At 36.2% G+C, this 576716-nt stretch overlaps 1 non-coding gene and 1 pseudogene across 1 annotated transcript; both read left to right on the top strand.

Moving 5' to 3' along the window:
- Positions 1-311055: 311055 nt before the first annotated feature.
- LOC122492489 lies at positions 311056-311160 on the top strand. Its single transcript, XR_006299669.1, has one exon. It is a non-coding gene; the product is annotated as a U6 spliceosomal RNA (small nuclear RNA).
- Positions 311161-311435: 275 nt separating this feature from the next.
- On the top strand, positions 311436-311724 carry LOC122491024 (annotated as a pseudogene).
- Positions 311725-576716: the final 264992 nt, after the last annotated feature.

Raw genomic sequence — 576716 nt, forward strand, 5'->3', positions numbered from 1 at the left:
TCTGTTTTACATTGGCGATGTCAAGTAGTAATAAACATGTCTTAAAATAACATCATGCCTTCCGAAAGGTTCTTAATGTGCCCTTTGTCACACAGTTAAATAAATCCTGTAGGGGCACTCACTCCATAATGTGCTGAAAGGCAGCCGTTTCTGGGAAAGAGAAAGAACCATTAACTCAAAGTAATAGCAATGAGTAGAAAATGTATCTCTTGTGACCCTTCTTAGTTTCAGGCTTCCCTTTCTCATTAATGCCTGTTGCCTGCTTCTCACTCTCTCTCTTACCGCCCCCCACCCCCCACACACACCCTTAAACCTTTAGTAAACTGGAACAGTAGGAGATAACATAAGCCTACCGTGCCCACTCTCAATGCACCCCCCTCATATCCACCTCTAGAATATATGAAAAGCTATTATATTAGTTCAAAATTTTATCCTGTTCAGTATTTCTTCTCTGACAGGGACAGTCAGTCCAGTTTACTTTCTGACAGGTTAATATTACGACATATAATGTAAATTTCTAAATATATCATAGTACTTGAATGACTTGCCATGGATAATCAACGCTAAACTACTAAGCTTTTCTTGTATCTATTTTGTAATTAACATTAATTTTTGAATAGATTATATACATGATGTAAAATCTAAAGTGTATAAAATTATATGCCTTTCTCGCATAGGCACTCAGTTCTCTTCCCTGAAGGCAATCAGTGTTACTTATGTTGTGTATAATTTTCCAGAGATTAAAAACAGAAACCTATACATACATATACCTATATATAAACATTTATGGAAAAATGTGTACGAATATATGTATACTTTTTTACAAAATCCTTTGCTCAAACTATATTAATAGAATTGTTTTAACAAATACACATTTGCACAGTAGGATATATCTTAATTGATTTAGCTACTCCACAATTTATGAACTGTAGTTTAACTCTTTAGCTATTATAAATATTGATGCAATAAGTACCAAAAATCAGTTTTTTTAAATCTATTTTTTAAGGGGCGCCTGGGTGGCTCAGTCGGCTAAGCGTCCGACTTCAGCTCAGGTCACGATCTCACAGTTCGTGGGTTCGAGCCCCGCGTCGGGCTCTGTGCTGACAGCTCAGAGCCTGGAGCCTGTTTCAGATTCTGTGTCTCCCTCTCCCTCTGACCCTCCCCCGTTCATGCTCTATCTCTCTCTGTCTCAAAAATATATAAACGTTAAAAAAAAATTTTTAAAAAATCTATTTTTTAAGTTTATTTATTTTGAGAGAGAGAGAGAGAGAGAGAGAGAGAGAGAGAGAGAAGGGGAGGGACAGAGAGGGGGGGAGAGAGAGAGAGAGAGAGAGAGAGAGAGAGAGAGAGAGAGAATCCCAAGGAGGCTTCTGTCACTGCATAGCCTGACACAGGACTTGAGCTCATGAACCATGAGATCATGACCTGAGACAAGACCAAGAGTTTAACCCTTAACAGACGGAGCCACCCAGGCACCCTGATCCCTTATGATTTTCTACATAGAAAATTACGTCATTTGTGAACAGTTTTACCTCTTCCTTTCCAATATATATGTCTTTAATTTTTTTTCAAATGTTTGTTTATTTTTGAGAGAGACAGAGACAGAATGTGAGTGGGTTGGGGCAGAGAGAGAGGGAGGCACAGAATCTGAAGCAGGCTCCAGGCTCCGAGCTGTCAGCACAGATCCTGATGTGGGGCTCAAACTCATGAGCTGTGAGATCATGACTGGAGCCAAAGTCAGACGCTCAACCAACTGAGCCACCCAGGTGCCCCAATTTTTTTTTCTTGAATTTTACTTGACTGAACCTAGAGTACAATGGTGAAAAAATGCGGTAAGAGTAGACATCCTTGCTTTGTTTCTGATCTAGTTAGAAAATATTCAGCTTATCACAATGAACTAAGATGTTAGTTGTGGGTGCTTTGTAGATGTTTCTTGTTTTAATTTTTTTAAGTTAAAAAAGTTTAAATCTTATTTTATTTTTTTATTTTATTTTTTATTTTTATTTTTATTTTTATTTTTGATCTTGACAAAAACAATTTTATTTATTTATTTATTTTATATATGAAATTTATTGTCAAATTGGTTTCCATACAACACCCAGTGCTCATCCCAAAAGGTGCCCTCCTCAATACCCATCACCCACCCTCTCCTCCCTCCCACCCCCCATCAACCCTCAGTTTGTTCTCAGTTTTTAACAGTCTCTTATGCTTTGGCTCTCTCCCACTCTAACCTCTTTTTTTTTTTCCTTCCCCTCCCCCATGGGTTCCTGTTAAGTTACTCAGGATCCACATAAGAGTGAAACCATATGGTATCTGTCTTTCTCTGTATGGCTTATTTCACTTAGCATCACATTCTCCAGTTCCATCCACATTGCTACAAAAGGCCATATTTCATTTTTTCTCATTGCCACGTAGTATTCCATTGTGTATATAAACCACAATTTCTTTATCCATTCATCAGTTGATGGACATTTAGGCTCTTTCCATAATTTGGCTATTGTTGAGAGTGCTGCTATGAACATTGGGGTATAAGTGGCCCTATGCATCAGTACTCCTGTATCCCTTGGATAAATTCCTAGCAGTGCTATTGCTGGGTCATAGGGTAGGTCTATTTTTAATTTTCTGAGGAACCTCCACACTGCTTTCCAGAGCGGCTGCACCAATTTGCATTCCCACCAACAATGCAAGAGGGTTCCCGTTTCTCCACATCCTCTCCAGCATCTATAGTCTCCTGATTTGTTCATTTTGGCCACTCTGACTGGCGTGAGGTGATACGTGAGTGTGGTTTTGATTTGTATTTCCCTGATGAGGAGCGACGTTGAGCATCTTTTCATGTGCCATCCTGTTGGCCATCCGGATGTCTTCTTTAGAGAAGTGTCTATTCATGTTTTCTGCCCATTTCTTCACTGGGTTATTTGTTTTTCGGGTGTGGAGTTTGGTGAGCTCTTTATAGATTTTGGATACTAGCCCTTTGTCCGATATGTTATTTGCAAATATCTTTTCCCATTCTGTTGGTTGCCTTTTAGTTTTGTTGGTTGTTTCCTTTGCTGTGCAGAAGCTTTTTATCTTCATAAGGTCCCAGTAATTCACTTTTGCTTTTAATTCCCTTGCCTTTGGGGATGTGTCGAGTAAGAGATTGCTATGGCTGAGGTCAGAGAGGTCTTTTCCTGCTTTCTCCTCTGAGGTTTTGATGGTTTCCTGTCTCACATTCAGGCCCTTTATCCATTTTGAGTTTATTTTTGTGAATGGTGTGAGAAAGTGGTCTAGTTTCAACCTTCTGCATGTTGCTGTCCAGTTCTCCCAGCACCATTTGTTAAAGAGGCTGTCTTTTTTCCATTGGATGTTCTTTCCTGCTTTGTCAAAGATGAGTTGGCCATACGTTTGTGGGTCTAGTTCTGGGGTTTCTATTCTATTCCATTGGTCTATGTGTCTGTTTTTGTGCCAATACCATGCTGTCTTGATGACGACAGCTTTGTAGTAGAGGCTAATGTCTGGGATTGTGATGCCTCCTGCTTTGGTCTTCTTCTTCAAAATTCCTTTGGCTATTCGGGGCCTTTTGTGGTTCCATATGAATTTTAGGATTGCTTGTTCTAGTTTCGAGAAGAATGCTGGTGCGATTTTGATTGGGATTGCATTGAATGTGTAGATAGCTTTGGGTAGTATTGACATTTTGACAATATTTATTCTTCCAATCCATGAGCAGGGAATGTCTTTCCATTTCTTTAAATCTTCTTCAATTACCTTCATAAGCTTTCTATAGTTTTCAGCATACAGATCCTTTACATCTTTGGTTAGATTTATTCCTAGGTATTTTATGCTTCTTGGTGCAATTGTGAATGGGATCAGTTTCTTTATTTGTCTTTCTGTTGCTTCATTGTTAGTGTATAAGAATGCAACTGATTTCTGTACATTGATTTTGTATCCTGCAACTTTGCTGAATTCCTGTATCAGTTCTAGCAGACTTTTGGTGGAGTCTATCGGATTTTCCATGTATAATATCATGTCATCTGCAAAAAGCGAAAGCTTGACTTCATCTTTGCCAATTTTGATGCCTTTGATTTCCTTTTGTTGTCTGATTGCTGATGCTAGAACTTCCAGCACTATGTTAAACAACAGCGGTGAGAGTGGACATCCCTGTCGTGTTCCTGATCTCAGTGGAAAGCTCTCAGTTTTTCCCCATTGAGGATGATATTAGCTGTGGGCTTTTCATAAATGGCTTTTATGATCTTTAAGTATGTTCCTTCTATCCCGACTTTCTCAAGGGTTTTTATTAAGAAAGGGTGCTGGATTTTGTCAAAGGCCTTTTCTGCATCGATTGACAGGATCATATGGTTCTTCTCTTTTTTTTTTGTTAATATGATGTATCACGTTGATTGATTTGCGAATGTTGAACCAGCCCTGCATCCCAGGAATGAATCCCACTTGATCATGGTGAATAATTCTTTTTATATGCCATTGAATTCGTATTGCTAGTATCTTATTGAGAATTTTTGCATCCATATTCATCAGGGATATTGGCCTGTAGTTCTCTTTTTTGACTGGGTCTCTGTCTGGTTTAGGAATCAAAGTAATACTGGCTTCATAGAATGAGTCTGGAAGTTTTCCTTCCCTTTCTATTTCTTGGAATAGCTTGAGAAGGATAGGTATTATCTCTGCTTTAAACGTCTGGTAGAACTCCCCTGGGAAGCCATCTGGTTATTTTATTTTTTAAAAGTAAGCTCACACCCAGTGTAGAGCCCAATGCAGATCTTGAACTCATAACCCTGAGATCAAGACCTGAGCAGAGATAAAGAGTCAGGTGCTTAAACACCTAGGCACCCCTATAGATGTTTCTTTAAGGTTGAGTTTCTGTTCTTAGTTTACTGACAGTTTTTATTATGAGTGAGTATTAAATTTGGTATATATATATATATATATATATATATATATATATATATACATATATATATATAGGTTAATATATTTGGTTAATATATATATTATAATATATTATATTATATATATGTCTGTTAAATGATGAATAACATTGATTGACTTTTGAAAATTAACCCAACAGTACATTCCCAAGATAAAAACCAATTCAACATAATGAATTATTTCTTGTATATAGTTTTGGATTCTAATTGCTTTAACTTTTTAAGGAATTTTTGGTTTATATTCATGAGTGGTACTTGCCCATAGTTTTCTTTTTTTGTAATGTTTATCTGCATTTGGTATCAGAATAGTGTTGGCCTCATAAAATGGAATAAGGTAGTGTTTGCTCATCTTCTGTTTTCTGGAAGATTCAATGTAGACTTGGCATTAGTCTTAAGTGTTTGGGAAACTTTATCTGTTAAATCATCTGGGCCTAGATTTAGCTTTGTGGGAAGTTTTTAAAATTTGAATTCAATTTTTTAAATAGATATGAGGTTATTCAGGTTATGTATTTGTTCTTGAATGAGCTTTGACAGTTTTTGTCTTTCAAGCCACTTTCAAATGGTCAAATATATTAGAATAGAGTTTTTCATAATGTTGTGTTATTATCATTTTGCTGTTTGTAAGATTTCTATAGTGATGCCTGTCTTTAATTTCTGATGTTAGAAATTTGTGTCTTTTCTCATATGTAATCAGTCTGGCTAGTGGTTTATGAATTTTATGGACCTTTTTAAAGATCCAGATTTTGGTTTCATTGCTTTTCCTCATTCTTCCTTTTCTATTTTTTATTTTATTGACTTATTCTCTTGTATTGTGATATCCTTCCTTCTACTTTTATTGGGTTTAATTTACTCTTCTTCCTCTGGCTTCATAAGGTAAAAGTGTAGGTCATTTATTTCAATGGTTTCTTTTTTTTAAATACAAATATTCAGTGATAAATTTTCCTCAAATCACTGCTTTTGCTTAACTCCACAAATTTTGACATGTTAAGTTTTCATTTTCATTCAGTATCAAATATTTTTCATTTTTTTTAATGAATTCCTTGACTCTTGGGTTGTTTAGAAGTATCTTGTTTAAGATCCACATATTTAGGGGATTTTCCAAATGCCTTCATATTAATTATCATTTTAGTTTAATTCTGTTATGGTCAAAGATTGTGTTTTGCATGATTTCTATACTCTTAAATTAATTAAGATAATGATTTAAGTAAATTAAGTATTAATTGTAATTATCACCAAGAATAGTTTTTTTCTTTCTTTGTGAATGTTTTATATGCACTTGGAAGGCATATGTATTCTACAGTTGTTGGATTGATTGTTCTGTTACTATCAATTAATTCAAGTTGGTTGATAATAATTTTGAAGTCTTCTGTATCTTTGTTCATCTTCAGCCGGCAGTCTGATAATCTTACCCTTTTAATTAGAGTTTTTATACCATTTACATTTAAAATAATTAATACTGTTCTATTTAAATCCACCTTTTTACTGTCTATCTGATATAATGTACTTAACATATTATTATAGCTATGCTGTCTTTCTTTCAATTAGTACTTTTATGGTATATCTTTTTTCATCCTTTAACTTTTAGCCTGTGTCTTTATAATTATAGTGACCTATTGTAAACAGTGTATATTTGAGTCTTTAAAAAAAAGTCTGAAAAATCTATGCCTTTTAATTGGAATATTAAACCATCCACATTTAATGCAATTTTCACTCTCATTGGTTTTAAATCTGTTTTGCTATTATTTTTTCTCTTTGTCCCATCTTCTCTTTGCTCAGTTTTTTTCCTTCCTTATTTTCCATTATTCTATGAAGAATTTTTTCTTTTTTTAAAATTCTATTTTATCATGACTATTTTCTTATTACTTATATGTACTGAAAAAAAAAGTTTAGACCTAAGCCCTAGGCTTTAGAATATAAATCTTTAATTTATACCTATTTACCTTCAAATCATATTATACCACTTTGCATAAACCGTAAGAGCTTTAAAACAATATACTTTATACCCCTCCTGTTCTCTGTGCTTCTGTTGTGATACATTTTTCTTCTCAAATCCTATAAACCTCACAACTCATTTATGTTATTTCTGCTTGAAACAGCCAATAATATTTAAAGAGATTATTAAATGAGGTAAAAAACTTTTATATGTGGCCACATATTTGCCATATATTTTGGTTTATAGCACCCTTTATGACCTTTTGTAGACAGGATTTCATCTGGTATAATTCATCTGGTATGAATTTTAGGTTTTTGTCTTTAAAACTTTTTTTATATTTCTTCTCACAGTTCTTTCCTCTTCTTCTGGGATTCTAATCACACTGTTTGATATTTTTTCCATAGGTTACCAGTAAATATTTTTTTCATTTTTTTCTCTCTGTGCTTCAGTTTGAATAGTTTTATCCATATACCTTCAAGCTCTTTTTTTCCTGTCTTGTCTAATGTGCTATTTATTCCAATTCTGTGTATTTCCTTTCAGATAATGCATTTTCATCTCTAGACAATCTATTTGGTCTTTTTTTTAATTTTCTATTTCTTTCATCATCATGTTATATTTTTCATTGCCTTCTTAAAAATATGGTGTATATATGTAATGGTCACTTTAACATCTGTATCTCCTAATTCTGTCTTCTTTATCACTTCTTGTTCTATTTTATAGATTGATTTTTTTAAATATTAGATATGGTTCATATTTTCCAGCTTCTGTTTATGCTTGGTAATTTTTTAGTAGATGCTGAGTATTATGAATATTATATTTTTGAGTACTAGATTTTTCTCCTATTCCTTTAAATTGTATTGGATTTGGCTCAGTGGGGCACTTTAAATTAGTTGAAATCGGTTGGATCTTTTCAAGACTTGCTTTTTAAGCTTTGTTAATGTAGTTCCAAATTAGCATTAATCTATAACTAATTTAATCCTACTGCTAGGTCTACATCCTTTTTACTAGTCTACCTGATGCCTCGCGTATAAAAAGTCTTCCTCACTCTGGCCAGTGGAACACATCTTATTCACAGCCCTTGTCATCTCCAGCAATTGTTCTGCCTACTGGTTTTCATTGATTCTGACTTTAGTCCCAGATAGTTTCCTCTCATGCATATGCAGAGCAATACTTAGCTATAGACTTAAGAAAATCTTTTATAAATCTCCAGTGTTCTCTATATAGATCCCACTTCTTTAATATTCTGCTTTTCCCCTAGTTCTACTGAGATATAATTGGCAAACATTACTGTATAAGTTTAAGGTATACAGAATAATAGTTTGACTTCACATATGTTGTGAAATAATTCTCACAGCAAGTTTCGATAGCATTGGTCACCTCATCTAGAAACAATAAAAACAAAAGAAAAAAATTCTTTCTGTGTGATGAGAACTCTTAAGATTTACTCTCTTAACAACTTTCATATATATCATGCAGCAGATTTAAATAAAGTCATCATGTTGTAGATGATGTTCCTGGTTCTTATTTATCTTATAACTGGAAATGGATAGCTTTTGAAAATTACAGGTGCATCAGTCTCCCCAAACTCTCATTTTGGTCTTGTCAACTAGGTGAAATGACCAGGAGGTAAAAATAATTGAACTACTCATTTGTAAGTAAGTTCTACAAAAGTGATTAAAGTATTTTTCCTTCTTAAGTAGGTTATTGTTACTCAGAAGTTTGGTTTTTAAATTACCTTCATTTTCAAAATGACATTTTTTATAGGACAAAACTAAACTTCAAAACAATCCTAATGTTATCAATGGTTATGTATCTGACCTTATAAATGGTTTAAATAAAGGAAAATAATGGGGCTAAATGGCACAAATCTATAACTATACAGTTAGTCTTTCATTCTGCGGTAATACAATCTACCTGCTGTTTTTTGGTTGGTATATCAGTAAAGATGATAAAAATATTTTAACCCCAACAAGTTCTGAGAATAGTGAAAATACTCATTATGATAGACTGCATTACTGGCCCCAATTCTCTCCTCTCTCTGAGTCCATAGCCTTTGTCATGAAGTTTTACGGTACTCTCCCACTTGGAATCAGCCCAGCAATGTTATTTTTTTTTTAATTTTAATTTTTGTTTGCCAATAGATGTTAGAAGGTTTGATACCACAGAGAGTTGAATGGAATGTTGTCATTTCCACTTTTGGCCTTTGCTACAAGAAAATGCTAGGCTAGCCTTATGGAGGATCAGAAACATGTGGAATAAGCCCACTTATAAATAGGTAAATAAGGCAAAGTGACCCAGGTCAAGGCCACCTAGAGCACCTGGTTAAGGTAGTCAGCAAATCCCAGGTGAATAAGTGCGTGATGCATGTAGGTCAGCAGGCTACCTAATGACCACCTCAGATGTATTAGCCAGAAGTATTTGTTGGATGTCACTCAGGTTTCCTTGTTGCTTGCTATGTAGTATTATTGTGGTGATAGGTAACTGTCATGCCTATTAAACAAACAAGTATTGTTTGAATTCTTGCATTGTTTCACACATATATTTATGCTCTTTCTAAGTAGGTAGAGGGAGCTTTAGGTCAAAAAGTCTGCTTCTTGATACATCTCATCCTGCCTTGATCTTCCTACTGCATGCCCTATGCTGATAGATTTTCAGCAAAACTGTCACCTCCATCTGTCAGACTTTTAAATTTGTATATTCTAAACTTGTGGTATTGGGGTGCCTGGTGGCTCAGTCGGTTAAGCGTCTGACTTTGGCTCAGGTCATGATCTCGTAGTTCGAGCCCCATGTTGGGCTCTGTGCTGACAGCTCAGAGCCTGGAGCCTGCTTCGGATTCTGTGTCTCCCTCTCTCTCTGCCCCTCCCCCATTCACACTCTGTCTCCCTCTGCCTTTCAAAAATGAATAAATGATAAATAAATAAATAATTAAATAAATAAATAAATAAACTTGTGGTATTAAATTTTAATAGCTTCTGAATGATTCTTTTTGGAGCTCTTGAATCAACAACGATTCATCATTGTTGTACCTTTTTGAACTAACTGTTATCAGTTAAAAAATGAAATTATATCTTCTTTAACATTTCTATTTAGTCAACAGAATTTGACAAATTGCTTTAAAGTTATTTAAGTTACTTTATAACGGAAATTGGTATCAAATAGATATATACCCATGCAAACACAAAACACATGCATATTTATATAGACAATTAAAATCTTAACCTGATTTTATACTTTTTCCCATAAAAACTTATGGGTTTTGCCACTTATGGAGTATGAATCCTTCAACTAATAAAGAAATCGACCTTTGCTAAGAGAATCCAGCCTTGCATTTTCTTTTTTCCCTCTTTAATTCCAAATATGCAGTCCCAACATTATATTAGCATAGATTTTTGCATTTAATATGTAATAAAGTGAGTTGGTAAACATTAAGTTGTAACAGTGATAAGCTTTTAATGTAGTTAAATATGGCAAAACAAATCAGTACAGGTTCTTAATTGATTTTGATTGTATTGTGTAGACAATCTCATTGGATTATATGTTCATTATGGAAAAGAAAGCAAAATCCAAACAAGCAAACCAGCCCTCTAGCATTTTCAGCCCTTGTGTCTATCCACATGTACTCTCCAGTGTGAATATTAAAGGGAATTAATTTTGAGCCACTGACACTAATAGATGTCATTTCCTTAAGAATCTGTTTAGTTGCCCTGAAATGTAGAAATAATTTGAAAATATTCTGATGCGGGTCAACTAATTGCCAAAGGAGATGCCCTGGTGTTTTCAAAATTATGATTCAAAGGCATAATTCAGATACCAAGACAATATGGAAATACAGATAACTGTTCAGATGTTGAATAGCTTAACATATAGCCATATATACTTTACCTTCCATATATATTTGTATTATCTTAAAAACTAAGCATCAAACAAAAATGGAAATTCTAAGATATCAGCTCAAAATAATGTAGTAACTTTGTTGGCCCTAAGGGGATTTAAAGGAGATACATTTTCATTCTAAATAAAAACTTGTTTGTTTTTTTTTCTGAAAAACTGGGAAAGTCAGTGAGTAGTATCTAATTTGATATTTGTGATTCCGAAATATGCATAAGATGTAATTTCACTGAAGCAAAAGTAAAAGTATACAAAAATTAGAAATTAGCTGAGTCACTTTATAGCTTATGATTTTATATGCTGAAATATCAAGTTGATTGTTGTGGGGTTGGTTTCCCTAGACCAGAACCTAAGTTAGAGATTCCTGAGCAAATTTTTTTTTTTTTTGGTTTGTTTTTGAGGGCATGCTCTCAGAAAAAATGGCAAGGAAGTGACAGAAGCCAAATAGAATAGATGAAGAAGCTAAAAATGGATGTGCTTTAAAATTTTTTTTAATTATTTATTTGTGAGACAGAGCATGAGTGGGGGAGGGAAAATTTTTTTTTAAATTATTTATTTCTGAGACAGAGAATGAGTGGGGGAGGGGCAGAGAGTGAGAGGGAGACACAGAGTCCGAAGCAGGCTCCAGGCTCTGAGCTGTCAGCACAGAGCCCGACGCAGGGCTTGAACTCACAAACCGTGAGATCATGGCCTGAGCCGACGTTACAAACCGTGAGATCATGGCCTGAGCCGAAGTTGGTCGCTCAACCAACTGAGCCACCCAGGCGCCCCAAAATGGATGTGCTTTTAGAAGAAGGCTAGGCGCAGCCTGATCCCAGATGGACCTTCAGAGAGATGAATGGCACCCTGAAGTTGTCCCATTGAGACAAGTTGGATTTTGAACATTTGTTATCAATTACTGGCTGTGGGCTAAGCTCCTTCATGGGATGGGTGGAAGCTTCCATAACCACAAAGACATTTCTGGGAGAGGTATCTCCCCTTGCTCTGGGACAATTATCTAGAGAACAGAGCAGCTGTGAGCCATTGTAGCTAAAATTTATCATGGCTGGGAAATGGGTACACTTGTAAGTAAGGGGGTCTGGGAAGGGAATTAACAGCGTTTACTACAGTTGCTGTGTGGATTCAAACACTTTGTCAATTAAATTATTGTTTACATTTCCAGTGCTCTTTTAGCTCTCTGTTGTTCATATTCTTACTGCTTATGATATTCCCTATTTGTTTCTTGTTTCAAACTATTTCTAATCTCTGTTAAAAGATGTCTACATTTTGAGAAAACTATACCGTGTTTTTGGATATTCACTTTTAGCACAATGTCGATCAATTCATTAATCACCTACTATTGCTTAATAAAGAGTTTTATCAATGACATTTGTTAATTCATCAAAGATGTATGGTGAGAGAACCCTTAAATGTTTCTAAGAAAATTTTTCTAAATGTAGCTTTATCTGTGAGGGCAGAGTTTCCCTTAAAATAGAACTTTGGAATAAGTAGAGATGATCTTTTTCATAGAGGATGCACAATGGGCTATATTTGCTCAGAGAACCAGCATATTTTGTGACATATTCTTTTTTATTTCCTTATACAGAAAACCAGTCATTTAAAACTACTGTGAACTGATGGTCACATTGAATTTTTATGGAAACAAGCATTCTGGTTTTTGTAAAAGCCTTTTTTCTTCTTTTCACATTGCAATTTATGTTTATTCTAGAAGATATAGGGGGGAAATCTAGTCTTTAATGTTCAGGGACTATCAGAAAAAGTGACCTTGATTTGGACAGTTTTATTGGTCAGTTTCCTTTCTCTGGAGATATTTGGAAATCCTAAAATTATTAAAGTGAAATTAAACCCTTTACACTTAAGGGTTGCGTGAAATCATACACTGGTCTGATGACTTCCAAATTCACGTTGTCGACACTGGGAGTTAAGCCCATTGAACCTTTTCCTGATTTTTCCAGAATAAGATTATAAAAGCTCCGTCTTCTTTTAATAGTTAGATTTCTCCCTATATTTTTGTCTTTACTTCTTTGTAAGAAAAAGAAACCTTAGCCAAAAATGAGGGGAAAATAGGGCATTATAATAGACTGTACTACCATTCCTTGATGAATTCAAATTATAAAATAAGAACCATGTATCTTATGAATAAATATATGGTTACATTACTGAGCCAAGTATTTCCATGCTGTTGTGTATCATGGTAACCCATATCCTTCACACTGAATTATGCCATAATTCCAAAGAAAAGCATCAATGTGCCGCTGCTGGTGTAGTCAACACTGCACTCCAGACCTCACTCTGGGACCTCAGCATCAGGTGCAGGGACAGGGGGCAGTGTTCCTATCCTGCCCTGGTTGAATGATAAGATGGAAAGAAGGGCCTCATTGAGGCTGTGAGGATGAGCTTCTTGGCACTTGTATGCATTTCTTTTTCTCATAGATAGGAATATCATTGTTCTTGAAGGTAGTACAGTGTCATTATTATAGCATATATGTATCTTCCTGCCAAGCAACTATTGTGATTTCAAAGCCCATGTTCTACTACATTTATTGTGCTCATCGTGCATATATTCTTCCAAGTACTATGGGGAGACTTTGTCTAATCACATTTATGTCATCACATTTATGATGAAAGACGTTTTTCATTAGAAGTGACAAAGGAAGGAGCCAACATTGGGAATGCAGCAATTCACCATGTAAAACTTTTGTCATTTGGCAATTGCAGATAAACTTTGTTGGCACATGATAACAATGCATGAAGTTTCTGAGATGTAATCTTAATTTTATAAATACTAGTGTATATTACCCTGAATGCAAACTAACTTTTGATAAAATAAAACCAAATAATTTTTTTCTAGTATTTATCTGTTTGACTATTTGAACATTTGTTCTTTAGGGACAGCCATAACGATGAACTTGAGGTGACATTCATTTCGAGCTCCTTGGCAAAGCAGCAAACTGTTTGTACCCTATTACTTACGAGTTCCTTATTTGATATTGCCAATTCAAAAAACTATAAACATTTCAGCATAGGGGCCTAGTCTTTTATTTTCTGTGTCTCCACTCCAGCATCTAGTCTGCTGTTAGCTATGTTCACACCAGCTTTTGGTAGAACTGAATTGATTTTGAGAGAAATGGGTTTTATTGCTATATTATTGTGTTTGCATGATCAGGGTCTTGTAATAAGTTAGTTGACGTGTATTGTGTTCAAAGGCAGAACGTAAAGGTCAAAAAATGCAAACACTTTGGTAAAGCTGATGGAAAGAAACACTTTGATTTCAAATGCACCCTCTACAACAGTGCCTTCTGATGGTGGACTGACACCATGGCATTATGTAACAAGTGACTTCTTATTAATGTATCTATTAATGTTAGCCATGGTGTGGCCTTTCTCAGGCTCATAATTTATATTTATGTCTAAAAGTGGCATATCCTCTTTACCAGTATGCTTGTATATGAATGCAGAAATGTCTACTGGTAAGTAAATAGTAACACCTAAACTTTAAATAGTATTGAATTAAAACACTTCAAAGAAATTTTGTAAACTGTTGTGGATTAGAATTAGCACTTCTTTCAAAAGGAAAGCCTCATTCAAATTTCTGAACAGAGTGGTAATTTTCACACCAAAGAATAAGACAGAATGGATGAATTTAATTTTGTCCTCTTGAGGTTAACACCATAATTTTGTTGAACAGTTCTTGACATTCTGGCATTTCTACACTCCTGTGGTAGAGAGAAAAGGAAATAACTAATGAATTAATTCATAAATGTCACTATTTTTAGACAAAACAGATATTTAATGCATTTTTCCCCAAAGGCATGCCCTCACCAGTTTCTTCTGAGGAGTGGGAACCCTATACTCTATCTCTGTAAATAATGCTGAAATCAATAGTTTATCAGTCTAAGAGTCCAGGCTTATATTAATGTAACCTGACTAGCCTGGCAATAGTTTCAGAAATAATACTTGTTTTATTTAAATTAATTTAAAGTTGGTTTTCAATATTTTATCATTTTTATAGAATTAGTTTTTAATGACTTTAGTTATGATAGTAATTGTCCATTTGAATGATGAACTTTAAAGGATACCAGACCTTTTTATTTAAAAACATTTGCTATTGTGATTATGTTAAGTGGTGACATCTGGAAACTATGAACGCATAATTGTGTGATCAGGTCAGTGCAAAATTGGCCAAAGGTTTTTGAAGTTAGAGAAAATTGCCTCCAATAGGCTGGGGGTAATAGCTGACAAAGGAACTGAACCAAGTAACCGATCTCATGCTTATGTCTAGTTACAAGTTCATTCAATTCCTCCATTCTGGTGCTTCATATGTCAATGGTGTTTTATCATTGGTTTGCTCACTGAGCTCAGTAGCATGATCCACTTCTCAGCTACTCACAAACTTGGAGGTTTTTTTTTTCCTTCACATGTGTGTTTATATGGTCTCTATGTTGAGGGCATATACTGAGCTTAGTTTCATGTATCTTTTAACTTTCTATTTTGGAATAATTGTAGGTTCACAGTAAGTGGCAAAAATGTATAGGGGGGTACCATATCCCTTTCAACCAATTTCCCCCAATGGTTACATCATTTATAACTATAGTATGATATCAAAACCAGGAAATTAACATTGATACAATCCACAGAGTTTATTCAGATTTCATCAGTTTGATACACGTGTGTGTGTGTGTGTGTGTGTGTGTGTGTGTGTATAGTTCTATGTAATTTTATCACTTCTGCAGATTTGTGTAACTCTCATGACAACCAAGATACAAAAGTGTTCCATCACCAAAAGGCTTGTTCATGCTACCATTTATAGGCATCTCTCTCTCTTTCCTCCCCATGCCTAACAAGTACTAATCCATTCTACATGTCTATAATTATGCTATTTCAGGAATGATATAAATGGAATTATATGGCATGTCACTTTGTGAAAAATTTTTTTTCATTCTGTGTAATTCCCTTGAGGTCAATCCATGTTGTTAGTGTTTCAGTGATGAGTTCTTTTTTATTGTTTGAGTAGCTATCCATGATATGAAGATACTGCAGTTTGTTTAACTATTTACCCGTTCAAGGATATCTTGGGTTGTTTCCCATTTTTGGCTATTACAAATAAAGCTGATTCCAACATTCATGCACAAGTTTTTGTGTGAACTTAAATTTCCATTTTTACAGGATAAATGTCCAACAGCAAAATTGCTAGATTGAACAGTAAGTGCCTGTCATTTGACAAGAGACTTACAAATTATTTTTCAGAGTGGCTATACCATCATTTAAAATATATTTTTTTTAATGTTTATTATTTTACTTTCGGGAGAGAGAAAGAAAGAATGTGAGCAGGGGAGGGTCAGAGAGAGGGAGACACAGAATCCAAAGCAGGCTCCAGGCTCTGAGCTGTCAGCACAGAGCCCGATGCGGGGCTTGAACCCACAAACTTTGAAATCATGACCTGAGCCAAAGTCTGACGCTCAACCGACTGAGCCACCCCAGAGCCCCAATAATATTTTCTTCTAAATTTTTGTTTCCAGGAGTGCCTGGGTGGCTCAGTCGGTTGAGTGTCTAACTTTTGATTTTGGTTTAGGGCATGATCCCAGTATGGTGGGATTGAGCCCTGTGTTAGGCTCTGTGCTGAGCATAAAGTCTGCTTAAGATTCTCTCTCTCTTTCCCTCTGCCCCTTCCCCCACTCATGCTCTCTCTCTCTCTCTCTAAAAAAATAAAATAAATATAAAAATAAATAAATTGTGGTTTCCTTTAGGTGTGTTGTTGCTATATGGAAAAGGGAGTATTTTTTGTTTGTTTATCTTGTATCTTGCAACCTAGTTGAATTAACTTGTTAAGTCTAGAAGTTTTTTGTATAGTCTTTGGTCTTTGTATAGTCTTTGTATAGTCTTTGGGATGTCCTATGAAGAAAATCATGTCATCTTCAAATTGGAGAGTCTTAATTTTGGAGCTTATATACCTGTATTATTACATTTACAGCAAATACTTATTCTTTTTGAAATTATTCTCCATTATATGTTATTTTCTATAACTTTGAGCATATAAATGATTTTCTGAAATAACTCTTAGATCAATCATTCTTAAAGTGGTTAGGCAGTCCCAGGAGTCCTTTGAAACACTGTCTTTGAGTCCACAGAGTCAAAATTTTGTTCAAAATAATGGCAAGATATTATTTGCCATTTTCACTTTTATTCTCTCATGAACACATAGTAGGATTTTCCAGAAGCCACATGATGTATGACATCACACAGATTTAGGAATCTAGCAGTCTTTTATTATGTCACATACTGAAGACATTTTCAAAAGTGCAAAATAATGCCCACTAATTTTTTGTTTTGAAAAATATAGTTATTTTTCAGAAAAATATTTCATGTATGTTAACATACAATGCATTTTTTAAAAAATGAATTATTAAATATATATTTTAAAGTTTTCTCAAGTATTAAAACAATTTTTAATATAAAAATATTGGTCAATGTAACTACCACAAAGAAAAACTCTTTAAGGGCTTTAAGAATTTTTAAGGTTTAAAGGGGTTCTAAAATGAAAAAGTTTGAGAATTTCTAACTTAGACCAATCTTATTTAAATGAATTCTTGAGTTACCAATTTATCATCTAGCACATGGCCTGATGTAAATAAATATAGGTTAATTTTATAAAAATATCTTTTTATCTTGTTACTTTATGGCAGAGGAGAAAGTTTCTCTCAGATTTACAACTCCTACTTTAAATGAAATAATCTATGAAAGTCCAGTATTTAAGAGTGAGAACAACGAAGATAGGCTTGGAGTTTATGCTGTTTGAATTTCCGTTCTCACACCACAGTGTCACAGTAGGACAAATCATAGGGATTCTTTGAGTGTAATATGAAAATAATAATTATAGAGAATTAATTGCATAACTACATAAATAAGGTATGGTTGCTATGTGTTATCAGCACTGGACATTTAAATCCAGAAACTTGTTTAGTGGCTGACACAGAGTAGGATTGACTACTAGAATATGGACATAACCTCAGATCATTTTTTTTTTTTAAAGAAAGGCAGACTGCCACATGCAGTGCCTCATTTGGATGTGTCTGGAGTCTTGGAAGCTTGATTACCCTATGTTGTCCTACAAATGGACCTTGAGAGCTTGTTTCCAGGTTCTAGCAGGGGAACACAGCTACTTGTTGTATACCCTTGACCAAAGATGGTCCTCCTCTATTGACACAGCTTTGGGAGCGATGTACATGGAAAGGTGAAGGAGGAAGGGGACACCCGCCTAGCCAGCCAGATCAACCAAATCAATCCTGGTGATCAGTGGGGTGACAGATGTCACAGCCAGATAGCCCTCACATCCCAGATCATTTTTAAAATAGCAGTCATTGGGGCCACCTGTGTGGCTCAGTTGGTAAGCGTCGTACTTTGGCTCAGGTCATGATCTTACAATTGTCAGGTTCTATGTTGACAGATCAGAGCTGGAGCTGGCTTGAGATTCAGTGTCTCCCTCTCTTTCTGCCCCTCCCCTGCTTGGGCTCTGTCTTTCTCTGTCTCTCAAAAATAAGTGAACATTAAAAAAATTAAAAAAAAATAAATAGCAGTCATTGAAGTAAACTTTTATCAACAGAAAAAAAACAAGCTTTCTTTCCATGGGGGCATACTTACTTAATGTATTTAATATCTAAGTATATTCAAACAAATATCTGAGTTCCACATAACTGAAAAGTGAATTATTTAAGCAAGAAATTACTGACAATGCTGTGTTTCTGAGGAAAAGAAGAATATATGAAAGGTAAGAGGAAGGCTTCTTTAATTATAGGAAGTAAGGAAAATGACCAGTTAAGAGCAGTTTTTAACAACATTTTTTAATTGCTTGAATTATGCCAAATTATTATCACTTTAAATTTTCTCACTCACATAATTAAGCACTTGCAAGTACTTCGTGATGATGTTTGCAGAGTAAGGAAGTGTTATAAACATATAAGACTCATCTACCAGACTAGGTTATCACTGGAAGAAACAACATGTGTTTTCCCTGAGGCTATTCCAAAAATGAAAAAGAAAAAGATGATTATATTAACAAATGCACAACAACAACAACAAAACCACAACAACTTGATGGGATATTTTAAGATAGTTGCTTATTAAGCCAAGAAGCCTTCTGCACAGTCTGACTTGCCACATTGTGTATTCTTGCGGGATTCCATGTGCTGTGACATTGGCCCTGGCTGGCTGCAGCAGGAGTCATTTCCAGCTTCTTTCCTTATCTCAAGAAAAGGCAAAATGCAAACAAATGAAAGCCAGTATGTCACCTAGGACCTTGTTTCTCACAGTCAGCAGGAAACACATTCTTCATACAACTGCTATTTTTATTTACAAAAAAATGTGGGACTGTTTGTTGTATCATCATTAAAACCGTCAGAGGATAAGGAAAAGTTGATGGATAACTTCCTGATGTAAATGAGTATCTTTTTTTTAAGCTCCCCTAAGTGTAGAGGTCAGTAAAATACTCCAGTGCAGTAACATATCTTTTAGTACTTACAAGAAGAATCCTTGACAGTAATGTTCCAAGCTTGGTTAAGAGCAAGGCAAAGCAAAAGAAGAAGGATTGAGGAAAAGTGAAGTAAAGTTCTTTCACCCAGTGATGAACTACATGTATTCATTAATATGTGTGGCCTATTAGTAGAGTTGGTCTTTGTGTTGGCAGTAATTCCAGAAGAGGTTTCCCCACGCCAGGACTTCTTAGCCTCAGAACAAGAGAGCCTCCAACTGGCTGTAGATTTCCATGCCTACTTGCCCTACCATGTACATGGTATGTTATTATCTGATTATTTTCTGTTTCCTGTAACTAGAAGACAAGGTTGATAAAAGCAAAGATTTTGTCTGCTTTCTTTACTACTGTAAACCCAGTGCACAAAACAGACATTCAATATTTGTTGGATGTATGTATATCTATGTAAAGTTTCCAAAAGTTAATTTTTATTGTTGTTGTGTTGCTCTTTATTAGATGAAAGAGAAGGTTCCTTGTCAACCACATAGATTTTCACAGAAAATTTAACAAGAAGCATACAAAAAATTCCCTGTAACTGACTTACACACACACTTACAGAAATTGTGCCACTAGTAACATTCTTACATGCAGGACAAATACCAGACATTAAAACCAACTCTAGTAGAGTATAAAGATCTCTGTGAACCTATAGCAAAAGTTCTCAAACTTTTTAGTCTCAAGACTACTTTGCACTTTTAAAGTTTATTGAGGACTCTCAAAGAGTTTTGTGTTTATGTGTGGTATACCTATAGATATGTAGCATACTAAATATTACTCTGATAAAATTTAAAACATTTTTATCAATTCATCTTTAAAAAACATAGCATGTTTTTATAAGCAATTACCATAGTTTCCAAAAAGTGTAAGAGTGGCTTTTTTTAAATACAATTTTTCAAATCTTTTTAATGCCTGACTTTGTAGAAGCCTGCTACTATATTCATATATTCAATCTGCAGCAATATCTCATATAATGAGATTGAAAAAGACAAATTTTTTTTTGTTCATGTAAGAATATCCACACAATACCAGTACTTAACATTATAGTTGATGGTTTAAGACTGAATACTTTCCCTCACTAAGATCGGGAACAAGGAAAACATATCCACTCACACCTCTCTTATTCAACATAGTGTTGAAAGTGCTAGCCAGCACTATAAAGAAAGAAAAAGTAGTAAAAGGCATACATATTGGAAAGCAAAAAATTTTTCATATTTGCAGATGACATAATTGTCTACATAGAAAATCCCAAGGAATCTACAAGCCAAAACCAAAACCAACCAAACAAACAAAAAAATCCTCAAAATTGCTAGGTCTAATAAGTGAGTTCAGCAAGGTCATGGAATACAAGATTAACACCTTAAAAAATCATAGTTCTACGTTCTAGTAATAAAAATGTGGATATAGAAATTAAAGATACAATATGATTTACAGTTACTCAAAAATAAAATAAAATACTTGGTGTAAATCTAACAAAGCATATAATACAGAACTTGTAGTCTTAAAATTATAACATAGTGAAAAAAAAAGACATAAATAAATGTTCATGGATTGGAAGACTCAACATAATTCTCCCCAAACTGATATAACACAACTGATCAAATGCAATTCCTATCAAAATACCAGCAAGACAGCAAAGGAAACAATCAACAAAACTAAAAGGCAACCAATGGAAGGGGAGGAGATATCAGATAAAGGGTTAGTATCAAAAATCTATAAAGAACTTACCAAACTCAACACTCAAAAAACAAACAATCCAGTGAAGAAGTGGGCAGAAGACATGAATAGACACTTTTCCAAAGAAGAGATCCAGATAGTTAACAGACACATGAAAAGATGCTCAGTATCGCTCATCATCAGGGAAATACAAATCAAAACCACAATGAGATACCACCTCACACTGTTCAGAGTGGCTAAAATTAATAACTCAGGAAACAACAGATGTTGGTGAGGATGTTGAGAAAGTGGGAATGCAAGCTGGTGCAGCCACTCTGAAAAACAATGTTTTGTGGGGGTTCCTAAAAAAAATTAAAAATAGAACTACCCTTTTACCCAGCAATTGCACTACTAGGAATTTATCCAAAGGATATAAAAATGCTTATTTGAAGGGGCACAGGCACCCCAATGTTTATATTAGCACTATCAACAATAAGTAAATTATGGAAAAGCCCAAATGTGCATCAACTGATGAATAGATTAAGAAGATGTGTATCTGTATGTGTGTGTGTATACACACACACACACACACACACACACACACACACACATATACATACAGTGGAATACTACTCAGTGATGAAAAAGAATGAAATCTTGCCATCTGTGATAACATGGATGGAACTGGAGGGTATTATTGTAAGCAAAATAAGAGAAATACAGAAACCACATGACTTTAGTCATATGTGGAATTTGAGAAAGTTAACAGATGCTCATAGGAGAAGGGAAGAAAAAATAAGATAAAAACAGAGGGAGGCAAACCATGAGACTCAAATACAGAGAACAAAGTGAGAGTTGATGGGGTGGGGAAAATTGGTGGTGGGTTTTAAGGAGGGCACTTGTTGGGATGAGCACTAGATGTTATGGGTAAGTGATGAATCACTGGATTCTACTTCTGAAGCCACGACTTCACTATGTGTTAAATAACTTGAAAAAAAATACCAACAAGGTTTTTTTTCCAGATATAGACAAAATTATTCCAAAATTCATGTAGACTTGAAAAGGACTTACAATAGCTAAAAAAATTGAAATAGAAGGAAAAATGTGGAAGGAATCTTACTACATAGGTCCAGTAATCAAGATCGTATGGTGTTGGCAGAAGGATAGATTATTGGAACAAAATAGAAAGCCTAGAAATAGACCCACACAAATATGTCCAAGTGATATTTGACAAAGGTGAAAAATCAATTTACTAAAGAAAGGACAGCTTTTTTGACAAATAGTTCTGGAGCAGTTGAACATCCACAGGCAAAAAAAAAAAAAAATTGAACCTCAAACGCTTTACATATTACATAAATTAAATTAAATTGAACCATGAAGTTAAATGTAAAATTATAAAAATTTTAGGGAAAAATATGAGATAATCTTCAAGTTTTAGAGCTAGGCCAATAGTTCCTAGACCTAACATCGAAAACACAACACATAAAAGGAAAAATAAAAAACTCAACCTCATCAAAACAAAAAACTTTTACTCTGTGGAAGAATCTGTTAAGAGGATGAGAAGACAAGCAATGTAGTTGGAGAAAATATTTGCAAGTCACATCTGACAAAAGACTCTGTCTTGACTCCGTAAAGAAACCTCAACAATAAAAAAAGAAACAATTAAGTTAGAAAATGGGAAAAAGACATAAAGAGACACTTTACCAAAGAGGATATACACATGGAAAATAAACACATGGAAAGTTATTCAATATCATCATCTATCAGAGAAATGCAAATTTAAGCCACAATGATCCATCACTATACAGTTACCAGAATGGCTAAAATGAAAAATAGTGACACTACCAAACTCTGGTGAAGATTTGGAGAAACTGTTCCCTTACTTACATATTGTTGGTAGGAATATAAAATGGTCCGGCCACTCTGGTAGACAGTTTAAGTTTCTTAAAAACTAAACAAGCAACTATCATATGACTGAGTAACGGCGCTCTTGGACATTTATCTCAGAGAAATGAAGACGGGTTCACACAAAAGCCTGTACACTAATGTTTATAGTAACTTTGTTCATAATAGTCAAAAACTGGAATCAGTCCAGGTGTCCTTCAACAAGTGAATGTCTAAACACACTGTGGTGCATCCATACCGTGGAATATCAGGGAGAGCCAATAATTCGCGTGGATATCCAAATACCAAAATTCATATGTTGAAATCCTAACCTACGGTATAATGGTAATATATGATGAGACCTGGTGAAGGTCTTAGGTCATAAGGGTGGAGCCCTCATGAATGGAATTAGTGCCATTAGGCATGACAAAGATGATCTCTGCTCTCTGCCATGTGAGGATAGAATGAGAAGACAGCTGTCTACAATCCAGAAAAGTGTTCTCACTGGACACTAAATATGCTGGCACCTTAATCTTGGATTTCCTAGCCTTCTGAACTGTAAAAAATAAATATTTGTCTTTTAAGCCATCCAGTTGATGGTATTTTGTTATACCAATCCACGCCTACTAAAACAGATGTTATCATGATACTTTAAGAATTCATAAGGATGACTATATGAAAGGGTGAAAAATTGGAGTTACCATGGAAACCCATCTTGCAGAGCCGAGGTCCAGGTGGCATATTGCTGCCCAGAAAAAACACACTGGGCAGAGAGGGCCTGTCTACTGCTTTGGCTTTTCAGACACCATGAATGTCAGTAAAATGATTCCTTTTAGCATCTCAGTATCCACTATGAGTTTGGGAGGTAGCCGGAGTGGATAAAAGAACTGATTATTTTCCAAAGGGCCTTGAAGAGATGGGGAGAAAAGGATAATAGATTTTTCAGGGGGGTCCATTAGTTAAGCTATTGAATCTATAAACCTCTTGAGCATGGGAAAACACAATGTTGTTCTTATCTGCCTCTGTAGACACCCCAGTTAGAATTCATTGAAACGACATTGTTTTGATAAAAATGCTAAGAGCCTGTGTATCACTTTTAATCAAATACGAAAAGTTATTTATGCCAAGAACAACAATATAGACATTAGCATATTATAAAAATAATATTTCCTCAGCAGTCACTGAGTCTAATCTCCTCATTTTGTACATGCAGGAAATTAAGGTTCTGTAAACTAAATGGATTTCTTCGCGTCCAAAAGCTAATTAGTGGCAGAATAAGCTAAAGACTTCTAGGTCTTCAACTTGAGTTCTTTGACTTCAAGTTCATTGGTTGTTAATTGTGCTACTTTACTAACAAGGAAGGTATATTCTAGTTGCAAATTGTTTTTGTCTCTCTTTTCCGAAAAATATAGAATGCGTAGTTTATATTTTACAATGTTTGTGGCAGATATTTAGAATGGTCTAACTTTTGTATATTGTGGGTCCTGTCTAGTATTCTTACTGTTTTGCAGAGGCTCGGAAGCAAAAAGCTGCATTTCCAAGATTCCCTTGTGGGTCAATTTCTGGATGTGTTTTGGTTCTGCCTATCACGTGTATTCTGGCAAGACTTGGATTTGGATCTGAGTTATGAAGGGAGGAAAAGCGAGGGGCAGGGCTTTACTTCCTGGCACGGTCGTGGTGGAGGCAGCTGGTCTCTGCAGTTGTGGCTTTGTGCTGCACTGGGGCCTCTTTCCCATTCACAGGCGGCCCAGCAAATTATACATAATTAGAAATAAAAGTGTCAAAATGCAAATGTCGGTTGAGTTGATGTGCAAAATTCATCAATAGCAAAGGGCAATCGGTTAATTAAATTAGAGCTAATGACAGTTTCAGGGCCCTTATTGTTTCGGCGATGGAACTGATTAACATTTATAGAGGACCTACTATGAACCTGGCACAAAGCTTCATGTTTTTACACACTCCATTTCATTTGGGGTCTCTACAACTCTATAGTTTGATACAGTATTTTTATTCCCATTTTCCACATATAGAGACCGATATTCAGAATGATTAAAAACACTTGCCCTGAGTCATGAACACAAAGCCTGGGACAGAGACTTCTCCAATTTCATAATTTTGAATTGGGTCTGGTATATTTGCTTTTACACGGTTAGGGATAAATTGAAACTGTGCTCAGATACAGTTTTCTCATGGGAAGGCAGGCAGGAAGTTGTGTTTTACATGATTTATGGCTTTTTCCCTTTAAGATGGCTAACTTTTTTATGAAGGGTTTATTTGGCCCAGAGGATTCATTAATAATAACAACCAACAAATAACAACAAACAGCATTTGTATCAGTTTACAGTCTATTTTCTTGCAACGCATTTTCTTCTGTGTTGTCTCATTTTATCTTAACAACTACCCAGCAGAGATAGGTACTATTCCTTACTAATTTTAAGATATAAATTGAGTCACAAAAGTTGAAGTTATTGCCTCAAATCATACAGTAAGTAGAGATTCTGGATCCCAAATGCAAGAATTTGGTCTCCAAACTTCACTAGAATCTATTATTGCTGATGAGAGATAAGCGCTGACCTGGAGATGCTCAAAGACATCCCAAGCCACACTAAGGACCAAGGCTATAGAAAAAAATGGTTCTGTTTAATAGTTTATCCATTTCGTTCCCATCAGTCACTTATGTTATTGCTTGCAGTGTGTGTTAACTGATCATATTTGTCTTCTTAGTATTCTGTACAGAGCTGACTATGAAGACTAGCATTTTGCCTTATTCCCTTTAATACTTTAAGCACCTACTACAATGCCTTACATAGAGTAGGGATTCAGTCTATGCTAGTGCATGAGTGCCTTCAATAGATTAACTTTAAAAGCAGAATAAAAACAATAAATTTTTTTACTCTAATGGTTTAGCTGATATTTTCCCCTTTATCACCATAATAGATTTGGTGTATGGTGACCAGGATGATGCATAACAAATATTGGTACTGAAGTAATTCGTGTATGTTAGAAACACCCCATTATTACTACCAGCTATATCTGGCCTAATATTCACCAAATACCTTACTACTAAATTTAAAAATGTTGATATAGAAGCACCTTCTCTAGAAGAGTACACTATTGTGATTTTCACCCTTCACACATCAGAATAAGACAAATCACATTGGATTAGCAACTTCTTTTTTGGGCCGAAACCAAATGTCAGCTGTACCTGCCTTTGGAATCATGATAAATGACGCTTTCCCAAAGTGAAATTCAATCCAGGCCTTGAGTCATATTGCCAAGCACTGGTCAATGAAAACAACCACTAAGGGAAAGGATCCTGATTTATTTCTTCAATTTTCTCATGCAGACAGAGCGTTTGTGGTCAGATGGCACCTAAATTGAATAAAAACATTCCAACTTTAAGTCTTTATTTTTCTGACCTTTGTATATGATGGAAGACTGTTTCAAATCTGCTCTGGAAATATCCCAGGTTTGAATGAATGTGTGCAATGGAGAATGTCCTAGCTTTTGTTGTGTGCCCTTAAGGTGGTGGTACCGTATGTTGCTTTTTAATTTATTTTTTAAGTTTTTATTTTATTAACCACAGGAAAAATCTAGTTCTATTGATAATGTCCATCCAGTTTTCAGGTCATTTTGCAGCCCCCGGATACACAAATGCCTGAGAGTTGTTGACTCTTAGATGCAGGTGTGGCCTATAGAATTTACAATGTGTGAAAAGCCGAAAGAAATAGAGCAGAAGTCTGATCACCCTGAACCATTCGAAATCACCTTGCTGCCTGGAAATTTGCTTTTCTTGTCAATTGTTGATCATACCAAATAACATTAGCCTCTGTTTGGAGATACTTATTTCAATGAATTCTGAATTTATTTGCATACAATGGATTTATTTAGGACTCAATAACTAGGAATTACAGAGATAATGACCTCTGAAGAATAAGAAGAATTTCATAGGATAAGAATATGAAATGAAAATAGATTCAGAATTGGGTTATGTCAACAAACTTTCCATTTCATACATTGATTCTAGAACTATTCACATTGTGCTAGAGTTAACCATTTCTTTGTCTGATTACTATCTTATCAATGTTAGAGGCTGAATTTTATTTATTTTTGTGAAATCAGAATGTTACCTGTGTAATCTCACACCATCATCAAACCAGTGCATAATACATAATAGATACTCAATAAATAGTTGCTGACTCCTTAAATACTCTCTCTGTATGTTATATAAATACAGCCCTTTAGTTGTATTCTATGATGAACACATATCAATTACATTTATTCATTTTAATATGAAATAAATTCTATAATATAACATTTCAGATTATAGAATGTATTTGAACTGGATTAATGCCACTAAAATTTTAAATGTTTTCTTGTCATGTTCAGAGAGTGAGAACTTATTGGAATCAGTTATGCAAATAACTTAATTTGGTGCATCATAATTTTTTAAATGTTTGTTTTTGAGAGAGAGAGAGAGCTAGCAGGAAGGGACAGAGAGAGAGAGAGAGAGAGAGAGGGAGAGAGAGAGAGAGAGAGGGAGACAGAGGATCTGAAGCCAGCTCCACACTGTAAGTGCAGAGCCCGACTTGGAATTGACTCAGAGCTCAAACTCATGATCCGCAAGATCATGACCTGAGCCAAAGTCTGACGCTTAACCGACTGAGCTACCCAGGTGCCCCGGTGCATTATGATTTTTTATAACTTGCACAGAAATGTAATATATGCTTTTTGTTCCTCTAAAAATACAGTGAAGTAGAAACATTAGGTATATTGTTTTTATTATTATTTTATTAACTACACTTTGGAAACCTTATAAAAGTTAAGTGATTTCTCTTAATTTTTTTACCTAATAATTATTGGGCAAAGGGTTGGAACAGATATTTTACTTCGAACACTGATTTTTTTTCTGCTATATGTGGAATTTTAACCTACATTGGTTGGAGTTAAAGTGTGTTGACTTGAAGTAGTTGGTAGTTAAACTTAGAAAATTAGGTGTTCTTTTTTTTAATTTTAATTTTAATTTTTTTAAGTTTACATCCAAATTAGTTAGCAGATAGTGCAATAATGATTTCAGGAGTAGATTCCTTAGGGGCCCTTACCCATTTAGCCCATCCCCCCTCCCACAGCCCCTCCAGTAACCCTCAGTTTGTTCTCCATATTTATGAGTCTCTTCTGTTTTGTCCCCCTCCCTGTTTTATTATTTTTGTTTCCCTTCCCTTATGTCCATCTGTTTTGTCTCTTAAAGTCCTTATATGAGTGACGTCCTATGATTTTTGTCTTTCTGTGGCTAATTTCACTTAGCATAATACCCTCCAGTTCCATCCATGTAGTTGCAAATGGCAAGATTTCATTCTTTTTGATTGCTGAGTAATACTCCATTGTGTATATATATATATATATATATATGTATATATATATATATATACATATATATATATATATGTATATATATATATATATACATATATATATATATACCACATTTTCTTTATCCATTCACCCATCAATGGACATTTGGGCTCTTTCCATACTTTGGCTATTGTTGATAGTGCTGCTCTAAACATGGGGGTGCATGTGTCCCTTTGAAACAGCACACCTGTATCCCATGGATAAATGCCTAGTAGTGCAATTGCTGGGTCATAGGGTAGTTCTATTTTTAGTTTTTTGAGGAACCTCCATACTGCTTTCCAGAGTGCCTGCACCAGCTTGCATTGCCACCAACAATGCAAAAGAGATCCTCTTTCTCTGCATCCTCGCCAACATCTGTTGTTGCCTGAGTTGTTAATGTTAGCCATTCTGACAGGTGTGAGGTGGTATCTCATTGTGGTTTTGATTTGTGTTTCCCTGATGATTAGTGATGTTGAGCATTTTTTCATTTGTCGGTTATTGGTCATCTGGATGTCTTCTTTGGAGAAGTGTCTATTCCTGTCTTTTGTCCATTTCTTCACTGGATTATTTGTCTTTTGGGTGTTGAGTTTGATAAGTTCTTTATAGATTTTGGATACTAACCCTTTATCTGATATGTCATTTGCAAATATCTTCTCCCATTCTGTCAGTTGCCTTTTAGTTTTGCCGATTGTTTCCTTCACTGTGCAGAAGCTTTTTATTTTGATGAGGTCCCAGTAGTTCATTTTTGTTTTTGTTTCTCTTGCCTCCGGAGATGTGTTGAGTAGGAAGTTCCTATGACCAAGGTCAAAGAGGTTTTTGCCTGCTTTCTCCTTGAGGATTTTGATGGCTTCCTGTCTTACATTTAGGTCTTTCATCCATTTTGAGTTTATTTTTGTGTATGGTGTAAGAAAATGGTCCTGGTTCATTCTTCTGCATGTCGCTGTCCAGTTTTCCCAGCACCACTTGCTGGAGAGACTGTCTTTATTCCATTGGATATTCTTTCCTGCTTTGTCAAAGATTAGTTGGCCATAGGTTTGTAGGTCCATTTCTGGGTTCTCTATTCTGTTCCAATGATCTGAGTGTCTGTTCTTGTGCCAGTACCATACTGTCTTGATGATTACTGCTTTGTAGTATAGCTTGAAGTCTGGGATTGTGATGCCTCCTGCTTTGGTTTTCTTTTTCAAGATTGCTTTGGCTATTTGGGGTCTTTTGTGGTTCCATACAAATTTTAGGATTATTTGTTCTAGCCTTGTGAAGAATGCTGGTGTTATTTTGATAGGGATTGCATTGAATATGTAGATTGCTTTGGGTGGTATTGACATTTTAACACTATTTGCTCTTCCTATCCAGGAGCATGGAATCTTTTTCCATTTTTTTTTTTTTTGTGTGTGTGTGTGTCTTCTTCAATTTCTTTCATAAGCTTTCTGTAGTTTTCAGTGTATAGGGTTTTCATCTATTTGGTTAGATTTATTCCTAGGTATTTTATGTTTGTGTGTGTGTGTGTGTGTGTGTGTGTGTGTGTGTGTGTGTGCAACTGTAAATGGGATCGATTCCTTGATTTCTCTTTCTGTCACTTCATTGTTGGTGTATAGGAATGTAACTGATTTCTGTGCGTTGATTTTATATCCTGCAACTTTGCTGAATTTATGGATCAGTTCTAGAAGGTTTTTGGTGGAATCTTTTGGGTTTTCCATATACAGTATCATGTCATCTGCGAAGAGTGAAAGTTTGACCTCCTCCTGGCCTATTTTGATGCCTTTTATTTCTTTGTGTTGTCTGATTGCGGAGGCTAAGACTTCCAATCCTATGTTGAATAACAGTGGTGCGTGTGGACATCCCTGTCTTGTTTGTAACCCTAGGGAGAAAGCTCTCAGTTTTTCCCCATTAAGGATGATATTAGCGTTGGGTCATTCATATATGGCTTTTAAGATCTCGAGATATGCTCCTTCTATCCCTACTTTCTTGAGGGTTTGTATCAAGAAAGGATGCTGTATTTTGTCAAATGCTTTCTCTGCATCTATTGAGGTTCTTGTCCTTTCTTTTATTGATGTGATGAATCACATTAATTGTTTTGCAGATATTTTGCCAGCCTGCATCCCAGGTATAAATCCCACTTGGTCGTGGTGAATATTTTTTTAATGTATTGTTGGATCCAGTTGGCTAATATCTTGTTGAGGATTTTTGCATCTATGTTCATCAAATTGGTCTATACTTCTCCTTTTTAGTGGGGTCTCTGTCTGGTTTTGGAATCAAGGTAATGCTGGCTTCATAGAAAGAGTTTGGAAGTTTTTCTTCCATTTCTATTTTGGAACACCTTCAAGAGAATAGGTGGTAACTCTTCCTTAAATGTTTGGTAGAATTCCCCTGGAAAGCCATCTGGCCCTGGACTCGTGTTTTTTGGGTGATTTTTGATTACTAATTCAATTTCCTTACTGATGATGGGTCTATTCAAATTTTGTATTTCTTCCTGTTTCAGTTTTGGTAGTGTATATGTTTCCAGGAATTTGTCCATTTCTTCCAGATTGCCCATTTTATTGGTGTATAATTGCTCATGATATTCTCTAATTATTGTTTTTATTCTGCTGTGTTGGTTGTGATCTCTCCTCTTTCATTCTCGATTTCATTTATTTTGGTCTTTTCCTTTTTCTTTTGGATCAAACTGGCTAGTGGTTTATCAATTTTGTTAATTCCTTCAAAGAACCAGCTTCCGGTTTCATTGGTTCTACTGTTTTTTGTTTTTGTTTGTTTTGTTTTTTGGTTTCAATAGCATTAATTTCTGCTCTAATCTTTTATTATTTCCTGCTTTCTTCTGTTTTTGGGTTTTATTTGCTGTTCTTTTTCCAGCTCCTTAAGGCGTAAGGTTTGGTTGTGTATCTGAGATCTTTCTTATTTCTTAGGAAGACCTGGATTGCTATACACTTTCCTCTTATGACTGCCTTTGCTGTGTCCCAGAGGTTTTGGGTTGTGGTGTTATCATTTTTATTGACTTCCATATACTTTTTACTTTACTCTTTAACTTCTTGGTTAGCCCATGCATTCTTTAGTAGGATGTTCTTCAGTCTCCAAGTATTTGTTATGTTTCCAAATTTTTTCTTGTGGTTGATTTTGAGTTTCATAGGGTTATGGTCTGAAAATATGCACACTATTATCTCTATCTTTTTGTACTTACTTAGGGCTGATTTGTGTCCCAGTATATGGCCTATTCTGGAGATCGTTCCATGTGTACTGGAGAAGAATGTATATTCTGTTGCTTTAGGATGAAATGTTCTGAATATATCTATGTCCATCTGGTCCAGTGTGTCATTCAAAACTATTGTTTCCTTGTTGATTTTTTGATTAGATGATCTGGCCATTGCTGTGAGTGGGGTGTTGAAGTCTCCTTACTACTATGGTATTACTAATTGATGAGTTTCTTTATGTTTGTGATTAATTGATTTATATATTTGGGTGCTCTCACATTTGGCGCATAAATGTTTACAACTGTTAGGTCTTATTGGTGGGTAGACCCCTTGATTATGGTATAATGCCCTTCTGCATCTCTTGATACAGTCTTTATTTTAAAGTCTAGATTGTCTGATATAAGTATGGCTACTCCAGCTTTCTTTTGTTGACCATTAGCATGATAGATGGTTCTCCATACCCTTATTTTCAATCTGTAGGTGTCTTTAGGTCTAAAGTGGGTCTCTTGTAAACAGCATATAGATGGATCTTGTTTTCTTATCCATTCTGTTATCCTATGTCTTTTGATTGTCCATTGACGTTTAGAGTGAGTACTGAAAGATATGAGTTTATTGCCATTATCATGTTTGTAGAGTTGGAGTTTTTGGTGGTGTTCTCTGGTCCTTTCTAATCTTTGCTGCTTTTGGTGTGTGTGTGTGTGTGTGTGTGTGTGTATATATATATTTTTTTTCATCTTTTCTCCCCTCAGAGAGTCCCCCTTAGAATTTCTTGCAGAGCTGGTTTAGTGGTCACAAACTCCTTTAATTTTTGTTGTATGGGAAACTTTTTATCTCTCCTTCTATTTTGAATGACAACCTTGCAGGATAAAGAATTCTTGGCTGCATATTTTTCTGATTCAGCACATTGAATATGTCCTGCCATTCCCTTCTGACCTGCCAAGTTTCTGTGGATAGGTCTGCTGAAACCTGACCTGTCTTCCCTTGTAGGTTAGGGACTTTTTTTCCCTTGCTGCTTTCATGATGCTCTCCTTGCCTGAGTATTTTGTGAATTTGACTATGATATGCCTTGTTGATGGTCTGTTTTTGTTGAATCTAATGGGGGTCGTGTGTGCTTCTTGGATTTTGACGTCTGTGTCTTTCCCCAAGTTAGGAAGGTTTTCTGCTATGATTTGCTCACATAACCCTTCTACCCCTGTTTCTCTCTCTTCGTCTTCTGGGACCCCTATGATTCTGATGTTGTTCCTTTTTAATGAGTCACTGATTTCTCTAATTCTTAAATAGGGCTCTTTTGCCTTAATCTCCCTCTTTTTTTCTGCTTCATTATTCTCTAAGTTTGTCCTCTATATCACTAATTCTCTGTTCTGCCTCATCCATTCTTGTTGCCGCAGCATCCATCAGTGATTGCAGCTCAGTTATAGCATTTTTAATTTCATTCTATTTTTTTACTTCTTTTATCTCTGCAGAAAGGGATTCTAATCTATTTTTGACTCCAGCTAGTATTCTTATTATTGTAATTTTAAATTCTGGTTCAGACATCTTGCTTGTATCTGTGTTTGTTAAATCCCTGCTGTCATTTCTTCATGCTCTTTCTTTGGGTGAATTCCTTCATTTTGTTATTTTGAAGGGAGAAAAGGAATTAATGAGGTAGAAAAATTAAAATTAAAAAAATTAAAATTAAAAAAATATTAAAATTAAAATACACACACACACACACACACACACAAAATCAAATAAGTGATGCTAGATCTTAGGTGTGTTTTGGTTTGGGTGTTGAAAGTGGTTTGACAGATTAGAGAAAAAAAGGTGGGGGCAGGAAATCGTTTGAGAATTTGAAAAAATGAATACACTGAAGTAGACTAAAATGAGATGATGGGAGCAAGATAGAATTTGAAAAAAAATTACACAAAAGTAAAGAATATAGTAGAAAAAAATTAAAGAAATATTATTTTTAATAAAAATTAAAAATAAAAATGAATTTTTTCTTTCTGTATTTAAGAAAAAGAAAAGAAATGGAAAAGAGAAAAGGAAAAAAAAAGGAAATGGTTTGAAAATTTGAAAAAGTGAATACACTGTAGTAGACTAAAATAAAATGATGGAAGTAAAATAGAATTGGAAAAAAATTTACATAAAAGCCAAAAATATAGTAAAAAAAAATATTTTTAATAAAAATTGAAAATAAAAATGAAGTTTTTCTCTTTCTTTCAAGAAAAAGAAAAGAAATGAAAAATAAAAAAGAAAAAGAAAGAAAAAAAGAAATTGTTTGAAATTTGAAAAAGGAATACACTGAAGTAGACTAAAATAAGATGATGGGAGTAAAATAAAATTAGAAAAAATTAACATAACAGTAAAAAATATGGTAAAAAATTAAATAAAAATATTTTTAATAAAATTGAAAATAAAAATGAATTTTTTCTCTTTCTGTATTCAAGAAAAAGAAAAGAATTGAAACAGAGAAAAGAAAAAGAAAGAAAATTGAATAGATAGACCTGCTAACAGATTGAAATAGGACTGAAATTACTTTGTTTTCCCCCAGAAGTCAGACTACGAAGCGCTTTATAGTCCATAAACTAAGCAGGTGGTGAGACTTGTGTTCTTGAAGAGTGAGGTTGGCCCAGTTGGGTGGGGCTCAGTGTAACAGCTCGGTTCTCCACAAGATGGTGCTGCTAGCCTACTGGGGTGAGTGTTGTGGCGCTCGTAGGTGCCTGTGCATATGTGCATGCGCGGGAGCAGTGAAAATGGCGTCACCCAGCTGCCCAGTCTCTAGTATCGGAACTCTGTTCCCCCCCCATCAGCAATCGCGCACCTGTCCTGTGTCTTCAGCTTTCGTCCACTCCTCACTTTTTCACTGTCTGTGACCAGGCCCCAGGCAGTACCTCTCTCCCGAGTTTTGTCTCAGATATGGCTGTTTTCCCTGGCCCCTTACTTCTGAAGGACTGCGGCTTTGACCCTTTCTACCCCTCTGCGGGAGGGTCTCACCGAGCAATGGCCGAATGTCAGCTGCACCCACGAACGCTTGCTGGACCCTGGGTGCCCCGAGACTGCAGCCAGATGCCAGCCTGCCCCACAAAAAGTTTGCAAGATAGTGTAGCAGTAGCATTTCAGGGATTATGGAAAATCACAACACACATCTGGCACCAGGCTTCACCCTTGTTCCAGCACTAGCAAATGTGGCCAGTTTCTGGGGTCTGCTGGGACCAGGTGGCTTCAACAGTCTCTACCAAATGTCCTTCCAGCAGTGGAACCACTTTTCCCCATGTGGCCTGAGAACCTCCCAGACCCCACTCTGTTCCCGGGGATTCACCCTTCCCACCAGAGCACTGCCAGGTATCAAGCTGCGGAGTTGCAGCCTTTGTGCTCCCCTTGTTTACAGTCTTAATGGAATTTAAACCCTCTCCTTTCTCTTTTCTCCATTTTTAGTTTAGTCCCTGTGGCTGTTTCCAACTTTGCACTTTCTCTCCAGCTGCTTTTTGGGAGGGGTGCTTTTCTTGTATTCTCCCCCCCCCCCCGCCCCTGTCTCCATCCTCCCTGCCTGCAAAAGCACCTCCCTTCCCGCAGCTTCTTGCTCCCCAAGTTCACCTCTCCGTGCCGCGTACCTGCTGAATTCTGTGGTTCAGTTTGTGCAGATTGTTGTGTTAATCCTCCAATCCTTTTTCTAGGTGTTCAGGATGGTTTAGTGTTGGTCTGGCTGTGTTTCATGGATGTGAGACACACAAAAAACTTCCATGCTGTTCCTCCATCTTGGCTCCTGCAAAATTAGGTGTTTTTCTGAGAAGGTTTATTCCATAAATGTGAAACCAAATTTGAAAGAGGTATGGTGAAAAGTACCTGGATTTGAAGTCAGGTTTGAATCTCAGCTGTGTCACATAGATGTGACTTTAATTACAAATCCCTATAGAATTCTTGAGTAGAATACAAATAAACAGAATAAATAAGAAAGGACAAGTGGGATTTTTTTTTTCCAGAAAAATCTGTGGGAATTTAAAATATTTCTTAACTATTTGGTAACACAGGTTTCTTATCTGTGAGATAGAAATGATTATAGCACAGGGTTGGGTAGAGGATAAGCTGAAAAGCATCCATCGCTTGAACCTGAATATTATATTGACTATAATAATGCAACTATGGTAAATCCTGCCAGAAAGGCAGATGATTCATTTGGCCTCCTGTATTTTATGTGAATATGCCTATGTTTAAAACCATACTGTCATTTCAAAATAAATGATAAAGTTTCTCATTTATATTGCCATCCATTCTAAAAATATGTATTTGCAATCTCTCTGTGTTGTTACTTTTGTAGTTCTATATTCCAGGTAGATTTTTGGAAAACATAGTATCAACCAATTTTGTAAAATCTTAGGCCTATTGATTGAAATACATAGCTATTCTTGCTATTGGCAATTGCTTAGGATTTAAAAATTTTTTCCCATTGAAAAACGTGTATGAAAAATATGACTAACATGATACATCTCATTCTTCAAAGCTGATCAGGATGTTCTTTCTGGTTTCATTCATAAATAAGACTAATGTGTGTGAGGAAGTAATCTTTTATTTGATCTATTTGACAATTTATTTATTTGACAATTTTCAGTATAAATAGCAATTTATTTTCTCACTCAGTGAACTTTGTTCTCTTTCTGGAAATCGTAACTAAAATTTACAAAAATGAAGTCTTTTACATATAATATGTTTGACATTAATTAGCTTCGTTTCTTGGATACTGGTGTGAAGGACATAAATTCACTTTTGGACTCAGGAGACCACACTTAATAAATGGATGAATATTTAGGAAAAAAAAACAACACCATTGCATGTGAAATGCGCCTAAGTAGGGGCCTATGATAAAAGACTGGAAAGCAGTCTTTCCTATGTAACAGATATACAGAATCAAGATTTAGACAATGTCAAATGATCTGCTATTAATAACATTCTTCCCATTTGGCCACTTTACTTTAATGTCTTTATTATATATAAATAATAATCATATATATTTATGACCACATATGTAATCACCAAGAATGAACGACAATCATCTCTTAAAATTCAAATTATTAAATAGGAAAATTTTAATACCTGGTAGGAGACCCTTATTATATATAGAAGATGCTTCACATCTGTTAGAGATGCTTAAAACAGTTCCATAAATAGATACTTCCACTTACTTTCTGTATATCACATTTTTTTTTAAGTTTTTTGAACACTCCTAAAAGATTTATCTTACTCAATGGCCCTGTCCCTCAAAAGAATGCAGGTATGACACTTCTCAAGAATTCCAGTGTTATGGTAATTTGTAGAGAACAGCATATTACAATACAAATGGCTGGGGCCAAGTGATTCAATTAGATGGCAGGTTAACGATCACACAGCAGCTCTGGGAATCATTGTGAAGCTAAAATAAAGATTTTGCCAGCCATGAGTCAAAAAAAAAAAAAAAGGAAGAAAATATTGTCTTTTTTTAAAGAGATTTGCCCTTCCAAATTCAGACAGTTTATGGCCAGTTTGAAAATTATGGAGGTGGTAGGTAGCAGTTATTTTTTTTTTAAGGTGATTATTTGGCAAAATAAGAGTTACCCTTGGCCCATCTATCCTTCCAATTGAAAAAAAAAACAAAAAAAACCTAGTGTTTGAAATCTTGAAATCTAACCGCCTGTTAAGCTCTGTTAAGAAGTTGAGTTATACACACTAGCCTTCCTAAGTGGGTGGCTACATTTGTGGCTCAGCAAAACAAAACACAACACTTTACATAGCCCTTAAAGATCACTTTCACTAGTCAAGAAATGTGTGAACCCAAAGTGTCTACTGTTTTTATATAAAAACTGGTTGCTTTTTTAGGTTTGTCTATTGAAATGCTATCATGTTTTTGTTTTGTTGTTGTTGTTGTTGTTGTTGTTGTTAGACCATTGTCTAGATTATATGTTGTCTGGAGACACACTTTACATTTAAAGACAGAAATAAATTGAAAGTAAAATAATGAAAAAAAGTTATATTATTTAAACAGTAACATTAAAAAATATAGCATGGTTATATTAATATCAGGTGAAATATACTATAATACAAATATAACTGGAGATAAAGAAGGAACTTTCATCATGACAAAAGGTTTGATCCATCAGGAACATGTAGCATTTAGAAACATATATGCACCTCACAACAGAACCCCGAAATACTCGAAGCAAAACTGGCTGAATTGAAAGGAGACATAGATGATTCAGCAATAAGAGTTGAGAGACTTCAGCACCTTACTTTCAATAATGGACAATATGACTAGGCAACAGATTGGGAAATATATGACTTGGACAACACTATAAACCAACTAGACCTAACATATTGAAAGACAGCAGACTACACATTCTTCTCAAGGGCACATGGGAAATTCTCCAGAATACAATATGCTAGGCCACAAAATTAGCCCCAATAAATTTTAGATGATTGAAATCATACTGAGTATATTTTATGATCATAATTGAATGAAGTTAGAAATTAATAACAGGGATATTTTGGACATTAACAAATATGTGAAAATTGACCAACATACTCCTAAGTAACCAATGGGTTAAGGGTAGGATAGAAAGGAAATTAGAAAATACTTTTACTTAAATGAAAAGGAAGACAGAACGTATTGAAACTTAAGAGATGAAATGAAAGAAGTTTTTGGAGAGAAATAGAGTTATAAACATTAAGTAAAAAAGAAGAAAGATATAAAACAATCTAACTTTCTACCTTAAGACACTGGGAAAAGAGAAAACTAAATCTAATAGAGTAGAAGCAAAGGAATAATGAAGTAGAAAAGTAATGAAATGGAGACTGGAAAAACAAAAAATAAAAGCAAAAGTTGATTCTTTGTAAAGATCAACAAAATGGACAAACTTTTAGCTGAACTGATGAGAGAAAAAAAAATAGAGGAGACTCAAATTACCAAAACCATGAATGAGAGTGGGAAACTTACTTTAAATTTTACAGTTACAAAATGATTATAATGGAATACTATAAAAAACTATATGGTAACAAATTAGATAATTTAGTTGAAATGGACAAATTCCTAGAAAGATAGAATTACTGAAACTTACTCAAAAAGAAATAGAACACCTGAGTAGACCTACAAGTAAAGAAATTGAATTGGCAATTTAAAACTTCCCCCAAAGAAAAACCCAGAATCAGATAACTTTATTTGTAAATTCTACCATATATTTAAAAAATAAGAATGATACCAATTTCTGACAAACTCTTCCAAAAATAAAAAAAAGGAGAGACCGTTTTCTAACTCATCCTATGATGCCAAGTTTACCCTACTACCAAACCAGACAAAGGAAATCCAAGATAAGAAAATGACAAACTGTTATCTTTTATGAATATAGAGACACAACAATCTCCAGAAAAATACTAGCAAACAGAATCCAGAAACATATGAAAAGGATTGTATACTATGATCAAGTAGGACTTATTCAAGGAATAAGTGAATTCCTTATTCAAGGAATGCACAGTTGGTTCATCTTATGAAATCAACAAGACTAATACATTATATCAATAAAATATTTTATGGTTAATTGATTTTCAGCAATGATCTGAACACAATTCAGTGAAAGAAAGAATAATTATTTCAATAAATGGAGCTGGGACAACTGGACATCCACATGCAAAAGAATGATGTTGGATCCATCTTTACATCATACAAAAAAAACGTAACGTGTGCACAACAACCTCTCTCTTAGAAGAAAATGTAGGAATATATTTTCATCATCTTGAGATAGGCAAAATTTTCTAAGATATGAAACCAAAATCTTAAGCAATGAAAGAAAAAATAGATAAAAAATAGGACACCATCAAGATTAAAAATTTCTGTACTTCAAAGGATTCCATCAAGTGAAAGGACAACCTATAGAATCAGAGAGAATATTGTATATATAAGATACTTGAATGTAGAATGTTTAAAAAACTCTTGCCGCTAAATAATATAAATAATCTGATTTAAAATAAAGGAATTGAATAGTCATTTCTCCAAAAATAGCCTGTGTAAGCACATTAAAAGATGCTTGACATAATTAGTCATCAAGGATATGCATATCAAAACTACAATGCATTGCAACTTTGCAACCACCAGGATAACTGTAATTTTAAAAAATGAGGACAGATTACTGGTTTCTAGTGTTAGGGATGTGGGTTTCTAGGTGTTAGGGACGTGGGGGATGGGGTGGGTGTGGTTACCAAGGGGGAACAGGAGGCTTCCTTGTGGTGATGGAATTGTTTTGTATTTTGACTGATTGTATCAATGTCAATATTCTGGGTATTCCCTTGCACTGTAGTTTTACAAGATATTACTGAGTGAGGGAAATGGGGTGAAAGATACATGGACTCTCTAAATTATTTCTTATAACTGCATATGAATATGCATTTATCTCAAAACAAAAGTTTATTTAAAAAAGTATAAGGGACCTTTTCTTCATTGACAACTTGAGAGGCTGACATGACTTAGCAAAATAACACCCTTTAGTATTGGCTGCCTTGAATGTCAGAGACCCTACTTTTATCAAGTTGTGGCACAGTAGAAAATGGTAAGTAATTCTGAGATGACTCAGCTCCAGCTCCATCTGGCTGCCCCAAAGGCTGAGGATATAATAATATTGGGACACCTTGATCACACAGTTGGCACACCAGCTTGCTATAGTGCCCCAGTTAAGAAGCTGTATCCTGGAAAGCCTAAAATGTCTTTGAGAGGATTCCTAAATCCACCATCTGAGTATAGCACGTGTCAGGCACAAAAATTACTATGAAAGAGCAAATAAATATACTGTATTTATCATACTTGCTTCAACCAGTATTACTTGGCTGAGTAGATGACTTCATGTTGAATTGGAAGGAAAAATAACACAAATGTCAAATGCCATGATAAACATTTCTTTATTAATCATTGTCAGCCTAGGAGTACTTCCTTCCTTAAACAAGGAATCAGAGGAAGGAATCTTTTGTATTTACTACCATAAATAGTTGAAAATGGTGCATCTTGAAAATGTTCCCTGTATTATTCAAATAACCAATATTGTCTTCATGACTGTTGTCACCCTGCTAATTCTAACAATCATTGCACTCTTCTAATTGTTATTATAAGCTCTAATTGCCCTGTTCTTTGATCTATCTTATGTTGTCCCTCAGGCACTACTTGTCACTTCATGATTTGTTTTGGGAATTGACTTGCATACTTAGATAGTCCGGTGATGGTCTAGTGGACAAAAAAAAAAAAATGAAATTCTGTGCATGTGAGACAATGAACACATGATTCCTCACAAAGAATATCAGTTTTGAAGAAATAATAGCTACCATATATAAATATGAATTCAGTGGTGTAAATATTTCTTAAAAAGGACAACAGCACTGGTATCTGAAGAATCATAAAGGCTGCTTTTTTATATCAAAAAATAAATATTACCTTTTTGTATAGATGTGAAAAGAATCCATTTATTTCTTAAATTTATGTCCCAGTTCCCTCAATATGATACTTTATAAATAATTTATCTTTGTAATGTATTGTATATTAATATTTAATTTTCTTCTGGTTCTAATATTATCATATTCAGGCACCAGAAAAATATATGTGCACATATATTTTTATGGAACTTACTGAAATCTTCAGATGTGTACTTAAGTTTTATGTAGATACTTCTTATGTAATATGAAGGTTATTTGCACCTTCACCCATTTGCTACTAATTTTAATTGTCCCCAAGAACAGATTTACGTGTTCAATATCAATTATTTTTGAAATGTGCCTAAAATATTACCATTAAATCATACATCGGGGATTCTAAATTCCTCAAATAAATAATGTCCAAACACCCAAATATCAAGCCATTTCTTTGTGACTAGAAGAAAACAACTATTTAATCTGTAAGATATTTGAGAAACCACTTTTTAAAAATAATAAGGAAATGGACACAGCTAATATTTCTAACTGTCGAAGTATAACAGTTATGAAACTCCAAAAATGTTTTAAGATATGCTATGAAGCACAACTTTATTTCCTTCCTACTTAAAACATTTTAACTAAGTTTATTATAAAGGTTAACCAACTTGACAGGCCCAAATAACAGAAGTACAGTAACACAAGCACTCCTTCAATTATCCCCCAAAACAAGGATAAAGCAATATAATCCTATCTCAAGATATTCCCAAATTTAACAGAGTGGTCATCTTTGAAAGCTAGTTTTCTTTTGAAGAGTTTATTTTCAGATAACTGAAAATGTTAAATGCTAATGACCACTGAAAAGACATTTAATGAGCAATAAAATATAACAACAAAAATGTTAAAGCTTGTTCCTCTTTCTTAAATATGTATGGTATTTTAGTGAGCTTTTGATCTGTTGGCTGTATTCCCTCATCCTTGAAACTAGGATAAGAAAGGCCTAGATGCCTTGCAGTTTCTCAGGAAGTTCAAGTTGTTTTGCATGCTAGTTTTCTAGCTGTCCCAGGTCTCTAATCCATTAACATGAAAGTGCCTTGAGTCTTCACCAATCTTATGATTTTTTCTTAAATGTAAATAATAATAGTACTTATCTGATAATATTGCTCTGGAGATAAAATGAATTAATTCATATATATAGATATAAATATATATGATGTATTTATATATATTTATATATATAGATATAAATATATATTTAATATTATTTATTTTTGAGAGATAGAGCAGGAGCAGCAGTGGGGCAGAAAGAGAAGGAGACACAGAATCTGAAGCAGGTTCCAGGTTTTGAATGTCAGCACAGAGCCCAACTTGGGGCTTTAACTCACAAAGTGTGAGATCATGACCTGAGCCGAAGTTGGACGCTTAACCTACTGAGACACCCAGGTGCCCCATGAGTTAATTTGCTTAAAATGCCTAGAACAGTCCTGAAACATGGTAAAAACTCAAAAAAAAAAAAAAAAAAAAGAAAGAAAAGAAAAAAAAGAAGTTAGTTGCTCTGATTATTATTGCTCCTGCTAAGCTTGAAAATTAAAGAATACTCATGTAATTAAGCAGTATTTGCCTAAAAGCACATATTCTAAAATATTACTCAGGCAAAAATTTATTAAGTGGCTTCTATCTCATCTTGATTCTAATCTCAAAATAGATTACTATTTATATACTATGTGCTTTAATTTTGGTTTCCAGGAAAGACTTTGAATCAGAACAATCTGTTTTGAATCTTGTCACTTCTATTTACTAGTTACATGACCCTAGTAAAGTTAATCTTTCTAAGCTTCCCTTCATTTGGCTGTAAAGTAAGGATAATTCTCTTGGGGTTTTGGGTAAAAATCAAAGAACATAATATGTATAAATATCTAACATATAACTTGGCCCACAATAGTACTCAATACCTGTTCTTTTCCACTCCTATTTTATAGTTTTCAAAGTTATGATCTGAAAATAATGATTATGATGCATAAAGCCAATTTTAGCTCAATGCAACATGCTAATTTAAATCTATTCTCCATTGCTTAAACCAAGGAAGATTTTATAGTTAAGAATCAACTACTCTGATTTTTCTATTGGTTCAGAGAGAATTAAGCATGAAATTATAAAAATAAGGAGGAGCTGTTACCTTTTTACTAAATTTCTTCTCTAATATATACATGACAAACTTGTCCTAATCCTTTTCAGATAATTTGGCAATAAAAAACTGGTCTCGCCATTTCCCTATGTAACCCTTTGGATGGTCTTTACCTAGGTCAGGGAAACATTATATATAAAATACCAACAAACATTTAGATTTGTCCAGGTAATAATTCTTAAATTTGTTTAACTCCTTTTTTTTATGTTATCAAGCAAATGAATACATATGTGACTATGACTGAGAAATGTAGAAAAATGTAGTGACATAAAAATGATCACTCATAATCTCACACTCAAAAAGAACCATTATCTAACATTTTTTTCATTTTTTTTATTTTTCTTCCTTTATTTTTGCAGAAAATCCAATTCATTTTTTTAAAGCTTATTTATTTTGAGAGAGAGAGAGACAGTGTACCTGTGTGTGCCGGGGAGGGGCAGAGAGAGAAGGAGAGAAAGAATCCCAAGCAGACTCTGCACTGTCAGCAGAGTGCCCCCAAGGGGATTCATCTCATGAGCCATGAGATGATGACATGAGCCAAAATCAAGAGTCAGACACTTAACTGAGTCACCCTGGTGCCCATTTTTAAATATTTCATAAACTTATTTTACATTGGAAAGACACTGGAAACTTCACAAAGGCGAAGCTTTTGGGAGTGAGCCAGTACGAGTAGCATGGACTTTTCAAGGAGGGATGGGGGTCGGCTCCTCAGAACCATCTCAGGCAGCAGAGCCACCTGGAGTCCTCAGTGTGCTGGACAGGGAGGAAATGAAATTACATGAAGGAGCCCATCACTTTATTGGGTTGAATTCTTCTGGGTACAAGGGAAGATCACATGTAGTCAAAGTTAGCCTTGAACATTTCTTCATTTACAGCGAGGTCTCACTAATAGGGGCAGGACTGAGCAGAGTAAACCCTTGCTTTCCATCTTCTTTCTCACACCAATATCAGGTACTCACTCTTTGAGGGAGAAAAGCAGATAAAACCTCTGAACTATGCAACTTGAAATCATTCTCACACTTTTATTCTTCCTCCCTCTTTTGTGTAGACCATAGAGTTGAATCCTGAGAAGTTAAATGTTCATAAAAAATACTTTTATTACTTTGCACTTATTTTTCTTATAGCTTTACACATATCCAGTATATGTAAGGGAGCTTACATTTAGAATGAAGCCAGACTGAATGGTTATATTACTTGTGTAATATACTTATATATGTAATAAAATTATGTATTGTATTAATATATTATGTATAATTACTTGATTATATATGATCATATATCAATTCAGGAAACTTCTCCTCCAACCTTCCATTGGTGGACCATTTGGAAAAAAATACTCAAGTTTCCTCTATTTGTTGGGCCTCTTCTATCATAAGGACTTCCAGAGTTACTATTAGTTTAGGAGATGTTGCTGGATCATCTAAACAATGAGCCTTTCAACACTCAGCACAAGTAGGGAGTCCAATAGGGAGGGCATAAAACATCCTGGGAATTATAAAAGCACAAGTGGCCTTGAATTCATACAAATTCTACAGTACTAATATGGATCCTGAAAGAGTTAGAGGCCTTCTTCAGGTACTGCAGGATGACCTGAAATTCTTCCCATAGCACCCTTCTCCCGCTTTTCTAGTATGTAAGAGACTTGGTGGACCAGAGAGAGGTGTTCTGAATATCATGTTCTGAGAGGTTTTCTGAGTACCATTTGCCTAGATGGCTTAGAAAGAAATATCTCCATTAAATCTAGAAACACTGTGCAATAAAACTCAGGGTAGGAGAGGAGCATAACAAGGCTAGAGGTTTGTTTTATGTGGAATAAGATCAAGATCATCAGTAATTAAAAAAAAAGACAAGTTTAATTTGAGGCTAAAGATGCTCTTTGGAGGAAATTGATCCCCCTGGTGACAAGCTGTGTTTTATTTCAGATATTTTTATAAGAAAATTAGCCCTAGTGTGAGTGAAAGCATCCACCATATATCTCCTCCCGTGTTCCCTAGCTCACTCGTCTCCTGTGAAATAGAGAACTACAGACATCTGGAAAACACCTCAGGTGGAAACATATTTGTAAGACCCACATCAGCACTGGAGGATGGATGTTCTCTGTGCTGTGGGAAAGGGTGGTTCATCAAGAGATGGAAACGGCTAGGAAGGGCTTCAGGGGTAGAATTTTGGAGAGGGAGGAAATAAAGAAATTATGGAACCAGGGAGAACACTTGGGCTAAGCAAGCAGGCCATGATTCTTCCGGATATCAAAGGAGTTTATTGGCTAAACTAGGGAGGTGTTCTTCCCTCCATCAAACTCTACATTCTTGCTAGAATATTTTAGTTAAGAATAGCTTAAATCTCCCTTGGGTCTAGGGTGTTATGATGTAGATAAGGAGCTGTAAAGCAGAGTTAGGGACAGAGGAAGAGTTTTTTTGTCCTGGTACCAGTAAGTTTCTTATTTGGAGCAAAAGCAGATTCCTGTTTGTATGTGCGTGTGTCTGTATGTGAACTCTTCTTTGGAGAATAGCCAGTTGTAATTCCTTTTGAGCAAACTCTTAGCTCTTTTAAGATACACCCGAGACAGTTTAGTAATAAGCCTAAGATTCAAAATGCTTTTTGTTCCATTAGATGATGATTTCAAGCTGCACTGGTGCTTTCTAATGGACCCATTTTGAGTTCTGATCAAGTTTGGTTTTTAATATCGGTGCAAACAGAATCATCAAAGCAGCTGCCTCCATAGAGTGGGATGGGATATAGACGGTTTGTTGAGAGTCTAGTTGGACCTTTGCTTACATTTATTTCAAGATTTTGATAAACAAATTCCAAGATGGATATCATCTTTTCACACCTAAGAGAACACTTTGATGCACTTGTAAATATTAACATATTCTAGCATATGTAATATGGCATATGTAATAAATATAATTGAATAGTGACTCTTGATAATATAGCTTGGAAGCCTCAGTATAATACAACCCAAATTTGGTACTTTTTTTTTTTTTTTTTTTTTTTTTTTTACTATACACCGGCCCCATTGGTTTATTTGGACTGGTAAAATGGAGGCAAAGGGGTAAATACTCATGCATTTAATGATCATATTTTTATTGGCGCTTGCTTGCTTTTGTTTGTTTTGTTTCATTTTGTTTTGTTTTTAAAGCTGCCACAATGTCTTCCACTAGTACATATAATGATCTGTGCAAATTAGAAAAGACATCCCTTCTGGGTTGACCTGTTATAAAAGGACAACCTCTTTATTTGTACCCCTGATCGGCATTTATCATACCCTCCTGCTCTCTAATCTTTGACCCGGCTTTTTCAAGCTGGCTCTACAGATGTGCTTGCTCACTTCTGTTCCTTTGAGTTAGCAGTGTTTGCTTCATTTTACTGATGAGGAAACTGAAGCTCGGTGAATAACTCGCCCAAGGACACACTTTTGTAGTTAGTGTACCAGGGACTGGACAATAAGCATGCCTCGCATCAGAGTCTGAGCTAGGAAATACTGTCTTTTAGGGAGCTGACACATGAATTTAGTGCAATTTTATGGCTGCAACTGAGATAATTGGAAAATTAATATTCACTGTCATTTTCATAATCATTATGTCTTGTGACAGTAAATGAAGGTTTTCCTGGGACCTCACTGGAAAGATGATGGGATTACTTCAAATGCAGGTTCAATAAACATTTGTTGAGTGCAAATGTAGCAAGTGCTAATTGATATGACAGATAAAAAGGGAGCACAGCCAAGGAAGTCTCCTTCATCAAGCAAGTTCCACTCATATATCCAGTGGACACAGACATAAAAGACTGAGCCCATTTGTGGCAGATTTCATTTCCCAAACTTGGCCCCACCATATCTTCTGCTCTTTTTTTTTTTTAACGTTTATTTATTTTTGAGACAGAGAGAAACAGAGCATGAACAGGGGAGGAGCATAGAGAGAGAGGGAGACACAGAATCCAGAACAGGCTCCAGGCTCTGAGCGGTCAGCACAGAGCCCAACGCGGGGCTCAAACTCACAGACCGTGAGATCATGACCTGAGCCAAAGTCGGACGCTTAACCGACCGAGCCACCCAGGCGCCCCATATCTTCTGCTCTTTTACACGCTGTTTTACAGTGTAGGCATGCCACTCCTGCATCAAAGGCAGAATCTTACTCCCTTTCCCTTGAGTCAGGATGGGCTTTGAATCTGCTGTGACTGATAAAATACAGAAGTGATGCTGTGTGACTTCTGAGGTTGTGTCATAAAAGACTAAACAGTCTTAACTTTGTTTGCTGGAACACTATCTCTTGGAGCCATGAGCCAAGAGCATCTCTGGTAGGTAAGAGATACGGCAACCACCATGGTAAGGTGGCCATGTGATGAAGAAATGAAGCCATGTGGGAGAGACCTCATGGAAACACTCTGTAAATCATCCCGACTCAGGCACCAGCCATGTTGAGACAAGAAACCTCTACATGATTTCAGACTTCAGCTGTCTTGATTATCTAGCCTTGAATTCTCAGAGCCCTGAATGTGGAGCAGAGATAAGCCATCCCTGAGATGCCCTGCCCCATTCCTACAAGATCCATGAGCAGATAAGATAATTGTTACTTTAGACTATGAAATTTGGAGTCATTTTTCAAAAAAAATTTTTAATGCAGCAATAGTAACAGGCAGGGGAATACTCTTAGGATCTGCACACAGATGCACATTTTTCCCCTCTCTAGCTTTATCTGGCACTTTTTATAAAGGGGAAGCAAAAAGATGTTGGAAGATAAGTAAACCAATATACCTAAAGATCATATTTCCTAAGTGATTTCTAATTTTAGAAATACTATAACAGCACTTTTTCAAATTAAACCAAAATATACATAAAATGTTCTAAAGGAAGGAGTACATAGGTTTTAACACAAATGAACACTAAAAAAATTCCCAGGACACTGTCTCCTTTATGCTGTTTCAAACACTAACAGGAGATGAGGAAGTACTGTCATTACTTTTATTATATATTATTTGGTGCCTGAGTTATATTTTATCCAAAATAGAGAAATCTCTATTTCTACCCTCTGGGTATACAATTTAAATCAGAGAGACGTTATAAGTGTCTCTGACAGAACCCAGAGTGTTCTGATTTCTTTATGCTGATTTGGAAGTTTTCAAACAACCTAATCACCAGAATGTAAAGATATCAAGTGAAATGGAAAGCAATGACAGAACACTCTTTCGAGTCTCAAGTCTTTATTTCAACAGGGTAACTCTCGATTTTCAGTTCTTCATAAAAGAAGCCAATTGCATGCTCCATAATAGTTATAAGAATTACAAGATGCTGAGTTCAGTGATGTGCAAAGAATAGTTTAAATGAATGTTAAAAAAAAAAAAAGACACATCTTTGGAATTTGGCTGTACATATGTTGGAAAAAATAAAAACAATAAAATCTACTAATTAGATCCAAGGACTATCTGAATTAGTAATAAGTCTGAATCACACATTAGGATAAGGAACTGTGATTTTATTACTTTACAATGAAATAAAATAACTTCTGCAGTTAGAAAGACCTTTTTCAGGACAAGTTCTACATGACTGTTTCTTTTACTAAATGGATAATTTATAACTTGCATCACTGATCAACTGACCCTCCCTCCCCAGCCCTGCATTTGTTGAGAACTTGCGTTTTCTAAGAACTCAACAAACATGTAGCGAATATTAGTCTCATGCCTAGTACTAGTGTACAAGATGTGGAGAGTTCTAGTGAAAACAAATTATTTTCCTTGTTCTCCATGAACTTAAATTTTGATTGGGAAGTTATTTTTAAGAAAAAAATTAGCCAACTTTTTTGTATTCAGAATACAAAGTGATTTATAATTCTATTTTGTAATACAGGAATTCTTAGAGAATTCAGATCCAAAGAATTGCTAAAGGCTTCTTAGACAACATTGCCTTGACAACAGTAGAAGATCAGAAATTATCTAAATCTCTGAGGAAATGGAACTCTATTTGGACAATAAGACTTGTAAGTCTTACTTAATTTATCTTCTGTATTGTAATAGTTTGGTTGAGAAACTCTTTTCAGTTACGTATTTCTTTCTTTTCAGGTAAATCTGGGTCCAGACTAGCATCTAGATACTAGATGATTTTATTGAAGCTATCTGAATTAATGGAACTTAAAAAATTTTAACCTTTAAAATAATCACGTACTCTATATAATACAAATGGCTAAAGTATCAGTGTTAAGTATCATGGATTATTGATTATTGGAGTGACTTGAATTATTGTTGAATTTGGTGGTTTTCTCTGAGACCTGATACCGGAGAGAAACAACAGGTTAGTGTCAGAAGACAGGAATTTTCAGCCTTTATCTTATCTTATCTTATCTTATCTTATCTTATCTTATCTTATCTTATCTTCATTTTATTTTATTTTGAGAGAGGGAGAGGGAGCTCATGCAGGCAGGCACACAAGCAGGAGAGGGGCAGAGGGAGAGGACGAGTATCTTAAGCCAGCTCCATAACCAGCACAGAGCCCTACACAGCACCATGTCAGGACTCTGGGATCATGATGTGAGCTGAAATCAAGTCAGAGGCTTAAACGACTGAGCCCCCCAGGTGCCCCTGAATTTGGCGTCCTAATGCTACTCTGTGAATCAATCTGAGTTAGTAATGAGTCTCAGTCACACATTAAGATAGGGAAAGGCATTTTTTAAACAATAACTTAAACCATTACAAAATGGTTTCCAAGTACAAGTTGGAAGACCACTAAAATAAAATTTTCTCATCTACTTAACAGATCTGATAATACCATCTCATGGAGTTTTTGTGAGGATTAAATGAGATAGAGTGAATGAAAAAAAAATTTTAAGAGGAAATTTGATACACAAATTATAGACATTATTATGATCCTCTAATTTTTTTCCAGAAGCTTTTAGAAAAACCAGCTTTATTCTGGAAACAAGGGTTCTATCATAGAAATAGTATCAAACCAATAGAGATTTATTGGTCATCTGCAATGCTGCCCTCTTTTCTTATTTTGGTGAGCTCAGTGAGGACAATAGCATACCTTGATTCATGATGTTAAAAAATAATTCAACAATATTGAGCAGTTGACTTAAAAGGGTCTTTAATTCAGAATAAAATGTAGACTAATTGTTTGCTTATCTAACATGACTCCTAACCATTTAACTTAGCAGTCCTTTTTTCAAAGAAGTAGTAAAAAAATTAGTTTCCAATCTGCTTGCTAGTGTGTGTATGGGAAGGGAAAAAAAGCAAAGGGCAAACAATACTTAAGGAAAAGTCAGTCGCTTTTTTAGGAGCATTTGCAGAAGTAAAGTGACTAAGTTTCCTCCAGGGCCTTCAGGCTCAGTGGAGTCAAATAGTTTACTTTGGCCTCTATCATGATAATTGGCTTGTAACTCCCTCTGTACTTGCCTTTGTACCCTCTGTAAGCCCCAGGAGGGGACACACCTCACTCTGGGGGCTGTTTTGTTTTTCTAAGTTGCTTTGAAGCCAACTCTGTGCAAAAACTAAGAAACTTCCAATGTGGCCTTGGGTTTCCTTACTGATATTCACAGCAGGATTTTACCCAGGATGTTCCAAAAATTGCAAGGTGTTAGGGCACCTGGGTGACTCAGTCTGTTAAGTGTCTGACTTTTGATTCTGGCTCAGGTTGTGATCTCACAGTATGGGATGGAGCCCCACAAAGGGCTCTGTGCTGACATCTCTGCAGAGCCCACTTGGGATTCTCTCTCTCCCTTTCTCTCAGCCCCTCTCTACTCACACTCTCTCAAAATATATAAATAAACACTAATTTTTTTTAATTACAAGGAGTTTTCGGGTTCTTCCTCAGCTCTTGCCTCACACAAATCCTCTACAATCCTGAAGAGTAAATTTAACGTTCTTACTTAGCTATCTTCCCAATTCATACAGGAGAAAGTTCAATCTGCTTTATAACCTGGGCCCAATCTACCTTTTAGTATTCTTTCTTGCCACTCTCTCATACCCACTCAACAATTTCTGCGCACAGAATTGTCTGTTTTGGCTTACTTTTGCCATGCTCTCACTTTCATGCCTTCATGGTTGGCTCAGGATAAGCTCTCTACCTGGAAAGCGTTTTTTTTTTCCCTCTCTCTTTTCTGCAGAGCAATGGTCTGTTCATCTTCTCTGTTCTAAAGCTGCCTTTCACTCACACTTATAAGTTCTTCTTCGCCTACCGTAAAGCAATATTAGTTATATGCATGCCATAGAACATTGTATAAGCCTCTGCTAGAGTAATTATCACAGTATCTATTATTATGTGTTATTTTTCCTGTTTTAAACAACAGAATGTAAGCATCCTGAACACAGAACTCTGTTCCATAAATTCTTATCTCTTTTCCTTTAGGGACTGGCTTGGCACCAGTTATATGCCAAGTATTTCCTAAATACAAAATGGAGATGTTTTCAAATTTATACTGAATTTTTCAAGAAGAGAAAATATACTCTCTTTTTACTAGTAAAACAACGGAACTATACTTCCCCTGTGTATGAACAGATTTTGAAACTCATAAGGCATTGCACAAATGTCGGTGTTCTGGTCGTCTTGATCCATTTATTCCTGTAGCAGTGGTGGAGCTTAGTGGTTGAGAGCATGGAACTCTGCTGACCAACTGGGTTGGAATCCTGGCTGTACCACCTACTGGCTATTTACTCTTGGGCAAGATAGTTAAAATTTCTATGCCTCAGTTTTCTTGACTGTAAAACAGGATTAGTTTCCTTGCTAGTTGCTAGTGTGGATGTGAAAAAAAAATGACAACAAAACTTAGTGCTTAAAGTGCAGCCGTATTTCATAGTGTTGTTATGAGGATTTTGATGGGCTAATCCATGTGAAAAACAAACAAACAAAAACTCAAACAGGCCTTGGCACATAACAATGTGAGGGTAGGCAATTGGCAATTCATCGAAGATATGGAGTGTTCATTAACAAAAATATTCGTTGAGTGTCCAGTAGGTAATAGGCACTATTCTATGTGGAACAAACCAATAAACAAAGAAAATATGACTGATGTGTCATGGAGAAAATTAGAGCAGAGGAAGGGGAGAGAAAGGGAGGGATTGGTATTTTAAACAGGGTGGTCAGGGAAAACTTCTACGGAAAATGAAATGTGTAGCTGAGGAGAGATTGTTCTAGGTGGGGGAATAGCAAGTGCTCAGGCCCCGGGCAGGAACGTGGGTGGAATATTTGAGGAATGGTTATGGCCAGTGTGGCCAGGTAGAAATGAGCCAGGAGGGGAGTAATCAGCGATTTGGTAACAGAGGGCCAGAAGCTGGATCCTGAAGGGCATGGATGACCTTGGATTTTATGCTGGCTGGTAGTTTTTGAGTAGAGGAGTGATGTGATCTCTTACCTTTAAAAGGCCCCACAACAGACTAAGGACTGGTGGTTGGCTATTGACAGTGGAAGAATAGATATGAGGCTATTACAACAATCCAGACTCTGGTGCTAATAATTATTTTCTGCTGCTTTAAAACAAAAATATCTAATGAACAAATATCGTATGTGCATTTATTACTTTTAACAGTTTTTCACTATTTTCTCACTGGAGACAATATATCAGAATCTAATTTTGTTATTAAAATCCTCATTGATTTTATTTCTAGTCTTAAAGTTTAAGAGTTGTTCCATGGTCTTACTTTCACATTTTCTGATACCTTGCTATAATATTCTGCATGGAATGTGAACAAGAAACCAAATGCTGTTAGTAATTGTATTTTAGCACAATCACTGCCCCCCAAGTGCTTACCTCTGCATTCAGTAACCAAATACTAGGAATATTCTGAATGGCCTGGGGTAACTTCAGATTTTATTATAAATTTAGGTTTAAATAGAAATATGTTTTTATATCATTTATATTCCTTTTGTTTTTTCCATTTTATTATTTCCGTCGATGAGGTAATTCATTTCTAGTTCTACAGTAATGCTACTGCCCTTTAATATCTCTTATTCACCTTTCTCTTTCTACCTGCTCTCTTCACACTCTCTTGCTACCTGCTTCAGTCTTTACTTTCTTCTCCCTCCCCATGAACATAACTATTGATTTCTATTTCAATTTTTCTTCCATGTTTTTCATAAATTTCCACATTGACATGTTATCATTCTTTATATTCACTTTTTATTTTTGTATTTCCTAAAAGCAGCTTAGATGTTCAGTGCCAACATAATTTCTTGATAAGCTCTGTATAAATACCACAAGTAGGTTTTTATGTCATCCTCAGTGCATATTGTTCAGTAACCACAAATATGACAGTCACTCTGCTGAAGCGTTGACCTTACAAATGATTGGTGACAAATAACTCTCAATGAACTTTGTACATCACTGTTTATTTGGACTGTGAATTCTAGTTTAATCATGAGAAATGTTTATTTTCCCACCATGTGGTGTATATAGTTATGCTAAAATACTTCATTACTATTTTTTTTTTAAAAACAACCTAACCTGCTGGTGAGAGAAAAAACGCGGGGGTGTGGGGTGGGAAAAGGTGTAAAATTAGTGTAAAGCCTCTGGAAAAGTGACAAGATAAAGATTTAAAAAAAAAAAAGAACGTCAATATCTGTTAACCCAATTTTATGAACTTTATGAGATTGAGAGATCACAGATGACTAATTTTGGGGACAGAATTTACAAAAGCCAGTTGGGGTTGGATTAAATATCTAAGCGAAATGCAAGAAGGTTGCCCAGGACATTTTACTGACCTCATCCCCTATTGCCATAGACAGCAGCATCTCAAGTAGCTGTATAGAATGGGGCTGGTTTCTGATGCCTACCATTCTGATTAGCAATTACAACTGAAATAAAGAAAGTGCCATCATAGAATGGTCTCCTTGATTACACAGAGAATCCTGTAGGTGCCCAGTTATGTACATGATGTTTGGTGAAGAAGATGAAGGATGAAAATAGAAGAATGAACAGGCTAATGTAGAACCACTCACTCAGCGTCATCAAGATGTACTCAGGTCATCCGTGTTTCCAAATAGATGAGCACTTGTTTACTTGCTTTTCTACCATAGTTCCTTGAGAAAATCTTGTTTCATATACAACATATCCTTCCAACTGAGGGAAAATTACTTTCATTTTTAATTTTCCAATTCAAAAAACTGTTCTAAAGTGAAGGATTTGACAAAAGTGCTTCAATTACTCTTGATTTTGTGGGTTTCAAGACATTTGAAGAAATGTTATCAAAATATTAAGCATAGAGGTAGGACATTTGAAACCATTTGGGTTAATATTGGTTGCATTTGTTTTCACAGCACAGATACAATAATCCCAATAGCTCAGTTATGTTCTAGTGCTATTTCTGATTCTCATCACTTTAGATAAAGAAGTGGCCAAATTTCAGTAAGGTTATTGGGTGACTTCGGGCAAGCATTTTTCATCAAAATAGTCAGTATCCGTATGTTTGGGAGTGGGTGGGTAGGTGGGTGGGCAGTGGTCAAGTCTGCTAAAACCCAAACCAAACGAATAAAGAAACAACCCCCCCAAAGCAATAAAACCCCAAAGTACTGATATTTCTTTGTATACCATGTGGAACATTTTCTCTGAATAAGAAAGGCAGACATTTTTACTTTATACTAGAGAATATCATCTTTTCTAACATCCAGAATTACTGATATGGGACCTTGGCAATTACAAAACATTTACACATCTATATCATTAGCTCAGACTTCTTTCCCTTCACTCCAGAGGCTTAGTTCTACCTTCCCTGAAACTTCTTCCCATGGGTATCCCACAAACAATCCAAACTCAGTCTGACAAAAATGAGACCATTCTTTTATGCCTCAAATCAGATTCTCCTTTATTTCTTCTCTCAGTTATAGTTCTACCACTCACCCAGGCCGGAATATTTAGCATCTTTGATTCATACTCTTATATCAATCTCTGCATTTGATCACTAAATCCTGAATACACTCACTTTTACCATCTCTAAAAGCTACCCATTCCTCTGCATGTCCTTATTTTCCTGTTCACAGTGTTTAAATATTGACAGGTATTTTTTGAGTACTTTCTATATGTCAGACGGGGATACAAGGTGAAGACAAAGTCTAGATTTACCCTACCTGAGTAAAAATACATTTTAATCTTCCCCCTTCTGAATAGTCTTCCTCATATTTACCATGGAGATCACTCTAAAATATGGATTCAGTATTCTGTCTTGAAATTGGCTCCTTATCATCTCTAAAATAAAACCCCGTCTCAATCCAAAGCTCTATAAGACCAGATTCTTGTCTACATTTCTAGTCTAGTCTCCTTTCATTGCCCTCTCCTCCTCTCTCCCAATTTATGTTCCAACCGTATTGAAATGGCTTCATACTTTCCGTGCATCCATGCCTTTTTACAATGCTTCCCATGTGTCTGGAATATCCTTTCTTAATACCTTCATTTAAAACTCCAGTCATGCTGCCTTGGATCTACTGTACAGTGAGGAATAAAAAGGGTGTCTTCCTTTTCCTTACTTTTAAAGAGGATTCCACTATTTAATCAGCAAGCATAAGATTGGGGTAGTTGCCTTTTTAATTCTTGCTTGCTGATTATTAAACGATGTATAGATGCTGAATTTTATTAAATGTTTTTTCTGAATCTATTGAAGTTATCACCTTTTCCTACTAATGTGATGACTTCTGTTAATCACCTTTTAAATGATAATTCCATCTTTCTATTCCTGGGAGGAACCTAATTGGGTTGTCATGTATTAGACATGCTAATATTAGATCTAGGATACTTGCATCCTTGTTAATTTGTTAGATTGGTCTATTCATTTTTCATCCTATAGTTATGTGGTTGGGTATCAAGATTATAGCAACTTCATAAAATGATTGAAGAATATTTTCTATATTTCAGTTAACTGGAATTAGTTGATAGAATTATCTATCCCTTCAATGTCTGGAAGAACTCACCTACAAATCTAGGCATAAAGTTTTCTTTTTGGATGAGGTTTTTAACTACTGATTTAGTTCTCAAATGCCATATGGAGTATAAATGTTAAATTGTATTTTTCTAGGAAATTTGTCATTAATCTAAGTTTTTATTGAACTATAATTGACATTTGTTTCAGATGTAAAACAAATGATTTGATATAGTACATATTGCAAAATGATCATCACAAGTTTAGTTACATCCATCACCACACGTAGTTACAATTTTTTTCTTATGATGAACTTATTATTATTACCAGTCAATGCTTGTATGCTTTCTCCATACATTTGTGTATTCCTTTATCTAAAGGAACCCTACTTAATTTGACTGGCCTATGCTTATGGATTCTTAAGAAAGCCCTTTTTTCAGACCCTGGAGCCTAGGTTAAGAAAAACAAGCTCCCTTTTCACCTCTCTTTCATCTCATTTTCTTCCTTCCTTCCTTCCTCCCTCCCTCTCTCCCTTCCTTCCTTCCTTCCTTCCTTCCTTCCTTCCTTCCTTCCTTCCTTCCTTCCTTTTTAATTTGTTTTTTGTTTTCACTGACTGAATGGCTCACTGAGAGTCCTAGCTTTTGAGGGAGTTTTGCTCCAGATCTCTGAAAAGGCTCCATTCCTGCTCTAAGCCTCTTTTTTGCTGAGATTAGTCGCTATACCCAGCATATTCCCAGAATAAGTTTGTTCTCATCTCTCTGGAATTTATTTTCCTCCTTGATATCAACCCCTAAGGATTTCCCTTATTTTCTTACAGATCAATCATTCCTTTAACAGGGATTATTTTATTTTTCCAGAAAATTTGTTTCATTGTTTGAAGGTTTTCAAATTATTCAGTCTACCCTGTTGCCATAAACAGAAGTTACAATCTTTTCATTTCTTTTTCTCCTCCTCCTATCCTCCTTCTCCTTCTCATCTACAACGTGGTCCTCTCTGTAGTCTAGGGACGATTTGAAGATGCAAAAGTATTTGACAAATATATGTAACCATATTAATTAATGGAGGCAGGTAACTTTACTGTTATATGAAATTGTCCTTGACTGAAAAGGTATATATCCCAGCTTACTGTATCCATTAATGCTCTATGATTTAAAGTGTGCAATGATAATGCGTTTCAAAATTGATTTTGCCTGTTTTTCTTATTCTTTCTTCCTCTTTAATTTCCAGTGCCTACCACAGTTTCTGGTATGGAATTGGTATTAATTTTGGTGAAGTAATGCATAAATAAATACACACCTAATATAAATGCATAACTCACATACACTGTACTAAGGAAGTAAGGAAGAAAGGGGATGAAATTTTGGGTTTTGTTTTCTATCCTAATATTGGAGTGGAAAATTGTTTAAATAAATTGTAAATCACTCAAGTTGTATGTAGTTCAAATATAATAATGCATAGAACATTGCATCTATTGTGAGTCAGATCTCAGGATTGAGATATCAAAATATCAGAAACTTGAGAATTTTATTTCCTTTATTAATTCATTTTTAAACTTCAGGCCTTAGGATTTTTCACTAACTTAGCTCTGATTAAAATAGTAAACTAGGAGAAATAACTCATTGTGAACTTGACTGGTTCACATTTTGTTAACTGATATCCTTTAACAGAATATTGTATTTCAAATAATTAAAAAATATATCAGAAACTGTCTTGTATAGGTGGGTAATAAATGAATGTTTATTAAATTTGATCATTTAAAGAGATAAATGTGAGAAGGTAATTATTCTGATTGTAACCAAAGAGGGCTATATGTTGTAAAAACACATTTTAGAGAAACTGTGCTAAAATTAAAACTGAGACTTCTCTAAGGTAGCATTTTAAGAACATTTAAATTTAATTCCTACTCTTAATGCTTGGTATTAAAATGTGCTATGCATGTGACATAGACAAAGCTTCCAGAACTTCAGGGACAAAGGCCAGATACTGAAATGTAAATACACTTATAAGGGAGGGAGTTTGGTAGAAAGCTTAATGTGGTGGTCAGTGGAGGTTTGCCTTTTTAATCACAATTCCTACAGGAAAAGACAGAATGTATGTCAATCCTATTGGAAATATTTTTATTTCAAGCATAGGAATAAAAGATTGCATTGTATTCAGAAAATTAAATGCAGTTTTCTCTATAGCAATATTTATTTCAGCAATTTATTATTTAATGTAAGAGCTATTTACAAAATAAAGATCCTGACAGGGCACCTGGCTGGCTCAGTCAGTTGAGCATCCAACTTCGGCTCAGGTCAGTGGTTCATGGGTTCTAGCCCTGTGTTGGGCTCTGTGCTGACAGCTCAGAGCCTGGAGCCTTCTTCAGCTTCTGTGTCTCTCTTTCTCTCTGCCACTCCCCTGCTCTCACACTCTGTTTCTCTCTCCCTCAAAATAAACACTAAAATAAATAAATAAATAAATAAATAAATAAATAAATAAATAAATGTCTTGAAACTTATTAATACTTAAAATAGAACAAGAAGTAAATTTCATAACAGGATATGTATGTCAAATGTGATTAGAATAAATGCAATTTAAATAAAAATTCCAATGTGAAAAATGTGTCACTATTCCATGTTCTCTTTAAAAATTCATTCATAGTAACTTACATGGACAGTCATTGTCAATTGTCATGATGAAACATAACCTCAATTTTGTTTTTAATTTTTTTTAATGTTTATTATTTTTGAAGAGAGAGAGAGAGACAGAGCGTGAGTGGGGGAGGGGGAGAGAGAGAGGAGACACAGAATCTGAAGCAGGCTCCAGGCTCTGAGCTGTCAGCATAGAGCCCGAGGCGGGGCTCAAACCCACCAGCCCTGAGATCATGACCTGAGCTGACGTCGGACGCTTAACCAACTGAGCCACCCAGGTGCCCCAACCTCAACTTCATTTTTTTGTTTGTTTTTTACTAAGAGCCTTTGATATGATATGAAACCAGTTGTTTTTGAGACTAAAAAAACCTAGCCACATTAAGTACTTCAACATACAACTTTACCATGTACAAAGCTCTTTTTCTATAGAGAAGAGATTCTTCCTCTGATTCCTCATTAAAATCACCAGAAAATCATTTTTAAGTCACCAGAAGGACTTCAAAATGCCAGTTCCACGGCCCAACCTTGGTCCAATTAAATTGATTTTTATTCTTATTTATTCTCATTCTTATTTTATTCTTTTGTTCTGTTGATAATGTACACTGAGTTGGCAAGACATTTTATAACAATAAATATATAAATATCTGAAAAAATGAAGTGAAACATTTAACCTAAGTCAGATGTGTCTACTGTAACCATGCTAGTTCTGAGCATGATGCCTGGTGCAGGTAGAGGCAATTTGCCTGCACAGAATAAGTAAAGGGGAGATAATGATGAGGTCCTTACTTATAATTTTGATGGAAGTTTAGGAAGCAGACTGTGCTTGGGCCTGTGTATGTCCTGGTCCTTTAAAAAATAGCAATTCATTATCAAAGTAGTTTGACTTATTAACAGTTTTTGTCTCCCCCCCTCCCCACTTTTTGATTAAAAAGGGAACATATTGATGTATGGGTTTTCTAAACTGTGACAGCCAGTGGGCCATAGTGGATTTGTTAGAGTTGTTAGAAGGTTTATGGTTTGTTTTGCCTTTTTATGGAGAGAAAAACATTTTTGATTAAAAATAGGAAAGCACAGGAAGATAGTCTACATAAGGTACTGTCAGTTTCTGGATAGATAAAAGAAACAAAGAGAAAACATGTAATATAGTGAGCATTTTTAGATGCAGGAAGAAATTAATATTTAAGATGAAATATATAATGAAAGAATAAGATTTTATAAAGATAAAATAGAGGAAATTGCTTAGCACTTAACATTTTGTTCTTTCTGCATTTGAAAGTGTATTGCTCACATTATTGGGTTGTTCCTGGATATGACCATTCAAATTCTGGGAAATAATAGGCATGTTTATTCATTGTATTTGCCTTCTACAATGTTTCCTAGCTTTTTCCCTGAGAAAATCCTCATATTAGAATGTTTATAATGGACCTGAGATGTAGACTTATGAGAACTTCTGTTTTTCCATTTTCCCCTGAGCTTTATGTGATGAAAGGGACATAAAACATAGACTCCCTCTTCTTCAAATGTGGATCAGTAAGTCAGGTTTTTGGTAATGACTCAACACACGACTTCACCAGGATTGATTTTCCATCTAAGACCTTGCACAAATGTGTGTATTTATGTCCTTGGCTTCCTTTAATCTCAGAAAGGATGAGAAGCTATGGACTGTGATCATGTATGTAAAGTCAGCATGATACTATTGTTATTAAATATCCAAATATAATTTGTTGTATTGTTAAGGAGGTTGATCCCTTTAAACATAATTAAAAAAATTTAAAAAAAAAATTTTTTTTTCAACGTTTATTTATTTTTGGGACAGAGAGAGACAGAGCATGAATGGGAGAGGGGCAGAGAGAGAGGGAGACACAGAATCGGAAACAGGCTCCAGGCTCTGAGCCATCAGCCCAGAGCCCGACGCGGGGCTCGAACTCACGGACCGCGATATCGTGACCTGGCTGAAGTCGGACGCTTAACCGACTGCGCCACCCAGGCGCCCCAAAATTTTTTAATGTTTATTTATTTTTGAGAGACAGAGAGGCAGAGCATGAGCGGGGGAGGGGCAGAGAGAGAGGGAGACACAGAACTGGAAGCGGGCTCCAGGCTCTGAGCTGTCAGCACAGAGCCTGACGCGGGGCTCGAACTCACGAACCGCGAGATCACGACCTGAGCCGAAGCCGGATGCTTAACCGACTGAGCCACCCAGTTGCCCCTAAACATAATTTTTAATAGAAAACCCATTTGGTAAATTGTAGTTTATTAGAAAAATCCATTCCTACCATCTGTCTGTACATTACTCTCTAGTGGTTGCTTCTTCATATTACAAGTATGGTCTCAAATACAGAAGGCATATTTCACTGATTCCATTGCTTCTACTGATGGCAAAAATCACTGTCTTCATGATCCAGAGCAAGACCAGCTGAGAGTCATTTTTTCCTTCTTAGTAACTGGCTCCAAAGGTCAAAGTGTGAGTTTTCTATGCGTCAATTTTCATGTTGGAATGGACTTTCAAGTGAGGTGAGGAGTCAGGAAATGTTTTCTAGCAAGCGCTGTGCTAGATATCTAGATGTCTAAGGCACAGTTCCCAGGGAGCTCATGGTCCAGCGACTGAGCCAGTGAAAAGTACTGATAAATCAGTGTGCTTTGATGTGAATGCTGAGGAAGCAGCCTCAGTTTGGGACTGTGAGGAAGATGTCCCAAAGGAGGTGATATTTAAACTCCATCTTAAGGGCTGAGGTTTTGAGGTGGTTAAGGGAGTGAAGAACATTCCATGTAAAAGAGAGAGTCTGGGGCATTCTGCAATAATGGGAAGTTGCAATACAGGAATCCATAGAGCAGGAGAGGTGATGTAGCCAGAAGTAAAGCATGACAGGAGTTTGTATTTTTTTTTTCCTTGGAGGTAACTGGTAGGATAATACCATCACATTTTGCCATTAAAAAATTAGCTCTAATGGACTGATGATGTGAGAGAATAGTTAGGCAGCCATTGCTATGATCTTAGATAAAGATGATAAGGATGTGACCTAAAGCAGTTGCCATGAGAATACTAGAAGAGATAGGACTCGGGATACTGGTGAATAATGGTATGTGGGCAGTAGCAGTATAAAAGGAAACTCAAATATGTTTGTTTTAGTTAAATGAGTGAGTAGTGATTTCCTGATTAAAATAGAGAATATGTGAGCAGGAGCAGATTTGGATCAAGCAGAAAGATGTTTGTCTGTTCGTTTGGGTCATTTTGGGGTTTAATGAAGGCAATTTCTTATCTTTCCAACTGAAAGAGGATGGGCCCTCAAGTCAGGACCTCTTCCAAGAGCTTGCCTTCAAGTAAATTTCTTCATTTTATCCCGAGACAAGAAATGAAAGTGACACTTAAAAAGACATGAAGACGGGCACCTATGTGGCTCAGTCAGTTAAGTGTCTGACTTCAGCTCAGGCCATGATCTCATGGTTTGTGAGTTTGAGCCCCGTAGGGGGCTCTCTGCTATCAGCACAGAGCCCACTTTGGATCCTCTGCTCCTCTCTCTCTCTTCCCCTCTCCAATTCATGCACTCTCTCTCTGTCTCTCATTCTCTCTCTCAAAAATAAACATTAAAATGGGGCGCCTGGGTGGCGCAGTCGGTTAAGCGTCCGACTTCAGCCAGGTCACGATCTCGTGGTCCGTGAGTTCGAGCCCCGCGTCGGGCTCTGGGCTGATGGCTCGGAGCCTGGAGCCTGTTTCCGATTCTGTGTCTCCCTCTCTCTCTGCCCCTCCCCCGTTCATGCTCTGTCTCTCTCTGTCCCAAAAATAAATAAAAAACGTTGAAAAAAAATAAAAATAAATAAAAATAAATAAATAAACATTAAAAAATAAATAAAAAAACATACAAAGACATAAAAAGAAAAGACAGGTTCAATTTTATTCATTCCTATTCTGAGTATCCAGTGGTTTGGCAAGGGTGGGAGAGATAACACTGTCTGATAAGAGAACAGTTTTCATTAAAAGTCCACAAGTATAAATAAAATGTTGTAGATATTTATTGAAGAGAGTACTCTTCCCTGGAATCCTGTGTTACTTTATAAATACCTAATATAGTCTTAATCATATAGTTATAGTTATGGCTATTGAGGACATGGCCTGGGTTTTCTAAATCTTTGTATTTCTAGGACCCAATTATATGGTTCTACACCTACCATGTAATTAGAACATAATTGGGCTCCCAAAATATTTTATGAATTGAAGTACCCATTAAGTAATTTCTGTAGTAATTATAAATGATTTAATCAGCTTCTTTAAAGGAGATCTTTATTTCTCAATTTAAAAAATATTACATTGTCACCTTGTAAAATAAATATTTACGTCACACCTGAGATAAAATAGCATATATATTATAAACATTTCCGAACTGTTCATATGGATCTTTCTTTTTTTTTTAAATGTTTGTTTATTTTAGAGAGAGACAGAGTGTGAGCAGGGGAGGGGCAGGGAGAGAGACAGACAGACAGACAGACAGAATCCGAAGCAGGCTCCAGCCTCCAAGAGCTGTGAGCACAGAGCCTGACACAAGGCCGGAACCCACAAACTAGGAGATCATGACCTGAGCCGAAGTTGGACACTTAACCGACTGAGCCACCCAGGCGTCCTTCAGATGAAACTTTCAGACATGTAATTGCTATACATTACTGAGTTACTGTGTCACATCATGCTATGTTGTTTATCATGCTTTTTGTAACCTGATTATTTTGATTATTTCTTTTTTTGATGTATATTGTATCATTAAAAGGTAGGCTACACCAGAGAAGGGAGTCCATCTATCGAATTTCCATTTGTACCCTCAGTGTGCAGGATAGAATGTGGCTCATAATTAGTGCTCAGTATACTTCTGTTGAATGGAAAAGTTAATACTTTTTAAAAAATCAAATTATATCGCTCTGTTAGGAAGAAATAGTGGAGGCCTTATTTGTAAGAGTAATATATAGATACATTGTAAATTTGTAATAAATAAAGCTTTATCTATTTCCTACTACCTGTAGCAATAGCTTTAGTATTTAGAATACCATGGTTGCCAGGCACTGTATGAAATCCTTTAGTTCCATTTAATTTTGGTAATTTTGCAAATAGTTTCTAACATTAGCAATATTTTATAGATGAAGAGCATGAGACTCAGAATGTTTACATAACTTGCCCAAAGTCACACAGTTGAGTCAGGATTTGAATTCGTGTGTAAAATGGCAAACCTGTTAAATTCTTCATTGCAATTAAATTTAGTTTTTTTTTTCCCCAAAGATCTAACGTGTCACAAAATTCAAAAGCTATTTTAAGAAAAAAATATAAATAATTTTAATGAAAATTAGAAAATGAAGATATTCTTACTTGTCCTCAGAACAGATGTGTCAAATGATAGGATTTCCATTGCACAGGTATTTCGTCAAGTGTCTCAGGCTGACGTGTCTCTTAAATCTGTATTGCTACACCTTACAGTAAACTATGCCCGACCACAGCAAGAAGGGATATGCCCGACCACAGCAAGAAGGGATAACGTGTCAATTATGAAAATAAGGAAAAATACTACATTTTTCCTCCACTATATCCCCCTTATTAGACCCAAAGCATTGTGATAGATTTTTCTTTTGAGATACAAAGAGAATAATAAAACAAAATATTTTCTTTTTTGTTTTCTACGGAAACTTAACCTTCTCGTTCCTATGTGTACACAGAGGAATAAATGTCACATTACCAGAATTATTCCAAAGATTTATAATATACTTCATACTTCAAATAAAAACATCTCCCTCCAGGCCAGTTTGTATGAGTTTTTCCAGTGAGCATAAGAAAAAGACAACTAAAATTAAAGTCAAAATTACCTTGCTGAGAAATATATGTGCTAAAAAATGCTCCTTTTCTATAAAGCCTGTAGAAATATCAAGCTTTTCATAAATGGATAAAATGATCTTGAATTTTGTATAGAATAATTAAGTCATCAATAGCCAAGAAACTTGTAGAAAATGATGAAAAATATATACCACATCTTCTGTATTCATTCATCTATTGATGGACACTTAGGTTGTATCCCTATCTTGGCTACTGTGAATAATGCTGTAGGAAACATAGGGGTGCATATATATTTTCAAATTAATGTTTTCATTTTCTTTGGGTAAATACCCAGTAGTGGAATTATTGGATCATATGATCCAATATTTTTAATTTTTTGAGGAATGAATACATCATGGATACAGCATACAAAGATACAGCATAGGGAACATAGTCAATAATATTATGGTAGTGTTGTTTGATGGCAGATGGCAGCTACACATATGGTGAGCATAGTATGACATATAGACGTGTTGAATTACTATGCTGTACACCTGGAACTAATGTAACATTGTGTGTCAGCTATATGCAAATAAAAATTGTTTTAAAGATGAAGAATAGGGGAGGCGTGCTTTATAGATCCAGGGCATATAATTAAGCTATTATAATCAAATGAGTGGTAGTCCATGGGAATAAGCGAATAGACCAGTGGAATGAAATAAAGAAACCAGAAATAGATCCAGGCATAAATGAAAATTCAAATCTGACAAAGGTAGACTTTCCACTGAATGGAATGGCACAAGGACAAATGATGTGGCAAAAGTGGCTTCCGTATGAAAAAAAAAAAAAAGTAAAATTTTGTCCACTGCACATAATTGCCAAAATCATATTCCAAATTGATTCATATTTAAATGTATAAGTTAAACAATAAATATCTTAGAAAAAGTCTAGGAGGCTATATATACAATTTTGAAGCTGGATCTTTTTAACAAAGACTAGAAATTTGAAAACCATTTAAAAAGGTATAGAAATGATTGACAGTATTTAAAATAACACAGTTGAAAGGTGAAACGTTAGCAAAGTCAATTGATAAATGGTAGCCTTGGGGGGCAAGAGATGACAAAGGATTAGAATTTATACAACATGATTTTAAACATTCTATATACAAACCAATAGGAAATTTACCAAAGAACAGGAAGAGGCAATTCAGAGAGGAGCAAATCTAAATGGACACCAAACATGAAAAGATGGTTAACTTCACTAGTAATGCAGGAAGTACAAATTAAATTGATAATGAGATCTTGAATGCTTATCAGACTGGAAACATTTTAAAGCTGTATAATACCTAGTGCTCACAATAATGGTGAAACAATGTCAAATTGTGAAACTTTCTAGGTTTTGCGGGGAAAGCAATTTGGCAATATATATAAAAAATGAAAAATACACGTTGATGAATTTTATTAAATAACTCTTTGACCAAGAACGCAGTCTTCATCGTGAGCATCTATCCACAGAGATAGAAAAAGCAAACGTAAGAATATGTAGGTTCAAAGATGGGTGCTTCAGCATTGTTAATAGTGGCAAAATCTAGAAGATGAAGTCAATTCTCAGAACAAAGCAAGAAACAAAACTTTCTGCAAAAATAAGGAAAAATGCATGTGTATATCTGTATCTGTGGGAAGGTATTTGTATATATTCAAATGTATGCAAATTTTCACATACATCTGTGTATACATGTTTATATGAACATAGATAAAAGTAAAAACACAAAAGAACGTACACACAGCATCAACATTTTTGTTTTGAATGGGATAGGTTGTGTTTGATAAAATGAGGAGGTGAAAAGGAGGCAAAAACACAACAATATATTTAGTTTTTCATTTAGAATGCCTCAATCTTTTGATATCCTACCATTTGAGTAAAATTACATATGGAAAAAGGGTCATTTTTATTCCTCAGAGTCCAAAACAAAATCCTCTCCTATTTCAGGTATACAGAAGTTTATTATAGCTGCTCTTTGTGTCACCTTGTTTAACTGAATTCCACTTGGAGAGAGATCTAAGAAAGGTCCTTCAGAGGCAGATAAGACATGTCTTGAACAGAAAAGAGAGACTAGGCAACTCATCTATGATTATAGCAAGATTTTGTGCCAATGTTAATATTGATGGGCAGAATTTTATTATAGCGATCATGTCCTGCTTACCTTTTTTCCTGAATCATGTTATAGAAATGATAAATTCTGGCTTTTAGCAAAATCAGTGCAACTTCTAAGCTGATGGAAGATTAATGAAATAGTATCAGCGTCAAATGAGTTTGGATTCTGGTCAGTGTTGCAGAAGAATCCAGACTTTTAAAGTAATCAGCCCAAGTTACACTAACCTTTAAGACTATATAACTTTGAACTTCACTGTGTAGCTTTGATGCCTAATTTTACTTTGAACCCTGATCTTGACTCATGAAGTTCTATTGCATAACATGGAAGGAATTGACAAAATGCCCCTAAAAGCTGCCTAGTTTTCCATAATTCATTTCCTCCTTTTTTAACAGATATTCCCAAGGTAATAATTTTTGTAAATTGTGTAATCCCATGGGCAAGACCATAATCTTGGTCACTTCAACAATGAACTTATGTAGTCCTTAAAAACCATTCATCAAGATATTATTTTCTCATAAACAAAGAGCAGAAAACAAATTTAAGTTTCTAACACTGGGAATTATTTTCATTGGACTTCCCCAAGGAAATGCCACCAATATCCTGAAAATATATTTCCTTTGATTTCTTCTGACTGATTGACCTGTAACTCTGAGCAGAGTAGTAGCATTGTGGAATGTTAGAAAGGAAGGTCCCTGATGTTGTTTAATTCAGCATATCTCTTTAACAATGCCGATACTGAGATCAAGAGAAACCGAGAGGTTTGCTAAAGCAGGGACTGAGCTGCACCTAGAGCAAGAGCTTAATTCCCGGGAAAAGGATTTTTATTTTAATTTTTTTTATTATTTATTTATTTATCTTTGAGAGAGAGAGAACACAAGCAGGGGAGGGGCAGAGAGAGAGGGAGACAGAGAATCCGAAGCAGGCTCAAGGGTGTCAGCGCAGAGCCTGACGTGGGTCTGCAACTCACAACTGTGAGACCATGACCTGAGCTGAAGTTGGATGCTAAACTGACTGAGCCACCCAGGTGCCCTGGGAAAGGATTTTTAGATGACACCATGTTCCTTTCCTTGATAAATATTATTAAAATATTGTTTAACTAAATGTATTCCGGGAAATTTTTTTCTTGTTCATTTTGTATCAGCCAATGCAAATATGTGTAATTGTTCAGAGGTTGGAAGCATCTTATGTTCTTGTTTTTACTGCAGGATCTTCTAAAATGTTCATATGTAGGAGCTCCTGGGTGGCTCAGTGGTTAAGCATCTGACTTTGGATCAGGTCATGATCTCCTGGTTCCTGAGTTCAAGCGCCATGTAGGGCTCTGTGCTGACACCTCAGAGCCTAGAACCTACTTTGGATTCTGTGTCTCCCTCTCTCTTCTCCTCCTCAACTTGTGCTCTGTCTCTTTCTCAAAAATAAACAACACACACACACACACACACACACACACATACATATATATGTTAAACATATATATGTACATATATATGTTAAACATGTATATATACATATATATGTTTACCATATATATGTTAAACATATATATGTATATATATGTTTATATATGTTTATTTTAACATATATATGTTAAACATATATATACATATATATATGTTTAACATATATATGTTAAACATATATATACACACATATATATTAAACATATATATAAAATGTTACTCTTATCATACATGATTTGCAAAAATCTTGGAGGAAAATCTTTAAAAACTACAGTAAATTTCAAAGATGGAGGCAAATTTCTTAAAAGACATGAACTTTAGAAGCCACAACACAAAACATAAAAATTTTGGACAATATGAAGAAAATATGGGTTGCAAGTCATTATTTAAATAATAGACTTGGAAAATTTTTGTAATATTAACTGCTGATATTATATCTGGTCCAGTCAGGACCTGATATGGGTTACATCTTTGGTAAGATGTTTCTCTTCTTGGGGTTCCTTGCGGCAGGGAGGGGGCTGGAATACCCAGGCTGGTCCAGCAAAGTCACTTCCAGCCTCATAGTCTATTTACCCCATGATGTAAAAATATATATTTACTCCTAAGTCTGTTTATCCCATGATGACATACAAATGAGTGCCATGGAGTAGAAAACATTGGGAATTCCTAATCTTTAATATACAAAGAACTTTTGTGAACTATCATGAAAAGCCAGATAGCCCAATAGGAATATGGATATGAAAGACAGTTCACAGAAATGCATATCCAAATTGCCATTGTAAGAAGACTCTGTATTTGTTTAGTAACCATGGAGATGCAGATTGAAGTAAAAGCTAGATATCTCTTTACATCTATAAAGACAGCAAAAATTAAAAAGTACAGTGAAATCTGGTTCTAGGGGTACAAAGAGAAGAATACTTCCATTCACTGCTGGTGGTTAGGTAAAAAATTTCAGCCCTTTTGGAAAAATGATCTGGCAATGTCTGTGTAGCTTTAAACTGTAATATTTTGGGGGCGCCTGGGTGGCTCTGTCAGTTAAGCTTTGACTTCAGCTCAGGTCATGATCTCACAGTTCATGGGTTTGAGCCCATATCAGGCTCTGTGCTGCTGACAGCTCAAAGCCTGGAGCCTGCTTCAGATTCTGTCTCCCTCTCTCTCTGCCCCTCCCCTGCTCGTTGTCTGTTGCACTGTCTCTCAAAAATAAATAAACATTAAAAATTTTTTTTAAAGTGTATATATTTTGGACACAATAATTCCACTTTTAGAAATATATTCCATAAAACAGAGTCATCTGCATTGATTTGTACACCCAGACACGTACACATTCAAGGATGCTTATTGCATTATTGTGTATTATTTTTCATAACAGTATAAATCAGGAACCAATATAAACAAGTATTAATAGAGAAGTGCTATTATATTCAATGTAATGATAACTTGAAATATAATAAGCCTTTCTGTAAGAGAGAAATAGCTAAGAAAAGACTCTTTTAGAATGAGAAATCAGAGCTTATATAAAATGCTAGCAATAAATTACAATAATACTGATTTTCTTGTGTCTAATATTGATTTTTTTGTATTTATAGGGATAACTTTCAGATATAATATTTAATTTTCAGTCATAACATTTTCATCTAGATAATTATATTTTGGGAGATGGCATAATGTGTCTTCTTTTTCATTTAAAGACAGTATATTTTTATCTTTGCCCAGGTCACCTGGCTGAAGCAGGAACCACCATGGACCTATCTGGCGGGGGGGGGGGGGGGGGGGGGGGGGGGGGGGGGGTGAGGGTAGGGAGGGGGGTGGGGGTGGGGCAACTCTTGTGGGAAATGCCACTCAAGACAAAGAGAGGTGGGGATGAAGTTTCCTGGATTTTCCTTTCATCACCCTTTTGATAGCTCTCATATGCTAATCCCAGTTGGAAACATAGCCTATGGGAATCCCTGCCTTCGGTATAAAGCAGACTAGAGTAAGGGCAAGCAATGGATCTGAGGGAAAATTGTCCCAGCACCGGCACACTTTTCCTTTGGAAAAATGATATATTTGACAGTTTTCTTCAACTCTGTCATCATCTCCAAGATTTTTTCAGATGATCTCCAGATTTAGGTTTGTTATTTTATAAAACTTTCTTTTCTTTAGAGAATTTTTTGGGAAAATTTTGTCCTGTGACTAGTCTAAGAGGAATCTTAAATCTGTATAAAATTTCATTAATTTTATTACCATAATATTCATACCACTTCTTTGCCATTCTCAGGCATTTTTATTGCAGTTCTTTTTTTTTTTTCTTTTCTCACCTACAAACGATCCCTTAGGTAGGTGGCACAGCCTTAAGACATTGCTCTATTCTTTCTTAGCATTTTGTCTTGTATGTAAGGAAGATAATTCCAAACACAAATGGATTATTTGCTTTTAAGTCCTACTTTTTCTGCTTGGAAGTGTGTAGATTTTATTTTTAAATATTGTATTGAAATTTAAAACAAACAAATGAAAACTTTAGCCTGTCACTTAAAGAACTTTTTTGATTTGAAGCTTCAATTCTGTCTTTGGTGTAGAGATATTTTTCTTCTTTGATTATTGCTTTTTACCTTGATTCCTTTTATGACTATATTAAATATCCTATCTATTCACATATTTTTAACCACAGATGAAATTAACAACTACCTTATCTTGACTTGCTTGAAATATTTTTAACAGAAAGGGCCTGAAATTGCGGGCATGTATATGATTCCATTTTGCTTGTGTCTAGGATTTATATAGACTTTTTCTAGATAATTTTTGTGTTTGTCATTCCCGTGGGTACTTGGAAGAGGAAGAATTAAACATCTTCACTCAAATCACCATTCTAAACAAGAAGTATATCTTAATTAAATTTATGTATTAATCAACATACAGTTTTCTCCAAATACTACCAGAGCACATGGCTAATTGAGTAAATTAGAAAGTATCCTCTTACTTCAAGGAGTTTCTAAGTTGTTGAAGAGGGGGAAAAGACCTTCTTTCAAAAATTGAGGGAACTGAGAATTTTGATTCATCTCTAGGACTGTTTGGTATCACAGGTTCGCAGGCTTATTATTGGTGTGAGCCATCCCTATCCATCTACTCATCCTAATTTCAGTGTCCCATTGGTATACTATGATGTCAGGTTTAGAGAACATGGCACAGTGGAATAGCTTTGGAGACCAACAGATTCCTGACTCTTGAAGCAAGCGCTCTGATTCCAGTTTCCTCATATCTAAAATGAGGCTAATCCTACTTGTGTACATTGCTAATTTATTTGAGACACTTTTATTAAGTGGTTACAATGTGCTATATCATGTATTAGGATTCTGGAGTTGTGAAGATGAATAATATCCAGTATCTACCTTCAAGGATTAAAAAGACTGAGAATTATGTGAGACTGATGTCTTCATTTATTTAAGAAATATTTGTAGAGAACATAATTGTTGTTAGGAACTCCCCTAGGCACTAAGATATTGAGATGAATATTGAGATGAATAAAGCAAACTTATTAGGCAGTGGTGATGACATTTTAGCAGAAGACAAAGATAAGATGATTAAAAATTATAAAAAATCATGTCACATATAGAGAAGTTCTGTGAAGACAAATAAAGCAAGATTGGGAATAGAGAATATATGGGACTGAAGAGTGGGAAAGGGAGCTACTTGAGATAGGATAGTCTGGGTGGTCTTCCTGGAAAATGGGAGAAGGAGAAGCAGATTTGGAGTGTTTCAGAAACACAGAATCAAGGAGGGGTGCCTGGATGGCTCAGTTGGTTAAGCATCTGACTCTTGATTTCCACTCAGGTCATGATCCCAGGGTAGTGGGATCAAGCCCGCGTGGGGCCCCACACTCAGCATGGAGCCTGCTTAAGATTTTCTCTCTCTCCTTCTTTTCCTCTCCCCAACTCATGCATGCTGTCTCTGTCTAACATAAAATAAAATAAAATGAAAAATAAAAAGAAAGAAAGAAACAGCAACAAGGCAAGAGTGGCAGAGCTGAGAATGGAGTGGGATTTCCTAGGCTTTGTTGCATGGTAAGGACTTGAGATTTTATTCTAAGTGTTACAATGAGGAAATCATTGAGGAATTTATACAGAGGACATGATTTGATTTGTGCTTTGCAAAGATAAGTCTTGCTGTTGAGCCGGGATAGCTTGTAGAAGGGCTGGGGTAGAAGCAAGGGAAAGGAGAGGTGGGGTGGCAGTGAGGGGGAGGCTGACATTGGGGTGCAGGAGACAAAGCTGTGACTTTGACTTGGAGGTAGTGATGGAGTGAATGAGATATCATCAGATAATATGGTATTTGGTAGGGGTGGTTTTTTGTTAAATAATTCCATTATTATCATCAAGTCTGTATTAAGCAGCAAAAAGAAGCCATATATTCAGTCATGAGTCAAGTAGGATAAAAAGTAAAAACATTTTTTCTCCTAAATCTTATAAGAGAAATTAGATGGTATTAAAAATAGTCATGTAAGAGTTTTCGTGATGAGGCCATGGAAGAATTTCTACAACTTTGTAAGAAAAAAAAATACCAATGGAAAAGAGAGAAAAGAAACTAAAAGGAAGAATGTATGGCTAATAAACTTATGAAAATATGCTCAACTCTATTGTGTAATCAAGAAAATTCAAATTAAAATATAAGGAGATTATATCACACCCATGTTTTTGCCAAAATTAAACACTAACCGGTATTGACAAAGATATGGAAAAATAAAAACATTTATACAAACTGTTGGTAGAAGTTTATATTGATATAAACATGCTGGACAACAACATTGCAGTATATAATAAATTTGAAATTGCTATTTCTCTATGACTCAGCAATTCTACTCCTAGCTGTATACTCTAAAGCAGATGTTCTCAAAGTTTCTTCTTGGACCTGTAGCACCTGTGTCACCTAGGAACTTGTTAGATATGCAAAATCTTAGGCCCTGTAATGGTTAATTGTATATGTGAATCTAACTGAGCTAAGGGATGTCCAGACAGTTGGTAAAACATTATTTGTGAGGGTGTTTCTAGAGATAAGCATTTGAATCAGTAGACTGAAAAGATCTCCGTTACCAATGTGGGTGGGCATTCCCTTGAGGGCCTGAATAGAACAAAGAGGTGGAGGAAGGGCAAATTTCCTCTCTCTATTCTTCAGCTGGGACATTCATCTTTTCCTGCTTTCAGATATCAGATTATGAGAACCTCTGATTATGAGGTCTTTGGACTCTGGGTCTTACCCCAGTTTGCCCCCTTCATCCCTCTCAGGCCTTCCACTTTGGATTGGATTATCTTGGTTCTCCAGCAGAGAATTAATAATTAATTATTTAATAGTGCAGATATGTTCTGCAGCAGATCATGGGACTTCTCTGCCTCCATAACTGTGTGAGCCAATTCCTATATCTTTTCTGATATATATCTATATCTATTTTTTTAACTGGTTTCATTTCTCTGGATAACCTTAATACAGGCCCCATCCCTAACCTACTGAATTAGAAACATTGAGGTTGAGGCCCAACTCTCATGTTTTAATAAGCACTCTAGGTGATTATAGAGCTAAAATGTGAGAACTACTGCATTAAAGAAAGATTTGCACATGTGTACCAGAAACATGTACAAATAGGTTAAAGCATCTCTTTAAAATAGCAAAATACTGAAAATAACCCATGTGTCTGTTAATAGTATAAATTATAAATGAATACTGTATAACAGTGAAATGAATGAACTATAGCTGAATACAACATACATAAATCCCAGAAATATAATAGTCAAAAAAACAAGGCAGAAATTGCAAGTGAAAACATAATAAATACACATATTCCAAAAAATGAAGAGCATCTTATTGAGGGAAATAAATATATGTGGCAAAAATGGTAAAGTGATGTGGAAGAAAGAAGGGAATAATAAACTAAAATTTCAGGAAAGTGGTTATTTATGAAGGAGCAGAAAATTGGGTAAGATCAGGGAGGAGCCCTTAGTAGTCTCCAAAATGATGAATAAAATTTCATTTCCTAAACTGGGTAAGGTGTGAATATTCATTGTATATGGTGCTTTATAACCTACAATATTTTATAAATACTTGGTTTTTGTTTCCTCAATATTTGGCAACAATAGTAATAATAAATGCAACACTATTAGTGGAAATAAAGCAAACAAACAAAAAGAGATCATGGAGAACAAAGTGGACTACTTTCTCTGAGGTATCCACACTGTTAGGAAGAATATAAAAAAAGTTCAAGAATAACACAATATTTGCATTCACATCCATTCTCCTTTTCTCATCATTGTTCCTTTTCCTCCATGCACAAGTTCAGTCATGAAAATTTATCCTTACTTTAAGTTCAAAGTCAAACTTGTTTTTTAAAAGTGGATCATATAGGAAGATGCACAGATAACTAAGAAAAATAAGCCTGGAAATGCAGAAAATAAATCCTAAAAATTTTAAGTGCAAATATCCTGATTCAATTAAAAATGCTAAGCTCCAGTGAGTGACTAAATATTACATCAGCATGTTCCCTGGTTTTAATGAGGCAAGGAAGAACTGTAATCCTTGCAAGAAGGGCAAGTGACAGAGGACATTATGTGAACAACATGTTCTCTACTCGGTAACACTATAGAAATACTGCCTCCTTGTCATCGACTCTCAGTTGCTGTTTATACAGGAAATAGGATTAAAATGCATGCTGGCCATCCACACTGCACATGTAAATTCACTTCAATCAAGTTAACTAATTATTACAATAAAATATTATTCTGTATATAAGCAGAGGAAATTCCTTTCCTTCCATAATTACATTTAGGCACTTAAGGATGACAAGTTTCAATTATAAAAGGAAGAGTTAACCATTTCTGTCCTTCTTGGAAGCATGCTATCATTTGAGTAGTATTTTATTTTGGCAACTAAACAAGTGAAGACAGGTGCATGTGCATGGAGACAGATTCTATGTGTAATATTTCAAAGAGTACTTTTGAGACAGGAGTTATTGTGCTAACTGCATAATGTGCTGTTTTGCCACAGAGTAAGATAGTTATCTTCCCCACAGGATGCCAGTTAGGGACAATAGAAACTTTACATTGCTTTGAATTATGTGTTGAAAAATAGTTTTTTTTAAATAAGTAGGTATAACCCAAATGAATAAAAAATATTATTAAAAAGCATATAAATAATAGTGTTTCAGTTTCAACACTGCTGGAGTAGAATAGTTGTTTTTGATATAATTTCTGTTGGTTTTTGCAGTTGGAAGCATAGACTACAAAGGTTTTCATTTAAACTGTTTAAATTTTTTAAAGACTTTAATTGAACAACTGAAATGCAATACGAGTTTAAGAAGCTGGACTCTTTGAGATGTCTCACTAAGGGCAGTCAATGAACTTGTGAGCAAATTCTAGAAAGGGCATTGAAACTATGTCTTACGGAAGTGCATTATCAAATGACTAGGCTTTTTATCAAAGCTTTGCTTTGTTTTTTTCTTTTTTTAATGTTTATATTTGAGAGAGAGACAGAGTGCAAGAGAGGGAAGAGCAGAAAGAGAGGGAGACACAGAATCCAAAGCAGGCTCCAGACTCTAAGCTGTCAGCACAGAGCCTGACACAGGGCTTGAATTCACCAGCCCTGAGATCATGATCTGAGCCGAAGTTGGATGCTAACTTACTGAGCCACCCAGGCACCCCATCAAAGCTTTGCTTTAATATGAAGTAGTTTCTCAAGCTAAGTAATGAATAGTACTGATATCTAACTATATTTTATTCCCAAATTAGCAAATATTAAATATAAACCTAAATGCTTTTAAAGACAGTTTTCTAATGAAGCCATCATGTATTAGTAAAACACAAAAACAAGACACTGACATCTAACTATATTTCAGTATCAAGTTAACAATTAATAAAAATAATTTTGGAGCGGGAGTGATCAAGATTGGTACTCTCATTTGTTGCTGATAATTACGTAAACAATACAAAATTTATCAAAGTCAGTTTAGTAACAGAAAATAATAGCCTTAAGAATATTTCTACCCCGAGTTGCCTGGCATGCACTGGGGAGACCAAGAACATGGTTCTCCCAGTGATGTAGCAGCAAAGGAAAAGAAAGGGATGAAGCTCTGCCACTTAGTTGACAGCCAGCCCAAGTAGAAGTCACACATTAAAGTGTGACAGGGGCACTTCTGAGAAGATGACTTAATAGGAGGATCAACTTGTCTTATGGACATACCAAGATAACAGGCACATTAGTGCCACTAATTCAGAAGATGACCCAAACAGACTTTCCGTAGTTAAGGTGACTACAATGGCCCATGAAGACATAGCTGGGAACCAAACCCCTGGTGAAACTAACCACAAGCAGGAAGGACATCACAAACATGGATCTAGAGACTTCCCAAGAACAAAAAAAGCTGACAGGCACCATCTCTCCCCACCCCTATTCCCCCCAGCCTGGATAGTTGGCAAAAGCCAATGTGAACATTATCCTTCTATCTTGCTAACATTGTGCACCCAGCCCCTACATTCTCCTGTGGATTGGCCCATCCAACTCACCCCACTTGGCAGGTGTCTTTCCAAAGTGGTTTCTTCTTCTATACATCCTGCAAATAGTCCTAGCAGAGACTGGCACTCTCCAAAGTGACTTCTGCCCTGTGGAGAGGGGAATATAACCACACATACCAGTGTGCCTATGGTTACACCAGCCAGACCTTATAGTTGGCAGTACAGAAAGAGTATCTTGTTGATCAGTGCTACTGAAGTTCCAGCAGATGGACTGGGGTCAGACATTGTATCTGACTGCTGGCCCCACTCACCAATAGAAACTTCTCAGAGAATGGCACAGGTTGAGAGTCCTGCAATTCTGTGCCACTGCAGCCTTGGCAGATGGGTTGAGGGCAAGCATCTGTTCTGATGATTGACACTGCCCAACTACAAGCCTACAGTGGGCCCAAACTGGCCCCTTAGGAGCACAAGGACCAAACCCTGCCCAATGTGCCCACAACAAGCAAAGTGGGTCATTGCAGCTAACGTTCTGAACTGAAGACAAATGTGTCTCAGCCACAACAGTAGGGCACACACAACCTACATAGGAGACACCTCTGAAGTTCCAGGTTCTGTTGAGCAGGGAGCATTGACACCACAGGACCTGTTCTTAATAAAAATGCTACTTTCAAGGTCAGGAGACATTGCTGGCTTTACTAATACATAAAAACAAACACGGAGAGTTAGATAAAATAAGGATACAAATGAAGATGTCTCAAATGAAAGCACAGGACAAAACCACAGCAGAAGAGCTAAATAAAAAGGAGATAAACAATATGCCTGATGAAGAACTCAAAGTAATGATCATAAAGAGACTCACTGGACTTGAGAAAAGAGTGGAGGATGTCAGTGAGACCTTCAATAAAGAGAAAATATAAAACAGAACCAATCAGAGATGAGAAACTCAGTCACTAAAATAAAAACTAGAGGGAATCAATAGCAGATTAGTGGAGGCCGAGGAACACTTCTGTAACCTGGAAGATTGGTTAATGGAAAACAACCAATCTGAACGGCACAAAGAAAAAGGAATAATGAAAATGAGAATAGATTAAGGGAATTTAATGACATCATCAAGAATAACATTTGCACTATAGGGATCCGAGAAGGAAAAGAGACAGAGAAAGGGGCAGAAAATTTATTTGAAGAAATAACAACTGAATACTCATAATTTGGGGAAGGAAACAGACATCTAGATCCAGGAAGCCCAGAGAATGAAGGAGGTCCACACTAAGACACATAATAATTAAAATGTCAAAAAGTAGTAATAAAAAGAGAATTTTAAAAGCAGCAAGAGAAAAGAAAATAGGTATATACCAGGGAAACTCCATAAGGCTATCAGCTGATTTTTTAGCTGAAATTCTGCAGGCCAAAAGGGAGTGGCATGATATGCATAAAGTACTGAAAGGAAAAACAAAAACCAAACCCTGCAGAATAGTCTACCTAGCAAAATTATCATTCAGAATAGAAGGACAGAGAAAGAGTTTCTAGACAATCAGAAGTTAGAGTTCATGACTGCTAAACCAGCCTTACCAGAAACATTAAAGGAAATTCTTTGAATAGAAAGAAAAAGGAGTTTCTTATTAGAAGTAAGAAATTTATGAGGGGAAAAATTCACAGGTAAATGCAAACATATAATAAATGTGGTAGATTAATCACTTCTAAAACCAGCAATCAGACAATGAAAAGAAAGAAAAAGCATCCAAATTGGTAACAAAGAAATAAATTTTTTAATCTTTGCAGATGACATGATATTTAAACATAGGAATCCCTAAGAACTCCTTCAAAAAACTACCAGAACTGATAAATGAATTCAGTAAAGTTACAGGCTATAAAATGAATATACAGAAATCTGTTGCATTTCTGTATACTAATAATGAAGTAGCAGAGAGATTAAGAAAACAGTCTTATTTACAATTATATCAAAAATAGTAAGATAGCTAGGAATAAACTTAATTAAAGAGGTGAAAAACCTGTACTCTGAAAATTATAAAACATTGATGAAAAATTAAAGATGATACAAAGAAATGGAAAGATACTGTGTGCTTATGGGTTAGAAGAACAAATATTATTAAAGTGTCCATACTACCTAAAGCAATCTGCAGATTTAATGCAATCCCTATTAAAATGTCAACAGCATTTTTACAGAGCTAGAACAAATAATTCTATTGTATGGAGGCACAAAAGATCCCGAATAGTGAAGGCAATTTTGAAAAAGAAATATTATAAACCCTGATTTCAAGGTATGTTACCAAGCTATAGTAATCAAAATAGTTTGAGACTGGCACAAAAATCGATGCATAGATCATTAGAACAGAATAGAGAATACACAAATAAACCCACAATTTTATGGACAATTAGTGTATGACAAAGAAGTTGCAATATGCAATGAGGGAAAGACACTCTCTTGAACACATGGTGCTAGGAACACTGGACCTGCAAAAGAATGAAACTGGACCACTTTCTTATGCCACACACAAAAATAAATTCAAAATGTATTAAAAACCCAAATGTGAGACCTAAAACCATAAAACTCCTAGAAAAAGAAAAAAAACCACAGGCAGTAGTTTCTTTGACATCAGCCACAGAAACATTTTTCTAGATACGTCTCCTCAGGCAAGGGAAACAAAACAAAATTAAGCTATTGAGATGACACCAAAATGAAAAGCTTTTGCACATCAAAGGAAACCATCAACAAAACAAAAAGAGAACCTACTGAATGGAGGATATATTTGTAAATGATATATTCAATAAAGGATTATTATCCAACATATATAAAGAGCTTATACAACCCAACACTAAGACACCAAACCAATTTTAGAAATGGCAGAGGACCTGATAGACATTTTTTTGAAAGAATATATATAAATGGCTAACAGACACATGAAATCGTGCTCATCATCACTCATCATCAGGGAAATGCAAATCAAAACCACAATGAGGTATCGCCTTATACCTGTCAGAATGGCTAAAATCAAAAGCACAAGAAATAACAAGTGTTGGTAAGGATGTAGAGAAAAAGGAACCCTAGTGCACTGTTGGTGGGAATGAAAATTGGTGCAGCCACTGTGGAAAACAGTATGGAGGTTCTTCAAAAACCTAAAAATAGAACTACCGTATGATCCAATAATTCTATTACTGGGTATTAACTCAATGAAAACAAAACACTAGTTTGCACCCCTATGTTCATTACAGCATTATTTACAATAGACAAGAAAGCAATCCAAATGTTCATCAGTAGATGAATGGATAATGAAAATGTGGTATATATAAACAATGGAATATTACTCAGCCATAAAAAAGAAAGATCTTGCCATTTGCAACAACATGGATGGACCTAGAGGGTATAATGCCAAGTGAAATAAGTCAGAGAAAGGTAAATAGCATACAAAATAACTAATATGTGGAACTTAAGAAACAAAACAAACAAATAATCAAAGAAAAAAAGAGACAAACAGAAAAACAGACTATAATAGAACAAACTAGTGGTTGCCAGAGGGGTGGTGGGTGGGGAGATGGGTGACATAGGTGAAGGGGATTAAAAGTACACTTAACTTTTTGAATCATTATATTGCACATCTGAAACTAATAATAACACCGTGTGTTAATTATACTTCAATAAGAAAAAAGTTAAAGAGAATATTTGTACCCTTTCATTTATTTATTATACATCTAAAAATCTATCAAAAGGAAAGGAAAAACCATAAATATAAAAAAACTTTTAAGTCATAAAGAGGACAAGAGAAATAAATTAAGAATTTAAACGTAGGGAAATGCCTAAGCAAACTGTTACATAGCTAATTTGTGATGAAATATGAAGACATATAATGGAACTTTATGAAAAACTATATATTAACATGGAAAAATTTAAGTGATAAAAATAGCATTAAAAGATTTAATCAATACAATTGTAATTATGCAATAAACTCCCACGTTCCCCCCAAAATAATAAATAGGAAAGAATATCAATACAAATGGACATAATAATTAGTGTCTCTAGACAGTTTTTAACTCTTCTGTATGTCTATAATGGGATTGTACTACTTATATAACATAACAAATCTTTTTGAAAGAAAAATCCAAATCAACACTATGTTAAAATGGTGTAGAAATTCTCCAAAATTTTTGATGTTGTATGGGGTATAATATGGTTTTAAAATGCTAAACTACTGAGTATATTCAAAAGACAATATTTATTTTCCATATTCTGATAATACTATTTTTCTCTATTGGGCATCAAACTATTTTTTTTCTGATACCAGTTAGTAACGCATTTTTCAGAAATGCAAAAAGGATTAATGGTGGTCCTGTGTACAAACCTTCCAGTTGATTCAGAATATACTAGAAACTTAAGAGCCCCTTGATTTCAGAATCCATCAACTTACTTGTTTATAAGTTCTGGTTGTATTTTATAAAGTGGATTTTTATAATCCACTTTATAAATGTTCTGGGATAGGTTTCAGATATTAGATTTTTCTTACAGGTATAAGTGGCAACTCAAATGCAAGTTAAGTAATTGTTCTTTTATAGGTTCCAGATGACACTAAATATCATTCTGAGTGAACATGGTGATCTGCTTGTATCTGTAGTTCTTGAAAGCCTCACATCTTTGTTCTTATTCTGATATTTCCTGTGTAAACTGGCAAATGCTACTAGATTTGATAAATTGTCTTTAAACTCTTTAAGGGAACAACAGGAAAAACAAGAAGTAGTTGTTTATGGAGCAAGAAGGGGAAGTTACTTTAGTAAGTACATTGCAGTAAAAGATAAAGGATCACTTTCAAATTATATGTAAGTGGCAGACATTTCTTCTTAGCTTGGTGGAAGGGAGGGCAGGTAAACTCAATTTTAGATTAAATAACGATATTAATATCAAGTGGCAATGTGTTTGAAGAAGGAACAATAAAATTCATTTGAACTAAATTAAATTTGACTCTGGGATGGATTAAGGAAGTATATATTGTTTTTGATAAACAGTTTTGTGAGTTAACCATATGTGTGGTGCCACAGTTAACAAATATTAATAGTATTTAACTAAAGTTAATATTGAGATGAACTTCAAAATCATGAAACCCTATCAAATAACCAGTGTTGGAAGGAGGCCGGTTAAAAATTATAGAATTATTGGGGCGCCTGGGTGGCTCAGTCGGTTAAGCGTCGACTCTTGATTTCCGCTCAGGTCATGATCTCACGGTTTGTGGGATCGAGCCCCACATTAGGCTCTGCTGACTGCATGGAGAATGCTTCAGATTCTCTCTCTCCTCTTCTCTCTGTCCCTCCCTGGCTCATGTTCTCTCTCAAAAATAAATAAACTTAAAAAAATTTAGTTAAAAAGAATTATAGAATTATAGAGAAATCCATTTGTGATTTTCAGGGCACCTGGGTAGCTCAGTCGGTTGATCATATGACTTTGGCTCAGGTTAAGATGAGCATCTGACTTCAGCTCAGGCATGATCTCACAGTTCATGGGTTCTAGCCCTGTTTCAGGCTCTGTGCTGACAGTGCAGAGCCTGGAGCCTGCTTTGGATTCTGTATCTCCCTGTCTCTGCCCCTCCCTCACTTGTGCTCTGTTTCCCTCTCTCAAAAATGAATAAGCATTATTATTTTTTTTAATTTGAAAGCAACTGACAGTTGGAGGGGATTTTTTCCAAGGGTGATCCTAGACATAGTGCAGTTGGCAGCAGTAAAGAGTTCCCTAGGTTTCTACTTACCGTGTTTAAGTCTGAACCTATGAAAATGTTTTGGGGCATTATTTTTCTTGGTCTTCTTTTTCTTTTAGCATTCAACAACACCTTACTTTCTAAGCTCTGTTTTACCTGAATGTGTCCCTAAAATGCAATTTATTTAATATATGGATGGATTGATCTAAGGTCCATTTGAAAGGCTTTTAAACTCTCTTACATTGGCCACCAGAAATTTCCCAGTTTGTAATGGCACTTTGCTTAAAAGTGTGTTAGAATAATTTTAGTTAGATAAATCTTTCTTAAAAAGGTAGATATAGTTGAATGTTATTGCTCACATGTAGTTTGGGTAAATTTGTTAAATCAGACAATTTCCAGTTTTCAGAACTTTTAAAATTGATGGTTAATAAATATGCATTGAAGTTCAAAGGTCTTGGGGCCCTTGGGTGGCTTAGTCAGTTGAGCATCCAATTCTTGATTTAGGCTCAGGTCATGATACCAGAGTTGTGATGTTCAGTCCCCCAACCCCCACCGCCACCATCAGGCTCCACTGAGTGTGGAGCCTGCTTAAGATTCTCTCTCTGTCTCTCTTTCTCTGTCTCTCTCTCCCTCCCTCTCTCTCCCTCCCTCTGCCTTTCTCCCCTACTCATGCTCTCTCTCTTTCAAAAAAAAATTGCAAAGATCTTAAGTGTTCATAGTTTGGTGATCTTTTTCAAAGTGAATGCATGCATTTTTTAAGGCTATTTATTTTCCTCTAAGTACTGCTTTGGCTGCTTTCCATAATTTTTATTTGTTGTGTTTTCATTATTTATTTTAAAATATTTTATAATTCTCACTACTTTTTTGACCCAAGATTATATGTGTTCTGCTTACTTTCCCAACATTTTGAGAATATTTTAGTTACCTTTTTCTTGTTTATTTCTGCATCACATCTATTATAGCCAGAGAATATACTGCATATGATTTCAGTGTTTTGAAGTTTGTTGAGACTTTATGGTCTAGAAAATTATTGCGTTTAGTGAATGTTTCATGTGCACTGAAAAGAATGTGTGTGCTTTAGTTTTGGTAATCATGGTACTAAAACATATATTCTTACTGATTTTCTGTTCCCTTTTTGTGACAATGATTTTGTAACATCATTTTCCACTGGGATAACATAAAATAATTTAGTGTTTCCTTTAACATGATTGATTTATAAACCTTCCTCATTTAGTATTAAAGAGATTTAAAATACTTATGTTTGAAAAACAAAGCAGAACACATCTGACTGGGCATAAATAGATTAATATCTCATTATGTCCACATCTGCATCTTTAAGGTAGGCATTCAGCTATCTGAATGCACACTTCTGGTGCCTGCAAAGCATTTTCTTGTTAAATACAAAATGAGTAGCATATGCTGTTGAAATTATATGCTCATCTCCCTAGCATCTTACCATTATAGTATATTTCATTGTGACTTCTAACTGTCTGATGACTTTCACTGATTTCTAGAGACTCCTCTACTCACTTTCAAATCAGGCCAGAATTTCTTGGAATTAATGACTCCCAGGAAAACTTTTAACTGATGACTGGTAGGAATTCTATAAATACCTCAGTGTGTTTTTCCCTGAGTGAGATAATTCAGAGCTGTTGTGTCCTATTGGATCTCAGAGTCTTCTAGCATTCCAGTGATTCCCTTAGTGGTAAATGACTTGGCAACAGACACTATTTGTTGCCCTTCCTTCCTTGTCTTCATCCCTCTGTACCTGCTAGTATTTCCTAGGGTCAATTCCAAAATAAATTCCTTACATTAGATTCCTTGTTACAGAATCTCCTTATGGCAAAATCTAGACTAAGATATTTTGTTAAAGAAGGGGTAAAAGGAATGAGATTCTTAGAATGGAATTTGGGATTAAGTACTTGCCAACCACATGGCAAAAAGGAACCCATTGTTGGTGATGAAGAATGGTGTTAAACCCTGGCATATTAAAACATCACAACTACTAAGTAATTGTGACAATTGCTAAATATCATGAGATATTAAGTTGAGGTATGGGAGAAGGGAGATATATTGGCTTGTGTAATATCTTTAGCAGTTAAGTGACATGGGCAATGTGATTAAGGACGGTGGAGTGAATTTATTGTTAAATGCATCAGTGTCTTGAGGAAGAAAATGAGAAGCTCAGATCAAGGCCTGGTATCCCTGCTACTAAAGAGCAGGATATACCGAAAATTAGTGATTGTGACAGTGTTAGAGTGACAAAGAAAGGTGAATTTCCAGTCCTACCATTGCCTATGTGAAGTCAGAGAACATTAAGTAGAATGGGGACCCCATGACCAGAGATGGGGTCATTAGTGGAGGAGCTTGAGGTAGACTATGTACTTTGGCAGAGGGTCCTAGCAGCCACAGAAATTTCTCTTTCTAGAAGATAACAGCTTTCCCCTGCTTCAAAACCATGCCAAAAGGCCATACCTGAGGTGAATACACTGCAAAGTCATGCTGTAAACAGCAAATGAGGAACTGAGGGCTTCCAACAATCATGTGAGTGAGCTTGGAAATGAATCCTTTGCATCCAGTTAAAACCCCAGATCTCTGAATTTCTGGCCAATGCCTTAATCTGCAACACTGTGAGACACCCTGAGCCAGAACTACCCATCGTGATGTTTCAGATAAGACATTGGCCAGAGATTCAGAGACAACCTACACTCATATTCCTTACCCACAGTAACTGTGAGATTACAAATGTTTGTTCTTTTAAGCCACCACTTTGTGGGTAATTTGTTACACAGCAATAGATAACAAACAGTGGGAGAGCAAAATGCTGTAATGGGAAAATTATAATCCATCGCACAATTTTCAGATCTGAGCCCAGGGCTAATCATCTGAGAGGAAGGTCAGTTCTCCGTGTAAAGACACAGCAAGGCTCCTCAGTTCTATAAAGATATTTATGGACTTTTACCAAAGCAGCTGTTCACTGTGGAAAGAGAAATATATAGATTTTTAAAGAGCTGTTGAACTGACATGAGTAGATCCAAAATGCCACAGTAATCTCGTTAGAGTGAGGAAGTCTGAAAGCCCAGCGATAAAGACTCAAGTCTGTTTCAAAATGCACCCAACATGACTCTATGGACTTATAGTATGGTTATTTCCTTACTACTTAAGTGCCTAATTGAGGTGGATTATACTTAGTGGCTGGAAAAACCTCTTATTCTGTTTGCCTCTTCTACCCCAAACCAAGATAGTATATTGTAAGCAATCCTGAGTGCATATGGAGTGGAATGGCAGAGATTAGTGCCAGGCTCAATGACTTGAAGGATGCAGAGGTGGTGATCCTATTGTATCTCTGCTTAATGAACCTGTATAAGTCTCTGAAAAATGAAACAAAACAAAACAAAACACCCCAGATCCTATGGTAGATAATGGTAGACATTGGTAGCTCCAATTATAGCTTCTGTGTAGGGTGCAGATCTTTACTAGACAAATCGACACAGCCTGTGCCAGTGGGTATGTACCTATTCATCCTATCAATACATGCTTTCAATCCCCATAAGAAACTTCTGTTTCAGAAGCAGTTTACATTCACATTTAAAGAACAGCATTACATATTCTTGATCTTGCCTCAGGTCTGTGTTAATTGTCCTGCTCTCTTTCACAGTATAGTCTGAAGAGATCTTGATCATCTGGACATTCTATATAATATTATACTGGCCCGGTATATTGATGACAACAGTGAGGAAAATGGATGTCCTTCGGATTACTGGGGCAAACAGAGCTACTTGCCTCTAATTTGGGTAGCCTGAGACTCAGACATTTTATAACTAATACCTTAGTGAGTACTCAGTATGCTCTGGGCACTGTTCCAAGTGCTTTACATAAGTTAGTCCATTTAATCTTTAGCAATCCTATAAAGTAATACGAGGTATCTATGGGATAAAGTGAGGATACTGAGAGCTTAAGTACATTGACCAAAGTCACAGTTTGGAAGTGGCAAATCTTTTTGAATTATTCTTTTTCTCTCTCAATGTCGAGTCCATTGCTATCCTTTCTTGATGCTAAATAAATCAATCCTTGACCATACCTCTTATCTTCTCTTTTTCTACTCTTTTATCTTTACCCTTTCTAATATACTAAGTCTGACAGACCACGTAATTAAGCTTATGAGAACTCTGTATGAAATCAGAGTAAATGGGATCATCAAGTGATCACTCAACTTTGTAACATCTGTTTAGATTCTTCAGATACTTTCTCAGGTGTATTTTTCTAGTTGAGGTTGTTGAATAAGTTGATTCATAGAAAAGTGAAGTTGAATATACTTCCAGGGTGAAGTTCCATTTGAACCAGAACCCCTATTGAGTGAAGTTGCCTCTTCCTGTTTCTGTTTTTATGTTTTTCTGTATATTAAAGCCAGTTCAGTTCTTTCAAATTTGTTAGAGTTATATTATCAATTTAAATCAAATGTTTTGGGTATATGTAGATAAATCCATACTATTGCTCAGTGCTCCAAAAATTAGGATAACTAGAATGTATACATATTTAGTGGAGGAGCAGAATTTGAAACTATAAACTAAATTACTGTTAATAGTGACCTATTCCTTTAAAACAGTAAATATCTTAGAAGCATACATTTAAAGCAGTTAACCAGAACTTTAAGCACCGTATTATATTTTAAACACAAAACCCTACTTTGAGGGGCGCCTGGGTGGCTCAGTTAGGTGCCCGACTACAGTTCAGGTCATGACCTTGCAGTTGGTGAATTTATGCCCACGTTGGGCTCTGTGCTGACAGCTCAGAGCCTGGAGCCTGCTTCAGATTCTGTGTCTCCCTCTCTGCTCCTCCCCACTTGTGCTCTGTCTCTGTCTCTCAAAAATAAATAAACATTAAAAATTTTTTTTAATTTAAAACATTACTTTGAAATGTTTTGCAAGAAGAGGAAAAGAAAAATGATTAAGGAGATAAATAATTGTACCCCTAAAATCAGACCCTTTCGAATGACTTCTAGGTATACTTGTCAGTTGAATTTCAAATAAGTTATGGGAATATGGTTTTCCTTCATGTGGTTGTGGCCTTTCCAGTTTTTTTTCTTTATTAGTTTCATATTTTACATACCAGATTTGCTATTTGATATATAGTGCCATGAAAATGTGTCAGCTGACTAAATGCTTACTTTATAAGTTAAGTGTGATAGAATTAAGATGATTAATTGAGAAAGCTGCTGCTTAGAAGGGAATATATTAAACATTTAATGTATTTAGCTGGATAACTACATCATTAACTTCATATTCTTGTACATTCTTTCATATTCCTTCTGAAGAGAGTCAGTAGCTTGAGACTTGACCCAACAACTACTAACAAGGGAGTTGTCTGCAAAGATAAAAGCTTTGAAAATCACTACAAATAAAGCATCTTGTTTTCCATTAAGTTACATTCAAATACCCATGTACTATAGCCTGTAATTAAGTCAAATATCAATTTTAATCACTGCATCCTTACTTAGTACATAATTTCTGTAATGCAATTCCAGCAGTATAATATCAAGCAGCTAAAATGCCCTAGTTAAATGGAATTTTAACTGCTGCAAATTGAGACATAGAGAAAATCACCATACCTGTATTCAAGCAGTTAAGCTGAGAGATTTATGTTTGGGAAAGTAAGGGAATAAAGACTGGTTTAGTCCATATATTTAACAAACACGTTGTTAGGCTGATTTACAACGTCCCTCTTGGTTTTGAAATAAGGCTACTGGCTGTGACTTGATTTTAAAGAGTGAATAGAAAAAAATCTTTAAAGATAGGATTCCCATTCCATTGGCTAAAAAATTGAGCCTAAAATTACATTTTGAAGATTGACATCCAGAAGATAGCAGAGGTTAATTTGGGGGGGCAATAAATGCCTTCACTCTGCTAGCTTTCCAAGAAAGGAGTTTGTGCATGGAAAAGCTTTATTATTTAAACTACAACTTGCAGTTCTTCAATTAGAAGCAATTTCACATGTCAGATTTCAAGTCTATACAACATCTCACATAAATGTAGCAATTGCCTTGTATATCACTTGGCAACAGCTCAACTCTGTTTAAGTCTGTAGGAAAATATTTTGAGGAGAAATAGAGACTGCAAAATAATTACTAATGTCACCATGCTTTCTTTACATTGACATATCCTCATATTAGAAAAAATTGTCTGGTCATATCCTGGATGTTGGTAGGATTAAAAACTCTCGCTCCTTTCTTTAAGGAGTTGGCCCAACATCCATACTGATGTTGTTCCAAGAAATGGAAATCATCTATGAGATGTCATGTAGCTAATGGTTCTAGAGCCTTGATAGAAAATTTACAATTAAAAAAAAAAGAAAGGTTTGGAAATTATGAATAATTCATCTGACCATTCAGCACAAAATGTTCAGCTGAAATATCTCGGTGTTTTGTATACAAGTGTATACAAGCTAAAGCTACTCCTTTTTCTCTGAAGAAAAGGGAAAAGTTTTTTGGTCACACCTTTCTTTCAGCATCCAACTTTGAAACCCCCATTTGGATGAGGTTCATGTTCATAGTTTTTGAATTATTGATTACTTGAAGGCCAAGCTATCCCAATCTGTGTCATAGATGCATAATTTATCATGATATTTAAAAGCATGTGTAACTGAAAGGCTTCTGGAACTTTAATCCGATGCCTAATGACAACACATTTTGAGCTTTTTTTTTTTTTTTTTTTTTTTTATATTTTCAAAGTCTTGGCAGAAAGACAGGGCTTTCTGGTGCAGTGGCCTCACGTGAAAGCTCAGTATCTTTTAATGTTCCCTTTCTCTCTTTGAATTTTATACTTTTCCTTTCCTTTTTGATTTGGTTCTTTTTTTTTTTTTCCCTGAGTCCTTCATGACGCTAATTCTTTCTTTGGTCGTCTTTGTATTTTTTTAAGACTCTTATTTCACAGACCTCTCCATGGTGCCTCGCATTTATTCTTTGTATCTCTCTTCTTTATGTTCTTCTTTTGTGCATTCTGCCTTCTTGGATTTCTAATGCTTGAGAAAACCCTTTCAGCCATTTATTTCCTATTTATTATCTTATTTTTCTTTGTAGTGAGAGCCTAGTTAATTTATTACTGGTCTGAATTTTGTCTCTGATGCTTCTAATATTTGCTGCACCACAGTGGAGAAAAGAGGTGGATAATGACAAACTTCCTTTAACTGCTGTTGTTGGAATGGTAAAGTTGAGTGGGGTGATTTCAAAGCCAGGGGTGATTCAGGCCTTCCATTTTCCCAGAGGTCAAGTCAGCCAACACTACAATGAGGCCGCAACCTTCCCACTTCCTTGCTTCTAACCCTGGCAATGGCAACTCCACACTTAAGTTGCAACTGACAGAAAATTCCAACTCAGCAGAGGGTCAGAAAAGAAAAAGGGGCCAAGAATTGTGGGTGAGATGGAAGGGGATATGTAAGCTCCTTCAAGGCTCAAAGGGCAGCCACACGCTTCAATAAAAACTTGGGGGAAAAACCACCCCATGTTTCTATTTTAAGTGGCTTTTTAGTTTTTGTCTCAGTTGTTTTGAACTCTTCTTTCAAAGCATGGCTTGAGTAATCTTTCTTAGAATATAATCATTCTTACCTTTTGGTTCCTGGATTATGTAAATTTATCATAAAGAGCTGTTGTTTTACGTATGTGATACAAATCAGAATCCACATTTCACTTGCCCCACTGTTTTCAGGAACTTGACTCTTGGCTAGAATAAGATTCTCAAAAAAGGATAGTATCTACAGAGATACATGTGATGGCCAATTTAGGACTTTATGCATAATTTTTTAGATAGAGTTAAATACGTTTATTGTGAGGACACACTAGGAGATGTATTTAGAAGTAAAATTTACAATTTGATTCAGCATTCCTGGACTTTATGTAACCTGCTTGTAAAAGGATCCTAAGATTGGTGAAGATCACTTGATATGTTAGCAATATTTTGCCTTTTCTTGAAATTTCTATATGTAGCTGTTTTATTTCAGAAGATGGAATTCAACCCTTGGTGTATAAAAATCCACCTAATGCAGGTCTTTACTTCTCATAACAGGGAAAAATTACCTATAGTCAGGGCATTCCATTTCATTACCCTATTACGTGACCTCTAGGCTTCCAGAATTTGTTATCTTTAGATAATATGGTATTGACTTCTTATATTGCTCTTCATGTGCCAAGACAAGGGATGGTTTTTTTTCCTCTACATTAATGCAAAGCTTCTTCAAGATCCATGCACCAAAGTTACACTTCACACCTTTGAACTAAGGTGCCTGGGAGGGCTTTCAATTCCCAGTATAGACAACTGGCTGAGCTCTCAACTCCTCTGTTAGGAGGGCTTACATGTGAGCTCTTCCATGAGGCCTTTCACTGCAAACTTCTAACTAGGTAGCCACTCATTTATTTGGTTCTCTCTGTAATGTGTTCATTTCTCAGTCATAGCCCCTAGAACATATTATACACCCAAGATTGTGCTTGATATAAAATAAGCATTTAGTATTTGTTGACTGGCTGATGGGTGAACTGTCTGGATGGGTACTTGATCATGTGCTGTTCCTTCATCAGGCTGGCATGCTGGTCAATTCATTCCTCTGGGTTTTTGCTGATGCATTCCTTCTGAATGGTCAGTGCTCTGACTAGCTGAATAAGGTTAGAAGAAGAAGAGGACAGGAATAAATAGCCAACATTATTTAAGGGCCAGCTGAGCCAGGCAATGTTCTGAGTACTTTACATCTATTTGTTCATTTTACCTCACAACTACCCTGTGAGGCAGGTACTAGTATTATCCCCATTTGACAATATAATAAAACTAAGACTCTGAGAGATTAATGAACCTTCTATGATTTTAGAACTAGTGTGGAAATTGATTCAGTCCTGTGCATTTGACTGAAGACGTCAAGCATATCACCTTCTTCTGTCCTGTCTTACTTAAATAGTGAATGCAAACTTATTTTTCAAAATCTTTATGGGGTTAAAAGATAAACCGAGGCATATTAAAAACTTTTCAAGGGTTTATTTGGGAAAAAAATTGATTTGAATCTGCCAAACTGGAAGTAATAGGAGCAGGAGAAAGACTTATATACCAACAGCCAGGGGAAAGACTTATATAGAGAAAGTACAGAAACAAAGAAAAGAAATTATTTGATTGGCTATAACTTAAAGCCTAGCTGGCTATTGTGATTGGCGTCCCTCTTACGTTTCTGTTGTGTAACCTGGAAGCATTTACAGGCCTAGAGTTTGGTTTGCTTATACAGGTGCCACGGCATTAGATCGACCTCAGCTTAATGGCTTCTTTGTTCAATTAATTTAACAATTGCCAATTATTCCTCCATGGAGCATTTTTTGCCATCATAGAAATTTCAGTTTTTTCTCCTTTGGATAGAGTTAGATGAAATTATCACGTTTATTTTATGGGACTATTTAAAATGTGTTTCTCCTGTTCCTTGAGGTCTGGATGGTACTTACCATCTTATTTCTAGTGCCTGCACATTTCCTGAGCCATAGCTGAATAAACAAGTGAATGTCCTTACTATAAAAATCTTTATAACACATGTTTTACAGTTATTTATCTTATCATCTCTTAGCCTCTCTCCTAGACTTGCCTCTAAAAATGTGTAAAATCATCAGTTGGACGAAGGGAAGAATAAATATGTGAAGGTGTGAATACATGCAGGTGACTGCAGGGTGAGAGGTTTGTTCCTAAATTGGATTTGTCAGGCTATCCAAAATTTATTTGCCCTTTTCTTGTTTGTCTGAAAAATTCCAACTCCAATTTGAAGACTTGAGGTATGCATCTTTCATCAGGAGAACTCCCATCCCCCAATATTTACATCCAATATTTACACCTACTCCAGTCTGGCAGAGGGGATATGGCTCCTTGCTCTAGCCTCAATGCCCAGACCTTATCTCCATGATAGCACTTCCCACCTTGTGGTACCATTGTTTATTCAAAGGTCTGAGTCTCCCAGTAGACTTAAGACCTGAAGACCAGTGTCTTATTTAACTGTACATCTTTAGTGTGTAGCATATTTCTTAGTCTGCAGTCAACAGTCAATAGTTATTTATTGAATAAATTGGTTATTCTATATATCAGTAAATTGGGGACATCCTGAAAATTAATAGAGAGAAGGGAAAGTTAAAGCTATTCTTTTTTTTTCCCCCTCAGTTTGTGTAACTTGGGTAGGCAGATTACAGCTGCAAGTAATCTCCTTCACTTTGAAAACAGTCACTTAGTGCTGTTTAAAAATATACAATAGGGGCACCTGGATGGCTCAGTAAGTTAAGAATCCAACTTTGGCTCAGGTCATGATCTCACGGTTTGTGAGTTTGAGCCCCGTATCAGGGTATCAGCAGAGTCTACTTCAGATCCTCTGTCTCCCTCTTTCTGCCCTTCCCCTGCTTATGCTCGTTCTCTCTCTCTTAAAAATAAATTAACATTAAAAAAAATAAATAAGTAAGTAAGTAAATAAATAAATAAATAAATACAAGAAAAATCACTTTAGGTCAATAACTGTAAATATGCAACCTAGGGCTTCCAAAACTTTCCATAATAAAAAGTAAAAATCAAACACTTATTTTTAAAAAATTAATCAATATTTGTCCATGGTAGAAGGGTTATAAGGATTTTTAATTTTTCATAATGGGTGATTTTATATCTATATCTATATCTATATCTATATCTATATCTATATCTATATCTATATAGATATATAGATATATAGATATATAGATATATAGATATATAGATATGTAGATATATATCTATATATATATATTCTCTATTTGCTATTCAGGATTGGTGGGGCAACATTCTTCCCCACATCTGCACCTATCAAGACACTACTATATGGTTAAATAGGACTCCAAATTATTTTTATTTTTATTTATTTATTTTTGAAATTTTTTAAAAGTTTTTTTATTTTCAGAGAGAGAGAGAGGGCACAAGCTGGGGAGGGGCAAAGGGAGAGGGAGAGACAGAATCCCAAGCAGGCTCCACACGATCAGTACTGAGCCCAAAACATGGCTTGAACCCACGAACTGTGAGATCATGACCTCAGCTGAGTTCAAGAGACCGACACTGAATGGACTAAACCACCCAGACACCCCTATTTTTAAATAAATTAACATATGTTTCTGGGAGTTGAGTCTGTGTTTGCCTGTATTACCTTGAGATCAAATTCTGACAGAATATGGGACATTTCCCCCTTGCTTTAGTTTGACCTCATATTTCCTAGTCCTAAATTGAAATGTGTGTTATTTCCTGGGCAGGGAAATAGGTAAAAGTCGATGAGGGCAGTGAGTTTTAAGAAAGACTCCCCAATGTGTGAGTATTGTGTAAGTAAGCAAGTTTTTGGCTTGGATTATTTATTAATGCTTCCTAAAGTTGAGCAATTTCCCATAAAACTATGGAATAACTTATTATATATATATATATATACACACATACATATATATATACATATATATACATATATATATAAAATTCATTTTCTTCTTAAGTCTTTGTATTATTTTCATGCTTATTTCCAGTTGGTAGATGAAGACAGAGGGACAAATTCATATACAAGCAAGATTCTAGGCAAAGATTTTTTTTTAATATAATTTATTGTCAACCTGGGTAACATATGGTGTGTAAAGTGCGCTCTTAGTTTTTGGGGTAGAGTCCCGTGGTTCATCGCTTGCATACAACACCCAGTAGTCATCCCAACAAGTGCTCTCCTCAATGCCCATTACCCATTTTCCCCTCTCCCCCAATACCCCATCCATCCTCAGTTTGTTCTCTGTATTTAAGAATCTCTTATGGTTTGCCTCCTTCCCTCTCTGTTTGTAACTATTTTTTCCCCTTCCCTTACCCCATGGTCTTCTGTTAAGTTTACAAAGATTTTAATATGAGATTAAAAAAAAGATACATTGGGGTGCCTAGGTGTCTCACTTGGTTAAGCATCCGACTTCAGCTCAGGTCATGATCTCACAGTTCGTGGGATCAAGCCCCACATTGGGCTCTGTGCTGACAGCTCAGAACCTGGAACCTACTTTGGATTCTGTGTCTTCCTCTCTCTTTGCTCCTCTCCCACTCATGATCTGTCTGTTTCTCAAAAATAAATAAACGTTAAAAAAATTTAAAAAAAGGATTCACTCAAACAAGTCATTTACTTTAGCACTATTTTTTGTTTAGGAAGAAAGATTCATAAAAGTTGAATACGTTTTTAAAATTTAATGTTTTCAAAGATTTTATTTTTATTTTTTATTATTATTTTCTTAAGTAGGCTCCACACCCAGTACGGAGCTCAGCATGGGACTTGAACTCACAACCCTGAGATCAAGACCAGAGCAGAGATCAAGAGCTCAACCAACTGAGCCTCCCTGCGCATCTAGTGTTTTATTTTTTTTTTTTTAAATTTTTTTTTTCAACGTTTATATATTTTTTTTATTTTTGGGACAGAGAGAGACAGAGCATGAACGGGGGAGGGGCAGAGAGAGAGGGAGACACAGAATTGGAAACAGGCTCCAGGCTCCGAGCCATCAGCCCAGAGCCTGACGCGGGGCTCGAACTCACGGACCGCAAGATCGTGACCTGGCTGAAGTCGGACGCCTAACCGACTGCGCCACCCAGGCGCCCCCCTAGTGTTTTATTTTTAAGAGTATTAATTTTACACAGGCTACATGAATGTATACGTAGCTTTTAACATATTCTGGGGGCATATTTATATGTATGTAAATGTATGTATATGTTTTTATAATCTACACAGCTCTGAAATTAGTTTTGAAATGTATGGGAAAACAGGATTTGTTACATGTGCTCCTTCTTAAGTCTCTGAATAGCTATGTACGCTATATTTTATTGTACAAAATGATTGGATGTTATACAGAATTATTTTCTAACTGGTGTCATGAGGGACAATTTTTTTTGCAAAGAATTCTTTTACTATTTTAGAGTGTCTTTTTAAAATAATGACAATTTTAATATAAAATTAATGTCCGTAGACTTTTAAGAACACAGCAAGTATTACAAAAAGAATTTGCGAGACCTGATTTAGAATATATTGACTAAAATAAAATTTATTCATATTAATTTAGATCATAACTGCTTTTGAACATCATGAAACATATGAATGACTTTATTCCAAGTGAAGATCATTCAGTAGACTCAAACTATAGTGCTTTCCAAAGGAATTTCCTTTTAATGGCTTGCAGATGGTGTTGTGTTCAATGCCAGTGAAAAAAATGAATTCAGCTTTAAGACATAAAAGTTTACATGAAATTAATCCCCTGCGTGGATTAAGTATTTCCACTATCATGGAAAGAAATTTGGAAAAGAGTAATAACAGATATTTTAAAAATGTATTACTGAAAATGTTTGCTAAATATTTTAATGATATTCCTAAAGGCAATCCCTTAAATTGAAAGCCCCCAAAATAAGTAATTTTCTTTCAGAGAGAGGAAGTCTCTTTAGAGATAGAGGAAGAAAATCTTAACATTTCAATATCCTATATTTATTTTTTTTCAATCAGCATTTTAAAATGCTAAATATAATATATGAAAAACGAAGTTTCTAAAAAATAAACATTCCTTTTAAAGGCAAAATGTATCTGTAACCTGTTTCAAATGTGTAAACCAGTGCTTCACAAAAGTGGTCCTATAAGTATAAGCATCACCACCAGCTTGAGGACTCTTATTAAAATGACGGGGGTGGAACTGGGGGATATATGGCCTAAGGTGTCTTGTCATGGGAACACAACACAGTATCCCCAGTTTCCCAGCCCAGTTTCACAGTGGCTGAAAGACCATCTAGGATCTTACTCTCCTTGAGTCTCCCCACTAAGCCCCAAATAGCCATGTAGTGAGGGTAAAGGAAGCTAATTGTAAGCTGCTACTAAAAGAACTGAATTTCATGGCTTAAACTGAGCTGGTTGAGAATAGATTCTCAGCTCTTAACTTTTAAAATCGGCTGTAGAAAATGAAGATGCCTAGACCCCATCCCAGCTCTTATATTAGAATGTGACTTGGTCCCACCCCTCTGGAACCTTACCTCCAGTACTCACCCAATGTGTTCAGTGCTCTGAATTTTAGGTGGGCTGAATTTTCAGCTCTTCCTGGGTATCAGCTTGACTCTTGGTTCTAGGCCTCAGCACATAATGTCATTTCTGTCTCAGATACTCTTCACTGCCTCCTCTCCTCTCCTTGTGCCTCTTTCATCACCTTGGTCAACCAGGACTCTTTCTGCAGGCAAGGTGCCTGGATATGTGCTTCCATAGAACTTGGCCTTTCCCCTCTCAAACAAATGCCTCTTTATTTGTTTATCTTCCCTGATGGATTGTGAGTTTCCTGAGGTTAGGAAGCATGCTTCTTCGCTCACTACTCTATTTCAGTGTCTAGAACACTTTTGTGCCCTCAAGAAATATTTACTGAAAGATCTATTCTTTTTTTTTATTTCCTAAGGGTGCTAGAATTCTGATAAACCATTCAGAAGTAGTAGCATCCCAATATTAGCATTTCTTTAGTCATCTATCAAGTCTTTTTTTCCCCCCATAAAATGAGGACCTCTGGATAAAATCTTGGAGATCTGCATTTTTTTTTTCCTTTTAAAGGGGCTGAGCATACTCATTATACCAAGTTGCCCTATGCATTTTAAACATGCTATTAGCTTTAGAATTAAGACATAATCTAAAGGAAGTGCTAGGAACCAGTCCAAAATCCAAACAGCAAGTAAAGAAAGCAGTTGAGAGGGAAGCTAATAGTCATCTGGACTCCTCTCTATCTCAAGCATCCTTTCCTTACACCCATCCCAACTATGGGGTCAGTTCTGCCCGAACATCTGGGAGCAGTTCTAACTTCAATACAGGGGACTTTAAGTATTTTTAACTGAATACTTGAGGACACGCACAGGTGAATCTACTTTCCTCTGGTTTTACTCTCATCTTTTGTTTCATTTCTAGAAAATTCAGTGCCTGTCTTGTTAGGAGATCACTTCCTCCACTTATACTGCCCTTGGGGAAACTGAGTGCAGAACAGCATGTCAGTAGTTTCTCATGACCCACGGGGGCTTACTAGTTTGACCCTAAGTGGTCGTTCCTGTTCATGTTCAAACAATCAACAACACACCCAACCCTTGAGAAATGTGAGCACATACTACTCACCCTCCTTCTCCAAACGCTCCCTCAGAAATAAAACATACCCCTGGGTAGCTCTTTCTCCCTCATCACTTTCGCCAGATGTCGATTGCCGAATTCCTCAGTTCTTTTATTACCAACAATCATTCCAGAAGATGTGTTGTTACTCTCTCTCCAGAACATGAAGTACTCATATCTATTTTGCTCATGACATCTACTTCATTTGCACGTGGTCCAAGATGAAAACTATAAGCGGTAGACTTGTACATATTGGCATTTCAGTCCTATGATTCCCGATGTTCTCCCTAAAGTTAGGAGGTGATTCAATTTGCAGTGATTTCTGTGCATGTAATGATTACTGTGTAACACAATATTTTAAGGGTACATTAACTCGTGCCTTATGAGATGACGTATGGCACAGCTATACAAATAGCAGCAGCTTGGATGATCTAGAGTTCAAAAAAGAATGGAAGAATGGTATTATCCTTCAATCATGACTGTGTCTGAGATCCATATGCCAAGTCTTGTCAGGCTCATGCCTGTGGGTGCCTGCGTTCTGTGTCATATTTACTCTCTGTATACCAGATAACAGAAAAACAAACAAACAAACGTGAAGTTCAGAGTGCAGATCTCTTTCAGAAAAAGCACGTAATGTGTATAGTAAAATTGCTTAGGCTAAGAAAAAGATTGTGCCAGTTTATAATAAAAATGAGGCTTTAAATAGTTTATAAGTGGAATATTTAAAAAATCCTCTTTGGCTTTTGTGACCTTCAAAAATAGCCCTGATTATCAAAGCAGAAATAAATCAGATGTGTGAATCAAATTTTCCCCTACAAATAAACACTCGCGACATCGCGTTAAAATAAATTCCATAGGATTTATGGGTAAATGAGACTCCAGTGCCAGCAGTGTTGCCTGTCTGATCAACTTCTAAAAGGCAAAAATTTTTGGCAATAGACTCTTCCTTGCCATAATGCAGATTGCATTTTTAATTTTGCAAATGTCTATTGATTGACCATTGTGTCCTTGACATTGTACTAGGTACCAGGCACTCAGCGATTAAGCCTGCCTATGGAGGAATTACAAGTGTTTTACTTGCAGTCAACCGATGTTCTCCCTTAACTCTGATCGTTGTCGGAAACTAAATCTGGGTTACGAGGAACAGAAAAGAAAAATAAATGAGAAAAGCATTTTTCATGAAGAACTATTCTGCAAAGAATACCTTATTTTTTTCTTTTCTCTCTTTGTCCCAAATGTAATCTTTTCATCTGACGTTGACATTTATTCTTTGCCAAATGTTTAGTCTTGCTATTGATTTATTCTTTGCCAAATGTTACTATTTTGTTGACATCATCTATAATTTATTTACCCCATATTTTTTTTACTGTAATCTATGTATGCATGGAGCAAGATAGATTGGGGAGTGAGACTCTCAGAGTATGGTTTTAGACCTCTTAAGAAAAATTTCCTTTAGTTCTCTCCTCTGCTCACTGCTCTGAAGATCGAGTCAGTATTGTGAGGCAGATGTGAATTAGGTAAACCCATTTCTGCAGGCCTATTAGATTTTTATGATTAAGATATATAATATTATATATATATATATATGTATATATATATATATATAAGCTGTAGCTAGTATCTTACAAAGTTTTCTTACTCTGAATATACTAAAAATGATTGTCGTAGTTGGAAGAAGGAACTACAAGGTCAAAGTGTTAAGACAAACATTTGTCAGTTGATAGCCAAATTGGGAAAACATTATAAGAGATTATAATGAAATTCACTTTATATGTCTATTATCAATACTAATATTTTTATCTGTGAAAAGAGATTCATTATTTCAACTTTTTAATTATGAGAACTCAACTTTTTCCACTTCATATGAAGAATCCAGGCTCCATAGATGTTTTGCAAGATTACTTTTCTTTAAATAAACATGTATATGTATATATGTGTATATATACATATACATGTATATGTATATATGTGTATATATATATACATATATATATATACGTATAACATATATACACACACACACACAGATGAATAGCTTTTTAAATATGAGCGTACAGGGACAACTAATGAATCTCTTTATTTCTTAATTGTTCTTTCCTCCTGTGGACTTTGGACAGTGCTTTTTTATTTTAGGTAACAGGTAATTCAGTTACATGAATTGGTTATTTTCAGCAAACAGATCCTTCTCGGCCTCCCACTGGGTCTGAGGCACTGAGTCAGGAGTTGGAATTAATCACCAGGTCAGGGAAAATTCCAAACAATCATTAGTGTCTGGAATCATATGAGACATTTCCTCATGATAACATCATAAGATTGAGAAGGAAAAATTGCCTTCCTGAATTACAAACTGCAGAATTGAGAAGGTAGCATCAATTACAAATTTATCCACTTATTAGGGAATTTAAAACTTTATCATTTTGTAGAGAAAGAGCCCATATTGTTATTCTATGTGCCGTTTATACAGCTTTAAAAACCCCCAAAGATTTACTGACAAAGATGCTAAACTTCTGCTTTTAGAAATTACCTGAACAGTGCCAGAGACAAATTTGTTTGAGTATAAAGCCACTATTTCCAATAAATCAATTTATTGGGGGTAAAGATTTCAACCATCAACTTTCTCTGTGATGATTTTACATTTTTTATTATGTTATGAGATTATGCCGTAGCCTATGCCAGAAGCCTGTTGCTGTGAGCTAGAAAGATGAGAATTTAATGAGGTATAAAACATATACACAAATTGCAACGTCAATGATGATGTCTTAATAGCTTAAGAGGCTTGCATAACTGCATTATAAACTGGAACATAAAAAGATACAGCATGTTGACATCAAGCTTGTAAATCAGCAACCCAAAGGCCTAAGAGCTTCACAATCTAGAGCAGAGGCAATTTGCTTCAGTATTCTTAACAACAACAAAAAGCAGAGTGCACAACATCCATAGAGAACTGTTTTCTTATTCCAAAAGTAAGAAATCCTGCCATTTGCAACAATGTGGATGGAACTGGAGGGGATTATGCTAAGTGAAATAAATCAATCAGAGGAAGACAGATATCATATGTTTTCACTCATTTGTGGAACTTGAGAAACTTAACAGAAGACCATGGGGAGGGGAAAGAATAGTTTCAGAGAGGGAGGCAAACCATAAGAGATTAAATACAGAGAACGATTGAGGGTTGATGGGAGCGCAGGGGAGAGGGGAAAATGGATGATGGGCATTGAGGAAGGCACCTACTGGGATGAACACTGGTGTTGTATGTAAACGATGAATCACGGGAATCTACCCCCCAAGCCAAGAGCACACTGTATACACTGTATGTTAGAGAACTTGACAATAAGTTATATAACAAAAATAAATAAATAAAAATAAAAGTGGCTGGATTTACTTCTTTGTTAAAATAAAACAACCTAAGTCTTAGAGAAAGAGCGAAGTTAATTTTTTAAAATCATTTCTTCCCCTGTAAATCAGATGACAGAATAAGAAGCCATTTCATTTTTATTACAACTAAAAGCCGAAGCAAAGGAATGTGAAAGGCAGAATGGATGTGGAAAGGAAAGGTGATCCTTTTCATGTATTGGGATCACCACCAATCTAGTCTCTGCTTCCTCAGTTTATTAAACAGATCTCTGAAAAGTAACCCAGACAGATTCATTTGTTTTACAACTCAAAGATTTCCTGAGAATATCTTCCTAAACCTTTAGTTCTGGAAGTCAGTTCTCTTTGCTGTCATGCCATGCTTTCCTTACTTCCCTAGGTTTAAAACCAGCAGCTGCAGCAGGAGCAACAACTTGCTGAACGTCACGGACAACCTCTGATAACGTCAGGGCCCCACAGCCGTGCCAGAGAGCTTTCAATATTTCTAGATTTTTTATTCCTGAATTGGGAAAAAAAAGTCTGTTGGATTATGAGGGATACCAACTTGGTTGTTATATTTTATTAATATATTTAGGAGAAGGATAAAAAGTGAAGGAGCAGTATATCAGAGAGATAAAGATCCAGCTTTCTTTTTTAAATTGGCCAGACCTCATAGGTTCGATTTCCAGATCTGCTAATTAATAATTTAATAAATGTGTGATCTTGGGTAAATTCCTTATTCTCACTATATTTCTATCTCCACGTCTGTAAAATGGGAATTACAATGATGATAATAATAATAATAGCTACCTTGAGGTTGCCTTTTTAGTTAGAACACAACCTGGTGCACAGTAACACTCTATATAGAATTAAATGTTGGACAGCTCAGTCCTTTTCTTCAAGACTTTCCCTAATTAATCAGGGACACTGGCATACCTCTGTTGCTGTTTCATATGGATTCAAAACATCTTTATAATTATTTTTGAAGCTTGACACTTTCATACAGATTAAGGAAAATCTAGAGAAAAACTTGCTTTGAAGGCAAAATGTTAATATCTAAGTCAATAGTATTCCTCTTAGAATGTGTTTTCTGTTGAAAACTTTTCCTTTTGTTAAAAGGAAAGCACATTCACATTCTCAGCATTTACAGCTAAGTGAAAAACTGGAAAACATTTGACTGTCAAAAGTTTTATTACATGTCAAAACTTGAATTTTTATTAGAATATGATGGAAAAAATTTCAAGTTGATTTTTTCTCACTTAAACAAATAGGCAGAAATTTTGTATTTTAATTAGCTTTGGAAGTTGTCACTATCTTTTATTGAGAAAAAATAGATTTTTCTATATATGAAAATAGAACTAAATAGTGTTTAATTTAAAAATCCATATATGCATTCCAGTATTTTCCAAAAAAGTCTGATTTAAGCATCACTCAGGGTCCTTCTTGATAATGCAGATTCCCAGGGTTCATTCCAGAGCTATCAAATCAGAAGCTCCAGGAGAGTTTGTAATAATGTGCTAGGTGATTCCTCTGATCAGATAAGTATGTAAAGAACTAACTTAAGCAAATGTTTCTCTGAATTAAACATGTCTTTGAGATATTTAATCATTAAAAGACAACATGGACTTTCTAAGAGAGAGGCTTCTATTGATAAAAATAGCACAAGTTTGAAGGGCAATAAAGTTTATATTTTATCAACACAACTAATTTATTACCTTAATTCCTTTTAACCATCTCACACTATTCACACTAGTTATATCTAAATTTGTAATTTCCTCAGAATCACAAAATGTTTTGACTCTCTGACAGTCAAAACTAAGAAGTGCAGATCATACCTAAGGAGCTTTGTAAGTGCAGACCTACTGTTGCTGGTTTAATTTGTGAAGGGATTTTAAATATTGATTTTTTTTCTTTAACAAATGACTTAAACTATCTGCATGTTGGTGCCTGCCAAGGTATTGTGTGAAATTTTACCAGCTGGGAATTATTCCCTCATTCTCTGGTGTGATTAACACTTCCAGCTGTAGAATAATTAAAATGTCAATCAGTTCTGAAACAGAGCAAAACAGTTTCTCATTTGATCCGTCAGTTGGAAGGCTAAATGGGGAACACGTCAGGTGTCTGGCCCTCATCACAACCAGAGTTCACATCCCGCCCCTCCGTTCTCCCCCCCCCCCCACCTCCCCCTCTTCTGCCTTTGAGTACACACACACTCTGGAGGCGGAGGGCACGTTCTGCGCAAGTGTGGTTCTTCAATATGCCATTGGTTTTTGAAAATGTGTTTTGTTGATTATCCTTAAGGAATTGGAGGAAAAGGAGGTCAGAAGTTTAAGTGATTGTTGGATATATGTGTTTTCTGCATGGTACATGTTTCTCGGACCATGTTAACATACATTCCATTAACTTTTCCCCTGCTTTCTTGAGATATAATTGACATATAACCTTGCATAAATTTAAGGTGTACAACGTGTTGATCTGATACACTTCTGTATCATAAAATGATTACCATAATAGCCTTGGCCAGTACCTTCACCACCTCACATAATTACCATTGTGTGTGTGTGTGTGTGTGTGTGTGTGTGTGTGTGTGTTCAGAACATTCAAGAGCTACTCTTTTGGCAACTTGCAAGTATATAATACAGTATTACTAACCATAATCACCATACTGTACATTAGATTCCCAGAATTTAATCATCTTATAACTGGAAGTTTGTTTAGTTTTGAAACTTCTTCCTTTCTGACCTGTGGGCATTGACCTGATGTATGCCTCCCATATATAATCTTCCATAATGATCAGGCTTCTAGGTCTAGGAGAAAAAATCCACACCATGCCGTATGCAAGGCATGTTGTTCAATGATTAATGCTACATAACGTACTAGAGTCTTTAGTCTTGTGCCAATATGGTGGCTGGAAAATGCAGGGTGAAACAGAAATTTAGATTCATGCATCTCTGAATGTTCCAGCCCCATCTCTGCTTCTTAGATATTCTTTTATAGGTCTTGATGCCTGGAGTCAGCAGTGGCTGTGTGGCTTTTATGTTTTCCTGTTAGAGTTCTTTTTAACTTAATTAAGGCCTTAATAGGAGTTTTATTTCCCTTAGAGGGTTATTGTGAAGTTTAAAGTGGCCTCAGACACAAGTACCCAAAATACCTGTTCCATCAAATATCTTTCTGAACTTCCAATTTTACTCAGAGGAATATTGCTAATCAGGTATGTGAACTGTTTTGGATGAATCTGATATTCTAGGTAACAGTCTGTCTGACTTCTATAGTGATTATTTTGGTGTTTTTTTTTAAGCCTTTTAAGAGGTAGTAGCAAAATGTGAGTTTCTGAAAAGGGTGCCAAATTGGTGGAAGCTAAAAAAGTTGGGTTTCTGAGAAAGGTCCTCTCATCTGAAGGAACCCTGAGGATCTCGTAAGCTAGTGCCTACTTTGCTGACAGACTGAAGCCCAGGTAACATGGTAATGCCTCTGTGATTTATATTTTCACATACACCATTTGTAGCACATTTGCTAGAGCACATTTATAGACTTAACTCTTTAAAGCTCCTTTCTTGGGGCGCCTGGGTGGCTCAGTCGGTTGAGCGTCCAACTTCGGCTCAGGTCATGATCTCGCAGTCCGTGGGTTCGAGCCCTGCATCGGGCTCTGTGCTGACAGCTCAGAGCCTGGAGCCTGTTTCAGATTCTGTCTCCCTCTCTCTCTGCCCCTCCCCCACTTGCACTCTGTCTCTCTCTGTCTCAAAAATTAAACATTAAAAAAATTAAAAAAAAAATAAAGCTCCTTTCTTACCATTTTTCTCCTTCTAAAATAGTTGTGCACACATGTGTTTTTTGAATTTTTGTTACTGCTAAAAAATTTACTCTTTTTACTATTTTTTTCCTCTTTCTTCAACACCAAACATCTTTGTTCCAAAAGAGGAGTTAAGACAGCTGTAATCTTGGTTTACTTTTATGGGCAAAAGAATTATTTTACTGATTTCTTGAGTCATTATTCTTATACATTAAAGGTAATCTTTTCCTCTGATGACCATGCTTTTATTGTGTGGCTAAGATTATATCAACAAGGGCTAGTCCACTGATCTCTTAAGATTCACACTTGAAAAGGAAATTTGGGATCCAATAAGGGAGGTGAGACTACAGTTCAACTAAAGAAATTGCCTTTTAAAAAGGACAGTGAAATTCCTTCAAGTACGAGGTGTGCACTTTGAGCTGTTAAAAACTGTAGTTATTGTTGGAATTTTACTCTGGGTAGCAGATATTTTAATGTTGATGAGTCCCGAGTGCAATACTCTTGGCTATTTTTGAAGACTGTAGTGCGTTAGAAAGCAAAAAAATAGAAAGTTACCCCAAAAATGTCAACATTGCATCTGAATGGGTTCAGAGCAAAATCAGTCCATGCCCTGATGCCTTGTGCTTTCTCTGAGAATACAATAACTACAAATGGCGCCAGAGGGAAAAGGGAAAGGGCTTCTGTTGACTTCAAATAAAGGCGATATCTGACAAAAGGGAAGCAAATGGTACCTGGATACGCTATTAACAAAAGCCTTGTATATCTACAGCTGCACTCTATGAGCACTTTGGAAATTAAAGAATTGCCAGCTTTTCCACTTTGGGACAAAAAACATTTGTGCTAAACAGCCGGTAAGTAAGTGCAGTAAACATATTTTTACAGTGAATAGAATTGTTTTATATTTTGGGGACTGATTGTGAATTTCTACTGCTTCTTGATTAGCAAACATTTGGCAGTTCTCGAGTCTTTAGACATTAAAATGCCAAAACAGATTTTTATTCTCAGACTGAGCTCCTATATTTTTTTTCATCCCTCTAACAATTATCCTCAAAACATTTGAAAGCACTAAAATAAAACGTGTTCTGAAAACACATTAGGAAACGTTTTACCTGTGTGACTTTAATAAGCATGTAAATAAAAAAGTACTGGGTTGCTGTTGAACTTCCTTAGGGCAGAGATGAGAACACAGTACATGCGTAATGGCTGTTTAAACTGTTGGTGGGCACTTCCTAAGGTCTTGCCTTGGGACAACCAAGGGTTTTACTGCTGTACAAGAAGGCTAGTAAAAACAGATGTTTGTGCAAAGCTTCTTGGGTTTCTCTTTCAGTAGTGAGATTCCTGCTCATTTTTTGAAACCAAGAAATTTCTAAGAGATTTGTAAGTTTTCAACAATGACTTTTACTCACTTTGATTTTTAAGGGTCACGTCCTTATGAAATCTTTTGTTATTATATTGTAATTACCTCCTTTGGAAGATTTTCTTTTAAATGATAATTTTGAGTATCTGACATTTTTACCTTAACAATGCCTTTAAGATCAGGAGATTGACTATATTTGTTTTGCATCCATACTGTCAATATTATTTTTCATTATAGTTAGATTAGCTAATTAAATAGAAGGCAGCTTTTTAATTATCAGCTTTTACAAAGTTTGAAAATGCAAAGACAACTTGTGAGTAAAATAGTTTAATTTTGCAATGGCTTACATCTTGGTTGCAATGCAGGATTTTGCAAATCTGTGATTGTATGAGTGTGTTGTAGATGTATTTGTGCATGTGTGTATGTGTGTGTGTGTACAAGGGGGAGTCATGGCTTTGTCATTATAGCTAAACATTTTAATTATAACATGATGGTGGTGTATTCGTTTGCCCTGGAACAAATTATCACAACGCGGCTTAAGACAACACACTTTTATCGTCTTTCAGTTCTGGAGGTGAGCAATCTGAAATGGGTTTCACTGGGGTTAAAATCAGAGTGTCAGCAGGATTACCTCTTCTGGAGGTCTAAGGGAGAGTCTTCTTTTTTTTTTCTTTTTTTTCTTTTCTATTTTCTAAAGGCTGCTTGCATTCCTTGGCTCCTGGCTGCCTCCTCTATTTTTGGAGCCAGCAGTGGCATCACTCTGACCTATTTCCATCAGCGCCTGTCCTTTTCTGACTCTGATTCTTCTGCCTCCCTCTTCTAAGGACCTTTGCGATTATATTGGTTTCACGTGGATGATCCGGGATAAGTTCATTATCTCCAGCTCAGAATTCTTAGTTTAACCAGAGCAGCAGTCACTTATGCCATGTAAGAGAATATACTTAAAGGTTCTTGGCATTAGGACACAGACATCTTTGGCAGGGAGCATCATTCTGCCTACTATATGCCTTTTAAGGGGCACGAAATTCTCTCCTAATAAAATTCTCACCACTCACCTCTCCCTTCAGCAACACTGCCCACGATTTCTTACCTCTCCTGAATTCCCGCATTTCTATCATCCGACTAGTTCACCTATTATCTCAGGTAACCATCCTTGAGTGTACATGAAATTAATGTTGATGCAACTTGCCCAACCTCCCCCCAGTACACCTACTTCAGAAACTCTGGACTTTTCCTGACTTCTCCCTCATGTGGGGTGGAAACATTACTTCTAGAACAGAATTCTTCAACCTGCATTTCTTTTCTCAGTGCTGCTTCAGTTCCCTGAAACTGAAGCATACCTTTCTTCCAGAGGTGCCATTTCTATCAGATCTTACACTGGAAGTAAATTCTTTTTCTACTTCTCATACTCAAAATGCATCCGGCCCCTTATTCCTTGAAGGCTCTTCCAGACCATTATTCCACCACCATCATTTCACAATCCCTCCTCCCTTGAAGTTGTGTTCTCTCCATACTTCAGCCTCTCCTGTGTATCTTCGTTAATATTCTAGAGCAGTCCTTGCAAAACTATCTGTGAGGTAAAAGACCAGGTTTTTTTTTCCCAACCTGTTGTCAACTAATACTTTAGTAAAAATATAATAAATATGAGTTATTTGGGGATTAAAAGTAAAAAAAAAAGACATTACTAAATACAAAGCAAAATTTTATAAGATTCAATCTAAAATATTTCAATAAATATAATCAAAACAAATAAAATAGGATACAATAATAAGAATCATAAAAATTAAACATAATGCATTGAAAAATGTGCTTGTGAATGGTTAATATAGGGTATAGTCATATTGTTGATAGCAGTGTGTTTTTCTGCATCATAACTAAACACGAACAAAGAGTTTTAAGTGAAATAACAACTTTCCATATTTTCCCCTATGTACTCTGAATAAACACCATAAATACATAAATTGTTTGTCTTTGAAAAATAGGCTTGCTTATTGCCTAATTTATCTAAAATAGAGGGTCTGATAACTATGTACTTGCAGAAGATAATGCAAATCTAAATTTTTTTTTCTATATTATCCTTTCATACAGGAAGCTTAGGGTATTTGTTCTTAACTTTAATCCAAAATGAAATAAGCGATGCTCTTTTTTTCAAAATATGTTCAGTCTTTTATCAGTACCTGATTTTAATAATTTATCCAGTAAGGTGCAATTCAATCTAAATTATACTTAGATGAAAGAAATGGATTCTAAAGCCGTGAAATTCCCATGTATGGAAATTTCTGTGTACTCTTCTTTTGATGGAAAAGTAAATTCTCAATATTCTGTCAAATGCATGAGGTATTTGGTTATAACTTTCCAAACGTAGGCAGTGTCAACACAATCACCCTTTCAGTGATGATTATTGTTAAACCTTGGAACTTATCACAAGCTGTAGAAATTTTGTTATTTCATGCTTTTAAATTTCATTTTTTCCATTTAATTTATCAGATTTAATTTATCAGCCAATTTACCCATTCCTTCCCTGGATGGAAGTATTAAGATAACTAAAAATGCCAAATGTATCATGCCAAGTAAGCAAGCCTGGCTGTAAAATCACATCTTTAGAAAACTGAGACCAAACTAGAAATGGATTGGATTTATTTCCTAGTTTAAATATTTTCAATAAAACTTTTGCCTTAATAAATGTCATGCCTCATTCATGCAACAATTTTTAAATAATAAACTTTTCATATTTTTAAAATAGATAATAATATCAAAATTAATATATTAGCCTTTACGTAACCACAGTTTTCACTATGACACCAAGCTTTCTGTTTAGTTCCACTGAAAACATTTTATAGGAAGACTCTCTTGATGAAGGAAGCGCCATGTTGATTTATACTTTTTGCTCAAGCTCGGATATCTGGGCGATAACCCAGAATGTTTCCCTGTTTTTGCACCTGTGAAATGTGCCATCAGAAAATACTTCTACACCAAGCTTAAACTCCAAACCGTATTTACTAACTACTTTTATACATTCTAGAGCTAGTTGTGTTCATTGGCACGGAAGCTAGAAGAAAGGGTGGGGGGAGAAAGAAATGAAACCTCTCTTCATACCAGCTTCATGTTTGGATTGCAGTTATACTAAAAGAAATGTCGTAGTAGCAATATCTGTGCATTCAAAAAATTGCAGTTAAAAATGTGTCATTAGCTTTATCTAGTCTATGCATCTGTCCTTCTTATCATTAGCCACTTCCTAATTTTTGAGCTATGGTGTCATTGGAAAGTGATACTTGAACTACACACTTTGCCACAGATACACCCAACATTTTCAAATAAACATCTTTGACGTAATTTTTTACTTCCATCTTGGGAAGTAATATATAGATTTTTATTCATAGTAAACCAAGCTGCTACTCTGTAAGAAGTCTCCAAGCTAAAATGCTTAAGTGAGGATTATTGAATGTCTACTCTACCAGCTTTTGAATTCGAAGCACTTTTAACAAATTATTTTGAGTCACTAGTCTCACCCTGAAACAGAAAAAGAAAATTTGATTTTAACTTATGTTATTTATGTTATTTCTTTATGGTTTTTATCCTTCACTAGCCAGTACATTTCCAAAATAGTATACCTTGGTTTTAGCACTTCCTCATCCCTTGTGACTAAAAGATCAAATTCAATATATAAGGAATTATATATAATTTGTGGTAAAACCATTATGTATTCTACTGATCTTCATTTTTTGGAGAAACTCCCACTATCATCATTTGGTTTGCTATTATGGCTGCGTATACAGTATACAAGAGCTATGTCTTGGCAAAAAGGTCTAGTGATGCTTATTTCACCTGTTGTAAATTAGGGAAAAGTAAATTCAAATTTTATTTTCCTAATTAATAATGTTAAGAATGTTATTGTTTTAAGTTTATTTATTTTGAGAGAGAGAGAAAAAAAGAGAGAAAGAAAGAAAGCAGGACAGGGACCGAGGGAGGGAGAGAGAGAGAATCCCAAGCAGGCTCTGTGACAGTGCAGAGCCCTATGTGGAGCTCAAACTCTTCAACTACGAGATTATGACCTGAGACAAAGTCAGATACTTAACTGAATGAGCCACCCAGGCGCCCCTAGACTATAATTTTAAAACAAGCTTGATTAAAAATTAAAATTATTTTAAAATAATAAGAGAGAAGAATATAAATAATTGTTTTTCTCATACTTCTGTATGTTTTTGGATTATGGTTAATGAATTAATCTTAAAATGTCACAGATTGTAACACTGTGCCATATACGAGTTTTAAAATACCCAATCTGGTATATACACTGCCAATGAGATGAGATTGCTGATTCTGTGCTTGGATGTCACAGCAATGTTGAATTGTTATAAACATTTCTAAACATTTATTTTCAATTTCTGAAAATAGTTCAATTTTCCAGACAAGTAACAGAGGGATCTGCACCAGTTCAGTTACCATACTTTGGCCTCAAAATTATAGGCTATAAAAATATCTCGTGAAGTTAATTAAAATGCAGATTCAGAGTCAATAGATCTGAAGTGGAGTCCAAGAGTATGAGTTTTTTTTAAACCCCCTTAGGTGTCTCTTATAGGGAGTATTTAGACTACAGCTTTGTGATGCAGTCTCCAAGAAAGCTATATTCTCTTGATCTTATGCTGATCTTACTTTACTAATCCTTGGAATAAAATTTCTGAAAATGTTGAGCAGGAATCACCTGGAGTGCTTATCGACAAAGTAGATTGGTAATTCTCACTGCAGAATCTCCAAGAGTGGGCCCTGGGAATCTGCATTTTTAAGAAGCTTTTCCAGGCTCCTTATGTACATGTAAGTCTAGAACCCACTAGCCTGCATGCTATGTGTCATCTGCTTTCTTCCATTTTCTCCTGTATTTCTAATCATTTTTATTCAAATACAGCATGACATTTATTCTGCTTTTAGCTTTCTCATTGTTTTCCTTTCTACTTTACTGGCTTCTGTTTCCTTCCTACCAAGGTTTTCTCTTCTTTTCTGAGGTAACCCAGTCTCATGACTTTACCATGTAACCTCTGTGGATAAATCATATTTCTAATTTGGACTTCCATCTTTTATCCTATCTTATATTTTCAATTCCTCTGGGCAACTCTTATATTTTTGGCATTTCAATAAAAGTTTGAACAGAACTGAATTTATCTGCTCTCCCAAACTCTTTTATATGTTGATTTTTTGGGGTATCATTTTACAAATGCCACCATTTTCCCAGTCTCTAGGATCAAGTCTTTAGATTTGTGCTTATTTCTTGCTTGATAGGCAAGATTCTAAAATGACTCCTGTGATTTGTACTCCTTGAAATACATTCCTTTTTGTAATCCTCTCCTTTTTAGTGAAGGCAGAACTGTGATTCACTTCTAACTATTAGAATGTGGCAACAGTGAAAGAATTGCTTAGATGTAGCTAATGTCTCTAACCCCTTAACTTTAAGTTCGTTAAATGGGAGATTATCCTGGGTAGACCTGTCTTAATCATGTAAGTCCTCTGTAAGAGGAAACAGCAGACACTCTATTCCACACTGGCTTTTAAGACACAAGCTGCCATGAATTCTATAGCATCAAGGAATGAATCCTGCCAACAACCTGAAGAAATTTGGAAATGGATTCTTCCCTAGTCAAGCCTCTAAATTAAATGCAGCCCCACTACCATTTTGATATCAGCTTTGTGAACCTTGAGCTGAATACCCACCAAGGCCACGTCCACACTTCTGACTTAAAGAAGATAATAAATGTTTGTTGTTTAAGCCACTAGAATTGAGTAACTTGTTATGCAGCAACAGAAGAAGACTAATACACTTCTTTTCCTTCAATTTCCAGTTTCTCTTCAAATGAGGCAGAATTTACTATTCTGCCTATACATTATTTCTTACTCCCATCTTTCACCTTCTGTTGGTGCCACTTTGATTCCGAATCTCATTTATTCCCTTTTTATCACTGAATTGTCTTTTTAAATGCTCTTTTGTTTTCTATATCTCATCCTAAGAACCACTACAGGCACTAATCATGTCTCTCTAGCTGGAAAGAGAGAGGGTCAGTGTGGTTATATAGTGTAATGTTTGATCTGTGATTTTGCTGTAGAGAAGTTAGAGGACAATCATGTCCATGGCAGAGCTACCAGAATGGGTGGCTGAGATGGAGAGAGAAGGACCCTAGAGATAGGTTAAGGTTAACAGAAATCACAATCACTATGTTGTATATGCTATCCAGGTGGACATTGAAAGTATAAAATATGCTGGTTATTTTAATGTAATATTAATATAAGAACTGAATATAAATGGGGCACCTGGGTGGCTCAGTCGGTTAAGCGTCCGACTTCGGCTCAGGTAGTGATCTCGTGGTCCATGAGTTCGAGCCCCACGTCGGGCTCTGTGCTGACAGCTCAGACCCTCCCCCGTTCATGCTGTGTCTCTCTCTGTCTCGAAAATAAATAAACGTTAAAAAAAAAACCAAGAACTGAATATAAATGGAATGACCCATTTTATATTGTTTCTCATGCCTATCTTCATAGAAACATAGTAATAGTGCCCCTTGACTTTTTGAGAAAAAATAAAAGAAAATATGAATGTTATCTAACTCTTTACACCTTGTAACAAAAGTCATGTGTTTCAAAGTCCAGACAAAAAAATTTGATGCCATGCAAGAAAAAAACAAAACAAAACAAAACAAAAAAACCCTTATGATTGTCAAACCTGCTAACAAAAGGTGACTCACTTAAGCTCTTTCATACAGTGGCTGCTTTCCACTAGGAAAAACAAATGCCAGTGTTAATCAAACCAGCATGGAAGTTAATTAGAACCCCAAGAACAAGCAGATGGGCTTTGCACCTTGGACACATGAGTACCCTATTTCTAAAGATGACCTCAAAAGATTGCATAACAATCAAGCTCGGCACAAGTCAAAAATAACTAATTAACTTTTCATTTTTCCCATAGTAATTTAGTCTTGCTCTTTGAAAATATTTTTAAACTGAGAAATCCCCATTAATTTCTGTATATTGGTTGTTCAAAGGAGGGTAATGACCCTTTACTTGATTGTACATACCCATCATTTAATTTATTTTTATGTGTGCCTTAAAAACAACTCTCAAACATGAGGCATCTTTAGTTAATGGCCTCATTAAATTTGAACACAGAGACAGGATTCTAGAGATTAGAAAACTTCCGAACACTATATGGAAAATATTTCCTTATCTACCTAAGAGTTAAGACAGAGATGGCCATAACCTGTCCCAGAGGCACTAGTGGAGGGACTCTTCCACTATCCCAGACCCCTGGAGGCTCAGAGTGGAAACGTTGGGAAGATAGTGCATCGAGGAAGGCTTTCTTCCCAACAGTTCCTTCGATGTTTTAGATGCTGCTCTCGCCTCCTTCAGGAGTGGAATCTGCCCACTCATTGGTTGCCCAGACCCAGCACTGATAAGATCAGGGGTCACCTGCCTTGTCACTGGGACAGGTTTTGTTTTGTTATGCTAGTTTTTTTCTATAATCAATCTACTGAGGCCCCACAATTATATTAACTGAGCCGGATGAGCTTAACTCTGTCCTTCCCTTTCACTTTTGTATAGAATCCTGACAACTGGCCTAGATTTTCTCTAACTCATGTCCCCCATGCTCTGAGGTTGCTTATGACCTTTGGATACCCGCCTTGGTTTTGTGGAGCATCTTCCCTTCCTGACCCTAGAGGACAGTTCCCCACACGGGAACTGCTTTACAAATAAATGTCTTATTTGTGAATTGTGATTTCAGCTGTTGACCACTCACCATGTTAACCCATTACTTCCCTACATTTGCTCATAAACAAAAAAAAGTGCATTTTTTGCAATGTGCAAACTATTGGGGATACAGAAATAAATAAGGTGTCTGCGCTTGAGTGACTGGTAAAGGAAACAAATATGGGGGAAAAAGAAGAGAAGGTTCCTGCCACTGTAGAAAGAGATCTCGTGCGGAAGATGACTGCTATAAGCCCCACGAAGCAGGATTACATAGCATGCGTGTAGCAAGAGATTGCCTCATATGTAGGTAGGCCCTTGTAGGGGATGTGGGCCCTCCCCCAGCCTAGTGACAAAAGGCAGTGAGTCCTGGCTCTGGGCTGTTCTGGCAGGATTGGCACTCTCCCTTGTAGCTGACCAGACTTTGGACACCCACCATGAGGGACCAGAGACTCCTGGAGAGCTATGTTCCCTTTCCCATGTGCATTAATTATTTGCATTGTTGGTTTATGAGTTTCCTCAAAGCCAATTGGATGCCAATAATGCCAAGTCCAAATCATCTTGCTTGTCGATGTTGGAATCCTAATCAGACTTTGTGGTGGTGTCTGTCCACCCACCTTCCCCCTTATTATTGACAGAAAAGTCACTGGGCCTTGCCCAGGACCATTGGGACCAGCAGAGTGATATCAGAGAGGCTCAAGACCATGCATCCTGAGCTGTCCTGCAGGCTTCTAAGCAACCCCTGGCTACCCTCTCCTCCTCTTCCCACTCCTCTGAGCTCTAGATAACAAAACCGATGGAGAAAGGCTCTAGGGAGAGAGCAGTGCTGAAACAGAGGTTCCCCGAAGAGCATTGCTACCTGTTGGGGTCAGCTTATGTGACAGAGGAAAGAGGATCAAGTCCAGAATGTGGGTCCTGAGCCACGGCCCTGGGCTGCAATCCTCCGACCATAACGAAATCAGGAGCAGCCCATGCTGCTCAACCCTGTCCACATGACCAGCCAAGATACTGGACACCTGCAGGTGAAGATGTGCTCACTGCCAAAAGGGGTCAGACATTTGAAGGACACATAAAGGAGAGTAAATACAATGATAAAAGAAAGTAAATAAATGAGCAAGCAAGACTAGATGAAATAGGCAGATCAAGTTTTTTAAATAAAATAATATCCTGGGGCGCCTGAGTGGCTCAGTCGTTTAAGCCTCTGACTTCTGCTCAGGACATGATCTCATGGTTCGTGGGTTCAAGCTGTGCTGATAGCTCAGGGCCTGGAGCCTGCTTCAAATTCTGTGTCTCCCTTTCTCTCTGCCCCTCCCTGCTCACATTCATTCTCTCTCTCTCTCTCTCTCTCTCTCTCTCTCTCTCTCAGAAATATATAAACATTAAAAATTTTTTTTAAATAAAATAGTATCCTCTAATACATGGTAAAATAAGGAAAAAGCAGGCCATTCTAAAAAAAACAGTGGAAATTTTGAGTGTTAAAAGATAATAATTAGAATTAAATAATAGATGGGATAAAAACATGGAAAGAATTAGGAAGATAAAGAGAGAGAAACTATAAAAGAAAAGTTAGGATCTGTAGAATTTGGTAGGATTGGATGGAGAGGAAATTATTGAGGAATCATGCATAATTTTTTAGAACTAAAGCAAGGTTAAAGTAAATAATGTTGAAAAGATTCTTAGGATACTAAATAGAATAAATAAAGAAAAAAATCACATAGATACATTATGGTGAAATTTAAGAACATCAACAATATTGAGAAAATCCCAAAAGTTTTCACAAAGGAAAAAAGACTAGATGGGACTTAGACATCTCTGTAAGTAACACTGGAAGCGACAATGAGGTATGGAATTTTATTCTGATTACTATTATTAAGTACTTGTGACATACAAAAAAGAAATAATAAAATAAACACCATACATCTATTATCCAGGTTAAGGAATAATACATTAACTACATTTCTCGTGTAAGTACTATGCTTGCCCGAATCAGATTCCTTCCCACTATGCTGAATTTGGTGGGCATCATTACATGCATGTCTTCATGATTTTAGTACTTGTGGGCACATTTGTAGACAATGTTATTTTGTGTTGTGTTTTTTTAAATACGGAAGCCAGATATTTTACTATCGCTATTAAACTGTCACTTATCTTGGTGTAGCAGTGTTTCTTCATTTGTATAAATGACAGGAGCCAAAGAGATACATGGACAAATTAAGATAATATTGCATATCAGCTAATGCATGCAGCTAAACAAATTTGATTTCCACTTTAGTTATTTCTAGAGGCACTTACTTAATATCAATGAGTTCTGACAGGAACTCATTGATAGATAATGTAGACTAGTTACATCATTCAGGGCCTTTTTACGGAATAATGTCAGCCTTAAAATATATGTTCTTTGAACTACTCCTCACCAGATAGATACTATGAGAAACTCTGAACATTTTAGCTAGAATCCAGTTTGAAAATCACCAATGGATTGTGCAAAAAGTAGAAATTATGTTTATTTGTAATCATTGATACGTTCATGGAACTTTCCTTCAAATATCATAGTTATAAAAACAGTATCTATTTTGCCATGGATATTACTAAAATATTCTATTTCATATCTTCTCTTCTCATTAATTTAAGACTTATATGCTGAGACTAAGTTGTTTTATAATGATATTATTGGGGATTCTGTTTTTACTCCTTAAAGAGTTTTGATATATTTCCTTTGTGTAGTCATCTTGCTTAATTGGTTCATAACATCATGTGCTGACACGTCCTGTATCTTCAGCAAGAGGTTAACCTCTGCTACTTTCCCTGATAGAAAAGAGTTCACTAGGAGCTTTCTTACTTTCCAAAGCATAGAATTAATCTTGTTTGTTCAATTTTGTCCCTACTTCTAGAAGCCCGGAATAAATGGCATCCCACAAAACCATCCAAGATTGTTGATTCCCAATGTCTGGCTACAATTTGTCTATGCTATTCATTCATTTTAAACATTTTTTTTAAGTTTTAAATAATTATAGATTTTCAGGAGATTGTAAACAAATGTGCAGGAAAGTCCCGTGCAGCCTTCCCCCAGGCTCATCCTGTCTTACACAACAACTATGCTACAATATCAAAACCAAGAAATTGACATTGGTGCAACTCATGGAGTTTATTTAAATTTCATAATGTATGCGTGTACTCATTTGTGTGTGTATAGCTGTATGCAACTTTATCTCATGTGTACACTTTGCATAACCAACACCACAATCAAGATACTCACTCACCTGTAACACCACCACAAAATTCATTCAGGCTTCCTTTTTATAGCCACACCTACATTCTTCCCCCAGCCCCACACCCTGGCAACCACTTGTCTGTTCTCCATCTTTGTGTTATTTTTATGACTATTACATAAATGGAATCACACAGTATGTATCCTTTGAAAATTGTCTCTTTTCACTCAGCATAATTTTCTTCAAGTTCATCCAAGTTGTTGCCTGGTATCAGTATTTTTTTTTTCTTTTTTTTATTGCTGAGTAGTAGTCCATACTATGGCTGAACACAGTGGGCCTTACCATTTACCTGCTGAAAAACATCTGAGTTATTCATAGTTGCTTTCAAGCTATTACAAATAAAGTTGCTATGCACACTTGTGGACAGGCTTTTATGTAGACATAATTTTCATTTCTCTCAGAGAAATGCCTAAGAGTGCAATAAGTAGGTGGCATATAGTATGACCATGGTAATTTTGAAAGGAACTGCTTGAGTATTTTTCAGAATAGTTTTATTATTTTACATTCCCACCAACATTTTTTTCACCAAATCTAGGAAGTTTTTCAGTCGTTATTGTAATTTTTTAAAATATTCTTTTAGTCTCCTTCTCTGCTTCTGGGACTCTGGTGATGTGAATATTAAATCTTCTGCTGTTGTGTTCCACTGATCCCTGAGGTTTTGCTCATTTTTTTTCTATTTTCTTCTGTTTTTCAGATTGAGTTTAAGCTTACTGATTTTTATCCTCTGTTATCTGCATGTTTTTCATTTTATTTATTGTATTTTTCAGTTATGCAATTTTCATTTGTTGTTTTGTTTTTGTTTTTTTTTAATGTTTGTTTATTTTTGAGAGAGAGACAGACGGAGTGTGAGCAGGGGAGGGGCAGAGAGAGAGAGGGAGACACAGAATCAGAAGCAGGCTGCAGGTTCCGAGCTGTCAGCACAGAGCCCGACACGGGTCTGGAACTCACTAACTGAGATCATGTCCTGAGCTGAAGTAGGTCACTTGCCGTCTGAGCCACCCAGGTACCCCATTCATTTGTTTTTTTATCACTCATATTTATTTGCTGAGATTTTCTAGGTTTATTTGTTTTTAAAAATTGCAATTGATTGTTGAGGCATTTTTAGGATAGGTAAAACCCTTGTCAAATAGTTCTAACATCTAATTCATCTCAGTTGATTGTCTTTTTTCATTCCAGTTGTGATTGTTCTGTTTTTGGTTGTTTTGTTTTGTTTTGTTCTGTTTTGTTTGAATTTTGGTTTTTGGCATGACAGGTGGTTTTCAACTGTATCATAGACATTATGGTATGATGTTTGGAGACCTTCAATCTTATCTAATCCTTCCATTTTAGTTGGTACTTGCTCAGTGTAGATTTAATGTCTGGGTTCTGGTCTACTTTGGTGGCTTTAGTTCCCATGACAGTTTAGTTTTCAAAGCTCTTGCAATGCTATTTCAGTGTGCTTCATTCTTCAGGTACTCCTGGGCATCCCCTTCAGTCCCTGCTGGTGGCCTCTCTGGGGTGAATGGTGCTGCGTGCCATTTGGCCACCTTTTGCTCTGATGGGTGGGACTTGGGCCTGGGTCTCCTTATATTACTGGGAGACTCAGGAGCAGCTTACGCTGGCCTTGGGGGCAGCTGTGGCCACCCACTAGTGTCCCAGTAGTGAACCCAGGACCAGGAGTGCCTGAGGCTTCACTGTTGCCACTGCTGCTGGTGGAGAAGGTTACAGATAGGACCTGCATTGCAAAGCAGGGGTTTGGGCTCACCGCGGGTCTGTCCTGGGCTCCCTTGAACTGGTTCTTTGGTCAGGGTGATATATGTGTATGAGTATTTGTGTATGTGTACATACGTTGGGGATTCCTAGTTATAGGTTTACTGGCATCCTTTTTGCCAGCATATTGTTGATTAAAATAAAACCCAGAATCTGGACACATTATTATTCCTCAAGTGTTGAAGTTCCTAGCCAGTCTTTCCTCTTTCCTGCTTTCAGAGTCATTTTATCATTGTCTGATGGGTATTTTTCAGGGTATTTGGCTGTATTTAGAAGGTAGAAAGGGAAAAGTGAGTCTGTGCTGTCTCATTCCAGAACCAGAACTATTTATTCATTTTTTATTGTAAATGTATGACTCCATTGTGGTGGTGATGACCATAGAGGAGGTAGGGAAGTGATTACCCACAGACTGGAAGTTCTCATTCGGTGATTTTTGCATGTCTTTGAACTTTATGTAAATGAGATCATACTTTATACATTTGTCTTTGAAAATTGAGATTTTTTTTTTTAATTTTTTTTTTCAACGTTTATTTATTTTTGGGACAGAGAGAGACAGAGCATGAACGGGGGAGGGGCAGAGAGAGGGAGACACAGAATCGGAAGCAGGCTCCAGGCTCTGAGCCGTCAGCCCAGAGCCTGATGCGGGGCTCGAACTCACGGACCGTGAGATCGTGACCTGGCTGAAGTCGGACGCTTAACCGACTGTGCCACCCAGGCGCCCCGAAAATTGAGATTTTTGTTCAACTATCTATGAGATTCGTCTGTTTAGGTGCATAGTTCAAATTCATCCATTTTCATGACTGTCTAGTATATCTCAAATTATTCACTCATTAATATTGGTGAATATTTAGGTTTTTAATCCATCTTTTTTTAAATGCCACAGAGTAATTTATTTTATACCTGTATCCCTATATTTTACTCTGCATCTGATAGTAAATGAGTAATGAAATATACTTAACTCAAAAAACAAAACAAAACAAAACCAAAGCTATGTAGATATCAATAAAATAAAAAGAAGAAACAACAGAATAATCAGCAAAACCAAGTTTTTCTTTAAAAATATTAGTAGGCTAGAAAACCTTCTAGGTAAGATGATCAATTAAAAGAGAATATGCAGGGGTGTTTGGGTGGCTCAGTTGGTTAAGCACCTGACTCTCGATTTTGGCTTTCATCATGATCTCAAGGTTTGTGAGATGGGGTTCCGGGTCCAACTCAGGCTCTGCCCCTGACAGTGCACAGCCTGCCTGGGAGCCTCTCTCTCCCTCTCTTTCTCCCTCTCTTTCTCCCCCTCCCCCACATGTGCATGCTCCCGTGCTTGCTCTCTTTCTCTCTCAAAATAAATAAATAACCTTAAAAAAAAGTAGAATATGAAAGTAATCAAAATGCAGAAGGATATATGGGAATAAGCTATTGACACAAGTGATATAATTATCAATAACTATATATTCATTAAATTAATAATTTGAAGAAGATTTGTTTATCTATGTAAATAGATAAAAATGTAAAAGGCCAAACTTAGGGTAAGAAAAATAACCAAAAACCTAAATAAATAATCAATTAAAAAATTGAAACAATATTAAAAGACCTTCCCCCTTCAAAAAGCCCTGACATGTTTGGGCTTAATAGGTACATTTTACCAAACTTTCAAAGAATAGATATTCCAGCTTTTAAATTGCCACATAAAATAATAAATGTGGGAGAACTACCTAACAAATTTTGTGAAGTTACTCTAATCTCGATTGCAAAGCTAGGTAAGAGAATAAATAAGATAAAATTATGAATTCATTTAGCTATGAATATAGTTGCAAAACACCAAAGATATTAGCTAACCAAATTAAACATATATTTAAATATATATATATATATATATATATATATATATATATATATATACATGACCATCAACTAGGGTTTAATATGGAGTTAAGGATGGTTCAAAATCAGAAAATTCTGGCAATGTAATTTATCGCATTAATGGAACAAATTGAAAAAAATCATTAAATGGAAGCATCACATAATGTTCAATAATTCTTTGTTACAAAAATAAGCAGAATACTGGGTTTTGAAGGTAACTTATTAACTTGAAGATATATGTGGAAAATTATTAAAAACACAGTCTTTAGTGGAGAAACCTATTCATACTCCCATCAAGACGAAGAATAAGACAAAATGCCAATTTTTACTCCCACTGATTTAATATTATTAGACTTTCTGGACAATGTTATAAGGGGGAAAAAGCATGGCAACTGTTAAGGATTAAATAAATGAAATGAAAGTATCATTGTTGGTAGGTGATATCCTCTAAATAATACATAAAAACACATTGTGAAAAACTGCCAGTACTGATAAGAATCTAAAAAAGTAGCTTAAGGACTTCTGGTTTTCAACTTAAAAAATTAAACTTAAGGACTTCTGGTTTTCAGTTTCATCTAAGGAGCTTGGAAGTTGTCACCCTGTCATAACAGCAAGGAAAAAGCTGAACAGACTGAAAAATTAATAACTCTTCTTGAATCCATAAGAGAAGTGAGAACACAGAGCCAATCACTCCTTTAAGATTGGAGAGATAGGCAGGTAAAAAAAAAGGAGTCATAGCTTACCAAAGCACAGACTCACAAGCAGAAAGCATGGAGACACCCACACAAGAGTAGGAAAACCTGAACTAATTAATTGATAAATTGGTGGAGGCTGAGTGTGGACGACTTAGAGAAGTTAAAAAAAAAAAAAAAATCCAGGTGGATGCCCCGCCTCCCCCTTCCGCCGCCACAATCACAGGGAACCTGCCCAATTTTGAGAGATTTACCTCTAGAAACTCAACTAGTCTCTCACAGTAAGTACTGGATAAAAATCCCCTTGAGCTACTACTGGAATGAGAGGGGCGGGGGTTGGGGGGGGGGGAGCAAAAACAAAAACACAACATTTTGAAATACACCAGAGCATAAGAGAGCATAAGGCCTGCCTTCAAGGGAAATTACTTAACCAGAGCCTAACCTGTTGGATGGTATTAGAGCCTACTGACTTGGGAGAAGTACCCAATTCCAGTTCACCCTAGGCATTCTCTTCCATCTACTATTCAAAAAGGTCCATTAGGTGGACAATCAGCCATAATCTTTGCAGGAGAAGCTGTGACAGGTGGAGCCTGGATTTCAGTGGGATGAATTGAATGGCGGAAGATGGCGGGTGGGGGGGGGCGCCTGGGTGGCTCAGTCGGTTGAGTGTCCCGACTTCGGCTCAGGTCATGATCTCTCGGTGTGTGAGTTCGAGCCCCGCGTTGGGCCCTGTGCTGACAGCTCAGAGCCTGGAGCCTGCTTCAGATTCTGTGTCTTCCTCTCTCTCTGCCCCTCCCCTGCTCATGCTCTGTCTCTCTCTGTCTCAAAAATAAATAAAAACATTAAAAAAAGAATGGCGGAAGGTGGGGTGATGGCAAGAGCAAGTTTAGACCACAACCAAGATGTTTAAGAGAGAAAAGGCAAAGAGCGAATAGTAATAAGCAAGTATTGAGATCAAGGAAACAATTTTCTCCCTTCCTCTTCATCACTTTCCCTCTCTTACCCCAATTCTGGTATAATTGTGAATTCTGTAAAATTGAAATCTAGTCAACATTTCTGTCTTTATGTAAGAATTTTTTTTTTAATTTTTCAGATGAGAAAGACTTGGGTGAATTAATAGGCTGAAGATAGGAGATTGATAGGCAGAAGATAAAAGAGGGAGAAAATTGGTTTAGTGAGGCTGTAACTCAAGAATGAAGAAATGGAAGGAGAATTAAGATCCAAAGTTAGACCTGACCAAGAGCAGGATTGTCATCAACTGAAACATGATAAGAAAGGATAAATTAGGAGAGGCAGAGGAAGAGAATATTTGTGTGTGGTAGGGATGGAAGTTGAAGGAATTCACAGGGTAGAATTGCCTTTATTTCTCTGTGAATCTAGAGAGGCAAAATTATCTATTGACGGTAAGGTGTCAGGTCAGGAGCAGACAAAAATAAAAGTCTGAAATTGGAAAGAAAATGGCATTTTCCTCTTTATTGGAATGGAACCATCTTCAGGATGCTTAGTATACGGCACATCTCAACTACCTGAACTGCCTGCTCTGTTGTAAATCTTTTCTTACAAGTAGAAAGCCATGGCAAGCAACCTGTCACAGAGTTCCAACTGCGTGCTAAATGCGTGTTTTTCTTTAAAACCTTCTCAACGATCACTAAACAGATGGCCTTCCACAGTTAACTTCACCAGAACATCTTGTCAGGCCAAGCCTGTTTAGCTTTGAAGATGGCATTAGTTTCCACTGGCCTGACTGTATTACACTGCAGGGCTGTTTACCTACTAATTATTTACACAAGCCTAATAGTTTTTATAAAAGCGAAGTTCAGGAAAAGATATGACTGTCATTTTCTTTTCTTTTTTTTCTAATATATTGCTTTATTAAAAAGTTTCATTCTACAATTAAGTCTAATCATTCCTTTGTTTAGAATAGGTCATAGGCCCCATATTCTAAATTAGAATAAAACTATTATTTTCTTTTTGTTTTTAATGTTTATTTATTTATTTTGAGAGGGAGAGAGTGAGTGTGTGAGTGAGGAAGGGGCAGGGAGAGAGGGAGAGAGAGAATCCCAAGAAGGCTTGGTGCTATCCGTGCAGAGCCCAGTGCAGGGCTCAAACTCACAAACCATGAGATCATGACCTGAGCTGAAACCAAGAGTCTGGAGCTTAACCCACTGAGCCACCCAGGTGCCCCCGAAGTATTATTTCAACTGTAGCTCTCAAGTGTGACTCCGTGACTTGGACCCATCAGTCTCATCGCTTGTTACCCCCCACAGCCACTTCCTATGATGGAGAGTCTTTTTCCTGGTTTTCTCTCTGAGCCTTCACACAGGCTCTTCTCTGTAAGTGCATCATGCACCTCCTTGTACTATCTCATGTAATATATACTCAGGCTTCATGTCTCAGCTTAGATATCACTCCTTCCGAGAATGTTCTCTAACCTTCCAGGGGTTAAATACTCCTACCATGTGCTCCTCTGTTTCTGCTTTACAATTGACTTGTTATCTTTTCATCTCCATCTGTATTTTTAGCCAGGTAAGGTCAGATACCATATCTGAAAGTATGCTTTTCTTTTTATGGTACCTTATATATAGTTCCTGACACATAGTAGGAACTCAGAAAACATTTGTTAGATTAAACCATGGTTTTAGTATGTTATGACTTTGAGAAGAGAATGTATAAAAACAGCAAGATTGGAGTTTGGAGAAATGATCCAGTTCCTGGTGACACATTTTACTAGCTATAGGACTTTGTAACATTATTTCAACTTATTTGATCATTATTTTTCTTAATTGTAAAATGGAGTTCAGTCTATCTACCTACCTCCTAGTAAGAAGTAAATAAAACAGTGTACAGTTAGCACAATGAATAGCACACAAAAAAGGGTAACCTAAAGAATGGATCTATCTTGCACTACTTTTTTCACTTAAAACACCAATACCAACGTTCTCTAATTGTTTTCCCTCCTTTTCTTTTCCTTTTACTCATTGTATCAGGATGGCAGCAGGAAGTACATTTGAAAAGAGCTATTTATACAGTAGTTGAGATACCAATAGCAACTGAAAATAGCTCACATTTATTAAGCAATTACTCTGTGTCTGGCATTGAGCTAACTAGTTTATATGTACAATATTCCTAGCACTTATTTTTATCGTTCTATTCATGATATTCAGTGTCACAGAGGATGAATTCACTTGCTCTTCCTGCCGTCTGTGGTGACAGTGGAAGACAAGACAGAATCCCACTTTTCTTGATAGTTCGGGTGGACACAGTGTATGCCTAATTTCTTTTCTATTCTCTCACCTTTTCACAGCAGTAGCGCAGTAGGAAGAGAGGAGATACATGAGAGGAAATATACTCCGAGTTGCTCCTCTCCTGAAGCTTCTGTCCACAAAATTTGCCTCTCTACAGCTACACAGATGAGTCCCTTTCTTTTCAAATGGTCACTGATTTCTGGGCCATCCTCTTCTTCGAACTCCAGTGAACATCCTACACACTTAATGTCACTGAAACCTCACGTTGTTAGTGGTGTTTGTGGTGGCGGCATGTGTGTGTATTTTATATAATCGCCTTCTTATGGCCATATTCTTCCGTTTCCCCTGTGGGTTTTTCAGCTTCTTAAAGGCAGGAACTGGTTCTTACTTTCCTTAAGACCCCCAGAACCTGCACTACCAGCCATATAGTAAGCTCCCCAAATTCTTGTTGAGTGAATACATTTTAAATAAATCACACCCCCCCGACCCGACACATGTACATACACACACCCACGTACGAATATTTGCTAGGTAATTGATACGGCTGTCACAATTGTGTTAAGATGTGTACTGAAAGGGTATGTTTATCTTGCAGAGCTTGATTTGGGCTAAGTAAAAGATACTGTATGAGCAGTGCTGGCCGCCATAGAAAGTTGGGGCTCTGGGAAAGAACAATGGGGAGAAGGCGGGTGTGCAAAATGAATAGGTTGTGCTTCTCTGTTAAAAGTAGGAATGATGAGAAAAGCACTAAGTGTGCTAACATGACCTTGGACATTATTCTGGACTCTGAGCTAACCTTATTCTGCCACCTCAGTCAAAATAATTTTCTCAATTAAGGTCTGTGTTCTCATCTGTCAAATAAACGTGCTAAAAATGACCTTCACAGGATAGTCCTCAGGAAAAGCTAATAAATGATTGCAAAAATCTGAGAGAAGGAAAAGCACTGTGTAAATCTTGAATAATAAATCAGGACCTTTCTGTACGAAGTCAAGCTAGGAGGCATTTAATTTGGAGTCTTCCAGCGTTTGGCTATCTGCTGAAGGAAAAAGGATGACAATAAATGTATATATAAAAGAAGAGCTGACAGTTGAAAAACTAAAATGAAAAGTAACGACATAAACAATGTTAGGAGATGCCTTCAAGGAGACGAGTTCTCAGAAAGTTGAGATCTCAATTTAGAACATTTCTTTCTCTCTAATTGTTGTTCTGTGTGCTGCTGCAATATGATGAAATGGCCATAAACTTAGTGTGATAGGCTTGCAGAATAATTTAATTATAATTTAACATTTACTTTTATGCTATGCAATTACTTACATTGCTTTTTGCTGAAGACAATACATTTAAGCAGCTGCACACAATGAAAAAATAGCTGACAGGGTCAATTCTAAAGTTATACTAAGGTTTAGTTACATTCCTTTTTCACCCAGTGGACTTAACAAATTAGGCAGCATGAGACTGGTTGAAAGAAAATCAGACAAGTAATCAGGAATCCTTGATTCTCCTCTAAACTTTTGTAAGGTCTAGCTCTATGAATTTTATAGATTCCTTAACTTTTAGTGGGTAAGTGACCATTTTCTTATGATAAACATTGTCACGGGATGGTCAATATTTCTTTCATTCACTAACATTCTGTGAGAATGATACCAATGTTGCTTACAGAATCAAAGAAAGGCTGTGTCATTTCTGAGACTAAATTGATCCCCAAAGCCACAGTCATTGACACATGCTGGGTATCTATGCTACAGTATTGTGCAAGACTGATTCATGATGTTAGGCTTTCGTTCTCTCCTCTAGATTCCTTTATAGTTTTCCTCTTCCTGAAAGTTTACATAAGTAATTTTCACATGAGCAGTTTAGTGCAAAATATTTGTTGCCTGGGTTTCATAAATTGCCTTTATGAAAATATCACTTAAAATATTTTTGTGTTAAGTACCATTTCCCGTTCTCTCTTTGTGACTTGAATATTAAACAATCTATGTTAATTTTTAGATTAACAGTGTTACCTTTTACTACCAACACATCCATTTGACTTCTATAGTTTAGAATTTGGGGTGATTCTTATAGTAAACAGGCTCTGTTAGAATTAGAAGTCCCAAGTTAAGGGCATAACTTAGAGGCCTATAGTTTTGAAAGGGTGCAGGAAACACAGAAATTATTTTATATATAAATATATATCTTATTTTAATTATTTAGTATATATATTTTAGTCTATTTATATATTAAAAATAGATATGTATTTAAACAATTTTATTGACATATAATCAACATAAAAAATTCACCCATTTAAAATATACAATTCAGTGTTTGAAAATTCACATGGTTGAGCAGCCATCACTATGGTCTAATTTCAGAACATTTTTACCCCCATATCATCTGTCTTAAGTAATCTATCTCTATCTCCCCTCACCACTCCTATCTCCACTTCCAAACAACCACTAATTTACTTTCCACCTCTATGGATTTAATTTTTCTGGATATATCAAAGAAATCAAACCACATAATATATGTATTTTGTGATTTGATTCTTTTACTTAGAAAAATAGTTTCAAGGCTCACCAGTGTGGTAGCATGTATCAGTACTTCATTTTATTTCTAAATATACGTTCTGTGGATAAACCACCTTTTATTTGTATATTCATCAGTTGCTTAACAATGTAGTGGTTATTAATTCTTTTTTAATGCTAGGAAAACTGCTGGGAACATTTGTTTGTAATTTTTTGTATGGACATACATTTTTAAGTTTATTTATTTGAGAGAGAGAGAGAGCTCACACAGGGGAGAGACAGAGAGAGAGACAGAGAGAGAGAGAGAGAGAGAGAGAGAGAGAATCTCAAGCAGGTGCTTGGAACTGTCAGGGAGGAGGCTGATATGGCATGAGATCATAACCTGGGCCACTCAGGCACCTATTTATGGACATATGTTTTCATTTCTCTTGGGTGTATATCTGACAGTAAAATCACCGTATCATATTGGTAACTAACATTTTGAAGAACAGTCACCTGTTTTTCAAAAATGTTGCACAATTTTACATTCCTGCTAACAGTCCATGAGGGTTTCAATTTGTCTGCACTCTCACCAACACTTGTTATTATATTTTTGATTATACACATTCAGTGTGTACAAAGTGATATTTCCTTGTGGCTTTGATTTGCTTTTCCCTAGTGACTAATGATATTGAACATCTTTTCATGCACTCGTTGGTCGTTTGTATATCTTCTTTAGAGAAATATCTATTCAAGTCCTTTGCCCATTTTTTTAATTAGGGCAAAGCGTTATCTTTTGATTACTTAGAACTTTTTTATTATTTAGAATATATAAAGAACTTTTACAATTAAAGTTTCTTCATATATTACATTTGTTATCTTCCAGTTTTAATGATAATCATCCTGGTAGATTTGATGTGATGTCGAGAACCTTTTCGTGTGTTTACTTCACCATTTGTATATCTTTGGAGAGATGTCTGTTCAAGGCTTTTGCCAATTTTTGGATTGGGTCGTTTGGTTTTTTATTATTGAGTTTTAGGAGTTCTCATATATTTTACATATTAAATCACTATCACTATGATTTGAAAAAACGTTTCTCTCATTTTGTAAGTTGTATTTTCATTTACTTAATAATGCCTTTTGATGAACAAATGTTTTTAATTTTAGTGAAATCCAACTTACTTATTTTGTCTTTTATTGCTTGTACTTTTAGTATCATATATCTAAGAATTCTTGTCAAATCCAAGTTTATGAAGATTTACCCACAAGTTTTATTCTAAGAGTTTTATGGTTTTAGCTTTTATATTTAGCTTGTTGGTTGATTTATTTATTTTTTTGAATGTTTTAAATGTTTTTATTTATTTTTGAGACAGAGAGAGACAGAGCATGAGCAGGGGAGGGGCAGAGAAAGAGGGAGACACAGAAACCAAAGCAGGCTCTGAGCTGTCAGCACAGAGCCTGACACAGGGCTTGAACCCACGGAGTATGAGACCATGACCTGAGCTGAAGTCGGACACTTAACCAACTGAGCCACCCAGGCACCCCAACTTATTTTAACTTTATTAACTTTAACTTTATTATTTTATTAACTTTAACTTTACTTTTATTAACTTTATTATTTTAACTTACGTTACTTTATTTTAAGTTAATTTTCATATGTGTTGTGGGGAAAGGGTCCAACATCATCCTTTTACGTGTAGAAATCCAGTTGTTTCAGTATAAACTGTTGAAGAGATTTGTTTTTTCCTATTGAATGGACTTAGTGCTTTTGTCAAAATCAGTTCGTCATAGAGGTTTGGATTTATTTCTGGACTCATAATTTTATTCCATTGATACAGTACCACCCTCTTTTGAATACTGTATTTTAGTAGTTTGGATCACTTGCATTTCATGTCAACTTTAGGTTCCATTTTTCTATTTTTGCAAAAAAGGCGATTGGAATTTAATAGGAATTGTGTTAAAACTGTAGGTTGTTTTGTGTAGTATTGAAATTTTAACAATATTAAATGTTCCTGTCTGTGAACTTGGGATGTATTGCCATTTACTTAATTCTTTCAGCAATATTTATAGTTTGTGGTGTACAAGATTTTCACCTCTTTGGTTAAATTTATTCCTAGGTATTTTATTCTTTTAGATATTTTTGTAAATGGAATTACTTTCTTAATTTACTTTTCCTATTGGTCAGTGTTAGTGTGTAGAAATACAACTGATTTTTGTGTGTTGACTTTATATTCTGAAACTGAAAAATTCATTTATTATCCTAGTAGTTCTAGGGCCTTTGGGAATTTCCATGCATAGGATTATTTCATCTGTGAATAGAAATAATTTTATTTATCGTCTAATTGCTCTGGCTAGACCTTCCAGTACAATGTTGAATAACAGTGGTAAAGCAGGCATCTATTTCTTGTTCTTGATCTTAAGGTGGAAGCTTTCAGTCTTTCACCATTGAGTATGATGTAAGCTGTGAGTTTTTCATAAAAGCTCTTTCTCATGTTGAATAACTTCCCTTCTATTTCTAGTAATGTTATAATATTTACTTTCGACAACCACATATTTTGAAGAACTTAAGAGAAGAAAAATAGGCATTTATATTTACACTGATATTCACCATTTCTGTTGTTCTTCCTTCATTTCTAGTTACCACTGTCACCCTATTATCATGTCCCTTGTGTCCGAAGATTTTCCTTTAGAATAGATGTGCTGGTAATAAATTCTGTTACATTTCCTTTGCCTCAGAATGAGCTTATCTTACTTTCATTCCTGAATGATATTTTTTTTTCTGTATATTGGATTCTGGTTTGACAGTTCTTCGCTCTCAGCACTTTAAAAATGTTGTTCTAGTACCAATGGTTTCTGATGAGAAATCCATTATCATTTAGACTGTGGTCTCCTATAGATAATATATCATCCATTTCTGTTTGCTTTTAAGATTTTTTTTAATCTATAATTTCCAAAAAGTTGACAATGATATTTCTAGGCATGGATTTCTTTGTGTTTATTCTATTTAGGATTGGCTGAGCTTCTTGAATCTGGATGTTTATGTATTTAACCAATTCGTTAAGTTTCCAGCCATTATTTCTTCAAAAATTTTCAAACACATTGTTTAATCCTTTTTTCTGGAGCCCTGATCATGCAAATATTAGACCTGTTAATGTTGTCTGATGGATCCATGAAGTTCTGTTTAATTTTTTCAGTCTTTTCTTCTTCTTGTGCTGATTGGATAATTACTATTGAACTAGCTTCAGTTTACTGACTCTTTCCTCTGTCTTCTCTATTTGGTTATTAAGTCCTTCTGGGGAATTTTTGTTTGTTTGTTTCAGTTATTGTGCATTTTAGCTTTAAAGTTTTTATTTTGTTCTTTTTTATATCATTTATTTCTTCGCCAATAGTTTCTCTATTTCCATTCTTTTAAAAAGTGTTCACCTTTACTTTTGGAAGTTTGATTATAATAATAATTTTGTCAGGTAGTTCATTCAATATCTGCATCATCTCAGAATTGACATCTGTTGCTTTTCTCTTCTTTTTAGGTTATTGATTTTTTTTTCCTGGATTTTCATATGCTGACTAATTTTGGATTGTATCCTGGACATTTGGTATATTGTTTCAGGAAATTCTGAGTCCTGTTTAATGCTTAGAGATTGTCAATTTTGTGTGGGGGTGTGGGGATGTGGGTGTGGTGTGTTTTATCAGTTAACAGACCTGGCTAGGTGTAGGCTGGAAGTTCTAAACTACCTTCTGTGGGTTATGGTTCCAAGTTGGTTCACTTTTAAAGGAGTTTGTAGTGTTAACTGGCATCCAGAGGCCACTTTGAGACCTTCAGGATAATAGTTCCATTCTCAGAGCCTTTGGTGTGCTATTGAGGATCACATTCATGAATCTGTAGCTTAGGTTATACAGAATTTTATGGGACCACTTTCTTAAATTCCTTCTTCTTTGCAGTCTCCTTGACACTTTCTGGCTCTCAGAGGCATCCACTCTTTTCTTCGGTCTAGAAAGTTAGGGCTCTAGTTTCCTCACCTGGCTGTGTACTTCACACAAATCTGTCTGTCTCTGGGTTCAAGTAACAGGATGAGAGAGAGAGAGAGAGAGAAAGAGAGAGAGAGAGAGAGAGAGAGAGAGAGAGAGAGAGAGAGAATTGGGATACTCCTTCACATTCTCAGGACCACAGTTTGTCTTGTTAGAGGAAAGGGTTCTTTTCCCTCAGAGTTTGAGTCCCTGCCCAGCTGCTACCCAGCGCTGACACCACTGCCGTGGGTTTGCCTGGGACTAGAATGGAGAAAGTGATGGGGGAGTGAATTTTCCCACTCTCTCTGACCTGGGGGATCTCTTCCCTGATGTTCAGACCAGAAGCAAAGGTCTTCTCTTGGAACCCTTTCTGCCTGCAACCAAAGTTTAATTCTGGCCTTTGGATTGTTTTTCAGCCCAATCTGGGGGGGGGGGGGGGGCTAGAGGGGAAAAATACAAGAAATTCACTCGTATATTGGCCTTACTTTGAGTTCTGGTTTCCTTTACCAATCTATCTGCTGCCAGGTAACTTTTCAGAGTCTTAAGATAGCTGCTCAATGCATCTGTCTAGGTTTTTAGTTGTATTCAGTAAGAGAGACAGGATAAAGTATGTTTGCTTTTATCTGAACTGGCACCAGAACCTTAAATGCATATTGAAAAGATTATATTAAAGTAGATTATTCCTTATTTCTGTCCGTCTCATTTACTTGTTTTCCCTCTATGTATTTTTAGGTTTATATTTTCAAAACCACTCTAGGCAAATGGCACAAATTTTTTTTGGAAAACAAACAAACAAACAAAAAAACTATAGAACAACATTTCAGACCCTCTATTGGTATTTAGACCCATGTTTTTATTACCTTATCACCAAGGATTCCTTCCTGACATTATTCCACTAATTTTAAGTTCATTTTCTTTAGTATTGCTGTGGCAAATCATATCATTTTCTATGTAAGAAGTTGTTAGGTAAATACTTAGAGGAATTTTGAATTTTAATTGTATCTATTTAAATAAAAGTTCTTATAGGTACATATGCATATTTAAGAATAATGACACAGTAACAAGAAAATTTCAGTCAGTCTGCCTCCCATTAAAGGAGCAGAGGAGATCTCCACCTGTCGGATATAAATACACAATTCAGAGAGTTTGCTGAATATATGCTTCAAAGTGAGATACAGATGTAGAATGCTGATTTTTAGGCAAATTCTTACTTCTTATTGACTTGACATATAACCTAGAAAGGATGTTCTCTCTAATTTTATGGTCATCACAGCGCATTATATAATTTTCACTGAATAATTACAGGTGTACTAAATATTTTGTGGTGCTTAGTAAGAAGAAGAATCCAAGTCCAGGTTCAAGTGGTTGAGTAAGCGAAGACCCCTTGAGTGGGAATAGAAGTGCTGGATGTGACCCCAGCATTGAAAAGAATTCCACGTGCCTGACCTTGTGGGAATTTAAGGAACAAAATTGATTTATAACTAAGCTAGTAAGGGTAGAGGTAAAGATTTTTCAGAATCCATAGTGAAAAGAACAAAAAAGTGTTATGTTTCCCTAAGGTGTATCTTTTTGTGGTAGACTATAACAAAGCAATAAAGGAATCGGCAATACTTGCATACCCAGTGGACTATTTAAATATTACTGTGACTGAGAACAAAAGACTTCAAAATTTCCCTAGCTCTCTTGTTTAAATCTATATGGGAATACAGATTTAGAGCTAAATGGAGCACAATCACACTGGGAGCCTCTGGAGGCTACAAGGACTATGAATATTGATGGCAATTCACTTCTGTGTTGTGCTCTGAACAAATGACAACAGAGTAGTAAACAACTATTTCCTTGGAGATGCAAATAGATTCCATAGGCTGTGAACTGAGACTCTTTCCCACTCAGATCTTATTCAAAGCAGTGTATTTAGAAGGGTACACATACCCTAACAATTAGACTGGGTTTGGCAAACTAGAGACAAAGAAACAGAATTAGTTCCAACTCATTATAACTGTAAACAAGACTTTTTTTCCCCTCTCTTGCTCACCAAGTAGGCTAGAGATGACATTATTTTTATTTCACATAACACACACTTTTAGAAATAAATGAATTCATTCTAGGAAAGTTGCCTTTAAGTATTTAACAAGATTTTGCTGGATCTGAATTCTGCCAGTGCTACCTTTCAGAGGTATAGTATTTTCTGGAATATTGTTCCTAATATCATTTTTACTCACTGAAAAGCTCTATTTTCCAAATAGGAGAATTTCTGTCTGGAGTCTGCAGAGGTTCATAGGTGACCTTCCACATGACAAAATGCCACCAGGACCTAAGGGGAAGGTAAAACATTAGAATAGCTGGTGTAAAATCTGAAAATCATATTCTGAAGAGAAAAATAGAATCCTTTCTCTTGGAGGAGAGAAGCAGCTGGCACTGTTGGATTGAAATTTAGAAAAGGAAAATACACTCAACCCAAAGACAGATGAGCAAATTGTCAGAAATAGTGGGGTTGAATGGTAAAAACTGTCCTCATAGAATTTAGCATGTTTATAAATATATCTTAAAGCATTAGCATTAAGAACAACAGTTTTTTAAAGGCAGGCAAATTTAGATTATTTATAAAAACAAACGAAGTAAATTTGTGTATTGTTTTTTATTTCTATAAGGAAAAATAGTCACTAAATTGAATTTGGAATCCCATTGAATTTTCTGAGAACAAGGGACATGTTATTCTTCTTTGTGTTTCTGGGACCCAAGTTGAACTCTAAATACAGAGATAAACCAAAAGCCTGTCTACATAGTGAGTGCTAAGATACCAATCTATAGATATCACTAGAAATGCTGTAGGATGGTGGGGGGGGGGGAGGGGAAGTATTTTCCTGGCTTCCTCTTAGGAAGACCATTGCATTCTGTTAGGAGGGATTCTTTGACACGCCCTTGTGTTTGGCAAGCTAGACCTTAATGAGTATGCTCAAGCAATAATAGATGACTAATAAATTGCCTTCTAAGGAGCATGATTTTTTTTTCAGTCATAGGGCTTTGGAGTTCTCTAGTGCAAAGTACAAGTTCATCAAAGAGCAGAGAGACAGAAGAGCAAAAAGCAAGATGAGAGAGGAGTTAGTTTTCCTTTGGTCTTTCTGACAAGAGACCCGCAGTGTCTTTTCTAAATAAATACTTAAAGCATTTATACAACAACTATTAAAAAGAGGCAGCAAATTGTTAGCCTTCTTGGGGTACCCACATGACAGAGTCTGGATCTGCTTATACATCTCACCATCCTTAGAGGTGCTGTATTCATGCTGAATGCTATTTGGTTCCTTTCCTGTTAGAGGATATTTCTGATAACAGGAAGTAGGAAAGTCAGTCTGAGGGTTAGGGACTAGATCTTGCAGATTCTGTTAGAGGCTGTCAATCATGTCAACCTTTCTTGAAACATTACTCTCTACTTTTGCGCCATAAACTGGGCTGTCTCCGCTGCCCAAGCTTCCCCATTCCTGTGCTTCTAGTAGATTTTCCATGCAGAGCTGCTGTCAAATATGCACACGCTCTCACATCTCACATTTTAAGAGTCTTTCCAAGATGTAGCTGAGTCCTGATGAGCTGAGGGTGTAGGTCAGTTCTTATCTTGACACATTTGCAGCAAGCTGATCCAACCCCGGCCCTATTTTCTCCAACCATCATTAAAGATGTTAAGCCCCTGAGATCATCTATTTTCTCTTTAGGTTTCTCAGCACACTACCGCTCTGTCTGGTCAACTCCAAAATTTTCCAATGTACTGTCTGAGAAACTTCTGTTCTTTGATTATTAGACTCCCATTCATCCTTAAGCACCTCACTGATCCTTCCTAACAATGTCTGCCTTTTAGTGAGCTCTGGCTCTTGTGGAAATCATATTGTAGCTTACCTCAGCTTGCAGTGGAAGGAAGGTTGTCATTCTCCCAAACCCTGTATGTATTTTGGTCTGGGTTTTGGTCCATGGCCAGAGGCTGCTGGTTGTCCCTGGTTATTCATTCACCTTTCTTTTATTGTAATGGAAGTTCCAGTTTTTAGCTGAGTCATAGTCATCTCAAATAAGGATATTTCCCAGAATCCCTTACAATGGGGTGGCATGTGACTAAGTTCTGGTTAATGGGATATCAGCAGGAGGAGTGTATAAACTTCCTCAAATGTGTTTAAAGGGAGGGGACAAATCTTTCTTTTCGTTCTTCCCTCCTATTAGATGAAGGGGATGTGATGCTGGAGCTGGAACAGCTGTGGCTTGTGGGATGTTGGCCACAAATGGCAGAGCCACAGGAAGAAGTCTTGGTGTCTGATGTGTTGAGTATTCAAACTACATTGGCTTATTTTTGGATGCTATTTAAGAGATAAGTAAATATTAAATATATTAAAAAGATAAATAACAAACCTCACCCCCCCCCCAACTTACTGCCAAACTTAATCGTAATGGAGATAGGACACTCCTCTTCAGTGCTGGCTCTACTCTGTTATTAAAGCCAGTCATCCTTTAAGATTCATGCCCTTTGCCTAAACCATTTCCCACCACTCCCATTGTTGCCATCTCCTGACCTCACTCTCTTCCTCTTATCCACTGAAGACTTCAGCAGCTAGTCTCAGGGGTTGTTTCCACTCCATATTCTAGAAGAGTGACTTCATGCTCCCTGTGTAAAATACAGTCACCACACGGGCATCTTAGTTTCTGGTCCTTCTCAATTCCTCATTTATATCAACCAGGATAGGATATGTTATGTGCCAATAACAGACAACTCTCAAATCTCAATAGTTTACAGTAACAAGGGTTTATCTCTTATTCGTGTTGCAGGTCCATTATGTATCATCTTCACTCTAGTATCCCTGCTGGCCTAAAACCTCTAACTTAGCCATTGCCCCTCTTATGGGAGAGGTAAAAAGACATGATGATCCATGTGCTGGCTTTTACAGCATCTGCTCAAAAGTGACACACGTCAATCACATTTGAAGTTCATTGGCTAAAGTAATTCACATGGCCAAATGTAGAATCAATAGAGTGAAAGGTGGACAAATATTTGGAAAAATAGTATACTATACCACACTAATGCCTATTGCTAAGGATATAACATATACAGTAAGTATTTATAGACCAATTGAAATATAAAATCTTTGTTTTCATTTAAAAATAATGTAATTTTTATTTTGAAGGAACAAAGATCATCTAATTCAATTTTTTATCCAATTCTGAAACAACTTTTTTTTTAATGTTTATTATTTGAGAAAGAGACAGAGAGCAAGCAGGGGAAGGGGCAGAGAGAGAGGGAGACACAGAATCGGAAGCAGCATCCAGGCTCTGAGCTGCCAGCACAGAGCCCGACGTCGGGCTCGAACCCACAGACCACGAGATCATGACCTGAGCTGAAGTCAGCCGCCTAACCCACTGAGCCACCCAGGCGCCCCATGAAATAACTTTTTATAGCATCCTGACAAGGGTTTGCTATTCTTCCTTTAAAAACTGCTTAGCAAGGAGCTTACTACCTTATAACAGAATTCACTGATATTTGGTTTTATATAGATATAGTTATTTCAGTGGCACTTTGAAAGGATAGAGGTAAACATATGGGATCAAATCCCATCTTGGATCATAAAGTCCTATAAATTTTGAATGTCTCTTGATGTTAACACTTCTTTATAATAAATTGAGATTTGTCTTCTCGTAATGTCTGTCTTTTGGCTCTTAGCTGAGTTTGGAGATGATGAATATAGGGCTAGTGAAGAGAACTTGTCTGGAAAATTGAGCAGCACCTGTCCTCTCTGAAGGAGGTAATTTTTACTCAGCTCCAAACAACTGTATAATCAAGAAAATTGCTCTTTTATCCTGCCCATAGATTCATTTACCCTCCATTGTAGAAATGGATTTCAATTAAAAACAAAGCATATTAACACTAATAGGCAAACCACAAAACATCTGCATGTTATATCTGGCCTTAGGGTCTGTAGAACGTGACCTCTCTGTAAGACTGACTGACATAGCTTAAGAATAAAACCATTCCCCTCTGGACCTTTTATGTATCAGTAGCTCAGCTATGCCTTATAGTTCAAAAGCTGAAAGGAAACCAAGTTTGGAAAACAGGAGAGCCAAGAACTGGCGAGTACCCTAAATTCTCTTAGTTGCCTTGCGATCTATGAGTTTCATAAAACTGGGGCCAGAGACAGCAAAACTGCATGTATGACATGGAAAATTCCATCCCAGCACGGCTGGGCATCACAAGAAAGGTAATTGATGTCTCTCATGTACATGGTTTCTATCTTTATATGGCTGTAATCATTGATAGAACTTTTTAAAAAGGCAGAGGGAGTGCCTGGGTGGGTCAGTCAGTTAAGTGTCCTACTCTGGATTTTGGCTAAGGTCATGATCTTGTGGTTCATTGGATCAAGCCCCATGTTGGGCTCTGCACTGACCACGTAGAGCCTGCTTGGGGGTTCTCCCTTTCCCTCTCTCTCTGCTCCTCCCTGTCCCTCTCTGTCTCTCTCTTAAAATAAATAAATAAAATTTAAAAGAATAAAAGAAAAAGGGAATCAGAAGCAGCATGAGTAGTGTGCAAGCCTGTGAGAACTCCCTTCTGGTAAGTACAATAATGATTCCTGTCTGGTTTTGGTCATTCAGGCACCCATGAATCACTGTTACTTCTGTTATTCTGCGTAGGTTTTTCTTATGTTTATAAAGATATCTTGAGATAGTATGAATTTTTTTTTACTAAAATTCACTTATGTAATATTTCTTCTGTTTGCTTCAAGTGTTTGCTTCCTTAAGAAAAACAATTTCCTGAAGAGTACACAGCTTTGTATTCAATGCTTCACTCTAGAATGATGCTATGAATCAATCTCTAAATTGGTAGTCAGCAATTTCTGGAATCTATTCTTTTTTCTCATGTTAAAAGTTAGAATATTTCTTTATTCTGTATTTCTGGGATTTGTCATATTTGTCACAATTCTTCAATAATTACTAACAGTTGGTCCTGTGATCATATCTGTAGATGTTGTTTCCTGGGGTATAATTAGTCAGAATCCAGGATCTTGAAGTCATTTAAAATAGCTCAGTGGTCTTGTACTATTTTGATTTTTGTTTGTTTTTTCACCAAATATTTATTTAAGCCCAACATGTTTGGGTTAGGACTTGGGGATGGAGCTATAATAACTAGATACAGATTTTGCTTTCTAAGACCTCAAGTATCATCATAGTAATAGTTAAAGGGATTGAGTGTTGCATGTGTCTAAGGAATACATTTCAGACATTTGCTTACTAGATGCTCATTTTTTTTCCTCATAATATCATGGAGAAGAAGCCATTCATTTTATATACGAGAAAGCTGCTGAATAGAGGGTTCTGATGAGTTACTGAAGAACTCACAACTCATAAGTAGAAGTATCAGTATTTAAATCAAAAGTTTATATACACACCAAGTTACAACTCTGGCCCTATGCAACTTGAAATTCTGCCTCTCATTAATCCAGTTTACTGTGGTTGGTTTGGCTTTAAGGCCATTCTTAAGAGAGAATCCAGGAATGAAATAAGGTTCAGGGTAATACTTATTTTCTGTCTCCCACAGATGTTTCCTAATTCCATCAGTGGACATATAGGATTGTGCAAAACTAATAGAAGCATAATATTACAATACTGGAGAATGTCCTTCTCTTCATCCTTTTCCTAGCTTTAAACACTGTTGTAAATACCCTTTACATTGTTGTTTGTCCTAAAACGTGTTCACAACTATCCTTTCTATCCATTTCCAACATCTCTATCATGTTTTTTTTTTCTTTTTCCTTTCCTTTTTTTATGTGTTTCTTCTTTCATTTACCCATATGTCCTTTACCTGGAATCATTAAAGACATCCCTGGGAGCTGTATTTTAAATGACATTACACTATTGAAATAAGTCAGACACAGAAAGGAAAAAAACTGCATGATCTCACTAACATGTGGAATCTAAAAGAGTCAAATATATAGAGTCAGAGAATGGAATGGTTACCAGGGATGGGGAGGTGGGACAAATGGAGAGATGTTGGTCAAGTGTACAAAGATGTAGTTATGAGGGATGAGTAAGTCTGGTCCTCTAAAGTACGGCATAATTAATAATCCTGTATTGAAGACTGAAAATCTGCTAAGGGAGTAGATTTCAGGTACTCTCTTCACACACAAAAGAAAGGTAACTTTGTGAAGAGATGATATGTAAAATAGCTTGACTCTAGTAATCATTTCACTATGCATATGTATATCAAATCATCATTTGCACACCTGAAATATGTACAACTTTTATTTAAAAAAATTTTTTAAAGGATAAATGCGTTCTTCCCCCATGGTTTATTCTTCTTAGGATCATACACAGCTATTACATTTTCTCTTTAATGGAAATATCTTCCCTCCGAATATATTTGGTAATAGTAGTAATCCTTCCCATCCCCTAAATTTCTGGAAATCAATTTTCTTAAGTCTTTTTCTGTGATAGCATATCCAAAAGTAAAGTTCATCCTCTTTTGTAACATTCAATTCCGTATTCTAAGCACAGTGGTACAGGTTGTGCTCTGCACAAAGGTACCCTGCTAAGGAAACATGTTGGGGGTGGCGGGGACCTGAAATCAGCCTGAGTTTAGTTCTCTAAGTCATGGGGCTGTGGCACGAAACCTGTACCTCCCCACCCCCAGCATCCTGCCCTGTAAGATGGGATTCCTGTGAGACTAGATTCCTTGGCTAATAGGACAAGATCTTTTTCTTCTAAGCTTCCTGCCACTTTCATTTCATCAATAGATTCTTTTTGGTAATAATTAAGTCTAGAACAGCAGTACTCTCTGTTACTTCCACTCTTCTTTGGACATGAAAAATCAAATGTTGATTTTTCAACAAGATAACCTAAAAGAAATTGCTCTGCTTTGATCAATATGAGTTCTCATCAAATCTAAATAGGAGAAATTTGTCAACTCTTGGTTGGCATCTTTGCTAAGAAAAAGACAAATTGTATTAGAAAACATATTTAATTTGCTCAGTCTGGTCAATGGTCTGTAGCAGCCAAAGATATTTTTGATGAAATAGATATTGTTTTCAATTTAAAGTTAGAAGACCAGTGTTTCAGTCTTTGTATCAATTTCCTCTTACTGGGACCATCACCTTTTAAAAGTAACTAGTCTTCTCTGCATGTTTTAACCTATAAAATGAGATCAAATGGAATGATGTGAATGATGAATTCTTTTAGTATTCTAGAAATTAGTATAACAACATAATCTCTTGTGTTTTCACCTCCTGTATCCTCACTTAAATGGACTTCTGCCAGGCTAAAATCAGATGGAACTTAGGTAATGAGATCTTTGTTATTTTATCAAAAGTCTGAGTCAAAATATGTTGGTGTGTACTTTTAACTATTACAACTTAAAACTATTACTTTTAACTAATACACCGTATTTCACTAATTGAAAGATTACTTAATGCCTTAGTGGTATTATTAGTAATTGTCATGACGAATCTATTCCCTTAAGACTCCATCATATATATAGAACTCTGTAGTTGTATAAAAGTCTTTCAAATATTTATATAAAAGAAGATAATTTATAACATCATATACCTTGACATCAGACTAAACTGTGCTTTGGCTCTAAAAAAATGCTGGCTATATGATCTTAGGAAAGAAGTAAACTCAATTCTCTAAGGCTCAGTTAATTCATCTAAAAAGTAGCGATAACAATCTTGCTAACTGTGAAGAATGAGACATTGTAAGATACCGTGTCAGAAAAGTACACTACCACCTTTATTTTTTTTTTAATTTTTAAAAATGTTTATTTACTTTTGAGAGAAAGAGACAGAGCATGAGCAGGGGAGGGGAATAGAGAGAAGGAGGCACAGAAACCGAAATAGGCTCCAGGCTCCAAGCTGTCAGCACAGAGCCCAACGTGGGCCTCGAACCACGGACCATGAGATCATGACCCAAGCTGAAGTCTGATGCTTAAACAACTGAGCCACCCAGGCACCCCCATTACCACCTTTAAATTGATGTAGTTATTCTTCAAAAACATGCCACCATACACCATTACAAAATTAGGAGTTCATCTAAGATTATATAATAGTGTTGCCCAACTCCAGGGGATTTCATGAGCACTGGCATGCCCTGCAGTTGGGCAAAGCCTTAGCCTTGAACTCAAGTAGCTTACTCCATAGTCTCTGAGTTCCAATAACTCAACAAACAAATACTCAGTATCTAGTAGAAGGCTGGCTGTGTGCTACGTGACAAAGACAGGTAAGACATGATTCCTTTTTAGTAGAGCATAAAACTTAATAAAAATTTTGGATAGAGAATAATGGCTAGAAATAAAAAGTAGCGAGGGGCTTTTGCTTTCACATACTTAATGCACATTAGGAAAAGGCTCCTTCTCTGGATGGAAAAGTTAGAAAAAACTGTTCCTTATAGGGGGGCCTGCAGGGGAGAGCAAGCTTCATGCCACAGCCTCATGACTTGGAGAGCTCAGCTCAGCCTGATTTCAGTCTCCAAGCACGTTTCTTAGCAAGGAATCTTTGTTCAGAGCACAACCCGCACGACTGTACTCAGATACCCTGAAGTGAAGGTTATAAAAGAGGATGCACTTTACTTTTGGTTACGCTATAACAGAAGACCTAGCGATGCTAGCGAACCTCAAAATTTTGCGTTATTTGTATAAAGCCAAGTTACCAGGCCATTGTTGCATTCAATGAAATATGAATCTGGCATTTACAATAATTGAGCAGCAATTTAAATTTCTTACTGTAGTGCTTAGAGAAAATGCCAAAAGGGATTGCATTCACAAAATAGAACTTTTTTTTTCTTTACATCTTTCTTTCTCTTTCAATATCTCATACCAATGGGTGGGTGGGGGTAGAAGTATGTTTCTCTCTGTCCCACTGGTTTAAGACATCAGATTTTTATAGGAATTGTCTTTACAGGTAGAATAAAGATGAGAAATGTTGTAATATAGTGTGGTACTTGAGAAAATAATCCATTTGCAGACATCATTAAAGTCCAGAGAGTTGGCTAGCTAAGCCAGAAATTTTTTTTTTTTTGCTAATTTTTTTTAAATGTTTATTTATTTTTGAGAGACAGAGACAGTGCGAGAAGGGGAGGGGCAGAGAGAGAGAGAGAGAGAGAGAGAGAGAGAGAGAGAGAGAGAGATACAGAATCGGAAGCAGACTCCAGGCTCCGAGCTGTTAGCACAGAGCCTGACGGAACTCGAGCCCACGATCCGTGAGATCATGACCTGAACCGAAGTCGGACGCTTAATCGACTGAGCCACCCAGGTGCCCCCAGAATATTTTTTTTTAATGTTTATTTATTTTTGAGACAGAGAGAGACAGAGCATGAACAGGGGAGGGTCAGAGAGAGGGAGACACAGAATCTGAAGCAGGCTCCAGGCTCTGAGCTGTCAGCACAGAGCCTGACGCGGGGCTTGAACTCACAGACCGTGAGATCATGACCTGAGCCGAAGTCGGATGCTTAACTGACCTAGCCACCCAGGTGCCCCCAGAATATTGTTTTTAATTCAATACTTGCTAAAGTTAGTGGTGGTGTGTTGTAAATTACCTGTCTCCCTGAAGTCGTGTAAAATACACCACAAACTAACATTTAAATAAAACCAATTTCTGTCCCTCCTTTCAACTCCTAACCCTAAAAGCTTATGAAAAAATATATATACTTTGGGATAGGGAACAGATAATTAATGGTTGCCTGTAATTCTGAAGCTGAGCATGTTCAATCTGGGTAATTACACCAAATCAGGCAGAAACACTATTATCAGCTGTTAAATGCTATTGTACCACTACGCTTTTTACCTTTGTTTTTCCACTTGAGATGAGACATGACACCTTAATTGAATATATCCTCAAGTTGATGACAAATTTTAAAACATACAAAAGTACTTTCCCCCTACTGAGTACTCAAGAACAGTTCTAAAAGTAGCTGAAACTGATCTCACAAGTCTACAGATAACAATGTATTTTACCTGATCATTCTGAAGTCTCTTCCGGAAGGGCACCAAATACCTCTATATTTATAATTCATGTTTTAAACTTTAAGCATGTGATTTTCAAATCAATTTTTAATTGTATTCATACTTATTCACTGCTCTGTTTCAAGGAGATCAGACTGAGAACAGGATTGAGAAACATATCATTCCAGAATTTGTAAGTACCTGAGGTATTTTGCTCAATACCCTGGCTTGTAGATGAGAATAATAAAATTCAAGGAATTTATTACTTATTTTAAAGTCATTAAACTTGCCTGTGGCCTATATCAAGAACTAATACCCGATCCCCATCCAGTAGCATGCTTTCAACTCTAAAATTGGGGTTCAGAGCTCAAACTGATGCCAGCATTTGGACAAGAATTGAGACAGTGAACACCACTCAAACTATATTTTATAACTTTATGTCCATCACTTCAGCTTTAATGTTGTTCAATATTCATAGTAACATTGAAAATAAACAAAGCAATCATTGAGATAATATAGTGAGAGAGAACAATAGAATATAGTATCAGTATCTTTCAAAAGTATTTTCTTGACTAATATTTTTTGACTAATGTATTCTCCCTTATGTTTAACTTTCAAGGTAGGTATAGAAGAGAAAATACAAACTTTTCACCCAATTACTCTCTTTGCTGATTTAATAGTTTTAAAATCCTTATGTTTTAAGAATTTTTGACTGAGATTAGATAGTTTTGTCTTCAACATTCTTCACTCAAAAGACTTGGGGTAATTTATTTAGAATAGAGCACAACATAAAAAATAATGCATTTGTTGTTTCACCCACCGATGTTTATTTTAAGAACACAAAGGACTAAGTTATGGAAGGGAGAGGAAGAAGCTATAGATGAATTGCAGAACCATATAGGGTGTTCCAGATACAATACCATTTGGGAAAAATTTATTGTTTCAGATTTTATAACTATTTAACTTGCAGTGACACTGAGACATCTAATTGGAATGGACTAATGAGCAAGGGAGAGATCTGACTCATCTCATAAATCTGAGTTAGTCATTTCAATTGTGCAAATTTCCCAAGGGACAGTTAAGCAAAAGAAGGACAAAGGGTCAAGAACTAGACAGAGGATTCTCATGTTTTAAAATGAGATTTAAAAACTGAGAAATCGGAAAAGAGAAGTCAAAACAAGAAGCAGGAGAGTTGAAAGGGAAGAAAGAAATGAAGGCGTCTTGATTTAGTGTTCCAAAAGCCAATGCCGAACGGCAGTCTTGGAGAGGTCTGAAATACTGGTGATGTGTGGTCTGTCGTGAAGTCAGTTCATCCAGTGTATGTGAGAGTCACCTAGACCTCCACCATGGTTTTCTCTCGCACCTTCCTGTGAGACTTAATGATTGTCACCTGCTGTCTGGTCTGAACCACCCCCCGCCCCCCACCCCAATCTTCAAAGTTCTGGACTTATTCAGGGCTGAAATGAAGGATCACAAATATGTCTTTAAAAGTGGTTTACCTCAATGGTTGTAGATAGCTATACCAGGATCAATATTGAGCCTTAAAATAATTGTAGACTGTTATAGATATTTTATTTTTGCTGTTTACCCCTCCTCTGGACTCATCGTTTTCTTGATTGATATGCTGACTTTTCCGGCCTGATTTCTTCTTTCATTGTCTACCACCGTAGTGTCATGAAGATTGTGTGCAGATTTTTATCCTAGATTTTTAGAACTCTGGTATCTTCGGTATCATCCCATTTAGCCTCATTTCATGGGAAAGAAGCAGATACAAAACAGGCTTAGTGCTTTGCCAAAAAATACAGCAAACTGGCTTCAGAGACTGGTCTAAAGTTTCCAGATTGACATTATGAGTTAACTGTGATTTCTCTTTATTTTTAGTGCATATTTACATCAAGGACAGAGATGTTTTAATAGAAGATGATAATGGCTTGATCTTAGCTTTACTGTTGCTGTGTGACCTTAGATAAATTACTTTACTTTTCAGCACCTCATTTTTCGCACATTTCAAATAAGCATAGCAATGATAATTTTTTTATAACATTGTTGTAAAGACCCAATAGGCAAGCAAATACATGTAAATCTTTAGCACAATATCTTGTAAGTGGCAACCAGTCAATGTTTGTTAGCTATGTTGTTATTGTTACTGTTATTATTACTATTCTTATTCCTTGGTATAAACAAATTTTAGGCCTCTTCTCAAGGAATTCATACTGTTGTGTGTAATTAATTTAACAAAATTAAACTTATGCTATGTTCCTGAGAAATTTATGGACTTGGGAGATTTCAGTTTGATTCCAAGTCTGCTATTTTTTTTTAATAGCAGAGGGAGGAGCAGAGGGAGAGAGAGAGAATCTTAAGCAGGCTCCATGCTCACGTTGTGGGGCTCGATCCCCAACCCTGGATCATAACCTGAGCCGAAATCAAAGAGTCAGACGCTCAACCGACTGAGCCACCCAGGCGCCCCTAACTCTGCTATTTATTATCCAGGTACACTTGGGACAGTAATTTAAACTATCTGACCTCAGTTTCTTCTTTTGCAAAAGAGGGCAGGAATGATTCCTGACTCCTGGGATTACTGTGAAGATCACACCAATAATGCCCATGCAAGTACTGTGTAAATTATAAAATGCTATATATGTGCAAGACTATTTTTTTTTCTTTCATGGGACACCAAATCCAGTGGAATCCTGTTCTGTGAAATTGTGCTTAAATAGAATATGAAGGCAGGTTGTATGACACCATTTATTTTCTCTTGTTTATACATAACTTCCTTCTTTTCTCCTCCCTCCCCTCCACCTCCTTCCCCTTTCCTCCTTTCATCCCCTTCCTTCCTTCTTTCCTTCCTTCCTTCCTTCCTTCCTTCCTTCCTTCCTTCCTTCCTTCCTTCCTATAATTGTTTTTTAATGCCACTGTGTGCCAGGGCCTGTGCTATCTATTGCAAATAATAAAATCCACTTTTACCTCAAGGAATCTCATTGTCTAGAAAGGGACGCAAACACACACACAAGAAATAAATTATATGATGTGATAAGCTCGATAGTAAATGTATGAACTGGATAGCAGGTTTAGTTATACAATTATCGAATTGGGTCTTTGGAGCATTTCTTTTTTTTTCATTTTTTTTAATGTTTATTCATTTTTGAGAGCCAGAGAGACAAAGTGCAAGCAGGGGAGGGGAAGAGAGAGAGGGAGACACAGAATCCGAAGCAGGCTCCAGGTTCTGAGCTGTCTGCACAGAGCCTGACGCGGGGCTCGAACTCATGTACTGTGAGATCATGACCTGAGCCAAAGTTGGACGCTTAACCGACGCAGTCACCCAGGTGCCCTTGGAATATTTCTTTATCCATTTGTAGTCTGTTTGTATTACAAAATCTTTAAACCGAGAAAACAAAAGTTAAGTCTTAGACATGGAGTTATAAGTACCTTGGCAGACAGAGTTCATATATGCAGGGTGCTCAAGAATTATTTGTGCACTAATTAATTTGCAAATATATAAAGATAAAATTTTAAATATTTAGGTGAGAAAAGTCTTATTAGGAGTCTAATAATTTTATAAGGTGACTGAAATTTTCTGAAATCTTAAGTTAATATTCTATATATAACTGACTGTTACTGTTAAAATATGACTATCTGCTATGAACAATGAAAGGCAGTCTCTAAAATATGCAGGTATCTTTATTAATATCCAGATTCCAAATAACTTATCTTTCCTTTTGAATCCAACTTAGATAACCCACAGTGATAAAAAAATTCTGATCAATATTTGAAGCATGTCCCTTAATGACACGTAACAGCATTGTAAATTCACATCAGCCTGGAGAAACACTGAAGCAGAAGATACAATTTTAGCCCTTTATACACTAATCCAATGAAAAAGAAGCAAAAAAAATCCCCCACGTTCCTATATATTTGTACTGAAATACATGAACACAAGTGAAGAACTGTCAGATCAATTGAGATAATTATAGTCGGTGACTTAGTCTGAGGAGGACGGCCAAAGGAATTCTAGCAAAGATCCCAATGAGCCTGTAATCTCTCCTTTTGCATTTTATTCTTCTCACAGTTTTTATTTCTTCGGTTATTTGTGGTAATTGGGTCATCTCCTAACCTTTTCCCCCTTCTTAGCTGCGTCATCACTGAACATCTTTCTGTGTGCCCCGGTCTTTTCATCCACCCATCTGTCTAACTGCTCCATTCGCCTCCTGCCGCGTCTCATGCCAGTCGGCTCCCAGCTCAGCTTCGCTTCCACCCACCTCTTCCTTTTATGCTCCAGTGCACAGTGAGCTCAAAATGGCATCCAACTGATCTCCCTCTACTTGAAGGATCACAACACCATTGCCGCAAAATACAGAAAGTTTCTAAGTTAACTCAGCTTTCTTGTCTTTCTGTCTGCTAGTTAAATGCCATTTTTAAAAAGAATTCAAATCGCTTAATCCAGGTTGTATCAAATCGGGCGACTCTTCCTTTGTGGCACTGGAAAATTTGTTTCCAGTTCTTCCCAGACTGAATATTATATTATGTTCTGTTATACAAACATTATTAATGAGGTTTCCTTAAAGCATATTTTCATAGTTGGTGAACTTGCAAAATACACATTACTATAAACAGTGAAAATATTTGTAGCAAATAGAATCAGAATTCCACTGAAAAACTCTAAAAGTATATTTTCTCTGTAAAAGTCCTTAGCCCAACACAATAGCCATTAATTTATTTATTATATCTGACCACATTGACTAAAGTCTAGGGGAAGTGAGGAGAACAATAATGAAGAATTGGATAATGAAAAGGTTCCTCTGGTCATGGAGATATATTGTCCATAATAGTAGCTAACATAATGGAGCCCTATATGCCATGCACTGTTTTAAGTGCTTTACATGTACCTGTTCTCTGAGGCATGCACCATCGTTATCCTCATCTTACAGCTGAGAGAACTGAGGCCATAGGTTATAAGTAGCATGTCTGAGTGACCTAGCCAATATGAGGCTGACCTAGAGTTTGAGCTCAGTCACTCAGATTTCCTGAGACCTCTCTCTTAACCTGCTGTCTACTCAGTAATAATTTCAAGCCTTAATTTAATTTTAATTACCTTGAATATATTTTACATAGAGCTTAGTAGGTGAGCTCAGCCAGAGGCAATCAATATATTTCACGCCTGAAATATATATATTTTATATGAAAACTCACAAACATCAGACTAAAGTTCAACAGACTTGGATGATGAGCTAGAATGACCTTAAGTCATTCTGAGTAGGCTATATAACTTTTTTAAACCTCTGTTTTCTCAAGTGTATAACGAGGGAAGTAATAGCCCTCTCTTATTGGGGTATTCTGCAAATTAAATGAAGTACTAACAGTGGGCACACAGGAAGTGCCCAGTAAATAGTAAGTAGCTGTGACTTTGTGCGCGCGCGTGTTATTATCTCATGCTAAATGGCTCCATTTTAAATGGCAGTCTTTTATTTATTTTTTTTTTTAATTTTTTTTTCAACGTTTATTTATTTTTGGGACAGAGAGAGACAGAGCATGAACGGGGGAGGGTCAGAGAGAGAGGGAGACACAGAATCAGAAACAGGCTCCAGGCTCTGAGCCATCAGCCCAGAGCCCGACGCGGGGCTCGAACTCACGGACGGCGAGATCGTGACCTGGCTGAAGTCGGACGCTTAACCGACTGCGCCACCCAGGCGCCCCTAAATGGCAGTCTTTTGAATTCATCTACTCTATTTTGAAATTTCAGTTTCATTTAGTTCCTTGCAGTGAAGATATGGAATGGAGAAAGCCCATCGGCTTTCAAGAACAGTTCTTCCTAAAAAAACATCTATTTCTAAATTTGCAAATGTGGGAATGTTTGTAGAGGTTTCAGCTTTTTCAAATCCTTTTGTAAAAAGTCATGTGTTTCCTGTGCATATTCTCATACACAAAATTACTTTTCATTTCTTTATAACTGACACTTCTATCTTTATTCGTGGACACTTTTCTCAAAGGACGAAATAGTTACTCCATAAGTGTTACTGTCACAAGATGAGTAGAAAAACCATAAAATTACACTGAGATGCAGATACCAAGGATTTGTTTTCTGACTTATATCTGTGCCTTAGCAAAGCTAATATAGCAAGACATGACTTTTCAGGTTAGTGGGAAAAAGTAGGCATTCAAGAGTGTTAAATCTTCAACTACCACAAACCTAGAGAACTTTCTATAAGTTTAGTGCTATTAAAATAATGGTAACCCTAGTGTATGATTGTAGTTTTAGCACAGCACTATTATTCAAAGTAAATAACATTCTATTTTTTTTTTTCAACGTTTATTTATTTTTGGGACAGAGAGAGACAGAGCATGAACGGGGGAGGGGCAGAGAGAGAGGGAGACACAGAATCGGAAACAGGCTCCAGGCTCTGAGCCATCAGCCCAGAGCCCGACGCGGGGCTCAAACTCACGGACCGCGAGATCGTGACCTGGCTGAAGTCGGACGCCTAACCGACTGCGCCACCCAGGCGCCCCAATAACATTCTATTTTTAAGTAGAGATGATATATGTGATCTATTTCTAAAACTTTTTTTCAGAGTGTTACGTGTAACAGAACCTGAAAGGCATTTTGCCAATATTTTCCCTAAAAGACAATGTCTTTATAAAGGAAATAAAATATATATGATTATAATTAATTAATGCACAGCTCCTAAAAAAGTTACTTCTGGCACTAACTACCTGTTATTCAAGAAATCCTTTGGCTTTTTAGTTTTCCTCTTAAACAGGAAGTCATATTTTCATAATGATAAACAAGTACAATTCCCCAAAGATTTAAAGCCAGTTCAAAAAGGTCAGATGGGTTCTAATATTGGCAAAATCATATTTTCCAGATGCAGTTTCACAAATTTAATGGTTGCCTTTTTTCTTTTTTTTTCTTTTTTATAAATAGAAATCCCTTCGCCTATCAGTATCCAAATAAGTGATATTATAGTAAGCAATTTAAATATCTAGTTTTAATGGTATAGTATTAACCCCATTAGAAAAATGCTATGCATAGAGCCATCTCAGTGATCTATTTGGAAAGCTTAAGTTAAAAAAAAAAAAAAAAGAAAAAATCCAGGTTTTTCTTATGCTTTCAAATTTGCTTGTGCAAACTTTCCTAAATTCTCTGTTAATATATTAGGTCTTTATTTCACTTTTTCCTTAATCATTTTGGTGACTGGTTTTTTTGTCCTGTCACTCTAGGATGTGAGATGAATTAGAAATAAATATGTCGTGTGAAAGCTTTAGATTATGAGGTGTAGTTTCATGTTATTTCTCAAACTTGGCATTATATATTACGTGTTGTATTACATTGATTTAAAATATAAACTTGCCTTTGTTTGATCTACCCATGTTTCATGTAATTCTTATGGATGTGCCACAAAAAATGGTCTACAACATATTCATTAAAATTTTTGACATGTTTTTATTAGGAAAATAGTTATTTTTCCTGAACATTCATGAGAGTGTGCCTTTTTTATTTGGGCAAGGAGAAAATTATTCTCAGCATTGCATCAAGGTTGTGTTGAATAATTTGCTGGGCATTTAAATTTCCCTTTACTTCTTTAGCTCCTGTTTAGTCCTTAACCTCTTGAAATGTAGCCATTTCCCTTTTGCAGCGCAGCTGCTCTTACTGAGATCACCTGTGATGTCCTGCTTGCCACAGTCCATAGTCTTCGTCTTTCCCTACTTCCGGCCAGTAATTGCCCTTACCAATTCCTCTTTCTTTTCTGAAGAAGAAAATAAATGCGTCTTCCTATTTTTTATCCTACTCTTATGGCTATTGCTTCCCAATTTGATCCATTGGATTGTCTTCCTCTGCAGCCTGCTGAATGCTCATTTTGCATAGAATTTTCTTCAGCACTATTTTTTTTTTTTTTTTTTTTTTTGGCCAGGGTGTGAGGGCTTCTTTTTTAAACTTAAGCAAACTCAACTTTATTATTTTTCTAGGGTATAAGTGACCACATACATTCCCATGACTCCCAGTTTTGATCTTCATCTTACATTTCTATCTTTAACTCTAATTTTATATGCCAAACTGTTAGTTGGAATTCACTAACTAGAATGTGCTTCAAGATTCAACAAATCTAAAATAAATTTAGCACCATGCTTCCCAAACCTAACTGTCCTCCCTGACTCTCAATCTCAGTTAATAACCCCACCCAGTCGCTTAAGTGAGAAACTGGAAATCATACTAGACTCATTCTTCCCCAGGGATGATATCCAGTCGCTCATCATATCCTGTTGATCCTACCTATATTTTCTTACCCTTTGCTGCACCTCTGCTGGCCTTCTGTCACCATCTTCATTAAGAAGTGCATCACCAATTGTCTAGACCATTACAATACCTTGTTTCTGGTCTTTCTCACTCTAGTCTTTCCCTTTTCCATTGTTTTCCTTTAAAGACCTTCTTCATTCGGTCCTCACCTCTGTTTGGCATCAACTCCTTTCTATTTCTACTTTGAACTCTCCAAATATTAGATTTCAAGTACTCTTCCCAAGGGGCCATGGTCTGTTAACCACTTTTGCATTGGCACAAGCTCTTTTGCTTCTACTTTTCTGTTCTGTTTCCAGTGCCTACTCACTATTACCTATCTAGCTAGCTTCTGAAAGGGAGCCAATTCACTTCTTTTTCAAGCTGCTCTTATCTTAGGTTTATCTATTGATCTATTGATCAGTCTCTGTAATCTGCTTATTATATGTTGTGTCTAAAGTGGTCTTATGCATCCATTAGAATTTTGTTTAATAAATGTAGTTTTTTTTGGTGCCTACTGTGTGTCTAACAATGTGCTAGGATATTACTAATAGAAATAAATGAATAAGTAGGATTCCTGACCTCAAAAGCTCAGTTTTGTAGGTACATCTTAACTTAATGCACTTAAGGTGCATTATTGTCTCTTCTCCGAAGATTTTTCTAACCTCCTCTTCTCTAACAGCCCAGACTTAGGCAGTTGTCATCATGCATTCAGCAGCTTTGTGGAATTATATTATTCTATTATAATTACATAATATCTTTGCATTAGACTCTAGGTCACTTAGGTTCAGGGACTGTGTCCTTCATCACTCCATTCCTGGCATAAGGGAGCAACTCAGTAGGTAAGGTTTCTTAATGAACAAATTAGTGAAAAACTTTAGAAATGTCTACAGAACTTTCTGAGCCATTTAAATTTATTATATTAAGATATTAATTTTTGATTATGCATACCTTTGTTTTTCCATTTAACATTTTTTTCTTTTAAAGATGCCAATTTAAAATGTACCTAGGGGCGCCGGGGTGGCTCAGTCGGTTGAGCGTCCCACTTTGGCTCAGGTCATGATCTCGCAGTTGGTGATTTCGAGCCCCAAGTCGGGCTCTGGTGCTGACAGCTCAGAGCCTGGAGCCTGCTTCAGATTCTGTGTCCGCCTTTCTCTCCGCCCCACCCCTGCTTGTGCTCTGTCTCTCTCTGTCTTGAAAAATGAATAAACATTAAAAAAAAGTTAAATGTATCTAAATACAATTAGCATTTATTTTCTTTGAAATTGCTCAGTTATGTATTGGAAATGAGCAGTATAATACAGGCAGTCAGTGGAAAGCATGGCCATTTTCTTAAGAAGCTCAGATTCTAATAAAGAAAACAAAGCAACTCTTTACATTATGAATCCGTTAAAATTTCACTTAACTTTTGAGGAATACCTACTATCTGTTAGACACTGTGCTAGAAATTATGGATTTTTAAAGGGTAAGATGGGGTTCCAGACCTTAAGAACTCTATCTTACAAATAAAGAACTAATGCCGCTTATATCCACAATAGAAGGAAAACACCAATTAACAGAATCATTAATTGTTCTTTGTGAACACCTCAATTGTAATACATCTATTTTAATTAAGGCTTTCTACCTAGATCAAAGGTGTTAACATGGCTTCCTGGTGTGAAATGTAAGACTTGTGAAATACTAACCCCTTGCCTTTACTCAAGTCCTATAATTAGAGGAGGACTTCTTACTTAAACAAATAATTAACTTTGATAATGGCAGTGTCAAAACAAATGCTGTGGACACTAGTAATGCTATAATCTTTAATTACATACATACTCAAAACAAATAAAATTTATAGCAAATTATTATCTATAATTATGGAGGGACTTATGCGTGTGTATGTCTGTCTGTCTGTATGTATGTATGTTTGTATATGTATTAAGTAAAATGGCAGACAGGCAGAGTAATGCTGAGTACACAGAATAAATAACTAGAATAATTAGTGACTAGAGTTAAAAAATTCCAGACTGATAAGATTTTAAGTAACCAATGGAATGATCAGAAAACAATTACCAAGGGGCACCTGGGTGGCTCAGTCGGTGGAGCCTCCAACTTTGGCTCAGGTCATGATCTCATGGTTCATGAGTTTGAGCCCCGTGTTGGGCTCTGTGCTGACATCTCAGTCCCTGGAGCCTACTTCAGATTCTGTCTCTCTCTCTTTCTCTGATCCTCCTCTGCTCCCACTTTGTGTCTCACTCTCTCAAAAATAAATAAAAGTAAAAAAAAAATTTAAAGAAAACAATTATCAAGAAAAGAAGGTGGGGGAGGAAGGTAGGGGAATGGATTAAGTAGGTGACAACGTTTAAGAAGTGCACTTGTGGGGCACCTGGGTGGCGCAGTCGGTTAAGCGTCCGACTTCAGCCAGGTCACGATCTCGCGGTCCGTGAGTTCGAGCCCCGCGTCGGGCTCTGGGCTGATGGCTCAGAGCCTGGAGCCTGTTTCTGATTCTGTGTCTCCTTCTCTCTCTGCCCCTCCCCCGTTCATGCTCTGTCTCTCTCTGTCCCAAAAATAAATAAACGTTGAAAAAAAAAATTTTTAAAAAAGAAGTGCACTTGTGAGCTCCTGGGTGGCTCAGTAGGCTAAGCATCTGACTTCGGCTCAGGTCATTATCTCCTGGTTTGTGAGTTCAATCCCTGCATCAGGCTCTGTGCTGACAGCTCAGAGCCTGGAGACTTCTTTGGATTCTGCATGTGTCTCTCTCTCTGCCCCTCCCAAGCTCACACTCTGTCTCTCAAAAATAAATTAAACATTTTAAAAACACCCCTTAAAAAAAAGAAGTGTACTTGTGATGAGCACTGGGTGAAGCATGGAATTGTTGAATCACTATATTGTTACACCTGAAACTAATAAAACATTGTATGTCAACTAACTGGAATTAAAATAAAAACTTAAAAAAAAAAGAAGAGTGCTTACCAGGTAGGAGAGCAATATAAATATACATTTAGAAGTATGGAAATATAGCAAGTACAACTTTGGAGAAAGAAATTACTTGATATATATTCTTGAGACTTGCTGTTCTGTAAGAAATATAACTATGAATGAAGCTTTTATATTAAGTATGTCGGTGCTCATTTGCTTTTAGGTTGGAAAGCAAAGCAAAAAGCCTTAATTTCAGAGAAAATTTATGTTATGATATAGCATGCATGGCTATCAAACCCATTAAAATTTTCTGCCAGAGTATTTTTGTTCATAATTGTAGATATACTAGGAAAAATGCAAGGTGTGTCACAAACTTTAATATCTATCATTGAAAAATGGACAGCCATTCGGGTAGTGAAATATTAGATGTGTGTGTGATGAGTAGAATGCAGAACCTGAAAAAAATAGATAAAAGGTTAATATTTATAACAACACTGTGTAACATTCTTGTAAATTTGATGTTCCTTGAGAAACCATTTTTTTAAAGGGGGAAGTTTTATTAAATAGATGAAAATACCTTTTTAAAAATAGACTTAGATAAAGACTGAGGTAACTCATTTTATGAAGGAATATTACAAAAGCCAAATTCTCTGTTTGTTTTTTTTTTATTTCTGGTATTAAAACTACAATAAGAAGTGTGGCAGTGGTTATAGTCCTGTTTCTACTGTTACAAATCCAGTGCAATTTGGAGTACCTCTAGCTAACTGACGAAGTTAAAGTGATATTCAATATTTCCTGTGGATTCATGTTAATTTGTAGTTTCAATTTGTTACCATTCACAGCAGAACAATTTCCTCACCAGGTTTCCTCATTGAAAACAATTCTCAATTTGCCAGAGCTCCTACCACACAATCTTTAGAAGTACAGAGGCAGAATTGATTTTCAATAAAAGAAGCAGATTACATCCTTGTACAATGCCCATTATCTCTAAAAAAATCTTTAGCTTATGATAATATGGGTTCTAATTACCTCATTACTCTTAGTTGCAATTGTTTACCATGAAGTACCTAGATATTTCTCCTCTTGTCCAAGAGAACAGAGAGCTCATCTGATACTTGTTTTCCTGACCACAGTTCAGCTCCTGGAAACTGACTGTTAGAAAACTAAAATGGTGACCAAAACAGATAAGAATAAGTGAAACTTAAAAAAAAAAAATGGAGTGAAAGATATTGCCTTAGAACTTCATTTACTGACTTTTAGAATCTGTCCAAATGATTAAAAAAGGTGGAATTGGGGGAATGAAATATCAGCAATGAAAAAAGGAATAGTAGCAACAATTCAGCTGGTTGCTACTATTTCCTATTAAACATCAAAGCATGTTGTTGTTTTTTTCAGATATTTATATCAAATATAAAGATGACTTTGGGAACTGACAACTTCTTTTCTTAAGGTGTCAGCACTTTGTTATGATAAATAAGTAGATAAAATTCCATCAAATATCAATAAATGCTCTTATTTTTCATAGGAAAAAATGGAAACTCATTTCTCACTGCAGATCAATAGCATTCTTTATCTAGTAGGACTGGATTCTTCCTTGAATCTGACCATGTCTCATTGTTTCCTGGAAGATACTGTTATTTTTTTGATCCCCTTGCCCGGGGGAAGGCAAACAAACAAGTCAATAATGCTTTTTGCCCGACACTGACTTTGTTTAGAGTGCTATATATCAAATTTCTTAAATGTGTTGTGTGTCTTAAACATAGAGATGGAAAAAAAAAGGCAAACTCGAGTAAAGTCACAGATGTGTATCTGTGCCTTCCACACTATCTGAAGAGCCCTCAAATTTATGGACCCGAGACACAAAAAACTTCCATGCTGTTCCGCCATCTTGGCTCCTCCTGCAGAGCCCTCAAATTTAATTACCTCTGTAGAAAATGATGCACAACAATCATTGGTCATTTGGGTCACTATCTTCCCTTCAGAGCTGCTCCTGGAGTGGCTGAACCACTTTGGAAGAACGGAGAGAGTTGAACAGGAACCAGCAATTGAACTACCCTACTGTCTGTTAGGCTTCTAGTTATAATCTCTGGAGAGCTATCTTTTTGTACTTGTAGTCAGTTGCATTTTATAGCAGAAAAGATTGAATTTGGGTAATTTTTACAGATAAACTAAGTGTTTAAACGGGTTTACTTATTAGAAGGACCATCTGTGCCCACTTTACATGCACGCAAACACACACACACACACACACATATACGTGTATATATACATACATATTTTTTCTATAAACTATATACCTCTTCCTATCCCCAAAAGTGAGTGGCAAATTAAAGCTTTTTTAGGGATTCTTCTGGCAGCCTACATATTCCAAGATGTAATCTCTATCTGTAATTGTAAAATGTTCAGCAAGTTATTATTCAGAAATCAGCAGTTATCAGTCTTGCTTTACCACTTTTGCTAAACTTGTTTATACTGTGGCTTAGATTTTCAAGACATTTCCAATTCGAGTAAAAATCCCATATTTTGTGTGTATTGTGCAAACTTTGTGAAAGATGATGGTCAATATTATGTGTAAGTTGGGTACAGTTTTTCAGGAAGGAGATATTCCAAGATCCCACCACATTTGCTACAACTGGGAAATAATGTAGAAGATGTGAAAATGACCTGTCTGAAGCCACTTTTTATAGCAATGTAACAGACAAGTTGAGAATCACCATAGAAAACCTTAGACCATAAATCTTATATTCTATCAAATGCATTGCCAAAATGCAATGCAGGAGAGCAATCTAAAGTTGAAGTGTACTTCCCAACAGTCACAAAATCCTCTTTTCTCTCTTTAGGCTGGGTAGGATCTTGCTCTAAAAGTTTCAACAAATACAGAGAAAAGGCAGAGACAAAAACTCCTGAACTCCTACAACCACAAATGACCTCCTACAAATTTATTAATTAGTATTATTAATAATATGAAACAGTATCATGCTTAAATTACACCCCCCCCAAAAGCATAAAATTTAATGATAAATGAAACAAAAGAAAAATAAGCAAACAAATGAACAAAAAACTTTGGACCTGACCTATTAAGGTAGATAGAACTAGACATGAGATATTTTTCTTGTTACTGTAATTTTCAAAATGATAACGAGCTATATAATTACAGAACAAGACATGAGTTGAAAAATATTGAATTATAATTATTTATATATATATAATTACATACCAAGAAAACCAAACTACTAGAATTAAAATGAGTTCATTAAATAAACTGATACAAAATAAATATATTAAACTTCCTTAATAAGTCCCTTGAAAGCTAGCATAATCAGTTTTAAAATACAATTAAATAAAATTTAAATCAAAGCATATATACTTACCAAGAAATGTGCAGAACATACATGAAAAGAAAATTCTACTGAGGAATATAAAAAGAAGACACTAGAAAAGCATTATGTGGCCTTGGGATATTTGTAAATTTTCTTCAAATTAAGCTGTGTATTTTATGCAATAGCAATCAAAATTGCAAAGTTTTTTTTTCTTGAAAAATTTGTGAAATATACTTAGAAAAATAAGTGGATAAAAATACCCAGTAAAATTCTGAAAAATATAATGAAGGCACTAACCTTATCAAATATTAAATTATAATTTCAGCTACATTGATTGACAATGTGGTAAGACTCCAAGAATAGACTAATCAATGAAACAGAACAGTCTCCATAAATTGATAGGAAAATTAGTATCTGACAAAAGTAGCTTTCTGAATCATTGGGCAAAGTTTTGGTTATTAAAAAAAAAAGAAGTGAAAAGCAATTGGATATCTAGTTGAGAACCAAAATAAATAAAACAAATAGAGCTCTAAGTCATACCTTAGATCAACATGAATTCTAAATGTATTAAAGAAGTAATATAAGTACTAGAAGAAATATTAGGTAAGTATTTTAACAACTTTGGCATTACAAAGCCCTCTAAGCACATATCAATGGTAGATTACGTAGAATATATAGTCATATATTCAATTAAATAAAAATTAAAACATAGTATGTTATAAATACACTATGAAGAATTAGAGAAATGTGGTTAGAGATATATATTTGTAAGACATCAATACTTTAATGTTCTTAGTTACAAACAACAGAAAATGACTGATTAACATAAGCAGAAAAGTAATTTGGGGAGCTGCTCAAAGAACCAATAGGAAGGCTTGAGAGGTAGGTTTGAATCAGTAAGCAGCAAGGTAGGACAGGTATAGCCAAGGTCCTATACAGGAGCAGCATCTTATCAGCAAGTGGTCATTGTGAAACTTTGAGACCTTTTACTCTACCAATGTCATCTCATATTATCTCTTACAGACTCTGTCTTTCATCACTTCCTCTAGATTCAACATTCCCAGCAAAAGTATCTGATTGGCCATCCTTAGATCATGTGCCTCTGTTCTACTTGCCAGAAGATGGAGAGAGAAAATGTTATTTCCCATTTAACTTCCAGAGTGCAAAGCAGAACGGAATTCTCCCAATTAGAAAGGGAATTTCTTTGCTGGGCAGTCCAATTATTTTCTACTAAAACATAAAATCCTTTACATTTAAATACCTTTTAAGAATTAAGTAAGAAAAGAACAAATACTCCAACAACAAAAATGAGCAAATAACATTAAAGTGCAATGTGGAAGTAGAAATACTTCTACTTCTCAATCCAATAATGCAAATTATTGAAACAAGTAAAATATGCAAAGAAATTATCAACCAAAATTATAAAAGTTTAGAAATATCCAGTGCTGGTGAGAATGTGAGGCTATGGACACTTTGATATGGTTGTGTTACTGGCAATATAAATTAATATAACTTTCTATAGAATATTCTCAACTATATTTCCAGCAGAATGTAAGCTCCATGAGTGCTGCCATTCTCTTCTGTTTTGTTTACTGCCATGTTCACAAGGCCTATAATAGTGCTTGGCACATTGTAATTTCCATAAATTAGTTCTATAAATGCTGTTCAATAAATTAATATCAACATTTAACTTCCACATAGTCTTTTGCTATACAGTTCCACCTCTGAATATTTACCCTAAGGATGTAAATATCTGAATGTTCAACAATCACTTACTGGCTAAATATACTATGGTCTTGGGGTGTCTGGGTGGCTCAGTCGGTTAAGCATCCTACTCAATTTCGGCTCAGGTCATGATCTCACAGTTCGTGAGTTCAGGCCCCACATCAGGCTCTGTGTTGATAGTGTGGAGCCTGCTTGGGATTCTCTCCCTCTTTCTCTGCCTCTCCCCTGTTATCTCTCTCTCTCTCTCTCTCTCTCTCTCTCTCTCTCAAAAGAAAATAAAAACATTGTAAAAAATTTAACAAATCTATACGGTCTTCACATACAATGGAATATTAAATATTAGTTTTAAAAATACACATGTATGTGTATTAACATGAAATCATGTTCATGACCCGTTACTGAGTGCAAAAAAAGCAGTTTGCAAAATGATATCTTATTTGTTCAAATTTTTAATTTTTTCAAAAGGAAAGGCCATCTCTATAGGTGATACCTGTGTGGACAAAAGCTTGCTAATTATATACCAAAATGGTAACAGTGGCTCATCCTTTATCCCTTCCCTTCTCGTCTTTTTTTGGAATAATTCAGTCCAAAAGCCTTTGGGTGGGACCTCCATGAGAGGGAGGGGTTGCCATGGACATTGTCATTTTCAGTAGTTGCATCCTCCATGATTAGACTTTACCACAAACCAGTACTTTTGATTTTTCCAGGGTCATTCACCCTAGTTCCCTGATCTAAAAATTCCTTGTGATGTACAATGTAATTACTGTTCTAGTTGTTACTGCCTGACACCTCCCCGTCCCCCCACCCCCAGATATGCCGACTTTGTTCCCTATCAGCTTAAATACCATGGTCAGTTGTTTAATCACTCCCTCACATACATCCTCAGTTCTCTCCTGTCATCCTCTCTTGGAACTCATCCTTTTGTTGGAGTCACTAGTAAAATACTAAATAAATGAACTATATTATGTTAAGTAATGTTAGCAGCTATGGAGAAACATAAAACATAAAAGAGGAACACTCTATTCCTAGGGTGTTGCATGCCTAGAATGTTCAAGGGCCAGGGAGGACAACAGTGTGGCTATATCAGAGTAATGGGATGACCTCAAAGAGGTACAGATAGCCACATATGTAAGGCCTAAATTTAACACCTAAAATCTTAACCACTTTTAATTTTTTGGCATATTTTCATCTAGTTTTGTTCCCTACATAAATTATCTTCCATAGTTAGGATTAACGCCACATATTTAAATTTTTTTGCATTAGGCCTTTTTAATATTTTCCTTTTAGCATGAACATTTTCCAATGGCATGACCATTCCAACACATTTTAAGTTACACCATAATATACTATTATATACTACATTTACTACCTTCCAAAAGATAGTGGATAAGGAAGCACAGGCTGATGATTCTGCAACTCAGCATTGGTTTTTTTATTCCTGATTCTCACAACTCATGGAACAGTGCTTGCCTCATTTCCACGACTGCACCTCTTCCCTATTCCTTTTAGTTTACCTAGCCCATACCAGAGTCTGTATCTTGATAAGGTTCCTCTTTTCCTATTTTTTGGGCCCCAAACCTCTGGAGTTCTCAGCTTTGTGGTTTTAAAAAAAACAAAACAAAGCAAAACAACAAAACATAAAACAAAAAATATCCACTATCTTCAGACCTATTTCTTACAGGTAACATAAAGGATTCATATTTTTAAAATGGTTTCATATTAATACTTCACAAGTCTATGATAAATAGTACATCAGCACATAGCCAAACTTTAATTTCCCAATTGCAGAATGGCAACATAAGACATTTGGAGCAAAACAAAAAAATGTATGGTTTCTATTAGTGCGTTTGACACACAATTTGCAAATAACTCAACTCACCTAAACAGGGAAACATAGGCCATACTGAAGACCTTATTAGTTCATTATGACTCTACTATCTCAGAAGGAATGCATGACGTCCTCTGGCCCACGCAGCAGCTATATGGCTAGAAACTCTCTGAATAGTGGGGAACCCAGAAAGAGAAACATAAAAGAAAGATTGATAGGAAATACGCTAATCAGATGTTTTATCTCTTTTGGGGAGAATTCTAGAGATTATCCCAATTTGAGCCATGGGTGGTGGAGGTAGAAAAGGTAATTTGGATCATCCTGGGGTAGATGTGAAACTCCAAGTATTTAGCACAAGGCTCTGTCAAGAACATCAAATACTGGCTTTCTAGCATAAAGACCCTTGTAGGCCAGCATTTTCCACACACTGCTTTGTTGAATCAGGATTTAAGGACACAACTTGGATGGATATTCTTCCCAAAAGTGACCAAAAGATCTGCATAATCCAATCAGCTTTTATTAAATATTAGCTATATATATGTTGTGACGCTGGAAAAACTTCTCTCCAGTTCCCAAGAACCTGTTTTAACGAAATAACACAATTACTACTACCTGATTTAAAATGGCCATGGATATTAGTTCTATATGTGCCATTATTTAAATAGTGTAACAAAGATCATTGAATTTTCCCAAACCATCACCTGCTTCCTGCCATCTTTATTATTGTGGTTATATATGTGTGTGTGGGCAGGGGGTACGAATTGCTTGAAAAGTAAAATACCATGAATGTAGTCTTTTTCACTACAAATTTCTGTTCAGAAAATGAAATCTCAGGAAGAAACATTTTTATACTGAAACCCAGATAAATTGCATTTTGTCTTTCAAGCTCATAGAAGTGTCTTCCTTAAATCTTCCTCAGCACATCCAGATTATGGCTTCCGGTGGAGCCACCTAATCACACAGTGGGAAGGATACATTAATGGAAGTCAGAAGTATGGCAGTGAATAGACTAATGGAAGCTTTTTAAGAATTCCAAGTACTCTTCATATTAGAACCTTTGTCATAAAGGTGACAATATTAACAATAATAATCCTCTCTAACAAAGGACTAATATCAGATCTGACTCAGTAAGAGCCACTGGTTCCACTCTGTTCTGTCCACGGATGCCCTGATTTCCATTTCTAGCCCTGAGTACATATTGTTCAATTCAATAACCTAAATTTTCACTGGTAAAACAGAACGTCAAAATGAATTCAGTAATTAGCTTCCCTGTTAGGGGGCTCATTTAATTTCAAAGCTAATGCTATCCACATTTCCGTTTCTAATTAATCCAAATATAGAAATGCTATAGTAACCAGACAGTATGTTCTTCGAAGAGCTGAACTCATGACATTGTCATGGCGTCAACAAATGTTCATTAGAGTGGTGATTATAACACACTATTCCAAACAAGTAAGACTATTTCTCATCTTTTTTCTTGAATTTTTTTTTTGCAATTTTAAAACATTTGAGAAATGTGCAACTTCTCCCAGTCTGATTCCTTGAGAAAACTTTTAACCAGTTTGTAAACAGGATAAATGTTTTTATAAGATTCAGAATAGAATATGGGTGGAGATTATTTTCAGATCAGATCCCAGAAATCTAAAGCAGTTATGGAAGGTTTCCTTGAGAAATATTTTAAAAAGGACATGCCTACCTGGTGGGGTAGGATTCCATCCCAGTAACAGCTTTGGCATATGTGAAATTATCTAGTGTTATAAACATTCCTTTAGTTCTTTCTGGGGATGTATATCTATATTCTAACCTTCCAAGTAGTCCAATGTCTGTGGAAGTAGGTAAAGGAAAAAAGGAAAACACTGAAATTTGAAACAGTATCTAATTATTCTCCAGTAGAAAAAAAAAATTGTTAAATGGAATATGGCATTGGCTTGCTCTCTCTCCAGCAGTAAGGAGGATTATTTAAATGTGGAACTCTGCCTAAAGTCACATTTTCAAATAATGTTACCTGCTTTTCCCCAGATGAAGGTGGAGGTTAGAGATTTGTCATTGGGTAAATATATAAATATACAATGATGTGGATATTACATATGTTCATACTTATTAGGAAGCGAATAAAACAAAGATTAATTTATTGATTGCTTGAAGGAGAGTCAAAGTCTTTCTCAACATTCGGGTGAACCTGGAAGACTTCATCTGGAAAACGTCTGATCAATTCACAGAAACAGTAGGCTTGAGACAACCCAAAGAAAAGCGTTAACAGCTACCAGATCAAAAGGAATCACGAACATAGAAAAATGAGAAGAACCAATCAGTGCGATACAGTCTATCTTCTTCCATCAAAATGAGTACTGTTGAGTACAAGGAGATAGGTTGGATCCTCCTGGAGTGGTTGGACTTATGATTAGAAAAACTTTGTAAGAATGATTTTTAAGTGGCTACAATGAGGTTTTCAAGCAAGAATTATACATTAACAGTTTTTTAAAACTTCCAAAACATTGGTCAAGCAATAAGGATGTTTGACCTCTGCTTTCTTGGAAGCAAATCAAAGACAGGCTGTTTCATAAGAACAGAGCACCACCTTGTGTTGGTAAGTCATTACACCTTCCTGGGACACCTAGGGAGGCCCTTGGCATTGTAGTAAATGAGAGCTCTGTCGGTAATGAATGCTACTGAGTAAAATAGGCAGGTGTAACAGCTCCTCAGTTTAAACTCTTACCTAGCCTTATGTATTTAGCTGTGTTTACGTTCTAAGAAAGATAAAGAAAACAAAATAAAAAGATGATGATTTTGACCAAACAAAAACTATTTTTCACCTTTTAAATATAAATGTTTTATTAGGAAAGAATTTTGTTAGCTAAATTCATAGCTGGGAACCTAAGTTGATTTTGCATTTAAAACATTATACTCATTTTTTTTAAACTTGAGCCAGGTTTAATATCAAATCTCAATAAAACAATTTTTTGAGTTTGAAATGACTCAGAAGTGCATTGTTTCCCAAGTAAGTAGTCAACAAATAAGTTATTTAGAAATCATCAAATATTAACTATGTTAAGTTGAAAATAAATCCACCTTAACTATTTCTGATAAAACCATAAGAGAATTTATCAGGTAAGAAAAAACATTAGTCAAGTAGCATTGCAAACCTTCACTTTCCTTGAGTCACTGCTCTAAGGTGAGAAATAGAAGGTGAGAAATTTTTTTTTTATAGAAGGTGAGAAATTTTTGAGTACTGCCACCGATGCCGATGTAAGTTTGCTCATTGTTCAAAATTAAACTGAAATATTAACATAAATTTGTCTGTGGTCGCCCGGTCCTCAGTATTCCTGGGCGGTTGGTTTTGTAAAGTTACAACAGTTTAGTAGCCAAACGATTTTTGCGCATGCGTCGTCGCATTCGGCATGTCTTCAGTTCTTTGGCTACAGGGTCCTGGTCTCAACCCCTTTTAATGTCCCCCAACTGTCTAGAAGACCTCTCATGCTACAGGACTTTCTGCAGTGGTACAAATGGTTTTTGCAGTAATATAAGGTCCACCAGCCACATACGGTCCTTGAGCAATTGAAATGTGGCTAGAGTGACTAAGAGACGAAATTTTAACTTGCATTTAGTTTTACTTAATATCAACTTAAATTTCATAGTCACACATGACTAGTGGCTACTGTATAAACAGGGTAGGTCTACACAAATGCCTTAGGAAAAAACTAGCTGTTGGGGGAATAAATGACAAATTATTCATACATGACATATTAAATGATTTCTACATTTTAAGTGTAGGAAATAATTAAAATTCTAATATTCATATTTTATGCCTTTCCTCAAATATAAGCTGAGAACCCAACTCATCCTTGTGAGAATTTTTTATGGTCTAAACTATTGGGCTAATTTTGTTTCTTTCCTATACTCACCTTCTGCCTTGCATTCTCATATAGTTTTTAAAAAAAAACATTTTGTTTTCTACATCCTGGGCAAAAAAAAAACCATTTTGTTTTATGCATCCTGGATGAGTTCTGAAAGCAATAAATTTAATTATTTGTTTAGAACAACATACTATGTTACCCACCTATGTAAGTAGATTTGGAATTTATGTGAGTAGACTTCAAACTCAATACAATCTTGTCCAAATTTCTAAAATATAGTATGAAGCCCTTATCTCATTAGTTCTTTCTCTCCCTCCATCCTGACCAAGTACTTAAAATAATGCGGTATCTTGAAAACCTTTTTTTTTCTCGATGAAATCCTGCAAGAATATAGGCATACCTTAATATGTTGCATTCAATTCCCAATTTCATTTGCATTTATTCAACAAATATTTATTAAATCTATATTATATGTCAGGCACTCTTCTAGGTACTGGGACAGATATAAAAAATAAACTCTTTTTTATCCTTAAGGTTTGCAGTTTTAGGGCCAGAAAGTAGCTAATTTTAATAGTTATTGAGTATGTAATTCTTCCCACAGCTCTGTGAGGTGCTATTATTCACTTCATTATACAAATGATAAAAATAAGGTTTGAAGATATAAAGTAACTTTTTAAAAGTATTTTAATTGCCAAATGGAAAAGTCAGGATTTGAACTCGTATCCTCTTACTTGCAAGCCAGAAACTGATAAAAGCCATGTTACACTGAATTTTCTATAGATAGTTATTTTAAACAAAACATTATAAGTGCCATAAAAGTTTTGGGGAAATACTGTGAGAGCTCAGATGAGGAAGTCACTAAAGAGAAGACATTTCTCAACCATTCAAGTATACCGAGTATATACTTCTTTGATATATAGAAAAGTGGATTCGAGCATAAGTGAAACAGAATTTTATCTCATAATCAGATCAGTATTTTTCAAGCAATATCTAATTTAACTTAGAGACAAAACAGATCCCCTGATTACACAGAGTAGTATTTGATGCTGTGCAGGAATCCCGGATCATGCCTTTTTATTTTACCTACGGGCTTCTCTGAATCACTAGTTGAATAAATATCCCGAAACATCATCGGTCCTTTGTGTTTAATTGCTAAATATGAAATGAGAGACACTTGCATTATTCTAAGAGAATGGGAATGGGTCATCTCACAGTGACTTTTATATGGGAAGGCGGATGTTTTTATATCTTATTTAAGATGAAACGTATTCTCTTTACCTTTTAGAAACTGAAAAATTCTACACTTTTTAAAAATCTACTTTTTTTTTCTTTTGGTTTTTTTCTAAATATGTAAACAGAGAGCCTTGATATCCAGTTTTTGAGTTGTGATTGTAGAGATGATAACCACCCTTTGTAGGGAAGCCATCTTATTTTCAAACAACTGTATACCTGTGGTCAAATAGGAGAATTCAAAATTGGGTTAGTATGGCTTCATGTCAAAATAGCTAATGTTTATTAAGTTAATGTTTATTGAACCTATTTCTTCTTATGCTTTTTCTGTGAATATTTTCCTTCTTCCTGGATATCTGGGTATTAAAATTTAGGAGATATTAACATTTCATTTTTGTGGGGAGGTTAGTTATGTAGATTGAACCTTAGTATCTCAATGACAGTCCGTGTGGTCAAATTATGTGTGAAAAGAGTGGTGTCCTGGGAAAAACAGCCTAGTTGTGACCTTTAATGGATTTCTTTAGGGGACATTACTAACTCCCTGAGAGTCTTTTAACATCCCAAGAAAGCTCCTCCCTCCCACACCTCAGCAAATGACTGAGACTAGAATTCCATCCCACTGTAGAAGCTTATAACTGAGTCACATGCTATCTACTTTCCCAAGTTAAAAATTAAAAATACATGCACCCCAATGTTTATAGTGGCCCTCTTAACAATAGCCAAATTATGGAAAGAGCCCAAATGTCCACCAACTGATGAATGGATAAAGAAGATGTGTTATGTATATATAATGGAATACTACTCAGCAATGAAAAAGAATGAAATCTTGCCATTGCAACAATGTTGATGGATCTAGAGGGTATGATGCTAAGTGAAATAAGTCAGTCAGAGAAAGACAGATATCATATGATTTTACTCATATGTGGAACTTGAGAAACACATCAGGAGTGCCTGGGTGGCTGAGTTGGTTAAGCATCCGACTTTGGCTCAGGTCATAATCTCGTGGTTCGTGAGTTTGAGCCATTGTTCTGGCTCCATGCTGACAGCTCAGAGCCTGGAGCCTGCTTTGGATTCTGTGTTTCCTCTCTCTGTGCCTCCTTCCCTGCTCGCACTCTATGTCTCTCCCTCTCTATCTCTCTCAAAAATAAACATTAATTTTTTTTTAAAGCACAACAGATGAACATGGGGGAAGGGAAGGAAAAATAAGGTAAAAATGGAGAGGGAGGCAAACCATAAGAGACTCTTAAATACAGAGAACAAACTGAGGGTTGGGATGAGCACTCAGTGTCATACGGAAATGATCAGTCGCTGGGTTCTACTCTCAAAGCCAAAACTACACTATGCCAACTAACTTGAATTTAAGTAAAAAAATAAATAAAAAGAAAGAGATAAAATTAAGGATTGTATAACAACAACAACAAAAAGATACAATGTCCTATACATTGAATCCTGTAAAGCAAAATCATACTGGCCTCTTAGTGAATTAAGCAGCTATCTTTTTGTTGTTTGTTTTGAAATATAATTGAATATATAATATAATTGAATATGATTGAATATAATTTGCAATATAATTTTTTTGAAATATCATTGTATTAGTTTAGGGTGTAACACAGTGATTTTGTAATGATTAGTTAATGTCCATCAATATACATAGTTACAATTTTTTTCCTTGTGATGAGAACTTGTAAAACGAACTCTCTTAACAACTTTCAAATATGCAGTATATTGTTATTGTCAACTATAGTCACCATGCTGTACATCACATCACCAATGTATTTCTTTTATAACTGGAAATTTTTACCTTTTGACCACCTTCACTCATTTTGCACCTCCCACCCCCCCTCCATCTCTTGTCTCCAGCAATCACCAATCTGTTTTCTATAGCTACAAGTTCATTTTTGTTTTTGTTTCTTTTTAAATTTCTGGTAAAATATTCTATTTTGTTTAAACTATTTTATTTCTCTTAGCTTTTATGTTTTGTCATATCAGATTTCATGGCTAGCCGATTATGCTTATGAAGAAGCAGTTTTATACTGTATCTGAAACATCCAAATCACTTCTTCAGCTATCTTTTTTTATTTATTTGTAGTCATCTATGTACTTAATCAGTTTACAAGCTTATACTTCTTGAGCATTTACAGTGTGTCCAGCATTGCGGCAGGACACACAGAAGACATGAGAAACATTGTTTATGTCTGATAGAATTTGCAAGTTTGCTTGGGTGCCACAGTTAACAAATATCATCAATATTGTCAGATAAAATAAAGATAAAAATAGCATTAAGCCAATAAATGTAAGGGGCATTAGAAACATTAGTGTGGGCTCAATATTCTCTTCATAATTTCCTTGTGACATAGGAATTATTTCACTTCATTTTATAGATGAGGAAAGTGAATAGCAGGGAAGCAAAGTGGCTTTTGGGAATTTGACTCCAGCGCTGTTGTTCTTTCCACTGTGTTACCATGTTAGGGATCGCTGGAGGTAGTACTCAAGCGGAATCTCAAAAATGTGTTGGGCTGAAATAAACAGAGGGCAGGAGGGCAGCAATGGAAGCCGAGGATGGAGGGGCACCTGGGTGGCTCAGTCAGTTAAGCGTCTGACTTTGACTCAGGTCATGATCTCGCACTTTGTGGGTTCAAGCCCCATGTCAGGCCCTGTTGCTGACAGCTCAGAGCCTGGAGCCTGCTTCATATTCTGTGTCTCCCTCTCTCTCTGCCCCTCCCCCACTCATATTCTGTCTCTCTTTCTCTCAAAAAAATGAATAAACATTAAAAAAAAAAGAAGCTGGGGATAGGAATGAACATGGCAGATGTGGAGGCTTGCCAGATGAGCCACCGCTTTGTGTTGTGTAGGAAAATGAGTAGGACTTTGAGCCAGAAGCAGAAGGTCTTAGAAGCCATGCATGCTAAGGAGCTGATTCTTTTGTGGTAGGTTACAGAGCAGGGCAATTGCATATTCAAATGACATTTTAGGAAGATTTCTCTTTCTTAGAAATATTTATTTATTTATTTTGAGAGAGAGAGAGAGAGAGAGAGAGAGAGAGAGAGAGAGAGAGAGAGTGAATGGGAGAGGGGCGGGGGAATCTCAAGCAGGTTGTGCCCTGTCAGCACAGAGCCCAACATAGGGCTTGAAGTCATGAACCGTGAGATCATAGTCTGAGCCGAAATCAAGAGTCAGATGCTTAACAGACTGAGTCACCCTGGCGCCCTTAGGAAGATTTCTTTAGTAAGTGAGGCTGGAAGAGAATGGGGAGAAATAGTTGCAATCAGAAGCACAGCTTGTCTAGAAGTTGTAAAGAAAATATTGTAGTGGATACAGGGTAAGACAAGAAACTTCTTTTTATGCTTCTAAACTTTGAGCTTCTGGAATGAGTGGTGTATGTTCACTGTTTATATTTATGCATCCCCGTTTCCTCTCAGTCAGCTCAATGTGGCTTCCATAATCACCATTTCCAATTATTTTTCTCAACAGTAGAGTAGTTTTCAAGTTGTGTTTTTAGTTGTTTAAGTCTTCTCCATCAATATATAAGTGTCATGATGGAAGGAAATTTATCTTCATCTCAGTATTCCTAGAACCTCAAATATATCCTGACACATAGTAGGTGCTCTAGAAGTATGCTTTTGAATTTTTACGTCATTGGCTTTTGTTCAAATCATTATAACATCCTTCAGACGTAATGTGTGGACATATTTGCATAGCAGGATTGGAAATATATATTATATGATACTTAGCAAAGTTGCTCATGAGAGAATTGCATACTGGAATATAACTATGTTTAAAATGATGGTGGCCTAATTCCAATTACTCAGAAGCTGATTAGTCTGCGAATTGTCCACAGGCCCCCTGCTTCTCTTCCTTCTAACTGCTGCCAACTTTTGGCTAATTTTGTGCTCATTAGCACTTCCTCTAGAGCTTGGGCAAGGCAAGGGTGTGACCTTTGAGTCTGTCCATTTTGCTGCTTATTAACAGTTTTGGGGAGGATATGGTGCTATAGAGATTGAACTATTGGCAAATATGAATAAATATATTATTTTGTGTAGATTTTATTTATTCATGTTATTATTCCTACTTTATCCATGACTTATTTGAAAGGTAAATGTGTAATATGAATATAATATACATAATGGTCTCTCTGATCGTGAACATTTGTTGACACATCCATACATATGGATTATAATGGGAATAGATCTTTGAATTCAAAGGTTAAATTCAAGACAGTTGTCATGCCAAAGTTATTCAGTGTGCTAGGGTGTATCTTCTATGTCTCTTAATGTTCAAGGACTTAGACAACCTTGTATCTTCATAATTTTGTTTTCATTTTAATTAATAAGAGTCATCTATATTTTAAGAACCACATATCATATTTTAATGACTTAATTTGAGCACAAACCCATATATCAAAGACCTGTATGGTAATGAAAACATCAAGTGCTGTGATGAATTATAATGAATTGCAAAATACTGTGGAATTAGAAATATCAACAGGATTAGATATTATAGTATTAGACATGAAAAAACAACAAAAAAATAAATTATAGCCATAAATTCAGATTCATTAAGATAAAGTGGAAATATCAATGAAAGACCGTAATATTAATAACATAGATAATATGCTGCAGGACTCATGAGCTTAAAATATACCAAATAGTTACATTTTCTGAAGAAAGACCATAAAAATAGTCAGTTATATGAACATACCAAATTGATAAAATCTGTTCCTCATATAGTACAAATTACTACTGTGTGATCTGGAGTTAGTTTGAATTCGGCACATAAAAAAAAATCCCATTGTTTTAATTAATGCAAGTGTTTGTGTGATGAATACAGAGGTCCAGTAGTATATAGGTACAGAGATCAAGCTGTACTCTTTCACTTTTATCTTTGGGAAGAACACAGATGGAAGTAAAAACACAGGCAATGGTATTATTTACCTTCTTTGAAAAATTAAATTCAAAATGGGTTTAGTCTCAAAATTTTGTTAGATATATGCTAGAGGTACAGCAACATAATGTAAATGAAAATAAAGAGGATAGGAGCTCCTGGGTGGTTCAGTTGGTTGAGGGTCTGACTCTTGATTTTGGCTCAGGTCATGATCTTGACTCAGGTCATCATCTCACAGTTTGTGGGTTCGAGCCCTGTGTTGGGCTCTGTGCAGACAGTGCAGAGTCGGCTTGGGATTCTCTGTCCCCCTCTGTCTCTACCCCTCCCCCACTCACACTCTCTCTCTTTCTCTCTCAGAATAAATAAACATAAAAAAGAGTATAGTTTGACCGAATGGTGAAAATTATAGACTGTTTCTAAAGATGTTTTACTGACTTTGCGAAACTTCCTTTGAATTAATTTCAAATGGGCACTAATAAGTAAAATTAGATCATCTATCAATGTAGTACCTAATAGTGTATTTCCCGGTATAACACAAGTGTACTTGTCTCAAGCTATGTCATGTTTTACTCATAATGTTTTCAAGAATTATTCTTATTAATCAGATTTTATAGTCTCCAAAGTTTATTTAAAGCACAGTAAGATATAAATAAATGTATATACAAATAAATAAGTTTAGCAATACTAAAATTCCAAATTTTAAGTGCATCATTACTGCTGTATTTCTCTCAGCTGCTGCCACTGTGTTGCCATCATATATTCTATTTGTATTAGAAATTCTGGGGGAAGAAACAAGTAATCCAGAAATATATATATATATATATATACATATATATATATGTATGTATATATATATAAGCAATATATATATATGTATATATATATATACATACATATATATATATACATATATATATATATATTTTTTTTTGGCCATGTCTTTTGGCCATTTAAGAACCTGCCAGAGAAGCATTTATGTACCAGTCACTGATTGATGCAGATTTTTATATTTTGTTTTTGTATTTAGTATTCAGAGATGGTTGTAAATAGGACTGGTATTTGAATGCTACCCATCAGTACTAGTTGTTTTTGGATGGCATCTGTTCTGAAGGGTCAATGTCAAATACATACTAGTTGTTAAATATTTTGAATATCATCCTGGTTGCAACTACAGTTTTCCTGGCTTGTGTGCATGAAAGCAGGAATTTTGTCAGTTGATTACTAGCCCTAGAAAACAAACTATTTAAAAAAAAAATCACTGTATGTTCAGTTTACTTAGAAAATAAACCATTGTTTGTATTTTATATATTTCACAAGAACGAGTTTATGATTGACAGAAGGACACCAACATATGCTTTCCAGAGACATACAATTTCTCCAGTAATACAAGATGAAGATACTTTTGCAGAGATTAAGTAGAGCGGGCGTTAACACAGCATGCTCCCAGAGACAAGAGCTGCTTCAGGGGCCCTCAGAGATCCCACAGGGAGTCAGCTCTTAAGGAAACTACCTGTGTGGGGTGAGGCAGCCAGCAGGGGCTAGAAACTCTCCCTGTCTCATTTTTGTCACAGATTTTATATCCTCCTGAGAACTCCCAACTGCAAGGGACTAGCAAAATGCCTGCCTGCCACTGAGTACAAGAGCAAAAGCAACCTTAGCACATTCCTTAGATATTTCTAGGGCCATGTGTAAAATGAGGTCATTTTTCCAGGAGCAGCCTTCAACTGGCCCGAGCTATAAGCCTGTGTGACTCCTCTTGGATTAATATAATATAATATAATATAATATAATATAATATAATATGACATAATAGTATAATAATTTTTATTAGTCAACCTGAATTTTATATTTTGATGATGATTCACTTATTACTCAATTACCTACTTTTCTCAGCTTCTGACCATTGGAAGCTACCAAGTCCTCCTTGATTCCTCTCAGCATCCAAGACAATGACAGATATTTACTCTCCCTGAGCCAATAGCTCCACTTTCTACATATAGAAGACACAACTTTAATTGGTGTATATCACACTCTTTGCTTCAGTTTTGTGTAGCTATTTAGGATTCGATGAACTATTTTTATTTTTTTAATATGAAATTTATTGTCAAATTGGTTTCCATAGAACATCCAGTGCTCATCCCCAACAGGTGCCCTCCTCAATGCCCATCCCCCACCCTCCCCTCCCTCCCACCCCCCAACAACCCTCAGTTTATTCTCAGTTTTTCAGAGTCTCTTATGGTTTGGCTCTCTCACTCTCTAACTTTTTTTTTCCTTCCCCTCCCCCATGGTCTTCTGTTAAGTTACTCGGGATCCACATAAGAGTGAAAACATGGTATCTGTCTTTCTCTGTATGACTTATTTCACTTAGCATAACACTCTCCAGTTCCATCCACGTTGCTACGAAAGGCCATATTTCATTCTTTCTCATTGCCACGTAGTACTCCATTGTGTGTATAAACCACAATTTCTTTATCCATTCATCAGTTGATGGACATTTAGGCTCTTTCCATAATTTGGCTATTGTTGAGAGTGCTGCTATAAACATTGGGGTACAAGTGCCCCTATGCGTCAGCACTCCTGTATCCCTTGGATAAATTCCTAGCAGTGCTATTGCTGGGTCATAGGGTAGATCTATTTTTAATTTTTTGAGGAACCTCCACACTATTTTCCAGAGCGGCTGCACCAGTTTGCATTCCCACCAACAGTGCAAGAGGGTTCCCATTTCTCCACATCCTCTCCAGCGTCTATAGTCTCCTGATTTGTTCATTTTAGCCACTCTGACTAGCATGAGGTGGTTTCTCAGTGTGGTTTTGATTTGTATTTCCCTGATGATGAGTGATGTGGACCAGTTTTTCGTGTGTTGGTTGGCCATCTGGATGTCTTCTTTGGAGAAGTGTCTATTCATGTCTTTTGCCCATTTGTCCACTGGATTATTTATTTTTTGGGAATTGAGTTTGATAAGTTCTTTACAGACTTTGGATACTAACCCTTTACCTGATATGTCATTTGCAAATATATTCCCCATTCTGTTGGTTGCCTTTTAGTTTTGCTCATTGTTTCCTTTGCTGTGCAGAAGATTTTATTTTGATGAGGTCCCAGAAGTTCATTTTTGCTTTTGTTTCCCTTGCCTCCAGAGATATGTTGAGTAAGAAGTTGCTGCGGCCAAGATCAAAGAGGTTTTTGCCTGCTTTCTCCTTGAGGATTTTGATGGCTTCCTGTCTTACATTTGGGTCTTTCATCCATTTTGAGTTTATTTTTGTATATGGTGTAAGAAGGTGGTCTAGTTTCATCCTTCTGCATGTTGCTGTCCGGTTCTCCCAGCACCATTTGTTAAAGAGACTGTCTTTTTTCCATTGGATATTCTTTCCTGCTTTGTCAAAGATGAGTTGGCCATACTTTTGTGGGTCTAGTTCTGGGGTTTCTATTCTATTCCATTGGTCTATGTGTCTGTTTTTGTGCCAATACCATGCTGTCTTGATTACAGCTTTGTAGTAGAGGCTAAACTCTGGGATTGTGATGCCTCCCGCTTTGGTCTTCTTCTTCAATATTACTTTGGCTATTCGGGGCCTTTTGTGGTTCCATACAAATTTGAGGATTCCTTGTTCTAGGTTCGAGAAGAATGCTGGTGCAATTTTGATTGGGATTGCATTGAATGCGTAGATTGCTTTGGGTAGTATTGACATTTTAACAATATTTATTCTTCCAACCCATGAGCATGGAATGTTTTTCCATTTCTTTGTATCTTCTTCAATTTCCTTCATAAGCTTTCTATAGTTTTCAGCATACAGATCTTTTATATCTTTGGTTAGGTTTATTCCTAGGTATTTTATGCTTCTTGGTGCAATTGTGAATGGGATCAGTTTCTTTATTTGCCTTTCTGTTGCTTCATTATTAGTGTATAAGAATGTAACTGATTTCCGTACATTGATTTTGTATCCTGCGACTTTGCTGAATTCCTGTATCAATTCTAGCAGACTTTTGGTGGAGTCTATTGGGTTTTCCATGTATAATATCATGTCATCTGCAAAAAGTGAAAGCTTGACTTCATCTTTGCCAATTTTGATGCCTTTGATTTCCTTTTGTTGTCTGATTGCTGATGCTAGCACTTCCAACACTATGTTAAACAACAGCAGTGAGAGTGGGCATCCCTGTCGTGTTCCTGATCTCAGGCAGAAAGCTCTCAGTTTTTCCCCATTGAGGATGATATTAGCTGTGGGCTTTTCATAAATGGCTTTTATGATGTTTAAGTATGTTCCTTCTATCCCGACTTTCTTGAGGGTTTTTATTAAGAAAGAATGCTGAATTTTGTCAAATGCTTTTTCTGCATCGATTGACAGGATCATATGGTTCTTTTCTTTTCTTTTATTAATGTGATGTATCACATTGATTGATTTTCAAATGTTGAACCAGCCCTATAGCCCAGGAATAAATCCCACTTGATCATGGTGAATAATTCTTTTTATATGCTGTTGAATTTGATTTGCTAGTATCTTATTGAGAATTTTTGTATCCATATTCATCAGGGATATTGGCCTGTAGTTCTCTTTTTTTGCTGGGTCTGTGTCTGGTTTAGGAATCAGAGTAATGCTGGCTTCATAGAATGACTCTGGAAGTTTTCCTTTTCTTTCTATTTTTGGAACAGCTTGACAAGGATAGGTATTATCTCTGCTTTAAATGTCTGGTAGAGGGGCACCTGGGTGGCTCAGTCATTTGCACGTCTGACTTCAGCTCAGGTCATGATCTCATAGCTTGTGAGTTCAAGTCCCACGTTGGGCTTGTGCTGACAGGTTGGAGCCTGGAGCCTGCTTTGGATCCTGTGCCTCCCTCTCTCTCTGCCCCTAACCCACTAGCATTCTGTCTCTGTGTCTCTCAAAAATAAATAAACATTAAAAAAATTTTTTTTAAATGTCTGGTAGAATTCCCCAGGGAAGATATCTGGTCCTGGACTCTTATTTGTTGGGAGATTTTTGATAACTGATTCAATTTCTTCATTGGTTATGGGTCTGTTCAAGTTTTCTATTTCTTTCTGTTTGAGTTTTGGAAGTGTTGTGTGGGTGCTTAGGAATTTGTCCATTTTTTCCAGGTTGTCCAATTTCTTGGCATATAGTTTTTCATAGTATTCCCTGATAATTGCTTGTATTTCTGAGGGATTGGTTGTAATAATTCCATTTTCATTCATGATTTTATCTCTTTGGGTCATCTCCCTTTTCTTTTTGAGAAGCCTGGCTAGAGGTTTACCAATTTGGTTTATTTATTCAAAAAACCAACTCTTGGTTTCATTGATCTGCTCTACAGTTTTTTTAGATTCTATATTGTTTATTTCTGCTCTGGTCTTTATTATTTCTCTTCTTCTGCTGGGTTTGGGGTGTCTTTACTGTTCTGCTTCAATTTCCTTTAGATGTGCTGTTAGATTTTGTATTTGGGATTTTTCTTGTTTCTTGAGATAGGCCTGGATTGCATTGTATTTTCCTCTCAGGACTGCCTTTGCTGCATCCCAAAGCTTTTGGATTGTTGTATTTTCATTTTTGTATGTTTCCGTATATTTTTAAATTTCTTCTCTAATTGCCTGGTTGACCCATTCATTCTTTAGTAGGGTGTTCTTTAACCTCCATGCTTTTGGAGGTTTTCCAGACTTTTTCCTGTGGTTGATGTCAATTTTCATAGCATTGTGGTCTGAAAGTGTGCATGGTATGATCTCAATTCTTGTATACTTATGAAGGGCTGTTTTGTGACCCATTATGTGATCTATCTTGGAGAATGTTCCATGTGCACTTGAGAAGAAACTATATGCTGTTGCTTTGGGAGGCAGAGTTCTAAATATATCTGTCCATCTGATCCAATGTATCATTCAGGGCCCTTGTTTCTTTATTGATCCTGTGTGTGATCCTTTATTGATCCATTGTTGTAAGTGGGGTATTAAAGTCCCCTGCAATTACCACATTCTTATCAATAAGGTTGCTTACGTTTGTGATTAATTGTTTTATATATTTGGGGGCTTCTGTATTCGGTGCATAGACATTTATAATTGTTAGCTCTTCCTGATGGATAGACCCTGTAATTATTATATAATGCCCTTCTTCATCTCTTGTTACAGCCTTTAAAGTCTCATTTGTCTGATACAAGTATGGCCACTCCAGCTTTATTTTGACTTCCAGTAGCATGATAGATAGTTCTCCATCCCTTCACTTTCAATCTGAAGGTGTCCTCAGGCCTAAAATTGGTTGGAGCATTTAGTCCATTTACATTCAGTATTATTATTGAAAGATATGGGTTTAGAGTCATTGTGATGTCTGTAGGTTTCATGCTTGTAGTGATGTCTCTGGTACTTTGTGGTCCTTGCAACATTTCACTCACAGAATCCCCCTTAGGATCTCTTGTAGGGCTGGTTTAGTGGTGATGAATTCCTTCTGCTTTTGTTTGGGAAGACCTTTATCTCTCCTGTTCTGAATGACAGACTTGCTGGATAAAGGATTCTCGGCTGCGTGTTTTTTCTGTTGATCACATTGAAGATTTACTGCCATTCCTTTCTGGCCTGCCAAGTTTCAGTAGATAGGTCTTCCGCTAGTCTTATCGGTCTCCCTTTATATGTTAGAGCGTGTTTATCTCTAGCTGCTTTCAGAATTTTCTCTTTATCCTTGTATTTTGCCAGTTTCACTATGATATGTAGTGCAGAAGATCGATTCCAGTTACGTCTGAAGGGAGTTCTCTGTGCCTCTTGTATTTCAATGCCTTTTTCCTTCCCCAGATCAGGGAGGTTCTCAGCTATGATTTGTTCAAGTACACCTTCAGCCCCTTTCTCCCTCTCTTCCTCTTCTGGAATTCCTATTATATGGATATTGTTCCCTTTGATTGCATCACTTAGTTCTCTAATTCTCCCCTCATACTCCTGGATTTTTTTTATCTCTCTTTTTCTCAGCTTCCTCTTTTTCCATAATTTTATCTTCTAATTCACCTATTCTCTCCTCTGCCTCTTCAATCCGTGCTATGGCCACCTCCATTTTATTTTGCACCTCATTTATAGCATTTTTTAGCTCCTCATGACTATTCTTAGTCCCTTGATCCCTGTAGCAATAGATTCTCTGCTGTCCTCTATGCTTTTTTCAAGCCCAGCGATTAATTTTATGACTATTATTCTAAATTCTTGTTCTATTATATTGCTTAAATCATTTTTGATCAAATAGTTAGCTGTCGCTACTTCCTGGAGTTTCTTTTGAGGAGAGTTCTTCCATTTTGTCATTTTGGGTAGTCCCTATAGTGGCTCCAAACTGCAGGGCACTTCCCCTGTGCTGTCTGGAGTAACTTGTGTTGGTGGGCAGGCCGCAGTCAGACCCGATGGATGTCTGCCCCCAGCCCACCACTGGGGCCACAGTCAGACTGGTGTGTACCTTATCTTCCCCTCTTCCAGGGGCAGGACTCACTGTGGAGTGGTGTGGTCCCTGTCTGGGCTACTTTCACACTTCCAGGCTTGTGGTGCTGCTTCGATGGGATCTGGCATATTTGCCAGGGTGGATCCACAAGGTGCAAAAAGTCCAGAGGGGAAGGCTTAGCTCGCTTTGCCATTGGCAGTCCCCTGTGGGAGGTCCCTGCATCACTGGGAGGGAGGCAGGCCCATCAGAGGGATGGATCCACAGAAGCACAGCATTGGGCATTTGCACAGTGTAAGCAAGTTCGGTGACTGGAGCTTGTTCCCTTTGGAATTTCGGCTGAGGGATGGGAGAGGGAGATGGCACCTGCCAGCGCCTTTGTTCCCTGCCAAGCTGATCTCTGTCTTCTGAGACTCAACAACTCTCCCTCCCAGCGTCCTCTCACCCTCATGCTCTCTAAGCAGAGCTGTTGACTTTTAACGTTCCAGATGTTAATTAAGTCCTGCTGGCTTTCAGAACTGATGGAGTCTGGCCCCTCTGGTTTTGGAAGCCAGACTTCGGGGGCTCTGCCTTATCCGGCAGGCTGCCCCTCCACTGCCCCGGCTCCCTCCCGCCAGTCTGTGTAGTGCACACCGCCTCTCCTCCCTTCCTACCCTCTTCCGTGGGCCTCTTGTCTACGCTTGGCTCCAGAGAGTCCATTCCGCTAGTCTTCTGGCAGGTTTCTGGGTTATTTAGGCAGATGTGGGTGGAATCTAAGCAATCAACAGGACGAGGTAAGCCCAGCATCCTCCTACACTGCCATCTTCTTCAAATGAACCTTTTTTTATTTGTGATATGAACTGTGGTGAAGACAGTGATTCTCATTGCCACAGGAGCTGTCTGTTCTGTAGTCTTATAGGATGGGAGACTTTATCATGTTGACCAACCTAGGAAAAACACACCACAAGATACTCGCTCACTCACTCACTCAGTCACACATCTCTAGGTATAATAGCATCCACAGAAATCATCTTCTAGTTATGAAGCATTCTCCATTCCTGATAATTTTCTTTAAAAACTAATACCCCATATATGGCCATTCAGTAACTTCTGTCTGCCTTATGCTTAGCATGAAGTTGTGAAGAGATAAAAAAGCATTCACAACCTTTCTCAGAGTACTAACACAACACAAAGGCAAATAAGCCCAGGCTATATAATGGATCCATTATACATAGGATATTCAGTAATCCAATTTAAGGACATATATTAACCCAATACGCCAAAATACCTGCTTCTTCTTCACTCTGAAGAGCACAAGTGTTGTTTGCACATACAGTTGGAAGGAGACTGGTTGTTTTCTGCTGCATTCATCTTTACAAGGCACACAGAGAAAAAGATTTATAGTTCCAAGATGTAAATACTTTGATTTTTCTTTTTCAAATATTAACCTGGGATAAGAAGAATCTGCAAAAGCTAGAATAAATACAGCATATTAAATAAACTTGCTTTTAAAATGTATATCAAGTTACTCTATGTTTTTTTTGAGTTTTGTGCTTGTGTGTGTGTGTGTGTGTGTTTAATTACAAAGCAATGCATGCTTAGGGATATAAGAGAGAGGGGAAAAAATCACGAATCATCCCAGCCTGTCCCATTAGCCCCTAAATCCCACCCTCAAATATAACTAACCTTAATGTTGTCCTTCCACATCATTGTCTAAGCTTATACAAGCTTTATTCATATATATATATATATATATATATATATATATATATATATTTTCTTTTTCATCTTCTTTTGTTAGGCAAATATAAGATTCTATTAGAGAAATTACTATGAAACTACCTTTTTATTTAATATAATAAATAGGTATTTATTTATCACCCTTGCAAGTCATTATCAGAGCACTGACTTCCTTTCAAACAGCTATATAATATTCCATGCATGACCTGGAAGATATTCAACCATTTTCCTATAAGTGCACATAATGGCTTTTGTGGTTATTGTTATTTTCCAGTATTTATGACACTCAAGCAAAACTACAATAAATAACGGCCTCCATATATCCTTGGGCATGGCAGCACTGCTGTTTCTAGAATAGATTCCCACAAGTGCAACTACTGGGTCAAAGCATGCATATATATGTCTTGTTTTCCTTTATAATGCTATATTGTTTTATAAAGAGGTTTTGTTTGTTTTTTATGAACTCATACTAGATATTATAGTTCTTTTAATTTTCGTTAATTCAATAGGTGAAAAAATGGTACAGTGTATTTTTTAAATCTGTATTTTCCTGATTGCTAGTGAGATTGAGACAGCATTATTTTATGCTGACCGTCCATGTGCATTTCTTCTTCTGTGAATGGTTTCCTTATCAATCTGTAAGCACTTGTGTAACTCTATAGCTATTAACCTTTTGTTATATGTGTTTCAGATATTTTATTTATGGCTTTGTGATTTGTACTTTTTAATTCTTATATAGTCATATATATTCTTCATACTTTTATTTTTAAGTTTCATCATTTGCTTTAAGGTTTTCTTTATTCTGAGTTAAAAAAATACTTCCTAATACTTTTCTAATATTCTTTTTTTAATTCTCTGTTAGAACATTTTATTGAAAACTGAAAAGAGAGAGAGTGAGTAGGGGAGTGAGTACAGAAACAGAGGGAGAGAGAGAATCCTAAGCAGGACCCATGTGACCAGTGTCTTGAAATACGATTAGTATGTGCCACCAAGCATCACATGATCACACCTGAGCCAGTGGTTCTTCTCTCTCTCTCTTTCTCCCTGCAGGATTGTGGATGATCAGTCTCCCATGCTCTGATGCTTGGTCTCAGTCGGTGGTGTTTGGCAGAAATCAGTGATTTTTCAGAATGTTGGAATGTGCCCATAACTGGCACTAGTGTATTTTTTGTCACTTCAAAGCACCTATGGACAGTCCTTTGCTCTTCCATACAAGAGTAAGCTTAGGAAGGCTGTTGCTACATTCTAGGTGATTAGATAGGTTCCTTGTTAAAGTTGCATGAAAAGAAAAAGATTCCATCGAGCCAATAGATAGTGATTCTGTTAGTGATAGTGAAAGTTGTCTTACACAACAACCCTCCTTTCTCTTGTCTCTCTCACAGAACCATTTTCACAGGTAAATGCAGGTTAATTTCTTTTCCTTTGTATTTTGTATTTTCCTTATTTTTTTGTATTATATTGTGGTATTGTAATCATTTTTATATGAATATTTTTGGGCTGTGGGATGAATCATCTGAGTTGCCATTATTTCTTAGAGGGAAATTTTTTTTGATAGACAAGTGCTTTAGATTACAAGCATGTTTCTGGAACGAATTATGCTGCATACCAAGGTTTTACTGTATTTTTATTTTTCTGTGTGAATTTTAGTATAATTCTGTCAACTTTAATGTAATTTTATTTGGAATTATACTATACCAATGGTTACACACACACACATATACACATATCTTAAATTCTTTACATGCTTATATTTTTAAGTGAAATTTTATGTTTTTTTTCTCATAGGTCCTATACCTTATTTTTATGAAATTTTCCCTGAACTTTTTGATATTTTTGTTTGCTTGTATAAATAGAGTTCTATTCCCATTTCCTAGGTGTGATGTTTTATTTTAAGTTGGTCTCAGAGCAGTTTGCACCAGCTTGTAAGTTTATTGAACACAGCAATATCGGTGTGCTGCATCTGCTTGGATGCAATGCCCGTGGGCTCTACTACAGGGGCTAGTCACATAGCATTGATGTGCCTGCCTGATCAGTGAAGTAAGTATAAGACGAGCTGAGATTGCATTTTGAGCTCCTGATTTCAAGGTGTTCCATACACATGTGGGAGGTTCTTGATCCAAGAGAGAAAGCACATCCAGGATGGCCCTGCAGACGAAGGACCATTGGGGCCTGTACTAGACCTCTCTGGACCCCTTGCTGTGAGGCAGTCTTTGGCTCTGATGCATATCCTTAAATAGTGATATTACACTTATATGCTTTTCCTGCAATAAAGTGCAGATTTGTAAACATTGTGGTTGAGTCCTGTGAGTCTTCTTAGTGCCTTCTTTGGTTTTCTTTGGTATCTGATTACCTTAAGCATATTTTTGTACTGGTTTGAAAATACACTTATACATACATATGCACATCACTAGCTTCTTTACTGGCTAAGTTACTTATCTTCTTACTCCATTATATGCTGACTTCTGCTCTTTCATATTCTTGAAATACACTATGGTTGTGACAAGAACCAAGGGTTAAAAAGGCTGTTGCCAAGATAAAATATCAAAGTATCTTTCTGAAGTTGGGAAGATAAATTTGTGTTTAATATACCGTAACACCGTGTACTACTAGGGTAATACCACTAGTCCATTTTGGAAATGGCTTTTGTAGTGACAAGGTCAAAGAACATATTTCTGGAGACTCAGAGAGATGCACTGGTGTTCTACCCCCTACCAGGCAGTTCTCCAGTGAAGTTCTCCATGAACAAAGTCTTCTTGCTCTGGTCATTAAAACAGTGCCAAAGTACTAACACATATGAGGCTGTTGGCTAATATTTCAGTTATTTTCTTTCTGAGTAACATTCCTCATCATTTGAAACTTAGATACAGTCATGTGATTGATTTGTTTTCTCCAACGAAATATAGGGCATTATTTTCCAAGTTTCCTCTGAAGATAATAGAAGCACATGACTAGATGAAATCTCTTTGGGCCTGAGTTCCTGAGTAATTGTAGTAAACAGTAGTCCTCAAGTGATTGCTGGACATGAAACGTAAGCAAGAAATAAACTTTGTATGTTAAGCCACAGACAGGTGTTTGTTACTGCAGCATAACCCAGCCTATCTAGCTAATCTAGGGTATTCCTGTCTCATATCTGCCTTTTAGTATATACTGAACTTCTGGGCTCTGCTTTATATAAATTCTAGGAGAGATTATTTGTTGAAAGATTCTTTTATAAACACTCCTCTTTGCTTTTCTTTTACCATTTCTTTTTTTACTCTTGGATTTGAAACATCATTGCAAATTGTGTTTTATCTGTTTTTTATATTGTGTAACTAGAAAAGATTCTTCCCTAAAACCCGTGTATTGTATTCTAAGGTTAGAATGGAATATATATTCCTTCAAGGAGCCATTTATTTCTTGATTTTTCTGCAGTGATGTGGTAACTATGTTTTCAATCAATGCCCTACTTCAGTGGTTACTGGTTACACCCATTTTTGCACGATTACAAGAGGAACACAAGCAACAATAATTTTGAAATTCATTACAATGCCAGGGTTTATATGCTCTCATTAAGCATTAATTGGTAGTTGATGGCTATTGCTATTTTTAACACCATTAGTTCATAGCAATATAATTAGTAACGCTAAGTACAGGAACCACATTAATAGCATTACTAATTGTAAATCTGGAGATAGAAACACAACATGACTGGTTAATTTCCAGGCAATATCTCATGATAATTAGCTGTAGGACATTTGTGCTGAACTAGAAAGGTAAATAATTTAAATTTTTTTTACATTTTTTTGTGGTTTGCAATAGTAATACCACCCTTTAATGCATAGATCTCAATCCTACCTTCTAATGTTAACATTTTTTTTCCTTTTGAGCTCCCTTTTGATGTATAGTAACTAATGATCCATTTATTGCTCACACAAAAAAATTTACTGTCATTTGTTGAACAAATTTTGTTGTTCCATACTCAAGTTACAAAAATAAAATATATTAAATGACTTACTACTTGTATTACATTATAATTGGCTTCTAAATTTAGTGCAAACCTCTTGATAGTCTTTCATAGGTACCCTTTCTCCCCTCATTTTTCTAGCAGCAGACTGGTCAACTTCCTAAGTCTACTATTAGGTTTCATGATAGTAGAATTAAGGAGGAAATGTTCTTAAGCTATAATAAGTGATTTTTAAAAAAAAAAACATACTAGATATTCTATATTTACTTTTGTGCGTCTTTAACATGTACTGATTCCTTCTGCAGTCACATTCTATGGGTTTTAACAGTCTTTAGTACCTACAGCACTGGAGGACACATTCTTTAATTGCCCTTTTATGTGCTTGCTAAAGGACAGGGTTTAGAAAGAGATTGTCTGTTTTTTTTTTTTTTTCCTTTTCCTATTCTTTGCAGAATTTTAGTGGACTATATGTGAGGAAATTGGGAATAATAAAACACTGCTATAGTCAAAAATATTTGAGTCACTGTATAAGAAATCATAAAGTAGACTATTAATTTTGCATTAATCCTTCCAAAAGTATTTTTCCGTTTAGCTGTGAAGTTCTTCAGAGACAATATTGGTAACATGCCATTTCAGGCATGTCTTTGTGTTTTTCTTTGGCTTTTTGAACAGACTAGATTACATCTGAAAACACCGTTTTTTCTCTCTTGACTTGGTTTTCCTTATTCTTTTCGCATCTGACAGTCACCATGCGTGTCTTGCTGCTCCATTGGTAACAGGGGGAATGGCCAAAATGATGATTTCAGCATGTTGAAGCTGTGAATGTCAGTAGATTCTATGATTTATGATTGGATAAAATTGGTAAAAATGAGTTGATTGCTTAGCGAATTAGTTTGGAATGTTAATACAAATCCAAATGCTTTTTATTCAATGAGAAACAAGAGAGAAAAAGAAAGACACATGGTTGGTGAAACCCTCGGAGAGTTTTATTTCCCATATTGGCATTTGAGGATTCTGCGAGTGGAGTAGCTTTATTATTCTCTTTCTTGAGCTTTCAACTCTTAACAGAATGTGCGTTAACCTGTCAAAATGTGCAATGCTGTTATTTAGTTGTAATTAGTTAATGATTATGTCGTTTCTTTTGGCAGGGAACGCTTTAACTGATGAAACAATCTTCTACTCACTTTAAAAATATACATATATAAACAATAGAGAAAAAGGAGCACTGGGGAAACACGTGATGATTCTTTATTTTCCATCACATTAGCACATTAATGTGCGGTGAGTTTAAAGAAGTGGCATGAATAAGCCGCTACACTGTACTGTTGGTAATATTGACTTTTATGGGCAATTTAATTCTAAGTCTACAATATATGGTTTAAAGCAGTTCTGCTTTTCCAAAGATGGAGTATGAAGGTGATCCTTATTTCAATGGACCACCAAAAGAAAATAAACTATTTCATCCTTCTGGCCGTGGCTGAGGTTGGTAGAAATAATACTACCAGTTGCTCCACTTTCACCAGCTAATCATTTTTAAAGTGAAAGGTGACAATTAATTAGCTGCAGCTAATTATTACTAGAAAACCTTGTGGCTGAATCGAAGAGGAGCGTTGCCAACTTAACGATAAAATTATCAAGATGCTTTCTCCCCGTTCATGAAACAAGTAGAGGCCTGGATTTTAAGATACTTATCACATGACTGCATTTACTTTACTTTTGTTTTTGCAACTTGCGAGCTGAAAGAGTGGCCTTTCCCCTCCTCTTGCCTGCTTCAGAGGAGCATGCTGCTCTGGAAACCGACAGGTAACGGAGCAGGTGGCCCGCTTGTTGGGGAGAGTGTGAGCTCCGAGTGCTGCAATTTCCTTGCCATCTGCCTGGAGCGCATGAGCTTCCAGAAAGCCTGAAGTCTTCAGGATAATATATGGTCAGTCTGGAAAAAAAAATTAAATACATGTGTGAATCTGTTGTGGGAACAAGACACATGTGTAACAAAGGCAAGTTTTATGTGTCCCGAGAATGACTGGACCGTGAAATGATAGAATATTTAGAATTTTAACAGCCATGCACTATCTGAAGCAGATGCGTAGGAGAGGAGCCTGCCGCCTGAGAGTGATGCCCTGGCAAACCCTTAGGAGAAGCCAGTGTTTTATTGTGCCAGACCTTTATTTATTCACCAGCAGATGTCCCTATAAGGCAATAATATCTTACAGCTAGAACAGCTGATTATGAAAATCAGAAACTGAACCACTCATCATATTTCCAAAGATTAATGGGATTAAATCCACCATGTACTTCAAAATGTTTCCAGAGATAGATAAAATGCAGTGCAGTGCAGAAGTAAATTCAGTGTATTTCAGAAAACCACATGGAACAAAATTCCTTTTTATTTATTTATTTTTATTCTAAGAATCCCCAACCTTTATCAGCGCTAAAATTACTTTCTAAAAATAAAATAAAAGAAAAGAAAAGAAAACAAAAGAAAACAAAAGAAAACAAAATAAGTTTTTGTTTGTGTCGGTATTATCAGTATACTCTAAAGTATGCATTGAGCAAGGAAAATACTCAAGGTCCAAAAATTAATCTGAATTCAGTAAAATGTTTAACTGAATTTGTATGTATAACTGGGTTAATATCTTCATACATTTGAGAAATAATGTAAGACATGTTAGTTTTTGTTTCCGTGAGACACGTTACTCAGCTTACAATTTTATTTTTTTTATTTTTTATGTTAAAAAATTTTTAATGTTTATTTATTTTTGAGAGAAAGACAGAGGGTGAGTGGGGATGGGGAGCAGAGAGAGAGGGAGACAGAAAATCCGAAGCAGGCTCCAGGCTCTGAGCTGTCAGCACAGAGCCCGCCCTGGGGCTCCAACCCCTGCCCTGAACCATGAGATCATGACCTGAACTGAAGTCAGACACTTAATCGACTGTGCCACCCAGGCATCCCCAGACAATTTTAGATGCACAGGTAGATTTAAGGAGTCTGAGAACCACTCAGGCTGCCCAGAGGATCTGTAGCTCCAACCACTGAAACAATAGTGTCTTCCATTACATGTTTTCATTCTTTAGCGATATGCTACTTCTTGATGGATGGAAAACAGCGTAGAGGAAAATGGTCGCTAGGAAGTAACAATTGGCCGACAGAGTGATTCCTTCATTGATAAAACATGCTGAAATTCAGTTAGTTAAATTTGATAAAGTTCAAAGTTAATATCAATACTGATTAGCATTGCTATTTTTAGAAGTAATAGGCCCATTTGTTTTTCTCCCCTTATGAGAGACAAATGCTATTAAGGCCAAAGTGCCAACCGAGGTGTGATAAAAAAAATAAGGATTTTGAAACAAAGCAACTCACACTTCTCACTATCGTTGCCACTTTCTAGCAGTGTGAGTTGGGGCAAGTTACTCAGTTTTTAGCTTATGTTTTCTCAATGGAGAAAAACAGTAAAAGTCTCATGGAATTGGTGCAGGCATGAAGATAATTTATAAGCATGCTGGTGTGTTATGCAAATCAATAGGTGCTTAGTTCCCTTCATTTCCTCAATCAGTTATTTTATGATTTCAGTGAATATCAATTCCTTTACTTTTCAGAAGAAGGTGAAAATTATCTCCCATTGTGGGAATTAGAAAACAGGTCATGGAAGGGCATAAAAGTCGGGGGGGGGGGGGGCGGAATAAGATAAAGTCAGAAATAAAGCGAATGTAGAAAATGCAAACCTCAAAGTTCTGTACGTATTATATCAATCAACTGGAAGTTTTATCCTGAGCTTTCTGGTGGGCAGTGCAAAGAAGGATATGTTCATCTCTTGTCCATTTATGCATTCAGCAAGTATCAGAGCACCTCCTCTGTGGCAGGCACCCATTCTGGGAGTTGTGGATAGATCAGTGAACAAAACAGAACATTCTCCCATTCAATGAAAGCAGACGGACAATGAGCAAAAGAAATAAACTATAGCGTACTCTAGATTTGAAAAGTGTTTTGAGGGAAAGTAAAGCAAGGAAGAGAAACTGGGTGTTGTACAATTTTAAAACTGGAGCGGCCTCCCTGAGAAAGTGGTAGCTGAGGTGAGCCCTCAAGGAAATGGGGGTTTCAGCCCAGCAGATCTCTGAAGGAACACAAAGGCAGGCAGCAGAATTAGTAAGTGGGAATGTGCCTGACATAGGTTTCCTGGTAGTAAGACAAAAAAGAATTTCTGAAGCTGAATGAGGTGTGAATCCGTGGACACCTTCTCAACTATATTTATTCATTTACTACAATCATGAGTTTCTCAGGTGTCATTCTTAAGATGTTCTCATTGAGCCTATGGCCTTAACATTAGGAGGTGGCTCAGTAAAGTCAGTTCTAGAATCACACAGACGAGTCTGTTCAGGGACAAGATTTCTAAGCGGCTGTCCTAATCCAACTTGTAATTTAGCTCATCTGCAAAAGAAGTGTCTGACGTTGTGTCAGGGAATCCACATACCCAGATTTGTATGTGTATGTAATTGTGTTCATTTTTCTGAGGAAATCTTCCTGGTGTTCAAGATTCTCAAAGGGGTCCGTGACTGCAAAAGGATTAATAATCACAGTTTGAGAATGAAAGAACAAAATCCTTCAGACAATCTCTTTTTCAATCGTTCTTTTTCCTTTTGAATCACTATTGAATTTGTTAGAAGAGGATAGCAGGTTACATTCTGCACCTGAGTAAGGGCAGACTCGTGGTTTAATAAAATGCTCCAAAAGGGTCAAAGAGAGGTAAATAAAAGGTATTAACAATGAAAATGAAAATGAAAAGCACGAGAAAAACACAAAACATGAAGCTCCCTATGTTGGCCAGTGAGCGTGGAGGGCTTGGTCAGCAGAGATAAGTGTCAGTGCGAGCAAGAGAATGTGGGAGGCCAGTGGCTGCAAGATGCATGTAGGCTATAGCAGGATAAAGCCAATTTTCTTAGGAAGGCTTTCTCATTGGTTTTTAATCTAGGCAATTTACATGAAAAGTTTTGTCATACCGAGTATAACTCTAATATTTAACATTTCTAGGAAGAAATCAACCAGACATCTACTTTGATTTCTAAATTCAAAAAAGAAAAGAAAAAGTATTGCTAAAAGTTCTGAAATGGATGCTATCTTGCTGCCAACACAAACAGGAAGTAACACTGTAAATGAGAAATAAGATAATAAATGAGGTAAAGGGAGAAAGAAACAAAAATGGTTTGTGTAAAACAAAAAGAATGGAAAAAAGAAAACGTTTCTCAAAGTCTGCCTAAGTGATGACTTCCACTCGTATTTTACAGTATATCTTTAGAAATTAAACTGGTCATCACAAACAGTTTATCATTAATAGCACAAAAGGAGTGGATGATAAACCCTGAGCTATGGAGGTGACATGAGAAAAATAAATTCTGGAGATCAGTCGGTAGATACTGGAACAGCCTGCCATGAAGGCTGCGGGTCTCCTACTAAGATGGACATTTAAAGAGGACGAAGCCCTATCACTCTAGGACCCTTTTTATAGCTTCCCATCTCTTTCTTGCCCTTGCCTCTCCTATCCTCACCAAGCCAAAGGGGTGGAAATGAATAAATCACCTTGGTAGCCTCCTTCCATCTAGAGATTTTATGATTCCTAGTTCCCATCCACCCTCAAAAGGCATAGATATTTACTCAACATTCTTTTTTTTTTTCCAGGGACTCCTCTGCCTTTCAGGCATTACCAAACATATAATTAAGGAATGCTTTAAAGCTTGAGCAGGCTCAGTTTTTAGCACACACCCCTTCCATTTGAAATGCAAAATGGAAATGCTAATGAGAGTTTCCTTGTCTATCACCATTCCCCAAGCTGAGAAATGCTAGATCTCAAATATCTTCAGATTATCTCATGGAATAGGTAATGAAAAACACTGAATGTACAATCCATAAGGTAATTGTACTCATTAATTACAGGCCCCAAATTTTCACAATGAAAATAGATTCGTTATTTTTACAGTGAGGTGGTGATTACTGAGCAAATGCCAAGCCTCATTTATGGGATAGAAGGAATGATCCAAATCTATTCTTTGAAGTTTTTCCCCTCACCTCTACCAATGCTCCAAACAAAACTCCTGAGCGTCCCCTCTAGGAACGAACAGTTTTCTTAGAAGTATGATTGGAGAGCAAGAAAGAGCAACTTCATGTCGTAGAATGGGTCATAAAGGCAGCAAATTTCCTGAAGAAGGAAATTGTTTTGTGATTTCATTTCTAACTGCTTGTTCAACATGTCAACCTTGATGCCCACAGGAATCTCAAAGTCTGTATATCCCAAACCTAAAGTGTCTACCTTTTGTTTTCTCTTATTCCCCTTCTCCTAGTTACTCAGGATAAAAACCTCAATATATATGCTATACGTTACAGTACAGTAAAGTATAGCATTACTTTAAGAAAATGAAATGCTGGGGCGCCTGGGTGGCTCAGTTGGTTGAGCCTCTGACTTCAACTCAGGTCATGATCTTACGGTTCCATGAGTTCAAGCCCCTCATCGGGCTCTGTGCTGACTGCTCAGAGCCTGGAGCCTGCTTCAGATTCCGTCCCTCCCTCCCTCTCTCTCTGTCCCTTCCTCATTTGCTCTATCTTTCTCTCTCTCTTATAAATAAATAAACATTAAAAAAATAAAAAATAAATAACCTCAATGTATCTCAGGTTTACTTTCTTGCTTTCCTCCCATTTCCAATCAGGCTTCTTTCTCTTCTGCAATATTTTATTAGTTGTATGTTTCACCAGTGTCTCTGCTTTTGTTCAGGTCTCCATCTCTTTAGGCTTTACATTTTCTAACTGGTCTCTCAGCCAATAGTCTCTTCCCTCTTCAGTGTATCTTAGCATTTTGATTTTTTTTATGTTTATTTATTTTTGAGAGAGAATGCAAGCAAGGGAGGGGCAGAAAGAGAGAGAGACAGAGAGAGAGAGAGAGAGAGAGAGAGAGAGAGAGAGAGAGAGAGAGAGAATCAAAAGCAGGCTCCACACTGTCAGCACAAAGCCTGATGTGGGGCTCAAACACACACACCGTGAGATCATGACCTGAGCTTAAGTCAGACGCTCAACCAACTGACCCACCCAGGCACCCCAGCATTTCAATTTTCTTAAAGTAATGCTTTGCTCAAAAACCTTTACTGCTACTCCTCCAGCCACAAGGTAGAGCTTAATCCATCCCATCTCTCTCTATGCCTCTCACACTCACATACACACACACACACACACACACACACACACACCTCTTAACTCATTTCTAAAGAACAGAGCATAGAAATAAGAAAAATACTAACTTTGCTGTGGAGTAATCTGGCAGACACTGACATAACCATGTGATGAAGATTAAACATCACCAGGGATAAGTTATGTTGATATCAAGTGCCTCTCTTATGATGTGATGAAAAAGGCACTTCACTTCCATGGTCATCTCCAAAACCCATAAACCCGGTCTAAATAGAAGAAGACATCACAGAAATCTGTATTGAGAACAGTTAACAAAATAGCTGGCCAGCACTTCTCAAAATTCTCAGTCATAAAAGTAAGGAAAGCCTGAGAAACTGCCATAGATCTGAGAAGACTAAGGACATGATGATTAAAGCACTATCCCACTTATGTGGGATTCTAGAATTTTTCCTTTAAAGGACATTAATGGGAAAAGTGGTAAAAGCTGAACAGTCTGATGATTAGTTAATGGTACTTTACCCATGTTAATTTCTTGGTTTTGAGAAATGTACCATGGTTATTATATGTTAATTAGTGAAACAATGATGAGTGTGTGGGAATTCTGCAAAAGTTTTGCAACTTTTCTGTCATCTAAAGTTACTGCAATTTTTTTTAAAGTGTACTAAAAAATAACTTCATTTATTTTCAATTCCCAAATACAGTTGTATATAAGAACTACTACAAAACCTTTTTCAAAATATATATTTCAGGGGCGCTTGGGTGGCTCAGTCGGTTGAGCATCTGACTTCGGCTTAGGTCATGATCTCACATTTTGTGAGTTCAAGCCCCACATCAGGCTGTGCTTACATCTCAGAGCCTGGAGCCTGCTTCAGACTCTGTCTCCTTCTCTCTCTGGCCCTCCCCTGCTCACACTCCATCTCTCTCTCTCTCTCTCTCTCTCTCTCTCTCTCTCTCTCAAAATAAAGATTAATATATATGTATATATGAAATATATATATGTATTTCAGCACCACATCCTTGGACATACTGATGCTATAGATTTGGGTGGGGTTCAAGAAACTGTATTTTTAAGAAGTTCTTGAAAAGATTCTGGTATGCTGCAGGTTTGGGAATGACTGGCTATGGAATTAGACGGTACATTGCATTCAAGCCCAGGAACTGGGGCAACTTGAGCTGTTAAATGTTTACATTCTTCCTTTACAACCAGAAAATAATTTCATTTTGGCTTAGCTCACGTGGCTTTCTAAGAGGATCAGATTTGCATCAGGTGTTTTGATTCTCTCTCCCTCTCCCTCCCGCCACACTCCCATCTTTTGTCCTCTCCCCTCTCCTCTCTCTTTGTCCAAGGAAACAGGTTAAAATGTAAAGTTCCCTGAGCGGTGTAGTGTAAGTCTAATCCTAAACTTAGCATTTCCTTAATGAGAAATGAGCATATCTAAGGACAGCCTAGGTTAAACAGAGTAGTTCTTTAAAAATTGACTTTTTTTTTAAGTTCTTAGTTCATGGATTAATCACTACCATAGCATTGATAAGTATTCTCTATCTGACTGCTATAATGAATAGATAAAACCAAAGTTAGCTGCTCTTTTTATTTTAAAGATTGTAGTTTTAAGTAATCTCTCCACCTAACATGGGGCTGCAAACTTAGAGCCCCAAGATCAAGAGTCTCATGCTGTACCAAATGAGCCAGCCAGGTGCCCCTAGAGTTAGGAAATATAAGGTGCTTGAGATTTAAGACAATTTGTAGTCCCTCCATAGATTATATAGTGTCTAGTTAAAAAATAAATAAATAAAATAGCAAAAGCTCTCTATGTATCTTTTTAGAATTTAATCCTCAGAATAATCTCGTGAAAGTAGATGGTTTTTTACTCCATTTCACAGATGAGATACTTTAGGCAGAGAGAGCTTAAGCTATTTTCCCAGGGTCATCTAGCCAGTAAGTGGTGGAACCAGGTTTACAACCTGGGATATCTGTCACCCAGTATGATGTGCTGCTGACCTATTGAAATATGTTTGACAAAACTATAAAGTAGTAAATCAGAATTTGGCATTTCACCTGTGTCCAGACTATATGTGAGGCTAAAAAGGTAATAGTTTTTCGCAAAGGATGACCAATGTGTGTGTGTGTGTGTGTGTGCATATGTGATTTTCCTGTCAAGCTTTTAGTATGCCAAATTTTGATTCGTACTCACTAGACAATTTTCCTGGATCTGAGAAATTCCCCAAGGATAGAAAAATCTGGGATCCAAAGCAGGATGCTTCAAATGTCAGGATAGGTGTGGGGTGGTAGAAAAGCAACATGAGAAAAGAGCAGACACTTTCTTTTGAATCGTGAAGAAGGATAGGGAGAAAATTCCAGTCTGACCTCATCTAATCCCATGACTGGATATGTTTGCTTATAACGTGTTCTCAGGAAATTTCACCAAACAAGTAAATGAAACAAGCCTGTGTTGTCATTCCTGAAAATCTCCAGTCTATTACAATGAAGAGAACACTTGTTTTAGAATAGTCTGGGTGATAAATCACAGAAGGTTGCATTAATCAAGGCAGCCTAAAGCTGATAAGTGCAATTATGGGTTTGTCACCCTAGGGAACAATCTTGATCAGGGCTCCTCAGACCCAGTATAAACCCTCAAATTTTTGCCCAAAGACTTCTGTACCTAATGTGGGGACTTAGCACTTCTTTTTCCTTAGGGTATTGAAGGCCTTCTGGCAGCGCCTTATCCAATATCCACAGTAATGAAACCTTGTTCTGGTGAGATCTATTAATGGCGTGATGATGGACTACCTTTGCTGCCAATTGGCAGCCGTCCTCACACATCACAAGTAAAACAAAACAAAAACAAAAAACCGAACTTGAGTCCTGGTCTCTCCGATTCCCATGTGTTACAGAATTTTAAAAAGAATGAGTGGAAACGAGTTGTATCTAACCATTCAGAGAGATGACTATCCTTGCTTAGGTTGATTTTTAAATGTTAATGGAATAGATTTTTAAGGCAATATTATCGTAATTCAAAAAAGCATGAACAAATGTATTTATTTAGGACTAAAATGTAATAATTAAGTCATTGTTGAATATCATTTTAAAATTATGCATTTATTGGTAATTGACATCACTTATTAGCTATGATCTTATTATAAAAAATATTTTCTTATTTTTCCTATATCAACAAAATGAGAGAAATCTCTTTGGATGCTAAAATACCCAGAGCTCCTAAATGTTGGTATTAATCATCTAATTTCATTTCAAGGGCAATGTCAGTCCCGCTTGCTCCAAAGTTTATTCTGCTCATTACACCCTGCTCTGTGTTCACTCCTTCTGATAGGAGACCATATATTACCAACAGCTTCTCCCACATTTCTGTCTTGCCATCATCCCGCCCGATATTGTTGATTAACACTGTGTATGCATATAGTGTCATCCCATTAGCCTCTAATAGCTGATAAGTCCCTATGGGACAGGAGTTACCACCCTCTTTTGTATTTTCATACTTCTTTTTCATTCCATGTTATACTTATTTTATGTTTGATAATGACAAAGTCTAAAAGAAAATTCGTACCAATTGTGCTTTTGAGATACTAAGGAATCCTAAATTACAAAATTCCATAAAGAGATGCCAATGTGGTTAAAAATGTAGTGTAAAACACACTTGTGTAAAACACAAGTTAAAACTTCAATTTGGTGGGAAGGAATGGTACATTTCATAAACAATGACAGCAACTTACTATACAACTAGAAAAAAAGTAAAACTTGTTCCCTGTGGTACACAATTTGTTAAAATTCTAAAGTTTAAGATCTAAAAGTAAAAAATAAGGCAACCATAATCTTAAAATACTATCTAGATGATAATACTCACAACATAGGAGCAGAGAAAACTTTTTAACCAAGGTGGAAGACACAGAAACTTTAAAAAGAAAAAAACAGACTTATTTGGCTAAATTAAATTTTGAATTTTTTCCAGACTCCTCAAAAATAGTGGAAAAGTGATAGGTTTTTGTAAAAAACAAAAGAAAACAAAAACACATATGTTTATTAAACAAAGGGTTGGTCTCTAGAATGTGCAAAAATCCTTTTAAAGCAAGACAAAGAGCAATTTCATAGAAGATGAACAAAGACTAAATCCATGTGGCCAAAATCTTATGAAAAGATGTGCAAATACACTCATAGCAAGGAACATGAAAATTAAGGTAACAGATATCACTTTATTCTCATCCACCTGGCAAAACTTAAATATTGCTGCCAGGAATGCAGAGAAAAGGGTACTTTCATACATTGTAGCTGGTTACGTAAAGGTTACAGCCTTCTTGGAAAACAATCTGACAACATCTATAAAAATTACTACTACACAGACTGTATCTTAGAAGTTTAGTACCTGGAATCGCTTTCATAGAAATAAAAACAGCAGCAAATGAAAATGCACATACATAGATGGTTGTTACTGCATTGGTAAATATCATGAAACCAACAAAAAATAATGAATCAGAGAGCAGCTAGTTAATTTGGGGGGGTTTGCCCTAGGGATTATTGAGTGAGAAAATCAAGATGGAGAAAAGGTAGGCATGATATGATCCAATATTTGTAAAAGAAGGACATGCCTTCCTGTCTTTTTAAGTATTATACATAATGGTACATAAGAATATTCATGCCTGTGTGCATTTCACATAGTTACATGAACACAAAAAGAAAAAAACTGTAGAAGGATATTTACCAGGTTGTTTACATGGGACATTGTTCCCTGGGGACCTTCTCATCTTCTGATGAGAAGGAAAAGAGGGAGAGTGGAATTATCAAAAGAAATGGTGTACCTCAAAAAGCAAAACATACTCCCAGGCAATGGAGAGTGAACGTGGAGTTTGCTGGTAAAGATAGGTGTCTTGTAGTGCTTAAATGAGAAGATTTCATGTGTAAAATTATGCATAGATGGATATTTGTAGACTTTTTTTTTAATGTGATGAAATAGAGTGACTTTTGTCATTCCATAAAGCATCTCCATAGTATCTCCATTGACTCAACAGTGTTTCATTAACTGGTCATACCGGGATCATGATCATTAGTCCATCCATCTCTTGAGTTCAGCCTAATAATATATAAAAGGAAAGGTATCTTGAAAAGAAACTCCCTGGAGACAGCTTGATACAGTGGAAATACACTAGACTTTGAAGTTAGATTTACTGAGACTGTAAACCCAGCCTCATCATTAATTAGTTGTATGACGTTGGACAAGTTGCTCGATGTTTATTGCCCTCAGTTTGTTCATCTATAAAATGGGAGGAGGAAACCCATGCTAGAGACTGAATTATATAATGTTTGTGAGCATGCTTAGCAAAGTGCTTGGCGCATTGCAAGACTCAGTAGGTTACATGAAAAATAAATCAACATAAACTAAAGGCTTGGATAGATTGGGAGCCAGAAAAATCACGTAGTGCTGACTTTAATGGATATTTTTGATGTGGAAGCCATTTGAAACATGATTATGCACAATTAGTCGTCTTCATTCCCTGCAACACCAAGGTGCAGTAAATAATCTTGGAATTGTCTGCACGGGATTCGGGTTTGCACAGTGGGATCTCTGCTTGCCTTGGCTGGCTTGCATGGCCTGTTCTGAGTTGTTTTTATATATTGTACAGATGGATCATGCTTTCAGATACACCAAGTTGTCCTCTACAAAGGAAGAATTTATGAAGTCCTGTGGTTTTCATTTCATGAAAAGTGGATGTAATTTTTTTTTTAGATCATTCAGCTAAGATTATAGGTACTTTTCCCTAATAGAATTTTCTTCTTATGTATTGGCCTCATTTTTAAGAAAATAGGTTTACTTGTACACTAAATCCATCCAAACTGGAGGTCTGGCTAGGTAAGAACCAGATAAATAAGACAACACTGAATTCAGTAGAATATTTTTGATATAGCAAGCTCTGTGGAACGTGATTATGCACAATTCACTTTTGAAAGAAAACTTTCATATTGAAGTAAGCTGTAAACTATGAAAACTGACATTTGGGGACATTTAAAAACCTTATTTTGAGGTTTTGTGAACACTGGAAGAAAATTGATGGAGTTTTATGTATGTGGTTCATTTGATTTTAATTTATCCTAATATATTTAAAGATCTTGCTATAACTCATAATCCAGAAATCTTTCTGGTGTTCAATTTTCCCGCTTACAAAATACAACCCACTTATGAATCTTTTAAATGAATTTTAACAGTGATCCTCTAGCGTCTTTTGAATTAGTCTGTCATAAATCATCAGTTAATCCAGGATCTTTGGTTTTTCTACTGGCAAATATAATTTTCCTCCTCTGTTAGAATTTCCCATCTGGAAAAGCTCCTTTTTCATAGGTTTCTAATAACATTACATTCTTTTAAAAATCTTTAAGCATCTCCTATAGAGCAACATTTACTGGACTAGTTACCTTATGAGGCAAAATCTAAAACAAATACCTTTTATCCAAACTAACCCTGTCAATTCATTAACTCATTCTTTAATGATTTTTCTCCGGTCATTGTGCCATTTTTGGTAAAAATGGTCTACTCTGAATGTCCCTATGTGGATAACACAGGCTTATATTAACTCAAATTGCTACTTAGGTGAAGATGTTATTGCTTGCTAGAAACAAAAGAGCTCATATTTATTCCTATACCATATATGCTTGTTTTGTACATCATTCTCCTGACAGGTGTTAGGTTCTTCTAATTGGCTCCCATATTCATTTTTAAAAAGCAGCTCTAGGGACACCTGGGTGGCTCAATTGGTTGAGTGTCCAACTCTCTTGATTTTGGCTCAGGTCATGATCTTATGGTTTGTGAGGTTGAGCCGTGTGTTGGGTTCTGTGGTGACAGAACTTGATTTTCTTTCTCTCTCTCTCTCTCTCTCTGTGTTCCTCCCCAGCATATGCGCTCTCTCTCTCTCTCAAAATAAATAAATAAACATTAAAAAATTTAAGAAATAAAATAAAAAGCAGCTCTAAAATTCTGACTTTAAGAAGAGGATTCAAGTGTGGCTATATCTTTTTTCATTTGTATGAATGACTTCATATGTTCTTCAACTGACAACACAAATACTTCCCTATTGTAACTGGTAAAACAATGTACAACAAAGATGTGATAAAAAAAAAAAGATTTGATAAAAAAAACGATGTGTTAAAATTATCATACATTCTTTTCACTCCTGTTCTCCTAAGTTGCTAATTTTGCTTTTCTATTTGTTCACACAATTGAATACAAGCACATAAATGCAAAAAAAAAAAAAAAACAACTGTAGTTTTGGTTGGTTGATTATTTTATTATCAGAGTAGTAGCATAATATGTGCATTTCCTTTCAACTTGCTTTTGCTTTTGTTCACTTAATACATCATCAATAACCCTATACATGAATAGATATCCATCTCTGGGTTTTTTCTTCCTTGATACACACAGATTTGTACAGAAACAGGAATAAATAATACAAGCTGGTTTGATACTTTTTATAATAGCATTTTCTTCTTTTTGTGTTTAGATGTATGTCTCTTACCTTGTCAATTCACCTAACAGATCCTTCTTTCTTGATCTTTAAACAAATCCTGCCTCTGGATTTTTTGATCCCTATCTTCTGGGACTGATGAGTATACCTCATATTTACGCAGGCACAACAAAGATTCCTTACCAATTTTAACAATTCTTCATTGCCTAAATTCCCAATTAAACACCAGATGGTAATTACATCGCCCAAGAAATGGAATCATCCCCCTCAGATTTTAATACAACCAGCCTATTATTCTTCAGATTATCTAGGTGCTTAATGAAAATCTCAGAGATGAAACCTGAGTGAGCTATTAAGATAACAAGAAGGTTTGATAGCTTGAATCCCCATATACTGCTCAGGCTGCTTGATGTGGCGGCCACGGTCTATGATTTTTCTCCAAGGAATGTCATGCTTGTGAATTATACATAGGGTCAGCTCAGATCAGTGAAAGGTTAACCTATGGGAATACCAACCCTAAGAAAATGGTTCATCTCACAAAATATTTATATTCTCTTTGGGTGTTCTAAACATTTTTTTCTCAGGTCTTGTCTCTCATCTCCACATATGCTAAATCTAGGCATCTATGAAATGAGGATACTGTGATGTGCTGCTCAGATGCCCCTTCAGAAAAGGCCTTGTTATCCCAGCTGCCAGGAGTACTGCCAGCAGTCAGCCTTCTTCAGGAATTGTCTCAGCCAAGACAGCCACCTTGCCCCATGGTCACACCTCTTATAGATTTAAAGGTCCAGCCTTCTCACCCAGACTCAGGACAGTTATGAGGGGGAATCCATTCTTCAGAACTTCCTTGGGTCATCTGGAGCTTCCAGTTAGACTACCTTGCACCTCAACCTCTCAAGCTGCCCAATCTGGCTTCCTTCCTGAACTTCCACCTGAAAAGTACTCTTCTATAAAACTGACTTCATCTCATTCCCTAAACTTCCTCTTCCTTAATCTTCCAAGAGAGATGCAATTTATTTAAACTTGAAATTTCTTAATTACCTTCAAGATTGTCCTTTACTCCACACTCAGTTAACAAGTTATTCTTGTATTTTCCTTCACAGTGTCTCTCATGGTTGTGTTTCCTTTCTAGTCCTCACTGTAGATTTTCATTGCTACACTACACAATTGTGGTAACCAACTTCCTATCTCCAGCTCTGCCCTTTCCATCTATTTTGTACTCCACAACCAAGAGTTCTTCCTAAACAAATTTCTAATTACACAACAGAATGAGCAAAGCCATCAGACTAGTTATTAGTGCTTTTCACCATTATTTCCAGTTCTCCAGAGAGTAGGATTGCCATTCTCTACTTTTGTGAAATTAGACATGACCACGTAACTTGTTTTGGCCAATGAAATGTTGGTAGAAGAGATGTCACTTCTAGGAGGAAGCTGTTGAGCCTATGTGTGCATAGCTCTTTCTTGTCCCCTTTCCATGTGGCATTTTAGATGGTAGAAATCGTTCAAATGGTTAACACTTACCTCTGGACAAAGAAACATAAAGAAAACCCCTCATCAGCTCGAGGTGCACATGTAGCAGGAACCAGAGTTAAGCTTTTTCACCTACACAATTTTTGTTGTCAACCTCAGCACAATTTACTACATCCTCTGTCATTCAAGTTTCTAACTGGGGATCAGCATAAAATTGAATTTCTTGAGCCTTTCCTTTAAAACCCTCCTCTACCAGGTCCTAACCCAACTTTCCAAGCCTGTCTCCCACTCTTTTCTTAAGTGAGCCTTCAGCTCTGGCTAACCTGATCTCCTTGTTTCTCTCTATAATTTATTCCAGAGTTAGTTTTGATCATGTTGTTCTACTGCTTAGAATTCCCAACCCATTTTCCTTTCCAATTCAAATTGTTGGCTGGTCCAAGCCAAGCTTAATCCTGACTTTTCCATGAAGCTTTCCCTGACTATCTCAAGGTCATGCAGCCTTTTGAAGCCATGTGACATCATGTGAACTGTTCATGTTACTAAATGCTTGTCTCTAACTGGAGGATAAAACATGACTCACCCTCCCCGTGCCTTCAAAAAACACTATTAGTATATTCTGAAATATTGTTTTAGAAATATCTAAATCATTATATTATCATTCACTAGGAAATGATCTATCTCAGAGTATCTCATGAGAGACAGTAAATGACCACAACATAAATGCATTATATCAGTAACGTTAGCTAAATGATGTGTAATTATTGTGATACAGGTGGTACATTTTTAGTATTTACTTAAGGTAGCAAATTACGTTTCTTTGGAATAACAAGTCTGTTTCTTACTTTTTATTAATTTTTTTCTACTCTATGTCATCTAATAATTTTTAGCCCATGTATGTGGGCAGTCATATTGATTTTTTATTTTCTGTGTGTAGGCAAAATCTTACATAATCTCACAGCACTTGAATTTCAAAAACTTACGTATCTGATTTCAATCAGCTTTCATTGAAACAAGGAAGGCATTATGAATATGTTCTGATAAAATACAGTTTGTTAAATATTTTTTAATGTTTATTTTTGAGAAAGAGAGAGACAGGCAGACAGACAGACAGCCCGAGCAGAGAAGGAGCAGAGAGAGAAGGAGACACAGAATCTGAAGCAGGCTCCAAGCTCTGAGCTGTCAGCACAGAGCCTGATGAAGGCTCACCAACTGTGAGATCATGGCCTAAGGCGAAGTTGGATGCTTAACCAACTGAGCAACCGAGGTGCCCCAGTTTGTTAAATAATTGTAAAATCACTATATATAATACCTTTATATATTAAATAATATCCTTTGATTCAGGTTTGTTTGTTTGTGTGTGTATGAGAGAGAGAGAGAAGAAGAAAGCAATGACTTCTGTTTTCTGCTCTACGTGTTTTTCTTCATTAATACACTTGGAATAAATTCTTATGGTCATTAATTTTAATTGAAAATAATACATATTTAGTTTTTATTCTCAGATATTGACATTGTTTTGTTTTAATTTTTCCTTAAATTGTTAAATGTAATTTGATTTAGACCATTCTAATATTCATTCAGCAAACATTTTGAGCACTAATTAATGCCAACTTCTGTGCAAATCACTATCTGAGTAATGATGAACAAAATAGTCTTTGGCTTCACTCACAAGCTAATGAGATCATTAGTGACTGTAGTAATTGTACCCTTTGCTCCAAGCATCACGTGACTTCAGGAGTGCTTTCTAAGCTTAGGAAGTCTCCTGTAAATTCTGTCTTTGAAGGACAACTCTACCTTTGCCCCCAATAGACAACTGTGGCATAATACAAGCAGTACTGAATTTGGAATGAAGAAATTTAAATTTGCATTCTGGTTTAGCTACTTCCTATCATGTCTACTTTACAAAGCAATTAAACTATTTGAGTAATTTTCACTCCTAAAATCAGTGTGATATTTATCTCATAGGCTATATAGAAGTTAAGAGTTATGAAATAACATATATGTATACTTTCTAAGTTTCTGATAACCTCCATGTTAAGTGGCTTCTTTTTTTTCTTGAGTTATATAGAGGAATAATCAGCCTAGGTCGATGTCACTGCCTGAGCTTCGTAGCTGAAATTTATCAGCTTTATCATCATCATTACCATCATCATCCTAGTTACAATTTTGGCATGCATTCTCTGTACCATGTGGTGGGCTAGACTGTATGTTTAGTGCTTCTCAACATTGACTTTATATTAGAATCACAGGGATAGTTTTAAAAAAATGTGCAGGTTCTATTCCAGACTAATTACATCAGAATCTCTGGGGGAGGGACTCAGGCACCAGTACTTTCTAAAGCTCTCCAGGTGATTCCAATTAGGTTGAGAACAACTACTTTGATTAATTATCTCATTAAATCTTTATAAAACTCCTAAAAGTAGAGATGTTCATTTCCATTTTATACAGAGGAAACTTAGGCTAGGCAAAACTAAAGACTTTATTCATTGTATATACCCAGTCAGTGGCAGATTTTGGATTCAAACCCAGATCTGTTTGGTTTGAGAGTCCATGTTCTTTTTCCTAAGCTCTTATTTATATAATGTCAACTCTGTTTTGCCCACACATTAAAATGGAAGATCAAAGATAAGAAGATTCTGAGCTCAGCTTTTTTCCACTTTTTTAGGATTCACCCTTCTTACTACAATATGTGTTCTATAGATAGGGATTAACAATTTAACTCAATTGAGGTGTTAGGAAAATTTAGGAATGAAAATGTTCCTATTCCAGCTAACAAAGCAAGGAGCTTTATTATTTGGAATAAAAAATGGGTATGATAATTAAACCCAGTGTACAGAAATGTGGGCAGAGGTGAGAATAAATGGGGCACAAGTTTAATAATTGCTTTTAGATACCAAGTAAAAATGCTGAGATTTTAGTTACAATTTTCCGGTAATATATTTTTTCTATTTCTTTATCTTCAAACTTTATATGTTATTCTGTGTTTGATTGGAATCTTGTAAATAGAATAGCATATGGTTGAATTTTTAAAAATTCTATCTGTGAGTCTTGGACATTTTTTTGAGTCTTAGTCTTTTAATAGCTAAGTTTAACCCAGTCATATTTATTGTGCTTACTAATATATTTGGGTGTATTTCTGACATACTACTTTGTGTTTTCTAATTATTATTCCCCATATTTCTATTATGTTTTGTTTTTTTCTACCTTCTTTTATATTTTTTAAGTTTTCTTTCTTCCGTACATTTTTATTTTTACAGTTTGGGAAAGTACACTAGTTATCATCCTTATATGCAGAGAGAGCAGAAACAAACTCTACTTGATCTAAGCAGAATATTCACTAATAAAAAATATTGAGTATCTAATGAATTTAGCTGACAGGATTGTGTACAGTGAGGTAAACTGTTGAAGCAGTTTCTTTCTAATTGCCTGTAAGCTTAAAGTAATTGACAAGGGTCAAAATACACATAATAAAATCCATTCTAATGAATTGTCTGTAAGAGTGGCATGTGTTTCATGTTTATGACTGCCCACCCAGATTAATTAGTAATAGTGCCTGAATTTATTATATCAATTTTATTACATAAAAAATAATGAATAGGACTCAGGATGATTGTTATCTCATTTGAGGTGATGGGTTGTTGGTAAAGAGTACTGTAAAGTTAGATGTAGGTTATGTAGGTCATAGCTTTTGTTTTGGAGTGGTGGGTTTTCATGTGGTTACTATGTTGCCAAAAGAATAAGTAGACAAAAGGAAGAAATAGGACATGTTATAGTTAAGTATGAATCAAGGATCATGAGTAATCCAATTTTTTGTATTTGCAGTTTAAGAAGAAAATTAAAGTTAAACCAACAAGAAACTAGTGTCTCTGGACTATAAGAGGAACACAAAGTATGAGTAATTTATTACTTAATTCAAATTAAATCGACTTTCTTTTGACAATAATTAGGTAATTCAGAGTTTTTGAGAAAATCAGACCTCAGTAGTTTACCCCATTGTAGATAGTCAATCTTGTCAAGTAATTTATCCCGCTGTGTTTGGATCAGAAAACATGCCCATTGTAACTACATTTAACAAAAGCTTAGTTTAGTGCTGAGTTTCAACATTTATGCCATTATAGAGTTTTCTAGAGTTGAACACTGCCTGGGTCTTGACACGACTATTGCCTCACCAGGCCTCCTGAGCTGCATATAATTCCTGTGTTTTTCTGGCTGGATTTCACTCCAAAGTCTGACTGACACTCTATGCTTTCTCTCTCACACTTGCCCGACTAAGTCCTTTGTATCCTGTCATTTTCAACTTAGATGTCACCTGGGAAGCCTTTCCTGACCTCCCTGCCACCCACCTCTGCTTGGGCTAAATTTATCTCTCTGTGCTCCAATATCTCTATGTTGTAGAATCCAGAGGATTAAATGTTTGAGGGAGCTGCCTCCGTTCGACTCTGAGCTCTGAAAGGGGAAAAACTTGCTTTATTCGCTTTCATATGTTTGTAATTTGCTCCATTCTTTGTGTGCAACTTATGAGTCAAGTAGAAACAACATCCTGGTTCCTTATGGTTTTGTGCAACTACATTTTACAAACTAAAAAATATTCAGTTATGTTTATTGGATGGATGTTAAGTAAGTGCCGTAATTCACTGATGTTTCAGCAGATGACTGTGAAACCCACCTTACTCAGAATCACAGATGCTAGAGCTATGGCTACTATTTTATTTGACAACAGTGCTACCCATCTTACTGGAAAAGACCTCATTTTCCAATCAGACGTAATGAACACTTAAGGAAGTGCTACACTTGGAAGGAAACATTGCTTCATGGATTTTATGCCAACCCTCTGACCATATGTAAATAGACTATGTGAATAGACACTTTCTGTCTCTGTTGTCAATGAGTGGGCTTTTGCTTTATATTTCCAGAACTGCACTTTAGAATGGCTTTAAATATTAGCTACAAAACGCACCCTATTGTTAATACATCATATAATCAATCTGCTAAAAACAGCCAAAACTCCCAGAGAGAGTTGCTGTACCATGAGAAGTGATTGGTGATGGCATTCGTTTCTCTTTTGTATTAGCACTGACTGCGAATGACGACAGTGTAAGAAATCTAGCAAATCAAGGACGCTCTTTAAGAAAATTCTTAAGCCTATTCCCTCTATTCTCTCAAGACAAAGCTTATTCTCTGTTCATCAATATGCAGTGGAAAGATGTGTAGTTAGTGGAAAGGGAATGGGATTTAAATTAAATGAGTTTAAATCCTGGCTCCAGCTTCTCATTTGATCAAATTACTTAACCTTTATGAGCCTCAGTTTCCCTATCTGTAAAATGGAGATAATGGTACACTGAAGATTATTGTGAGGACAAAATAATGCACTAGATGCACTGAATATAGAATTAATACTCACAGATTAGTTGCCATTAGACACAGTAGGAAGAGAAAACCAATGACCTAAGTCATTACATTTTTTCTCTTTTCCTTTCTTCATTGGATGAATTTTGGTTTTAGAGCTGAATATACATCTCATTTCACAGTGAGTACTTGTGAGTATTCACGAAGCTATTGGTAGACCATCACTCTCAAATAGTGAAAATAGCCTTTGTGTGACATGAGTGTTTGCTGATTTCCTCTGATAGCTGGGTTTTATAACTGTTCTGATTCTAAGAAGTCTGCTTATTTTGTGTAGAAGATTACACAACCAGTAAAAACAAAGTGATCTGAGAGTAAAGACGTTCCTTAATACCTTAAATATATAGGTTGTCAAGTGAAAGAAATCCCTGCTGATTTATTCAGAATCGGGCCCATCAAAACACTATACACAACAAACAATTCTAGATTCAATCTACATTTTTTGCACTGCTTTAGATATACATCTTTATTTCTGAGGCTAGTGGTGAAACTTCTGATCTGTGCTCACTGTGCATATGATAGAGGCAGTGATGGGAAACAGTGGCTGCTGTTGTGTGCCTTACCCTGGTCCAGGAGATGTGTTTGTTTCTTTATGCAGATCGGTACCCTTTCCCCACGGCTAGAATTTCCAACCAAAAATAATCCTTTAGGTAGGTTTTGTTTAGCTCCAATCTAATTACTTCAAATATGTAGGTGTTTTTTGTTTTTTTTTTTTAACTTCCTTCCTGATTCTGAATGAGGATTTAGTTAAATGCCTGTTTAAGAATTGATGAGTAATTTAAAGGATTTAGGAGAACATTCTGTGCTATTATATGCAAATACATGCCATGCATGGCTCCCTATGTCATTAACCTGGCAGTCATTTCATGCATGACTCCCCATCTTATTAAGCTAGCAGTATGGAATATTTGATTTACTAAACTGGTATGAACTACTTAGTGTGCTAATATAGGAATATAACTTTTAAATTTCTTTGGAATAACTATCTTCGAAACAGATTCTTGAAGGCGATAACATTATTTTGACAGCTGTGCTCAGTTTCTAAAAGTCTATTTTAGGAAGCTTCTTATAACTGTTGGAAATGTACCTGTGTGATTTGAATGAACCATACAATAATTGAAAATGAAAACCATCATAGCAATAAGAGCCCTTAGAATTCTGTAGCAAGTGATTCGACAACACAGGTAAATAAATTTGGTGGACGCGTTTGCTTCTAGACAGGATGTTTAACAATGTATGGTTGCCTGAGAGTCTGCCACTAGGCTCCCAGTTACCATGATGCTCTAAAAACTCTTTTTATAGCCAAGGCCCCCCTGGCTTTCCCGGCTTTCGTTGCCATAGCAGCATTCATTGGCCATGGGATTTACAGAAAAAAAAAAAAGAGGGGGGAGGGGGATTGCATATTTGTAAAGTTGGTGCAATGCCAAATGTAGCAGGAATTATAAATGCAGGATGCTGGATTCTTCCTTTAGTGTCCATTTCAGCTGGCGCCTAATGTCACCCACATAATCACAAACCACTCTGTCATCATTCAGACCAGCTGCATGAAATGAGACAAAGGGAAATTTAGCAGCAACGGAGGGAATGGTAATTTAAAAGGCTTTTAAATGATGTTTTCTATGTTCCTCAATCAACAATATTTTAAAGCCTTTAATTTTTTTTTCCCTACAATAGGATTTCCTTGTTTTTGCTGGCTTGACTGATAACACGTTAGTACTAAGTTGGCCAAAAAAATGTCAGAGACTAGAAAGGAGGTCAAATAGATAAATCCAAAAAGGAATCGAAAGGAAATACTTACAGAAACCTTCATTTCTGGTAGAGTTTTTACATTTAAATTATATAAGTACATTTGCCTTTACTCTCTGCTTAAGGTATAATTTTTGAACCACAAATGTTCAATGTTTATCAGATATGCCTTTCAATAAACACTTCCAGATTTGTAATATTATGTCGATCGTTTCTTCAGTCGTGACACGTATTTCAGAGTTCACAGGCAACAGGGAAAAAAAATGTTCATGGGGGAAGAAAACCAAGTGAATAATCCAGGGAAGTTGGTGAACTGTGACATGTGCAGGGCTCATGTGAGCCATGAATATGTAAGGGGGACTGGCTAGGCCAGGGGTGGGGGTAGGGGCAGGGGGAGAGGATGTTAGGTGGGGAATTTGTCCAAGAGAGAGGGAATATACAATGTGTGTTTGCTTGAAGCTATTCCAGGATTCTGGCAAGTGCACTAGGACATACAAATGGATGAAGTGATCTCTTAAAATGGGAGTAGCTTATTGGTAGATGGCTGGAAATAGAGAAATGAGCTATGAGAGGACCATTAATGTTTGGCTGAGTCTTTTCTTAGTTAAATTATTTTTTTCTTTTTTATGGACTTTTCATCTCAAACTGTAAATAGTGCCTACATATAAGGATAAATAATTTCATAAATCGAATAGAGATCTCAGACATCGACTCACCATCATCTGGGAAATTGGTAAACCACAAAGATGGCATTACAGATCAATGGGAAAAAGGAAAGAGTGTTCAATGATCAGTTTGGGGGCAATATGGTTATCTATGTGGAAAAAATTAAAAGGAGATTCATAGATCATAGGAAAGAAATAGAATTGACTAAAGACAAATTTGAGTAAAAGAATCTAAAATCTTTAAGAAAAATATAGGAGACTTTTTTATAGTTTTAAGGAAGGTAATGATTTATTAAACAAGCTATGAAAGTACAAATTTTAAAGGAGAAATAACAGTTTGACAAGAAAAAAAACCAGCATAAGCACAGTGAGATGACAAAGTCTAGGAGAAGATATTTTCAATTCAATAGCTGAGGATTGTTTTGCAGAATAAAGCATTCCGATAAATTAATAAAGGAAAAGACTTTTTTTTGTTTTTATTTTTTTAATTTTTTTTTTCAACGTTTATTTATTTTTGGGACAGAGAGAGACAGAGCATGAATGGGGGAGGGGCAGAGAGAGAGGGAGACACAGAATCGGAAACAGGCTCCAGGCTCTGAGCCATCAGCCCAGAGCCTGATGCGGGGCTCGAACTCACGGACCGCGAGATCGTGACCTGGCTGAAGTCGGATGCTTAACCGACTGTGCCACCCAGGCGCCCCAAGACTTTTTTTTTTTAAATCTCAGTCGGCAAAAACAGCTAAACAATATGGAGAAGTCACTCACAGAAGAACCCTGAACTGCCAACAAACATATCAAGGTGATCAAATTCATTAATAAGAGAATGCAAAGGAAATGAAAAATGATAAAGCATTTTATAGATATCAGATCAACAAAAATTGAAAGTCTGACAAGGCCAAGTATTAGCGCAGGTTTGGGAGAACAGTGCCTGTGAGAGCTTAAATTTGTATGAGGACTTTGGAAAGCAATTTGACAAGGTATGGTGAAGTTTGAAACATGCCTCCTGTAGGACCGAGCAATCCTTTATCTAGGTGAACACATGTGCACACCAAATATTACAGCATGAACTAAAAGTTGGAAACCAACATATCATGGCATATTCATATTCTGGGATACTATATGCCTACTAAAATGAATGAAATAAGTTTTCATAGATGAGGGAAAAACATTGAAAAAAGTAAGTTTCTGTATCAAACATAAAATATAGTACCATTTGTGATAACATAAATATGCTATTAAGTTAATATATTTAAAAAAATTTTTAACGTTGATTTATTTATTTTGAGAGAGACAGAGACAGCGTGAAACTGTCAGTGCAGAGCCTGACGCGGGGCTCAAACCCACGAAGCTGTGAGATCATGACCTGAGCCAAAACTCAGAATCTGATGCTTAATTGACTAAGTCACCCAGATGCCCCAACGTTTATGTTAATATGAAATAAGCTCTTTATGGATGCATGTCTATATAGTAAAAGCATAAAAACATGAGTAGAAGGAATATACTTCTGTTAAAGAAAAAATGGTCAAGGAATTAAGCAAAGGCAAAAAGAACACAGGAGGTGCTGGTTGATGGGAGGGCATATTTACAGTGGTGTTGCCAAACAAAAAAATCCAGACTGGAGTCTGATGAAGGCTTGAGATCCAACAAACTTATACAGAGGGCAGAGGAACATTTCAGACCTCATGATGGGGGTGTAATTAGTGAAATTCACACTATAGAAAACTCTATAGATAACTAACTCCATTTCTTCAACAACAACAAAAAATTGCAAGCCAAATTGTAAGCCAAAGAGAAAATAATAAAAAGATACAAGGGAAATTTGAAAAGAGACATAAAATTCCTATCAAGCAATGTCAGTGTAAGGGCCTCATTTGGATCATGATTCAACAAACTGTAAAGTTACATTCATGAAACAATTGGAAATGCAGATAATGACTGGATATTTAAGTTATTTTAGGTGTGGTGTTGGTAATACAACCTACTTAGGACTATATAGCAAATAATTAAAGAAAACAGTGCAGAGATGAGCAGGGCAATCCTAGTTCTTATTTTACTACAAATTAAGAGTAGGGAGCAATTAGTTCTGAACATGTCTCTGGAATGGTCAGAAAAGACTCATTCATTTATTTGCTTGTTTAACAAATATGTAGAGAAGCTATCATATATCAGATAAGATACTCTTATGCACTGGAGATGTTAGTGAAATTAGAAGAATGTTTCTGACCTCCTAGAGTTCACACCCTATGAGGTTAAAGATGGACAGTAAACAAACATGCAAGTAAATATATCATTGGTAATAAGTGGTAGATAGAAAAATAAACCAGGCAAGGGGGATGGCAAAGGGGAGGGTTATTATTTTATGCTGTCAGGGAAAGCCTCACTAGTAAGATGCTATTTAAATGGAAATTTCTGAAGTATAAACATGCCAATAGCTGGACAGCGTCATGGAAGTGGAAACTTCTAGGCGCAAGACACAGCAGATGTGAAGGATGCGAGATAAGAGTCTAGCTGGGATGATCTGGAAAGAGTCAGGAGGTCAAGTGCAGCAGAAGTGTAGCAAGTGACATGAAGAGTCAGAGATCACAGGGAGACAGGTCACGTGGAGCCCTGCAGGCCAAAGTAAAAAAAACTATATTTTACTCTGAATGAGGTAGAGGGTCCATAGCTCAGGGGTTAGAGCACTGGTCTTGTGAATGAAGTAGGGATGTAGTGGGGATTTTCAGTGGAAGTGTGAACACTTGGACTTAAATTTATAAGATTTACTCTTGGCTTTGTTGACATTAGGCTTTAAGGCAAGGGCAGAAGCAGGAAAACTGGTCAGTTACAACAATCCATATGCCTGTTTCACTTCAATCTCGCAATGTCATAACCAAACTTCTGATTTTCTCTCCAGATGTTCAACTCCTGGAGTCTTCCCATTTATTTTACTGGACCAAATCCAGGCCTCGTTTTCTTTCATACCCACATAAAATTCTGCAGATTTGGGCTCTGTCTTCAAAGTATATGGAAAATGCAACATGTTCTTTATTATGGTAAAATACACACAACATAAAATTTTCCATTTAGCCATTTTTAAGTGCATTTTCTATGGCATTAAGTATATTAATGTTGTGTGAAACCTTCACTACCATCCGTCTCCAAAATGTTTTCATCATCCCCAACCTAAACTCTGTACCTACTAAACACTAACTCCTCATTCCCTTTCTCTCCCCAACCCTTGGCAACTTCTATGGTACTTTCTGTTTCTATGAATTTGACCATCTAGGTACCATTGTAAATGGAATCATACAATAATTGTCTTTTGTGCCTGGCTTATTTCACTCAGCATATGTCCTCAAAGTTTATCCATATCATAGTATGTGTCAGAATATCCTGGCTTTCTAAGACCGAATAATACTCCATTTTATGCACATACCATGTTTTGTTTATCCATTCATCAGTCATTGGACACTTGCTTTGCTCCCACCTTTTGGCTATTGTAAATAATGTTACTATGAACATGGGTGTACAAATATCTGTGTGACTCTGCTTTCAGTTCTTTTGGGTATATGTTCAGAAATGGAATTGCTCGATCATATGGTAATTCTATATTTAATAATGAAATGCCATGAAAATGAAGGGGTAGATGATTAGAAGAGAACCAAGAAAGAGTCCTAAGAGTGAAGTGAAGAAATGCTTCAAGAAAATAGAAAATGATAAACAGTACTACTAAAAGATCAGCTAAATAAGAACCAAGTACTTTTTTTTTTGGATTTATAGATGTGGGTGTCATTTGTGACTTTGACAAGAGGTATATTGGTGGAGTAGTAGGAGCAAAATCCAGACTGGCATGGCTTCAAGTGACCAGGAAGTATAGATTGGTAATAATGGGACCAGACAACTTATTTTATTTTTTTATTAATTTTTAAAAATTTTATTATTTATTTTTGAGACAGAGCATGAGCAGGGGAGGGGCAGAGAGAGAGGGAGACACAGAATCTGAAGCAGGCTCCAAGCTCTGAGCTGTCAGCACAGAGCCCGATGCAGGGCTTGAACTCACAGACCGTGAGATCATGACCTGAGCTGAAGTCAGACTTTTAACCGACTGAGCCACCCAGGTGCCCCAAAGACAACTTATTTTAAAGGGAAACAGATATACGGGGACGACCTAGATCTCGACTATGGAATAGGAGTTTTTAAGTGGTAATAGTTTAAGCAGGGAGGAAGGTAAGAGTGGACATTGATATGTGATAAACCACTAGTCTGGGGACTAGAATAGGACAAAAAGATGGAAGAAGGGCAAGTTTGCTCTTTTTCTTGAGCTGGAACATCCATCTTCTCCTGCCCTTGGACATCAGCATTACTGGTTTTCAGGCCTTCAGATTTTGGGTAGGCCTTACACCATTGGCCCTTTAATTCCCAGGTTTTTGGACTGGGACTAAATTGTACCACTGGCTTTCCTGGGTATCCAGTTTGCAGATGATAAACTGTGGGCCTTCTTGGCTTCCATAATCATGGGAACATATTCTTATAATAAATCTCCTCTTGGGGCACCTGAGTGGCTCAGTGGGTTAAGCATCTGACTTTTTGGTTCAGTTTATGAGTTCGAGCCCCACGTCAGGCTCTGTGTTGACAGCTCAGAGCCTGGAGCCTGCTTCAGATTCTGTGTCTCTGTCTCTCTCTGCCCTTCCTTTGCTCGTATTCTATTTCTCTCTCTCAAGAATAAACATTAAATAAAAATTTTAAAAAATAATAAATCTTTAAATTTTTTTTAAAAATTAAAACAATCTCATTTTATATGTACCTATATATGTAAATTATTGGTTCTTTTTCTCTGTAGAGCCCAGAATAAAACACTTAACTTTCAAAGCTAAGGCTGACATGTGAATTCACTACTTCATATATATAAAAAAACAAATTATGGTTTATTGTTATTATTAATTATTTTCTACGCATAAGACCATGCACTATCTATAAGAGTACCTGTGAAAGATCAGTTACTGTTTTCAATAGATAAGTTTAGTTTGGGACATGAAAATAGTTGGGAGATAATGCCCAAGTAAATGACTTAACATTACTGTTATATCCTAGGACAGAGATGGGGCAGGCTTAGGGAAGAGCAACCTGACACATAGACTTACTATGTATGGCAGTAATTAGCACTGTTTGCCAAATATTTTTGGTTATCCATAATCCAGGCTCATGGTAGGAACATAATTTCTTACTTTGTGATTGGATGGAATCATGATACTAATTCTGGTCAATGAATTGTGAGAAGATATATATGTGCCAGAGCATTTAATGTATTCAATGCTGCTGTGAGACCCTCAAGAGCTCTCTGTTCCCTCTGATGTGGGAAATTGCACAATACTGGTTACTCAGTCTGAGACCCTGAGAAACAAAACTAAGCAAAGTCTCCCTGATCATCTGAGATGAACGTGCCACGAAAGAAGGAATATATGATGTTTTATTTTTTTAAGCCACTGAGATTTGGGTATTGTTTGTCATTGCCTATATTGACTGATGCTGTTGCTAAAGCTTGTGTTACTTACGTTTTGGGAGAGGATAGGAATTGGCAGAGCAGGGTAAAGTTGTGTATTTTATGCTGCATAGGACACCTGCTTGAAGGAGTAGAGGTTGAGATCCTTCCCGTAGCCTATGGGAAATCTTCATCAGCGTAGAAGAGGAAACTTTTACTATTCATCCACTCACAGAATTACCTTTTCTAATTCATTCTAAGTCATTTTCTGTGCTAATGGTCACCTTGTATGTGAAGAATATCAAAATGACTGATTTTGCTACAATCATGTTATAGTGTTTGGGAATAAGCTGGAGTCTCAAGCACGGGTGGGAGGGTGCTTAAAGAAGGAATGGAAATAGCGAAGAGGCAACACTGGAACTGTGTTGCTTCTGTGCTGAACACTACATATTTTAACTCATTTAACCCTCAAAAACAAAACGAAGCAAAACAAACAAACTTGAAGTAGTACTATTGTTCTAATTCCTAATTTGCACGTGAAAAAACTGAGGGTAAAAGGTTTAGATGATTTGCCCAAAGTGTTTGTTAATAAATGCCAGGGTAGAATTTAAACCAAGGTGGTCTAAACTTCAGAGACTGAACTCATAGCCTCTATGCTATGCTGCCTCACAGTTAGTGAATGCTAGACTAAGGGCATGCTAGGTGACCCTTCCATTTATTCACTCATTGAAGCAATATTATTGAGCCCTGTTATGGGTCAGACATTGTTCTATGCACTAGAGAGATAGCAGAGAGCAAACCAATTTCTGCTTTCATAGATTACATTCTAAAATATAACTGACAGTAAAAAAAAAATCAAGATGTAACATGTTGGGTTGTGTTAAGTGCTGTGAAGAAAAAGGATGTGGAGGGATGGAGGGGTAGAGGAGAGTCTGATAAGAGTGTTTGGGTGACATCTGAGTAGAGTTGAATGAAAGGAGAGAATGAACACCGTGAAGATTTTGCTTGCTCTTAGCTAAGAGCAAACAAGTGTGAAGTCCCTGAATGTGCAACAGGGAGTCATTATGGAGTAGAGTGGCTACAGGGAGACCTGGAGGAGATGAGTTCACAGATAGTTGAGGTGGGGAGAGGCAGGACACAACTGTAAGATCAAGTAGATGGTGAAGGACTATACCATCATACAAATAATGAGCTTAAGAAAAATTATTCTGGTTGCTCTGTGTAGTTTGGATTTAAGCAAAAATATTTTGGAGGAGGTAGGTACACTACTCAAGGGAAAAGTGGTTGGAGTCTTACTATTACGGAACCAGGCTGGAATGCTGGTGGAAAAACCAAGCGGCACTCAGAGATCTTGGTGGATTGGAGATCTATTTAACACAGGCAGGCTCAGAGGAGACCATTTCTCCAAAGATCTGAGCCCCAAATGCCAGTGGGGAGGGTAATTTATAGTCGTCAGCTTCCATGTCTGTGGGGGTTTTTGCTCATGCAGCAAGCGAAGGAAGAAGAACCCGGAGGAGGGGTCTCTAAGCTAGAGACCAGAGTTCGTTTTAGCCCCATCGGCCATCTTTGGCGTACTTTATTCACTTCTCCAACATTACCAGGATGGAGAAAGGAAATAGATTTCATTCCAGTTTTTCTCCCCCAAATCTCTGTGCCCCAGTTACAGAGCTGTCTTTCAAGTTCTTGGCAGGTCGTGCCACTTCCTGCCTTGGACAAGGCCTCATTCCATGCTATTCCCTTTTCCTTCATTTTTTCTTCTTCACTTCCTTTAATCTGCCTTCTGGATTTCCAAGACTAAGTGGGGCATTGCCAATTATAGTATTACATAGTGTGGGGGCACCCTTATTACTTCTCAGTTGGACTCATCACAATTATGATTAATTATCTAATAATATCTTTCCCCCTACTGGACCATGAGATCTTTAAGCGAGAGGGACTATGTAAGTCCTGTTACCCCCCCAGGCCCCAAACTTATTACATGTATAAAAAGTAGAATTAGATTTCTTCTTTATTTCCCAGTATGTATATTACTGTAGTTGAAGGGAAGAAATGATCATTCCATTTGGGGCCCTAAGTACTTATCAAAATTTAAAATTGTTTTAAAAGCCAAATACTTTATACTGTGCTTACTTAGTAAGTTGGTAATAATTCTACATGAAACCTCAACAATCATTAGGTTGACTGATATAAGAATGTAGATTATCTCATATTTTATAAAAAAAAGTAAAATGACTACACAATGTCCCCACATTATACTGTTTACAAATGCTAAGCAGGTAGAAAAGGGCGCAATTTAAAAATGCGTTTTTCGGGTCGCCTGGGAGGCTCAGTTAGTTAAGCTTCTGACTATTGCTTGCCTTTGGCTCAGGTCATGATCTAGTGGTTTCATGAGTCTGAGCCCTGCATCTGGCTTTGCGCTAGTAATTAATTTCTGCTCGTAATTCTCTCTCTCCCTCTCTTTCTGCCCTTCGTCCACTTGTGCTCTGTCAAAATAAATAAACTTAAAATTTTTTAAATGTGTTTTTCAAGGAAAACAAGGTCAATTCATTGAAGGCTGCTGCTTTATTTTTATGATTCCAAATTTGTGAAAAGCTTATATTCCTAAAATTAGTAACATTATATACTTAACTTAGTGGCATTCTGTGTTTCAATAAAGATTGGTGTGTTACTAAATTATAGCGCATCTTTTTGGCTTCTTCAATCTCAGTATTGAAATGTTAAAAAAAAATTCTAATCACTTTGGTCAAAACAAATTCACAACATCTTTACTATTCTGCATGGAAGGGCTAACTGGGAACATTCATTAATCTAGCACTTTAAGATTTTAATTTCCAGATGGGATGATTAGCATTTCTGAGCTTTTTATATTCAAACCACAAAAATAAGTCCTTCTCAAGGGTCACTGGAGGCAAATAATTTAGACCCAATTTTGCTAAGTTAACTACTGTGCTCTATCTATCATTTAGCTCATTTAGAATATTCACTCTGATCGCTTCTCGGCCTTTTGGCTAAGATCAAGTGTAGAATATTCACTCTGAGTCCATATTCGTGTTTTTCAGATTTTGCTTACAATACAAACCAACTTATTTGGACTAATACTATCAGTATGACACATGCTGGAGAATTCCTTTGTTTATTTTAATTTTTTTTTATGTATATGACTCCTGTGTTTTTCTATTTTTTATTATTTTGCAGATTGATTTATATGAAAATACTGGGCACTACTGTGAGAACTGAATTGAAGTTCATGGCTGCAGTTATAATTCAGGTAATTATATTACTTTGTTAGTTATTTTATCCCCTTCTTTCCAGAAAGTAGTTTGAGGAGAGATGAAATCAGATACGCTGTCATTAATTAAAGAAATTCTTAATATATTTTACAAATGTTAGGTGGATAAAAGCAGAAAGCAGTAAGGATGACTTGGTATAGAATACCCTCATTTTGTAATCAGGGGACGCATTCACGGAAACTTGAGCATTATTGAATCAATCATTCATGCGTTCTTGAACCAAAGTCCTTATGAAGATTATTTGTCACTAATATTATGAAGTCATGACTTGCTTTGGTTAGTCCTTACTGACTACAGTGATATTTATGGTGCTCTTTATGACATCAAAGTAATTCCACCAATCTCAGTAAAAATATATCATTAAAAGTATATATGATATAAATGTATATTCCAAAATAATAACCACAAGGTAAGTGAATACCCAAGTATATACCCAACTGAAGAAAGAATTGATACCTCCCACAAGCTCTTTTCCATTATGTCTCCATTTCTCCCACTTACATGGAACTAGTTTTAATTTTGTATGCATCATTCATTTGCTTTTTTTAGTGGTGTAACCATATATAAATGTATTCCTAAAGTCGCTATTGCTTAGCTTTTTCCTTTTTGAACACTTATAATGGATCATACTGTATTTCTTGTCTGCAACCTGCTTTCCTCACACAATATTTATTGATAATACACAGCTGTCGAGTATTCTGTTGTATGCATCTACTACCATTCATTTATCCATTCTAGTTTCTAGCTTTTTTGCTACTGTGAACAATGTGGCTAAGAATGTCTTCTGATATGCCAGCTCTCTAGGATATATACTTGAGAGTTATAGATTATTAAATTATAGAGTATGGAATTGCCAAGTTATAGATTATGTGCCAGTTTAACTTTATTTAAGTGATGAGAAGATATTATCTAAAGTCATATCAGTTTCCATTTTTATCACTTTCATTTCTGCAAATTCTTGCCAACATTTAGTATTGTCAGACTTTACTTTTTTTTTAATCTAGCAAGTATAAAATTGACTTTAATTTGCATTTCCTTTAACTAAGGTGGTTAAACGCCTCTTAATAGGTTTGTTGACTGTTTTTATTCTGTACATTTCTATCATGACTTTGACAGGCAGAGCCTAAGATGACCTTTAGCCATCCTTGTCTCCTGGTTTTTGTGCCCTTGTATAATATCCTCTAAATGAGTGAGGGCTAGACCTTGTGATTTGCTTGTAACAAACAAAATGTGGCAAAAGCTAATGGGATGTCAATTCTGAGATTAGGTTCCATGGATTCTGTGGCTTCGGTCTTGCTTGCTCTCTCTCATTCTTTTGCTCTCTCTCACGCTGAGTGAAGTCAGGAGGTGTGTTGGGAGCTACCCAAGGAGAGTCCCGCATGTTAAGGAACTGAGGGAGGCCCCTAGTTAACAGCTGCAACAAATTGAGGCCCTCAGTCCAACACACTGCCAAGAACTGAATCTTGTCAACAACCAAAAACCGTGGCAGTGAGCATGCAAGGAGTTCCTCCCCTCGCAGAGCCTTCAGATGAAACTGTGGTTCCACCTGACATTTGGTTGCAGCCTCATGAGAGGCCTGGGTGAGAGGCCCTGAGCCACACCTCACCAGGATCCTGACCCACAGAAACAGTGAGATGACAAATGTTTGTTGTTTGGTAACTGCTGAGTTTTAGGGTAATATTGTTATGCAACAAATTAACACAATGACTGGGACTGACATTTTCTTATGGCTCATGGGATTTTTTTTTTAACGTTTATTCATTTTTGAGAGACAGAGAGACAGAGTGCTAGTAGGGGGAGGGGCAGAGAAAGAAGGAGACACAGAATCCAAAGCAGGCTTCAGGCTCTGAGCTGTCAGCACAAAGCCCGATGTGGGGCTTGAACTCATGGACTGCAAGATCATGACCTGGCTGAAGTCAGATACTCAGCTGACTGAGCCACCCAGCTGCCCCCATAGGAATTCTTTATATATTCTGAATATAATCATTGTCAATTCTATATGTTGCATTAAGTTTCTATAAAATTGTAAATTCTTTTTTCTGTTGTGTCTTTTGAAGAAAGATTTCTGATATAAGTCTCTTGTTCTGTCCGTATCTATATATCCTTTTTATCCTTTGTACTTTTGGGATAATAAGAAATCCTTTCCTAACTTGAAGTCTTGAAGATCCTCTTCTATATTCTCTTTTTAAAACTGTATAGATTTTCCTTTAATATTTAAGTTCTTTAGTTCATTTGAAATTGGTTTTCATGTATTATGTGATATAGGAAACATTTTAATTGTTCTTCCATTTGGGAAACTTCCACCCCTCTCTTATTGAATAGGTCATCCTTCCTCACTAATCCGCAGTTTCATATTTATCCTTTTTTATACAGGCACAGGCTCATTTTGAGTCCTATATTCTGTTCCTTGCTTTTTTTTTTTCCTGTTTCTGTGTCAACATCACAGAGTTTCAATTAGTATAATAACTTTATAGTAGGTCTTGATAGCTATTGGGGCAACTCCCCCTATCTAGTACTTCAGGAATGCTTTGGCTAAACCTATCTCTTTGCAGGGTGCCTGGGTGGCTCAGTCAGTTAAGCATCCAACTTCAGCTCAGGTCATGATCTTGTGGTTTGTGGGTTCAAGCCCTGCATGGGGCTCTGTGCTGACAGCTCAGAGCCTGGAGACTGCTTTGGATTCTGTGTCTTCCTCTCTATCTCTGCCCCTCCCCCCCCTCTTAAAAATAAACATTAAAAAAATTAAACCTATCTCTTTGCTTAATCATATACAATTAACAGCAACTTGTCAGATTACATAAACAAAACATTTTTTGTGTGATTTTTATTGAAATGCCACTGACTCTATCAATCAACTTGGAGAAAATTAAAATATTTGTGATATTAAGAACTCTTGCTCATGAATATAATATAGCTCTGCATTTAGTTAAGTTTTTTTCTTCAGAAAAGGCACATTTTTCTATAAATCATGCATAATTCTAAAGTATACTTTCTAACCACTTCTTGCTGCATGGAACGTAAGTAGCTTTTGCACATCCAACAACTTTTCTAAACTCTTTAACTTAATCTAACAGTTTATCTGTAGAGTCTTGATTTTCAGACAATCATTACATCTCTTAATAATGGCAGTTTTGTTTCTTTCAATGTTTGTAATTTGATTTTGTATTGTTTTATTGCATTTATATTAAGTATAGTGATGAATAGAAATAGAGATAACAGCTATTCTTGACTTCTTCCTGATTTCTGAAAAGAAACTTTTTTTTTTAATATTTCACTACTAGGTATGATGTTTACTATAGGGTTTGAAGTTACTTTGTTACGTTAAGTTGGTAGGTACTTTTATATAAAGTTTATTAAGAATTTTTATCATAAATAATTGTTGAATTCTATCAATTTTTTAAGACTGTATTGAGATAATCATATGCATTTTTGTCTTTAATATATAATTCCTTTGAATTGAATTAATACCTTATGTAATGTATACATTTAATCTTATCTTTACCTGTATCAAGACTTATTTGCATTGTGTTGAACAGGAATCATTTGCATTATTATGGATAGCAAACACCTAATAGCCATCAGCCCTATATAAGTTAAATTTCTACAGAGAACAAATAATGTAAAGATAATCAAACATGCACACCATCATGAGATTGGACAATAAATGTCCAGCATCCTATTGAAAGGACACTTAGTAGTCACTTTTGTATATTAAAAGTAATCCACAATTCCTTGTAGCAGTCACTAACCGCCTTGTCATCATAAATAATCTCTCTCTCAAAAAGGCTTGTCCCATTTAAGTTTGCAGTGATTATTCACATAAATGCAGCCCGAGTAATAATAAACCGTGTAGGCCTCTTTGAGTTGCATTGCAAATATTGGGCCATGCAGTATTGAGCAACTATTAAAGCTGCAGAATTAACATCTGGAAGTTTTCTGGAAGTTTTCATAAGACATCTCAGATTGGACAAAATCTCTCTCGACTAGATTTCACTTATCGTATCTAGAAACTTAAGGGAATTTCTTTTATTGAAGTTCCCCCAATTTTCCAAGACTGCTAGCTTGACAGAAGCTGGCCTTTTTTACTACCTATAAGACTGGGAACCCATTAGGCAGGAACCTTGTCAGTACTCCTGGGACTTCAGTGGCTTGTTGTAACTGACTAAATGAGAATCAGTCTCAAATATGCCATTGAAGGTAAGGTTTTGGTTGGGTAATTAATTTGTGCAATTATTGCCTGATAAAAAGGAGGACAGATTCTACTTGAAACTATGCAAATGACTCTATTGCCATAAAAAGAAAGGACACCAGTAAGAGTTGCTGAATCTGGAATTTCACTGAGAAGCAGATATCACTATTAAATGTTTCATTTTAGTTTATGAAAGCATCTATTTAATTAAGAGTTAGAACTAGTTTAAGAAGAGAAAGGAGTTCCTCATATAGTCATAAAAAAAGAGCACTAAAATAACATTGACAATATTCTAAGCAAATAACGATGACAAAGTTTTTCTAATCAATTCAATGAGTGCTACTTAATTAATTCTTATCTGCTGAATTTGGGTCTGCTATCTGGTTTCACGAATACTTTTACCTCTGTACTAAAAAGAGTTGTGGAAGTCTTGACTCTGCCTAATGCTCTGATCTGAAAGTTATTTAAAAAATGTCATCTGACGAGCTTGTAACTAAAAGTTTATTCTTTCAGGTGTCAGTTATTTAGAGTATCTAGTATGGTTCTTTCCAAGAGGCTCTCAGACTGCCCTGCCTTTTTTTCCCCTTTATTCAAGTTTTTATTTAAATTCCAGTTAGTTAACATACAGTGTAGCATTAGTTTCAGGTGAGAACTTAGTGATTCATCACTTACATACAACGCCAAGTACTCATCACAAGTGCCCTCAATACTCATCACCCATTTAACCTATCCCCCCACTCCTCTTCCAGCAACCCTCAGCTTGTTCTCTATAGTCAAGAGTCTGTTTTCTGGTTTGCCTGTCTTTTTCCCCCTATGTCCATCTGTTTTTTTCTTAAATAACACCCATGAGTGAAATCATATGGTATTTGTCTTTCTCTGACTGACTTCTTTTGTGTAGCATAGTAACTCTCTAGCCCCATCCATGTTATTGTAAATGGCAAGATTTCATTCTTCTTTTGTGGCTGAATAGTATTCCTTTGTGTGTGTGTGTGTGTGTGTGTGTGTGTGTGTATACCATTTCTTTATCCATTCATCAGTCAGTGCACATTTGGGCTCTTTCTATAATTTGTCTGCTGTACATATCAGATTGATAAAGCTGCTATAAACATTGGGTTCATGTGTCTTCTCAAATCGACATTTTTGTACCCTTTGGCTAAATACCTAGTAGTGCTTGCTGGATTGTAGGGTAGTTCTATTTTTAACTTTTTGAGGAAATTCCATACTGTTGTCCAGAGTGGCTGCACCAGTTTGCATTCCCACTAACATGTGTAAGAGGGTTCCCCTTTATCCACATCCTTGCCAACATCTGTAGTTTCCTGTGCTGTTAATTTTAGCCATTCTGACAGGTATGATATGATATTTCATTGTAGTTTTGATTTGTATTTCCCTGATGATGAGTGATGTTGAGCATCTTTTCATGTGTCTGTTAGCCATCTGTATGTCTTCTTTGGAAAAGTGTCTACTCGTGTCTTCTGCCCATTTTTTAACTGAATTATTTGGGGGTTTTTTGGGGGGGAGTGCTATTAAGTGTGATAAGTTCTTTGTAGGTTTTGAATACTAACCCTTTATCAGATATGTCATTTTGAAATATCTTCTCCATTCTGAAGGTTGCCTTTTAGTTTTATTGATTGTTTCCTTCACTTTTCAAAAACTTTTTACCTTGACAAAGTCCCAATAGTTCATTTTTGCTTTTGGTTCTTTTGCCTCTGGAGACATATCTAGTAAGAAGTTGCTATGACTGATGTCAAAGAGGTTACTGCCTGTGTTCTCCTCTAGTATTCTAATGGTTTCCTGTCTCATATTTACGTCTTTCATCCATTTTGAGTTTATTTTTGTGTACGGTGTAAGAAAGTGGTCCAGTTTTATTCTTTTGCATGTTGCTGTCCAGTTTTCCAACACCATTTGTTGAAGAGACTGTCAGACTGTCCTTTTGGAAGCATAAATTCAGGTCTTTAATTTACAGAAGAGCCTTCAGGCAGCATTGAGGAATATCAAAAACTGTGGATGTAAACATTTAATGACTGTGGTTCTTTTATAACTACAGCTAGTAATATAATACAGGAAAGTAATATCCTCTAATTGGGTATAATAAATGTCCATTTCATAACGATTTTGATCAGTCTTTCCTCTGAAGATAAAAACATAATGGTCAGAAAGAGCTTTGAGAAAGAACCTGTGCTTTCTTGTACAGCATGAAAACTTAACCTAAGAGTGTTCCTTTTGATTTAATAAGTCTTCCCATGTAGCTTTTACATTGTGTATCTAATTAAGAAATGTGGTCTAAATTTAGGTTTGATCTTGGGAAAGCAAGTGAAAGTTATCATAGGATATATGAGCATTTGATTAAGATGGATAGGATCATAACTATCAGAACAACAACACTTAGTTATTGATATAATCAATGTGACAAAACACCTAAAAATTAATATAGAAGGAGGGAACACTGCTATAAGGAATCTTAGCTCTTTCATCAAAAAGTAAACTTTCTTGTTAATGGTCAAGGACATAATAAAGATAATATATAAAATTCATAAAATGCTTCTCATAAGATACAAAATCCCAGCTATGTGTATTACATAGAAGGGAAAGAATAATATTTCATATTTAAGGTAAGAGTCATCAAACATTTTCTGTAAGTGGCAAGATAGTGAATATCGTAGGATTTGCAGACCCTGTAGTCTCTCTTGCAGCTACCCAACTCTGTTGTTATAGCATGAAAGCATTCGTAGACAATGTAAATGAATGAGTTTGGCTGTGTTCAAATAAAACTTTATTTACAAAACAGGTCACTGGCCAGATATGGCCCATGGTACATCATTTTCTAACCTTTGTTTTAGGTGAAGGCATTAATCAGAAAACTAAGAAGGCAAGTTTTCAAAATAAGATGTGAATTATAGTACATTCCATAGCTTCTTTTCACTCTCAAGTATTATAAAATATAAATCAATAAATTCATACCTCAAAGATACAAACTTTCTGTGGCATATAAAAATAAGAAGCAAAAGTATTTAAAAATAGATTTGTTTTGATCAGTTTTTCAGTATTCCATCTCATTTAGAGAATATCTATATGTGCAAGAAGTACCTATTAATTTGTTCAATTTAACATTAATCAGTGTTTTAGAGATTATATTTAAGTTAACACACTAAAAATTACTATTGACATATAAAGTTCATTAGCATGATTATTTAATTTAATTCAATACAAACATATTTTATAATTTTCATATCATGTAGGAGTGTTGTCACTTTATTGATCTATAAAACTGTATGAGTTTAGAATTTCCACATTAAATTATCTATACGATAAAAACCCAAATAAAACAAAATGTAAGTTTGTACAATATTTGGCACTGATAAATCAGGGGAAAATATAGCTATTTTTCTATTTATTATTTTTTAAAGAGGTCAAAGAGCTAGCTAGCTCTCTCTTTCTTTTTTTAATGTTTATTTATTTTTGAGAGAGAAAAGAGTGGGAGACAGAGAGGGGCAGAGAGAAAGGGAGACACAGAATCTGAAGCAGGCTCCAGGCTCTGAGCTGTCAGTGCAGAGCCCAACTCAGAGATCGAACTCAGGAACTGTGAGATCGTGACCTGCTCTGAAGCCGGACACTTAACCAACTGAGCCATCCAGGTGCCCCATATAACTATTTATTTTTAAATCAAATTTTAAACTAGTCTCATTTCCAAAATGTTTCTGTGCTGACAATTTCTGTAAGAAGGATTTTTTTTTAAGTCCAGCTTCTTTAAATCATTAAAAGTTTAATTCTCTTATTTTCTGGGAATTTTAGAAATGTTTTATTTATAAAAAGGCTTATTTATCTCTATAAACAAATCCTAACAATTATTTTAATTTAAGAAATAAGTAATATAATTCTTTGAAAGCTTCCAGAAGTAGAAAAACAATGACATGTAAAAGCATATAAGCATAGACAAAGAGGCACATAGAATGCCATAATTCATCAGTTATACAACTTCAGCTACAGGTCAAAAGTAAGTACGAACATAAAGACACATTATTCCACACATCAAAATGCTATTATTCCTAATGAGTACATAACTTTTAAATTAATTTGAACTCAAAATAGAAAATTAATCAAAAAGACTAACAAATTGGATTTTCCCTTCTTTGATCTAACACAGAAAATAGATGTTTATCATCATTGAACAGTAATCACCAAATGGTTAGATCAGAGGTTGGCAAATCAGTCTGTGGGCCAAATTCGCTAATTGCCTATTTTGAAAGACCCACAGAATAGATTTACATTTTTAAGTGGTTGAAAAAAAATCAAAATAATATTTTTGACACATGAAAATTATAAGAAACTAAAATTGTAATGCCTGTACATAAAGTTTTATTTAACCCAGTCATGCTTATTCCTTTACATAATGTCTGTGGTTGCTTTTACAGTACAATGTCAGGGTTGAGTAGTTGCAAAATAGGCTATATGACTCTCAAAACAAAAAGTATTTACCATCCAGCCTTTTGCACAATTAGTTTGCTGACACTTTTATAAAACTATAGAATAAGTCATTGCCACCACCAGAGGAGAATAACTTACCAGTTTATGCAAATCAGAAACAAAACCAAGACAAATTCAATGCAGGAATAGAACACAAAAACAAACAGTTAAAACTTTTAGTGCCACTTGGGATTCACTCTGAGAGTCAAGAAACAAACATGTTCTATGGCATAAATAGCCTATGAAGTTCACTTTTCTGGTAAATTCTGGTAAGTTCACTTTTCTCTGTTAGGTAAATTACTTGGGTGTCTCTGTAGATGACCTCCACACTGTTAGATGATAATTTTTAAAAAATAGAATGGATTTAAATATGTTTCAAAAATTTTATTGAACTCAACCAGTAAGACATAAAAAACAATTCCCTAAAAGATCATTTTACATTTAAATTCCATGAGATTGATCTATAGCTACCTGTGTGTGTGTGTGTGTGTGTGTGTGTGTGTGTGTGTGTGTGTGTGAAATCTTTATCAGATTTAGATAATAATGTTATAATTGGTTCATGAAAATTCAGAAGTTTTCCTTTGTGCTCTTAAACAATTCAAAATCAATATTTGTATTAACATTAACAATATTAGTATTACCTAGTCTTTAAAGGTTGTAGAATTCCCCACATGATACTATTTGGGCTTGGTGCCTTTAATGTAAAAAGTGCTTTAATAACTTTTTTCATTAATGTCCGTGGAAATTGGTCTATTTAAGCTTTCTATTTCTACTGTGGTCAATTTTATGGAGTTCCATTTTATTTATTTATTTTTTTTATTAAATTTTTTTTTAACGTTTATTTATTTTTGAGACAGAGAGAGACAGAGCATGAATGGGGGAGGGGCAGAGAGAGAGGGAGACACAGAATCGGAAGCAGGTTCCAGGCTCTGAGCCATCAGCCCAGAGCCCGACGCGGGGCTCAAACTCGTGGACCGCAAGATCGTGACCTGAGCTGAAGTCAGACACTTAACCGACTGAGCCACCCAGGAGCCCCTATGGAGTTCCATTTTATAGAAAATTATCCATTATTTCATTTTGAGTTTCAAATTTTTCAATTATTTCAAATTTATTTGCACTGAGTTATAGACATTAATCTACATAAATTAATTAGTATGTATATGTATATACATAAAACTCATATATGTGTACGTGTGTGTATGTGTATATATATATGTATATGTATATATATACATATACATATATATATATATATACACCTGTTCTGTTTCAAAGGTTATTTTCCACTTGTTACTCTTACTCTGTGTATTTGTACTTGCTCTCATCTTTTAAAAATTAGGTTAGCTACTGACTTGTTTATTTTGTTAGATATTTTCAAAAAGCATCATTGTTATTTCTATCCTTTTCCTGATTTCTCCCTTGTGAATCTCTGTTTTTATCTTTATAGTTTGTGCTTTTGTGTTTTATTTTGCATATCTTTGTGTTCTTCTTCAAAATTTTGAGTTAGAAAACATTATTATATCATTTTTATTGGCACATTTATGTAAGGTTGTGGATTTTCTTCAGATCACTACTTTAAAAAAATTTTTTATTAAATTTATTTATTTTTGAGAGACAGAGAAAGACAGAGCATGAGCAGGGGAGGGGCAGAGAGAGAGGGAGACACAGAATCAGAAGGAGGCTCCAGGCTCCGAGCTGTTAGCACAGAGTATGACACGGGGCTTGATCCCACGACCTGTGAGATGACCTGAGCCGAAGTTGGACACTTAACTGACTGAGCCACCCAGGCGCCCTGATCACTACTTTTATTATATCATAGATTTTGATATGTAGCATTTCCATTATATGGAAATTATATGTGTTCTATATGTATACATATATGTATTCTAGGAAGTCTGTAATTTAAGGGTTTTTTTTCTTTTTTATCCAAGAGTTGTTTCATGGAGAGTTTGTTTTTGTTTTTTAATCTGATTTCTATTTTGTTACATTGTAAGGAAAGAATCTAATTTGTATTATTTATATTTTATGGAGATCTCAGAAGTCATGAAGCAGAGAATGCAAACCGTGGTCACTATGCCATATCTGAATTCCTGATTCACAGAATTCAGGAGCACAATAAAAGTTATTTTACACTAATATGTTAATGGAGTGGTTTGTTACTCCATAAAAGGTAATTGGAACATGGTAGAATGTCAAAAGTTGGTACTTTCTGATTTCAAATAGTAAAAGAAATTCATCATTGCATGTGACACTGTAGATCATAAAATCCAATCAACCTTTGGAATTTCTTTTAAACAAAATTGTCATTTTTATTCAGATCCTATTTAGACATCTCCAGTTACTGGGAGTTTACTGATTATAAGACTTTTTAAAATCAAGTTAGAATTATTTTTTTCGCTGGCTTTAGCTAGTAGGATATGATATAAAAGAAAAGAAAAGCAGAGAGACTGAGAACTCACCTGTTGGTACAGACCAGAACAAGACCCAGTTTTTCTAAAAGATATAGTGTATATAATTGTTTCTCTGGTTTAATTTTTCTGATCCTTAATAGTGACAGAGTAGGAATAACAGCTTTTATAATTCCTGATTTTATCTTCTGTTCTCTATGAAACAACGAAAATTTTTAAACAGTACTTTGTTTAGTAGTAAATTTATTACATATCTGGTAGTCAAACATGGCAGGTCAGAGATGATTGATGTTTTTCACTGTTACAGAAGAATTTTTTGACAGGAAAATATATTAGAACTTATATGATGACTGTTCTTTTGCTTTTAATGAAGTACAAAAGTGCCATCTGCTACTATTTTATGTGCCCATGGCTGGCTACTGACCTCAATGTCCAGAATATAAAATCTGTGAGCCATAGTTGTGCCTCTATGGAGTTTATCATTTATTCAGTATGAAGCTGTCTTTCCCTTTGCCATCTGACCTCAGGATAAGAAACCATTTTCAAATGTCCATCATTTAAAAATCTTGGTTGTTGTTGTGTTGTGGGCTGTTATAGCTCCAAATATCCTGAAGGCTTTGGGATCAGTCCCTGATTTCATTTCAATTCTTCATTTCCACATCATTTATAACAATGATTAGAATGTACCCACAAAGAGTTTATGAACTTAAGGTCCTTGGAATCACTCTCAAATTCTCCTGAAATGGACCCAAACATAATGATTAAGTTAGATCTGATTCTATGGACTGTGATGAATCTTTGTTTTGCCAGAATTCTAATGCTATCCTGGATCAGAGATTTCTGTGAATCTGTATTCTTTGAGGACTGACCAAAACTGAAATGACATCTTGGGCTTGGAAGCATTCAACTTGTATAATTTGATATGGATAAATAAATTTTGAAGAATACATATTTTAAAAATGTAATGGTTAATACCATTATTATTTAACAATTTATTGCTGGTTTTGTCAGTGTAGAAAGAAAGGAAACAGAAATAAGAATGTAATCATTGGGAAGGTGAAAAAAATTTTTTGCACATTTTATCTAGAAAATCCAAAAGAAACTGAAATCTCTTAAAGTAAATAAGTTGAGTTTTAAAACTTTTCTTTTTAAAACTTTCAAAATATATGCTATTTTTTTATTTTGTAATTTACATTACATGCATGGGAATATGATCAAAAGGAAACATAAGAATTTAACATTGGTTTTCTCTGAGTTTTATATTATTGCAATTTTTCCCTCAAGGTTTTCCACATTTTCAAAAAAATTTTAGTAGGCATATATTTTATAATTTGAATATTTCAAATCGTTAAAAATAGTCTCAAGATTTACTGAAATATGTTTAAAATTTTGGAAAAATTGATTCCAATTAGTGAATAAAGTTGTGACCATCTTCTAAATACTATGACTGATTATTCATATATCCATATGATTTTAAGAATTAGAAATGACTGTTCCCCTTACCTCAGTTCTGTATTATTTTGAAGCAAATCCAATATATCATATTACTGCAGCCTCAAATATTTCAGAATATGTTTCTAGAGCATAAGGAATCTTTTTTAAAATAAAACCACAAAATCACAATATCATCATAGCTGAAAATTTAATAATAATTTCTTAATATTGAATATCTAGTCAGTATTCAAATTCACTAATTATCTAATAATTTTCTTTAATATTTGAGTCAAAATTCAAATAAAGTACATACATTTCAGTATTTGATATGACTCTTCACTCTCTTTTAGTCTATAGGCTTCTCAATCTTTTTTTTCTGGACTCGAATTTTATTTGCTACACAAACTGGGTCTTTTATTTTTAGACTTTTCCATGATCTGGGTTGATTGAATTTTGCTCATTAAATTCTTGTGTGTCATTTAACATATTCATTGTGTTTTCTATAAATTTCTAATTAGATCTAGAGGCTTTATCAGTTTCACATTGGTTTTCATTTTTCTTCTTTTCTTTCCTTCCTTCCTTCCTTCCTTCCTTCCTTCCTTCCTTCCTTCCTTCCTTCCTTTTTTCTCTCTCTTGCTCTGTCTCTTTCATTTTTCTTTCTGATGTTGGTGACCATTTGTAGATATTTTAAAATGTTAATTTATTTTAAACTCCCACCTTTAAGTTGTTGGGTACATGTGCTTTATCCATGAATCTTAGCTTTCTTTAGTGATTTTTTTTTATAACCAATAGAATGTGGTGGAAATAATGTCATGAGACTTTAAAGCTAGGTCAGAAGAAAGTCATGCAGTTTCCACTTGGCTTATTTTGGATGCTTACTCTAGGGCAATAATTCCCTACCAGAGATGATCTAAGGTCTCTTTCCTGCTCTCCAGGGGACACTTGGTAATGTCTGGAGATATTTTGGGTTGTCACAACTGAAAGGGTACTATTGTCATCAAGTATAGGACCGAGATGCTGATAAACATCCTACAAAGCACAGGACAGTCCCTGTAACAAAGAATCGTCCAGTCTGAAATGGTTAAGAAATCCTGCTCTAGGGAGAGCCAGCTGCCATACACCAGGTCCAATAACTTTGAGAGTTCCACACTGAAGAATCCACTTGTTGATAACTTCTCTCAGGTCCCAGTTAGAGCTCTCACTGACCATCATTCTTTAGCTACAAGAGTGAATTATCTTGGATAATTTGGTCCAGCTGAGTTTTCATATCACTGTAGCCTCAGCCACCCATTACCTTCAACTGTATGAGAGACCCTGAGTGAGAAATGCTCAGCCAAGTCCTTCCTGAATTTATGACTTATAATATATGAGCAAGACAAAAGGTTATTTTAGTCCACAAAAAATTGGGGTAATTTGTTAAACAGATAGTAGAAGGAACTGCTTAAATCCATTCATAGATTAGGAGTTACAAAATGGATATAATTTAATTCTATCATTCTTTCTTCATTTATTAATTGGAATAGCTATATAAAGAAAAACTTACTCTATTAGATTATCATAATGTACAGTTTGTATAAGAAAACCAGTATGAATGCTTAACTACAACCTAGTAAAACTGCAAATACATGCATACAAACATGCATACATACATAAGAATGGGAGAAATTCTTGAAAGGAATGGGGTTGATAGAGTATTTTAAAAGGGAATAGTTAAATTGACATCCCACGGCTCAACAGTCACAATGGAAGGCAGATATCAGTGGATGGTGGTTTCAGTTTGCTAACAGGAAATATTCTACCATGAAATATACCAGGAAATATTCTACCATGCTAGAATTCTATAGCCAGTGAAAAGATTCTCCAAGATTAAATGTTAAATAATGATCACATTTAAATTAGCAATCACCATAAAAAATTAAGAGCATTTATAGCCATTACAATGCTCTGTATTTACTGTTATTTTATCTTTCTAGTCAGATAAAATGATAGTTGTTCCCATTTTCTCTGACATCTAGGTGGGACCAGGTGACTGAGTTATGGCCAAAAAGAAGAGGACACAAATAATGCACTAATCCTAGGCCTATCCCTAAAGTATTTTGTGGGATCTTTTATGCTCCGTTTTTCTCTTATGTGACTGGGAGAAAAGGACTAACCCTTAGTCCTAAATTTGCCTTACTTAGAAGTATGATTTACTTAGTTAAATTTCTAAGAAACCTTTAAAGTACCTCTTTTAAGAGTCGTGCTTCTGAAATTTTGGGAAATGTTTGTTAATGAAGCAAACATTAATTTCCCAGATTAATACAGGCATTGACATCTGATGAGACAGAAGGCCATAATCTGGAAAGATAGAAATTCTTTGTGTGTGTGTGTGTGTGTGTGTGTGTGTGTGTGTGTGTGTGACACTCCATTTGGCAAACTGTTACCTGGAGTATCTTGAAAGGCAAAGTTTATATCTACTAAGAAAGAAGCTCTTGGCAATATTATTAGGTAAAAAACGCCCATAGTGCATGTTGGTTGTTATCCATAGTTTTTATGAGGTATTAGAAGAAAGAAATAAGCTTAAGAAAGAATTGACAGGGGACACCTGGATGGTTCAGTCACTTAAGCATCTAATCTTGATCTCAGCTCAGATCATGATCTCATGGTTTGTGAGTTCAAGCCCCATGTTGGGATCTGTGCTGATAGTGTGGAGCCTGCTTGGGATTCTCTCTCTCCCTCTCTCTGCTTCTCCCATGCTCGTGCTGTCTCTGTCTCTGCTTCTGTCTCTCTCTCTGTATCTCTTTCAAGATAAATAAACTTTTTTAAAAAAAGAAAGAATTGGCAGGTTTTACTACCATAAATAAGAGGTATCCTAAAAAGTCCAGAAATTCAAGGTCAACAGGTTGAAAAAGCTGTTTTTAGATATCAATGGTGAGAGTTGGGATTTTAAAAGGCCACAGGAAAAATAAAGCCGAATCAAACTTCTTCGTTTGATAAAGTAATTGAGAGCACAGATCAGATGAAGATATGGCTTTCCCACCTTTATGTTTCAGATGACCTCATGGTCACCATAATTACATTGAGGATGGAAGTCATGGAGTTTAGGAAACAAAACAAACCAAGGTCAAAACAACTTAAATTGTTACTGGTTTATGAAACTGGAAACAAATAAAAGTAAGTTTTTGAAAATATTGTGTTACCAAAGAAATCTTAAGCCTCTTGACATTTTGGGGCCAAAAATACATTTGCTAATTACCCCTTGCATAAGTAGAAAATGGATAGCTCGAAAGGAGGACATACTTTCTAACATCCATTTCAGATATGTCAAACGAGATGGATGAAAATGAAGAACCTCGCAGAGGGAAAGACAGGGGCCATAATGGATGGTGGATAAGGGTTTGCCACCCAGAGAACAGACTCTGGCCTAATTATGAAAATTCCCAACACAGGATGATAGACTTCCCTGATGCCTGATCCTGTAGGATACTTGCATTGTTATGGGTGACTATTAGTGTTTCTTTGTTTCCTTGTCTAAATGATAATCCTTTTTATAATTATGCTCTCCCTGTTATCTCATTGTATATTGAGTATATGATGGGAGGGCAGACAACTGTTCTTTCAGACCATAGGCTCTAGGAGAAAGACAATCTACAACAAGCCTGATAGAGAAGATCGTACATAACCCAGATCACGCACACAAAAGAACCCTTATGATCATTGTCCGCCTAAGATGTGGCTGTTGAGAGTAGCACTTTCCATGCAGTTTTGAGCTAGGCATATTTCCTAACCTTACAGATGAGGAAACTGATCTAGTAAGTACCTTGTTATTGATTTTTTCAAAGACTTTTTTTCCATAATACATGATCACAGAGTATTCTTGTTGAATTATAGTTGAATAATGGAAAATTTTGAGGGCATACATGTTGATGCAGTTTGATATCAATAAATATTAAATTACTTGGTTTAAAAATGACTGGTGAGAAATTGAGCTCAATTATCAGTAAGATAGTTGAAGTTTTCTGTTTTTACTTTGTAGCCTTTTGTGCTACCAGTAGACAATTGTCAGCAAGCCATCATAAGCGAAGCAAAGTAGACTGCAGGTGTTGATAACGATCACTTATAAATTTTCACACTGTTCCAAAGCTCCACTTTGTTACTTATTCCAGACTTAGCTATTTTTATTTTAATTGGTACTTTCTGAGATTTGGTACCTAACCAGCTGGCGTGGTCCAGCAGGTGAGGCAGAGAAGTAGTATTTTTGTCATGGTAAAAACAAAAGCAAATGTATTAATGTCTATCAATGATACTTGAAATAGGCTACTGTTTCTCTGTTGACATGTATTCGTAAGATGATGGCTGGGGGTACTGTCCTTTGGGAGGGCATGTATCTTTGCCACATAAAGAGATACTGGAAAACACCCCACAAGATAGCATTAGGAGCAAATAGGAAGGTCTATATAGATGATTTTGATGTTCTACCCATCACTAATGAAATTAGCATTTATTGGTCAAATAAATAAAACAATGCTTAAGGCTTAAATGACAACATAGAAGTAATGTACTTATTTCCTGGTCATTGAAGAAATTTGCACGTTTACTTTTTATTTTCCGTCCCCCCACTCACCCATACACAAGCTCTTAACACAGGCTATATACTTAAAATAAGTATAATGTTTTACATAAGAACTTGACACATTGATTGTACTTGACAAATAAACACATATTTGTTAATGATGAAGAACCTTTAATTTATAAGTAGCTAATTTGTTATATTTTGCATTTTTAAAAGATTTTTAATGTTTATTTATTTTTGAAAGAGAGAGAGAGAGAGAGAGAGAGAGAGAGAGAGAGAGAGAGAACATGAGCAGGGGAGGGACAGAGAGACAGAGACAGAGACACAGAATCTGAAGCAGGCTCCAGGCTCTGAGCTGTCAGCACAGAGCCCGATGCAGGGCTTGAACTCAAGAACCATGAGATCATGACCTGAGCCAAAGTAGGACGCTTAACCGACTGAGCCACCCAGGCATCCCAATATATTTTCATTTTTATAGTACACACACATACACTACATTCCACACTGCATTTTTAGGTCATTTTAACCATGCATTTTGAGAGTCCTCTTCCTCAGTTGTTTTATTTTTCTATTGGATATACTAGAATAGTGGTATTCCCAGATTTCTTAGTTTACTACAAAATTTTAATATTTTACTGCAGGTGAATTTTTTGACTTGTTCCATATTCGATCAGTTTTAAATGTTTGATTTTTTTAAACTAGCAATTTCTACAATTATAAGAAGGTACTATTACTAGTGAAAATGAGCTCCATACATTTTTTTTAATTTATTGTTATTTGAAAATTGTGTTAAGAGATTATTCTTGTTGAGGTACTTTGTTGCTGTTTGGATAAGAAGCTTGGGCCCTTTTCTGCCTGTTATGCATTGAATATTTCTGTTCCCCCAAAATTCGTATGTTGAAATCTAATCCCCAATGTGGACGATTGATATTCAACACTTTAGTACATTTGAGGTGGAGTCTTTTGGAGATAATTAGGTCATGAGGGTGAATCCCTCATCAATGGGATTAGCAAAAGAGACCCTGGAGAGCTTGTTGGCCCTCTTCATGGTATGTGAACCCGAGGATGGGAAATGACTTTCTCAGAGTAAGCCAGCCACACCCTGGCAGAGTCCTGCGTTGCATTCCCCATTCCCTGTGCTAGAAGCCTATCAGTCCATCATTTGTATACCTTTTTGTGGTCTGGGATTACTATATTAATTTGACTTGGTTAATTACAGATCTATAGAAAGAAGCTGGCAGTCTGCAACTCAGAGAGCTCTCACCAGAACAACCTGATCATGCTGACACCATAATCTTAGACTTCCAGCCTCTAGAACTGTAAGAAATAGATTTCTGTTGTTTATAAGGCATCTAGGTATGGTACTTTGCTATAGCAGCCAGAGTTAAGACGTGGCCTTTTACTAGATTATATAATCAGGATTACAACTGGATTTCTAAAAGATAAATTATTATATGGAATTAAGGGAAGCAAGCCAGGGTTGAAAAAATGAAGATCAGAATTTGAGATGATGCAAAGGGATAGTTAGAGAAATCTATGTAAACATGTCTCTGTCTACCTGTCTATATATCCATCTATCTATCACATATCTATATGTTTGGACATACAAATACATAAATTGAAATATATATGATATTTATATAACAACGAATATTAAATTCAATATATAATTAATGGCCACATATTCGTAGTGTTATGGGTTGAATTGTGTCGCCCACAAAGATATGTTGAAGTCCTACCCCCAGTCCTTGTGAAGTACTTATTTGGAAATAAGGTCTTTGAGACTAACCAAGTGAAAATGAAGTCATTGGGGTGGGTCCATCATCTATTATGATGGGTGTCCCTCTAAGAGGAGGGCAGAGACACAGGAGGACATCCTTGTGAGAATGGAGACAGAGACTGAAGTGGTACAATTGCAAGCCCAGAAAAACCAGCGATTGCTGGCAAACTACCAGAAGGAGAAAGAATCAAGGAAGGATTCTTCTCTATAAGTTTCAGAGGGAGTATAACCATGCAGACATCTTGATTTTAAACTTCTAGACTCCAGAACTATGATAATATTATGAAATAAATGTGTATTATTTTAAGCCATGCAGTGTGATACTTTATTACAGGAGCCCTGGGAAATTCACATATCTAGCTATCAAATATCTGAAAAAGAAAACTAAGCTCATATAGTTGTTTACTTAAAAGTGTGAAACAAGTTCACTTTGATAGCACTTTTTTGTTCCAAACACATGCCAAAAATGAGTAAAATAGGGGTGCCTGGGTGGCTCAGTCAGTTAAGAGTCCAACTTTGGCTCAGGCCATGATCTCATGGTTTGTGAGTTCAAGCCCCACATCAGGCTCTGTGCTAACAGCTCAGAGCCTGAAGCCTGCTTCAGACTCTGTGTTCTTCCCTCTCTCACTCCCCCTCCCCTGCTTGCACTCTGTCTCTCTCAAAAATAAATAAACATTAAAAAATATTGGGCAAAATATAAAATAACAACATCAGGAAGACATAGCCTTTCTCAAATAAAAAGGCAACATATTCTCAAACAAAAAGGCCAGAAATGTAAAAGAAATGCAAAATTGTTAGGAGAGCAGATGACAGGGTCTTTCTGACTTAAGGTACTGAATAGGCAAAAGTTTCCAGGATCTAAAGTACATCCTCAAGAAAGACAATCACAGTGAGGTTTGCTACTTGATGCCTTGAGCTTCTTATGGCTCCTGGTGAGATACAGGATGCATACAGTATAGCCTCATGCATCATACAGCCTCATGATCAGAAGATGAGCAAAGCCACACAAAAAAAGAAAAAAAAAACCACTAAAATGAAAACTCCTTTAACACATTCCAAAACTCACTCTTGATAAATAATCACAAATATACTATCAATAGAAAAGAATTACCCTAATCTGATTGAAGCCATCTGTCAAAAACCTACCAGAAAATGTTGAGGATTTCTATTAAGTTAGGGACAAGAAAGGGATGCCTACAGCCGTGGCTTATATTCAACAGTAAAATGTAAGTAATGGTAAATGCAATGATTAAAAATAATCATAGGGAGAAAGAAAATGAAAGAAATTAGAGAAATAATAATTACAAAAGAAGAGATAAAACTCTCATCATGTGTCTATTATGTGATTACCTACATTGAGAATTCAAGAGAATCTATGGACAAATTACTAGAATAACCAACATACAGAGTCAATATCATTCTTAATAATAAATATATTAATAATAATTAACAAAAAGATCAATCAATATAAAAGACCTTATTTAAAGAAGAAAAATTTGTATGGTGTAAGACCGATAGAGTAAAATCAGGGATCATGAAAAAAACTGAATGAATGAAAAGTTATGTTTGTATGTTTATTTTGAGGAAGGAAGATGAAACACTCCTAATTAATCTCTAAATCTAATATAATTGCAATATTAATCTTTTGGGTTTTGCATGGAGTTTAAGAAGTACAACTGCAAAAGCACATTGCCAAGAATAAGACAAATTGAAGAAGAACTGGGATAGTAGATTTGACCTACCAGATATTAGGAATTTTAAAAAGTGAACAAAAAAAGATATTGACACAAGACAGACTAATGGCACATAAAGACCCTAGTAATTCACACACTCATATATAACAATAATAGATGAGAGATGTGACATTATAAGTGAATGGGGGAAAAGATGGTGAAGGGTAGCAGAATATGCCACCCCCAAATATGCCACTTTGGCATCAGGATCGTTAAGAAGCAGATATAAGACAAGTTCTCTGTCCTCCCCACATTTTCTTATAAGCAGGACATAACTTTGTGAAGATATGTCTCCTTTCCTGTCTACCAAGAAGTACAGAAATTAATCATTAGAGACAACTCTAGACCCTTCCCAGCTCAGAGATGGTACCGGAGGAAACATGACAAATTTCACTAACCAGCCTTTACCTACCATTAGTTTCTCCATATTTTTGTCTTCCCATAATTTGCTACCCGCAGAAGCTCAAAATCCTTTTCTTTGTTCTTGTCACTTCTCTGCAAAATCATTATTCTTTGCTAAGATGCTACCATCCCTTTCAGTTACTCATCCATGAGTATTCCCATGTGGATGTGTGATGCACATTCTCTTGTTAATCTGCCTTTTGTTCACTGAATTTAAAGGGCTCCAATTGGAAAACCTAAGGTGAGTAGAGGAAAAAGATGTTTTTTTCTTCCTCTGCCATGGGCTATTAGATAAATGGTGATGGACAATTGTTTATCCATGTGCAAAGTTAAATTAGATACTTTAAAACTTTTCAAGGAAATAATAGAATAATATCTTTATGACCTCTGGCTAAGGAAGGAGACACAAAAAACACAAATCATAAAAGAAAATTCTGATATATTTACTGCATTCTAACTAAAACTTTTTGCACAAAAATAAACTATAAGCAAAGTGGAAAAGCTAGTCATATACTGAAAGAAGATATGTGTATAACACGAATAACAAACAGAAGTACAACTATAAGATAAAATACAGAGAACCAAAATTAGAATTTTTAAAAGTATCATTAATTTACTTTTAGAAAAACATTTAGAGTTACCATTTATCAGAAGGGAGATAAAATCTTATTAATTAAATGAGGCAGAATAAGGAAGAACATAAGTATAATGACAAAGAGAAATCTACAAATAATCCAAACCAATTTTTCCAAATCCTCTCTAATGACTTTGTTAAAATTGCTAACAAGACACAGCATATCATCTTTTGGGTTTCTTTTTACTTCTTATACCCACCATTCAAAAGGGGCTAATTAACAGTGAAGTGACCAAAACTCAGGAGCTAGAGGGAATGAGAGACCAAAACCATCTCTAGATAATTTACAAACAAGATAATCAACTCTAAACTAATCAGAATTTGACTTTAGTAAATACAGGTTCACACAATAAAACTAAATCAAATATGGAAAACTGCTCTGGGGCTGTTCCTTTTAATCAATTTGTCCTCTTTGAATGGCAGATATCCCCACCACTGTCATTATCAGGACTTGGGACAGGAACTTAGCTGTTATTTGCCTATCTTCCAGCTTTTCAATACAATAAGTACATATTTTATCTATTTTTATTACTTCAATTTGGATACCTGTCTTAGGACACTATAATTATGGTTTTCCACAAAGTACAGGAGTTGTATGTATGTTTAGCATCTTCTTTTTAGAATCCTAGGAGTCCACGTATGAAACAAATCTCTCTCTCAGCCTAAAAAATACATAGAGCAAAATAAACTATGTCAATAGTTTTTCTTTATTATCTTCTCCAATTATGTTATTAAGAAACTTTGGAATGAGCTATTTTAATCATTAAACATTTTAAGCAGGGTTTACTATAGAAAATAAAAAAGAATTATACTAAAAACAATCACCTATTACTGTTGCTCGAGTTCAAGCTATATTTCTACATATAAGTGTGCATTTTACAAGACAGAATGAATTTATATTGTTGTTGTTTGGGGGCATTTACAAGGGAGCAGCTCACGTACGGTTATAGATTTGTGTCTGATAATTATAGAGTACTTTACAGTTTTAAAATTTCTTTTTATTTAATGCACACTTATTATATCATTGGACTCTTAAAATAATTCTGTAAGGTTGCATGGAGTATTTCCATTTTACAGATGAGGAAATTGAGGCCTCAAAAGGCTATGAGACATGATAAGATCATCTAACTAGTGGGTTGCAGAGCCTATTCAACTTTAGGTCTTCTGATTATAAATGCAGGGCTTCTTTTATATGCTTGGATTCCTTGTTTTATTATAGGAAGCATAAACAGAAAACTTGATGTTACATATTCATTTTTAAAAATGTCTTTGATAGATTTCATCACTACATTCAGGAAAGAACTGGAATAGAATTATACTCCAGAGTTTGAGAAGAAGTTAATGAAGTAATGCAAGTAGAAAGTTCTAGAACATAGTAGAAATGCAATAAATGTGTGGCAGGGGCTACACATTCCATTGCCTCACCAGTTCAGTGGGATCTTTCAAGCTAGTTCTTTTAGATTCATTCTGGTCCAGGGCTAGGATTCCCCTATTTACCCATCCCTTGCCATGGAATATCAAAGTCTTTTTCTCGCTGAAGGATTATACAATGAATCTTAGGCTGCTGTGTATGAATATGTTGTTATTGGGATGGGGTTGGAGTGTGGACAGGGAAACTGGATAGAGTCTCAAGGAACAGATACTAACAGGCCAGAATGTGTGGTTGTTAGAAACAGGCTGTCTTTGGGTTCAGGCTGTCCCAGCTTCTTTCTTTCCATCAGGAGGTTCAGTACAGAATTCTTGCTCTGGCACTTTTTCCCCCCACACTCTCTGCATAATTTCTAACTCTATTCTGCCCCTGACCATGGCATCTTTTGATCTAGTCTTTGGGAGCAGAGGAAAAATTGTGCAAGAAACTCGATCTCTTTAGATACTGGGACTAGTGAATTCTGAGCATAGAAACAACTAATAATAGCTAATATTTGATATTTATTATGTGACAGACGCTATTCTAAGCAATATGGACATAATCTCACTTATACAATGGCCCTATTTTGAATATGAGGGAAGTAAGGCACATAGAGGTTAAATAAGTTGCTTGAAATCAATTGATTATTAACTTACAAGCTGGCATTTAACCTTAGAGGCTGGCTCAAGAGTCTGCACTCAAGCACTTGTCCATGATCCTTTTAATAAAACAGGTTAGCAGGAGACCCTGGCAAGTCCTTCAAGTCTAGCTGTTATGGGTGGTGGTGAGGAGGTGGTTAAAAGATACTTTCAGGATGAAAACGAAGGAGTCTCTGAGTACGGAATAGGAGAAGGCACGCCAGTTCATATCTCCACGTAGTATCTTCCTACAAATAGATATCAACATTAAGCAATAATAGACCATATAGAGAATAGTCTCTCCTACTAATGTGATGTCTCCATAAGTTTATCGAACAGGTAAATAAATTTTTTTGTGTTATGATTTTTAAGAGCTTTTATTTAAACCACAGATGGCTTTTATATTGTGCAGTATTTGGACAACAAGTTCTCTAAGTTAATGTCAAAATCAATTAATCAATTTTAGAAAAATAATCACATCTTGATTTATATCATTTGAATAGTATATTAGCTCTTGTTAATACTCAGATTCAGAGTGCAGCTCTTCCCCTTCTCTTTTATGTGATATCCCAACAGCCATTTAAGAATATTGATTTCCATCTTTTTTTTTGGAGGATAAATATTCAATTAACTCTGGTTCTTTCTGTTAAATATTTTCCAATTTTTGAAACGTTAACTTGCAATTATGTGTGCAGCTAGATGTTCTTTCCAAGCTAAATTTTGAACTCTCAGTTGAATTTTAGATTATACTCCTGTGATAGGCTATGAATTTTAAAGTATCCTAGAGATAGCACATAAATCAATTTGGTAATAGTCTATTGCTTAGGGGATAATTGCATTACTGTTTTGGTGTCGAGTTGTCCTGATGAACAAGAGTCATCTTGTTAGTCATCTATATATTTCAAGCATTAGTAAATGAATGACACAGTGTGGAGTGTAAATTAGAAATGGATGAATTGGTTGCACCAGATTAGTATTCCACTTTTACTACTCTGGCATATGAAATGGTATTTCATAATTCAGAATCACTCTTCAGAACACTTCTCCTTGCCACTTTGGCTTACCACTTTTAGTCCTTTAAATTATTTTTGAATATTGATGTTTCAAAGAGGAAACTATAGCATGCTCCTTGAAGTCATTTTTATGTCTTATTGGCCTTTTCAAGACTTCCTCCTTGTTGATATTTTAAGATTGTTTCTTCTTTTTCTCCAATTCCAAATTTACTCATACATCTTCAGGCAAGAAAATCTCAGGCAGTGAGGGTGAGCAAGTTTTCCAATGCTCCGCTGAATAAATGCAGTTTGGAAATTTAAAGCACTTTTTTTGATCATGTGTGGCCATATCTAATTGCATAATTATTTAACTTATTATCCTACTATTTAAACAAACTCAATACATGATAATCATGTTATTAAATATCAATGTGCAGCAAGTTGTCACTTAAACAACATACCCTCATCGGCTGCTAAAGTATGACTTGATTAAAAAAAGACATGCTTGTATTTTTGAGTCAACTTCAACAGAGCAAAGAAATATCTTTGTTTATCATAAAAGATGACTCTGATACTAACACTTTCCGATAATTTGGGTTTACTGGGAAAACTTTGTAGTCTATTACTGGAACAGAGATATGATTATATCATGAATGCTACCAAGATGTTGGCTAAAAAATAGTGATATAACATTAATATTCACCCAAACTTTAGGCCATTCATTTTAATGTAGACTCAGTTTTAGAGGCTTATTAATATTTAATGCATTTTAGAGTTTATTCAATATTTGCCTTGAGCTCACAGTTTATAAACAAGTACACAGTAATAAAGCAATGAGATAAATTCTGATGTCTACATATTATTTTAAAAATTGTAACATAAATGAGGAGAATGTTTCTGTGTACTGAGTGAAACAAAATCCCCTCCATCTTGAGAGAGTGGTGTCATATTGGGACATTTAATGCGGTGTATTGTGGCAGGACTAGAGGCAGTTCCATGAAAGAAATGAGTGTAGCTAAAACCCCAAAGGATGAACTGATATCCTATGTGTCTTTTTTATATCTCTATTTTATAGCCACAGCAATTCTGTGGGTGAAGGGAACAACAAACAAAGTGATAGGAAGGAAAACTTAAAGTACTTATGTTTCTAAAAACATCATTTAATAAATTATAAGACGAAAAGGAAGTCAAGTGACCGAGTGAGGAGGTGTGGGTTATTCCCCAGATAGCCCTTAAAAGATGGGGTGGAGAGAAAGCTGAGTGTTGACTGTGGATAAAATATTTACAGAACAAACCCCATGGGCAATAATAATTGAATATTTCATATTTTGACTTTTTCAACTTTTATGATATAATTTTTTTCTGCATTGAGTTTAATTAAGCTTTCCCCAGGGTCCCAAGCCTTGAAAACTTGGAAAAAATAAAGCATTTTGTTTAGCAGGCAGATTCCATAGCCCTCTTTTAACTGAAATATGTATTTCGTTAAAATCTTTTTCCAAGGACTAATGTTCAGCATTTTTAAGGTGGATGATGCTCCATTTACAAAAAAAAGTCCTAATAGTTTGGCAAAGACAATGACTTCTGGGTGGAAATGTTTCTCTAAAGTGTTTTACACAATGCTGATATTTTTTAACTAATATGAATAACATCTTCAATACTTATATGTAGGAAATATAATAATATTCTTGTAAATATGTTCCACTGCAAAGTAACTAGATGTATGTGCTTACTATGGGAAAGTATTATGCAACTGTGATTCAGATATATAATCTAAATATATATATATATTTAGATTATTATATACATTTAGATATGTATATATATACAAATAATTCAAATTATTCCTTCCCTCATTTATTTATTCCAGTTAGTGATTAATTCATTTGTCTATATATCCATCCATCCATTCATTCATTCATTCATTCATTCACATACAACTTGCCATGTGCCACTTTCGATGCTAGGAGATACTAGTAAAGGAAATAGCAAAAAAGAGAGAAAGAAAGAGAGGGAGGGAGGGAGGGAGGAAGGAAGGAAGGAAGGAAGGAAAGAAAGGAAAGGAGTTAATGTTTCCTACACCTTTCTCTTTAGAGTGAACTCCTTCCTGCTTCTCCATGATCTAATTTAAGAATCAGTTGCCTGATTTCTTTTTTTAAAAAAAATTTTTTTCAACATTTTTTATTTATTTTTGGGACAGAGAGAGACAGAGCATGAACGGGGGAGGGGCAGAGAGAGAGGGAGACACAGAATCGGAAACAGGCTCCAGGCTCTGAGCCATCAGCCCAGAGCCTGATGCGGGGCTCGAACTCACGGACCGCGAGATCGTGACCTGGCTGAAGTCGGACGCTTAACCGACTGCGCCACCCAGGCGCCCCAGTTGCCTGATTTCTTAATGGATCCAGACTGGATCTCTCACAGACATGCAGAAGTAGAAGGAAAGACACTACTTTCCAGCTCTTTACCCCCAGAATCCAAATATCTAGGTCTAGAAATTCAGTGACTAGGTAAGTCTCCCCTGATTACCATTGGAAAGAAGTGTAGTGGGGTGTTGGAGAGCAGGTAAAGAGAGAAAGTTGTTATTCTTAATTTAAAAAAAGGTCATATTTATACCATCTATATAAGATACTATAGTAGTTCTTCTGGAACAAAGTGCTTAGATCAAAAGGACATTATTGGAGGATCAGCATTTATGCATTTATTTAACTTTCTTGTTAGGAAACATCACCTCCATCAAGAACAATATTTTCTCTGTCACCTTTGGTGCTGCCCAAAAGTGTTTTTAAAAAGCAAGGTGATATCCACATTTATTTTAATGATATTGATGAGTTTTGCTGTAAGTAGGGAGATAAAACATGGCTTATAAAAAATAAGTCATAGAGGGCTTAATACACAGAAGAGTGAGCTGTGATGAGCAAACTGAATATGATGCTTCTGTCAGTTACATGTACTTTAGGTGTCTCTATATGCATCAAGACGTCAAAGAATTAAAAGTTCTGTTAGTGCTGGTTAGATTTTTTTTTAACTGAATTGACTATCTTTTTTGCCCCTTCATAACTTCTGTAAAAAACTCAACCTTTTTACGTGGGGTCAAAAGTATTGAATAACAGGAATAGAATCCGGTTTTCTGGGTAATTTAAAATATATATTTGACACTATTATTTATTAAAAGATCTCCAATGTCTTTTTTTTTAAGTATTTATTCAACCAATGGTTGCTGACTGCAAGTTCTGCATATGGTAGTTTACCACTTACTAAGGTGACCTCAGTAGTGGTGAGGATAAGATCACTGAGTTTTGCCTTCACGGTTATCCATACACTCACATATTTGACTCTATAATTCCAATTCTGTCCATTGTTGCTATTGTAGAGAAACACGCCAACGCATATTTGTTTTTGATGAATGCTCATGTTTCTTTCTGATGTAAGGAGATGGAAGTAATAGAACTAGCATTCACAGGAGCAGGTGGTAAACTGTCAGTTTAACAATCAAAAAGTTATCTATCTGGCATACATTATATATATATATATATATATATATATATATATATACACACACATATATATATACATACTATATAAAAGCATCTAAATAGAAGTATATACTGATACATATGTATGTGAATGTATATATATGAAAGAAGCATTTGTAAAACTGTTATCATCACTGGTTTTCCACCAATAACCATGGCAGGAAATGTTAAATTTTTGCAGTGAACTACTTGTTTTATTCTTCTGTATTTGAGTGAAGTGTTTCAGACAGTTTATTTTTCTCACCCCTCCCCCATCCATCAATGTCTTTTCATTAAAAAAAAAAGAAGGCATTTACTGTTCAAATTATACAAGTTAATCTCTGAATAAAGATAGTTTTCTGGGATACATGAGCTTTAACACATTGGCATTGTCAGAACAATTAACACAAGAGGTTAACCTTTTACATACATACACAAAATCACACACACACACACACACACACACACACACACACACACACACATACACACACACACATACCAGAAACACTTGTGTGTGAAATATACATATATTTTACACAAGCATTCTCTGTTGTTCTTCTGACACTCCTGGCGTATCCTGTAACTTCCTCATTGGACTCTGAAAATAAAGTACTATAAATCAAACAACATAGACTTGGGACTTGATTTCTTTTTTTTTCTTGTGAGACAGCCAGCCTCCCTCTATGGAGGCTGTTCTAAGGTCTTGTACTATAGCTCTGTTGAAAAATTGCGCTGGCTCGCCAAATATCTTAATGACTTTTCTCTCAGCAGTTGGTAATGGTGAAATGTTATTCTAGTAACCATAATGTCTCTCATAAAACAATTGCATACAATATGTACTGTACTTCTATTTTAGTGAGCTCTTCTGTCAGAATAGCGGTGCCAGTAACCATTTAGCATTTCATAGCAAAGTGCTTACCAGTCCTTCAAGTGTAATATTGCAGAAAGAGTGAAGAAATGCGTGATTAAAAACATTCACTGAGAGTGGACCATTTAACGCAACCCGACGCTGCAAAATAAACCAGCCTTCACATATGTAGGCGCTCATCATATAAATGACAGTTCTATGTGGTCATTTAATTTTACGATCTCAATTCTCGCATATATTGCTCACATAAATATAGTGTTCTCCTGCAGGGAGGTCTGCTGGGTGTTATAAAATCAGTGAGACCTCAATGGGTTCAAATGGACATCTTTTATAATTATTGCTATAAAATTTCTTGACAATGCATTTTGTTGTCCAATGGCTAAAGAAAATGATTTTCCAAAAGAATGGGTTTCAACAAAGAGAGTAACAGAGCCTGGGAATTTGTTCCTGTATTCACCCATATTTAAATTACCTTAGTTACTCTCACCTATTGGAGGCCCTCTTGCTCTTCGGAATAAGGTCTTAACATGTGAATTCCAGTTCTAAGTGGGCCAGGTTTGAATTGTTTTCTGGTGTCATGAGGTTTCATGAAATATCTAAAGGGAAGGATTGATTTGCTGTTGAGTGCAATTAAAATCTATTTACAGGGAATTCTTTCAAGCACATGTAAAGATAAGGAAAGGATAGAGAGAAGAGTTCCATAAACTCAAGATTAGCAATAGTTTGGAGAAAAGACACATTGGCCCTGAAAAATGGTTCCAATAGCACTAAACATTGCTTGAAGGACTCTATTACTTGTTCTAATTTCTTCAGGGTCATATAAAGAAATGAATACAATAGATTTTCTCTGCAATGTATTGGGATATTTTGATTACCTCATGATTTTTGTATTTCCTCTAGGATAATAAAGTGTAATTATTATTGTTGCCTTGTGTGACAGGTGTCTAATAGCATACTAGTTGGATTTGGGTATTTGTTTCTTATGATTGGCCTGTAACTACTATAGCAAACTTATTGCTCAAATGCCTATTTAGAAATCCAAAGAAATGTTTTCTATTTATTGTGGATAAAGGAAATGAATTGCTTAGTATGTTTTTAAATGTTAAAACATGAATGAGTTGTCACATTTGTTGAACTCTAAGGGAGAGAAGTGAGCTATGAGCCATGGTTTCGCCTTTATGGAGAAAGCCAAGGTGCAGAATAGTAGCACAGGTGGAGACAGTATATCCTAAGCATCCTCAGGTTCATTTGTCTAGAGGTCATCTCTTTGACCACCTGTAGGGTCCAGTCGTCTATTGCCTCTACTGCTTTCAGGGCTGGTCTGGCAGCAGCACTAATGTTGGCCTAGAGATTTAGCTCTCTCTCACTCTCACTTCTGAAGTTATAGGCATGCAGGGGTTACATTCCTCTCATCTGAGAGGTTGTTTCAGACAGACAGGACACATGACCAAGTTCAGTTATGAAAATCCCAGGCCAGTGAATTTAAGATCTTTTATAAGACCACCAGGAAAACAAAATAAAACTAAAACAAAGAAAGGAGAGCTGGTTTGGAAACTGACCTTAGAGCTGTGAGGGTGGAGAGCTGTGTTCCTCCCATATTACCACCCAGTGGCACCAGAGACTGAAGTTTCCACATGGAAAAGAATAGTAATAAACCAGAGACAATGAGAGGCCAGAGCCTGGATCACTATCTGAACCCTCCAGATAAGCTTCTTCACCAAAATAAACTTACTCCAGAAGATTTTAACTAATGAAAGTTGAGCTGAGTTTCCTGAAATTTGCTAGTGAGAGAGCCCTAAGTAATCCATATGTTTCTTTCTTTAATTTTCTTGTGAAATCAATAATCATCATCCTTTTATTTTTTTGCCCCAAATAATTCAAGTTCAATATTTGTCATTTGAATGCAACCTAATATGAATAAACTCTTCTCTGCTGGAAGCAAATTCTACTCTCTTGATCTTTACTTCTCTTGTGTCAAAGCTATCAACTTATTCTTTCATTCAATTAATAGTACTGATACAGTTGATATTTGAGTATCTTCCATGTGTTGGACATTATTGGTGCAACAATAAAAAGCATATAGTCTCTGTTTTCTTAAGGTAGAAAGTCTAATGATAGAGAACATCATTAAATACAGTTATAATAACAGTATGAGAGGAAAAGTACCCCAAGTTTTTATAAAGACTTAAAGGAAAACCAAGCCTTCATGTGGGAAGTCCAGGAAAGTCTCCTGAATGAGGAAGCATCAAACCTGAGGTTTGAGAGATAAGCTAAATAAATCCAGAAAGGTTGGGGGCAAGACAAGGAGAGGGAGTCCTGAGAAGTCCACACTCCAGAGAAGTCATGATGCCCATTTCTTAAAGAAAGGGGCACAACAAGGCAGGCGGCTTTGTAAAAGGAACAGAAAAAATTTCACTTATTTATTTTTTAATTTTTTTAACAAGTTTATTTTTTAATTTTTATTTATTTTTGAGAGATACAGAGACAGAGCTCCAGCAGGGGAGAGGCAGAGAGAGAGGGAGACACAGAATCTGAAGCAGGGTCCAGGTTCTGAGCTGTCAGCATAGAGCCCGATGCAGGACTCGAACATGACCTGAGCCGAAGTCAGACACTCAACTGACTGAGCCACCCAGGTGCCCTCAAAATTTTAGAATTATCGTTATAGGATAAACTAGCCTGGGAAGGACTTGTGAACAAGGAGAATTAAGGCTTTATCTCAAAAACAGTGAAATGCTAATAAGGTTTTAAGTAGGGGAGTGGAATGATCAGATTTCGGTTTGTCTAATAAAAACAAATCCAGATGTAGATAAGGAGAGACTTAATATTAAAAAGTCCTGTTGCAACAAAAGAAGCTAATACAATACAGGGAGGAGAATTATTGCAATAGGAAGAATGCCCCAACCATGACATCTGCAAGTATCTCAAAAGTCAGGTAGAAAAGGAGATTTCTTTTATAGTGAGGAGTGAACAAGGCTAGAAGAAATCAGGCATGGTGAAGTAAGATGAATGGATGAAAATGGCATGCTTAGTTAAAAGATCAGAGAATGTTTACCCTGAGGTCAGCCTATTCCTAGAAGGGGTCATTAAGAAGGGGTTGTATATTGGCGTATGTTGAAGACGGGTCAAAATTCAAGGACCATATATTTCATCCAGATTTTTATCCAGGTATTTTATCCAGATTTAGCAGTGGGTATGAAAAATTCAGCTAATTGTTTATGAAACAAAGAATGGAAAATTGAAGAGTCTGTGTTTGGCTTTGTCATATGTAAAGAAGGAAGGCACCTGTTTCTTTCTTTCTTTCTTTCTTTCTTTCTTTCTTTCTTTCTTTCTTTCTTTCTTTCTTTCTTTCTTTCTTTCTTTCTATGTTTACTTCTGTATTTTGAGACAGAGAGAGAGAACAAGCTGAGGAAGGGCAGAGAGAGAGGGAGAGAAAGAGAATCACAAGCAGGCTCCATACTGTCATTGCAGAGCCCAACCTCACAAACTGTGAGATCATGACCTGAGCCAAAATCAAGTGCTGGATGCTTAACCAACTGAACCACTCAGGTACCCCAAGAAGGAAGACATCTGTAAGTTTTATCTAGGTCATATGGGGAAGAGTGGTTCATTGTAGTAAGCCATATCCTAGAAAACAAAACGGTTGGGGAACTTCTTACTCATTGCTGTTTTCTAGAATCACAGGGCTCAGGTAAAGTTTAATATGGTCAGGTTTTAGGAAGACCACTTTGACTACACCAAGGAGAAGAATTTGAGGGGGCAAGACGCCAGTGAAAACAAGATACATTACTTCAAATGCAATTGCTCTAGACCAAGGTAGAGGTACTAGGCTCTTGGAGAGGCAAATAGATTGCAAAGATTTTCAAAATATGGAAAGAAATTGGTCTTAGTATTTGATTGGATCTGGGTGGTGAGCAGAGCACTTAACTCTTAAGTCACAAGTGCATTCAGAAGTTAATGCTTTTTGCTGAAATTTCCCTCTTAAATTCTTCAATGGTCTTTTTGATTTTTCATTCTGCAAGAGGTCTTTTGAACCCCTCGTTTCCAAAGAGGTTTTAGTCTATGAATGTAATTGTTTTTATTTTCAGAAAATTTGTCTTCTATGTTATCTTCAAATATTTTTGTCTAATTTTGTTCTTTTTTTCAGTGCAGAAATGATACATGCACTGAGTCTTCTTTGACTCTCATAGTTATTTAGTCTCTGGTATTTTCAATTTTGTCCCTTTCCTTTTTATAGATCTTTCTTTGTTTCACTTCATGTGTGTGCTTCAGCATGCTTATCCTTTCTGACTCAGGAGCAGGGTGATGGTGAGGTCTGGATTTGGGTTTAGTAGGGGAGGAACTTCTCTAGAACCTTGAGTCTAGGACAGATGCTACAAGTACTGCCAGCCAATTTTATCATCTAGAGTAGCATAAGCTTCTACAAAGAAGTTCCTTGTGTGTACAGGTGCCTCAAGAAATGCATGAATGAAGAGCGACTAATAGTGAGGCTTCTAACCAGGCACTAGCTAATGCGGCCTAATTCTCACCATTATTTTTATGTCCAACATGCTGGTCCAACACAGAAAAGTGCTTTATAACAAATCTTAGAAACATATTATGTCAATAATTAATACCAAAAGCTTCTGCCTCATCAACAATTATCCAAATCATTAATTTCCCTGATTTGACAAAAGAATAAGATGTAAATCAGATGTTTAACTAAAGCATGCCTTTTTTTCCATAACAGAACTCTCCTACTATGAATGCATCTAATATTTCCCTTTCCTTAGGTCATTTCAGTGAAGATTACACTAATCTCTTCCCATTGCATTAAGACTGAATTGCTCTAAACACTGGAAATTGGGTCCTACATGATTAATTATAGAATTTTATGTTCTTTCTATATTTAAGAATAGAATTAATTTTTTTCATTTCACTAAGAAAAATCATTTTTTTCCTGGTACATATTCTTCAATTGATTTTTACATGGGTTGATAATCCTCCTATGCTTCTGCAAGATTGGCTTAGGTTGGCTTCCCCAGAAACAGGCCCTGAGACTACAATTTGAGTGAAAGTAATCAGTTTGGCAAATGATCCAAGAAAACACTGGTAGGAAAGTAGGGAAGTGAGTCCATGAGGGGTAGAAAGCCAATAAACGTACAAGAGTGAGCAGATTGCTACTGTTGTCAAATAAAGTTCAGTCCTGATGGGGGCCTCTAAGGGACTGTGCAATTCATCCCTGAGAGTTGTCCTATCAGAGTTACCAGAAAGCTGGAATATTAATCCTTCAACTGGTATCTATTACTAGTTGAAGACCATTCCTGGGGGATTAATTTTCCAGCATTTCCCGTCTTTTCTATGTTGTAGCTGAGTATGCTCCTCAGTACTGACTCAGTTTGGGCTCTTGCATTAAGAAGCTGTATGAAGGGGCACCTGGGTGGCTCAGTTGGTTAAGCGTCCAACTCTTAATTTCACCTCAGGTCATGATCTCAGATCAAACCCTGTGTTGGGCTCTGTGCTGAGTGTGGAGCCTGCTTGAGATTCTCTTTCTTCTCCTCCCCCACTTGTGCCTTCTCTCTCTCTTTCTCTCAAAATAAATAAATAAACATTAAAAGAAGAAGAAGAAGCTGTATGAGAACATTAAGTGCTGAGGGGGAATGACAGTACAATGACAGCATGTGCTATGGGCCACCCCTTGTACAGATTCACTCAGGCTCCACTTTAATTTCACTATATTTGGTCACTGATTCTTTAAGATGATGGCCAGTTGTTGCTCAAAAATAACATACTCTTTAAAATGATAGAAAATGAAGACAAAAGTGGGGTTGTGGTTTCGCTTACTGTTATAGTTGGTTTCTAGGTCATAATTTGTAAACCATATCCTTTATCTCATACTTTTACAGTCTCCTATCTTTATTGCCCTCACTCTCAGCCAGCACTTCTGCTGGTCTAGGTTGCTTGCCCAGTGGGTAAGCCAGACCTTCATTCCTTAGGTATATACTGGTTACATTCCCATGTTAAACCATGACTACTATAATTATTAATTTACCATTATTACCAGGCACTGGAACACAAAAAGCTATGTCAGTGAATCCTCTAAATTCTAAACATATGCCTTCTTGCCCCCTTTATGTAGGACCAAACTGTTTCCTCATGATAGAGTCAATCACCCTTATAATACAATAATATTTTTTTTGCCTCCTGGTCTACCAGCATGAGGACCCTAAAATGACCAAATGAGGAGCATAGCTTTACATTAGAGGAACTCTAATGTATCTCCTGGGGGAAAAAATTCCCACTCTGGGAACCAGGAATTCTAATCCCTCAGTACCTAAAATTTTAGGGACAGGAAGTACATTTTAGCCAAAATAGTCACTGAGGGTGATGGCAAGAAGTACCACTGCTACTTTCACTCTTTGGTTCTCATATCACTGTATTTTAATTGTCTGGGGCACAACACCATATAATGGCCATTAATTAGTTGGAAGCCTATATCATACTTTGAAAAATAGCATTCCAAACTTGCAGATGCCTCAACTGAGACTTTAAGAAGCTATCACGATGTGGTATATGATTGAGTCAATGGGTCCTGTGGCCCTTTACCCAATACCTTATCCTTGATCCAAGGCTATCTCATTGAAGGTCTCATGGTAGTAGATCAGACACTCTGTGAGATATCAGATATGATGCTAGGGAGTAAGGGAAGGTAAACCCATAGCCAAAACACATATCTGTCCTAGTAACGATGAAACACTATTACCTCTTGAGGGGAGGGAGTCAAATGTAATCAATTTGCTATCAAATGACTACTTGGTCTCTTCAGAGAAACTCACGTTTTGGTAGGCATTTAGTACTCTGTGTTGATCACTAATGCTTACAGATCAAATATTTGCCAACCACAGTAGCTACATTAGCCTTGGTGAAAGGAAGCTTAGGATATGGGACTGATGACAACCCCCCTTCTTATCAGCATGCCTCCTCTGTTCTTAAGCCCAATGAACAGGAGCTGGAATGACCAAGAACCAAGTCTGGCTCATATCAGTCTATCCTCATAGCTTTAAGTGCTTCCTTTGTTGTGGATGCTCTCTAAGACATAAAGTCTATATACTTAGTGCCCACTCCATTAGGTTCTATCACATGCCTCTTTCTCTGATCCTTTGGTCTCCAATAATCCCAGCTCCATCTGTATAGGTCCCTGACCAACAAATCAAACCATTTTCTATTTCCCTGGAATCCATAGACATCCTGATGTCAGGCCACTTCTTCCCAAAAGAGTTTATTATCAAGTGTATTACTAGAGGATTTCCCTCACCACTCTGCATTAGGGCCACTTATATGTGAGGCTATAGTTGACAGATACCCATTTTTAGCTTCTATGAATATACTGAGCTTACTCATCTGTGAACCAGAACAAGGTTTGTCTTTGTGTCTTCTGCCAGTCGGTCATAGGTAATCCTCCCTACCATGAGGTCATAGGGGTGCTCTGAAGGAGAGGAATTAGAGATACGGAGGTAAGTGGCAGGAGATATTGGTCACTTGTTCATGTAACTTATGCTCCATAGACCTGCTAGGGTCTGACGCCATCCTCCCATAGCAAGAACAGTGCTTCACCACTTGGGCCAATCTGTGACCTGATGTTGTTAACTCTTCCACTGTCATTCTGAAAATGTGTTATTACCACAGACCCCATGCTGCCTAGTGGAGCCTAGTAAATGCAATTACTGCAGATGCTGTGGGGGTGGCAGCAAGAACCATGAGCCCTTTTTATGGTCACACACCTTCCTACTATCTCTCTCTGCTCCCTGAACTCTCCCTAGCTGCCTACAGCATGAGAGAATTCTGACTGGGGTATACCAAGGCAGCTTCCCTTCCTACTCTCCTGGCATTCTCCTTACCTTTTTCTTAAGGAGGATCCTGATCCAAGGCCCAATTTTGTAAGCAGGAGAATGTATATGCCTAGGTAGAGAGAAAGACCAAGACTGGGAGAACTGGACCTCATCTCCAAGTGAATTACAGAGACTCAGCCCTCCCTTCTCCCATTAAGGAAGCCAGTCCTGTTAAGTGACTCCAGGACCTGGTTCCCAAAGAAGGGATGAGAATGAGGGAAAGGTGCATGGACAGAGTCCCTGTTGCACTTGCCAGAGTGTCTATGCCCGTGTCTCCCTGTGGGGGTCATTTGTGCATCACCTCTCTTCCTGAAAGCCCATTTTATGTAATAAAATTATATTTTTATTAATATAAACAATGATCTGTCATGAAGTAAAATACATTTTTTTGCAGTTTGTAACTTTATATTGTTATTCATCTATCATTATTATCCCATTACCTAAGTAAAAACTATTTTTAAAGGAAAACTTTATGTTTTAGTACCTTTAATGGCACATTTTTTTTCCTGCTCTTTGAACAAGGGGCCCACATTTTCATTTAGCACAGATCTCTGAAAATTGTGAGTGAGAACTTCTTGATAGAATTAAAAGAGCCAGGGCACCTGGGTGGCTCAGTCAGTTAAGCATCTGACTTCAGCTCAGGTCATGATCTCATGGTTCATGGGTTCAATCCCTGCATCGGGCTCTGCGCTCACATAGCGGAGCCTGCCTCAGAGTCTGTCTCCCTCTTTCTCTGCCCCTCTCCCACTCATGCTCTCAATCTCTCTCTATTTCAAGAAATAGATAAACGTTAAAAAAATAAAGAGTTTAAAAAGGCAGAGAGGGAGGGAGGAGCTGGGGGAGAAGGAAGGAGTAGAAGGGGAGCAAGAGGAGAAGAAGCCTCAAATTAATGACCAACGTAATTGTAAAAGTATTTATCATGTATAAAGGTTTTTATGACACTTGTGAAACAAGTTAATCACAATGTCAGAGTTAATTATGGCTAATGACAGTGGCCATCACTTTGTGGCCTTTGAGATTGATTCTGTTAAATATCAAAGGCACTCTGTGGGTTTGCCCATTTGTATTCAACGGAGGTTTGATTTTGATACCATTTATCTGACACTTTTATTAATTGCTTAACTTTCCAGAAGTCAGAGCCAAATATATTTGCCTTGAAAGCAATTGAAACAAAGTGTTCAGTAACCATAGAAAATATGCATCGTGCTCCGCATTGCGTTAGGGCTACCAAGGAAGAAAGCTTTATTTATGCAAGAATATAGTTGGAAGAAAAGTGAAAGTCAATTGCCTTTTTTTTAAATGGAAACAAGCCAAGTGTAATCAATTATACTTGGACATTTTGTAAAAGCAATTCTTTCCATTGTATTAATAATAGGTGTACTACAGGAAAAGGACTGCCAGTCAAGGAGATTTAGAAAATGCGGTGAGTAAGCTGAAGGGAATGTTGTGAGCTGCGCAGTGGCTAAGTGGGCAGTGTGGGTGTTAACTCTTTAATAATCTTCGAAGAAGGGGAAGAAGGGTGGCGTGGCGGAGAGTAAGATCAATCAACAGCTCTTTAAAATGTCAATAAGTTAGAATGAGTTCCAGCTCTTTGAGGGACAGGATAGAGTTTACGTTTTTTATCCTTGTGGTTCAAAATACAGAAGCCAGAACTTGTAAAGCAAAGTGTTTACTCTTTTTCACTTCCTATGATTTTCACTCCCTGAATTCCTTTCACATTTTTATTAGGCAGGAATGTCCTGCCAGCATGTCTCATTTTCCTTGTTCCTTCTGCCCAACTGGCTTCCATATTTCTTTTGAAAGTCTTGTTGTGGAATTTGATCTGTTGTCAATACTGTCAGAGGAGAACTCTCTCTTTACCACAGGTTCAAATGGTTGGGGACCTGCAGTTAACTAGCAACCGATTAACAAGAGAAAAGACAAAATGTTTTCATGCACATATGAATGCACAAAAGCAGTAGCCCCCTGAATGGCTAGAGATAGGGATTTATATACTCAGTTCATAGAGGAAAGGGAGCAGAGAGACAAGTCTTCTGTATGAAGAACAGACAAGCTTAATGGGGAAAAGACAAATGAGTTTTCAGGGAAACAGAAAGTAATAATGTTTATTTGAAATTTCTCACCTCAGTGCCAGTGGTCCCACTCTTTCCTGGCTGTGACACTGCTCCGGAAAGAGGACTTACTGCAGCCTCATGCTCTAAAGATTTTCCCTTTAGTCAGATAAAAGAAGTTCCAAAAAGACTTCTTTTTGCATCTATTGCATCTCAAATGTCTTCCATTTAAAACCTTCTTCATACCAACACTGAGGGTTCTGAGTGGATCCCCACACTACCAAAGACAAAGAAAGAGCATAACACAGAAGGAAATGGGAGAATGCCCTGACCAAGGATCGTGTTGACTTGAGTTTTCAGGTAAGAGTTGAGTTTTCAGATAAGAGTTTAGGGGTTTTCAGATACTGGAGGGCAGCAGAATATGACACCCCAAATATGCCAGTTTGATATATTGGTTATTCTGATGTATAGTCAAAAACAGCTTCAAAAACAGCAAATGCAAGGAGAGGCTTTCTCTGAACCTCCCCTATCTGCCTAAAGACAGGGGCTCCAAAAGGAACTCAGTTGTCATAGATCCCGTCCAAAGGGATTCATCAACCAGAGAGGATTGACTCCTATCACAGGAGAGGAAAGCCAGACAAACTTTGTCACAAACTATCATATCTCCTGTCTGTTCTTCTAAGAACTCATCCATCTTTCCTAAGGTCACTTTACTGTGTTTTAAGAGGCCCACATCCCTCCCTCCACTTTCCCTGTTAAAATGGTGTTTCATTGTGAATTCTAAGCCACATTGGAGAGTTATTCGTTTTTCCCTGGGTATCTCCCATGTATACATAGGTATACATGTTAAAATTCAGTTTGTCTTTCTCTTGTTAATCTTTGATTGCAGGCATCTCAGCTAAGAATTAAGAAGAGTGGAGGGAAATGTATTTTTCCTCCCCTACAATGTGTTGGGGCAGTAAAGAGAGAACTAAACTTGAATGGAGAGAAGTGTTTTAGAAAAAAAGAATTATCCAATAAACCACATACACAAACAAACAAACAAAAGCAAGACTCTCCCCTAATAAAAGTACAGATCTTTCTCAACTTATGATGAGTTACACCCAGATAAACTCATCAGAAGTTAAAAATATCTTAAGTCAAAAATGCATTTAATACATCTAACCAACCAAACAACATAGCTTATCCTAGCCAATATTGAATGTATTCAGAATAGTTACATTAGCTTACAGTTAGGCAAAATCGTCTAATACAAAGCTTATTTTACAATAAGGTGTTGATTATCTCCTATAATTCATTAGACACTGTAGTGAAAGGAAATCACAGAATGGTTGTACATGGGTACAGAATGTCTGTTAAGTGTAGTGGGTGTTCACCCTCATGATCACATTGTAGACTAGGAGTTGCAGCTCACTGCCCAGCATCACGGAACTGTATGGGTATCAGTGGCTTAGGAAAAGATCAAAATTGAAAATTCGAAGAACGGTTTCTACTGAATGCATGTCGCTTTCACACCATCATAAAATCAAAGAATTGTGGGTCCTGGATTGCCCTTATTTGTGTCATTTCCTCTCTTTCTGTCTTGCATATCCATAGGAGAACACTATCCAGATAAAACAGGTAAATCTGCCTTCATAGATCGAAGAAATACAATTCAGACCTACTGAATAATTTGTGTCATTTCACCTTTTATTGTTTCCAGTGTGAAAACAGATGGCTAATTAGCGTATTGACAAATGCTACAAACCAACCTTGTAAATAGTGTTTCTTCCAGTTGCCCCAGGTATAAAGTTATGCAAGGTGAGAATTCAAGAGCCTAGGCTGTCCTGATTTGCCTACACTCAAGGGAGGTTGATATTATGTGTTGAATTGCATCCTCCCAAAAGATGCGTTGAATCATAACCATCAGTACCTGTGAATGTGACTTTATTTGGAAATAGGGTCTTTGCAAATATAATCGAAGTAAGATGAGGTCATAGTGGATTAGGGTGGGCCCTAACTCAATATGACAGGTGTCCTTGTAAGAAGAGACGAGACACTGGAGAGCTCTGGCCATGTGAAGATGGAGGCCACATGTCACATGTTAAGGAATGCCTGGGACTAACAGAAGCTGCAAGAGGCGAGGAAGGAGCCTCTCCTAGAGACTTCAGAGGGAGCATAGCCCTGCCAACACGTTGAGTTCAGACTTCTAGCCTCCAGAAGCCTGAGACTAACTTCGTGTTATTTTAAGCCACCTGATTTGTGATACTTTGTTATCGCGGCCCTGGGAATCTACAGGTGATAAAACAGTTTTATTTTTTAGGGGACAGTATCTGTTTCACCTGGCTGAAGCTTCTTTGCTTTCAGGAATCTCAGTGAGTTTCTCAACTTTTCTTTCCAAAACGGAGTTCCTCACACTTGAATGCACTGTTGGTTCTTTTATAGACCTGGGTGAGATGTATTTTAATTTAGATATGAGTCCCCTGTTGTTCTTTCTCAGCTGGTATAAAAAGTCAATTATGCTGTGTGTGCTAAGTATTTCACAAATGGATGTCTGAATAAAATCTAATCCAGAAAAGACTGGAAGAGAAGTGACACATAAATTCAAATTCACTTAGTTCAGTTCCACTTTAGACTTACTGATACAACTTTAAACACTTATTTGCACTTTGGTTTTAGCAAAATAAGTATTGATACTTTTTTAGGATTAAGGTAATAATGTGAGAGGTAAATGGGTTTTATTTTAAAATACTGTACAATACCTGCTCCATAGTACATGCTCTATTTTGTTAACGGGAAAATGAGATAAAACTGAAGTTTTGTCTATTTGTACATAAATGCAAGGTATTGTCTAAAAGCATTCCATCATATGCTTGAGAAGGCATGGTCCTTTTGCTGATGAACACAGAATACAAGTATAAAATAGTGAATTTTAAAATAGAATCTCTGTTGGGATAAGGAAATTATTTTAGCATAGCTCAGGCCCCTAGTATTTTCCTATTCCTATCCAATTTTTCCAACATAAAGTAAGGAAACATATTAAATAGCACCACAGGGATGGAACTAGCAAAACTTTAGACTATAGGACATTTTATAGAATAAATGATCTACCTCTTTAAATGAATAAATTTCATTCACATGTGCAAATACACACACACGAGAGAGAGAGGGAGAGAGAGAGTTGGAAGTAGAGGTATAATTTATTAATATAAGTATTATATTAATTAATTTAAGAATATTAAGAGACATAACAGGTCGCCTGGGTCGGTTACGCAACTGACTTTGGCTCGGGTCAGGATCTCACGTTCCGTGGGTTCAAGCAAGCCCTGAGTCCAGAGCCCAGAGCCTTCAGATTCTGTGTCTCCCTCTCTCTCTGCCCCTCCCCCACTCATAATCTGTCTCTCTCTGTCTCTCAAATATAAACAGAAAAAAAAAATTAGCAAATATTAAGAGACATATCAACCAATACCAAAGTGTAGATATTATTTGGATCCTGGTTTGAACACATAAATCTGTAAAAAAAGTATTTGTGAGAGTATAATATATTTAATATTAAGAAATTAATGTCAATTTTTGGGCCTTGCTATAGTATTATAGCTATATATTTTTAAAAACTGGTTCTCTTTTAAATACATATGCTTAAGTAATAGAGGAAATTATATGATATCTAGTATTTAATTCCAAATACCAGTGGAGGCAGGGGAGATATAGATTATTATATAGATGAAACAAAATTGGTAATAAATTGCTAATTGTTGAAGTGAGGTTTTGAGAATATGGTTGTTTAACATTTTTCTACTTTTATATATACTTTAAAATATTTCCATGATAAATGCTGAAAATTAAAAAAAAATGTAATTAGATTTATTCCTTGGCTTTAAGGGCTTTGAAATCTACTTACCTGTGTGAATACATAAAATCAGCCACAGAGACTAAGATTAACTATCAGTTAAACAATGCAAAACTAGTGTTATACAAAGTTAAATCATAATCACAGGTGAAGCTTGTTAGGAAAATAGAATATTTCTTTTTTTTAAGTTTATTTTATTTATTTATTTTGAGAGACAGAGAGAGCATGTGTGTGAGCAGGAAAGGGGCAGAGAGGGAATTTCAAGCAGGGTCTGTGCTTTACAATGAACCCATGAGATCATGACCTGAGCTGAAATCAAGAGTCAGATGCTTAACCAAGTGAGCCACTGAGGCACTCTGGAAAAGGGAGTATTTCTGACCTGGATGTAGAAAAATGGACAAGACGAAAAAGACAAAAGGATGAAAGAAGAGTAAATTATTTGACACCTCAAGCTATACTCTGGATTATACTCCCCTGTTTAGGGAAAGAGTCTCTGTTTTCCTTTACTCTTACACTGAATACTTCTGACACCAGATACTGATCAATTCTCCAGCTCCAGCAAGATGTCCTACAAACCAATTCAGTTTTGACATTATCTACCTGGAGTTAGAGTGAGATCCCACAGGTTAAGGACTCAGTCCTACAAGACTGCCCCGACTCCTATACCAATCTCATACCCCAGGTTGTTACCTGTACTTCTGACTGGCTATGAATCAGGGTTTCCTGGACTTCCTTCTTGGGTTTAACAATTTGTTATAATGGCTCACAGTTTTCAGGGAAACACAATTAGCAGTTTCTTATGAAAAGATATAATAAAGGATATAAATGAACAGCCAGATGAAAAAATACATTGGGCAAGGTCCAGAAGAGTTCTGAGTCCAGAAGCTTCTATCCCTATTGAGCTGCAGTGTGCCACCCTCCCAGCACATACACGTTCAATAGCCTAGAAGCTCTCCAAACACTTTACAGGTTTTTGTGAAGGCTTCATCACATAGACATGATAGACATGACATATTATTAACTCATTTTTTAGACCCTGCCCCCCCTCTCCGGAGGTTAGAAGGTAGGGCTTAAAGTTCCAAGCTTCTAATCATGGCTTAGGCTTTCTAGTGATCAGCACACATCTAGCAGTCCACCAAAAGTTGTTTAATTAGAACAAAGACACTCCTATCACTCAAGGGTTTTGGGAGCTCAAAGGGGATCAAATATCAGATATTAGCAGGAACTGAGGACAGAGACTAATATGTATCTATTTCTTGTTTCACACACCCCAATCTTATTACTCCTCAATCTCATTGAATTGTACTACCTTTCAGCCTATTCCTTAGTCCACAACCTAGACATGCTTATTTCTTTTTTCCCTGAAGTTTCATATTCAATCAATCATCAAATCCTGTTGACCCCACCTATGAAGTACATCTGCAATCTGACAATGTTTCATTATTTTATCCACTACCACCCTAGGCAAAGCCACCAACATCTCTTGCCTGGGCTAATATAACAGGCTTCTAACTAGTCTCCGTATGTCTTCTCTTGATCTACCCTTACTCCAGGATAATCTCCACATTACAACTATGATAAGCATTTAAAAAGTGTAAATCCAATTACAACCTCCCCTTGTTAAAATCCTACAACTTGTGATCATAGACCTCCCTGATCAGCCCTTACGTGTCTCAGACCTCATCATATGACTCTATCCCTTGCTTCCTGCACTTCAGTCATAGGTCAAGATTTTCCTTGCTGTGGAATCTTTGTACTTTTTGCCTCTACATAGAACCACTTTGCCTTAGCTATTTATAAGGCTTTCTTAAAAAAAATCATTTATCAAGTCTCTGTACTTTCCTGATCACCCTCTCACCCATCCTATAACCATTCTCTATATTTAAAAAAATTTTTAATAACAGTGAAGAATGATCTATTTGTTTAAACCTGGCTATTGACTCTACCACTATGAATTCAGTTCCAAAAGATAAGGACTTTGTCTTTTTAATCACAGTATTCCTATGTCCTGAAACAGTGTCTGGCATGTAATTATAAATCAATATTGAATTAGTAAATGATCAATAAAACTAAAATATCTAAGACATTGGGTGGGGCTGAGGTCAGTGATTAAGGACAATTGATTTGGCTGAATTGGAATTTAATGTAGGAAATTAATCAGTAAGTTTGCAACACTAATTAAAAACTAGATTCTTTTCTTTCAGGAATAGAATTTAATGATTCATCACTTACATATAACACCCAGTGCTCCTCCCAAGTGCCTTTCTTAATGTCCATTGTCTATTTAGCCCATTACCCCAACAAGTAGATTTTTATAGGACTAAAACACTAGATTGTATTTAAATGTTTTTGTACATTTTTACCTGGCAATTTTGTACATAATTACCTGGCAATCTAAAAAGCAGTAGAGAAAAGTAGAATGGATACTATGACCCACTGGAAGGCTGCTGAAATAAGGGACTTATTTTTTATTCCAGTGAATTTTAATCAATAACTATGAAAGACTGATTAAAAACTAACAATGAATAGTGGTTCAGCTCTCATTTACTCACTCCTAGAGACTGGGTACTCTACGACGAACTTTATAACATTTGGTTAATTTAAATCTCATAACTACACAGTGAGGTACATATTATTTTTCCCATTTAGAATATAAAGAAACTGAGATTCAGAGAAATTAGATATCACCCCCCGTCCTAACACTGTAAATGACAGAGCTCAAATTTAAACTATTTTGTAAAATAAGCTTATTGATTGAATTCAATATACATAAAGTATGCAAATATAAATGTATGGCTCAATGAATTCTCACAAAGTTAACATACCCGTTTATACATAATATTACTTATACTGAAAAAACTCCTTTTTTTTAAAACTTTTATCATGACCCAAATCCTTTGGCGTTATATGGTGGCCAAGGCTTCCTCTATCCTTACCTATGTAAAAGGAAGATTGCGCTGGACCAATTAAACAGGTAAGGAAGATTTTACTCAAGGAAGACTTACTCAAAATTACATTAGGGGTGAGAAATTGAACTCCAATCCATTAAAACAAAGGGCCAAAGGGCTGGAGAGTTTTTGAGCACTGAGGTGAGCTAGTGGAAAACTACTAGAGGCTACTGGGAGGAGGTTGGCCAAAGTGATGAGGCCATCTGTTTGCTAATTTAATTGGGTCTTAGTGAAGTTAGGCTCCTACACTCCCATAGAAACTGAAAGAGATTTCTTTTTTTTTTTTTCAAATTACATTTCAAAAGGATGGCTCCCACATCTTTTCAAAAGACATTCTTGGGTTGTAAAAGAATTATATCTCAAAAGCCCAGAGAAGGAATTTAGAATTACAAGTTTTCTAAAGTAAATGCTCTATAGTCAGAAAGAAACCCATTTAAAATTTACTCAAGCTGAGAGGAACATTTAAGGTTGTCTTGGTCACCTACTATCACTAATATTATCACATATTCATTTCCATTCTGAAGATGACCAAATTTAGGGGATAGTTTTGCACAATACCAGAAAGGAGACACTATATCATTACTTGGATAAATAGAAGTGTAGTCACTCTTGTTCTTCAGAGGGCTGGAATTGAGACCACAGTATTACGAGTGATAGGAAATTTGCAGGGCATGCATGGTCTTTGCAGTGAGGTTAAAGGAACATTATTTGCCCAATTCTGTTTAGAGAATAAACTGTACAAATGATCATGACAGAGCATAGATACTTGGGAGGTAATAACACCTAACAGGAAAAAAGAATCCTTTAAAGTTGTTAAGGCTAGTGTAACAAGGTATAACAACCTGAAACTAGACCATTAAGTTAGACATTAGGAAAGTATTTTTAAATGTGGGGCTGATTAGATTTAGGAATAATTTGCTGAGAAAAGGCCGCTAAGGTCTCATCACTAGGAATACTCAAGAGTAGATTAGATAAAATACAGATTGCTATTTATGGCCACAGTGGCAAGGTCAAACCCACAGTAATACAGAGGAACAAACTCTGTGACCCTGGACATGTTTTTCCCCTCTATGATAAGATCTACTTGATTTTACAAAACAACAAAAATAAAAGCATCATAATTTGTAATATTAAGTCACAGCTGAGGATTCCCACAACAAAAATGCATTTCTCTTGACCCTGTTTTCCTTTAAGCCAGCTTTTAGAGGGTAGATGTTTGCATCAGTAAAGAGAATGAAAATGGTGCCCATTTTACATTATAAGGAATTAATTTGCAGCCAATGTGCTTATATTAACAAATTGTTATTTGGTTAGAAAATAGCCTGAGCTGTACTTTGTCTCCTTAATGGCCCTACTTAACAACTCAGTTTAGCTGTTTTTGCTTAATTTTCATGCTAATTTTAAGCTATTCCCATTCTTTGAAGTTTAACAGTATTTTAAATTTAACAGTGTATTGATGTTTGCATTTAATTTTTATTTGATTTAGTTTATTTCATTCAGAATGGTTTGATTGGCACTTGATTGTTTTGCAAATGATGCAGAGTATTGGATGAAATTCCTACGAAGGAGTTTGATTTCCTGTTTTAAATAAATGTTAGGGCAGGCCCTCCTTACTACCATGTACATTCTCTAGAGTAATTTTGAATATCTCAGAGTACCACCTTTCTTGTCCAAATAGGGGAGATGCCATAGATAAGGATTCTTTGCAGACTTTTCTCAGGTGTGTTAATTTGCTACCTTATCTCCTCTAGCTCTTTCCTGATATAATACATGTAGCCATTTAACAAATATTAAAGAGCACTCCTGTATGCCAGGAACTGTTCTAGATTATGAATGCCTACCATGCATAAAGTGCTTATTTTCACATCTTAAAACCAGAAGAAACAGTGATCATTGTAGTTTTCCTCCTTATATGAGAACTGAGGACTAGAAAGAGAGTTTTCCAAGTCAGAGACAAATTGTAATAATAACTAATGCATTATTTACCTATTTTTTTAAGTTTATTTATTTTGAGAGAGAGAGCTTGCATGAGCGGAGGAGGGGCAGAGAGAGGGAGTGAGCAAATCCCAAGAAGACTCCATGCTGTTAGTGTGGAGACTGACACAGGCTTTCATTTCATGAACTGTGAGATCATGACGTGAGCCGAAATCAAGAGTCAGATGCTTAACCGACTGAGCCATCCAGGTGCCCCATCACTGGTGCTTTAGTACTGATGAGGTTTTGAGGTGATGGTGGGGTTCAGAGTTGATGCCCAAGAAAGAGTTCTTGAAGATGTCTTTGGTGCAAGAAGGCATTTTTATTAAAGCATGGTGACAGGACCCATGGGCAGAAAGAGCTGCACTGGGGTTGTGAAGAATGACTGGTTATATACTATGGAGCTGGGGGAGGTAGAATCAAGGGCAAGTTTCTAATGGGATTTTCATATGCTAAAGAAGACATACAGGATACTGGAAGCCTAGCTATTGTCAAGCTAAGGTTGTTTTTCCCTCTAGCAAAGCATTAACCTTAAAACAGTAGGGAGTTTCTGGAGAAATGTTTTACTCTGCTTGCCTCAAATGTTTGTCAATGGGCTGCAGGTTATAAGGAAATTTAATTTTACCTGCCATTCCCTTCTTGCCTTTTGTTCCCTACATCACTATGGAGGAATAATGTTGGTGCTGCAGGAAACAGAGTCTACAGGTTTCTGGAGATTAGCTACTGATAGATTACCTCTTTCTTATAATTTACGAAGATATTTATAAACTGATGGAGACTGATGTCCTTTATGACTGTGATCTCTATCAGTTAACCACTTGTTTTCTTTCTTTTCCCTTGCTCTTGGGCAACCAGGAGTGCCTGAGGAATATCACACATATCCGACCTGGGAGGGGGGGTGCTAGCTTGTGCTTGGCTCTCAGCTTGTCTTATGCCCTCTCATCAGTACTACCTGAGTTATATGCTTACATTGGGTATGGTGAATGTAGCAAATACTTGGCCACTCCTTCCCCTCCCCAGTTCCATTGCACTGCTCATGAATTACAATACTTTTTACTGCTGTCCCAAGAGGGAGCCAGAAAATCCTTCTCAACAATGTTCAGGCATCCACTACAAACTGACATGCAGATTGATGCCTATATATTTACTGGTTTCTACACAGTAACATGTTCAGAAGGAGTCATGATGTAGCACAAAGAAAGACACAGGCACACACACACACACACACACACACACACACACACACACACACAGGACTTGGAGTTAGAAGACTAACGATGAAGTTGTATTCCAGCCTCTTTTCATGTCACCCTTGACAAATCATCTCACTACTTTGTAGCTCAATTTGATTATATGTGGAACTTAAGTTTTTTATCAGCTTTGAAGTTTTATGAAGTTTGAAATTTCCAAGTGAACTATTTCAAAAGAGTCCTCTTGATCTAAGAACATTAGAGACACTCTTGCTGAAAATCTGGATTTATGAAATACCATTAGCTGTATAAGTGATGAGATTTGGGGGTGATGGTAGGGTTTGGAGCTGACAGCCAAGAAAGAGTTCTTAAAGATGTCTTTGGTGCAAAAAAATGATTTTATTAAAGCACAGGGACAGGACAGAAAGAGCTGCACTGGGGTTGTGAAGAATGACTGGTTATATACTATGGAATTGAGGAGGTAATGGCAAATGAGAAGTTTACAAAGAGATTTTCAGACTCTAAAGAAAATTCACAGGATACTGGAGGCCTAGCCATTGTCAAGCTAAGGTTGTTTCTCCCTCAAGCAAAGCATTAACCTTAAGAGAGTAGGAAGTTCCTGGAGAAACGTTTTGCTTTGCCTGCCTCAAGTGTTTGTCAATGGGCTGCAGATTATAAGAAATTTAATTTTACCTGCCATTTCCTTCTTGCCTTTGTTCCCCACATCACCATGGAGGTGAGGGTGATGTTAGGGGCTCCAGGAAACTGAGTCTACAGGTTTCTGGGGATTAGGATATCGATGATTGCCTTTTTGTTATAATTTACTAAGATATTTATAAACTGATGGAGACCCATGTCTTGTATGACTGTGATCTCTATCAGTTAACCATTTGTTTTCTTTCCTTTCCTTTGTTCTTGGGCAGCTAGGAGTGCCTGAGGAATATCACACATATCCCACCTGGGAGGGGGTGTGCTAGCTTGTGCTTGGCCCCCAGTCTGGCTTATGCTCCCTCGTCATAAGGACCATTTGGGTAATTACAGTTAGGTAGCTTCAATGCTAATTTTTATTTCTGATTTGAATTGGATTTAGAGGGTCATAAGTCAAAAATGAGACACTGATTTTTAATTAGCTCAAAACAGTATATATTTTATGTCTGAGGAGTACAAATCAGCCTTCTTGAAAAACAGAAGCAATGAAACATTTATTTAGACATCCCTAAGTTACTTAAAGGAAAGGATTTTTATATTTGTATTAAAATATCAAGCAACTGTGAAATGTAAGTATCTATTTGATACTTGGCTATCTGTTGAAATAACAAATGATAGAAGTTCATTTGGGTATTTCTATATGATGTCAAAATAGTCAATTTAGTAAATAAAATTTCATCAAATTAGTTGGTGAGTGTGTTGTGAAGAATGTAACTTAACCAAACAGGGACTTGGTCTCTGCCTTAGGGGTCTGGGAGATAATGTCTAAGCTCTAGGAATGTCCCAACTCCTAGGAGTATCTTAATTTGCTTGGAGACCTTGGGCCAGCCATCTAGTAACAAGATCATGTAGGGTGGGGGCTCTGAGCCAACCTTACAATGTGATGTAGGGTGGGTTGGTCATGAGGTATCAATTGACCACTAGAGGGGTTGAAGACTGAAATCAACCATGTGGGCAATTTATCACGCCTATGTGATAGCTCCAGTAAAACATAAGGACATTGAGGCTTAGTTGAGCTTCCCTGGGTGGCAATACCCAATGTGTATTGTCACACATGGATTTCAGGAAATCAATGCTTTTCACAACTTCACAGGGAAAAGATAATGGAAACTCCATATTTAGTACTTCCGCAGACCCTGCTCTATGCATTTCTTCCCTTGCCTGATACAAATCTCTATCCTTTCTCTGTAATAAACCATAACCATGACTATAACAAAGTTCAGTGAGTTCTTTGAGTCTTTTTGGTGAATTATTACCAAGTGTGATCTTGACGATTCCCAAACTTTCTGTTGGCATCAGAAGTTAAAAGGAGCATAGTCCGTATAAGACCGCTTTCATAGTTCTCTAACCCTCACAGACAGAAAGTATTGATCATCCACATATGGTAGGCCATTAACCACACATGACTGTTGAGCATTTTAAATATAGATAGTGCCACTAGACAAGTGAATTTCTAATTTTATTTATTTTTAATCAACTTGAATTTAAAAATGAAAGCAATGTAAAGTCTTTTACCTTAATTACAGGCTGAAATAATTTATTTTGTATCCAGAGGGCTAAATAAAATATATTATGAAAATTAGGTTCATTTGTTTCTGTGGTAGAGTGAACAAAGACCTCCAAAGATGTCCACATCCAAATCCCAGGGACCTGTGAATGTTACCTTAGATGGCAAAAGGGACTTTATCAATGTGATTAAGGATCTTCAGATAAGGAGATCATCCTGGATTATCCTAGTAGGTCTGATGTAATTGCAAGTATCCCTTATAAGAAAGCAATAGGAGATCACAGTGAGGAGCAGGACGTGTGATTGTGGAAGAAGTTGGACGGATACAAGGAAGGGGCCAAGAGCCAAGGAATGCAAGGGGCATGTAGAGAGTGAAAAAGCAAAGAAACATATTCTCCCCTCAGAGCTTCCATAAGGATCCAGCCCTGTAAACATCTTGATTTTAGCCCTGTAAGATTCCTTTCAGATTTCTGACCTCCAGAACTATAGGAGAATATACTTCTGTTGTTTTAAGGCACTAGGTTTGTGCTAATGTGTTACAGCAGCAACAGGAAACTAATACAACTTCTGCTTACTTTTTAAGGTTTGATTACTATAAATGTTAAATTATATATAGATTTCATATTTCTATTAGACAGCTTTGGCCTAAATATTTATTTTTATTGCATTCTAATAGTATTTTTAATTTTCTAAGATTAATTACATATTTCAGTCTAAATCTTTCACTTATTGTTACCATAGGAAGTTTTTATTATTGACTATTAATCATTTGATGATTTTCAAATGGTCAGAATTTTTCTCGGTGATGTTAGAGGTAAAGAAGTATTGGAGATACTGAAGTTCTTGATATAATGAGGTAATGATGGATACATTTTCAATGGTGGATGGAGCTTTTGAGTAAAAAGTATAGAGAGTAAAGATAAAGAGAACTATGAACAGAAGTACAAAGGAGACAGAAAGTTAAAACAGCATAGACAAAATTGCAAAATTGCAGAGCTTAGCTTGACGAGATTGAAAATAAGGAGCTATTGAAGGTTTATGAGGGAGGCAATGATGTAATTAAATGATGTCTTAGGGAGATTTTTACAAAAATATTTTGCATACTGGTTTAAAGGAAGGTGAGCTGAAGAGAATAATCAATGAACAAGGATGAGTTAGCTATATTCTAGGTAGGGACTAAAGAAGGCTGGCTGAGGAGAGTGGTTAAAGGGGGGCTAGATTACCTCAACTAGATGACCCCAAACCACTAATATTTTTTACATGTTTTATTTATTTATTTTGAGAGAGAGAGAGAGAGAGAGAGAGAGAGAGAGAGAGAGAGCGCAAAGGAGGGACAGAGAGAGAGAGGGAGAGAGAGAGAATCCCAAGCATGCTCCACCCTGAGAGCGCAGAACTTGGCAGGGTGCTTGAACTCACAAACTGTGACATCATGACCTGAGCTGAAATCAAGAGTTGGACACTTAACCACTGAGCCACCTAAGTACCCCCTAATATTTTTTAAACACTGTTGTTTATTTAATGGAAACCTTTAATATGGCATTCTAAAAATTATTTAATTGACCCAGCTAGCTTCAGCACCATTATTAATATTACAATTGTAGCCATACTTGAATATTTCCTTGTATTTCTAGGAGTTGATAAAGTATAGTATAAAGGACCAGCTATCGAATCAACATGGTTTGAATTCTAACTGGGCCACTTACCTGCAAGTTACATAACTTCTGTTAGCCTCAATTTCCTCATCTTAAGATGGAGTCATTAGTCATTTCACAAATGTATCTTGAAAATTAAAGGGGAAATAATGTACTTAAATTTTTTTAATGTTTATTTATTTTTGAGAGAAAGAGACAGAGTGTGAGCAGGAGAGGAGCAGAGAGAGAGGGAGACACAGAATCTGAAGCAGGCTCCAGGCCTTGAGCTGTCAGCACAGAGCCAGATGCAGGGCTCAAATTCATGGACTGTGAAATCACGACCTAAGCTGAAGTCAGACGCTTAACCGACTGAGCCACCCAGGTGCCCCGTATACTTAAATATTCAGTGTAGCACAGTAAGGTTCATGACAATGCAATAGTATTCTAATATTCTATTCATTTGAATTCCATGAATTCAATCATATCAGCTCTACAAAAAACAGAAAGAGAATTTTTCCCAGTTCAAGTCAAACTGATCTCCATTATCCCTCAGGAGACAAAAACTAAAATGCAAAGGGAAACAGAAATAATTTTTGCCTTTCACTTTATAAGGGTTTAAATCCTAAAAGTTTAAAGGCAGCACAATAGATGTTGACTGGTAGTTTTGAGTCTGCAAAATTTTTGTCTTACTTGCTGACTTTAGAACCCACTCCCTGTTTAAATGTAACTTCACTGAAAATGTGTTCCAGAAGTTCAAATATTCCATAGAGTGTCCACTCAAGGAAAGAGATTAAATCCTATTATAGTTAATATCAATATAATCTCTGGATATGCCTACATTTGACTATCAGCACCCTGAATTGCAGCATTCCCCTGCCCCAATGTTGGCAATAAGAGATGTACTTTTTGATTCTTGCATCCATCTAATTAGAGAGAACCCACCTTGCAGATGAGTGTGGTAATGCTTTTCTCTGTTCTGTGCCAACATATTTGTAACATCCTTCTAGTTCTTTTGTTACAAAGACTGTGATCACTAGATGACTTATTATATTGAATTGAACTAGGAAGATTTTCCCCCCCAAAGGTGAATAAATACCTAATATTTGCAAGCCAATTCTTTATGATTAGGGATAAAATTGGCTCTGTCTGGCTAGATACACCACTGCATTATCTGATGTCATTTTATTTTTCTTCATACTTTTATTGTGTTCTATACACAGATAATATATGTATCTGTTGATTTGCTTTGTTAGAGACTGTAAATGCAACTTCACAAAACCATCTTGAAAATCATGTAGTGAAATAAGAGTTGGAAACATTTTTTTTCTCCTTATCATCAATGTTGCTTTCAGTTGAATAAATGTACATTTCTTGCTGACTGCAAAAAAAGCCATTAAAAAGCTGTTGCCAGCTAAAAGGTTTCAACAGATAGGGAATTATATCACTTGCTTTATTTTCCCCCCTTAGCAGAGACAGACATGGTTATAACAGCCAAATCAAAGAACATTTGTTGGAATGATCTGTAATCAGCACTGCTGCTGTCCATGGAAGTTGTGAACAGTTCTACTCCCTTAAAAACTTGTACTTGGAAACCAGTGTTGCTTTCAATTGAAGCACAATTATTTTAATGCTAATATTAAAATAAAATAATGGATACATATCATATCATTAAGTCTGTCAACTGAATGCAATATGATGATTGAAAATGCAATCTGAACAACAAATATCAATATAAATGGTAGAAGAGAAACAAACAAAACAATTATTAAGTTCAGTGGAGAACTCAAATTAGTGACATTATCATATGATTTTTCCCCTCTGAACTGCACAGTTTCCTGATAGAAAATTCAGGTTCATGTTTCTATTTCTAACACACTGCTTAAACTCCAATTTTAAAATAATGAAAGAATTTTATAACTGGTGTATTTCTAATTGTGATTCAGTTACTCAACTTAAGAAAAAATTTAACTTGGGTTGTCAAGCAATTGATCTATTTTTACTCTGCTCCAGATACTGTACTCATGTAAGTTATTCAGAAAGAACAATAGTATTTGCATGGCACTTTAGAGTTTACAAAATGCTTTCACCTAAATTCTCATTTTATCTTCGCAATAATCTTGTGAAGTCGTCAGGGAGGTGGTCAGAGCCATGGCTTTCAGGAGGATAATATGTAATTGATTTATCATCATATACTCTGTTTCTCTGCCAACTTGACTTCTTTGAGCCATTCTTTTTCCTAAAAGGTGGAGACTTTCCTGGAAATGAACATTCATCCATCGGGACAGTTTCCCCTTAGGTTACTTCTCAGTGTGCAGTAACATTGATATATACATTTCTCTTAAAATACAATATGAGCAAAAAAAAACCTGTAAGCCAGATCTCTGGGAAAAGTTGAATAGCACAAGCACAAGAAATACCTCAGTTGTGTAGATTTGACAGGAAATAGGATATGTTTCTATTGAAGAAATTTTCTAAATTAACACCTTCTAGTTATCAGATATTATGGTGCCATTGAATTTAGGAATGGTAAGGGAGAAGAACTCAGTATTCTCAATCCATTACAAAACATATTTATTCTGTTATTTGAATGTTTTTTAAATTAAAGTGAAATTTGTACTAAGAAAATAAGCAATTATTTAGAGTAAGAGCTACAGTGCTATGGCTGGATGCCTTATTTTTCATCGTGAACTCAGAATGCTGACCACAATACTTCCCACTCTAGAAAAATAAAATCAAAAGAAGGTTAGCTGGTTGAGTTTCATAGAGATTAGTGTGGGTGGAAATGAATGGTTTGGAATTCAGTTTAGGTTTAGGTAAGCAAAACAGCTTATCTTAAGTCTCAGGAGTCGGCTAAACTTGGTTTTCTTTAGCTCCAATTCCATTTGGAATCAGGAAATTTAGAAATAAACGTTTGTATAATCACACACAAACATACATTTAAATTAATTACAAAGGGGAGGCAATATTTTATGAATCTTAAAAGTGGAACTTGAAAGTTTCAGTTTATTCTAGCTTTATTCAAAACTGCTTCCATAGCACGATGAAGAAAAAATAACAAAACCAGTTTACAATTAATCACATTTGTCAAAACATAAACAGTATTATTTTTTCTTTTTACAAAAACAATACATTATTTTGTGAATATTTCAGGGAATATGAAATAAATGTAAGCAAGGTAAGTATATAAAAGTGTAAAGAAGAAGTAAATCACCAATAATCCCACAATGTAGGAATAACTTCTCGTAACATTTTATTACAGTTCTTCCAACATTTCTGGGGCTCCCACACATTGTAGTTGTCTCACTGAATCACAAGCGTTAATATTCACAAAGCAGTAGAGGACAATAAGAAATAGAAATGGAAGAAGCAGAAGGGAGGCCAGAAGTAGCAGCATTTAAAGCCAAGACAAGTTTATGTTATAAATCAAGCAAGGGTTTAGAAGCAGTTGAAGGTATGGTACCATCTGCTCTTATTCCAGATGTAGGCAGGTAAGAAACAAGAAGTTCTACCTTGTGAATGTGAAATGTCTGAGAGCACATAAAGCTTAAGTCAGAGAAAATCTCCAGCCTCACAACATTTTAAACAGGGGGGATATACCATTCTATTCCTGCGCATTTTAAAATTCACAAACCACAGACTTGGTAAAGCATTACCTAATTTTATTTTCCAAAAAACTACCTAAGCTTAGGGTTTGTCAATGTATGTAGGTGGAAGCACATGTTCCAGAAAGACAGACAGTAGTCTCCTACCTTATGGTAAACTAAGCAAGTGTTTAACTAGATGGCTTTATTCTCAAAGTTTTCATTTTCCCTATGATAGTCAGCTAGTCCTTTGCTAACTTGTAGTTGGTTTTATCACTTTCTGGGCACTATACCACCCCCCAGAGTGCCTCAGAGAGGAATTTTCCCTTCTTCATGATGCTCCAGCTGCCTTCACCTGCTCCTCCTTCAGTCATATTGGCAAGTGAACTAACTCTTCCCACTAAATGGGGGTGTGTTAATTACTTGAGTTGAAATTGTCAATTAGCTATCCCCTTCACTTTCTACATAGTATTTTGTGTATGCTAGAGAGGAATAATAGCATAGTGTGGTCACATGGTTTTTCCCATATTTGGTGTCACAACTGGGCAGATCATTAGCTGATATAGAGTATGAGGTCAAATATTGATCCTTGAGGATTACAAAGGATGAATGGACTATCACAAAAGAAAGAGCCTCAGGGAATAGCAGGATGTGGTGGCTAGTTTTGTAATCAGAGACAATTTAAAATGTAGGAAGTCATAGGACTCTTATCAGTCATTGGTGAAGGTTTTTTTTCAGGGCCAACCATAGAGTCTTTTGGACTTGGTTTATAACTGGAATTGTGGAAGGAGATACCCTGAATTATTTTACTAGTAATTCCTTGACTCAGATATGTAGCAAAAGTAATAATATTATAAATGCAAATGGCACTAATAGAATGGAAAATCACCATTCTATTATCAAGAAGTCATCTTTTGCCATTGGCACTTTTCAAACTATTATTTACTGATATGTCTGAGAGGAGAATGGACCAACTGAAGGATGCTGTCAGTTTTAAATTCTACAGGTTACAATGTAGTCCATCCCTTTTACCCATTAAAAATACTGTTAGCTCCATTTGTGAAGGATGACTTAGTCACAGAAAATGCCTCTGCTCTCTGAATACAATGTGCCCCTCCTCCTTTTTGAAATGAATCCCTCACCTGCACTTTTATTCCAATACCGCGTACATCCTTAAAGATTTTATTCCATGATTGTGCACTTCATTTTGTATCTTTAACCTTTTCCTCTTCACAGGTCCCATTTACTGTATCTGTAAATATGTCAGGTTTCCCTTTCCCTAACAAGCCTTTTTCCATAGTTCTCTTGAGGTACTATCTTATGTCTCATCGTGTATTCACCATGCTTCTAAGCAGAATGCTTCACAGTCATTGCTTGGTTCTTGGTCTCCCTTGTGGCTGATGAATTCTTGCTGGTTTTGAGACCTGGCACGGCACTGGATTTGCTCCTCTGAAGGTCACTTATGACTGTTGAACACCAAATTTAAGACTGTACTTGCTCCTCACCCTCTGTGAACTGCTTGTGGTATTTGACACTTCAACTAACCCCTGCTTTTCTTCTCCCTTGGCTTTCATGAACTCGCACCTTTGAGTTCTCCTCCTGTCTCCTTGGTTAGTCCTCTTCTCTATTACTGATTTCTCTGCCAATCCCATACTTGTAAACCTGTAAGAAATCATCACTTGACTCACCTTTATCTTCTGGCTCTCTCGTCTTCCTGGGATACCTTGGACAAAGGATTTTCACCTTTAGCCTTATGTAGATGGCTTCCAAGTCAATAAGTTTAGTTTCATTCTGAACTAGATATGCATGTATGTGTACATACATGTGTGTGTACAAACATGCCTGCACACACACATACATACACTTCCAACTTTTGGCTACAGTACAGATGTATTATTTTCCAGCTCCTCAGGTCAGCTCACTCTTTCTCTAGGTTCCTAGTCCATCTGTGTTAGTGGCTCCTCTGTCACTCCAATAGCCCACACTTAAAAATTAGGAACTTAAAAATTAGGAACCATTCACTATTATGTAGGCCCCTAAGTCCAACCAAGACTAAATCCTGACAAGATTCCCTTTCTCTTCTCCTTCCTTTCCATCTCTGTTATAATGCCCTTGTGAAGTCCCTCAGTACTCCTTACGTGACCTAAATATTCTGTCAACCACCTAATCAGTCTTTAGGCCACTTTCTTGACCTTTGCTAGTTGGTCCCAAATACCACTAGTAGATCAAGATCTTAAGTGTGACTGGGCTCCCTTCATTTTCCTACTCAAAAATTTTCAACTGTCCTCCATATCTACTGAGTTCTTTAAAATCCTCTCATTTCATGTTATTTACCTCTTCTAACGTTCCCCCTACCTCTTCTGACATTTCATTTGCTGATGAGACTCCTATGACAAATATCTCTTTTTACCATGTGTTATAACTATCTATATCTGTGTCTTATTTTTCCTACTAGAATGGAAGTTCCTTAAGGAAAAAGATCAGGATTTTTAAGCTTTTTGATCCCTGACTGTACCTAGCACCATTCCTTATTCAAAGCAAACATTCAATAAATGAGAGATATGTATGAAGAATATTTTACACACCTAGAGAGTGGAAAGTGGACCATAGGCTAGAGAGCCTTTAAGTATGTTCTTTGTCTTATTCATGTCTGAATAAACTTTGACAAATGGAAAGCAAGTGTATTTTCTGATCTACCTCATTCTATTTATTCTATACCTGATGCCTGAAAATAAGTTCAATTTTTTTCACAATAAAAAAGCAGATTAAAAGGAGATACTTAAAATTTGTTTTTAATGTTTATTTATTTTTTTTTAAATTTTTTTTTTCAACGTTTTAATTTATTTTTTGGGACAGAGAGAGACAGAGCATGAACGGGAGAGGGGCAGAGAGAGGGAGACACAGAATCGGAAACAGGCTCCAGGCTCTGAGCCATCAGCCCAGAGCCTGACGCGGGGCTCGAACTCACGGACCGCGAGATCGTGACCTGGCTGAAGTCGGACGCCTAACCGACTGCGCCACCCAGGCGCCCCTAATGTTTATTTATTTTTGAGAGAAAGAGAGAGAGAGAGTGAGCATGATCAGGGGAGGGGGAGAGAGAGACACACACACACAGAATCTGAAGCAGGCTCCAGGCTCCAAGCTGTCAGCACAGAGCCTAATGAAGGGCTTGAACTCATGAACCATGAGATAATGGCCTGAGCCAAAGTCAGCTGCTTAACCTACTGAGCCATCTAGGCGCCCCACAAAATATTTTTAATTAGAAAAATTAGAAATAGATAATCCCAGATATTGATGATGATTTCAGAATATGACTACTTTGTTAAAGTATTGATGGGGAAATGCTTTGGTGTAAATTTCTTGTGTAAATTTATAACAATATATTTGAAAAGCTTTAAATATAAACTCTCTGCTTGACACAGAAAATTCACTTCTATGAATGTGTCCTATGAAAAAAAGATTGTGTTCAAGCATTTACCTTTCAAAATGTTTGGCATAACAATGTCAATAACATAAAATTATAAAGGAAAAATGAGAGGCATAAGGATTGAAAGGGAAGAGATAAAATTGTCATTATTTGCTGGTGACATGATCAGCTATGTAGATAAACTTTTAGTTCCAGTGAAAAAATTGACCAAGCTTACTTAATATAAGATCAGGTAATGAAAATCAATGGCCTTCTTCTCTGGCAATAGTAAAAATCACAACTAGCTAGAAAATATGGTAGACAATGCAATGTCATTAACAACAGCAAGATAAACTGCAACAAAATAATGAGTCAAATGTTTATGGGAGAATTATTTGAAGAAATATAAATGTATTATGACTCACCCTCAGATAATAAAGGACTCTACAGTTGTAGTACAGGCACAATACTGGAGAGAATAGACCAAGAAGCAAAACAGAGGATTCAGAAATAGACCCATTTACATGGGAAGTGCTTACTTGTAAAGGTGGCAAGACAACCATAAGGAAAGAAATTATTTAGAAGTTAGTATTGGAAAAGCTGGCAGGGAAAGTTTGAATCCCTTTCTTGTATCATATACAACTGTGTACTTCACATGTTTTAAAGACCTAAGTGTTAAAGAAGAAAATTATGAAATTAAAAGAAGACAATATGGGAGAATATGCTAGCAACCTTGAAGTGAAAAATGATTTCTTAGAAAAGAGTGCAAAATTACACATGTTAAAGAGAAAAAACTAGTTGATTTAGCTATATCAAATTAAATATCTCTATTCAATGAAAGACACCTGACACAAAATTAGTAGATGGTTATAAATAAGGAAAAGTTATTAGTAATGTCTAAGAACAACAAAAGGTAACTACATAAAATACACAAAGAATTGTCTACGAATCAAGAAGATAGTAAACTCAGTCAAAAATAGAGAAAGGATATGAATTGGCCATTCACAAAAGGAAGATACTAACTGGCTAAGAAGAATGTGAAGACATGTTTAGATTCACCAATAATCAAAACATACAAATTATAGTAATGGTGAAACACCACTTTGTACCTATCAAATTGTAAAACTTTGAAAAATGGACAAAATGAAGAATTATCAAGTATATTTTGAAATAGAGACCTTCCTATACCACTGGCTGTATCGTTCTGGAGCACAATCTGGATAGATTTTGTGGTATTGCAATAATCTGTGATCTACAATACGTATCAGAGACTCTTGCATAAATCCTTAATGGATATATAAAGATATGTTCAGCCTGAAATGTTTGTGGAAGCAGGTAATTAGAGGTAACCTAGATTATCCATGACTCCAGGAATAGATAACTAAATAGATGTGGATGGACACTATGGAATACTACAAAGTGAAATTAGAAGGCATTAACTAGAAACACCTACAGTCATATACACAGCTGTAAAACAATGATGTTTGAGTAAAGTTTGAGAACAGATTCTTTAACACCATACCACCTATATAAATTAATCACTATATATTTTATAATGATGAAGATATATCTTAAGATATATAGTAAACAGAGTGAGTACAATGGGAAAATGGGAATAAAAATTGAATTAAGTATAAAATAAATTTTTTTCATTTCCTTTTTTAAATGTTCATTTATTTTTGAGAGAGAGAGAGAGAGAGAGAGAGAGAGAGAGAGAGAGAGAGAGAGAAAGAGAGCGCATGTGAGTGGGGAGGGGCAAAGGGGAGAGAGAGAGGCAGAGAATCCGAAACAGGCTCCACACTGTCAGCACAGAGCCTGATGTGGGGCTCGAACTCACGAACTGTGAGATTATGACCTGAGCCGAAACCAAGAATCAGATGCCTAACCGACTAAACCACTCAGGTGCTCCTAAAATATTTTTTTTTTGAGAAAGAGGAGTTTTGCATGCATTGGTTAGAGCTATGAATGGAGTGTGATAAACTCAATTTTCTAGTTGATGTGCTATGTAATAGAAAATTCAGCTGGCTGTTGCCCCTGGCTTTTGGAAGGTGGACTCCAAATTCTTAGGATTTCCAGAGTGACAGGAGTGTTTGTTATTCATGGTGGGACCCTAGATAGTTTATGCTAATCAGTTGTCAGTAAGATCAGTCATGTGTTTACAGGGTTAGGACTTTGAGCTTTGTGACATGACCTCAACCTCTTGGGTGAGAAGTGGGCTGGAGATGGAGTGTAACACCATAGCCATTCATTCAAGCAATCATGCCTATCGAATGAAATCCTGATAAAACTCAGGTGGGCTTCCTGGTCAGCAGTATTCTGTATATTGTCCACACTGATATGTCAGGAAGGTCATATGTCCCTGAGGATGACAGAATCTTTGGAGTACTCCCAAATTTTGCTCTATGTGTCTCTCCCTTTGGTTGGTTCTGATTTGTATCCTCTTGTTATAACAAAACTGTAACACTAAGTATGGTGCTTTATGGAGTTCTAGACATCATTAGAGGTGATTATGAAACCTGAGGGGACATTGGGAACTCCTAATCTTGTAGCCTGCTGGTCAGAAGTGAAAGTGGCCTGGAGAGCCCAAACTTGCAGCTGGTGCCTGAAATGAGGGCAGTCTCGTGAAGGACTCAGCGCTTCTCCTGTGAAGTTTGGCCTAACTTGGGTTGTTGGTGTCAGAAATCATCACAGACATAGACAACAAGCATGCAACCTCCTATTGATTAACAATAGGGTCTTGTTGAAATAGACAGAATATCTTCTTTTGTTCAGAATTAAGATGATATGTAATATTATAGAAGAATCATACCCTTTTTTTTCCAGCTTCACTGAGATAATATGACACTACATATGTAAGTTTAAGTGTACAACATAATGATCTAATGCACATATATATTGCAAAATGATTACCACAATAGGGTTAGTTAACATCTCTATCCTCTCGTGTAATTATAATTTATCTTTTGTGGTCACAGCGTTTAAGATTTACTCTCAACACATTTTAAGCATATAATAAAGTATTGTTTTTTTAATTTTTTTTATTTAAAAAATCTTTTCAAATGTTTATTTATTTTTGAGAGAGACACAGACAGACTGTGAGCGGGTTAGGGGCAGAGAGAGAGGGAGATACAGAATCGAAAGCAGGCTCCAGGCTCTGAGCTGTCAGCACAGAGCCCGATGCGGGGCTTGAACTCACGAGCTGTGAGATCATGACCTGAGCCGAAGTCGGACGCTCAACCGACTGAGCCACCCAGGAACCCCCAGCATTGTTAATTATAGTCACCATGCTGTACACTAGATCCCCAGATCATAATCATCTTTTAGCTAGAAGTTTGTAATCTTTGACCAACTTCTCCCCATTTCTTTCACTTCCAGTCCCTGATAACTACCATTCTACTCTCTATTTCTTTGAGTTTGTCTTTTTAAGATTCCACACATTAGTATCATATAGTATTTGTCTTTTTCTGTCTGACTTATTTTACTTAGCATAATGCCCTCAAGGTCCATCCATATTGTGGCAAAAGACAAGATTTTCTTTTTTTTTTTTTTATATATCTGAATGATATCCCATTATGTTAGTGTGTGTGTGTGTGTGTGTGTGTGTGTGTGTGTAAAATCACACTTTCTTTATACATTCATCCCCACTGATGGATACCTATGTTGTTTCCATGTCTTGGCTATTGTGAGTAATGCTGTAATGAACATGGGGGTGCAGATAACTCTTTGAAATAGTGATTTACTCCCTTTGGATGCACCCCTAGAAGTGGGATTGCTGTATCATATGGTAGTTCTAGTTCTAGTTTTTCTGAGGAAACTCTGTATCTTTTTCCATAGTGGTTGCACCAATTATATTCCCATTAACGCAGGGTACCCTTTTCTCCACATCCTCGCCAACACTTGTTGTCTCTCGTCTTTTTGACAATAGCTATTTTAACAAGTGTGAGGTGACATCTCATTGTGGTTTGGATTTTCATTTCCCTGATGATTAATGATGTTGAGCATCTTTCCATGTACCTATTGGCTAGTTGTATGTCTTCTTTGAAAAAATGTCGATTCAAGTCCTTTGTCCCCTTTTCAGTCAGATTTTGTTTTTGTTATGGGTTTGTATGAGTTACTTATATATTTTGGATATTAGCCCCTTATCAAATAGTTGGTTTGCAAATATTTTTTTTTCCATTCTGTGTGTTGCCCTTTAAATAAGTATAAGAATGATACGTTAGCATGCCATTCTAAATATACTAAGGGACAAAAACAATGAACTATTTCTGTTGATTCTATTTTATTAAAAAATACATATGTATCTCTTGTGGTAGTTTGTGAAATTATTTTTCCTTCTTTTTGTTATGTTCTAGTTTTTCCTCATTAATCTTGTACTTTTCTAGGAAGAATAAAATTCAAATCTCTGAATTTTTAGAAGTACATTGTTATAAGAAAACCCTTCATTGTGTTCCTAATTTTATAACACGTTTCTTTTCCCATATACTGACTATTACTAACATAAGGTCTAACAACACCCTTTGTTGAGCTCTAGGCCCCACCAAAATGTTGCCTGATTGCAGTGCTCAGCCTCAGACCCTTGCTTACTTGTCTGCTGTCAAGCAATTTGGGCTTGTGGCATGATCCATTGGATTTGACCTTTACTCTTTCTGTTTTTTGGGGGACTTGGCTGTCAGCTCTCAGAGCTCCTGCTCAAGATGCACTCTGCCAGTGTGACTGATCTTATTGTTCAGGTGGTGGGAGCCCTCAACAAAAAGGGCAATGGATTCATCTCCGACTGCCCACACCTGTAAGGCAGAACTTGACCCCACAGAATCTAGAAAAGGGCTACCATATAACCCAGTGTGAAAGGAATAGTCAAGGGCATGGAAATTCAGGCCTGAATACACCTTGTGACATCATTCCAAGTGACATAAATCCACCTGGGGAAGAGTGGGGCTATGGCCCCATTTTGTTCTATTATTGGTATGCTATTCCCATTTAGACAATACTGCTCTGTGTAAATAACAAAAACAACCTAAAATTTAAGGCATCAAATATGACGTCACTTTTTTCCCTCCATTTTTTATCTTAAAGACAAACTTGGCTATTAAGGAATCATCTTCACATAGAACCATGTGTAGGCTAATTCTTCTGATTTTGTGAAAATTTTCATTGCCTGATACTAATAAACTTTTACAGTTTCTTAAACAATGACATTCTGTGGTCCATAAACTATCAGGTTTAAAATATTAGCCAGCAGGTAATTATTTTGAATAGCAATGTGGGAAAGGATTCCATAGAACTTCTGTATATGGTGCTTACGTCATAGAATTCAATAGGACAAATATATGTATTTCATTTTCTTATTTTTAAAATATCACTTTCTAAAGATACTGTGTAAGAAAACAAAGTCCAGAGGTGTGAGCTTGTGCTGTAATTGGTAATTTCAGACCCATTTCTGGCCCTTGTTGTAACAAAGTGCAGCAGGGGCACTTTTTTTTTTTTTTTAAGAAAATGATCTTGGCAAAACTTTTCCTCTCTGTGTTCTGCCCTTTCTTGGTTAATAAGCTATTAATGATAATGAGCACTGTACTAGGTGCTGTGGAGAGTCACAAGAAAGAAAGACTCACTGCCCACCCAGAAGGGGCAATGGTCATGATTTAAATTCTGCCTGAGACAAACAGGCCTTCTTATGTCTCTACAGGATGAACTGTTTTAGTCTGAGTCCATGGATATTCAAGAACTCTTTTTAATGGGAGATCTTTTTCCTTCTATGTTTCTTTCTTTTATGCACATCATCCCCCACCTCCAATCCATTCACATTTCTTTTTTCTTATTCATTTCACTCTGCTGCAGGAAGGGATGCATAGAAAAAGAGGAAGGAGGTTTGAAAAAGATGAAGGAACTCATAAAGAAGTATACAAAGTTGTACTCTCATTTTGATATTCCTAAATCAGGATTTGACTACAAATATTAAGTCAATACTGTAGCTATCTATGCATTTTTTTGGTTGATATGGGTTTCATTCTTTAATACCACCAGGACCTCCAATTCATTGACTCCTCCACATTTTCACTGTCATGTATCACCTTATCAATCTTGGATTCTATAGTTCACTATTATAAAGATTTCTTTGAATGAACTCTCTTGCTAGTAGTTTCTTCCCAAACAATATCTGCCCAGCAAAATCCCAACTCTAGTTAAATCCAATTCTTAAACTACTTAGTCTTGTGTCTACATGGCTGATGTTGCTACAGAGAAACATAATATTACTGACCATCTTACATTAAACTCTTGATCTTAAGTGGGACCTTAGTACTTGGTGCCTGAGAGACAATCCCATTGAACATTTCCAGACATCTCATTTTCCCTTGTCCCTTAGACAATAATTTCACATCTCTTCCTTTCTCTTCAAACTTTTAACACTTCCTACTTCTTGACAGTATCAGACAATGACATATTTCTTGCTTCATTCAGAAAATGAGAGTAACAGGAAAATCTACCTGCTGCTATCATTTTGTTTGCCAAATGTCCAGCATCTATACCTGCAAATACCCTCACTCTTGTTATATGTATGAACTATTAGGCTTCTTATCAAAAGCCAATTCCACTCCTGTTTTCCTCTTACTTATTCAAAGATTTCATGTCTGCACTGTCCCTCCTCCCTCTGAAGTCATTGATTTTCCTTCAATACAGGGTAAGTCCCATCATCTTGCAAACATGTGCCATTATCTTTCATTGTACTCACGTCTTTTTCCATCCATTGCCCTGTTAGTCCTCCTCCACCTCTATGGAAAAAATTCTTGGAAAGATTGTCTAAATCCTAGGTCTTATACCTTTATTCAATCTTAAAAGTTATTTTATTGTGAAACATAGCACACATGTAAAACACTGCAGAAAACATAGTACAAATGAATAATGTATATGAACAGGTATAAGAGAACTACTCCTGTAATCAACACCTAAGATAAGAAATAGAGGAGCACCTGAGTGGCTCAACTGGTTAAGCATCCAACTCTTGATTTCAGCTCAGGTCATGATCTCTCGGTTTGTGAGATTGAGCCCCAGGTCAGGCTCTGTGCTGACAGTGGGAGCCTGTTTGAGATACTCTCCCTCCCTCTCTCTCTGCCCCTCCACTGCTCATTCTCTCTCTCTCCCCCTCTCCCTTTCTCTCTCTCTCAAAATAAATAAGTAAAGTATTACAAAAAAAGAAAGAAATAGAACATTGTTAGAATCCTGGCAGCTCCTATGTATCCTTCCTTTGTCACTTTCCTTTTCTTCCTCCCAAGAATCACTATATTGACTTTTATGGTAATAATTTTCTTGCTCTTATTTATAGTTTGACTATAATATAGGCATTCATAAATGGTATTATTCTTCATAGCTTTGAACATTTAAAACATTGAAATCATGTGATACATACTCTTGTCTTGCTTTTTTTTCCTCAGTATTATAATTAAAAGATCGATCTGTATTCTTGTTTATACCTCTAGTTTGTTCATTTGTATTCCTGTGTAATATCTTACTATCTGGCAATATCCAACTTACTCTTTTTTTTTTTAGTTAAAAAATTTTTTAACATTTATTCATTTTTGAGAGACACAGACAGGGCATGAGCAAAGAAGGGACAGAGAGAGAGGGAGACACAGAATCTGAAACAGGCTCCAGGCCCTGAGCTGTCAGCACAGAGCCCGACATGGGGCTTGAACTCATGAACCAGGAGATCATGACCTGAGCCAAAGTCAGACACTTAACCAATTGAGCCGCCCAGGCGCCCCTCCCCCCAGCTTATTCAATCTGCAATTTATATTTCTGTTGTTTGCTGTTTCTCTTTATGCAGCTGCATCCATCTGGCTGTAGTCTTCATTTTGGCCCCAAACTGCTCTGTTTAAAGTTTCAGGTTTCCAAAGTCAATGATCAATTTCCAACCTGATTTTACTGGACATTTGGGGTAAGATTTGATATGATTTATTAACCTCCCTCTTGAAACAGTGTCTTCTCTTGGCTTCTGGGATATCACTCTGTCAATTTTTCTTCTGTGGCTGCTGTTTATCAGTGCCTTTACCAGTGCTGGCTCCTTCTTATATTCTACATCTTTAAGTGCTGGAATGCCCCAGGAATCAATCCTAGGACACTTCTTTCCTTCTCTTTACACTCATGCTTAAGTAATCTCATAATCTCATGTAGTCTATGACTTTGAATATCAAATATATGATCACCTCCAAATTTATTTCTCCAGCCTGAGTCTCTCACCTGAATATGTGACCTTGCCAATTAAATGACTCTATTATAGAAATTTGTATAGAAGTTTCTAAAATCAGACTCTCCTGGGGCGCCTAGGTGGCGCAGTCGGTTAAGCGTCCGACTTCAGCCAGGTCACGATCTCGCGGTCCGTGAGTTCGAGCCCCGCATCAGGCTCTGGGCTGATGGCTTGGAGCCTGGAGCCTGTTTCCGATTCTGTGTCTCCCTCTCTCTCTGTCCCTCCCCCATTCATGCTCTGTCTCTCTCTGTCCCAAAAATAAATAAAAAACGTTGAAAAAAAAATTTAAAAAAAATTAAAAAAAATAAAATAAAATAAAATAAAATCAGACTCTCCATTCTTACCCTCTACCTCACTCTGCTCCAGTGAGACACTTCCTTAACTCTGAAAATGGTAACAAAATTCTTCTGAATGTTCAGACAATAACCATGATTATCCTTGACTTTTGTCTTTCTCTTACTTATGTTGAAGCATGATTTTTCAAAGTAATAGGCATGACTTTCATGTAAGCATATAATGAACATGTATAAAAGACATATTGATGAAGGAAGCAGTAAGATATAATCTATAAGCATAGTAAATAATAAATATTAGAAAAAGATTGCCATGTTAGATATAAAAGTAATTAATATCCCACAGAGCATAAACTATAACTTTTGGGGTTATGTTTTCCACTAGAAAGGAATTATTTGTATCTTTTCTGGACAGAAGTCTACAAATTTAACATGTAACTTCACTAAGCCTAGTACCTTTGATCCAAACAAAGCACATACACCTACCTAGGTAACAGTTATGTGGGTCTTTGTCCTCATAAAATACATGCCATCTACTTTTTGCCTTATTTACAAGTTTAAAATTTTTTTCTTAATATGCAACTGACAATTCATCAATAAATCCTGCTGGCTGTAAAATATTGTCAGGATTCAAACACTTCTTACTATTTCTTTAGCTACTGTACTGGTCTAGGTCATCATCATCTCTTGCCTGGATTTTTGCCGTTGCTCCCTAACTGGTCTTTCTCTTCTGCCCTTGCCAGTTTCTCTCTCGCTCTTCTCTCTCTCTCTCTCTCTCTCTCTCTCTCTCTCTCTGCTCTCTCTCTCTCTCTCTCCTCTGTCTCTCTTTCTCCATCTCTGTATGCCAAAGGCAGCATGATCCCAATCTGTTCAAATCATTCCAATGGTTTCCTATCTCACTCACAACAAAATTCAAAGTGTTTGCCTTGGTCTACAAGACATGATGCTCTTTTTCTGGCTAATTCCCTAGTTCTATCTCTTCCATTTTAGCCTTCTTGCTTATTCTCTAGGAAACAATTATCCTGCCTTGGGGATATTCTTATTTAGACAACTATATTCCTAGTTTTCTGACTCTCTTCTTCACTTCATTTGGGTTTCTCCCAAATGTTACCTTATAAACTAAGCTTTCTCTGGTTTGCTGCTTAGTGCACTCCCACTCATGCCCTGATTTATTATTCTTTTTTTTTTTTAATTTTTTTTTCAACGTTTATTTATTTTTGGGACAGAGAGACACAGAGCATGAACGAGGGAGGGGCAGAGAGAGAGGGAGACACAGAATCAGAAACAGGCTCCAGGCTCTGAGCCATCAGCCCAGAGCCCGACGCGGGGCTCGAACTCACGGACCGCGAGATCGTGACCTGGCTGAAGTCGGACGCTTAACCGACTGCGCCACCCAGGCGCCCTGATTTATTATTCTTCACAGCATTTATCACTACCAACATATTCTAAAGTTATGTTTGTTTATTGCCCATTCCTCCTTTCTAGAATGTAGATTTCATGGGAGCAGTGACTATGTTTTGATAACTGTTATAAAACCTATAAAACAGGTCTTCATAAATATCTGTCAAATCAATCAATCAATCAATCTATGAATTCTTCCTTGGAAATAATCTCATGGGGAGGCTTTCATGCCTTCAATCACCAAACCATTGATTACCTATTTTATCCCTTCCCTGAACACACATAATCCCACTTTTGCAACTGTATACCTGTGGATCATAACTATAAAAGCCACCCCTTCCCAAGTAAGTCTCAAAAGAGCCATAGCTTTGGTTTGGGCATAACTCTTAAAGAGGCATTAAAGTCTGGAAAGAAGTAAAAATAATAGTGCTTAGTGTTGAGAAGGGAAAATTTTCCTCTACCCTTTGAAATTCTTCTGGCTAGTCTAAGAATTAAATTGACACGAGACAGATTAACAGGAGGAAAAACCCCCACAAAGTTTAATTATGTGTGGACAGAGGCTCAATAATAGAGCTAAGACCTAAAGAAATGACCAAGACAGGCAGCTTTTATGCTTTTTAGACAAAGAAACAATAGATCTATGAGGAATTGACAAGACAAAGAAAATTTATGTTTGGGAGCTTCAATTAGTAAGGATTTCCAAACAGAATTTGGGTGGAGTTAGTATTTTAATAGAAGCAATGAGGTGTGTCTATAAAGACTTCTTGACTCTGAATTTCTTGTCTCTAGTGATAAGGATGTCTCTTTACCTCCTGGTATGAAGGGGAGTCCTTTTCACATGGGAGATTTATTCCCTGCTTTTTGGAGACAAAGGAATTAGAGTCTTCTTATGCTGGCTGTTTCTTAAGTAACTTTAATTCAGTATAATTAATATAGTGGCACATTTGGGGTGGCCTGCTCTTGGCCCGCACGCAAAGAAGCAGGGGAGATGACTCCCCTAGTACTTACCAAGATTTCATTAGTCCAAGTATCACCAGCCTGCACTTAAGGAAGTTCCCAGCCCCTTGCTGATGAACCTCTATTTCCTCTTCTCCAGCGACATTACTGAGACCAGTGGTTCATAAAGTGCAGTTCAGAGCCTGCAGCATCTGCATCTCCTGAAATCCTGTTAGAAATGCAAATTTTCTGCCTCAACCCAAATTTAGTAAGTCAGAAATTCAGGGGATTCAGCTCTTCCATCTGTTTTTTTAACAACCCTTCCAGGTGATTCTCTTGCTCACTTACAATGAGAACTACTGCCTCAGGTAGTTGGCTTCTATATCTTATGAGGCAGTGGTAAAGTTAACTGGCTTGAGTCAACTGCCTCAAATCAAATCTTGGTTTTACTGCTTCCTGGCTGTGTGACTTAAGCTAAGTTACTTAATTTCTCTGTGTCTCATTTTCTTTGTGCGTGAAGCAGAGATGTTATCAGTACTGTCCTTGTAAGTATGTTGTGAGGATTAAATTAATACACCCAAGCAATATAGGACAATGCATGGCACATAATAGGAATCAACTACGAAGTAGGTAAGCATATGTCACTATATTCATTAGTTATCTCTATTACTGACTGCTTTTGGTTATGTTTTCTCTATTAGCTTATAAACTCTTTGAGGGAAAAAATTCTATTTCTATATCCTCATAGAATTGAGCATATAGTTATCAATATTACAATTACTGAGTGCCTACTATGTGCCATGGAATGTGCTAAGAGCTGTAATTTCATTTAGTTCTTGGAACTCTACTAATTAGATGTCATTATCATTTTATAATAAATATATTTAACTGGTTGTTTGAAGTATTCTGCTGCTTAACTGAACAAAAAATCTGGATTAAATTGTCCTCTGCAATTATTTTTTCATCACTTCAGAAACTTCATAAATAACATAACTGCTAATGAGTCTCAATAGTTACTCTTATAAAGATAAACAAGTTACACAAACTATAGATCTTTTGTAACCTAATAATTTGATTATATAGAATTTCTGTGCACCCATTTATATATCTTTGTTACAAAGAGCAAAAAATTATAAATGTTAAGTCAAATTGTCTGTAAATGACTTAAGGAATATGTTAATGATCTTTCTCCAAATGAATAATTATAAAGCAGGTGCACTTGAGATATGATCATTTAACTGACAGCAAACAGCTTCTAATGGCTTCAATAACCAAGATAATGGTGATATCAGAGAAATCTGTTAAGCTCATCGTTCATACCATCCATTTAATACACAAGAGAACTTCAGCTGGAATCTCCCTGTAGACCCATTGTCCTGCTTATTTAAATAGCAGTTAATTTAAACACACACACAAAAGCCAAACTCCATTATTTCTAACACACCTCTTCCTAATAAACTATATTCCCTGTCATAAAATCCTGGCTGAAAGAGACACTTCTATATATTTCTATGGGCATTCATTGTCTTTTGCTGTTGAAATTTATTCCCCAAATTTACAATACCATTAGTGGTGAAAGGCACAGGAAATGTGGAAGCCTGGAAGTACAGGTTTCTGACCAAGGCCCTAAGAGGTTGCTGTTACCATGTCCTCCGGGTTCAAAAGAAAAAGAAGCTAGTGGATGTCAGCAAAGTTGACAAAATTTGATTTGCTGTGTCTAGGATGCTTAGTTGAGATAAACATGACTCACATTCTAAAAACAAACTAAATCTAGAACCAATGCTTACAAACATAAATATAGGGGGAAAATTGATGTTGGTTTCTAGCTCATTTCATTTGAACCTCAAACTTTGTGTTCTCAGCAGGACCCTACCTACGACTGAGAGGAATCAAACTCCAAATAGTGAAGCAGAAATGGAAATTTATTGACTCAAATATCTGAAAAGTCCAGATTGTTTCTCTTCCAGACAGGCTTTCTCATAAATGGGGCAAGATAACTAAAGTGCACCCATCCCATCACCCCAAAGTCCCACATCAAGCCAGCTTAACAAGCTCAGTTGAAATATGGTTTCTTCTCTTGTTTGATCTGGCAAACGATTCCTGGTGGAGAATCTGATGGCCTAAATTTGGTTGTGAGCCTCTCTCTAATGCAAGAGGGCAGGAAGATAGGATGATCCCTTTTGAGCACAAACATGGAATTAGTACCCCACATGAAAGCAGGATTTTGTTTACCAAAATAAGTGGAAAGTGTTGCTGGGAACCTCATAACAGAGATTCCCTTACATTTCATTGTGTCCAGGATATATGCACCCCCTACCTTTTTTTTTTATATACATACTTTAACAAACATAATACACAACAACTGCCATATAGATTTTGAAATATACACACCCCTTGTCTGGTGTCCAAATTCTACATCTATTTCCAACTTTGAGATTTCTCTAGTTTATCTTCATTTGTCCCCTGGTCAGAACATGGCTCTTCATGGTATGGTCAACCATGACTAACGACCCAGTCCTCATTTTAGTCTGTTACTGGCAACACAACATTCATGACATCAGAATTCCTAATTGTAGGTGTCATGTCCAGTCCACGAGTATGCTATCTTTGTCTTTAAAGAATGTCATCAGGGCTCCATCTTTTTGACAGATTCTCCCAGGTTGGTGGGCTGTTGATCCCCCAAATATTACATTGTAATAGCTTCTCAGCCTCAATGGAAAAGGAGTTGAAGATTAAGTGAGATTATGCACACAAGGAGCTGATCACAGTGTCCAGCAGATAGAAAGTACTCAATAAGGGATGGCCTCTTATATATGCAACTCTTATTATTATTCTGTCACCATCATTATAATCATTTCCTGATAGCTTCTGGTAGGTATGTCTTGGGATTGACTTGACCTAGGTCATGTGATCATCCTTGTAGTACAAACGGCAGGAAGATGGAGTCACACTCTCTCTCAAACCTAGAGAATGGGTTACCCCAAGCTTACTGGGCTTTATTTCCAGAAGAAGGAACAATGCCAGGCAAGCAAGAACAACATTTATTCACTACAGTTCCCTTATCAACCATCTGGCCCACTCCTTGATTTTTTTTTTTTTTAAGATCCTTAAACTTGTGCAAACTTGTAAATGTTTTCTGATGTCAAAATTTAAACTGTGGATTACTGATCTCAGCTGGGTCATTTTAAGACATGACTACTTAAAGATATTAATGATATGCATAGCGATATAAATATAATAGTGATATTCTATTCAGAGACATAGTAGGATTAAAGTGTATGTTTCCAAGTTTGCAAGCTTCAACTAAATTACATGTCAAAGTATTTTTTGTTATTTAAAAGCAGATTTAGAAGTCATTTCAGATATGGGGTGCCTGGATGGCTCAGTTGGTTAGGTGACTGACTTTGGCTCAGGTCATGATCTTGCGGTCCATGGGTTCAATTCCTGCTTCGGGCTCTGTGCTGACAGCTCAGAGCCTGGAGCCTGCTTTGGATTCTGTGTCTCCCTTGTTTTACTGCCCCTTCCCCACTCATGTTCTGTCTCACTCTGTCTCTCAAAAATAAATAAATGTTCATTCTTTTAAATAAAAAAAAAGAAGTCATTTCGGATAGAGGCATTGGTTTAACTTATTTAAAATTTAATACTATTTTTACAGTTAAGATGAATAGAGGTAATATATATATACACATATCCCACTGTCTGTTTTCAGTATTTTCTTTTAAGAGTTACTTAAACTATTATACTGCAAGAAAGGGGCGGGGGGAAGCCAGTGTTGTGAAGATATCTGCTCTAAGCATAATAAAACAGGTGTACCTTAATAGGTCTACCAGGAATGTTTTAGCTGTTAGCATCTTTTAAATGCTTCTGCTGAGAAACCATGTTTTCATAACAAGGTTGGTGAGTATTAAACCTGCGATAGTTCTTTCTGGGATTACTATAATTTACAAAAACAATAAAAACCTGCTAAAAACATTGATGTATTTTTAAATGTTGTAATCTAGGGATCCCACTGATATTTGTGGTGCAAGATTTGCCCAAGGCTACATAACCCTGCTTGTACATTGCCAGGACTGCAATCTGTTTTATGACAAAACAGATTCATTTATCTCCAAATAAATAAATTACTTTTGTGAACATTTAGAAACATTTGCATAATTAGGCCGTAAGATCTTAGCAGTCTTTTTCATAATAATTAAACTAATCTAATCTTGGACAGGGTAAACAGACTTACTAGGATGAGAGCAGCCTTCAGGCAAGGAACTTACCGCATTCTGCAGGAACTGTAAGGCTGATGATGTTTGTTAATTATGCAGAGCTTTTACTCCCTAGTAATAGCAGCGTTTGTATTGCCTGAAGCTCAGATAGCTACTCCCAGGCACATAAAATTAGACTCTGCTTTTTTGACATTCTCTCTTAAAAAAAAAAAAAACAAAGAAGATACTTCAAAATGATTATATGCTTTCAACAAGGAGGGCATTAGCTTTCCACTGATGGATCCTGGATCTGCACACAATTGGCCCATTCTTCAGTCATGTGATCTTGATTATCTTTAGATCTGGAACCTTTCAGACTGTATACAGATACCCGGAGCTGAGGCTTAATAAAAGAACAGCAAAATCAATGACTGTATTTCAGTCTTCAGGAGTTCCTGGAATCCCAAGTTTGAAAAAAGACACCTTAGCAAGTAACTCATTAATAAGAAGGCTTATTTTGTTTATAATTATCAAAAGGGAATATTGAAAAAAGTAAAATAAAAATGAATGCCTTTTGAAATTTCAGTGCTATTTCTAAATAGTTTATCAGACAGGTTGGCTCATGTAGTGGTTTTAATGGTGACTTAGCTAGAGGGAACCACTGTTTTACTTTCTGGTGTAACTAGTATATTTAAAATATAAATGCAAAGCTTAAAAAATGATCTAAAAGATAAGAGATGAATTTCACCAAAGTAATTGACAAAATTTTAATGTAATACTTTTTATAGCTCCTATTGCAAAAGAAACATATTTCTGTACAGATTTTTCAAAAGAAATCTAAATAACTGATGTTTCCAAAACCCAGCCCCTAGAACATTAGCAAATTAAGAATATATAAGTGGAATTCATTGGAGCCACAGGTAACAAAGTAACATTTAATGCATTTATTCTTGTTCATATGAAATGTTAAATAAATGTAGTTGCAATAACGCGAGCTCTCAGAAAAGTGATGATATTATCCATCCTTTACATGTTATCTCTCATTTTTGTCTATAATTTACTTTGTATATAATTTATTCATTTATGCACAATATGTTTTATTTTCACTTGTATTTAGATGGGCTCCTAGAATGATCATTTATTCTCGAAATGTTCAAACCTCAGTGCATTTAATTAAGACATCACAAGCCACTGTCTCCATGGGAAGAGATTTGGGATGTCACAAGCATCGGGCATATGAGACTGACAATCAGAAACTAGAAATTAAGGATGGAAAAAAGTGCCATGGCAATTCTAATGTTTTGGGAGGAGAGTGGGAGCGACAAGGCAAAAGAAAACAGTCCATCAGTCTTTCCTAAAGCAACTATCCTACAGCAAAAGTGGAAACTATGATTTTTTTGCTCAATCTTTTATAAATTACATTTTTGATAGCTTGGAAGTTCATGAAATATTCACTAAGTTTTTGGTTTATATTCACATTTAGTCATGAAGCATACTTTTAACTGAAATATCCTTTTACTATTCTATGAAATTTGTATTTCCCCTTTGCCACCTTCAGAATTTCCTTTTTCTACTTTTAGAAATCACAGGCATGAGGTTCAGTAGGTTGAGCATCTGACTCTTGATTTAGACTCAGGTCATGATCACATGGTTCATGGGTCCAAGCCCTGCATTGGTCGCTGTGCAGTGTGGAGCCTGCTTGAGATTCTGTCTCTCTCTCTCTCTCTCTCTCTCTCTCTCTCTCTCTCTCTCTGCCCCCCCCCCACTGGCACACGTGCATACGCTCTCTCTCTCAAAATAAATTTAAAAAAACTTAAAAAAAATCACAGACATAACAAAGTGTATAACCTCTGTTCTCTTTTAGTTTAATTAAATCGATATTCATATAAAATTAAGATTAACATGGCAACTAACCTTTTTCTAATAATTTTTTTTCTGTCTACAATTGCAATTTTGTTGTACTCTTAAAAATACTAATTTTCGACCTTATTTTTACAGCACTAGGAGGTATCTTTTATTTTTTAAAAAAATTGATATATTTTTCCAGAAGTTAAGGGTAACTGAGACATACAGAAATTCGTTTGCCTGCCTTTGTTTCAGAGAACTGGGAATGCGACCCAGATCTACTTGATTCCACAGCCTAGGTTCCCTCTTTCACTGTCCTTCTCCTTGATGGAGGCCTTGGCCATTTTCTTCTGAATTGTTTTGCAGCCTAATAGTTGGTTACAATAATAGCAATATGCAAACTTTTATAATTCTTAAACTTATAAAAGGCTCTTCTTTCCAATTAATACATCCCTAACATATATAGTTATACTTATCTTTAAATTAGCTGCATGGACTGCTATCACTAAATATGATTAATAATACTTCACTTTAAGAATTTGAATTTTAAGAGCAAAAAGAGAGACAAGGAATCAATCTAATAACAGTTTTGCTCTCACTCTTTCCATTCTCCCCCACCCCCAAATATGAATTTATATATCTGGGCTACTTGAGTGTTGGGAGATAGACCATTCTCTTTGGATCTCCCATGTTTCTGCACATTGTATGAGCACAGGCACTGGCTATCTTTTGTCCAAGATTATCTTTTCAAGGATGTTTGTATAGTGAATCACCTTGGAGTGTTTCTTTCTGGAGCAGAGAGCAAGTGTTTCTGGAGCAGAGAGAAAGTGTTTCTTTCTGGAGCAGAGAGCAAGTTTGTTGCTATCCAGTATAATAAAGGTAATATCTACCTCCAGGACAAAGGTGAAGCAATTTTGCTCATAGTCCATTATAAAAGACTGGGGTTTCCCAAGCACACATACAGAACCACTGAATATGCACCCTCTCCTTGGACTATTCATCCTTGTCCCAGCGGCACTTGGGGAGGAAGGGGGTACTGATTCAAACATGAAGCTTATGCTTGTGTGCTGCACCTTAAGTAATAAAGTCCTTTTTCTTTGAGCCAGGAGTCTCATGTCTTCTGCTAACTTTTATAAAACTTTTACAGGCTAATTTTTTAGGGGACAAGTGTAGTAGCACCTCAGACTCTTCTCAATTTTGGACATTGACCCAAGAACCAATGAAGTTTTACAGTGCTAGTTAATTTGGCTGGAAGATTGATAGTTACAGTCCACAGGAAGTGGTCCACACCTGGGAGTCTAGTGTGTACGGAAATACTCATCGATCCTTATAAAATGTCATCCTTATAAATAACATCAATCCTTATAAAAAGACATTAAAAGCATTTAAGAGAATAGAGAAGAAAATTGGTGGGATATAGGACACAATACAGTGTAAATCTGAAAATTGAGTCCCAATTAGAAAGGTGGGTCTGGTTGTTTACGTTAATAACAGATTTTTAGTCTAAGTTGTTCTAAAATATGGGTTTTCTTTTCTTTTCTTTTCTTTTCTTTTCTTTTCTTTTCTTTTCTTTTCTTTTATGTTTATTTAGTTTTGAGAGAGAAAGAGAGAGGGAGAGAGAGAGAGAGTGAGTGGGCGAGGGGCAGAGAGAGAGGGAGATACAGAATCCTAAGCAGGCTCCAGGCTCTCAGCTATCAGCACAGCCGACGTGGGGCTCGAGCTCACCAACCACGAGATCATGACCTGAGCCAGAGTCAGAGACTTAACTTACTGAGCCACCTAGGAGCCATGAAATATGAGTTTTCTTTTAAATTAAATACCTTGAAGTAAATCTTAGTTTGCAATTTTATCATAAGCTATTAAATTTTAGCACTGTTTAAAAATAAAATTTTGGGGGCTCTGAGCTCCATGCTGATAGTATGGAGCCTACTTGGGATTCTCTCCCTCTCTCTCTGTCCTTCTCTCTCTCTCTCTCTCTCTCTCTCTCTCTCTCTCTCTCTCTCTCTCTCAAAATAAATAAATAAAGTTTAAAAAGAAAATGAACATTTCTGGGTAAATAAACTTTATTATAAGAAAAAAAACCTCTTTTCACATATACTATTAAATATAGTTCATAATATCTCACTCTAACCAGGACTTATTAGCCAGTACCAAAATATCTCTATATCTGTCATCTATCTATCTATCTATCTATCTATAGAATATATAGAGAATATATATATCTAGTATATATTAATATGTATATTAGAAACAAAATTCTTAAAAGAGAGATTAGAATTTTTGTTAAGCAAAATATGTAAGGGTTAAGATCTATCTCTACAATACCAAAATTTGCTAATTTGAAAGGTAAGATATGAACCTAAGGAAAAATTAATTTTTATGAATAATTTAAGTGAATTTATATTTCAAATAGTCTTTTATATAATTTTGAAATTTGGGGCCATTTTTTTTTGGTCCATTCTGATTAACTTGTTATGGTTTACCTCATAAAATGGTTGCTGTTGGCTTTCATTAGCTCTATTTCCTATTATTTACCTGTGTTCACATTATTAGAATTATTGTCAATCTTTTTAATTCAGTATCCACTGTATGTGGGTAAGTATAGTCAAAATTAGTAACTGCAACTCATAAATCCAGATACTCAGGCAAAACCCTTGTAGAATTGTGCAGTATGTTAAAAACAGACAAAGAATAAGGCCCCCCACCGCACGTGAACCTACCCTGGGTATTCTGTTTGCTTCACACTCATTTATCACATTACGTAAAGGACACATACCCATCTGACGTAGAAACTAAGCGACAATGTGAAGATCAAGTCAACTCTTAAATAATAATAAGGTTTGATTTCTTTCTTATCTTAGATAAAAATGAGTAATAAAAGAATGTTTCATATTTTCTTCCTGCAAACCAATAATCAATTTTATATACCTTGCATCTTATTTGGAAACCACTAAAATTCTGCCAGTTTATTTTTTAATTTTTTTAATGTTTTTATTTTTGAGAGAGAGGAACAGAGTGAGAGTAGGTGATGGGCAAAGAGAGAGGGAGACACAGAATCTGAAGCAGGGTCCAGGCTCTGAGCTGTCAGCACAGAGCCTGAGGTGAGGCTCAAACTCAGGAACCATGAGATCATGACTTGAGCCAAAGTGGGATGTTTAGCGAACTGAGCCACCCAGATGCCCGTCTGACAATTTCTTACCTGCCCTTTCTTTCATTTCTTTATCACACTGAAATTTATTTCCAAGGCCCTTTACTCCTTCCGAGGGTCCTAGACTTACAAGATAGTCCTGACCATGGGAGGGTGAGAGAAGTCCTTCTTTTGCTGTTCCTAAAAGGACTAATTTTTCTCTGTGCCTGTAGATCCTATTGGAAAGCTTCTATCTCCCTTGTTCTGTCATCTAGCAGGGAGGATCTCCTACTTCCAGAATGCACACTCATTCATTAGTCTGCTTCAGGATTCTGGATTTCCTCCTTTTGTCCCCCAGTCTTAGTACTTGTACTGACTTTTTGGTACTACTAATCTCTGGGTTGATTTTCAGCCTACCTTAACAATCTTTCATGTTAAAGTACTTCTTTATAAGATTTAGAGCCATTTCTGTTTTTCTGACCAGTCCTTGAGTGATAAAAAGGGTATATTAATTGAGGGTTATTCTACATCTAGCAGATCTGTTCATCTAACATGGAAAGTCCATGAAGAGAACATGACCATCTGAGTTGAAGTTGAAAATGTTTAAATATATTCAACTGAGTGTATTCAGATAACCAAATTGCTTAACTGGGTAACCAGAAGATTTAAACAGTGATCCCCATTAAGATGAAATCTTGCTCTGATACCAAACCAGGAAAGGCGTCCAAAATCTCTCCACTATGAAACCATAGTTCCCAAAGATGAAATAATGTCAAGTTTGCCCTCCACTTCCCCAAACTGGAGAGGTCTTAAACTGAATAAAGACAGGCCCCTTCTGTAACAGGAGGCATCAATATCGATCATTTCATCTCGGTGAATTAAAGAAAGTGAACCAGGTGCCGGGTAAAATTCGAAAATAATGGAGAAACATGTCCCCATATTCCTGAAGGATAAATGAAAATTATAATTATAGGTAAACCAAATAGCTGTGCCTTATCTGTTTTAAAAGGTATAGTATTTAAATCTAAAAAGATTTCAGTCAGAGAACCACCAAACTCTATGGATGTCATAAACAGAGGTCTGTCGTTGATTTATACCTGTTTAATTTCTTCCTAGAAACTTGGTCAAGTCAATCAGCTATTTATGGTCATGTGACAAATATCTCTTGTGACCTTCCTTAAAATGAGGATAAGGGAGGAATGGCATTTGAATGCGTGGTGAACAACTTTGCTCTGATATCCTGGTAATGCGCTTTAGTACATTCACCCTCACATTTTATTTGAAGGTCTTCTATATGCGAGTCAGTGTCCTATGTGCTGGAAATATAAAGAGGAAGGAAACAGAATCCTGACTGTTAAGATTCCAGTATGGCGAGGAAGATTCATAGTCTAGTAAATATACGTTGAATTATTCAGTCGGTAACCAAATTTCTTTTTGCGATAGAAATATTCTCCAATCATGAGACTTACTTGCCATAGAGGATATGTTTTATTCTCTAAAAAGAAACAGTGTTCTACCAGTGTAAAATTACCTTGTAATTTGCGTCTTGCTTTTGTGTCGGCAGGATCTCTGAACATGCCAATATTCCCATTTTTTGGAAGATACAATATTGTGTCTTGTAGCTATCTGACAAAGTTTTATACACATTTGTTTCAGTATTGATTTTATTCTAGAGCTTTTATAGAAATACTGAAGATATTTTCAAATTATCCCTGGCTTTTACCAATATAAAAATTATTCTGTCCTATGGACAAAGATCCCAAAAGAAATTTTGTTCTACTGTATCTGATGTTTGATTTTCTTGGAGAATATCCTAGCAAATTGGCAGTCTAGTTCAATGTTCTCTATTCCCCATAAAAAACTTATTAACCAATGCCTCTGCATTTTAATGTTATTCTCAAGATGTCCCTGCATTTCTGCCCCTACTAATCGAATGTGAGTCCTGTATGTATGTTTCCAGCCCGTATATGTCTGTTATGCTCTTACAATAATTGCAAAATATAACTACACATTATATAAATGAAGCATTATATCAAAAAACTTGTTGTTTCTATGAAAACTAATTAGAATGCCCTGGAAAGATTTCATAAATAGAATGACTAAAAGGTTTTTGTGGGGTTTTTTGTTTGTTTGTTTGTTTGTTTTTGAATAAGAGATATTGAAGACAAGATTGTTTTGTTGAGGGGAGGGTACAGGATTAGAAAAATCTAAAAGGATTCCTTGCTCAGATTTCTTTACAAGCATTTTTAAGTATTTACTTTAAAGCTGTTAAAGAAAACATTAGTCTGATCACCAGATTTAACTCAGAGGAAAGACCTTGGTTCTAAATTAAAAGATTGGTAAATAAAGGTATATCTATGACTTTTTTAATTAATAAGTTTCAAATAAACAAGTAACCACAGGGCTAAATTTTGTGGGATAAGTGGGCTTTTGCTGTAGCTGTCAAAACTAACGCATTTTCTTTTTGTGTCCCACACAATTCTATGCTTTTTGTGTTCTCTTATCTTGGAATCAGTACTTTGCATGTAATGCTTATTTAATAAATGTCTGGTGAATGAATGGACAACTAGTTTCAACCTATCATTTTTAGAGAGTTTAAGAAAGCTTGCTTTTGGCAAACTAACTTAGCATTGTTTTGTGTGAAGTTTGCACTCATCGGTTGACATATTATTAATTGCCTTCAATTCACTTTCTCTCCTCTGTCATTTTCCTTAGATGAATGTCCTCATCTTTGTCCTAAATTAAAAGTTAAAGTAGGGGCGCCTGGGTGGCGCAGTCGGTTAAGCGTCCGACTTCAGCCAGGTCACGATCTCGCGGTCCGTGAGTTCGAGCCCCGCGTCAGGCTCTGGGCTGATGGCTCAGAGCCTGGAGCCTGTTTCCGATTCTGTGTCTCCCTCTCTCTGCCCCTCCCCCGTTCATGCTCTGTCTCTCTATGTCCCAAAAATAAATAAACGTTGAAAAAAAAAATTAAAAGTTAAAGTAGAAATGAAGTCTTTGAAGATGAACATTGCCAAGCATAGAAATATTAGTACTTATCAAAGATTTTTTATACAAAAAATCAGGGGTAATTTTACATATTCCAACACCTGCCATCACTCCTCGTGGAATTAGCAAATGAACTTCCTAAAAAAATCTAGGTTTTTGCAAGATTCCTCCATACCAATTCACTTAAAAAAAAAAATGAAAGCCTCAGAAAGCAAGTCCATGAATACAGCAAACTAATCAAAATGCACTTCTTGGCACTCTTCCTGTGGTCACCCAAGGGAAAATATGTCTGCCACTCCACAGCAAGCATAAAATTTCATCCCGACTTTCAGGCAAAACACCAATGTAATTGACATGTACTACTAATCAGATGAGTATAACACATGATAATATCTTTTTCCTCTGTGACTAAGAGTGATATGCTTCAGTGGTTATGGCAGCATGCATGAAGCAACTCTCTTTATATGCACATAGGTGTTCAAGTAATGCATTCTGAAAACCAGCACGCGGCACTCTATCCATATGTGGTTAAATAATTGAAGCAATTGCGACGTGAGTTGCTGGCCACCACATCTGTATATTTCTGTGGGCTGCAAACAGCACCAGATGTTCTACCAGATGATGGTTTATGACACCACAAGGTATTTCTGACAATCCTAGTGGGGATGCAGGCCCTGTGTTAATGTTGGCCTGCAGTATGACAGTGAGAGCCAAGAGGACACAACCTGGTGACCAACGAGACACTTGCCTAAAGAGCACCACCCATCCTTGCTACTTTGATGCATAGGGAGAAGTGCACCTTCTGTCCACAACCATAGCAGTTGCCAGACTTAATAAAATTCTCTAAGAACATAACATTCTTCAATTTTTAATAATTGAACTGCCAATTACATTAGCCACTGTTGAATATCCTAAAAATTTTGCTTAAACATGTTATTTTACTTATGTGCTAACATCCTAATTTTATAAAGAATATTTGATTTATTGCAGAGTCACTGTAGTTGTCATTCAGAATACATTTCTACAATTTTATTAAATCTTATGTCTACATTTTTAAAGTAAATATATGGCCTGTCTGTTGATATCACTCCAAGTAACTTCCTTTTGAAAAATAGTTTTGGGGCACCTGAGTGGCCCAGATGATTAAACACCTGACTCTTGACTTCAGCTCAGGTCATGGTCTCACAGTTGTGAAATCGGACCCCGCATTGGGCTCGGCGCTGAGTGTGGAGCCTGCTTAAGATTCTCACTCTCCCACTCTCTCTGCCCCTTCCCTGCTTGCTCTCCCTCTCTAGAAAAAAAAAAAGAAAAAAGAAAAGAAGGAAAGAAAAAGAAAAATAGTTTCTTTTAATGATTAAAAGAATGTTTTATAAATATTTGTTGGGTACTCTAATATAGCAGATACTGTCCTAGGCATTGAGAATACAATAATAAATAAAACAGATGAAGTCTTTGTCCTCATATAGTTAATTTTAAAGCAAAAGAGAGGGGTGACTCAGTTGGTTAAACATCTGACTCCTGATTTCAGCTCAGGTCATGATCTTATGGTTAATGGGATTGAGCCCCATGTGGGGCTCTGTGCTGATGCCTGCTTGGGATTTTCTCTCTCCCTCTCTCTACCCCTCCCCTGCTTACATGCATGCGCGCTCTCTCTCTCTCTGCCTCAAAAAATAAATAAATAAACTGAAAATAAATAAAGCAAAAGAGCTCACATTCTCCTGGGAGAGCTTATAATCTATCGAGAAAATGCATTCTAATGATGTATTATGACATTAGCAGCTATGTATCATTGAAGAGTACCAAGATGATGAAATATGACCAAGGCAGGTGACAAGGGCTCCTCTCTGTACAGGAGGAGGACCTGCCTCTTTAAGACAGTGGCTTCAGAAGCCAGAATGACATTGGGAGCAGGTGCCGTTGGCCTGTTGGCTTACTCCCAGTGGTAAAGGAAAGGCAGAGCTGCTGTACTTGGGGAGACGGCCTCTGCTCTGAACCTTCCCTTTCGAGGAGTCTAAGTCTCCATACAGGCCAGAGTCCCTGGAGGCTAGAGACATGTGTGGGCCTTAGTAACGTAACCTTGAGCAGCTCCTACCTGGGATAACTCTAGTTAGTGAGCATGCCCCTGATAGCCTCCTAAGTTTATAAGTAGAGCCTTTCTTAATACATCTCCTGTCTCTAGAATCCAAATGAAATTGACTAAACTGACTTAGACATTGAGTAGACATACCAGTTCTCCCCTTGTCCAAGTCCAGTAAGTTTTCTGGCTCCAGTTCCTTTGTGCCCAGCAAGAACTTGGCCCTCGAATCCCAGATTAGGGAAGCTCCTGGTTCACCAGAGGCCTCAAGCCTGCCTGGCTTGGGATATCCAGGGAAAGCAGGAAACAGGAGAGGTCAGTAATCAGCTGGGCTTGGAATGCCTTTCCACACCTGGGGTGCAAGGCGTGTACCAGGCCTGATTGTTGGCTGGGCCTTCAGTGACACGCTCTGGTGGGCCCTGCTATGGTTCTGTTGAAGATAAGTCATGAGACTACATGAATGTTCCTCAAGGTTTTAGAGTTGTAGTATCTAATTGAGAGGAACCCCAAGAAAGTCACCAGAGCTGTATCCTCGAGGAAGAAGTACTTCTCTAAATAGGAAAGAAGTTACAAAGCATTCCTCAAAGGGTTCTAGAGAATTGGCTAATAATGAGTGAAATTAGTCATATGGTTTTAGGGTTAAGGTGGAGAAAGATCTCAGCTGCTTAACCCAAATTATAGCATGCAGAGCATGCAAAGAACCCCATTCCTAGGTTAAAGGAGTTCATGGTTCTCAGTTCTTCCATACATTACAGTCCTCAGCCTAATGAGCAGTCATGGGGAATAGATGACTTCCTCACATGCTTTACCCCTCAGAATGGGTTCCCTCCTTTTTGAAGCATTAATTCATTTATTTATTACCTATTGCTGGGAACATCTGGCATAAGGAATGAGATTCAGGTAATTAGGGGCTGCTTCTCCCTGTAACAGAGCCTGGAGCCATGGGCTGTCTGAGACCCAGGACCAGGGGGTTGAAGCATCTATTTTCCTTCTTTAAGCAGAGTAGCAAGCTGGAGAGAAAAGGCCTTGCTCTGGGTTTGCATTTTACTAATCCAACCAGTTCAGGGCTCAATCATGTTAACCTGCCCAAGTTCACAGCAAAATTCCTGGGTCAGCAAGGAGTTACTATAGCCTCTTCCTTGATCTCCATCAAACCTGTTAATATTTTAACATCCTTCCTGCCTTTCTTCTCTGTATATTTTCATGGTTTAATATTAATAAATATATAATTCCACAGTCTATTTTTTCTACTTGCCATTATCCCTTAAGTATTTGCTCTCCTTACTAAAAGCATTGCATATCCAACATTTTCATAATTGCATTATATTCCCTGTGCCAAGATTTACTTAGTAATTCACCCATTGTTAGAAATTTAGATTGTTTCCAATTTCTATTCTGAATGATATTTTAAGGAGCATTCTTGTATTTCAGTTATTTCCAAGATATGTATATCTCCAGAAGTGAATTATTACATGAAATAATTTCCCAAGAATAGTCTGTGGTAATTCATTTTTCAAGGAAGTTATTCAAACTCTAGATATTATTGTTATAAAATAACTATGCCAAATGTTAAAATGAAAAAGTATCTTATTTCATCATACATTTATTTAGTTGGTAGTGAAGGTATAGCATTCCAAAATTTCATTAGAGATTTGTACTTCTTATTTTGTTAATTGCTATATAAGCTATGCATCAAAGGTAGATAACAGGATGGACTCTGAGACAAAACTGGTTGGATTTGCATGTTAGCTCCTCTACTTACTACCTGTACAACCTCAGTCTCCTCATCTGCAAAATGGGGGTTCTTATAATAATACAACTGCTACTTCACAGAGTTGTATTAAATGGGTTAATATCTGCAAAGTGCTTAGGACACATGCATATATACATAGTAGGCATTCTGATAGTATCACATCTAGTGATTTTTAGAGCATATATGTTAGCTTTTGCTGTATAACCAACCCCAATACTAAGCAGCTAAAAAATAAAAATTGTTTCTCGTACTATTGTGGGTTGGCTAGGCATTTTTAGGGTCCCAGTTTGGGTCTGGATGATCTAGTTCCTCAACAGGAATGGCTAGGATGCTGGGGATTTTCTCTACAAATGGTCTCCCAACCTTCAGTAGGCTAGTCTAGGCTTGTTCGTATGGTGGCAGAAGGTTTCCTCACAGCAAAAAGGGCAGTCTTCAATAAGCAAACACTATTCATGTGTCTCTAACATTCCATTAACCAGAGCAAGTTATAAGGCCAAGCTCAGATGCAAGAGGTGAAAAAAAAGTCTTCACTTAAAAAAATTTTTTAATGTTTCTTTATTATTGAGAGAGAGAGACACACACACACAGTGTATGAGCAAGGAGGGGCAGAGAGAGGGAGACAGAATCCGAAGCAGGATCCAGGCTTCTAGCTGTCAGCACAGAGCCCCATGTAGACCCAAACTCACCAACCATGATATCATGACCTGTGCTGAAGTCGAACGCTTAACTGACTGAGCCACCCAAACACTCCAAAAGTCTTCACTTTTTGATGGGAAAAGCTATAAAGCAACATTTCAAAGGGTATGCATAGAGAGAAGAGGGATTTGTGGTCATTTTTTTTGCATCTATCACAAAAGCCAATGAAAAAAATGAAGCTAATGGATATGAACTAACTCACTAATTTCAAACATGACTAGGACAAAATTTATATATATATATATATATATATATGTTTATATATATATATAAACATATATATATATATAAACACATATCATATGATTTATATAAAAAATATAAATCTCCATCAGATAGTTCATTGAGGAAAAAAAGACTGCTTTTGAGAATCATCTTATTCATATGCGTGAACACAGCTAATTCTAAAGTTAATAAGACCCTTGTGTGTTGCCCCAAGAGCAGAATTTGGCCCATTGTGTATGCCACTCACTGCCTTTATTTACATTATAAATTACTGCATTTTATTATGTCTACTCCCATACCATTCCATTATAGTCTATTATTTTAATATATGTTACAATGGAATTAGCAATTAAATTACTACACCATTATTCATACAACCTAGAGTGTTTGACCTCAATCTCTAGAAGCAGGGGAATTTGTAATTGACTAAATCTCTATCTATGTGTGTATGGACTCCTTTAATTGTACATGATATTTTTTTGGTGTTGATGCGATCAGAAATTCTGCTTTAATTCTGTTCATCTCTCATGAGAGAGACTAAGTTCTGTCTGGGACATCAATTCTCGTTTACATGAGAAGATTTGAAGATGTGTGCCCCATAGAGTCTCTGTACTCCCTTTAAATTCAAGTATCTCCTCATTTGTTATATTATACAACTATTTGTGATTTCTACCACATATTCATCAAAAAGTAATATGTTCTTGGGCATCTGGGTAACTCAGTTGGTTAAGTGTCTGACTTTGGCTCAGGTCATGATCTCGAGGTCTGTGGGTTCAAGCCCTGGGTCAGGCTCTGGGCTGACAGATCAGATTCTGTGTCTCCCTCTCTCTCTGGCCTTCCCCTGCTCGCTCTCTCTCTCTCTCTCTTAAAAAATAAACATAAAAAAGTAATATGTTCTTCATTATCCTCAAGTAAATAAATTCATATCTATTGGAAGCCCTTGTGAGGTAAGGAGTATACTTTTTTTTTAAGTTTATTTTTGAGGGTGGGGAAGGGAGAGGAGCAGTGGGGGAGGGCAGAGAGAGAGGAGGACAGAAGATACAGCTATGGGGCTTGAACTCACGAACCATGAGATCATGACCTGAACCGAAGTTGGATGCTCAACTTATTGAGCCATTTAGGTGTCCCAGTAGCATACTTTTTATGTCATCACAATCCTTGTAATGTCAGTCAATTTAAGTGCATAGAATAGTGCCTGGTGGTATTAGTTCTTTAGGGTTCTTGTAATGAAGTACCACAAACTGGGCAGCTTAAAACCACAGAAATGTATTGTTTCACAGTTCTAGAGAAAAGAAGTCCAAAATCAAGGTATTGTCAAGGCTGAACTCCCTCTGAGAGCTAATAGGACATCCTTCTTTGCCTCTTCCCAGCTTCTAGTAGTTTGCCAACAAATCTTTGTCATTCCTTGGTTTGCAGCTGCATAACTCCAATCTCCACCTTCCTCATCACATGATGTTCTCCTTGTGTGTTGTTTTGTCTTTACAAGGGATACAGGTTGGATTGCACACAAGTATGATGTCTTCTTACCTTAGTATACCTGCAATGCCACAATTTCCTATTAAGGGCACGTTATGAGGTATTGGGGATTAGGAATTCAACATATCTGTTGTGAAGGCACACAATTCAATCCACAACTGTAGGTAAATAACACACATTTGTGGAATAATCAGCAAGCATTGAATTTCACGAGGCAGTGTTCTTTACACCTTTCTACTAAGTCTGCAAAAGAAGTACTGGCCCAGGTAGATGAATGAAGATGTTGTCAGAAAGATAACAAAGTAATTTGTGACATTCAGGTCATTAAAAAAGCCTATAGGAAAATGTTCAGACTCACTAGTAGAAAGATACGTGAATTAATACCATTACCGTAGGGGTCAGAAATTTTACTCTAGAATATGGAGGATCATAGCACGTTCCTGTGTGTACTTTCCATCTCGGCTTCACTTCCTTAGGGAAGTTTGTTCTGACCTCTTCTCAGGAGTCACATCTCTCTCCTATAGGAGTTTATGGACCACCATGTACTTTTACTTGATAAAAACTTGCAACAATTGTGATTTTAACATTTATTTGTGTAAATATTTGATTATTGCTTTCACCAGTGGACCTTTAAACTCCAAGACTACTGTGCTTATTTTCACTTTTTTTTAATATCTGCAACATGTAGCACAGTGCATCATGGTAGGTTCTTAACAATGATTTGTTGACTGATTGTATGAATCAATGAATTGGTGAGATGGGCTGAAGTTTACTTTTTCAATGGCTGTAGTAAATACGTATTATTGTATTTGTTGTATGTTCTACATTTACATATATTATTACATTATAAATGCATAAATTATTATACATTATTAAAATATTTATTTAATAATAGTAAAGAAAGCATAAGCAAGATTATAAGGGAAATGTTTATTTAGTTAGTTGAACAAACTGTTTTGGAGCACTTTACCAGCACATAGTTGTGTACAAATATTTAGTATGCTAATTACAAATAGTAATTATGTACTTATTGTATGAGCTCTTTCTCTTCAAAGAACTGTAAGTAATCCCAATTTAAGTTACTATATATACTTGAAAATTATGATGCTAAATGTTATATACATATTTTATATTAGTTTTTAATTAGCATTGACTTGTCTTTTCTCTATTCAGTCCAATTCAGTGTTTCCTGTATCCCTGAGATTAAAATAAGATGTGTTTTACACACACAAAGTGCACACATACACACACCAGGGCCAAAGTGACACAATGATTCCTCTTCAGTTCCAAATAAATCATATTCTCCTTAGGATTTATAAAACACCTTCCTAATCCATCCTGCTAAAAATGAGTTAACTTGTTCTGATATTTTAAAGAATGTCTAATTATTTAATTATCTCCATTATGTGAATAAAGCTTCAGTGAATTCCCTTCCTAACATCTTCATGTTCTTCCTTAGGGCTAGGCTTCGCTTGAATGTACAGCAAGTTCATACACACATACACACACACACACACACACACACACACACACGTACCATAATGATATAACATTACAAAGCAATTTTAATTAAAACTATTGAGAATACGTTGTTGTATTTTAAAATCATCTTCCTCTGAGAATGATATAAAATGGTGATGTGTATACTCCAGTGGGAAACCCAGCAAATGTTAGCTTTCAGTCATTTTCCTGAGACCATGCAAGAGTTCATCTCCAGTCCCTGGTCGGGCTCTTGTGGGAATAGAAATACCGTGCTCTTGGCTTGACATCGGTGCCATTTCCAATGTTACCATGGTGATCACCTATGCAGCATCACTAACCCTTCTCACAACAGCTCAATTTGAGATTCAAGTTTCACGTTTCCATGATTATGGGAGGGTAATTATTTCATTACTCAAGGGAAGAAGATTTAAGAGGTAAATAGCTCTTCATTAAATCTTAAATGCTTCTAGTCTTTTTAGGCCACAGAAATGCCAAATATTAAAGTGATGAAATTTAGAAGAGTAAAACGTGACTGGGAATTGAAAAAAAATCAATTTTTGCATAGTATAACCATAAATATTTTTTCTCTAGTGAAAACATCTCACATAAAGTACAAGTATATTGTGTCAATAATTCATGATTTAAAACAATTTTCATGTAAACTAAATTCATTTAGTTTGTGTGTATATTTGAATAGAAATACCGATAAAAAGAGAAGGATTTTATGAACTGATCTGGTTTGGGAGGTAGTATCGTACAGTATAAGGCAGACTTTTTTCTATATATCTGAGAATTTTATTGTAAAAGAAAGGATTCTTATTGTGCAGATTACCCTTTTATAAAGTATTGATGCTTTTATTTACTATTGATATTTGAAGATAATGCAGCTGAAAGTAAATATTAATGTGAAATATTTTCAAAGTATAATTGATTTTATGAAATATCACAGGTCAGTTTTCAATTGAAAATATTTAGAGAATATCTTAAATATAACAATAAGCGGCTGTTTATGCAGCACAGCCCAACTACAGTACAAGAGGTTACCGAGATGTAGCTGAACTGTCCAAACCTCAACTTTCCGGGAAGAGACCTTGAAATTCTATAAAATTTTCAGGCCACAAATGCTTGGCTGCTTTACACTGTATGTTACTTAGGTCATGTCCACTACAAGACAAAAATTTCTAACCACACTATGTTCTTTCTAAGATTTTTTTTCTTTCCTTCTGTCTCTTTTTTCCTGTGTTGCCTCTGACAAAAAGTCCATTAAAGATGTTAAAAGAGAATTAAAGATACATGGATGACTAACTCCTACACGTGAAGGAGGGTGTGCAGCTTAATATTAGTGGTTTAATTTTGAGCTGTGTGAGATTCTGTAGTCATGTGACACACGGACTTGGAGAGGACAAGGAGAAATTCAATTGTAATCATTTTCCCAAACCTGTTTTAAGCCCATTTTCTCCTTTCTTGGTCCTTCGTATTTCCTGACACTGCATCAATTTACCTGTAGTGGCAACAGGTTTCTTTCTTTCTTCCTTTTTCTTTTCTTCCCTTTACTGTTATTTTTTTTTAGTGGAAGAAAATTAGAACTGATTCTTGGAAGGTTCACTGATTGAGTAATTAATTAAAAATTATTCATTCATAAACCTCTGGAGAGGTGGAATGGGAAGGTTAAGAGGTTCAGAGTGGCTGTAGTCTTCAGTGCCTCTTTGTTTATTATTCATACGCAATCTAAAAACTCATCCAAGGTATTCTAGCTTGCATATCTCCCAGAAAACAGAGCCTGGACAGGGCAAACAATAACCGTCCACTACCAACAAAAGCATGTACATCATGGAAACTTTCAATGGATATTAGGTTTTTAAAAGCTATATCCAATGTTTTAATACAAACAGAGTCTGAAAGTTTGTGGACCACTGAGGGGATCATACTCTGGTAGAGAATAGGCAACAATATAAACAGAGCCCTTGCAGATGAACCTACCCTTCTAATGTTCCTCATTCCTTGTCTCCACCCAGACTGTCTCCTGCAGCCTTCTCACTGAACTTATGTCTCTGTCACAAACTCCCTTCCTGTAACCAATCCAGGGTATCCAGGGTTGTTTCCCCAATCCAGGGTTCTATTGAAGGGACATTCAAAAGTTGAATTACTTTAACTAGAGTAATTTAGACATCTTCCATCCAAATGCTGTCTGTTTGGGTGTGTGTTTGTGTGTGAGAGAGTTTGGGGGTGGGAACTTGGCATTCATAACAAAAAGGGCCCTGACATTGTTTATTTTCAAACAAAAGCTGTTGTTTCTTTAAAAGAAATTTCTTCTGCTCTATTAGTACAGCCAGGTAAAACTACAGCCTATTTACTTTTTAAAATTTTTTAAAAAATATTTAGAGAGAGACAGAGAGCAGGGGTAGAGGGAGTGAGAGAGAGAATCCCAAGCAGGCTCCATGCTCAGCATGGAGCCCAACACAGAGTTTGATCCCACCACCCTGGGATCATGACCTGAACTGAAATCAAGAGTTGGATACTCATTGGACTGAACCACCCAGGCACCCCACTACAATCTGTTTTTAAAATAATATGTTTTTCTGCACTTTAAATTTGCTATGTATAAGTTTTTGTTGAAATTTAAAATTTTGTTGAATGTTTATTCTTTTTTTGAGAGAGAAATTGGGGGAGTGGCAGAGAAGTAAGGAGACAGAATCTGAAGCAGGCTCCAGGCTCTGAGCTGCCAGCACAGAACCTGACATGGGGCTCAAACTCACAATCCGTGCAATCATGACCTGAGCTCAAGTGGGGACTCGTAATGCTGAGCCACCCAGGTGCCCCTGAAATTTAAAGAGTGCACTTTAAATATCTTAAACAACTTTTGGGGCACCTGGGTGGCTCAGTTGGTTACGCGTCTGACTTCGGCTCAGGTCACGATCTCACAGTTCATGGGTTCTTGCCCTGCATTGGGCTCTGTGCTGACAGCTCAGAGTCTGGAGCGTGCTTCAGATTCTGTGTCTCCTTCTCTCTCTGCTTCTCCCCCGCTCATGATCTGTCTCTCAAAAATAAGTAAGTGTTTTAAAAAATTTAAAAAAATAAATATCTTACAATTTTGTCAATTATTCCTCAATAAAGCTGAAACAAATTTGTTGCCATTTATCTGAATTGCAATGAATCTTTGAAGGCGCATTGCACGGTGTTGTGAGTTAGAAACACAAGTAGGTAAGGATCTCCTGCATAAATAAGCCAAGAAGGCACCAGTCTCAGGGTTTCTTGCTTCAAGTTCTTTTCAAGGGGCATTAGTATTAAACTAATTGTGCTATAATGTTAAATAATCTTAGTGGCTTAACACAGCAACGTTTATTTCTAACTAAGGCAAAGCCCTCTGTGAGTCTGGGTGATGCTTTTGGACAAATATCCTTGTTTGTGATACTTGTGGTACCGCAGCAGACTTGTGGCTTTTCCAGGAGTGCTATGGCAGGCAAGAGGAGAGAATGAAAAACTGAGCACTGGCCTGTACTGGCTTACCTGGAAAGTCCATATGTCACTTCCATTAACACATATTGTACAGTACTACTAGACTCAGGCCCACCTAACAGCCACGAGCTGGGTCCCAGAGGAAATATGAACTGATACTGGAAAATCCTAGATGAATATCTGGAAAAGAGGAGGAGACTATATAAGGAAGTGGAGAAATCTTGAGCCTCAGAAAGGCATTCCTTTTTTTCTCATAAACTACCACTGGGGTTTTGACTGTACTATGCTTCTGTCTGGTGGAGCCTGTAATGAGATGAAAGAAAGAGTTCCTTGAGAAAGAAAAAACAGCCAGTACAGACTCAATGCCTCATAGCTTGGGGAGAAGAGGGAAGAAGGATGTGACAGTAGTTTGAAGGATACCAAGACTTCACACTTTAAAATGTAGAAAAGATCTGCTAAAAAATACAGTGCCTCCCAAAGAGAGGAGGGTGAGAGAAAGAACAGCACTATTCATTTAGTTAGTGTGGATTAATGGCCACTATCATGTCTCCTGAGCAGAAGGATTTACTAAAACAACCTCTTAGTTTCATATTGTGCTAACAACTCTACCAACTACCTTAATTAATTGCCCAAAAACTGTTAATAACCATGTCATCATAGACCATCATGTAAATGAGCTTTAAAAAGTAAAATCTGAAGAGCAATCTTGCCATTCATTTATCTGAACTAATTATAATGTAGGAATAATTCTCACAGCAGGTGAAAACTGAGAAAAAGCATGCTTTTGCAGGAAAGCAAAAACATTTTAGATTTGACATCAAAATTTTAGAAGAAACAAAGAGCTTCCTTTTTGCAAGGCAGAGTGTTTTAAGTTTGTTCTTTTTGTTACATTCACATTTTAAATGAAGTATTGGTTAAAAAATCAAGAAGATATGGTGTTTGTTTGATAGCACATTTACCAAAATTGGAATAATAGAAAATTATCAGCTTGGCCCCTGTGCAAGAATCACATGCAAATTCATGAAGTGTTTCATCTTTAAAAAGAAAGATATGGAAAAGTGTGTTCAGTTTTCTTTTTAATGTTGAGGAAATAGCATAGCATATTTTGATTTTATCTCTAGGAAGAAATTATTTCCAGAATCAACAAGGCAGAGAAGGCGTTATGCTTGAGAATCAATGGATATTCATAAATTGATTAAATTGATGGGTTGTTTTGTTTTAGTGCCACTGTAATTTGTAGCTATAAAACATAGACTATATCCTGCCGATGTGTTATTCCAGTGGCAGAGCAGTGGATTACCCTGTACCTGGCAAAATGGAGACAGAGACCATGAGGAGATACACCAGCCAGTGAATCCAGCTGTCTTCCCGGTCTGACCATGGTGCTGTTGGCTACTGGTATGTTCTTTACCTCCTGGTTCTTCGTTTCTTAGGCTACCTCCATCCAGTACACTTGGGGTATCTACAAAGAGCTCCTCATCTCCTTGGTGGCCTTATTCTTCCTTGGCTTTGGAGTCCTCTTCCTGCTACTCTGGGGCAGCATCTATGTTACAAGCACGCAAGGGTTCCAGTCAGGTGGCTTCACTGATCCCTGCTTTAAGTAAATTAATTTTTTTTACTATTGCTGGAAGTGTCCCACCTGCTGCTCACTATAAAGGCAGATGTGTGACAGTCCCAAAAATAGAGAATATATTCTTTCTTAAGAAGGCAGCCTGGTGAGGTAGAAAGTGTTGGATAGTAATTCACATCCTGATACATACTTGTTAGCTGTGTGAGTTTGGGTTTGCTGCTATTTACCTCATGAAGCCATAGGATGCGGAGCTGGTGTGAAGACAAACTATTATGGTATGTAATGGGCCTAACTGTTCTGGCATATGGTTAAACATTATTGTAGCCATATTTTTCCTTATTTTTCACCTTTATAAGTTTTGTTATTTAAATTCTTTTAAGTTTTATTACCTTTCTTTTTGAGGAAAAATTCTGTTATTTATAAACTAAGTTATATATATATAAATATATATATATAATGTTAAAAAGCGTTCAAAAATACTCCAAAGAGGAAAATATTTGGAAACTTTGCGGAATAGTCTCAGTTAGAAGGAACCTTAAAACCCTTTCTAGAAGCAAATGGTAGTTTTAAAGTCTGCATCTAGTGGAATAAACTGTTTAAAAACTTAGTTTTCCACATGTGAGGAGAGTGGCAGCATCAGCACAGATAGAAAAACAGCTCTATGCTCTGATGATTTAGTTACCTATAAAAGTATATATAAAAGAAGCTGATTAAAATTATTTAAAAGAGGAGGAATCTCATGAACTTCACTTACATGGCTCATTCTGACCTGAGAAAGATAGAGAAGTAGAAGACCACAAGGAATCCTAAGTTACAGAAAGTCACTTCTTTATTTTTAATAAAATATCAATGGAGATTTTGCTATGATATACTTCTGTAGGATTTTGCCTTCATTTTGATTTCAGTAAATGAAAAATTTGGAGAATGGCATATAGGCTTACTAATGACCTCATCTAGCTCAACTTCATGTCCCATAAAGAAAGTTGTCCAAAACTTATAAAACTTACAAATAGAGGATGACTGAGTGACTTTTCAATGGCATTGTTTAGTGGACTCCTCTGAGAATTATTTAATGTTAAAGGAGAATACACCTGGGACACCTGGGTGGCTCAGTCGGTTAAGGGTATGATTTGGGCTCAGGTCATGATCTCGTGGCCTGTGAGTTCAAGCCCCACGTCAGGCTCTGTGCTAACAGCTCAGCTTTGGATTCTGTGTCTCTCTCTCTCTCCTCTGCCCCTCCCCCGATCACATCCTCTCAATCTCTCTCTTTTTCTCTCTCTCTCTCAAAAATAAATAAACATTAAAAAAAATTTAAAGGAGAATACACCTGTATTGACGTATGCATTTGCTACTTCATCATTTTTTACTATTTTCCATTTGCATGTTAACTTGTGTGTTTCTAGCTAGGAGAAAAGATGGTGCTAAATGTTATAGTTTTATTTCTCTATAAGATTTTACGCAGTTTTGTATCTCATTAGCAAATCCATTTTAGCATTCCTTTGACTATTTTGAAATATCATTCTGACACTTGTTAAAAAACATTAAGGAAGATTTTATTCAGAGTACTGGTGCAATGGCACTTTGCAATAGGGGAGACAGAGATTGGGCTCGATTCTGAACATAAGGAAAAGAGGGGACGTACAGCCAAAGAACAGGGTGGGGGTGTCAGTGGATAGAAAATTACCAAGAGGAGGTATCAAAACTAGTGGGGAGGTTTTCTGCTGAAAACAGGCTAGGGGAGATCAGATATTATAGGGGTAAGGAGGTATGGAATTTGATCAGGTTTTGTGGGTGATCAAATATTGAGGGTAGCAGCTCCTTCTAAACTGACTTGGCAAAATTCTTCCTGCAATGGGTGATGCAGGCCTGTTCACGAAGAATACTAAAGCCCAAGGGCAAGTCCTAGAGGTCCGAGAGGGGCTTGATGGGGGTCAGATTAAGGAGAGAGTGTCTTTGTCATTATTTGTTTCTCTTTATCAAAATCTCCTTTGAACTAGCTTTCCATCTTACTGGTTCTTTTGTTAATTGTTTAATTAATTAAATCTTTGATATGTGTTCATTTTATATTTATATGAGAGTCATGTTTTGAATGTTTTTTTTGAAAATTGTACTCAATCATGAGCTCATTCGTATGTGAAGGTTTTTGAAATATAATTTTCAAAGTTAGGGAGAAGATAATGTCCTTTCTCAGTAGACTGGTCCAACTGTATGCTATCAATCAGTTTTTAAACTACTTAGAGAATTATTGGACACATATAGAAACAATATCAGCATCTTCAGTAAGAATATGTTCAGTTAGGCAGTAGCATATCAAATGTTTCTCTTGAGCATTTCTACATTTTAAGGAGATAAGGATTATCACAAAGGACCTATGAAAAACCACTTCATGTGCTCTGCAAATGTAACATATGACATGATGCATATGTCATCATTTAGTGCTAAAGTTAAGTGATATGTATTTTTAAACAACATTTTAGTAAGAAGAATGTCACAGTGCTTTGACAAGAAAGTTTGTATGCTTATGCATTGCCATTAAACGTGATTTTGGAAAATGAGGCAGGAATAGAGGTGAGGGAGAGATGAGGAGACCACACATTATTTGGTATGTCCAATGCTGTATATGCTACTCCTTCTTTTTATTCCTTTCATGCAGTAGTTTGGATCCAAACGAGAAAATGGATAGTTGGAGGGGAATTAGTTGTAAAGGAACCTCTTAAAAAGGTGTGAGAATGATATCAAGAAACCATACCTGACAGTGTAGCCTGTAACAGTGGGTGTCTATTACCTACAGAGAGGGCACCCAGTAGGTGCCGTGATCTCGGGTAGAGGGAGTTGACCCTCAGGAATGAATATCATGACTTGACTTTCCTTTTCCCATCCCCTCTGGGTGCTCCCAATTGGCTGAATCTAACCAGAATCCAGAGGATAAAGTTGTGCATTAATGCAACCCATATTCTTTAGCTTCTTGGGGCAGGAATGGAGTAGGGTGGAGTAGGGTGGAGATGTGTAAAAAAATGGACCTATAAGGTAATGTGAAAGATGTCTTGCACATCTGGTAAATATTCAACAGGAATTTTATTTGCTACAATATAGGATAGGAGAGACTGAGACTGGAAGACTTTTCTGGCAGGGATCAGAGGTTTGTGCAATCCATGGTTTCATGCCAAGGGAACATGTGGTATTGCGTAAGAGCACTGTCTGTCCAGATATGGAATTAGATCTGGAGGGTAGTAGTCGTAAAGTCCAGGGAGATGCAGATACGTTCTGTGAACACAGGTAGTTGAACTGAATTAACATTCTGGACACAGCTAACTTGGTGACAATGGGACACTCCCTTAACTTATTTTGTTTTCTATTTTTCATGTGTGATAGAATGAATGCTATATCTTCATATAATTTTGAGTGGGAAAATGAAAATAGGAACAAATGGTTTTTTATCAGTTTTTATATTGTGTTACTTCTAAGTATTGTTTTTCATAAAAGCAGCTAAAACAGCATCTTTTGTGTCCTCATATTATTATTTATCAATGAATTCTCCCTGAAGGAGGCAATCAACACCAGATTGTTAGGGTCACTTTAATCAGAGCTGTAATGGTTTACTCTACTCTATGAAGTTGATATTTACTCTATATATAATGAGGATGCAAGAAGTGATAAAATGGTCAGCTGAAAGAATTAAGCATTTATATCTAAATGAAGGGGAAAATCTTTATTTTAATTAGATATTCCTTTCAAGTATAAAGGAAAAGGTAAGTTAGTGTCTCTATTACAAAAGAAGCAACTCAAGGTTAAGTAATTTGGATGTGCACTAGTTGACCCAAAGAAAAAAATGAGGGGATTGGTATTTAACCTAAGGTTGTGTGCATTTCAGCCTTGGGGACCGGAAGGCCTTTTCTGAATTTCACTGTGGAGATCCATAAGTACAGCTTGATTGTCCCTGTCAAGTGTGTGCTTGGCTTGCTCTCCAGCTTGCATGGCTCTGCTGATTACTGGCAGCTTGAAATTGTCCTGAAAGAGAATGAGTGCTCTTGATTAATCCCCATGCACAGTATCAACATATTATTGATTCATTATCAGCACGTCGTGTTTCATTTCTCTGCCACAGGGATGGGCTGAAGGCAAATGTGACCTCAAAACAGATGCAACCCGACGAGCATCTAGGTTGGGTAGCTAACATTCTTATTTTGGGTAAAGTCCTTTTACTACATAAATTGCCTACTAAATTCTAGCCTGCCTTGTATAGAAGACAGTCCTGACAGACGCTGACAATGTTCCTCTTTTCTAGAGAAGAACTGGAGTTTAACAACTCCAGCTTAACAACTATAAAGCAGTATGGCTTATTTTATTATGTATGCGTTTCGTTATAAAAAAACAATAGACAAACAAGTTCTCTAAGTTAGAGTGCATCAGATATTAAGCACTTTATTATTCAGCTTTCTTTTATATCACTGTTAAGTACAAGGCTTAACATTGATTTATTCATTAATCATTTATTTATTCAACAATCCATTTACTAAGACCTACTATATTGTATGCTGGGCACCAGGAGTATGAAGCTGAAAAGGCATGGTTAGATTCAGAGTTCACAGAAAGAAGAGGAGATAGGTATGTGAAAAAATATATAAAAATTGATATTTACATATATTATGTATAATTTATATATACTTATATATAACATATAAATATAGTTAGATATAAACTTATATTTACACATATTATATATGTATTTATATATAACATATAAATATATATTTGTATATAAAATTATATTTACATATATTATGTATAATTTATATATACTTATATATAATATATAAATATAAATTTATATCAAAATATATCAAAATATATCAAAATATATGTATATGTTTAGTAATAGAAATATATACAAGGTATTGAAGGGATAATTAATTCTAATGGTAGGATTTCAGAGAAAATTGTGACCATGTCAGGTTTTGGGAAATAAATAGGAGTTCTGGGGAAAAGGTTAAGAAGAGAGTTTGGTGCAGAGGAAACAGTCTGTGAAAGGGAACTACAAGTTTCCCTTGAAGTAGTTGAGTGTTTTTGAAGCATACATTTCAAAAGGGAAGTGATGAGATGTTAGGCTACAAAGGTGGGTGAGGGATGGATTTTTGAGGGACTGTCTTCTATATAAGGCAGGCTAGAATTTAGTAGGCAATAGGGTTCTGAAGAGTGGAATCAGATCTGCATGTTCAAAGACCACCCTGATACACTTGAGTGTTATGTAGTTGCCATTAAGGATCCTAGTCACAGGATTTTAAAATAGGACGGTTGAGGGGTGCCTGGATGGCTTAAGCAACTCTTGATCTCAGCTCGGGTCATGATTTCACAATTTGTGAGGTCAAGCCCCACGTGGGGCTCTGCCTGAGAGCACAGACCCTGCTTGGGATTCTCTCCATTCCCTGTCTCTCTGCCCCTTCCATGCTTGCTCTCTCTTTCTCTCTCAAAATAAATAATAATAATAAAAAAATAACTTCAAAATGGGATAGTTGAGGAAGTGCCTTGAGGAAGTGGCAGTGTAATGAAGGGCGAGATTCAGCATGTATCTAAGAGATATAATCAGAGGAACTTAGTTCACACTGGATGTTGGGAATAAAGAACTGTTGAGGATGACTCACAGGATTCTCTGAGTCTGTTCCCTACCAACTGAGGTAGGGAAAAGCAGTAGAAAAGTATAGTTGCAATGGTAGGAAGGAAGAGATGGTGTGGCAGAATACTAATGATTGGTGATGTTTTCACCAGGTGGACATTAAGGGGTGTCTTGTGGGCAATGGGATCTTTAAGTCTGACACTCAGGCATAGGAATTCAACTAGATAATGGAAAAAACTCAAACTGTGGGCAGAAATGACAACAGAACGTTTTACTATCAGCTATGTCATAATGGCTGTGTCTCAAAGACCATGCCCAAAATAGTGCAGGCAAAGACAGAAGATTATTCTTCACAATTCTACAAGATAACCATGTCCTTGTAAGTCACTTCTTTTTATTGAGTTGTATTGATCATATCTTCATCTAGAAAAATAAGACCACACATAGTGAACCACTGAAAATGAGGCTCTTGCTGATGTACTTACTATTTCCTACTTTTAAAAAACTTTTTAAAAATAATTTTAGGCTTTCATGGAAGTTGCGAAAATAGTACAGAGAATTTTTGGTTACCCTTCATCCAGCTTCCCCAACAGATATCATCTTAGCTGATAATAGAATTACCAAAATAAATAAATTGATATTACTGCAACAGTATTAACCAAACTACAGACCTTATTCAAATTTCACCAATGTTCACATGCGCTCACTTGTTTGATGCTGTTATTGTTTTGTTGCATAGTCCTAAGAAATTTTAACACATGTACAGGTACATGTAACCACTACTATGGTCGGGATACAGAAGAGTTTCATTACCCTCAGAAGTCTCTCCTATCAATTTAGAGTCACTCCTTTCCCCACCCATTCCCCTAATAACCAGTGATTTTTTTTCTCCATCTCTATAGTTTTGTCTTTTTGAGAATGGTATAAAAATGGAACCTTATAGTATATAACCTTCTGAAAATGCCTTCCTTTACTCAGCCTAATGCCTTTGTGATTCATCTAAGTTGTTACAGGTATTAGTAGCCAATCTCTTAAATTAAATGTCAAACTCACTTGCAAAGCCTGTCCCTGGCTGCAATTACTTTGGGGATTGTGACCCTCTTATTAGCCATGATTAATAAATGGCAATGTTTCACTTATCTAAGATTGAGATTTGAACATAATATATTCCCATGCAAAGAGCCATGGGGGTCACCCCATGGAGGTAGGCTTAGTGGTACCAGCTAAATGCCTCACCTGGGTCACTCAGAAGCCAAAACAGGGAGTGGGTCACTCAGAATGTCCATACCTCCAAAGTGATGATAGGTCAGGACGCGGGTTTCCCATGACTACAGGAGACAAGGGAAATTTCCTGGCCTAAAGCCCACCGAGATGATGAGATCTGAGTTGCAGAACCCACAAAGGAAGCATTAACCTGTGCTATGGACTGAGACTGCAACATCTCTGGTGCCCCCGTAGGTCCTGGTCTTCTCTGAGAAACTGGCAAAAACCTATGAATAGTACCTGTGCTTAGCCTGCAGCAGACAATTTCTTTTGCAAGTATAAACACTCAGTCTTGCTACCATGCAGCAAATGCTTTGTCAACTGATAGAAGTACTGGGCAAGGTTTCTGGCTACCAAGCCATGTGGCCCTCACACTAAATACTGGAGAGCAAGCTCCCATATGGAGAGAGGCCCAATGTTCCATTTGTATGGCTGCCTATTAAGTTGAATGACAGGCTTTATGCACTTCCATTTTTGCTATCTTTTGAAACTCTTAAAGCCAGCGCTGGAAAGCTTCTGCTTGGGATTAGTCATCAAAAACACGGTATTGATCCAGGTATGGCACAGAATGATCAAAAGAATAGTGAACAGCTCAAATCTTACAAAACATGCCAAACTATTGGTGAAGAACATTAGAAATAGTGGCTCCTGAAAGAAGTGAGTGGAGGTAAGGCTGTAAAAGACCTGTGATTACCGCTTATTTTCTTGTCTTAATACTGAGTGTTGGGATTTGCGAGTGAAGGTTGACATTAACACTAGAAGAACGGCCTGATGGGCAGCACCAAACATCTACAACCCTGTGATCTGCGGAGTTTAGGATATAAGACATCTTCACACACAAACAACTTTGAAAGATGAAAAACATACTCTGGAATCTGCATTATTTGTTAGCTGTTCACCAGGGGTTACAAATTAATAATTTTAATTTATCATCATTTTATACCTACTGTCAGCAAAGTGCCAAGGTCATAGTAAGAACTCAATAAATGTTTTTGGAATAGAATGAGAAAGGATTCTGGATTTCCAAAGACAAGATCAGGTGGCCCTTAGGCATGTGTTTCAGCTTTGGTGCAGTGATTACATTCTGCTTTAATGCCCCACTCTTTTTTTTTTTTAACATTTTTGTGTATCTCTCTAATATTTGGCTTAACAGAAGATAGCTAGGTTTTCTGTGGTTGAAGTATATGAAGAAAATAAGAGACAGTAGAAGGAGAATTTAATAGTCCTTTCAGATAATTATGGATATTTTCTGATACCCAGAAAACTAGACAAGAGGTAGTTTCTAAAAGGTTAGTTGCATTGGGGAATCTGAAATCATATCAAGGAGTCTCTTGTGCTGGTTTTTGGGTTTGTTTGTTTGTTTGTTTGTTTGTTTGTTTGTTTGTTTTCAAGTTGGCTCTATGTCCAGCGCAGAGCCCAATTTGGGGCTTAAACTCATGATCCTGAGATCAAGACCTGAGCTGAGATCAAGAGTTGGACACCTAACTGACTAAGCCACACAGGTGCCCCATGTACTGTTTTTTATGCACACACACACACACACACACACACACACACACACACACACACACACCTATCTCTCCATTGGTCTATCTTACCCTTTGAATGGATCTTTTATCCTTGCATGATTTTGTAACATCCTGCATGGGTCATTTGGAAAATATTGGTTCATGGGTCAAGTAATATCTTTACCTGTATATTTCACTAGAACATAGGCATCTTGAAGGCAAGGACTGTATTGTTTTCATTGATAGATTCCCCGTGTCAACCTCAGTGCCTGATGCATGATAGTCCATAAATATTTGTTGAAGTGATTAATACACAAATGGAAGTCACATGATATATCCACTGAACCACTTTCCAGATTCTTCCTGGCATGTGACACTTTTAAAAAGAAAAGTAACTCATTTATTTAATACATTTATTTGTTAATATACACATAGTTTTATTCTCCTGGTTCTATTATTTCTAAATTTTATGTTCCTTGGCAAGTGATTAGTACCTCCTAGCCTCAGTTTCCTGTTTTTAATGGGGCCAAAATCCTTGTTCCGCTAACAAATTTTCCAGGAGGACAAACTAGAGCATGAAATTGAAAAGAATGTGTGTATTTTGTTTGAGCTGTATGTGGGGCCTTTATATTTACACCTCATTTCAAGTCTCTATTTGTACTTTATTTTCCTGCCTTGATGAGATTAATGGTTAGCTAAGATAAAAATAGTACTTTTCAACCATTTTCCTATAGCTCCAAACCACAAAATAGCTCCCAATTCTAATTAGACCATCTTATAGCTCATAAATATATACATAAATCAATATTCAAAGCCATCAAAACTGTCACAGTTATTCATTTTTTTTTTACTTCATCTGATGTATCAAGTCCCGGGTTATAAGAAGAGGTAAACTTTTTATGCTAGCAAGGGGGTCGTTGGTATTTTCAGAGAACCTATCTGTATGCTTGCAGGAGATGATGACCTGACAGAATTTACATTTCTTCAGAATATTGGACAAAAATAAAATTTTGAAATAATTGACATCTACTAAATACAGCCAATTTGTAAAGAATTACATGGGCAGTGGCAGATAAAGACATGAGGCTCTGTTCCTGAGCCTTTACTATGCATTTAGTTATCTATCATGACTGAAAATAGATACCCAAAAGCATACATACCCAGAACGCTTAAATATCAAGGTCCAATTTAGGGCAATTCATTTACTGCTCAGAGAAGTGAGATAGCAAGTCTATGAGAATTCATCAAAGAAAAGTTTATTTTCCAGAATTTCTGCAACGTTGTAATATACATGCACAATGGATGAAATTATTTAAAAGGACAAAACAAAGAAAGTAGTTTGGGATAAGATTGTGAGCATGAGGAGTCTGGACTCTATTCCATGCACAGTATGAAAATATTGGTGTGTAGAGGGACATGATGAAAACAGTATTTAGTGAGATTAATCTGCCAATAAAGTCCTCAGCTAATGCGAGCTGGAGTTAGTGGATCTGTCACAAGTGATCCATCCAGGCCACTAGTATGACATGAAGATAGGGTCTTGATCTAGATTAAGAGCAGCCAAAAGTAGAGATGACTACATAGCTTATAAGGAAGCATCTGTTGCCAGTTCTGAGAGAGTTAGTGGAATGCTTTGAACTTATAAAAAGTGGGTTACATGTTTTCCTATTTATGATATTTCAAAGTGTGTTGAAAGCTATTTTTTAAGTGTGCACGTGTATGTGCTTCTACCAAGAATGAACTTTAGGTTTTATTTCTATTCTCATGGATTCTTCAAGTTCTTGCACAAATCCTTGCTCACACCGACGTCTCAAGTGTGTATGCTGAAGTCATTTGACACTCTAATGCTATGTGGATGCTGTCTGAGAACAGATGGGTTCACCCTTCAGGTTTACATGTTGACTTGTGCTTAAACTCAGCCATCTACGGTGACTGAATACCTACATCAAAGTTAACCATACAGAAATAATGCTGCAATTTAATGGGTATGTTGCAAAAACTATCAGTAGACTCAGATCACTCTTGCTTTTGTAGAGTCTTTTTTATTTTTAAATATATGACAAGGAAAAGTTGATAGATTGTGAGAGAAAGAAGAGACTGTTTGTTGTTTTTGTTGGTGATGCTGTTACAAATTCCAACATATATTATAATCTGTCTTGAGATTCTTATTCCTGATAAAGCAAATATAATTTACTTATCTGTAGTATGATATATGCACCACCAGTGAGCACAGACCTATCTGTTTCTGAAAGTAATAGCTTGCTTGTGATGATCTGTCATGGCAAGGACAAATCTCTTCTGTCCTTGGGTGTCAAGACCACAACTACATTTAAAACAACATGATCATTCAGGATTACACAAGAATTATTCCTCCTGATGGTTTTAACATAGAAAAAAAAGCAGTAGAAGAAGTTATCTTGAAACATGGAGCATGGACATTGAATTAGTTCTAATGGGATCAATAGATAGAAATAAATAGACCAGTGATGCTGTGAGGAAATATATGGATATTAGACTAGCTGTCAGCAAAGGAACAAGAAGTATTAGTTGAAGGTAAGCTATTAAAGTCAGAGATTCTGGAATATGAGAAATTATAAGGCAATGGAAACTCACCTTGCATTTTGACGGGGTCTGTAGCATGTGGACTCATGTGAAATTACTGTTAGTAGGGTGACTACCTAGTACCAACTTGCCTGGAACTTTCTCAGTTTAGCATTAAAGGCTCCACATCCTGAGAAAACCCTCACTGGTCACCTTAAATCTTAGAACTCTTTCTTGAATAACACAAGCATGGGTCTCCTTCGTCCTTCACTTGACCTTCCTGCATTTTCTTCCCCTCATGGAATTCACCTGCACATCAGCACCACCATTATAATCTTGGATGCCTCTGACTAAAAATGGCTGTTGATGGTTGAAAGTCTTCTAAGTAACAGAAACAACAGGCAATTTTTTGCCCAGACTTTCATACACATGGTACCTTCCAAGTTTCATGGGCCTCACACATGTTCATATAAAAATCCCTTATCACTATTTGAAACCAATAAAGTAAAAACCACATCGAGTTGTCTTTAATGATATTTAACAGCAGATCGTATTTGTAGCCTTGAGAGGTGAGGTGAGAGGAAGTTTGTTTGCCTGAAATTTATTTTATTTTAAAGATAACTGCGATATAGTTTCATGTTTTAAAATCTATGTTGTTGAAACATCTTCAGATATGCTGGATGTACTAAAATAGATACAATCTGGTAGCCTGTCAGGAAAGCAAACAAAAAAACTGCTAGGTCAGGAGCACAGCTGTTTGTGGAGGGCATTAAATTTTTTTACAGTCTTTCCCATAGGCCAATATGCTTTTATGCATTGATTTATATTTTAATAATGACAGACTCCACTGGTATGAGCATTTCAGTTCCTCAGAAATTAGATAAAATCATAATTTAGACCCAGGATAAAAAGGTGGAGAGAATTAGTATTCTGCAGTATTAATTAGCTTACTTGCCCTCGCTTATTTCTGATCAAATGGAAGATGGTTCGTGCAGCCACAAACGGAGCTGAGTATCCTTCAACTGTATGGTATGACATTGATGTTTCTAATGCATGTAAATTCAATAGCTTTGCCTTGATTTTAAAAGTGTAGCTTTAAAAACAGTGGTTCGTTTTAGATCACTAGGGTAAGCAATGAACAAAGGAAGCGATTGGATGTAAAATATAACATTGAAAGGACTCCTGTTAAAAGAATTTCCAAGCATTGAAAACAGTCCTAGAGAATGTGCAATTATGCGAGCGTTCTCCCTGTTCGATCCTCTGAATTTCTTCCCAAGCATTTCACTGTCTCACATCTTCATTATGATTCAAGGTTGCCAGAAGGAACTGGTAACTTCAGCAGGCAGGCATTTCATTTTTAAATAATTGTTTGCATCATTTTCTGGAGCACGTGACTTCAATCTCATTCAACCAGCTCCTCCCTGGCCCCACACCTGCCCCATAGCCACTCCTGCATCCGTCTCAACCTGGGCATTCTCTCCACTGTTGTCTCCCAGCCCTTCGTTTCTCACTTCCCCTTTCCACATGGCTGCTTGGTTTGCAGACGATGCCTTCTTACAGATGTGTTCCCTCCCCTGACAAACAATTACTCCTGTCCCCCCAGCAGGAGGCCATTAGGACATCATCACGGGTTCTGCTAAGTCATCTCACCACCGCAGTTGTGTGCCATCACCTCCCATCTGAGACTCTCTAGGCATATGCCATGCAGGGAAACTAGCAGTCGCAAACGGCCGTACCTCCAGACATATTATTTGTTATTTTGGTCCAGAAGTGTAACAGATAATGGCTAATACACTAATGTCTGAGGGTCCCATTGGATGCTTTGACTGGCATCATTTGCACCAAACTTGCAAAAGACTGAATGGGTTATCATGTGCTGGCTGAGAAGTAAAAAAAAAAAAAAAAAAAAAAAAAAAAAAAAAAAAAAAAAAAAGGAGGCATTTTCATATTTCCATAGCAATTACACACAATGGTTTGAAAGAGACATAACAATAGCGATTTTACAAAGTTATTCTGTTTGTGCAGATTTTCAGCATTCTGAGCTTTGAATCAGTAAATTATCTGATATTAGTTATTTTCCTGGAAAATGGTTAATCAGTGATAATGTTTATTTTTATTTTTAATCTCACAGACTCAGCTTCTGTGGGTGCACATAGCAAAGACCTATCTAAAATGTATTCCTTTTAAATCAATGAAATACACATGCAACGGAACACTTGTGGTTCTTTGTCTTCAGGTTTCTCTGACAGCTGTACCTATTAAATTCTCTTGTTTTAATAGGTAGCATCTCACAGGAATTTCAGTAAGTCGAAGCTCAATATTTAATATATTATGAAATAAGTGGATTTTGGCACAATGCCACATTAACACTTGGATTGTTTTTTATTGATTCTCAGGTCTAGTTTACTGCTGCACTGGGGTGCACTGTGTCTTTGTGTAAAATCAAACAATGTGCTAACAAGCTAAGACTTCTGCAGAGGCCCAGAAGGCAAATGAGGAAGGGGGCGCTGTTCTCCCCGTCAGAAACCTCAACAGTTCATTTGTTTCTGTCACTGCTTTGCTCAAACTCCTTAACCTTACTTCCTCAAACCTCCAACATCAAATGTCATCAATATAGGTTCTTTTCAGTGAAATCTAGTCAAAATTAGTGTGAATATCTGAACCACAGGATCTTTGGAAGAAGCAGTTTTATTTTTGTCCAGGACACGTAGGTAATTGAACCAAGCACTCTGAACACAGTCTCCCAGTCTGGCACAACATAGACACTCAATAAATACTTATTTAATTGAATGGGATTGAATCCAAGAGCTGTATAGAAGCCCTGCTTTAATGAGCAGGTGAACATTGTTTGTAATTGGAAAAGCACAGTATCAGCCACAAGAATCCAAGGCTCTCCTTAAATTTTAACCAGCCGCTTGCACTTACAAAGATGCTCCTGGAGTACTTGAATTCAATGGGTTCTCTTAAGTAGCTAGATAAACATTCCTGTTCCATGTGGTTTGTATTGTTTATTTGCTCAGTTAAACTAGTTGTCCTTGCCTTTTTTTTTTCCATTCTACTGAGGGGAAGAAAGAGAAACTGTAATCCTAGTTTTTCTCTTCACCTGGATTTTTACAAATTCTAAATGAGGACTTTTTTATTATCTATCCCCATCATCTACTGCTTCTAGTAAATAGATTCAGTAAAAAATAAAGAAAAATGGAGTTCCAGTTGAGCTAGCCAAAGGGTATCAGTGACATAAAAATGCAGGGGCTTTTGTCCTGTCTTGATGCATCTCATTTCAACTGTCAGATACATCCGACTTCCAAATCCAGTGTCTTTGAAAGACAGAAAGAGAGAGAGAAAGAGAGAATGCACATTGTATTGTTTATTTACTTGGGGAGAATGACGTCTGAAAACACATAAGTGTAGAGACTGACCTGTTCCTTGTAAGTCTCAAATGACTTATTGTCAATTATTCAGGTTGATAAATATTTGCTGAGGTCCTACTGTATTAAGGACATTCTTTTAGCTGCTACAGGTAGAAACAAAATAGAGAAAGATAGGGTACCTGCTTTATGGGGTACTGTAATGAAGAAAGGGGTGAGAAAATTATAGATAAAACAGAATATTCTGTAAATTACAGATGTCAGAGTCAGATGGACTGAATTCGATCCCAGTTCAGTATGACCCTGATCATGCCACTTAACTCCTTAGACTTCAACGTCCATGTCTAAAAATGTAAAGATTAAATGTACAATGCACCTAAAGCACATAGTGTAGTGCCTGGGACACAGTTAAAAGCTCGAAAAAATTGGGGTTTATTAAATGGTTTGAATTGAAGGTTTCTCCAGAAAGATGGTAAATGAGATAGGCCTTGCAATATAAACAGAGTATCAACCAGGTTTACTTAGCTGAAGTGAGTAAAGGGACATTCATATTTGAGGTTACATGCAGAGTTGGCGTCATTCATCCCTAGCCTACTGTTGGCGTGGACCACCCCTCCGGGTAATGCACTAAGAGCAAAGGAAAGACAGAGTTGAGGAAGAGGGTAGTGATAGAACCTAAGGGACAGCAGAGTCAAGCCAGGATCCCCTGCTGGCTGTTTGCATAGTGCAACACAAGTTTGCTCTTGATGTAACAGCTTAGTAGTCCAAAGAGATTCATATCAGAGGATGTGAGAAGGGCGTATGGGTTGGGGAGTATAAAGAAGAGATAATAGGATAATTTGTTAAACTGGATGGCGCAAGTGTTGAATCAGAGAAGGCAGGGGACATCAGAAAGGCTCTGAGATCTGCCCCCTGGACTCAGGAGCTGATAGGAATAATGGGAGGACACACACTTACTGGTCTGCCTGGACTCTGCCTTGGTCAGCAGTATTCTGAATTTGAGATACTAGAGGCAAAGGAAAGAAAAATTAGTCAACTGCACAGCTGTATAGAATTCTATCTGAAGCCAGTTTAAATCTTCATCTGCTACTAAGTGTTGGATTAGGGGGAGCACAGTATATTTTGCAATTTAGGAGCATAACATATTCTGCCCAGTTTGTAAGTTTAGTATATTCTGCACCGTTGATATGGGACCAATGCTAAGGAGAAAATAGAGCATATGATTGAAAAGTCATGGAAAAAAATGAATACTCTAGTTTGGGACATAAGCCCCAAAAGACAGATAAAGATGATAATGCTAAGAACATTGAATGTCAAGCTGAGGACGTATATTTAATTCAGAAGCAAAGGGGACACTCTTGGGTATTATTGAGAGGCAAAGGGAAATAAACAGAGCTGTGTTTTGTGGATATGAACCAGAAGGAAAAGAAACTGAAAATCTAGAGGCACAGAAGTGAGCTAGAAGCCTCTCAAAAGTGAGGTACTGCTCTAAATTAGTGTTGTTGGAAATGAAAAAAGAAAAATATATGAAAGTAGAACAAACTGGAGTTCATAGTTGGTTCAAGGGTGAAGGGGGGGCAGGAGTCGTGCAGGCAGTGTCTGAAGCAGGTACAGGCAAACCCTCTCAAGTCAGATAGACTTTTGGCCTACATATGACCTTCAAAAAGTTATGTATTTTCTGTGCCTCATTCTTTCTCATCTATATAATTGATGCATTAATAGTACCTACTCAAATAGGGCTATCGAAAGGACTAAAAGAGCAAATACGTGTAAAATGTTTTGAAAAGTATCTGGTATACAGTAAGTACAACATGACTCAGAGATATTTGGGGGGACTTTGGGCTTCTCCTCTGAGAAATTGGTCAATATGTTGGTGCCACAAACTGAGAAAAGTAATATGGGAGGAAGGACATTATTTGGGGGTAGAGATGAGGATGAGTTTCAGAAGTCAAGTTGACCAAATTCCACTCTTAGCCACACCACATTGTAGGTAACTCTGTCAGTGATCTAGCCTGTGAGGGAAAGTTGCTGGCAAAGGACCAGATAGGATAAGGTAGAATCATCCAGATTCACCCTAGGATGTGGTAGTGGGGTTAGCCTTTGAATGGGGAAAGATTGCTTCACTCTCATAGAGAGTGTAGCTACAGAGATGTTTCAAGGCCAAGAACAGGGAAGTTGAAGAAATTACTTTGAGTGATTTTAGTAGTGAGAGACACTTTGGTCCTTTAGAAGCACAAAGGATCTGGAGCAGTAGTTGGTAACCTGAAGAGTGTGAGGAAATTTAGAAATACTAGTTGAAGGGATTGCAATAGTCACCTAGTGATGAATAAAAGAAATGTAAAATCACCTGCCTATGGAATCTTTCAGCAAAATGTCTTTTTAGACTTCATTTTCCACATGGGTGATAAGTTTTAAAATTTAGATATTTTATGTCAACCATGAAACCCTTAGCTTTTCCCAGATGAATGATAGCAATGCCACTTGGCCAAGTGTTAAAAATGATTTGGGGTTTCCTGAAAGGTATATGTTGTGCCGTGTGGGAGCTGAAAGTGTGTGTATGTGTGTGTGTGTGTGTGTGTGTGTTGGGGATAGTGGTGTGATGGTATGAAATAATACCATTTTCTGAGTTTAATTAACTCTGAGTTATTTTGAGTTTCCCTAGGTAACATCTAAAAGTTTCTTAAAGATTATGCTAAATAAATGATCAAACAAGTTTTAAATTAGTTAAATGACCTTTATAATATTCTATTGACTGCCCTGAGAAACCTGATCTCACAAATTGTATCCTTCCTCACAATATAGGAAACAGAACAGGGAAGAGTGAAATGTCCTGGCTTTCCCTAAGTATATTGACTAAGGCCCAAAACAGAAATGAGGGATCAATTCCATGTCACTATGATTATCAGTACATGGAGCAACTGTTTGGATTTTAGCCTAATTCATAGTCTAGGATGGCTTTCAGTATCCTGCAGAGTCAGCACTGTTCATTTTGAGGTGTTTTCCATCTACTTTACATGCATAATTGCTCAGCAACTGGTAGATTTGTTGAGTTCAATATGAACTGTCTTAAGGCAAAGAGGCATCCCATGGGCATAAGATCATTTTCTTCTATTTCAGCCTGTGGTGTCAGGAGCAGTTCTGGACTTGTGACTGGCCCTGTGCTCAGCAACCTGCTAGAGCTACTTTTTCCCTCAGCGGGTTTTGAATAGTTCATTTTAGGGAGTTGATACTATTCTATGGGAAAATGGAGTGCCAGCTGGTTTTAAAAATACTCCTTTTCAACTTTCTGTGTCATCTCCAATAAACCCATCCTAAGCAAAGTTTATAAGAAGTAATTTGGGATCATTTAAAACCCTGTCATATAATCCCCCTATTCAGCAATTAACATTGGTATACCACCTGGATGCTAAGGGTTAGGTGTGTATGAACTCTGTGGGAGAACAGCAATGACCCACTGGAATAATAGTGGTGATTATTTGAGTACTACCTATGTGTCTGAGTATCTTCTAACCGTCACAGTAATTCTTCATGTTAGATATAATTATTCCCATTTTATAGTTGATAAAACTGGGTCTCTAAAAAAATAAAAGCCCAGTAATCACATGTCTAATAAGTGATAAGCTATTTCCGTCTCATTTTAATATATCAGTTAGCCTCTTAATAGAAAATATTGGAAAAAAGATTATGTGGCTCCGGTTTTGCACACTAGTGCCAATTTTAGCTTACAGAAGATTGTTTCTCCCTCTTCATTATACCCACTGAGTCTAATACCCCTGGTGAGGATACTTGAAAGCATTAGAGCTACAGTAACATCAACATGTACAAAAACTTAACCCTCAGTAGATTTCCTTCTGACCATATCATTGTGATATTCCTCAGAAATTAGAAGCACAAGCTATTGAGTTGAAAAGGAGCTGGTTATAATTTACAGTGTTTTTAGGATAAGATATTTTTAAGCATTTTATCTACCCAGCTGCCTTCACTTAAATTCAGGAGTCATGCTTTCTGCTATTATTGAACTTACCATGATGCCTAGCAAGTGGGAGGGTTCCTGGTAAATTTTAAGTACATCTGATTTCCTAACTCCTCTTTTTCCAGTATTCACACTTGTAAGCCACTTGCTACAGATTTACACCTGCCCCAGCTATGGGATCAGTCAAATAGAATTTGCATGATTTAGATGAATGATTTGATGTTTGAATAGCCATTCAAAACTTTTCTACCTTTGTATGACTGTGTACTTGGTTCTAGAAACTGGGCTGTTGCTCTGTTGACTGCATACATATCCCTTGTTGACCTCAGACTCCTTGGCTAGTTGGTTCTGTTTCTCACTGAACAGCTTGCTTTTGCTAGTCTTCCAGGATTAAGTCTCATAATTGGCTCTCAGATACCAGGTTCAAGCTTTGTAATTGGTTATCAGATACCTGTGGCAGACCTTTAGCATGCTAATACACTGCCTACCTAGACCTCCACACATTTCCTACTTCACATTTTCTTGATCACAAGCCCTATCTAAAAACCTACTATTGGCTCTGCCCTGAGGGCTTGGGTCCTATTCTGGGGGAATTGCTTTTAATGTCTGAGTCTTGATTTGAAATAGATGATCTGATCTGAGGTTTAATTTTGGCATGAATTCTAGTTGAAAGATAGACTCCCATTTTTGAAGTTTGTTCATCGGGATGTTGAATTATGTTTTCTTTGGAAAAGTTGAAGGCAGCTAATTATCCTTCTCAACAGCCAAGTGGTACAGAAAAATGTGGCTACTCTTTCCCCCTTCTTAAAGAGACAAAACTAAAGAAGAGAGCTATGGCTATTCCAGATCTCTTATGCATGTAGATACACAATGAATATGGTCAAAATGAGTCTCCATTAATAGAGTGCCTCTCTGTACTTACCAAAGTTTAGTCCAATGAGACTAAATCGAAATTATGCAAATTGAGAATAATAGGGAATCCCTCCATAACTGATCTAAAAATCCATGCAGAAGCCCTTCAACAACCAAACACAAATATTTCTCAAGCATTTTCAGTCAGACACTGTACTATGTGTGGGGCGTATACAAACCTTTTCTTCACTGTCAAGAGATTCACCGACTTAAAGAGCTGGTAGCTCATGGATCACACATGACATTCTACCTTGTAGTGCCATGTCATAGTCAGAATGAGGAGGATAGCAAGGGATTATTCTCTTTGAAAACAGGCCAGGAAGAAAAGGGTCTCTTATTGCCACGTGTAGACTTTATGCCTGACATCTAGTGGCCACTCCAGGAATTACAGCACAGGATACCAGACCATGATTGAGTGTTGGTAAAGGACGCACTAAAGATATGAAACAGCTGAAGTGAAAATGCATTGCCTCCAGCTTCTTCTCTCACAGTCTTGGACCTACCATATAGATTCGTCTTTATACCACATTTCCCCAATACAATGCTAAATAATCACTTAATGTTGGAGCTAGGGGCCTCCCACACAACTTTAATTTAATTACATTAAACTTACAATTTCTGACTTTAATGAATGTTTTGTTTAAAAGAAGCCTGTTGGAAAGATCAATTTCCCCTTGTTTACTTTGACTATGATATATCATTTTTACTTCTTGAAAAAAAATACTCACTAACCTACTTCATGGGGGATGCCTTTACCTATAAAACAGTGAGGATAATTATAATATAACTCATAGTCTTGCTTTGAAGATTTAAGATGTTACATCATGTAAATAATTTTTTACAGTGCCTTAAACTATTCGTATGACATTGGATATTATTCTTTGGGGGGCTGGGATTCAGGATAAACATTAGACAGTTTTAAATGCATGCACCTTAGTGACCTTATTACCTGTGAAGAGTATTATTCCTCCCAAATATTAAGGTCTAGTTATTTAGAAAACTAAAGAAATTAATGATCAAGAAGGAAAATTAGGCTGTTGGGAAGCAAGAGGCAAAGGAGAATGAGAGAAAAAAATTGGTAGCACTATTGAAATCCCTTTTTCTTTCTTCATTCTTTAGACCTAGACCTTTATGTGCCAGAAAATTTTGTCAGAAAATTGAAGGAAGGCATACCTAGATGAAGATGTACTGACTTGGGCCCTGCTGGGAGAGAAAGTGGAGTGTTCGGTTGAAGGGATATCAAGTAATAAACTTGGAAACATGGGTTCTATAAATGGCAGCAAATGGGTACATTACAGAGTCCAAAGGTTGGAGGGTAAAATATTAAAGAGAGAGTAAGATCCCTTATCTCTCCAGTGACGTGGGGCAGGCTTATATATCACTAAGCTTGGTCGGGGCTCTCAGTTTATATATGCCTGTATAAATTTGATATTGGATTATAAATGTACAGACTTTAAATATGCATACATATTCCTTTCCATAACTGTTTCTGAGAACCCAGCAGAGGGCTGACTGGAAAACGCGTGTTTTCACAGGCATGGGGGTCAAAGGCAATGCTAACTGAACTTAGACAGTGACTACTCAGGGGTCTGATGAAAAAAAAAATTCTACATAAAGACCAGACACCTGAAACTAATATAACACTGTCCATTAGGTGACCAGAATTAAAATAAGAACTCAAAAAAAAATCTACATAAAGTTGGAACTCTCATTCTAAATAGTCCCATGAATTTCCCTATTGTGAGAGAAAAACAAAGAATAATGTAAAATTATATGGGAATATGACAAGAATCAGGGCAGAAGTACACCATTTCTCGTCTTTCTCTGAACCTAATTTTTTTTCATTTCCTTCCATCACATTTTCACAGTTGAGCAAAACTATCCATGTGAAGGGATCTGAAAGTTTCCTAGCTCACATTGTTGCTTCCTTTCTTGCATGCCCTTCTACTGATCTTTGTGACCCTTTTGAGTCCAGCATCAAAAATACACATTGTGTATATTTTCCTTATGAAATGTGTTTTTATCACTCAATAGTGCACTCCTCACTTTTTCTGCAATACTAATAGCAAATTATTGAGAACACAAGTAATGCTCCTTGGATCCTGCTGGGTGTATCCACAGGCACTGCCTTTGATCCACATATCTGTCTTGTGTGCAGCCTGTCACAGTGCAAGTGAACAGGGGAAGCCGAGTGCCAAAGGCCCTGTTTGGGGACAGGCGCATTGTGAATGTCCTGCCAACCATGCGGGCCTTGCGGAATTACAGCATGGGTGGACTGTCAGGTCTGCACCTAGTGCGCTGACAGGTGGAAAACACTGGAGAAAAAGTGGCAGTTTGTGTCTTCCAGAAGGCAAAGGCATGAAATGCCTTATTCTCTCCCTTTGGAGGAGCACTCCCTATCTCTAAAAGACAAAGGTCAGAATAATAATTATCACCAATAGAAGACTATAGTTTCCCCACCTCTGACATTTTTCTTTGTGCTCCAAATTCAAAATTTTCTTCAATCTAAGAATAAAATTTTCTGGCCACATTATCAAAAAAAATAAAATAAGACCACAGGTAAGGATTAGCTATACTGGCAAATAAAGAGTGTTTACTTCTTAAAAAAAAAAAAAAAACTTACTTGCCCTCCATCACTTCCTCTGTTAGAAAGAGGCAGACAGTCCTGCGAGTACAGCATTATTGAAATAGTATTCACACCCATTCCAATAGATGGTTCACACACTTTAATTCCTGTTAAAAAGTTAATTAAATTGCATGATTTATTAGCTTGCACTAAATGTTGAGTAAAGCAGTCTGGAAAACCTATGCATTCTGTGTAAGATCCAGCCAGCTGTCTCCGAGGAAAGACTTTTGGTCTTGTGTAAATTTTGCAAACTACTGAGTCGCTAACAGGCCCTTTGTTGGATGTTCTTAGATTTTTAATAGACTCCACATCACTTGAAAAAAAAAAGTGGTGTTCTAAGAAAGAAAAGGCAGCATGTATTCTGTTAAACAAATCAGCATAGTCAATAATGATATTTTTCTTTGATGTCTAACAGATTCTGCTACATCTCTATAACTATTAGCCTATAAAGATATTTTGTAACATAGTCCACCTCTAATTTTACTTTCTCTGAAACCAACTGTCAACTGTATTTATCTCCATGCTTTCAAACCTTCTAGAAATGCACATCTTTCTGTGATTGCTTTTAAGAGCACAACCTTAATTCAGGCTTTCTACACTCCTCTGGTTCATGATGATATTACACTCACGCAAATTCACTCATTGAAATCAATCTGGGGGAAAGAATCCACTGGTCTATAATTTAAGATTATTTGACTGTTCACTGGCAAACGATTAGATAGCATAATCATTTACTGAGCCTCAGTCTGCGTTTTCTGACATACTTGTACACACTGTATGATAGATGAGAGTAGAGAAAGGGGAGAGAAAAGGCAGCAAGCACCAGACAACCGAGCCATTCTGCCGCTCTTTAGCTGGAAGTCCAGGTTAAAATGCCGAAACGATTGAAATAAGCCTAATGCAATCATCTAAGGTATTTCATGTCTGTGGATAGTCACACACAGTCACACATATGTGTGTGTGCGTGCACGCACACACACATACATACACATGTACACTCCCTCCTACGAGCTCATCAGGGAGCTTCTCCCTGATTTAGGCCCAAGCTTGCAAAGAAGTCAGTTGTTATTTCTCTTTCCTGACACTATTACATCAAAACAGTATCCAGGCATTAGACAGTATTTATTAGCTTGTAAGGCCAGAGATAATGATCCCATTCAATCAGAACACATGAATAATTCAAGAGTCCCAACTTCACATAATTTCTGGCTCTACTTTTAAAAACCAGTAAAAGAACTATTTGTATCATTTATTTATTTTTGGTGACAATGGGTAAAAGACAAAAGACATTTTGGTGTGTGTGTGTGTGTGTGTGAGACTGTGTGTGTTTGTGTTTCCTGGAAAGAGAGCCTCTTGGCTCTTTCATTTCAAACTGATCAAAGACAGCACCAAAAGAGCATGTATATATATGTAAATGTGGAAAAGCATGATACTACAAGGCGTATATACAGTTATTACCTCTATAGATTATTTCTATATAAATTTGTTGACGGTATTTTAATCACTGTGAATAGTTTAATGTTATTTTACACACTACTGCTAGGAAACAATTATGATTCTGTAAGACCATGGAAGCTATAATTTCAGGGGTCATATCTGCAGTAGGCAATCTGAAAAGTACATTTGAAAGAGATGGACCGTTTTAAGCAGCAAAGAGAAGTTGAAATAATTTAATCTTACAAAGGAAAATATTGCTTCTTCTTTTCTAACAAACAATAAGTCAGTAGGAGAGGGCACCATTTCCCCTCTAAAATAGCTCAGTCCTATAGAACTTTCTGTAACAAAGGTACATTCGATATTTACACTGCCCAGTATGGAAGCCATTAGCCACATGTGGCTATTGAGCACTTGAAATGTGACTAGTGCAACCAAGGAACTGTATTTTAAATCTTATTACTTTTAATTAATTTAAATATAAACAGCCACCTGTGGCTAGTGCCTCCCTGTTGGACATCACAGCCCTTAAGTCCTCAAGGACAACGGCTATTGGATTATAAATATCCACAGGTAGACATTATTATGAAGGTATTTTAATCCTTCTTTTAAATTTATCATTTCTATCGAAACACTCACTTTCTTATTATAGGTTATCTAGGTATTTGTGATTAATCCATCATGTGCTTTCTTTGGCCAAATCGTTTGGCAAAATTGGAGTGAAGCAGTATTCCAACTGCTGCTTTTGGTATGAGTAATATATGATAAAACCATTAGAATGAAGCAAAAAGAAGCAATAGACAAATCAGGTACAAGGGGCACCTGGGTGGCTCAGTGGGTTAAGTGTCCAACTTTGGCTCTGGTCATGATCTTGCAGTCTGTGAGTTCAAGCCCTGCGTCAGGCTCTGTGCTGACAGCCTGGAGCCTGCTTCAGATTTTGTGTCTCCCTCTCTCTCTGCCCAGCCCCCAACCCCCCAACTTGCACTCTATCTCTCTTTCTCTCTCAAAAATAAATAAAACATTAAAATTTTAAAAATAAAAAAAATAAGTAAGAGAAAGCTTTTATTTATACCTCTGTGGCTTAACAATAGGCAAAAATATATTAGCAATGTAAAAGACCTCGAGAAGAGACTTTACTGGGGAAACATTCTCTAAGAAAATATCTGGTCTTCAATAAGCTAATTAGTTTTTCTAAAAACATTAAATGACTGTGCTTTAGGAACTGAAGAAGTGTTGATTGACATTCTGGTCTTTATTATATTCCTATAGTGGGTTTTTCCTCATCCCCACACAGAATATTCTGAAGAAGAGGAATCACAAAAGTAGAAATTAAAGGATAGGAGTCAGTGAGATCTATCAATATACCTACAAGGTTTATTTGAAGTTTGTAAACAACTACTCTATGTGTTGTCTCAATCAGCTGTCCACAGAAGGAAAGTCATTATCAAATCCCAAGGTACAGATGCATTTGTTAACTTCCAGATACAGTCCAAGTGTGTGCTTGTGCATTCATATTGGCCATTAATTAAGGGCCACTTGGGGGGACTTTAAGCTCTTAAACTGGATTAGTGAAAGTGATCAAAAGGACCAATTGAGTTTTGTAAATTGGGTTTTACAAGATAGGGAGTAGACTTTGAAAAGGACTTCCTAAATCAGACATCATTGATTTCTTCATCACAGCCTTAAAATGAGGGCTCTCATTAGGAGGATTTGAGCAAAATCATCAACCTAATGTTGACACTATCTCCAGAGTAGCTGAAATGTGATATGTTGTACCAACAATTAGTATCAAAATTCTGAAAACAAAATCCACTGCACTTTATGATTTCGAAGGTAAGTTTGAGACAAAAGGTTCTTTTCCCTATAATAGCAGCTGATTTAGAAAGAATCTCATTGGTATTCATAAGAGTCATTAATAAATATTTTTATAAACCTACATTAATGGATTTCTGAGTTGGATAATTAGAATGTCGTTAGACAAAAGCATAGTATTGATGTGTATTTTCTTCTATTACTGTTCTTGCTTTGTTAGGAAGTGCCATTTTTGTTTCAATTTTGTATACAGTATTTCTAATGCTCACAAAAGCTTGCAGGGTGTATGTTCCTATTTTGAAAATGAGGTGATGGGGGGAGGTTTGAAGAGACCAGTAAAATTCTTTATGTCTATATGGGCAGTAGGTCCTAGAATTAAATCATCAGAATCATTCAGTTCCAAAGCCCCTGTTTATCTTCAACATCATGTTATCTCTCTAATCTCAAATATAAAGTACACAACATTTAAGTTTGTTTCCAAAAGCATAGTCTTTTACAAAAATGAATGTATGGAATCTTCTGTAGAGACCTTTTGTCTAGGGTTAGGATTCTATCTTATTTATGGAATTGGGCTATTGACCATTGGTACTCATTTCCAAGAAGCACAGATTTCTCCAAAGATTAGGCCTAAAGAAACTCTTTTTTTTTTTTTTTGTAAACATTTATCTCCTGGTCATTCTGTGATGTACATTTTCTGATTCAAAATCAATGGGTCTGACATAGCTCATAGACCTCTTTGAGAATTGGATGTGTATTGACCCTTTCCTTAGAATAATATATACGTTACTTTACAAGGCTTGAGTATCACATGAGGTACAGATTTGTCTAACATATGACTTTTGGTTTTCTGCCAAGGAAGATAATATTATCAGGTCTTTATAGGAACAAAAGATATTTAGTGTATTAGATTCCCAGGGTTGCCATAACAAATTACCAAAAACCTGATGGCTTAAAACAACAGAAGTTTATTCTTTCACAGTCTGGAGGCCAGAAGTCTGAAATCCAGGTGTCACCAGGGTTGTGCTTTCTCCAGAAGGCTTCAGGGATGAATCTTTTCTTCCCCCTTCCAGTTTCTGGTGGCTCTGGGTTTCTCTTGTGGCTGCATATTTCTTATCTCTACCTCCGTCTTCACATGGCCTTTTCCTGTACTGACTATCTTCTCTTCTGTCTTTCAGAAGGATACTGGTCATTAGGTTTAGGGCCTACCCAGGTAATCCAGGATCATCTCATCTCAATATCTTTTACTTAATTACATCTACAAAAACCCTTTTTCCAATATCACATTCACAGTTTCTCAGAGTTGAGATGTGCACATACTCTTGGGAGACCAACTATTCAACTATAGTCAGTAAGGTCTATTTTCTTTTTGAACCTCAATGCCCCATACAATTGGTCCAGAAGAGGGCTGAAAATACTCCTACTAAGAAAGGAATTAACTCATAACAATTGATGGAAATAAAAAATTTTTAAAAAGGAAGGCAAACCATAGGACTAAGTAGGAAGCAGTATGCTGGGTGTTTAAGGACACAGACATGAATATTAGACTAACTGCCTAGCTTTATAATCAGTCTCACATGCTCCTTGAAGACAAGGCATGAACCTATGAAATCTTCATTTTCCTCATCTAACAGGAGTAGTGTCTCCCTCATGTGGTTGCTATTGAGGTTAAAGTTTAAAAAAACCCACAAAAACATGTCAATAATTTAGCATAAGGGGTGCCTGGGTGGCCCAGTTGGTTAAGTGTCTGACTCTTCATTTTGACTCAGGTCATGATCTCATGGTCATGAGATTGAGCCCCGAGTTCAGCTCCACACCAGTGTGCTTAAGACACACTCTCTCTCTCTCTCTCTCTCTCTCTCTCTCTCTCTCTCTCTCTCCTGCCCTTCCCCTGCTTGCACATGCTCTCTCTCTCTCTCTCAAAAAAAAATTAATAATTTAGCATAATGCCTGGCATGGAGCAGATGCTAAGTAATGCTGGCCATCATTATACACTCCCCTGAAGCATCCTTTGTTTCTTAGGCATAGTTATTTATCTATTTCTATATCTATCTACTATCTATCCATCAATCTTTCATTTCTTGGCTCATCTGCTTGTTTTGTGACTGAAATGACTCTAAATAAGAATGAATCAAACTCTTAGAAATATGAGACTTTCTTTCTTAGAAGTCATCTTCATGGGCATGAGCACTCTTTTGCCTATAAAGACTCTGAGCATCCACATCCACTTGCCATTATTAATCACTATTGTTTCAGGGTTTGTGGTAGAAACAGAAGATTAAAAGATGATTTGAACAATTCTAGCTATCAAACAATTTACTTTCTATTCAAGATGACAAATGAGTTCTACAATAATTGCTTTGCAGAATACTTGGAGCTGTAAACATGTATGATCAAGAAACCATTGGAACCAAAGAAAATTCAGGGAGCATGCAACTTAGTAGGGCAGGGAAGAGGCAGGTCAGAAGGCTCCTTCCCAAAGAGTTATACTCTAGTGGGAAGAGCATAGGCCCAGAAGTCTTGGGGAAGTCAGAAGAATGAATCCTATCCTTACCACTAATCAGATGTCCCTTAAACTCTCAGAATTCTTTTCTGTGAAATGAGGCTAATATCTATATCATTAGAATCCTGTAGGAATTAGTTAAATAATGCATTTAGAACAATACCTGGTACCTAGAAAAAGATATATAAATATTCATCATTTAATTGTTGTTTTTATGATCACCATTAATTAGTTTCCAATTGCATAGAACTTCAATAAGTCTTGTGTCCTTTCTTCCCCTGCATGGCAACTCCCACATCAGAACTGTTTCATCAAGGCCATTGGTACCTGTATCACCGCTCCCTGCCTCGTTTTCTGTGCTCTCTGATAATAGTCCATATATGCTGAAAAAATCTTGCTTCTGTTTTTTCTTCTCCACTACACTATAATCTCCTTGAAAACTAGAAACATCTTATTCATACATATTGCTCTAGCATGTAATAAAAAGTTAGTGACTATTTCCTGAAACTGTTAAAATTTCAGGTACATACTTTCCTGTTTCTCGTCCAAAAAATATCTGATAGGCTATGAAGTTGTATTAACACCCTCCAAAATAAATTTCATATAGATAACTTTAGATCAGAACACTAGGACAAGGTCCATTTAGTGTAATTGTATTAGTTTTCTATTTCAATGTAACTAATAACCACAAATGTAGTGATTTAAAATAACATGCATTTTTTAAATTTAATAGTTTGGGTTATTCAGGGGCCTGTGAGGCTGGAATCAAAGTGTAGTGTGGGGTTGCAGTCTCATCAGAACAACTGGGAAGAGATATGCTTCCAAGCTCCCTCTGGTTGTTGACAGAATTTATTTCCTTGCAACTTTAGGATTCATGGAAGCTTACTTCTTAAAAACCAGCAACGAGGATGGCACTTCTTTTTTTTAAGTTCATTTATTTATTTTGAGAGAGAGAGAGAGAGAGAGAGAGAGAGAGAGAGAGAGAATTCCAAGCAGGCTCTGCTCAGTTATCGCAGAGCCTGATGGTGGGCTCGAACTCACAAAACTGGAGGTCACGACCTGAGCCAAAATCAAGAGTTGGACACTCAACTGACTGAGTCACCCAGGCGCCCCAAGGATGGTGCTTCTACAGCAAGGTTACTGGTAAGGTGGAGTCTTATATATTACAAGGTAATCATAGGAGTGACCTGTGACCTTGGCCATGTAATATAATAATGGCAGTGACATCCCATCATCTTCACCATATTCTGTTGGCCAGACCAATTCCCCACCAATACTCAAGTGGAGGATACTGTCCAAGGGGTAAACAGCAAGAGATAGAGACCCCCGAGGCCACCTTAAAGTCTGTCCTCCAAGTAATGTTAGGAGTGCCAAAGAGTTCTGAACTTCAGACTTTTATTACTTTTATTGAGGACCCTGGACCCAGGACCAGGATTAGATAAGAACAATAGTATACAAAATGCTCTATGCATTAAGAAGAAAAAAAGCAATGTGAAAAAGAATACAAAAATACTTCTCCTAATATAGTTCTCTGTTATGAAAATTACATAATGCTGAGGCATATTACTCTGTGAACTGGGAAGTATCTACAAGTTGATATATTTTGGTAGAACCATCATTAGGAAGATAATTCATCACACTAGAAGAGCTGTACTGAGCATTATAAATTACTATAATAATACACTGCACCTGATAGTTATTAATTTTAGTGCCGTCTGATTTATCATAACATTAAACCATTCTGTATTTGAAGAGAGACAAATAGAAGTTTATTTTCTTGGTGTTCTGAGACATAGTGAGCATAAGATGCTCAAGAATAATAATTAGAAATTAAGAGTCACTGTATATTCTGGACCAGAATCTGTGATTACATGTATTTGGTAGTTAGATGTGTGTGTGTGTGTGTGTGTGTGTGTGTGTGTGTGTGTGTACGTGCGCATGTGGGTTTTAAATAGTAAGTCTAGGGGAGCCTGGGTGGCTTAGTGGCTTAAGCATCCCACTCTTGATTTCAGTTCAGACCATGATCTCACAGTTTGTGAGTTCAAGCCCTGCATTGGGCTCTAGGCTGACAGCATGGAGGCTGCTTGGGAATTCTCTGTCTCCCTCTCTCTCCACCCCTCCCTCTAAACAAACAATCAAACAAACAAACAAACAAGCAAACATTAAAAAAATAGTCAATGTTTTTCCACATGAAGGTGTTTGGGAAGCTTACCTGGATTGTGACATCTGCCTAGGGACACCACATTCACTGCCAGAGTGATGCAGCCAATGTCGCTGCCTGTGCAAGGGACATCTTCTCTGCAGCTTAGTGGAGAAAGACCACCTTCCCAGTGAAGATTACTTCTCTAGGGGCTGTGCTTTCCTCATGGAACCTCTGAATAAAAGCCCGACTCAGAGGACTTTAGGAGCCTGGAAGACAGAGTTACAGAGTGAAGAAGTTGTGATGTCAAGTTATAGTGTTAAGCAAATGCCCTGTCCCCACAGGACAAATATTAGTCATGCCCAATGGGTTATTTCTATGTATATAAGCTTAATGATGTCCAACAAGCCAGGAGTAGGGAACTACCTAAGATTTCTGTAGTTTAATTATCCACAAAGAGACTAATTTTCATAAACATTTAAGCTCCATATTTCCTTATAGATTTTACATTTTGTGAATCAAATGCTACTCTCCCCAGAGGCAGTAGCAGCCAGAGGTTCACTGTTATGGGCTGAGGGATTTGATAGCCATTCATCAGCCATGTCAAAAAAGACAGGGGATGGCTGTGGAAATTTTTTAGAACAAAGGAGGCTAACGTGACTAAATGCAACATCTAATTCTAAGATGGATACTGTACAGGGGAGAAGTGAAATGCTATAAAGGACATTATTAATTCAACTGACTAAATTTAAATATAGTCAACTGGGTAAAAGCATTGTATCAATATTGAGTTTACTGGAGTTGATAACTATACTGGGATTAATACAAAATCAATTCTCTTCTTTTAAGAACTACACAAAAATATATTAAGGATAAATGCCATAATTTAAGTAACTTACCCTCAAATGGTTCAGAAAAAAATGTGTGTATGTGTGTGTACATGCACACACATGTGTAAACAAATAATAAGACAAATGTAGTAAAATGTAAACAATAGATACATGTGTAAAAAGAGTGAGTGTTTTTGTGCTATTTTAAATTTAACAACTTTTCAGTAAGTTTGAAATCATTCCCAAATTAAAAAAAAAGTTTGCAATTGGTCCCATGAGATTAGCTTTGACAGCATTAACGACCTTTCTGCCAGTAGAAAAAAGGACAGTGGTAAGTCCATGGTATGTGGGGGTCAACATATTACTTAAACGATCACTTGTATTTTCCTGGAGTAAATTACCTGTAGAAGGAAAGACTTAGGAATGTCAAGTAGCTTTTGCAGTAGAACATGACACTGGAACATAGGAACCATGAGTAGTTTGGCTATTTCTGAATGCACTAGATAATTTTTAAAAAGAAAATGACAAATTAAGGGTTTTAATTTCTCAGCTCAAGGCATGAATAATGAGCCAAAAAGTTTCTAAGACTGCCTGAAAAATAAAACCTTGTATTTCTTATAATTGTAGGAGTGAGGTGTCTGAAATAAAGACTATCTCTGTAGATGGTTGAGTTACAATGTAAATTGAATTCACAATTTGCAAAGTCTCCTGTATTTAAATTAGGCTGTTGACAGAAAAAAAAAAAAACAGGAACCTGGAACAATGGAGTGAACTCTGGATCTCAAGTTATGGAGGTACATATGCGTCCTTTTATTATTTTAATTTTATAAAGCTAGGTATAATATACATTCAGTGAAATGCATAGATAATATACATAAAGTGAAATGAATAGTTCATTACATTTTAAAAAATATCTACAGCTATGTAATTTATACACCAATCAAAATATAGAACATAAGCATTTTATCAACCTAAAAAACTACTACCTGCCCCTTTCCAATTAATCCCCGCCCCACACCCAGAAGTAATTATTGCTCTGATTTCCATTATCATGGAGTAGTTTTCTTCTTCTTTTTAAAATTTTTTACAGTTTATTTCTTTATTTTGAGAGAGAGAGAGAGAGAGAGAGAGAGAGAGAGAATCCCAAGCAGGCTCCAAGCTGTCAGCACAGAGCCCAATACAGGGCTCAAACTCATGAACTGTGAGATTATGACATGGGCAGAGATCATGAGTCAGATACCTAACTGACTGAGCCAACCAGGTGCCCCAGTTTTCTTCTTTGTCTGGTGGAGAGAGTGATTACCCCCCATGGTTGCCCACATCCTAGTCTCTACAACCTATTGTGTTGGGTTACATGCAAAAGAGAATTAAGATTGCTAATGAGCTCAAGTTAAAATAGAGAGATTGTCTGGGATTATCTGGGTGCACCCTATGTCTTGGAAAGTGGAAGAAGAAGGCAGAAGAGAGCCTCACAAGGAGATATGATGATCGAAATATGGCCCGAAAGATGGATTTGCCTGGCTTTAAACATGGAGGATGTGGGCCATGAGCCAAGGAATATAGGTAAACTCTAGAAGCTGGAAATGTAAAGAAACAGATTCTTTCCTGAAACCTCCAGAAAGGAACAGAAATCTGTTGATATCTTGATTTTAGCCTAGAGAGACCCATTTTAGACTTCTAACCGATATAACTATAAGAGCATGTTTATATTGTTTTAAGTCACTAAGTGTGTGGCAATTGTTACATCATCAATAAAATAATACACCTAATATATGCAGAATAATACTGTATTTTTGGGGGTGTGGCTTCCCTTGTCCAGAGCAATATTTCTGAGATTCACCAGTGTTGTTGCATATATAAGCAGATAGAGCTGAACGGTATCTAATTTGTGAACATACTACAATTTCTCCTGCCGATGGACGTGTGAATTATATTTAGCTAAATAAAATATATGTTCTTAAGTTCATTTTTGTGTATATTTTTGATATTTTTGGAGCTCCCAAGCATGAGCCTGGAGCTCTTACTAACTAAAATTCCTCCCATTAAGTGCCTCCACCTAAAAAAACCTTTCTTTACATTGTGATACTGAATCCAATCTTTTCTTTAATAAAGAAACTTAGAACACTAGTCTTATGACTATTTCTATGAATAACAACAGTAAGTCACTTTTTTGAAGTGGCACATCGTATCTTTTGATTCTTACAAAAATAATCTGAAGGAGTCCAGAGATGTGAAATGTCTTTCTCAAGGTACTATGGCAAGTACCTTTCTCAAGGTACTCTGGCAAGAGCTAGAACCAGAAGCCAGGCAAGACTTTTGATACAAATTCTTACATCCCTTCCGTTGCATTTCTTTGCCTCATGTATGCATTGATGAAATAAATCATCTACGGAGTTATTCATCAAACAATTATGTAATGCCTCTACTATACTAAGCACTGTGCTACTGCTGCTTATAATAGCGTATTATATACTTATTTTGAAATGTAATATAGATTGATAACCTATTAATATATAGCAACAGGAATGTCATATGGCATATTCTATTTTCCTATTTGCTCATTATAATAGAGAAGGCCACCATTTTGTGGAGTTCCAAATGTAACTCTATTTTCCAAAGTATGCCCATTTTAAACATAAAAAGAAGAGGAGAAACTCTTCATATACCTGCCTATGTACAGAAAGCTCTTCTGCTTTATCACATGAGTTACTCTTCAGTGTTTCATTTGAAAGAAAAAAGAAATGCGTGGTCTCACTTTTAATAAAAGTAGCAATACTTGATTAGATTATTTTTTGATGCCATGTAAGTGATCAGGCTCCTGATTCTCATTCTGAAAACTGACTCACTGTAATTACCTGCCACAGAATTATTCTCATTCAAATGATTCAGAGCCGTGTCTCCTCAACTTACTGGACCATAAAATTTTTGAAAGTTATCATGTATTTCCCGAACACCAAAGACTCGTGAGTGCTAATGCCTATTTGCGTAAAGGAGCAAGCAAAAAATGATCTCACACAACAAACTCATGGTTGACGGGCTGACGCTAGATTTAATTTATATGTTTAATGTACAGTAACCACCAAATATCTCATAAATACACAGTTGGGGTCAGCAGCTACTTACAAAATAGCACGTGATGAGATGGTTGTTGGAAGGGTTTGCCTGGGTGGAGTCGAGCAGTTTCAGGGCTGTGCCTTTACTCGTCTCTCAGCAATTTTCTAGTCCTCTCTGAGGTAGCACACCTTAAGGCAACTTTTGCGTAAAGATAACTGTCTAAATCTCTGGTCGTTTTTAGACCCACTTGTAAGGTACTTTTTAGCAAAACATCAGGTTCCCTTGAGGTTCTCTTTGTTTTTCCAGAATACATATTAATACCACACAAAGCATAGTTCTGGAAAACCTGGTCTCATTTCTCTCATTCTGCTGCTTCTATTCACCACTCTGAGACAGTGGGTTTTGTAAATGTAGAATTTGTATATGGCTGTATTTGTCTCTGGCTACACTCCAATATGAAACATAAATTATGTCTGCATAATCATTTGCTTTGTTCCTTTCCACTGGCCTATATCATTGATGGTGTTCAGTGGATGGAATTACAAATGACAGAAGGATAACATCATGTGAATTTTTAGGCACTTATAAACTAAATTTCTTTTTAAAACATGTGTCATGGTTGGGAACATATATACAAAAGCTGGATTCTCACATGTAAAAGTAAATAAAATTGATTTCTTGGTAATGCAGAACCCCTAAAACAGAAAAGGAGAGAATTTAGACTTATGTAATTGAGCTCATCTTTATCAATGAAATGTGCCTTGATACTCTTACCTTCGTCTCTACCTGCCTGACACCTGCTTACTTCTTTTTTTTTTTTTTTACATTTCCTTTCTTGATGCCCAAAATCACATTAGCTATGTGTTCACCGTGCTCCCTAACACACTTCAAGTTTCCAATCACAACATTTTCTCCCACTTTAATGTGATTTCCTCTTTGGTTTCGTGTATTTCCTAGTGGATCTGTAAAATCTCTACATGTAGAGATTATTTATCTGGTTCACTATTGTTTTCTTGGTGCCTTGCATAATATCTGGTACATAGTAAGTGCTCAACAAATATTTGTTAAATTAATAACTTCTCTCCTTCTACTTTATAGCTAGATATAGATATATGCCAAGACCAAGAATTAACAATTTTATGAACATAATATCTCATGTTTTTATAATCCTGTTGTTGATAGCATCGAAAAATACAATGTCCATAATCTTCTGATGTCTTTACTATCTACTTTGGCTTGATATTTGTGAATATTAGATTGGCTGAAAATGTTAATGGTCAGTTTTCCTAAAATGGGTACTGAATAATGTTGGCTCAATTAGATTTCAGCTATTTCAGCTATACATGTGCTTTGTTAATGTATCAATTTTTCTTTTCCTTTCCTTTCTCTTCCTCCCTCCTTCCTTTTCTTCCTATTCTCCTTCCTTCCCTCTTTTTTTCTTTCCTTTCTCTCTTATTCTTTTGTTGCTGTTGTTGAGTTCATGTTTAGGAAATAATTTTGGCTGTCCAACAGTTAAATTCTGGGCAGCGCTGCTAAGTTTGGATTCTATGTGCTTGATGTTCATATCATTAACTGTAAATAGTCCTACATGAGATGGCTATTATGAAATACAATTGTAACTTTTTTCTTTTTTTTTTTCAAGTGCACCTTTGAGTATCTTAGATACTTCTCTTTGAGTAGAATTTACAATTCTATGCTGTAGGTGATGGATCTCTGAGGGAGTTAAAAATAGTGTAGCCTGCAATGGGAAAAGGGAAGGAGGCTTGATAGTGTATGCGTTAGGGTTTTCCAGAGAAACAGAACTGATAGCATGGATGGATGGATGGATGGATGGATGGATGGATGGATGGGTAGATGGATAGGTAGAGAGATGTAGAGATATAGAGATATAGAGATGATATAGAGATAAAGACAAAAGATTGTAAGGAATTGGCTCAAGTAATTATGGAGGTTGGCAAGTCCAAAATCTCTCAGAGTAGACTGGTAGATTGGAGACCCAGCAAAGAATAGATACTGCAATTCACATCTGAAGACAGTCTGCTGGCAGAATTACCTCTCTTTGAGGGACATCAATCTTATGTAGACTTTCAACTGATTACGGAGAGTAATCTGCTTTACCCAAAGTCTACTGATTTAAATGTTAAATTCACCTTTTAAAAAATACCTTCACAGAAATATTGAGAATGATATTTGAACAAATATCTGGTTACTAGGGTCTAGCTAAGCTGACACACAAAATTAACCAATACAGTCCAGATAATGCATCTCTTTCCCCATACCTAACAGACATAAACACTACAGAAGGACAAAGCTATCACGCGAATCCTGTTTGGTGCCTCTTCCACCAGAGAAAGGGGTATCTAGGAATTAGTAGTCAGTAAACAGGATCAGTAGCTTTGTCCATTAAATTTAGGATGGGCTATGCCATCAACTTGTATAACTATAGGTATTAAGTTGTTCTAAAACAGTGTGTATCAGTCGCCTCATTGTCAAAAATAACTATAAATTCACACAGATACGGTATATAGCATAGACACTGTAGAATACAATCATTCCTACTGTGTGCTTACTTCTGTGACAAATGTAGAGAATCTGATATTGAATACCAGATATGGAACCCAAGAGGCTCGAAGCTGGCTCTAAATTTAGAGTATGAGATCTAACTGGGTTCTAAATTTGACAAAATGATTGTTCCTTGATCCCAATCAATGATGAGTACTAGAAGAACCATAAACTATGTACACACTACATTTTCTTTTACATCTGTAAGTACACCAGTTGCCTGTTATTCATGTTTGAATTCTTCCACAAAGCACAATCAAGAAAGCTTGTAAAAACATTTGTCTACATGGGAAAGGAAGTCCCATGTTTTGGCCATGTGGAAAGGTAGGTGGCCACCTAGAAGGTGTCTACTTCTGTATATCGTAGATGAGAATGGCCTTCCCTGATGAAAAACAAAGCACCCAAAGAACTTGTCAAGGGGCTTGTCTTAAGGTAGACCAGGTGCTCACAATACCACACAAGAAAGGTAACTATGAAATGGGGTCTGTTCTTTCCTTGATGCATGCCAGCTCCATTATAGATAATAGGAATTGCATGTGTATTTTCAGAAAGCACTATGCTATGTGAACTGCGAAGAAAAAGAAAACACAGGCATGAGGTTTTAAAGAAAGAAAAAAGAAAACAAAACAAAAAAAAAAAAGAAAAGAAACTAAAAACATTTTGCCTCTGTACTCCTATGGTGATAATAAAAACTATTGGTGCTGAAAATGAAAGCATACAGTTTTTAAAGAAACTAAATGTGGTTGCATGCCCTCCCACCTATGTGTAAGCTCAGATTCAAGAGCATATTTGGCAACTGGTACTTTAGCTATTCATTTGCTTCCATAAAACAATAGGTATATTGCATGGGGGAGTTGACTTTGTTTTTTTCTTTTTAGTTATTTATTTTCAATGATTTAAAAATATTATAATTATAAATTCTGGAATTAATGTAACTATATAAATATAAACTTTTTTTCTATGTAGAGACCAAACACACAGGCTGTGGTAAGCATTAGATATCCAACTATCTTTCACATAAAAACAATAGCCATAGGTATCAGAATATTAGGCAAGTTGATAGGAATATAAGTTAGTTATTATTAAAACAGGTGACATCAAAACTCAAACAAAGATGATGCTTCTTTGATGTACATAAAATTTGGGGAATGTGTAAATATTTTGAATTCTTGCCAATAGCTAAGCACACATTTCTAGCATGGATCAAAATCTTGCAAAACAAATCTTGGCAAAACAATAAAACAAAACAAAACAAAACACCAGAAAATATTGAGTCAGTCCCATAAAAGGCAATAAATAGACCACAAATAGCAATTGCTTTATTTCCAAGTCAATTCATTTTGGCAAACTGCATGGTAATATAATGTCTTTTATATGGTGCTGAAAGAATAGTTTCAGTGTCAGTTGTGAATAGACCCTTTACTAATGGTTAACATTTACTACATGATAGTTAATATTCATAACAGAGTAGATATGGTTTCTGCAATATAATTTAATCAAATGCCATAAGAATTTTCTAGCTTTTTTAAATTTTATTATTTTAACTGACCAACATCCAATTATCCCTGTGTGTGGCTTCTGTGTACAAAGAGAAGATAGTTCCTTTTTCACATTGCTGCCATGACCCCTGGGGCTGTAAGAATTATTAAGATCACAACCACAAGTTAAAATTTGCCTGGGCAATTAATAATTCGAGAACTTATCTAATCCCACTGGATGAGTTTTCCAACATTTTAATAATAAAGTTGATAAGAATAACTATGATGATGGCATTTATAAAGAGTCTATTCTATGCTCTACATAAATCACTGTTCCTTCTCACAGTAATCCTGATATATACTTCTGGTAAAAATGCCTATTACAGATGAGGAAACTGGACTCAGAAAACTGAACAACTTTTCCAAGATTTCCCAGCTAACGTGTGCTTGAGTGACTAATTCGCAACTGTCTATGACACTATAGTTAATGTTTTTTTCTCCATTTGCCATGCTGTATATCTTTATGTGGGTAAATGGTTATCTTGTAATCAAGAATTAAGTTACTGTATATTAGGAGTGGTCAAAAAATTTTCACATGCCACAACAAATAATTTTTTATGTAAAAGGAAAAGTAATATTTCTTACATATTTTGACGTAACTTCCTAATTTTAATATTGTCCAAATAAATTAAAGCCACAATGACAAATCACATCATTGCTTTGTTGTATTTTAAAACATAATGTAATGATTAAAACTTTTATTGCAAGTAAAAAATCCTTTAAAATGCACAGGATATCAAATATATGGGTTGCATGTCTGGTGATATAGAATGTTTCTGTGTATTTTAAATTCTGGAATTGGAGGGTGTCTATTAAATTAGGACATCAAAGAGCATCAAAGTCCTGGGCTATTTTGCTTATCTCAGCTCTTGTCTAAACCCATCACCAGAAATAACAACGTGCCAATATTGCTAAGATTCTGGGGCATCTGCTTCTTAACCAAATGCTTTATATTTTGGAGTTCCCTACAAGTGCATAAATATTAGAAGCTTTGGCTAGCAGGATGAATTCTAGGTGCTTAACTTATTTTTTTTTCTCAAAGTTTTTGAAATAGAAAAGAAAACTTCCTTTTGTTTGGCTCAAATTGGGTTTCCAGATGTCCAGGGTCAAAGGTTGAAAATAAAAGTATCAAGTTTTGGCCTACTCTAACCAGACAGCATGCCCGAATGTGTGAGAGCTTTCCCAGAGGGTGTCCTTTTGTAGTTTTATTTTTCTCTTGTCTCCCCTGGTAAGAGGTCTATATTCACTATGTTGAATTATGCCATTCTAATTCCACCTTGTAAGTGGTCTAGGTCTCTTGCATTTATTCTTCGGTAATTGACTGCATTATGAACTCTTAAAATGCTTGTTATAAGTGCATACATTTGGAAAAGTTGGTAATTTTCTTTCTAAGTTTGACATGCTATGTTCTGCTTGGTAGCATTTGACGTTCTCTCTATTAACTAACTACTGATACAAGATGAGAAAGGGTGAACTAATCAAAAATAGAGATATCGTGTACTTGATTTTTTTTTTACTCTGCTGAATGGTTGACTGTTAGCAATTACTTTATATTTTAAGAATATTTTTTTTTGCTGGCTCTATTTATTCAGAAAACATTCTGGAAATTGAAATTTTACCAGAAAATATATTAAAATATTCCTTTCAAAGGCTTGAATTAAGATGTCAACTTGAAATACCATGTTATCAAAACTAAACCTAGAGTGGCATCCATGACTTTTGCTCTTAATTCTTTATGAAATATGCTAAATAGATTCAGATATTATAATTAATAACAACAAATATAAAATGAGCACTTTTCTTAGAGAAGTGCCCAGAGCACAGAGTAGGAACAACAATAACAACAAAAAACTGGTCTCTTTCCATCTGTTATGTTTAAGTTGAATTATTATATGTGCCTTCTCTTTTCTATAGTTTATTCTAGTGCTTTGGGCCTTTTATGTGGATTTTAAAACTATGGGACATCTCACGAAACAGTTTTATAAAGCTGTATGTTTAACGAAAGCCTCACAGCCCAGTGGTAAAGAAGCCACAATAAACAGTGAGGGAAACAGGAAGAGTTGGAAGTGAAAAAGATAAAATTTATGAGGGTAACAAAATGGAAGTACCAAAATTAATCCATGATCTGTTATTACCTGAGAGAAGGTAACACGGGAAGCAATGCGTTACAGCCATAAGCACAGCAATGCACTTGAGTTCTGTTCCCCAAACCTCAGACTTTTCATTTCAACTGATGGAAATTCTATGTCCATATTCAAAAGGAGAGTTTCTTGTATGTTTCAACTCCTATGTTTCAGAACTTGTCTTCAACCGCAGACGATTCTTCGTTGCTCTCTTAAGAGTTTGTTGAACCCATTAAGCATTGTCTGAGAAAGATGAGATTGTTAAATTGCATTTCTTACAAGATACATGAACAAATAGTAAAATATGCTAAGATTTTGTGAATAGCGTTAGTTCTATAAATCACCTTAATATAGGGGTCACTTTGAAAGAAATGTTTGGACCTAAGTTTGGTCGCTTTGGATAATATATCAAACTCAATCCAATTATATAAAAAGAAAGATACTGGTTGTAAACCCATTCATCTCTAAGTACTATGAATACAATGATTAAGGGTATAGTTTGAGGAGTCAAATTGCATGGCCCTTTAAATCCTGACTATCGCAATTTGGCTAATAGTATTACTTATCTTGTTACTTTTTCCTTGTTTGTAAATACCTGTTAGGTTTATTGTGAGGAATAGAAGAAGTGGCATATATAAAGCACTAAGAACAGGGTCCAACACATAGCCATTATTATGAATTACAACATAAACTCCACGGGAGGGGGGTGGATTTTTTGTCTCATTTGTTCACCGATATATTCCAAATACCTGGAGAGTGAACACATATAAAAGAAGTTCAAAAAATACTTTGGGATAAATAAATGAATCTCCCAATTTAAAGAATAGTTTTGTGTGAATGAGATACAATTTTATGGTAAAGTGGTAAAGTATGACTATTAATTAACATTATTAAATAATATCAGTAGAGGCAGAAGAAATAAAATCCATTTAAGTGCACAGAAACATGCAAAGACCATGGGATTTGGATTCACTTAGTTTTAAAAGGATTCTTAGACTCTAGTTCAAAAATTAAGTATGTTTCCAAGAGACAATTAAGGGGGGAAATATCACAAAGAGTAGTACAAAGAGAACTGGTGGGAAAATGTGTAACAAGCAACTCAAATAAAAACTAAAATGATGTAATAATATTATTTATTAGACAAGATAAAGTTTGAAGCGAAAACCATTAGTAGTGGCAAAAAGAAGTATTCCATACTGATAAAGAAAACATTTCATAAGATAAGAAAGTATATTATGAACTTTTAGGTATCTAAAAACTTAGGTCTAAATATGTAAAGCAAAATCTACAGATTTAAAATGAGATTATATCAAATTCAGTCTTAGTGGCAAATTGTAACATACTCTATCAGAAACAGAGAATCGTGAGAAACAAATTAGAAGTTTAACAAGATTTGGACAACATAGGTGAGTTTGATATAATGTATCTCTTATAACCCTCCATTCCACAAAGAGATAACACACATTCTTGTCAATCACACATGGGACCTTTCAGAAAATTGAACACCTTTTAGGTCATATAAGAAATCTCAAAAATCTTAAAAATAATTATATATAGGTTGCTTTGATTGACTATAATGTAATGAAATAAATCAAAAGTACAACTATAGACAGATTTCCCCCTCCCTTGTGCTTAGAAACATAAGACTCCTAAATCGCTTGAAAATAAATGTGTAGAAGCCAGAAAAGAAAAAAGGAAACAAACCAAAAGCAAAACAACAGAAAATCGAAGAAAATATAAGTATAAAAAAAAAGGAAAAAAGCAAAAGTTAATAAAAAGCCGAACAAATGCTCAGAAAAGAAAATCGTTTCCTTAAAAATAATAATGCAAGATCAATAAAGAAAATAATATCAAAGACATATATAAATAATATGAGGAATAAAAACGGGGCCATAACTACAAATTGAGTGGAGATTTGTAAAAAGCTGTAAGAGATTATGGTAAATAACTTAATGGTTATAAATTGGAAACTTAGATGTAGTGGACTGTTTCATAACTGTTAAGTTTCTAAGATTGAATCAAGAAGAAATATAAAACCAGAGTATATTAGTAATTATCAAATAACTGAATTAGTATCATAATTAAAATTTTAAGAACATATTTTACCAGATTTTCAGAAAGGAGATAATCGCTCTCCAATTAAATTTTATCTGATAGAAAGTATAAGTAAAGATGAACACCATATAGGGAGGTCATTCGTTCAATACTCTAAAGATAATTTTCTTTGTTCTTTTTCTCTCTGATGTTCAGTGCTTCAAAGCTGTAGGGAAAAAATGGGACCCAGAATATGCTAATAAAGTGACTTACCACATGCACCATGAATCCCTGAAGTAAGCCATCAACACGAACTCCCACTATGTGGTCCAGATCTAAGAGCCCAATCCTTCAATTTCTTAATCTCCATCTTTCAGAATGAAGAAATTTGGCCTTTCCACAGGATTCTCTCTAAAAAGAAGGGTGCCTGCCTCTGTGGAATTAGAAACCTGATACCATAGGTCATTTCTCTGCCATGAATTCCTAATCTTAACTATAATCTCCCCCTCCCATACTTGATAGAGAAATTAGATGCCACCGTAACTATTCGTAAACTCCCACTCTTCAAATTCCAGTAGCACACATGAAAATATCCAAAACATCCTTGCTTCCTCAAAGGCTGACCCATGTCCTGGCTAATTAATTGCTTTACAATGCCCATTATGTTTTTGCAACGTCTTTAAAATCTTCCTTTCTTGTGAGCCTTTTCCTTACCCTCTACCTTAGATTAAAAATAAAGCAAACATCAAAATACTTGTATTAGTTTTCTGTTGCTACATAACAAATCACTACACATTCAGCAGTGTGAAACAGACATGAATGACTAAAATCAAGCTGTTGGCCAGGACTGCTACCTCCTCTGAGGCTCAGGGCTCTCTTCCAAACTTATTCAGGTTGTTGGAATTGTTTAGTTCTCTAAGGTTGTAGGACTTAGTTTCCTGTTTTCTTGCTGGCTAATGACTAGGTGTTGTTCTTAGAGGCTGCCTCCAGTTCCTTGCCATGTGATCTCCCATAAACAGTTAACAAAATGGGTGTTTGGTTTCTTCCGGCCATTTGGAGCATACCTTTCTGACTTCCCCATCTGCGATCAGCTACAGAAACTCTGCTTTCAAAAGGCTTACCTGATTAGGACAGTCTCATCCAAAATAATCTCCCTTTTGCCATTTAAGATATCATAATCATAAGAGTGACATATATTGACAGATTCTCTCCATATTTAAATAGGAGAGGATTTCACAGGGGTGAGGCTCACTGGGAGCCATCTTGGAGTTTTATCTTCCACAACACCCAGATCAAATCCAAATAAAACAAAACAGAAAAGTCTTTCTTTGTATCTCCCTTTCTTATTTCCCTTTACTACTAAATGAGAGCTATTGCTTACATTACCACTTTCTCTCCTTTCTCAACTCTCATTCCAAAATAGATTTTAAAAAAACTATTCTAGGGGCGCCTGGGTGGCGCAGTAGGTTAGGCGTCCGACTTCAGCCAGGTCACGATCTCGCGGTCCGTAAGTTCGAGCCCTGCATCAGGCTCTGGGCTGATGGCTCAGAGCCTGGAGCCTGTTTCCGATTCTGTGTCTCCCTCTCTCTCTGCCCCTCCCCCATTCATGCTCTGTCTCTCTCTGTCCCAAATAAATAAATAAACGTTGAAAAAAAATTAAAAAAAACAACTATTCTAATCCCTACGTACACTGTTATCCACAAACCATCTTCATTTAGAACATGTCCCAAAATGGTATATCCCAATATGAACTTGTTATACCTTCTCTCTCTTTCACTTCTCTTGTTTCCTAATATAATTTTTAGCCCAATCAACTATTTTTTTCTTCCAAAATAGAATCTGGAAAATCCTTGAAAATGTTGAATCTGATCTCTTCCCAAACCATGCAGCCATTATTTTAGTTCAGTTCTATTAAAGTTTCCATTTGTGAACTTTTCTTTTTAGCATGTGGGAAGCCTGCTCTCTGCTTATCCCACCATTGACAGTTACATCTTTCCATCTTCCAAACTGTCGTTCTTCACTGTCCCTAAAGATGGAAATGTCCAAGGAATGGTTTGAGGCCCTTTTAAAATTCAAAATCCACAAGACCAACACTATCAACTTGTGTAACTGATAGTCATAATATACCATTCCTTGAAACCTGATTGGATTAATCTTTAAAATCACACTATTACGTAGCTACCAAATCTTTTGATGTGCGTAATCATACAATTTCTCTACCTTTCAAAATATCAAAAAAGATGAAAAGATAGATTAGACTAAACGTGCTTATTAATACAACTTCTAAACCCTATTCTACTTCTACTTTACCTCCTCACCCAGACAACTAATTTGAGGAAAAAAATACTGATTTCAATTGCTCCTGGTATTTTAGTTAAATTTTTATCATGGTAATATCCTCCATGTTGTTTCTCCAAAAGTCTATCCACCCACGCCTAATTTTATTTTGTTTCAAAATTTGCTTTTATTTTATCTTGTCCAGTTTAGCAGCGCTGCTCCTCCAGTGTTTCTGCTCCCCAGCTTTCCTCACTCCCAACTTCAATACCTTTCCTTGATCTTGTAGCAGTTATTACCACCCTGTTCACCGTAATTAGATTGTTCTGTGAGAGGCAATGGTTCATCCTCAGGGTACCAAGTGCCTTCCTAAAGGTAGGACGGTGATGGGCGCCTGGGTGGCTCAGTCAGTTGGGCGACTGACTTTGGCTCAGGTCATGATCTCACGGTTCTTGAGCTCGAGTCCCTGTAGGGCTCTCTGCTGACAGCTCAGAGCCTGGAGCCTGCTTCAGACTCTTTGTCTCCCTCTCTGTCTCTGCTCCTCCCCTGCTCATTCTCTGTCTCTCTCTGTCTTTCAAAAATAAATAAACATTAAAAAAAATTTTTTAAAGGTCGGACAATGGCTCTCTTGGGCAGATTTCCTTGAACAAAGAAATGCCATTAAAGGGTATCATCTATGCCGGATCTCAGTTCTACCAGGGGTCTCCCAAACTCTAACACAGTGCTTTTCCAGACTTAATCCTCATTAACTTTGAGACTTCTGGAGATGGACATATATATTTTAAAACCATATATTGGTTAGAGTTAGGGAATTTTCAAGTCATTAAAAAGTTAACCCAACCTTGTTTGTGTACAGCTACAGCCCTCTTTTGGGCATGTCATTTACACAGTAGAAGTATTTTTTTGATAAGACAACTCTGGTATGACAAACTACTAAACATTGCTGGATAATGTTTTAAAAACCCTTAGGCCACCAGCAGGCTTAAAATGGGTTTGTGTCTCATATCTTTGCTTTCAAAGTCCTGCAGTGACTTTACATATATTTTTCTGCTAATTTAGATATCATTGAGCTGGAGACTCCATAGTGAAAACGTTTAATCATCTTGAAGAAAAATAACAGTTTGGTACACTAGAAAAACCTTTTTCTCTTAGTTTCTCTGCACATTAAATCTAAAAAATTAATCTCAACCATTTGCTAAAATCTCTAAATAAAAGATTTTTTGGCGTCTGCTTCTGGAATAAAAATGCAAACGATCTGAAATACTTTAAAAGTATTCAATGTTTCAAACTGTTTCTAGCATGACACAATTTAAACTTCAAAGAAATGGTGATTTATTCAATAAAACAAGTTGTATGGTTCTGAATGATGGCTCAAAGGACCTTTGCGGGCCCAGGCTTTCCCTTAAATCATGGATGGTCTTATCTCAATTTGAGAGCTTGAATATTTTTTTTTCCTTTTTGTAGCCTTAGTCACTTCAGTTTTAATATTGTATTTCTTAAGAGGTGACTAAAAGATTGTCTTTAAAAATTGTCGATATATCCACACTGATATATATGTGGTAGAATTGTCCATTGGAATGGAGATAATAGCCATAGTTTTCTGAAAACCAGCACTGGTTTGAAAGAAATATCTGAAGCAATTTTCTAAATGGAAACTTTAAACAAAATGAAAAAACAGTCTGTGAAAACATGTACTTCTTCAAATATTAAAACACATTTTTACTATGTATATTATAATATGGCTTAAATGACTTTCATAAATTACTAGATTTAAATGGTGATAGTTTTCTTCAAAAGCATCCTTAAAATGATTTACCAAGCTTTGCTTATGAAAGACACTAAAACTAGACAAAGTTAGTTAGAAAGATAATCCTTGAACATTAAGAATTAATAATCCACAAAAATTTCCCAGGCTGATATAAATGATCATTAAAATATACTGAACACAGACTATATGGCAGGCACTAGTGTATTTATTTATTAAAGTATACTATTATATATAAATATCTCATTTTTCAGACAAGAAAAATGATGTACAGAGGTGTGTGCCTTGCCTAAATCTGTTGTCTAAAGTCATATGGTTAGTGAATGAAACAGTTAGGATTCAGACTCAGAACCCATGATCTTAACCATTAGGGTATACAACCTCCACAGAAGCAACTGGCTTGATTGAATTCTATTGATATTTTTAAGCATTAGCTTTAAAAAGAGCACCAATATTGGAATATATGGAGAAATAGAAACTGGCAGCAAAAGGCCAGAAAAGAGAAAGAATATCTACATGGTTATTTTTCTTTTTTCTTATTGAAGATTTGTGAGAGCCTGTGAAACAGCTATTAGTATTTTAGAACCATATATGTTATCTAAATTTCTAAAACCATACTCATACATGTATTTATTTTAACATGACGGTGATGTTTTGCCACCTATTTTAAATATGTCCATTCTATTTAATTTATGCCAAACCTATTATATGTGTGAGTGTGTGTGTGTGTGTGTGTGTGTATAAACACACCCCATCAGGAAAACTTTTGATCTTTCTAAAATGAGTCATTATTTCATCCCTTTAAGAAAATTTCTTAAAACTTTGTGTTATTTTTCTGTTATTTTGTGAACAATAACATCAAAGTCTTACAGGACTTGAATGGAATAAAAATAAAGTTGAGCTACTAGCCAGACAAAGAGCTTTTATAAATTACTCACTATCATGCAAAGAAGATCAAAAAGCAGTTTTTTTAAGAACAAAAAATGTCCTGTATCCTATGGTATGACTCAGACTCTGAGCTACAAATAGAGACACATAGAGAGAGGTTGAGAGAGCTGAGGGTAACTGACAACACTGCCGGCCTCGAATACTCATAACCAATCGACTTGTAGTATGTAAGGCTTGCAAAACTTGTTTTAAAAGACCTTCACAAATTTTAGTCAAGTTTATTTCTCAATTTGCCACAAGTCACTATAGTATTTCCATGCATGTGTGTATACATAGATGCAGTCAATTATTTTATAGGTATAGTATAACTATATTTAATTTTAGTTTAAACAAATTACCTTTGGATGTAAGAGAAACAGAAATGATTATAGGGGCAACCGGGTGGCTCAGTTAATTCAGTGTCTGATTCTTGATTTCGGCTCAGGTCATGATCTCAAGGTTCGTGGGTTTGAGTCCCGTGTTGGGTTCTGCGCTGACAGCATGGAGAGAGGGATTCTCTCTCACGTCGTTTCTCAAAATAAATAAATAAACTTTAAAATAAATAAATAATAATCATCATTGTTTATATATCTGCACATCATTCTACCAATTCTAGAATGGCCCAGAATTAGTTTTTGTCAAGTGATGGAGGACTGAAATAAACCCCAAATTTAACTCATTCTAGTTACCCTGGAATGGCCCTTCAGCATTTTCTCTTTTCTGAAATTTCCCTACCCCTTCTCCCAACAAAATAATAGCAACATCCTTGTGGTGACTTTTTTCTTGAATCTAAAGCAACCAATTTCAAAATGGTCTTTTAAAAATAGCCTTATTGTTATGGCGTTTTATTCAAAAGTAACTTTATGTCTGCAAATTCAACCAATGATTCCTGCCCTAATGAGCCATTGACTGCAAAGATCCATTTTCACCAGATGGGGATGTTGCATCAGGAAAGAGCACGCCTGTAGCATAAAACAAAGATTCTCCTACAACTAAGGAAGTACAGAGGACAAAACCATCTGTGTTTGCAAGATTTGGACATGAAGTGAATGCTTAAAATATTTTGGAAATATTTAATTGTGGTGCTAATATAGTTGATTGACATTAATTAGGTATTTGCGAGTTTTACTTGATGTATTATTTTTTCTTTGTATCTTGCTAGCAAGAATGATTTTGTTATCAACTGCCCTTTCCCCATCAGGTAAAAGATTTACAAACCTCTAAATACATGGCATTTTAAGGAGGAAGATGAAATGTGTTTTGTTTTGTTTTGTTTTTTAATCTCTTGAGATAGAACTATCCATACTATGTTACCATTTCACATTTTGCCTTCATTCCAGTTTACATTTCCTTGGTCTTAGAGAAAATACTGTATTCTTAGGATCTCTATGTGAATAACTATTCACAAATACAGTTAGTAAATATTGATACTTTTTTTGCTTATATTACATTTTAACTACTATTCTTTTATCACATTTAAAAAATGTGTGTTTTTGACAGAGAGAGTGAGAGAGCGAGCGAGCGAGAGGAAGAACAAACACGGAGGTCAGAGAGAGAGGGAGACACAGAATCCGAAGCAGGCTCCAGGCTCTGAGCTGTTAGTGCAGAGCCCAACACGGGTCTTGAACCCGAGAACTATAAGATCATGACCGAGCTGAAGTCAGACGCTTAACCAACTGACTGGGCCACCCAGGCGCCCCATCTTTTGTCACATTTTTAAAGAAAACTAAGTGTGGTTGACAAAATGTTTTATTCACTTGATCATCAGCATTTCACATATGTATCAATTAAGTTGTGTAACACCCTTTATTGTATGTATATGAGGTGAACTGTGAATATTAAGGACTGTAGAAAAGCACGTTTTTCAGGAGAATTTCGGTTTGAGGAATTCTTTGAGGTGATTAGCTTAAAAATACCTGAAGATAACATACAGGTATATATGTAAAAGAGGATTTTTCACCTAATTTTCTCCCTACTTTGTTTCAAGTGAGCAAAAAAAAAAAATTATAGGATACAAAATTCACTAAGAAATTATTTATTAGTCATTAATGAGCTGTAAATATTATAACTATCATTCTGTATTTCAAATCAGGAAACAAAGAAATTCTTCAAATCTTATTCTAATGCCTTCCTTTTCAGCAAGGCACATCTCTACACCTATTGAATCTAGGAACTAAAATAATAGCAATAAGATAATAACAAGAAGAAGGAGGAGGGGGAGAAAAAGAAGGAGGATAGGAAGAAGAATTCTAAACCCTCTAATTCCACCTCCCACGTATCTAGGGCAATTACTAGGAATTTCAAACAAACAGCTCCATCAGCTTCCGCAAGTCTGTCCACTATTGTTATCACACATTTTTCATCCTGTTGTGGTCCCCACTTACCCAATTTCATGGCCTGAATTGTCATCAACTAGTCCTCACGAAACTAGAAAGGACCATGCAGAAGGACACATATTTTGTTTGGCTTCCACCTGATTTAAAATATTAATTAAATATTATTTGAAAAATTAAAAATTGGAAATTTTACAGTAAAAAATACGTATTTTCAGCACAATGGTCCCAGCTGATCAGGAACAGCCATAAATAGGTTGGTCTAAGGAGACAATGCAATAATTATTAACAATAACAACAGCTAGCGTGTATTGAGTGCCTATTGTATGTACAGCACTGGGCATATTGAGTCTAGACTACAAAGAGTGTTTATCACAGTGCTTAGCACAAAATAAGCATTGAAGTAATATTAGCCAATATTGTCGTTCCTAATTCCCCCAATTCCATATAAGATCTATATTAGTATCCCCATTTCCTAGATGAGGAAGCTGAAGCTAAGAGCAAATAGCTTGCTCAACAACTATTAGCAGTTGTTACTTTATTTTTTAAATAATTAAAAAAAATTAATGTTTATTTTTGAGAGAGACAGACAGAGCATGAGTGGGGGAGGGGCAGAAAGAGAGGAAGACACAGAATCCAAAGTAGGCTCCAGGCTCTGAGCTATCAGCACAGAGCCCAGCTCAGGGCTCGAACCCACAAACTATGAGATCATGACCTGAGCTGTTGTTGGATGCTTAACCAACTGAGCCACCCAGGCGCTCCAGCAGTTGTTATTTTTTAATGGCTAATCTGTATTCACAAGGTAGGCTTTATTCCCATTTTGGAAATGAAAAAAACTCTGTGGTTCAAAGAAAGAAACTTGTAAGTGAAGGCCCAGAATATGAACCTGATTTGGGGTCTAAAGCTCCTACTAGCCCAGGCCACCTCACCTTCTGGTAAATTCCACCTGTTCACTATGCAGTAATTCACTGTCCCCTTTCTTGTTCATAATTTATAGAGAAGCTCCTTTAGACAATGAACAGCAGAGGGTACGTGTGTGTTTTGGGTAGAAAGGGTTGGAGGAAGCTTACTGTTAATGCTAGTATCAACCAGTCTACAGCACCATTCACAAGGGCTTATTATGTGCCCACTAATGTCTAAGTCCTTACCATAAACTATCAATTTAATTTTTAGAATAACTTACCAAGTAAGTATTTCTCTTTCCCCATTTGTGGAAAGACAACACTGGTATTTCTATGACTTAACTAGTCAGGTTGCCCAACTAGTAAGAGACAGAATCAGGACTGGAACCAAAGGGCATGCATTCAGTTACTCAGCATTTATTGCATACCTCACTGGTGCACATTTCTTAATCCTAGAGTTTGAGGGGGTTGTAAAAATAGTTCATAGCCTAGAGTGGTTGGAACTCCAGCAATACATATTATGATTTTGTTTTAAAAATGTATTAGAAAGTACTATATGAAGAAGATAAACCTGGCAGAAGGTAGAAGACAGGGTGGAGTAAGGAGAGACCGGGGGTGGGTGGTACCAAGCAGGAAGGTGTCTCAGCGGTTCAGCAATACGTTAAGAAGCGTCTTGGGAGTACGAAAAATTAAGGAGTGTTGGCAGTAAAGTTGTTTTTACATGAAAAATTTATTCTCTTCAAAGCAGAAGGGTATGTATAGGTAATGTCAACATAAATTACTGCTTTGAAATACCTCTAAAGGTAAAAGCAGTCATTTTACAATCACATGTAAGCAAAGGTGCATCACATTCAATAGACCACAAAACTGCTTTCAAATGAGGAAGTCATTTGCAAATAACAGAACAACTAAGAGTTAGCTTATAAACACTTTTTGCATACGTGAATATTTAGTTCAAATTTCTTTATTCTACTTTTAACTTAGTATTGGCTTTTTGAGCATTTTCTGTGTGCCATGTACTTAGGTTTTCAATCATACAAAAATAAGTATACCTGAAACAATCCCGACCAATGAAAAAGATGGACAAGAAGGAGAATGTACGGGCACCTGGGTGGCTCAGTTGGTTGTGTCCGACTTTTGATTTCTGCTCAGGTCGTGATCTCATGGTTCATGAGCTTGAGCCCTGCTTAGGGCTCTGTGCCAAGTGTGGAGCCTGCTTGGGATTCTCTGTCTCCCCCTCTCACTGCCTCAGGAATAAATAAACATTAAAAAAAAGGGGAATGCAGTTTTCTGAAATTCTTATCACACCTGCATTTTGTTCCCATTTCAGAATAGGTGCATTCTTACATTGCTCCTATCCTCTTGGAAATTATGTGTAACCATATTTCTATAAAACAAACATATTATATATGCATGCTTCTTCAAGAAATCCTGTGGTGAAGCCTTTGTTGTTAATTAATTACCCTCAGTGTATCTCGTTGCCAATCTTGAATCTTATGATCTAACAGGCTTCCTTAGAATGTCACCTATATTGTTATTTGCTCAAACAACTAATAAAATGAGCCTCCTCTATTTGGAAGCAAAGATCAATACTACAGTTACAAAATAATAATAATCTTGAGAAACATTTGCAAAAACAAGGTTATTTTCTAATCCAGGTGAAAAAATTTGAGCTATTTGGCATTTTAGCATCAGCAATCATTAAAGTATTTTTAAGTATATTTTATCCCACAGGGAGTGTGCCAAATCTCATTTCTCAGCTGTTTTTCAATAAATTGCACTTGTTGTAATATAGGAAAACATAAAACAGTCTGAAAAAAGGATATATCGAGTTAAATTTGATTCATAGAATCTGATACTTGTTTGAAAAATGTCTATTTCCTTTCATGTTGCTGTTTTGCTCACAGTTGAAATGATGAGGCATAAATGACCACAGAAAGCTATGGATTTTTCTAGCACAAAAACTGAAGCAGAGATTCAAATCAGGATCTTATTATGAGGAGTTAAGAAAATCAGATTGTGTCAAGGCCCGAGATGTGTGTGTGTTTGTACACGATGTGGGAGCCACGTTCTTTGGTATATCCCATGAGCTACCTGTTGTAGGGTGTGATCTTGTGATGAAAGCTTACTTAATTATAATCAACCAGTCACCTCTTTCTTGGATAGCAAATGAAACCCAGAAAGTTCTGCTATGTTACAGCTATTGAACAATTTTAAAAGGGCTTTGATATTCATATTTTCCATATCAAACACTGGCTTTCTGTAAAGCTCTGATCTCTAATGTTTGGGGATTTTAGTTGAATGGGCAAAATATGGATCAGCTAGAGAAAATATTATGAGGAATAAATAAGATCAAACTATTGTGTAATGTAGACTCTGATTGCTTATCTCTTATTCCCTATTTTTGTTTCTATCATCCTGGTTTATAACATGTTAGAATATTAATAATAAATATATGTAACATAAACTATTTATGGCTTTGCTAGGCCAGAAGACTGGTTGATATTTAAATAGCAAAATAAGAATCAGCAAATAAGATAACTGTCTACACAGATAATATAAAATTGAGTTGTTCATTAATTAAAAGGTTTATAATTAATTGCAGTCATTATTAATTGGAATTAATTATAGTCTTTACATTCTCTCAAAGAATGACTTTCCACAAGCATGTCTGCACTTGAGGTATTTTGCATGTTATATCAGGAATCTGAAGTCTGATAATAAAAGTCTATTGATGCCTTTAATAAATATATGCCCTCTCTCAAGCTAAAACATTTTTAGCACTAACCATTTATACATTGATGAAGATACATTATTTTTACTGTTTTATGGATGTCATTTTTATGATTGATATTGATCTTTAATTGATTTCTAGCCAAAATGCTACCACAATAGCTATAGTGTTAGTGTAAATGTGAAGTTACTTCTAAAGGAGTTAATGGGAGGTTGACTGCTGAGGTGCCTTTAGAGGAAGTGACCTAGAAGATAAAGAAAGATGTTGGAGGGATGTCAAGGAAAACACCATGGAATTAGCAACCGTGTCTTTGGGGAAATATTTCTCATGGACATCATAGTGAGCCCATCTGAAAACAACAAAGTTAGGTTGTTGATAAAGGAGACAGGAAGGTGTGTAACATGACATACTTCAAATAACTGAATGGGGGAGGTACAGAAAGAAAAGTATACAATCTGGTGAAAGCTGGAATTGAGAGGGAAATTTTGGAGAAAAATTCTTTAAAAATTGTTTCTGAGTTCCAACTTGCCATAGTTTTGTCCTCACAGCTTCTAATGTTGATCTACTTAACTGTCTAGGAGTGAAACATAGATGGGAAAAGATGTTAGTGTTGCCAGCAGACAGAGTTGGGGGCAGTTCTGTGGAGTGTAAGACCACCACGCTGGGAGTCAGAAGTGGGTTCCCAGCCTGAGTCTATGACCATGTGGCTGGCTGCATGATTCGACAAAGATCACTTAAACTCTAGAATTCAGTGTCTAGTTTTGTTAAATGAATGTGCTGCATTAAACATTTCTAAGATTAGATGATTTTCCAGGTCTCAGTCTTGACCACCAAGTCTGGGTTTTAGAGGAAATTTTTGTTTTTAATTAAAAAAAAATTAAGTTTATTTATTTGAGGGGGAGAGAGAGAGAGAGACAGAGAGACAGAGAGAGACAGAGAGAGAAGGAGAGACAGAATCCTAAGCAGGCTCCACACCATCAGCACAGAGCCTGAACTCACAAACTGTGAGATCATGACCTGAGCCAAGATCAAGAGTCGGAGGCCTAAGAGACTGAGCCATCCAGTTGCCCCATATTTATTTATTTTGAGAGGGTGGGCAGAGGGAGTATGAGCAGGGGAGGGGCAGAGAGGGGGGAGAGAGAGAGAGAGAGAGAGAGAGAGAGAGAGAGAGAGAGAGAATCCCAAGCAGGCTCTGCCAGGCTAATAGAGTTCAACTACTCGGGGCGCCATCTCCCCAACTGTGAGATCATGACCTGAGCTGAAATCAAGAGTCAGATGCTTAACCAACTGAGTCCCCATACGCCCTAAGAGGAAATCTTCAGCCACATGGCAGGAAACTTTCAACGAGAATGAGACTTGTCTCCACCCTCATCTTGCTAAGAACACCTAAGTGCTAGCTGAACTGGCACGCAGGATAGGATTGTGTCACCATTCTGGTTTGCACTTCTTTAGGAGCGTTACTGACTCTGCACCTGTGATGCTCATCTTAGGAACAAGCATTGAGTTTTGGCTTGTTGCAGCAAGTCATGTGGTGCAGTTTGTCTCCTGATGCAGAGTGTATTAGTAATAGTACAGCTATATTAGGAGACGCGCTTAAAGGACACCAACTGGCAGAAAATATTGAGTGTTTGGGATACACTGTTAAGTCTGAAAAAGGAGAAGGGTCGGGTTGTAGTCTTTTTTTCAGTTTTACTTCTTCTGCCAAATATATAAATATAAACATAAATAAGCAAGTGAGCAAGCAAATAGTGAGAGCTACAAGAGATACTATTATATTTTTTAATGAAAAAAAAAACAACCCAGAACTATAACAGGAGTTGGTGTTAAGTCTGCTGTGTGAGCTACATCGGAGTGGCATCAATGCAGAGAAATACAGTGGGTATCATAATTGAGATAATCATTGGTTTGATTACAATTGACTCTTTTTTTTTTTTAATTTTTTTTCAACGTTTTTTATTTATTTTTGGGACAGAGAGAGACAGAGCATGAACGGGGGAGGGGCAGAGAGAGAGGGAGACACAGATTCAGAAACATGGTCCAGGCTCCAAGCCATCAGCCCAGAGCCTGATGTGGGGCTCGAACTCACGGACCGTGAGATCGTGACCTGGCTGAAGTCGGACGCTTAACCGACTGGGCCACCCAGGCGCCCCTGATTACAATTGACTCTTGAACAGCACAGGGGTTAGGGACGCCAATTTCAATTCTTGCAATTGAAAATCCATGTATAAGTTTTGAATCCCTACAAGCTTAACTACTAATAGTCTACTGGTGACCTGAAGCCTTACTGATAACGTAGTCAATTAACACATATTTTGTATGTTATATATATTATATACTGTATTCTAACAATAAAGTAAGCTGAGAAAAGAAAATCACAGGGGCGCCTGGGTGGCTCAGTCGGTTAAGCATCCGACTTTGGCTCAGGTCATGATCTCCCAGTCCGTGAGTTCCAGACCCGCATCGGGCTCTGTGCTGACAGCTCAGAGCCTGGATCCTGCTTTGGATTCTGTATCTCCTTCTCTCTCTGCCCTTCCCCTGCTTGTGCTCTGTCTCTCTCTCAAAAATAAATAAGCATTAAAAAAAAATTTAAAGAATAAAAATCATAAGAAGGGGCACCTGGGTGGCTCACTTGGCTAAGTGTCTGACTCTTGATTTTAGCTCAGGTCATGATCTCTCGATTTGTGAGTTTGAGGCCAAGTCAGACTCTACACTGACAGCATGGAGCCTGCCTGGGATTCTCTCTCTTTCTATCTCCCCAGCTCACACTCTCCCTGTCAAAATAAATAAAACAAACACTAAAAAAAAAAAGAAAATCAAAAGAGAAAATACATTTACAGTACTGTACTATATTTACTAAAAAAATCCGTTTATAAGTGAACCCATACAGTCTAAACCTATGTTATTGAAGGGCCAACTGTACAGATTTTTAAAATAAGAAGTGTTCATAGAAAGGCTGAGTTACCTCAAGAAAAGACAATAAATGATGGTCTTTGAATCAACAATATTTTATTTTTTGCTGTATTTTAAATCCCTCACCCCCAATTTGAATTTCCCTCAGAATAAATCAAATCAAGACCAGGCCATTGTATTTTACTAATTAGTCACATGATTACTGCTTATGAGTTCTATAGCCTATACACCTTATTGTTTACAAATATTGCAATATAGTCTTTCATAACACTCACAGGCTTTGGGACTATAAACTAACCATGACTTGATTTGACAAATAGCAGAAGGTACAAGGGATTGTTACAACATGCTCCATGACCTGTAACTTAGAGCAGTGTTTCTCACAGTATGCCCGTAGCATTACCATGATTTGACCACTTATTAAAAATGCAGATTCCTGGGCCTACCCAGACCTATTGAATTAGAAATACTGGGGGTAAGACCCAGCAATCTGTGTATCTTTGGCTTAGCAAGTTCTTTAGGTGATTCTGATGTGTGCTAAAGTTTAAGAACCATGGCTCAGTGGTTCTTCAATTTTGGTATTCATAGAAATTATCTGAAGAGCTTGTTTAAAATTCACAGGGTGATGTAATCCCAATCAAGATCCCAACAGACTTTGCTTTGTAAATTAATCAATTAATTTTAAAGTTATGTGAAATTCAGAGGGCCAATAACAACCGCTGCAAACTTAAAAACAGGGAAAAAAAACCCAACTCTTAAACAAAGCTGGTTCCTTCATACTATAAGAAATGAAGATTTGGTAGAAGCTAGAGTAATTGAGTGTGGTAAAGAGGCAAGAAAAGACAAATCCAACAGAAGAAGGAATCCAGAAATGGATGCACACTATGTGGTCATGTAATTTATGATAAAGTTGACACAAATATAGCAGCAAAAGTGTGCCCTTTCCCAATAATTTGTGTTGGGTTAATTGAATGTACATGTGGGAAAAAATTAATCTTTACCCTTCATTCTAGGCACAAAAATCAATTTTAGATGAATCACAAATATAAAAATCAAAGATAAAACAATAAGCTTTGAGGTAAAAACAGGAAAATATTTTTATGAATCTGGTGTAGGAAAAGATCTCAAAGAAATACCAATTCAGACTACCAGAGAATAGAAAATACTGCATTAAATTTAAGTACTTCTTTCATCAAAATACTACTAAGAGAATAGAAAAGCAAGCTACATAGTAGTAGAAGAAATTTGTAATACATAAATCTGGCAAAAGACTTGTATCCAGAGAGTTTAAGACCTCCCTCAAATGAATATGCAAAGACGAGACAACCTTTTAGAAAAATGGAAAAGAGACTTTACATTATGTCACTTCACAAAAGCTCATGTCCAATTGTATAATAAATATATGAAAGAAAAAGTACTCAACTTTCCTAAGAAAGGAAATAACCAATCAGTGAAATGCCAATAAAAAATCTTGTGTGACACCACTAGCAGCCCACTAGAAAATGGCGAAAATGTTGGCTGATAAGAAACACCCGGAACTCTCTCAAAAAACTATCGTCTCTACCCTTAGATACATATCCAATAGAAATGCAAACATTTGATCACCAGACGCATTCTAGCAGTGTTTGTAGCATCCCCAAAGTAGAAGTGACTGATCAATAGTATAATGGATAAATATATTTTGGTATATTCATTCACTGTGATACTACACTGCAGTAAGAAAGGGAAAAAAGCCACAATTACACACACACACAAATGAATGAATTTCACAAATGCAGTGACAAATTCAAGATAATTTTGGAGACACTAACTCCTGGGAATAGAAGCTGGTAATAGGGGTGTGAGATTGAGAAGGTACAGAAAGAAGTCTTCTAGGGGGATCCTATTAATATTCTATTTTTGATGTGGATACTGGTTGCATAGGGATGTTTAATTTGTAATATTAATGAGGTATATAATAGTGATAGGTGCACATTTCTGTTTCTGGGTTATGCTTCAATTATAAGAAGTTTCAAAAAAAAAAGCACAGACCATAGTAAAAGCTGCACTTTAAAAACACTGGTCAGAAAAAAAGTTAATTAATTAATTAATTAATTGAAACACCTGTCAGGAGGTAGTGTCAGGGACGGATGGAGCTGGGTTGTAAAAGCCACAAGAGGAAGAGGTTATGAGACCATTGCTTTAGGCCAGAGTAGAGACAACAGCAGTTTGGTCTAAGGTAGAAGCAGGGGAGAGAGAGAAAAGCAGAATCATTCACAGGGAAAATGTTGAGGTAGAACTAAAAGAATCTGGTGATAGAGATGAAAGGGAAGAAAGCAGAGTGCAGGTAGCGTGCAGATTACCTTCCAAGAAGCTCCTGCTATGGAGCTGGAGGCACAGGCAGTCAGAATAAGAGAAATTGCTGAGCTGGATGGGAGAGGAGGAAGAGGTGCTTCATAGGCTGAACTTGAGTTGAGACAGCTAGGTGCTTTTCAGATAAAGGAATTGCATGTTGATGGTGCCCGGCTTTCTGACTGACTTCCTCACTGCCTCCTTCCCGTATAACATTCTCCAGGTTTTCCTCCTACCTCTTTGATTAGTCTTTCTCAGTCTTGCTGATGTTCCCTCTAGAATGCCCAGATCTCTTTTCTAAGTCCCAGGCTTATGACTTTAAATATTATCTTTGCCAATATGTCCAAAATTTATATCCCCAGTCCAGAATTCTGTCTCCAGATATCGACTCTCGTACACATCACGTACTTGATGTCTCTACTTGGGCATCTAATGGACATCTTAAATTCAGTATATCTATAAATGAACACCTGGCCTTTCCTCCCAAAACCTCTTCCTTTTTTTTAGGTTATTGCATTCTTCAAATTTAGTTAACATACAGTGCAATATTGGTTTCAGGAGTAGAATTCAGTGACGTCATCACTTACATATAACACCCATTGCTCATCATAATAAGTGCCCTCCTTAATAACCATCGAATGATGGTTCTAGCTCATCCTCTACCTCCCTCCCTCCATCAACTCAGCTGGTTTTCTATTGTTGAGTCTCTAATGGGTTTTTTCCCTTCCTGTATGTTCATCTATTTTGTTTCTCAAATTCCACACTTGAGTGAAATCATATAGTATCTGTTGTCTGTCTCTGACTTATTTTGTTTGGTATAATACACTCTAGTTCCATCCATGTCATTACAAATGGCAAGATTTCATTCTTTTTGATGGCTGAGTAATATTCTGTTATATATATATATATATATATATATATATATATATATATATACTATATGTATAAAAAACAACTTCTGTAACCATTCATTGGTTGATGGACTTCTGGGTTCTTTCTATAGTTTGGATTTTTTTGATTATGCTGTTATAAAGATTGGGATGCATGTACCACTTTGAACCTGTATTTTTGTACCCTTTGTGTAAATACCTAATAGTGCAATTGCTGGATCAAAGTTCTGTTTTTACCTTTTTGAGGAAACTCCATACTGTTTTCCAGAGTGGCTGCACCACTTTGCATTCCCACCAACAGTGTAAGAAGGTTCCCCTTTTTTCTGCATTCTTGTCAATGCCTGTTGTTTCCTGTGTTGTTAATTTTAGCCATTCTGACAGGTGTTAGGTAGTATCTCATTGCAGTTTTGATTTGTATTTCCCTGATTATGAATTATGTTGAGCGTAGACATCTGGATGTCTTCTTTGGAAAAATGTTTATTCATGTCTTCTCCCCATTTATTCACTGGATTATTTGTTTTTTGAGTATTGAGTTTGGTAAGCTCTTTGTAGATTTTGGATACTAACCCTTTATCAGATACATCGTTTGCAAATATCTTCTCCCATTCCATAGGCTGTGTTTTAGTTTTGTTGATTGTTTCCTTCACTGTGCAGAAGATTTTTATCTTGATGAAGTCTCAATAGTTCATTTTTGCTTTTGTTTCTCTTGTCCCAGGAGATGTGTCTAGTAGGAAGTTGATATGGCCAAGGTCAAAGATGTTGCTGTCAGGGGCGCCTGGATGGCTCAGTCAGTTGAGCATCCGACTTCAGCTCAGGTCATGATCTCACAGTCTGTGAGTTTGAGCCCCGCGTCGGGCTCTGTGCTGACAGCACAGAGCCTGGAGCCTGCTTCTGAATTTGTGTCTCCCTCTCTCTCTGCCCCTCCTCCACTCATGCTCTGTCTTCTCTCTCTCTGTGTCAAAAATAAACATTAAAAAAAAATTCAAAGGTGTTTCTGCCTTGTGTTTTACTCTAGGGTTTTGATGGCTTCCTGATTCACTTTTCGGTCATTCACCCATTTTGAATTTATTTTTGTGTGCGGTGTAAGAAAGTGGTCGGGTTTCATTCTTTTGCATGTAGTTGTCCAACATCATTTGTTGAAGAGACCATCTTTTTTCCATTGTGTATTCTTTCCTGCTTTTTCAAAGGTTAGTTAACCATATATTAGTGGGTCCATTTCTGGGTTTTCTATTTTGTTCCATTGACCTATGTTTCTGTTTTTGTGCCAGTACCATACAGTCTTGATGACTACAGCTTTATAATATAGCTTGAAGTCCAGAATAGTGATGCCTCCAGATTTGGTTTTCTTTTTCAGGGTTGTTTTGGCTATTCAGGTCTTTTTTGGTTATATACAAATTTTAGAATTGTTTGTTCTAGCTCTGTGAAAAATGCTGGTGATATTTTGATAGGGATTGCATTAAATGTATAGATTGCTTTGGGTAGTATCGACATTTTAACAATGTTTGTTCTTCCAATCCATGAACATGGAATGTTTTTCCATTTCTTTGTGTCGTCTTCAATTTCTTATATAAGTGTTCTATAGTTTTCGGAGTACACATCTTTTACCTCTTGGGTTAGGTTTAATCCTAGGCATCTTATGGTTTTGGTGCAGTTGTAAATAGGATCATTTCCTTGATTTCTCTTTCTGTTACTTCATTACTGGTGTACAGAAATGCAACCGATTTCTGTATGTTGCTTTTACATCCTGTGACTTTACTGAATTTATGTATTGGTTCTATCAACTTTTTGCTGGAGTTTTTTTGGGTTTTCTACATAGAGTTTCATGTCACCTGAAAATAGTGATGGTTTGACTTCTTCCTTACCACTTTGGGTGCCTTTTATTTCTTTTAATTGTCTGATTGCCGAAGCTAAGACTTCCAGTCCTATGTTAAATAGTAATGGTGAAATGGACATCCCTGTCTTGTTCCTGACCACAGAGGAAAAGCTTTCAGTTTTTCCCCATTGAGGATGATAATCACTGTGGGTCTTTGGTATATGGCCTTTATGATGTTGAGGTATGTTTCATCTATACCTACTTTGTTGAGGATTTTTATTCCCAAAACCTCTTCCTAAAGCTTTCCTCATTCAGTACTAAAGGCAAAAACATTGGGATCATTATTATGTCCTCCTTTTCTATTATATCCCATTTTTCAACCCTGCCTTTAAAAATATACCCAGAAATCCCACTGTTTCTCATCATGTGGGCTATTAAATCCCCATCTGAACTATCTTAATCTCTCTTCTATATTATTAAAAGAGTCTCCTAACCAGTCTTCTCCCTGTTTCTACCCATGTCCCTCTCCTCATATTGCATTTTCAACACAGAAACCAGAATAATCATTTTAAAATGTGAGTCAGATAATTTCTCTGATCAAAACCCCACAATGATTCCTCATCCATGCTGAGTAAAACCCAGTGTGCTTACAATGGCCCACGAAGACCCATGTGATTTGCTTCTTACTTACCCCCTTCACCATACTATTCTACCCTTTCTTCACTTTATTATGGTCACAGTGGAAAACTTGATATTTCTCAAACACACTAGGCATGCTCCTCAAATAGCATGAACTTCTGCATAGGGCACTCTTCCTCCAGATGCCCCTCTGACCAGCTTCCTCAACTACTTAAAGTCTTTGTTCAAATATCCCCTTAATAATCATCATATAAAAAACTTCAGTCCACATCCAACAATACACTTCTACCACATACCATGCTATTTTTCCCTGTCCACACATCACCTTCTAATATATAATTACTTACTATGCTTTTGCTTGACGTCTGTCTGGCCCTCTAAAAGGTAAGCTCCATGAAAGCAAGAATTGGGAGAAGTTTGGTCTGTTTATTCCATTGATACATCCCAAGTGTCTAAAAGTGTTTGGCTCATGCTCATTACAAATATAAATTTTACTTTTATGTGTATTTTTAAAATATTTCCTCTTTTCTCTCTCCCCACTAAAGTGTAAGCTTCAGGATCTTGTCTCTGTTTACCCATGAATCCCAAATTCTCAAAAAAGTATCTGCCACATTATTGTCATTTGTTAAGATTTATTTAATTAATGAATATTAAACCATTAAGCATAGGCAGCTCAGCTGCACATCAAAAGTCATAAAAGTATTCTAGAATATGCTATGTTCTGGCCATGCAAATAGTGGAACATTGCTGGAGAGTCCACTGAGAAAAGAGTAATAGAAGGAGATAAGATTAGGAAAGGAGTCAGGGGAGAAATCACGATAAGCCACCTGGGTGGCTCAGTCAGTTAAGCATCCAACTCTTGATTTCAACTCAGGCTATGATCTCATGGTCATTAGATGGAGCCTTTGCTGAGCAGGAGCCCACTTGGGATTCTCTCTGTCCTTGTCCCTGCTTCTCCGCTGCTCATGCTTGCTCTCTAAATAAATGAATAAACAAACAAACAAACAAACAAACATTACAATATATATATGTAAGCCAGGGAACATGGAGAGGAGCAAAAGTTCTGGGTTTTATCCTTGGATAGACAATGAGGAAACATTGGAGAATTTTGTGCAAGAGAGTAACATGATCAGATTAAAATGTTAGAAAAATATCTCTGACAAAAAGAGAAGAGGATGAACTGGAAAAAGTCTAGACTAAAGGAAGGCAACTGACAAGTGTTCAGCTATCGTAATTCTTTGTGACAGTTAAGAGTTGATAGCGATATTTGACATTTTCTACTTTAACTTCAATGGAAAATTTAACTGGGTAGGTAAAATTCTAGAAGATATGCAAATATATTTATAAAAGTTGATGAAATAAAAATGCTGCTATATTTATCTCTTTTATCTCAAAGGCCTAAAACACAGATTAAAATATCATGTTTTATCATTGATAAAATATCAGATTAATTTTTAAAATATGAAGCCAATGGGAATCCTGAAAGGAAAACCATTAAAATGTATCCACCAAAACTATTGAGTCTTTGGGGTGCCTGGTTGGCTCAGTCAGTTAAGTGTCAGACTTTTAATCTCAGCTCAGGTCTTCTCAGGGTGGTGAGCTCGAGCCTCACATTGGGCTCCATGGAGCCTACTTTAAAAAAGAAAGAAAAGAAAAGAAAACAAGTGAGTCTTTAATGTTGGAGTTCTTCCTTGAGGATCTTCTATAATCATCTTCCCATTTCCATCACTTCTTTCTAAACAATTGCATTTATCCTTAACTATTATCAGAAATGAGCAGTTCAAACATTTTGCCCCTAGGCAAGATCTCTCCTCCCGATTCATATGCACAAATGGCTACTTCACATGTCCACTTGCATGTCTCAAAATATCTGTGTGGTAAATTCAACATAACCAAAGTTGTACTAATTATTCTACCTCCAAATCTAATACATTTCCAAGAGCTCCTTTCTGAGTGAATGACTCCATCAAACCCACAGAAATATCGACATCATCCTTGGCCTTCTCTCCTTCTTACCTATTTTTTCCAACAGTAAATTTTATCAAATTTTCCCCCAGATTGTTTCTCAAATCTTCCTACTTGCCTCCATCACCATCACTGCCACCCTTTTGTACTTCAAGCTATCACCATCCCTTATTTCAATTACTCCAGTGGCCTCCTAACTAGTTTTCTCTAGTCCCTCCCCCCTCTCTTGCCCCTTCCCCCATCTCAATCTATTGCTTCACACTGAAGCAAAAACAATCTATTCAATAGGCAAATGTGGTTTTAGCAAATGCATACTTAAAATTCTTCAAAGGCTTCTGATTGATTTTAGGATTAAGACCAAAGTCCTTACTAAGGTCTGCACTATCTGGCTCCTCCTACTGGTCCACTTCTTGTGCGTAAAAGTGTCACAAAGTATCTCCCATCACCTGGCTTTTGTACTTGCTTCACCCTCCACCTGACATCCTTCCCTGGTGCACCATTCACCCCCGTGTTCTCCTGGTTAATGACTACTCATCCTTTGGATCTCAGCCCAGCTCTCTCAGTTCCTTGGGGAATCTCTCAATTCTGGTTCTTCAGAACATGCCAGATCTTTTGTGTACCTTTTCCTTAAAGCCCTGATCACAGGATAATGTATCATTTTCTGTTTGATTATATTGGTCAATGCCTGTGCCCCCAGACTGCAATCTCCACAAAGGCAGGGAGTATCTGTGCACAGTACTGTACCCCAACTACCTAGAACAGAGCCTAGAAAGTTTTATGCTCAATATATATTAGATGATGAAAGAACCATTTGGGAGAAGCAGATTTCATAATGAATGACACCAAAAAGAAAGAGGATGTTATGAACTCACCTAGCCTCATGAATGTCAGGGTAAATAAATTAAAATAGAAATATAGTTTAGAGTATAGAACATTAAAATTGACCTCTTGTGATTTTACCAAGGCTGCCTTTGATTCTTGGTTTAGTGTTAGTCCTAGCTCTTATGGCATTCAAAAAGGTCTTCAGTTGAGTTCTGGAAATTAGATACCAAATCATTGGCTTGGAATAGTTTGGGCTCAAATTAAACAATAGCTGAATTACAGATTTTAGTAATTTTTCTTCCTTTAGAACATCATCTGATGTATACAATAACTACTTTCAAAGAGATCTCACTATCATACATTTACGGACTAAGGGACCTAAAGAAGCGGATTCTGAGACTTTTTCACACTTCTGGAACACTTGTTTGCAGAAAGCTGAGTGTTGATAACAGCTTAATAGATCAGGCAGCTACACAAGAACCTAGCACAGGCGGTATGTATTAAGATCTGCTTTGGGGGTGCTGAAGGGTTTTCTCTTTTTTGAAATGTGAGATCTAAAATAATTTGGTTTTTTGCCTCTCGCCACTGTTCTCACTCCACACTTGCCGTTTTACATATGATTATTGAGTTGACCCGAAAGGCTTTTAGGTTGGGAGGTGCAAGGTCAGTGTCCCTGCCACGTCCCAATCTCCGTCTGCACCTACCTCAGACGTGTCTTTGTACTATCCCTGCTGGACACCGCACCTTTCCATAATTATAAATGTCTGTTTTCAGTCACTTCAAAGCTTTCCCAGCACTGGGAGCCCTCCTTCAAAGCCTCTGCATTGCTGAGGAACTTCTGTCATTGACAGGAGGTCCTGCTTTGAAGTTTTTCATGCCATTTATTGATTTCCCCCCTTTAAAGATGTTCAGATTAGAAAATGCTTCACCCCCTTTGAAAATGTGCATATTTTCATGATGGGGAAGGGTTAATCCTTTGAAGATATTTACATTTTATAGCAGTGTCCTTATATGAAGAAATTTGACATCAAATATGCCACATGCTTTGTGGCGCTTTCCTTTTCTCTGTTGGATCCTTCAAGATCAAGATCCTCCCAATTTAGTGTGTTGTTGGTTTTTATATTATGCATTTGTTCCTTTTTTATGCAATGCTAAAAGAACTCAATAAATGTGCTGAAATGAAAGAGCTTGCATAATTTAGAAAAGGGCTTTATTCCAGTTGTTTATATAAGTCTTCTCAAAGTTGGGGCACTTTTAATGTTTGGGAGTGTTTACAAAGTTTCCTTGATCTCCTGACCATCTGCAATGTCCTAATATACATAACCACCAACAAAGGTTAGCTTTGAAAATTAGCTCTATGTTAGCTATAAAGTGCATATTTCATTCATATTTTCCTTCATGTGTATGTGCTTAAGCCTTAGATGCCTAATATTTTAAAAAAGAGCATAGAGATACCATGCAGATTAAACTAAAATTTTGCAGGTAAGGAGTACCTCACACAAAGTCAGTGAGCTATGCCTACGGCAATTAAGTGGCCAAAATCAATTAATCCAATACTGGATAACAGCCTATATAATGTTTCAGATACAAGCTTCAGGACTGTCCCTGCTGCTCGGAAGTACATTACCTGCCCCTCTGATTAGCTGATTTTAGCAATTCTGTCACTTGAAATTTCACTTGAAATTTCACTTGAAATTTCTGTCATTGGGCTTAGACTTTGATGACTGTCAGAATAAAGTACTACTAGGAGAGGTAATACTTTAAGTCCTTCGGGTAAAGGAGGATTCTGAGAGCATGTCACAGTGATGCAAAGAAACGAGAAAAAGAGGAAACTACTCAAGAGGAGAAAAAGAAATGGGGAAATAGAGGGATGAAGGGGGTAAAGGAAGACTCCAAATGTGAACTTTCACGCAATTAAGTCTTTCAGATTAAAAATAAACTTAGCATGCGAACACACACACACACACCACCCATGAACCCAACTTATAGCTAAATATAATAAGTAGTGGTACAATACACTGAATGACAGGTGCTAAATCTAGAATGTCACACACATATAAGGAAAATAAATATAACCAGGATGAGTTTTGATACCTAGTGGACTTATAAACTCATATTAAATGTAGTCCAGTTGGCAACCAGGAATCATATATAACCTCTCCGTGCATAATAAAAATTAAAGTGGAGCTATTTAATTTCTGTGTTTGGCATAATAAGATTGTAATCATAATGCCGGGGAAACAGTTTCATTTTCCTGGATGGTAGTGATTAAATCTATTTCTCCAGCCCTCTAAATGTATTGCTTCGTTCAGTAATTTAATCATTCATTTATTTAATATTTATACAGTGTCAAGGAAGTAAAAATGGCCAATAAACATATGAAAAGATACTCAGCTTTACTATTCATGAAGACAGAGCAAATGTAGAGAACATGAGGTACATATTTTATCCATTGGGTGCTTAATAACACTGAATGTTGTTAGGGGTAGGGAAGAACTAGCATTTTGAGGTTGCTGATGGAGCTGTAATTCAATGTAGATTTTTGGAAGGTAATTAGAATTAGACATATCTATGAAAATGTAAATGTGTGTATCCTTCAATCTAGAAATTTTTCCTTTCAGCTTTATTATGGAGATACAGGGTGGTAACAAAAAAAAGGGGGGGGGGAGGAAAGAAGAGAAAATGTACCTAAATATCTAAATAACCATCAACAGAGGAATGCTTAAGTGACTTATAGGTAATCCATTGAATACAGTGTTTCTAAGCAGTTGAGCAAAAAAAGTATAACCTGTGCCTATATTCCTTGACATAAAAAGATTTTTCAACCATGTGGAAGGAGAAAAAAAAGCAAGTGGAAGACTAATGTGTACTAAGTAATGTCAATCATAAAAAATGCACAGAGTATATATTTTATATGTATTCTTATGTGTGTGTAAAAAGTGATAATGCTTACTTTTGCTCTCAGGCTGCATTTAGGGTATTAATCTAAATGAGCCCTTAATCTGTATTGATTAAACATTATATGAAAAACATACTCTTGTTTTCTTTGTGTAATTCAAAATGAAACAAATAAAATTAAATATGTATGCATTTTATAAACCATCCTCTAAACAAGTTAATATACTAGATTCTATTGCAAATAGGCAAACATTGAACTTGTCTGTTAGTCATTAAATGTGTATTTAATTTTGTGCAAGTTCTCCGTTTGCTAAAAAAATCTAACGTGCTCTGTTGTTAATTTCTTGGAAGTTCAAAAGGGATATACCTTTATGCTTTTGGGGGGAGTAATATCCAAATTACCCAAATCATGGTGCCAGAGGTACCTTGCATACAAGGTATACATAATCAGTGGACACAGTCACGGAATGTGCAGAACAAGCGAAGTCTCATGTATGTCTTTCTACCCAGCCGACCACCCAACAGCTTCCCCTAACTCCAGAGTTGCCTAAGGGTCTACTGGTTCCAGGGCGCTAAAGAAAAAGAAAAGCTTGAAATATGGGCTACTTGAGCACATCTTTGTAGATTACCTTCCAAATTCTTCCCCATTTCCTCAAAAGGAAATATTGGAAAATAGAACAATGTATGTCCTGAATTGTATGTGTAACATCAAAATGTTCAGGTTTCAAAGATGTTTCATGTCAAAGAATCCTCCTCCCCTTTTCTCAGTCTTTCTTATAAGAAAATATATATATATATTTTCTCCTCTCAAAAGAAACTCAATCCTTGACACTTAACAGTTTCACTGCAAAATCAGAACCCCTAAAGTTCAAGTTGATTTTGAACATAGTACATTGCATTCCAATATATTGATTCTCTTCTGCAGTCTTGTAACTATAAATAATAAAAAAAACCTTGTTCATGAAAGAACAGAGTAGCCATTGATATAAACTGTTTTAATGTATTTGGCCTTAACATCTATTATACAATATGTGTATGTTTTTCATTAAGCTGTAGTTTCTTTCGAAATATTTTTTTGACATCTGTGGGATTTTCCTTTGGATTTTAATTTATTTCCAACACCGAGTCTTGGCCTGTACTGCTAGTCAAGTAGTACAGTGTTCTGAATTCTTTATTTTGAAAAGTAAACATAATTTTCATCTGGCCTGTGCTAGACTGTGGTCTTTATGGACAAATTTAATCTTATTGTTTTCTCATTAGTGAATTTTGTCAAAGAAGTCAATAGCAGTTTTTTCTCCACATCATTTACCCACATTATTTTTCAGTGAATACATCCTGGACTTGATTGGCCATTCTAAACAATCTTCCGTTGTTTCACACAATTATTTTATTCCAAGAAAAACATTAGAGTGTAATATTTTTAGGGGAAACCTGGATTGGTATGGCTATTTATCTTCAACTATAAGTGTAAGACCAATACCAGTGAATTAAGTTGTCCAAGATAAAATGTCCCATTAATATTTAGGAAAAAAAATAAAAATGTTGTAGAACATGGGCCTATAGATTTTTATCTACTACTAATATATCTAGATTTCAGTTTTTATAAAAACTGCACATATTTGAATTTTTCTTTCTCTCTTCAAGCTGAAAGTGACTTTATATTGTTAAACTATGCACACTGCCAGTGAGTGTTGATTAGTTATTTACCTTTGTTTTTTCCCAAGGACTAATGAAAAGATTTTCCTGTACATGCTATGGGCCCTTTCCAACATTTTTTGAGCTATCTAAACTCCAAAATGTAAAACAAAACAAAATTAAGAAAACCAAAAAATTAGCAGTATCAGTTCTTAGCCTATTAAAATGTATTGAGTGCATGGACTGTGTCAGTGGCTCTGATCACAGATAGATGAAAATTATAGGGTCTCTGTTCACCCCAACCCCCAAATACAGTTATGGGGAGTCACCATGTAGCCTAACACTTACGGTACAATGAAATAAGGACAGAATCATGGAGTACCAGTGATACAGGCAGCTTCCCTAGACTTGGGACAGGTAAACACAAAGGAATGGTTTGAGGAAAGTTTCTAGAGGGTGTATTTTTTTTTTGCTTATTTCAGTTTTTTATTCAAATTCTAGTTAACATATGGTGTAATATTAGTTTCAGAAGTAGAATTCAGTGATTCATCACTTACATATAACACCCAGTGCTCATCACAAGTGCCCATTTTAATTCCCATCACCCATTTAACCAATCCTCTGCCTACCTCACCTCCAGCAACCCTCAGTTTGTTCTGTATAGTTAAGAGTCTATTTTATGGCTTGTAGAGGGCATAATATTTGAACTGAATTTTTAAGTATCAACAGGAATAAGCCATCTGAGGGGAATGAAAAAGAAGGGATTCCAAATAAAAGCAACGGTGGTATAAAGATGCTGAGACCTGAGACAGCAGCTTTTCAGTGGAATTTCAAACATTTTCAGCATGAATGATACAAAAGGCTCAAGGTGGTACAGGCTTGGGGCTAAACCATTACACTGACACCAAAGTCCAAGCGTGGTGCGGGGGAGAATGCCTGAGGGCCATGCTGAAGAAGCTGGCCTGAACACAATGGAGAGGTGGTCAAAAACTGTAATTATAGGTGAGATTTAGTCAGATAGATCAGTTAGAAAGCCATCCTGTCAACAGGGTAAATCAATTCTTTCGGTTTCTCAAGGAAAATGTATCTGGAGTCCTGCTTTGCTATAAGCTTTCTGTCACACCCCGAGTCCGGTCCAGCAAATCTTATTGGCCTTAATCTCATGTCCAGAATATGAGCAGTTCTCATTTTGACAACCCCTTACAATGGTCTAAAGCATAATCCCACCTAAGGATTACCGCAGTTGTACCCCAACTGGTCTCTCCACTTCTCACTTGCTCTCTTCTAGTCCAATCTCTGCAGGAGCCAGAATAGTACTTTTAAAACCCATCAGACCTTGCACTCATTCAGGAAAAATCTTTCCAAAGACCCCATTTCTCATGGAGTATAAGCCAAAGTCCTTAAAATTGCCTAGTGGACTCATACTCTCCTCATTGCCTCTCTGAGTCAATCTTGTAATGTATCACAGTGTTTCCCATTTGCTCTGCTCTGGCCACACTGGCATTCTTGTCTCACAGTGTTTGTATAAGTCATTGTTTCTTTACTGAGCATTCATTCCCAGATAGGCACTTGACTCTCATCGTCACTATAGAGTCTTTACTCAAAAGCATTACCATCTTGGTAGGAACAGTTTTTTACTACCCCACTTAAAATCACAAATAAATGTCTTAAAGTTTAAAAAGTCAGGTAAAGGACTTCTTGTTTTAAGCTCCATTATGTAAAGAGTTTGGAAGTCTTCCCTTCTATCCTTATTTTGAGAAAAAGCTGAGCAAATTGAGTAAAAACTTGGACCTACCATAGAACCAATGTTCCAGGTGAAGGGAAGGAAAAATTCTTCTCTACCCTTGAAGTCTTCCAGCTGGACTAAGAATCAAATTTACATGAAACAGATCAGTAGGAGAAAAAAAACAACAACAAAGATATGTGCACAGAGGCCCAACATGGAAACTGAGACCCAAGGAAATGACCAAGGAAGGCAGTTTTTATACTTTTTAAACACAAAGAATAAATCTCTGAGGAATTGACGGGAAAAAGAAATTTTAATTTTGGGAGCTTCAGTTAGTACGAAGTTCCAAACAGAATTTGAGCTGCAGTGGTACATTAGTGAAAAGTAATACAAGTTTTTATACAGCCTTTTGAGCTCTAAATCTCCAATCTGGTGATAAGGATGTCTCTTTATCTCCTGGTTCAAGGAGGGTACCATTCACACGGGAGATTTATTTCCTGCCTTCAGGAGGACACAGGAGGGTCCGAGTGTCCTTCTTGCATAGGGTGTCTCTTAAGTAACTTTTCTTTAAAATAATCAATATACCAAAGTTGCCCATCTTGGGGCAGCCTGTCTTTGGCCCCTGCACGGGGAAAACCAGCATTTCAAATCTGGAGAGAAATTCATCCAGAAAGACAACTGCATCCTGCTTACCTGAAGCAGAAGCTGTAGGAGCCACAAACAGGTAGGAATACCTATGTTGCAATTTTGACCAATTGCTAGAGGCTGAGTATGAGCTAGCATGAGGAGAAATTCCTGGAAGCCACAGTCTTACAGGAACCTCTATAATTTATTCGTTTTTACCTCCATGAACCCTGCCATGTTCTCACTGTGAGGATCTAAGAAAGATCCCCTTGTGGCACTGGTAGGATGAGGGGAAGTGTCATCATTTGTGAAATATGTCCAGATGCAGACGTCTCCTAGATACTTGGATCCTGAATCCTCAGCTTCCTCAGTGAAGAGGTTAGGACTAAGGACACTTCTTAGGAGTTAGCATGACAAAGAATGTACTTAATTAACAGTGTGTGGAGTGTTTTGGGAAGGTCCCTAGGAAACAGATGAAGATCCATATGCAAGTGACTTATTGAGAAAGTGCTTCTAGGGGAAATCAGTATGGGAGAGGAAGAAGCAGGGCAGGGGAGGAGAAACTAAATGAGGGTACAGTTTTAGGCAAAGTACTGAGCTGTGTACTGTGGGGAGCTTTGAAGCTTAAATGATACCCCCTCATTTGTCTCACTCAAAGTAAAAAAAAAGCCAGATTATCTTACTTCTAAATCAGTCAGTCCTGGCTACGGGCTACCCCTGGAGGTACACACACTACCAGGTACTTTTGGATCTTTGCACAAGAGTCCAAAGTGCTTTCAATAACCTCAGGAAGGTCTTCTGAAGAAAGATGTAAATGACAGCCATAAGGAGCAAAGCAACAGAGAAACCAAGGCATGAGTGCACAGAGCCTAGAAGAAGGAAGTAAGGATGTGTGGGCAATGCACCAACATAGCAGCCACGTGCTGCACTTTGAGAAGGTCGTGGAATAAACAGTGGGTCAAGGACAGAACACTGAGCCAAAGAATGAAACTGAGAAAGTAGGAAGAGTCCTGGAAGGGCCAAAGAGGAGAGTAAGAGAGAGGACTTGAGTTTACCTCCTGGTTAACTTCAATAAAAGGAGGACATGAGAGTGTTCATTACGTGTGGAATGATCTCTGGCTAGGGAAGTTTCAGAATGATGATGGTAGCTAAAACCAGACGTGCAGCGAGCTTCAGAGAAAGTGAAAAGTAAGGAATTGGTGGCACTAATTGTTGACTGATCTCTAAAAAGGGTTGCTCATGATCAGAAGGGAAATTAAGATCCCATCTGAGGTGTTGAGGGGAGGAACGGGGGGCTTCAAGACTGGGTTGACTCCAGCATGTTTGTAAGCTACATGTAATTCCAGAGTAAAGAATTTCCTAAATATTCAATAAAACTAATTGAAACAATGTTTATATATTTTGACCACCTCCCTACTCCTCACATGCTCTTCAGACCTCTGATCTGACTTTCAGCACCCTTTCTGTCTTTACCTATTCTTTTTCTACGGCAACACCTCACAACCATCATGCTAAACCCTTTCCGTAAACAGGCTTCTAATCTATAAACTCTTGGTGCTTTGTTTAAATACAAATCTCATGTGTCATTTCCTATTTTGCATTGATTTTGTATATATCTCTTCTAAACTGAAAGCTGTCTAACGGCAGAAAAACATGCTCTTTCATAGTTTTATCCTCTTTGGTGATTCAAGAGACTATACACGGCTCAAAAAAAGTCCTTTATATATTTTTGTTGATTGAATTAAATAATACTAACCATATGTGGGGGACAAAAGAGGTGTTTATTTTAGATATTTCCCTAATAACAAAGACATGGACTCTTTAAAACTATACAAAATCTAGCTCTGATATTCACATTGATTACTCGGGGGATGATATTCATTACACACTAATACAGTCAGGTATTTGGGGATTGAGTTTTGTTGGCTTTCTATAGTCTTTGTATTAGTTTTCTTTTGTTGCTGCCAGAAATTATCACCAACTTAGTGGTTTAACTCCACAAAGTTATTACCATATAGTTCTATAGATCAGAAGCCGAAATTGGTCTCACTGTGCTAAAAATTTAAGGTGTTGGCATTCCTTCTGGAGACTTCAGGGAACAATCAATTCCTTGCCATTTCCAGTTTCTAGATGCTGTCCACATTCCTTGGATCCTTGTCCCACATCACATCACGTTTTCTACTTCTGTTTCCATTACCGCATGGCCTTGTCTCTGACTTTGGCCCTCCTGACTCTTTCTTATAACAACTCTTGTGGTTACATTGGTCCACCCGAATAACCCAGGATTATCTCCCCATTTTGAGATCCTTAACTTAATCACGTCTGCAAAGTTCCTTTTGCCATACAATGGAACATGTTCATGGGTTCCAGGTGTAGGATGTGGACATTTTTCAGGGCCATTCTTCAGCCTACCACAGTCTTCAGGTTTATTTTGTTTTTATCTTTGTTATTTTGTGGGTTTTCCTACTAAGACTTCTATACAAAAATCATGAAATAATTTATTAAATTTACTAAAACCTGTATTGAAAAATAAGGATAATACGAACTTTATCTGTGAAATAAAGTTATGCAAATCAACATTAATTTAGTGTAATAAAGATTACAAATTGGAAGTGACAACTATTTGAGTGATATGTAAAATGTAAACATTCTTGATTCCTAAGGTTACTTAGCAGAATATACATGATTTTTCTTTGTCCTCACATACCTCACATTTGTTTTATGTACCTACCTATCTTTTCTCTTTGTGTATTATTATTTCATAATTTTAAATATGTTTGTCCATACTCTGCAAGGATGAGGTTTAAGAAGTCTTAGGCTGTTAGACTGGAAAGGGAATAAGGGTTACAATCTTCTCTCTATGACCTTTTGTAATTTATAAGTCCAAATGGACTGAACAACACTGAATAATTAATTCATGCTGTGTTTAAGCCCCTATGCTTGCATGTTTTACACCCTAATTATTATGAATTCCTTCCTTGTGCAAATCTTTGATTCCCCAACCTAAATCAGGTTAATACAGACTCATATGCTCCAATTATGGTGATATCTTTCTCTTAACCTTGGCAGAAGGAGCATTATAGTAGGTCAAAAAGTATCTTTGAGTTTCATTGAGAAATTAACCCATAAGGGAATTGTGTTCATGGTTGTAGTGTTAATTAGTTTCACCATGAACATATTTTGTGGCTTATTTAACATTCAGATGCTCTCTGCATTTAAATAAAAATATATGCCCTAATATGCTAAAACCAGTCAAATGTGATTTTTATTTAATGATTTTTTTTTCCTTGTGAATCAAGTAATTAGCACATTGTACATTTTGACTAATTAAGAAAAAAATAACTGTCACCACACCTCAGTGAGCCATGCTGATGGTGTTTCCCAGTTCTTCAGTTATACAGAACCTGAAGAGTTACAACAGTTTCTTCCCTACATACTGAAAAGAGAAGGAGGTCGAGAAATTCCTAGAATTGAAACCTGAGATAACTAACCCTTGAGAATACTCTGTCCCAAATCCATGGGCTACAATGAAAAAGAAAGGACAGATGGTTTGAAATGAGACAAACCAAGGCAAATAACCTGGTAAATATATGCTCTGCCTATATTGTACATTCATATGTCAATATAACTACCCAAGGCAGCACCCTACAATGGATGTGTCCTCTAGAAAAGTTAAATGTATGTGACCAGCACATATACTAGTCTGATCTCACTTTAGAGGAAAGTTAGACAAGCTCTGTAATTATATGATGAAAATATAAATGTTCTACATGCCTGGAGTAGTATGTATATGCTCTCTTCCACCTCGATAGAAAAGTGACTTCGAAGTAATATTTCAGAATGATACTGCTAATAATTTACAAGAATATCTTCTTGAAAGTTTGGAACAATTTCTATTCTTGCATCTGCTATGCAAAAATGAGATTTGAATAAAAAATGTAGAACTGAGCTTCTAGTAAGGTCTCATGAAATGTGAACATGAGAAATAGTAGTGAACACTCTTCTTACATCTTATGTTGTTTTATTTTGCATCTCTCCTTGAAAGGAAACATTGATGGAATTAATTTTCAATAGATTTAGATGACTAGTTTTAAACTATACTGTCACTGGCTCTGGATATGGGATTCAAATTACTCCATTTTATTTTGAATGATAGCTAAAAAATCTTTTTTTTTATTCCACTAAGACACCAAGGATATAGAGACTGCTGTAATATTTGATTAGAATGATTTTAATGAGTGACAGTAGTTACTGAGCAAAATTAGGCATCATATTCTAATTAAAGCTAGTAACAAACTTTTGGATAAAGTATTAGACTAAAATCTTATTTCCATAGTGGTATCAATTCAAACGTTTTCACCAAAATGTGGCAGTTAAAAAATGCTTTGTAAAAGACATTTCTTGGGCACCTGAATGTGGACAGAAAGTATTTTAGTGTATTTAAGTTAATGTGATATTAGCACATTTCAAGTGAAGAATCACATAAATTTTTAAAAAGCTAAATCACATTTTAAAATATAATATTATAAATGAAAAAAGGAAATAATCACCTTGAATCATGACACTCCGATTAATGACAATATTTTTGTGTCTTCTTTAATACATTTTATACTAGATAATCTAGATATTTATAAACAAATTCACCAAGAATAACTGCATATATATGATATATGGCATATATGTGCTATTTCCAACTACTAGATTATAGATGATGCTGTGTTGAAAATCCTTGTAAACATAGGGGTTGATGCTCGTGTGATTAACTCTTGGGTGCATTTCTAGAAGTAAGATTGCTGAGTCAAAGCAAATGCACAACTTACACTGTAGTATATATTGACACATTGCCTTCCAGAAATTGTGCAAGTTGACAAATCCATCAGCAGGTATGAGAATGCCTATTCCTATCACTTAAGTATTAAGAAACATTTGTCTCTTTTTCTATAGAATAGAAAGAAAATGACATTTCAATGTTGTTTGAATTTTCATGTATTTTTCTATAAGTAAGCTCTAAAGATCTTTTCATATGCTTTTATTCTTATTTCTCCTTATGTACATTGATTATATTTAAACCTTGATAAGTTTTCTATTGCTATGAACTCTGGCATATGTTTTTAAAAGGGCTTCATGTTTTGTCATTATACTTATGAACTTTTGCCTGTATTATTTAAAAATAATTTTCCTATTTTTCAGTTTGTCAACAACCTCTATATATTACATCTTTCTTTTTTCATTTTATTCAGATGTTTTGAATTTTATGTGGTCAAATTGGGCAGCTCTTTGTATTTCATGACTTGAGGAACATGATTAGAAATAGAATTTATATTCCAAGGGTGTAAGAATGCTTAACCATGCTTCCCTTTTCTACTTATGCAATGATCTCTTTTACCATAAAGATTTGATACAGCCATTATATATTTTAGTGAAAGGAGCCGAGTAAAGCTTTTTTTTGTTTTGTTTTTTTTGCTTTCTTCCGAAAGTTCAGCCAATTGTTTCAATAACATAATAAATATTCCACGTTCAAGGGGAAATAAACTCTTTTACATTGTGAAACACTGAAAAAGACCATGCAGTGAGAATGGTTGATTAATTCTCGAACTCTTTGCCTTCAAGTAGCACAAACTTGATACCCAATCGGACCAGTAAGAAAATGTTAGTTGTCATTTCTCATATTTAAAGATATGCTGTAGAGCATGAGGTGAAATTCCCTCTTTTCCAAACTAAGAATTTTTAAAAAGCCGGAGCCCATATCACATCCAACTATGCCAGATACTCTCTGTAGCAGCAACTTTTCATGAGAACTCTTAATTCATGTTTAGTCTCCCCTAGTTACCATTAATGGGTAAACCGGGAATGTCAAATCATAGGGCTGTTTCTTCTTTCTTTCCATTCCAGCTTTTTGCCACATAGGACCTTGATGTTTCCTGTTTCTTTCCTCCTCTTATTCCCCTCCTACTTGTGGACTCCTCTTATTATCTTGAATTTGCCCATCAATAGCCTAATGTGCCATCATATGTAAAGCAGGAAAACAAACAGTAAAATATTTCAAACCTCTGTGTGTCCCCTTTCCTTGTCTGCTTTACTTTTTTTCCAATGACTATTAAAAATAGAACATGTTCTTTGGCCATGCTGACAAGCCGTACTACTGCAGATCATATATGTTCCAAATACTTCATTTTCTTTCAGAAGGTACTCAATATCAAATGAAGCCCCAAAAGAATGATATGACCTAAGAATTATGGACAAAAATATCACAAAATTTAAACTAACCTGCCCTAAAACATTGCTGAAGAATTGTTTGGTCAATATTCCATTTTAGCTGAGATTTAGAAAGATTTAAGGTGATTTTTTTTAATTTGAATTAAGGTTTAAAACAGATAATAATGAGAACGTGACGCACATAGAAAGGAGGTACACTTGAAAGTTTTTGTGATGATTCTAATATGGTTACAATGCCAAATTATATGGGAAATTATAGCAATAGAGATATATGAGTAACAGAGAACAGGTAAACATGCTGTAATATATCACTATTTGCTAAAAACAAAGAGAGACTTTTCATGAAAAGTTAACTTCATTATTTTTCCTTTATTTTGTGTAAGAAATTGTTTTTTGGCAACCAACTTACAAAATGTGTTAATATTGGTTGATAGAGATAAAACAGTGATTAAAACATGGACTCTGCCCTCAAGACCCCTCGCATCTAATGCTTACGTTAATCAAGAGATGAAATACGAACCTCAGTGATAAGCTTTGTTAGGAAATTGTTTACAAGATCATGTTAATGATAATCTATAGAAGCAAGACACACAAGTAGAAGGCAAACTGGATTTGACTAGTTTAGTCAGTTACAGCAAAGCAATGTATAGGAAAGAGGAAAATTACATTATACTATTTATCCCTACTCAGTATTATGCCTTCAAATTTCAATTACCTTAAATTGTTTTCTAGATGTTTTTAATATGAATTTTTGATTGCTCTTCTTTCTACCAAACCATTTCCATGTGTGTTCTTACCAGCTAACCTTCTGATCAAGACTTCATGGCCATCACGCAAACATTTCTGTGGCATCAAAAGTTAGAAAACTGTAGCTATGAGTACTCTTCATCACGATAGAGGTCAGAGGACTTTACATGTAGCCATTATTTTAAACCATTGTCAGGGTGCTTCATAAGCTTTAGTGGCAAATTCATTTATGATTAATATTTCTAAATGCCAACTCCCCCATTATTTTGATCTATCAGAGACAAAGGAAAGACAATATGTGTTCCATGTGTAGTAAGAGCCCTCGTAGTGAAACATTCCGTCTGAAAAATGGTAAAGTATACTGCGTTCTCATGGCTCCGTGATTGCTTATTGCTCATTTACCAGGTGGTATTGAAGTGAATGTCATTACACCAAAAGGCACTTGTAGTTAAGAGCCAGCAAATAACAAAGCCATTCTGTCAGTCTTGCCATTGGTTAACACCTATCTATGAATTGAATATTTTGAAATCTGTGGCATTCCTTCACTTCTGCCACTCAGTGCTGAGAGATTAAATATCCAAATAAAACAAACAAAGAAAAAGACTCATCAGCTTTCATGATCTTCTATTTTTCCAAACTTGAATTTCCCATCCCTGAGCTCAAATCACAAGTACGGCACTGAAAGAAATAATAGAGAGAAATTAATTAAATGACTGTATTTCAATCACAAGATTTTTTTCCCTGACATTATGAACTAAAAGAGTGCAGATCAAGCAGTTTGTAACTGACAGCCATGCCGTGAAATTGCAATGCAGCCTTGATAATTACCCTCTTCATTATTTTTTAATATATATCAAGATAAATATAGCATTTCTTTTCACATTTAATGGCATGCAGTATAATAGGAAGAGGAGAAGAGGCGTGTTTGTCTTACAGTGTTATGGTTAAATGCAGTGACAAAGGAAAGGGTATGACATTAATGATGCACAAACATCAATGCTGTAATCGACATCGATTATGTAATCATTCTGTACAAAGTACACAAATCTACACAGTTAAAATAAAACAAGATGCATTTTCTTCACAAAGCTGTAGCTGCTGACAACTATCATTAAGAATAAAAATATAGGGGCGCCTGGGTGGCTCAGTCGGTTGAGCGTCCGACTTTGGCTCAGGTCATGATCTCACAGTTTGTGAGTTCAAGCCCCATGTCGGGCTCTGTGCTGGCAGCTCAGAGCCTGGAGACTGTTTCGATTCTGGGCTTCCCTCTCTCTCTTCCCCTCCCCTGCTCACACCTGCCTCTCTCTCAAAAATAAACATAAAACAATTTTTTTAAAACGAATAAAAGCATGATGCAATTAGGGGTACACAAAATGGTTTACTTCTTGTCTCAACTGTATCAATTGTCAAATAGTTGGGGTTCAGACAAATGCAAAATATAATTATTATTGTTTGAAAATAGCAATTACAAAGTCATTGGCGTTTTGTATTAGTCCAGCTCCCTAACATATTAGCTTCCTTAGATTTCCAATTCTGCTAAGATGATTCCACTTAGATTTAACATATAGTATACATTTCTTTTTACTCTTAGTGGCAATTACCTTTACAGGATGAATTCATGGCTGCCTTTTCTTTCTCTTAAACTTAAAGACTAAACACTGATATTTGGAGACAAAATTACTAAGGGCCTGTCTGAAATCTCAACATAGCTTCTGCTTGAATTCTCCTCACTTGCCTTTTACCTCAAGGCAACATGTGGGAGCTAAAATAGCCACACAATGCGTGATTGACACCATTTCTTTTGAACTTGAATCAGACTTAATGATTCAGAGGCTGACTGGAGTGAATGCAAATGTTGAGTTATAACTCATTTCCCAACGACAGGATAAAGTTTTTCATCCATTTCACAAGGTTGTGTTTGGTCGTTTTCTAGATGCCTGGGATACAATGAATGAAAAGGATAAATGATTTTTCTGCACTTGACTCAATCGGTTGGGAAAAGGTTAAAGTTCAAGAAAGCATTCTGTGCTCTTCCTCTGACAGCATTTTGAGCACTGTGGACAAGAGAAACAGGCAGAGAACTGCCCCCTCATCTGTTTGTATGCACACCTTTGGAAACAAAGCCTCTTTTCTAACTTAATCATTATAGGGTGAGGGGCTCCACTGTATGAGGCCAGAGAAATAGATAGCTTCAAAGATTAACAGCAACGTCCCCTTCTGAGAAAGCAGCAAGGGGCACTCTGAGAAAGCAGCCCAAATTTGGAGGGCTGATGGCAACAGAGAGCCACTGGGTATCTGCTTCACTGGTGGGGCTTTCTACCACTGCGGGTCCACCAGTCAGTAAGGGTAGTCCCGTGCTGTCAGGCACAGAGGTGAGACATTCAGGGAGAAGTCAACAAATCCTCGGGGGGCTGTCTACCGATATGGTCAGTAGAATGTATCAGGGAATAAAGTACAATGCCGCGTACCTGGAGCAGAGGCTGCCCTAAAAAGAAAAGCACAGGAGACAAATGATTGCCGGTACCACAACTGTGTCAAGTCCAGAGCAGATACCACAGATGCAGTCTCCCTGTTGGCTGAGTTTCCTCCCGCATTCAGTTGCAGGTCACTGACCTAGTAATGGACACTCAAGTTCAAGTTCGCCAACCCTGGAAGGTAAGTTAGGAGAGATATCTCACAATATTTAAGTTTTTTTAAAGAGTTACAAGGGCAATCCATTCAGGTGGAGTTTTATTAAATATCAAGCATGGATAGGATGTTCTTTATTCAAGGATATACAAGAAGAAACAAATGTATGCCAGGAAATGATTATGCCACATAAAATTAAAATAGACTATGACTTCAGAAGCCAAAATGAGAATGTTTATTAAGAACATATTATGAGAAGCAGAAGTAGTTTTAGAAAGGTATGCTGCTTTCTTAATCAAAATATGTATTTGGCGGGGAGAAGAGAGATGAAAAGAGTTTTTAATATAGCCAATTGATATGAAAAGACTCTGGCTGAGATAAAGAAAGAATGAGAGGTGAGTAATACTGTATTATCACAATATGAGATCTGTATTCAAAGCAGGACAAGTCAGAACTGATATTTCACAAAACTAAATCTTTATTTGGAAGGTATTTTAAGAACTTTTCCTAAACGCAAAGGAAGAGGGACAAAAGACAAAAACAATGACAGGGAACACAACAGTTTCAAACAGAGTTTGGGGGCTCAGTGGTTCAGCATTGGACTCGATCTTGGCTCAGGTCACAGTCCCAAGGTTCGTAAGATTGAGCCCTGCATCTGGCTCCATGCTGACAGTGCAGGCCTGTTTGGATTCTCTCTCTCTCTCTCTCTCTCTCTCTCTCTGCCCCTCCCTTGTTCACAAATTCTCAAAAATAAACAAATAAACTAAAAAAAAATAAAATAAAATAAGTAAAATAAAAGTTTGGATATTCAAGATACAGACAGTTGGAATTCCTAATAAATAAATCTGGACAAACCTAGAAATAGAAATTCAGTTCCAATTAAAGAAAACTTTCAGAAGACTAAAACAAACAACCTGATGTATAGATTAATAGCCTGATTGAACACTAGACAGTTAATGAAAGGAGCCTAGAAATGTGCTGGTCAAACTGCTAAATTTTATCAATAGATAGTCTTGCATAACAAACAAGGTAAAATATAAGGGAATAAAAAAGCATCTTGTCTTTAAGATGACCTACGGTTCCCATTTGACAGTGTCTCCCTATGCCTTTCCTTCTCTGGCTTTGCCTTTTCCTATTGTTTCCTCACCACTGGCTCTCCTGCAGTGTGTTAAACAATCAGGCAGGATCCCACACCACAATCTCTGTCTGGAACAGTCTTCCCTCAGGAAGCATATGATAAATTTCTCACTGCTTTCAAGAATTTGCTCAAATCTCGCCACACCCAGGAGGCCTACCCTGACACTGTATTTCATACTACAACTATGTCTCCACCCTGACTTCCAACCAAATCCATACCCTGTTCTTCTTCCTCTTCCCTTTTTTTTTAAACCATGGCTTATCACCTTTAATATACTATATATAATGTATGCATTGATTGTGTCTTTTGTTTGCTGTTTATCAAAACTAGAATGTAGACTCTACAAGGGCACAGATCATGACTGTTTTCTTTACTGGTATCAGTACTTAGAATATTGCCTGCCACAAAATAAGTACTTAGAAGTGTTTATGTGTGATACAAATGAACGAATAGCATCACATATAATCAACATAACATAACATAACATAACATAACATAACATACAATAATTACATTGTATCAAAGGACTAACTAGGAGGGTGTTTTCCCTGAGACAACAGATCTGGCCTGTTCTTCCCCTTCTGTCCCTTGGAGCCTACAAGGGCAGATCCTCACACCCTACTGCTACTTCTCCTCTGGGGAATGTGGGTCAAACCCAGGGTTGGGGGGCCCCCCCCACTGACCTTCTCCCATTCAGGATCCTAGTGCCTGCTCTTTGGCTTAACTTATTCTTGTAGAAAAACACACCTTTGATCACTACCTGAGATGCCCTGCCATCCAGATTGTATAAGTCCCTGGGCTGCCATTTCAGGTGACCTCACTCCCAGGTTTCCCCTCATTTTATGTCATTTTGCAAAGAAAAGCCACTTGGGGAAATACAGAAAAGGAAAAAAAAATGTTTTCACTGGTCTCGGGTGACCTGAAGGCTTTTGCAAGGAAAAAAATGTAGAGGTGGTCAGGAAGACCTTTTTTAAGATAAAGAATAAGAACAAGCCATGAACAGGCTGGAGGAAGGCATCAGGAATGCTGTGTGCAGGGGCTCAGAGGCACCAGGGGCTTGTTCTGCTTGAGGAGCAGAGAGGAGGCCACTGAGACTGGTCTGCAGTGAATAAAGAAGAAGATTGTCCCATGATGAGGTCAGAGCAGCCTAGGCAGGGCCTGGGTAAATAAGACCATCAGACCAAAAGATATCCCTTTGGCAGAGTCTGGAAAAAAAAAAGATCCAAAGGCAGATACTGGGGTGCTCCAGATCTTATAGGGAGAGGAGGAGAAACAGGTAAAAATAACTGATTAAAAACACCTGGTTAAGCACAAAGGAATCCAATACTTGATTAGAACAAATAGCAACAGAGCAGATCATTGAAGGATGGAGTGATCAACTATGCCAAAGGCTGTTGGAACACAGGAAGATAGGAAAGGTTTCCTTGGATATGATGAAATAATAATAATGATAGCACAAATGTATAGAATGATTTCCATGATTCAAGTGCAATTCTAATGCTTTTACACATATTAATTCCATTAATTTAAACCTCACAACAAGCGTAGGAAACAGATATACCTTTTTTTTTTTTTTTTTTTTGAGAGAGAGAGACAGAGAGCAAGTGCATGAGCTGGGGAGAGGGACCGAGGGGGAGAGAGAAGAGAATTTTAAGCAGCCTCCATGCTCAGCACAGAGCCTGACGTGGGGCATGAGCCCATGAACCTGAGCCGAAATCAAGAGTAGGGGAGGCTTAATTGACTGAGTCCATTTTATTAGCTGTACTTTAAAAATGGAAAAACAAAGGCAAAGAGAAGTAGCTCATTCAAGGTGACACAGCTAATTAGTGGAGGGACCAGGGTTCAAACCCAGGCAGTCTGGCTTCAGATTTTATGCTCTTACTCTTACTATGAACATACCTGGTGGCTTTTTAAAACCTTAATGCTTAGCAAAAGTCTTCAAAGATCTACACTAAGATGTGAGTAATTGTTCTCTGGCATGCTTCATGTTAAGTGTTTCTTACTCATGCTTTTTTACTGGAATTATCTATTTTTGTACAGAAAATTCATAACTTTTTTTTTAAAAAGAAAGCCTGCTAATGAATTTTAGGATGGCTTTCATAAATTTGACATGATAAAGGTGGCATACCTGGCTGCATTAGTTACCTACTGTTAAATAAAAAAATTATCTCTAACTGAGAGGCTTCAAGGGACAAATATTTATTATCTCACTGTTTCTGTGGGTCAGAATATCATGAGCAGCTTCTCCAGGTGGCTCTGGCTCAATTTGTCATGAAGTTGTGGTCAAGATGACATCTGGGATTGCACTCATCTGATTGCCTGACTTAGGCCATGACATCCATTTCTGCGAGAGCTCACTCACATGGCTATTGGCAGGAGACCTCCGTTTCTCACCGTATGGGCTCCCCAGAGGGCTGCTGGAGCATCTTCCTGCCATGGCACCTGGCTTCTTCCAAAGCAAGTAATTCAAAAGTGAGAGCAAGGAGAAATCACAGTGCCTTTTATGACCTGATGTTGGAAGTTATATGTGGTTATGTCCCCCACATCCTATTCATTGGATGAGAGTAATCAAGTCCAGTCCATTGAGAAATCACACTCCATCTTAAAAGAAAAGAGTGTCAAAGAATTTATGGACATTTACAAGACTCCAGAATACCAAAAAACCAAGAATAGGAACAAGAATGGGGCAATGGGCGCCTGGGTGTCTCAGAAGGTTAAGCATCTTACTTCGTCTCAGGTCATGATCTCACTGTTCATGAGTTCAAGCCCTGAGTCAGGCTCTGTGCTGACAGCTTAAAGCCTGGAGCCTGCTTTGGATTCTGTGTCTCCCTCTGTCTCTGTTCCTCCCCTGCTTGCACTCTGTCTCTCTCTCTCTCTCTGTCTCTCAAAAAATAAATAAAGAGTAAAAAAAAATTTTTTTTAAAGAATGCGGCAAGAAGAAGAGGGGGCAAAGGTGAAAAAGAAAGGGACAAAGTAAGAGAGGAAAAAAATAAAGGAAGGAGAAAAACAGAGAAACTGTGATTTATCTGTTTAGAATTTGAGACTACTCTATTTCATTCATTTAACATTGTGTAATTTTATAAATTCAAATCTTAAATATGAATTCATTGAGAAACATCCATGTGTGTTTTAACCATTTTTATTGCTAACATTTCAAATGACTCTTTCAGCTTTAATAAAATGACTAAAATGGGTGTTTTAGCCCAATATTCTGTTCCGATGAAAAGTCTTTCACATGCATTACTGGGTAACACAGAGGAGATCTGAGTATGATCCATTTCACTTTATGCTAAATACCCAAGGCTACTGGGTAACCCTTTCCATTTCTCTGAGCCACAATTTTCTTTTCTGTAATGTCTTTGGAAAATAGATTTTGAGTTTCTATTCAGTTCTGAGACTTTTCATTCTGTAGTAGATTTCAACCCAGATTAGCTAGCTTTCAGTAATAATGAATGCAATTTTAGCACTACTCTTATGCAAGGGAAAATGACATTTTATATAAACTAAAAATGCAAGTAAATAGAATCTCGAGGATTTTGCCACAGACTATAATACCTTAATGATTTGATCATAATGTGTGACCCCATGTACAGGATCCAAATCCCAGAAGGACAAATAAGAGACAATTCCGTCTCAAGAAGACACAATTTTATTTGCTGCTAATCCAGGAAATGCTTTCATAGAGCCTGCACAGAAGTTTTACAGAAAAGCCAACATTGTGGCAGGAGAAGGGGTGATTATAACATGTTATTTTAAATTTGTGCTCTATTGAGTCTTCATTTTGAAACACTTTTCTTTACCCTATGTCTTTGGTTGTTGAAATTCATTTGATTAACTTGATTAATTTGATTTACCTCTGCTTTACTTGATCTACACAAATGCTTCCACTATTTCAATTTGTCGGTGACATACATAAACTGTTAAGGCATCAGGTTCTGTCACTTCGTATTATTTTGCTGTCTTATAGGAATGGCCTCTTTCCCTTTTCCTCTGACACAATCTGTTGCTAGAGGTCATTTCAATCTGTTCCATTTCTGAACAAAGTCTCTAAGATTGGTTTTGAGATTTTGAATTTCTATGTTTGCTCCCCCCATGAGTGACATCAAGCATTTTCCCGTGGATTCTATGTCATGTCTTATATACAAAGAAGAAAGAGGAGAGAGGCTGAGAGCGAAAGCGAGAGAGAGAGAAAGAACAGAGAGAGAGAGAGAGAGAGAGAGAAAGAGACCTTCCCTTGAGCACTGTCATTCTGAATTGAAATTGTGCCAATTTATTAACACAGTCAGCAATAAGCTTTTTAATTAAACTACGAATAATGTGACTAATAATCTTCACTTCAAAGTAAGCATCCCTGTCTCTCTTTCTCCACAAGGATTGCATTTTCTTTAGTGAGGCATTGCAGCCATACTGCTTCTATGAGCTTAAAAAGTCAAGGACTCACCAAGTAGACTTCACCGTTTTGTGCTACAGAATAAACTATTAGCAACTGTTTTACAGAAAATGTCATCCCTACAGCAACCCCTTTTTTCTTTAGTTATAATGTTTCCGTTCAGGATAATCCAAGGTTCCTGACATTTGCAATCATTATTCTTTCCCCAATGCTTGTTTGGAGCAATACATTGCTTTGGTTTGTCGTCATCTTTTCTTAGTGGAATCAAACTTCCCACCCTCTCCTTACACTGACAGTGATTCGAGGCAACCTGAAGTGTCTCGTGGGTTGTCACTTGAAAGCATTAACCTAATTTTGTTTCTGGCCCTGTCTTCTCATGCTTGGCCTGCCACAGGCCATCTCTCCAGCCTCTTCCCAAGAGAGCCCATTAGAAAACATAGAATGAAAAAGAAATCTAAAGTCTGTTGATTAGATGATAGACCAAATTTCTGCCATTCTGTGTTCAATATCTACTTTGGTGCAATCTAATTTATGCATATTTTTGTCACCAGGCTCTAACCCTGACTTGCTTTCTCTTACTCCAAATCTTGTGCTAGAAATTCACTACAAGACACAAAATGCATGTCTTTTCCCACTAACCCCAGCCAGGCTGTTGGCTGTGCCAGCCTTTATCTAACTATAGTTTTATTCTTACTTAGAGCCCGGCTCTGGACTCAGCATCTGATTGGTTTCTCTTTACATTTCAGCTATCGACTTTGAGTCAGGACAGACTGCATGATTCTGAGATCATTATTACAGCTTCACTATCAAATGGAGTATTTTGGCCATGTGGTAGTGTCTTTCAGGCCAAAAGAGATACAAATTTTGAGAAGCAGAAAAGCTGAGATAACCATGTTTGGAGCGTGGACAAGGACAGGAGAGATGCTGTGAGAGCAGACAGGTTACCCAGACTATGTCTGTGGTTTCTCTGTGAGCCTGAACACAGATGCTACTGTCACTGTCTTCATGTTGGCAAAGAGAAGACATAGAGATTATGCAAAAAGCCTTTTCTTCATCTGCTTTTTGGATTTCCTGACGGTGTCCTTTGGGAAGCTTGGGGATAAAAAGGCAGCCCCTTTACAAATGGAGGACACAAAATTTTGGTGTTGATTATTGGCCACAGTGTGAGCGATGGGTAATTTATTGATTCTGCTTTTCGTTGTGTCTTGGGAAATGATTCAAACTCAGTATCTGAATCGATAATTGCCTGGGTGTTAATGATGTTGCACAGGAAGGGTTACGCTGCTACCCAAGCTAAAGAGCTATTTTAAGTTTGGGCCGCAATTAAGAAGAGGCTCTTCTTGTTAATGTGGCTGATAACCTCCCTCACATTGTCAAACCGCATTAATATTCACTGAATATATTTTGTATGTATTCATACAGTAAATGTGTACATACACACATAGAGAGAGAGAAAGAGAATATAAGAACGGTATATTATAGTTCATTCTTTTTGCAGAAAGGACTCATTTGTTCTTAACAGATCCTTTTGTCCTCGTGAAAGTTAGAGATAAACATTCAACTATATTAGATACACATGCCTGGACCAGTGAGTCACCAAAAGTCATCAAACTTTTCAAGTTATCTTCTCCGTGTCTCAGATTGTCTACACCATCTCTCCTGTCATGCAACAAACATGTCTCATATGCTTGAGAAAATAGGAGCAATGAAAGATGAACTTGCTCATCTTCCTACTAAAGGAATTCCAACTCACATGTTAGCATCTGAGCTTTCCCTTGACCTTCCCTCCTATTACTCTGACCAAGTGTTCTTTGTCTGCTCAGATCAAAGACCACGTTCTCCATGTGACTTCTAGACCCGTCCTCTCTTACCTGCTAGGGGACTTTGATCTGACTGTCCCCCGTTTCTTTTTACATCAAAGTTTTCTCCCTTCGCGGATCATTCCAGCAGTATACAAGATGCTCTGGCACTTACTTCCTTTAAAACAAAAACCAAAAACCTCATCTGACCTCATATCACCCTGCAGTTATTACCTGATTTCTCTGTCCATTTTGTAGCAAAATGTATTGAAAAAAATTGTCCACAGCTGATGTTTCCACCTCTTCACTTCAACATCTCCCTTCTTGCCCACTCTGGTAAGACCTTCTGATGGTTTCACATTGCCAATTTCAATAGTTCCTTGTCTCTCATCTTTCTGGAATTCTTGGAATATATAACACAGTTGGTACTGCTCCCCTTTTTCTTTTGGCTTTTGGAACACTAGTGTAAGCCCTTTGCACTAGCTGTTTCCTGTGTCTGTAATGATTTTACCCAGATATTGTCACCCTTGGCTCCGGGTCATTTAGAGTTCAGCGTGAATGTCACTTTTCAGAGGTCTTTCCAAATCACCCATTCCATGTCATATTTTAGCGCTCATGATGATCCACTAATTTTCTTGCTTATTCAGTTATTGGATTATTACTTTTCTTCCCTCGTTATGATGTAAGGTCCATAAAATCAAGGAATTCACCTTTATTATTCAATTGAATATTATTCAATTATTCTCCTCAAATTCCAGAATAGTGCCTGGCATTAGACTGAGTGTTCGGTAAATATTTGTTGAATTAATTAACGGATGAAAGTCACAATCCTTAATCCCAGGAAAGTAAAACTAAGTAAATGGAAATGTTAACTTTTCTATGGGTATGTCATACACTAAACTTATACTTTGTTTTAAATGTGCAAACTCTGAAAATCCAACACACCCAGGTAATAAAAATAATTATACCCAAAGACTTCCATTTAAAGTTAGAAAATAGTAGATAAGAATTTCTATTGGATAATGAAACAATGTGTCCTTTTTCTAAAGGCCTTCTCTTAAAGTCAGCATTGTATCTAAGATACACTAAATTTTCAAAATATATTTAATCTCTATTTGTTTCCTATTGTGGCTGTAGCAAATTATCACAAACTTCGCGGCTTAAAACAACAAATCTAACCATAGTTCTGGAGTTCAGAAGCCCCACTTGGTCTCACTGAGCTCAAATCAAGGGGTTTGCAGGGCTGTGCTTTTTCCTGAAGGCTCCAGGGGAGAATCTCTTCCTTGCATCTTCCAGTTTCTGAAGACCACCCATATACTTTGGCTTATGACCCTTTTCTCCATCATCAAAGCCAGCAACATTGGGCCAAGTCTATTCATAGTTCTATATTATTGGTTCTCTCTCTTCTGCCTCCCTATTCCACTTATAAGAAACTTTGTAATTACATCGAACCGTCTTTCAAGGTCAGCTGATTATAACAACCTTAATTCCACTTGCAACATCAATTCCCCTTTGCAGTATAATCTAACATACTCACAGGTCCTGGGGTTTAGGACATGGACATCTTTGGGGAGATATTATTGTGCCACTGGCATTCTTCCTTCTAACCTCAAAGTTCAGTGTAAATGAGGCTTTGGGTAATAATCCATTTTGGGAAACAATTCTCCATCTGTGAACCCATGAAACTCAAGAAAAAATATAATGGTGGGGCAGGCATAAGATACCAAATATAGACATTCCAGTTAAAGGGGGAGTAAATTGAAGAAAAAAAGAGTCAGCAGTTCCAAACAATTTCAAATTCAGCTGGTAAAACTTCATTTATATAAAATAATGTATTGTTATATATATTGCTGTATTATATAATGATGTGATCATATTGTGTCTGTGTCTGCGTATACATATAAGTGAACACATGCACACATATCTATATATTTTTTGTGTACATGTGTATACACACACACACACACACACGATTGAACTTGAAGTAACCTTGCAATACACTTAGCTGAGTAATCCCTATGAGCCACCAAGTTAGCATGACAACTATATTTTAACTGGTTTTTCACAAGTGTTTTAGACATTAAGTTGCCACTTTTCAGATGGCTGGTTTGGGTTAACTGTTTGTTCTTGGGACCAATCTAGCATCAGCTTTCTTGATTAGTATCTGATCAAGTATTTCTCAGAATTGGATACCTTTAGTAGCCTTATGGAAACTTATTTTGGCCTTTTGTCAGTATGTCAAGGTTAGGGGTTTTTCCTCATTTAAAACACTGAGTAGTCAAAGATACTGAGATGTTAGGTGAATGAATTTTATGTAACTTATTCAGTCTTAATTTGGTACTTGTAAACAGTGATAGGTAGGTCTTCTACCTATAATAACCCATGAGTAAGGAAGCAGAAGGATTTAGAGAGAACAGGTTTTTTTTTTGTTTTTTGCTTTTCGTTTACAATCAGTTAATTTACCACATAAAATATCTATTAAAGAAAATGTATGAATTTATGCAGATTTTCTGTTCAAATATTCAACTGTAAACCTCTTGCTAATATTTGTTTTCTATTGCTTTTGTATGAAAAAACATTGCTAAAAGAAAAGAACCTTCAAAAAGTAACATAGTAACATATTTGTGTGTGTGTGTGTTATCATATCTATATAAACAGAAAAAGTGTATTAGTATTCCATGCTTTATTAATAGTTTGTATTTACAAGGCCTACTTAAAAGTCGGTCACTTAGAAAATAAAATGTATTTTCCTAAAGATCCATGCATTTAGCAGAGTGCTTAGGTTTGCAGATCACTTTAAAAACTCAGTTTTACATAATGCAGCTGAATGAAATTACTAAGAATATAAGCTCTAAATACTGATATGAGTGGAGCACATACATAAAAGAAATAATATAATGGTATTGATGATTAAAATAATAATAATCATAATTCTTATGCTAGTTAATTGTCATTTTGTATTGCCTTTAAATACTATAGGCACAACAAATTAAGAAATATTTTCTCTCCGGGGGCACCTGGGTGTCTCAGTCGGTTGAGCGTCTGACTTTGGCTCAGGTCATGATCTCACAGGTCGTGAGTTTCAGTCCCACATCTGGCTCTGTGCTGACAGCTCAGAGCCTGGAACCTCCTTCTGATTCTGTGTCTCCCTGTCTCTCTATCCCTCTCCCCCTCACGCTTTGCCTCTGTCTCTCAAAAATAAATAAACATGAAAAAAAATTTTTTTAATGAAAAAAGAAGAAATATTTTCTCTGGAAAACTCCCACTCCCTTTTCTGAACATTTCTCTAACCTTTATGTTTTTTCTCTCAAACCATCAGGTACTGAGTGCCCTTCTCCTAATTTCCCAGCTTTCAGGCTTAATAACACCTATGTTGAAACTCATATGGGAGACCTTAGCTGGGGAGGTAGCAGTGTAGTGGTAGAAAGGGGCCAAAGCTATTAAATTTTACCTTTATAGTTGTATTTTTGTAACATACTTGGAAAGTTATTCCCAATCCAAGTTTCTATGTCTTGACCTATATTTCATCATCTTGCTTTTATGAGCTCATTTTTACCTTTATATTTTTAATTCATCAGGAATTAATTTTATTATATACTGTAATAAACTATATTAGTACCATTTATTTTAAAAATGTTACTTTTCTCACTGACCTGAGGTACTTCCTTTATCATGTACTTAAGGCATGTCCTTGGTCATGTTTCTGACTTTTATGTCTTGTTACATTGATGCTTGTGTCAGTATCATACTGTTTTAATTAGTATATCTTTGGAATGTAGGTTAATATTGTATCCAGCCAGGCTCTCTTATTATTCTTCCAATAATGTTTTTGCGGTTCTCATGTTTTCTGCTATTGTGCTCCAAATTAAGCATCACTTTGCAAAATTCCGAAGAAAAATCCCTTTGGTATATTGAATAACTTTGACAAATTTAAAGATTAACTCTGTGAAAATGCATCTCTTTATGTTATCAAGTCCTTTAATCCAGGACTGTAATAAGAGTTTACCTATGTTTGAGTCTTCATTTACTATCTTACTAAAGCTTTCAATTTTCTATATTTAGGTTAGTACTGCAGCTACTTATTTTTCTATGTATCATACTTTTCTTTGTTATTTTGAAAAAGATTTTTTTCTCTCTCTGACATGTTCTAAATCTAAATTGTCATGGAGCTGTTAATTCTTCATTATATCTGTGACTTGTTTACTTATTATATTATTGCCCATATTATTTCAATTGACTCAAGTGATTATCTTGGGCTTTCCAAGTACAAAGCATATGGTGTATAAGTAGTGCTGTTTTTATATCTTCTTTTGTAATAATTATACCCATAATCTGGTCACATTTTATAGCAATTGAGTAGAGTATTTATAAATGTTGAATAATAGAAGTGACTCCAGAAGATCACAATTTAAAAATTATGTTGTCTCGCAATCCCTATCAAAATAACACCAACATTCTTCACAGAGTTAGAACAAACAATCCTAAAACTTGTATGGAACCAGAAAAGACCTTGCATAGCCAAAGCAATCTTGAAAAACAAAACCTTAGCATCACAATCCCTTACTTCAAGATGTATTACAAAGCTGTAATCATCAAGACAGTATGGTACTGGCACAAAAACAGACCCTCAGATCAATGGAACAGAATAGAGAACCCAGAAATGGACCCACAAATGTATGGCCAACTAATCTTTGACAAAACAGGAAAGAATATCCAATGGAATAAAGACAGTCTCTTCAGCAAGTGGTGCTGGGAAAACTGGACAGTGACATGCAGAAGAATGAACCTAGACCACTTTCTTATACCATACACAAAAATAAACTCAAAATGGATGAAAGACCTAAACGTAAGACAGGAAACCATCAAAATCCTCGAGGAGAAAGCAGGAAAAAACCTCTTTGATCTTGGCCGCAGCAACTTCTTACCCAACACATCTCTGGAGGCAAGGGAAACGAAAGCAAAAATAATTTATTGGAATCTCATCAAAATAAAAAGCTTCTGCACAGCAAAGGAAACAATCAACAAAACTAAAAGGCAACCAACGGAATGGTAGAAGATATTTGCAAACAAAATATCAGATAGAGGGTTAGTATCCAAAATCCATAAAGAACTTATCAAACTCAACACCCAATATACAAATAATCCAGTGAAGAAATGGGCAAAAGACATGAATAGACACTTCTCAAAGGAGACATTCAGATGGCTAACAAGCACATTAAAAAATGCTCCACATAGCTCATCATCAGGGAAATACAAATCAAAACCACAATGAGATACCACCTCACACCTGTCAGAATGGCTAACATTAACAACTCAGGCAATAACAGATGCCAGCAAGGATGTGGAGAAAGAGGCTCTCTTTTGCACTGATGGTGGGAATGCAAACTGGTGCAGCCACTCTGGAAAACCGTATGGAAGTTCCTCAAAAATTAAAAACAGAACTACCCTACAACCCAGCAATTGTGCTACTCGGTATTTACCCAAGGAATACAGGTGTGCTGTTTCAAAGGGGCACATGCACCCCAATTTTTATAGCAGTGCTATCGACAATAGCCAAAGAATGGAAAGAGCCCAAATGCCCAAACTGGTGCAGCCACTCTGGAAAACCGTATGGAAGTTCCTCAAAAATTAAAAACAGAACTACCCTACAACCCAGCAATTGTGCTACTCGGTATTTACCCAAGGAATACAGGTGTACTGTTTCAAAGGGGCACATGCACCCCAATGTTTATAGCAGTGCTATCGACAATAGCCAAAGAATGGAAAGAGCCCAAATGCCCATCAATGGATGAATGGATAAAGATGTGGTACACACACACACACACACACACACACACACACACACACAATGGAGTATTACTTGGCAATCAAAAAGAAAGAAATCTTGCCATTTGCAACTACGTGGATGGAACTGGAGGGTATTATGCCAAGAGAAATTAGTTAGTCAGGGAAAGAAAAATATCATAGGACTTCACTCATATGAAGAATTTAAGATACTAAACAGATGAACATAAGGGAAGGGAAGCAAAAAATATATAAAAACAGGGAGGGAGACAAAACATAAGAGACTCTTAAATATGGAGAACAAACAGAGGGTTGCTGGAGGGGATGTGGGAAGGAGGATGGACTAAATGGGTAATGGGTATTAAGGAATCTACTTCTGAAATCACTGTTGCATTGTATGCTAACTAACTTGGATGAATATTAAAGAATAAAATTAAATATCAATAAATAAATATTTGTTTAAATAAAAATAAAAAATTATGTTGTCTCTTGTCTTAACATAGTCTTTATTATGTGAAAGAAACATTTTTGATTACTGGTTTTTGAATAATTTTGAAAGGAAATGAGATTCAATTTTATCACCTCATCTACAAAGACCACCTCACTTGTTTCTGTTATATTAACTATCCGTCACTTCTTAGAATAAAACTTTCTTGGTTATGTTATGCATGTAAGATATTGCTCAGTTTGATTTGCGAGTGGTTTATAGAAGGGTTTTGGAAACTCAAGCATAAGTGTGATTGATTTATAGTTTTTGTGTTTGTGCGATCTCGTTTAGTTTTTGGCAAAAGGAATGTGAAGGTACACTGTATTTTATTTTACTGTATTTTATTATTTGCAGTACACTTCAAATTTCACAAAACTCTAGTGTGAAGGCTTCAGAAATATCCTAGGCTATTGAGGAACGAATGAATAGAGGCATAAGACACGAGTGGTATGCTGGGTACTACCGAAATTTCTCTCAGTATAGACAGCCAAATGAAAATATGTGGTATTCACTGAAAGAAGGTGAGCGGGCCCTTAGGTGCACCCTGCAAGAAGAAAACACTGAGTAGTTTTGTGCCCCTCCAGCTGACCTTTCTTAACCCAGGCCTTCTTTCGCTCTTTTATGGTTGCATCTTAATTCACCATAGTTGATGATGAGGTAAAAAAGATGCTTTCTGAGTCTCATTTTATTCTTATACATTTATAATAGTATCTACAGAATGTGAGCTCCTAATTCACATTTTATCCATCACTTATTTTATCTCCACAGATGTACATGCAATTGTTCTTTTAGGACTCTGTTCAACCCACAGATGTCTCCACAGCTGCTCTCAATTCCAAAAGGGATTTTTTTTTTCCTTAGAAGCAGTCATGTAAGGTTTTTTGTTGTTTTGTTTTGTGTTTATTTTCTTTGTATTTAAGTCATTGTAAAGATTTTTCCCTCTGTTGGGAGAAGAAAACTATCTTACCTGAATGATGGCCTGAAGAATTGCATCAAGAAAGAGCTAAGGATAAAGCACGGTCTGTGTTTTTCTTCATTCTTTGAATCCTGCTAGATGCTTCCCCTACTGGAGGCCCAAGAACTATAATCGCCCTAAGAGTTGACTCTCCTGCCTCCTATTTCTATGACTGTGTTGGTATGGGGAGACAAGATAACAACTGTCACAATTCATTCAGGGCAGAAAGAAACAAATCGATTAAATAAATGCCTAGGATAGGCAAAATTATCAACTTGAAAATAGCCCTCAGGAGGCTTATGGGAAGCAAATGATTCAGACTGCTGCCTATATTATCTGCATCCCCTAGGTCTTTGAACTTACTAATTTTCTTTGTGTAGTGGAGATGACCACATAATTCACTAGAGTGAAACTGGGGTTATGCCCATTAGGTTTTTGTCTGCATTACTCTAGAAATCTCTAATTATATAATTATAAGTAATATATAATTATATAATTAAAAATAGGGGAAGGCCTTTCCTTCAAATATCACCAATGTATTTAGCATCACTGAATATTCAAAACTGTAAGTGACCTTACAGACAGCTAGGGTCATTTCCCCCATTTTATAAATTACACAGTGACAATCAGGACCCTAACATGACTGACAGGAAATATGGAACCAGTCTGATGCTCTGGAAAAACTAGTTGCCCAATATCCTGATAAATAGATCGCCAGCACCCCATCCATTGGCCCTCACGGGCTTAAGCACATCAAAGTTAAAACTGCTAAAGATCTCTGATGTTAGCCCTTTAAAAGAATGAGGATTTATTATTACCTTCTTTGCTTTTTTTGGTGTGTGCGTATGGTTTCTGTTTGTTTTGGGAGGTGGTCAAAACACTTGTGTAGAGCATGTGCCTGTACAATGAAATAGTCTACTCCTCTGTGGGAATCAATGTGATAGTGAAGGTCTCTATAATTCAAAATAATAGGCAAAAGGCATTTTAAAAATATAAAATAAAATTTGTAAGCCAGTGTTTTAAGAGTGGCTGTGTTGAATATTTCATTCTGTTGGGACAAAAGCAAAAAAAAACATGCAAATTCCAGCCCCACAAAGAGCTTATGCCTCAATGTCCAAAGGTGGCATTTATATTTCATGCCAAGGGGCACTATTGAAATACTGAGGATAGGTTAGAGGTACACTTTTATTATTATAATAATAGATAATAGATACATATTTTTGTAAGTGCAGAAATTCTCAATTTAGACATTCTAGTATTGTCAGTTATCCATCTATACTGCTGAGAGATCATGCATCAGACTTATCAATGGTTCATTCAGGAACTGTTATTTCTAATATTTCAACTACAAACTTGTCTTTAAACTTAGATCTTGTATACTACAATTTAAAGTATTCGATAATTTAAATAGTGTATGTAGTCTCATCACATACTAAGAAAGTTGTTTATGTTGCTTTTGTTTTTTGTTTGTGGCTGTTGCTGTTAACATACTATCATTTCATTTGGTTGAGTTTCCTCATCTGAAATGACTTGGTTATAAAGACTTGTGCATTTTGATTAGCAATTTTGTATAGTTGATTTTAAGAGGTAGAGTTCCACAGATGTGAATATATAATCTTATAAATTGATCTTTCCTTAGGATGATATATGTTGCACTGAGAAAAATAAACCAGTACAATGATTTTATACTCCCAATTAGACATCGGAATTATATGGTATCCTTCACAAGGTAGCGTAAAACCATTTTCGATAGCTATTACTCGGCATGCTCTTTCACCAAGATTATTATTGGAGCAGTTTTGTTAGGAAGCATTTGTGTAACATACCATATGCTGTAAACTATTTTTTGATTTAAACTATAAGGGCTGAGTTTTCAAAGAGGAGATTTTGGTGTGCATAAACTTACACATGCAATTGCATTTTTCCACAATTACCTAGTCATGCTGTAGACTGTCAACCACAGAATTCATTTGCTTCTTTTTTGAAAGATTTGCTTTGCTTGCAAAGATTTAGTTCAGTGACATATTTTTCTTCCTTCCTTTTTTTTCAACAAACAAAAGAAATTTGTGACTGTATTTCCTTACATCACATTTTATAAAGTGCCAGACCTAAAAAGATCCTCCCTTTCACTTTACCCTTGAAAAGGCTCCTATTTCCATAAAATATTCTTCTCTTTAATTGAACGATCAACTTTAGCATGCTTTGCAGAATTACTTAGAAAAATGTCATCAATCGTTAGTCTTTATACATGTTATATAAATTATACTTAGAGTAGTATGTATATGTAGTGTATAATTTACAGATGCAGAGAGTACAAATAAGAAAATAGCTATAGTAGCAACCATAATATCTTTTCATATTTAAACATGAAGAAAATGAGATAATATATGTACTGATTTTGTGAAGTTGCAATTTTCTGAATTAGGATATCACATTGTTCTTTGCTCTTGTTTGCTATAGGTTCATTAAAAGTTAGACATTCGAGCATTTCCATGCCATTCTTCTTCTTTTTTTTAATGACAAATGCCCCCTCTGCCAACAACAACAACAAAAATGTGTAACTTGGATACCAGGTCCTTTTAATGAAGCTTTTGAGTCTTACAAAATATGATTAATCTGATTAGTGATTCAGCCTCCTTTTATGCTTACATTATCTAACACAAAGAGCCCCCCTACAGGTTAAAGTTTAAATGTGGATTACCAGATAAAGCTAGTCCTGACGAGGTTTCTATGGTGCAAGGAAAAATTGGATTTGCTTTTCACCTCATCTCAGGCTCTGTCATCCTGGTTTTTGCCCTGTTCCCTTGTTCACAGCAAGGATATTAATTTTGTAGTAAAATCTTTAAGCAATTATGCAGATAGCTGTGAAAAAGCAACATACACACACAATAAGAGAAGCTTAACTGAAAAATGGACCCCAGATATTCATTAAAAACAGATGGCTACATTGCCAACAGCATAACTTTGGATGTTTGGGCTAAGCTGGTATTAATCTGCCACAACAGGAAGAGAAGAGGAAATTGCTGGTGTACAAACTGTGTATTGTTTCTACTCTTTGCTTACAAAGGAATACAATGATGATTTATGGCTGTCTTCTTGATAAATGTCCAAAAATGAATTCCTTACTCACAAGCAAAGTAACATTGTAATCCTCCTGGCTATTACTAAATGCTGATGCTCATTTTCAAGACACGAATAAAATATAAAGAATCATATTGGTGAAACAGATGAAAGGGTTCCATTTCGAAGTTGATATTAAGTAATTTTGGTTTTAGACCTATTGAAATTGGAAAGCTTTTGATCAGTAACATTTCAAAGTCAATATAAAGCATAATTTTGCATTTATATAATAGTTACATTTCTGCCCATTTGTTTGGGTTATTTGCTAAGTGAAAATTGTAACATCTTCAGTCTAAACAAAGGTAAAGTGAACAAATTGGGTAAAGTAAGGCAGAAAAATATTTGCCCAACTCTTCCAAGTAAAAGCACAGATGATGAAAGGTGCACTCTATGCAACTGGGGCAATTGTAATAATGGTCAATGCATAAAGTATACCTTTATTCATTTATATAATTTTCAAAGCAAATTTAGGTCAGAGTGTTAACACCTAAGACTATATATATGTCTTAAGTGGTAGAACAGTTACAATGAATTTCAACCAACTTTTGTTTGGGAGGAGAAATTTATCCAACTAGAGAAACACTTTTGTGACAGGAGGGCTCAGATATTCTACAGGCTGAGTTATACTCAGTTGGACCATCCTGGAGACAGCCAGTGATTGTTGGATCTAAGGACTAGTTGAAACATCTTGGCGCTATTTTACTGCTTCATCTACATGTGAAGGCTGAACTGGGTTGAAAATGGTGGTCGTTACAACTGAAGAGTTTGGGTTTTCCCCCATTGAGTGATAACTCTTATTCCTTTTTATGTACATAATACGTATTTCTTATAGAAAGAATTAAACAGTTTTGCTAAAGAGAAGAAAGTTCAGATCATCCATAATCCTACCTCCTTGAGATGACCAATATATGTTTCTATATACATAGATGTGTATTTTTAAAGAGTTAGGATCTTACAGGGTATTTTGAAAACCTGCTTCTAGTCTCCTAATAATCTATCTATCAACTGTCAATTGTATACAGTTCAATATTCTACAACCTTATTTTACTGAATCCATAGCATTCCATTGTATGGATAATCCAAAATTCATTTTACCAACTCCCTATTGGTAATAAAGAGTTTAAAATTTTTGGTATGATTAAAAATACCTCAAAGTTTATTTATTTAACTAAAATTTGTATACAATGTGTGTTACCAACGAGTTAATCTTCCGGCATTGTACCTCTTTCACATGTAAATAAAAACTTGCTTGGGCAAAAGTATATTCACGGAAAGAAGCAAATTCAACAGGCCCTTTGGATTAATTCATTTTATTTTTCTTAAAGTGCATTTACAGTCTGGGTAAAATATCTTGTTGCTAATGGAAGCAATCACATTGTGTTAATAACCCTAAACTATCTTTTGAATCTAATCTAATTTCCATCAACTCTGCCTTGTTTTTCAATCCTCTGTGTTTCAAACATGCAGATAGTTTGCTATGCCTCCAGTGTACTATCCTTAAAAACCAGCGGACTTTTAAAAATGCAGTTCCTCTTAATAGCCCTGGAACTGCACTCAACTTGCTCTACTAACAGCTTCAGCTAGCCTGCGTACCCCTCCTTCATTTAACTCAACCTCACACAGTAATTTGCTGCACCTAGATATACCCCAGTATGCTGGTCTCTCTTTGGCACTCTTTTGATTGAGAAGATTTGTCCTCATGTCTGTCTTTCTCAATGGACTGTGAGCAACTTCAGGGCGGGGTTATGTCATATTCATCTTTGCATTTCCAGTACTTACTGAAGTCGCTGACATCTACTCGACATTCTAGAAATGTTCATTAAAATATAATAATGACCTGAGGCCATCATGACAAGACAAAGAAAAAAAGCAACGCAAAACAGGGGTAGACTACCTTTAGTAAGTCCTGAACAGGGCTGCCCAAGGCAGGGTAGAGAAGACAGAATGGCGTATGCTTTATTTCTCCTTTTTCCACTGTGAATGGATCAAAACTAGGTCTAAACTCATCCCCCAAAGAAAACAATGTTGGGCCTAATTACGAGGGGGCATGAAGAGTGGGGTTAGATTTTAGCAACTGGAAGTAGGTGAATGTAGACCTGACATTCTCTGTGATTGCTGCCTCTCTCTCATCTTTGAGTAAGAGTGGAAGGGCATGACATGATTTATTATTACCTTAAGACAAATAAGTCCCAGGTATAGAAGAATCTAATTCATATATCAGTGCTCACTTGTAACAGTTGGATATACATTGTGTGTGAAACACCGCTTTAGCTACTTGTAATCATGGCTATGATCAATGGCTCTCAAAACTTTTTCCTCCACCTGCCTTGTGAGACAGTTTTGAAGAGAAACTTGGGAAGTCAGAGAAAGGGAAGTTTGACTCACCCTAAAATAGAACTGGAACAGTCCAAATGAAACAAGATTCCTCAAAAAGAAAGGAACTTCTCATTACTGGAAGGTACCAGAAAGTGACCCACTGGAGTAGTGGAAAGATGCAGAGGGCTGTCTCATCATTGCGAAATTACACTATATCATTTCCAAACCCCTTCCAAATCTAGAGTCTGGGAACACATACAACTCTTTATTTCTGCACAAGAAGCCTCCACCTAGAAGAATAATCCTATTTACAAATACTTTTCATGTGTTTTATTGTTTTTCTTTCCAACTGAGAAATTAACCAGATCCATACATAATGTTGCATTGAAAGAACAGTCTAGATTAAATTTGGGAATAGAAATTATATACTTAGAACAACATATAAGCTTAAAGAGCAAACTCTTGACTGGATATTAAAACTTTTCCTTAAATCTTTTTCTCATATCAGGATCATTTTTCTGCATTGCTATCTGTGATGACAAGTGTGATTAAATATTCTAGCAGTGGGAGTCAACTGGCACATGTATCAAAAAACAATTTCTGTGGTTTGAAAATAATATTAAAAATCTTTTATTTCACTGATACCAAATGTTTCCTTGAGGTTAACATCTTGTGACAGGAAATGAACAGAGCATTAAAAAAATATGCAGCTAGATATCGTATGAAAATTTAGTGTATTTTTCCATGAGGAAATTTCCTCATGCAGAGACTTATTTTAAACTTCTTGATAAATAAAAAGTGTTACATAGAGTTAAATAAGAATACCTATAAATAAGGGATAGAAAACAAATGATGGTTTAAACACTATTTTTCTGAAATTATAGCTACTTGTGGGTGTTTTTAAATTTTGATAATTCGAGTTTTGAATGTGACCAAAATATCTACATTTAAGGAAGTAATGAGCTACTTAACATATTTTGTATATGGCCAGAAAATTTGCTTTGATGATTAGGGCCCTTCCCAAATACGGAAGAGGCCACAATCCTAAATGGCAGATCAGCAAAACGTCTGTTCCATCGAAAGCCATTAGCAACACTCCAAATTCCACTTAATTACACCAAACACCTTTGCACATCCCCAGCAAGTCATTCCTATCATTTAGACAAAGCCAAAAAAAGTATATTTTGTACTGATGATAGTAAAGGGTTCAGATTTGCCATAGAAAGAAGCTCCAAAATTTCTACTTTCATATTATTCTTTTATTTATGTAGTTACTTGGTGAGTCAGTTAGTTAATGAGAAGGTTAGTTAAACCCACCATGTTGCAAATAAGATTTGATAATGTTCATATGAAGAAATAACTGGAACTTGAAAGTACTTAGTTCCTGATAGCTTATTTTTCCTCCTTTTTAAAAAGTCAAAATGAATAATACCACCGAATGAATGCAAATATAGGTGTTTAGAAATGAATATGTAAATGTTATTCTATTTACTTCATCATTATAGTTATAACTCAGCCTAAAATAATTTTTTAAAACTATAAAGGAAATACATGTGACTGTAAAAATACACCCCAGTATTCTTGAAAAAATAATTTCATGTGATCATGCCCAACCTGATCACAATCAGAGAAGCTATCGGTTAGATTTTCCAAGAGCCAGTGGTCAGAATTCACATGGTGTCACCTCTGAATATTGGCATAAACCATCCGGTGTGGTGGGATAAGAAAAACTGAGAAACTCACTTTTGTTGTAGCCAAGGGTGCTGTCCTGGCCAGGCTGTCACAATTCCATAAGACAGACCTGAGACCTCTGTGCTATTCACAGCCTCCACTCAATTCCTAACTGGGGACTTAATTTCTTCTCTATCCAGCCCAGAGAAAAACTACATGCAGTGGAAGAGAAAAGATATTTTATTTTCAAGTTTGTAAAGAAGTTGTCTTTAACACCTTTCAAGAGTGACTAAACCAAATGTACTCCAAAGATACTGGAGGAAAAGTAATGAAATTACAAAGTTCAGCAAGCCCAGAGTGTTACTGGTAATGTTGGATTCAGCCAGTGAATTTTTCATGGTTTCTAATATGAGTTCTTGCGCTAAAAATCAAAAATACCTTGGGAGCCAGTCCCCTAATTTAAAATAGGTAAATCTGGATGGATGTACTTCGAGAAGGTGCAAGGGTAGACAAGGGTGAAGTGGAGAGTTGAGATCTCATCAAAAGGAAGAATGGCCATTTAGCCATCACTCAACTCCAGTAAAGCCACCTCACCCTTGCAATCCACTTTTTTTGAGAGAGCCTAGAAATCTGGATTTTAATGCAAAATCTAAGTTTGGGATGTCGTGAACCAACTTGATAATACAAAAAAATTCTTTGTAGGACCAACAAAATGTCCCCACACATTGCATTTGGTTCATAAATATGTCCTCCTGCTGGGATTTCTGAGAAAACCAAGACTGGGCTTCAAAATATCAGATTCTGTGCCTACTATTGTTTCCTGCTATTACTGGTACCACATGGTGATTGGCTGTATGAAATAATTAAACTTAGTTGGCAAAGCACCTTTGATTTGGAACTAGAATACTCTGAGGCTTGCCAAGACAGACTACAGTAATGCTCTATTATATTTCATGAAGGCATTTGATTAAACATGCAGATGGAACAATCAATATCTAAAAAGCTTACTTTTATCTTTCTACTTCTGTTACAGAATGGACTTGGTTAGTTTAAGTAGTCTATTTAGGAATTTGTGAACAAAGCTTTTAATTTTATTTAGTCACAAAAACATGGGAGGGGCTAAATTATTAGTATTAATATAGTGTCTGAGGAAAGAGAACATTAACAGACATAATTACAATAAAAACAAATTAACATTTGTTTATTGGGCATGATGATGGCCAAGTTTTAAGTACTTAATATACAATATTTTATTTAATACCTACAATTACTTAAGAGGTAGGTCCTATCACTAACTGCATTTTTTAGATGAGGTTATTGATCATCAGAAAATATGAGGCCAATTGTTCAAGGTCACACAGCTAGTGAACAGAACTTAAACCACAGCACACTAATCCCAGAATTTGGGCTGTTAAGGGGCATGTTCTACTGCTGCTATTACTACTACTTAGCTTGAACCCCTCAGTAAACCAGATGCCCTCTCATCACCCTGATGGCCCTGCAAAAAAATATGTTTTCATTCTTATTTATAAATGAGGAACCTGATGCTCCAGAAGGGTAAGTAACATGTTCTCAATTGAAAAGTGAAAAGATAGGACATGATCTCAGATCTGATGCCCAAGGCCAGGCATACTTTAGCACATCACAGTGTTAGGATAATGTAACCTAAACCACTTCTGTTTCAGTGTAAGTTAATGTTCTTTGAGTTCATATTCAATGTCAGTACAGCTATATTGGTTCAGTAAACTAATGGAACCTAAACCACTTCTGTTTCAGTGAAAGTTAATGTTCTTTGAGTTCATATTCAGTGTCAATACAGGACTATCAGACAAAATATTGCTAATGAATTAAACTTTTAAAAGTTCATAAAAACTCTTTAAGATTTTCATGTAATTTCTTAAAAAAGATTTTCACTTAATTTCAACCTTTTTTGTTTAATTTCCATTTTTATTCTTTATATGCAATATGTTTTATTCATCTCAAAACATACATCTTATAACGATATAAAAACCTTTAAGCCGTATGTTTTTTGTCCTACTTGATAACTAGATTCCATTTCCAAATATGAATAAGGTTCTATGGAAAAGGTAGTGATTTGAGGTCAGATGTGAAGGAAAAAGACCTTTCTACTGCCTTTCCATGATGCTGATATCTCATTTTTGTGTGATTCTGATCTTTCTAAGCTATAGTTTCTTATAAACATTTTGTTTAATAATTAACGTTACTGTATTACTGCTTAGACTATTGAAATACAACAGTGAAATTATAATTATTGCTTGTAATTTCTCTTTTATACGCAGATCTTATTTTGAGGAAGAATGTTACCTTTTTCTAGATCATATATGTTCAAATCACATAAATTGGCATATTCTAAAGTATTTAGTAGATGAAGTTCAACTACAATTGACATAAAATAGTAGAGATATCAATGACTTTAGACAACATTTAAAAGATAATAACATTACCTTTCTATTTTATTAATTGACTTCTGGTCAGTTTCAGCAGAATTACTTTTAAGCATGGCTACAAGGTCTCAATCTGAATAACCATTTTACATGAAGTTAGTGAATTTAAATACGCCATGTTTTTACTAGAGACATCTCAACATACATGCCTGGAAAGATTTACAATTAAAATCACACCAGTAGCATCCTGCAATTTTTCATACCAAAAAGCTAAGGACACAGGGCTGTGGGAAAATTTGACAAACCAAACTCTAAGGCTCACAACTTAAAAGCTTAACTTTTCTTTCCCCCACCCCATAATGTTGACCTTGGTCTGGTCTGTTCCTCTCTGATTGTTTGACTTGCATTCCCTTTCATGGATGATGGTTTCTTATTAAATTATTTATGGATGTGGCTGACACTGGTTGAATAGATTCATTAAATTTCACAAGTTGTTGAAGGCTAGTTCGCTGGAAAAAAAAAAACCCTCTTTAGGCTCTTTAAAGGACAAAAAGCGTCATTTTTTTTGAGCTCTTTTAAAGCATTTAATAAACCATGAAAAGATATGACATCAATCCTACTAAAACACAAGGGAAAATGAATGATGTTACTGTAAATCTTTACATCAATCACACCCAGTACTTTGGAAAACAATATAGTTTTGTTTGCATTTCAGAAGTGACAAACAACTCTTGTGACTGGCTTAACATAGTCACTTTCTATTAGTCAAGACCAGAAGCAAGTCAGAATTAAAATGTGGCCCTGGGTTGCTAGGCAGCGGAGTTGTCTTGACATGGTGGTTAGTTTCCTTTTCACTGAATGACAACAGTGAAATGAAAGAAGTTTTGAAAAACTTGATAATGGTTTTCAAAGGAGGAGGATAATTGGTGGTGCTCGCTTGTGCAGCACTGTGTGGAAACTTTCAGGCGGCCGTGAGAGAGGACTGTCACTAAAAATTTAAACTCTTGTACACAAACTTGACCTAGAGTCTTCTCCAGGTTTTGGCGGTTCATTTTCAGAACACCCCTCTGAGACCAAGGGGTGTAGGATGAAAGCGTTAAGACAGATGGGTAAAGCCCCAAAGGAAGAAAGGAATCAATAGTTGTGATTTAATCCATTGGTGAAAGGGAGGAATTAAGTAAAATCTTAAAAATGAGGAATGTGTAAAAGACCTTTAGCTAGCACCTATAAAAAAATGTTTTAATTGAATGGGTGAGTTGCAGACATTCAAATCAAGTGCAGGAAATAGAGAAAGGTAAAAGAGAAAAAAAAAAAAAACTCTTTGATTTTCTATGCCAGGGATGAAACAATCATCCTGATGTTATATGGATTTTTAATATACTCTAGTTTAATTCAGAAAAAAATATCCCTAACATGATAACTCCCAAAGCATCTGAAAATAATTACAGCTTAAGCTTTTGTTGTCTGTGGTAATAACCGAACAGAGCATATATTTAACAAAATACAAACAAAAGACCCCAAGCAAACAAAAAAAAACACAGAAGATACACGTTGCTCACTATTTCATCCAAAACTACCTACTGCAAGAACATTTTGTTTAACCATTTAATTTACCCAGAATTTTAAAAACTGAGCAAAATGGACTCATATTGAAAGAAGGGACCAATTAGTGTTGGATTAACATTCATGGTTATTTACAGTTGTTTTTGTACTTGTTCTTGTGCTCTGACTTCCTAAAATTTCACAACCCAAAGATTTAGAAAAATGGGGTTGTTTAGACGCAAAGTGCAATGAAGTGGCTGTGACCATTGTGTAGACACCACCTCTCTCATTATACCCTCTCAATCAACACTCAGTACACAGGAAACCGCAATAAAGCCCATCTGCCACGGTTAATCTGCAGGCAAACCCACACCCATGTCTATGCCCGTTACTCTCCAGCCTTATTATTCTCAGATCCAAAGCTTCATAAGGGATCAGCCAAAGTCCATTAAAGTAAATAATAGCTAGAAATGACAGGCTTAGCAAGGATTGGGAGGAAGTTGAAGACCAATCTGAGCTCTGAGCTCTGATTAATAGAGAAAAGCATTAGGAGAAAAGGGGAGAAAAATGACCTCAGCCTGCTCCAAAGAATTCCTGAACCTTCGTTGTTAGGGCAAGTGCTACCATCTGAGACGTTAGTGATCCTTGAATTTCCTTCACTTTGATGCAGCTCAAATGGGAAAATTTTGAAGGTTCAGCAAGGCCCCAGACCTCAGCTGGAAAGCTGTCTGGAGTCAACCCTGTCAAAATTCTCTTGTGTAAGAGAAAGCCTTTATTAGCTACATTGCAACAACGACAATAACAACACCCACAAACGCCCTACACAGTCTCATAAGGAGGGGCCTCTGCTAGATAGAGATTGCAGATGCATTTATTATTTCCTTGCACATAGTCATTTTTAAAACATCTCCAAACAGATGTAGTAAAATAAAACAATAGTGATTCTTCAAATGAATGCCTTTCAGGAACTAGCTGAACTTAGTCTGCTGGTAGGAAAGGGTATGTGTGTGTGTGTGTGTGTGTGTGTGTGTGCATGTATGTAGGGGTTGGTATTCAAATATTTATTCAGTTGCATCTCGAAATATGATATTTATATTTTCATTGTACAACACAAAGAATCCTTCTCAAGTAGCTCAAGATTTGTTGAGTCAAGACAGAATTAAAGTGCTTCTGTTATTTCAACTGTGTGCTTCATATAAATTGACCAGGAAAAAAATCCCAAATTAGTTGTAAAAAGGTTTTCTCTTTCCACCATCTAAAAATTATTTTTACAGCCTCTGTTTGATACATTTCCTAATGAGAGAATCCCAGGCAGTGATATCCCCCACCTTTCCCCACATAAGTGTATTTGGTCTTCAAATGAGACATTTTTTGAATTTTGGAACAGCCCTTAACAGGTTTTTTGAAGAAATCTATACCTGGTAGGCCTATTTGTGATTAGGAAAAACTCATTTCAAGTCTGCTTTATTATTAAAAAAATGTGTTTCCTTGTACAAAATATCATGTTCTTTATGAAAGGTGAATTGAAATAAGACTACTAGAGAGAGCTCAAACACTGTGAAGGCTCTTTACATTTGGAGATGAAAAATAACAAAGCCGCCCCTGCTTGTCAGAAATCCCAGTCTGAGGGGGAGAAAGCATTTGGCAGAGGCAGGCAGGTATTGGGAAAGCCCTAGTGATTTCTCAGGAAGATAGTAATGGTCCAGATGAGGACTTGATGTCAGGAGTCTCACCTTCGAATGTATTCCTTGTTCAAGTTGATATTGTAGCATGCCATTTTCATAAATAAAATGAAGAGGCAATGTAAAGAACCATGGCGAAAATGATGGTTCTTCACAGATATTGCTGATAACTTGGCTAATGCACTGTTGATGTGCACGTGGTACAATTTTCATATTTTAATCTTAAGTAGAACAAGAAATGACAATTATGAAAAGACAAAATAGATACCACCAACAGCTGTAATTGCTATCTAGGCTGCTCAAAGATGGGCAAAAGACACAGTAAATCAATATTAAGTTCTCTAAAAATGCAGGTATCACAACAAGGACATCATATAACATCATTATAAGCAAATTCTAATACAATTTGGACAGTTGTAAAGAATCTAGGATGAATACAGGGAATGTGAGGCTAACTTGTCCTTTGCAGCTTTAGCTGGTATCTTACAGGGGGAAAAAGATCCCTGGGAATCATGGTTATGTATTTAGTTAAGTGTGCAAACTGTGCTGGCTTTAGTAAATGGGTGTGATCTTCATTTTCACAATTTAAAATGTTAAGATCATCAAGGGTTAAATGGTTCTGCCACATGCAATTATAACATGTTGAAATTCAGTAGTTCTAATACACCAGGATTTGGGGAAATGCTTTTCTGTATACTACTACTACGTCCTAGGAAATACTATGTGATTTTAAAGAATACCTAATTAAACTGATGGATTGAGAAACCAGCTAAACTTCAGAGAAAAAAACTATTAAATATTAAAGGCATAGTATAAATATAATTAAAAGAATGAACATTGAAACTGTTCAATGCAAACCTTACCAATGAGAAATTAAATGAAGAGAAAAAACAAATAGGCAAGAAACAAAAATTTCAAGGAAAAGAGAGAACAAAAGTGACAAATATGTACAAATAGTTTGACTGTAAAATTAAAATTAAACACTTGCTTTTAATATTGTAGTTGTAGAGTGTAATGATTTAAATGACCTACAAAAAGTAGGTCTGATTTCATGCACATATTTCTGTGGATATTAAATTCCTTTATGGGAAATGGAAGAACACATAGCACAAAAAGAAAAACATTTTTTACAAATTCTTATCATCTTTTGCATCTGATCATAAATTATTTTATGTATTTATAAAAATTGGAGTATTTCATGTTTCCTCTGAACATTTAAAATTTTTAAGTGAAGTAAAATGTTTAGAATCTATTCCTTCATCTCCCTCTTTTCATAACCGAGCACTGTTTTGAATTCACAGCCTCTTCCACAACTGCACAGATATGCAATATAAAAGAAATTATTTTCACCGTAACTTTCTAATTTGTATAGAGAGGCTATAAATATGAAACTAAATTCGAATGATGTTGAGAATTTTTGATACCAGAAAAGAAATAATGTATTAATCAAAAGACTATCAGTTAGAATCAATTTGCTTTTGTGTGTGTGAAAATAATTAAAAAAACAAAAATAAACAAAAACACGCCAATTGTTTACTACATGGATTTGAACTTCCACAAGATTTCATCTCCCTTGAACATTGCCCTCATGCTATCATTAGATGGCATTCTTAAATTACTTTGCTATTTATATAAACAATTAAATGTCCATATAATAAAGTTTATGCACATGTGGAATATGTTTTTAAGTAGTTATATGCATGTCATTATGTATATTATAGCATAAACTGACCCATATACATTCTCACATAACATGCATAAATGAGCAAGTGGATTGATATTATGGCCTTGAAACGCATCTTTTTTAGTCAACCAAACGCAATTGAAATATTAATTTCATTCATGGAAAATCAAAAAGTTTTAATAATACATCGTCTCTGTAAATAAGTGAGATTATATCTGCTAATGCTTTCCATTAGCCTGTGTAGTAGAACTGACTTGTAATGAATTGAGATATGAAAAAATTTATCTTTGAGTATATCGTGTTGCCACTGACACTTACAGCAGCACTCTTTTCTGTTCTTGATACCAGAGCAAAATATTGAAAATGAAAAATACTATTCTTACCGTATTCCTGAATACTCAAAAAAAGGGCCATTACTTACTTTCCACAATAATAATGATCTTCAAAGAATGGATATATTGCTAAAAAGTAAAGGCCATTGTGCTAACCACAAGGTGTCTCCAATCTTTAAATTCTCTAGATTCTCTCCTTTTCCTGTCCCGTATTTCAATACAAAGTGAATCTCTATGATTGCATTGTCACACTTGGACATTTTAAAAACACTCATTCAGATGTCAGTTGTATACTTTAGAGAAGACTGTATCAAGCTTAAATATATATGTAAAAATATACATAATATTACATATAAATTATAGTTATATATTATATAACTATGTATATCACATGATGCTTACAATACAGTATGTATTAAATACAAATTTACCAATCATTTTATGAATTTATGTTTGGAACCTAGTCTCTAAAAATTAATAGTGGTAGAATCCAAAAAAAAAAAAAAGTTTAACATCAAACTTCATTTTAGTTTATCTGTCCTCAGGATTTAGTTTTGAATAATCCCATCAGTCAGCTACAACCTGCAACTCCAAGGGAGTAAAAATTTCACAGTGGACTACACACATTTGCAAATAGCCACCATTGCAACGAATTCTGGGTTTTTCCAAACCAAAGCTAGTGGTGAAGAGCAAGGACTAAAGCTCATCTCATTATGAAGTATGAATACATAACTAAGAATAAATCTTGTTTAAAAGAATTCCAACTACAGAAAGTCTTTCTAATTCAAGGCCATGTATGGCTTATCTCCCTCTGTACACAGAGCGGGAATGGGGTGTGTGTGTGTGTGTGTGTGTGTGTGTGTGTGTGTTTAATGGGATACTGTTTATCCCACTATATCTTACCACTCTGTCTCTTTGGATAACAATCACAGGCCCCAGATGCTAAGGGTAAGTGATATTTTCCCACAAGCGGCTTCTGGCTCCTTGGCAGACGTGCGAGGCAGTTGCGTTGGCAGTCGCCGTGCTGCCGCTGGCTCTCTCGTGTGGCTTTGCTGTTGAAGGGATGCTTGGCCTGCCCTGTCTTCCTGGATACCATTTCCCTCTGACAGCCCTTGGGTTTTGTGAAGCTTTATTCTGTGCAAATCCCTTGTGCAATCTCTGGATGAACCCTCCAGAGGCAAAACAGGGGCTTTCTTTATAGTTGGGTCTGATAATCAGCTGAACTGCTATTTCAGGTACTCAGGAAAACCCACACCCAAACCCAAACTTTTCCCATCTTTGCGGGTATTTCTGTTTTTATTTTTATTCTTGTTTTCACTCTGAGCACATCGTATCCCAACTTACTTGACAGGGGGTGGCTAAATGATTTTGTGTAAATGTTGTGCTTTGTGATTTTTATGTCGTAATTTACGTGATTTTTTAAACGTCCTTTGTTTCCCAATATCCATCATCATAAATAATTTTCGAAGATTCTTTTTCTCATATCATAAATAACATTATAAGATAAGTCTTGCAAGAAATGCAAAGAAGGAATTTTGCGAATTTACCAAGTGCGATCGGTTGATGAGCTATTTAATGAAATAAAGTAGCACGCTTCTGATATTGATACAGAAGTAATACTTCATTCCCTGCATGCTTGTAATCTGGATGACATTTTGAAGCATGTGCTCAAGTTGTACAAACAAAGGCACACAGCAGAGCCAAAGATGGTTTCAAAGACACCAATATAACTGTCTGCCGCATAATTTGTGAGACATTTGCACGTTTCCTCACAGTGATATCACAAAAGTAGTCATAAATGTGTATCATGGATTAAACGATTCGCTGGTTTACCATATGGTTGGCCACAATCCCCAAAGAAAAACAATATTTGGGGGGACTGATAGCCATATTTTTTTTTTGTAATCTGAGATATCAATAAAGATCCCAAGTTTTCTGAAAGAAATATCAGGCACACTTTGCATGGAAATGCTCACTCCAATTAATCCTGGGTTGAAATTCATTTCTTTCTATTCTGCCATTTTTATCTTCAAGTGACTGCAAAACTCTAGAATTATTGATACTATGTTTTATAGTTTAACAAGTAAATTGCTACCCAGTCAAAAAAAAAAAAAAAAGAAATCTGTACAGGTGTTACATGGGTCTTCAGGAAATTATCTAAAGCCGTTTTGTTTTGTTTTTAAGAAAGTCTCCATGTGCTATTTGGAGAACTGGAAATTCTCTGATGTGCTGTGTGATAATATTATACATTAAGAATAGATATCATTTAGAGAGGAGCATCAATGAAGCCTCACAGAGAAATGAAGATCTCTCCTTAATAGCTATGGATCTGTTTTCCCAAAATTCGTTTTTAATGTTGAATCCTCTCTGATGCAGAGTATGCATCTATTGTATGCAATGTTCTGCAAACAATGTGCTTGTAGCTCAGTTGAAAAATTATCACATTCCAACGTGATTCCAATGTTTTTTCTCTGATTTGTGATAAATCCATATTCTGGAAGAGCATTTCTAGTTAAATTAGCATAAAACCCCAAAGACTGTTGATGATTGGGTTGCTATGAAATATATGATCTGATCTTCTTTTTGTTCATGGGTCAGTTTTGTTCTTTCTTAAATGAAAAAATTTAATAGTCATTTACAGAAACTTTAGAGAAATGTTAAATATATCTGTTAAGCATTTCGACCATCCATCTTTTCGTTCTGCTAAATAGTCCAGAAAGGCTACTGCTGAATTTTCGTTTCTTATTTTCTGTGTTACATGCGAACCCAAAAGATTGTAATTATGTATCTATGCGCTATTCGGCATTAATTTAGACTATGTTCCTCTGCTAGTAACTTTTTTTCATTTTCATAATTAGGTATTTGCATTACACTATTTGGCCCTTTCCTCTCACTTATAGGGTTTTGGGAATCTATAGTTCTCTGTTTAAAAGACTTGAAAAAATAATTGTAAATAAGGTAGATTTATACCAGTGCAGTCCCTGATAGCATTCTCCAAAACAATAAGCAAAAAAGAAAACTAAAACTATTTTTGGTTCTCATTCTACCAGAAGGTGTCACTATTGGGACTACAAGGTAGTGATCCCAAGACATCTAACAAAATTTACTTGAAAGAAGATCATGCATTACCTGTATAATCCAGAAGGTAATTTACTGACATGCTAACCAAAGTACCCTATGAAAAATTGTTTGCCTAAAATTTTATTCAAATAAACGTGAAATTATTTCAAGTATGAAATGACCCTACAGAAAGTATGCTGGGAGAAATCCTAAAGTTAAAGATATCAGTCATTGCAACAAAAAATAAAACATTGGATTTTTGAAGGGCAATTTGAATAGTATGTTGGTATCATCATATTTCAAATAATATTAAATATAATAATATAAATGTTGGGAAACAACAAAGAGTTAGGATTTTGTCTTTTGAAAACTTTCAAAGTTAATTGACACTTGTAGAGTCAGGTCATTTTTTCAAAGAGAAGAAAACCTGAGCTTCCCCATCAAGAAACAGATCGTATATATCCTTATCCTAGAAAATATTAAATAACTTTAAACTTCTGGTGGAAAATCTTCTCTCTTTCTCCCCCCCAAAGTTTTTTTCCTCTATAAAGAGCAGTGAGTCAATTCTTGGCTTAATTTGATGAAAATGTGCTACAATGATATTTTCATGTTTAATATCACTTGAGGAGACTATATTTGGCTCATATTTCTTCACTATAACTGAGAAATCTTGGCAGCAAACTTCTATTTTGCAATTGAGCAAAAAAAATTTTTTTTGGATACTTTAGTTTTATCTGAAGATTTACTTCAGTTCTTTGTGCATTGAGAGAAATATAATGAATTGAGAGAAATATAATGAGTATGTATGTCAGCAGTGTGCCCCATCCACCACCCCTCCCACACAGACAACAGCAAGTAATATAAATTTCCTTTAGAATGGTTTTAAATCTCACACTTGCATGAGAGTCTTATGTACAAAGTAAAAGAGAGAGAGAGAGAGAGAGAGAGAGAGAGAGAGAGAAAGTGAGAGAGAGATTACCTGTTATATCCTTGTGGAACAATCTTAAAATATCTCAAAGTGCCCGAGCAGCTCATTCATCAGAGCTTTCCGGTCCTTTTATTACCTGAAAAAAAAGCAGTTAGACATGACAACTTCAAAAGTGTGAATGCCATTATTCAATGTTTTGTATGGTAGGCTCATCAGTTGTCCATCTCGTGTGCAACTTCCCAGCAAAAGCTAGAAGTCATTCTGTTGCGTGCTTTTCTAAGACCTTCTACCCGGACAACTGCACAGAAAGAGTCTCGCCAGTAGAGGCCTCTCTAGATTTGCCTTCTGACTGAGAACTCAGAATGAGCCTCGAATCCGCTGCAGTTAACACAACTCCTTGAAAAGATTCTTGTTGCATAGGGAAAAAGATCACTCTTTAATGCCCTTTTAAGTTCCACGATGTTGATTAATGTTGCCCTTTACATTAATGATGTTTCAAGTAAAAGAAAACAAATTTAAAATGGATCAATTCTATTGAGGATGCATTAATTAGACAGAGACTCTGCCATATGCTGCGGCTGGAGGGTCTGCTGGCCTTTCCCTTGTAGTTACCTGTGTAAAATCCACCCTATCCTCTACATGAATGCCCAAGCTGAATAGCTATTTGAATGAAGGCTTTAGTTTGATTCGCCATACAAGGGGTACTGTGTCACTGTGTTTTCTTTCTAGGAGTCACTAAGTGATTTCTATATCTGTTGTCATGGTGATATAGCAAAGCAGGGGAAAATGGGGCAACTTCAGGCTTTCTCCTCACCCTCTGCACTAAGATGTTGTTAGCAAGCCTATAAAACATTGGGCTTTCTCTAGCCCTTCTTTTTGTTCTCTGATTGTCAATAAAACTCATTTTAAGGGTAACAAGGACATCTAAATGTCATCTGTCACAGTGTTAGAGAGATTAAGTTTGTTTAGGGACTTGTGCTGGACAAAGGCCACTATTTGTTCCGCAGATACAAAGCGGTGTTGGTTATCACCACTCTTGATTTAGAAGGAGGCCCAGAGACCATCGAGGAAATATCATCTCAGTTGCAGGTGACGGAGAGGCCTTCTTGACATGACAGCATTAAAATGACAGAAAAATAATTATGGTTTTGAATGAGAATCTGCAGCTCTGTTTCCCACACCCCTTTGTAGACACCCCAAGCATCATGTCTCCTCTTAGACCTGAGGTAAGAAAACAGCTGTTGAGGGCCACAGGCCTATTTAAAAATATGGCATACACACCTGATGGCCCTTGAATGAATGATAAAAGAAGGGAGAAAGGTTTTGCAAGGAGAGTCCGACAGTAATATGTTCTGCATTAATTCAGCATTTGCCCAATAATGAGGCTAAATGGAATGTACAAATTAATGAAGACATTGGTGTTATTAAAATCAAATCCTGTGGTTCATATGCTTTTCTTAATAATGAACATTGTGGCTATTGGAGAGGAAGAACAGGATTTTTTTTTCTATTAATTTGGCACACATCCCAGATCTCATTCAACCAGAACCTATCCCCCCGCAAAATGCGTCCATGGCCTTTATGAGCCTTACTCTTTCAATTTTATATCTGTGTTAATATGAGGGAAAAAATATTTCCCCTTTATAAAGAGATTTTTAAAAGTGAACACAGAACCTAAGTAATAATTAAGCATTTTTAAAACTAGGATGCTTCTTTCAATATAAAAGGTGATTGGGAAGTATATAAAATAACACACACGTAATGGGGTGCTAACATCACATCTGCCTGCACTATGGAAATTGGCGCAGCTTTCAGAGTCTGGTCACATGAATTCATCTCAAATACTACTTTATAGGACATATTCATGGTAGAGAGAGCCACTATATTAAAGCTCAGATGTACCGTTATGAATGCTGGACAATGGGAGACTCTTTATTTGCAATTTATTGGGTCTTGACAATTTGGGTATTTATGAAATATGAATGAAAGCAGAACACCACGACCCTTTTCCTAATATCCCTGGGAACACAACCCCATATATGACACACGTGTGTATGCACAAGCACAACACTTGGACTGGAGCTCACATTTGAATGGGTGATGATAAACTCCCTCTTGGCTCTGTGGACGAAGGGAGTGTGTGTGTTTGTACGTGCAAACTTTGAGTTTCCTTAATTCATGCTCTGTGGAGAAGGGTGTGTGTGTGTGTGTGTGTGGTGTGCAAATTTTGAGTTTCCTTAATTTATGCTCTCTCAAATCAATTTGAAAATTTGATTTTAATCACGCTGGAAAGAGGTACATAGTGATAAATGCTATCCACTCAACAATCGGGCAGATTCCATTTTCGTTGTATATTTGGCAATGTATGATGAAGAAGTGAAACTTATAAAGGCCAACATAGAGAACAAGACTAGACCTTGTTAAAAAGAAAAACAAAAACACTCAAGCTGCACAATCACACATTTGTAGATATGTCCGTAATATTAAACACATGCAACTACTAAAAAGAGCTACAGCAGGATTCCCTTTTTTAAAAATTCCTGGAGCAAATTACCACCAAGCTCAGTGTGATTTTTTTTTAAGATAGAAAGATTTATTCTAGATAAACTAATGAAAGCAAACACAGTGCTGAGATGCTGTTACATCAATATTATGGGCCTAGATGACTTTTGTTTAGTATCTTAATAGCTCGGTCATTTGTTATTCATTCAGCTACACAAGAGACACCAGGGTGTTATGAAGGACAATACTCTCGGGGCATTTTGAGTTCAATGTGTGTTTCTCTACTTATGCAGAACATGTGTTGGCATCAGCGATGGTTACAACAGGGGAATCACAATATACAGTGAAGTTTTACCACGTTGTTCTGAGATAATTTTCTGTTTCTTAAAACAATCTTTGGGACAGCTGAAGCATAGTTCTGGTGCTCTGTGATAGAACATACTGGATATATGCTTCCTTTCTATTTTTAACCTCCTACTTCTTATATTATCTCAGATGAAGAGTTAAAGAGTTATCCAAAAGAATAAAAAATAAATCCCTAACAAAAAGTATGTTGAGCTTCAAAACAGGCCAACAGGAAGGAATATATGTCACTTATACCTGAGGCTATAAACAAGGTGACTGAGAAAATAGATTGAAGTCCGGTGATTCGCAAAGATACACACACACACACACACACACACACACACACACAGAGTTACATGCATTGGGTTTTACTACTTTGTCCCCAGAAGGACATCTATGTTACCCTAGGTGTTTTGTGGCCTCAGATTCAGAGAAATTCTAATGAGACAAGTAAAAGGAAATGTACACAGTATCGTTCTATTTCTAAATTTCTTGGGATGAAAATCCTTTAAGTGCCTGTAAGTAGCTGTGCAATTTGGATACATTATTTAATTTGTATGGCCTCAGTTCCCTGTCCTGGAAAACAAAGGGATAGGATTAGGTAACCTTTACGGCCTCTTCCAGTTCTAAAAGGCATTTAATAAATTCAACAAACCTTATATAGGTTTCCAGTTTTTAAAAATGTGTAACGTTTTGAAAGCAACTGTTTTTATTAAGAAAAAATAACAATTGACAAGATTTTCACAGCATGACTAACATTCAATAAAATATGAAGTTTTGTTTAAGATTTACTGTGCCAAATTAAGAATCCAGGCAGTTGTGTTTTCTAAAGTACTATAACCTTGTCACTTCGACAAATGAGTAGCAAGAGTTCATCACATTGGGACTAAGTTAATTCAACAAGGCTTTATAGCATCCTAGATTTTTAGCTACTCCTTTGCATTCAAGAAATAGTAAAACAACAAATGAAGTCTATTAACAAACATTCCATAAGAAAAAGACAGTATCTTTGATGAATAATACACGTACTCAATATGTTGTCACTTGAACCAGGTGACAGTTGAAAATATTTCCTTCCCCACCTCCTCTCCCATCCTGCATCCAAATTCTCAAACCATGCTTTTTATTCTTGTTTAGAGCAATCATACAGTATCTAAATTTACCATAAAGTAGATGACTCAGGTAGATAATTTCTGCATCGTAAAATTCACTTTCTTCCTTATAGAATCTATTTCTTTATCAGTTGTGGTCATCTTCAAGTACATCTGTAAATAATATGAATAAGGAAGTCTAGCATTGTCTTCTCAGGAAGTTTTCAGCCAAATAAAGTATATACAGAAACAGCTTATCAAAGATACTGAATTGATGCAATTATATGGAATTCTCTCAATCTCTTCTGTTCATTTCCTCTACTGACTGGAGTTTCACCATATTTTCATTCCAGTTTGTGACTCTAAAATTACACAGTATTTATCCAGATTCTATTTCATTCAGCTACTAGTTAAAACTACAATACATACTCCAGTACAGCTATTTTTTTTAAAAATTAGGAATTATTCATTTTTCATTAATAATAATAACTGCACCATACAGAAAAAAGTGCTATCATGTTTAAGAAAGCATGAAGAGAATTGGTCTAATAAAGTGTGTTTTGGAAAGAAGACTCTTGTTGTATTTTCTTATACATTACTGATAGCATCAGTTAATACATTAAAAATTGAGTAATATAATCAAAATTCCTGATTAGATAATGTTAATTTTAAAATTAAAATCTTTTCTTTTTCATGTTTTAAATTATACTAATAACTTGCCATCATCAAAGATTTTAAAGCAATAATGTAAAAAAAATAGTAACATAATTGTAGAATTGAAATAAGACATGTTCTTTGAGTCTACATCACAGCTCACTATTTTCAATAGTACTTAGGTCTCTAAGTCTACAGAAAATATTTTGGACTTGTACATTAAAAGATAAACAATAAACCTATTGAGAAGATGACATACCTTAAGAGTGATTTAATCATAATGATGGTGATTTAAAAACATTCTTATGGAAAATTTTTAACAACAAAATTATACCTTTGAAAATGTTACTAAAATCAACTTTCAAATCAAAGAAATAGTCCTATTCATGACTGTATTATTTGTCGTATTTTCATAAGTAATGATATGCTAAACTGAAAGGCACATGATATAAATAGAAAAAATTTGAATGGTTAAAAAAATCAGAATTTCAGTTCTATGTGAAAGCCATTCTCTTAACATACTTTAAGTTGAAATGATTGAGTACCTTTATCACTCTGCTTACATTTGTACTATCTACAAAACAAGCAAACAAAATCAACAAATAGGTTGGTATATAAAAACTTGGATAAGTTTTCCATTCTCATTGTAGCATCTGAACAGATTTTTCAATGTGTAAGGAAAACAAAAATGGATTTTATTTACCTATCTTTTTTTTTTGAGCTTCAAGTAACCACATCATTCATTTTGTTGCAAAATTTTATACATGCTATGAAAGGAGGGCTTGTTTCTCTTTTAATACCACTACCTAAGTTTCTGAATGTTTGGGAGCTTTTTATTTTATTCTAGATATCATTTTTTAGTCAAGTGTTGGTTAAAGTAAAATATTCATAGGGATTTCACAGTTCATTTGTAAAGATTTTTCCTGTCAGATCCGAGGGAAAAAAACACACAACATAGATTTTTAAAACATTTCCTGACACAGTAATAAAATAATGCCTTGAAGGGTGGGAAAATCAAAATTCCATTGTTTGAATTTCAACTCTAAAAATTATATTCACGTAGTGATACAAAGGGATACTTATTAAGAAAAATACATCTCCCATCAGATAATAATCCTGTCGCTTTCAAATGCTGGCTACCTTTAGGTAAAAAGTGCTAATTCAGGTATTATTTAAGCTACCTTTAAATGGAAATTTCTCTACTGACATAACTCCACATAAGACCAGAATAAAATAGCTGAGGAATGTGATAACAACAAAAGAGAAAATATGTGTTTTCAGGAAACATTTGAATATGGCTCATTTGTAAATGAATGTATACATAAATTTAAAAGAACATGTTAATCTAAAATAGCGACATCTTCCTTGAGTGGCAGCCATTTTGGAAACCATAGCCACCATCTTCACTTATTTGCTATTACCAGACTGAGTTTCCATTTCTTTTAATACCCTCTCTTTTTTTTTCTCCTGCAAAGACTAATTTCTTTGAAGTTATTTCATTCTCCTTTCATCATTGCATTTTATCACTCTTAGTTCTCTAAGTATCTCTCTTTTACCTGCGTCTTCTTATGGCCTCAGTTTCTCTAATAATAACCTTCAATAACATTATCAATCATTTCACATTTTAGTCTTTATTATTCAAACTTGATATTTGATGAAACCACTTTAAGTAGCCTAGAAAAGTGAGTATAAAACACTAATATTTTATATTTCATTAATATTGTGCCCCTTGAAAATGTTTCCTGAAATAATACTCATGTCTCTTTTTAATGCCTGAACTTATGTTATCATTTGGTTTCCTCTTCAAAGGGCATATTTAAGTTGAAAAATCCTAAAGAGAATTTTGCCCTTATAGAGTGGAAGGTGAGGGGAAACATTTTTTTATTTTCTTTTAACCATCATCAAAAAGAAACAAAGCAGAAGATATTTTACAGCAAATTTATAATATTTAAAAATAAGCAAGAATTAAAGTAAAAAAAAGTTGACTCAAATCTGGTGTCAATAACGTTAGAAGAGTTCATTGCAAGGTACATAAGTCTATATCTATATTCTTATGTAGAGATTTACTTGTTATGACTTATTTACACGTTTCTTTGCCACCTTACAGTGAATTATTGCTTTTGTCTGAGTCAAGTAGGGAAAGTAGATGAGACTACCAAAACAAACAAAAACGAATAAACAAAGCCCGCTATCAGACACAACTCAGTCTAGAAAAGTTTTAAGTTTCCAACAGTGTAATCTCTCTGAATATATTTCAGTGTTAAAAGTCTGCTTAATATTGCCTGCATTAGTAATTTCAACTTTTATGATTATATGAGACATAAGTACTATAAACATTTATACTAAAACTTTTTTAAAGTTTAAATTTTAATACTTAATTAGAAATATTAGGGGCGCCTGGGTGGCGCAGTCGGTTAAGCGTCCGACTTCAGCCAGGTCACGATCTCGCGGTCTGTGAGTTCGAGCCCCGCGTCGGGCTCTGGGCTGATGGCTCAGAGCCTGGAGCCTGTTTCCGACTCTGTGTCTCCCTCTCTCTCTGCCCCTCCCCCGTTCATGCTCTGTCTCTCTCTGTCCCAAAAATAAATAAACGCTGAAAAAATTAAAAAAAAAGAAATATTAATATAAAATACACAATTCTATAATATGTATTATAGAATTAACATTAAATCAGCAATAGAAAATCTTAAAGCATGTAGATCAGACTAAAGGAAATATTTCAATATTTCTCTTCCTAGATAGATTCATTTGCCTGAGCCAGTTGATTTTTTAAAAAATTAAGCATAGCATGATTCAAAATTGGCACCCTGGGGAATCATTGCCACCATAAGGAATTCTCTGAAAAATCAATTAAAGCAACGTTAAGTAAATTAAATGAAAGGAAGCTCCTTCACTGAAACTCTCAAAATACAAACATGTTAAAACTATACCAAGTTACTCTATATTCAAAATACACAGAAACATTTCTCCTTAACCACTAATGTGATTTTTGTCAAGTGATTCAACAAATACTTTTTGAGGATCTACCATATTCCAGACCTTTGTGCTAGGTGATTTTGCACGTTACTTTGGTTATCAACTTCTCTTTGCTAAGATTTTACTTAGACTATTTAAAACTTTGCACATCTCAAGCAAGCCTTATAAAAGAGCTCTCACTTACATTCACATTTCTGCTATGATTTATGATTATAAAGAAGATTTTCTATTTTTCTCTGCGTTCTTTACTCATCACCCAGCCTTTGATTTTCTAAAGGTTTTATGCAAATACTACCTTAAAAATAATATACATTTAATCAGCAATATTCATGTTTAGTTGTCTTATGCAACATAGAAATGAGAATATTTGTTAGTCGAGCTGAAAATTTTAATTATAAACTAGCAACTCTATAAAGAAATTCCTCAGATTAAAAAGAATAGGAATTAGAGAATTTTCTTGTTCAGCATAGAAACAATTAGCCTCTTATACTACTCATGGGTTAAATACAGATACACACATGTATATATTACAAGTATATCTGATTTAGATTAGAGAATGAAGCAAAATCAAAGGATTTTGAGCTCCAAACTCAGAAAACAAAATTCAAATATCTAAGTAAATGGCAAAAATAATCTGAATGGTTTAAGAAGTGAATTCAATAAGAAAATAATGGTATTAGGTAAAAATCTAGATCATTTTTCAAGGTCATTCTCACAACAAATAAGTTTTTTTGAATCTATAGCAATGCTCAACTAGATATGCTAGAAAATGTATATTATTTTAATCTTCCATGAATATTTTCAAAGTTTCAAGTGCATAATGGAAATTGCTGTTAAGTGTTATATTTTTACTTTGATGAAATAATCTTTGGACACTCTCTTGACAAACAAGTACTGTGTTTATACTCTTAGTATTATATCAACATTGCTCCGTAGAGCTGATCCTTTATTTGTAGGTTTTATTATGATAGAACAGAGTGGCTTACAGAGAGGGAATGTGTAAATAAATCACAGCTTCCTAAAAAAATACAGACACCTTTAGAAAATTTCCACTGGCAATGAAACTTGTTTTGAATTATATTTTTATTTCAAAATAAATGTAGCTCACTGAGATTCACATTCCTTAAGTAACTGGGGAACAGAAAAGCAAAACAAAGAAGTGGAATGAAGTCATAAATTGTAATTGACCCTACATGTAAAATCATTCTTAATCTGAAAGATTTAGTTTCACTTTAAAATGGCAAAAATGGAAACTAAGGATATTTTAAACACTTGTGCTAATTTATAATACGCTTTACACACATAATTATTGTTTGTCACTGAGGAAACTATATGTTACATAATGTTAAATGACCTCTTATGCTATGACCAAAAACTGATGAATTTCCCAAAATCCTGAAGATAGACACAATAAAACAACTTTTTGTCGGTAAAAAAGTCATGAGTGTCAGGAATGTAGTCTATTATTTTAAATCTTAAAACAAATAGATAAACTTTTAAATTCAGTGTTTGGTAAGTTTTAGAAAACACTAATTTTCTATCAAGCGTGGGAAATATGGAAAATCTAAATCTACATTCCTGCCAGAATCATAAACTTTTGAAGCGATAACAATACTCCTCTCAGAAAAATCAAAAAGTTCTACATTTCACCTATTGTCTTTTCTAAAGAAGTGCGATTGTATCAGTCTCTTTTGTTTTAATTTTAAAGTAAAATTAGCACCTATAACCACAATTTTAAAACTTAGGGTAGATATGCAAATAATATCAACTGAATATTGTTATCTGCATACATTCAAAACTAATCACATCTGTTTCAGATATGTTTTTGTTTTCCTTTTTTGCCCCCCTAAGGGATAAACTAAATTTGTCACTTTATTGCTAACGCCTGATTTTCGGGAATTCGTATAAATTCATATAAATAATAATGATTTCGCTTCATACAGAATCTTGATCGAACAAAAATATCCTGGACTAAGGAAATGACGTCACACGCCTTTCTTTTATGTGCTGTATATTAAAAGGCTATTTTATTAGTTAGTCGCTATACACGCCTGAGCTACTATAATGATACAAATGGAGGGTTGGTCTCCTGAGAGTCTATCATTAATGAAATTGAAAGGTTTAAAACTGATGTTTAGAATTTGATAGCTAGAAAAGTTTATATATGGAATAATTTGCATTGTGATTTCAGAGCCAGTTTGAAGCATGACTTGTTTGAAACTCAGTGAACACCATGGTTAGCTGTGCCCTCAAAAGGAGACCGTGCATTTTCATTTCCAAGTATACACACATACCAGAAAGTTACCAAATATAACAAAATTAAATTATTTAAAATTATAATCTATGGAAATTGTTTTATAATTCAATTCTTAAATAAAGTGTTAGAATCTAAATGTGACCAGCTATACATTCTTGTCTTCGGGGATATTGCACAACTTCAAAAAACACGACTGGGTATTTGGTGAGAAAAACATGTATTTAAAAGTTTTAGTGACCTAAATTTGAATCTGCTTCTGTCATCTTATCTTTATATCCCAAATAAAAGTGATTAGCCAGTCTCAATTTCCTGAATTGAAACAAAAAAAGATAATAAGGGGCACCTGGATGGCTCAGTTGATTAGGGCTCCACCTTCAGCTCAGGTCACGATCTCATAGTTCATGGGATCAAGCCCTACTTGGGTCTCTATGCTGTCAGCATGGAGCCTGCTTGGGATTCTCTCTCTCCCTCTCTCTCTGCCCTTGCCCTGCTCACACAGACATTCTCTCTCTCTCTCTCTCTCTCTCTCTCTCTCAAAAATAAATAAACATTAAAAAAGGAGATTTACCTAAAAGATTTCTGAGGACTGAGAAAACACATAGAAAAGAGAGCACAATATCTGCTATAGATTAAGAGTTCAACATCACTCTTTTTGTTCACATACCCTTCAAATACAAAATTACATCTATTCTTGAACTTTGTTGTTGTCATCACATAATTGCAAATGAAGGAATAGTTTGCACAAATCACAGGTTCTAGTTTATAGATTATCTAAGTGAATTAGAATACTTTGGACCTTCTTGAAGTCAGGCTCTTGTGTTATTAAGATTTTTGTTAGAACATTTTACAATTTTATCCACAAATTATTAACTAATAAGAGATAAAATGAAAAATGTATTTCCTGTGGCTAAAATCAAAACTTTAGACAGGTTGCCCTGCCACTATTATGTGCCCCTCCTGTAGTGACAGTATTGTTCTAAGAAATTTTTATGGTTTTCAATGTATCTTTGCAAATACAAAGCAAAACTAGAAAAGAGACTAGAAGAAGAGCCAAATGGAGGAGCCTACCCCAGGAGTCAGGAAAAACAAAACAAAACAAAACAAAACAAAACAAAACAAAAAACAAGAGAGGAAAAGTAGAAAATAAAGCCCTAAAAAAGAAATAATAGCCACAGGAGAAGGGGCAATCAACATTAGAAACAGAGTTCAAGAACAGTAAGACTAAAGGTAGGAAATTGATTTTGATCAGTAGGTCACTGTTGACCAACATGAATATAATTTTAGCATAGTAGTCTGAACCCATGTACAAAAGTTAAAGGATGATCGGATCTTTTAAAGGTTTTATCATTCCACCAAAATAGCTCTGGCTGAGATCCACGTGGATATCCATGTTCAAAAATTCAATGGAAATTTTTAATTTTTCTTGAACTCTAAGCCAGATATGGCACTGTTGACAACTTTTTCTTAGAAAATCATCTTCCCTTGGTTTGATTTACACCCACATTCCTATTGTTGTAACTCTGGCTACTTGTAACTATCTGTTGCAGACACCCTCCCGTATTGACCATTCACTGTGTAATTATTCTTTTGGTCTTTAGACCCTATTCTCATATTACTTTATAATCTCTCCCCATGCAATCTTAGTTATGTCTCTGGTTTAACTGGTTAATTATACTCGAATGAATCCCAAATGTTTATCTCTATCCCAGACTTTACTTTTGAGGTTCAGGCCTATAAACCCAGCTACCCACCCAACGGCTTCACCTAAATGTTTCCAAAGTACTTGAACTCATGACACCTTCTAGAATCTTACCTTCGAAACCTGAAGTTCCCAACTGCAGAAAATAGACACCATCTATCCAGTTCTCTAATCCTAGAAACTTGAGTCTTCCTATATCCAGTCCATCACTAAGTCCTGTCAATTTTAGTTTCTAAGTGTTTCCAACCATCTGTTCTCCCTACCACCAAGTTCATTCTCTCTATATGGAAAGGATGAATTTCCATTTTCAGCACCTCAACAGCCCTATTTTAAGTGCTTTAATTATTTTTAGAATAATGACTGAAATACTTAATAGGGCATTCAAGACTCAGAATGATTTGTCTCTTCCCTACCCATCTATAACCCCAAAAGAGATAAAAGCAGTAACTCTTCAATGTTGTAAGTCAAGTGAAAGGTATTTCAGGATAAAGGATAAGTCTACATTCTTGAACATAGGGAGACAAGACCCAGAAGAGAGAAACAGATTAAAGGAATCTTAAAAAGAAAGGTAGTAATAGAAGAACTAAGATCTTAGTAGTAGGAGTAAATAGGGATAATTTATCTGTGTAAAAGAGAAAAGAAACAACTTACTAGTAAACCAAAAAGGGTAAAAAGAAGTGAAATTTAAATATGAATATGTTCTTGCATAATTGTTTCCAATTAAATTATATATTAACTGTAACTGGTTATAGTTACATTGAAATTCATTACTAGATAAGATGTAAGCACATATTTATTACTGGGCCTAAATTTAAAACATTGTACCATGTTTTATAAAAATATTTAAACCCAAAGAATTATTTGCTCTCTATTCTTAAGTGTCTATGGTTTCTTAATTTGCATTTTCAATGAAGTCATAAAGTTGTGATTTAGCATAAGATACATTTACTTTTAGCTTACTAGAAGATTTTCTGTGTATTTTGGAAATCATCCAATACTACCAGACAATTCTTACTTGACTACACAAAAAGTATGGCCTACCCTAAAAAGATGAAAATTTGCACTATTGAAGACGGCCAATAAAGAGTTGCAGGCTCTGAGGGCAATTCCAGTTATTAGCAGATGTATGCTCTTGTGAGTATACAAGTGCCTCTTCATATCTCTTTAACACTTGTAAAGTGTCACTGTGTAAACTACTTTCTGGGAAGAAGCCAAGCACTTTGGAAGCTGAATAACTCAGGCAACTAAAGGTCTATTTATTTCCCTGAAACAGTGAATAGTGTATAAACTGGAAGAAGAATCTGATTCAGTAAGTATTAAATAATTTGTTTCTGTATAATTTTACCTGAGATGTGACTGTCGAGTATGGAGATTGACTTTTAGGTGCATATTTGAACATAAAAACCCTCACAACTGCTATTTGTAAGGAGAATAGTCTTGAGATAGTGTATGTTTACTTCAATAATAATTCCAGCAATTAAGCAAATTTGAGAATTATCTTTTGGAATTAATTTCAAAGTAAGGTTATTAGTCAAACAAGAAACTCCATGGACATTTTTATCATAAATTCCTTTGTGTGGACTAAAATGTGATTTCCTGGGTTCTTTGCTAACTTTTTGGTTTTCTTATTAAAACTGGAAAATTTTCAGTGGTTTGGGGAAAAATCGTTTGTAAGTGTCAATTATATATCATAAAAAAAGTTGTTCTCAAATAGAAATTACATAAATGTTTTGAGGTTTAATATCCTCGTGTGAATAAATGTGGATACCATTAAAATCAAAGGTGTTTATTGATCCCAGCCCACATCACCGCCAATATAATCAATAAACTCTAAAGATAGGGTAAAAAACAGAAAAATCTGGGAAAGAAATTTTGGTAAAGTTCTGTGGATATAGAAGCAATGGAATAATATTAAATATAATTACTCTAATCTGTCCATCTTTTAAATTTTTTAATGCTTATTTATTTTTGAGACACAGAGAGACAGAGTGCAAGTGGGGGAGGGGCAGAGAGAGAGGGAGACACAGAATCCAAAGCAGCTTCCAGCTCTGAGCTGTCAGCACAGAGCCCAACACAGGGCTCGAACTCAGGAACAGTAAGATCATGACCTGAGCTGAAGTTGGGCAGTTAACCAACTGAGCCACCCAGGCGCCCCATAATCTGTCCATCTTTTAAAACAACAATGTCACCAGGGAGTAACTTAGGCTAATTACAAATAAGGAAAACTTGAGTTTAAGACATCTCTTCCATCATTTTAACACAGGAAGTCAAAGATCGCCTTCTATATTCTGCGGGGCAAGAAAACCCATTATACACATTCCTAACTATGCAGGATCTGAACAAGTATCCTTATATTCTTCCTGAAGATATTAATTGAAGAGTGATACAGCTACCTTACATAAATTGCAAACTTATGTTATACAAAGATGAATGATGTGCCTTGAAGCTTACTCAATAATTTTTAAGTCAATGCTTATTACATTATCTATTAGTTTATTTCAATTCTGAGCATGAGCTCAAGTCAATTTTGAGATATCTGAAAATATGATAAAAGAGTGTCATGGAAGGAAGAGGAGAGAAAAGGCAGCAGACAAAACTCTGTGAGAAGGCTGTCACTACAAACTTCAGAAGCAGTAGCAAATGTATACTTTCTGCAGGTGAGGGGCATAATCAAAGTTGAAAATACCTGTATCTCTTTTTTTAGACGTCAAGAATAGAAGCAGAGGTGAGCTGCTGAGCCCCAGACTGGGTTTAGTTTATAAAGACAGAGAAAGTGGGGTTCTGTGAAGTATCACAGAGACATAGAATGTGGGGCAACAGAGAAGAACTTAGACTTGCATTATGAAAATCAACCATCTGGGATACTACTAAGATATGTCTCTCCCAAAGTAAACTCTTGCAATTATCTGATCCAGAAAAACCCAACCAATTTAACAATGGACTTTTAAAAAGACATTAGTAGAGCTTTGATTAAAAAAATCACCATCATTATAAAAGAAAAGTAGTGTAACTTTCCAAAAGATAAAGCCTACTTACCAGAAAAATGCTGCCTCTCAGCTTACAAAAAAATGGAATCAATAATTACCCATTAAAAAAGGTTTTTTTGGAAGGAAGACGTCAAAGTAGAGATGCAAAAATTAAGGCAGGAAATGGAAAGGTAATAAAATAAAATGGAATATGATCTGCCAGAAATCCCGAAAGATGAAGAGGAAAATGATGTAAAAGAACATAAAAGAATTTTTTTAAAAATACAGGAAAAGGGGGCTCCTGGGTGGCTCAGTCGGTTGAGCGTCCGACTTCAGCTCAGGTCACGATCACGCGGTCTGTGAGTTCGAGCCCCGCGTCAGGCTCTGGGCTGATGGCTCAGAGCCTGGAGCCTGTTTCCGATTCTGTGTCTCCCTCTCTCTCTGCCCCTCCCCCATTCATGCTCTGTCTCTCTCTGTCTCAAAAATAAATAAATGTTAAAAAATTTTTTTAAAACAAAAAATACAGGAAAAAAAATGGGAATTATGTAAAATGCAACAATGTACATAGAGCAATTTCTTAAAGTAACCAAAATTAAGTCTCAGTGGATTGGCCATCAAGCTCTTGGTTTTGGCTCAGATCATGATCTCACAGTTTGTGAGTTTGAACCCTGTGTTGGACTCTGCATTGACAGTGTGGATCCTGCTTGCAATTCTCTCTCTATCCCTCTCCCTCATGCAGGTGCTCTCTCTCTCTCCTATCTAAGATTAAAAACAAACACAAAAACAAAAACATACATTTATAAGAAAAAAGTAACCAAAATTAAGTAGAAATTTTAAAGGAGCTGAAAAAGTTTTAGACAAAGTGATTGTGGTAGAAGAGAAGCTGAAGGGATTAGTGTGTACATACAAATATTGGAAAGAATCCAAAACTGTGGAACAGAAGAGTTACTTAGATTTATAATTGAAGAAAAATTTTATGAAATAAAGATTTGAATTAGCATTGACTCAGTCAGTTAAGCCTGCAACTTCAGCTCAGGTCATGATGTCACAGTTCGTGGGTTCGAGCTCCACATTGGGCTCTGTGCTGGCAGCTTAGAGCCTGGAGCCTGCTTTAGATTCTGTCTCTGTCCCTCTCTGCCACTCTCCTGCTCACTCTCTCTCATTCTCTCTCTCTTTCTCAAAAATAAATACACATTTAAAAAAATGTTAATGCCAAAACTAGTCATGTCAACATCTACCAATAACCTTTCTATAAATAAATGTTTATTTGATTATAAAAATAAAGAATATAAAGAAAAGCCCACAAAAATAATTTGCTCATAAGTCCACCAGAGATGCCAATTATTATTAACATTTGTTAAATCTGTTTCAACTTTCCTGTAATTAACCAAGGATACAATATAAAATATATAACACATAACTTAATATTACATATGATAAAATATAATATACAATAAAATATGTAGTATAATGTATACATTACACATGGACATGTTTTTTTACACTAAATAAACATATTAGGTATATTTTCCCATTTTACTTCTAACCTAAAAATTTATGTTGAAAAACACTTTCATGCTATGGTAGAAAAAATTACACAGAACAAAATTGCGTAGAGTGAAAAATTAATCATTTTCTCATCTCAGGCTTTTTTTCTCTTGTATCTTTCCACGTATTTACACAAATGGAAATATACCATAAACAAAGTTTGGACATTTTTTCCGTTTATAATGCATTTATTTACAGACTCTCAAAGGGTCAAACATCAGCAATATAAGTTGGCTTCACTCTTTTTGATGGCCACATGGTATCACATTAAAAGACGTTACTACAATTTGCTTCAGTATGTTGTTAGCTTGTTTTTGATATTTAGCTTTTCCAACAACATTGCAGTGGATAGCTTGCATATAAATTTCAGATATGTGGTAGTATTTCTACAGGATAAATATGCAGAAATGCAATTGTGGGATAAAAATAAAGGCACATTTAAATTTTTCACTATTATCATATGGCTCTCCAAATTTGTTAACATTTTCCACTCTCAGAAAAATGGGATGAAGCCGTTTATGTTCTTTCACCCTCACTACACTGTACACATCATTTTTTATCTTCACCAATACGATAGGTTAAAGAGTGGTATTTCCTTGTTTTTTAACTAAAATTTTAAAATCATAAAATTGAGAATATTTACTGACAACTTACATACATTTCCTTATCTGAAAAGTGGCTCTTTATGAACATTTCTCATTTTACTATTGGCTGATTATTATTTTCATATTGATTTACAAAAGCTCTTTACATATTAAGTACATCAATATTTTTGCATGTCTTATGTGTTACAATTAATTTTTGCCAGGTTGCCATTTCTTTATTGATGTTGTTCATTTCCACTTCTGCAGGCAAAACTTTTTAATTTTAATGTAGTACAAAGTACTTTGTAACTTAATTAGAAAGGCTTTCTTCCTATATGATTCTATTTTTACTTTTAATAATAGCCCCTATATTTAAACTCCTTTATTAAAAATACTGCGGGGATGCTTGGGTGGCTCAGTGGATTAAGCATCTAACTCTTGATCTCAGCTCAGGTCATGATCTCACGGTTCGTGAGATGGAACCCCACGTTGGGGTCTGCGCTGAGAGGGTGAATCCTCTCTCTCCCTCTCTTTCTGCCCCTCACCCCCTCAAAATAAATAAACTGAAATAAAAGTTTATAAAAAAATTTAAAATATAAAATAAATTTTAAAAGTACTGCATAGTATCCCATTGTATTGATGCATCATAATTTTTTAGCAGTGTCGGAAAGAACATCCATGTGTTTTACATACATTATTATAGTCATAACTATTGCCTAATTGTAGACTATTTTCCACTTAATTACAGTGTCAAATAACATTCTTGTATTTAATATCTTACATTTGTAGCCTCCGAAATGGCCCTCCATGAACATTATAACAATTTACATGCCCACAAGCAATATATGTGAAATGTTATTTTTGACATCATTACCAATGCTGAGTATTGTTAGTTTTAAATATATTTTCCTATTATAGAGTTTTATGTTCAAACTTACCTCATTACAAATATTTATTACATTAGTTATCCCCAGTCCTTTGTCTTTTTCTTTAGGTTTCTTTTCCAGTACTTTTTACTCTAAACTTAGTTTGGTTTCTGTGCCACTCAGACAAAAGTCTGACTCCAAGGATAAAGATGCCCAGCGGGCTAATGGGAGAAAAACTGCGCAAAGAAAAAATCCAGTTGCTACTCTTCCAAGTAAGAGGATAACTCTTGTCCAGCAACATGTTTAGATGCTTCTTTTCTCCAGGCTAACAGCCCCATTTTTTTTTTTGTATTGAAATAAAAACATCTTCTCAATCGCATTATGTCTATTTCCACAGCCCATTTAAGCTTCTATTGTATTCTGTTCTCACTTGTCTGGGGAAAAGATGGACTATGTCTGTGAGGCTGAGTGAGGCTCAGGCTTCATCATTTCCTTGCATCCTCATCATCATGGGTGGCAGAGGAGGGCAATTCATTCTTTTTTTACTGAAACCCTTCCCTCACATGTGGTGCAAAGCTCCAGGCAGACAGGCTGGAGACTGGCATGTCCTCCAAAGACTGCAGTTGTAAAATGCTCTTGCAAGATCAGGCCCTTGCTAATTACAATACCAACATCTATTAACTTTTTCATTCATCACCAATTTTCATTCATTTCTTAAGGCTAATACTAATTGCAACTTTAAAAAAAATAATAATGCTAAATAGGGCAAGCAATCTGGGAGCCCAAATGGTATATTCCCCTCCTGATACACATTCTCTCATTAGACACATCCACAGAGGAGGGAAAAAAAAACCCTTCCAAAGCGCTGGCACAGCAGATTATTATTTTTATAAATTATATTTGTTCTAGGGTTATTGAATATACTATTTTTTTAACTTATAAAGTGAGAGTTTGGGGATAATCGACTTGGTAAGCAGTCTCAATGGAGAATTTAAAATGAGGGAAAACATGGGGAAGAGGAAATAATAAGGAGAGTAGAGTACTGGATCTTGAAAAGTAATCTAGGGTAAACCAAAGGGACTTTTAATAAACATGATCTTTGTTAAATTTCCTCGGGATATAGCCAGCAAAGATTCTAAAATATTTTGCTACTTAAGAAAATAACAGCTTCCCTAACATGATTTTACTGCTCAGTCTGATAATTTGACTGCCACAATTATATCAAAATGTTAGCTCAAATAAAATAAGTATATCCTAAATGCATGAAGAGAAAGATGCACTTTTATCTCCTGATTTATTAGGAATGTATTGATTTATGTATTGATTTATTAGGAATGTATTGATTTATTAAGAATGTATTGACAAGTTTATCCTTATAATCAGGCACTTTCTAGTTAGGAGAATAAGAACCCTCTCTTGTCTGTGTTAATTCCTGAGATTTTGGGCCACAGGATAAGGTTCTAGTATTCAAAATTGCATTTGGAGCTTCTGAGTCCTAGACCGTGTTTGCTAACACTGTCAGGAGCCGAATTAGCAGTCCATTTTATTACAGGATGGGCTAAAGTTGAAGGGAGTAAATAGATTAGTATAGGAGTTGATAAACTCTGATTTGTATTCAGGCAAATGTCAACTAACTTGAGCAGGTAAGCGTCCTTACAATGCGCAGCAGCATATGGAACTATGTATGTGCGGCTCTCATGTATGGGACTTTGTCTCTTCTGGTTCACCAGCCGCATTCAGTTGTTGAAGATGAGACTTGAGAGTTGAGGTCCCACAGTTGTCACAGAAACTGAAGTGATTCCCTAAGGATGGATCCCCATCCACAATGACCTTAGCCCTCAGGACTTGATTTACAGAGTTTCTTTCCATTCAACATCCAATCGCGTTCAAATTTTCCACAGTTGGGGAAGTCCCAGTTCGCTATAGGCTGGCTCCATCTGACGACCACTGAAGGACTCAATACTTCCATGGGGCAGGTACGAAGAGCCTCCTGCCCCCAAGTTTCTAAGTTTCTCTTACCAGGAATCAAAAAGATGCTTCAACAGATAGAGGAGAGGGAAAAAGAGACAAAAGGTACTTTTATTGTAAATACTGGCCTTACAAGAATCGCAAACACCATTAAGTCACTGTTTTATTCCACAATAAAGTAGAAGTCATAATTACGCTGACTCAGAAGTCCTGCTTGTCAAATTATAGCTTCTAAAATATGACTGCAGGCAGCAAAGCCAGTGGAGGCCAACACTCAGTGCTCCCAAACTAGGATTATGGGGTGTGAGAGTAAACTAAAAGAAAATGGAGCTCACAATAATAAATATGCCAGTTACAATACGAGTGTTCTTTTACAATCAGTCAATTTCTAAAAAAAATTCTCAACAGCCTGGCAAGGCTGCCTTCTATCACTATTTTTCATTTTGGTCAGAGGGCCCTTAAGTTTGGTTGTATTTTGTCCAATATTACTGCCTTTATTTTTTGCTTCCAGCTTTTGACACAAAGTAAAACATGCAGTGACACAGTTGTGAGACCGCCTCTCCATGGCCAACCCTCCTCCCCAGGAAGAGGATAGCATAGGGGACTTTTTCTCTGTGATCAGAGAATGTGTTCATTCCAGGAAAGGCAGTATCCCTCTGGCGAAATACCACGCACACCCTAAGTAAATATGAGCGCTGTGGTAAAGCAGGTAGACCATATTTGTAGCAAAATATAGACATCCTCAATCTTCAGTAAGAGATTTAAAAAAAAAACGTTACTTGGTGGAATTGTCAAAAACCAAAACACAAATAAAAAGCTTTCTGTAAGGCACTGGACACAGAGTTTCACTGCTGAGTTCTTTCAAACATGCAAGGACTATAAGTTTTTATCTATTTAAACTCTTTGAGAGTATCTTTTATAAATTAAAACCCATCATTTGTTTTCCAAGCCAAAGTAATAAATTATTTTTAAAGTTTTTTTAACGTTTATTTATTTTTGAGAGACAGAAAGACAGAGCATGAGTGGGGGAGAGGTAGAGAAAGAGGGAGACACAGAATCTGAAGCAGGCTCCAGGCTCTGAGCGGTCAGCACAGAGCCCGACGTGGGGCTCGAACCCACAAACCGCAAGATCATGACCTGAGCTGAAGTCGGACGTTCAACCGACTGAGCCACCAGACACCCCAACCAAAGTAATAAATTATAAGGAGGATAGTTTCAAAAACATTGCAGTGCAAGATTACATTATAAATAAACATTAAAAATTATGATACTTTTTTATGAATCAATAATTTGTTTCTCTGCCCAAGAAAACAAAGTTAATCTTTGTTCAGTAAAATGTCCAGAAACTAAAGAAATAATCCAAATCCATAAATGAATTTATTAAAATATCATTGTGTCAACATCATCTAGTTTGGCTTTCTAAAAAAATGCAAGGGTAGTTCAATATTAAGAAATTTATATTTTCATAATTTTTAATACATTAGCATGTTGACAAGTGTACAAGAAACATTTTATATGAACTTTTGAACTAGAGTTTAAAAAAAATTTTTAATGTTTGTTTTATTCTTGAGAGAGAGACAGAGTGTGAGCGGTGGAGGAACAGAGAGAGAGGGAGACAGAATCCGAAGCAGGCTCCAGGCTCTGAGCTGTCAGCACAGAGCCTGAGGCAGGGCTCAAACTCACGAACCATGAGATCATGACCTGAGCCAAAGTCGGACGCTTAATCGACAGAGCCACCCAGGCGTCCCTGAACTAGATTATCTTTAACAGATCTTATTTTTTAAGGAAATTTTAGGTTTACAGCAAAAGTGAAGGTACAGAGTTTCCCATATGCCCCCTGCTCACACAAATGCATAGCTCTCCCAACTGTTACCCCCACCAGTTGATGAGCCTACATTGATTACTGATGAACCTGCACTGACACATCATTATCATCTAGAGTCCATAGTTTACATCAGGGTTAACTCCTGTGTTATATCTTCTATCGGTTTGGACAAAGGCATAATGACATGTATCCACCATTATGATATCCCTCTCCTCTAACCCCTGGTAATTTTTAACCTCTGATATTTTTACCATCTCCATCACTTTCCATTTTCCAGATTGGCCTCTTTCATTGAATAAAATACATTTAAGTTTCTCCATAGGGGGTGATGTGAGCAAGATAATAGAATAGGATGTCTGTCACTCAACTCATATCTCCCCTGCACAAGGATAATTTGGCAACCATTCACCAAAAAAAAAAAAAAAAAAAAAAAAAAAAGACTTTGTGGGAGCTTTGGGATCTAGGGAGGAGATTGTGAAACCCAGTAGAGTCCAAGACTAAGGAGGGCTCCTTTGAGAAGGCAGGCCTGTGCCCAAGTGGCTGACTTGATGACTGTGATCCCAGTTAGCCTTGGTCCTGCCATATGCTGGAGGGATCCAGAAGTCATGCATGTTCATGCCTTAGGCAAGAGACCGGCAGCTTTTGGCCTGTGCTATGAATCGTGAAGTGACTCTGTGACCCGGCTGTAGCCCCACTCAGCCATGATCTGGAAGGAAGCCCACCAACTCAGTCAGGCTTTTGTTTCTGAGATGGCCCTGTAATTGGACTCCAGTCTTCCCAGCCATACTCCATATGTAATATTGCCAGACTGAAAACCCACTGGGAGGCTTGTGATGGTTCCCCTGGAGGCAAGCCAACCAACCTCCATCTCAAAGCAGATCCTGAAATAGACCTGTGACTCACTTCTAGCCCCTCTCAACTGTGGTCCATGAACAGTTTGACCCCCCAAGAGATGCACCAGGAAAAAACACCCAGCTGTGCCCTCAGAGTTAATCTCACAAACCTTGGTCTGACTACCAATCTGGAAACAGTCTTATAACTCAGTCTTAAGACCTTCCTGCGGTGGTCTTGCTTAGCTAGGAATCTGGCAGGAGACATGCCCTGGAGCCAGGTCTATAGAATTCAGTCTTGGCTATTAATCCTGAAACATCCCTGGGACCCAATTCCAGCCCCTCTCAGCCATTTCAGGGCCAGTTCTACCTACCCAGAGACCCACCCAGTGGTCCAGCAGAAGCTCTCTAGGAGTTTGACAAAAGCCAGACCATTCACACACCTAGTATCAGGCCCACTGTTTGTGGACCCAGATGCAGAACCTAAATCATACTCTTGCCCCTAAATCAGCCCTTCTGAACAAAGCCCCATAAAACCAAGGGTCAGACAAGATTCACATATGCCTGAATCCCTGGTAACAGACCAACCAACAGTGAACCTCACTGTGAACTACATGATTCTAATTCCAAAAATTAGTATCAATCTTTTCTCTGTGTCATGACATTCTCCCGGGGTGTGTGTGTGTGTGGGGGGGGGGGGGAATTACAAGGTAAATTTTGATTCAGTGAAAGTGATGATTTTGAACTACTAAAACTAGTTAAAAAAAAACCAGAACACTTGTTATAATACCAAAATAATTCAAAATAAATGCGTGGTTCATTTTTGGCCTTCCAGTTTTGCTGAATCTAGTTATGCTTGGAAAGTTTAGTATGGGAAAAATAAAGTGAAACAGAGAGTAACTGAAAATGACATTAATTTATCCTCAATTTCTCCTATAAGGATGGTGGTAGTTATGGTGGTGAAAGTAGTGTGGTGTTACAATTTAGTATATTAAATTCTCACTTTCATGTCTTTCTAATTTTGTGATAATGCAATCATGGTTGATCGAACTAACGTAGTATAGTGCAAAACACTAGCAAAATACACTCATGACTTCAGTAATCTTGGACAAAAATTATTTAAATCTTCAAATTTTACCTGTTGGTCTGTAGGGCAGTGCAAATACTAACTTTGCTTACAAATTACAGAATACCTATCTAGTGCAGAATACCAAGAAGAAAAAAAACAAAAAGGACTAGAAATAAAGAAACGGAATAGTCTTCATTTTCAGATGAAATCATTGTTTACATTAAAATTTTTTAATCTAAATTAATTTACACATAAATAATTTAAAGTAATAAGAGACTTAGCAATATTAATAGAAACAGATCAATATGCACAAATCAATTTCCATATAATAGAAACAAATAGAAAACAGGTTTTAAAAGATAACATTTCTCAGGGTGCCTGGGTGGCTCAACTGGTTAAGCGTTCAACTCTTGGTTTCAGCTCAGGTGATGGTCTCACAGTTAGTGAATTTAAGCCCCACATTGAACTCTGCGCTGGTGGCACGGAGCCTGGTTGGGATTCTCTCTCTCCCTCTCTCTCTCTGCCCTTCCCTGCTCGAGCTCTGTCTCTCTCTCTCTCAGAATAAACAAATAAACATGAAGAAAAGATTTAAAAAAGATAACATTTCTCTAATTTTCAGTGATCTCAAAATATAAAATGCTTAAACATAAATTTAGCAAAGACACAAAAATGCAGAGTTTTATGTTATTAAGTGAAATTAAAGAAAACCTAAACAAATGAAGAGATACACCACACTCATGGATCATAAGGCTCAACATTGTACACCCATATCAATTTTTTCTAAACGCATAATTAAAAGCAATGAATCTCACAGAGTTACGAAAGGACTTTTTGTGGAAGTTAACAAACTAATTATAAAATTTGTTGCAAAGGGTCAGGATTACCCAAGACACACGAAGAAGATTAAAGAAGTTGCTTTACAGTATATCAATTCTTATTATAAAGGTGTAGTGTATTATACAGGATAGTATTAACATAAGGATAGACAAATAGATATAAGCCAGAATCACACATACAGGAATACTTGATTTATGACAAATCAATAGGAAAGAAGAGTCTTTTCAACAGGTTGTATGGGGATGATTTGGGCTTAATGTAATTATTTATTGTGTCCCTTTTCACTCTTAGAGTTTTCCATTTTGGAAAATAAATTATAGAGTTTACCTACATAAAAGTAATATAGAATTTGACTACTATCTCACACTATATACAGAAAACAATTCTGGGCAGATCATAGAGCTAAATATACAAGGGGCAAACAGTAAGGCACTCGAAAGAGAATATAGTAGTATCTCATTATGAAACAAGACTAGGGATATTTAAACAGAGCACAAAAAGCATTAACCATAAGGAAAAACATTTATAAGTGAACTATATTTAAAAAAATACAAAACCTTCGATTGATGACATAACTCTAAGGGAGTAAAATGGCTACCTGCAAGGTAGAGTAAGTCATTTGAAACATGTTTGGAAACATGTCTAGGGAAAACCAAAGATAGCAGGAGAGAGAAAAACAAGAAAACCAAAGGAATTTTTGCCTGTAACACCTGTGGCTATATTAAACAGTAAACACAGCCTAAATTCTATCCAGATAAACATGAAACTTCATACTAAAGACCTACTTAATACAGTCCCTTTTATCCAATACATTATACTTAGCTTTCAACAAAAAATGACAATGCAAACCTCAATTTGAATAGACAGAAAAAGCATCAGAACTAGACTCAGATATGACAGAGATATGGGGAATTATCCATCTGGGAATTTAAAGCAACAATGATTAATATACTAAAAGCTCTAACGGAAAAAGAGGATATCAACTATTCCATATAATAGCCAATGAAAAACAGTTCATTATATACACGAACAGATGGAAAATGTAAACAGAAAGATGAAAACTCTAAGAAGGAATAAAAAGGAACTGCCTAAATTCAAAAACACTATAAGAGAAATGAGAATGCTTTTGATGGTCTCATCAATGATTGAACACAAGCAAAGTAAGAATCAATGAGTTTGAAGAAATGCCAATCGAAATTTCTTTTTTTAATTTCTTTTTAATGTTTATTTATTTTCGAAAGAGAGAGACAGAGTGACAGAGCACAAGTGGAGGAAGGGCATAAGAGGAGGGAGACACAAAATCCAAACCAGAGTCCAGTCTCTGAGCTGTCAGCCCAGAGCTCCAGGAGGAATTCAAATTCATGAACCATGGGATCATGACCTGAGCCAAAGCTGGATGCTTACTGAGTGAGCCACCCAGGCATCTCAGAAATTTCTAAAACTGTACTTCAATTACAGAAAATGTAACATACATCTTGTAGGAATACCAGAGGAAAGAAGGAAGGAAGGAAGGAAGGAAGGAAGGAAGGAAGGAAAGAAGAAACAGAAATGTTTGAAGAAATAATAGCTGAGTTTTTCAAAATTAATGATAGACACCAAACCACAGATCAAAATCTCGAGACCAAAAGCATAAAGGGTAAAAGGTTGAAAGTTAATAGGTAGGAAAAGATATATCATGCAAAAAAAGCCATAATGATATGTGTATCATTTAAGGTAGACTTCAGAGGAAAGAAAATTTTCAGAGACAGAAAGTGACATTATATAATGATAAAAGTGTCACTTTATCCACAATAAATAGCAATCATAAATGTGTTTGCACTAAAAAACACAGCTGCAAAATATGTGAAGCAAAACCATAGAAACAAAAGGCGAAATAGACAAATATAGGTGGAATTTTTTTAAAGTCTTTCTTAGCAATCAATAGAGTAACTAGGTAGAGAATTAGCAAAGAAATAGAATTCAACAACTTACATTTATAATGCTCCGTCCAACAACAGATGAGCACATGTTCTTTCCAAATTCTCACAAAATGTATACTGAGATGGGCCTTACAATGGGCAATAAAACAAACTTCAAAATGTTTAAAAGAATTGAAATCAGAGAAAGTGCTTTCTTGACCACAATGGGATTAAACTACAACAACACAAAGATAGCAGAAAAAAAAATCTGTATACATTTGCTGACTAAACAACACAATTCTAAATAATCCATGGGTTAAAGAAAAAGTCTCAAGAAAAATGTGAAAACATGCACTGAATTGAATGAAAATGAAAATAAAACATATTAAAGTTTGTGGGACATAGCTGAAGCAGTGCTGAGAGGAAATTTATAGCATTGAATGCACACATTTATAAAAGAGGAAAGGACTCATTTTGATAATCTAAGCTTCCATCTTTAGAATCTTGAAAACGAACAAAATATACTCAAAGGAAGCAAAAGTAATAAAAAAGGTGAAAATGGGATCAATGAAATTAAAAACAGAAAAACAACAGAAAACATCAATGAGCAAAAAGCTGTTTTGTGAAAAGATCAACAAAATGACAAACTTCTGGCAAAACTGAGAAAGAAAAAAGAAAAGACACAAATTACTAATACCAGGAATGGAACAATGAAAAATTGTACAGTCTATGCAGACATCAAAAGAATAATAAAAGAATGCAACACACATTTCTAGACTAAGTGAATATTCCTATGACTTTTAAAAAAATTGAATTCATAAATTAAAAATTTTCCTAAAAAGAAATCTCCACGACCGGATTATTTCACTGTAATTCTACCAAATGTCAAAGAACTGGTTCCACACAATCTCTTTCAGGAAACAGAAGAGGAGGGAACAGTTCCCAATTAATGTTATGAAACAAATACTGCTCTGATATCAATCAGGTAAAAAAGAAAACTAAAGACAAATACCCCTTATTAACGTAGGCACAACAAAATCTTTAGCAGTATATTAGCAAATAGGATTCAGCTATATATACAAAAATTATGCACCGTGACTGTGGAGTTTATTCCAGGGATGCAGACCTGTTCAACATTTTTAAAAAATCAGTGTAATCCATCATTTTAAAAGAAACAAAGAAGAAATGTCACATGATTATACCAGTTGATATAGGAAAAGCACTTGTTATAATTCAAAATCTGTTCATGATTCTCTTAGAAAAACAAAAATAAATGGAAACTTGATAAAGAACATCTACCAAAAAACCCTACAGCTAACATTACATCTAATGGTAAGAGACTGAAAACTTCCCCACTATGATCAGGGATTAGGCAAAGATGTCCCCTCTCACTATTCTTATTCAACACAGTTCTAGCATTCTAGCTAGTATGGTGAGGCAAGGAGAAGAAATAACTAATATACACATGGTAAAGGAAGAAATAAAATGGTTTCTGTTTGTAGATGATATGATTGTCTATGTAGAAAATTCTAAGGAGTCTACCAAAAAACTTAAAAGTGCAAGTGAGTTCAGCGACTTCTCACGACACAAAATAAACATTCAAAAATTATATGTGTTGCTATACAACAGCACTGAACACATGGAGGTCAAATTTAGAAATGTAATACTAAATACAATAACTCAAAAACAAATTAAATACTTCAGTTTAATCTATCAAAAGAATGTACAGAACCTTTATGTTGAAAATTACACAATACTGATAAATGAATTTTTAAAAAACCTAAATACAGCTAAATAAACGAAGAGACATAATGTGTTTACACATATTGAGTCACAATGGAATACTCAATATAGAAAGATATTCATTCTCCCCCCAAAATGCAAAGTTTTAACATGATTTCTATTAAAATTCCAGGAAGATATTTTGTAGATATATACAAGATTATTGTAAAACTTACATAGAAAGTCAAAGAATTAGAACAGCTGAAACAATTCTGAAAAAATATATATAATGGGAGGAATCATTCTACCCAACTTCAAGATATTGAAAGTGTGATATTGATGGAGAGATAGACACATTGATCAATGGAACAGAATAGAGAATCCAGAAATAGAGTCACACAAATATGCCCAAGTGATTTTTAAATAAAAGTACAAAGCAATGCCATGGAGGAAATACACTTTTCACAACTTGTACTGAAGCAACGGGACATCCGCAGTCCAATCAAGAAAACCAAGTATCACACCTCATACAAAAGTTAACTCAGAATGAATTAAAGAGTTAAATATAAAAGGTAAAGTAGGAAACTTTCAGAAAAGCATAGGAAAAATATTTGGGATCTACAGGTAAGCAGAGAATTCTTAGACAACATCAAGAGCAAGGTCCATAAAAGAAAAATTATGAATTGGATGTTATCAAAATTAAAAGCTTTGCTCGGTGACAGCCTATGAAGAGAATAAAAAAGGCAAGTAACAGAATGGGAGAAAATATTTCTAGACCACATAACCAACAAAAGATTAGTACTTCCAATGCATAATGAACTGTCAAAGCTCAACTGCAAAAACATGAGCAATCCAATTAAAAATGAGGAAAAGATTTGAAGGCACATTTCACTAAAGAGAATATACTAATGGCAAAAAAAGCACATGAAAAGATTATCAACATTATATGTATAAGGCAAATGTAAATTAAAACCACAATGAGATATCAGTATGCACTATCAAAATGGCTAAAATTAAAAAAAAAAATTAGTGACAACACCAAATGCTGGTGAGGATGCAGAGAAACTTGATCACTGGGTTGCTGGAGAGAATGTGAAATGGTACAACTACTTTGGAAAACAGTTTGACATTTTCTTAAAAACAACAACAACTAAATATGCAACTACAGTACAACCCAGTAATTACACTTCTGGGCATTTATCCCAGAGACATAAAAAAAAATTATGTTTACATAATACTTGAACATAAATGTTTATAGCCTTAAACCGCAAGTAGCACAGATATCCTGCAACAGATGAATTCAGTATATTTGTGCTGTGGAATATTCCTCAGTAATAAAAGGGACAAACTATTGATATTCACAATAACTTGGATGAATAGCCAAAGTCAATCTCAAACGATTACATGATTATATCATATGATTCCTTTTACATAACATTTTGATATGACAAAATCATGAAAATGGAAAACATTATGGCTGTCAGTGTTTAAGGAAGGGGTGCAAGTATGAGAGAAGCTAATGAATCTATAAAAGGGCAAATGAGGGATCCTTGTGGTGTGGAAAATGTTTTCTGTCTTGACTGCATCAGTGCCAATATCCTTGTTATGATATTGTACTAGAGTTTTGCAAGGTATTGCCATTGAGGCAAATTGGGTAAAAGGTACATGTGATCTCTCTGTATTATTTCTTACAATGCATGTGAATCTACAACTACCTCAAAATAAAGAGTTTAATTTTAAAAAATCACAAGCTTCAATAAAAATAGATGGGACAAATACAAAACAAATGCAAAAAGTGTAGAACTAATGCTAAAGTATTAATACATTAAATAGGTAACACTCCATTTAAAAAACAATATTAGGGGCTTCTGGGTGGCTAGGTCTGCTGAACATCCAACTCTTGATTTCAGTTTAGGTCATGATCCCAGGGTTGTGGGATCGAGTCCCATCCCATGTTAAGTTCCGTGATGAGTATGGAGACTGCTTAAGATTCTCTCTTTCTCTCTTTCTGCCACTCTCCCCTGTTCGCGCTCTCTTGCTCTCTCTCTCTCTCTCTCTCTCTCCCCCCCCTCTCCAAAATAAAAAAATATATATAAATCTAGATACAAAAAAACCCAGAACTCATTTATATCCTGCTTATAATAAACATCTTTATACAGAGAAAACGGAAAGCTTGAAAGAAAAAGGATGGTAAAAAATATATATACACCATGAAATACTAACTAAAAGAAACATTGATTTAGTTTTCTTACATCAGGAAAAATAAATTTTAAGATAAGAAGTATTAGTAGAACTAGATATAGGCATTTTATATCATAAAAGTGTTAATAAACTGAAAGTTTTAACAATCATAAATATATGTGTGCCTAGTAACATACTCTCAAAATATAAAAAAACAAAATCTGACAGATTTAATAGAATAAGTTACTAGAGATGGTAACATATGATTTTCAGTATATAATACAACTGTTGGTGGAAAAATCAAGTTGCAAATAGTATACCATAATGGTATTGTTTTTTTCTTTAAAGCAATTCACATAAAATCATGTAACAACAGGAAAAAGAGTATGGAACTGGAAAGTTTTGGGAGGAAATTTTTCCTCTAAGTGGCTTGAAATGTTCTAGGAAGCATGTATTAATTTCTTCTAAAGGTCTAAATAGGATTTTCCATTGTTTCCTATTTAACATCCAGAATTTCAGTGTTTATAATATGAGCAATACTAGAAACAAAGAGTAATGAAAATATTCATTGAGTTTTATTCTCTATTACTACTCACATCCTCCTAATGTTTGTTTGCATCAAGTCTTTGTCCAATTTGACAATATGACAATTTAAGTCAGGACCATGTCTAATACTATAATTGGAGGGCTGTGCACACCATTATTGCTGCCTAGCAAGTGTTGTGATACAATCAGAACAGTAAGATTGATAGAGTTTCCATATCTGTTAAACAGATCCAAGGGGATGACGTAGGTATGTCTTTTTGGTACTTTTTAGCTTTAATCAATTGGATTAATTGCCTACTAAGCTGAACATTTAACAAAAACAATTTGCCTAAATTATCTACAAATCTGATAGGAAACTGAATTTCTAGTTTTATTGGAGTATGGAGAAAATGAGACTTAACTGGAAAGAAGAAATTATGAAAGGAATAAGTCCTCAGTAAATGATGGAGACCAAACATATTCCCAAAGCAAAAATAGATATTATTTCCATTACCACAAGACTTCCTTTTATTTTTATTTTATTTTATTTTATTTTATTTTATTTTATTTTATATTTTACTTTGTTTTATTTTTATTATTTTTTACTGTTGTGTCCTCAGTGCCTTAAACATTTCCAGTGATTTAATGGATCTCTGTTTATGGATTCATCTCTACCCCTGAAATGATACGTTGAGATCTTAACCTCTGGTACTTACGAATATGACTTTAGAAATAAGGTATTTTCAGATGTAATTAATTTAAGATAAAGTTTATCCTAATCCAGTATAATGGTGTCCTTATAGGAAAAGACACAGACACATGAGAAGAATGCCATGTTACAAAAGAGGCAGAATTGGAATGATGCAACTCCAAGCCAAGGAATATCAAGGATTGTGGTTGTTAATAGAAGCTAGGAAGAGTCAGGAAAGGATTCTACTGGGGCACCTGGGTGGTTCAGTCGGTTAGGCATCTGACTTAGGCTCATGTCATGATCTCACGGTTTGTGAGTTCCAGTCCCCTGTCGGGCTCTGTGCTGACAGCTCAGAGCCTGGAGCCTGCTTCATTCAGATTCTGTCTCCCTCTCTCTCTCTGCCCATCCCCTGTTCATGCTCTGTCTCTCTGTCTCTCAAAAATAGCCAAAACATTAAAAAATAAATAAAAGGATTCTACCTAGAGTCTTAGAGGGGACATGCCCTGTTTAAACCTTGATGTCAGACTTCTAGCCCAGAACTGTGAGAGAATACATTTGTGCTTTTGTAAACCTCCCAGTTTGTATTAATCTGTTATGGCAGCCCTAGGAAACGAATTCAGTACTCAGTAAATAGTTGTTTAATGAAATATAGGATACATTATATTTTCATCTTAGCCCTTATTCAAAATTTAGTCAAATATTATTATCAATAAGTGCAGGATAAATTTACTTTGGAGGGAATGAAAAGATCTAAGAAAAAGATCCTATCTTGTTTCATTTGTGGTTTGGAGAATATTCATTTTCTTGTTACACTTCCATAACTAATTTCAAATTATTTGTGTAAAGTTTCAGAGATGAATCAGCTTTATGAATACACATAAAAAGCTGAAAACACACACACACACACACACACACACACACACAAATTCAGAGCCAATCAATGAATAGTCACTACCAGCTTATATTGGGGCTAATACTGTTCCCATTACACAGAGGCTAATACCTATTACACAGATGAGAAAGCTGAAGCTTAGGGAAGTAACATCTTTTGCTCAAGGTAACAAGGTAGAGCTAATATAAACCCACACCCACCTGACTTTTGCACTCATGCTTTTTTTAACAACAAACATTTATTTCATACAGTTCTGGAAACTGGTAAGTCTGAGATCAGGATGCTGGCAGTTTGGGTTGCTGGTGAGAGCCCTCTTCCTGGCTTGCAGACGGCTGTCTCTTGCTGGGTCCACACATGGTGAAGAGAACAAGAGCTCTGGTCTCTCTTCCTCTTCGTTTCCCCCACCCCCATTTATGTATGTATGTATGTATGTATGTATTTTACTTTTATTTAAATCCAAGTGAGTTAACATATAGTGTAATAATGGTTTCAGGAGTAGAATTTAGTGATTCATCACTTACATATAACACTCAGTGCTCATCCCAACAAGTGCCCTCCTTAGTACCCATCACCCATTTAGCCCATCCCCCACCCAACACCCCTCCAACAACCCTTAGTTTGTTCTCTGTATTTAAGAGTCTCTTAGGGTTTGACTCCCTCTCTGTTTTTATCTTATTTTGCCTTCCCTTCCCCTATGTTCATCTGTTTTGTTTCTTAAATTCCACACATGAGTGAAATCATACGGTATTGATCTTTCTCTGACTTATTTCACTTAGCATAATACATTCTAGTGGTATATTTATGCAATGGAATATTACTCGATGATCAAAAAGAATGAAATCTTGCCATTTGCAAAAATGTGGATAGAGCTAGAACCATGCTTTGAACCACTTCTTTCTTGCTCCTCCCTGTAAGAAGCCTTCTCTGATTTCTCTGGTTTTAGGATATTACTTCATGTACACTAATATTTTTATGGATGGGTATAAGTTGAAATCTGTAGTCTCATAGGTAATATTTCTATATACCATATGGCCTAAGTATATAGTCATGTAATTAGTCTTTACCACCACTTGGAATTATTCCTTTCTACCAATAGGTTTTCATATAATGGAAAAGCTACCCCATTCCTTCTAAAATGTAATAAATATAGAATTTCGCCCAAAGTTTAATTCTTGTGTTGTTATTGTCTTCAGCATTTATTCAGTCACCCAACCCCTTATTGACCAAATATTCCTTAGGCTTGTATTTTCTATAGTCTGCCTGAGCATCCAAAAAATACAACTAGTACCATGTAAAGCAGACCTTTACGGAGAGTGCTGGTGAGAGTGTTCCACTGGCGGCAATCTGAAAGTTTCCTAGCACTTCTCCTTCCATATTCTAAATTTGTAGCTCCAATTTGTACCCCAAACCTATCACTGAACCCATTACCACACCACTTGCCTTGAGCCAATACTTGGTTCTCTGTGGAATGGATACCAAAGAGCATGTATTCTAGAAAGACTCACTGGTCTTCATTCCCACTTTGCTGACACAGATACAAAATAGTACCCGAAAGAGGAGATGGCTTTTTAGGGTCCCTTCTATTTTCCACTTTCAGTTTATTACAGTTTTGATTATGAGTGACTAGAGATGCTGAGACCTGTTTCCCTCATACTGTCTGTTGCTAGTATATAAAGAAATGGATAAAGGGATGAGACGTTTTCATTTAAGAAAACTGCATGGCTAAAAGCATTGAGGTGGCAAAACTTGGAGAAGATATTAAGAATTTTCCTTTCTGTTTTCTTGGAGTACAGAGGTTCCATGAAATGAAACATTTGCAGACTTGTTCAGGAGGGAAAAGCATATTGAAAAAAGAATTACACAGAAAATATCGAAGTTATTATTATTATTAACAATTTTTTGTAAAGCTGAGGGATCAAATAGGGTTTTAGGCAAAAACTACCTAGCACAGGCCTTATATATAAAATATGCTTATGGGATGCCTGGGTGGCTCAGTTGGTTAAGTGTTGGACTTCAGCTCAGGTCATGATTCATGGGTTGGAGCCCCACGTTGGGGTCTGTGCTGACATCTCAGAGCCTGGAACGTGCTTTGGATTCTCTCTCGCTCTCTCTCTGCCCCTCCCCAGCTAATGCTCTGTCTTTCTCTCTCAAAAATGAAATAAACATTAAAAATTAAAAAAAAATTATAAAATATTCTTAACAAATATTTGTGAAGAAAATAACCAATAATGAAAAGGGAGAAATTAACGATCAGTATGGATTCATGTTCTATCACTGATACTCATCAGGTCACAAAATATACATGTGTTTTGAATTTCTTATCGGGAACTCTTTCATGTTTCATGTACAATAAAGGTCATTGAAGCTACTATACATTTCTAGAGTATTTAAAATGGTATTATAAATATTATTGATAGCATAAGAAACTAGCAATTGTAAAATGTTCAAATTTTTAAAGAAACCCATTTCTGTTGTAGAGCAAATAAATCTGTTAAAACTGGGTATAACTTGAAGGCTTTCAAGCTTATCCCAACTTCTTATGCATCTAAAGATTGGAAAACTGTCAGATGTCTTATTATGTAAAACTAATACACGCTGTATGAATAAAAGCTAAAACATATGGGGAAAAGTATTGTGTTCCTAGTACCAGAGATCATGCATGAAAACAAATGAGCATTAATCAGGGATTAATTTGCAGTGTAATGCCATAAAACTTAGTGAATTTCTCTAAAACACATGAGTAAATCTTAATTATTTTTTCCTAACCAAAAATTAGCTTACATTTCAACTAGTGAAACTTGGCTTGTGTACCACATTACTCATTTTGATAAAGGTAAACTAGTCGAACAGGTATGGTGATGTTTTCCAGTATGTCATCATAACTCTTAAAATACCTGACAATACCATAATATATAAAACACCCATATTAAAAAAAGAAAAACAGTTAGGGGCTCCTGGGTGGCTCAGTTGGTTAAGCATCCGACTTTGGCTCAGGTCATGATCTCACGGTTCCTGAGTTCGAGCCCCGTGTCAGGCTCTGTGCTGACAGCTCCAGCCTAGAGACTGCTTGAATTCTGTCCCTCCCTCTCTCTCTGCCCCTCCCCTGCTTGTGTCCTGCCTCACTCTTTCAAAAATAAATAAACATTTAAAAAAACCAAACAGTTATTTTCAAGACTTCAAGTGGTTACCTTTAAAGCTACCTATTGCTGAAGACTGATGTGGGATTTATAAACACTGAGTCTTTAAATCCCTTAATATTTTTCAGTTCCTCAAAGATTTTCTTTAAATTTAGATAGAGATAATTAAAAGTCTTTAGAAAAGTAACATTACGTTCTTGGCAGGTATTTCTGTGGTACTAAAAATACACTTTTGGAATGAATTAATACTAACGCATATGATATTTAAAACTTCCCAATTCCTAATATAACTAAGGCTAAAAAAGTAATTTTCTTACCGACATAGTAATTTAGACCTAATCCCCTTCGGGGGAAATAGATTTTAAATGTAGATGTGTGAGAGAATCATACTACCCTTTTTAAAACTCCTGGAGTCTTTTGTTGGCTGAAAAAATGTCTAAGTAGGGCAAATTATTAAATCTTTTTCAACAATTTTACCATTAAAGTATGTACAGTAGGGGAAGAATGACCGTAAGAGTTTCAGGAAACATGAGCTTCGAAGGACGAATGGTGGGTTGGGTTCAATAGATGGAGCCCTCTGCTCAACACAGGAGATTATGGGAAGGCAGATACAGGGACTGGCAACAAAAAGATACCGGGTGCCTTTAAGGTGAGAGCTAATGGAAGAAAGTACGTCTGTACGGGTAGAGAGTTCATAGTGGGAAGAGGGGTCTTCAAGCACTGTGTATTCTCTCTATATGCATAATTGCTGTCAGAGTTCCCATCTTATTTCCTTATACATCTAGTCAATGAAGGTACACTATCCTCTGTGGTGGTTGCATTTCCTGCAGATTTCCTTTATAGCACCTCTAGGAGAAATGTATTAAATCGTAAGCTTTCTTCAATACTTTTTAGCATTTTAAAAAAACCTTGTTTTAGTTGAAGGAATCTGAGATTCCCCACGAAAAGTTAAATAATTGTGAAGCCTGAGATTCGGACTTTCTCAAGCAGAAGTCCCTTTAAATATAAGTAGCCCAACACCGTGGCCACGGTTTCAGGTGTACAAAACAACTTCCTCTTTAGTAAAATCTCCAGCCTGATTTCTGAGTTAGGTAAGCCGCCAGGAAGATTTTTGCCTGCAGACTGTGGGAACTCTCTCATATCAAAGCCTGATGCGATGCTAAGTTTTTTCAAATAGAATGGAGAAAAAACAACTACAAATCAAGATGTTCTTTGTGAATCTAATTCATGATCCCCTTGTGTGGCGAGAAAATAAGGATGTTTATGTCTAACGCAGGTTATAATAGTAACGGTATCACATGTAGACAAGCAAAAACTCCTGGATGGGTCCTACATGGGGAAAAGAAAGTACTAAATTCTGCTTTTGGAATTTGCAAAAGAAAATAAACTACTATAAAACAAAATCAATAAACAAAAAATTCCAGCAGAAATCATTAAACTGCTGTGGGTAATAATGTAAATCATTCTTTTTTTTTTTCTCCTCTAAATTGTGCTTGTTCATAAGAACTATTGGGATAAATATATCTGTCACGTATCTTCATAGAGGTATAAATAGGTCAGTATGATTTGGAGGCTCTTCAAAGCAAAAAAAACAAAATGCAAAATAATTCTTTTTTCTATCTTCTCGTAACTCACAGTTCTTACCAGACTTAAAGAGAATTGAACTTGAGTAATAGCTCCATTAGAGCTCTTTTCCAGGAGCCAGTTCCCGTGGTCTCACTGGGTCCAGCTGCTGATGACTCACAGAGGAAGTGGTAGAGATTAGGGTGTATGGGGGAAAAATCAGAACAGCACAGAAATAAAGCAAATCAACCAACCATTACCTTTTGTGCCAAACAGAACAATGGCTTAACTACTGTGGTTCAGAATGATCCGTCTTATTCCACTCATTTATGCTATTCCTGTTGGACGGACCACCAGGAAACCTGTGAAGCACTGTGGAACACACACCAGCATCCATGGCACATCTCAATTAATATTCCCTCCTGACTCAACTAGAACAATGAAGAACATCAAGCAGTTTAATCTCCGGCAATAATTCCTTTTGTCAGGTTGAGAGGGTTTCCCCTTGAATTAGGTTTTAAGATTGGATTTTCAAAATTAGTTAGTTATTCTACGTATTGTAAAGCAGAGAGCCCACATTTTATAAACACATGCATAAGTCTAGGTAGAACATAATGAAGTCTGTGTGTTCGTTGGGGCATTGCTGCTATCGGTAATTTTTACTTGCTCTGAAATAAAATCAGTCTTTTATTAGCAAACAATTGTAACCAAACCACACAGTTGTTAAAACTCTTCTTTCAATTTTCCTTAAAGGGTTGGAAATGTAAATGGGTCCTTTATATCACCCAGTAGAATTAAATTTGATCAGGAGGATTTTAAAAAGCTACACTACAGATTCTTATCTTAGTTACTGATGAACAGAAGCCTTTCATGGCTTAAAAGGGTTGCACATTCTCAAAAGTTATGAATATATATATATATGTATGTATATAATATGTGAATAAGTTTATTTTGGAAAGATCAGTATTATTGTCTCATTGTCTTGCTTAAACATGAGGAGCTACAAACACTGACTAGTGTAGAAAGCAACTTAACTCCTTATTGACTGGCCAAAAATAAACAAACAAAATTAAAATCATTAGTCTATTCTGAATACTAGTGGATTATTTATAATTTTGATAATACTCAGAACACTATTTGAAGGATGAGTATTCCTTTTATGATCAGGTCCATATCGGGTAGTGGCTGATAAATTATCTTCAAATTAGATGAATATTAGACACTGTGGTTTTACTCTCTGATGGGTGCTATTTCTCTGATAAAAGTAATGGCAATTTCCTTATGCCATCATGTGCTTAGACTGTTTAAAGTGAACTTTGTAGGATATTTCCTAAAACTTAGCCTGTAAACATACCTTCTTGTTTTATAATAATATAATGGGAGAAATTTTGTTCTGTTGAGTCCTTTATATGAAATACACATCTTTTAAACATGTGAAATCATTTGTAGATAAAACATTCATGTTTTACTGACATGTAGATAAAAACATTCTTACTTATTGATATGAAGAAGCTTAATATATTTTGCCAATTGTAAAACAATTATTGTTAGCATTTGTAAACAATGCTTCATTGATCTGGTTGAATTCAAGAGATTATTTTGCCAAACCCACAAAATTTAATATTAAAAAATTTTAAATGTTATTATTTTAAATGAATTTTTGTATAAGTACATCTATTTAAGTGTTTTCATTTAAATGGGTCAATATTCAGGGAATCTGGGTGGTTCAGTTGGTTAAGCATCTGACTTCATCTCAGGTCATGATCTCATGGTTCATGAGTTCAAGCCCTGCCTCAGGCTCTGTGCTGACAGCTCAGAGTCTGGAGCCTGCTTCAGATTCTGTGTCTTCTGTTCTCTCTGCCCCTCCCCTGCTCATGTTCTGTCTCCCTCCCTCTCAAAAGTAAATAAACATTAAAACAAATGAATGAATCAACATTCTTTATCATTTTGCCAACACAATTGATTGGGGTGTCTTCCTAAAGGCTACTTCTGGGTACATCGTAGAATGAGAAAAAAAGGTAAGAGTGGACGTACCCATCAGACATAGTACTCACATTCCCTTGGGCAGTAAAAACCATCTGAGGAATTTTCTGAAACTAGAAAACAGCTCAATCAAATTTTTAAGTAATGCCTGATTTGATCGGCCATGGAGAAACGTGCTTACAATAGAACTGTTCTTTGAAGGTTAAAAATCAAATAACAAGAGCCTTAATGCCTCTTCTCTGTCTTTGGACTTCCAGGCCCACTTAGTTCAAGGTGAAGCATGGGCCTAATGTCTATGTAAGTTGGCCTACCCAGGATATTATTCATCAGATATAACGGTTGCAAAAGCATGGTCAGTCATCCTAATGCTCTGAATTTACCAAGTGCTTCACAACCTCAGCCTGGTCTCGGTCCCCCCAAATCTCACCCAGTTTGATTAGATGCTTTGTCCCTCCCTGCTCTGGACTGCCAGCTTCTCATTTTGGGGGGAGAGAGAATTAAACTGGGCAGCTTGTCAACTGTTCATCAACTGTAGCCAGCAAGGAATAAGTTCTTTAAGAAAGAGGTTGAAAGCGGGGAGAAGGTGATTGGCAGGGCCAGGTGATAATGATGTGTGAGAAGAGCTGTGTTAATACCAGTGTTGATTCAACAAATATTCATTTAATGTTAATAATGCACCTACCACAGGCAAGGCATTGTTCTAGGCATTTAGTTTTAGAAAGAAATGGAGTCTATCTAAAATCACATGAAATTTTGTTCTGTGATGTTTAGTGGCCATAAATCACCAACATGACATTTTTGGATCTGCTAAGATGTCAGTTGCATAGAGTTAAACTATTATCTGTGTTCATACACACACACACACACACACACACACACACACACACACATAAAGATATTTTATAGGTATACATAATTATTTACTATCATAATTTTTATAGAAAAATTTCTACTTCCTACCATAGGATACTTATCAGATGTTTTTCTATACATAATTTTCACTATATATTGACTTCTCCATCATACACTTCTTTCAAATAATTTTGCAACAAACATAAACATTTAATGTTTTGGTTCCCTTGAAGGTAAAACTCACCATGTACTTTCTATCCTGTGCTTGGTGTAGTATCTTAATATTTAATAAAAGTGCATTGAATGAAAGTACATTTTTCACAACCTCATATATGGGTTTAAGAGCATATATTTTTACAAACACATCTGCGTGTTTGAGCTTACATATACACTTAAAAACACACATATAAACCTCAGTATATTGAATGGGCAAAGGACCCATTGTCTATAGCAGTGGTCTCTAAACTTTTTTATCAAGCATTACTTTGCTTGATTTGGCCAAATGCTTGCAAAATTGATTATTTAGTTTTAATATGAATTCTTATCTAATCGAGCTCATTAGTTTTATTGTTGTATATGATATTTATTCTGTGAATACATATAGTATACTCAAAGTTAGAATGAAATTAATCTAAGGGCACCTGGGTGGCTCAGTTAGTTGAGCATCCGAACTTGGATCAGGTCATGATCCTGTGGTTTGTGAGCTTGAGTCCCACATCAGGGTCACTTCAGTCAGTCCAGAGCCTGCTTTGGGTCCTCTCTCTCCCTCTGTCTCTGCTATTCCGCCCACTGTGCTCTCTCAAAAGTGAATGAACATTTAAAAATGTGTAAAAAAATGAATGAAAATTACCCGGAATAAACAAAAATCTAATGTCCATTCTGTTTATTAATGGTACAAATCTTAACTCTCTCAAACAATATTTGATGGAGACAATGCCATTCATTATTACTCATTATTTAAAAATTTTTGTCTTAATTACTTGAAATATAGATATTTAAAGCTCTAGTTTTAAGTTCAATTTATTTTGATACCTGCTGAATGATTTTCACCACTGAAAACGATACTTCTCAAAGACAAGTATTCCCAATTGGAAGAAGGGCATTATTGACCCCTCTTACTAAATTAGAATGCTAATTTTTCAATCCTATCTCCAATTATACAAAGGTTTTTTTTTGGGGGGGGGTTTTTTGTTTTTTGAAATTCACTCACACTTGTCTGATCAAGCTGCATTTTCTTTGCAGGAATCTTACAAAGTCAGTGTCAGTTTTGAGGGCTAACTAATTAAAACTAAATAAGGAAGCCCACAGATCCACACATTCCACTGTGTGGAAACACGACAAAAGCAAACAAAAGCCTTGATGATTCCTCCATTAATACTTCCATGCGGGGGCTCCTGGGTGGCTCAGTCGGTTAAGTGTCCAACTTCAGCTCAGGTCATGATCTCAGGGTTTGTGGGTTCGAGCCCCACGTCTGGCTCTGTCCTGACAGTGCAGAGCCTGGAGCCTGCTTCAGATTCTGTGTGTCTCTCTCTCTGCCCCTCCCCTCCCTTGCTCGTGCTCTCTTTTTGTTTCTCAAAAATAAATAAACGTTTAAAAAAATTTAAAAAAAATAAATCCATGCTATGCACCTCTCTCTTTCTCTAGGACACACTATACATTCACAGGGTCTCTCTGTGGGTTCTTAATACAGGATGGTGTGAGGACAGGATGCCATTTACATATTAATATTAGTAAAGTTTAATATATTTCTTATTTCTAGGTGAAATGTAAATATAAATTAAGTTTTGAGTATTTTGTTTTCACACTAAAGAGATAGTCTAGCTTTCCTAAGTGGTTACAATTCTCTTAGACCATAGGCCACAATCACTGATATCACGTCAAACTCACCAAACCTACCAAGTAAACGAATGTTAAATTTTTCCTTTATCAACATAACAATTTTTGTTCATTTTGATTAAATTAATCAAATATTGATTTTTTTTTATTTTAGTAAATTTATATATATATAAAAATATTCAGTCAAATCTAAAATAAATGTCTATTTACTAGGTCCAATAAGTATTTTGTAAATCCCCCATGGCATAAGGCATACTCATTACTCTGAACTGGTGCCTCTTAAATTACACTTTTCATAATTTGTAAAACAATAATTTTAATTGCTAAACCAACTGTAAATTGAAGTGTTTCTTAATAAAATAATAATTCTCAAATGTGAGGCATTTCTGTACATTTTGTTTAGGAAGAAATCTTAAATTTGTTTCTAACTTTATATTTGAAAGAATATAGATTACTACTATAATCCTCAATATTATTCTTAATTTACAAATGGTATAGTTAATGTAAAATAAAAAATTTTCCCTGTTCTTTTAGCTAAAAATTTAATATTTTACTCCTAAGGCATTTATCTGCACATTGTCTGTACAGAAAAAAACAAAAAACAAAAAACAAAAACCCTCCTACGCCTTAAATATTTAATTCCTCTAAGTTATCTTCAGTAGCTGCTGTGCTCACTCATGACAATTTCTAATTAATTTTAAATGGCATTTAATAGCCATTGTCCCAACAAGTACAGATGAATTAGGAGACATAATGCTTGTATTGTACAAAGAGTGGCCTATGTAAACTCTCAAATTAAATCCACACTATAGTCAAAACTCATTTGATGTTTGCATTTCCTACTTTGCAGGCAAGATGGTCTCAAAAGGCAGAATAGGGCTAAAGATGTGTTGGACAACTCTATAAGTACAGTCTCAAGACTCTTGTCATCTTAGCTGTCTAAATTACTTCAACAGGACTCAAGGGAATTTAAAGAGGAGAAATGACATGACAAACAATTATATTCTAACACTCTATTTATAACAATGCCCTTTCAGATTATTGTTCCTCCAGACTGACACATCACTGTAATCCCAGGGATGAATCAAGGGACTTATAGTTAGATCACGCACAGCTTGTAGGCAAAGAAAAAAATACGAATGAAGAGCTGACATTCAGGAAATATAGAGCGACTGAAGGATAAATTCAGCTGGGATGAGCTTAATTTATCAATGTCAATAACAACGGTGAACACATCGCAAGAATACATGCATATTAATTGAAAATAATTCAGATTAAATCACTGCGGTTTGACATTTTGAGATAGGCACTTTATCTTTTCAAGAAAAAGAGCACTATAAAATCTTTAATCTGAAAACACATCTTAATTGCATGTTATCACCTCCTAATTGCTTCTATATTATATTAAACATTTTGCTAATTACTAGCCTGATCATGGTGTAAATAGCTTGAGGCAAGAGCTCACATCCAGCTTAAGAGTCTTTGGAGCGCAGGAGAGCCCAGAGGAAGTTCAGCCCTTCCTGGGTTCATGGACTTGGACCTTCTTCGTGGGCTATCCACCTCTATCTCAGATCTCTGGTGAGATAAAGAGATAAAGAAGCAATGGTGAAGACCAGAGATGTTTATTCATCTGTCAGATTCTAACATTATTTGTGGAAAAAGTTTGCATTCTTTCTGATATTACAGATATGCTCTTTCAAATGGCGGTATGTGAGTTTATTTACGTTAAAAAGAGGCTCGGAGGAAGACAATTTTGCATCTATTTTTTAACTTTGACCTTTGGAACTTTGTCGGGATAAAATGCTGGTTAAATAGCCATTCTAAATACGGAAACTTTGCCCAATGTGGATGTATAAACTTTTACATATATTACAATTTAGAGTTCTTCCTCAAAGTAATGAATAATTTAAATTTTTTTAACATCTATTTATTTTCGAGAGAGAGAGAGAGAGAGAGAGAGAGAGAGAGAGAGACACAGAATCTGAAACAGGCTCCAGGCTCTGAGCTGTCAGCACAGAGCCCGACGGGGGCTGAACCCACAAACCGTGAGATCATGACCTGGGCCCAAGTCAGGCGCTCAACTGACTGAGCCACCCAGTTGCCCCAAAGTAATGAAAAATTTTAAATGGGTAAGATGTCTGTAACTGAATAGCAAATGCATCTCTGAGAAAAAAATAACCAAAATAATGACTACTTTTTCCATATCATCAAAAATATATGCAAGCAAAAAGATAATAATATGTCTTGTTGGTTAAAAAAATTAAATTAAACCAATGAAATGGTGTGTTGGGACAGTGTGATTGGCAAAAGTTTTAATTAATTTTTCTCTTTGTCCTCATCCCTTTATTCTTTAATAATAATCTCTATTTTTTTTTTTTTGCTAGAATTTAAGGAATTGGAATGATTTTACCATATTTTTTTCAGGAGGAAAATTTTCCGGGACACAATAAAATGTTCAAAATGTTCCAGCCTGTTTAATACATCTATTCCACTTCTAAGAATTTTCCTTGTGGAACTCATACTACAAGAATGTTTTGAAAAGTTTCATATAATGATCATTATAATAGCATTATTAATTAGGTTACTTATAAAAAATAATCACAAAATAGAAATTTATACACACTATGATAGTCATTTGGGGTATTTTTCGAATATTCTAGTTTTCCCCTTTCCAGGAACATGATAGGACTCCATCCCTCCCTCCCCGCTGAAGTTAGGCATGGTCATATAACTTTCAAAACAACTGTTATGGGCTGAATTATATCCCCTCAAATTCATATGCTGAAGCCCTAACCCAGGAGGTGACTATATTTAGACACAGTGCCTCTAGGGAGGTAATTAAAATTCAGAGAGGTCCTAAGGGTGGGGCCCTAATCTGATAGAAATGGTGTCCTTGGAAGAAGAGGAAAAGAACCAGATTTCTCTCTCTACCCATGCTCACACAGAAGAAGGCCATGCTTGTGAGGGCACAGTGAGATGGTAGCCATCTACAAGCCAGTAAGAAGGCCTCAGAAGAATCTCCAGACTTGTGAGAAAATAAATTTCTGTCATTTAAGCGATTCAGACTGTGGGATTTTGTTATGGAAGCTCAAAAAGCCTGATGTAGCCAATCACAACAGGCAATATTGCATCAGTGAAGAAAAATAAACCCTTTCTGTTCTTTCTTTGTTTACTTTAAACCCCTGGAATTGGGGGATATTTTTTTTTTCTTTTTTCTTTTTTCTTTTTTCTTTTTTTTTTCCCATGGCACAACCTAACCCAGCATGATTAAACTAAAGTTGTTTTTGCTTATCTGTTTTAAGGAATATTTGCTGTTTGATAAATAAAAATATGTTTTGCAATATTTAAAAGGAAACAATTTTATTAGTATTAAAGAATCATTAGAAATAAACTAGATTGTTACTCTAATATGTTATAATAAAATAAATGGCCTAATTAACAGAAAAGTTTTTAAATTAAATCATCCTTATTTTCTTCTCTACGTGCTTTGCTTCTTCTCTCGTGTGTGTGAGTGTGTGTGAATCATAAGTTCCACTTTCCACATAAACTTTTGGCTGACTACACGTTTCTGCTTCCACTATTGCTGATGTAATTAACTCTAAACGTTTGTTTGATTAATACTTTGTGACAACTTTTGAAAGTGATTCTTTTGATTTCTGTTTTCTTTTTTAATTTGGTTACACTCTCTGCATCTGGTCTATTGGCTTGCAGGTTGCCATTGATCTTTCTTTAATTATCCAGAGGACAAAAGATCATCTTCAATAAGGAAAGAGAAAAAAATGAAGGGGGAGGAAATTAATCCCTCCTCTTTTCATTGAATATTTGTCTGATCTTTGCCAGGTACTTTATTATTCTTTTCTTTAGTAACAGCTTAATGTTGTTCCAAAAGATTTTTTAAACATTGCCCTCTTCTGCTTGCTTTCAATTGTCTGTAACACTCCTTAAATTTAATAGAAGAAAAAATACCTGACCTGAGATTTTGATTTTTTTTTCTCCATTTATCAGCAATTTGTTGCCTTTAGCTATATCTGCATTTATTCATGTTGCTCTCTGGTCCTAAGGTGTGGTTTCCTATAATTTTCCTCATATCGTTCTGTTAAAATGTTTCATGTTAAAAGTATTTGTAATATTATATCATTGGGTAACTGTGAGGATTAAATAAGCAACCAAGTCCATAGTGGATTTCATTAAATATTAATTCTCTTTTGTTTCCATTTCTCCTATAAAATTCTAGGCAATTACTCAAAATTATTTTCTTCATTCAATAAAGTTTATTGTCTTTTTAAGTCATGATTATTTCTTTTATACCACCACTCTATGATGTTTCTTGATATCAACAGTTTTCATAATTGCTCCTGTCTTTTTTCCTTCCTCTTCCTCCTTTTCTTCCTTGCTCCTTTCTCTCCCTCCTTCCTTCCTTCCTTCCTTCCTTCCTTCCTTCCTACCTTCCTCTCTTTCTTAAGACACTCTCCAAGATTCTGTGAAATTCTGTGCTGTTTAAGGTTTGATTCTGAGTATTTGTCAAACCAAACAATTATTCATAAATATTTTTTATTTCCTACTTCTGTATACTGAATTTTTCTTCAGCTATGTCTACACTTGGATAAATGCAAGTGTTTCAGATTTTTAATGCAAAAAGTTACTACTGAATGAGACTTGAACTGATCTTTCACCCTGCTATTATGTACTACTGACTGACTCACCAAAGAATGTGGAACTCTGCAGAAGGTTCTGTTTCATGAGTTTATTTCATATTCCTAACACCACGGTGCACATATTTGCTTGAATATGTTATCTCATCCATATTCAAATGTAATATCACAATAGCTAGTAATTCCTGATAGAAATGATACTAAGTAGTAAAATATGGTCCATTAGTTGTGTTCCAAATATATAAATATAAGTATATATGTATATATATTTATGTAGCAATCTTAATAATAATATAAATTATGTTAAGGATGTGTAGCAGCAGAGGCTATGCCCTTCTGAACAGATGAATTTTCCTCAGAGGACGCTGATTAGTTCATTTTTCCTAATGAAGCTTCCATTTAGGCCAAAGATACTCTTTGCTTCCACTCTGCTCCCTTGTCTAAGAGCAAAAGCTTTTGTCTGCCTTTTTTTTTTTGAAAGATAGAGCAATTTTGCTTAGATTAAAGAGAAATCCTCAAGCTTTTCAACGTGGCCTGAGAGAAAAGTACCTGAGGATTTAATCAATATGGAAAATGAAGTGATTCTCTAGCAATTGTGTAGTAGTTTTTCTGGAATCCTACAGTTTTAAGGAGGAGAGGGACTTAATGATCATCTAAGCCTTTTTATTTTACACATAATAAAGATGAGACGAAAAGAGCATAAGTAACTTATCTGAGATAGTGACACAGAAGTATTTAGGCCTGGCTAAATGATTTAGTCACCAGTTATGTTATTTGTCCTGTAGTAGCCAAACAGGGGTCATTTCCCTCCACCCATACAGCTCGTAGAGAAGTTCTGTGAGTTGTGTGTAAGATTCGGAAACCAGCTCAAGGAGCATGAAGTTGGCAATATACATGAAATCAAGATGCCAGTAATTCTTCAAAGGTGTCAGCACATAGTAGAAGTCAAGTGGTGCCACCTTTGTTTCAAGCTATAGAGTTTCTGAGAACCTTAATTAGCAGTAGATTTGTAGACCTCTGTGAGTTATTCCAAAGTTTTGGGCATTTTTCTTTTTCTTTGAGGTATGTATGTAAATTAGTATGTTAAATAGGATAGCTTTGTTTAAAACCTACAGTGACTTTTTTTTTCTCAATTTTGAAAGCAATGTAACTAATGTTTTTCCTACCGCTAAAGTCATTTCTCTTTGCTCATAAATTGGAATTTAATCTTTCTAAAACATTACTTCCATTATATCACTCTTCTTCTTTTAAAAGTCAGAAGCTCCCCATTATACACAATAGAAACAAAATCTCCCCAGGCCACACCAGCCTACAGAAGCAAATGAGATCACATTAACATTAATAACTAGACTCTCACTGCCTCCTGCCCTCACATGAATTACACTGGACCCCAACCCCTTGCAAAGCACGTACCCCACCCAAGTGTTTCCGGGAGTCCCCAGAGGGTGTTTCCCTCTTGCTCTAAACAAGTCATCCTCACTGGGCATGGTTGGGACCCTGCTTGCATTTATAGTTCTCCCATTCTGCTACTCTTGTTCCCCAAGCTCACAGGCAGGGCAAGCTCACAGTTTCTTTGGGCACTGCCAGAAGCTGGATGCTGTGACTGCAAACCACAGTGCCATTCTCACATTAGCTCTGTCGCGTCATCTCTGCCCTGTCACCTGATCCTCCTGCTGGGCTCACTGCTGCTGTGAAGCACATGGAAGTTTCTGCAGTGCAGGTAGGCCCCCCTGATGTTCACATGCCACCATTACTCTGTGGGGCACTCGCCTTTTCTGGGCACCACAACCAATGTCCTATAGCTGCCAGCCGCCCCAGGCTGTGCTGGGGTCTACAGTAAAGAGTGGCACATGCATAGACCTGTATGGGCAATTAACAATATTGCCCCTTCTCCAGTGGTATACAAAGTTTTCTTTCTTTCTTTTTCTGTTTATTTATTTATATATATTTTTTAGGGTAGCCAAACCCTAAAAGAGAGCCCTCCAAGAGAGGAAAAAAGTTCTATTTGCTGTCAGTGAAAGTGCTGTTTTTCATGATATTGGCCAATGACTTCTTTGAGATTTGTTCCAGAAGTGGCATCCATGGGTGGTCCCATGCTGCCATAACATCCTAGGCTCTCCGGCTGCTCAGGCTCACAAAGCAAGTTGAGTCCTTGAGAAATAAACTCAGGTTTCTATGCCAATACCTGAATCTCACCCAGATCCTCAACGCTGAGTAAATTCACATATTCACCCAGATCCACAATTTTGCTCAATTCTCCTTGTTCAAACCAGCACCTCACAAAATTGTGGTATCATCCCTTTTTGCTTCCCTGATAATCCACATTGTGGAGGTCATATTTTGGAGTCATCCCCCAGTGTTTTTGCCTCCCTTAAACTTGCCAACTGGTTTAATATTTCTCCATAGTCTCAAAGACAAATCCACTCACATCAAGACCTATAGAGAAATTTCATACGAAGTCTCATTTGGTGTAGGCAGCTCAGCTAGAGGATCCCCACACAGTGCCCCCCACCACCCCTCTCCTTCTCTTCTCCCTTATGGGTCTCCTCTTCCTCACCCTCCTCCTTTTAGCCTAAGGCATCCCAGTCTTCTGACTCTCTGTAGAAACTTGTCTTCCAAGTCTCTTTAACAAATGGTGCTGGGAGAACTGGACAGCAACATGCAGAAGAATGAAACTAGACCACTTTCTTACACCATTCACAAAAATAAACTCAAAATGGATAAAGGACCTGAATGTGAGACAGGAAAGCATCAAAACCCTAGAGGAGAAAGCAGGAAAAAAACCCTCTGACCTCAGCCGCAGCAATTTCTTACTCGACACATCCCCAAAGGCAAGGGAATTAAAAGCAAAAATGAACTATTGAGACCTCATGAAAATAAAAAGCTTCTGCACTGCAAAGGAAACAACCAACAAAACTAAAAGGCAACCAATGGAATGGGAAAAGTTATTTGCAAATGACATATCAGACAAAGGGCTAGTATCCAAAATCTATAAAGAGCTCACCAAACTCCACACCCGAAAAACAAATAATCCAGTGAAGAAATGGGCAGAAAACATGAATAGACACTTCTCTAAAGAAGACATCCAGATGGCCAACAGGCACATGAAAAGATGCTCAATGTCACTCCTCATCAGGGAAATACAAATCAAAACCAAACTCAGAGATCTCCTCATGCAAGTCAGAGTGGCTAAAATGAACAAGTCAGGAGACTAGATGCTGGCGAAGATGTGGAGAAACGGGAACCCTCTTGCACTGTTGGTGGGAATGCAAACTGGTGTAGCCACTCTGGAAAATAGTGTGGAGGTTCCTCAAAAAATTAAGAATAGATCTACCCTATGACCCAGGAATAGCACTGCTAGGAATTTACCCAAGGGATACAGGAGTGCTGATGCATAGGGGAACTTGTACCCCAATGTTTATAGCAGCACTTTCAACAATAGCCAAATTATGGAAAGAGCCTAATGTCCATCAACTGATGAATGGATAAAGAAATTGTGGTTTATATACACAATGGAGTACTACATGGCAATGAGAAAGAATGAAATATGGCCTTTTGTAGCAATGTGGATGGAACTGGAGAGTGTTATGCTAAGTGAAATAAGTCATACAGAGAAAGACAGATACCGTATGTTTTCACTCTTATGTGGATCCTGAGAAACTTAACAGAAGACCATGGGGGAGGGGAAGAAAAAAAAAAGAGGTTAGAGAGGGAGGGAGCCAAAGCATAAGAGACTCTTAAAAACTGAGAACAATCTGAGGGTTGATGGGGGGTGGGAGGGAGGGGAAAATGGGTGATGGGCATTGAGGAGGGCACCTGTTGTGATGAGCACTGGGTGTTGTATGGAAACCAATTTGACAATAAATTTCATATTTAAAAAAATGATAAAAAAAGAAGAAAGAAAGAAAGAAAGAAAGAAAGAAAGAAAGAAAGAAAGAAAGATAAAGAAACTTGTCTTCCAGTATCTCACAGCTCATTCCCTTCTGATACAGAGCAATTTAGCTGCTCCTAATTTTTACCTTCAATGCACATATCTTCTATTCACCATGTGCTCAGTGTCTCAGACACTAGAACTTGTCCTTCTTAGAGGATGGTATCTGAGCTCACTTTGTTCTCAGAAAAGGGTTTGGCACTCAGCTACACAATCCTTGAGTAAATGTGGAGATGCAAATGAAATATTTTGGAAACACCTGACATTATTGTCTTGGATCCACCTACCTCCTGTTCCAGTGGGAGTAATCAGACTCTCTAGGGGTCCTGCTGTATTAGTTTGGGTGGGCTAAATAACAAAGTACCACAGCCTAGGCAGCTCAAACAACAGACATTTATTTTCTCCCAGTTCTGGAAACTAGAAGTCCAAGATCAGGGGGACAATGGAGTTGATTTCTTCCGAGGCCTCTCTCCTTGGTTTGTAGAAGGCTGTCTTCTCCCTGGGTCTTCACATGGTCTTTTCTGAGTGTGCCTATCTTTATTCTAATCTCCTCTTCCTATAGAAGCATGAGTCAAATTGGATTACAGTCCACACTAGTGACCTTATTTTAACTTAAGTTACTTCCTTAAAGATAACATCTCCAAATATAGTCACATTCTGAGGTTTTAAGGGTTAAAACTTCAATGTATAAATTTGTGGGGTTGGGGGACACAACTCAGGTCATAACACCTGCTTTCCTGATTGACCTGGCTATTTAGCTATTTTATGCCCTTCCCTCTAGGCACTTTTTCTTCTTACTACACCCCAGCCAGGCAAGGAGTATAGAACTGGTGACTCTTTGGGGCACTGGGGAAGGAGTGACCATCCTTGGATCTATCATTTAGCCCCGCTTCTCTAACACAAATTCACTGACTAAGGATTTCACCAGGAGGACACTTTACCTTTTTCATCTCATCACTTTAGTAAGTTTTTGTCCTGCAAGGAAAGGACAAAGGCATTTTCCAATTCTGTTACTTTCCCACTGGCTCAAATTAACTAGTTCTGTTGTTCCCTCAGCTCATTTTCCAAAAGGACGGTCCCCTGAAAAAGACTCCCCATTGGCAAATGGTCCTCAGATACCAATTTTGGCCATGATTAAAAAAAAAATGGATGTTTCTAAGATACAGACTTTTGAGAAATTCTTTATTTGTTCCATTATTTTCCAACCATACATTATGTATGTAGCATACATTTAGATAGATAGATAGATAGATAGAGATGATATTAGATAGAGAGATATAGATAAATATTAGATAGATATTAGATATTGTCTAATCATACAATGAGAGAAAAATGGATGTTTAAGGGGGGTATGTAAATTGGCCAAGATAACACAGACAAAGGTAACATATTTGGGGATGGCTTGTTCTAAAACAAGCTTAACAATTATATCATCCCTGACATACATTCTATAGCCACTGCTGGATTATTACCAGTGATACGAAGCTGTTGCAGAGTAAGATACCAAATGTGATGACAATGATGAATTTTAGGGTCTTCCTTCTCATATTGACAAGATATCTTTTTTGTTCTTGTTATTTTTATCTATTCTCTTACCAGACATGTGGAGTTATAGAGCAACTTTTCACAAAATGGGCTTTACATATATGAAAAGGAAAATATCAATTTTATGAAACTATGTTTTGATTTTTTTCCCGTAATCATCCCTAACTTTTTAAATTATCATCCTATGGCAAAATTTCGGGCCAGAAAAATCATATTTTACCTATTTTTAACATGTGCTGGTCCATAAAATCTACCATCTGTCAGCTGTCCAGATGCAAACACAACCTTGAGATGGGGTCTGGACTGCTGCAGAAGTAGGAGACACTGAAATTAATGTCTCCCTTGATATGGGTTCTCCATATTAATTAATGAAGATTAAATCTGTAATCGTTTTTTTCACAGCCATGGCAATGATGATTCTTTTGAGTTTGTTGGTTATGAAATCATCACACTTGTTTTTTTTTTTTTTTTAAAGTAAACTCGACGTCTAATGCAGGACTCGAACTCACAAACTTAGTGTCAAGCATTGCTTGCTGTACTGACTCAGCCAGCCAGGCACCTGCCATATCATGAGACCTTTATGTATGCATACTTGTTAGATTTCCTCCCCAGGTAATGTTTTGAATCTGAAGATAAATTATTACTTTTAGCTCTGAATTTACCATGCTTTTCCAGTCTACTGAGAGCTTTCAGACCTTGATACTGCCACCCAAAATATTAGTAATTGTGTCTGACTTTGTGCCATTCATACAGCCATACAAGTCTTCTACATCTTCAGACAAATCATCGATAAAAGCATTGCTTGAGACAGGGTTAACGATGATAAAAGGAGTCAAAGGAACAACTATTCTTATTACACATAATACTGAGTGCTTTTTACGTTGCAAGCACTATGCTAAAGTAGAACATATGCATTATTTTTTAATGTTTATTTTTCATTTTTGACGGGTGGGGGAGGGACAGAGAGAGAGGGCAATAGAGGATCCAAAGCTGGTTCCATGCCAACAGCAGAGAGCCCAATGTACATATGCATTATTTCATTTGATCTTCAACACATCTCTATCTAGTCCTTTGTAAATTGTTTTACTTTTTAAGAATTTGAGGTGAAATCCACATCACATACAATTAGCCATTTTAGAGTGTACGATGCGGTGGCATTTAATGCACTCACGACGTTGTCCAACCACCGCTTCTCTCAAATTCCAAAGCTTTCTCATTGTCTTAGAAGAACATCCCATATCTTAAAAGCTATCATTCCCAACCCCCTTGCCTCTATCCCCTGGCAACCACTAACATATCTTCTGTTTCTATAAATTTGCTTGTTCTGGCTATTTCATATAAATGGCATTACAGTATTTGTCTTTTCGTATCTGACTTGTTTCATAATTTTTCTTAGGTTCATCCAAGATGTAGCATGTTTCATTCCTTTTCTGTGGCTAGAGAATATCCCATCGCATGCATGTGTCAAAATATATTCACTCACTGAGGAGTATTTGGGTTGGTGGATGTGTTTACCTATTATGAATGATGCTGCTATAAACTGCTACCCAGGCAAGGGGTTTCGTGAACATGTTTTCTTTTGTCTTGGATATATACCAAGGAGTAGAATTGCTGGCTCATACAGTAATTTTATATTTAACTTTTTGGAGAACTGGTAAACTGTTTTCCACAATGGCTACCCCATTTTACATTCCTAACAGTAATGTGTCAGCGTTCCAATTTCTCCACATCTTCACCAGCACTTACTTTCTGTTTCTTTAATTATAGCCATCCTAGTAAGTGTGAACTGGTTTATTGTTGTGACTTTCACTTGCATTTTATTAATGACTAATGAGGTGGAACATACGCTAATGTGCTTTTGACCACCTCTTTGTAGAAATATCTAGTCAAATACATTTCCAATTTTTAATTGAGTTGTCTTTTTGTTTTTGCGTTGTATTGTTTTATGTATTCTAGGCATTAAAATCTTTATCAGATATGGGATTTGCAAATATTTTTCCATTCTGAGTTGTCTTTTATTTTATTGATAAAATTTGATACTCAAAAGTTTTTAATTTTCATGAAGCCAATTTTATTTTTTTAATTTTGTTGCTTGTACTTTTGGTGTCAAATATAAGAATCTACTGTCAAATCTGAGGTCATGAAGATATACCTCCCATGTTTTATTCTAATAGTCTTATTGTTTTAACTAATATTTAGGTGATTGATCTATTTTGAGTTTATACATATATATGTATATATATATAGAGAGAGAGAGAGAAAGAGAGAGAGAGGAAGTCCAATGTCGTTCTTTGTGATGTGGCTATTCAGTTGTTCTAGCACCGTTTGTTGAAGACATGATGCTTTCCAAATAGAATGTTCTTGACATTTTGTCAAAATCAATTGACCATAGATATTGGGTTTGTTTATTTCCTCTCAATTCTATTCCGTTGTTTATAAGGTCATCCTTAATCCAGTACCACATTCTTTTAATTATTAGAGCTTTGTAGTAGTTTTTATTTATTTATTTTTTTATTCATTCATTCATTTTTGATTTTTAAAAATTCTATTTATTCTCAAGTCAGTTAACATACAGTGTAGTCTTGGCTTCAGGAGTAGATTCCAGTGATGCATCACTTACAATCCAGTGCTCATCCCATCAAGTGCCCTCCTTAATGCCCATCACCCATTTTCCCCACTCCCATCAACCCTCAGTTTGTTCTCTGTATTTAAGAGTCTTTTATGGTTTGCCTCCTCTCTGTTTTTATCTTACTTTTCCTACTCTTCCTCTATGATCATCTGTTAAGTTTCTCAAATTCCACATATGAGTGAAATCATGTGATATCTGTCTTTCTCTGACTGACTTATTTCGCTTAACATAATACCCACCAGTTCCACCTACATTGTTGCAAATGTCAAGATTTCATTCTTTTTGTTGCCAAGTAGTATTCCATTGTGTATTACTTCTTTATCCATTCATGAGTTGATGGACACTTGGACTCTGTCTATAATTTGGCTATTGTTGATAACACTGTTATAAACATTGGGGTGCATGTGCCCCTTCAAATCAGCACTCCTGTAGTAGTGCAATTGCTGGGTCATAGGGTAGTTCTATTTTTAATATTTGAGGAAACTCCACACTGTTTCCCAGAGTGGCTGCATCAGTTTGCTTTCCCACCAGCAGTGCAAGAGGGTTCTTTCTCCACATCCTTGCCAACATTTGGTTCCTGAGTTGTTAATTTTTGACATTCTGATTGGTGTGAGGTGGTATCTCACTGTGGTTTTGATTCGTATTCCCCTGATGATGAGCAATGTTGAGCATCTTTTCATATGTCTGTTTGCCATCTGGATGTCTATTCCTGTCTTCTGCCTACACCTCAGCCCCAGCAACTTCTTACTTGACATGTCTCCGAAGGCAAGGGAAATAAAAGCAAAAATGAACTATTGGGACCTCTTCAAGAAAAAAGCTTCTTCACATACAGGAAACAATCAACAAAACTAAAAGGCAACTGAGAGAATGGGAGAAGATATTTGCAAATGAATATCAGATAAAGGGTTAGTATCAGAAATCTACAAAGAACTTACCAAATTCAACACCTTAAAAAAACAATATAGTAATTTTTAAAATAAAAACGTGAGTTCTCCAACTTTGTTTTTCTTTTGCAATATTGTTTCTAGTGACTTCGGGCCCCTTCAAATTTGGTATGATTTTAAGACTAGGCTTTTTCCATTTCTACATAAAAGGCAATTATAGTTTTGATACGGGTTGCATTGAATCAATAGATTACTTTGGCAAACATTGACATTTTAGCAATTTTAATCATTGAACATGTGATGACTTCCTATTTAATTAGGTCTTTATTAATTTCCGCATTATTCCTTTTTTTATAATTTTCAGTGTACAAATCTTTCAATTATTGATTACATTTATTCCTAGATATTTTATTATTTTAGATTCTTTTGCAGATGGAATTGTTTTCTTGATTTCCGTTTTGGATTATTCATTGATAGTATATAAAAACACACCTGATTTTACAAATTGATCTTGAACCCTGCAAGAACCCTTTGATTAGCTTTAATAGTATTTTTGTGATTCTTTGGGATATCTATGTATAGCATCATGTTGACTGCAAATAGAGATAGTTTTAGTTTTTCCTTTCCAATTTGGATATCTTATTTCTTTTTCTTGCCTATGTACTCTGGCTAGGTCTTCCATTACAATGTTGAATAGCAGTGGCAAAATTGCACCTCCTTGTTTTGTCTCTGGTCTTAGGAGCAAAGCTTTCAGTCTTTCGCCGTTGAATATATGATATTAGCTATTGGTTTTTTTTTTTAATTTTTTTTTTTAACATTTATTTATTTTTGAGACAGAGAGAGACAGAGCATGAACGGGGGAGGGGCAGAGAGAGAGGGAGACACAGAATCGGAAACAGGCTCCAGGCTCTGAGCCATCAGCCCAGAGCCCGACGCGGGGCTCGAACTCACGGACTGCGAGATCGTGACCTGGCTGAAGTCGGACGCTTAACCGACTGCGCCACCCAGGCGCCCCTATTGGTTTTTAATTAATGTCCTACATCTTAGAAAATTCCTTTCTACATGACATACATAAAAGTGTATTGAAGTTTTTCAAATATGTTCTGTATCAATGGAGATATTTATGTGGGTTTTGTTTTCTTTGTTCTATGTATATGATGCACTAAATTAATTTATTCTTATGTTGAGCCATCCTCATATTCATGGCATAAATCCCACTTGGTAATAGTGCATAATCATTTCAATTTGCTGTTGTACTTAGTTTGTGAATATTCTGTTGAGGATTTTTGCATCAATATTCATAAGAGATGTTGCTCTGTAGCTTTCTTCTCATGGCATCTTTGTCTGTCTTTGGTATTAGGGTAATGCTGGTCTCATAGAATGTATTAGGAAGTATTATTTCTCCTCTTCTTCCTCCTCCCCCCTTCTCCTCCCTCCTCCTCCTCCTCCTCCCTCCTCCTCCTCCTCCTCCTCTTTCTTCTTCTTCTTCTTCTTCTTCTTCTTCTTCTTCTGTTAAGAATTTGAGGAGAATTAGTTAATCTTCCTTTTATGTTTGGTAGAATTTACCAGTGAGGTCATCTGGTCTTGAATCTTTCTTTATTAGGAGGTTTTTGATTACTAAATCAATCTCTGTACATGATCTTTTGATCATTTAAGATTTTCTATGTCATCTTGAGTCAGTTTGGTAATTTGTGTTTTTCTAGGAATTTGTCCATTTTATATAGATTGTTATATTTCTTGGTGTATAATTATTCATTATTCTCCTAATACCCTCTTGATTTCTGTAAGATTAGTAAAAGATTAGTTGCATTTCTGTTTCATTAGTAAAGATTAGTTGCATTTCTGATTTTATTTAATTGTATTTTTTTTATTTTTTCTTTCTTTTTTTAAGACTAGGTAAATGTTTGTAATTTTGTGACTTTTTCAAGAATGAACTTTTGGTTTTGTTGCTTCTCTTTATTAATCATCTTTGGGATGCTGGTGGTAACATTATTTCCCCAAAAAAATAAAAATAAGGAAAACTCAAGAGGAATTTTGGACAGATGTTATACAAATTAATTTAACATTTGGAGGATATCAGTTTTGCAGCTATAGAGACTGAATCAGTTACTTCAATAAATGTAAGTAGTGATTTGCTTCTTCCATCGAAGTACTCATCAACTTCTCTACAGCACCAATAGGTTAGAAGATAGTAAATTATGTTAATGAAACAGATATTATAATTAAATGTACATTGTTATTAAGGAAAGGCTTTATGGTCTAATGGTGTTAGGAAAATATAAAAACTGTTGATTTTGCCAGCTCTCTTTAGCGAGTAGCCAAAATGATACTGTTCTCTTGGATTCTACAACTTTGCCAGAGTAGATGAAACTATTCTAAACAAAGCCTATAAACACAAGGAGAAAAAGACACTAAAACACTTAGAAAAGGGTATAAACAAGAAACCAAGTCAGCTGGTAAAGTAAAATGGAAATTTTACTAATGCAGATTCCTTTATTTCCCATTAAATTGTAGTTCTACTTTGCTGCTTTAGGTCTGTGGTTGTTGAATGCCCTCCAGCCATCAATCTAAAATAAAGATTTGCAATCCAGAAAACTCCTCCCAAATCACCATAAAAACAAATCAAATTAGAATCACAACTTTTTGGAAACTCAGAGAAAAAGTGAAGAATGATGTGAAAATATGTACTTTTCATTTCCATCAAACTCTGTTTTCCTGATTCCCACTGGACTACAAGTGTTGAAATTCTGAAAGAAAATGTTCATATGACACATTATCCACAGAACTCAGCAAACCAAATACAACTTTATAAGATGCCAAAATCCTAAGTGCTGTTAAATTACTCCCAGACTCTCTTTTATTGCAAAGTGCAACTGGTCTTAAGTACTGCTCATTGTTCACAATTTCACAAAGTTTTTGAAGTGAAATATTTCTAATTTAAGTTTACTAAAGTGGAATAAGCATGTAATTTCAAAAGAAAGCCAGAACACCAGAGATATCTATGCCCTTTTTTCCGTGGGTTGTTTCTACGCAATTTTGGCCTCCCCTAACCCATTATTATATCCAGTAAAACAAGATAAAACAATAAAACAATAAATAAATAAAGCATTTAAAATATAGAAACTTTAAAAAACATTCCAGGAAAGAGGTTTTAGAGTAGGAATGAACTTCACTAAGTCAAATTTATTCATTTTATAGATAAGAAAACTGAAGCCTCAAAAGGTCAAGACTTGATGAAGGTCAGCTAAATTGTTAAGGGCATAGGAAGACGTGAACTTCCACTCAGCGTAAGAAGTGACTTTCTAGTCATCCAAATCAGGACAATTTCTCTACCAATAATTGATATTACTGATTTTCATTTCATGCCTCATACACTCTAGAGTATTTCTAATTAATAATTTATTCTATTGTCCCTTTTGTCTTTAGATTATTTTAATGGTAATGTAAGTGAATTCTGTTAATAAAGCTGATTTCAACATGCATGGTGTTTAAAAATGTACTTTAACTTAAGGCTAGTTAATTCTTTTAAATTTTATATTACTATTTCCCTAAAATGCATTTGTTTATTGATCTTTAGTGTGACTTGATAGTGATCAAGTCCATTATTTAATCCTTATGTCCTATTCAATTCCAAAAAGGATGTAAGAAAACCAATGACATTAAAGCAGATATCATAGAATGGTAAAACAATAAAGTGTAAGAAGGGATAGAAAGCCAAGTAGTAAAGACAGAATAGAGATACGATAATGCCAGAAAAACGAATCTATAAGCTCTTCCAACAAAATTTCAATTTGAGCTTCCCGAGAACCAAGGAGAAAGGAGGAACATGATTGACGGTTTATAGAACTCTCATTTGATGAAAAGGGATTGTCTCCTTTTTTATTGTATCTTAGAAACTCAGATCTAAAACACACATGACATAGTATTTTAATGATTCCACTTTTTTTCTTTTGTCTGTTTTGTTAGCATGAGCATCTTAAGAAGAATTAATTATGTGAATTTTAAGTAAAAGTTAGTGAGTAGCATAAGACATAAGACCCGTTTTTAGTAATTTTATTGTTTTTATTTTAATATTTAATGCAGATATTTTGTTCATGACTTTCCTACTTTGGTCCTAGATAAAAGCAGTGGCATTTTTAGATTTTATAATTTAAAAATTTTTAAATCAAATAATTATTAAATTATTAAGTTAAATTATTAAATTTTAAAATCAAATAATTATTGTATATAATCCTATATAGGCAATTTTGTACAAAGCCATGATAGTAAGATGTGAGTTTGTAGCTTTTTGATGTCATACAATACTGATTAGAATGTAGATAGCAAAGATATTTCATAAATTTGGATAAAAAGCATGAGTGTAAAAATACACTTAAAGTTATTCTATAAACAAAAGGTATTTTTTCTGTCTAAACTTGTACAAACTTTTGTTTGATCTTTAAAAGTAGAAAGAAACTCTTTTATTGAGTTAAACACTTGCAACTTTCTGTGTCTTAAGATATTCAAGTCAATTATTATAAAATGGGGAAAATAATTTTTTATAATCTTTGTACAACTCAAAAATGTTCACACGATTTTTTTAAAAGTTCAAAAGCAATGTACTATAGTACAACAAAGCAAGGATTCTACAGATATTATTTTAAACTGTTAAGCCAAAAAATAAAATAAAATTGTTAAGCCGAAAGGAGTTTTGCTTTCAAAATCTGCATCCTCCAACAGCTACAATGATGAGAGTAAACATCCTCCCTCCCCCTAAAACTTCATGTCAATCCCTCATGTGGACTTTTTGGAATTGACTCTTTATTGGGACAGAGATAGAAGTTTTCACTCTTTTGCTAAACATTCTCTCTTCTCTGTCCCATTACCCCATACCTGGAATACAGACTCGTCACCACTCCTGACTTTACCAGTACTGGTTTCCTCCAGGTTACCAGAGACTTCTTACACAGGGATCTTTCCTGACTTCCGGCCCTACACTTGACCTTGTTGTTTTCCTATGTCCCAAACCAGTCTCCTTTGGCTCACTTGATCCTTCACCTTTCTTACTGTCCCTCTCTGTTGCTATTCATGTTTTTCTTCCCTTCTACTGCTGCCTTCCTCTTATAGGAACTCATATTTCTGTTCTTGATACCTACAATTTTAACTTAGCAGTTTTATTAAATAAGCCACTTTCATTGCTTAGCTTTTATTTTTTTAATCTGGTGACTTTGAACTGTGGAACTTCATTTAGAAGCCACTGCTTTTGTCTCAGTGCCTGTTCTCTGCAGCTTACACAAGCCCACATAAGGGATCCTCAAATGCAATATATCCAATAGGGAAACTGTCTCTTCCTCTAAGACCAACACTCCTCTCAAATCGCTTCGTTTCAGTCAGATGTATTCACATTTGCAATCTCTTAAACTGAAAATCTTCAGTAATGTTTTTTCTTCATATCTTATTTAAAACTATTTTAATATTTCATCAGTTCCTTCCAAATGTATCAAAAATAAGAAAGTCACAAACCAATTTAAACCAAATCATCACAGTTGAACACAGAACTTAAGTCTCGAAAGGAACAAATACTAGTTTACTAACTTCCATTTGATACCCACAGATGCTTACCCAGAACTTTATTTCATCTTATAAGGGTTCCATTAATGTTCCAGTTAAGATTGCTCATGACTTCTTTCCACATAATCTCAAAATATTCATTTTACCCTACTTTTTAATGGACAATGTCATATAGTCATGTGACTATATGGAGAAGATTTAAAAATGGCATCTTAAAAGAAACGGTGACCCCATTTCAGGAGCCCATCAAAATTTATTAGTCAAAGATTAGGCCTGGAATCAAACTAAGTTATATTCAAATACTATCCATTATGGAAGCTTAAACATTTTATGCCCCAGATGAATGTATTTTCAGTAGTATGTCTCTTACCTGGAATACTGTAGATTATTCCAAATCTATTAGGAATGTTTGTGGCAATAAGTAATAGGAAACCCGACTACGGAGATAAACAAATACAGTTTTGTTTTTGTTACATAAGGAGAAGCCTCGGATAAGCAGTTGCCGGTGCTGGTTGAGTCCCTCAGTGAAGTGACCCCCACAGTGTTTTCTTGCCATCTCCAGTATCACATCTGCATTCCAACAAGAAGCAAAAACAGGGCTCTGAGAAGGCAACAGGCGTTCCAGGATTTCCACAGCTGACTTTCTCTCAAATGTCATCATTCAGAACTTTTTTTTTAATTTTTTTTTACATTTGTTTATTTATTCATTTCTGAGAGACAGAGAGAGACAGAGCACAAGCCGGAGATGGGCAGAGAGAAGGAGACACAGAATCCGAAGCAGGTTCTAGGCTCCGAGCTGTCAGCACAGAGCCTGACTAGGGGCTCGAACTCACGAACCTCGGATCATGACCTGAGCCGAAGTCAGATGCTTAACTGACTGAGCCACCCAGGAGCCCCTATCATTCAGAACTTTTATTTGAAGTTCCTCCAATTGAAAGATGTCTGGGAATGGAGATTAAGTTAACCTGTAATATCCCTATACTTCCTTCTCTCTTTTTTTTGCCAAAGCTTACCTAAAATCTCACCTCCTGCATAAATTTTTTCCAACTGCTGTTGATCACATACATCCCGAATTCTTGTAGATTTCCTTTTCAATTAGAGCAGTGCCATGCAGTATATCACTAAAATCTTCAGGCCTTAATATTTTCCATTTAATGTTTTGTTTTCCAAAAATGTCAATGTGCACTGAGGGCTGAAGCTATGCTGTCCTCTTTTTGGTCCGCACGGAATGGAACACCTTGCTAGACAAATAGTGATACTCCATGTGATTTGGGGATTTATTTATTTATTTTTTAACGTTTATTTATTTTTGAGACAGAGAGAGACAGAGGATGAACATGGGAGGGGCAGAGAGAGAGGGAGACACAGAATCTGAAACAGGCTCCAGGCTTTGAGCGATCAGCACAGAGCCCAACGCGGGGCTGGAACTCAGGGACTGTGAGATCATGACCTGGGCCGAAGTCGGACACTTAACCGACCAAGCCACCCAGGAGCCCCATGATTTGGGGATTTAGATTCAGGGAAGCTCCAATCTGAAATTGAGAATGACTAATTTTAATTGTGTAGTCCTAGCAAGTGAATTTGCCTTTCAAGTTTATTTTTTTCTCCATAATTGTGAAAAAAAGATAACTCAGGAAAAATATGAGAAATTGGTATAATAAAATGTATCAAACATGGTATGTGTCTAAAGTGCATTATTTTCCTTTATAAATGTTTGATCATAGTTGATATGCATATGCTTTCTACTTAATATAATATGTGCAACTTACATTTTTAGATGCTCAAACTGAAAACTTTAGAAATTAATCCCTTTAGAAAGCCACTCTATTAAAAAAAAAAAAAGACAACTTCTGTTTTCCTTGAATTAAAATGTACTTCAATTTCATTTAGTACTAAGTTCAAGGCTATTAAATACATTATTTGCTGATTATATTCATTTTAGATAGAATTTAGGTAATCATATCACAACAATCTTTAAAGATAATATCTTTTCATATTTATTTTGCTATAGTCAGAGCTCAAGGGATCTTATCTGGAAGCTGTGTTTATCAAGAAAGCACACTGTTTTACTCACAGAGTATGCTTATTTGTGGGAGAGTGCTAAAGATTATGTTGTGGGGGGACGCCTAAATTACTTCCCCAAGTTTCTTTTTAGTGCTGCCTCTACTTTATAGCCCTGCATCTTTTTGTTAGTGTGGCTTTTCCATTAAGGTTTATTTTTTGGAAAGTTGCTGGAAATGGGTGAGCGTAATCCAAATGTATCAAGGTATTATTAGAGAAAAAATTAGCAAAGGGATTTAAAAGGACGCTTTTTAAAGGAAACTACAAGTTCCTACATATTAACTAAAATGTCAGTAGTTTTCATTTAAATTACATCCTTGCAAAATAAAAATGAAAACCAGTTTCAAAAGTTATATCCTAAAGTTATTAAAATATACATGAAAGTAGATAAAATTCTATAATGACCTCTCATGTGTTCATTATCCAGCATCAAACACTCAACAGATAACTAGTTTTATAGATACTACGCTATCTATTGCTGCAAAAGAAAACCCCAAATCCACAACACAACAGCAACCTCGTAGCTTAGAACCATAAACATGTATTTTCTTATTCTCCTTGGGTCAGAAATTTAGGGGCAGCTTAGTTGAGTGGTTCTGAGAGTCACTTGGAAGTTGCAGGCAAGATGTGACTGTGGTCACCTAAAGTCTGTCTAGGGCCAGAGGGCTCACTTCCAAGGTGTTTGTCTCACAGGCTATTGGCAGGAGGCCCCGTTCCTCAGGGGTTGTTGGTAAATGACTCAGTTCCTCACCACATAGGGCTACTGGATTGTTCTCATGACGTGGCCACCGTTTGCCCACACAGCAAGAGATAAAGGAAAGAGAAGAAAGAGGAAGCCATAATGATTCTTATGACTTAGTTTTGGAAATCACGCAGTTACTTCTGCCATATTCTATTTGTTACAAGTAGGTCACTGCATACAACTTCTATTGGAGGAGAGAGGAATCAAGATCCAGATCTTGAAAGGAGGAGTATCAAAGAACATAGTTTAAAATCACCATAATATATCCAGACACTTTCTACTCACCATTCCAATTATTTTGAAGCAATTCCAGACAGCACATCATTTCATCTGCAAATACTCCAAAAAACACCCCCCAAAACACAATCTCATTCTCATAACTGAAAAAAATAATTTTTAATGCCATCAAATGTATAATCAGTGTTCATATTTCTTTGATTTTTTCATAATGTTTTTTTACAGTTGGTTTGGTTTGTTTGAATCAGATGAAAACACAACATGGGGTTCTTTACAAGTGTTTTCTTGAATGATATGCGTCCACTCCTTTGTTCCTACATTGCTTCTTGTTCTTTGCATAAGAAACACTCAAGAAGGTAAGGAAGCAGATTTTCGCAGGCTACCTTTGAACCTGGAACCTGTGTTACCACTTTGGTTATATTCCTAATAAGCCACAGGTGTGCACTACAGGAGCGAGTGGAAACGGAGACAGGGATGTGATGGCAGTTAATTGTCCATAATCTATTTATCCCAAGGAGCACTTATACATCTGCTGCATATTTAGGTATTTGCTACTTGTAGTTTTTCAATGATTTTTGAGCAGAGAAGCATCTATACCTAAAGCACTATAAAAGGGAAAAATGCTATCAAGGGGCTTTAAAGTGGCAAGACAAAGAAAGTACAGCTTTTTGTGTCTCGGAAATGAATGGCTCCATTCATTTCAATAGGGATTTTGCTTTATATGTACTGTATTAGGTTTGGGCACTAAACACTTGACTCTCATTTCAGAATGAATTACTTTGTTAAATGCAGGTATTTGAACAGGATGGGTACTTTTGATACTCAATTCTCCAATCTTGTTTTATTAAATATTTTGTAATGTTACCCTCTGTTCTTTCTTTAATGTGTATGTATGTATATATGTGTGCATACATTTATATATAAATATGCATATGATATGTGTTTTTCTATATACTCAGAAAAAACAGAAGTAGCTCATAAAATTTGTCCTATACCCCATTTTTGTTATATTTCTAAATTAGTAATGGTTTTAGGTCCCTATTTGCAACAGCCGATTTTTTAAAGTACAATTACAGTTAATCGTGCATAATTGATATTCAAAATGTAAAATGCTTATGATTTTACAAACTGAAAAGTTTATAGCTTATTATATCATAACTGTGTATGGCAAATTTAGATTCAATCATATACTGAAAAATAATATTTAAATTAATGATTTATTTAGAAAACGTTTTGAAGTCACTTAAACATTCTTTGCAGGTGGTTGTTTCTCCAATCAATACATACACATTTTTTCATTAAAATACGAAGGGTTTTTTTCTGATATTGTATTTTCACCATGTGCATGTTGCATTAATAAATACAAACTTGACCAATCACTAGATTATTCATCGCTACATGAATCTGCAAGTCCAATATGACAAGCTTTCCGTAGCTGATTTTTACATTACTTGATAAAATTGCAAGAACAGAATTACTAATGGGCTCTTCAACTTTATTTCACAAGGCACAGCCATTTACACCGAGAAATGTACACAAACAAGACTCCTGTTTGCAGCTGGCATTAAACTTTGAGAGCAGTTGACTTTGTTATCTAGATCCAATTTTTAATGCTTACTGTTAAGTTTTCTTTCTTTCTTTTTTTAAAATTTCCAAACCACCAGAGGATGATTTCCTTAAGAATGTTCTCCCAGGTATGTTCAGAATATTAATTAGGCCCATCTATTTCTGTCGGGTAATCACAATGTCCACAGGCTGAATGGACTCTGTGGCCTGTGAAAGAACCATTCATATGCTTTAGTCTGCCCTAGCGCATTCTTTAACGAGTGAACATGGACCTTTTTCACAGTCATCTTAAATGTTTCAACTGTGTGTTTCATGTTTGGTTCTGGCGTCTCCAGCCATATAGCTTTTCTGCCTCTTTTGGGGAAGACTTCCTTGCTCTACTCATTTAAATGCTTCTGCCTTTATGACTATTTTACTGCCATACCTATGGGGCTTCTTACTGTATTTGCCTGTAACTGAAGGAGATTTTAAAGGAATTAAATTTATTCAGACTAAATCTTCTGGGGCATGCAAAGGCATCTTAAACAATTAGCAATAATTAAAAAGCATCTATTCAGACTGGATAAAAGGTAAATAGATTTCATTTAAATATACTAGTTAGTTGGTACGGTTTTCCCATTTGCATGTTTTTTTTACAGCCTCCTGTTGGTGAATAACTTTGAAATCACAAAAGAAAACATTGACTTTTGTCAGTTTGTATAATTTTTTACTCATGAGTGCTATTAACAAATTGCTATACTAAAAATTTAATTATCTTTAATTTAGATGGTGCGACTAACACTGGATATAATAGCATGACAAGGATGCCTGACTAAAACCTAGGTTTGCTGTTTAATTTTTAATCTTAAATTAGTGTGGAACTGGCTGAAAGATATATGGTTATTCAACTTCTGATATTTTCCTATACATTTCATTCTGATATTTATCTGCCTCAATGTATGATTTGCTTTGTGTAGTGAAAGGGTAAAATGTCTAATTGTTTTCTCAAAGTCCTCCATAAGTTGTTTCCAATTAGGACTTGTCTTATGGATAGTCAGATGCGATAGATAATATTTGTATTCAAAACATTTATAATACTTGCAAGTATATGTGTAAATGTAGCAATGCATGAAAGTAGTCTTTTGTATGTACATGTGTATGTGAGCAAACACACACACACACACACACACACTGTGATTTATACAAAAACAAATACACATAAGCTCTTTTGCTCAAAACATTTATAGTTTGGTATATTAGGCAGCCACTTATGTGATGTGTTTGAGGGGGACACCAAGAAAGACATCTAAAATCTATCACTTGATATTTTGGTGTTATAATTTCATTCATCAGAGTTTTAAGTAAAACTGTATTTTAAAAATATGTTCAGTTGACATATTTAAAAAATAATAACCAGGCTGGGAAAAAATATGACATGGATGTATTATACTGGAAGAAAGAAAGAAGAAAGAAAGAAAGAAAGAAAGAAAGAAAGAAAGAGACATGAAACACCATGGGAAATACTAACAAAAAAACCCGTGGCTACCCAAAGATACATTTTTTTTTCAAAGGCTGTCCAAACTCAGCCATTCCTTGATAGTCAAAAACATGTGTAATAATTTTTGGTGCAAAATAGCACCACTAAGAGTGTTATTGAGATTAAGCTTATAGATTGGATCTCCTATAAGACATCCAACACGACTCATGTGCATCTGCCTACCACCTCAGGCATTTTGCAAATACATTATAAATAAGAACTTAGAAATAAAATAGAGGGAATAAATAATCACTTCAGGAGGAAAACAAAACTGAAAACATACTCACTTTTTAGTGATGATTGGTTATACAATCTTTAGGTATAGAAAAAAAAAGCACATGGCTTGAAAGTATTCTCAGCTTTGGGGAAACAAAATATTTTTTGCATCATGATTAACTGCAAAAAAGACATCAGTCAAAAAAAAGTCTGGGTTTAGAAAACGGTTCTGCTAACACATTGTCTAAGTGAACTTAACCCACCAAATATGAGCCTTTATAAGGAGAATAATAATACATTCCCTGAGGAGTAGTTGTGAGAATTAAGAAATAACCTAAGTGTAATAACATAATATAATAACTATCTCAGGAAAATGAAACACTAAAATGTAATTTCCATGTAATTAGTCTCATGTAATATTGTTAGACCGCAAAAGCACTATCTTCTAAATACAGAATAATAGAACGGTTGGCAAGACATAATAAAGATATAATAAAGATTTTAATGAAAGTAACATACTTTATAACACAAAAATCAAATATGTGTTTAAATGACATTTAGAAACTGAGAATTCTAGGGCTATGTCAGCATGTGAGTCCCTCAAGTTTAACCCATACCTTCAGGTTATATTTCTTTCTGATTGGTGAGGAAGATTGTGCTGTACTCTTCTTCTACCCTTCCCTATGATCCATTTCTTGTGCTGACTTCCATCCCTTAACCTGACTCACTTGGGATGTCCCACAAATGCACCAAGGCTGCTGAGAGAATCTTCTAGAACTACTTCATCTTTTCAAAACACTTGGCTCCCAGTCCCAGTAGTTATTTTAGTTCACAAAAGCCTTATTAATATTTTGTAAATTAACATGTTATTATAAAATAACTCTGCATTTAATATTTTAGTTTTATATTCTCAGCAGTCTAGGCATCTTTTTTTTAATTTACATTAGTGAAAAAAGCATTTACATCTAATTGTTCACTGGCATTCTATAATTTGTACTTGTGGATATTGAAAATAAATTTAATGTGAATAACTATCCAATATGCAGTCTTGCTATGCTATAATGTTAAAAGAATAATTTTTATATAATACTCTATTAGGATGAGACACTTTAAAATATGAATAAAATGGTAGAATTCAATTATCATTTAATAATATGACAAGTTAAAGCATCTGACTTTGGAACTGTTTAGAAAATTTCTGTATGCATCATTTTATGGAGAAAACTAAAAAAAGATGTTACTATGCTCATGATTCTGAGATTTTTAAGCATAAGTTTATAAATAAGGTGACACCTAAATTTTGAAAGTTTTGGATCAATTGTTTGTTATCAAACTTTACCTCATCATATAAGGGGAAAAAATCATCATGTGAAATAAAAAGAATAATTACCTATAAGATGAGGTGACTTTGAAGGATGTTTTGGAGCTAAGCACAGAGAAAGTAACCAGTCAAGGATATTCAAATTCTTATAATCTTGGCTAAAAGACAATAGCTTGTCTTTTGGGGATTGCTAACATTACTGGTAACTAACACTACTAATTAGCTATATAATTTCTGTGACTTTAGAAAGGACTGCTCCCAGCTAAAATAATAAAATTTATTTTTAATCTAGAAGTTTCCCTAAAGAAATCTGTACAAGTTTGAGAAAAGTATGGCTTTATTAATGAGCTTATAATGACTTGCTTTAACTAATGAGTGGTTAACATTATTCCTCATCAGTGGTAGATCTCATTCTCTTGATGTCCAGTAATATGATTGAAAAGCTATACTCTGATATACATATATTTTTATACTATTTTATTTTGTGTCCATTAAAAAAAACTATTAACAGTCTTGTGAGGTAGGTATAACCCAATATAGATCACAATTCTGAAGATGAGGTGAAAAATGGACACAGCAGCAAGATTGTTTTCAGTTTTATATCAGTCTTTTAATCCATTAAATTTAACAGAGAAAGCCTATTTTTTATCATAACTTTTCCTTTTGAATTCCATGAAAACAAGCTGTCCCCAAATGTAAAGAGATAATGTGGCTCAAAAGACTTAAGTCAATGTGGAAATCCTGGTATGCCAGTTATTGACCCCATGATCTTAGGAACATTATAGAAACTCTCTTAAAACCCATCCCCCCCCAAAGAAAGATCATATTTTCTTCCTCCAGGGAAATAAGTAAATAAGTAATTTGAATTCTGCGTAATATGAAAAGTGTAGTATTTAACCTACAGAGTTGTTACAGCTATGCAATACAGGAGGCAACTATAACAGCACTTGAAAAAGAAAGAATTTGAGCATATGGGAAGAGGGGAAGAGAAGCGAGGGAGAGAACAGCAAGAGACTCAACGATAGAGAACAAACTGAGGGTTGATGGAGGGATGTGGGTGGGGGATGGGCTAGATGGGTGATGAGTATTAAAAAGGGCACTTGTGATGAGCATTGATTGGTATTGTATGTAGGTGATGAATCACTGAATTCTACTGTTGAAACCAATATTGCACTGTATGTTAACTAAAATGTAAATGAAAAAAATAAAAATAAAAATAAGGAAAGAAGTTACTCAGTATAATGGTTATACATATAAAATATATATATATATATATATATATATATAGTGATACTTTTTCCTGCTGATCAGGTTCCAAAACAAAACAAGTGTTTTGATCAGACAGACCCAATGTATAAAAATGTCTGGAAACAATAAATGAATGAATAAATAAATAAATAATAAAAATGTTTAGAGTGTTTTCAACCTAAAACAGTCCTTTGAAGAGTCTATCCATTAGCTACCAATTTTGAGATCCTCAGAACTGTCCAAGACTGCCAATCAGAGTTAATTTCTACTGTACATTATAATAAAAAACCCTGAACTTTACATTTATTTATTTATTTATTTATGACAGAGCAAAAGAGCACACGAGCAGACAAGAAGAACAGAGAGAGAGAGAGAGAGAGAGAGAGAAAGGAGAGCAAGAATCCCAAGCAGGCTCTAGGCTCAGCATAGAGCCCAATATGGAGAGCTTGATCCCACGACCTTGGAATCATGACCTTAGCCAAAGTCGAGTCAGCCACTTAACCTGTTGAGCCAAACAGGTGCCCCTGAACTTTATTTTTAAAATAAAATTTATTAAAGAAGGACTCTGCAAATGATCTTAGTCTGTTCTTAACTAACAATTCATGTACCTAAAGAGCAGACTATTGAATGTGAAAGTTTTGCAACCTGAATCTCTGTTGTTAAGATCTGGACATAGGGCCTGTGAACAGTTAAATAAAAACAACTTAAAATTTCTTTGTAAAAAGGAAAGCCTTAACTCCCTTGTGAAAAGGAACGAATATATAGATATAGATCTAAATTTTTTAACAGTGACCAATTTATATTTTATTTTTCCTTTAAATTAAAAATAATTTTAATGTTTACTCATTTTTGAGAGAGAGAGAGAGCAGGGGAGAGGCAGAGAGTGAGGGAGACACAGAATCTGAAGCAGGGTCCAGGCTCTGAGCTGTCAGCAATGAGCCAGACACAGGGTTTGAACCTACGAACTGTGAAATCATGACCTGAGCCGAAGTCAGATGCTTAAGTGAGCCACTCAAGCACCCTGAGACTTTCATTTAAATTTTTAAAAGAATGAAAACAAAGATGAATGCAGAACTTCTGCTTCTAAGTCATGTTGAAATAAACAACTTGAGCCAACCCTCTCCCTGAGAACAACCAGAAAAGCTAGATAAAACATTTTTTTTAATTTATGTATTTATTTTTGGGAGAGAAAGAGTGGGGGAGGGGCCAGGAGAGAGAGAGACAGAGACAGAGACTGAGACAGAGACAGAATCCCAAGCAGGCTCCACACTGTCAGTGCAGAGCCAGACCCTGGTCTCAAACCCACAAACTGTGAGATCATGACCTGAGCTGAAGTCAGACGCTTGACCGACTGAGGCACCCAGGTGCCCTGGGATGATCATTTTTGCACTAGAGGCATCCGCAGAGCAGAACTGAGCAAAACTTCCAAAGGCCCCTAAACTAGGAGGGTCCCTACTGGATTCCAGTGTCTGCCTAAAGAGCGTGTTTTGGTAAACATCCTCACCAGCACTGTCTAAAATAGGAGCCTGAAAGCCTATTATTTTGGGATGAAGAGAAACTGGAAGTAGACTATCTCTAGCAAGTACTAAAGCCTACCTTTAAAATATCCGGGGCGCCTGGGTGGCTCAGTCCGTTAAGCATCTGACTTCAGCTCAGGTCATGATCTCACGGTCGGGTCCATGAGTTCAAGCCCCGCATCGGGCTCTGTGCTGACCGCTCAGAGCCTGGAGCCTGTTTCGGATTCTGTGCCTCCCTCTCTCTCTGACCCTCCCCCATTCATGCTCTGTCTCTCTCTGTCTCAAAAATGAATAAATGTTAAAAAAATTAAGAAAAAATAAAATAAAATATCAAAAACCCTGAGTACATTAAGTTAGTTTGGATTTCAATGTCCTAGCCACCCACCAGGAGCAAGTGTGAATCCTATTTGGAAACCTGTTATGAATATAACGTTTCAAGCAAATAATTGACCCTTAATAAAAATTAACTATAAATTGAAAGGAGGCAAATGAATGAAAACCAGTAGAAACAAGAGTCAGTTGAAATAATCGTAGGGTGTCGAGATAATGTAGTAGAGAGCTGCATTCTATAATATATCTATAGTTACATGTTTAAGAAGATAAACAAGAAAATGGAACATCTTGTCAGGAAATTGAAAACTACAAAAAACAACAAAACAGAAATTCCAGAACCAAAAAGTATAGTAAATTAGGGCACCTGGGTCATTGAGCATCTGACTTCAGCTCAGGTCATAATCACATGTTGGTGAGTTCAAGCCCCACATCTAGCTGGCAGTGTTGAGCCTCTTGGGATTCTTTCTCTCTCCTCTTTCTTTGCCCCTCCCTGACTTGTTCTTTCTCTCTCTCTCTCTCAAAATAAATAAATAAACTTTACAAAATATATAGTAAATTATACTAGGAACTCAGCAGAGGGTTTCTTAATAGCTTAAACATATCTGAATAAAAAACCTCATAAGCCAAAAAAATAAACAAAAGAAAATGTCCAGAATGAAGTCCTAATACTTTGATTACCAGTATTATTTTCCATTGCCAAATTTCTTACATGGCCAAAGAACAATGAAAAAAAACATGTAAACAGAACAAATGAATATGATTACTGGCCTAAATACAGACACATACAAAGAGAAAGATGAAAATCTAAGTATACATACTTTCCAGTGTCTATTTTTAATCATGAGTTGCCTTCACAACTCAACTAATACGGAATATTTTTTTCCAGGATTATATTATCAACAGGTATGTGGGGATTACCTAGAATTTCTAACATGCCTCAGTATTTGACATCTTAAAGATCTATGTTGACTTTTTGTTTATTTGTTTACTTGCCCTTATTCACTGGCTTTATCACTTAACTGCAGTCTCCTTGGGGACAAAGGCTTTCTCTGTCTTCTTTCCAGTTATCCCTTTGCACCATCTGACACTTTGCAACATCCTTAACAGATAATAGGTACTTGATTAAAGTTGAATAAGTAAATGTTTAAATGAATTGATTAATAAAGATAATCAGTCTGAAAAATATATCCTCCAATAAATTCTTTTCTTTCCCTTGGTTTTTGTCTAATATCTATTGCTGAGACTACTTGCCATCATGTTTAGCCTTTTTTTTAAAATTTTTTTAATGTTTATTTTTGAGAGAGAGACAGAACATGAGTGGAGGAGGAACAGAGAGAGAGGGAGACACAGAATCTGAGGCAGGCTCCAGGCTCTGGAGCTGTCAGCACAGAGCCCGACGTGGGGCTTGAACCCACGAACTGTGAGATCATGACCTGAGCCGAAGTCAGATGCCTAACTGACTGAGCCACCCAGGCACCCCTGTTTAGTCTTGACCTCTAAACAAAGAGGTAATTAGTAAAATATTTGCGCATGCATAGTGGTTTCCTGGCTTCTTTTAACCTGTCAGAGCAAAAGTTTTACACCTCTGTGGATCTGTATTTCCAAACACTTATATGAAAAAAAAAACATATTTAATAATAGACACTCTTAACATAAACCAGTACAAGGAGATCTTACTGAAAAATAGTAGAATAAATTGAAATCTGAAAACACCATATGCAAATAGAAAATGATTAAAATTAAGGCATTAATTACATTAACAGAAGTTTCAAATATTATATAGAATGTCAGGAATTTCTTGAGTTATCCCTAAACTTATTTTTATCTATGCCTGTGGGAGTTTACTGATCTATTGCACCTCCTTATACTTCTGGACCTGAAGAATATACTATGAGTATATTCTGATTCATAATAACTGAAGCTCCTTTAAGTTATCCCTTAAATATTCCTCTTCCTCCAATTCTCAACAGATTTTTTAATGGATTTCAATTTTAGGCATAGCTATTCATATATTTAGTTCAATTCATTGCTTTAAACTCAAAAGATTATTTCACAAACTTCTGGGATCCTCTTTCATAAATGATAGTCCATGAGTGTAGCTGAACTCTATTATACTCTGATGACCTTATAAGAAATTATTCTAGTTTCTGATGCCATATAACAACCCCTCCAAAACTTAGTTCTATGAATTGACTGACTGGTTCTTGCTTGTGGTCTGTGATTACAATTAGATGCAAGCCATAAATATTCTCATTTGAAGGTTCCACTGGACTACCGTCTGAAATGGCTTTTCTCTCACAAGTCTGGTACCTTAGCTGAGAAGGCCAAATGCTGTGAAGCAGACTGGCATCTCTATCTCTGCATGGGGCTTTTCCATGTGGCTAGTTTGGACTCACTCATGGCATGCCAGGCTCAGGAATGTCAGGTTTCTTGCATGGTGGCTGGCTTCCCCAGGGGTGATCCTTCTGAGAAAGCAAGAGAGAAGCTACTAGGCTTCTTATGACTTGGCCTTAAAAGTTATTGTCATTTGCAATTCAAATCAAAACTTGTTAAAACTTTTTTTAAATTAAAATTAAAAAAAAATAATTTTTTTTAGATTAAAAAAAAAGTTACACAGGCACCTGGGTGGCTCAGTCAGCTAAGCATCTGACTCTTGATTTTGGTTCAGGTCATGATCTCATGGTTCATGAGTTCAAGCCCCACGTGAGGCTTCGTGCTGGTAGCATTGAGCCTGCTTGAGATTCTCTCTCTCCCTCTCTCTCTTTCTTTCCCTTTCTCTGTCTGTCAAAATAAATAAAATTTAAAAAGAAGTTACATATAGTTCCATTGCATTCCATTGATTCTACAGAGGCTGCCTAGATGCAACATAGAGGAGTACTACACAGAAATATGAATGCCAGGAGGCACAGCTCACTGGGGCATCTCTCAAGAAGGTCTGCCATCTTTCATAACCTCTTAAGCCAAGAAAAAAATTTAAACCAAAGATTCAATAACATCCTCTATCACATACAAAGAGTAATTTTCACACTAGGCTCTAGGTGTGCAATATAATAGAGACACTCTCTATGGTCATTATTAGTTTATGCTTGTTGTTCTGGTTTAGCACATTGATTTCCTGAAGGAGTCATGGTATCTTGACTAAAATGCTGTTTAAAACTTAAAGTATTTCAAGATGCACTTACTGAATACCTACTATATGCTAAATGTTAGGTGTACACCAATTTTAAAAATGCTGTCTTATCTTCAGAGTGTTTAAGATAAGGACAGACAGAGCATGCAGTTTTTACATCTCAATTTCCCCTTGGACAGCTCCTTATATAGTTTTTCCAAAAAAATTTTTTTTCTCAGACCCTCACATTTTATCTGGAATCTTCTTCATGCTGAAAAGAAACTATCTTTCAGGTCCAAAAAGAGTTTAGCAAATGAAACAGTACAAGTGATAAATGTCAACTGTTACTCCTTCTTTCCTTCCTCTATATGATTTCAGGTGGGATTTATTAAGAGAAGATGTATTTCTTCTTCTGGGTCACGAAGAACATTTTTTTATCTGTAACCTCCAAGGAAGCTCATGGTGAAATAGATAAAATGTCAGAAATAATTAAGAAAAATGCAAGGGTATCCAACAACCTAAAATTACACCTTTTGGTGAAGCCTAGTTTTCATCTCCTTGGTCCCTTGACAGATATAAACACCAACTTATCACATTCTTTAGATGATGGTGTGTTAAATCAATGTGGATGAACTCATGGTAGAGTAAATGGGAAGGATGAAAAAGAAATTCTCTTAGCAATCAGAGGTCATGAGATCTAGGAGGTCAATATACACTATGCAATAGATACAAGATCGAGAAGCCTTCAGCATTATATAAAAAGCCTCCTAAATCTCTCTCGACATTTTCACTAGTTTCAATCATACTTCCACTTTCATCACCTTTTAACCTAGTATTTTCTTTAACCACAAAAATTGCTTTTTTAAACACATGTTTCAGTCTTTCCCTTTTCCTCTCAGTATTAGTGCTTAGATCACTATGGTAGTAAAATCAGCACACAGGGAAAGTGGACTGCCTGTATCAGAAGCGTGACACCTCAGCATCACAGCCTCTCCTTTGTACACACCCAGCACCTATTTTCTTACCTCAGTTGAAATACTCTTACTCTAGATATATAACATGATTATAATGAAGTGCACTTAGGAACCAGTTTTGTTTCTGATTGGCCATGATAAATAGATATGGACCACTTATTAATATTCTATTAATTATTTGAAGCACATACTGCTAAAATCTTGGACCAAGTAGACAAATTGCTGCAACTACATTAATTGGCCTATCTAGAATTTTTAGTTACTCATTAGTAGTGGTAGTTTTAGTCAAATAGATAAAAGCATTCAAATATACCGGTGTCAAGCACGATGCGGAAGTTGCCCAAGGTAAGCATAAATTTAGCTCTGCTCTCCCAAACCATGCATTTTACACAGGCCGGGTCAGCCTTAGACTAACCCTGTCTTCGGATGGGTAAATATGTTTAATTCTGAAAACGATATTAGATATTCCATTTGCCTGTAGATATAAACCACAGTTTCCAATATTAGCTCTATAATCACTAAAGGTATATAATTGGCCTTAGGTCTCCTTTTCTGATAAACTTGGATAGGGGAGAAATTATTGGCTTTTAAGTTTCTAGAGATACCAGTGATTCTAAGGCTGTATCTGAATAAAAATTCCAATTAATGTGATCTACAATAACAATATTTTATTACATCTCGTGCAGCAAAGTTGCAGTGTTCACTCACAAATATATTTTTGTATATATTCTATAATATCTTGGATACCTCACAAAAATTGTCTTAAGTGAGGAACTAAAAGCTATATCCTTGTGTCCCGAGACATATATTTTGGATACACAAGTAAACTCTTACTCTATTTGCAATTAGAAAATACACCTTGAGGTACTCAAGACCACATTATGTTTTTAACACGTTCACCTTCAATTTTTTTTTAATTTACCCTCCAACCTTCAAATTTTTAATTCAAGTTTTTATTTGGCAACCATGAGATATAAAACAATGTGGAATATTTTAAGCTAAATACATACTTAAAAGACATTTTTGACATTTAAAATATACATACTTTAAATAATAATTTAAATGAAAGTATATTTTTTGGAAGTTGATTTTCTATATTCATAAGTGTGTACATGTATGTACATGTTAAACATATTTTATCTACACAGAACTCAATATATTGCTATTTTGTATTTTTTCTTTTTTGACAATTAATGATCATATATATTTGAGGTATGTAATTTGATGATTTGATATACCTACATATTGTGCAATAATCACCACATTCAAGCCAATTAACATATCCGTCACTTGAGATAGTGATCACATTTATTAGCAAATTCCAAGTACAAAATGAAGTGTTGTTAACAGTAGGCACATTGGTGTACATTAGATCTCCGGAACTTACTCATTTTGCATAACTGCAACTTTGTACCTCCTGACCAACATCTCTGAATTTACATCTCCCCCAGCTCCTGGACACTACCAGCCTTCTCTTTCTTTATATGAGTCAACTATATTAGATTCTACATATAAGTGAGATCATGCAGTATTTGCCTTTCTACAGTGGGCTTATTACACTTAGCATAATGTTCTCCGCAGTTATTCATGTTGTCACAAATGATAGGATTTCCTTCTTCTTTCAGGATGAGTAATATTCCTGTGTGTGTGTGTGTGTGTGTGTGTGTGTGTGCATGCGTGTGTGTGTGTGTGTGTGTGTACTACATTTTCTCTCTTTATTCATTCATTGTCAGACATTTAGGTTGTTCCCATATCTTGGCTATTGTGAATAATGTTGAAATGAACATGGGAGTGTAGAAATTTTTTCAAGATCCTAATTTCATTTCCTTAGGATTTATACTGAGAAGTGCTCCACAGTGTATCTGCAGCATTCCCATTTTTCTCCAGAGCTCTCCTAGAACTATTTCCATTGGCATGTAGTTGTTTATTCATTGTTCTTGTTTTTGTTGGAACAGTCCTCCTAGTCTGCCGTCTTGCTGATGTCACTCCTCAATTTACCACTATTTAATTTTGATTTATTGGTAAATGCCAATATTTTCCAGGTTATCATTTTTAAGCTACCGTTAAATATACCTATTATTATTTGCCAATTTTATTGCTTTTACTCTATCCCTCCACTATGGGAGGTGGGGAGGTTGAAGACTCCAGATACTCCAAAAGGCAGGTTCCAAATGAGTCACCATGTGAGCAGATAGTGAAAGGAAATGATTGTCTTGGCAACTGAAACAAAATTAATGCTGTCGATTCCGACCCTTGTATCTGATAACTTTAGAGTTCAGCAGTTTTCAGGGGTACTCCAATACTAAGTCAGATGTCTTATTACTAATGGAAATATATCAACTGAATACCTTTTTTTTTTAACTGAAGTGTAGTTGATATACAATGTTAATTAGTTTCAGTTGTACAACATAGTGATTGGAGAACCCTGTTGCTTGCAAGTGTCGTCACCATACAACTTGCTACAGTACCATTGACTGTACTCCCTATGCTGTATGTTGCATCCCTGTGACTTATCCATTCCATAAGTGGAAGCCTGGACCTCTCACTCCCCTTCTTATTCATGAGTTGTGTCTTTTCAACTGTAATTTTGCTTGGGGTACTTTGACCATACAACAAGAACCTCAGTTATTCCAGCTGAACACTTAAATAGCAATTTAATCTGTGAATAAGGGTGTTTCGAAGAGAAAATTGAAAAATTTTATCTTCTGTGTCTTATTCCAACATTTTTATGAACTCTAATATTCAAATATTTTCCCAATTTGAAGTAATATAATTTTTTGAAAAGAAATTATAACATGTAGAAAAATCTAAAAATTCATCATTCTTATTTTGCTACATTTTATTCCAGTATTTTCCACATGCATATTTTGGAAAAGTGCCATATTTTTCTCTTTTTCTCACTTATTCTTTCTCTCAGGAATATGTTTCTTAACAGTTTATCTTATCACTGTGACCTTTTTTTAAAAATTTTTTTTAACGTTTATTTATTTTTGAGACAGAGAGAGACAGAGCATGAACGGGGGAGGGTCAGAGAGAGAGGGAGACACAGAATCCTAAACAGGCTCCAGGCTCTGAGCCATCAGCCCAGAGCCCGACATAGGGCTCGAACTCACAGATCGTGAGATCGTGACCTGAGCTGAAGTCGGACGCTCAACCGACTGAGCCACCCAGGCGCCCCTCACTGTGACATTTTTAATGGCAGTGTAATACTGTATCAATACCATTACTATTATACTCAGTGTATTTGAACTATTATGTTATGGTTAATTTGTATTATCATATCATTTCTTATATAAGCTATTGAAAAATAATTGTATATAAATATTTTTCTGTGTCTCTATTTCCTTAGAATATCTTCTTAAAAGTGGAATGTGGGATCAACCAGAATATCATTTTGCAGTTTTTCTTACATATTGTCAAATAACTGTCTAAGATTCTAGAATAATTCTACAGTCTGAAATGTTTTCACCAGTTTATGCTTCTTCCATCAAAATAAGGAACCTCTAATATCATCATAGTCTATTCAACACTGGGATTTGTCAGTAGAGTATCAATGGGAGCATGTTGAAATTCATTTCTTTATTAGGGGGCATTGAGCTTATTTTTATTCTTTATTGAATATTTATATTGATTTTAAGTAAATTATAAATCTTCAGCTCTCATCTACTTCTCTGTTGATGTACTTTCAATTTTCATTTTCCCTTTTAATTTTTAATATCAAAAGTTTTTTTTTATTTGGTAGAAGTCAAATTAATTTCCTAGTGTCTAGACTAGACTCTTCCTACCGTATTTCTTCATCTTTATGTTTATTTGTTTTTCCTTTTTTAAATTTTATTAACGTTTATTTATTTTAGAGAGAGCACAAGCCAGGAAGGAGCAGAGAGAGAGGGAGACACAGAATCTGAAACAGGCTCCAGGCTCCGAGCTATCAGCACAGAGCCTGATGTGGGGCTCGAACTCATGAAAGGAAAGATCATGACCTGAGCTGAAGTCAGATGCTTAACCGACTGAGCCACCCAGTTGCCCCGCTCTTTATGTTTAGGCAATCCTTCTCAAGCCCAAGATTAAGAAAAGAATGCTTTCGGGGCACCTGGGTGGCTCAGTCGATTGAGCTTCCGACTTTGGCTCAGGTCACAATCTCACTGTCTGTGAGTTCGAGCCTGTGTCGGGCTCTGTGCTGACAGCTCAGAGCCTGGAGCCTGCTTCGGATTCTGTGTCTCCCTCTCTCTCTAACCCTCCCCCACTCATGCTCTGTCTCTCTCTGTCTCAAAAATAAAAAAAATAAAACATTAAAAAAAATTTTTAAAAAGAAAAGAATGCTTTCTATTTTTTTTTTCTTCTGAGTACTTCATGATTTTGTTACATTTAACTTTAATTTATGGGATTTATTGTAATGACAGGTTAGATGAGAAGGCCTCAACTGGGCCAGTGCATCTACAATAGTTCATTTAAACCACCATGTCAATTCCATGAGATAGACATCACTCTTCTTAACAGAAAACAGAGAGAAAGATTTTATTACAGATGGTCAAACGTCTAGTAAGTGGTGTGCTTAACTGTTATAATCCACAATCATATGAACAATAATCTTCTCAGCAGCTTTATTGATACAAATTAGCTTTCCAGAAGAATTTCCTGGAGGACTGCCTAATGAGACTTGATTATGAAACTTTGCAATTAGTTGGTTCCAGTCTCTGCATCATCCAACCAAAATGCTTCCTTTGCCCTTGATGAACTTCACCAGATGGCTGCTCTACTATGTACTGCTTTTCACTAGAGACTAGTATTACCATCTTACTTCTAGTATCAACACTAATATCTGCTTATCTACTTCTTTCAAGCATAGAACAGCCCTTTCTCCTTGTTTCATATAGGCTCAGGAGGGCAAATATCAGGAAATAACTTCTCATGAAATTTTGCTGAATGTTTAGAAACAACGGGAGGGAATTTCAAAACAGAAGACAATAGTACACAAGTCCAGGTGGTCTCACTGGAATGACCCTGACTTCAATAAACTAGAAGATCTCTCCCCCACTACTAGAAGACAAAACTGAACTTTACCACTTGAAGGGGCAGTTCACTCCCAAAACTGCCACCACCAATAGGGCTCCAGGCATCTTGGTGTTTCAGTCTAGGCTAAAGTAACTCCTGACCCTAAAGGGAGGAGAAAAGTTTTCCCTTTACTCACTCGCTCATGAACTTCTTGAGTCTTGATTCCCTGCCCCAGCATTCGTGTCTTCATAGTATAATTTAAAGTGGGAATATACGTTACCTTCTAGGGGAAATTCTATCCCTAAAACACACCCAGGTCTGATCTATCTACGGTGGTCCTATGGCACCAATAAAAGGACTTAATACAGCAATCCAATACCTCCAAAACTAGGTTATTAAGACCCAAGCAATACATAAACAATATTAGTTACTAGATTTAGCCATGCCAGGTTTGCTCAGATTTATTTTCATACTTTTCTAATCAGCTATCTAACACAGTTTGTGATCTATTCCGACTATCTTTATCCGTGTGGAAAAAGCAGCCTCCCCTCTAATCAATGACTTAAACAAATTTATGTTGCTTACAAGTTTGTCTATAATTTCTGCAGGACTTGGTGTGGCAAACTTGTCTCTCCCTTGTTTTGCATGAACAGAGATGGCCTGATTGCTGGGAACTAGAATCGTCTTAAGGCTTATTCACTTACATGTCTGGCAGCTGTTGTTGTCTGTCAGTTGGGATTTTGACTCCTGCTACCAGGCAGAACACCTACACATAATCTTTTGATGTGGCTTAGGATATTGTGTTTGGGTTCAAAGGGTGAGTGTCCCAAAAGGCAGAGAGCCAGGTGGTAGTCATATTACTTTATGAGGTAGAATCGAAAGTCGTGTAGCATCATTGCCACCACATCTTATTAAATCAAAACAGCCACAAAGTTCCACCTAGTTTCAAAGAGATGGGAAATAGGCTGTAATTCTTCACTGAGGGATGACAAGGCTCTGGAAAAGTTTGTGGGGCCAGAACTATTATTGTGTCTGATTTTATGAAATACAATCTGACACAGCCTTCCCTCTGGTTACAACATCCACATTCATAGCACATGTAAAATAACTTCCTTCTTCCCTAGCCCCTCCCTCAAATCTCGTCCCATTATCATTTCAGGTTCAGTTCAAATTTAGATTATGTTCACTTGCATAGGAGACTCCTCAGTGTGTGGTTTTTAAATATCAGTTCCTGAGAATAGTTCTTCTCAATTAAGAAAAGAAACAAACTGTAAACTAAATAGATAGGTTATCAGCTTCCAACACCCCCAACATACAATGGCAGGACATGCATTAGACAGATACTGGATACGCTTTTATTTAAAAAGAAGTGAAAGAACAGACCCAGATCAATCCCTGGTCCACAGAATTCTGAAATCTTGGAAGTCATGTGTTGATAGTCCCTTGAGTGGTGACTTTTATCTATTTTATTTAGGGAACTTTTGTTTATTAATTTATCAGCTTCTAATATTTAAAATGCATAGACTGGGAATGCATTAATGGATAATTTTGTGATTATAATAATATAAATATGTGTTTTAGGTGTGCATGGATGGGTCAGTAGGCAGAGTGAGGCAGAGTGTCTCTTGATTTCAGCTCAGGTGATGATCCCAGGGTCATGGGATTGGGCTCCATGCTAAGCATGGAGCCTGCTTGGGATTCTCTCTCTCTCTCTCTCTCTCTCTCTGTCTCTCTCTCTCTCTTTCTTACTCTGACCTTCTCTCCTGCTCGCACTCTCTCTCTCAAATTAGAAAAAGATATGAGTGTTTCAATTTGGGAAAAGGTTCAAGGAGGAATTCGAAAGCAAAAAATAGAATCAATAATCCAAATACGAATAAATACTTGAAATCAAAATGATAAATACAACAAAAATAAATTATAACATAAATAAATTAAAAAAACAACAAATTAAAATCTGCTTATAACTTTAAGTGTATTTTGAAACTTAGTACGTGAATATAAGACCAAAAAAGTATGGTAGTCGTGTTTTGTTTTTGTTTGTTTACTTTAGGTTTGTTTTACTTTATGTTCTCCTGGGGTTTACTAAAGGAATAAGAAATGAAACCAACACATTTTGTAGAGTATAATGTAAGCTTTTTAGAACTCTTGAGGATTGTGAGAATCTGGACAAGCTCATCCTCAAAACAACTGAAAATTAAAAATAGAATTACCAACATTTAAAAATTTACTTTCATTCAAGTGAAAATATTTCTAAAATATAAAGTCTCCTGATTTTTTTGATGCAGCCTTGCTCAGTTAAGATCATTAGTTTTACTTTATTCAAATAAATACAAAATTCTTGTATAAGATAATAATAATTTCAAAATCTGTGGAAATATGAAGTTCAAACTTTTCCTTTATCTGTTTCTGTGAAACAATGATTACCATCCTTATTAAATGGCTAAGTACACTGAGAGGCAGACTAAGCCAAATAGAGATATGAAAAGTTGAGTACAACTTACGTAAACCAGTATGACAGTTCCAACTCTGTTTCAGAAATTAACACATGGACATAAGAAAAAAAAAAACAAAGTCTGATGTCCAAGATTATTTTACTTTATCCCCTTCTGGAATCTACTGTAGGCAAAATAAATCATGAAAATGAAAGGGCTACTATAGTTTTTGAAATTTTGAACACTATCACTTTCCACTAATATTCATAGACTAGGTCATGGCAGCCCCCATGTAATTTGTTATTTCTAAGCTTGACTTTCAAGCTGGATAACTAAGTTCAGGGCATTGTGAATGAAGCAAAAATAAATCATTTTCAATAAAATTAATGAAATAAATCTTCTTTGAGCAGTAGCTCCAGAGCCTTTTTGATAAGTAAAAGTCAATTTGAACTTTGCCTAATCGGTTTTCTTTGCAAAGGTCTTACTTGCTTGGTTCATGTTTTGTACCATGTTTCAAATAGGTATTATCTCAAGGTGGTGGGAGCTAGAATACATTGTTTGTGGCTGTGTGATTACATATTTTTGTAAAATATTTATGGCAGAGTACTTCAAACACCATTTTGTAGTGAGAGTAGAGAAAGTATGAAATAAACTCATATTCATTCTTTGAAATTCAGTTTTCCAAATGTTTAGTTCTGGAAGGGGACTGAAGTCTGCATTTTGTTTCTGAGGTTTCCAGATTCCCTTCTGAAACTCTAACATCCCAGTGACACACTGGAGAATAATGGCCAGTGCATCTTACTGCAAATGTACATTCCTCAACCCTTCAGTGCCCACTGAATATCTTCTAGACTGGTTTCATAGGACACCAAAGCAGAAAAACAGCCAACCTGCATGATCCTGGAAACCTTAAAAACAACAATGGATAAGACAGTAATTTATGTACTCAATGCCCCTCTGTCCTATTCAGCACATTTTGTAGAGTAGCTCATTTTCTAAAGCACTTTGAGAGGTCACCTTTAATGAAATCAAAGCTTTTAAGGGGAAAGGACTGATGATATTGCAGTCCTGATATTCTCTCTCTACCAGATGGGCATAGTATTAGATGCTTAACTTAGCACAGTGTTAGCTGCAAGATGCATGAGTTCCAAAATGATTCTAAGTGTTCATTTAACATGAGGCTTCCTTTGAGAAAAGGCTGCCAGTGGTGCATAATTGTGCCAAATGTGCAGTAGTTTCATAATGTGGGCTGTAATCCACTAGGAGCTAAATCCTGCTATTACTCTCTTTAGGGAGACTTCTAAAATTCTGCTCTTCTTATTGTGAACAGTAACCTGGAATAGTCAGAGGTTATTGGAAATCTCCTTAAAAAATTGCTACACGTGTGTTGAAGCTTTCTTAACGTAAGTCACAATAATGTGTTTATCAATAGGGCTATCCCTAGAGCCACAAGATGGAGCATCCAGCATATAATTTCTTCTTCTCTAATAAGTTATTCTTTTATTTTATGTATTATGCTTTAGTTATAATAAAATTGACTCTTAAAGATTAGTCATTGCCTTCTTCAAAAACTGTATTTTTGTGTGTGTGTACTGGCAGGGACCCTATTTCCATGGTATTGGTGATAGATACAATGGAATCTGGCCTTCTGAAAATGTAGATGTGTGCAGAAGCACGCCTTTCACATGCGATTTCAATTCACTGATGACATATCTGTACTTGTGAGCGTGTGAATGCATCTGTAGCTATGTGTGTTGCAGTGTTGACATTCACCCATCGAAGGAGCAAACCCAGGAACCATTTCCCAGAGCACTGCCACATTCTGTAACTGTTCAGGCAGGAAGTGAAGAGTTCCTTATCTAACTGAACCAACCAGGGGCCTTTAAAGGAAGCAGAATGCAATTACCCAAATTGAAATTTGGCTAGGACACTGCAGCTAGTGACTCCACTCTTCCAGAAAATACCAGGACTCTGGTTTTATGTCTTATCTGAAAGTTGTTGCCCATATTCAAAAAGTGCCTTGCTTTCATACTTTGTTAGGCAACCCAGAGCTGAAGCTGCCATTAAAAAAAAAAAAAAAAAAAGTAATTGGACGAGTAGTAAAATGGTGCAATCAGTCCTGATAGAGGCAGGTGTTTTATTTTTTAAAAGACAGAAATAAGGATTTTGCTTTTCTTAGACCAGTTCTCTGTGCATTTCTTGCTTCCATGACTAATGAATATTGCATCCAGATACCTACGATTTGTCATGAAAATTAACCATGTCTCTTACCAAAGCAAATGAAGATAAACAATAATTTCATTCTGTATCTTTTCATATAATTTGTATTTAGAGATAGTACATTTTAAATTTCTGATATTAGTAGAGCTTCCATATACCATCAGGTAATTAAAATATTAATGAATTTATATGCAAGGATTTTAGTAAAACAGATTCAAGATAATAATTGAGAATGATCACTATTAATAGAGATAAGATGCATGATAAGTATCTAATTATTAACTAAAGCAAGTCTTCATAATATTTAGTGGGAAAGAATTATTTGACACTACTTAACCATAACCTAAATATATTTCAATATTCAATATATTTCAATTGACATTTCTAAAATAACACAATTTCAGTATATGTTTCAAACAGACCTAATAAATGGATAATAAATGCATCTCTTAAAAAGAAAAAGGCTTAAAGACTTTTTAGTAGCCTTAATTATTATAATAAGATTTGGTTCTTATTAACTAAGGAAATATTAAAGGAAAGGTAATTCTGATGTTAGTTAAAAGGAATGATAATGTAATTCAATTTACAAGGGTAATAGTTTTCAGTTTAAGTTTTATGTTTCAAATATCATACAATTATCCAAGTGTCTCTACTTGTGAGTGGAATTTATTTTCTCATTTATCTTTATACTCATAGAACTAATCCCAAAGTTACTCTTAAATGTACTGCTCAAGCTTTTCTATTTCCGTTTGGGTCAGGGGGTCAGAGCACTATTCTCATGAGGTCAGGGTCATCCTCATTAGCGTTGCTCTGTTCGGAGACCGAAGATTATGCCTTTCGTCCTGAGGAGCCTGGGGTGCCTGGAAGGAAAAGCAGATGGATCCGGAAAAATCTATCATAGGCATAAGTGCCCCGACTAATGGCAGGTCAGGACTGCCATTTTCATATACAAAGAATAGCATATTATTATTCTTCAGCCTCTACATTCTTCTTAAATTTACTCATAAAAAAAAAGGAACCCCCCCCCAAACCTGCTTACATCAGGAATAAAACAAAAAGAAGTTAACATATTTTAATTTAAAACGTATGTTTCTCCAATAATAAAGATAATAATGGAGACTTTTATAAAAGCATTGCATTTGCAAGATAGTTTATTAAATAGGTCTAATTAAAATTTTTTCACAGAAATTTAATGGCATGAAGAAATTCTCATAATGTAATTTTAATTAAATTATGCTCATAATACAATGTTGAATTGTGTAGGAAATTTTATATAATAAATAAATATTATTCTAATTATGTTGCTATTCATTAATTATATTATATATATTAACATTATGTTATAATTGTGTAATACTATTAATACTTAATATCATTTATATTATAGTATATACTATGGTATTACATATTAATTATAGTTATATTAATATATTATAGTGCATGATTATAATGTTATAATCCCAAAATTATATTATTATATTATTATATCCTTGTTGGAAACAATCTTCATAAGAAGCAAAACCAACATACAAAAGGCAGCAGAAGCAAGGAATGGGATGAGAGAAGAAAGAAGGAGAAAGGGAAGAGAAAGGAGGTCAGGAGTGACTGTAAATGACATAAGTGGACACCCTGGGTTCAAGTATGTCTGAAGGAAGACTGATTTACTCTGATCCAGAAATCCCACTTCTGGGTAATAACCAAAGGAATGAAATCACTGTCTAAAAAGATATCTGCACCCCCACTGTTAATTACAAAAAATATATAAATCCCTGCTTTTTTTCTTAAATTGATTTGAGTTAAAGACTCAAAAGATTTTTTACTAATTCATCTGGTATTTGCTTCAACTAACAGGTATTTGACTAAAGAAATCTGCGTTCATGCTTGCATAATGTTTGAAATTCCAGTGTGTGTGTATACCTTACGGGGGGGGGGAGCTCATTTCATTTAAAAAGAAAAAAAACGATATATTCAACAATTTTAGGATTAAATTATTTAAGAGTTGTTTAATGATAAAAATATATAATAGAAAAGGCAACTTAGGAAATAGGAGGAAAGATTTGCAAAACACATATTTCATAAAAGGGTTAATATCCAAAATGTATGATGAACTCATATCACACAATAGCAAAAAAAAAAATTGATTTAAAAATGGAGAGGGAAACTTAAAAGTCATCTTTCCAGAGAAGACATCCAAATGGTCAACTGGTACATGCATAGATGTTCCACATTTCTGATCATCACGGAAATGGAATTCAAAACCACAATGAGATACTACCGCATACTTCTTACAAGGGCTATCATCAAGAAGACAAGGGATAACAAGTGTTGGCAAGGATGTAGAGATAAGGGAACCACTGTATAGTGTTAGTGGGAATATAAAGTGGTACAGCCATATTGAAAAACAGCAAAAAATAAAAAATCGAATAATCATGTGATCCAGAAATCCCACTTCTGGGTAATAACCAAAGGAATGAAATCACTGTCTACAAAGATATCTGTACCCCCACCGTCAATGCAGCATTATCCACAATAGTCAAGATGTGGAAACAACTGAAGTGTCCATCAAAGGATGAAAGGATAAAAATGATGTATGGTATATATATATATGGTACTATGTAGTCATGGAAAAGGAGGAAATCCTACCAACTGTAACAGCATGAATGAATGAGAAGAACATTAATCTAAGTGAAATGAGCCAGAGAAAGACAAATGCTATATGATCTCACTTATGTCTGGAATCTAAAGCAAACAAACAAACAAAGAAGTTGAACTAACAGAAACAGAAAATGGAATGATGGTTGCCAGGGGCAGGGAGGTGGGACAAAATGGGGAGACACAGGTCAAAGGGTATAAGCCTTTAGTCATAATATGAGGAAGTTCTGGAGACCTAATGTATACCATGATAACTGTAGTTAATATGTATTATATACTTGAAATTTTCTAAGAGAGTAGATCTTCCCAGGTATTCTCACCACACACAAATAAGTAAGCAACTATGTGAGGTGATGGATGTGTTAATTAACCTGATTGTGGTAATCATTTCATGATGTATCAGATCATCATGTTGTATACTGTAGATACGTACAATTTTCTTGTCAATTTTACCTCAATAAAGCTGGGAAAAAATACATTCGAGGAATTGCATATAATATTGCTCATTAGACGTAAAAATAAGAGTTCAAAACGTAGCTTTATTGAGTGAATGTAGTGAGCACTTACCATGTGACAGTCACGTTAGATGCTGGATGAACAAAGATAAGTCAGTGTCCTTTGACAGAACAGGAAAGGAGTGTAGCCTAGAGATAGAGACAGAAAAGTGAAGGTCAAGAAACAACTCATCCAAGTGCTGAAGCTGATAGGCATCTTTATGATATAAATGATAGATTAGGTTAGATAGATAAATAGATGATAGATGATGGATAGATAGATAGATAGGGATGGAGCATGTCCATTTGATACATACATTTTAAAATACATTGTTGTCTTTGTAGATAGATATGCCAGTAATGGCTCTTTCCTGACACTTCAAAAATAATTTAAAATCCAAATAGATTTTACTTGGAGCCTTAAATAGTTTTCAAATACTGTGACATTCCAGAGTGAAGTTCCCATGAAAACACTCTTCTTCTTTCCTTTTCCTCCTGGACTGGATATGGTAAAGATCAGGCAAGGCTCCAGATGGACAAAGCATGGATAAAGGGCAATTTTAGAGAGATGGGTAGATGTGGAAGTTTTCCTGGTCTTGGCTGCTGCCTTGCGCCGAGAAAATGTCACCATCCTCAAAGTCACCTGGAGACTGCAGCAATATTCCTCTGCTGCTGTCTGACGTGTCCGGAATCACATACTCTCTCCAGTACAAAGGACTAAAGGACATCGTTCCGCAGACCACTCAGCTCATTCCTCAATCTGGGACTATCTGAATTTTTAAGTCAAATAATGAGGGTCCATGACAAGATCTCTCTACTGCCTTTTTCGCTTTGACAACATCAGCCAACATTTTGGATCAAGTTTACAGGTTTCTCCTCCCTGCCTCATGAACCCATCCAGTCTGCTTTCTCTTTCCATCCCTCCTGCTGCTTAGGTACCAGCAAATCATGACAGTGTATGGATGCCTTGCTTCCGAAACTACTGAACTGGGGCCCCAACTCTTTAACTTTCAAAGCTCTAGCTGAGCTTACAGAATTGTCATTGTATGTTAAAGAAAACCTCCAGGAAAATTGTTCTCTGGAGGATTCTTGTAAAATACTGTACTTAGTTCTACTTAAAGGGAAGGTAACCCAAGCAAGAATAACAAAGCATTAGAATGAGGAACATGAATTCTAGAAACCACAGCAGAAGAAACCCCTTTAGGCTGTAAACTGCTATTTTAGTACATTTTGTAGGAAAATGTGATTAAGTTGACCAAAATTGAGTTGCAAAACGAGATGGACCCAAGCTATGTAGCGCCTGATACAAAATTAGGGAAGATCTTCTTTAAGAAAAGTCCTATAGGGGCACCTGGGTGGCTCAGCTGGTTTAGTGTCCCACTTCAGCCCAAGTCATGATCTCGTGGTTTGTGAGTTCAAGACTGCATAGGGCTCTGTGCTGACAGCTCCGAGCCTGGAGTCTGCTTTGGATTCTGTGTCTCCCTCTCTCTCTGCCCCTCTCCCACTTTCTCTCTCTCTCTCTCTCTCTCTTTCTCTCTCTCTAAAATAAATAAACACTAAAAAAAGAAAAGTCATACAAAATTAATTTAAAAATTAGGAATTAATGTGTATTAATTTAAAATGAGAAAAGAAGTAACAGCAAATTAAATTTTTCAAAATGCTGACCAAACTATAGCATATACCACGAATAAAGAGGCCCATGCAAACTTCACTAGTGTCTCAATAATCCACTTCTGATTCCAAATGATTTTCCTAGGTAATTGTAAACAATTCTCCATTCTCAATTACATTGTCTTTTTTTTTTTTTACTCTAGTGCTTTCTCTCACCCATATCTTTCTCTATTCAGGTTTAAATGTACTAAACATCAGCCAGCCTAATTTTTAAACATTTCCCTATGACCTATATCCCACTACTAATATTACCCTAATGCTCTGCAGCCAGACTTATGTCTGACATTTTTCTGACCCCCTCTGACTCAAACACTGTGAGAAAGCTGGCCTTTACCTTCACCAAGACATCTCTTGCTAAGAGCTACCTAAGGTTAATGATGGTATAAATCCATGTCTTCACCTAAATTTTCAGCATGATTTTACTCTGTTAATATTCTTATCTGAAACACCTTTTTCTCTCTTGACTTGGGTGGTGCCACAGTCTGCTCATCTTCCTCACTTCTGTCTGGCTATGCACTCATTTTTACTCTCTTTCTCCAGTGTTTCCTCTGCTGCTGAGTTATTAAATGTGGGCATTCTTCAAGCTCAGGCATAGGCCTCTTTTCTTCTGACTGTATTTTCTGAGAAATCTCTTTCAGGCCCATGGTTTCAATTGACATCTATGAGAGAAGACTCACAGATTAGTAGCTCTAAACCACATCTCCTCTTGGACATCTCCAACACAACAAATGTGGTATGTCAAACACAACAAGCACGTCAAACACAACAAATGGTGCTGTGCTCTTCCCCATCAGACCTAAGCCGGCACCATCTTCAGTTCAGTTCCTGGGATGAGTCACCTCTAACACCTCCCTAACTCTCACACCCAAGTCCAATCCACTATGAAATGCTGATAGTTTTACACCTCTCGAATATCTCCCCAATTTATCCACGGCTCCTCCTATGAATGCTTTCACTCATCTGAGTCACCATCATTTTACGCCCAAAGCACCAGGATAGCCTACCAAGAATCTTTCCCTAGTTGCCACAGAGTTGTCACAGACTGCTTGTAAATTACCTGACCATTCACTCTCTCTTAAACACTTTCAATGATTATCTATTAAGCTTAGGATGTTGACCCAGATCCTTCTGATGGCCAGTAACATCCTGCATGGTCTGGTTCTGCTTACGTTCCCTTAGCCTCCATGTCTCAGCCTTCCTGGCCATCTTTCACTTGCTGAGGCCTGCTGCACTCCCCCATCGATTCTCTGTGCTCATGAATTGTCTTTGTTTGGGATGCTACTGATTTCCCACACATTTATGGAATCTCAGCAAAACAAAAGCAAAACAAAACAAGCCACTTCGTTGGGAAAGCCTTCCCTGGTTTCTACCCTCACACCATCATCACCACCACAATGGATCAGATTTCTGTATCTCTACTGTAATAAAAAAAAAAACACCTTTCTTTTCATGATGAGCACCTAATTTAGAATGTAACTACATATTCATATGATTAATGTCTTTTACTCATGTGAGAGCTTTATGAGAGCAGGAACCAATTCTGAATATACCCGCCATTACATCATTACCACCTCACAAATTGCCTGATAGATATTAATCTATTCAATCAACGTGTGTTGAATGTTGAATGAAGTAGGCCCTCAACCCTTACACTTCCAATAGGAAGTGTAGCTCTGCCTTAATAAACAAACAAAAGCAAGAAAAATAATGAACCAAACAAAAAAAAAACAAACCTAACTTGGCAAATAGCCCACTCTTGAGACAATTGTTCCAGCTCACAGCTTCAATCCTCCTCTACACCAGCTTTCTCGGATTTTGAAGCTCTTAATATCTCTACTTGGCTGGTCTTTCTTTGGTTTCTTTGCCTTTAGAAATCTTTCTTCATAGCATTTCTGTGAATGTAAAAAGTCTCATAAGATACTACTTCTGTAAATGTTGCTGCTTCCCCCATCATCTGGCCACAGCTGGAAGCTCCAGCTGCCCATCCTAGGCCCTGCCCAACCTGGGCCCTGCTACTCGAGGGACTAGGACATCTCCAGGCTTTCCACCATGCTCAGGACACATATCAGACATATACAACTGGAAATGAGAGCTTCCAGTTGGTTCTACAAGCTTGAATTACTAAAATCAGCCCTTCTTAGACCCTATACCATGCTCTAAATGCATTTATATTCCCTTTGTGCCCCATCATCACCAAACTGTCCTATGTACTCCTCACTAGGATAATCTATTAGTATATGTTAACGGAAAGTATATCTTAATGAAAACAGAGAGCCTCTGGAAACAGTATTGTGTTGGGGGGAGAAGATCTTTCAGCATTCTTTATTTGATAGATTTTTTTTTGCTTTTACCTGTGTTGAGATATATTGATATATTTTATTTAGCTACCTAAGATAGCTCAAATAATAAACTAATGCTCTCCAATAGTTAACGTCAGTTCTACAAGACTCTCCCAGAAAAGAGAATACTGACAAAACTGAGTTAATTGAAAGCCATGGCGGTTTGTGGACTGTATGGAAAATAAATAACACACAGCATCTGCCCTAGAGAACTTACATCTGCTATCAGGGAAGTTTAACTATGATGAGATAGACAAAGCCTTCTAATTCATCAATAACTGCATGAGAATATTTTAACGATAAATCTGCACATAAATTTAAAGCATCCTAGATATGAGACTGAAGATCTCAAAAACTGTTGGGAGAATTTTTGATAACCTCATGGACTTCAATGGAATTAAATCAACAAAATGATTTAAATAGGCTTCTACCACTTTCTTAAATTAGTCATGCTAAACATCTGTCTGTGGAATAACGTTGTGTTCCAAAGTAGTATACAAATGTTTATTTTGATTGTTACTTATTCCCTTAACTATCTATAATCAATAAATAATAAGCACTTTGATTTATTTGAGTATCTATCACAGTCAAAATGTTACACGCAGGGCTTGAAGTGTCTTAACTCATTTATCCCCTTAATAATTATTTATATCAAGAGCAATAGTATGCTCATTTTACAGCTGAAGATACTGAAGTCTGGTATTGTGCTCAAGATGACTTAGGTAGTATGGCAATGATGATTCAAAACAAAGTATATGACCCATGCTTCTCAACTGGGGACACATTTAGCAATGTGTGGAAACATTCCTTATTGTCACTACTCGAAATGTACAACTGACACCAACCATCCTACAATGCACGGGGCATCTCCCAACAACAAAGAATCGTGGAAAATGGTACTATTGCTGAGGCTGAGAAAATCAGTGCCGAACAAACCAAGGTGGCTCAGGAACACTTGACCAAAATTAAAAACTTTAAGTAATTAAGGGTACATATGTCATCTATTAAAAGAAAGGTGGAATTCTTTCAACGATTATCACAGACAGACCAAACATCTACAACATGGGACCTGCTGCTAACAGGCTAAAGTTGAAAGGGCCATCATGCCCAGTCCAGCTGTATGAAGTGGCCCTCTGCTTATGTGTCTGGTCACATGTGTAAGCCCAGGAAGTGTGTTACGAAGAATTACAAGGTGGGGTAGAATGGAGGCTGTGGTGTATCAGTGACTGAAGGTCACGATGAGGCGCTACAATCTATTTCCGGGTAGAATTGGAAACCCAAACTATAGGATTAAGGTGCCTCTGAAACTGAAAAAAGAAGACAGATTTTAGAATTAGAAGATGACCCAAAATATTTCCCCAGTGAGTCACTTCCCAGTTGCTAAGAGGAGTTAGAGTGCATGCAGATGAATTCACAAATTCAGAAATCCATGAATAAAGAGGATCGACTATAATAAATAACGCACAGGGAGATTCTTAAGATTATGTAAATATTATGAATTTCCTCCTAACCTCCCTGCCCCACCCTTGATTTACCATCCGGTTATTCTTATCTTAATAGGTGCTTACAGTGACAGCTGCAAAATGATAATTCCTAATTCCATTGTTCCTTCTCTATTTATTTGTCAGCACTTGACTGTAAGGAACAACTTTCTCCTCTCTTCCTACTTATTTATTTAAGTACCTGCTATTATCAAGGATTTATGAAAGCCACTTTTAATTAATGAGTTATAACACATTACTATAATTGTTCCATGTTTGCCCTAAGAGGGTCATTTTAGACTGTGAAATCACCAATAAAAGAGCAGAAAATATGAAAAATGTAGCATTAAATTGACCGTGAAAGGATTGCCTGTTTGCAATATGAAAGCTAAAACAATAAGGCAGAGCATCTCCTTGTTTGACCTCAACTGGGACTTGCATATCTTTAAAAGTTAATTTTTGAGGGGAGAGGGGCACCTGGGTGGCTCAGTTAAGTGACCACTCTTGATTTTGGCTCAGGTCATGATTTCCCACTTCCTGAGAGAGAGCTTCGATTTGGGCTCTGTGCTGACAGTGCAGAGCCTGCTTGGGATTCTCTCTCTCTCTCTCTCTCTCTCTCTCTTTCTCTGCCCCTCCCCCTGCTCATGTGCTGTCTCTTTCTCTCTCTCAAAATAAATAAGTAGTCTTTAAACAATGAGTTAATTTGGGGATTGCAAACAATTTTTGGCAAGCAGGCAAATTCATAAATACAGAATCCGTGAACAGTGAGGATCAAAACCCTCACTGTTACTGATAAATGCTTATGATCAGGGAAATCCTTTAATAAAAGGTCTGATGAAATATTTCAGTTGATATTGCCCTGTATTTGTCATAGTTCTGGTGATTTGGCTGAAGAGATAACACAACAGTATAAGGTTACTCGTCATAATTTTTTAATTCTTTAAATTGTTAACTTTGTCACAAAATACTTCTTTAATTTGAATCTAGTATCTTTAAGGCCAGTGGTTCTTATAAGGATATACATCAGACTTACTCAGAGTTTCATAAAAATACAGATGTCTAAGCCTTACTGAATCTCTTTACATCATATTTCCAATGTATTCTTTGTATATTATGCATACAGTGTCCCAGAATTATCCTCTATAAAAAGTATTCTCATCTTGTTTATAAATTAGGTGTAACATTCACTGACTTTTTGAAAATGGGCTTAATCAGTTACCTCTAGAGACAGTTTATCTACAATTATTTTTGTGATGACTTTATTATCATGTTTTGCATGCCACAGAAACAACCAACATTTTTGTCACATACAGAATCTTATTACGAACTCTCATTAATTCTTTCACACTTGAAAATTTTCAGAAATAGATTAACAATAGCAATTAAGTTTCTGTCTTCTCTCATCTTTCTTTTACTCTGGTCGTCTTTTCCATAAGCTACCAGCATTTTTGTTCTCGATGAAGACTGTCACATCACCAGAAAAGGACTATACCAGGGACTTCGCACTATTGATGATTCAAAGAATAGATGCTCGGGTAAAAGCTTCTGATGGCATCATTTACAGTCTGGGATATGTCAAGAATAAAACAATTTCATGAAAGATGAACCCCAAATCCAGTGAAAGATGACAATTTGCTTTTGTAAACTGAAAGGAAACATTTAAAAACATTTTCCATTGACCCTCTCCAGAAGTTCCTAAGGTTTCTGACTTTTCAGGTTAATTCAGTTTTTTACACAGGCTCAGTAAAAATCTGTCCTCATTTCTACCAAGATAATTGATTATGCAAGCATATCTTCATAGGGCAATAGAGTTGAAAATAATGTTCAATTATTCAGGTGGGACAAGCCACTTTTAAGAAACCACGATTGGCTTTACCTATAAAGTTGATGCCTACAAAGTCCTCTCAGGGAGACTACTCTGGTGCCTGGCTATACAGTCCCAGGGTTACAGATGATAAGAAAGGTCACTTCTTGGAAATAATCTTGAGAAAGAATACACAGTAAATTAAGAATTTCGCTGCATATATTCAAATAATCATACCAAATCTAATGAACCATCTTTATTTTGTGATCAAGAATAATCTTTCTCAGGGTTCCTGGTGGCTCAGTCAGTTGGGCATCCGACTTTGGCCCAGGTCATGATCTCACGTTTGTGAGTTCGAGCCCCACATCAGGCTCTGTACTGACAGCTCAGAGCCTGGAGCCTGCTTCAGATTCTGTGTCTCCCTCTCTCTGCCCCTCCCCCACTGGCACTCTGTCTCTCAAAAATAAACATTAAAAAAATTTAAAAAATAATAATCTTTTTTTGAGTTTATTGAGATCACAAAGGAAAGGTAAATTATGGATACAAGAGATTATTAGATATTTTCTCACCAACAGGGTTAAAAGAGACCACTGGATATCTTTTCAGTGGAATATCATGGCTTTTGGAGGTTAACTGATCCTTTAGGAATGTCCACCTTATTTTTTTCTTTGACTAGAATATTTTACAACTTTTTTGAGATGGATGTTACTTTCTAAAAAAAAAAACCTAATAATATTGCAAATAATTTCTGTCTATAAAGATACAAATGTGTCTGATGGAATGCATTGACCGACGCATACTGATCTATGCATATTAAGCAGTTTTCCTAGTTTTAAATCCATTTGTAAATTCATGCCAGTATTTGTTATCTCACTATAATCCTGTGGTACTTTGAGTTTTCTTCAAATCAATTTTGTTCCTTCATTAATTTAAAATCTCTGATGCATGTTCAGTTTATATCATATGACAATCATGATTTTACCTTTTTGCTAGAAAATTATCTTCTAACATGTAGCACTCAAAAAATTAGTTTTTGGAAATTGAAAACAGTCAACCAACTACTGCTAAAAGTGACTGGTAAGAAAGTATTTGGGTGAGTGTGGGTGGCTCAGTAGGTTGAGCGTCTGACTCTTGATTTTGGGTCAGGCCATGATCTCTCGGTTCCTGAGTTCAAGCCACATCTAGCTCTGCACTGACTGCATGAAGCCTGCTTGGGAATCTCTCTCTCCCTGTCTCTCTGCCCCTCCCCTACTTGCTGTGTGTGTGTGCATGCATGCACTCCTTCTCTCTCAAAATAAATAAATAAACTTAAAAAAAAAAAGAAAACTAACTCCATATTCTCATGAGTGTGAAATTACTTGTTATCTTCACTATTTATATGAATGTACAAAGTTTTCCTAACTTTGAGTGCTTACTATCCTTATCATCATAACCTGCTCAGAGGAGACTTAATATTTTTGATGGTATAACACAGGTATTCTTTTATTTTTTTGATTTAGAAAAATTGTATTAACATTTATTCATTTTTTTTAATATGTGAAATTTATTACCAAATTGGTTTCCATACAACACCCAGTGCTCATCCCAAAAGATGCCCCCTCTCAACACCCATCACCCACCCCCCCCACCAACCCTCAGTTTGTTCTCAGTTTTTAAGTCTCTTATGCTTTGGCCCTCTCCCACTCTAACCTCTCTTTTTTTTTTTCCTTCCCCTCACCAATGGGTTTCTGTTAAATTTCTCAGGATCCACATAAGAGTGAAACCATATGGTATCTTTCTCTGTATGGCTTATTTCACTTAGCATCACACTCTCCAGTTCCATCCACGTTGCTACAAAAGGCCATATTTCATTCTTCCTCATTGCCACGTAGTACTCCATTGTGTATATAAACCACAATGTCTTTATCCATTCATCAGTTGATGGACATTTAGGCTTTTTCCACAATTTGGCTATTGTTGAGAGTGCTGCTATGAACATTGGGGTACAAGTGCCCCTATGCATCAGCACTCCTGTATCCCTTGGGTAAATTCCTAGCAGTGCTACTGCTGGGTCATAGGGTAGGTCTATTTTTAATTTTTTGAGGAACCTCCACACTGTTTTCCAGAGTGGCTGCACCACTTTGCATTCCCACCAACAGTGCAAGAGGGTTCCCGTTTCTCCACATCCTCGCCAGCATCTATAGTCTCCTGATTTGTTCATTTTTGCTACTCTGACTGGCGTGAGGTGATATCTGAGTGTGGTTTTGATTTGTATTTCCCTGATGAGGAGCAATGTTGAACATCTTTTCATGGAAGCACAGGTATTCTTTAAAAGCCATCAGTAAGACTTCAGAATTTGAATATAGAAAATATCTATCAAGTGTTCAAAAAATAGTGGTAAACATGTTTGATGGACAGATAATATATATTAGAATGAAAGACACATATTTAAAATGAAGCCATGAAGGTATGCTGCCAGTTACAGATGTTTATGATAGCACATATATTTCTATTTGGGAATAAATCTAAATAAGATCCTCTTGATCTAGGGGAAGAAAAGATAAAGTATAACAGAATTCTAGAGATTATCAGTAACTTCAAGGACAACATGTGCAATGGCATGAGAGTAATAGAGAGCCTGATGTGGAGCTTGGGTCCGTATAACGGGAGGTCGTTTGACATTGAAGGACAACTGAGCCCACAGTCTCAACTCTCAAGGTCTTTTGCTTAAGGGCATGGAGGCATCAGGCTTTCCCATGGCCATCAATGCTATAGTCTTACCCTTTTTATCATTAACAATTAAGGACCAACTGTACAAAAATTTGCATATATGCATTTTTATTTAACTGCAACTGACAAAAAAGACATGTTTGAACCTCCAACAATTTATTCACTGAAATTGACCTATGCTAAATATCTTTGCCATTCATTAATGCGTTGGTATAAATAAGTGAGATATATGTGCTACTATTTTAATATCCACAGTCTTATTCTGTTCATGTCCTCTAAAATGACAGTCGACATTAAGCATAATCACTGTCATGCACTTCCATGGCGTGGAATATGAGGAGCTGGGAGGAAGTCTTGTATTCACCAGACAGAGAGGACAACCAGGCTGAGCAGAGTGGGAAAGAGAAGGAACAAGATGAAGGGGAATCTGTAGGTGAGAATGTCGTTCCCTTGTTGCAGGATACAACTAACTGAAATGGAGAAGAAACAAGTACCTAAATGATCTCAAAAGGGAAAGATGTGTATGTTATGGGGTCAGAGTGCTAACTGAAGGAATAAAATGTTCTCTGGGAAGGAGTAGCCACGAAATCTCAATTGACAAGTTAAATTATATGGATATTATTATTAACTTTGAGACAACACAACAGTCTAATAAAATAATGAGTAAGATATACGTTACAGATATTTATTTAGATCATTTGCTAAATTTCTCAGGGGGGAAAGAATCATTGCTAACAAGACATGTTGTACATTTACAACTTTTCTGGGACTGAAAAACATTGCCTAAAAGCACTTCCAACACTATGGGATGTGACTAATGAGCCATAGGAATTTTAAATTAGACCCCCTTGTCTTCTTAGTTAAATTTAGCACAATTTACATATAAAGATAGATAAGAAACTAGTCAGCTAGAGTAAAAAGACACACAATTTTGATGGCTGGGAACCAGTTTTAGAAAGATGGTTTAAGTTTTAAACATGCCTTAAGAGATTTTCTTTTCAGGGGTGCCTGGGTGGTTCAGTTGGTTGAGCGTCCGACTTCGGCTCAGGTCATGATCTCACAGTCCGTGAGTTCGAGCCCCTCATTGGGCTCTGTGCTGACAGCTCAGAGCCTGGAGCCTGCTTTGGATTCTGTGTCTCCCTCTCTCTCTGCCCCTCCCCTGCTCATGCTCTGTCTCTCTCTGTCTCAAAAATAAATAAAAACTAAAAAAAAAAAAAAAAAGATTTTCTTTCCAGAAATGAAGATATGGAGAAGTAGGGAGGCAGAAAACTTAGGCCATCTTGCCGATACCCTGGGACCAAGTAAACAAACCCCCTTGAGATTCCAACTGGAAAAAAATAGAATACCTACACCACAGCATGAAGTGTGAAGTACTATGTAATGTATTTATCACATGTGATTTTAACAGGGTTTCTGCAAACATGGATCAGTATACACTCTAAAGATAGCATTAAAAGGTTTGGCTTACTCTATATACCTCGTAATTCAGTTCTTCAAATAGTGGGGCCAATAGTGTGATAGACATTGAGCCATGCAGTAGGGATATGGTGACGAACAAGACAAAGTCCCCTTCCCAAAGAGCTCAGCACATAATGTCTTGAAAGGCTATGGAATTTTATGGATTTTTTTTTTTAAATTGAGAGTTTTAGAACAGGAAATTCTGCTTCGTTAGTGAGTCAAAATAAGAATACAGTTGACCCTTGAGCAATGAAGGGATTAGAGGCACGGATCCGCACACATTTGAAAATCTGCTACAACTTTTGACTCCCCTAAAACTTAACTACTAATAGCTATTGACCAGAAGCTTTACCAGTAACACAATCTATTAACACAAATTTTGTATGTTATATGTATTGCAAACTGTATTCTTATAATAAATATGGAAAAAAGAAAATGTTATTAAGAAAATCACAAGTATAATATGTTTAGAGTACTGTACTATGTTTCTTTAAAAAAATCTGCATATAAGTGAACCTAGGCAATTCGAACCCATGTTGTTCAAGGATTAACTGTACTTTTTACTATAATAATTATTTTATTAAAATAGAACACATGTCACAGAATAAATTATAGTTCTGCAAAGAGAATCAATTTGGCTTTATGAAAATGCACTATAGTGGCCTTAGGTTTCTCCTTTTGTCACAGACCAAAAGAAGATGCATCAAGAACTTCACTAACTTGAGAATCACTAAGTCTGACACATAAAAATGGTTTGCAGCGTTATGCATCCTTTTTTTTGCAATAGGAAGAATATGTCAGGTCACTGAACAGGCAAGGGGAGGAAAAGGAATGGATCACACTGACATAGATAAACCTGCATATCATCTACCAACAAAAGATAAGATAATAACCAATTTTAAAATGTAACATGCTTCCTGGGGATTTCCTGTCCACTTTTAATACCTGTATGTGAATTTTTGATCAGGTAATTCTGTAACATCTTGATAAAATCTGATGCACTTGTGGAATTTGCATTTTTATTGGGGGAACGGAGAAAGATAATTTGGGATTGCCGGGCACATACCTATTGCGAGGCTGAGTCTGAATAGGTTTTCGAATCTGAGGACCACATGTAGCTGTAAGCATCTGGAAGGCAGGTCATAAGGAGAATTGGAAATGAGAAAAGATCGAGGAGAATATTGGGAGAGAGCCAAAGATAAACTCAATTAAGAATACCTTTGTTTTCTTTCTTACCATGCTGTTCCAACTCTTGTTAAAATAATCATCTCTCTCTCTCTCTCTCTCTCTCTTTTTTTTTTTTTTTTGGACAGGACTTTAAACAGACACATACAATATAAAATGGAAAACAACTAAGTGGCTCAGCTTAAAGTGGGAATGAAAGGCCCAACACTCTAGCTGTAGGAGCTGTGCCCTCTGCAGTCATGGCTGCCAATGTTCAAAACCAATGGTTTTGAGAGGATGTTATAGACAGGGTAAGAGAGGCCGCAATAGGAAAAAACTCAAGAGAGCTCGTGTAAATATACGGAACTCATGAAATGTAAGGAGTTATTTGTGTTCTAAAACCATGTACGTTTGCAAGGGCTTGCATTTAGCCTTAATTATCATACAAGGCTGACATGTAAATTCTAAGGTGGCAGAAGGTTGGATAAAGAAGATAAACTGAATATCTACGTTTCCCCAGCACAAAACTTATTCAGCGTTATGGACTGAAAGTTTATGGTGCCTCAAAATTCATCTGTTGAAATCCTAAGAGTGCGTGTATTAAGAGGTGGGGCCTTAGGGACATAATTAGGTCGTGAGGGTAGAACCCTCATGAATGGGATTAGCACCCTGATACAAGAGACCCCAGCAAGCTCCCTTGCCCCTCCTGTCGTGCGAGGAGGTAGCATGAAGACGGTCATCTGTGAGCCAGAGAGTGGGCTCCCACCAGACACGGAATCTGACAGCACCCGGATCTTGAGCTTCCTACTCTCCAGAACTGTGAGAAATGTTTGTTATTTATAAGCCACCAGTATACGATATTCTGTCACAGCGGTCTGACCTGACCAGGATGTTTTAGTTCTTTAAAAGCAGATACAAGAGAGTGGGGGCTGGGGGGGGGGGTGCAATTAGAAGAAACTTTGAGGAAAATTTCTGAAAGAGAGAAAGCCGAAGAAACAATAGCCAAAAATATCTACACAAGACAGCTGTGGAGGTGGAAGTGGCTCAGGCTTTGAAAACCTATATTCATCACAACAGTGAGCAGGCATCAGCCCTAGTGGAGTCTCAGGTATTAGTTGGAAATAATTAATTGCAATTCGGAGTAGCCAGGTTGCATGACCAATTTACAGGTGTTCCCTAAAGAACTGTTAGAGCAATGGGGAGGAAATAATCAGAGAAATAAGATTTTTCATTACCAAAGAAATGAATCTCAAAGTAGAAATGACCTACATGCTAAATTTTTAAAAACTAATTTGAACATCTTGCTTGTAGTTTTTCCTCAAAACTATAAAATCAAAATCCACTTGCTGTTTTGAGCCCAAAGCAAAGAAAAAGTAAACTATATCTGCATCTCCCCACCCCAATAACACCTGTGTTAGCTACTGTTAACATGATGTATTCTTTCGTTTTCTCTATGCTCACTTCAAAAAGCATACACATACCAACCTGGAGAGCAAATTTCCTAATTTTTTAGACAAAAATGGGATCGCAATATGCCACATTTTCCTGTGATTTTTCTTTTTTAGTATTATCTGAACATCCCTCTGGATCCATTGATAGTGCTATAAGGATGATGTTCATTCTGCAGAAAATATTCTTTTCCATTCTCTTCATGAGGCTTTCTAAGTTTGTTCAGGTCTTAGTTTATTTCCTTATCTATCATTTTCTATCATATCACCCTGTTTTATTTTATTCTTAGTATGTAATCACTCTCTGAAATTAGCTTATTTATTTATTTACTTTTTTCTTTCTCAGCCTCAGTAGTACATGTGTTATAAAAGACATACTTTCCTGTAGAATTTGCTTTAATATCAACACTTAAAACAGGATGTGAACGCTGTAGGTATATGTTAAATGTTTGTTGAATGAATAATGAATAAGCTCATTCCTTTTTTATGGTTGCATAGCATTTCCCAGCATGAGTATACCTTAATTTATTCAACCTGTCTCCTATTAATTGACAATATAGTTTGCTGATTTATTTTTGCCACTTATACAATGCTACAATAAACATTTCTGTACATATTTCCTTGTATATCTGTGGTTTTATTTTTATTTGATAGATTCCCCAACCTGATATTACTTGGTTAAAGAATGTATGTGTATGTGTGTGTATAATTTTAATAGATATTACATATATCTATTAAACACATATGTGTCTATATATAATTTTAATAGAAACTATTAATTCTGTTGCAAAGGGGTCATAGAATTTCATACTTCTGCCTGTATATGTAAGAATTCTCACTTCCCCACATTCTCATCAGCACTGGACACTATGTATTAAACAGACACACACACAGACATTTTGGATGAATGCATGGACTAAAATATCTACCCTGTCACTGCTGATTCCATTTCCATTTTCCCACTACTGGTGAAATTAAACATCTTTTCATATGTTAATATCTATCTTCCACTGACATTCCCTGCTCTGTAAATTGATGGTTTATATTTATGGGCTTTTATGTACTTATCAATTTACTTGTTATTGCAATATATATATTACAAATATTTACTCTCAGCCTTACATGTTCTTAGGCTTTGTTTATGGTAATTTTTCCATGTAGAAAGTTCAAATTACTTTGTAATCAAATCTCTTAATCTTCTCCTATAAAGTTTCCTTTATTGCTTCTGAATGTCTTCCCCACCACATGGTTATACAAATAGTTTCCTAATTGGTTTGTAAATATGGAGTGTGTTTTACATTTCTGTCGTTAATCTACCTAGAATTTATTTTGCAAATGGTGTAACAAAATAATCTATTTTTATGCAGGTGGGTAGCTACTTATGTCGAATGTATTTATTAACTAGAATGAAATACCGTCTTTATTGCATATTAAGTTCTACTTATTTTGGATCTTTAGTCAATCCCATTAATTTAGTGTCTATTCTTGTTTCAATAGTTTTCCTAGGTATACAATTTTGATTACTGAAGTTTTGCAGTATATTTTAAATCTGGTTGGATAGGTCCTTCCTCATTAGTCTTCTATTTTTTAAAATGTTGGGCAATTTCTACTGAAATTTGAACATAGATTTAACCTTAGTTAGTAGGGATTCTGATAGACTTAAAACTAATTTTATATAATCATTTGAAAGATTGACATTTTAATGATATTGATTTGATGCTGTGGTTGGCTTCCCATCATTTATTACTCCTCATTGTATGCACATGGTATGAACTCTAATTTGAATTCAGTCATTCACATGTTGCCCACATTCCATCAGCTTGGAGAAATGCTGAATCCCTCTGTGTCTCTAGGATAGGGGTGTGTGGTACACAGTAATCAGCATTATCCCATCTCCTGGCCCATATTTATGGATAGTCCTGGGACCCATACTGGGCAATGAGGCACAAGAAGAAAGTACTTGTGGGCTTCTGAGAAAGAAATCTTATTTCTATAAAGGAGCTCCCATATGTAATCTACTCTTTGTTTCTTCCTCAAGTCAGTGAGGAAATCTGCAGCCCCAGCACTGTTGGCAGTGCCTGGCCATCCCCAAAGAAAGCAGAATGAGGATGAAACTGACCAAAGGCAGAACAAAGAAGCAAAAGGATACACTGAGCCACAGTGTATCCAACTCTAAACTTCCAGTTTGTAAAGTAATCAATCCCCTTTACTTGTGCTTCATAGACTTTAGTGTAAATTAAGAGTCATCTGGAAGGCCTAAAACATAGATTCCTGGGCCCTGCCTCCCAAGATTCTAAATCAGTAGTTCTGAGGTAAACCTTGAGAATTTGCACTCCTAACAAGGTCCCAAGTGGTGCTAATAATGCATCATGCTCACTGGCCACATTTTGAGAAGCAGTACCTTGCACTGTTGCAGCCAGTTAAGAGTTTCATTTCCTCTGATTTGTAAGCAAACACATCCTAACTGATACACCATCTAGGAGTGCTTTAGGCTCTGTTATGGTCAGGTTCCTTGTTCATCAATAAAATGTGTTTGTTTGTTTATGTACTCGTTTATTTACTTATGAAATTGTATACTTTCCTTCATCTAGGTCCCTTTGCCTTCATGGTTAGTTTATTACGTGGGTTAAGTTAGAGGTTTTGTCAACTAACATAAAGACTATTTTAGTGCCCCTAACCAGTGAGGGATATGTTCCAAGACCCCCACTGGATGCCTGAAACTGCAGATGGTACCTAACCCCATCTAGATTATGTTTTTCTCTATGCATCCCTAAGATAAAGTTTAGTTTAGAAATTAGGCACGGTAAGAGATTAACAACAACTAATAATAAAATAGAACAATTATAACAATATATTGTAATGAAAGTTATGTGAATGTGGTCTGTTCTGCTCTCTCTCCCAATATCTTCTTGTTCCATACTCCCCCTTCTTCTTCTGATGATGTTAGATCATAAAATACCTACTTGATGAGATGAAGTGATGTGAATGGTATAAGCATTGGGACTACCACTAGGCTGTTATTGACCTTCTGAGGATATGAGAGAAAGATCATCTGCTTCCAGACCACCATTGACCATGGGTAACTGAAATCTCATAAAGGGAAACCACAGATAAGGGGAAACTTCTGTATAAGTATTTTTTTAACCCGGGTGTAAAACTATTGTGTAGGCATGCACGTAATATGTAAATATAGTTTTTGGACATATATTAGTGTTCAGACAATTTCCTAAGATGATGATAAGAGATGATTTGCATTATAATTTCTTTGGTTTTTAAGAATAAAATCTTCACATTCAAGATCCTGGCAGAAACCAGACAGCACACTCTAAATTTTTCATTGATGAAAATTTAATGGACTATATACAGAGGACTTAACAGGTTTACAGGAACATGATTGAGATGGGGATACAGTCAAGTGAAAGATCAAAATAAATATTTCTCGTATTAGTACCATGAATACTGAAAAAATTGAGAATGTATATTAGCGAACCAAGTAATGACCCTCAAAAGAGAAAATATTGGAAAAAGATGGTTAAAGAAAAATAATTTCATAAAATGAATAACTGAATCAAAGTAATTGAGGATACCATTTAAAAATAATATTCTCATGGGGTATTTGGGTGGCTCAGTCGTTTAAGCATCTGAATTCTGCTCGGGTCATGATCTTGCGGTTCATGGGTTTGAGCCCTGTTTTGGGCTCTGTGCCAACAGCTCGGAGCCTGGAGCCTGCTTGGGATCCTGTGTCTCCCTCTCCCTGCCCCTCCCTCCCCCACTCACAGTCTGTCGCTCTCTCTCAAAAATAAAAATAAGCATTAAAAAATAAAAAATAATTATATTCTCATAGTATTACTTATAATATTTCAAATTATCATAACATTTAGTGGTGACAAGTGAGGAGGATGAAGAAAGGTAAGCCAGGCTCCCATTTATGGTAGGAAATAAATTAATATGGTTAAATTTAAATAACACCAGAAAAACGAATTGAGATATGTATGTTAAGATTTTAAGGATATACACTAGGCAGAGGGAAACAGGATTTACAACTTCAACCCACAAATGAGAAAAAGAAAAAGAAACAAGTATGCTTGATGGATCAAGTTAAAAGAAGATAAGGAAAACACAACAACAGAGCAGAAGAGTATCGGTGATACACAATATGGCAAGGAAAAATTCAGGCGTTGGAATTCACATATACACAAATGGATTAAATTCTCCCAGTCAAGGTTTAAAAAAAGTAATTGTAAGTTTTTTTTAAAAAAAGATAAGTATCTAAAAAGTAATGTAGTAGGCTAAAAATTAATTGATGGTAATTAAGTACTAAGAAAATACACACTCGAAGAGAGCAATTATCCCAATATTGAGATTGGACAAAAGAGAATTCTATTAAAAAGGAAAAGGAGATACATTGAATGTGATAAACTTAGAGGACCATAAAAAATACAACGGTCATGAAACTGACACATGGCTTTGGAAAACAATAAAGTGTAAACTGGTTCAAAAACCTAGAGAAATTGACAATTTCACAGTCGTAGTGGGAAAAATCAACTGATTAGGTGACTAAAAATTGAGAAAGATATAAATCAAAGGTGGCAAACATTTTCTGCAAAAGGCCAGGTAGGAAATACTTTAGACCTTGGGTTAGGTGGCTTTTGTCCCACAACCCAGCTTTGCTGTTGTAATGTGAAAGCAGACAAAAACAGTACATAAATGAATGAGCTTGGTTGTGTTCCAATAAAACTTTATTTACAGCTGTAGGGGAGGAAAAATAATTTCCTCTCCATCCTTCTGAGTTCTTGGCCAAGACCACTGTAATAACATTGATTATTACAATATTATTATTACAATGTTATTATTATTACAATATTATTAAAAAACATTGATTAACAAGAGCAAAACTAACAGAAGCTTATTAACATGTATAGCTCATGAATACATCAGAGGTCCTGGGGAAAAGTGAGTAATTTTCACAGAGGTGGCTTAGAATTCAGGATGAAATGCCATTTTAATAAGGACAGGGGAGGAGTGATGCAGGCCTTCTAGGGAAGAGTAAATGATGCTTAAGAGAGAATAGATGGGAGGTGTGAAAGTTTGTGACAAAGTTTGTCTGGGCTGGATGTCAACTTCTGGTCTCCTCTCCTGGGGGAAGAGTCAATCTTCCCTGATTGATGAAACTCCTGGGGGAGGGAATCTATGACAATCCAGTTCCTTTTGGAGGACTTATCTTTAATAAATAAGGGGAGTATAGTGAAAACCTCTCCCTGCATATACTACTTTTTAAGTGCCTACTGCTCAAAAATAATCAGTATATCAAACTGCGTATTTTGGGATGGCATTTCCTGAACTTCTACAGTCATATTTTGGGGTAACGCATTCTGCTATCCTTCACAACTCCAGGTGACAGATAAGATTTGGCCTATGATTATGGTTTGCCAACCTATGATAGGAATTATTTGAATAGCATGATGAGGTAATTGATCTACAAATGTATAAGGCAACCACTGAAGAAGTGAGACTCATGAGATACACTTAGGAAGCAACTACTTCCATTCCAAAACACCACTCTGTGGGGCTAGTCTTTACTTGGGGTAAAATCTATTATTTTTCTGATCACTCTTGGAAACTAAGAAGTCCTTTGGTCACTTTGTGTCATAATGCACATTTGATTCAATAACTCAATGTCTAGTCCCCTGTCGTAGTTGAAACCGAGCGCTTGATTTAATTTGCGCTTCTGCCTCCTCTCCACTTGTCTGCCGTCTTGACGGGAAGCATGCAGTGGGGCAGCAGGGAGCATGGTTGACTTCTGCAGTATGTTCCTAGCTTGAGATTCTATTCCTTTTCCCTCCTACTCACTGGGTTCCTCCAGTGTGGAAACAGGTATGAGAGGAAAATTAGTGGACAGAAAAAGGCTTTCTTGGCCTGGAAGATATTGAATCTCATTCTTTCTTTCATAGATCTTGCACAAGTTCTTCTGGAGACAGCCAATCACTGGGTCCCTTGATAAAATTAAAAGCATATCCTCTTGTGGGTGACGTTTGATCCAGTATTTGGTCCTGTAAGGCTTCTGGCCTCTTTTCACAGAGGTCACCTCACCCAAATCCCAGATAGCCATCTTGAGCTATTCCTAAAATGACCCCATCTGATTTGTTTTCCTAAGATCCACACCTGGTCTTTGGGTGTAAAGAATGTGAGCGCATGAATTATGATACTGAATTCCGATCCCAGCCACAGTATGTTGTCTGCACCAACAAATGAAGATTGTTTCACTAGTATATCTATAAAAGCTATGGTAATATGGGTGTGAGTAGCAGAAAGAAAGTACATGTACTAATAATATCTAGGATTAGTTTACATATAGCCAATCATAGCATGGGTCTGAAGAGGAACCACACTCTTACGGGAACCAATTACAGAAAAGGAGTTCCTTGCCACAGATGTAAATAATGCATCTTATGGTTCAAAGGCACTTTTCTCTCACCTCAGGGCCCCAGTTGTTCCTGCGCTCTCCCAGCACTTGAGTAATCTGAATAGACAAATGCCGGCCAGATTCTGACTACCAAGAGCCATTGTATGGGACCCAACCCACAGTGATGGCCTAGACTGCTGCTGGGGAGAGAAGCCCTCCACTAAGGGATAAAGGGACTTTTACCAAAGTACTACCCAAAGTAATATGCATGTACTATGTGCATTAACAGGAAGGCTTAATTTGAATTGCTTGAATAATTTTGCGTTAATATCTTTTTAGGTTTCTAATCCCATAGCAAACGTAAGTGGTTTGGAAAGGTTGCCTTTAATCAGTTTTCACATGAATGACTGTCAATGGAGTGAATGTCACCACTGCCCACACATGCAGCTTTAACTATGAGACATGCGCACCTTTAGCCCTCTGTCAGGGAATTTCTCTTCCCATCCACTTGCAATCTACTCTGATGAGACAAGGAGCTTCACACAATTTGCATTCTTTAAATTTCTCAGGAATGTGTCTGATATTGTAGGGAACACATACCAAGCTGTCTGGGTGGTCTCAGCAAAGTCTCTTCCACACTAGACTAGGTAAATTTGAAGCATTTCTCATCCTTCCACAGAGGGATGGGTGATACTCAATATCCATCAACAGTTCTCTCCAGGAAAAGCCCCCCTCACCCCCCCCATCTCTCTTTATTAACTTATCTCTGGCTGAAGTATGAGTCTGCAGTTTACATGAGCTCGACTTTTGGTGGGCAAGAATTGCAAAGCTGATTTCAGGCCCTTCTTGGCAGGATTTGTATACCTTGATAGAGCCCCTCGCCGTAGAATGGGAGAATACTTGCCACTCAGTTTTTGTGACCTCAGCCAGACCTGAGGTAGAAAGAGTCCCCACATAGCATCCTCTTACACAGAAATTTTTCAGTAGCCATGGAAATTTCATTTACAAAATTTTTTTAATGTTTTTATTTATTTTTGAGACAGAGAGAGACAGAGTGTGAGCAGGGGAAAGGCAGAGAGAAGGGGAGACACAGAATCTGAAGCAGGCTCCAGGTTCTGAGCTGACAGCACAGAGCCCAATGCAGGGCTTGAACTCAGGGACTGTGAGATCATGACCTGAGCTGAAATCGGACACTTAACTGACTGAGCCACCCAGGCGCCCCTGGAAATTTCATTTAGAAAGATCATGTAATCTTTTACACAAGGGAGATCTCAGTGAGGACCCCGAATCAGAAATCAGAAATCACTCAAGGTACATTGAAGGCAATAAACTGTGAAAATAAAGGCAAAAATTTATTTAGACATCATGAAGACTTCTCTAAGCAACCCTAGGTTAACTTGGGAGATCAAGGCTAAAATTAAATAATAAATAGAAATGAGCAATGAGAGTACTACTTGGCTCATCATGTGAATATAACTGAAATGCTACACAGAAGAAAATACTTAGCCCATTTATTAGAAAACAAACAAAACTGAAAATAAGGGTAAAGACGCTCTGAGACGGAAAATGAAAGACAGGTATGGCTGTTGAAATGTACAGTCCAGTTACTCCTGCACACAGTTGGTTGTCATAGCAACAACTGAGATTAAAAAAAAAAAAAGGTGGATTAAGAGGACATGATATTGGATGCCCAAGGAGTTGAGACTAACTAAGCAAGATTAGGAGGAAGTATTGATCTTTTTAAACATCCAGTGGGATAAAGTGCCATGAGAATTGCTAAATTTGGTCAGTATTTTCTCCTATTCCCATCTTGGAGCTACCGCACAGTTGAAAACAAAACACAACATACAAAAGGGAGCTTGTGATTGTATAAAATGGAATTAAATTGGTTTAAGTAAAGGGCCAAACAGATTGCAGTTAAATGAAGTGTTGGTATCTACAGTTAAGTAATTCCATCCTAATTCATTTGGTCGTAATAAAACATTTAAGCATACACATTATGGATATAAGGTCACCCACTGTTTTGAGTCTCCCAAAAAGAAGCTCATAGCTAAGTTGTAAATTAATTTAAAGGGTTTTATAAAATTGTAAATGTTTTGCTGAGCCTTTAGAAATGTTCCATGGGAAATTACTAAGAATGCAATAAAAATATTTTTAACAAGCTTAAACCAGCAATTGAAATTTTTCTAACACGAAAGATGATTATTTTTCAAAAGAGGCTCAGCATCAGAATTTTTTTAAGATTTAAATTCGTTTAAAGAAATATTGTTGCTTTTCTCTATTTTACCCTTAGTAAAAAATTTCAAATGATTCAAGAAAACAAAATCAATGTATACTCCTTTGAGAAGGTCAACCTGAGTTTTGAGTTTTTAAAAGATGTTTAGGTCTATTTCATGTTGATTTTAATTGTATTCTAGTTTAAAATATCTAGTCAGATCAGACTCTACTCAGTTTTTGATTACTGTTTTTATGAATTCTTTCCAAATACATCATTGACTGTGATAACAATACAATGCAAAGAAATCAGTCTCATCCTACCGAAGAATCAAAACATAAATATACTTTGTAATTATACACAAATGTAATACATAATTTAATAATAAATGGGGCAGTTTGCCTTTTTTTCTTCTCCCCAGATTGGAAGGGCAAGGAAAGGAGAAATCAATTCTGCTAGAGGAAAAGAGGGTCAGAAAGACCTCATAGGGAGACAAACCATAAGAAACTCTTATATACAGAGAACAAACTGAGGGTTGCTGGAGGGGAGGTGGGAGGGGGGGATGGGCATGAAGGAGGGCACTTGTTGGGATGAGCACTGGGTGTTATATATGTGATGAATCACTAAATTCTATTCCCAAAATCATTATTACACTATATGTTAACTAACTTGGATTTAACTTAAGAAGAAAGAAAGAAAGAAAGAAAGAGGAAAGAAAGAGAGAGAGACATCATAGAATGCATAAGTCTTGAAATACAGTGGCATTTACCAGCTGGGTAACAACACTGTGTGCACGTGTGACCCTTTTTACTAGCTCTATTGCCTCAAGTTAAAGAGGGAAGATTACGGTTATGGACACCAAACAACTATGCATTATGTGGAGTAAATTACTTCGGGCAGGCATGTCTCTTGACCTCTCAGAGATGACCCTTATGTCTAGTGCAGCATCACAGGAGGGAATAGTTTTCTCTAGAATGTGTTAAATGTTGATTCATGCAGACAGGTTCTGCTGGCATTGTGTTGCGGTTGTACAGTTGTTTACTCATTACTCTAATTGCTACCATACCACCTCCATTGAAACTAGCCGTCAATTAACAGTGCTTTTAACCTTGTCAGGAAACGATAGATAGCGTCACACAAGAACAATTTTAAAAGCAATGACAAGAGTGGAAGAGGAGCTGGAAACTAGAAAAACTATAATAAGATGTTTTACAGGGCAAGAGGACAGCATTTATTTGAAATTTTAATAAAATACAGAATATCTACCCCAAAGTGGGTTCTGAATAATTGATCAAAATGAAGCTTATTCCTCACAATTTATCATACTTTTTAAAAAAGGCACATAATTAAAAATTCCAGATGAGTTGAGAAATTACTTTTAATGAATTCTAACAAAAGACTTATGAATATGTTTTTTATGTTCCACGGCTTTACCTATACTCACTTCCCTACAATGTTCCTTCTTGGATGTAATTGTGGCTAATCTGGGTTTTGTTTTAATATTTCTTGCTAAACATCTGCATCTTTTTCTCTCTATTTAAAAAATTGTCTGACATCAAAGCATTTTTACGCATACTGAGAACCTTCATCAACTGCTGTTTGTTTCTCTTTGGGAACATCCCCAATCCCCCTGAACCTAGGCAACCTTAGCAGGATATATTCTCCTTCCCATGTTCTCCTATTTTATTTCCAGCGGTGTCTGATGTAAAACAGATTTTAAAGTTCATAATAGAACGGAGGTCAACATGAAAGAATCTAGGATCCTGGCCTTTGGTTTTGCTTCTGGTCTTTATTATTACAACAAATAGTTAGTTGAACTATTATTTTCCATGTCATAGAAACACATTGAAATGACACCCTTTTCTTTTTAATCCTAGATGAGGATTTTCAAAGGAATCTCAAATATGTAAGAACAGGTATAAGGAAAAAAATATAACAGTAAGAAAGTAATCAAAATGAACTGTGACAGTCTAAAAGTTTCTAAATCTGGGAAGCAACAAGTGTGCCGTCTAACGCCCTGTTCTACTCCTTTCCTGTTTTGATCCAGAAAGCATCTTCAGTAAGGTCAATCCCTCCACCTGTGTTTTGGATTCTGCCCTCTCCTCCTTCATTTTGGAATATACACTGAGCATTTTCTTTCTTTCTCTTCTATGCCATCAGCTTTTTAAGCATGAACCACTTTCATCCATTTCAAAACAACACCCAGCCTTGTCCCATCTCCACAGCACCCACGGTGTCTGCCTACCTCTCTTCTCTCCTCCACAGCCAGGCTTCTCCAGTGGATGACCTAATCTCACTTCATGTCCTCGCCTTTTTTTCCCCTCTTTAACCCATTCCAGTCTGCTTCTACCAGCATCACACTACCGAATGGCTAAGTCACCAAATCCAAAGGCCATTTTTTAATGTTCCTCTTAACAGCAGTCAACTGAGAAGGCCCACCTACCTTCTTGAGATACTCTCATCCTGGGCATCAAAATCCTACAAGAAATTACTAATCTCACATCCTTCCTGCAGGTCTCCCCCTCCCCGCCTTCTCCCAAGTCCTTCCTTTCCTCTCCCATGGTCCTCTCTTTAATCTGATAAATCCTAGGCTCTTCGACTATACCATCCTTTGGGATTTGAAGATGTATAATCTGTAGAAAGAGACAGAAAACAATAGAGGGACTCAAGAAAATATTACAGAGGAAAAGAGAGGTATTTCTATAATAAAGTGTTGGATGTGCAGGGAAGAACGAGAGGAAAAAAGTCAAATACATTCTTTGTGAGCAAAATAATTTTATCCTTTATGTTGAGCCTCTTTTCTCTGAGACAGAAAACCACTGGGATATTTTTAAAAAGAGACATTGAAGCAGGTGGCATCTGAGGGAGATGCAACAAGATCAGAAAGAAATCATATTGAATGATTAACCTGATATCCTCAAAATTGTTGACACACTTGCAAATAAGGAATGGAGATAGTTTGAAAATATTCTTAATGGCTTGACGTTCTCTTTAGAGAAACTCATCCATTCCCGCATCAACATGGATTGGATCTAAGAAAATTCCTTCTAAATATATGTTGTCAAGCCAGACACTGTCTCTGAATGATAGATTCAGATATATACTCACCATTTGATATCTCCACCTAGATGTAGAAACAGATTGAACATCTGCTCTCTCCTCCCTCTAAGACACCTTCTCTTCGAGGGCCACTTATCACCTTGAATGTTGTCCCTGTCTGTTGAGTTGCTCTACAAGCCTTGGATTCATCCACGATAAACCATTAAAAGAACATACTTTAGAGTCCTGAGCCAGTCAGAATGTTTGTAGCTACAAATAACAGGATATGTAACCAAAGTGGCTGAAGAAGGAGGGATGTATTATTTCATATAACAAGAAGTAAGAAAGTAGTAGTTTTCAGGATAGCTAATTCAAAGATATGGCAAGGTCATCAGCACAGCAATGATTTCACACCTCCAAACAGCTTCCCTTAAAAGCTCAAGGTGGTCGATGCAGTTTCAAGCATGTGGTGTGGTCACAATGACAACTGACCAAAGTCAGACCAAAAATAAAATGGACAAAGAGATCGTGCTACACCAAGAGAAATCTTATGCAGCAATATTAATATCAAGTGCAGTGGCACTTATTTTGGAATAAAATCCCTTGGGTCTGAATTCTAGTGCTACTAGATGTTCGCTGTGTCAGCTTGAGCACATTACTTAACCTGTCTGTGCTTCCATTGCCTTTTTACCCCAGACAAATAATTCTTAGGAAGGTCAATCACAACACATAGTAGTATGCAGATGACTCTGGCCTGACCATAATAGTACCACAGTCTCAGGGCACCTGGGTAGCTCAGTCCATTAAGCATCTGACTCTTGATCTCAGCTCAGGTCTTGATCTCGGGGTCATGAGTTCGAGCCCCATGCTGGGTGTGAAGCCTACTTAGAAAAATAGTACCACAGCCTCTGGCCACTTGTGCTTGGTCCAGAAGTCTGGCATACTACCTGAGCCAGGGCAATCAGAACCTTTACTAGGATTATTTATACCAAAGCCAGGAGGAAGGTCATCTTCCCTCTGGAGCTACTAAGCATGCTATGACCTCACTCCACTCTCTACCTTTATGATACAAAGGAAGCTTTTGGAACTGAAGAAAGAAAGTAGCCAGAATTTAGAGAAAAGCTAAAATGAGAGCTGAAGAGAAAGAGGAAGAGTCTAGATAACACTGTTAGAATCTAGCTCCACCTTCCCATTAAGATAAACCACAGTTCACATTCTTTTGGCTTCAGCTAGATTAAAATGGATTTCATTTGCCTACAGAGAATAGCACTGGTTAGCTTTAGATTCATGGTATAAACTGGTTGCAAACTATAGTTTTTGCCCTTAATAGATCTACTGGTCAAATTTTATCATTAGTATGTGAATCTTAAATGCCTCTTCTCCACACTTGGAACAGCAGAGCTAACACTCAAGGAATATGAACCAAGAGGAAGAAGTTGGACATTTTTAACTAAATCATGTGAAAATAGGTCACTGACATTATCCCTGGACACATGGAATCACATTAATCACTTACCATTATGCCAGGCACATAATAAGTATTCAATAAAGATTTATTTCCCCTGGTAAGAACTTTTAAAAGATAATACAAAAAAGAAGTCATCCCCATCTTCGATATGTATACGGATATTATTCGTCTCTCAGTTTGAAACTTAATATTTGAGTTTGATGATAGGAAAAATGTACATATTTTCTGGTCTTTTTAAAATGAAGATGCTATAAATTCTTTCTTCATAATTTCAGATTTTGTCAGCATATGTACTGATGTGTACTGAAATGTTTTATTAACTACTTTTTCACTATAAGTTTATTTTACCATTTAAAATTATTTTAATGTTTATTTATTTTTGAGAGAGAGAGACAGAGTGCAAGCAGGGAGAGGGCAGAGAGAGGGAGACACAGAACATGAAGCAGGTTCCAGGCTCCACGCTCTTGGCACAGACCCCAGTGTGGGTCTTGAACTCACAAACCCTGAGATCATAACCTGAGCCCAAGCAAAACACTTAACCAACTGAGCCACTCAGGTTTCCCATATTTTATGAAGTTTGAGTGATCTATAGAGTATATTCAACCCCTTACTACAGTGCCATATTAATATATTAAAAAATACATTCAGAGGGCCTGGGTGGCTCAGTCGGTTAAGCATCTGACTTTGGCTCAGGTCGTGATCTCACGGTTCATAGGTTCAAGCCCCACGTCCAGCTCTGTGCTGAGAGCTCAGAGCCTTGAGCCTGCTTCGGATTCTGTGTCTCCCTCTCTCTCTGCCCCTCCCCTCCTCACGCTCTGCCTCTCTGTTTCTCTCAAAAATAAATAAGCATTAAAAAAAAAAGAAAATATTCATGGATATCTTGGACAGAGAGAGATAGAAGAAAATAATATGAAATAAATATGAAATTGAAGACTTTGAAAATACAATGTTTATTTAAAAGCACACAGTAGAAAACTCTCCAGAAGAAACTAACCACTCCATCCCCACACCAAGCAACATGGACATCTCAAAAGAGGAAATCCCAACGCAAAAATTGGACTGGGAATCAGGAATTATACAGTTTTACTCTTAAATCTACATTGACCATTCAAATGAAGGATTTTGGGTGAATTATATTCTGGGCTTCATTTATTCATCTGATTTGACTCTCATAGTCCTTATGGCTTAAGAAATAAAACAAAAGAATTCTATATGAGAATTCAGTGATTCTCATCGGGGCAAAAGTCATGCAAATAACTTAGATGAATGATTTCTTGTGTGTCTTCCCAATGTCCTTGTGAGAGTTCCTCTCTTAGGTATTGTTAGTATGTAACAGGCTTGTAGTTGTCACTCTTCCAAAGAATAGGGGTCTTAGACCCCTATCATTCAAAGGAATTGGTATCTACCCACGGGACTTCAGGCCCTACCACAGGAAAACTTCAGGTTAGTTAGGGGAATGTTGGGGAAACATGGCAAAAACAAGAATGATCTTGGTTTATCTAGAGCCTGTGCAACTGTAATTAAACATGAGTTTTTAGTCAATGACAAATCATTATGAAACCTAAAATCTTGCTTGAGCTTGTCATTAATATTCCCAGCCTATTAACTTTTCCATCAATGTTATTGGCCTTTTATAAACTGGGATTTGGACATGTTTGGGACCTGTTTACTCTCCCTACCCCGCTTTCTTTGGGGGGGGGGTGGGGGCCAAGTGAGGGGAGGAAAGGCTGCGGTTCTAGCAGGCATGACTGGATTTCAGAATCGTTTCTGTAACTGGAGGGAGAATATGCTTGCAGGTATTCCAGGCCATAGCTCTCTGAAAGATCCTCCCACATGGCTTGCTTAGCTTTTACTTTCATTTTGTATTAAACAAAAAGTCATTTGAGGGCTATTTAATGCTCTGGTTTGTGTTTTCCAATACCAGATAAAAGTTAAACAGATGAACCATTTGGGGGGTAAGGATTGGGAAATCCACGGCTGCTAAAATGCTTTAAAGTTTCAAAATGGTTTTGTTTTTTTAAACCCATTTTCCATGTTCCAGCAGCTGTGGGTTTTCCCAGGGCTCCCCCTGTGGCTCAAAAGGGAGCTGCTTAATGCTTAACAGATGAGCCAATTGAGTTTTTAAATGCAAAATTAAACTTAAAGTGCACAAAGAGCACAGGGGAATCCACAGCCAAGAATAGCTGAAGGAGGCGAGTGCACTGCAAGCCCTGGGCTGGGAGATTCAGCCTCTTCTACGCAACCGGCAGCAAATGAGAGGAGGGTGCGGGCACATTTATCTTTCAATCAATCCTCCAACAGGCTGTAATCATCCTCCGCATTGCCAAAAGTTTTGCATAACCACTTTCCTTGCATTTATTTATATATGTTTACGTATTTTTAAGAACAGAAAAGAGAAAAAGAAATAGATGGACGAGCTCTATAGATTACAAGGACAAATATGTTTTCATTTCCATGGGGTTTGTTCTCTCTGTGAAAGTGAGAGAATTGGGTTCCCTCAACACTTTTTCCCCTCAGATCCCTAGGTGCTTTTACCTTATGTCCCAGACACTCAGCAAGAGATCATCCAGATGCTCAGAACGTTCAGCTTTGAATGTGAGGAGCCAAAATGATTGTGGACTTTGGTTGGGACACAATTTGGCAGGTTACTGGATAAACTGATGATTCATCCAAATATGTGAACATGAGAAAGCATTGCAGTTGGGTGCCTAAAAGTAAGATTTGGGGAAAAAAAAGATTTTACCAACTTTCATAAAGTCTTCTCTGATTCAAGTCAAATCATCCTAACACCTCAAAGAAAAAAAAATCTCCATTTTAATTGTATAAGTGCTTTTACTAAGGAGGCTCCCAACATCATCAAAACTAAAATTCCATAGATACACTCTCTTTCACTGAAGATGATGAAAATCACTCTTGGATTCCAAATTGTGGAAATCTTTTGGGGAACCATCTCATGATTTCAACAAGTGTTTCATAGCAATAAGTACATTGGCATTCCAGGATGGAATACAGCCCCGGTGAGTCCTTGTTATCTATAGCATTTTAATTGCATTTGGGGAATATTTAGAATAATCTACAAGAGTGCTGAGAAATGGCAAACTCACTGGAAAACTGTTGCTCAGATCTTGTATTCATATTCAGCTTTTAAGCTAGGAAAACATTGGAAATCCTTTAATAGCTCACTTGGAGAAATCATTTTAATAGATAGTAACCCAAAATCTTGTTATGTCAACAGAAACTTCCCATTAGGTTACCAAGAAGACGGTACTAGAAAGCTTTAAGCTCACATCTGATGTCTTACCAAGTCCAGAAAAGACTACTACAGCCATACAGTTAAATAAGCCTGAAAAATACACAAGCATATGTACATATGTTTTCGTGTGTACACATACACATGAGCACATGCACGCTCATACTTTCTAACCTTATCCAAAGCTACCTATTTGATTACAAATTACATTCCTTAGGCATTTTTATCACTTTCAAACTTTCAAAGTCAATTTTATTATTTTAGCTTTCACAAGCTATCATAGCTGACTCACCCTCAACCTCAGCCCAAAAAGAACAAAACAAATAAAACCAAAACCAAAACCAAAACCAAACACACACACTCACACACACACACACACACACACACACCAACAAACTATAAAACAGATCATTAATATTTGGTCTTCACCTTCTTTCTGAGCATACTTCTCAACTCTTGATTCTTTAATGGAACAATTATTTTACCTTAATCATTTACATTTAAATGTGAAATGGTAAATTGTGAAAGGCAACCTCAAAAAATAAATTGAAGATGAATCTTCCGACTCTGCATTTGGGACTGTGTGTTCAGAGACCTCTACCTCTTAGGCAATCAAATCCACTTGAGTCATTGACTATATCCAGCCTTGTCAGTTTGCCGGAAGGAAAGATACTGATGAGGTTGGGCTCCTGCGAAAGCAATCATATGGTTAATTGCTTTAGTGTGAACCTAGCCATTGTGATTAAAGCCTAGGACTTGTGTTTAGGTAGAGCAGAGTTTCCATGCTTCAAGGCACTCCTTGGCAGATCTAGTACTCTCCAGGCCTTGAGAAAATGTGCTGAGGCATCAGCATATTTCCCTGAGGAGTTGCAGTGTTTGGGGGATCATTCAATCATTAGACCATATTCAAAGAAATGGGGTTAATTTGAATACGTAATCATTGGATCACATATTCATATATTTGCAACCTCTTTGAAAGGGTGATCATCAGAATGCAGATTTAAATAAACAAGAACATATTCAAAACTTGACATATGATGTGCCTGAATTTAACGCGAAGCCGTGCTCACCCCCAAAGCATCTTATACCTGTCATCTAATGATTTACATGCCTGTATACTCTACTGATGTACTTTTTCATGGATGTAAATTAAATAGACAATCTGCTCTACTTTTTAACAAAATGCTATGGCTTATCTTTTCAGAATTCTGGAATTCCAAATCTAGTAATCCTTCTCATAGAATGTGATTGTTAACAATTAGGAGATATATATATATATATATACACACACACATACACACACACATACACACAGACATACACATGTGTACATATGTGTATGAATATATCTATAGATTAACTTTCATGCATATAAGATTTCAAAACTTTTGTTTATGCTTTCTCTCTTTTTGTAAAACTATATAGAACCAAAATCATTATTCCTTCCCTCTCCAGTGAAATGTTGGCTTCAGAGTTCACTTTTTATAAAGAAATTCTAAATCATTAAGCAAGTAGAATACTATCCTCTCTCTTCTTTTAATTACCCAACATACTTTTGAGGCTTATAGAAGGGGAGGCAAACATTCATTGATGCATAAAAAACAGCTATCCATGTTCCAGTAATTCAAATCCAACGCCATTTTGAATAGATTTTTAATATACTCATGGGAGTCACACAAGGATAATTGATGATGATTTCAAATTACTTGCATCTTGTTTATCTTAAAATCTACCCTATAATCTGTTACTACATGATGGGCAATAATATTCTGTTAATTGTAAAACACAATGAAGTTTTATTAATTTAACTGTATTTATTGCTCCTCTATAACCTCATAAAAACTGACCCCTCTGTATATAAGTTATTTTAGAAACCCTACTTTCTCGGAAATAGATGCAGCTATTAAGATTTTACGAAATATTAACCAAAAAGGGGAGCGTTATGGTATAGTCCTCATCATTTTGCATTGTTCTCCAAACAGTTGCCTTCATTTTCAGGGTGGATCTCTGAATGTTAATAGCGGATGCATCACGTGCAGAAGCCGGGAGCGTGCAAGCCATGTTTGGCATATAGATTCTTTGTGGGGGAAAAATGTTACACAAAGCATGCTGCATCAAGTGCCTCATTGCAGAAATGGAATCTTTCTCTTAGATCGATTTAACTCAGTATTTTCTATCACTGCACAAATTTGCTCATAAAAGAGTTAAATATCAAAATTGAATGGGAAGTAATAGAAAAACATAACCTCTATTCCCCAATGCAAAAATCAAATATGCAAATATGAAAATGAGGGGACTCTGCTTCTTCCCCTTATACAACTGATTAAATTGTCACTGCTGGAGATTACATGGGTTTTATTCCCTTTACAGCCATACTCAATTGGACAGACAGAAAAATATATTGCCACAGACGAGACCCACCACCTGGGTACACTGTGCTTCCAGTTGCCTGCAGAGGCCTGGTCCAAAACTTTGCAGCTACCCCTTTAAAAAAAGAAAAGTATTAGATGTGATCATTCATGACAAAGCGGATGATCTCTAAAGTCCTTTCCAACTTAGAGATCTCAGAAAGACAAAAACTCCTATCATTACCAGATATGAGCCTTGCAGTGTACGTCTCATGTAACAAAACCTTCACTAGCAACGCTCTCTTTTTATAACGATCCTAAAGCCAACGCATTCATTTTGTATGAGACTTTCACGTAAACAAACAAACAAAAATTAACAGAGGCTCTTCTCTTTCTGTGTTTCCAATTTATTTCCTAGCTGATGGATACGTCTATTTCCCGGCTGATCAGTTTTGACACGGAACACACCACCCCCACCCCTTGGCTGGTCTGTCCCTTCCAGATGGAAATGTTTGATTTTTAGAAACAGAAGAATTACCTTTGCTTCTCTCATGTCTTGATGCAGTCCCGATATGGTTCTCACAGTCTGCCTGGATTTAATAGAAGTTAGTGCTCAGTGACTATGTCGCCTGGCTGTGACACACTGCACTGCAGGCTGAGCAGAGAGCTGCCTCCAGCTGCAGACGAGGGGTCTCCGTGTTCAGGGCACGCAGAACTAGTTTGTTAATGAGATCGTAGAGATGTAGCCACAAGGACAAGAAGATTTAACAACTAAAAAAGGTGATGGGATGATGTTTTGAGTTGGAGCATTTGGGCAAAAATATAACAGCAAAAAAAACCCAACCAATCAAACAACAACACAAAACACAGTGAGCAGATGCTTCATTGCAAGGACAAGTGAACAGGAACAAGTCTATTTGCCTGTAGATTTGTGGTAGATATACACATGCTACTTTGCTATAGAAGGGAAAGAATTGATCCCCAAAGAATTTTTAGGTGTCTTTTTGTATGGCTGGAAACACTTTTGTTGTTGTTGTTGTTTTATCCATTCAGCAAAATGATCTTTAACAGATTTTTTAAGTAGATCAGACCTCTACTCCGTCTTCTGATACAACTGCAATTTGAAAACTGTATCTTCTTTAATTGGGTGGATGAGCAAACAATCAAGTTTCCTGTTTCTGGCATCCAGATGGGTAAATTCATAATGAAATCAAGTGATTTCTTTATGCCCCAGACCCAGAATTCCATATGCATTTAAAACACAGACACATATATCATGCTTAAACATGGGCTTCTGTTCTAACTTGAGAATTGGAAAAGCGTTGCTTTCTGACATCATGTATGCCCTTTTCTTATAATAAATCTGCTCAATTCAGGTATCTTTTTGCCATCGGAATTAAAAGCAGAGTTGTGCATGTTCTTCTGGCTTGAACATATGTACACTTCAACCCTGCATTCTCTGTGTGTGCGCTTTTTCCTCTGTCTTTCCCATGTGTCTTTGTTTTTCTTTTGTTTTCTTTTCAAGACTTCCCAGGGTTTTTGTTTTATCATATTGTTCTCTTTGTATTGTTCAACTGCTCTTTGACAAAAGTTCCACATTTAATCTAATTTTCTTGTTTTTGTTTAATTTCCCCATAGTTTTATATTGTTGGTTTTTTTCTTTTGGGGGGGGGTTGTTTTTTTTCTCTCTTTTGGGATATGGTGCTTATTTGTAAAAAGACAATTCCAAAAGTAGAATAGTGCTATAGAGACAAACTTTTCTACTGAGTGTCTTTATCTTCTAATACTTTGGCTTTTGACATCTTTATTCCGTCAACCAGTACTGTCCATTTAAAATAATCTTTTCATCAATTACAATTTCTTTTCTACTACTGATATCCTTCATTGTCATTCTTTTCTTGGGGCCTTGGTTTCTCAGGCACCTGGTTATTACTAAAATGTGAACACAAGTTAGTCAGCACTTAGTATAAGCACTATGCTCAATGGTTTATCCATATTCTTTGAACTCTTGGCTACAACTCTGAAAGGTAGGCATTTGCATCCCTGTCTGATATAGGGCCTAGTGATAAAGGTGTTGCCTTAAGGCCACCCAGTAACTGTGATAGCAAGTATTTGTTTCTAGAACCATTAGGCATCAAATCACCTTCTCTGTCAGCTAAATTATATTGAGGCAATGAAAATCAGAAGGGTGTTTTGAAATTCTGTTATAAACAGGGGAATATATGCTCCCTTGTTAAACTTCACAAATATATAGTTACTTCATTATTTGTATCTACTTATACCCTGAAATGGTTAAATAGAAATGACTCCTTATATCTTCCTTTTGATAGCATTTAACATTAGTTTTATTTGTGATTTAAAAAAAGAAGAAGATCAAAACTACAGTTACTGTCTTCAACAAAAATTTTAACGAAAACTAGGTCCAAATTTTCTTTGTACATATACCAATTTACTAATATGTGGTTCTAACTGTAAACAAATTGCGATAGTAAGTTTCCGGTTAGTAAAGTAACCAGGGAATGGCAATTCTAGAAGCATGAAGGGATCGTGTTGTCTGCAAACCCATAGCGTGATATCTGCCTTCCCAGTAATGACATCAGTGATCAAATATGTTTTTACAGTTGTCAAAGTAGTGGATCAGACATTTAATCCCAGCCTGCTTGCAGCTGCCTTTCTCCATCCTTCCCTCCCTGTATTACATTTGCCTTTTGGGAGAATAAAAATATTATGTGTTCCTTTATGTTCCTCATTCAGATTTAGAAACTCTCATACTTTCTGCAGTGATGTGGGCGTGCAGGTGTCATTCTCTAAACAGGTCAGTTTGCAAGTTCCATAAACCCACTGTTTAATCATTACCGTCTCCTTCATCTTATTCTCACAACGATAGTACACACACACACACACACACACACATTTACTTTTAATAAGCAGACACTTATATTGGATATTCCATTAGAAGTCTCTAATATTGCTCCAAAAGTTATACTTCTAGACTTTGGATAAGAGCTTAACAAAATTCTCTTTGATGGATTGCAGTCCTGAAAACTGTTCTTGTACTAAGCTGCAATTAATGTTTGTAACCAGCAGTCTCCTAAGGAATTGCACAAAGAACAAAGTTAGCAACTAGTAGACTTGAGATAGCTAGAGGGCTTCGACCACAAAGATGGGATAACAGTAATGTAGTGATTAAGAGGAAAGATTGGGAAGTAAGGGAAACTTGATTTCTTTGAATTTCAGTTCTATCATTTGTCACCTTTGTGGTTTAGGCAAGTTACCTCATTCTTTTGAACCTCAGTTTCTTTACCTGTAAAATGGGATAATATTACCCATCTCCAAAGGTTACCAGAAAAACTGAATTAGGTAATGCACATGGGACATTTAGGACATGGGTGCCTGGGTGGCTCAGTTGGTTGAGCATCTGACTCTGGTTCAGGTCATAATTTCAAGGTTCTTGAGTTTGAGCCCCAGGCACATCGGGCTCGCTGTTGTTGGCACACAGCTATTTCAGATCCTCTGCCCCCCCTCCCCCCCCGTCTCTCTGCCCCTCCCCCAGTCACACATGTGCTGCCTCTTTTTTCTCTCTCTCTTAAAAATAAATAAACATTAGGGGAAAAAAAAGGAACATTAAGGACAAAATTTGGCATTTCTTAAGCCCAGTATAAAAGATGGCTGAAAGCATCATGGTCATTTTCACTTTTATCATAACTGTGCAGTAATAAAAATTGACTTCTCTTTCTTTCTTTCTGTCTTTTAGCACCGTGTAATGGGCCACAGAATCCTTTATCAAACTTGTGAGTGACATTTGAGGTCCTAATATTTCTTTCTTATTGTTGTTTTCCCCACGCTATGATAAACATACATAACTCCTATAACAACTTTAAGACCAAGATCAAACCTGTACTAAATGAAACATACATGAGCCAGCCCTTCCACATACATCATAGCACTTGAAATGTTTGTCTACCGGCAAGTATTTAAGAGCATAATCCGTACAATGGCTCCCACCTTGCTATAATAACTTTTGCTGGTGTCTTATTTCCTTAGTACAAATTTCCAAGGATAACCCCAATGCCTGGGACATAGAAGGTGTTCAATAAACTGAGCTGAACTGGATCTATATATCATCTGCCTTAGGCAAAGCACAACATTCATTAAGGGTATGCTTTATTCATTCATTTGTATGTAACATGTGCCTTCATTCATTCAGTAAGCACATGTTTACAGTATGATAGGTACTGCTTCCAAAATAGTCCACGCAAGGGCAGGGGTCATGTCTTTCTCACAGATACCTGTATCCCCAAGACATAGCACAATGCCTGGTATCAGATAGGTGCTCAACAAATAGTTGCTGGATCGATTAAGTTCCATTTTTGGATGGATTCCTTCCAGAAACAGCCTGGAGAATGGCATGTCGAAAAGAAAAACAGTCAACAATGTAGCAGTAGTAAGACCTGTCTGCCACAATTACTTGCCAGGCTAAGTGGAATCAAATCTTAAAAGTTTGCTTCCAGGTTTCACTACTATGAGCCCGTCTGTTTTAGGCTGCGTCTGCCAGTGTTTCTAACAACGGTTTGCCAATCAGCAGTTTTCCCTTGAAGTAAAAAAGTAAGAATGAATAGGCAGTGAAAAACTAGTGATGGCTATAAGCAGCAGTAATAAATATACAACTTGGGAATTATATCAAGTTTGGCAAATCTCATTATTGACAGTAGGGGAGATCGAGGTATGCTAGCTTTATCGGGAGTTCCTTCTATAAGAAAGAAGTAGTAAATTTTGCTGAAAATCATAGGACTTAATTGCTTAGAGGCCTTACAAATCAGACCGCCACTCTAATGTTTACAGATGAAAAAGTTAAGAGGTTCAAAGACCAAATACAAGGTACTTGGAGCCAGAACTAGGTTCCTGGTCTTGGACGTTTAAGAAAATAAATAATCTCACCACTGTATCACAAGACTTTTCAAATATAAATTCTAACATGGCTAATTCCATGAACACTGACATTTTAAATTATCTGTAAAATGTCAAAAATCTAACCAAAAGCAGAAAATGTGCAATAAAACATTCAACACGCAATTGGTGTTGTTTTCTATTAAAAAGGTTTTAAAATAATAGAAACTTCAGCTGTTTCAAGCATAATGTACTTCTATTCAATGGATCTCCTAAATCCAGATTAAGACCAGGGTAGGTTCCAATGGGCATGCCTTTTTTCCCCCTCAGCCATTCATATTGTATTTTAAATTCATGTTAGCAACTGCCTATACAATCCAGGGAGGAGAAGGAGGGCTAGGGGTGGTGTTGAAAAAGATTCTGAATGTAAGTTTGCAATTTAATCTTGGGAGATGAGACTTTAGAGGGGTTCTTATGTCAAGAACACCACACAGAGTTGTTTGCAAATAGCAATTTGGAAATACATATATATTTTTTTAATTCGTCATTACAGAATTGCAACTGACCTTTACCAATACTCACACAGTAACAGGAAAATGATGATGAATTCTATACCAGATTTGTTCATCTGGAAGTACAAGGCACAAATTTGGGGAGGGGGCATGTATTTCAATATTGCTACATGAAAGAAAGAAGGTTAAGTTAATTTCTTAGGAAGTTACTACTTTGGGGCCGGTTATAATTAAGCATTCATTCCAAACTATATTGTCTTCATGCTGCTGTTTAACTGGGTGGCGTGAATGTTCTTGAAAAATGAATTTATCTGTATAATCTTCCATAGACTTAACAGTGAAGGGTGACCCTGGAGGGCCAGGATCAAGGCTTTAAAATGAATGAATGTAAGCATGTGTAATTATTTCTTTCAAATTTATAACAACATTCTTGCTGTTAACAAATATAAATGTAACATTTACTAGGAAATAAGAGACCGCAGACGGAAATAAACAAACCTAGGATGTAGTTCATCTAAGTAAACACTGAGGTTATAAAACTTCAAACTCAAATATCAAGAGCCCTGCAAATTAATGCTACACACAATAGACCCTTTGGAAGCTAACCTAATCCACCCCCCTGAATCTACATGAGGGCCATGCATAACAATGCAGGAGCTGGGTTTCCATTAAGAGTTTCCTCGCAGGCTGTCAGCTGTTTGAAGAAATAACAATTTCCTAGGCATGAAAGCTTTTTCAGAAGGTTCCCACTGATGTGTAATAAAAGTGACTTTCCTTTTTTTTTTCTTCTACTTCTTCCTCCCCCCACTCCCCAAACCCAGATGTAACTTTGTAGGGAGGAAAGGGGTGGACTAAGGCCATAGGCCCCCTACTAGTTTACCTTACGTGGATTATCAGTGCAGGTGTTAATATAATTGAAGGTGTGGTAGCAGATACAACCCCCTAATAGCTTTTCCTGTATGGAGATTACCTAGGTAGAGAATGCCGGAGTACCTGAAGAATAGGCAAGTGAGGACCTTATTAACATATCACCATTCAGCGGCAGCTGCATATCTGGAAGAAGAAGAAGAAGAAAAAAAAACCTTTAAAGAGCCTATTCATCTATGTTAATGGGCCCATTGCACAGCACATTGTGTGAGAAATTAAGTCTCTGGCTGTGAACTTCCTGTGCTGTGCAAGCCGCCTTGACTCTTTTTTATTGCTTCAGTGTTATTATCTCCTCCTGGAAATAAAAACAATCGTGTTCTCACATTTGAGAAGCCAAAACATTCTGAGATAACAAACTGGAGATGCGGGTTGAAAGTTTCTTTTGTCTCCCTTATTAAGTGAAAAAATATATTTTGAAATTAAAGCGACCCCCAAATCTACATCAAAGCGCATCGAATTAACTGAGCTGCCCTGTGAATCATAAAGTTTTTTTTCTCTCTCTCTCTTCTTATAAAATACACAATTAAATTGCTTTCCTAGTTATCGTTCCTTTTTTAGAATTAATTTTTGACGACAAAATATGTTAATTTATTCAAATTGGACATGATTTTTAAAAATGTGCAACTGGCAAAAGAATTGCTTTCCTTCCAGAAGATAAGTATAATAAACATTAAAAAAAGAATGGTATTTTTCGTAGGCAAACAATTTCAATTTCAGAACAGGCTTGGTTAGCATTCCAGACATTAAAATGGAAAAGGTAATTTAAGATTAAGGAAATTCCTCCTTTTAGATTAGTTAAAAGCCCAGAATGTTCTCTCCTGCCTTTTTCTTGGTTGTTACAAATGTAAACCGATATACAATTGGCATAAAAGCGAATCCTTTTCAGATTAACAGGAAACATTTCCATCATTTTGTGTGCACATTACATCATCATCACCACCAGCATCATTAACAGCCTCATCATAAAAGAAAGGGCTAATGATCAATACTAACTGATTACAACTCAATTAACAGAGAACCTCCCAGTGCAATTAAAAAAAAATCTAGTTTACTTCAGACTTGAAGCCATTTTCTAGTTAACCTAATATGTTTTACTATTTAATAGGTTTGATGAGTATGGGAGACAATAAAAAGAATACTGTAATTCAATCTGCTGCTTTACTTTGCTAATGGTATCTTCTGTTTCCACTGGCAAAAATTGCCTGACGAGAACAATAACTCTTATCTGATGTTTCCAAATTTACCAGTAATAAGTCTTTATTTGAAGAATATGGCAAATCAGTCGATGACGAAACAAAGGTTGGACACATACATCCAGGATGGATATGTGAACGCTGGTAGTTTGTCAAGGAAATTCTTGGAGCATTACAGACTTTAGATGGTTCATTGGGTTTGCCTTGTTTGTCTTTTAAAAAAATAAAGAAAAAAATAAAGGTTTGAAAAAGTAGGAAATAGTGAAACAGATCCTGCTGCGAACGACAAGGTAAAGATAATTCCTTAACTTGCACAGTAAAATCAGCGTCCAGTATTTGAAATAATATGCACAGTCAAGCTTTTTCCTAAAGGGCAGGTAGGCAAATTTTCCAGATTACCGCTTCCTAATACTTCTATGTTATATTTGTTTGTTTATGGACATATTTATGGGAAGTCTTGGAAGAGATGAATCTATCTCTTCCATCTACCTACTATCTATCTACTGTTAGAGTCAGCTGCTTTATTCCCTGTGGCATGCCCATACATGGTACATTTTGCAAGTAGTTGGAAGGGATTGCTAACTTTCTACTGACTTCTTTTTTTTTTTTATTTTTTTTAGCATATTTATTTATTTTTGAGAGATGGAGAGAGACAGAGGTAAGCAGAGGAGAGGCAGAGAGAGAGAGAGAGGGAAACAGAAACTGAAGCAGACTCCAGGCTCCAAGCTGTCAGCACAGAGCCCAACACGGGGCTGGAACCCATGGACCCTGAGATCATGACCTGAGTCCAAGTTGGAGGCTTAACAGACTGAGGCACCCAGGTGCCCTTCTATTGACTTCTTAAAGGGAACACTTACTACAGAACAGTAGAAACAAAACTTGATCATCCATTCTTTTATTAACTAGTTTATAATTTATGTTGTTTTATGTAGACTACCAAACATAGAGTTTTCTAGATTGAGTAGTTTCTCTCAGATTTTGCCATTTAAACACCCCTTCTTTAGATGAGGTTCTTTTCATAACAAAATGCCCTCTCATTGTGGGGGCTAACATTTTATAGAGTTAAAAATCTGTTGCTGGGGGAACTGAAACACAAGGAAGATCTGAACACTACAGTTTTCTACACCAAGGGAGCAGTTGATGTTTCAGAAATCATGGACAGTGATTTAAAGAAGAGGGAAAAATTTTTTTCTAAATTGATTCCCTTAAGATAATTCAGATTAATGGGCCATTCAGAGTCTTGTTAACATATGACGACCGTATGGACCAGGTAATCAGGGTGACGTTGTTGCTCGCGCAAAAGTGACACCAGAACTTGTCTTCATTGGCATCAAAAATGCCAGTCGTATCACCTCTGACTGCATGGCCCCACATCTATTAACCTTATTGATTTGGAGTCCTGCTGGGCCTCCCTGGAAAACTGCTCCCTGCTGGAAGGCTGGAGTGGATCAATCCTGAACCATGAACAAGAATTCAATAAAACAACACAGTAAGGACCTTTAACCATTAAGTATTCCTTAAAGTAAATCAAATTAAGGACCTTGCCATAATGAAGCTCTTTTAAGATTTTGAGATGTCAATTGATTCCAAGTCTCCAAAAGTAAACTATTGTCTAGAAGGGGCATCAGGCTGTTACAAGAGACACCTTTTTATCTGTTGTGAGGTAATTAACTGAATATAATGAGGGTTGGGTTTGTGTAAATAAGATGTCTATCATGAGTAACTAAGTCTTTTAAAGCCAAACATTAAAATATTATTATTATTTTTATAACAAAATGGACCTTTATGCAGGTTTGCAGTGGAAAATATCAGTATGAAGAAAACTGTCTTTCTCAATGGTTGCTAAAATAAATTTATTTTATGTATTATTTTCCATACATGCTACTGAATTTTCTAGTTTTTTTTTTAAACTTAAAATCCTTCTCAAATCCTTAGGAATGCAATTACCATCTTTCCAAATATCATATTCATTGGGTTTTGTTTCTGCTCAGGGCCCTGATCCGAGCCTCAAAAAAAAAAAAAAAAAAAAAGAAAGAAAGAAAAGAAAAGAAAAGAAAAGAAAAAGAAAGAAAAGAAAGAAAAAAAATTCTCATTCTCTGAAAACCAAACATGATTTTTCATTTGCCAAATATGCAGACCGTACCAATACTTAAATCCTAAATTCTCAACAAAAGCTATAGATAGATTAGATAGATAAATAGATTATGATAGATATACATATATATAATATTTTAGCATATATTATAAAAATTTACATTATGTATTACACATACGTAAATGTTTATGTGTGATTATATACTATAGATGTAACATTTATGTTTCTTCTGAATGTGTCTGCTTCTTCCTAATTATATTTTAAAATAACTAGCTGTTTTTAAATTATCTATGTAATATTAGCTAATGAAGGAATATACCTGGAAGTTTTAAATTAAACAGTTTCGCAGTTAAACATGCAGAAATACAGTCTCTGATTTAAAAATTAATATGGTTGACATTGTTTTCCATAATATTTTCAGTATGACAGCTTAGGAAATTTAGTGTTGGGATTTTTTCTTTACTGGAAAATAAACAACATAATGTCTTGTTCACTGAAAAATGCCCAGTTAATATGGTGAAATTAACACCATGTAACTAGAATAATGGAAATTCATGTTTGCTTGTTATAACTGGTGTTTATCTTTGATCAATAATGCATAATAGCCACTATGAAGCATCTAAGGTAGAGTATATCATATGTTATCTCTATTTAGCACCTCTAGGCAAGAATATTGTATAGGGAAAAAACCCCAAATTACTGTTTTTCTTTATTGACAGCTCTCTAAGGAATACACTGGAATGAGTTCTGTCTGCCGACTAATTGATAATTATTTAATTAGCAATTTATAATGACAATGGGATTTTACCCCCCACCAGTCCATCTCTTCTTTAAGACCCAAGTAGACAACCTCACCCATTTTTGCACTAACTTCTGGGAGCTCACACGGGCCAAAGTGTGCCCTTCCTGAGAGTTCCCAAGTCAAACCCTAAAAGCAGCTGCCTCCTTCGCATCGCGGCTTTTCCTTTTCCCACTACGGGGGATGACTGACACCTTCACAGTGCGTGTGGGAGGATAGCCTCGTTGTGTCACTGTGGAAGGTTCTAACAGCGGCTTCATTAGTTCTTTTTACAACAAAAGATAGGGTTTTTCCCCCTGCCTTTTTCTTTCTTTCCTTTAGTTGGCATGCGGGTTGAATTTTCCTTGGACCCCCTGCTTGACTTTTTTTTTCTTCCAGAACTTCTTTAGAATGGTGCAGCTATTCGAACACTAGGAATTGTAACTGATAGACTGTTTGCAGGGGAACTCATGAAAGTTCTCTTTGTTCTCCCTTCTTTAACCAGGTTTACCAGCCCCTCCCTCTCACCAACCAAAAAGGAAAAGGAAATCCACTTTTAATTATACATTGATGGAAATCACTGCGTAGGAAGGGAGCATTCACTGTAGAATGCCCATTTCATACTTTATTACAAGCGAAAAGGGGAGCTTGCATCAGAGGAGTAATTCTCAATCCTGAGCAAAAGCTCAAGTTAAAATATAGCTTTCTCCCTAACATTTCTGTTCTGTTTAAGATTTCTCAACTAATGAAAGCATGGCTAAGAAATAAAACTGGATAGTAGCTTTTATGTATATTTTAAATATAAAATAGTCATATTTTAAAATAAAATATATATTTTTAAATAAAGACAAGTGGCTTAAATATGTGTGTGTGTGTGTGTGTGTGTGTGTGTGTGTATAATGTGTAATCTTCAATTAACTATATAGGAGGGCTTTGTATAGTTAAAAAGGCGAGATTGAGTCTATAGATAAATTCAGAAAGATACTTTAAATAGCTATTTATTTGATTGAAGTTTTAGACAATTCATTCTTTTTGTATCTTCCATGCAAAGAAATAGGCATAGAATTAAAAAGGTTGAAATGGAAGGAGGTGGAGTTGTGGGATCTCATGGGGAATAATAGGGGAAAAGGTATATTTTAATGTTAATCAGTGACTAATAAGGAAACCTCAATATTCTTTCTAGGAATAAAAAGAAGGAGAAGAAATTGAAAGGATCAAGGAAGAGACACACTCTTGAAAGAGAATTTCAACTGCAATTGCCTATTTATTTATTTATTTTTACTTCTAAGGCAAACGCTTGACATTAGAAACTGCTTTCTTTCTTTTGTCTTTTGAGGGTCTGTTTACCCAAGAAAGGAGGCTAGTAAAGTCCGGCATGGGCATGCCAGAGCCAAGGCACCTGCTCCTGAGGCCCAACAATCAGGCTGCAATAGTGCCACACATTTACAGTTTACACACCAGCCTCATTGTCACTAGATTCTCACTACAGTTGTGTGAGTCAGGCAGGACAACCCATTTTTTATAGGCAAAGCAACCAAGGCTTGAAAGAGTAACTGGCCCTGTTGGACACGGTAAAGAAAGCATAACCATAAAGAAAACAAAACCAGTAAAAATACTTTGGGAATCAGAGATTTAGTATAGCAACCAGATATTTTCCAAATGTGGAGGGGGTATTTAAACACAGGTCTGTAGGGAAGGGGAGGGGGTAGAATTCGGAGATACAGTTAGTAACCAGGTCCAAATAAAGTGCTGGCCCAGAAGGACAAGTGAGAGCTTACAGGAATGTTTGAGAAGATGTGTTCTTCTGGACGTGTCTGTGGATACCATCCCCTCTAAGGAAAGTGTTGTTTCTGTAATCTCACAGCAAGTATGTAAAGGTGGGTTTGGGGCCATGGTGGGTTGGTAGGGACAGCAGGCAAAGAGGCAAGCTGGAGACAGACCGGGGGAGAGCAATGACAACCCGGGGCCCACTAGGAAACCTTGTCTTCATTCCACACCATGTCTGACACCTGTGGCTTTCTAAAAGTTATGTCTTCTTAACTTCTGTCTTCCAATATCAGGCAAATTCCTTTGTTCTTGGTTAACTCTAACTCAGAACCAAGCAGGGAAGGGAGGTCTGGAAAATACAATGCCCATCCTTAAATGAGAATGGACGTGCCAGGCTGACAACTCACAATCCAGCACATTTGTCTAAGGCCACATAGCTTGGAAAGTGGCAGAACCCAAATTGTAGTAAGTTTTTGATCTGAGAACACTGCTGTCTCCAGCCTGTCAGGCTGTGTACGGTTGCCAGGACTGGTGAGAGACTTCATAGTGCAGGAGGAAAAACATCAATCTAAATGTCATGGTCAGTTGTCGGTGATAGAAATCCAACCCAAAGTGACTTAAGTCAAAAAGGGGATTTTTTTTCAAAGGCGAGTTTGTTGTCACAAAAAAATGTATAGCCTAATTGAAATATTCAGACTTCAGGTTTGATGAGATCCTAGAATTCAAATGCTATTGTCAGGACTCATTTTTTCCCCCTCCCTTGACTCTGCCTTTCTCTGGGTTGGCCTTATTCTGGTCTGCTAAGAATGCTAATGCAGAAATTTTGTGGGGAGCTGGGGGGGGGAACCCACAAAGTCCTGAAAGCACACATTCCTGTGTGGAATACTTCTCTTTCTTCATATTTTGTTTTAAAATATTTTAATTGAACTATGTTGGCCTGGCTTGGATCTGATGCCCATTGTTATATCAGTAAATGAGGCTGAGATGATTGTCCATGCCTTGGATCTGTGTCCCCTCCAAGAATGACACAGGGGAGAAAGTACCATCTAAACCCAAGTGAGAGAAAGGAGGCTTTCCTGTGCTTAAGAACATGGAATGGACATTAAATATTCACCATGCTGATTAAATCTCCAAGTTTCAATGAATTTTTTTCTTGCATAAAGGAAGTGAAGGAAGGATGAGTTAATCAACTCTAAGAATCTAAACATTTGTGAAGCAAAATTGAACTGGAACAATCAATAATTTTCATGTAATTAATATATACTGTATGTGCCCAAAACTGTTCTGGACATTGAAGGGAAACTAAAAGTATAAGCTACAGATTCTCTCTCCCTTAACACTATTTACAATTTATATTGAGGAGAGAAGTTTTATATACATAGCAATTAGCAGGCAGTTTGAAAACAGGGTGTAATTAATGGCAGCTTTATGTGATATGCTTCAAAAAGAGTGCCAGTCCATCAGGAATAGATTATATAGGAAAGCCTTACAAAGGAGTTGGTACTGTGGCCTACCTTTGAAGAGTAATGAAGATGCTCAATTCTGGAGAAATAGCGTAGATATAGGCATAGAGACAGGACTAAGCACATTATGGGACAATATGGCAGATATTACTTCCTCTTCTTCACTAACCAAAAAAAAGTTTTTTTCTTGTGATTAAGGGCAGCTATTTGCCAAGCTTATAAGATGATTGGTCATTGTTTTCAAGCCAAATACAAACATTTTATTCTCTAGTTTCCCAGACTTATGTGCAGTGGGGGAGTCCGTGTGTCCCAGCTCTACCCAATGAGATAAGTAAAATCTGTTGGGGAAATTTGGGGAAAGCTATAGTTTTTCTGATATAAAGCTACAGATTTGGCTGGTGATGGGGCTCAGGGCACACTACGCCCAAATATGGCACCTGAACATATTGAATACTTAAGCCGAAGGGGTTTGAAAGAATAGCCGAAGCAGGAAGTTCACTCTGATTTTCTGCTCACCTATCTCCCTTGACATAGGTGGTAAAACCTTCAGAAGAGGGGTGCTCTCCTGATACCTGCAGAAAAGGAGCATCCTCATTTCTGAAGGCAAAGGGATGCCGGAAGAATCCGAACAAATAGGTCCTACTAAGTTTTTCCCAATTTACTACACTTAATTCAAACTCTTTGACCTATCATATTTATATGTGACAGTCCACACTCTATCAAAGTTAGCATAAAAACACTGACCTTCCATTGTGTCTTCAGGTCTTTGCTTCCTTATGAAGGTTCCCGTGTCACATAAAACTCATATAAATAAGTTAGTATGCTTTCCTTACGTTACTCTTTGTCGGTTTAATTTTCAGACCCAGCCAGGGAATCTAATACGGCTGAGGAAAACTTCTTCTTCCCCCTACATTGACTGGCAAAGTTTTATCTGACTCCTTTCTGACTTGACTATAGACAGTGTCTGAAGAGATAGCAGTCACCTTCAACCAAGGGACAACAGATTTTCAAAAGAAAATCAGCATATTAAAAAATGGTAAAGTAGGACAGAAAAAGAATCTAAAAACAACCTATCTCTAGATATTTTTCTATAAAAGACACCTGTATTTGTTAAGTCACTCTAAGTAATGTGATGGTTGTCTTATTTATAGCCAAATCCATTTTTAACTTATATGTGTATAGGAAAGAAGTTAATCTGGGGAAAGGTTGGAAATTATAAGAAATACTATCTCACTATTGACCGCATCCAAATTCACATCTCTGTGATTTTATGAAATGAATACCCTCATTCTAAACTATCATTTCTTTATCGCTTTACCTAAAATATCATCTATTTAGGCCCAGCACATTTGTTATTTCAATCATGAAAATTTCTCTGATTACTACAGACAGAATTAGTAAAGCCCCTGTTGTGGGATCTACAGAAGAAAATCTTATTTCTCTGGCTTTTAAGAGTTTTGTGAACTGGCACAATGTTTCAAGCTATTAGAAGACATTGAATATCCTTTATAAAACTCATGGGGATATGTGTCCTACTTCAATTGTCTTGTTCTTTGTGAAACTTTTATATGAGTATTTTAACATTTTAACCCAGAGTATTAATAAAATTTTTCATTTGGTCTTAGTTTGATTCACACGGACTTGGTTATTCTTGAGGAATAGTCAGATCCTGACATCACACATCTCACTAAAAATGTACCTGTTTTATACATGTATGCAGTGTGAGTTTCAAAGCCATAATCAAGGTTCCTTAGTTTTGATTCTTAGTGAAATGCTCTAACCAAGAGCAGTTAGGAAAATTCAAGGCATCTCTAAGCCATTTTTTTGTAGCTATTTCTTCTTGTCCTTTTCCACTTGGAAAACAAATGGGAGACAGGAAGCAGAAAAAAGAAGGGGATGTAGTTGGCTGCATCATTCTGTCCCCCTATGTTCCAAGTTTTTGTGGAGGAAAGTGTATGTAGGATGCGGATGCAGGATGTTCTGAAACGTTGGGCATATCAGCCAGGAATAAAAGTGTCACTTCTCACAGAACTAGAAAGTAAAAGCTGTCTGTTTTGGGATGCCTCCATGTGACATGAGAAGTCACAGCTCTTAGACTTATACCAGAGAGGGATCTTCTCTGTGAACAGGACTCCACCCATCTTAGCCCCCAACCTGAAAGATCTTTTGTCACTACTGTGGAAGATAAATTTGAAAAATATTCTCCCAACTCCTCAAATTCATCTTTAAACTTTTTTCTAGTATATTCGTTCCCACATCTTAGATGGTCTACAGAAAAGAACATAGAAAGCATGTGAATGTATATTTTATGTAGGTAACTTCCAACTTTATGAGCTGAAAAACAAGTTTGTAGTTATAAGTGGTATTTCCATAGTATTCTTGAAGCAAAATTGGAGTTCATTTCGATGGGCTGTGGGCACTAAAAAGTGAAATTTCTGATAAGTGGAGGTTTCTCTCAAATCCGCCATAACCCTCATATTGAAAGTAAAACTGGGATCTACAAAGTCATAATTCTAATTTTACTTCCTAATTAAATTTTTATAATATTATGCATTCTCATTTCTAGATCATTCTAGTGAGAAGCTACTCCCGAGAAATCGAACTTACAGTCCTTTAGCCTTGTTGTAAACCCTTAGAAATGTGCTGGAGTTAATGGTTACTTGAGCAGGAAGATGGATAGCCAGAATCTCTAAATCAGCTGGGAAAGGTAAAGAAGTATAGTGACCCTGTATGTGGGGAAAAATAGTGCATCAAACATGATAGAAATTCACTTCAGTGTCACATAGACATAGGCAGTTCATACTTGGTATGATAATTGCGCAATCATTGGGGTTTTTTGTTTTACTATTTTTTTTACAAACTGTGGTAAAATACACATAATTTAAACTTTACCATCTCAATGATTTTTAAGTGTACAATTCAGAGTCCATTCATATTGCTGTATTATCATCACCACCATCCATCCACATAATTCTTTTCATCTCACAAAACCGATAGACACTCTGCCCATTGAGTAACTCTCCATGACCCCATCCCTAAGCCTCTGGCAGCCACCATTCTAGTTTTTGTTTTAATGATTTTGACTACTCTAGTATCTCACGTAAGAGGAATCATACGGTATTTGTCCTTTTGTGACGAGCTTCTTTAGTAGTACGTCCTCAAGGTTCATCCATGTTGTAGCATGTGCCAGAAATCTCCTTCCTTTTCAAGGCTGAAAAATACTCCGTTGCATATATATACCACCTGTTGTTTATCAATCATTAGTCTTTATTTGTACCAGTTTCATTGAGATCTAATTTGGCATGTAGCTTTGCATAAGTTTAAGGTATACAATATGATGATTTGACACACTTACATCTTGTGCCTGGAGTATGATTAGTTAACACCTCCTGCCGGAGACCAGCTCCAGCAGGTCCAGGGGTTCCTGAAGGATGGACGGCATCGGTGAAAATAAGACAAAACTAAAATAAAAAACTAAAATAAAGATGGACACAGACAACAGAAGTGCGTTGATCTGGCCGCTGTATTGTAGCAAACGTGGCGTTATATTCGTTAGTGATTTCCTTGTAACATACGTCATCTATGTTTTTCTTACATTACCTAATTCTAAAAATGTTCTTACGTGTAATCAACCTTTAAGAAATAACATGGCGATTTTCTGGTCACGTTCCCTCATACCCTTTGATTATTGATTAAGTTCTTACATTATGCCATTATGCATCTGTGTTTATCTGCAATTATCTATAGTCTATAAAGCATTTGTTTTGCTGTTCTCATGAAAGGCCCTCCATTTCTCAACACCTCAAGTGGAACAGTTATAGGGAGATGACTTCCTAAACACATGAGGCCAGAGGAACAATGTGTTTGCCTCAGTCCGAGGTGCCAGGAAGGGGCCGAAAGGACCTTAGAAACCCATGCCTCACACGTTCTCAGAGAGACAATGCACCTAGGAACTAATGAGCCATTCTGTACCTTAACGGACTAGGTTCAGTCATCATCATCTGGAATGCCTCCTGGGGGCCAGGTGGGCCTAGGGGTTGAAGTCACCTGTGACCAGAGATACACTCCTTAGTTGCCAGAGTGGGGCTTTCAAATCCTTGTCTCTCCTTTGTTGGCCTCCTTTGCTGGCAAATGTTCGAGGCTATCCTTCCTGTAAGTAGAGGAGTCTCCATAGGGGATGGCAAGGGCTAAATGTAAGGCTGCGCAATTTCTTGCAGAACCTTATTTTCTTCCCTAATGGTGTTTTTCCCAGGGGGCCTGTCGAGGGCAATTCCCAACAGACAATACCCCAGGTACTTTATTAAGGCCAAATTACCTAAAAGCGGGAGGACAAGAAGCTTCTCTGTTCGTGGGCTGCCTTGCAGTCACCAATGCGTCCACAGCCCGGGCCCTGCCACTCAGGCTGAGATAGCTCAGCTTCTAGCAATCTCCATCCCCTCACATAAATACCACTTATTTTTTTTTTGTGATGAGAGTATGGAAAATCTACACTCTAAGAAATTTTAAAGTATATAACATAGTATTATTGACTACAATCACCATGCTGTACATTACATCTCCAGCATGTATTCACCTTAAAACTAGAAGTTATTATCCTTTAACCAACATCTCATTTCCCCCACCCAAACCCCTGATAACCACCATTCTACTCTCTGTTTTAACGAGTTTGGCTTTTTGAGATTGCATATATACGTGGAATCATATAGTACTTGTCTTTATCTGTCTCACTTATTTCGCTTAGCATAATGCCCCCAAAATTCACGCATGTGGTCACAGATGGCAAGATTTCCTTCTTTTTCAAGGCTGAAAAATCTCTTTTGTATGTATTTATACCATATCTTCTTTATCCACTTATCTGTAAATAGACACTTAGGTGGTTTCCATATCTTGGCTATTGCGAATATTGCTGCAAGACATGGGGGTGTAGATATCTCATTGAGATCCTGGTTTTATTTCCTTTGGATACATACCCAGAAATGGGATTGCTAGCTCAAATGGTAGCTTTATTTGTATTTTTTTGAGGAATCTTCATACTTTTTCCATAGTGGCTGCACCAATTTACATTTCTATCAACAGTGCACAGAGCTCTCTTTTCACCACATCCTCACCAATACTTATCTCTTTTCTTTTGATGGCTATTTTAACAGGTGTGAGGTATTATCTCATTGTGGTTTTGGTTTGCATTCCCCTGATGCTCAGGGATGTTGAACAACTTTTCATATGTTTGTTGTTCATTGCTATGTCTTCTTTGGAAAAATGTCTGTTCAGTTCCTCTGCCATTTTTAATCCGATTTTGGTTTTAGGTTTTGTTTGTTTGTTTGTCTGTTTGCTATTAGGTTGTATGAGTTTGTTAAATATTTTGGATATTAACTTCTTATCAGAAATATTATTTGGAAGTATTTTTTTCTATTCAATAAGTTACCTTTTCATTTTGTTGATTGTGTGTGTGTGTGTGTGTGTGTGTGTCTGTTTTTACTGTGTAGTAGTGATATAGTCCCCCTTATTTATTTTTGCTTTTATTGGTTGTGCTTTCAGTGTCATATATAAAACAATCTTTGCCAAGACCAATGTCAAAGAGCCTTTTCTCTATGTTTTCATCTAGGAGTTTTATGGTTTCAAGTCTTGTATAAATGTTTTTAATCCATTTTGAGCCCAGTTTTTAAGTGGCATAAGATGGGGGTTCAATTTCATTCTTCTGGATGTGATTACCCAGTTTTGCTAACTCCACTTATTGAAAAGAATATCTTTTCCCTGTTGAGTATTCTTGGTTTCCTTGAGAAATATTAGTTTACTGTTTATGAGAGAGATTACTTCTAGGATTTCAATTCTTTCCCATGGGTCTAAATGTCTATGTTTATCCCAGTACCAAGAATGAGGTGGGGAATCCAGTTAGAGGATTTTGATATCAATGTTGAGAGCTAAAGGTAGAATGAGAAGGAATTTGGAAGAAGGATCCATGTCCTCTTAAGGACATATCACATGAGGCATGAGATAAAGAAAGGAAATTAAGAATAGAGATATCTCAGTGGCTCAGTCGGTTAAGTGGCCAACTCTTGGTTTTGGCTCAGGTCATGATCTCACGGTGCATAGCTTCAAACTCCATGTTGGGCTCTGCACTGACAGTATGAAGTCTACTTGGGATTCTCTCTCTCTCTCTCTCTCTGCCCATCCCACACCCACTTGTGCTCTCTCTCAAAAATAAATAAACATAATTAAAAAAATAAATAAAGGCCTGGTATCTAGCATGATCCTCAGGGTAGATGGTGGTAGAATTTACTGTGGTAGAAAATACAAACAGAAAAGCAGTTTTCTAGGGAGTAAGGATAAATGTGGTTTTGGTCCTCTTGAAAGCAAGACATCTGTGGGCTCTAATATAGAGATTTCCAGTTGAATCTTTGAATATAGAGCAGGCTGGAAGTTTGACCAGCCTTCCTGTTTCCTTGGATTATGTTTTTTCCAGTGGACTTTCAGGGCCAAAATCAGGAAAGCCCTGGGGAAACCTGGGATGAGTTGGCCACTCCACAGACTGTAGATATGAATTTGGGTATTAGCACACAGATGTTGAGTAGGTACAAGGATCGTCTTCATGTCACTCTTGTCACCACCTAAGTGTATTTTCTTTTAGCATACACAGTAAGAACTTGGAACTTGTATCACCAGTACTATTTTGTGTACAAAACTTTATATAGAAGATATGATATCTCCCCAATAAAATTCTAAGCCCTGTAACAATAAGAATTGTATCAATGTCTTTCCAAGGAACCCAATTCAAGGTACTGAAACTAACCTTTAGTAAATGGTATTCATTGACCGATGCGGAAAGCTAAATTCTAAAATGTACCTATTGGAGAAAGAAATCGGTAAATGAAAGAATAGAATCGTAATGACGCATGCCAAGTCCTTCAGAATTTTGCCCATTTTTGATCAAAGGCTCCTGTAAGGATTGCAGGTGTAAGAGTACATAAAATGAGATATTTCAAATTATAGACATTAAAGCACTTTCCACATTTTGTTTTAATTAGCCACTGATACTTGACAGTTACTTTTCTCTTTGAAGTTATATTCAGAACAAGCCTTTCCTTATAGTTACAAATAAAAACAGAGCTGTGGGAGCACTAAGGATTCAGTAATCCATTAATTATTGAATGGAAAGATACACTATGATATTACGACAATATTAGGAAAACATTGAAATGTTAGCTGTAATGCTCATAGCAGAACTTGTCTTTCAAATGTTTCAGTCCCAGTAATTAAACTCTGCTCCTTCTGCACCATGAACTGCTCCTCTGTCTTGCATCTTCCTATGAGAAAACATACCTTCTTGTCCCATACCTCCCTAGCTAGCTATCATTTCATTCTCTGTCTTGTTTTTTTAGTTTTTTTAAATGTTTATTTATTTTTGACAGACAGAGAGAGAGAGAGAGAGAAAGACAGAGCACGAGTGGGAGAGGGGCGGAGAGAGAGACACACACAGAATCCGAAGCAGGCTCCAGGCTCCGAGCTGTCAGCACAGGGCCCAATGCGGGGCTTGAACTCACAGACTGTGAGGTCATGACCTGAGCCAAAGTCGGAGGCTCAACTGACTGAGCCAAACCAGGCGCCCCATCATTATCTATTGTCTTTTAAAGTGAAACTATTTAAAAGAGGTGTCTGTGTTCAGATTATGGTCTTCTTCACTTCTGGTTTCTCTTCAGCAAGTTCCAGTGAGTCTGTCTCCACAACTCCACAAAATGGCTTTAGTCAAGATCATCAGTGGCCTCTGTCTCGCCAAATACCAGCATCTTCAATCTCTCAGCAGTATTCAGTAAAGTTGAATCCTTTCTTTTTGCAATACTTTAGTTGATGGGGTTCTCTTTAACCAATGTTTATTGACTGCCCATGTGATAGGAATTGTAGGTACTAAAGCAAACAAACAAACAAAAACAATCCTGCCCTCATGGGGAACTCAGGCAACAACACTGTAAATAAATGAATACAATTTATAAGGCATCAGCTACTGCTACATGCTATGGAAAAATGAAGCAAGGAAGAAAATTAAGGCAAGTTGCGGGGGCGGGGGTTCCTATTTTAAACAGGGAGTTCAGGGAAGATTTCACCACAAGGGTGATAGTCAAGCAAAGAACCTGACGGAGGTGAGAAAACATAACTTCTGGGGGAAGAGCATTCCTGGCAGGGGTAGCAGCCAGTGCAAAGCACCGAGGTTGGGGAGGGCCAGCTGTGCCTGGGGCACAGTGATGAGGCCTATGCAACAGAGGCAGAGTGGGTAAGGGAAAGAGACAGGATCAAAAAGATAATGGTGTAAACTGTCCAAAGCTTTGGGGCCATGGAAAAAAGGTTGACTTTAAACTCTAGATGAGATGGGGGGACCCAAAGCAAGGTTTTGAACAGAGGGGTGATGTCAACCGCTTGTATTTCCAGGATCACCTGGCTTCTTGAGGAGAAAGGGGAAGCAGGAAGCTATTCTAGCAATTCAGGCAAGAGATGGAGGAGGTTTGGACAAAGGGGGAAGCAATGGATATATCGAGAAGTGAGAGTCTGGATAGATTTTTTTTAAAAAAAGAGTCACAGAATTTGCTAATATTCAAATGTCCTGATTTTTATTTTGCATCACTGGCTGCTGCTTCTTCTCATTCTCCTTTGCTGGCCTATATTCTTTTCAGCCTCTAAATGTCAACATGTTCAAGCTTTGGTCTTAGTTCTTATTCTATTTTCTTTCTATGTCTCCATCCTAGGTGATCTCATTTTGTTTAACAGTTTAAAAAAAATTTTTTTAACGTTTATTTATTTTTGGGACAGAGAGAGACAGAGCATGAATGGGGGAGGGGCAGAGAGAGAGGGAGACACAGAATGGGAAACAGGCTCCAGGCTCTGAGCCATCAGCCCAGAGCCTGACGCGGGGCTCGAACTCACGGACCGCGAGATCGTGACCTGGCTGAAGTCGGACGCTTAACCGACTGCGCCACCCAGGCGCCCCCAACAGTTTTAAATAACACCTATCTGCTGACCGCTACCCCACCACCCCAGACCTCGATGCTTTTGCAAAACTCTGGACTCTTATATTTACCTAACTTATATCCACCACATCAGTGTCTAATAAAAATATCAAACCTAACATATCCAAAACAGAATTTTCAGTTCTCCTCCTATGTCTCCAACCTTAGTTCTTTGATTTTTGTCCCTATGAGTAATTCATTCACTCAGTTTAGATGTCTGGGCTTGATATCATCCTCTTTTACCTCATACCTCGCATCTTATACACTAATTATAAGATTATGCCTTCAAGATATATGTGTCACAAATCTGTCCCCTTCTCTGCATCTCCATCCAAATTTCTGAATAACTTAACATCTTTTCCACCTGAACTACTGCGATAGTCCCCAGCTTGTCTCCCTGATTCAGCTCTTGCTTGCTTTGTCCACTTTACCAGCATCCAGTAGGAAATCTTGTTCCTCTGCTTAAAAATCTGTTAATGGCTTCCGCTTTCTTATAACATGGCCTTATGGTTCTACATTATTGGCCTTATCTTTAGTCTTATCTTACACTGCACTCTTTAAGTTTACCGTGCACCAGGAACACTGGCCTTCCTTTTTTTCCTGCACTACAATAGTCTTATTCCTGCCTCCTGGCCTTTGCACCTGCCATTCTCTCTGCTTGGAATACTCTTGCCCCACATCCTGGCATGGCTGCCCTCTTTCCCTTAGTCGGAATTTAATTCAAACACTACCTTCTCTCAGAAGCCTGACTCCCTATCTTAACTATGTTCCCCCCAACCCTCAGTGCTCTCTATTCCATTATTGGCTCAATTTCATTTACTACTATGTGAAATTATGTGGATTATTTATTTGTTTGCTATGTTTCTGCTCCAACCAGAATGGAAGCTATGTAAGAAAAGTTTATTAAACAATAAATGTGTTCACTGCTGTACCTCTATGCCTAAAACAGTGCTGTGTATACAGAAAACACAACTATTTACCAGAAGAATGAGTGAATAAATATTATTCAACTTACTTATATACTATGAGAAAGATTGTAGTTCACGAGTTTTCTTTTTAACAAGAGTTTAAGTAGAAAAAATGACTTGGAAGGTCAGTTAGCTTAGATGAACTTTAAGTTCCCACAACTCTGTAACACTCCTCTCTGAAAATTTAGGTAGATTGTCTGATCTACATTGAAATGTTCTCTGGGCCAGACTGTTTTCAGAGCAACCACTATTGTTCTGGCCAGCAGCGTTCTGACTTCAGAGCTGAAGCTGATCAGCCTTCTCTCAACCTCTGTGACATCATGGGCACTGAGGAAGCTGAAGACCAAGGAATGAATCACAGAAGCCATTTAGCTTATGGGCATCCTCATGTTTCCTTTAATTTAACACTGTAGATGATAGGACGGTAGGAGACAAATGGTCCCTGAAGCCTCTGACTCTTGAACCACAGTTCAGAAGAGTCACATTAAACGGATTACTTAATTTTTAAATAGATTTTAAATAAAATTTATTCTGAGTTACTTTATATAGAAAATGGCTATCATCAAGTGAATATTTACTTCCCATCCCCTTGTGTCTTATTGCTGGGGAATACTGGAAATATACAGAAATATATGGGGACACTGAGGCAGCTGGGAAATGTTGTGAGTTTGAATGTGTCCAAGCTTAAAGTGGATTTAAGCTGACACTCTCAATACACATTTGGTCTCCTGTCAAACTGTTTAGTCCACCTAGGCCTTCAGTCTCTTTCTCTATTAATGACCAAAAGTCATTTTCTACTGTGAGATTTTCTGTTGTTGTCATTTTATTTGTTGTTTTATTTTGTGTTTAATGGAGTGGAGAAAGAATATGCTTTTAAATAAATAAACATAGACACTAAACTTTAAGTGCTTGTTATGATAGTCTAGTTGAGTGTCCGTGTTTAAACACTTTGTTTAAAAGTGACAACACTTTGCAAACTGTTTAATGTGACACTTTGCAAGCTGTAAATTCCAAGTCAGTTATTCCTAAGTGAGCTGTACAAGTTTTCAAAGGCTTTAATTAGATGAGCTAGTTTACTTCTCTGAATCTACCCATATGTTGACTCTCAACTCTGAGGAAAAATCTGCAGCTAGATCTTTTTTCCTGTCTGCTTCTCATTTGCTGGAAACTACAACCACAAACTCTTTGGAAAACACATATGGCAACTGTCCTATCCCATAGTTTCTGTGACTGTTTTCATGTGATCATGGAAAAATGGGCATGGGTTTACTGTTGGACAGTAGTCGGAATTCCTTGCTCTTGGCTTGTTTTCTAGTTCCTTGCTCTTCTGTTGGCCTCGATAGCTATGATTTGCTGATTTTGATGATTTACTACTCTTGCCTTCTATTAAAGAGTTCCCGTTTTCAAGATGCCTGGGTGGCTCAGTTGGTTAAGTGCCCAGCTCTTGACTTCGGCTCAGGTCATGGTCTCACAGTTCATGGGTTCGAGCCCTGTGTTGGGCTTTGCACTGACAGTGAGGAGCGTACTTAGGATTCTGTCTCCCTATCTCTCTGCCCCTCCCCTGCTCATGTGCTCTTTCTCTTTCAAAATAAATAAATAAACTTAAACCAAAAAAAGATTTCCAGTTTTCAATCCACCTTACATGACTGACTTCTAGAAATCTTTTGAACAGTTTTTTTTTTGCATCACAATCTATTTGACATTCACATTAGTACAAAGCAACAGTTACAATATTGCTATATTTTCATTTCTGAACATCTATAGTTTGTAATTTTGTCATTTGTGTTTTTAGATATTAATAAGTTCTTGGAAATACAAAGATACTTATAGAAGTATCTCTAGTTATAGATATTATAAATATTACACTACAATTTACTTACTCATTTATAAATATTTTATAAAAGTATGCTTCTAGATAATAGTACATATTTATATCATAAACATTTTACCTATGTGTGTGTAAACATGCTAAACACATCCATGTTTTAAAAGTTTAAAATATAAAATTATTTTAAATGTTTTTAAAGTTGTAGAAAACTGGATATTATCTTTTTGAAAGAAAGTATTCGATGTCAGAGGCTAAGATAAAACCACTATAAGAGAGCTGTGATAATTATGGAGACCAAAAAAAGATGGGAGGGAGAAATTTAGATGAAATTAACCTGAGATTAAAAAATGTAAAAAGTAGGGGCACTTGGATGGCTCAGTTGGTTAAACGTCTATCTCTTGATCTCGGCTCAGGTCATGATCTCATGGTTTGTGAGTTCGAGCCCTATATCAGGCTCCGTACTGACAGTGCGGAGCCTGCTTGGGATTCTCTCTCCCCTCTCTTTCTGCCCCTATCCCACTCACACACACACTCTCTCTCTATAAATAAACTTAATTTAAAAAATGTAAAAAGTATTCTCTTGTGATTGAAAAGGAGTCCTCATAGGATTTTCACACAGCCTAATAGCACCACATTGCTTTTTGAATTTCCTTTTTTGTTTTTTAACTTTCCCATAAGATGAGATAAGGAAATGTATACACACACAAGAAACTTGAAAAAGTGAATTGGTTTGATCCTCTGATCAGTTTCAAGTGAGAAGTTGTAGGCTCTCCTGTTCAAATACAATCTAAGGTCATTCGTATCTGCCTACAGTTTTCCCAAGTGGTACTCAAGCTGTGCCCCCCTCCTCTTACACAGAATTAAATGGTCTTGAACCTCTGTGATTATGGGTGAGTCACTGTTGCAAAGTCCTTCAGACTAAAGACAATTACGTATCTTTTTTATCAGAGAATCTGGGCAATTTGAAAACTTTTTTTTTTTTACTTGACTAGACTCAGAGCATAAAATAAATCCAATTAAGCCTAGATGATAAGTGAACCAGTCAATTTACAGTGTTTACACATGTGCTTGAAATAATGGTTGTTCAGTTAACAACTCTATTCATTAGAAACCGCAATGCTATCAGATTCTTTTTTAAGACTGGTAGTTTCTCCACTTAACCTTGCACTGCTTTTACTTTGAATATCTCCCTGTTCAGAAGTAATCACTCTCCTGTGTATAGTGTTTATCATTCCCAAGCTTATTTTTTACCTAACTAGAATTGTTTTTATCCAACAAGAATATTTGTCTGGATCATTGTCAATATGGCATCACTACCATCCCTTTCGAAGTCTTCAAAAGTCCCTGCTGGGGGAGCAGAAACAAAGAACATTTCAGAGTTCTCTTTTCCACATGGCCCTGGGTTAGAGTTTGCCAATGAGTGGCACTCCAGTGATACTTGGAAGGTAAAAAAGAAGGGGTGGGAAGGATTTTCTGAAGGTACTTTTAGACAGACACTGAGTAGACTGCAAACAAGAAGATTACAACAGCTTTCTGGCAAGCTCACCTGCTTTAGTGCTGTAGGCAATTTAAATGTCAAGTAATGGCTTCTTGAGAATCAGTGTTGCCTGCTGGGATAGTCAGGACCTTCCCTTGGTTCTGAGCCTTTCGATGCTTTCTAAATAACCTCTTGAAAACGACCAGCTCTGTTTTTATAACTGAGATTGTCACCAGTGGATTTCTTAATTATATTCTCCCAGCCCTTTCCATTGTTTTTTATGCCTCTTATCTTTTGTATCAAAGTCCTTAATACTTGGAATGTAATGTGCCTTCTAATTTCCTGATCAAACTCTACCAGATAGAAATAGTATTGTTTTATATGATTTTAAACTTTTTACAAACAGCAATCTAATACACCTACCCTTTCTCAATTTGCTTTTTCACTCATTTTTATTTTTGAGACGAATCCAAGTTAATACATGTGGTTTTAGTTAATTCATTTTAATTGACATATAATATACTAATATTTTATTCACTACGATTTACTTACTCATTTTTTGATAAAGGTATACTTAGTTGGTTGCCAAAGTTTTATTATTACCAGTGATGTTATAATGAAAATCCTTTTATTTTTTTTCTACACACAAAAATAATATTTTTTTAGGCTCTATACTTGGAATAGCATTGATGACTCTAGTGATATGAGAGTTTTGAAGTTCTAAATCCCCACAAATATTGTAACATTAAACTTTAAAATTGTGTTAATATTGAGTATTCAATAGGATTTAATTATTTTAATTTGAAATTTAAAAATTCCTAGCAAAGAAAAACATAAATTCAGCTGCTTTTAAATGTAATATAACATTATATGGGGCGCCTGGGTGACGCAGTCGGTTGGGCGTCCGACTTCAGCCAGGTCACGATCTCGCGGTCCGTGGGTTCGAGCCCCGCGTCAGGCTCTGGGCTGATGGCTCAGAGCCTGGAGCCTGTTTCCGATTCTGTGTCTCCCTCTCTCTCTGCCCCTCCCCCATTCATGCTCTGTCTCTCTCTGTCCCCAAAATAAATAAACGTTGAAAAAAAAAATTAAAAAATAAATAAATGTAATATAACATTATAAATTTTGCTTACATGTATATTTTTGCTTAAAAAGCTATTTCATAAGAGCTGATCAAGGCACTAAATGAGTAAGCTATTGACTATTACACCCATATGAAATACATATGAAATAGGAATTGCTAGTTTAAGGATGATTTCCTCTTACTATATACTATGAGTATTTTGGCAACAGGATCCATATTTTTTTATTTATAAATCTTTTGAACTAAACTTCCAGTTAAAGGTAAACAAAATAAAGGCATTTCTATTCCTTCTTCTCTCTAAAAGCAGCCAAACATTGCAAAGAACAAAATAATTATAAACCCTATCTCCAATAAACTAGGAAACAGCCACAAACCCCAATGACAATGATTGCAATGTGATATTTGGGTCTGTTTAAGGGAGAACGCTGAGTTAAAAACATACCTTTATAGATCTAGTGCAAATTTCAGAATTCTGCTAATGTAAATGGGCCTAATTTTTTCCCTGTACTTGGGTTAGCAAAATTTGGGGAGGGATGGTTTGAGAAAGTATCTCTGAGTCCAGGGATATACATCACAGGGTAGAGATGAAGTAAAGTCAAGTCTTTGCTTAAGAATAAAGGCCAAAGCAGGGGTACCTGAGTGACTCAGTTGGTTGAGTGTCTGACTTCAGCTCAGGTCAAAGTCTCACTGTTCATGAGTTTGAGCCCCACGTTGGGCTCTGTGCTGACAGCTCAGAGCCTGGAGCTTGCTTCAGTCTGTGTCTCCCTCTCTCTTTGCCCCTCCCCACTTGTGCTCTGTCTCTGTCTCTCAAAAATAAGTAAACATTAAAAAAAAAAGAAGAAAGGCAAAAGCATACATTTCCAAATATGCAAGAAGTCACAGGACAATGATACCATCAGGATGATGAAATCTGGCCTACCAATAGACGATTAGAGAAAGTAAAGAAAAATATTTGGAAATGAGTATTGAATCCATTTAAATCCAGAAATACACCTAAACAATTATGGAAATTTTGGTTGTAGTATAAAATGTACTTACTAATCAACTAAGAAACCTGGCCAGAGATGGTGAGAAAATCAGAGTTAGCCAGACTCCAGATCTCAGAGGGCATTATAATCCAGGACAAGAATTATTTTGCAGTAATTGCGAAAAGGAGTTTTAGATTGGCAGGTGTGGGGTCAGGGGGTGGGGGTCAAGAATGACTCCAAATGTTTGACAGGAGCAATTTCAAATGAAGTGCCATTTACTGAAATGAAGAGGCCTCAGTGAGAAGCCAGTTCAGGTTGGAGGATATATAAAAAGTTTAGCATATGTTGTGTCTCCCCTAAATTCGTATTTTGAATCCATAACCCCCAATGCGATGGCTTTTGAAGATGGGGCCTTTTGGATGTAGTTAGGGTTGGATGAGGTTATAAGGATGAGGACCTCGTGATAGGATTAGTGCCCTTATAAGAAGAGATAGCAGACTTTGTTTGCTCACACCTATGCATGTTCTCTCTGTCCTCTCTCTCTCTCTCTCTCTCTCTCTCTCTCATGTCATCATGTGAGGACACAGCAAGAAGGTAGCAAGCCAGGAAGAGCTCCCAACAGGAACCAAATTGGCTGACACTGTGATCTTGGACTTTCCATCCTGCAGAACTGTGAGATGATAGATTTCTATTGTTTAAACCACTCAATCTATGGTATCTTGTTATGGCGGCTCTAGCAGACCACAATAATGTATGTTAATTTTGAGATGTCTTCAATACTGGTAGGGAGTTGTGTATATGATTCTGTACTTCAGGGGAGAATTGGGTCCAGAGATGAGGGTTTGGAAGTTATCATTTACAGTTGGCATTTAAAGTCAAACTGAAGATTTACTGCTTAAGTGTACTGTGTGTTCTATTCGTGCAATTCCTATTTCTAGGGAAAGAAATGGGATTCATAAAGTGTGCATGGAGTCTAATTTTTTAAAGAAATTCACACCAAGTGCTGCCTGTTCTTTTCTCAGCATACTTGATTTTATACATAATGACTCATTTTGTGCTTTCTACCTGTTTCTAGATGTAACCATTCCAGAAGATACTCCTTTTGCTTCTCTTCCTTTAATTCAATGAATCAAATCTCAGAGCCAAAATCTCGTGATTAAGTTTGTATTTCTCTCTACTTTGCTTGTTATATGACAAAAAGATACTACAAAGGCAAATATATACTTAGAATGACCAAATGCAGGAGTGATAAGGTTTACACCTATTGTCCTGGCAT

Source organism: Prionailurus bengalensis, chromosome C2, assembly GCF_016509475.1.
Source record: "Prionailurus bengalensis isolate Pbe53 chromosome C2, Fcat_Pben_1.1_paternal_pri, whole genome shotgun sequence".
NCBI lineage: Eukaryota > Metazoa > Chordata > Mammalia > Carnivora > Felidae > Prionailurus > Prionailurus bengalensis.